The 519,047-nt window shown below is 40.6% G+C and overlaps 3 protein-coding genes across 6 annotated transcripts; 1 reads left to right on the top strand and 2 right to left on the bottom strand.

Moving 5' to 3' along the window:
* Positions 1–33,167: 33,167 nt before the first annotated feature.
* On the top strand, positions 33,168–73,514 carry CCN4 (cellular communication network factor 4). Of its 2 annotated transcripts, XM_048939796.1 has the most exons (5): positions 33,168–33,447; positions 63,517–63,796; positions 67,420–67,677; positions 69,809–70,002; positions 70,615–73,509. In XM_048939796.1, the coding sequence occupies exons 1-5, from the start codon at positions 33,400–33,402 to the stop codon at positions 70,912–70,914; spliced, it is 1,080 nt and encodes a 359-aa protein (XP_048795753.1). In that variant the 5' UTR covers positions 33,168–33,399; the 3' UTR covers positions 70,915–73,509. The 2 variants fall into 2 exon arrangements, with proteins under 2 accessions (XP_048795753.1, XP_048795754.1); XM_048939797.1 differs by lacking the exon at positions 33,168–33,447 and having other exon boundaries at positions 63,543–63,773; positions 70,615–73,514.
* A 6,828-nt stretch (positions 73,515–80,342) lies between these two features.
* NDRG1 (N-myc downstream regulated 1) lies at positions 80,343–422,726 on the bottom strand. Of its 2 annotated transcripts, none has more exons than XM_048939708.1 (16): positions 422,722–422,726; positions 105,871–105,952; positions 103,588–103,623; positions 96,924–97,029; positions 95,084–95,204; positions 93,342–93,404; positions 91,215–91,275; positions 90,666–90,752; positions 89,223–89,279; positions 88,566–88,669; positions 88,145–88,201; positions 87,034–87,085; positions 86,213–86,260; positions 84,339–84,374; positions 83,125–83,176; positions 80,343–82,183 (listed from the first exon to the last, which is right to left on the bottom strand). In XM_048939708.1, the coding sequence occupies exons 2-16, from the start codon at positions 105,931–105,933 to the stop codon at positions 81,918–81,920; spliced, it is 1,209 nt and encodes a 402-aa protein (XP_048795665.1). In that variant the 5' UTR covers positions 105,934–105,952; positions 422,722–422,726; the 3' UTR covers positions 80,343–81,917. The 2 variants fall into 2 exon arrangements, with proteins under 2 accessions (XP_048795665.1, XP_048795664.1); XM_048939707.1 differs by lacking the exon at positions 422,722–422,726 and adding an exon at positions 120,192–120,312 and having other exon boundaries at positions 105,871–105,949.
* On the bottom strand, positions 193,117–266,094 carry ST3GAL1 (ST3 beta-galactoside alpha-2,3-sialyltransferase 1). Of its 2 annotated transcripts, none has more exons than XM_048939713.1 (7): positions 265,937–266,094; positions 218,591–219,319; positions 209,094–209,290; positions 205,942–206,121; positions 200,167–200,212; positions 198,230–198,349; positions 193,117–196,523 (listed from the first exon to the last, which is right to left on the bottom strand). In XM_048939713.1, exons 2-7 carry the CDS (start codon positions 218,900–218,902, stop codon positions 196,350–196,352), a joined length of 1,029 nt encoding a protein of 342 aa, XP_048795670.1. In that variant the 5' UTR covers positions 218,903–219,319; positions 265,937–266,094; the 3' UTR covers positions 193,117–196,349. The 2 variants fall into 2 exon arrangements, with proteins under 2 accessions (XP_048795670.1, XP_048795671.1); XM_048939714.1 differs by lacking the exon at positions 265,937–266,094 and adding an exon at positions 220,490–220,620.
* Positions 422,727–519,047: the final 96,321 nt, after the last annotated feature.

Here is a 519,047-nt window from a genome sequence, read left to right as displayed (position 1 = left end):
AAACAAGACAGTTTCCAAAAAAGTAATTGGTCTTGGTTGGCTCCTAAACCATCAAATTCTAAGACAAAAAACAATTAAACTACAAAAAAGGCAAATAAAACAATCTCCAAAAATTCAATAACTCCTACAGGAAATGCTCAACTGAATGCTATTTTTTTTTCATAATACTGTGATTTCGCTGTCTTCTGCACAACAGTATCTTTAAGCATCATATAAACAAAACTGAATGCCACTGAAAACTGTTTTACTCAGTAGCCTTGTTATTAGCTGCTGCCAAGGAACTGGTATGCTGAGGACGTATTTAAAACGCTTCAGTATTGATTCATGTTCGTGAAAAAGAAATATATACCCTTTTCACACTCAATATTCAGTTTCATTTTCAGTACAACTATACCTCTGGAACTGAAGAAAAAGCTTTTAATTTTGAGCTAGCAGCTCACAGTTTGCCCTTATAGCCTCCTAATCACGGTCTTACCCACCAGGTAGGCTTGGTAGGTAGGTACATATGAGTACTTTTTAGATTATTCCTCCTGAGGCATTCAGCTTGATTATCAGTTAGTAAAAGAACCTCTATAAGTACAGAATTTTTCTAAAGCATCTTTATTTCATTAGTGGCTGACTGCTTCAAACCCACCCTGTTGCACTGAATGCAGTTTTTCAGTCCATTCTGTCTCTCTCCCAGTTTCCTAGATGCACTCACATTCCTTTCTACGGTCCATTGTTTGTTTCCTCCTTATAAATGCTCTATTTAATTTTCCGGTTCTCTGCAACCTCTCCTTCCCTTATGCCAGTCCTGTACATTCTCCATACCTCTTTTAACTCCCCTCTGCCACAGGACGTTTTGATGCAGAAAATTACAGGATTACAGAAATAACAAGGTTGGAAAAGACCTACAAGATCATCCAGTCCAACCATCCAAATATCACCAATAATTCTCACTAAACCATGTCCCTCAACACAACATCCAAATGTTCCTTGAACACCTCCAGGGTCGGTGACTCCACCACCTCCCTGGGCAGCCCATCCCAGTGCCTGACCACTCTTTCAGAGAAGCAGTATTTCCTAACGTCCAGCCTGAATCTCCCCTGGTGCAGCTTGAAGCCATTCCCTCTAGTTCTATCACCAGTTACACAAGAGAAGAGGCCGACCCCCAGCTCACTACAACCTCCCTTCAAGTAGTTATAGAGAGCAATGAGGTCTCCCCTGAGCCTCCTCTTCTCCAGGCTGAACAATCCCAGCTCCTTCAGCCGCTCCTCATATGGCCTGTGTTCCAGACCCCTCACCAGCTTTGTGCCCTTCTTTGAACCCGCTCCAGGGCCTCAGTGTCTTCCTTGCAGTGAGGGGCCAAAACGGGACACAGCACTCGAGGCGCAGCCTCACGAGTGCTGAGTACAGGGGGACAATCACTGCCCTGCTCCTGCTGGCAACACTGTTTCCAACGCAGGCCAGGATGCCATTGGCCTTCTTGGCCACCTGGGCACACTGTCGGCTCATGTTCAGCCAAGCATCAATCAATACCTCCAGATCCATTTCCTCTACACAGTCTTCCAGACACTCCGCCCCAAGCCTGCAACGTCGCCTGGGGTTGTTGTGGCCGAAGTGCAGGACCCGGCATTTGGCCTTGCTGAACCTCATCCCACTGGCTTCTGCCCAGCTCTCCAGCCCATCCAGATCCCTCTGTAGGGCCTCACTATCCCCAGGCAGATCCACACTTCCAGCCAACTTGGCGTCATCCCCAAACTTTCTGAGGGTGCACTCAGAGCCCTCATCCAGGTCATCAATGAAGATATTGAAGAGGACAGGCCCCAGCACCGACCCCTAGGGCACACCACTCATGACTGGTCACCAGCTGGATTTGACTCCATTCACCACCACTCTCTGGGCCCGGCCTTCCAGCCAGTTCCTTATCCAGCCAAGAGTGCGCCAGTCCAAGCCACAGGCTGCCAGCTTCTGCAGGAGAATACTGTGACAGATAGAGTCAAAGGCTTTGCTCAAGTCTAGGTAGACCACATCAACAGCCTTTCCCTCGTCTACCAGATGGTCACTAGATCATAGAAGGAGATATACTTATATATAATTATAATAGCAGTATTATGATTCCATATGTTAATCTAATTCTGTATTTCACCCATCTTCCATCCTGGGTCCTTAAGGCTCAAATATCTTTGAAATCTGAAGTGACCTCTGTAGCAGCAAAAGTTATCCAGTAAATCTGGTTACTTTCCTGCCTTTATTAGTGTTTCTCATGGGGAACCACACAAATGGAAACAGCCCAGTCAAGTCCATTAGGAAGATTTACTAAGTATAAGGAAGGGCTGACTGACAGAGAGGTCAGGAGACTTTAGTCTTAATGATACAGAGAGGCCAAGTCTTCTCCCACATATAATTCCTTGTAAGAAAAATATATTCTCAGACTATTTAGGTCATTGTGCTTAAAACTGAAGTGCCAAAGTCTTCAGTGATCTGGTAGTGGAACAATGCACGGAAGCATACTGCCTAGAGCCATGCTTTGCTCCCTCCTGCTGGAAATAGCTTTTATTTATTAAAAGTAAAACTTCCTTGTGAACACACACAGACAAATGAAGCTGACACCAATTAAATCATTTAGGCTTAACTTTTTTCAAAGACTAGCCACCAGAACCATTCAGTGCATGGATCTGAGTTACACTGCATTTTAAGGCTTGGCCATTAACCTACTGCATTTTGTGTGATTTTTTACAAAAGAGATATCAGGCAACAGGAAAAAAAATGTATTGTATTGGAAATATCTTACCACTTAGAGTTGGAAAGAAAAAAGCAAACTAAATGGCAATGCTGGAATATTATTTTCATAAGATTTGACACATGCAGCTGGGACATCATGGTTGTTTTCCTGATGTTGCAGACACACATATCATATAATTCACTCAGCTAAATTTAAAAATTCAGTCTTTCACCACAACAGCATCACAGCCAACACTCTGTATGATATGAAAGGTTCATCATTTCTCTAACTTGTTTCAGTTATACCAGTGGCTTATGCAGGAGTAATTACAGATTTACAGACCATTGCTCCTCTCCATATGAAGCTAAAAAAAAAAAGCCATGATCACAAAACCAAAGATCTTCCTTCGCATGGCTCTCGTTTGGTCTTTGAAACACAGATACCTGCCAAGCAGGGATTTTATATAAATTTCAGGTTGTGAGAGAATTTGTTTAATAGGAAGTGCAAAAGTCAATGCTTTCAGCTTTTTCTATTTCCATGATGTTAATCTGGGCCAAAGCTGAGAGTTCACAAGTTTTCTTGTGAAGTTCCTTCCTTTGCAGAAGCCATTCCTCCCATATGGCCTTTGGTCATGATGCGAGCTCCCTCTTGCAGTTTTCCAGCTGCCCAAAGGACGCTTTGATTCCAGCAGCAAACAAAGCTCAGCGAACTTCATTTGAGAGCTGATGTGTCATCAATGAGAATTAAGACGGTTTTGTACCAGAATTTCTGCCCAATTTACTCAGACTTTAGGAGGCTGGCTGTACTGATGTTGTGGAAAATGCCACGTATCACAGCATAGACTCTGAGTCATTACAGAAGCTGTTACATTGTTGTTTTAAGAGATCTATTTTTCATTCCAGTTATTATTCCTCATGTGTTGCGCTATCACACTACCAAAGGCAACATCCACGTATCTTATCTCTGCTGCTTCCTTTATGATCACTGTATAGAGAAGCCCTTGAGGAGTAGTCAGTGAAGCTGATGGTATCTTGTAGGCCACTGTATTAGCCTGGACTGGATATTTTTTTAACGTTACAGCTTTGTTTTCCAAGCTGACTAAGGAATGCCGTAAATCAAATCCCACTAATCTGTAGGGAATTTGAATGCCCAGTTCACATTATGGCTTTGGAAACCCCACCCTACATCTGTGCAATGGTCAGTGCTTGCTTAGGACTCTTGGCCTTTCCATAATGAGCAGATGTCCACGTCAAAAAGCACCACTGCATTTGGAAGCTGTTAGAATTCCTGCTGGTTTGCGCAGGAAGAATTTAGCCTTTTCCGTAGCTTCTCTAATGAATACTGAGCAAGACAGACCTAAAGAAGTTTGGCTATTATTTTTGTTTAATGGGATTAACTGGCCTGTTTTCACAATAGTTAATACATGTGTATGTTCTCATACACATAGGTAATGCAAACATATCTTTTTTTTGCAACCACAGTATAAATGAAATCAGTGTAGTTGCATCCAGTTCACAACAGCATTTCATATGTGTTGCTGAAGGCGGTGATCCAGTCTACACATCAGGCAGTTAAAAGAAATGAGAGCCTAAGCTGAAGAGCAAAACAACCTTCTGTTGCTCAGCTCATATCCCATAGATTGACACATCATGTACAAAAATTAGTATTGCCTTTTCACAGCAAAGAAAAAGGCACTACACTGAAAGGTTAAAAATCAAACCCGAACAAAAATTCATTAAAAAAAAAGATAAAAAATACTTTTGAAAACATCTAAAAGATTTTTGTCATCTGGAAGGAACAGGGACAGAATGATTTGGAAGAAAAAACCACAAAATTATAAAAAAAAAGATGAAAAAAAAAAAACAAAGGCAGGAAGGCTATGGTTTTGGTTTTGCTTATACAATAATATTTTTTCAAGTACTTTTATTGTAAAATCAAATATTTCAATTTCAAAATCAGTAAAATTAAATAATTCAATAAGTCATTAATGATGAAAAATAGATCATTCCATTTCAAGATCAAATACTTCAATGCTTCAATGCTCAAACACTTCATTTTTAAAGGATAGATGAATTTTAAAAGAAAAGGTCTACTGTTTTAAGAGCTTCTGCCTGGATACCTCAGGAATGCAATCTCTACGTAAGGCAGTCTCGCAAGACATGTAGTGCGAATACAGGTTTGAATTAATGGCTCACCACTGGAGTGCAAAGTGGCTGGATGGATGCTGACTATGTTACTCTTCAACTACCAAAATGAGCATGGTTTGGCATGATAATCTGATAGGCTATGCCTCTAGTAGGCTTTTAGCTTGCATCTAGCCTAGAACTTTACTATTCTGGCTTCAATGACAAGGTTTCCAACTGGGCAAACACCAACTGAGCTTGAGAAACCTAAAATGAAGCAGAAATTCCAATCAGGTATTTTTTGTCCCAAAGACTCTTAGTCTTTTGCAGGGGTAAGGTGTATGGTAGTTACGCAAACCACAGCATCCTGTAGCATGCAAAACAGCCTGGAATGGTGACCAACAGCTCTTTGTTAGAAGTGGAGAGTTTCTAGCAATTAAAACAGCAGGGAAGGATGAGCCTGATGTCTCTTTTTTTCCAGAAAGGATCTCTGTGAGGGGTGTCACTTCTCAAAATGTGCAGAAGGGAGACGTACAATCTCCCTTTCTCACAGAATCACAGAATCATTAAGTTTGGAAAAGGTCACTAAGATCATCTAGTCCAGCCATCAACCCATCACCACCAGCCCACAAAACTATATAAAAACCACATCTCCACATTTCTTGGATGCTGACTCCACCACTTCCCTGGGCATCCTGTTCCAATGCATTACCACTTTTTCTGAGAAGGAACTTCTAATATCCAACATGACCCTCCCCTGTCACAACTTGAGGCCATTCTCTCTTGTCCTATTAATGTTACCTGGAAGAAGAGGCCAACCTTCACCTCAACACAACCTCCTTTCAGGGATTTGTAGAATGATAAAGTCTCCTTTGAGCCTCCTCCACCACTGAACAATCCCAGTTCCCTCAGCTGCTCCCCATAAGATGTGTGTTCTAGACTCCTCACCAACTTTGTTGCCCAACTTCGACTGCATTAACTTTTGAGGGAAAGGCAACTGCTCTTTACTTCCAGAACTTATGTCCTTGTAGAACATTTCTCTACTTTTCACGAGTTCTCTCTTTTAATGTCTGTTTATTACAGTGTATAACATGGCACGTTTACTTATTTTTCCTACTTGCATTTTACAGCTGGACAAACAAAATCAAGTCCTGACATAACTAGCCCAAGTTATGGAAGATGAGAACCTCTTCCATCTTTCTAGGGGCACCTGAGTATCAACTTGCCAGCTGTGTCATACTTATATCTCTGCAGGGCACCAGTTAAATGCAGGACTGGCTGAGATAGCTGCAAGTCATCATGAGTGTCTGCCTGGGTTTCTTCCATCAGTTGCTAGCCCATTTTTTCTGCTCCCACCATCTAAAGAGAGTTAGAGGAGCAGAGCAGAGAGGAAAGCCAGTCTGATTTTTATGTATAACAATGTAAGAAATTACTATAAAACAGAGATAAATTAGAGGAGGCCTCATTCTCACCCCATTCTTCATGCTGTCTTGATTAAGGTTCATATTAGAAAAGATTTTCCAGCTCACCTGAACTGGGATCGTTGGTTCATCTAGATTTTTCTACACAGATCAGCTTGTGCTAGTAAATGCTCATGAGACTCCAGAAAAGGCTCTTTTCATTTGTAACGACAGTGCTTTTGCCAATACCTAAATGTTTTAACAACTCCACATTCCCCAATTGATAGTGGTTTAGTCACAGCTTCTGAGTCAACAGGAAATACTCTCCTGAAAGAGTCCTGCTTTGTGTCCCCTTGGCCTGCAGAGGCTCAGCTTTCCAACACACTCTCCTGCCCTCGCTTCCTACTGTCCTGTGCAGCTGCTCTTTCTTTTTTTCTTTAAGTCCTAATTGCACATCTTCACTCTGTCTTGTTTCTTCTCACTATCCATATTCATGTCATCCAATTCTCCTACTTAATTCCTATCTTCAATCTGAGCACACAGTGCAAAACCAACAGCTGGAAGGCATTGCAGAGTCCCAGAAAGGAACTTCTCTTCTCTGCACACAGCTAGAACTTTGCAAGGAATCCTGATCATTTTCACTCATATGGGGATGTTAGGGAACCCTAACAGAAATATTTTACCCACTATATTTTATAACTGTACTGCTGCTGGTCATTTTGCTGAGACAGTGGGGAATGTGGAGCTATTCAGCTTTTATTTTTCATGAAATTTACTTCACAGATTCTCATGACTTTGAATAGGAAAAAAAAACCACCACAGAAATGGAAAAGAATGTAGCATTTATATTGTTAAAAGGTGCCTGGAGATCCAGTTTAGTGGTAAATGAAAGAATAGAATTCTGCAGAAAGGGGCTAAGACACAGCCACAGGAAGCAGATAAAACCTAGTGGTAATTGTATGGCAATAAATAAATAAATAAATAAAATTAACTGAACTGCAGTGGTGTCAGTCACAACATGGTTAACTCCCACTCGGCATTTTCACCCATCCACCAGAGTAAATAGGTCTGGGGAAGAAAGTATGCTGAGATAAAACAACAACAACAACAAAAACATATATCACAGCTGACATCAAAAGAACAGTTTTTTTTTTGCCTCTCACATTTGAGATGTTTGAGAACAATTTATTCCAGTGAAATTCTGACCACTTGTATCACAGCCAGATCAGGAAAGCTTCTTGCAATTGACCAGGAAAGTAACTGACCCTGGAAACAGCCTGAATTTTTGTTCCGAGCCCTTTGAAAAAAGATAGAGGGTCAATCAGATCTGAGGGCTGCTCTCACTGAAATCAATATCGAGCTCTCTAACTTCGAGTCAGTGGCTTTCCCTGTGGGAGGAGTGGACAGGGAAGAAAGTAAACGTGGGCACTGCAAGAGCCCCATCTAGAAAGAGGCTGGTGAGGTAGGGCTCAGCCCTACCAACCCAAACCATTCTGTGATTCCGTGATCCCATGATTCTGTTATTCTATGATTCATCAGACATCCGTACTGGGGAGGAGCAGTGCTAGGGTTACATGGAGATACACAATAGAAGAAAGTACGTTTTATATATGCACACATACAATATCTTGTCACACTGGTATGATGTATACAGTGTAAATTAGTCCTCATGACAGGTGCCACAGTACAAGGAGGACAAGATGTATGAGGAGCGGCTGAAGTCCCTGGGTGTGCTCAGCCCAGAGCAGAGGAGCTGAGGGGAGGCCTGATGGCGGCTGCAGCTCCTCACGAGGATGGAGGGGAAGCGCTGAGCTCTGCTCTGTGTGACAGCGACAGGACTCGAGGGAACGGCATGGAGCTGTGCAGGGCAGGGGCAGGTGGGGGTCAGGGAAAGATTCTTAACAGAGGGCAGTGAGCATGGAATGGGCTGCCCAGGGCAGTGGGCACAGCCCCATGCTGCTGGAGTGCAAGAAGTGTCTGGACAACACTCTCAGTCATATGGTCTGAGTTTTGTGTGGTTCTGTGTAGAGCCAGGAGTTGAACTCGATGATCCTTGAGGGCCCCTTCCAACTCAAGTTATTCTACTTCTTTGCTTCTGTGACCCACTGCTAGATGCAGCTAACAGCACTGTTTTGCTGGCTCTCTTGTGCCTCATCATCAGTGCATCTTTCACAACATGAAGGCATTGAATTTACTCATCTATCTGTTTTGCCCCAGTGGCTGCAGTTCTTCAATAGCTACAATTTCTTTAGCTGTAATCTGAACCTATGCAGTTAGTGACATGTCATTTATTTATTACAGCTTTGGGGAAATCTCTACAGACTGACAGCAGGAAGAATGAGCATAGAGAAATAACTTGCAGACACCAGGAGCTTATTTTAAAATCCCAAAACACAGATACAGACTATGCAACCTGTCCAGTTTTCACCATCTTGCAGGGTCTTCTTGTGACTAACTTTATTAAGCACAATGCTCTCACCAGAAAAAGCATTAAGTGACATAATAATCATCTACAGAGTCCTGAGTAAATCCTGTGATAAATGAGGCTGCTGGTAGTCTCAGAAAAGTGTGTATTGCCTCAGTTATTAATAGCCAAAACCTTCAGGAGAGCTTAAAACTTTCCAGATTGTCATCCAGTAGCTGGTGAGTCAGTCAGATGAGAGCTGAAACTTTCATTTTTCTTCGCTATTTAAGAAATCCGAACATTTAAAGATCAGAAAAGCTACCATTCAGAGATCCTTTGGGATTAAAAGTTACCTTTCCTGAAGAAAAATAAAGTGTTGATAGAACCAACTGCTGCATAAAAAGCAGAAAAAGGAAAAAAGGAAAAGAGGAAGGATATGGCAGTGTACTTCTCACATTAATCCTTGGCAGTTTGAGGACAATTGGTTGTGTGTATTCCAGACAATGCCTGCACCATTAAGGCTGAGGCAGAAGTTTTCAATCTGCAAAGCTTTACTTTGAAATATAGGAATATTTGCTCTAATTACTTCCAAAGAACAGCAAACAGTAATTCAAAACGCAAGTTTTAATTTTTTTTTTCCTTAATTGAACGCTTTTCAAGCTGCTCATGGGTCTTCATTTTTCATCCTGCAGGAAATCAGAGATAATCTGGGGCCAGGTTTCACTACACTACTACTCCAAATGTCTGGAAGACTTCACTCCTTTCCAATCTTCATCTACAGAGTGTTTCAAAGTATTTTAGTGTCACAAAAATATGTTTGTTCCTCTTCCTGTGGTCTCTTACATTGTTTGTAGTCCCTCAAAACAGATTGTTCTGAAAAGCAAAGTTGATGCAAGGTGATGGTGATAATCCAAGGCCAAAAAACATAGAAACAATTGTCTGTTTAGCCCTGAACAACCCTCGAAGCAGACTGATGTTCAACAATGGTGTATCGTAATAGATGTGTAAGAAATAAATGTGTGCAATAACAAGTGTATACATTCACTGGTGGTGTACACATGGTATAGACACATTCTTCCTGGTTTATATTAGTTTGAGTTAAAACCTAATGCTAGACCTAATGCTGGATCAATTGTCATAGAATAGCCCAAGGCCTTACTTCAAAACCTGTTCACTTTCTAGTACTGATATTTAGGAACCTGACACTTTTCTCTATCAATGAAAGAAAACAACAGGCTATATTTACCTCAGGATTTTTATTATTTTTAATATGGAGAGAAAAAAAAACACATTAATTTTTCTTTGAGTCATGTTCACTGTGTCTATTCATGAGATGCAAGAGAAGTGGCACCAAAGGAAGAGTTGCTAAAAGATGTATTTCCAGTCTGATCCTTCTCTTGAATTCCTGATTTGTAGGACTACTTTATATCTTGTTAACACCATTCAGTTGCGTATCTGTGAAATGTCAAGGATGTTTATTTTTGCTTAATGAAACAGCAGTTTCTGACCAGTTCTCTCTGGTCCCTCCCTTTGGTAGGGACTGGGGTCAAGTCTGCACCTGCATTGCACAGTAGCCCGTCTCACCCTCTGAGCAGCCCTCTGACCTCTCAGAGCTTGCAATGTCCCTTGCTGTAAGGATCCCAGACGCTCTCTTCTTCTCTAATATGCACATACCAGTATTCCTGGCTTTAAGCGTTTGGCTCAATCACAGCTGCTAAGCTTTCTTGGAAATTGAACCACAGTTTCATAATTCCAAGGCATGTGATCAGTTTTTCTTTCACACTGAAATGAGAAAACATGAGTTTCTGGTCTGCTGTAATGGAAATTCTATCACGCCTGTAGTAGTATGTTCCTTTTGTTCCCTAACTCAGAAGATGCAAGTACTGGAGACTACTGTGATTTGTGTGCTTCTCATTTGAGAATCACAGATTTGTTCTGAATTCCGTACTTGAATCAATGAAAATTTTTTCATTTGTACCTAAGTGCAATTTGCATTTTTCTTTTCAAGTGTTATTCATTCCAGTATGACTAACACAACCTGGAAACCTGGAAGCCAAATGTTCTATTTACTCCAGTTTTCACACAGCCAATTTCAGAAAACCTTTTTTTAAAGAATGAGATCCACTTCTGGACATTTTCCCATGTCATCATGTTGCTAGTGTTGATTAGTCTACCCTGTTACCTGTAGTAACGCATAACAACAGTGATCTCCCCCTGGCTGCAGTATTTTTCAGTGTCTTGTGCCATATTCATTTAATGCAGTGCACTGATAAATAGTACTCAGACTTTGTAGATGCTTTCATTTTTGGAACTGAATGCTATTTACTTTTTCAAGTTTGCTCACAAATGTTCAGATCCTCTACTGAAGACTGAAGACTTTTAGGCAGTCTCTCATTTCAGCTTCTTTATAAAAATCCTTCAGTTCAGGCATCATGATTTGATAACAGACACAGGTTGGCCTTAGATCCTGGATTTTTAAGCCATGGAACTGGAGATGTTTCATAAAAATCTATTGTTTTCTATATGAGCGCTGAAACTCTGAAAGTCTTCAGTTTACTTGTTCTCCCAACCCAGTCCTATCTCACAAATGGTCCATGAAGTTTAAATTACCTGGGATAATCTTCCAAGCAGGGAGAGACATATAGTACTTTAGGTTGTTAGGCTTTACAAGCAAAAGTAAAGGCTGACATAAATGATGATCACTTTTCATATGCATTGCCAGTCAAATATGTAAACTTTATTCATTCATCTGTTCTCTCTAGTATATTATCTTTACATAAAAAAATGTTTTAAGTAACGTATTCCCTATTTATCCTTCAAATATAGAATCTCAGTAAATGCTTATGGCTCTAAAACACAAACAACATGACTGAACTACCACTATAGAATGCCTGTTAATTGCCAAGGATCCCAGCAGGCTCTGCTCACTTTGTTAGTGATGATATATCTCTAGGAAATCCAACTTTCAACACCTTTGAATGATTTCTCTGCAGAAGAATTTTCATTGGAGAGCTGAGCATTAAGTCAGTCTTCATTTACAAGTTATGAATGCAAAATATACATATAGTTTTGTCTACGTATTCTATGGGTAGTTCATAGGCAATTCCATATAGATAGCTGAACTACTCTTAGAGAGATTACAAGATGGAGGAGAAGAGGATGAAGAGGATTCTGCAAAAAAACAAGACATAGCAAGAGGAAATATATATTCTCCATCTTGCAGAGGAAAGGAGATCTGGGGTGTAGGTCATTATTGAAGTATCTAACCTGTGACTTGATGAAAAATCTAAAACAGGTGTCTAGAAGAGACATCATTTGAATGTGGATTCACTTCAATTTATTATATTAATTATAAAACAATCTTTATATTTCAGGCTGTGCTGGACAAATATGCTTTCACAAGGTCCATCTGCCATCTTTCTGTGCATTTCTAATGTTTGCATTGGAGATTTTATTTGTAATCTCTTTGTTCAACAAACCTTTATTTTCCATCTCTTTCAATGCACATAAGGAAGAACTGCTTTTGTGGTGATTCATGAGTGCTGGGACCCACCCATCTGGAGGCTGTTACTGAATGAGGGCCAAGAGCAGTCTTCAAGTCTGCAAACTTGGGTCAAAGTTCATGTTCAGTTTTGAGGACTATAATTAGCACAGCAGATTTAGACAGGAAGCTGCTCCCTTGAGACCTAATTTCAAGGCAATGAGGGGTGTACTCTTTCACTATGGCTATTGTGTGCTAGACCCTGTCTGCCCCACAGTAATGACAACGGAAGTACCCATTACTACGCGTTGTTGTGGCTTGGCTTCTGTTACAAAAGAAAGCATATCTTCTAATTATAATTCAGCATAAGACCAGAGGGAACTTCTGGTAAAGATGAAGATGCTATGCAGAGTTTTGCTACTTTTCTGTGTTTCAAAGATTTCTATATATGTGTGTATTGCAAGTGAGAATTATTTACATGGAGTAGAAAATTGATGTACTAGCTTAGACACATTTCCAGTCCATGTGTAATTCTCAGTACTACTCCATTTTGGCTTTTTCAAGATGACCATATATGTTACAGGAATTAACTTAATAGCTGAAATATGTTTGCTATACTGTCAGATCACAGAGGGCTGCAGCATCTGAAGTTCAGAAACAAGACAAAATACACAGCGCAATTTGTCCCAGTGTAAAGAAATTGTATTGCTTCAAGGTTACTTCAACGTTAATTTTGAAACACTGTTTTATGTATGACTTCTATTCTGTTTTGCAGAGGTTGGGAACTTCCCAGAATACTTTCATACTGAAGGACGATCCATGACTTCCATGATTTTACTGAAAGCACATAGGGTATAAATAAGGTCATCTGAAGTAATTAGATTATAGATCTGTTTGCACGTATTACAAATAGTGAGCTAGTCTCCCTGCTTAGTCAATCTCAGAAGGAAATGTTTCTCATACTGAGGTGGATATTTAAAATAAATTAGCTAAATCCTCTCTCCCTATCTTTTTTTTTCTGTTGACTCTGGAATGTGGCTATCATTAGCTTTGCCCAGACCAGCGTTTTCATGGTCAAACTAATTAACTGTGTCTGTCTTGCTCTCTCTCATGACAGTATTTTGCAAAAGGCATAAGATGAGATGAATTTGTAGTTGTTAAGAATTCATGTGAAGGGATCATGATTTCATTAAAAAGCCAAAGACTTGTTTTTCTTCAAAACCCAAACCTTTAGCAAAGGTTTGCCTTTCTCTTTAAATAAAACTACTCTTCTAACTCTCACGGCTTGGTTGAAGATGCAAAATCTATTTTAAAAAGCATGGAAGAAGAGATGAGAGCAGCTAGAAATTCTGAGTGCTGTGCAGTTTTAATGTCAGTCTTGTCCTGTGTATTTTTTAATGATTAGTGAAACTGAGATCATTGGTGAAGAGCTGTCAGAGAAAGACTGTTTACTGTAGATGCTTCTCATCCATGTTTTCCTGGGATGCTGTGTTACTAAAGAGCAGCACTTGGAGCACAGACAACAGTGCATTCCTTGGAGTCATATCTTTTTTTTTCTCTGAGTATATATGATATTTAGCCGTCTGTAACTTTATCTCTGGTTCCTGAGCAAATTACTGTGATTAATACTCAGAAATAAGAGCAATGAAATTCCAGCCAGGATGTTGCAGGGAAAATTCATATTCAGCACACAGGAAAGAAAAAAAATACAGAAAAGATCTTCTAGAACAGCATGTCCATGGCATTTTAACAAATATAATTATTTACAGATGAATAACTTGCCTAAATAAATTGAAACCCAAGATCTATAAAGCTTCTCCATCTTATTCTCCATAAGCAGTGACACCAAAACCAAAAACAGAACCAAAAATTAAAAGAGATCATAAAGGATTTGCCATTGTCATTAGAAAAAATGCTGAAATGCAAGGATGATTATATCCTTTCATAGTTTCAGTCTTCTGAACTACATGGACTTTCCATGTCATGACTAGGTTTGTATTTTTGCTATATTTCAGCATCCTTTATTTTGGAAGATGTCATCCACTTTAGTCCCTGTAAATGTCAGAAATGAGTGCTAGCAATAGGAGTTCTTGTTTCTAGCTTTGAGTCTACATCTCATCTCAGGCTGAAAGCTTCCACACAACTGGAGTGCTGTTGAGTGTATCCTTGTTGAATTTATCATGCTTGATAGATGAATTTTACTATTGTATCCTGCACTAACAGATGAGATGCCCTAAATCCCAGAATGCAAAATATTTCAGCACCACGATCTATATTGTGCGCTCACTCTGCACGAAGGAGGGCATCCTCTGTGAGAAGCAGCTGTTAAATATTTAAAGATGACAAGTTACATAAAAGTTACACTTCACACACCAACATTTAGCCAACACAGTCCTTTATTGCAGCATAACAGACATTCCATCATCCCACCAACCATCTCAACCTCGAGTCTTTTTTTTTTTCATGAAGAGAAGGAAATATTTGGTAATCGTGGAAGGATGGTTAGCTCTGAAAGATGAACATAAATTCTCTGCATAGCAATCACAGCTTTTGGCCTTGTGAAACATCTGTGGTATATATTTGGAGTGTAATTTACACATCCATTCTTTGCAAAGTAGCTTCTTTTTGTCTTATTTGTAAAAATATGTGCTTCTGCTAATATGAAATTACAATTCCTGATGAAAAGATATGGGTCTTAGTAAAGATTTTCTGGCTCTCTTAGTGTGTGTTGGAAGTTGGAAAAGAAACTGTTATTTCTACAATAATAGACAATTAACCGTCTTTACACTCACTTGTTACAGAATCCCTTTATTCTTATTGTCTTTTTATGTGTGGGTGGAGGAAAGAAGTAAAACTATGTTCCCAAACTTTTTTTTAACACAATTTAGGATGGGAGAGGGACAGTAGCACAGCACTGAAACAGGATGTAATTTACAGATCCAAGCCTTCTTCCTTCTCACTGCCAGTAGGTTGCTCTCTGTCAGGAAGGGGGGTTGAGTAGTTCAAAAAGTTCAAAAACTAAGGTAAAAATCTTTTCAGTTCATCCTAACTCCTTGGTTATAGAGGAACTCTTCAGTCCCTGAGAGATCTCATTGTAAATACAACATGAGACATATGTTGTAATAGTTAAGCAATGTGAAATGAATTAGGGTTAAACTGGAAACCTTAATTGAGCATTCTTGTTACTTATCATGGTTTGCAGCCAAGCCAGCAATGTTATTTAAATATGAGGTTTGTCGATTTGATTCCATGACCTGTTTCTGAGAGGAGTAATGAGGTTTAAACACCAGAGAATGCTTCTTGCAGTTTGTAAAGAGTATGATGTATCTCAAATAGCATTTCCATTACATACTGTGATAATAACAGCCATTTCTTTATTTTTGGAGAGTTGCTGGGGTTTCCAGGGTTCTTTGGCCATTTATGGATATTGGTATGTTCTATAGCTCTAAGGGCGTGCTTAGTGAAGAGTCAGGTGAGTTATTTATGTGTGTTGGAGATGGATAGAGGCATACTGTTTGGATATTTCAACTTGGAAATGTTTACTGTGAGTATTTTAGAGGGAGCAGATGCATGAAATCCTTTTTAGGCCTAAAGGACTGAACACAAAGAAGTCAAGCATGAAAAGTGTAAGCTGCACAGCCAGGGCAAAGACACTTCAGGCAACATTTGTGTTGTTAAACGTATCTATTACAGCCATTCAAGAAGGAAATGTGGGCCGACAGCCAAATGGTACAGAGAGCATGTATTCACATCATTCAGACTCATGCTTTCTGGGTGCCACACTGCAAAGTACTTGGCGCTGGTCTCCTCTAGGCATCAGCTGCCAGGTGCCTTAAAGATATAATTACCCTTTTATGTTTGTTATTTTTGTTTAATTGATCCGAAAATTTGTGGACCACTGTATAACAGTCCCAGGGTTTTTTTGATGTCATGAGTTAGAGTATATAAATGGCATGCTTTGGAGGACAGCCTGTGCTAGAGGAGAAGAGAGTGGGGGAAGACACATACTCTTACCCATCTTGCTTGTTCGGAAGGGTTCCTGAGCTGAACTATCCTTTAACACACATTTTGTGTTGGATGGATAGCTAGTTCAATCCAAATCACATGTAAGAATTAGTATTTAGGGAATGTGAATAATAACGGAGTAGACTTGAAAGTAAATTTTGGATGGTTGTGTATGACATTATGAACATATAACCTAAGATTTGCTAAGAAAGTGTGTAAACAGAGATTGGGGTTAGTCAATAGATCATGCTGATCTATGTTAGTGTTGTTTGTATTTTGTATCTTGCCAAGTGAAATCATCAACATAAGATAATAAATCTGGAATCAGTAAGTGGCCTCAGTAAGAAAAATATGTCACAGAAGGAGAACTTTGTGTTGATGACATGTTGCTTACAACTTTTTAAAATAATTTCCAATAAAAACTTTTTTAAAAACATTTTCAGGCCAAGATGCTTTTATGAAGATGTTGAAAATATTAAGGAAATACAGCCATGAGTTTGAGTTTCCTACACAAATGTTCAGTGTGCAATTATTTGAATGACTGTAGAAATCCCATCTCTATGTTTCCAGTACAGCTGGTGTCACTCAGATCACAAAGGATCAGCCAGGGGAGAAGAATGTGCCCTGCCATGAGCAATCTCATCATCTCTAAAGGAATCCTCCACAGATTTCTGTGGCTTCCCAAGGGGTAAATTATTTTTCTCACCTCTAGTCACTGTGTTTTCTGCATTGCTTTCAGATCTGGTAGCTCACAACATGCTCAGAAACAGCATAATGATGACACAGCTTAAGAACTGAGCAACACCAGTATTTATGTTGAAGTTGTCAAAACACAGGGAGAGAAATAAAGACACATCAGACTTCCTGAATAATTGCCGTCTTTTAGAGAAGTGCAAAAAGAGCACTGCTGTCTGCTGGCCTTTGAAATTTGACTGCAAGGAAACGTAGCATCCTGAGATTTGTTTTCTTTTCTTTCTCTGAACAGAGTCTGCCCATATTCTTTGGAGTTGCATTTATCCTGGTATCATAGAATCATTAAAGTTGGAAAAGTACTGGATGTTGTGTTGAGGGACATGGTTTAGTGGGAGCTATTGGTAATAGGTGAATGGTTGGACTGGATGATCTTTTAGGTCTTTTCCAACCTTGGTGATTCTGTGATTCTGTGAAAAAACCTCTAAGATCATCTAGTTCAACCATCTACCTACCACCAGTATTGCCCACTAAACCATGTCCATTAAGTACCATGTCTACATGTTCCTTGAACACCTCCAGGGACAGTGACTCCACCATCTCCCTGGCCAGCCCGTTCCAATGCTTGACTACTCTTCTGGAGAAGTTTTTCCTAATATTCAACCTGATATTCATTAAAAAAATCATAAAAAAAAAAAAACTTATTCATTAAAAAATCAGTGTTTTTCCTTCGTGATTGTTTCTCAAGAACATTCTGTGAGCCTGCTGCAATGTAGGGGTATAAATCTGTGTCTGTATATGTACAGAGCCGGGGCCCCAAGAGTAAAAACACATTGGTGGTAATTCAGAGGCATGAGAGGGTGTAAAAAGGGAAAGACAAGATCTTTCTGTAAGCTCACCTGTGCTCACCGCATCAGCCTCAGCTCAGAGTGCATCTAAACACCTGGCTGCCTGTGGCTGACAGACACTTCCTGCCAGCGGTTAATATTAGCTTCAGCTAGGCTCTCTGCTGCGGCGCTGAAGATGTGATTGAAGCTGTGGTGTTAGTACATAATGCAGGGACTGATGCAATATGTTCTGAGATTCCTTGCTTCCCACAAGAAAGGAGGAATTTAAGGGAGCAGCTGATGAAAAAAGCAAGCAAGCAAACAACATGTAGAAAATGAAAGCAAATTTATTCCCTCAGTGAAAAAACACACATGTCTTATTTAAAAAAAATAGTACCATAAACCCAAGAGGCAATAAAGAAGTAAATTATGTTGTTACAAATCAAGCCTTTAGGCAGCTAATAGCATCAGATGTGTGATTGCAAATGGAAACTCTATTGAAGTCTTCTTAGGCATGGAAGAGGCTGCCCAGGGAAGTGGTGGAGTCACCATCCCTGGGGCTTTTCAAGAAAAGTGAAGATGTGGCACTGAAGGATGTGGTTAGTGGGCATGGTGGTGATGGGTCCACAGCTGGATCAGATGGTCTAAGTGCTCTTTCCCACCTTAATGGTTCCATACTTCTGTGAATTTTCCTATAGAATTTTCTTATTGTTACCTATTCAAAGGACAAATAGAGAAGAAAAAGGTGAGAGTGGACACAGAAGTGATCAGCCTAATTCTCCCAGTAATCAAACTGCAGCCTTGTGTCCTGCCTTAGCAACATTGTCAGTTAATGAATTGGACTATTCTTTTTTAAATTCCCTATTTACTTCTTTATTTGATGTCCACAGGTAAGTCTTTCTATACACTAGGGCATTCCTGCTAAAGTTTCAAACTCTTCTTATCATTTGTTCATTGCTATCTAGAAATAGCAGCAATGGAGTTTCCTTAAACTTGACTTTTGTAACCAAAAATGCACTAAATAAAGAACACTAGGTGTCATCAGTAATAACAATTGCTTTTTATTTATGATGAATGTATCAGATAATGGGGGAAAAAAAGAAAGAAAAAAAATGGACAGTTTTAGTTAAAAGTCAATTTGGCAACTAAAGGCAACAAGAAGGAACAGTTTAGAAGTAAGAGTAACAAATGGATGGAAATATGTTTTGTGATTCCTCTCTCATTAAGCAATTTATAAATGAAGCTGAAGATATCAGATGCTATCCAGAGCTGGCAAGACCAAAGGCAGGAAAAAAGTGTGTTTTTCTAAGTGCATCAGGAACAAATCAAGTGCTAATAGTTGTTGAGGTGGCATGCTTCTAATCTGTGTTTGGGAGCAAGCAGGATGATACGTGATCATATGTAGGTGATAAACTGCTTTCTGAGCTTTTTGTGGTTCAGAAGGACATGAGAAAACTCTTTTTGAAGTCAGCAGGCTCAGATAACTTTGACACAGATACCTCCAAGCGAAGCTGATGCACTCTGGTTCCCTGATGTTTTCTTTTAATCTTACAATACTGGGGAAATTACAGATGACTGGAAAAAATGTTAATTCTGTGCCAGTATTTGCTGAAGAAAAACAAGACAATGAAAAGATAGGCTGAAAGCCAGCCAGCCATTTGTATGAAACAGAGACATATCCATAAATCAACAAAGAGGTTAAACACTAGGACTACAATTAATGACCATTAATGACATTTTAATGCGGAAACAGCTCTTATCTAATGAAACTGACATATTCGTCTGCCAGTAAAATGAAGAGACTGTAAGTTTGGACATTCTCTAAATATTTTTCAAGGGCTTTTAGTACCACTAAATATTCTGAATAAAATACAAAATGTGCTTTGTACAACATCAAAGAATATTTTTGAATGGGTTAAAAGAATCACTTATCTGTCATTTATTTATTTGTTTATTTATAAGTAGGCTTTATGAAGATAAATGTCTTGCAAAGAAATCTGTGTTGCACTGAAAGACTGGTGGCCAGCAGGGAGAGGGAGTTGACTGTCCCCCTCTACTCTGCCCTTTCGAGGCCCCATCTGGAGTATTGCATGTAGGTCTACAACCTCCAATACAAAAAAGATGCAGAGCTGCTGGAGCAGGTCCAGAAGAGGGCCAAGAAGGTGATCAGAGGGCTGGAGCACCTCTCCTATGAAGACAGGTTGAGGGAGCTGGAGCTTGTTTAACTTGCACCCTTCCAGTACTTGAAGGGAGCTTATAAGCAAGAAGAGGAGTGAATTTTTACACAATCTAATAGTGATTGGGCAAGGGAGAATGGCTTTAAACTAAAAGAGGAGAAATAGATGTTAGGAATTTAAATTACATGTTAGAAATATTTACTTAGAGGGTGGTGAGGCACCAGCAGAGGCTGCCCAGAGAAGCTGTGGTTGCCCCATCCCTGGATGCATTTCTAGCAAGGTTGGATGGGACCCTTGGCTGCCTGATCTGGCTGGTGTCAGTTCTACCCATGGCAGAGGTGTTGAAACTAGATGCTTTATGGTCCCATGGTCCCTGTTTGCAAGCAGTGGGGTGATATTTGTGACTTGCAATTCACAGGAAACAAGAAACATCATCTTCAGTTCTACTGATGGTGATGCACAAGGTGTATCTACGTTACCATACAGATATTTGAGATCTCACTGCATTACTTTGTGTAGGCATACCTTACTTTTTAAATAATGAATTATATGAATAATGGATTATGAAGCAGAATACATAAGACCTCCCTCATACTTCTTTTAACCCCCTCTCTCTCAGTTAGAAGTGGCAATACAGCATGTCAAGCAAGGTCCTCAGACCTCAGGGTATGCATATAACATTGCATATCCATCAGTGCAAAGTTCCTGCTAAAATTAAAAAAATAAGCAAACAAAATTACCATGCACTTCCATGGCAGAGTTTCTGCTGCATATTCCTGCAGAAGTCTGTGGGTGGGTTTGTCATCGTGTAGTGCACATCTCTGTAAGGAATCTACATGTGACTAAACAAACCCAAGCTCCTTTTGTGGTCAGTGGAGAGCCTGTCAGTAGTGTAGGAGTATAGGGGGTGGTTTGTCTCCTGAAATATATATCTATATGTGAGTGGATAAACTGAACCATAAGCTCCACTGACTCAACTGGATATAATGGAAGCCCAGACAGCCAGCTCAAGCCTAACTCCCATAATATCATTCGTGATTAATTCTATTTTTCGTGGTCTTACAGATCTCCTCTTAATGCTACTGCTGTAGGCTCTGCTGTAGGCATCGTACAGAGACAAACTGAATGTAGTAGAGCTGTGAGCTATGTTGCTATGACTTATTTCATATGGTAAAGAAAACTAAATATATCTTCTTCTTTTAGGACAAAGCCAAACAAATAACTTCAAAACATGCAAAGGACTTCACCACTTTATAAACTTTGGCCATGTTGAAAGAACAAGGGTTAGTCTTTCTGTATGGGAACTGCTGAGTCACGGCCTGAACCTCTGATTGATCACCTGAGGCGAGCCATGAGTCAGCCAGAGGAGCACAGCTGAAGGCAATTCACCTGTGCTGCCGGAAGGGGTGGAGCCTGGCTCCACCCCTCCTAGACCTATTTAAGAGCTGGCTACCAGTGGGGAAGGATCTTGTCTGGAGATCCCTCCTTCTGGTGTTTTGTGGTGAGCCCAGCATAAGGGTAAGCCTTCCATTTATTCTCTTTTGTTATCATAGTCCACTTCACCTAACTCTCTTGTTTATTTTGTGATTGTAACATCTTGATATCCATTGATTATACATTTTCCATCATTGCACCATCTGTCTCAGATGAAAAGCTATTAAAAAATTAAACTTACCTTCAATACAGCTCTACCTGTCACTTGTTTCTTTCCCCTTTCTCCTCTTGTCTGACCATGGATTTGAGGAACGGCACTCAGAATTCCTGCCAACTGCACATGAAAATGTGGTGATGTAATATAATTTCCGTTCCGTATGCACTAAGGCAGAGACTATGCAGATAAGCTATATTTATGGTATAATCACAATATTTCCTAAAACAAAGCAATGTTTTACTGCTTATATCCAGTTCCAAGTCATTACTGCATCCTTCAAGCAGTATTTCCATAACCTCATGATTAGTAGGGTGAATGTGAAGGAGTGCTGCAAGAAATTACAATCGGAGTCACTTATATCATCACATTTCATTCATGTTTACCAAGAAAGAATATAGAAGTCACACAACCTGTGGTTGATCTGAGATATTCAGCTCTGCTACATTTGCTCAGGCATTGCTCTCTCCCAGTGGTGCAATTGGAAGTAGGCTTTATGTGGTTCCAAAGTGTGGGGTCACAAGCATATATGGGGGGAAAGCCTAAAGGTGTGTGAGTTTTGCTTCAAGTCCGAAGGACTACTTGGAAGAGGGTACTTTGCTGCTGTATCCAGTGTTGGTTCCTGTCAGCCACTCTGCAGTAGGTATGAAAATTGTGCAGCAAACAAAGAATAGACTGAGGATTTGGTATGCAAGTCTCTTCTGAGACTTTATCTTTCCTGCATGTGTGGACATAGATCAGATACACCAAATAATCACTTCCAGTTTTTAAGAAGGAAGAAGCAAACACGAGCAATTGTAACTCTGAGCCCACCTCAGTGTGAGCAGCTGGACTAAGGGATCTCATAAAATCTCTTTGAGTATTCTGTCTGATTTCAAGGGTTATGCCTTTCATGCGACAGAAACTACGCTGTAAATGCCAGATTCTCCTGGGCACTCCAACTCTTTTATGTTACCCTGGAGAAGCAGAGCAATTATGAATTGCTTTTGCGTGCTTTATGGCTGCTATGTATCTTTGGGGTATTGCAAAGCATTTGATACATTTTCTCTTGCAAAGCCTAGGGCACACTAATGGTAGGTGTAAGAATAAATATTCTCACCTGGGAGAAGGCAATAGGAGCAATCATGACCAGAAAGCTTTTGGAGACCCCCAGTGCGCACTGAGGGGGAGTGGCAGTAGCATGCTATTTGCTATAGGAGTGGGAGTATGCTTTATGGAATTTTCCAAATTATTTGCCAAATATCTCACTTCAGCTAAGAATGGGTACATAAATGCTACTGCTGCTGGATGTTTGAGGACTTACACGTGTGGTTTAAGGTGTAAGATGTGGAAAAAAACTTTCATCAGGGCTAGATTTGGAACTTAAATGCCCACTGTAACTCCTTGTTCCATGCTGTAATAGGATTTCATATTATCTAGTCAGCCTGCAGTCCAAGATCATGAAAAGTTCATTCATATGGAAGAGCTGTTTTATCACTCATGACAGTAAGTCAAACAGCAGATAATTTACTCCAGCATTTTCTTCACCGTGCTTCTCCACATGAAAGTACAGTGGAAACAGCTACCCTCGACATGCACATGCAGCTCCCTGGATTACTTACAGAGGAGAGGGCTGAAGAGAAATAGGCTTTGGGCTTGTTGTGCACATGTGCTGCCATTTTGACTTTTCCTGGAGCAGAATTTTAAAGAAAAGCTGGGAGGGATTCACATACATATCTGTGACCACTGAATATCTTACTTCTCTTCAGAATTCCAATGTCTCAATTTTCAGATACAGTGTGTAATTAAGGGATATTGAAAATGGAATAGAAAGGTGTTGTGTTAGTGTTTCAGGTGTTGCTCTGAAAGTAATGCCTCCTATTTATATCCATGGAAACTACAACAGATACAAAGAGCACAACAACGGTACTTCATACAGTAAATTCTCAGCTACAGATCACTATTTTTAAGAATAGTCACCACCATGAGCTATGCATTTTCACCAGTGATGAACAAGAGCCTGCATGCTCCTTTCAAAAAATCTGTACCACCAGAGATGACAACTTTGGCTGTCCAGAAATTGCTTTTCTTTCATGTTGCAGTCACCACTGCTGAAATGCACCACCCACCACCTCCCTGTGCTGACATTCAGTGTTTGGTCTCCATAAATGTTCAACAAACATCAGTGAATACCAATGAGTGCCATTTTTTCCGTTGGAGGATATCAGTGACACACCTGTGCTTCATACACACTTCCATGCCAGTTGCAGTTTCATCAGACTGCCCCTCTGCTGTCATCTGTCACATAGCAATAAAATTTAATAGAACACTGGCAGGAAGGTTCAATCTTTGCTGTCATACCACCAACATCCACCTCAAATTTCGTAGATCAAAATAATAAAATGAAAGGTATTACTTTTGGACCAGCCCTTGTAATTTAACCCAGCATGGAAGCAAAGCATTGTACAGGCATTCATTCTAACCCCCTTAAGCAGGATGGGATAAGATGAAACTTGCAAGTTATTCTGTCTCACCCACCATCACTCTCCTCACTGGCAGTGAGCTGAAGGTTACTTGATTTAAGCAATGGTGTGCAATGATGATCAACATTTTTTTCTCCTAAATCCAAAACATCATGTCATACCAGCCTCTATGAAGAAAATTAACTCTATCCTACATGAAACCAGGACAAGAGGGTCAAAGGTTTTGCCATTTGATAGCATAACTCTTTCTTAGACATCTGCTTCTTCAACTCTATGCAACTCTGAGACTGTTCTTCATTTTACTCACAGAAATGATGATCCTACAGCATTTTCTTCTTTATAACTTTACCCTGGTAAAATCCTGTTGGTAGATGATCCTGGTTCACCATTCCTCAGACCAGAGGTGAAACACAGCCTGTGCTGGTAACAGCTTGCAAATTGCATATGTCAGACAAATGGTCCATGAGGGTATGCAAGAAATGGAAACTAGGTCAATTTACTAAGGTTGCAGATTAAAGATTTGCTGGAGCATGTAGGGCCAAAATCATAAAGCTTAAAGCACAAGATGAAACACAACTAGCAAGGGACTTCAGTAGTAACAAAGAGTGTTCCATTAATATTTCAGAAGAGAGGAAAACCGAGGCAGAAGCTGGTCCTCCGCTGAGTGGTAAAGGAAAGCTAATGATGCCTAGGGGCTGAAGAGATTAATGCCTTTCACATGTCAGTCTTCACTAAAACTGCCATGAGCCAATGACTGATACATTAACACCCATGAGTGGACAGGATTCAGCCTACAGTAAGCAAAAGGCAAGCTAAGGGAATTCTTTGGGAAGACTGTTTTTGTTCAAATCAGAGAGCTGGTTTGAGCCAGTTACCCATTGTCTTGAAGAAAACATGGGGATTAAGAGAGAGAAAAGGGTGGGCAAAGGTCTGTTAATGCAGAGGGAAATGAAGAGCCAATGAATCGGTCAACCTTCAACACCTAAAAACTTATTGATACAAACAGCAGAACAAACCATTTCTGAACGCTTTGAAGATCAGAAGTTTAGCAACACCAAGCATATGTAGGCTAAACATAAATCATGGTTAAAAGAACACTGGGTCTGAGATAGATCTTGAGGACATGAGAGACAGTATCATAGAAGATTATGAAGTTGCTGTGATGTGATTTGGTAAGACTTACTTACTGGGGTAAGAATTTTGTCACTGTCTCATATGAAATTTTCTCATTTCAGATGGTAATTTAGCCCAGATTAAATCCTGTAGTGTGGATGGCTTTTTTATGGGAGAGTTATCTTCAGTGGGATTTGTGAGAGAAGTCCTTTGATTTGATACAGTAAGTCCTCAAAGTCTTCAGTCTGCAATATCCAAAGTCAAGCAGAATTTTTCTGGACTTTGAGTCGAAAGACTTTCCCCTTGTCAAGTAAGAACTAGGTATTATGACAGCATTAGGGCAGAAAATTACTTTGTGGAACATGGGGAAGTTTTCCTTTTTGGCATCTCACAGTCCTATTAACGGCAAATTGAATTCCAACTTTGTATGATGGGTGCAACCATCACAGTACAACTGGATGTTTTTCAGGGCTGGTGGATGTACAAGCCATATTTTCAGCTTTCCTTTTTTTAAACAAAATAAACACGCTGGCTACAATTTTTGCCAATTGTGAGGGATACAAGGTTTATATTCTCTATAGTACTTAAGAACAGGAATATATGATGCAGCTTCAGGAGCATTGTGGATCCCAAGTGAAGATCTAGTCCCCATTCCTTCCTCACTTCCATGCTGTGACCGTCTCATCCAGATTCCCTTCAGGAAGCTTATCTTGGCTGAATGTGTGCAGCCTAGCAGTTACTTTTGAACTCAACAATTTTAAGCTTGATTGCAGGACTGAAGCCATGTTAAAGGGAAAGAAGTACTGCCAGACCCTGTGAACCCATTTTATTACTTGAAGTAAGAAGAAAAGCATCTGCTGTTTCCTTAGGTCTGATTGAGTGTTCCCAGGCCTGGAAGGAAGCTGTTTGCAGCCATGGGGGAACTGCCTGCTTCCTGCTCTTGGATCAAGGCAGCCTCAGCTCTTGGGCCTCACTCAATCCTTCTAGGTGCGTGGGCTTACAGCCTTCTTCCAGGGCAACTCGTTCTACTTCTTTCCCTCGTGTCAAGTGCAAGTCTTTATCATCACATCTGCTCCAAAATGCTGACAGGAGGAACAAATTAGCCTAGAAGGAAATAATGATTCCTCTGTGTAGTCCCCTTAAGTCCAGAAGAGGATGATGTTTTGCCACAAGGCAAGGACTGAGCAAGATGAACACTGACTACAAGCAGCAGAGCTAAGGGAAGTGTCCTGCTCAGACACATTACTTCCCATGCCCTGTTCCCTTTTTTCACTTCGGGACTATGTATATTGGGTTGGCAAACTATGGTTCTCCAAAGGAAATCAGAAAGCAAAGCCACAGTGCTCCTAGTTTTGTAAAACTGATAATCATAACTGTGGTCAACACTCTTCAGGAGATGAAATGTACTTTATTATTTCATTATGACCTTAGTAAAATGTTTCAGCAATTATTAGCAGTAATAAAGGCACATACCTCCTGAGTGCTCTACATAGGCCTTCTGCTGAAGTCTCTAAAATTACCAATGCTGGACATTTATTTTCATTCACCTTTCTGAAATGGAACCACTACAGATACACTGGAAGGAGTCTCAGTCTTGACCCTTTGAGAGAGTTAAGAATTTGTGAGGGATTTGCTATTTTAGTTCCTAAAGCGATAGTGTGAAAGTAGATACTTTTGTTTTCACCTGTCTTGCTTTTATAACCAAGAATGAATTCAGGAAAAATATTGATGTAGGCTGGGAGGAAAGAAGACTTAAAGTACAGCTTGCAAGAAAAAAAAAAAAAGATGAGAACTTGAGAACATGTGGACTGCCTGTGCCTGAAGTTATTTCTGTGAGCACTACATGAATAAAGCTGTTTTCCCTGCAGATTTGTGTCTGGTAGCTGACTGCTAACTTAATCTGAAGTTGTTTTCCTGCAGTTGTTTCTCTGCGATGTCTCAGCTGTGTGGTTTCTCTGGCTTCTATTAGTGTATGAGTAAAGACTCTACTGTTCCCAAACATTGAATACTGCTGCCTACAGCCTCTCTCTTCTTCCTCCATGCTTCTTTTCACAAAATGCATAGGAATGTGGTCGTGTTTGAGAAATCCATCAAATTTGGCTTGATTTTGGCCAAAAGGCTCAAAAAATTACTGTGAAGGGAAACAGACAGACATGAACATGTATTAAATGATTGCATAAACTCAGTTTCCCCAGGAAACAGGGATTGAAAGCTGCTCTGTATAAAGAGAAATATTTACCAACCAAATACCAAAGGAAACTTTGAATAAAATTTTGCCAGAATTAGAATGTAGAATTTGGAACTTGAAACTTGAGTATTTCATGTTGAAAATGGGCTCAATCTCTTGGGGATCTAATCGTAATTTGTAAATGCCCCATTAGGTTACTTTATTATTTTCATTACAGTGGAAAAAAAAATGCTAATAAAGACAGACAAATTTTAAGAAACAACACATGGGCTAGAATGGTAGAGCTACTTTCCAAAAGAAAAAGTAAGCCTATCTGAAATAGGAGATGGTTATGCTTTATAACCTTCATTCATTTACATTTAATGCAGTTTCATTTGTTTGTTTTTTCCTTTTTGTTTGTTTGTTTGTTTTTCTTTTTCCAACCAAAGATATGTACAATCTACACCAAACTTGGAAATATTGTGATGCATTTGCAGTGTTGGGAAGCCTCAGCATGTGTGATTGAAAAGAACAAATCTAATTCCAACCTTATCCAGACCTGACTAGGAGCAAAGACAGTGGCTACAGTGGATTTCCAGCAGACTTTAAGAGCTCTCACTCCTCATGTGGCCAACTCCATCCATCAGAGGCTGGAGAATATTACTGTAGTAGCAGAAGGAAAAAAGCCCAGATGAATGAATAGTTGTGTAATTTTGTGGTCACCAATCTAGAGAATAGAAATACCAGAATGTGCACATTATTCACAATGAGTGAAGTCATTCTTTGGAGCAAAACTATAGAATCACTTTTCAAGGAGACCATGATATGAAGCAGACCAAACTACAGAGGGAGCAGACTGGGCCACTTCAGGAATGTGTGCTGTATCTGCTTGGATTTTTAATCATTTCATTCTTTCATAGTTTATTAGTCAATATATCTTACTCTCTTTTCTTGTCCATCAAGGCAAACATCTGCAGGTGGCATACCCAAAGGTTAATTCCCACTTTTGTTCAAATAGTTGAACTAATATTTATAAATAATTTATTGCATCAATGAATGCCATAAATCAACTCTAAGGACTTTGTTTTTACACCAGCTGAGGCTCAGACTCAATATGTGCTATTAATGAAGCTTTATTTATTGGTTAGTTAATAGTACATAAACTTCTACTTTCAAAACTTTTCTACAGCAAGGATTTCTCAGAGCTTGTTCATATTTCTGTCAGGTTCTTGGTTCTCTGTGGCTTGTTCATTTTGGTTATTAGTTATTCTTGGATATTGGCCTCTTAATTGTGTGATGTTTGTTTGTGTTTCATTTTTTTACTTTATTTTTTTGAAAGCTTTAATCAAGTAACTGGAATATATTTTTCAGAGTGGATACTGAAGCAGGCAGTCATTCATGAAAGACACCAAATTCCCTTGGGTACTGTTGCCATTGTCATGAATGCCTGGTACTGGTTCAGAAACATCAAATTGCAATTTTTGCCCACATATTAACCACATAAATGTCCAACAAGAAATTGTGAGAATTTAAGAATAGATGAACACAATAGTCAGGCCATTAATCTTGAGGGCAAAATCTGAGAGAAAGTAAAAGAATTTATGGAAGAAAACAGAACACTTGAAGTTGCTGGCATAAATCAATGATCTAATATGATATATATTTGTAAATAAATATAAAGCTCTACGTTTTCTCTAAAAGTTCTGTAGGAACTTACAGAATCTAGCATTTTAATGGCTCATTTTTTTCTCATAGCTGCCATTCAAACCCTAGATGTTTTCATTTATAGTGGAACAGCTCAGCTGCTGTCAGCCAGATTAATACTGCTGAAATCAACAGTCACACAGATTGACACCAGCTGAAGAGCTGTCCTAATAAATATGAGTCTATTTATGGGGGCTGAAACCACAGTCATGTCTCCCTAAGGGCAGTTTTTTCACTTGAATACAAATGGCCTTGGCTGCATGAATGAATTAAATATTGAGGGTTCCGTTTTTCAGACTTTACTGTGGCTTCACCCACATCAGCAGACCTGATCCATACCTTTCCTTTGGAGGAATAATCCTTCTGTCCTGGAATGCTGACCCTCAGACTGTTTTACCAGAACCAGATGATTTTTAAGCTGTTGGATGTGTTATCAGCCTTAGATCCATGTCAGCATGGATGGAGAGGTGCAAGGCACAGAACTGAGAATGCTTAGTTAGAAGTGGAAAGTAGGGTTGAATGACACTTCTCTTCACCTGGCACTTCTTGAGGGACTGATGGATTCTAGAAGTGGATTTACCACATTATTACATCTCCAGACACAAAGTACCAGCTGGTAACTACTGCATGATGGTACCAGGGATACAAGGTTGAATGGGGCAAAAGAGCTCTTGGCTGTCTGTCCGCATAGTGATTGCTGTCCATCTTCTCTGGACAAACTGTTTAAAAAGCAAAAAAGTGAACACTACTGCTGTATTACAGCTTCTTGCACTCTTTGGTGTCAAGTTGCATCTGCAAAGGTTGTGGAAACAAGATACTCACCTGTGTTGAAGTGGGGCTGGCTGCTTGCTCAGATGCTATCAGGAGTCAGCTAAAACAGATGTTTCTCAGGCTCCTTTGATATTTCAAAGGAGCAGGCTTTGTCTCTAACAGGATGTAACTATCCTTCCTACGGCCTAAGTAATAATATCCACAATAATAGAGAGGGTAATTTGACTCCCACATTTTGCTTCCCATTCCATATTGTCATCTTCAAGTAGGTGATGTTCCCAGCCTTGGCCAGCAGAGTCCATCCAGCAGGTAAATCTGGATCTGTGTGGGTGAAGCACCCAAGGGTGCCCTCATAGAAGACTAACACAGCTACCTACTTGACTTGTTCAAAAGCCAGATTCATGACTCAGCCTTCACCTTTTATGAGTTAGGAAATTCCAAGGTGCTCTTTTTTTCTCTTGGACTTGCAGGCAGACTCTGATCTCACTTATTATAGGGCAGATCCACTGCAGGCAAGGAGCTGTTTGTGCCACACATTTAGAATAGACTGTTTTCCTTGATGAACTTTCCTTCTGCTCTTAGCAGATCCTATGTAGTCTAACTACTTGCAGCCCTCAGTAAAAGTGTCACACACAGCAAACAGCATAAAACAAATCAATCATTTTATTTAGTCTAAAAAAACTGAAATGTAGTAAAACTGAGAAATGCATTTATGTGGCCAAGAAGGACATATTAAAGAGGGAGTGATATTTCAGTGCTGGGCTTACAGCATCAGAGCTGTTTTGCATTGGGTCATGCTACCTGTTTCCATTCTCTGTGAATGGCATGACTGCAGAGTGATAGATAGTTGCATTCACAGACAGATATCCATGGAAGGTGAAAGGTAAAGAGATAAAAGGCATTAAAATTATAATAATGCTTCAAGATCCAGAAATCCATTAGACACTGCAACTGAAAAGCAATGAGGCTTCTTTGTTTTATTGAAGAGTAAGTGGTGTTTTATTGAACACTTGGAAATTCATTCTCTGGAAGAAGGTACTGAATTCTCATCAGCCAACAAAACACTGGCAGAAAGATGAAACTAAGAAACTCAGACTGAAAATGTGGGACAGACATTTAATGGTAAATGAAGTGGATTTTCTGTCATTTGAAAATCTTTAACTCAGTTTTAATTTTTGAACTTGACAGAGAAGTGTTTCCTGAGCCATTTATTGGAGTTGGTGCAAAACTCTCAAAGATTAAAGAAGAGTGAGAAACAACTGCAGAAATCTCTTCTAGCATATTCAGAAAGAGCTGAATACTGAGAAATAGAAGTAAAGATGGAGATTGTTGCCAGTCAAACAAAAGCCAAAGTCTTCCTGGCATTTTAGACTATCAATTGTCTGTGCATCCAGTCACACCTGTGAGTGCACTGATTTGCAATCTGCATACTGAAATCAGCAGAGAGGCTGCTGACCTTGCTGGATATCTCAGCACCCTGCTCTGGAGCAACAGGATCACTCCTTAATCCCTGTCTCACCCGATCTAATGCAGTGCTATTTTATGGTCACCACATGACAGACTCTCATGACCAACATGAAATGAGCTGTGAGTTTGCAAGCAGATGGATGTCCCTAACTCAAAGACTCCATCCTTGCTGACATACTTGACCACAGCATTAGCTAAGTAATTCACTGAGAGGAATAGGCAAGGGAAATGCTCAAACACAAAAACATTCACAAAAAGTGAGTGTTGCTCATAGCCTACCCGCTTTGCATCTGAGCTATCACACTGGCTGATCTAACTACTTTCATCTGCTTTTGTAAGAAAACATCTCATCTAGGTCAGAGGTATTGCTTTTCAAATAGTCCTTGTGCTAAAAGAAAGTTGGGGGGGTGAGGGGGTTGATCTCAAAGTCAGGTACCAGGTGGTAGCCATGTGCAGATGAAACTCACATGTTAGGTGGGATGAAGATAGCAGAATTCCTTCTAGATTCCTCAGCAGAAGAGAATGCACATGGCTGAGTATTGCTGGAACACAAAGGAGGATTGTAGGTGGCAAAGAAAGTGTGGGTGAGAGATAAATACAGGGACTGCTCTGAAAGTAATGCCTCCTATTTTATTATGTTGGCCCACGACAGTAGAGAAGAATGTTGATGGTACAGCAGTAGAGGATTAACTTTACACCAATATTCCATTACATTTTGTTGCTGTGTGGCAGATTGTAGCAGGGGGGCAATCTGACAAAATTGCATCTGACATGGAAGCGTGTATGAAACAAAGGTGTGTCATTTAATTTCTTCATGTGGGAAAAGTGGCACACATTGACTTTCATTGACACTTGCTGAATGTTTATGGAGACTAAACAGTGGATGTGAGCACAGTGAGGCATTGAGTGGTGCATTTCAGTAATGCAACAGTGACATGAAGGACAAGATACATTCTAGATGGCCATGCACAGCTGTCACCCCTGCTGGCATGCAGACTTTTGTTCATTTCTAGTTAAAATATATAGCTAATGGTGGTGACTATTTTGAAAAATAGTGCTTTGTAACTGAGAATTTGCTCTATGAAATAGTGTTATTGTGCTTTTTGGGTGACAATGGCCCTGCCTGGAACACTCCAATGGCAAGGGGGAACAGAAGTTAGGGCAGTTTCCTTTTTCATTGGGCATTAGAACATTCACCCATCCATCACTACCCATCCTGCCACACCAAGCAGGAGGGTTTGCCTACTTTTAAATTTATCTTGATACCTCTTTTACTCCAGATCCTGACTTTTTGGGGTTTAAGGTATGTAAATGTCTTTAATGTGACTTTGTTCCTTACATTGTTCAACTTCAGATGAAGCAAATAAGACTTTAAATTCTTTCAAATGCAGATTCAGAAGGCTGAGGGAAAATACCCTGCCTAGGTATGAATAAAAAATTTCAGAGATGAAAATCCTTCTTGCCAGACCAGGCTGTGCATTAAAAGTAATCAGAGTGAAAAAGTTATCAGAGACTTTAGCTCTGCTTGTAATGGAGTTTGCATTCCAGTCTACCTGGGCAGTATTACTTATGCCCACTGTTGGCATAGGTTAGAAATAGGATGCCCAGGAGATGGCACGTGCTCCAGTACACTCCACAAAAATCACAGGGGGGATACAAAGCATGGCAGTTGTCCTTCCTTTCTGATTCGGGTTTCTCTGTGAAGAGGGGTGCCCCACGGGGTGCACTCACAGGTCTGACCCCTTCTGCACGACAAGGGGAGCCACCTTTAATTAGACTGTATTCATCACACATCTGGGGATATTTGCGTGCATAAAAGCCTCATCATTCATAACTAGTGAAGTCAGACTAAATGTTTCTTGCCTAGCTGAATGCCATGAGCAGTGTTATGGACAGGCACTGAGCCTCTCAGAGCAGAGTTAAGTCACAGCGTTGGACCAATGTACTGCAGCTTTCCCTTTAAGAGCCTTTGGCTAACAGCGATGCACTGAAATGCAGGAGGTGGGACAACACCACACACAAAAATGAAGAAGTGAAGGCAGGAAAAGTTTCTCCAGAGGAAAAATGCAGGGCTTGTCCTTCACCCTGACGTCAGATCTGTCTTTAATAAAATCCCCAAAGAGCCAAGAGAAAAAGGCAGAGTTCCTAGGCTAGGTTACCAGTTAAGGATTGCTGTGTGTTCCCGAAAGTGGTGTTTTTGTTCAAAACGGCTCTAAATCTGGGTTCAATCAATGTATTTAATCCCGGCTTCCAGGGATGAGGTGGCTTTTGCCCTGGATTCTAGCAACAAGCAGCATTTTGCAGGTGAGTTTGGAAACTGCAGGAGTATCCTCTGCAAACACTCTTGTGCTTAGTGCATGGTAGGGTGGTGGGAACGAGTGCAGTGTGTGCGGGGAAGTGGGAACTGGTGAGTGGTGGGGAGGTAAGAGTGGAAGTGAGAAGGGAAAGGTGAGCTGTGGGGAAAAGGAAAGGGGAAGGGGAAAGGAAAGGAAAGGAAAGGAAAGGAAAGGAAAGGAAAGGAAAGGAAAGGAAAGGAAAGGAAAGGAAAGGAAAGGAAAGGAAAGGAATAAAGGGAAAAGGAAAAAGGAAAGGAAAAAAGAAGAAGAAGAAGTAAGGAAAGGAAAAATGAAAAAGGAAAAGTGCAGAAGTGCCTGTGAGTTGAGTTCATCTCTGCTCAGCATCCAGGTGAATTTGCACACAAAACTGTGGGTTTCTCTTTTTGTTTGCTTGTTTGTTTTCTTTTATTGCTACTATTCTTATTGTGGAGCAAAACAAGGAGGAAAAGGTGATCCAGTGCTGCCCGGAGCAGCCAGAATCAGGCTGCTAGGGGAGCAGGTTGGAGCGGAGAGGCGGGCGGCGGTGCACGGCGGTGCCGGGAGCGGGGCTGGAGTCGTGCCGAGCCGTGCAGGGACCGGGGCTGGCAGAAGGACCGGGGCCGGGAGCAGACATTGCCGGCCGCTCCCCTCAGGTGCGGTGCCGCTGCCGGCGCTGCCTCCGGGCAGTTTTGTTTCTCGCTGCCGGGGTAAGAGCGGTCGCGTTTAGAAGGTGACGGCCAAGGCAGGGAGGTGATGCGTGCGGGGAGTGTCTGTTCCCAACGGGAGAGCCGGGAACAGTCCCAGTCCCCGGAGGCTTTGAGGAGCGGTGGGTAACCCAAAAGAGGTGCAGAGTGTGGGTGCCAGCGACACGCTTGAGGCTGTGGCATTCCCTGAGACAGCCACGTGTAAGGCAGTGTCTGAGCATCGCTTCTGCTCGCAGAGGGGTGAAATGAACTGCTTTGCACGGGGGGGATTTGTCTTTGTAGGGCTGCTGGCACCAGCGGTCGTGGGGTTTGTAGAGAGATGAAGTGGGGCATTACAGCGAGAAAGCAGCACGCGTGGTGTGGTGAAACGCACCTGTGTGCAGGCAGATGGCAGACGATAAGTCCTGCTTGAATGTGGAGATAGGCTGATATGGTGCCTCTTCAAAACAGAAAAAAAAAAACCCTCCAAACCAACGATCACAAAACTAGTAACAAAATGCACCCCTCTGTCTCTCTGAGGTAATAATCAACTCTGATTTTGTTGAGCAAGCAAAAAGTCACATGAACAGAACAGGAGACCCCAACTCCTCCCTCTCCCCTCCAGCAGGGTGATTACAGGAGATGTGTGTGAGTGCCTTGGAAATCTCATAGTGGCTATCCCAGGCTCCCTGATATCAAAGCTGTTTGTCAGAAAACCAGATGTAGCATGAAAGTATGTGTGAGTGCATGCAGACACATGCGTCTGCTATGGGGATGAATGAGTGGGTGAAATCTGAATAGTTCTGGCAATGTATTTGGTCTAAAGAGTATCTAAAAAAGAGTTGAAAGAATATAAAAAAATAGTCTAAAAGAGTCATGGTTCTGGACTGTTTCCAGTTCAAGCTATCAAACTATCTGTGCTGGTGGAACTCCATCTCTTCAAAGTATCCCAGGGCATTGCCATCTCCTGAACCAAGATGTGGAGTTGGACCCTAGGAGCTTGTGCCATCTTTAGAAAGAAAGCTCCAGTGAGGAGCTGGCTTTCTGTGGACCTTCTCCACACCTGAGCTGCTGTGGGATGGAAGTAGTAAGCTGCTGAAGGAGAGATTTGTGGTTGTTATACAAAAGGTGATGAGAGAATGGGGGTGACTAGTGTGACAATGCAGAGAGATGATACACGTAGGGCAGAGCAACTGGGAAGGAGAATTAGTCTGTGCAGTATTTATAGGACTTTTGAAGGAAGATCAGGCGTGATCTGGTCTGCTTAAGAAATGTTAAACAGTAAAATGGATATTGCAAGTGATATAAGATATTATAAATATTTATCTGTCATGACCACCTTGCTCATGAGAGATATCTCTTGCTCAAGGAGATGTCTAATAGAATCATAGAGTACCCCAAGTTGAAAGGGATCCCTGAGGATCACTGAATCCAACTCCTGGCTCACCACAGGACCACCCAAAAATCAGATACTTTGTCCAAATTCTCCTTGAACTCTGTTAACTTGAGGCTGTGACACTTCCCTAGGCAACCTGTTCCATGCCCACTGACTTCTGGTGAAGAACCTTTTCTAGAATATATATTATATATATGGGCTTCTTGCCAGTAGAAAAGGAGAGGAGGTTAATATGAGAAGAACAGGTATGTCTTCAAAAGGCAGCTCTCAGGTCCTGCAGGAGACACCCTCATCTCAGTGCTGCATTCAGCCACAGGTGGTCACTGAGTTCGTAAAATGTTTTATTGATAAGGTTTTGTACTGGGACCTAACTGTATGGGTTAAGGGTTTGGTGGCTCTGGGCAGCCTGGTCTAGTAGTTGATGACCCTGTCTGTGGCAGGGGGGTTGAAACTAGATGATCTTTGAGGTCCTTTTCAACCCAGGCCATTCTATGATTCTATGATTCTATGATTCTATGATTCTATGATTCTATGATTCTATGATTCTATGATTCTATGATTCTATGAAATAGCAGAGTGTAATTAGAACTTCAGGTGTATCTTTTCAGATGTCTTAAAATGTTTTTCATACATATAAGGGCAGAGACCATGGGAGCCCAAGTCCCATCAGCTTTGCTGAGATTCCTCAGTGCCTGAGTCATTTCTGCAGCAAGAGCTTTAGTTCTGGGTGCAATGGCCCCTTTCAGTTCTGTGTACAGAGGAATCAGAGCTGGGATCTTCTGCTTCTTGTCCTCTTGATTCGGCAGATAGGAGATCCCTTATTCAGATGGGACAAAAATTCCCGGAGCAAGGTGATGGTTAGCAAACCAATTCTGCACTTTTTAGAAAACTGGGGAATTATATAGGAAGAAGGACAAGAAGGGTTTTTCTAAAATCCCCAGTGTGAAGGGGGGGAATGGGTGGTGTGTAGACAAGGAGTGAGTGCAGTCCCACAGAATTCTCCTTTGATCATCCAGCTCCCCGGCACTGAAAAGGGACAACTACAGCTCTATCAGGTTGCTCAGGGCCCCGTGCAGCCTGGTCTTCAGTGTCCCCAGGAGCAGGGAATCCACCACCTCTCTAGGCAACCTGTTCCAGTGCTTCATCACCCTTACTGTAAAAAGTTTTTGCCCTGTATCCAGACTAAATCTCCCCCCTTTTTTTTTTTTAATTTGAAACCATTTCTGCATGTCCTGTCACAACAGACCCTGCTGAAAGTCTGTCCCCTTCTTTCATATAGCCCCCTTTCAATACTGAAATGTCACTATCAGTTCTTTCAGTGGTGCTGGTAACAGCAGGTCAGATGGCAGAGTGGTACTGCTCTTCATTATATCATCTAGTGGGCAGGTTTCACACTTCTATTTGATGTGATGGCAGACATGACACATAAACACCAGACTTTTGGCTTAGTGGGTGGAAAGGAGAAGAGAGATGTTCAAATATGATTTTACAGCCTCTTTTGTGTGCAGCAATTTCATTAGCTGGTCACTGATTACAACCTGAATTCAGAGCTGCCTAAGGCTGTGTGGAAGGTGGTTTGAGAACTGTAATGTGTGGTTTTTCCTTCTTTTTATAAGATTTATTGGCACAGATGTGAGCCAAGAAATTCATTTGCAAAATATTTGGATATGGTGGCAGGAAAAAATTATTACATTTCTCTGTGATCTTCCAGAAGAAACCACATTCTGACCAAGTTTGAACCAAAAAAAAAAAAAAAAAGAAAAAAAAAAAGAAAAATCTAGAGGTTGATTTATTGATTTATCTATTTGTTTTGCTAGCATCTCACATATAGTTTAGAACAAAAGACACCTTTATCCTTGCCTGCAAAATCCCATGGCTCTCTGAGAGAAGTGAGCTGAGGTTTTTCTACTGAGTGCCCTGTAATGGAAGGGTGCAAACTTGCAACATGGATAATGTCGCATGGATAATCTCAAGCAGCATAGATTCAAGGTTCATAGTACTTCTCCCTCTAACCTTCCCACCATTCCCTGTTGCATATACTTAGCAAAGAGAAGCTGACTGTGGTCCTTAGAAGCATAGTTTCATCCTCCACTTCCATACATTACAGATGTCAATTGAAGTTACTCTGATTAGAGCAGCAAAAGAGCCAGCTGTGAGTATCTTATGGCTCAGCACTGGTAGATGTCATTCCTGCGTGTATGGCTGCACCACACGTAGACTCTCCTAAATCTGTTTTATTCAGTAGCACCCCTTGCAAATCCTTACACATAACAAAATTATTGCCATTTTTAAAGCAGCACACTGAAGGCAGAACTGAATGGTGCTTCAAATGGCTTTGAGGTCCAGACCCAAATCTGAGACTGCTTCATGTGTCAGCATTTCTGCCTCCCATGTGAGTACTCCTCTGGCAGGGATTCTCAGGGGAAAGGCATTAGTTAATGATAATAGCTGTGGGCTTTAGCAGAAGTATGAGATTCCCATGGTTGTGTTGGGTGTTCTTTGAAAGAGTTGTGTATGTTTATGTTCTTCTGTTTTCCCAAGGTGCTGGGAAAAGGTCAAAAATTTCAGAAGTCCTCCACGTTTCTATGGGACTTTTGACTTCTTTATTCAGGAGTTGGACTCGATGGTCCTTTCCAACTTGCTTTATTATATGATTCTGTGATTCAGAAGCCCTGGGCTCCCACACTGGGGCACTAGGAGATGCTTTAGTATTGTGTCAACACTCATCTTTCTGAGAACTGCTCTTTTTTGGATGGCCTCAGTGTCCCAGCGGGGTCTTAAGCATTCCTGTCTGTACAGCCTTGGCTCTCATGTGTGAGTGGAAATGAAATGAAACTGTTTTTTTTAAAAAGAAAGAAGTACTGCTGTGCATGAGGACATTGGCAGATGTGACCTGGAAGAAGCTGAATACCCACAGCTTCAACTCAATATACTTTTGGGTATCCAACCTGTCAATGTCTCAAGCTGGGGATCAGAAATCAGGGGAAGTTTTCCTTTCTCTTTTCAAACTTGAGTTTGTCCCTGGGAGAAGCAGGTAAGCACCTTAGATTAAGATGTCCTCCTGACTTTCCATTTGCTTTCTTATAATATATCTCAACCTCTGTCAATCTTAAGATGCTTATGTTAAACACAACATTTTATGTTTCTGTTAAGTAGAAATTTTGACTGATAGCTGCCAGTGTGGCAGTGAACAAGCCTAAGAAGTCAAACAAAGTCTACCCACTTATTTTCCTGTACATAGCAAGAAATCAACTCTATATCTCTGGCTTGGGCGCGTAGCACCCAGATTTTCCCATCAGTGCCTCTTCTAAGCTTTATCCTGCCCAGAAGTTGCTGCATCCTGATACAGGCTACCTTCAGTCTTTCACTGCTCAATGCTGGCTGGCAGGAGATCACAGAATTTTGTTTTTACAGATGTGTTCCCGGGTTGAGGGTCTCTGAGTCTGCTGCTTTAGCAGATATGTGCAGATGTTCCTCTGTGCTGCTCTAGGATTGCTAGCTGTGGGAAGGATCACTAATTCTCCTGCAAACTAGTGGTCTCCCAGCTCTAGGTGGTACCTCCACTGGTCCCTGTTTTTCTGTGCATCCATACTGAAAACCTATGTTTTTCTCTCCTGACTGTTGCTTATTCTGGCATCCTGGGTGAATCTTCTAGAGTTCTCTTAATCCCTTGTGACTTCTAATAGACTGGGCTTTGATTTGTAATCCTTGCTCTAGGCTAGGTATGGGAAAGTAGTAGGAAGAAAATGCATTTTTACCTCTCTGGGGTGCCAACAGCTGGCTCTGCTGTATGCGTAATTCTTCTTGTGGATGGGGAAGGAAAAGAGCCTTTAGGCTGAAACAGCTGTTGAAGAAGATAACATTTAAGCTAAGCTTTGCAGCACAGCTTGAATAATGAAATTCTAATACTTGGGTTGCTAATGCATTCCAGAACTGTGTGGTCATCTCTGTGTTCCACTTCTCTTTCTCAATAGCTCCCATGTTGTTCTGTTTTATTATTCTGGGTCTGTCATTCTACTTAACCTAGAAAGCAAATGAGAGATGACCAAGTTGGAAGGCCAAGTTTCATGAACTCCAGGACGGCTTTTGTTGAGCCCAAAGGGAAACCTGAGAAGTACTTGCAGAAATAATTGTGGGTTCATCCATCCATCCATGGGGGGTTGTGAATCAGCTGAGCATACCTGGATCCTGATGTTGCTGAACATGCATGCAGCTAGAACCTTGCTGTAACAGAGCAATTCCAGACCTTCTCCTGAGACTTTGCCTTCTTGCAGATTTGGAAGAAAAGATATCTCATGCTTGGTGATGGAGCAGAATAGCAAGGTATCTTGGTCCAGCATTTCTTTGATTTCTTTGATTTCTTTGATGAACAAAACTCTCAATACTAGTACTGCTTTTGTTGTTTTAATACCTTTCTATTAGAGCTGAATCAAATTCCTTCTGTTCAGTTTATCGTCACTGATATTTAGGGTGCATCTGTTCTTTCCCTTTTTGGCATACTAAATATCTGTCCAGTGCAATACTTCCAAGTGAATACGAAGCATTAGTTTGATTATTCTGTCTCCAGCATGCAACACTAACTCAACCGAGTCAGTAGCATTAAATACAGAAACATGGAACTACCATACCTAGCACCCATATAAAAGAATCATCGAATTACAAAGGTTGGAAAAGACCTCCAAGGCCATCCAGTCCAACTGTCCATCTATCACCAATATTTCCAACAAACCATGTCACTCAGTAAAACATCTAAATGTTTCTTGAACACCTCCAGGGAAAGCAACTCAACCCTTCATGGGCAGCTCATTCCAGTGCCTGACTGCTCTTTTGGAGAAGTAGTATTTCCTAACATCCAATGTGAAGCCATTCCCTCTAGTCCTTGGTGTCATCTGTGAACTTACTGAGGGTGCACTCTATGCCCTCATCCAGGTCATCAATAAAGATAGGAATAGGACATACCCCAATACCAACTCCTGGGGAGCACCACTCATGACAAGTCACCAGCTGGATTTAACTCCTTTCACCACCACTCTTTGGGCCTGGCCCTCCAGCCAGTTCTTTACACAGCAAAGAGTGTACCTTTCAATGCCACGGGCTGCCAGCTTCTCCAGAATGGTGTGGGAGATATTGTCAAAGGCTTTGCTCAAGTCTAGCTAGACTACGTCAACAGCCTTTCCCTCATCCACCAGGAAGGTCACTAGATCATAGATAGATGTCATCTTGGTCAAGCAAGACTCACCTTTCATGAACCCATCCTGGCTGGGCCTGATCCCCTGGTTTTCCCACACATGTTATGTGATTCCTCCCTCAAGATGATCCGCTCCATAAGCTTTCCTGGAACCAAGGACAGGCTGACAGGCCTGTAGTTCCCCAGATCCTCCTTACAACCCTTCTTGTAGATGGGAAGCCTCCAATCTTCTGGGACCTGTCCGGTTGACCAGGAACAGTGATAGATGGTGGAAAACAGCTTGGCAGTCACCTCCACTAGCACTCTCGAAAATGTAATGGAAAGAACCATATGTAATGGAAAGAACATAGTAAAGTCAACAGTAGTAAAGAACTTCTGTACAGCACTTGACACAAAACTTGCTGCTGCCACCAAGGGCAATGCAACCCACATAGACTTTGACCAAAATAGCTCTGGATGACACAGGGATTTTTTCTTATGTGTTAGAAGGTAGCAATTTTTTGAACTGTATGTATGCTATAGAATTGTCTCTTTGCTACAATTTGCAAATTCAACTGAAACTTTTGTGTGGTTTGAAATTTATGATTCCTTTCTGTGCTCTACAGCTTTCCAGAGTACCATCCTGTTTTGTTTTTGGTATTTTCTAATTGAAGATTTTGAGTAACAGCCAATAGTAGGAGTGGACAATTACTTCTTTCTCTTCTTGAATTTTCCTCATCTCCCTGAAATTATGCTTGGCCTGTGACAGGGTGATCACAGAGAAAAGAAGGAAGCATGATTTTGCTTAAAAGCAGTTTGATGCCTTTTGCTTGCAGCCTAGAAAGCCAACAGTATCCTGGGCTGCATCAGTAGATGGGTGGCCAACAAGGTGAGGAAGCAGATTGTATCCCTCTATTCTGTCTTTGTGAGGTCTGGACTACTATGTCCAAACCTGGGGCACCCAGCACAAGAAAGAAGTTGAGCTGCTGGAGTGGGTCTAGCAGAGGGCCACAAAGATGTCAAAGTGATGGAGCACCTTTCCTATGAGGATAAGTTGAGGGCATTGGTCTTACTTAGCCATGGAGAAGAGGAGGTTCTGGGGAAATTTCATTGTGGCCTTCCAGTACTTGGGGGGAGCTTACAAGGTGGAGAGGACAGACTTTTTACATGGTCTGATAGTGATACAACAAGGGGGAATGACTTTAACCTGAAAAGGATAAATTTAAGTTAGATGTTAGGAAGAAAGTATTTACTCAGGGAGGTGAGGCACTGGCACAGGCTGCCCAGAGAAGCTGTGGATGGCCCATCCCTGGAGGCATTCAAGACCAGGTTAAATTGGGCTGTGGGCAGCCTGATCTGTAGGGTAGCAATCCTGCCCATGGCAGGTGTTTTGAGCTCGATTATCTTTAAAGCCCCTTCCAACCTAAGCCATTCATGATTCTATGTGATTATATATGATTCTATGATTCTTTTGGGGACAACATTAAACACCCAGAACAGTGACTCCACTGAGCTTGTCTCTGTTCAAGATGAGACTGTCTGTTTTGCACCGGGCAGACATTCATAGAATCACAGACTGATTAAATCATCCAGTTTGAAAAAGACCTTCAGGATTATCTTATACCAGGTCTCTGCATTCAGGCTGGTAGCTTTGCCCTGAAATTCTGACAGTATCTCAAAGCATCTCCTGGTTGTGTTATAAACAGTTGTCACTGCCATGTCTGCTAAATGCTGTCCTTTGCATGCTTATATTTGTGGTGCAAGAGGTTCCTCTGTGTTTTTTTTTTTGGACTTGTGGATCTTGCTTCCTGGGTTTTGAAGCCCACCAAAACATTCCTTCATATGTATGATAACTAAGTAGGCTATATTTCACATTTATGATCACCAGTTTATATCTGCTTTGACAAAAGGAAACTTCTGTTTTTGGGCTGATAAGAAGGCAGAGACATCAAAATCCATCTGGAGGAAATTAAGCACTCTCTCGAATGGCTGGCACATGTACTTGGCTGCCTGCAGGCAACCAAGTCTTTGGTTTTAGAGTAACAGCTGGGTCATTTTATCTCTTTAGCAAGGAAGGACCAAACCACAAAAACTGCAGCCAGTGCTGAGAATCTTCAAGTGGATTATGCTATAAAACTCTTCAGTTACATTTTTAAGAAAAAAAAAAAAAGGAAAATAAATTAGGGAAGTATGCACTTTCCATTAACTAGTTTGGCCACTCAGCAGGTGATTTATTCAGAAGCACTGCTGGCAGTATTTCCTGCTCTTGGTCTTGGAGGACTAGGTCATACCCACAGCACCCGTGTGTGGGCTGGTAAACGCTGTTATAAGAATATGGGTGCAAATTCAGCCAGCTTTCCTGTTCCAAGTTTGACTTCATCTATTGCAGTCACCATAGTTAAATATATATTGATGTCCCTGATATCTGTCAATGAAGTTCATCTATGAAGATCATTTGCTGTTAATGATGTATTCACTATTAATGACAGCTGGACTAGATAATCCCCTAGTGGTCTTTTCCAACCATTATGATTCTACAGTTCTATGATTCTAATCCTCACTGGGTTGTTGGTTTGTTGTTTTGTTTTCTTTTGAGTACCAATTGTATGTCTCTAAAAGCAGACCCTTAACCAAATACTTTTGTGATACGCAGCTCTCCATGGGCATCAGAAAGGGGCCAAATGCAAGTAGATGTCATGTCACCAATACATGTTTCTGGGGTCGCTTTACTTGTTTTTAGAGATTTTGCATCAAAAGTGATAATTGGCTTCTTTGGTGCACTGGAGTTCCCCCAAGGGTTGGTGTGACCATGTTTGCACAGACAGGTGCATTCCTCGCTCGTCAGAGTTGCCTGGGTGTGGGTGGGCTCCTAAGCTTGCAGTGGAACAATGCACTGTGTCCTGCTTTCATACTCTGATAAGAAACTTCTGCTTCTTCTATATGGTATGCTGAATTTGGTATGATTTACTTATATGTATATGCAAAAAATAGACATGTATATTCCCCCTACACACCTGTGTTTTTATGATTTGTGTCAATTATTCCATAGGTATCACATAGGCTGTCTGTTGTAGGCTGAGGGGGTGTCTGTGTCATATTTTAACTTATTTTTTTTCCCCTAACCTATATTAAAATGTGTTCCAAGGTATCATCTAGAAGGCTGGAATGTTTGATTAGAGGAATGAATTGATATGACAGCAGCACAGTTAGGGTTTCTTTAAAACCTCTCCATCCTCGATGCTTCCACCATTTGAAAGAGGATTAGTTGGAGACTTCCATCTGTCCCATTCCCTGTGTGATCACATACCTGTCAATGCGCTGATCGTGCTTTTGTTGCTCACCCTGTAACACAGAGGGGAAACTCGCTTAGAAAAACCACCGGGAGCTGCGCATATATAAATATTTGGGCGTAACACCACATCTCCCTCCACATGCGCTCCCCAAACGCGTTATTTGGGACACGAGGCGTGCATGGGGAGAAACCCCAGCCGAGGAGTTCGAGCGGGAGGAGCAGTAGAGCTCCGAGCCCTGACATCTGTGCACCAACACTGCCCTCGTGTGTCGGGGAGCCGGGAGCCCAGCTCTGTGCTCGAAGCTCCCGCTTGGCTTGCAGGGCGCTGCGTGCAGCCGGGACCAGGGCCAGCTTTCCAGAGAGAAGCAAAAATGTCAGTACCCATATCATGAGAAATTAATCTTTTTCCTCCTGGATCCATAGAGTGTGTCCTCTCCTTTGTGGGAAAGCAGGAGCTTTATCCGTTAAGATCTGAAATGTTTTTACCAGTTTATGTTTTTTAGGGTGGGAGAAATAGCGGTAGTTTCCTGGAGTGGTTTGGGGTTTTTTTCTTCTTTTTTTTTTTTTTTTTTTTGTTTCTTTATCTTTCTTTCTTTTTCTTTTTCTTTTTTTCTTCTTTTTTTTTTTTTTTCCTGGAAGATGTGAGGGTGCTAATGGGCATGGCAAAGTCTAAAGCACTTTCTACTTGCGACATGCTTAAGCACTTGATTGGAACCCATCAGTTGGTGGGCTGGGGTGGAGCTACGGCAGTACATGTGACTGGAAAAAAGGTTTTTTTTAATAGAATCATAGAATTGTTAAGGTTGGAAAGGCCTTCAAGATCATCTAGTCTAACCATCAGCCTATGCCTGTGACCATCCCAGACCATAGCGTTCAGTGCCACATCTACACTTTCTTTTACACCTCCAGGAACAGTGACTCCCCCACCTCCTTGGGCAGCCCATTCCAGTGCTTGACCACTGTTTTCCTAATGTCCAACCTGAACTTCCCCTGGCACAACTTGAGGCTGTTATCTCTCATCCTGTTACTGTCATCTGGGAGAAGAAGCCAACCCCCACCTCATCACAACCTCCTTCCAGGTAGTTGTAGAGAGCAATAAGACCTCCCTTGAGCCTCCTCTTCTCCAGACTGAACAATCTCAGTTCCCTCAGCTGCTCCACATAAGACCTGAGCTCCAGATCCTTCGCAGTTTCATTGACCTTCTTTGGACACAGTTCAACATCTTTGTTCTAGAGCCCAAATGAACATAGTACTCAAGGTGCGACCTCAAGCTGTTGTTATTTTTGGTTTTATGTCATTTATAGCTTTAAGAGATCACTGGAATTCTGGGGAATTTTTCCACCTACGTGCTTTTTACTTGAGTCCCTGTAGGTATCTCAGTGTCTGAGTCATGCGTGAGGGACTCTTACATCGCATTGCATCAGCACAGCAAGTTGTAAACTGCTGATCACCAATGATCTGTTGGAGCTGGAGGTGCTGGAGAGGTGAGAGATTCATGCCCTTTGCAAGCATTGGGTGTGTGTGAGGGCTGAAAGATAAAACACAAAATAAGTGACTGCTGAGCAGCCGGCAACATATGAGAACTAGCTCAGTGGAACAACTTCTTTTTTGCATCCAGTAAGAACTAAACAACTTGGTTTGTTATCTGTGTGTAGGAGGAGGGATCATGGTATGGTTACAGTGGGGGAACAAGAAATCTAGTTGCTATTTTTGGATCTGCCACAGACATCCTGTCTGCCTTCAGGACAGTCACTTCATCTCTTGGGCCAGAGATTAAACGTGGTTATTTGATACTTTCCTCCTTGCAAAAGATGCTGCTTTTCACCCTGAACATTCTGCTCCTTGAAGCAGAATGTGTCACGCTCTTCTTGGCCTTGCAAATGCAATGTATGTGTTTCCATCCACAGAGCTGACGCCATTGAGTCTATCAGCATGCACTGCTTTCACCAGCTGTTCCGTGTTCTTTCTCTCACATCTGGATTACCAAAGCCTTATGTTTCAGTTCTCCTTCCACTGACTTCTGGGGCATCAGGATTCATTCTCCAGCACAATACATAATTTTCCTATGTGAATAACTTCACTCTTTTTTTTTTTTTTTTCATGATTTGATGCCAAGACTTGTTCTAATTTCCCCACTTGTAGTTTACACTGTATTTAATTTGAAAGCAATAGTTTTGTCCCTAAAGCTTTGTATGAGCCAAGGGCAAATCCATGGGTCTCTGGTTTCCTTTTTTCCATCCCCATTTGCAATGTGGCAGCTTTCCTTTGTTGGGGGTGGGAGAGAAGGTACAGATGCATTTGGGGGATTTCTGTTGCATATTAAAACAGAATCTGAGCTTCAAATGTGTCTGGAATAGTGTTTGTCATGCAAAGCCCATGCTGACTTGAGAGCTGGCTCCATCCACTTCCGAACCTCCCTCCTCTTCCTTGCCTGAGTTTGCTCCTTTTGCTGCTTCTGGGCCAATTCTTCAGGAACAGTCTGTTCCCCTCACCACCCCCTCCTCCTGGTTCATAGCATGTGGGATAAGATGTTGTTTTCAGCCATCACTGCTGACTGCTGTCCTGTAGTGGTTCTTGGGACTGCAATAGATCTGTGGGTTCTGGAGGATGGAAAGCTGAACATGAGCCAGCAGTGTGCGCTCACAGACTGGAAAGCCAATAGTATGCTGGGCTGCATCAGAAGAGGGGTGGCCAGCAGGGAGAGGGAGGTTACTGTCCCCCTCTACTCTGCCCTTGTGAGGTCCCATCTGGAGTACTGCATCCAGTAATGTACTGATGCCTCCAATACAGAAAGGATGCAGAGATGTTGGAGCAGGTCCAGAGGAGGGCCACAAAAGTGATCAGAGGTCTGGAGCCCCTCTCCTATGAAAACAGTGAGGTAGTTGGTCTTGCTCAGCCTGGAGAAGGCTCTGAGAGATCTTGCTGTGACCTTCCAGTACTTAAAGGAAGCTTGTAAGCAGGAGAGGGACTGACTTTTTTCATAGGCAGAAAGTGGATAATGAGGAATAGCTTTAAAAAAGGAGAAATTTAAGTTAGGTGTTAGGAGGAAATACTTTATTCAGAGGATGGTGGCACTGACACAGGCTGCCCAGAGAAGCTGTGGATGCCCTATCCCTGGAGACATTCCAGGCCAGGATCACTGGGGCCCTGAGCAGCCTGATCTGGTGGGTGGCAGCCCTGTCTATGGCAGGGGATTGGCACTGGATTGACATTAAGGTCCCTTCCAATCTAAGCAATTCTAGCATTCTAGGATTCTAGGTTTCAAAATATGTCTGAAAGGACTCCATGTTGTTAATTCCATGTTGTGGGTATGGAGGATGCACTGCCTTCCACTGTTACTGTATGGGGCTGGCTAATGCACTGAGAAGAAGACGTGGTTCTCCTATCCATATAACCACATCCTCAACCAGCATCTTCTTGATAAAAATAATGGCAGGAAATGGGCAAATGCCTGCTGCAAAACTAGACTGCAGTGCACTGGTCCTGCAGACGTACATAAGGGTGCAAACTGCTTTATGCAATTTTTGTAGGCCAAATCTTGTAGGGCTTGTTTTCAGTATGGGAAAGAATTACACTACTCATGAGCAAGGAGCCAAAGGAAGGAGAATCCTTCTCATACCAGGTCCATAGGATTCTAAATATGGAACTCTGTGGAAATCCAGGCCAGTACAGACAAGATGTAGAGAGCTTGTCCAAAGCAGAGGAAACTTGATAGCTGTGAGAGAACAGTACTGTTTTAAGACTAAATTCCAAGTTTTCTTTAAAGAAGTAGAGAAAATCTCAGATCATCTGTGGAAAGGAACTCTGAACCATGCAGACAAAGCACTGTTTTGGAAGAAAACCATTATTTTATTCTCTTCTCACCAAAATAGAGTAAAATACATATGAGGCATTTCAATAGTTAGCGTTCTGAATGATTTCAGTGTTGTCAATGTGCAATTTCCCTGACAGTCTTTGCCTGCAGAAAGCTCTTAACTTCAGGAAATTCATTCATCTCTGAAACTTTTTCTGGTCATCTAACTTCCTTTTAGCCTTATTAAAATTGAAGTGGTATACACCAGAGATGTGGTGGATGCTTCACCCCTGTAGACATTCAAGATCAGGCTGGAAAGGGCTCTGAGCAACCTGCTCCATCTGGAGGTGTCCCTGTTCACTGCAGAGAAGTTGGGCTAGTTGGCCTTTAAAGGTGCCTAGCTCTCAAATGATTATATGATTCTGTGATTCCTTATAGTTTTAATTAATCTTTAGTCAAACTGCTACTTTTAGCAGTTATCTGATACTATTAAGATCTATGGGATGAAATGATAGATCAAAATTTAACATGAATACGGTAACCATCCAAGGGAAAAGCAAAAAAAAAAAAAAAAAAAAATCAAACATAAAGCAGATATGGATCTAAGTCACTCTTAAGAATGAAACATAGGACAAAAAAGCAGCAAAGCCTAAACTCAGGCATCCCCCTGCTGTAAAGGTACTAAAAAGCAGACAGCACCTATTCCCTTCAGTTTTGGAGAGTTAGTGGTTCTGGGCTCTGCAAATATTGGATGTGAGACCCAGGTCCACAAGGATCAGCCCTAAACTGTTGACCACAGTACAGTTTAGATCCATACATGCATTTTGGTATCTCTGTATTTTTCTGTGCTGTGTATCTGAACCCAAACAGAAAACAATGAGCCTTGGACACTCCTCTGAGGTTGAATGATAGGCTGAAAAATGGAAGTCAAATTTTAACATTCTAGGGCTTTCAGCTTAGCACACTAGGGGAAAGAGGAGAAAAGAGACCTGGAGGCCTGGCAACATATAGAGATTTATAATCATGGGAGGTCTGGTCCATACAGCTCTGGTTGCATCTGGCTCAGCTTGACCTCAGGGTCTGGCAGTTACCCTCCAGACAGCAAATTCCCATTGTGTGAGCTTTCTTCAACCTTGAATAGGCTTCATTTCTTGGCTGTGTCCTGGAAAGTGGATGTTGTTGCTGATAGCACTGTGTGGCTGCCAGCACACTAGAGCCAAATCTCCTCCCTCTCTGCACTTTGTTGCTACAGAACTTACACAGTTGGGGTCTTTCTTTTTGTTATGAAATCTCAACTGTTAATCTTCTCAGTGGATTTAGGGAAGAAAAGGACACGTTAAAATTGCACTTTTGACTCCAGGTTCCACTTTTCTGTTGATGCAGCCACGTTTCATACTCACTGGTTTGATAAACAGAATAGTTTTACCCTTCAAATCTTCATAGAATCAGAGAATACCTAAAGTTGGAAGGGTCCATAAGTCCTGGATTCTCTCCTGAAAGCAAATTCCCCCTTTAGTCCCTGTCCAGAGCAGCCTTTTTTTTTTTTTTTTCTTTTTTTCTTTTTCTTTCTTTCACACATCCCACACATTTTCCATCCTTTTGTGATTTAATGCTTTATTCAGAACAAACAAGATTTCCTCTTGCTTTTGATGAAAACGCTCCTCTTCCTTGCATCTCTCACTTTCTGTTGTTGTGTTCATAAAGGAAAAAGTTGTTACGACTTCTAACTTTAATTCCAAGTAATTAAAATTCAATTGATAAATTTCCTGAGTAGTTTCTACAGAAGGAGAAGGGTTATTTTTTTCCTGTAATGGGATGAACTGACTCTTGAATACTTGTGCACTTCAAAGCTTTGCCCTTCTGATGGAATTGTCATGAAAACACACTTTTATTTTTTATTAAAAACATGGAATTTGGTTTTTTGTTAGGTGCTTGAGAATGTAATTCAGATGAAATTAACTGCAGCATTGCAAAAATTAATAATACGGTATTTATGAATAGAAAACTGAATATGAGCCGGCAATGTATGCTTGCAGCCCAGAAAGCCAGTTTTGTTTTGGGCTGTATCAAGAGGTTTAGTTAGCAGGTTGAGATGATCATCCCCCTCTGCTTTGCCCTCACGAGGCCCCATCTGGAGAACTGTTTCCAGGTCTGGAGCCACCAATGCGAGGAAATCATGGACCTGTTAGAGTGAGTTCAGAGGAGGGCCGTGAGGAGGATCGGAGTGGGCTGGAGCACCTCTCCTGCAAATACAGGCTGAATGACCTAGGGTTGTTCAGCCTACAGAAGGGAAGGCTCCAGACATACTAGCAGCTTTCCAATATCTAAAGAGGGTCCACAGGAAAGCTGAAGAGAGACTCTTTGTCAGTGAGTATTGTGATAGGACAAAGGGAAATGGCTTTAGACTTAAAGAGGGAAGATTTAGATTAGATTTTAAGAGGAAATTCTTTATTCGGAACTTGGTGAGGCACTGGAACATTTTGCCCTGAGAATTTTACGCAGAAATGTTAAGGAAGGAGGATGCCTCATTCCACTGGTCCACTGTAGACTCTAAACTATGTGCTTGTCACAGACGTGTTAAGATAAATGCATTAAGTACACTCAATTTGCAGTTGCCCCTTTTCTGCTTACAGAACCCATGCTCCAAACTATTTCAGTCTTGACTACTATCTAGAAAGGATAATGATTTCCATATTTGTTTACTGATTTCCTCCATCCTCATAGCATTAGCCTTTATAATCATCTGTGTGAAGTGTTTCTGTATACATGTTTTTGCAAGTAATGCTTCTGGTCCACATGTGAAACAGTTAAATTCCTTCAGATAGTCTGTTTTGTTCCATGGCTTTACGATACATAAGCTCAACAGAGGCTGGGAAAAGGAGACCTTTAGCTAATATTGAGCATAGAATGTTTCATCATTTCTCTAGCTTATGAGTTGTCATATTTTTGATATCTGCCTGGTGTGTTTGGGCAACTGTTCTGTGTGGTTCCATACATCTGACCTCATCCTGTGCTGCCAGCTACATTTCTATTGAATTTACTGTCTTTATGTAAAAGTCTTAAGACTTTTTTTTTGCTATTGTTCGTTAGATCTTTGCTTTTTAAGGCAGAAGAATAAATGCTCAGGAGTGTGTGCTTCACATTCTGCTGCTTGCTTCTCCTTTGAACATCAAGAATCACTATAGCAAAGAACTTCAGAGCTCCTTTTACAGTTCCTTTTTGGCACATAATAAAACACAGTGACAAAATGCCTAATTAAATCCACTGAGGGAGATTTCAAGAGGCAGTTGTTTGACATTAACAGCCTGTAATATAGCTAAAGGCTTTACATCAGCTTTAGGAAGAAAACAATTAGGAAGATAATATGTTCCCAGGGAATTCAATATTTCATCTCCTTGAAGAATTGATTTAGAGCAGCATCTGTTCTGTGCTCTGTATTGTTTTATATTTTCTTTCAGATCCCTGAACCTTAAGTGGATTATTTAGATACTCATCTGTTTGTGTGAATCAGTCTGTATACACACATATGTAATAGGAATCTTTCTAGGATTTGCAGTAGAGGGAGGGGAATGCAGCAAACTCAATCATTGGAAGTAGCATAGGCCATGACAACATTTCTGTCCTGCTGCTGGTGTTGTGAGGTGCCAGGAGAGTTTGAATGTTTGTCAGCAGAGGCCACAGAAGATATCCAGTTCCCTTTCCTTCTTTGTGTAAACGTGGACACTCTTATTATTCTGTGTTCATATTTGAATTCCCCCTGTGCCATTAACCACTTTGTATGTCCTGGCAGGGGGTGTTTGTGGTTTGTCTCCTGACTGTGTGTCTCTTTTGCCTCTGCACCGTCAGCGTGATAGCACAAAACTCTTGCTCTTCCTATGCATATTAGGATACCTATAGTTCTATTTTCAGAGGCTTCCAGATGCCTGGCGCTTGTTCAGAACAAGAGACCACCTCTTGCTGTCTGGATGTATAACATCATCTTCAAGTCCTGTTTCTCTTCCTTAATTTAAACGCTGCTGCCACTAGCTAAATAAGTTTATAGCACCATAAATACTTCCTTTATCGCCGTGAGCTTTTTCCTTTCAACCTTTGTGCACTATGCACAGTTGATGCAAAGGAGGGCTATGTTTCTTCAGTCTTTCCTGTATCTGTCCAAATAATTGTAATGAAATCAATTTACCTAATAAATCCCATGTTTAAAAAAAAAATCTGATTTTCATTAAAACTCTTTGCTTTACACAGAGTTTAAAGTCCCTTTAAACCTCCATAGACTCATGAAAGAATACTAAGCCCTACATACTTGCTATGCTACCACACTGGGGACCTGGACAACCTAACCTACTACTTGATATAGCGGTTGGCAAGCCTGCCTGTGGCAGGGGAGTTAGAACTTGATGATTCTTGAGGTCCCTTCTAACCCAGGCCATTCTGTGATTCTATGATCTTTTATACTAATCACCGGAACTTGTTTTTCCTCCATCTGATACTCATTTCTACCTGCAAGTAATGGGAATCGATGATTTAGTTGACTCTTCCGTAGACAGAGAAGCTATAATAAAGACTCTTTAGCATGGTCTCATGATAGGACAAGGGGAAATTAATTCAAACTAAAAGAGGGGAGATTTAGGCCAAGTATAACAGCAGAAAAAGATTTTTTTGATGATAAGAATGGTGAAGCACTGAAACAGGCTGCCAGAGAGGTGGTGGGTGTCCTGTCCCTGGAGAAATTCAAGGTCAGTCTGGACTGGGCTCTGAGCAACCTGATGTAGCTGTAGGTGTCCCTTTTCAGTGCAGGAAGGTTGGACTAGTTGACCCTTAAAAGCCCCTTCCAACTCAAATGTTGCTATGATTCTGTTCTGTTTCTGAGTATAGGAAATTCTGTGCTTCCTACAAGCATCAATCTCTTATATGTGGAAAATTATGTTTGTTTTCAAGGGTTTTTCATCATGAGTGATACCAGCCAAATCTTTCACAGTACAGATGTGGAAATATCATAATGCCTTTGAGTATAGTGATGCTATTATATATGTTAAATAGGGGGAAGAGAGGTTTCCAGAGGATGTGAGGTAGAATTTGTAGAAATATTTTATTTGGAAGGGACCTTTAGAGGTCATCTAGTACAACTCCCATTGGAGAATTCTGCAGCTTATTCTTCTTCCCACTTTCCTGGCAATACATTCTCTCCTTTTGGACCAAAATATCTCCCCTAACTCCTTCTCATCAACAGAGAGCTCTATATACCACAGCTCTGCTTTGCCATCTGGCTGAGAAAAAAGCACTTGTTTGCTATACATTCTCTCTGCTAAAACAGATCACTTGTTCCTGTGCCTTCAGAGAAATCAGGCTGTCTCTGCAGTGAGAAATTAAAGAGAGGATAAAAACAGAAGCATTTGGTTTTCTAGCGACTGCCTCAGACGCTAGTCAGATGCTGGATGAATATTTGTATTCCATGTTTCCATCTTCTCAGAAGAGCTCCAATAACTAGGCTGTGGTAGATCCTGATGTGGGTGTCTTTGCTTCAAACCTACTAATGCTGCCTTATTCTCTGCACACACAGAGCTGACTCACTTCCAGTGCTACAGAAGATTTTGCCATGATTTTGCCTGGCAAAGGGTAGAATAAGGCATATCATTTTAAGTTTGGTCATTCTATTCTGCAGTCAGACTCTGAAATAGTTTCAAGTGTTTCTAGAGCGTATGAAGGTCTGGCATCTTCTGCTTGTCCTAAGAATGTTACTGACCCATATTTCTTTCATCTGCATTATCTGTCTAACAGATTTAATCAGATACCAAAATACGCCATTCTTGGAGCAAAAATATCCTTTCACTATGGGTCTCTTTGCCTGGAAATGATACTGTTTATTCAGAAAACTTGTAAGCTCCATCTGTTTTTCACTCAACCATAAGTATTTACCAATGCAGCCTTACTTCTCATCTTTCACTGAAAGTCTTGAGGTGGCTTTGATATAGTGATATGACACCACATTAAATGGTAGCTACATTTCTTTGGATGAATCTGCGCATGCCATGTGTTCCCATGGGGCCATTAGAGCAGCAGTGGCAAATTCACTTTCCTTCTATTGTTTTGAAATCCTCCAGCTATGAAAGTAGACATATGGTATGTTTCCTGTTATCAGATAAAATAATAATTAGCTGCCAAATGACATATTTGTCTGTGCTTATGAAGAGGAGATGTATCTACAAAATAGGATATTTTTGTCTGCATTAAATGTATTGTTTAACAAAAGAATAATAGTATTTCACTTTTGTGTGCCAGAACCAGACTTGAGCTAGCTGAAGGCAGGACTGGTTTGGCTTATGGACATATTCTGTGAATGGTTTTGATAAAGCAATCACACAGTCCAGAAATTGTGGTTGCCACTGCAACAGCCAAAGATGAGAATTCAGACCCACAGGATCTGTCTCAGTTCTACACTCACCTCCTTGTCAAGAAGTAGCTTTGCTGGTATTCAGACAAAGGCTCCCTGAATGAATTCTGTGGCTACTGTCCATATATATGCCTCCAGCTACACTGAGAAGAATTTTGTTGCGATGTTTTTTGCTCACCTTCATGCAGCTGTGGGTTGATACCAATCAGCCTCTTTGCCAGACTCCAGAAGCCCAGTTCTCTCGCATCTTGCCTCAAATTATGTTAAGACTCTGACCATCTTGTTTGCCATTGTCTGGTGCCTATTTCCTTAATATTCCACTTAAATAAGGGCCCAAAACTGAAGTCCAGGTAGTGAAATAAATCCACTGATATCTCACCAAGGCTAGATTAATTTCTGTATTCCGTCTAACCCATTGAGCCCTGACAAGATGAAAGCAAGTTGTTAAGTTGTTACTCCTTGGTATGGACTTCAGGGAGGACATTTGAAAAATAACAAGTGATCAATATAGAAAGCCAAAGCTAAGCAGTGGAAGCTTGACATGGGAGGAAAATTGTTATTTAAAGGAAGTAGAAACATACAACTTCATCAGTTCATCATCATCTCAGGGGAAAGGCTGACATGGGTTCAAGCAAAATGTTTCAGATTTAAATGGTAAAATTTTGAAATGAAAAGTTGTTTTAAGTCAAACAGTTCTGCATTGAAAATATTGGTAGAAAACTGCTAACATTCAAAATTCAGACTTCTGTTTCAAATAGAAGAATTATTAAAACTAAGATGATTTAGAAAAATGTCATCAAACTTCTGCTATTCTTGACAGGGGGAAAGAAAGGAAGAAAAAAAAAAAAGAAAAAAGTGGAACTTCTGTCTTTACTTTTTTTGTATGGCTTGGAACAAAGCGTTAAGAGTAAGAGGACAGAAAGCATCTTCCCCTTTATTCCAGATCATGACTGAATAATATAAGATAAGCAGAAATGCAGAACATGGCTAATTGCAAAGTAAAACTCTGCCAAAGCAGTCTGGTTCTGTCTGGGAACTGGAACTATGATACTGCTTTTGTCACCCAGCCCATGACTCATATGTCAGCATCTTGTTCTGTACTGTTTTAGGATGATTTGTAACCTTATGACCTTGGATGGTCCAAATGCACTCTCATTTGTTCTGCATTCTACTTTCCTAAAATTGAAGCCTGCCTATTCATCCCTTCTGGAGACTCTTCTCTGTTGCTCCAGATGTTCCCTGTTGATTTTCAAACTCTAGTTCAAGCTAGTTTTACCACATGAGCTCATTAGCTGCACAGATGAAACATGTGCAGCACAAGACTTTGAAATGTTTTCAGAACACAGAAAATATGTTGTTTAATGCCCTAATTAATGGAGTATGTAGTGGCCATGTCAACTTGTTAATGATGTACAAACATTTTTAGGTCACTGTAATTCTAAGGAAGTGCTACTCTTACTGGAAGAATGCTTACAAAACATCAGGTTGCTTTCTATCAGAGAAGTTCCTTCACTCTGAACACTCCATCAAGAAAAGTAAAGAAAACACAAGACTACACTGAGTTTGCCACTATGAGCAATATTTTGGCAATATTTTGGCAAAGCAGTGAATGTATGTAATCTTTACTCTGCAATTGTCTGAACTGAGTTAGAAAAGGATATTTCAAACATCTGCCTGCATTCTTCCTACAGATATATTTTCCAAAATGATGTTATGGGAAGTTGGTTTTTCATTACTTGCAGATCTCAGAAATATTAATGGTTGACTCACTGTGGATTTTTTATTTTCTTAAGCTATTGAATGTTATGCTTCATGAAGAATGTTCCTTTCTGCTCAGCTTACAGTGCACATCAAGAATAAATCCAACTGGCACTTGACATCTATAAAACTGTCTTACATTTTCTGTGTTCAGGAACCACCAGTGTACAATATATTTTGGAGATTTCATGTCTGACAGTTTTAAGAAGGTATCTAGAAACTCATGGATGCTCTGGGAAGCCGTGCCCCGAGTAATCATATTTTCCTCTTCCTGTTATGTGTCCTGCAGAATCTGATTTATATCTCTGCCCTGCTGCTGGCTCACTCATCATTAGTATTATCTTGTGATAGTTGCTGAGCATTCATAGGGATTTGGGGATTTGCTGTGAAAGTATAACAAGGAAAACCTGATAGCACTGTGTTTACTGCTGATCTAGCTGTAAGAACTGGTTCTTTGTCAACCCATCTGTCTTGTATTTAGTAGTAATCCAAATATTCAGCAATATTCAGCTCAGAATTTCAAACTGAGTAAAGCCAAAAAGCAAATTTCTACCTTGATAGCCTGATTTGAGCCAGGTGTTAGTTGACATCTGGCTGAACATGAACCAGCAGTGTCCTCACTGTGGACAAGAAGGGCAATAGCGTCCTGACTTGTATCAGAAATAGTGTAGGGTTAGAGAAGTGAACATCACGCTGTATTCTGCTTTGGTGAGGCTGTGCCTTGAGTACAGTGTTGAGTTCTGTGCACCTTGCTTCAAGGCAGACATTGAGTCCTGGAGGTTGGATATTAGGAAAAATTTCTTCTCCAAAAGAGCGGTGAGGCACTGGGACAGGCCGCACAAGGAGTTGGTGGAGTCACCACCTCTGCAGGTGTTCAAGGAAGCGTAGATGTGGCACTGAGGGACATGACATAATGGGCATGGTGGTGATGGGCCAACAATTGGACCAGGTGATCTTAGTGACTTTTTCCAACCTTAATGATTCTGTGATTCTAAGCCCACTGATGTAAGCCAGGTCCTACTGTGCTCATCAGAAACCAAGAAAAGCACTTGCTCTTTTGACCTGTAGTAACCAATACTCCTGCTTTCACACCCTGGCAATGTATAATGAGATAACTCTTCTGCTGAGCTACAACTAATCTCCTTTTGTCCCACATTATCTCTTTGCTCTAGCTTACAGCCTCCTGAAGCTAGCCTTATTAGGCTTAAAAATAACCCTTCCCTGGCATGCCTTCTTCTCTATCATCTCCTGTATACAGTCACAAATCACAAATGTGTCCTGATCTTACTTCTTCTCATTTGTTTCTCAAAACAGTCAGAAGACTGTAGACAAATGTAATGTCATTTGTGTGCAAAATGAGTAACATTTAGAAAGTAGCTGTTTTTCATGACAACATAACCAGTTGTTTCCATACACTGGTGTCTTTGCTGTAGCTTTACAAGCTAGGTAAAGCCCTCACAATGGAAACACCACAGCCAACTTGCCCTTTCAGATTCATTTTGATATGTTGTCTATTTTATAGTGAAATAAAAGTTGTCCCTTTTCAATGTGCCTTTGAGCCTTTCCTTTTCTTCATCTTAACTGAATTCAAGATTAGTCCGTCTATGAGTGTCTTGCACTGTTGGGAAAAAGTAATTCTTACAGCAGAAATAGCAGAAATGCACAATTTTGCTCTTCATATGTTTGGAAGCAGCAATATTTGTAAGGTTTCCGAACTGGATCCTCAACAGAGCTCTCACATTTCCATCAAGGTAGACATAAAATTGCTTTTTTTCTCATGTGTTTATATGACAGACATCCATACTGTGTGAATGGGGTGAAAATGTTTTGAATTACAGCGTCTCTAAGCATGATTTTCACAATGTTTTTAGAGAGACTGACAAAATTGCTCCACTCTCACTGGGGATTTGCCTCCCATTCAGATATCCACACAATACTACTCCCTTTTTAACTGCGGAATTGAAAGGTAATTCTAGATCCTAAATGTGGTGAAAAATCAGCATTATGCACTGAGCTGTCAAGCTCTTTTTCTGTTGGGTTTACACTAAGCAATCTCTGTGCTTTCCCAGTGATGGTACTCAGAGATGGATATTGCCTCATTACATACATTCTTTTTATATACAAACATACATACATACGTATATATAATTCATTTTAACTTCTTTATTAAGCTCCAGCCCCTGTGTTCTCCTGCAAACAGTGTTGCATCAGGTTGTTAAGGGGATGATGCAGCTCTCTCAATCTGAGTCTCCTGGGGTGATTTTCAAAGAGCTTTGAGTGAGAGCATTTGGATCTGTACGTTGTACGTAGAATTGGCTCTACTGATGTTTCTGCTCAAGGCTGACTAAATAGTTCAGCCAGTAGGTGGAACCAGGAGAAAGCAGATGCACCACTTGGAGGAGACAGGAGGAATTCTCAGTCCATTCCTCAGATATGCATGTGTAGGTGTCCACTTTAAGTGTTGCTATTAACTTCAGAGTCCTGGCTTAGGACAGTCAATCTGAAAGAAATATGATTATTTCTAAAGAGTGATTAGCTGCTGCTGACAGCCCTGGGTACACAGATCCACCAGTGAGGCTGTTAGGGGCAGTCTGCAAATCAGATGATTTGATCACATAATCTTCTTTTGATAATAAGGAGGGTATTATAAAAAAGGTCTCCACTTCAACATCTTTCTCTTGTGAGTGTGCCAGAGCTGGAGGACAGGAGATAATTCAGATTGCATCTCGAAAATGTTCAGAAAGGCAGTATCAGAAATGTAGCTTAAAAATGCTCCTTTGAGCTGCTCTACAGTTGGAAAATAGAGACAGTCCACCTTTTTTCTCATCAATAAAATAGAGGGGAAGAACACTGATGACTTTTCTCTCCTTTCTTCTCCAAGACAAGACCTACCTTGTCTTGAGAAAAAATTACCTGAAAGATTTTAAGACTAAGATCTTACAGCATTGGAGCAGTTAAATGAATACATGCAAATGTACTTTTAGAGCTCTATAAGAAGTGGAAGTAAAGGAATATACTGCAATGTATCTCAGCCTTTATTCTAAAAACAAACCTTGAGGTTTCCTCATGTATTATGTAACAGTGGTGCTGTTCTCTTGCAATTTGGGCTGTATGCATTAATTTCAACACTGCATCTTGGTCTTTCCAACTTCAAAAAATAAAACAAACTTACATCTATGGTATTTTCCAACAGATTGGAAATGCACCTTTCCAGTAGGTAGAATATGCTGCAAAAACTCTGGTATTCATATCTTATCTTAAAAATCTGCATAATAAAACTTGTGGCTATTACAAGTATTGATTTTGTGGCTGTGGTACCCACTCAGACACTTTGTTTTCTTCTTCTCTTTTCTTGACTGTGAACCTGGAAATTATCAGGAAGTTATTGCTAGTGAAATGTTATTATCTGTGGATACAAAAAGAAATGATTTTGGGGTTTGCCTACCATAAATTAGGAGAGATGTTATTACAGAGAAATACTTCAGTCAGTGAGAATGGATTTTTAATCCCCAGTAGCAACATAGTTAGATCTCGTTAATAACTTGCAGTGGAGCATCTTCTCCTCAGCACCCAACACAACAGATTTGCTGACCCCAAGTATGAAGAGTAGTTATAAAAATGAAATTAACTACCAATATCTGGAAAAAAATTTTCCTAGCAGACGCTTTTTCTGTTTTAAAATATGTTTTTCAACTCCCCATCACTATTGTTACATTTCTCTTCACTCTCATGCTGAATTTCATACAAAATAGTTGTCCTCCTATGTATTATATTGACCCTTAAGACACGATTCTTGAAATGGTAACTTACACGAAAGTTTTTGTTGTGCTGTGCCTTTGTTGTTAATTCTACTTTGATTTTGGTAAGGATGCCTGTTGATGAGGACCATTACTGTGTGGTTTTGATAGTAACCATGGAAACGATGGTTTTTATTATGTTTTTTAGAAAACATTACTTGCTGTGACTTAACCATAAATAGGAAAGTATCCCAAAGGGCTCTGAGATGCTGCAGTAGAGGGGTTAAATGACTTTTCCAAAGGGATTTAGGTATCCCAGTGGTGACAGATGGCCATGAGAAAAGGCCAAGTATTTATAAATGTGTAGAATTGCTTCTTTTATAACAAAGGGAATGAGGAGGGTAGAGGAAGAAGGCCTGGAAGCTGCACAGGTAGCACACTTGCTCTGGTGCATGATGGACACATTTCAATATATGGTGGTGACCAAGCCTTTACAAGTCCTTTACAAGTATGCAGTCTTTACCTTCACCTATTAACTGTAATCACTGGATTGACAGGATTTACTGATTACTTTCTGTATGTTGATTCACAGACATTTAATGTAGGTAATGTAGATAATGTAGATACACATAGGGCTGTTTGCTTGCCCTTATTAACAGTAGAAACAATGGTCTGCGAAGGGATTTACTTACGGGGTTGGGCCATGGCAATGGGCCCTTTAAATAGCTGTGTGACTTTTGTCTGTCTATCTGGATTTGATTAAGCACTTTTTTACTCATCAGCAACAAAGTAAATAGGTTTATTGCACTTGAAGAGGCTTCTCAAGTGACAGATTATTGAACTTTCTCAAACTATTCTGAGTGGAATGAAAAATACCATTAAAGGGACAGGGCTTTTCATTGTTCTGGACATTCCTCTTTTAACAACTTTGGCAGCATTAAGGAGCTTTAAAGTGGGAATAAATTATATTGGTATGTTTTAGTTTAAACATGAGTTTAAATGTGATTTTAAGCCAACTTTAAGGCCAGCTCTGTGTAAAGGAGGCCTTAATGGATTTGGGAATGATGCCCAGAGCAAACACAGTGCCTATTTGGCAGAGATTAGCAGTGAGTTAACAGTTTAGTGTTCTACATAAAGGCTAACTAATTACTAAGATACTTAAACTTATCTTCAAATATAGCACTAGCAGTGGCAATTCTTGGCTTTTCCCAACAAAGCCTTTGTTTTGATTGGAGTGAATAGAAAGCCAGCCAACCCCCACCCCGTGTTTTTTTTTTTGAGACATTTGACACTGTAAAGAAAACAATACATTGGAAAATATATAGAACCAGGAGAAAGCAGATGCACCACTTGGAGGAGAAGGGAGGAATTCTCAGTCCATTCCTCAGATATGCATGTGTAGGTGTCCACTTTAAGTGTTGCTATTAACTTCAGTGTCCTGGCTTAGGACAGTCAATCTGAAAGAAATATGGTTATTTCTAAAGAGTGATTAGCTGCTGCTGACAGCCCTGGGTACACAGATCCACCAGCGAGGCTGTTAGGATATTATAAAAAAAGTCTCCACTTCCAACTCTTTCTTTTATATATAGAATATACAGTTGTTGTGGGAGGAGGCTAAAGCACTGCACGCTTCACTTGTAAGAGGAAGGCAGAAATTTACCTATTGGTATAAATAGATACAAGATGGTAATTTGAACAATGACTTCACAAGATTTGAAATGGCTAGTTATCCTTGACTATTTGCTACACAAAAGGTGGGGGGTGAAAAATGAATCTAAGCTCAAATCTTAGCAAAACTAGAGTAGTTTAAAAACAATAAATCACAGAGGATCTGTCAAGCAAGTCCTGAGTGAATCTCTGCATGCATGTTAAGTATCCTCGAGACTTGCACCTACTCAAGGGGAGATTCTGGTGTGCAGCCAGATGCTTGCAAGGAGAGAGTTACTCTGCCAGGGGTTCTTAGACTGCTTGGTATTTTTGGGTGGAATGGTTGACTCACAGTCATACAGTTTAGAATTGGTTCTGTTGAACCAGGTGTCGGTTATCAGGTGTTTGATCACCAGTGGTGAAACCTTGATTGTTATTAGTCCCAAGAACAAGATCTTTTCCACCTCGTTGTGTGCACTAGGCCTTAAATAGGCCACAACGATCAGGCTGGACTGTAGCGAGAGAGGGGGGTGATGGGGAGGGAAAGGAGTGCACTGTCACAACAGTACAAGATAGCCAGGAATGGATGGGATTAATTTAGCAGTTGTTAGATCTTGTCTTTCCTTGTTCTCTGCACTTTACAGAGTTACAAATGCATTCTTTGCAGCCCTCACATCTTGTCATTGGGGAAAGTTTCTACTTTAGGACTGAAAGAGAGCATCTCTGTTGAATGTGTGTGTGTGAACACTACAAAGGATGGATAAGGATGGGGATGGTTAAAAGAAATGCATGTCTTTTTTATTCTTTTTTTTAAATGTTATAGCCAGAGTATAGCTTCCTTGCTTAGCACTGGGAATCTCTCAGGGAACTCAATTTTATGTGTGTTGTGTTACAGGAGGCAAGCAAAACATTATTCAGAGGTGAGTGTACTTGAATATCAAAATGCTCAGAGCCAGTTGGATAGATTTTTATTTCAGAGACTCTCTTTGCTTTTCTCTAACCTTGTTTCTGTTCAAGTTAAAGTGCTAAGGTATTGTAAGAAGGCAGTTGTATTAATGCTATTGCAAGAAGAGAACAGGTGGCCAAGCCATCCTCAGGAGATCCATGATAGAGTGTAAAATATGTAGATTTTAGTTCATCCTCACATCAAAGAAGTTCCTAGCTGCATGTCAGTGTGTTGTGGGCTCACAGACTTTTTTCCTGTCCTCTTGTGAGAGGATGTTTTGAATGCAAGACCCACATAACTAGGGATAAATCCAAGGAAAAGGAAGTCAGATAGAGCCCATTTTCCTGTGTTTTCAAAACACAACACTAACCTCTTTTGCAGAAGAGAAGGCTCTGGGAAGATCTCATTGTGGCCTTCCAGTACTTGAAGGGAGCATATAAACAGGAGGGGGAATGGCTGTTTATGAGGAGATTGTGATAGGACAAGGGGGAATGGTTTTAAACTGAGACAGGGGAGATTTAGGTTAGATATTAGGAGGAAGTTTACCACTCAGAAGGTGGTGACATACTGGAACAGGTTGCCCAAGGAGGTTGTGGATGCCCCATCTCTGGAGGCATTCAAGGCCAGGCTGGATGTGGCTCTGGGCAGCCTGGTTTGGTGGTTGGTAACCTGCACATAGCAGCGGGATTTAAACTAGATGATCACTGTGATTCTGTGATTCTGTGATCATTGTGGTCCTTTTCAACCTAGGCCATTCTATGCTGATTCTATGATGACCCTGGTTGGAGACCTGAATGGCAGCTACTGTTGCCTGAGGGAGTCTTCAAGTTGTCAAAAGGCTCTAATGCTATCTCTCAACCAACAGGCAACAACAGCTATGGTGAAGCATCGTCTATCACATGAGTACCCTCTCTCATAGCCAAGTACCCAGGATAACATGGACCGGACTCATCACGTCTTCATCTCATATATCAGATTTTCCTACATGTTCAGAGAGGAGAGGTCTGGAAAAGGCTGAGTACCAGCAATCTGGATCTATGCAGTTTGAATGATAGTCCAAGGTGCAGAGTCTTTGTCCTTGGTTGACATCTGAAGGGGTCTATGGTAGAGCAGCGCATTTATGACATTTATTCTTTGGTTTCCTTGTAGCGTCTTTGGAACCAGTGGGATTTTTATTGAGGACTAATCACCGCAGGATTCACGGCCACTTTTCTCTGGAACAGTTTCCAAGCTGTGTTTCTTTGTTTGTAGGCCATTGCCCAGACCTCCACCACCATGACCTCCACCATCCCTGCTGCAACAGAGGCCTACACACGGACTCAGTACTGTAAGTGGCCGTGCGAGTGTCCGAAGTCCCCACCTCGGTGCTCAGTAGGAGTCAGCCTTGTCACAGATGGCTGCGATTGCTGCAAGATGTGTGCCAAGCAGCGTGGAGAGAATTGCACTGAGGCTGATACCTGTGATTTTCATAGGGGCCTGTATTGTGACTACAGTGGAGACAGACCTAGGTACGAAATAGGAGTATGTGCACGTAAGTGATGTACATATATTTTTGACTTAGATATACACTGGCAGCTCCTCTCTGTCTGAGCTGAAATTTATCTCATTAAATACCTGACTGTAAATTCAGTGGCTCCTCCATTACTCCTCCATCCTCTTCCATTTCCTTTCTGTCTTTAGTCTTGCGGTAGCTGGCTGGATGAGGAGGAATGGCAAATGAATTCTTGCATTTTGAGTTGCTGCATCCACAAGCAAGAAGTAACCATCATTTGAAGGCCTTCAGGTTTGCAAGTAGATGATTCTACATTCCTTGTAACAGGAAGAGGTTCTATAGTGGGTTGTGAATGTAGGAAGTGCTGTTGTGCAACTGTCTTTAAAGACAAGAAATATTGGGGTCTGGATGAAAAACATGCTGATGGAAAGACTTATTCCCAATAATGGTTTTCAAAGAAGAACAGCACATTTTTGTAGCATACACAGAATAACAACTAGAGAAGCTATGTTATGGGAGCTAGAAACTTAAACTGTGATTTTTAAGATTAGAAAGATCCAAGATAAAGAAAAGAGGATATAGGATCATTCAGATGTTTTGTCTGGTGTGAACATGGTATCTTCTTGGGAGGTCTGCAAGAACAGGTTAGGTAAACAACAATATCAGTTCAGCTGGCCCTGCAGTTGGAGAGAAAAACAAGCTGGAGGTTGTCTCTTCCTCAGCCTTCCTAAGCTTCTTTGGAAGACTTCACATTGCATTGTGTTTACTTATCTAAACACTTGTTTTCTTAGTTGGATTTCACAATTTGTAGTCCTCCCATAAATCCCAAATAATTACTACACTTGTGGCAATAACAGTGTGTTGTAGGAGGAGCTACAGCTTGTCCTGTGAGGTCTAAAAGGATTCCCCATCCAATATGCTTTCACATCCCCTATTATCATGAAAATATATCCCCTAATTTGTGACATTTTTGGTTATATGGTGAGGGGCATGGTGGTGTGCACAGCTGAGGGACATGAGAAGCTAGGTCTTTCCATGATTATGAGGTAAAACAGTTTATCTCTGACTACAACAAAAAGTTGTGGTTACCCTTGCTTTCAGCATGTGGGTGGATGCAGATGACAGGATGTGCTGACACGTTCTTTTCCATGCACTATGTTGTACATAGGCTGCATCCCTCCACTCCAAATACACCAGACTCTCACTGGCTATAGGGTGACTGAAGGCAAGGGTGGAGCCCTGAGTTGGGGGTTCGGGGGCTAACTGTTGTGAGGAATTTGCTATGTAGCTGGATGCCAAAAACTCTAGCTCTAGAGAATCCAAAGCGTAGAATCATAGAATGGTTTGGGTTGGGAAGGACCTTTAAGACCATCTAGTTCCAATCCTTCTGCTGTAACAGGAACACCTCCCACTAGATCAGGTTGATCAGTGCCCCATCCAGCCTGGCCTTGAATGCCTCCAGGATGGGGGAATGCACAGCTTCTCTGGGCATGCTTGACTTACAGGAACAATAGGATTTGTGGAAAATAAAGATCCTGAATGATCTTGGAAGCAGAATCTGGAAAAGAAATATGGTGGAAATTCAGAGTGTATCTGGACTAGCATGCTGATGTATGTCTTGGACATCAGATAGGAGCCTGTTGAGAGTCACTACAGCTCTCCTTGTGTTGCTGGATTTTCTCTGTACTGTAGCAGGGATACAGTGGGGTGCAGAACACACATCCAGATGGAGAAGTAGGTTTTGTGCATATAAGGATGGGAATTGTGAAGTACCCCCCATTCGCTCATCTTAGATGCAGTCTGTGTGCACAGTCTGTGTTTGGGGTTGTTTTCACAGTGAACTTCTTGATGGATGTGGACTTTAGGAAGCAGAGTTAGCACAGTTCTGGAGGAGTGTCCTTAAAGCAAATAAAAAGATACCAGGGAATACAGAATTTTCTTGAAATATAATCTGTGTGCGCAGCCAGAAATGTGTGCAGCAGAATCCTCTGCTTTGGCTCCAACAATGAGTAAACCTTCAATATAAAGGCTGAAGCATCATTGCAGTTGGAGCTAAGCACAATCTGGTTCTGTGCTTCACATTCCAGCAAGTATATTTATTTATTTATTTTCTATGTGTGTAGAAGAAAGGATTTGTGTTTGATCTTTTCATTCCACTCATTCTAAAAATAGGCAGCTTTTGAGGATTTTAATCCAGCATTTCAGTTTGTGCTGGCCCTGAAGCACAACCGCACTGCAGCTCCATTTCCAACCAGACTTAAAACTTGAGCAAACTGATCTCTGGGTGCACACTGCCTCCGTGTGACCAAACAGGAAACTGAAGCTTCAATTTACTATTTGATTTCTCCCACCGATTCCAAATAATTGTCCATGCCTTCAAAATTAAAATTGTTGCTCTGCATCTTATTGCCTGAATCAATGAGATTCCTATTCAAGGATAGCAAAAAAAACTTGATCATCCATGCTTTTATTTACAAATATGCATCAAATGATATTTTTCATAACATTATAGTGTTTTTCTTAATTTTCCAAGGAAATTGTTCTGTGATAAACTCGGTGGGATCGACTTCCCTAATACAGTAATCCACTCTCATTTTAGGTGCTCCTTTGCTATCTCAGCTCTCTTCCTACTGCTGCTTTGGAAGGGTACAAGTGTCAACCACATCTGTATTGCACTGAGACTGCATGCAATCCTCTCTTATTTCTCAGAAATTATCAAATTTCACTCAGTTTCAGTTTTAATTAATTGGGTTGTTCCTACTGTGAATAGCTTCTAATAGTTTCGTTCAGCCTGCCATGAAACGATCATTTAAGTGAGAATTTGTGCATGAAACATTTTATTTTATACCATTTTTTTTTTCATGAAGCATTATAGGATTTATTTTTTCAGTGATTCGGAATTTAAGGTTTCTCAGATGGTGTGACTACATTTGTCTCAGCATCATGCTGAACACTGCAGCCCTGACATGTCCCTATGTTGCCTCCTTTTGCTCAGAGAGCAGCTTGGTAAATCACAGAATTGCAGGGCTTGGAAGGGACCTCTAGAGATCACAAGTCCTACCCCCTGTTAGGGGGGACCCTACAATAGATAATGCAGATAGGCATCCAGATGGATCTCGAATATCTCCATAGAAGGAGACTCCATAATCCCTCTGAGCAACCTGTTCCAGTGCTCTGTCACCCTTCCTATAAAGGTCTTCTGCTGTTAGTATGGAACTTCCCATGTTCAAGTTTTAAGCCTTTGCTCCTTGTCCTATTGCTACACACCACTGAGAAGAACCTAGGCTCATCCATTTGCCTCTTACCTCCCTTTAGATATTTATAAACATTTATCAGATTCCCTCTCAGTCTTCTTTTACCCCAGCTGAACTGACCCAGGTTACTCAGTCTTTCCTCAAATGGGAGATTCTCCAGGCTCTTTATCATCTTTGTGGCCCTCTGCTGGATCCCTTCTAGGAGATCCCTGTCTTTTATGAACTGAACCAGGTATTCTAAATGTGGCCTTACTAGGGCAGAATAGAGGGGAAGGATCACCTCCCTTGCCTGCTGGCCACACTCTTTTTAATGCACCTCAGAGTGCGTTAAAAGGAATACATTAACACAGTTCATTGACAGCATTATTGTAATGGTGCTTTGTGTGTCTTTTTCTTCTCTCCTTTCAGAGATTGTCGGTGTAGGATGTGTCCTCAATGGAGTCAGATATAATAATGGGGACACATTTCAGCCCAACTGCAAATACAACTGCACATGCATTAATGGGGCCGTGGGCTGCATTCCCATGTGCACAAACTCACGCCCGCCCCTTGTCTGGTGCCCGAACCCAAAACTGATTAAGATGGCAGGGAAGTGCTGTGAGCAGTGGGTTTGTGATGACTCCAAGAAAATCAGGAAGACTTCTCCACGTCACATCTCTTCTGCAGGTATGGTGAGAGTTTGGTGGATGTCTCCTTAGTAATCAGGGAACTGAACCATAGCATCATATAATCAGTAAGGTTGGAAGCTGCCACTACAATCATCTAGTCCAACCATCAACCCATCCCCACCATGCCCACTAAACTGTGTCCCTCAGTGCCACGTTTCTCTACATTTCTTGAACACCTGCATGGACAGTGACTCCCCCAGCTCCCTGGGCAGCCTGTTCTACTATGTCACCACTCTTTCTGAGAAGAAATTAATACCCTAATACCCAACTTGTATCTCCCCTGGTATAACTTAAGGCCATTACCTCTTGTCCTGAATTGAAGTCAGTGTCAGCAACAAGATTATTAGTTTGCACTGTCTGGCCTGGCAGGTGTCTTGTATTTGTGTGAACAAGGCACAGACACTCTTAGATGACTTGTAGTGAAGGACAGGACATGTATACAGCAGTGGGGTGCTTTACCTCCTGAGCAGGAACGTGAGATTGATCAGACATGCTTGTGTGACAATAAACACACTGCTGGCACTTGTAAGATGTCACAAGTCCTTTTTACTTCACCATTTTTTCTCTGTCTGGACCTCTGAAAAGCAAAGTGATCTCATTTTAATTTGATACTGAGAGTTTCTTTCTGGCTGGTACTGCATTAGTAATACATTTTTAAAGCCCCTTAATAGTCCCAAACTCAGATATGCTTTGAAATATTGTGGTGAAAGGTTCACTAGAAATTTTAGGCAAAAATGTCTTTGTATCTCTACAGGTTTTTGCAGTTATGTTCACTTGGATCAATGTCATTATTCACCTTATGTTATGTATCATATAAGGTATCTTTTTCCCTCACACTCACATTCACAGTGAGGATCATATAGTTCTCTGAACAGATGTGGTACCATTTGCCACTTGCATGGTCTCTAAATCTTACAGTGTGTTTCCATTGCCGTGTGTCATACATTTATCCTCATGACATTGTGAAGCAATGTACAGGCATGAGTCACGTCATTCCACAGAATATGTCACAAAAGTAGAGCTCAAGGAGACACAGGTTGTTTGCAGTAGGCCAGGGAACTTGGTTATTTTTCCATTGATGATACATACATTTTTTCTCCATCCTTGGACCGTATGCTTGTTGTACAAAAAATAAAAATAAAAAAAATCATAGAATATCCTGAGTTCGAAGAGACCCATAAAGTATCATCAAATCCAACTCCTGAAAAATCTTTAGTCTCTTTTCTGTGGATTAAAACCACCAGATTTTATCACTCACTTCTGTCCCTGGTATCTCTCAGCTGCAAAGTAGATCCAAATTTAAAGCATCTCTTACTGAAATGTGCCTTTTCTCTGCATGGACTATGGCATACAAATGGGCATAGCACAGCTTTCCCTGCCTAACTTTTTATCTTAGAAGTAGAAGTAGGGTTATCTTTTATTATATTTGATTTAATTATTAAAATAGCATTTTAAAATTGATAGCTAGTATTATAATGAGCATGCTCAGCACAGCTGAGTTTCTACCAGAGCCATGCTGTGAGCTGCAGACCAGTGGGGACTTTTACAGAGACTGTGAAGGAACCTGACCTGAGGTCGATGGCTCCTTTCAAAACAGAGCCCACCCTTTTCTAAGCGGTTCCCAAGTTCCTTGTGAGCTATTCAAGCTGCTCTTCCTTCCAATGAAAGGCGGTGGCTGCTTCCCAGACCTCTCAGCCATACAGCAAAGACTGTCAGCAACTTTCTGCTACAGGGAATCAATTGAATGGACTCAGAAATCATAACCCTTCATGGTGCGATCAGACCTCATTACTTCTCTGCACCAACTTCTGTGATGAAGTGTTTGCATTGTGATAGCACCTGGGGGCCCAGACAAGGACCTCCTTGTGTGAGGCTGTAAAGAGAAATAGAGAAATCAGCTCCGGCCCCAAGAGCTCGCAGTGCTGGAGGGGCTGACACAAGTAGGTCAGTGGCAAAGGGGGTGGGATGGGGAGGTAAAAAAGCAAGCGGAGCTTCGTGGGGATGCTGAGCTGCTCCGTTGTGATTTAATTATTTGGGTTAGTGGCCTGAATGGGTAATGAGCTTGAGCAAGGGTGTGTAATACAGAAAGCTGCCTGGCTGAGTAATATATGATAATCTGTTCCCTATAGCATACGAGGGGGAGGATGAAGCCTGGCAGAAGAACTGCATCGTTCACACCTCACCCTGGAGTCCCTGCTCAAAGACCTGCGGGCTGGGCATCTCCACCAGGATTTCCAACGACAACGACCAGTGCCGGCTGCTGAAGGAAAGCCGCCTGTGCAACATGCGGCCCTGCGAGGTGGATATCACCAAGCACATTAAGGTGGGGACCACTTCTTCGTGCTTCCCTTGAGCTTTGTCTGGACATGAGGCCAGCCTTTGTTTGCTAGTGTGCTGGCCTCTGAGAACTGCACTTCTGAACTCAGAGGCCATTAGTGAGCGCACGCGGACTCACTGTGCTGCAGAGAGGTCAAAATGTCCCCTCCTGTGCTTTCACATGCTGGAATGAAAACCTTCCCCTGAGAGCTTTAACTTTATCCAAAAGCTCCTTACAAGGAAAAGCAAGCCAAGCCTGCTCTGCTCACTGCTGGTGTAGGCAGATCTGAGGCTCAGCTAGCAGAAAAGTGATGCTGCACTGCTGGTCCTGCCTATAAATTGTATTTTGCAAGTATCCTACTTGCAGCTTCTGGATTCATGTTTAGATGTGTCCACCTGTCACACCTCTAGATCCAGTCTGTAAAACACTTTTAGCAGCTTCATAGAATCATAGAATCATTAAGGTTGGAAAAAAAATGCTAAGATCATCTACTCCAACTACCAACCCATCACCATCACATCCACTAAACCATAAACCTCGGCGAGGTGGTTTTCATCTCCCTGTGTCAGTTTGAAGCAATGAGTATTAATCAGTCTCTTTTTCTGTTCCCTGATTTAGCCTGGGAAGAAGTGCCTGGCTGTCTACAGGGCCAATGAACCCATGAACTACACTATCTCGGGATGCGTGAGCAAAAGTCCTTATAGACCCAAATATTGTGGTATCTGCACAGACAACAGGTGCTGCACACCCTACAAGTCCAAGACTATTGAAGTGAGGTTTGAGTGCCCAGATGGAACTGAGATTTCCTGGAAAATCATGTGGATCAATGCTTGTTTTTGCAACCTGAACTGCAAGAACCCCAATGACATCTTTGCCGACTTGGCTCATTACCACGATTACTCTGAAATTGCTAATTAAATTGGCTGAATGCTGGAATTGACCCATTGCTCTGATTTTACAGAGGTTTTAAAATAAAAGGAGAATCTTTCATCCAATGCCAATGTACAATTTGTTTTTTCCTGAGTTAGGATGTTAAATTTCCTTGTTTTGCCACACTGCTTTTAGAGAGGCTTTGAACAAGCAGGGTTTTCAACTCTTAACAGACCTCCATCCATTAAGAGTAGCCAGAAATTCTTCTAAGCAGACTCCAGGACTTAAATAACAGTCTTGCTGGCACTGGAACTTATTAGCCCAGCAGTTTCACTGTCCAAAAGAAAGAGCATTACACTTGTATGAGAGCAAAAGTATGGCTGTCAGGAACTTAGACATGAGCTTGAGACATCTTTACTATTGTTTCTTGAATAATATAATCTAATATGAAAAACGAGCATTATTATATGTAATTTATTTTCCCCATAATACTTCAGCCTTTGATGCTAGTGACCCTCTGTACTTGACCTGTTCTCTGTCACACACAGAGAACAGTCCCAGGAAATTCTCCTCTGTCATTCTCCCTTAGATCCCACTACTATGGATCCATGGGAAGACCTTTAGGAGAAGAATGTTCCTCTGTGCTGTCCCTGTTTCACTGCACTAGTATAGGTAAAAGATCCTCTGTGCTCCACACTTCTTGAGCTCCTATTTATTTCCTGGGGAATCTTGTGCCAGAGTTATTTTCACAGTTTTGCTACCAGCTCTCATCTTGAACAGCCCGAATGCTCTGAATCCAAAATGGCTACTCCAGAGCTCATGCCTACAGGACAGAGTCTCTTGCCCACTTACACTTACTCCCATAGGTCAGTGTTGCAGACCTTGAGGAGAAGCTGTAGAGAGTCAGATGAGAGATGAAGAGAAACACCTGTGGTAGAGGAAAGGCATTACATGCATGTGTTAGTCTTCCCATTAGCTCTGTGGATGAGTTCATATGAAAGTAGAGTTTCTGGCATAACCAATGATACATCAGTCACAAATGGATTGCTTTTTAGAATAAAATGATGTTTAAAGTGGTTTCACACTAGAATATTAGGTAAGAGTAAAGCATATTCCTGTTGTTACCATTTCAGACAACACACTTCTTGTCACCAAAGTGTACTGGAGTCAGTTTTTTGAGAGCTAGTTGTAGGTACAGATCCCATACACCATGACCGGTTCACCAACTGCTTCGCTTGAGAGAGCAGAGCAGTAGAAATACATTTCTGCATGGGAAACTTCAGTGTCTGCTTGTGAATTCACTGGTGACACAGGAGAACCACTGAGTGGACTGGGGCCTGGACCCACAAAGGTCTGAACTTCAGTTGATAAGCTGTTTGAAATTAGTCATTTGTTTTGCTTTAGTTACAAATAGCAAGTTGTCTGTCTTCATCCTGATAAGCTAGAGGAAGCTAGACCAGTTCCCAAGAGACATCAATCTTTCTGACTAATGATAAATTAATGTTTCTTGTGAGTAGGATGAAAATAATGCAATCTGTAGGTAAAAACATACAGGAAAAATGCTGTAAATCTTCAAAACTCTAAACTTCAAGAGCAGTGTTATGTACAAGGATTTGATGTGTACATTCTCCCATAGAGATAGCATATTCCTTAATCCAAACCTCAACGCAAACTGAAGCTCAACTTTTGCAAGACTGGGCATGTCACATTTTAAACATCATCTCTTGGAAAAATGGTCAGTGAGGACATAAGAAAAGGAGACTTCAGCCAAGAAGTTGGCAATATTTTCCAAAAGATGGAATGGTTTGCACTGAGGTTCTTGATAGAGAGGTCATCCCAGGAACTCAGTAAGATTCCCTGAATATGATTTGGACCATGTTCTAGATTTGGACTATGTATATGTATATATACATGTGTGTGTGTGTACATATATACATACATACATATATGTTTGTGCATATCTACATAGAGGGTGTATATGGGAATATGTATATATTTGTCTTATATACATGCACACATATGATGCTGCATGCAATATTTTACATATTTTATATATGGAACATTTATGAACATGTCCATGAATATATATGTATATGATTATGTATATATATTCCTATCATGAAATACACGGTGCATAAAACAGAGTGTGTATATAACATATTTCCATGTACAGTATGTCTTTCTCTCATACAAGTACAGGTAGAGAAAGAAAAAATAGGGTGAATATACAGACCCAAAGCTATGGCAGTCAATACCCTTGCTTAGCTTTGCAATTAGCTAACATGTAACCACCACTGCTGCAGTGGCTGAACCACACAGATTTCATTGAGAGATAAAAGAAGCTATTGTAAGCTAATGCATGACCAACAGCTCCAGTGTGTGTTGGCTTTTAGTGAAGTGAATGCCTAGAAACCACAGATCTCCCCCTAAAAACCCAAGATGTTTCTGTTTCTGTCATGGTTTCCTAAGGGAACAAGGCATATGCATTTGTTTATCTATTAGTCACTCCGTTGGTAGCAAATGTCAAACGAAGTAGACAGAAGAGTAAAGATCTGAGAAGCATTCTCTTTCCTGAAATAAAAAAAGAAATGAGACAGCAGGGAAGAGGAGAGGACCAGCACATTGCTCCTACCACACTTGTACACATCTGCCAGGAAGCCAGCGCAACTATAGGGATGGCCCAACCACAACAGCAGCATTAAAACATTTTGAACACATCTGTCATTTGGAAATGAATCGCAGTGGTGAAGGAAGTGCTGAAGGTATCCAGGTGGGAAGTAATGGCTATTACCCTTCTCTAAAGGAATTTCTGAGTCACTGGACACGGATCTATAGGAAACCAAGCACCGTTAGCTTTGCTGCTGGTGGTGCAACTGCTTTTCTGTGCAGTGACGATGGATGGGATGGGTAACTCTTTTAGCCAATGCACCTGACTTGCAGTTTATGGTGCTTTAAAGCTCCTTTGTTTTAAGGGATGATGTTTACAGGAAGATTAGTGCTAGGGTTAAGACCTCTAGGTTTGGTTCACTGGCTCTCTCTGAACTTGAGCAAGTCATGTAACTTTACAAAAGTAGCTTTGGGATTACTATTTACATAAGCTGAGGAGCAAGGCCTTCCAAGACCTTGGAGGATTCAGCCCTCTGCTTTGCTTATCCTCAGTCCTTCATTAGCCAGGCCAGAACAAAGCTATAGTGTTTGTTGCCTTTAGTGAGGGTGAAAACTCTTCCATCAACAGGAACTGATGATCACTTTGCATCTGTACTGTGCCTTGCACAATGGGCCCAGGTCTCTGCTGGGACCTGAAAGTGGTGTCATCATCCAAAAAAGCAACAATAATACCATTGTGGAGATGTCAGGCTCTGAGCTGGTGCCAGACCCATTTGGTGCAGCACTCCAGAAACAGGCTTGAAAAAAGATGAGAGTGAGGATTTTGCAATGCAGACTAAGCTGAGACTGTTTGACCCACACCCTGCCCATAATGATCATAATGTTGGCCTTGCAGACTGGGAGAAGGATGGAGTATGAGACTCCGATGCAAATGGCAATGCTCCAGTACCCATAGCCCTTTGTTTACCATAGTAAACAAAGTGTCTATATGGCAGCTCAAGATGCTATGTTTGGGAACTACTCCTTGAAGGATGGAAAGAAACAAGCACGTAACTTACAAGATGTCTTTGAATGGAGCTTTGACTAGAATTTAAAACACTATTTCAGCATGCATTCAGGGTGTGGTGCAGTTGCTTCATTTTTAATGGATTCACAAGGACTGTGCTGTATATATGTCATGCGTCAGGACTGCAACACTCAAATTCTGAGTCATCCAGTGAATTAAACCCTGTGGGTTTTTTTCCCCATTTTTTTTTTTAATGAATTTTAAGATAAGCAGTTTATTACATTGATGGAAATGGAAATCTCTCATTAACTGCAAGCAAGCAAATATCCAAACAAATACATTTTCAGACTGCTACTTCTTTATTTCAGCAGTCCTGCAGAAATATTTCTGTGAGCTTCAGATGCTGAAATATATGAAGAAATAATAGGAAAAATAGATTGGTTTGGTGTGTTAGTCTGAGTTACATGGAACCATGGTGAGGTTATGTGGGTGGCATGTTGCTGCTGTGATTTTAATATATTAAATAATCTCATAAGTGGCAAATGGTTAATGAATATATGACTGACACCTCATTTAGAGGCTTAGGCAAGCAAAAAAAGGTGAAGTATGCTTACCATGGATGTTTCTTTTTCCTTTTCCAGTCTCCTCATCTGACCAGCATCCAGGTGTGAGCTTGCAATTTGTGACAAAGCCCTGAGCTGTAGGATCTGTAAAAAATGAAAATAAAGTAGTAAGGAAAAGAAAGATGTTCTGAGGGGAGTTCCTTCAGTGTGAATATTTTGGCAGCTTGGGAATGCCAAGTGTTCCCCAGCTTACATGTTCTCATTTGCAGGCCTGTTTCTGGCTCTACTGGCTCTACTGGCTCTAGAGTTTTTTCTTTCTTTGTTGTTTTTTTCTTCTTCTGAAGTATTCTTATTGGACTTGGGATAGCTTGTGTAGGCTCTTCAGCAAAGTCAAGTGTTTTAATCAACCTGCCTAAGCATAACTTTTTTGTTATCTCTCTTAAGAAGCTATAATAATCTGTTTGCAACAGCCATATGGACACAAATGGTTTAAACGAGGTTATTAAAAACAAGGAGAAACACATTTTAATTAAAGAATCATTGTTCCATACCCCAGCTCACATGCTCGCAGCTAAGCCCAGAAAATATTCCATCATTTACTGCTAGGAAAGTTAAATTGTCATCATATTAAGATTTTCAGAATTTTCCTACAAATCTAAAGGGGATTTCCTGGTCCAGTGGGAACTTAAAACACTTTCCAGGACTTGCGGGACTTGCTTATGCCTACTGGAGCATTAGGTGAGAAATCAAGCTCCTCCCAGCCTTCTTCTTCACTATACCTGTTTGGATGTGAAAGGAACTCCTCTTCAACTTAAACACATTTCAGCAAGAGACTTCAGCAAAGGCAACACATTTCCTACAGAAGTCCCATCTGGCTGATGCTTATTCTGCTTGCATGTCTGTCAGCTTCCAAGCATACCGCCTTGCATGGAGGGCACCCTGGTTGCTTTCTCAGCCACTGTATTTGGACTAGCTTGGGAAAACCATTGCCTCCTAAGCACTTTCCAAATCAAGTACTGACAGCCATGGTGGGCTCTACTGCTATGAGATTCCCCACAACCAAAGCCCAACCTGAGCAGTGGAGAGGGAATGACTGTGGGATTAAGGTTTAGTGCTGTCAGCTGGTAGTAAAGAAGTGAGCCTTCTTGAAGTTGTTCCTTAGTTGTCATTAATATTAAATGAAACCACATTGCAATTGGTTGAGCAGAGACTTTTCCCAGGTGGGGAGATGCAAGTGTAGGTGTGAGGTAAGGCAAAGAGACCAAGAGGAGCCTCACTGGTGTGTGATGGGCTGGGTGGCACCATTCCGTGGGGCAGCTTCAGCAGGTCCTACTAAGATGAGTGTCAATGATGTTTTACAGCTGGGTAACACCACTGCTGTCACACACAAAGCCCTGTCACACAACAGGACCACTGTGTGGGTTGGAACCTCGGCTTGGCAGCTGCACTTGCCCTGTACACCTTGCTGCTTGCAGGGGCATGCACACACACACAGCCGAAGACTGCCAGTGTAGTCAGTAGGACCAAGGTGGTGTTTGTCCCTCTGTTCTCAGCTCTGGTGAGCCCCATTTCTGTGTTTAGATTTGAGCTTCTCTCTATGGGAGGAACATTGAGGCCCTGGAGCATATCCAAAGAAGGGCAACAAAGCTGTGAATGGTCTACAGCACAAGTCTTATGAACAGCAACTGAGGGAACTGAGATTGTTCAGTCTGGAGAACAGGAACCTCAGGGGAGACCTTATCTCTGCAGTTCCCTGAAAGGATGCTGTTGTAAGGCCACGATTGGGCTCTTCTCCCAGCTAACAGTGATAGCACGAGAGGTGATGGCCTCAAGTTGCACCAGGGGAGGTCTAGGTTGGTAAGGCACTGGAAATGGCTGTCCAGGGAAGTGGTGGAGTCACGGTCCCTGGAGATATTAAAAAAAAGGGGTAGATTTGGCACTGAGGGACATGGTTTAGTGGGCATGGTGGTGGTGGGTTGATGTTTGGACTAGATAATCTTAGTGGTCTTTTCTAGCCTTAATTCAATGATTCTATGAAATCCAGGCTGCTAGCAGTCTTACATTCTTCCAAGAGCCGTTAGTTATGGCTGTAGGGTGTGTACAGAGCTGCCCTAGTTCTCACTGAGTGCAATCGCCCAGTAAAAAGCTCTTCCCTGCCCCCAGCACTCTTCACGCACTGACCTTGACCCGAATATCATAATCCACTTCAGCCACAAGGAATAGCAGTGCATGGCGGGTCACCCAAGGACTGTTTTCAGCTCTGATGTGGGTCACGGCTCACCAGAGTGGTGGTGACTGCATTAGGTGCTGTGTGGGAAGGAAGAGCTTCCTGTAACAGCTTTCCCAACCTTTGGTCTCTTCTGGGGTTGCTCCATGATGTTTGTGTCCAGTGCCTGATGTACACAGGGTGAGGGCTGTGAGGGCTGCTTCTCTAATTACCGTCGAATAACAGCTCTGCTCTGGCCCCCGGTAGCTGCTGGGTAAGCAAAAGATCCCCATGCTGGATTGCAAGGAACAGACATTGGACTGTTTGGCAGTTGCAATCAAAAGCCTTTTTTTTTTCTTTCTCTTTCCCCAACACTGGTCAGCAGCTGTGTTGTTTATAGGATGAATGGAGCCCTTAATGAAGCAATAGATAGAAACAGTGAGAGGCTGTGTCTGTCTGTTGCAAAGGGCTGAGGGGGAAGGGCTGATCTCCTGAAATACCCTGACATCCTTTCTTTTGGTTATTTAAACATCAGACACAGCAGTTATCAGCTATCAACATAAAGCCTATATTTGGCTCAGTGGAAACACTAAATCCACACATCAAAACAGCTGTTGATATGTACGGATCCAGAGAGACTTACAGGTCCAGTGAACGTGGGATAGCACAACACAGTACAAAACAGTGCAAAACAAAAGCAGACGGCATGTGGGAAGAGGGCAGACCGAGTTACTTGTGAGATTGCTGAATGTGAAAACAACAGTGTGTTACTGGCGCAGCACGGATTGCAACAGACACGAAAACAGACAGGAAGAGGATTCCAGCAATGGAGAGAAAAATAAGCAGCTTTTCTATAAACTGTTTCTTTTCCTCCAGCTCAGTCCATCGCTTGCAACACGTGACATTAATCATAAACCCCCCAAATGCATCTAGGTTAAAGTTTCCAGCTGTTTGGTCTCCAGAGACTTTTAAATAGAAAAGCAGCATCCTTCAGCACAAAAGTCCTGTGTCGCTCATGCAGTATTGGCACATCCACTTCCACTCTTGCTCTGCAATGACAGGGTGGGGGAAGGCTTTGCTGAAGTTTAACTGATCTTTGCATAGTAGATGCTGAGGCCCATGAAAAGGTGGAAAGAACTCTGATTTCAGCAATTACTCTATGATTCTACGAGAGGTTCTGAAGAGCAGTTAGGAAGCCTGTTGGTCCTTCTGCTCTCAGTAACCTCAGGAGCACTATGAAAGTTGAATTGTTTATATTCCGGAAAACTCCTGTTATCTAATCAGAATTTCCTCTCTGCCATAAGGCACTCCTGGCTCCTTAGAGGCCACCCTTGAGTACTAAGTTTTGGGCCCCTCACTACAAGAAAGTCATCGAGGCACTTGCAAGCTGTAGGAGTTGGCTATTTTTATTTTTTAATGAATTTTCATAAACCTGCAAGCCACTTGCATCTCTTCAGGTTAAGCACCAGTAAAGGATGCCCAGTACTGCAGGCAAAAAGGAGCCTTAACTCCTTTTAAAAGGTAAAGCACCACTTCTCTGTAAAGCTCTCCAGGATTTCTGTACAGGTACACACTGTTCCTTGCCAGATGAATACTTTTTGTTGCAGAGCTGACATTTATAGTGGTCCTAGCAACTCCCAGCTGCTGAGAAGTGCTCACAGATCCCTTTGTGCTACAAGAAGGATTGGATGCATTCCTCCCTGTTTAAAAAAACTAAAATGCTTAGGCTTTGACAGACACACCATGGTGTCCTTGTGGAAGGAATGATTAGCCATTCCCAGAAAAGCTCACAGAAGAACATAACTTTGCCCTTCTTTTGTAAGATGTGTTGGCACATGTTATTCCCATTTTCACTGGCAGTGGCATAGGCTGTGGTTGACCAAACCAACCTCCATTCTGGTAACACTCCAGTAACAACTGCTGAATAATCACATTTAGTGAGACATGGGCTCAAACATGACAAATATTTGCTTTTGTCTCTTTGTATCACAGCATTTTCCGAAATACAGGAAGAGCATCAAAATTGTTTCAGCAAAGCCACAAAATCCCCCTATCCCTGAAACTCCCAATATGTTACAATGGTGCCTAGGTAAGAGGGTGGTGAGGTGTTAGAACAGGTTGCCTAGAGAGGTGATACATGCCCTGTGCTCCTGGGGACACTCAAGCTCAGGCTGGATGGGGCTCTGTGCAACCTGCTCTAGCTGTAGGTGTTCTTGTTTATTGCAAGGGATTTGGACTAGATGACCTTTAAGGGTCCCTTCCAACATAAACTATTCTGATTCCAAGAGCACCAGTGTACATAAAACCAGTCTGCCAGCACCCAGATTGGCATGAGAAAGCAAATTTATACTTCTGCTTTAAGGACAGAAATAAAACAGTGCTTTAATTATTTCCTGCATCTTCAGATTCCTCTTTCTTTTATGTTTGGGGTTTTCTTTCAAAATTATTTGGAAGAGGGGATCCCTACTGTTTTAATGTGAGATTCAAAAAAGAACAGTACTTAGAAACACAGAGAGGTAACTGCAAGGCAGTCAACAGACAAAAATACCTCCAAAGGCAGGTTCACACACCCAGAATTCAAAAGCCTCAAAGGCTGAGGAAAGAAAGGGTGCAGTAACGAAGACACCAATTCCTGTGAGAAAGACAGGATTGTATAGAAACACAAAATCATTAAGGTTGGAAAAGACCACTAAGGTCACCTAGCCCAACCATCAACTCATCTCCACCATGCCCATTAACTCTTCTCCCTCAGTGCCACATCTCCACATTTCTTGAACACCTGTACGGACTGTGACTCTGCCACTTCCCTGGGCATCCAGTGCCTCACCACTCCTTCTGAGAAGAAATTATCCTTTAGTATTTTGAACAGCCAGTAACACTTCATACCAGAATGTTTCGTGTTTTCTTAGTATAAATACTACACTGGAGTGGGGAGAAAAAAAAAAAAAAAAAAAGCTCAGAGCATGAAAGTAGGGAAGGGCAGGAATGGGAGAATGAGGAAAAAAGATTTCATTTCTACAAAGGAGTGACAAGGAAAAAGCTCCCATTAAGCAAGCTTGTTGTACTCCTGGTAAAAGATGAAGACACACGACACTGCAAAGTTACAAATTTATTTGTTTTGAAATAAATACAAATACTTCATTAAGAAACTTTTCTTGATAGACTTTACACAATAGCTTTATTCTCTCTTGAAATTGTCTGTTCTTCCCACAAACCATTACAGATATCCTACACGAGAGCTGAGTTAGTCAATATAAAGTAATCTAGATGGCATTCCTCTGAACAAGCAATCCCAAAGTATTAACATCTGCCATTTAACTGCATGGTCTTTGAGTTTCCTTGTTTATGCAAGGGCTGCAATGCAGCAGGTATGCACTCAGTACTCAGGAAATCCCATCCTGTTGAAGGACAAACTTAAGGACATCCAACTATGAAAATCTGACTGGCAGAAAGATATCAAATCACCAACATCAAAAGAAGTAACCCAAGGTATCGGGCAGCTACTTAAAGATGCAGAACCAGCAGATCATTACATTTACAAAGTCATTAAACACTGTATTTTGCAGTTACAGTACTGTTGCTCCATCACTTTCTCAAATATGCTTCCCAGCACCAGTGAGATCTCAGTTTCAAATCTAGTAATTAGCCATAGTTGAATGTACAGTATTTAATTACATGCCATTTCACACTTATTCATCTCTCCTGACAAAGAACAGCTGGATCTGGCTGTGCTTACAGATTCTGAATGTCTTTCAATTGTGCTGGACGCAAAAACTTGAGCTGCAGACATAGGAAGCTGTCTGAAGTAAAAATCAATCTGCTTTTGCTTTCCTGGCATGTATGGCTACCCTACTTTCTCAGACTACACCATTTTTTTGCAGCACTATAAACCCTTTGGCCCAAGATCCCAAAGAGGAGATGCTTCCTTGCTTATAAAATTTAATCCTGTCCTCACTTGGCTAAGCAGATTTTAGGGTCTAGAAAGGGGGAAAGAAAGGAAGACTGGACCTAGATCTCAAAAAAGTGAAATAAAAAAAGCTTAAAGATTTAGTTCATCTTAAAGTCACATTAAATTTGTCTATTTTAGTAGTATATTATTATGTGTAGGAAAACTAATGAATTAGAAGGCCTATAAATGCACGATACATTAACTTCTCTATCATTTGAAGTCAAGCTATATACAATGCATTCAACTCCAGCTTCAACATGAGGCCATAACACATTTGTTTCCTTTTTTTTTTTTAAAAAAAAAAAAAAAAAAACAAGCCATCCATAATAGTGATTTTCTCCCTCTCTTTGAAGCTCATCTCAAATTGTGCCAGTTACTTCAAGAGAATTAGAGATAAAGGGGCAAGTAATTGATTTTGAAGAAGAATATTAAGCAAGTCTGGTTTGACTCTGAAGTGTTTACAACCATATCGGCTTTTGGCAAGTTTCCTTTTGAATTTGGCATCCACTGAAGGAGGGCAAAATAGCAGCAACTGTCTGAGTTACAAGAGTAACAATAGAGCAAATGAGATGCTTCTTTTCTTTGGTCCCCATCAGACCCTGGAGAACAGAGCTCATCCTACAGAATAGCTTGAGATTAATACCAGTTATGTTTTTGTGATACACAAGGGGCATCCTTTATTTTTTCAAACTGTGACCAGTTTAAACCTCCCTCACACGCTTAGCAGGACACTTCCATGGACTTGGGGCCTGATTGCTCAGCATTGCTGGCTGAATTCGGCGTCAGCTCGATGCGTGTGTCTGTGTGGGAGCGGTTCCTGGAACCCTCCCCAGTGTGGGATCGGCTCCGAGTTCCCTCCCCAGTGTGGGACCGGCTCCTCATGCCTTCCCCAGTGTGGGACCGGCTCCTCTGTCCTTCCAAGGAGGTTACGCTGGAGCCAGAAGCAGTGCGGGACCTCATCAGCCTGGTCATGCTAGCAGAGGGCACTGGAAGAATCACAGAATCACAGAATTATTAAGGTTGGAAAAGACCCCTAAGATCGTCTACTCCAACTGTCTGACTTTCATTAATAACTTGCTGTCTAAGCTTGGAAGAAAGCCTTGCCTTACTTCCAGCCCTAACTACCCATCATGTTGAATACAGTATTCAAGGTAGCTTCACACATAGAAGTTAAAGCACTGTTTTTACCATGTGTAAAACCCCAAGTTCCTGTTCCTTATGGAGGCAGTTGAGTTTGCTGGAGAGTGCAAGTTCGGCAGTGAAAGGACTGCTGCTTCAGACTCCGCTTGAATGGAGTCACCACTATGCCATCTTAACTTTCAGGGCTTGGAGAGCAAAATGGAAGATGAAAGGAAAGGACCAAATGTTTCCCCTGTAGCCAATACAGTAGATCACCTGCAAACCTGTGCTGGGATCCACATATCACACATCTGACCAAAAGCCTCAGAGATATTTTGCAACTTTGTGAAACGCTGCCTCCTGCACTCTTTGGTATGAAGCCGTTTAGTTTAAGGATATCTTCATGCATCCTCTGAAACACAAAAGCATCCCTTCCTCAACCTACTGGTCATTAAAGAACTGACAGAATAGTATGAATAATGATTATAGGAAAACATGGATTAGATGAGATGCCTGGGAATTACATACAGTTAGTCAGATAAATAAAGAAAGGGCAAAAGAACTTCACCTTTATTTTGGAGAATTACTTTGCAACAGAAAACTATCTACAAAGCTTCCTACTATCTGATGAGATGATTTGGACTCAAAACCCCTCTCCAAGACATTGATGGTAGTCTTTTTTTTTTCCCTCTTGCAAATGCATGTCAACAGGGAAAAGACCAAATATCTGTGATCAAAAGGCCCTCTGAATACTTAGATGCCCAACATACTTGATAGCTACAGGAACCATTCCAATACCAATACTTACTGTATCCCATTCCCTGAACAAAGTATTTGAAAGCTTCTGCAAGTTTTGCAGGCTGTAAGAAAAACAGAAGATTACTGTACACAGTGATCAGCAATTTAGTTATATTACAGTATGGTAGATGCCACAGATGTCTGACCTTCATAGGACATATTAAGTATTTTCTAGGTTCTTCTGAATTCCCCTGAATTTTTCATTTACATGAGGAAATGCCACTATTGCCCTCCCTCATCTGCTTCTCTGCCCCACTGTATTAACAGAAGGAGACAAGCATTTGAGAATGACATTTTTGGATAAGTGACTGTAAGTGGTCTATGCCCAGTCCAAACTTTACTAGTGCAGTTATTTAGGCAGATGAATCAAAGTAAAACAACTCGCCTCATATGAGGCATTTCATACTGGGTCCAAATCAGCAGAGAACAAATCCAAGCAGTGAGAGTCAACAGTTACCTCTACAGGGCAAAATCTAAGCGGAAATATCCAAGCACAATTGTATGACTGATGATCTTGCAGTATTTTTCTTTGCTGATAATGCACCAGCCAGATCAGCCTCTACCTCAGTTACTCAGTTTGCAAATACTGCTAATATTTTTGGCATAGTTTTTTCCTGAATGAATGCAAAGAACGGAATCTATCACAGCAGCAAAGTACGGACTGAACCTGATTTATAGGTCAGCATTTTTAGTGAAGCAGAACTAGAGCATAAGTACGTTTTTAACTTTTCCAGCCTGGTTTCACGATCAGTCCCCAAAATTGTACCCAAACATATTTCAGAAATTCCACTTCATTCTCAGTCAAGTCAGGCCAGTGTACATGAGAACACGGCATTGTTATTCCCTGCCTCCCCCCTTCCTGATCTGTACTAAAAATAGTCCAAGTAAAAATTCAGCTTGAAAATGCTAGTGCACAAGCCTTAATCTATGTTAGCTTAGTAGACAGGCATAAAATAATATCTTTTCATTCCCACATCAAACCTTTTCTTGGTTAAGACTTAATTAGTGGAAACAATAACCCCTTCTATTCTTAATTCTGAGCTTTATTGGTCTTTAAAGAAAAAAAAGCTGAGATGACCAATTGACTCAATTATTCAAGTAATCATAACCACCCTTTTGGCTGAAATTTGGGAACAGCAAGTACCCCGGAGGAAAACACCCATTTGTTGCAACCTGGCACACTTCAGAACAGGATTAGTAGGATTTCCGTCAGCCAAATCATACCTGGGAAACTTGAGGGAGCCCACCACAGTCAGCCATCTGAAATGAGGATGAGAACAGTTAGAATATTGCCAGAGGAACTCATTTGTGCTCAGGATACACTAAAATGACCTTTTTAGCTATCTGGCAGGAAAGCATTTCCTTTTCTTGTACGAGTAACACACATGTAGAAGAGTGCACTAAAGCAAGTAGCTGAGCATTCATGAAAGCAACGACTGCACCCCAGAAAACCTCTGAAGCTATTTGACCCTCAGGCAAAGCATCAGCTAGAGCTACAAATAAATGTTTTTGATAAGAAGAGATCACTTTCTTAGAAACTAGCCTGATAGTCCTGGTTACATCTCCAGTTCTGAATTACAGTAATGCGATGCAGTATTGACCTTAATGACAGGGGAGAGAAAACAACTGCCTAAATCTCAGAGGTGAGGTAAAAACACTTGCTGAGATTGTGGATGGCAAGCATCAGCCTGACTTGCAAAGGGAAGCAGAGAAAGCCAAATTAGAAAGCTATCTTGAGTGCATGCAATATTTTTGGAGCACTTCATTTTTCCTGCCACTCCACCCCTCGACGTCATCCCAACAAAAACAGTTCTGTTCCAAGGAACACCACAAGCTGAAAACAGCTGAGTTGTGAATTACAGGAAACCCCAAATCCTATTTAGGATTAATTAGCAGCAAAACAGGCCTGCAGCAGGTTCTAGCATCAGTCGTATCCTTGGATGGGCAAAGGCTGGTCACTGACAAGTGTTAGAGACAGTGTCAGATTTTTCCTTAGGATAAATCTGCCATGGCCATGTAGTAGGTCAGAGTTGGAACTCCCCAACATTAGGAGGAAAAATAATTTAAAATATAATTGCCTACTATCATTTCCTCTGGAGAGTTTAATAAAGAGAGGTCGTTAGAATTTCCCAGTAGAAGGATGACCAAGTTTGTGTCAACATTTGTGTGCTATTATAATCATCATACTTTAAGCATCATTAATGAGTTAGAGATTGCATCCATACTACGAATGCCAAATACCAAAGACTACATGATTCTTTGCAGTTTTGTTGGCTCAACTTACCAACTTTTTTGGAAAATACAGAAGTTATTTCCAAATATAAATTGTCCTGCATTGTGTCTGCACAGAAGGCAGGATGTCAATACTACGCGAGATAGATCAGTTCCCTACTCATCTTATAAATTTGCTGAGGTGCAGAGGAAAATAGAGTGGGTTGTTTTCCATTTTCACCCCTCTGAAGCCCTTTTCAAACACCAGCTCTGCCAGCTCTGGTCAGATTCATTATGGGTATGTGAAACACTGAGCATTCTAAGTCTCATGTCTGGTGTTCTAGAATAGAGGGGCTGTGAGGTTCCCTGTTGTTAGCACTGACAAGAAGCTCCCAGCTTGTTTTATCCCAATAGAATATTCACAGAAGCGTAGAATCATTTGATTTGGAAGGGACCTTTAAAGGTCACCCAGTCCAACTCCCCTGCACTGAACTTGGACACCTACAGCTAGAGCAAGCTGCTCAGAGCCCCATCCAACCTGACACTGAATGTCTTCAGGAAAGGAAGGGGCAAGCTACATCTCTCTTGGCAACCTGTTCCAGTGTCTCATCACCCTTCTTGTAAAAAAGTTTTTCCATATATACAGTCTAAATCTTCTATTTTAGTTTGAAACCATTTCCCCTAGTCCTATCACAACAGACTCTGTTAAATTATCTGTCCTCATCTTTCTCATAGACTCCCTTTTATTATCCTGAAGGCACTACCCTTCCACATCAGAAATTTCACTGTGCCACCTCTACTGCGTCGCAGTGGTCTGGCTCTTTCAATTAATCCATTATATTTTAAATAAGGAGAATGTGAAGTTTAAAAGAAACAGCTCTTATTACCTTCAGAAGTGTTGTTCTTGTTGGGTCCAGCTTTGAATTGCATTCAACCTATGTGAAAGAAGTGCAGGGTAAGGCATGGTAACAAGATACAAAAATATGAACTGCTTGCTGAAAACATTGGTTTCTGGCTTAATGCAGACTAACTTTGGTACCTTAGGCTTCTGCATAAAGACAATACATATATACTATATATAATCTTATTGTATACAGCTGAACAAGTGTCAGTTCACATTTACAACTGTATTCTTTGCCATGCATAAAACAAATCCATTAGCTAGGGCTTGTGATTTTTTTTTTTTTTCACGTGTCTGGCACTCTTGTGGCAACAAGGGTTGTTTATCTTGTAATCTGGGGTCATCTGGTAGCGTCCCAAGTGGTGAGCAGCCACGTGGCCACCAGCCAGCAGGCTGGCTATGCCTGTTAGGGCACAGCACTTGAAGTCACTCAGTCATCTGGGGCAAGTAATAATAGACAAATAGAAGCTCTTCGCTTCCATAGTGACCCATGGCAGGACTCCAATGCCACAGAACAAGTTCAGATACCAGCAGCAGATCCCTCTCTAAAGGAAAATATTTGCAGTTCGTTGGAACTGCTGTGGCAATTGTTCTTAATGCGGGAGCTATTAAATAATGATGCACAGACAGAGGGCACAAACAGTTAGGAATAATGGCAGCTCTCCCGTGGTCTGAAAGGGGACTGTCATTTGGGCTGACTCGATGGCTGGCAAGATTGCTGTGCTGCTGGGAGCTTTGCTGGGCTGGCTAAGCATCTTGAGTCACCTGCCTAGCAACACTGTGTTGATGAGGGTTCAGTATACACACCACAGCATCCACTGCTGGGGAGCTGTCACCAACTACCAGGAGCACAGGGCACCTGCAAGGAAGCATACAAAAGCTGTATTATTTCTGTGATGCAGCCCTCAGCTTCATTTTGTGCCCTGGAAAGGATAAGGCAGGTGTATGAAAATTATGTGTTGTGTGTTCCTGGCACACATAAACCACCCCATATTACACACTCTGAATGGTTGAGGTTGGCAGGGACCTCTGGATCCATCTGCTGGCCCAACACTGCTGAAGCAGGGACACACAGAGTAGGGGGCCCAGGACCACATCCAGGCAGCTTTTGAAGATCTCCAAGGAGAAGACCCCACAGCCTCTCTGGACATCCAATGCCAGTACTCAGTCACCCACACAGCAGAAGTGCAGATACACAGACATGCCTTGACGCCTTGCCTGAGATCCTGTCCTTTTTCTCATCTTGTGGCAATCAGCCCTTCCCATCACTCTTTTTTTTTTTTTTTCAAATCAATAAGGATTTGAACGTGAGTATCAGCCTCAAAGTCTCATCCCTCTCCCCAATGCTCCCCCAGTTCTAACTTTTGGACTGTAAGCCAATTCCAACCAGTTTGGCAGATGAGCGAATGTTTCCCATGTTTAAAGATCAGTAGAGGACTGGAAAACTATTTCATTTACAAGATGCTGTGTAAGTAAAAAGCTACCAGCAGAAAATCTGGTAGATAACCGTTCTTACACCTGTTTCACTTTCCTTTGTTGTTCAAATTGGTTTTGATTATGTTTCTCTGGTTGGGTAGGCATGGCTGTAGTGCATCCAGAGCTGTAGTTCCCTTTAACGAGGACAGACTTCCAGGCTAAGTACTTTTTTAGCACCTAGTCTGGTTTTTGCACGGAGTTCGCAGTACACAGTACATGGCAGGCACTACTTGTCTATGTAGTTAATGTGTCTCTGAAGTTTGAAACGGGGAACTCTCCGTACTGAATGTCCCTGACTTCACAACAATTCAGCTCCCAGATGAAGCTACAGGACCTTGCCAGAAACTCAGCTACAGCCCTATAGTGTCCATGCAATGCACCCAGATTCCATCTCTCGGCTCACACCACATACAAGTGAACTGATGGGAAATAAAACACTTACTGAAGGGTGACAACATTTAATCCAGGAACAGGGCGCTCAATCTCTAGGTCTCGACGACTAAAGAAAATGAAGAAGACAAATATTTTTGACACGCTGAAATTTAACAGATGCTTCCAAATTCTGGTTTACAGAAAGCACAGATGCTCACAATATGTTAATCTGATACGTTAATCTCCATAACTGATAGTGAAACACTTTTAAACTGAAGTATCAATGTCCACATGTACCATCTGTCTCCCCATAAACACATGAAGACCTTCTCTCATAAGCAAAACACCTGAGATCCCTAAAGGTGCATATCAAGTAGAATTTCATAAGGGGGGAAAACAAGTAACTCCACCACACAAATAACACAGGCTGAAAAAGAGCTGGACAGCCTCTTAAAACAGTTTCCAGTTAAAAATCAGGTAAATACGTTTACCTGTTGTAAGAGTTGACAAAGAGATGAAGGTTGGTTTGATTCATATCATTAATAATATGCTGACGGTAAGTATGGATCAGGTCATGGTTGCTGTGAATCTCTTCCTACAGTGGAAACAGAATTGTTCAGAACAGGGGCTGTTTTCTGAGAGGATCTGAAGACATGGCACAGCAGTCATGTATCAGGCTCATATCCATACAACAGGAGTGCACTCTTAGGGCAGGAACAATTTGCAGCACTCAGTTTTATCACCCAGAGTTAACATTAACATCTGACTGTTGTTCCATGTTTTTCAATTTAAGAGTAGGCTCGCACTGAAGAACATCATTTGTACTAGTAAGCAGTTTTCTCAGAGATATAAGTATATTACTGTATAAAAGCACACTAGTGCTCTACTCGTGCTTAAATATCAGCAAGCCAAACTGGTAGCTACATCTTCTGGAGTTGCCATGACAGCACTGTACTTGGTTGTTTGGCACTCAGCTAGCTTCACTGCAGCATCCATACTTCAAAGAGCTGGGAATGCAAGTATTAATCCTATCCCACAAGTTTAAAATTAAATTTTGCTACTTAAGTGAAAGATTATCCCCTCTTCCAGCTCCAGGAGGTAAATGCAGATGACTGAAAAGACTAGGTTAATGATTTGAACGTGCTTACCTTTCCAAAGAGATGTGAAATGACCAAGTCTGGTAAAGCATTTGTCCAACCTGAAATCTGAACAGCAAGATTATCTAAGTATGTGATATTAAAACTATCTTTTGAAACCTTTTAATTACCCCTAAGTAGAAGAATGGATGTTTATCCTGGACCGATGTTCTTCCCCTCCATTCCTACTATAACATCATTAGGCATCAATTATGTTTGAGTTGTTCTCATAGAATGTTTTTTACTAATGCAGATATGCAAGGAGCACACTACTAGTGGCATAAGTATATATGGAATTACTCTCTGAAAATCAGCCAGATGCATGCAATTTAACCTCACTGTCCAATACCACCCCTAACACAATGGCACAATGACAGTAATGTGGAGCTGGAACCTAAGGACCATAGAGGTCAAATTCCAGAATACATCCTCTTAGTTTGGAAAAACTGAAGGATACAAGGGACACCTGAGGTCGACAGCACCTAGGAGAGGTGGACAGCAGAGACACAGATGTGAAAGAATTTAATAATGGAGAAATATTGCATGAGATAACCCCAAAGGGTCAACTGCTATATCTCATTGTAGATGAGTTAATAAATGCAAATCCAGATCACTTAATGTCTCCTGGGACATTTACATGGGATCTCTGTATGTATGCTTAAAAGACAAAACAATAATTTTTGTACTTTTGTGTGTTCATAGTAACTGTCATTCATTAAAACATGACCCTAAATGATATGAAGTGCCAGCTTTTTCAGTCTCCTCTGAAAAAATGTTTTAGTAAGTTAAAACTGAGTGATGCATAATGTAACATTTATACCTATTAGCTCCTTGAGGCTGCTTGAAACCAGTTCTCACCACATTTCTCCCACATTGTAATCTTATAGCTACAAAAGAATGATGTTTACAGGGGATTCTTTATTTGTGAACAAGTTCACTTAAAAGTCTAATTGTATGGGCAGCCTTTCCAGCAGTTATCATAGCAAATGCTCTTTTATGACTCTTTTTGGTATCCAAGACTCAGCTAAATGGCTTAAACCAGGAACATGTTGTTTTGAACATTTTCTTTTTCCTGTGTTTTAATTAATATTTTGGACCATGCTTGTAAACAAAGCCACAGGCAAGAAAAGCAACACTAAGCTTGAAGTTTAATTGGAAGAATGCTGTTTCCAAACCTATCTCATGTCCAGGTTAAAATAGCTTTTTCCCTGAGTCATTACCAGCTCTCAAGTATTGTTTGTACCTAACAGCTCCATTATACCATGGGTAAGCAGCACTTATTTTTATCGCTAGCCCTACAGGAGGTATGTTTGAAAATGAAAAAATAAACCCAAAAGAAATTTGTCTAAGATATTTTTCTCTTTGTAGCCCTGTCTCGACACACAATCTTGTCCAGCTCCTCATGCCTGACCGCCTCACAATATGATTTATTTTTCTGACTTAAAAAATGTTTACCTTTGTTGCTGCCCAGTCCATCCAACCTTCAGCACAAGGGTTTACATTAATGAGAACCAATCCCTCCACCATGTCCGGGTGGTTTAACTACAAAAGAAAAGGTTTGAGTTAAGATTCATTCTGTGTCCTTTGCAAGCTGACAGTCAGCATAAAATTTAAATTAGCGAATTATCTCCTGGGGAGAAAGGCAGTAGGTGTAGTTTTATCTTGCACAAAACAAGCACATGTATGGAAAAAGGATTTCATTAAAGCAATTCAACTGAGCAGCTGGAGAACATTAAGATTTAACATCTTCCCCACCCTCAGTCTAAATAGAGAACTCCCATTAAAAAAACCTTTTGTAAATCAACTGGGTAGAGCCCAGGCTTTAGAATGGAAAATCTAGGTCTTTTGGTTGAGCTATCCTGCAGGCTGTGGTATTCCACTTAAAAGCCTGGCTGCTTGCTTAAATGCACACAGCAGAGCAGGAATTCTCTGCTCACCCTATGGGGGCAGCAACACCTCAAGGAAATGGGGTTCAAGCCTTTAAGAAGGCTCCATGACACTTACAGCAAATCTGGTCAGGACGTAGGCACCAGCTCCAGTTCCCATTCCAATAATGCTCTTCAGCCTGCACAGCAGTTATGTGGCATGAGATAGAGGAGACAAATCAGTAAGAGAACACCAGAAATAAACAAAACCCTATCAGCAGCCTTCCTATCAAGCTGCATATTAGGGAAAATTTCTTCTGGGAAAGAGTGGTCATGCATTGAAACAGGCTGCCCAGATTGGTGGTGGAGGTACTGTAGTTAGAGTAGATAGGGTAGGCATGGCACATGGGTTAGTGGCCATGGTGGGATGTGTTGATGGTTGGACTAGATGATCTTAGTTATCTTTTCCAATCTTAATGATTCAATGATTCTTCTTGCAAACACCAGTGAAAGGGCAGATCACATCTAGAGCAAACCACAGATTTCAGCAATACCTCCAGTAAAGAGCAGGGCACAGCAACTAGTTGGTTTTAGGAGATTAGCAGACTCTGGTGCTCACACACTACAGCCCAGCAGCAATCCTCACTTATCCTTAAGTAAATACATGGAGAAACAACAGCATTGTTCTGACTCTGGAAGGAAATGGCTCCTCTGCCAGAAAAACTTCTAAGATAGAGTCCTGTGGTCTGCAGTCAAAACACAACAACTCCACCCCAGACTCCCCTGCCCTCTGCTATCAAATTGTGACGCCAAGTCCTCTCTAGCAGGGAGCTGGCAGGGAAACCTCTCCTGCTATCCAGTTGCTGGAGTGAGTGAGATTAAACTTCAGAACTAAGCAGGGCAGAGACAAATCAAATATTTGCATTTGCTCAAATTGGTTCTAAAGCATCGCCTTCAAGGTCTTAGAAAATACGTGGAAGGGAGACTAGACAAAACCTGTCAGAAAAACAGGTTACGCAATGCTTTTAGGAAAATATCTTGAGAAAGATTTCATTCTCATTACAATATTAAATCAAGTCCAGTTTAGTTGGTTTTCAAGGTATTGACATTATGTCAGCATGTTGTTGCCTTTTTTTTTTTTTTTTTTTAAATGGGCAATAATGCGCTTTGATTTTGAAAAAGAAGGTTTAAAACCACACCCTTGTTTTACAAAGGTAGAGAGATCAGAGGAGTATCTAGTCAAGATACTGTAACAACTAGTTTGTCTAAAGTGAGGTGGTGTTTTGAGACTGAGGGCTCCATCAGCTTCCCAACCTGTTTGCCCTCCAAGGCTACCTAACCCTGAATGTCAGATTTTCTCTCCTTAGTCTGAAAAAAACCTGCAAGGTGCTCACCTGCAGATTCTAAACTGCTCAAACCGTAGGTGTCCTGGTCATTGCAGGGCAGTAGGGATAGATGAGTTTTAAGGATCCCTTCCAACTCAAATGATTCTATGATTCATTGCACACCAGGTGCCCTAGCACTTTAGTAGGGAAGGCATTATGAATAGCTCGAGTTAAAACTAAGTTTTGAAGGAATATACACAGCTAAACTTGCGGCAGGTACACGGCAGAGGAACAGGGAGGCTGGAAGCAGATGATCCAACTCTCCAATCTAAACCATTCCACGATTATATGAACACTGTCACCAAGTTCCTCAGCATCAGCAATCTGGATCTGCACAGGCCGAAGAGTGCTAGTGGTGGCAATGGGGATGAGGAGACGGTTGGACTAGATGATGTTATAGGTTGTTTCCAACCTTGTGATTCTATGATTCTAAGAGGCTTAATGAGTCAGGACTGACCCTTGAACATGCTCAAGCCACAGAAACAAAACACTACGTGTCTTCAGATGGGGCTATGTTTTTTTCTGCTACCCACACAGGAAAACGTGGGTTGCTTCAGTGGGAAGAACAGATTGTCTATTCCCTGTCCCTTACAAACAGAAAAAAACTGGAGGAAACCCCTAAATTAGGCACATGTGATTTCACTCAAAATTGCTTCCTGTTTAAAAATATACAAACTTTCCAAAAAAAAAGGCCAAATAAGCTTTTTCAGAATCAAAGTTAAAAGGCAGCCAACTATAATGGAGGAGTTAAAAAACAACCACAACTGTAACTCTAGGAAAATGTCAGGTAGCCTGTGTGAAGCTTTGGGGCAGCAGAGATGCCTTTTGGTATGCCAAACAGTGACAGTAAATGAAGAAAATAAGTCAAGAATCCTGCTCACCCAAACTGTTTCAGGATTCCAGGAAGCATTTCAGCCAGCTGATCCATGGAAGGATATATGTACCTATAACAAATACATGTCTGTGAGTTCCTATGCCACATTCAGTAGAGTAGGTTGCTGTATTTAGGGAAAAGGTGGTCACTGCAGATTAAATAACAAATGTGTCCATTGCCAGGTCACGGTCAGCATGCACTGAATTTAAATCAGGAGCAAGTACAATTAAGTGATTTCACAGGAGTATGAGCATACTCAGTATGGTACTTTATGTGAGTTACAGGAAAGATGTCTGCTCCAGCTGAGAGCAAAACAGAGCACAGCAAATCTCTTCCAAAAAGCAAGTCAATACTTAAAACCTATAAAGTATTTGAACTTCAGAGGTGAGACTCCAACCACATTCACCACATGTGTACTTCTGGTTTACCACAAAAAGGTTCTCCCATGTCACAGAATCAGACTACTGCAGTGTGAGATCTTCAGCAAATATTCACCTGCGTGTTTTCAAGGATGTACATTTCTACAGCAATAAAATGAAAAAAACCAACAACTTTCTATCGATACTGATGGAGAAATTAAAGCCAAAAGAAAGGCTGTGAAGCTGCTGAAGGCGTTTGACAGCTCTATATTAATGCTTTTGTTCTGCTTCTGAGTGACAGTGGAATTCTGAAAGGAGAAATTTTTTAACAAAATCTCTATTGAGCAGCAAATGGAAAAAAAAAGTCCACCATAAGAAGCTGGAGAACATAGTTCAGCTTCTTCTGCTGCCATCACTAGCAGAGACTATGACAGTTGTGCAGTTGACAACTCAGACGTGTTAATGCCTGTTTAGGACATGAAGGTTAAGACACTTAAAAGCTTTTGATTCAAATAAACACAAACTGAAGTGACTGAAATAGCTTTGTCACCTGCTTGAGTAGACAACTGGGCCACTGCATTTAACTCAGAACATGGCCCATGATGACCTCCTCAGCCAGACCAGCTTAAAATTTAAGAAGGTATGGCTCATGCAATAAGGTATGTACAAGCTCCTTAATACCCAATTCTTACAGAACAACTGTCTCTTGACTTGTCCCCCACCTCACAATGTTGGCTACCCTCTTTCTCAACCAAGCTGACTCCCCACCTAGGGGCATCTTCAAGCAAACCCATCTCATTTCACTAAATGAGTCAAGCATTTTGGCAAAGGCAGTACTCAAAACTCACAAGTTTCCAAGAGTTACAACATCATATATGTTACATGGTCAAGAGCATGCAGTAATTTATGATATCCCATGGCTTACATCACTTTGTTACTGTACAACTAGTTTAAATTTTCAGGAAGCTTACTATATCTATTTACCAACAACTACCGTGCAGACATTTCCTAGAAGCTATAGACTTAGGAAAGAGGTGATACAGTGGTGAATGACTGTGTTGTTTATAGAAACAACTTTGTTTTGTATTTGCATGCCGGATGTCACTACAAAACAAGGTAGCCAGTACTTAAACTGGCAGATGTAAGCATGTGTCGAGGAACTGTTTTACAACAGGGTGGTTATTGGCAATAAAACACAGTTACAGACCTGAAGTTTACTGTGAACCGGCAAAACTCAACAGAGCTCTGGAAACTTAAATAGAAATTATCAGCATTCAAAGGAATGCTACTTTTCTTTCTGCAATTGCTCTTCAGTTGAATTGCAGATAAAGGCTCTTTTTCCTGACAAAAGATAACTCTAAAAGCAGAGGCTGTTTTCCTCACAACTCACCCAGCTTGGAAAGATGGTGCCCCATCCTGCTGACCAGGTGCATCCACGTGGCAAACTGCAAAGTGCTGGGTGATTTCCTGCATATCCTCAAAGTTGAAGAGAGGATTGAAGCAAGTTTTGTCTTGAAAATGAAAACACGAAATAATTTTGCTGAGATTAAATGGTCTATTCATGAGTAAATTTGCATCTCTAATAAAATCACTTGTTTATTAATGTTACCTCTGCTGAAACCTGGACTGCAGATTAATGAAAAGTTCCCTCCATCAGCTCAGAAAAAGTGACAATTCTTTATTTTTAAGGAAGAATAAGGAAGTCCTGCTGCAAAGCAACCTGTGCTTTGTACAAAATTGTATCAACACCCTGAAGCAAAAAAATGAAAAGCTCTCTCCTCATGGCCAGCTAGCATTTATCCACATTATTCTGGTCCTTCCCAGAAATACTGGCTTGGTACACCAAAAATCAAGAAAATGTTCCTTATGCAGAAGTAAAATAGTCATAAACTGTCATCAGGAAAATTCATACTGAGTTTTGGCTTAGGTAAAATTATCCATTTACTTGTCCAGCCATTTTTCTTTGGATTATGTCAAAACAGATGGGGCAAAAGGTATCCAGCTCTGAGATCGTGACTTGTGTTTCTGCCCAAGTATCGCAAGATAAACATTACGTTTGTGTCTCTCACAGCAGGGAATTCAAGACAAAAGTGTCCTTTTGGGATACTGAATGCTGCAGGCCCCCAGCTCTGAGATGATTTGATTTGTGATGTTGAACAAACATTGGTGTGGGGAGAAGGTTAGCATGTTCTCCTCTTGGAGTGGAAAGAAGGAACTCTGTAGCACCGCCTCTGATACGCGCAGAAAATAACTCAACATCTGTGCGTGTTTCTGAATGTCCTCTTACTACACAGCATGCAAAAGAAATCACTAGAGAATATACAATATTTTCAGCTAAAATCCAGCTTTAGGAGAATATGCAAGATAGGCATAAAGCTTTCTCCCTTCTCCTTTAAAAGGAAAGCTTATTCATCATAATTTTTTTATCTCCAGAAAGAAAGAAAGTTTTATTCAAAGATGAGACCCAGATTAAGCTCTGCCCTGATCCACTAACAACCCAAAGTAAAATAAGGCAGTGCTACTAAAAATATGCAAAAAAGAGATTTTTTTTTTTTCTTCTGAGTAGTATCACTGCTGCCACTCCCCCAAAAGCCAAACATTAAAGATTCGCAGCTGTTTTTAGTTTTAAAACTGATAGCTTTCTTACAAACAGCAAATGGTGTGAATCAGGGTACTAGTGGGAAAAACAGACCAACAGATCGGGACATCTAGCTCATTATATTCCTGAATATGACAGATATGACAGAAGGCACTTGTCAAAGTCACTTTCTTAATACAACACCAGCTTTCATTTAATCATTCAGATTTGGCTCACTATTCATACAAACCCACAGAAGTGTAAGACTGGTTTCAGACAGGAACCTACAAGCCAAAGCAACAGCAGCGTTCTTGTCAATCCTGCTTTCAACACAGCCTCAGCCTTCCTCTACAGATGTTTTTACAGCATTTACACACAGTCATTACAAGCTACCAGGACATCCTTTCGCCCATTTAAGTGAAACATTCAATTACTTTCTTTGGGAGCATGTAAATCTGAGAGTTAAACTTGCCATAAGAGAAGAATTAGGCTAGGCACAAAGGCAAGTACCTTCTGTGAGTATGTAGTAGACACAAGCGTGTGAGGACCTGGGAAATGTTTCCTAACCATCAGGGATCCCACACTTTTGACTACAGCTATAACGTTAACCAACCAGGCCATCACTATGCAATAAAATATAAAGCCTACTTACGATTCAACCCAATGTCGTGGTATGTGAGGATAGCAGGTCTATTCCCTCTTGGTGTCCCACACATGGTGACATGGACTAAGCCATGCATGGTCTCCACATCTTGCTCCTGACAAAGAACAAGGTGAAACTGTCAGATTGTAGAAGGGCTCTACTTAACACTCCAGTGTTGGCAGCCATGACCACGAACACAGCTCCTGCCCTATCTCAGGGCTGTCCACAGCCTCTCTGGCCCCAGGACGTCTGCAACTCCCATGCTAACACGCTCCAAGCCTCCCCATGGTGCAGGCTCTTTGCTAATGTTTTTCACACAGCTGTCATCTATTGCTGTTGACAGCCAATGACAGAAGCACTCAAGCTGCTAGCTCTAACTAGATGCTGAGGAAATGGTTTTTGACCACAACAGTCAGTATTAAAAAAAAAACAACAAAAAAGCTTTAAAAAAGAAAACGAATAGGAGAGACAAAACTAAAAAAAAAAAAAAAAAAGGAAGGAGAAAACAAAAAAACAAAAAAAAAAAAAAAGAGGGGATAAGATAAAAAAAAAAAAAAAGAAGTGGGAAATACAGATGAAGGTGAAAAAAAAAATTTAAAAATTTAAAAAGGTAGTTTTGGGCAAAGATGCCTAAAATAACTTAAGATGCCTAATGGCTCACTAGCGTGGCCAGCAGCATTTGCAATGGTGCCAGTTTCCAAAACACTTCTGTTTTCTAGGAAAATGATCGTAACTGAGCAAATAACTAATATTCCCCTAAAAAGCACTCCATTAAATAGCTTGTGTTCACCATAAAGACTAATCACACTGCAGGACCTTGTGATTAGAGCAGCTTTCCGCAGTAAATATGGCAGGCAGCTACATGTTAGCTTTATGGATTGCTATTGCTTAAACCTAAGCGCAAACTCAACTGAAGTTTGCAAGAAAGTAATATGGCTACAACAATGCTGTGGTGCTTATCACAGAAACAACCTTAAACAGCCCATTGCTATTATCTGACACAACTGGATTTTGTATTATTTAATGAGCTTAAAATGCCTTTAATATCAAATCAGAGACCCCTTCATTACCATCCCATTTGCTAGATGTCTGTGTTGGATAAATGAAACTTAGTTTGCACCAATGTCCTCAACGTATGGAACAGTTCTTGTTTCTTTCACACTTGTACTTAAGATAGACATAAGCAATTTGTTAGCCTGAAAATGTATGTAAGGGGGAATTACAGAACAACGGTTATTTTCTATCTACAGTTACTCTCATGGAATCAAAGCAGTATGCAGTTAGTGACCAGCTTTAATATTTCATAAGAATATTTTCTGCATAGGATACAGACATCCATGTCATTCAGTACAGCATACTGCTCCTGCCTGGCTTTATTTACTCTTTGCAACAATGCCCAGGTGCAAAATCCAAATTAAATTAAATTAAACATACTACAAATTATGCTGTAGAAATTAGGAGCGAACAGCTCCAGCAGAAACCTTTTCAGAGCAAAATCCAGAAGCTTCTGAGATCTGATGAATTAATTCAATCTAAATTATGGCTCAGTAATTTCATATGTCAATGCGTTTTGTTGAACTTAAGGATGCTAAGCAGCACTGTTCCATATTTCACCTATTTTCCTTGCAATTTACATCAGCTATGATCACACCAACAAATCAAGACCACCCCATGCACCCAAATACCAGGAGAGTCTCTCTGCTCTACACTACACTGAAACACCACTTTTCAGCTTTTCTGTTCCCCCAGAGGTTAATTCCTCTGCATACTCACTGCATTATTTAGCAGGTATGCTGTGTCTTCTACATCCAGTACCATCTTTAGGCAAAACAGGGTGATAAATCCACCAAGCAGAGAGAGGACAGGAGCTGGTTCCTACTTTCCCCAAGTAGGAAACTGGGTTATATGGAGAGGCTGCTTTTCTGCATAGGCTTATGACACCCACAGTGCCCAACCAGAAAACCCAGAACAGACTAACTCAGGAGGACGTCATTCTTAAATAGGATTTGAGTCAGGTTTGACCAGGAGAAGTGCTTATTCTTTAGAGCTCAGACATCAAAGATGAACTCTGTCACACAATGTACAAATGCCAACTTTCAAACCTGGGAACTAGTGATTAGCATAGTATTTTCTGGTGACATTTCAATTAGACTTTGGTAAATACAGATTAATTTGAGGTGCTGAACCACCCCAAAACTATTTTACATAAAATTAGGAGCAAGTTCTTTTCTATAAGGTGGGAGTAAAGCTTCCACGAGGAACAAAAATAAATTAAAAACTTCATGGAAATGAGAATGATTCTGCACAGCAACGCAACAACGTCTGACTTTAAGTGCTAAAAGTCTTGTATTTTCCAAAGTTCACAAGCAACACTTAGTCTAAAATATTTCAATATCACTCACCTGAAAATTAAGTTTCACTTTTGGCAAAAGTAGAGTGTTGTAGGTACATTCATTATTTTATTATACAGAGATTTGCAATACTAATAAATAGAATTGAACAACAGTAGTAATTAATATTGTCCACATTCTGCCTTCCTTCTGCATTTAGATTATTCTCAGTAGAGAGCATAAGAACTGATAGGTTGGGAATTTTAGCACCAGTAATGAGTGACACACCTTCACGTGAAAGATAATCTCCTTTTCAGTTAGAGAACAACAGCATTCTCTATCATCGGGTTTTATTGCTAGACCTTCTCAACAATAGCACTTAAGGGCCCAGAACACTTCCTTAGGAGAGACCACCTTTCAAGCCTTAGGTTCTTTATCCTTTGTGCAGGACAGAAAAAATCTCTTTGTGACAAAGCCAGACACCTGAACCTGCCCACCCCACTGACCTCCACTGCTAATTATTTTTAACTGGAATCCTGAGTCTAGTTCAAACTCAGTGTCAACTAAAAATAGTTCAGAGGTGATGGGAGACCACACATCTAATTACTGGCAAAAGTCACCATCAGTTTAACGATTAGTTTAATTCCTCGTTATCTTCACAATAAGGCTCTTGCGATGCAATAGTAATAATGTTGCACTGTTCTCCATTAGTGTTAATTCTTAATGAAAAATGCCCCAAATTTTCTCCTAAAAAACAATTTAAACTTGTTTCTTTAGTGATGCCAAGCCAAAAACTCAACATCCCTACTGATCCTATTAAAGATCAAGAGATTTGTCTACGTGATGTCGGCATGGATGTTTTCAAAAAGCAGAGCACTGAAAACAGATGGCAGCACACCCCAATCAACGTCAACATTGTAGTAAGAGGCTCCTCAACCAAGTGATTTGTATTAAAACACTATCTTAGAAAAACATCCAAGGTACACTAATCCGATAGAAGGATAAAGACAAGCATGCCATCTGTTCACATCTCACTTTAACAGAGGTGCAGTCTTTCTTTAGTGCTCTAAAATACACACAAAAATACATATGATACATGCAATTTAAGACAGACTCTCTGTGTTTAAAGGGAGTTGTTCTCTTCTATGGCATATTTTCTTTTTCTTTGGGTCAAATTGACATTTTTTGAGATGCTGTTATGGGTCTATAAGAGGGAGGCAACACAGTAACTCACGAGAGTCTTTTATTCCTTCCTCTCTCCATCCCGGCAGATAAACACATAGAATGAACATGTTTATAAACAGGTTTTTGTTTTGTTTTTGTTTTTCTGAATATGTAATCAAACCATCTTTGCTGTCTAAAAGGGAAAACCAGACATTGCCCACTTTGCGAAAAACAATGCATTTTGTATTTTAAGTAAAATATTATCTTCCATCAAGATTATTTTAATAATTCCCATTATTCCCTTTATTTGAAAGGTCCCAATAGGAAATTCACTCCATCAGTCACAATGCTGATTTGTCTCCCACTGCATCCATGGTGACTCATTCCCTCTTCCAGGCAACAGAAAGGGATTCTTGCATGCTTGTAAATTTTCATGCCATGAGCCCTGAATTGCACAGGACAAGCTCTTCTCTGCTGCCTACAGCTTCTGCGCAGCTCGGAAAGCTTTCCTTCATTATTGAAAAAGCAGTGTTCTGGCAGACTGCTCATTTCTGAAGTATAGAGCCACAGGAATGTATACAGCAGCAGGGAGACAGTTTTCCCCGGACTCCAATGTTAACAGGTAAAAGAATAGGCCAATGCACTCAACTGCAAATATAATAAAAGCACATTGGGCATTCAGCCAACACAAAGCAGCACAGGGCACACTGCACTGCACCAACTTATCTTGAGCTGTGCTAAAACAGGTTTGGCGAGGAATAGTCACGTTCTTGGGAGGCATAACTTAACTTCTATCTTCAGGTATGCACCACGGACAGAAATGTAGACAGTACAGAGTGGTGGGAGTTCAGAGTTGTCAATTCTTCCGTTCAACTCAGGTCTTGGCCAACTCCCAGTAACTCACAGAATCATTTAATCATTGGATATACCAAGTGGGAACAAACCCAAAAGGATCATCAAATCCAGCTCCATTTATGGCTTTTCTCCAGAGAATAACCACACACAAATCTTGCAATTTGGAGGATGATATTCTGCTACATAGTGGGTCACTTCAAAAATGGAAAGTTTGTCAAAAATAGCCTGTGAAGTAAGAGCCTGCTTCTTTCCAAATCTGAGCAGCTAGATGAAATTTCTTCTTGGAACAAATACACTCACAGGCAGCCACTACTTTTCACTGATGACAGAAATGAAGTTATTAACTGAACACTGCATAACTTGTCTGCAAAAAAGGACAGTGATATAGAGAACTGTCACATCCCTATACAGACATACGGGCACTAAACGAGTGTCCTGCTGAGTCCTGGGATCCTTTCTTAGCTAGATGCCTCCTTCTCCCAAACATGCTCAAGGGACAGATCACTCACTAAGGGCATATGTGAGCTTCATTGTCAGTTCTGAGTGTCCTGGATCCTCCAGAACCTCTTGAATAAATTAAGTCATTGAGGTTCTCAAAACAGCTTCAAACCATCTTTCTTCATAGATCAACCACAAGGGAACTTGAAGATGCATAGTAGGGTTCTTGTGGTTTTAAGCACCAAAGCAAAGTCTCCTTTCCAACAGCAGTTCTTAAAACAAGGGATTGAGGTTGTTTTCCCACATTTTGCTTCCTTGAACTAGAACAATCAAAGATTAAAGTTTAAGAAAGGAACATCATTAGAAAAAGAAAGAGATGGCAGAACAGGGCTAAATAGCAAAAACCACTGGTCTGGATTAGTGACAGTTAATCCAAAACATGGGAAAAAAACCAACAAAATGGCTTAGAGAATTTGATCTTGCAAGTTAAAAACCTATATATACACACTGTTTACAAGCCAAGCAAATTTATTCCAAGAATAGAAATAAAATATGGGTCACTTCTGGATTTTTAATCAAAATGGTGCAGTATTCCTATTTACAGACTTAATCTGGGATTCATATTTATTTAGAACAAGTGGTCAATCTGGGCACAAACAACAAGCTTCTCCCATGCTGTGCACAGGCCTGCAGAAAGTCTCATGATGAGAAGTTTAACTTATGGCTATCAAGACTTCAGGCAGTGGATTTCAACGTTGGAAAGAATGAAGGGGAAAATGTCAGACTAATATGAACTACATTCTTGCTAAAAAATTAAGAGCTGCTGAAAGAGGGCAAGTTGTTTGCAATAACTGCCTGCCTTGGTTTCCAGGGAGGTGACAGCAGTGTTTCTGCTCGATTTCTAACCAATTTGTAAAGCACTTAATAAAATATAAAGAAGTGAAAATAAAGTGCAAGATGTTGCAGAATTCAACAGGATTATTTTTTCAAAAACCTCTGCTTGCACATATAAGAGACTAACTCAATAGCTTCTCTTATTCCTGTATGATCTACCTCCCATTAAACATCCTTGATATATACAAGACACCTGGCAAGCCTCAGTCTCTGACTCATACTCCTTGTCCTCAGCAATGGGAATGCACTGCTCACTCTTTTTGTTGAGGCAGGTGCACACTCACTTTTCTCTCTCCCAATCCAACCCAACCTGACTCCAGCATTAATTTCCTTAGTTGTAGCTTAAGAGCCATCAAGAACAAGACTCAGCACATGGAGATAAAATAATTTAAAAGAGGAGAAAACAGAATCATAAAGTCACCTCTCAAACACACATCACATGAGAAAAATGGAAAGGCACCATTGGACCTGGCAGTATACTTCATGCACAATTGTGTGCAGGGTGTAAATAAATGTATGGAAAGTGCCATCACACTTTGTACAGCCAAAATTGATTGCTTACTGCCTTACTCTGATTCCCAGGCTTCAGAAATATTTTGGAAACTTCTAATGGCATAATGGGTTACACCAAGAGGGACATTTCCTCATAGGAAATGCACACACACTGCTAATGAAAGGAAATTAATTGGGGAAACTGCATGCTCATGTGGGAGGAGTGCATTTTCATTTTGCTACTACAGCTGAAGAATCTTTCTTTTAGCAAAAAACAGAGCTTCTTGCAACTCATTTCTTTAGGATGATTTTTTCTCAGCTTTAGGTTGAGAAAGACCTCCTGCAGTCCCTTTCACAAGATAGTGTAAGAGCCCCATTCAGGCTCCTTCTCACAAGTACAGCATTTTTTATGAGCAGCCAGTCATTTCTGATCCAATTTCTGTTTTCCCTTTTATTAAAGAAAAAAAAAAAAACAACAACAGAAGTATAGCTTCACTGACCTGAACATCGAAGTCTGGAAGGAGGCGAGTGATAGCCTGTGAAGAGATGACAGGATACTAAGTCAGGTAACATTTGCAGTTAAAACTTCTGCACTTGTATGTGCACTGAGACATGTGTTCTGACCCACTGGTTCTCCAGTGGAGAGCTCTTTCCCTCCATTTCTTGAATATTGCTGAACGTCTAAATGTCCACTCCTACATCTAGCCATTGCTATTACTGACAAGCTCCTCTGCATCCCCTGCATTAAGATCAGAAAAAGAGTAAGGTGACATCCTCCTCATCTCCATAACCTCAAAGGAAGACACATCTTTAAGACGTTGCTAGCTATTAGAAAACTTGGAAGGAGTCAGTTACATTGAGGGAGATGCACACAGTAGGAAGAGCAGTTACACTTGTTACACTGCAGTGTGACCAGGAAGTCAAAGCTTGAGGGAGAAGTACAGAAATAAAATGCAAAGTTCAGGAGCCTGACAAGGAGATCATGCAGTCTAAAAATCTAAAAATCTAAAAATCTAATATCTTCCATCCTAAAAAGGATGGAAGATATCAGAAGCAATACAACTCTGCCTTGCGTAATACCATCTAGAGGATGGACTTCTAAACTTTGCAGTTCAAACCACAATTACAATGTAACACTAAAGCTGTGATCTTTAGGTAATTAAGGACTGTGATGCACATGCAAACAGGTACGTGAAGAGCTGATGAATTTATGGAAGTCAATTTACAGCCTGAGTCCAAGTTCACTCTTTACAGACTATGTTTTTAACCTTAGACAATCTTTTGATCTGCACTCTTGGACTCATGACCTTTTAACATAGTAATTTCAAACACTCATGTTTCCAAGTGGTCTACAGATTGAAGGTGTATGTAGGTATAGCAACCATCTAGACAGTGTACAAAACAGGGCTCCATCACCACTCAGGAATAAAGAATTGGCTATAGAAAGAAGCCTAGTACACAGTAAGTAAGATTACACTTAAGAGAGCATCACTCACTCAATGCCAATCTCCACCACTAACCCTAGCATATGCTGAGTGTCATCTGAGGCAATCATTTTTCCACTTTCTCTAAACACTATAAAAAACTTCCTCCATTTATGATAAGGATAGCCCAACAGATGATCAAACCAGATTAACTCCGCTACTTTCCCCACATTGGCAAACTGTGAATAAAAGCACACAGGGCTCCTCGTCAAGATAGCAATTTTTCATCTACATGCTGCAGAAACGCAGGAAATTCTTCTGTGTAAGACATTTCTGAACTCTGAAGCAAAAACATTTCAGTAACCAGAGAACTTCGGCTTCATTTTGCTGCTACTGAACAACATTGGCATTAGAAAGGGATCTTAGTTCCTGAAAGCCTTGCTTTCATGCAATGTCCTTGGCACAGGAACTGTGTTTAAAGTTTCTCTAGACATTTCATTACATTCATAAGTGGAAATAATTTCCCGAAGTGTTTACTCAAAAAGAGGTAGAGAATAAAAAATGAAAGTAGCAAATAAAACAATGAGGAATCTCAGTGTAGAAAAATAGACGAAAATGTCACCACGTGTCAAGAATGACGATCACTGGGGAAAGTGAAAGAAAAATCTTAGCCTTGATTCAAGAAAAAAAGCAGCAAGTTTGTTTGAATATTCCAATGAATTATTTGCAATGAACATGCACAGGGTAGGAGCACCATCGATCAGAGTCAAACAGACACTGACCCTAGATGCTGTGGAAAGAGATTTGGAGAAAAATAGTGCAAAAACAAATGCAAAGAAGCACAACAGAGTTAAGCAAACAAAACAAAAGGCTGAAAACAGTTTTATGCTGCAGTCATAGGGCAACCTGAGCAGACATGATGGGGCAGACATGCTTTCACACCCAGAACTACCAAGAGCATCGTAAAGGCTCTCTCTGCATATCTGCTCCTCCATGAAAGGCACAGGACAGAGCAAAGTTTGAAACTCTGCACTGAGAAGTCTATAGGAATAGGTAGATCTACTTGAGTTTGTCCAATTGGAACTGTTCAAAATAAACCCAGAACTGTAACTATATATATATATATATATTTATTTTTTTTTCCTGAATATGTTCACAATAGATCAAAATTAAAGAAGCACACAACCAGAGCAATAATTAAAACTCAATTTTGCTTTATTAACAAAAACCACTATTATTGCACCACCAGTTTCTCATCTGTCTTTCCATACAGCTTGTTAGAACTAAGAATAAATGCACAGTTGCAACAGGAATCCTGAAAGAAGACACAAAAGCTTTAAAAATGTTTAAGATAATTACCTCCTCCTTCTCCACCAGAGGTTTCACCTCTGCAAGGTGAGCATCCTGGAACTCTGTTGACATGGTCAGTAGCTGGTATCTGTGAAGATGAAGAAATATTTGTTTTCAGCTTGCATAAAAGATTAAATACAGAAGCAAATAAAGACCCTCCCCCTCCACCACCTCCAGTGATCTGCTGTCTCAGGTTATAGTTTAACACAGCTTTGCAAGAGGGTTATGAATCTCCTGTAAAACATCCCCTGGTTTGTTTATGTACACAGGCCTGTACAACATGAGATTAAAGAAATGTTAAGGCTGTGAGATCAAAACAAAAGTTTGGCAACTTCAGAGCAGAGGATGCTGAAGGAAGTAAGGCAAGGACAGCACAACTGGAGTTGGACTCGATGATCCTTATGGGTCCCTCACAACTTGGGATATTCAACGATTCTTGCAGTACTCAATCACATGAAAACTCTCATTTCACATGTGAAAGGAGGCATAACCTAAGCTACACAAAGATCTTCTCTCGAAGTTAGATTAAATACTCTCTTTGTTTAGATACAGGCTCCCTCTCCAGTATCTCTGCTTTAAGTAAACTAAATTAGATGCTCATAAGCACCATTCTACTCTCTTACCAAGAGTAAAATTGGAACAGGAACCTTCTTTGATTTGAACAACCCAAGCAGTACCGTGTACCAAGTAAAAACAACATGCCTTTAATTGCACACCAATGCAGCTTATGCAATAAAAGGTTTCAAAACTATCATAGTAGGGAAGAAGATTGCTGCATCCTGCTCTAGTAAAGGCACAGCATCACTCTGCCCAGCTTAATTGGGCACATGGATTGGAAACAACCACTGGAGGCCCAGATCACATGAGTGCTGAGACAAATGGTGCAGCAGATCCTTCTGCAGGTGCAACACACTGTCTGCATACTGACCAAGCTGTACTTCAGTTTGGTGAATATATCAGTCCAAACTGGGAGCTAGAAAACAGAATATTTCATTCCCTCCATGGAGACAAAGTGCCAGGGGCTGCTCCCTCTTAAGTCTGATGAATGACCATAGCAGTGTTTGCCTATGAAATGGCAAACACTTGATTAATTAAGATAAAGTCAAATAAATGCTGGCATCTATGTATGTGTAAATGACTTCAGATTTTAGGAAACCTTCTTAGAAGCTATGCAACTGGATGGAAATTTTGGCAGAGTGGATTTTAAGTTTAGAGAAGTGTTTAATGGGTATATAACTTCACAACTCGAATCATGGGAGCAAAAGCAGAACTGTTATACAGAATCATAGAACCATTTATGTTGGCAGGGACTTATAAGATCACTCAGACTAACTATATATAACTATATATATGTAACTATATAGTATATATATATATAGTTATATATATACACATATATTTCAGTCTAAATCTCCTGTTCTCATTTCCCATTCCCAGTAATTTGTAATTCAAATTTACAAGACACCAAAGCTACTTAAGCAGTCAGAATAGTCAAAACAGAGTTAATTCCCCAGCAGTCACTCTAACTCACCCTCTTTCTCCAGTTTTGTTCTTAATGATTAAGATCTTCACAGACAAGCAAAATCAAATTTGCCAAGCAACTGAAAGTGACGTTTTAGAAACAATTACATTTTTTTTTGAAATTACAGCCACCTGTGCAATGTGTCATTCTACACAGTTAGCAACCCGTTGTGGCAGAAAAGGAAAATAAAAGCTGAAAATATTTACATGCAATCTGGAAGGCTAGAAGTACAAGGGATTTTCCATGTTTTCCCTATATGGGAGGAAAGTAAGAAGCCAGGCTCCCTGCAGTTTTCCAGTAAGTGGCTCAAGGAACAAAGCCACAGCTAGCACTCGTCGAAGAAAGTTGTTTACCCAAGACAGCTTTGGGTTTTCAGGGAGTCAGAGCATTGACTACAAATGACCAAAAATCTCTGCCAAAAAGAACAACATGGATGTCTTTTATAGCCTTAAAAAACAATCCTGTTTTCATAATAGCTCAAAGTTGTTGCTCTATGTTTCCGAAAGAACCAACATTAGGAAGTGCTGACCAGCAGATTACACTACTGCCATCAAGTCTGCTGAACAAAAGCCCAATGTGCACCACGTTCTCACTTTTGGAATGATACCAGGCCTTCAAGCCACATTATGTTTTCAAATAGACATTTACAATCTCTGGGTTCCCTCTATCTGCACCAGGGATACCTGAAACATTCCAACTAAGGAACAGCCATGTGATAAGCTGGCACAACAGCACATTATTTCTTCCTGAGAGCTGGCAAACAAAGCCCTGCTATCTGACACCACTGTAAAAAGCTTCTAATTTTCCAAAGAGAAAGATGCTGGATTGCATAGAGGTTTTAAAAATCTCTAAAAAGGTGCTTTGTGCTCCACTCTTATGTGACAGGATAGCTTGAAGCTACTGTAACTGCATAACTTTCCTAAATAACCAGACAAGCATTCTTTTATATCAATTGCAAAAGCACTTGCCTCACAGAAGTATTCATAATACAAAGTTCATTTATGTCTGCATGCAATAGAGTAAAGTTGCCAACTCAGAGAAAAACAAGTTTTTCACTCCATTTGGCCGACTCAGCCTGCACAAGGTCCCAAGTTCTTCCCTCTTGGACAAGCCACATCTACCCAGCAGACTCCCACTGTATCCAGCTATCAGCTGAATCCACTGCAGATACACCTTACAGTTTTAACTTGTAAAGCAATCATTTATTTGAGTAAGAGGAAATAAAAGTTTTCAGCTGGCAAAGCATCCTGGCTTTTCAGAACAGGGAACCCAAAAAAGGAGTTAAGAAATCACACATCAGCTTATCCATCCTCAGACACCAGCAATGATGTAATCACACATACCAAACACTAGATAATCATATGTGATTTAATTCATCCCAAGTACAGGAACCAAACAAGTTCCAATATACCTTGATGAAACAAAGGGAAGTGGCTTCTAACTAAAAGAGAGAATATTTAGAGTAGATATAAGGAATTTTTCTTTTTTTTTTACAATAAGGCTGGTGAGGCATTGGAGCAGGCTGCTCAGAGAGGTGATGGGTGTCTCACTCCTAGAGACACTGAAGACCAGGCTGGAGGGGGCTCTAAGCAGCCTGATCTAGCTGTAGATGCCCCTGATCACTGAAGGGGAGTAGGATGATTTTTAAAGGTCCTTTCAAACTCAAAGGATTATGATCCAACCTTGCTTCAAAATTTATTCTGCTGAAGACACCCGCAAGGATGTCCAGGTTCATGAGACAGGATGCCCTGCCAAACAGGACAGTCTCATGCCCATGAGGGCCTAGGGAAACCACTGCAAGCACTACAGGATTTACCTCTGCACTCAAACCCAACCTTTCTTTATTTACACGGTATCATGGAGAACAAAGAACAGGAAACAACTCCTTGCTAAATGCATCATAAAGAAGGCAATCTCCTCAAAACAGTTTGTTTAAACACTGGCGGTAGATATTATTCTCCTTTTGATATATAACACCGACATATAAGAAATTAAGCTTGCCAGAACAGCCTGACAGCATTTCCACCACAAGCTGAGCAAGCAGGAGGGACAGCAGTCACTTTAAACGTGGACTAAATACTTGTGAGGATTAAAAGGCAAAGAGAAAAGGGAAAAGTCCTTGGACACTGAAGATCATGATTCCTAAGCTCTGGTGTTGCTCTCTTTGGGCAGAGAGAACCATGCAAGACTTAACGCCCGGGCCACATGTTGGAGCCATTTCAAGGCTGGCCATATCACTCTGAAAGCCCCATGTGTCCTAAGAGCTCAAGCACCAAAGCAGGTAGGAATTTATTCTTGCAGGTGTTCAAGGCCAGGTTGGATGAAGCCCTGGGGAACCTGATGTAGTGTCTGATTTAGTGGTTAATAATCTTGCCCACGGGAGGGGGCTCAAACTAGATGATCTTTGAGGTTCCCTCCAATGCAAGCCATTCTATGAATGCGTGGCAGCTCAGGACTTCATGAACAAGCAAGGTTGGAGCAAGGAAGGAGAGACCTAACATCTCCAGAGCTCCAGACAAATAACTAAGCAGCTCAGGCCACTGACAATAAGGCAAAACAACTTACTGTGATGTTCAAACAGCATTTATAACCTTACATATAGCCAAATAGTGCTTTCCCAGTGATTAACAAGAAGTGCTGTGAGCTAGTCTGATTAACTTAAAATATATATATATGGTCTCTATAAGCTGGAGAAAACTTGGGGAAAAAAAACAACCACAAACATCTCTGTTACACAGAGACACGTGGACTTAATAACAACAGTGTATGGTTATGCTCCACAGCATCATAAATGTGGTTTGCATTTCAGATATTTCATAACAAACGTTACAAATGTAATCTTCCTCTTTATGATTAGCTTGGAAATTAATCATCTTGCAAGCATCCAAAAGTGTTCATGCATAAGCATCTGCCCACACTATGCCCTCTTTAAGCTATTCTTTGTTACAGGCTCTGGTGTCACAAGGTCCATTGTGTACTGTCTGAATTACTGATTTTCTCTGACATAGTTTCACACAATAAATCCAGAAAAGGTTTTAACAGAAGTGACTCTTTCAGAGCTCTTCCCCTTTTAAAAATACATGACTTGACAGTTACATAGCATCTAAGTAAACTGATCAGCAAGTGTCAAAAGTTGAAGACTCTCACCTACTTGGTACATACTTTTCCTTAGCCTTTGGTTACTACATCAGCCTCTTGATTTTCAACTGTTAAAAACCAGGTAACCTTACATTGCTTAGAGTCTCCTATCAAAAATGTGTATTTTTAAATTAAATAATACCAGGAATCTGAAACAATTTTGTTGCCTCAGAGTGGCAGGATGCACTCGGGTTCATAGATATTCTGTGCATCACTGTTACCCTTCTTAAAGCACAGAGCATCAATGATCCTTATGTTTTTTGCTGCTTTATTTGGCTTTATTCCCTTCCAACCTCTTTTGAAGTTTGTCCACAATCATGCTTTGGTAGAAAATAAAGCTTAAGTCTGAAAAAAAATTGGTTCTTAATAGCATAATGGATCATAACAGCAGTTCTCAAAGCCAAAAATAATTAGGGCTTAAAGTTTTAGACATTCTAACATTGAGATTTATGTCATGTACTAATCAATCTGATTAGGAAACTGAGATGTTTCAGCCAAAAGCTGGAGTCCCATGCCAAGTAACAGCTGAGTTAAGCCACAAGGATATGATCACGGTGATGGAGCCAGCAGTGGGTCTGCTGGGCTCCAGGTGAAGCACCACAGTGTTCCCTATGGTTTCATCATACCCCTGCTGGTATGAAAACAAAGATCTCAAGGCTTGTCTCCAGTCCTTTTGTTCCATCTGTTTCCCTTGTGTGGCTGGCACCAGTGCAGAGCTGTTCTGCTACAATCAGTCTGGGATTAGACAGAGCCCTTACACTGCCAATTCCTCAGACCAGGGCCTGGTTCCTCTTCACACGCAGGATACACTCTGGCAACTGAGCACTGTAGTAGCATTAAAGCAAAGGGAACTGGAAGCAAACCCTCTCTCTATCCCACAGATATTGAGTAAATTGGACAGAACTGTTGCAACACTGTTTGCACAATATTCTGTCTGTGGGATGCAATGAAGAATGTTTCTTGAAAGGCCTGGGGTCTAACCATGCTTCTTGGGAGTAAAATCTAGTATCACAAAAGGTGGCAAGGCTAATTAAAGTCCATGTCTCCCGTTTCTTTTTTTCCTATGATGAACACCCCTACCTCCTCCACAATATAATGGGAAATAGTTGGCACAGAAATGGAGAGCCTGCCATGTCTTAATGTTTTTATTGTGGGTTTTTTTTTTTCTCCTATTGCAGCAACTCCAATATAATCTAAAGTATAGCATGAGTCTGGGAAAGGCAGACTACAGACCCAGACATTCATGTTTTTTCAGCACCTGAAACGTGGAAATCTTAGTGGAAAGTGAAATCTCCAAAAATGTGCTTTCTTTTTCCAAAAAGCTTAAAAATACTTGTGCTTTTAACATTAGCATTAAATAGTGTCTTTAGCTCCAAACAATGCTGTTATCCCCACCCACCTCCTCAAGCAGCCACTGTTCAGTGCTGATATGGTAGCAAACACTCCTTGCAGATTGTGGTGGCCCAGCATAGCCGTATCACAGAATCACAGAATCACAGATTGGCCAGGGTTGGAAGGAACCTCAAGGATCATGAATCTCCAACCCCCCTGCCACAGGCAGGGCCACCAACTTCCCCATTTAATATTTAATACTAGACCAGGCTGCCCAGGGCCCCATCCAACCTGGCCTTGAACACCTCCAGGGACGGGGCATCCACAACTTCTCTGGACAGCCTGTTCCAGCACCTCACCACTATCTCTCTAAAGAACTTCCCCCTGACATCTGATCTAAATCTTTCCTCCTTCAACTTAAAACCATCTCCCTGTGCCCTGCTGTTGTCTACCCTTCCAAAAAGTTTACACTCCTCCTATTTATAGGTACCTTTAGGTACTGAAAGGCTGCAATGCGGTCACCCCGCAGCCTTCTTTTCTCCAGGCTGAACAAGCCCAGCTCCCTCGGACTGTCTCGTGGGGAAGGTGGTCCAGTCCCCTGATCATCTCTGTGGCTCTCCTTTGGACCCTCTCCAACAGCTCCCTATCTTTCTTGTACTGGGGGCTCCAGACCTGGACTCAGTACTCCAGATGGGGCTTCACAAGAGCAGAATAGAGGAGACAATCACCTCCCTGTCCCTGCTGGCCACCCCTCTTCTGATGGAGCCCAGGATACCATTTGCTTTCCAAGCTGCAAGAGCACACTGCTGGCTCATGTTAAGTTTTTCATCCATTAGGACCTCCAGGTCCTTCTCTGCAGGACTGCTCTTAAGGACCGCTCCTTCCAGTGTGCCTTGGATTCCTCCGGTCTAAGTGCAAAACCTTGCACTTTGCTGTGTTGAACCTCATCAGGTTCACCCGGGCCCACCTTTCTGTTTGGCATCCCTTCCTTCCACTGTGTCACTGCACCACTCAGCTTGGTGACGTCAGCAAACTTGCTGAGGGTGCACTCAATTCCATCATCAATGTCATTGATAAGATGTTAAAGAGCACCCAAGACAGACCCGTGGGGGATGCCGCTCATTACCAGCCTCCAATTTGGACATAGAAGCCATTAATCACCACCCTCTGCCTGTGGCCTTTCAACCAGTTTCTTATCCACTGGGTGGTCCACCAGTAGGGGAGCCCAGGGCCTTAGTGAGAAGAAACTCAACATCTAAGTGGCAGCTGGAATTTACTTAGAAATTCACTATGCTCATTTGTTCTATTGCCAAAGTTTTGCTTTAAACAACTCCAGGTCATGAGTGGTGGCACCAAAGAGTGAAAAAATCAAAGAGCAAGCAGATGTCTTCCAGGCCTTGTTCTCTCACACCACCACACCAGCGTGTCTCCTGTCACTGTCCCAGCACTCCTAGCATCCTCTTAGTATTCTTCCCCAGCCCTCCCTACTTGCCTCTTTGAGCTGAGGGCAAACAGAAAGGTCTTAAGCAAAGATTTAACTAAAAATTGAAGGTAAAGTACAAACCCTGTCACCTGGGCACTAGGCTGGGCTTTGGGGGCAGATTCAAAAATGAAAACTGCAAAGACATATTTAGCATTTCATTGCATGAGAAAGAGACGGCTTCAGCCACAAAGATTGCAGTCTAAACAGACAAGAAACAATCTATTGTTCCTGTAGCTCACCAGTGTCAGGCTATGCTCCCCACCCCCTCCTATTTTCAATCTGCCATGCTTTAACAGTTCATAGCTTCTGCCCAGCTGCAACTACTTCAAAAAGTGGGTGGTTCTGTGCAAGTTAGTGGCAAAAACACGATGAGATTATTCCAGAAGGGACATGCTCATAGAATACTCAGAGATGAAGAATGTTATTGGGCTCTAAGCTGCAGCACCCTTACAAACACATAATAATTTCTTTTTATTCAATTTGCTTTTCATGCTGATATTGCAAATACAAGTAATCAAATTACAAAACAACACAACAAAGGTTGTTGATGTGTTTCAATTTACATTTATTCATTAGGTTATGCTATATGGGTTACAGCTTCTGAGTTCATAGACTATTTGTTCTACCAGCTATTAAAACTGCTCGCTCATTGCTATTATAAGTTCTCTATAATCCTTGCCAAAATGTCTGGGATGAAGTTTTCCATGACAAGTCTCCAATTGTTTGTTTGTTTTTTAGTAGAAAAGTATAATTTATGGATATCTTTTTGATCCTGCAAGCTTTCAGTCCCCTTTTCTAGAAAGAACTTTGGCGTTCTTGAACTTAGCCAGTACTGGAACTTTGCACAAATAGTCATTGTGTTAAAGACACAACTTTCATTCTTCCGAGGGAATTCCTGTTATAAAGTTACTCAGATTTAAGCATTAGCACACACACAACTATTCTGGGTTAGATTTGGGTAACAGCGATATTGCCTACAAGTCTCAACACCTAGAGATACAAAATAATCTTCCTAAGGCTGTACACACCATTGCCTGTATCACAAGGTAAGAGGTCAGTGAGTTAGTATCAAAGTTAGCACCATCAAGTGCTGGAATACTCTTTGTTTCTTACAATAAGAACTTCCAAATTCCATCAAGATGATGAAAAAGCAATTCTTTATCCTCAGATAATGTTTTCCAATACCTTATCCATCCATACTCCAAGTCGGCATCTATTGCATCAAGTAGTGAATTACAAGTTATCACTTTCCAGACTTTCTTTATAAGAGAGGCTGGGGTTACCCAGGCACACATTGCAATTCATAATTGGGATTTTACATGTGATATAAAAAAAAAAAAAAAAAAAAAAAAAAGCAGTATGTTCCATGAGAGAGAAAAAATGTGTGATGTTCTTAAATACTTTCTGAACATGTCAAAATATAAGGGGCAATCACGAAACACAGGAAAGCCTATATTTCATAGAATAATCAGATAATCCAATACAGTTCAAATTTGTCAAAGGATATAAATACATCCTAAAATTTATCAGGGAAATGTTACATACAATATATAGAAAGTATATTTAGAGCACTCAAGAATCCTAGCAGAAAAAAAATGACATCATTAGCTTGACCAGGTGCACACAAACTTCCCAAAGGAAGCTAAACCAAAAACTCACAAGAGCAATCCTTCCTTCCTCTAATATTGCATTTCCTGTCTGCATGCCTGCTTACTCTGCTAACAAATAAGATTTCCTTTAAATGTTTTATTCTACTTTCCTAACTACTTTTCTGCTACACCTTGTGCCTACTATTAAATACACTCCTGTACATAAAATATATTGCAGATCTTAAGCTTTGAACACCAGCTCTTCCATCTAGCTTGACTTAACTGTAGAAATGCCTGTTCATTGCAGGGGAGTTGGACTAGATGAACTTTAAGGGTCCCTTCCAAATTAAATGGTTCTTTGACTATGGTCAACAGAATCTTCTTCAAGGATATTGCAGTTAAGATCCCTATCACTTTTTCTTCCTAAACATCAGAATGTCTATAGAGAAATGAAGTCATAAGAGTGGTGAAATGGCAAAGAAACAAATAACTAAGTAATTAACTCAGTAAGTAAATAAATGCCAAACCAAACAAACAACAGCAACAGGAAAACACTAGGAAAACCTTGAAAGAGCATGGAAAAAAAATTGTTTTAATTAGATTTTCATGCTCTGCTAACTCCTAAGGTTTGCTCTTTTCATTAAGTTCTACATCACCCATACAGTACTAACAGACTGGTCTTAGGCATAGTAGAAAAGAAGGAACAAGAGCTATACTTTTGATACTATACTTAGATCAGAGAGGAAGTAGGCAGCTAAAGGCTTGGAAAAGTATTGAATATCCAATTTTAAAAACAGGACTTGAAAAGGAAGATCTGCATGGATCCACTTCCATCTATAAAGAGAAAAAAAAACTGACTGACAGATGAAAAAGATATATTAAAATTGTGACAATTAACTGAAAGGAAGTAGCACAAAACCCAAAAGAAACATAGGAAACGTGATCAGCCACACAGAATTAGAGCAGTAAAACTGACATACATCCTGCTTCATACAAACAGATGTAGCTGCGGAAAATTTCATCAGTACAAGCTGTCCAGTTGTGCATCCACACGCACACCATGGAGCTCTGCTGGATGGAGAACATCCCGTTGACAACAAACTGCTGGGTGCCATCCAAAGACAACACTCCCATGCCAGTTTGGAAACAAAGCAGGCCTGATCCTGCATCAGCCCTTAGCTAAAACTAAACTCATATCCCTCATTGTTAACATAGGAGCTTGCACATTTGAGTCTGAAAGTTGGATAATTGCAGGCTTTACTCTCTAAGCACTTTCTGAGTTTAATTACATGGCAAATAATGGTACTGATTCCCACAGATGCTCTGAATTGAGTTTAACTATGTCATAATAACACTTTTATGATACATGATCACCTATCTGAGAGAAGCTGAGAATGGCTTGTTGCTGCTATTCCAACTCCACAGTCGAAGTGAACTAACAATAGGGATTACCTCCCGCTGACTGCCCCACTGAAGTTACCCAGGGCTCTGGAAGTGAGACAGATAGGAAAAAACATCACCATTTGAGAGAAACAAGTTCAATAGCCATTGATTTCCAAGAGGCTTAACCCAGCTTTTTAATAATCGGTAGCAACACACATTACCAAAGTTGAAAACAGGAATTCCATATTCAAAGCCTTTTAAACAGTATTTCCCATGACTTTCCAGCACTAGAAAGTCATACATGCACCACTTTTTAGACACAGTTTTTGATAGATAGCACAGGAGCAACTGCTGCTTCCTTGATCTGCTGGAGATCCCCATGTCTACGTCTAGAACTTCTCCACCAAGAAGATGACAGGGATGCACCTTTGTGCATAGGTAGACTTATCAGTGCCCACCTAAAAGCAGAAGCTGAAGGGACATCTATATATAATACTATTTGCTTGGAGGAACAGCATCACTGATAGGACAGAGTGTGCTCCTCTGCACTTCTGTGAGATTTCTAATTCAGTAGCAAATAAAGTCTGTCAGCTAGAAGTCTCACTTGGTCTCAAGAATCAACTGAGGGACACTGTTTAGTGGGAAGTATTGGTGATAGGTGGACGGTAGGACTGGATGACCTCAGAGGTCTTTTCCAACCTTGGTGATTGTATGATTCCATGATTTCATCATTATTCATATCAAGCAGCTGCTGCACCTGCCATCATCTCCCGTTTCCTGCAGTTTTCCTTTCCAGTGGTCAAATCAGACCAACAAGAGAAAGTCACTGCTGCTAAATACTGCTGGGATTTAACTAATATAGGCCACTACTTTCCCAGGCTGTATTTCCCCTGACAGCAAAAGGGCTTTTGCTGCCTTACACTTCCAGCTACATACGTGATGTAAATGCTGTTGAACTATTATAATTAGTTTGCATTATTTTTGAGAATTTTACTGTTCCCAGTCATCTTCTTTCCAAAGAACTTCAAGCCAGTTTCACCCATCTGTATATCTTCTTTCACTCTGTCCATTTTGAGGCAATAAAAGCAGGAAATATCTCATTATGTTTACCCTCCACATTTAGTGCAACACAGCTCTAATAAGGTTAAGTGAAAGAACAGTGTTTTCTTTGGGAATTTCAAAATTTGTCAAAATCCCTTAAGCTGGCCATGAGAAGATGCATGTTGCGCTTCAATCAAACAAATTTATTACTTTGGTTTAACAATTTGAGTCAAATAATTTTTCTCATGCCAGTTCACTGTTAATCCCACATAAACTGCAAGAATAAATTACTCATTTGGTTTAGGAATATTTTTAATGACCAGGCTCCCATGCCAAACTGCTTCCCAAGGCACATGCACTGTGATATTCCTATGTAGCTGTCACAGTGTCAAAAGGAAAACTCAAAACATAGAATAATATTCCCCCTGGGAGCAAAGAAAACTGGGGAATCCTGCTGTTCTCACTGATCATTCTTCTGATCTACTCAAATAATCTGTCATGGCTTTACCCTCCCTTTCTATTTCAGCAAGAAAAAAAAACATCACTGTGCAGGGGAGAAACAGCACAACTTAAGGAGGCTTTAGCTGGCAAAGGTGCTGGTTCCCAAGCAGCAGCATGCACATGTGGCAGTGCTCCCTCAGCAGGGACATCTACATCATTTCTTGTGCTGTTGCCAAATTCTGTGGGCACCTAGAAGCCTGACATCTCTATCCTGCTGTCACTTCAGGTGAAGTGACCAATGAATGAATGGCACCAGTATATAAATCTGTTTTCTGAAGAGAAATAAATGAAAAATCCCAGCTTAGCAAAACCCAGATCCCCCTCCACTAGCTTGGTTTTAGGCCAGCTATTCCAGAGTATGCCCAATCTCAAGGAATTATTTCATCTCTCAGTTCACTAAAAATCGATGTTTAGGTACAAAGTTTTCAAGTTGAAGCCCAAGCCATCCCTTGTCTGCCTAACAGCAGCTCAAGGAACTCACATTCAGAAGTTGCAGCCTGCAGTTCCTCAAACTGTTATGCCACTGCATCTGTTCCATTTATGCTGAAAAATATCAGGTTCAGAAACCATACACCTCCTAAGAAGTCTCTCACCACTACAATAAAGACTGTTTTCACTGTACAAGTGATTTCCAGATACCTCTGTATGTCCAATGACACACCAGTTCCTCCTGAATCTACTGATGAATTATTCTTCTTGAAGGCCCCAGTGCTTATTAGTACTCAAGAGATCACACTAACACTTTGGAAGATTTTATTTTTTGCTGCATCTACTCCTGTTTCATCCACAGTCATTAAGCTCTTGCTATACATGGGACAAAGTACAGCATTAGCTGCTCTGTTGACTTCAGTACTCGTGGTAAGAACACAGTCACTCTATGTCAAACTGTTAGACTTTGGTTAAGAAAACACAAGATTTTTAAAAACACACTCCCAGAGCCAAGTTCAAACTGCACAAACTTTGCTGCTGGCCAAAGCTTTGCTGTAAATTATGCCTGTAACAGCCAAGACTAAAAACAGCAAGGCAAGCTTACACGTGTGTAAGTATTTCATAGCTCTTGTTTAAAGGCTATTTCCATTGCTTGCACCGAACAGTGTGCTTATCAGCAGCTGTATATTTTTGACATACTTGAGTCCAAAAAAAAACCAAAACCGTGGACAAAAAGTCAGACGAAGTCAAAGCGGTGTGAAACCTAGCACAGTATCTGGATAGAAAGCTTCAGGTTGTCACTGATCTCTTCCATGCCTCCACCATTGCACCTTCAAGGTTCAAAACACAGGTCTCATTTAAATAGCCAAGTTAGGAAAAAAGAATAAAATAACACAGCTGATAAATGTCTCTATCTGGAGCCTAAAACGAATCCCCAGCGAGTCTGGGGATGGGGTGAAAAACTGGGCATGAGAGGTTTCATAAAACACCGGGTAAGACAACGGTAAGGCAAATTTGCAAGTGTTTCATAGGGAAACCATAAACCATAACTGAATAGAAAGCACTAACCAAAACATCCTCTCTGCAGAGTGAACTCTCTTCTTTCACCAGATCCAGTAGACAGACTGCCTCCACTACAAGCATTACACTGAAGTGCCCTGATCCTGAGCACTGCCTGAAAGGGCTTACAATTAACTGCACCAGCAGAACATATTAAAATGGTAACCCCACTGAAACCACTGTCAAGGAAAGTCTGGATGTCAATCAAGTCTATCATCTACTGGAAATACAACGTGGAGCTGCGACGGCACAGAGACAAGAGCAACAAGCACCAGTAGTCAACTTCCGTAATAAAGTATGTGCTTTCGTTTCACAGCTGTTTACCAGCACAGCCCGCTGCTGCCACGGGAGCCTCAACCGTGACAGCAGCATCCAGCAGCTGCCCCCGCCGCTGCTAGGACTGGGGCACGGCTGGTCTGCCAGCCTGCAGCCCCTGCCACACCTCCACCCACTTCGCCAGCAGCTAGAAAAACCCTGCTTGCAAGAAGGGGGTAGAAAAAGAGGAAAAAGAAAGAAAAAGAGGGGAAAAAAAAAAAAGAGAGAGAGAGAGAGAGAAAGAGAGAAAAAAGAAAGAAGAAGAGAAAAAAAAAATAATAACACCAAGAAAAAAAGAAAGAAGAAAGAAAAAGAGAAAAAGAGGGGATGATGCAATGCTAGACCCCCGAATGGGCTTAGCTGCAAGGCTCATGAGGTTAAGTGGATGGCTGGATGGATGGTTAACTAGGATGGATGGATAGATAGACCAACGGGCAGAAAGATAGACAGACATACATAGATAGATAGATAGATAGACAGGCAGGCAGGCAGGCAGGCAGACATAGATAGATAGACAGATAGGCGGACCCGCCCCTACCTGCTCCCAAGAGCCGCTCTCCGCGCGCTGCCACCGCCGCGCTCCAACCGCCACCCGCCTGCGCCCGCGGGGTGGATTTATAGCCCTCGCCCCGCCCGCCGGGAGGCGCTGCCCTCCGCCGCTGCTGTCCGTGCCTTCCCGGCGGCCGCACGGGGCGGGCCGCCACCCGTTTCGGGGCTCCGCCCGCCCGTCTCGGCGTCCTAGTGCCTCTCCGCCGCCTTGGATGTCAACACCCCGGCTGCCAGATCTGTACCGGTTCCTACATCTCGAGTGGAAACACTGCCCCTGCACCGTTAACCGGGGTCCCTCTCATCCATCGGGTAGTGCAGCCTAGCTGGGAGGAGGCTGACTTCTACATCTCTCTCCCGGGGAAGATTTGGGTGCAGTGAATGGCTGAGACCTGCCCTGCTTCACAAAGTGTTCACGGTGCCGGGAAAGAGTTTCACACAATTCAATGAGGAGAGGCGAGTTTGCACAAGAGTAGCATTCCTGAGAAAGGCTGAGCAAAGGACTGCAACGGGGGAGGGGGATTCTGGTACAGGGGGCCAAAATCATGTCTATGTGTGCATTACTATATAAAGATAAACCTGCATACCAAGTTCTGAATTATGAAACTTGCACATTGACATGGCCACTAGGACTAAATGCTGCTTTCAGTAGAAACAAAATAACGCCGTCATACATTTCTAATGAAGTTCAGAGGGTGCAGCGGGTGCAACAAGTGCTGTGCGAGTTTCCCAGAGAACGGCTCTTTGGCAAGAAGCGCAGCTAATCGCTTATTCCAAAAAGAGGCCCTAGCCTGCTGAGTAAAGAGTATCGCTATATACACAGCTCTGCTGTGTAACCACCCGCAAAGGGGCAGGTTAAACTGTGACAGCCTGCTCTGCTTGTCCGACTTTCTGTAAAGCACACTTAACTCCATATGTGTGATTTCACGTAACAGCCACTCTTCTATGACAGACTGCTGTGACCCAGACTATTGAAATCCACAGTGTGTTTTGATACTCTGTCATGCAGCAACTTGAAGGGGAAATCAGAAATTCCTGATACTCTGAAACTCTGGTAAACTTTCAGCCTCTGTTTTCTCAGCTATACAATATGCTTACTAAGTTCTGCCTATAAAAGGTTGCTGCTGTTCAGATGCATATTAGCTTCTCTCCTCCTAACCCTGCTTCTGCACCTGAGTCAAAAGTGCTGACTTTGGAAAAAGAAAACTGGAAATCTGGTTCTTTTTTTTTTTCACTGTGAAATAGCGAGAGACCATGCTGTGCAGCAGTAACTATGAAATATTAAGTGTTTACTAAATCTAAGTTCTCATCAGGTTTTCTTACCTTTGATTAGTTAATGTCTACAAGGGTGAATAGTGTTTCTAAAACAACAAAAGGAAAGCATTTGTCATTCTGAGACACAGACAGAGCTGCTCTGTGCATGCTCTGTTTTTTTCATCACAAAAGGTCAAACAGTTTTCACTCTCCTTTTACACTGTGAGGCCAAGAAGCCAATGAAACCATGAAAAATCATTTACAACTGAGCCGATTTCAAAGTCAGATCTTCAAAATGAAGTCATCTAATAGCTTGGCTCACTGTTGTGGAAGATCTATCAAGATCAGTGGCTCCTAAAGTTATGGAACAAGCGCTAGAACAAAAAGATGGGCTTGACTAATTTTCCAAGAGATTAATCCTTTCTTCATCTGATCATAAAACAAAATCGCTCGGAAGCATTCAGTCCTTCATAGGAGTCTGTGTAGTTTGGCCCACCCTTAAGCAGTTTTTCATTCTGCTGTCCTTGGCTGCTTTCTGGGGAAGGGGCTGAAAGCTCAAAAGTTTCAACCGGTATGAACCATTTCATATTCAGCGAACGCAGACTTCTGCAGTAAAAACAAGAACTGAGATTGGAACGAACTGGAGAGCTGGAATGAAGTGTTTTCTTTTGCTTTGACTTCTGCAGTTTGTTATTTAGATCACATGTAGTGCTGGACTCTCAAAAATGCTGGAGACAGAGAGGTAGCAGCCTCCAGGAGTCAGTAGCTGGGAACATGTGTATCCAGATTGAGACCCCTCACCAGCTCAAGCACAGTTCCTACCTATTCTGCTTGTTTATAATAAGAGAATAGCTGAGAATAGGCTGAGAATAACATAGTGATTCACAGGGCCTTTTGAGGGTGGTTGGTGGATTGCAAAAGAAAATGCTGTTGTTCCAAAACCAAGTTAGGAAGTATTTTACTATGTGAAGATGTAATTGCTGAAGTTTGTACTTGGAGAGCCAAATCCTGCCATGTGCCAGAAAGGAACGCAGCTGAAAGCTTGGGGAACTTCATTCCTGTGTCTTCAGGCAGTCCACTTAGAAAACAGGGAAAACAGGAATTTCAAGGCTTAATTTGCTAGGGTGGCACTGCTGACAAAGCAGCAGGCAGTGCCTCAGTGAGCTTTCAGTCTGTGCCGGGCTGCACGACTGCGCACGCTGCCTTCCCATAGTGGCTGAGCATCTCATACACCATTCGCAGTACGTGCAGGGACTTGTGGACTGGAGGAACCACTGTGCTAGGGAGACAGGCCAGCTGCCAACCGCAGGGGCCCAGTGAAAAGCTAATGAGCGCTTCTACTTTAAATATTATTTTATTTAATAAACCAGCTTTATGCAGTTGGCATGCACTTAGCTTTTTCAAATCAGCATTTCTGCGGGAAAGGCTGCCCAGCCACTGATTTCCGTTCCTTTACCATCTAACAGGCTGTTCAGAATTGCCTGAAAGCATCACTGCTCTCCAGTTCTGTCTTTGACTTCCAGTTGAGATGACAACATCAGTCTCCCATGATTTTTAAAAGTAAATAGGCATTGATTTAGTGTTTCACTTTGTTCTAGTAAGCTGAGGTTTTGCACACCCAATGAGATACGCACAAAGAAGGGAAACGGCATACTTCCATACTTCAAGATTCATGTTTACTACATAATCATATGTGCTGAGCAGAAACCTACTTAAATTTTCCAATACCTGGAAGTAACAATCTGTCAGAATTTAAAAAACTCTTTAAAACCATTAACTAATCAATGCTTACAAGGCTCCAGGGAAAAGAAGATGGTGCAAATGAAGAACCACTAGATTAGGGACCTGATCCAGTACCCACCGAAGGGCAGCAGTTTCATCTGTCTCAATACTATAGAAAGATATTTTAATTATTTTACTGTTCTCCTTTCCTTGCTATGAAAGCATTAACAGAGGAAATTATTGTGGTTGTGCTGCAGCAGTAAAGAAGGAAAAAGAGTTGAATGAACTTGGAGCACAGCATTATTTTTTAAAAAAAGAAGTCCCTTTCTTTAGCAAGCTTTCTGCACTCTATTTACATTTAAGCAGTGGTAATATTATTAGTCACTGCTAGAGTAACTGGGTGTTCCCTTGTTCTCACTAACAATACAGCTACATGTTTTATGAAAAATATACTTGATGTTTGCTGGTTCATGTAAAAAGAATTCCCTGTGTGACCCATCAAATATCACACCCTCTCCACTGGGAATTTTATTCTACTGGAGCTTTTGTTGTCTTTGGATCCCTTGATGATGCTGACATGGAGCCATACGGATCAGTTCTCCTCCAAAAATTATCCAATGCAGCTTTGAACTAGGGCACTGACCTCAATAAAAATTATAAATAAAATAACACAATGGACTACAAATTCACATGCCCTTGTCACAGATTTCCCTGATATCATTTATATCCCTACATAAGTACTTATTTCCAGTTTGGAAACTGTTTTTGGCAGGTTTATCTTTTTCAGTAAGAGCATAGATCTGAGATGACTCATTGGGCTTGCAATATGAACTTCCTTCCATTTGCAAAGGAAGTAACACATTTTTTTTCGTATATTTGCTTAGAAAATGAGGGCATTATTTTCCTAGGTATTTGATGAATGGAGTGGCTGATTTTTATTTTGTTTTGTTTTGTTTGCAAAGGTACGTCCCTTCAGGAGGTTTCTGCTGAAGCATTCAGGACATTTTGGTTGGAACGAGATGATCTTTCAGATACCTTCCAATCCAAGCCATTCTATGATTCTATGATTTTTTCCAAAAGGAACACTTTTTTGCAGGAAGTTCAGTGAACTGGCATGACATCTATGAGCAAAACTCACAGCAGGACTCAACTGCTGAGTGATGGTCCCAGCCCAGAATCAGCACTCATGCTTTCAGTTCAATGCATGGGAACTACTAAAGTGCCTAAGAACTGGGTTTCAGAAAAGTCAACATGCTGAATGGCAAATATTAAACCTACCCAAGAGAAAGTGCCAAGAGAGGCATTTAAAATAAGTTTTATGTTTCTTTCCACATAAGGTTTTTGGCTCTGAGTCATCTCCAAGGAAAAATACCTATGATCCATCAGTCTTTGCTTTGTCTATTACTGCCTCATAGCCAATAACCCATGGATAATGCAGGCCAGATACCATATACATGCAGTTCAGTTGCAGCACAGCCCTCCTGCTTACCAGGAAAAAATCTCAACCACAGCCTACTCAGTGGTTATATACCCACTGCACAACATTTTGCTTGCAATTTCTCTTGTTGATGCTAATGCATCTTGGAAAAAAAAAATTGTCAAATCAGACAAAACCAGAAGAATTTAGTTCTGTGGCTCACACATGTCATTTGAAAGGCTGGGAGATTGCTCCATTCCCTGCTACAGTAGGAAAATAGGGCTCAGGTTGTAATATCTAGATTAAAGAAAGGATCCATGAAGACAGCTTTTTCAGTGTGTCTCTTGGGCAAAGATGGAGTCAACAGAGACTCTGAAACTTGCACACAGTTAGACAAAAAGGAAGAAATTCCAAATGGGATTTTGGTTAGGGTCTAGAACAGCTTCTCTTCCTAGTATGGCAGTGGTTTTGCGCGTATCAAGTGGTAAAGGTCTGGATTTGGTGGCAGCTCAGAAGAGTTATCTTGTCCTGCTTTCAGCTGTGACAGAATTACTTTCTTTGTAGTGCCTGGTATGATGCTATGTCTTGGCCTTTGGAGAACAACACTATTGATAATACAGTGATGTTTTGGTTGTTGCTGAGCAATGCTGCACAGAGGCATGGATGTTTCTTTTCCTCAGCTTGTACTGCCCAGCCAGTGAGGGGGATGGGGTTCTGTCCCCAGCCAGGGAGCTGGGAGGGGACAGAACTAGGACAGCTGACCCAAAATGGCCAGAGGGATATTCCATACTATATTTCCATATAAAAAAAAAAAAAAAAAAGACATAAAACTGAGGGGAGTTGACTGGTGTTGTAGCTGCTGGTCTCAGACCATTTGAACATTGATTGGTGGGTGGTGAGCAGTTGCTTTGTGCATCACTTGGCTTGTAAATATATGCATTTATCATTACTATTATTTCTGTCTTTCTGTTCTGTATTACAGAATAGCTTTTACCTCAACTCATGAGTTCTACTTCTTTTCTTTCTTTTCCAATTCTCTCCCGCATCCCACTGGGTAGTAGGGAAGTGAGTGAATGGCTGCATGGTGCTGACCTGCCTTCCAGGTACCACAACATGTCTTTGTTTGCTTGCATGTTGACCACAGCTGGAGTGTAATACACTGCTGCTAACTATCTTGCCTGATTTAATCTCGTGTTTTCTACTCAGGCAGGTTCTTTGTTTTTATCTTCTTTATCACCTGCTTGTCACAGAAGCAGAAAAGTGCCATTCACCATGGCCTGTCTGCATGCTGATGGCCTCTGTGGAAAGTGCATAGTGGCCAGCTGCTCAGTGGCCCTCTTGTTTTCCCAAAGCTAAACACAAAGCTGTACGGAGCTTCTGAGAGATCAGAGAATAGGTTTTATGGCACCTGATAGTGCCTTTTATGAGGCTGTTTAGGCCTGTTGAGGCAATATTGCAATCTTCAGGCCTGTCCACCTGCTAAACACACACGTACACACCTGTATATACAATGACAGAGCTGATTTGTTTCGAGATCTAGGCTAAACATACAGATGAATGCAGTACATTCCCTTTTAGGCGTAGCTGTACTGAATGGGTATGAGATATTATTCTTGTCTTATTCGCGCTGATTCTTTTCATGCCAACGATAAGCAGGCAAGGAGTACAGAGACCTATTTGAACTAAAAGCAGTGCTGTAACCCTACACAGTGGTCAGAGGAGGAATGCAACACTGCACCTTTATAAATGAGTGGGAATGTTTTGCAGATCTCAAAGGTGGATGATCTTCTCTATCCCATATCCAGTGGTACTTTGCATTATTCAGAAGGGTTTACTTTGACTGAAGAAATCATATTACAAAGTACTCCTTTTGGCATGGGCAAATACTATTTTCTATTCCTGTCTGAGAGTAGTGTATTTACTTCTCTTCAAAAAATGACCTGCAAGAAGACAGGCTGCGTAAGTCACTAACTTACTTTCTGAAACATTGTGTACATAGAGTATTTAACAGTGCCCAACTGATACCCACAGTTACACATCTAAGACTTATTACAGCTGTAATCTGCTAAGCTGATGTCTTGGGGTGCCAAGACCCTCCATCTAAAGATATGCTTTTAAGTTGTAAATGTCTTTTCAAGAAAGTTGCTTTCACAGAGTAGGAAATAGGTATTATATTTACTTGAGCATTAGGAGGAAAACACTATGCACATCTATCCCATTGGTACAGCACTAAGAACATTAAAACTGAACTCGTTTGAGGGCTGGATGATCAACATGGGTCAAGTCTGGAGTTTTCCCCTTATTTATGTAATACAGACTTTGCAGTGGCTTGTTATTGAATAGAGACATGACCAGGAAGATACAGGGTTTGAGTGTGTGCTCTGGTAAGACAGACCATTCAGACCCGTTATCACAGGACCTGGAAGTCAGCAGAAAACTTCCTAATTCTAAACACTTCGGTGCTGGTCAAATCGATTTACATGTCAGTCAGAAAGCTTAGTCATTTTCTGTATTGACCCAGACAAAAGATGCCAATCGCAAGGTGATGTCATTGTTTGTGACCTTTATTTGGCTAAAAAAAAATTGCTCCATAACTGAAATACTAGTGCTCCTCACTCTCCTTTTACCCCTCATCTTTCATGATTATGATTTGAAGGAAGTTTCTATCTATCAATTTGGAAGATCATTTCTTCCCCCTCACCTCACCTCCCACTCGGTCTTGCTGAAGTGTTGCTTTATGCAAAAATACAGAAACACAAAAACGTGTGTACCAGAATACTTCCTTTTTTTTCCACAGCATATCTGAATATCCAACTCAAATGTAGACGAACTTTTGAGCCCAATGGCTGAAGATGGCTTGAAATCAAGCAAAACAGGCTGGCCACTGCCCATCAGTGTAAGGTGCAACTAAGTAAGTATAAGTCAGAATTCTTTCCCAGCTAGGTCTGATAAGAAAGATCTGTCTAATTTTTATAAGGCAGTAATGACATGCCTGCTGCTTGAGTATACACTTAAAAATATACACCTTTTGGTCTGAGAGCAGAATTACATAGCAAAAATGAAGACGAGCAATTAACTAAAAGAAAGTCTCGCTCTGCAAGACAGTCTGCTAAATGGCATAATTTGCTATCAGTTAGATGACTACTTATGAAAATTTTGGTTATAAAACTGTTGTTATAACTTGAACCCATAGCCAAGGAACACATAAAACACAAGTGCCTATGTAACAAATAACTCAGGTTTCCTTCCTGTCCCATATTCAGAGAAATGGAGGTTGATTCACTTTTCACAGCAGAGGGACTTTGTTGTAAAAAAGAAGGTGCTGCAGAGGGTATAGGACAATTATTGCAAGTATAGATTGTAATCTAGTCTCAGGGTCTCTTTAGGAAGAATTTGTCAAAGAGCAGGTGTGCAATACTAAGAGGAAATAATGGAGTAGGGACAAGAGAAGGGAGCAATAGAAAAGCTGATTGCAGTTCTTGCAATAAAACTGAACACGCTTTGTTTTTGTCAGCCATTTCAAGACAGTTGCTCAGAATCAAAAGCCAGCTCTAAATCATCAGTTCATTTATTTAATAACTTTAAAGGCTGTTCCCTATTAAACAGGACATGGTAAATCTGTTTGAGATTAACAAATTGAATGAGTCAGAAAAAATTCCCAGTTCGGTGTTAAGTTTGTCTTTTATGAGCTAAATTTCAAACAGATGCTAGGTCCATACCACAGAATGAAAACCAACCAAAATCCAATCTCTGTCCCTGGCACTAAGTGGCCCAAACTAGCTGGTTTCGTGTCGTAAGACCAGACCTATGCAGCAGATTGACCATATAAATGTTGCGTGGTACTCGGCCCTGCCTTTCTTCTGTGCTACAAGTGATATCGCCATACTTCTAACACATTATCATTATTTTTTATCTGTTCTTCAGTTCAAAGGGTCTGAAATAATCTGAGGGAAGTGTTGCAATCCACAGAAGTGATGCTTTTATGGCACAGAGCTGAAGGGATATGCTGCACGCCCCAGGGTATGAATGAGACAATACAAGCATGCTGGAAGTTGCAAAGCCCAATGGGATAGCCTTGGGATCTGTGGAGGCTGGAGTCAGTCTTCTCAATGCTGCTGGTGGACAGCCATGCAGCAAACAGCAATTAAATGGTGTAGGCAGATGAAGGACAGGGATTTGAGCTCATACTCTGTCCCATGTTAGCTTAGACATATCTAGATGAACTGCACAGGTTTTATTGTCTCATTAATCCAAATTCCAATTGGGTACATGGAACAGTGGCTGACACTGGACAAAAAAAGTCAGCTTAACCAAGCATTTTTTTAAAAATGTGCAAAAATATAACGAAACCACAAGTATTGTATTTTTATCAGCAAGGAAAAATTAATGAAATATTAAGCAGTTCTCAAGATGCTTGAGTAGTGGGAAAGCAACTGAAATCCAAATCACATTTCTAAAAAAAACTTTATTTGACCTAAGGAGTAAAAGAAGTAGAGACTCTTGCTCTAGGATTCATCTAGATAGTGAAATCAGCAGAAATAAGTAATTGCTAGTTTGAGGTTCGTGATAAATGAAAAAGTCATATCAGTGAAAGGAGAGTGGTGGATATAATAAAGCTCAGCTTTGGTAAGGATAAGGCAACCAACATTAAAAATATTCTTCTTTTCAATTTAAGAAAGTATGGATGCGTGAATGTGGCTAAAAGAAATGGACATACTGCAAAGATCAAAGTGTGCAATAATACCAGCTGAAGGCCAGTAACAGAGGGATTGCTGCAATGCTCTACTATTGTTCAAGATTTTCATTGATTATTTAGATAATGAGATTATCATCATTTGCTGTATCCCACAGCAAATTCAAGATGGTGTTCATTAAGGGAAAGTGATTGCTATACCAAGCAGCAAAAATTTAACACAGAAGGACCTTGTGAAATATGACTATTGTACTAAGAAGAGCTTCATGATATCCAGCAGCAGAAGGTCTATGTCTGGAGTGGAATAATCCCATACATTGGCACAGGCTAGGAATTGAATGGCTGAGCCTCGGTGAAAGGGGATCTGGAGATTGTGGTTGATGCCAGAATGAGTATGAGTAAAGAGACTGGTCTCATTGCAAATGATACAAAATGCACACTGAATTACATCAGAAATGTGTCTAGAATATTTGGAGAAATTGTTACCTCCTTTATTTATCTCTGATGAGACCAGTTTTGGATTTCCCAAGATATCAAGAACCTTAAAGAGTCTAGCAAAGTTCTGCAGAGATGGTCAGGAGATTAGGGCATATTACCTTCAGGAAGAAGGCAAAGGAGCTGGGATTGTTTAGACTTGCAAAGAGGATTCTCAGGGGTGGGCTAATAGCAGCCTATCTCTCTCCAAATGCAAACTGTGGGGGTGATGAAGCCAAATGTTAGTAGTGGCAGAGCATAGAATCAAGCTATGGCTACAGACAGAGAGGTCAAGATTAACTTTAAGTTTAAGAAACTGGCATAACTAAGGAAACAAAAACAAGTTCTGCTAAATGAAAGTTGAGGTAAAGGGAAAGTTGTCAAAGGAAGGTGTATGGTAGATCACAGCAAGGTTGGGACTGCCACCATGAAACTGAAGTGGGTAGTGGGACACGCCAAGACTGCTATACAGGTGTACTCTGAAGGTTTCATCTTTCTGGCCAAAACAACCAGTCACTGGGCTGAAATACTACAGTACAGCATGTCATCTGGATATGGAATGCAGGCTAATAATGCTAAAAGTTCAAGAAAGAAATTAAAAATGCAGAAATTTTGGTATACAGTAACATGACTATTAGCCATGTATGGCTTTATTCCTTGCCCAAAGTGCAGTTTGAATTAATGCTCTTCTAAAAAAGGATCAAACAAGTATTTTGTAAGCTCCAATAGGTCTTTGGTAGTAATAGGAATAATTTGGCCTGTGGAAAATTCAAGGATTTTGTCTATACAAAACTAGAATATACAATGCTTAAAGTCGTTACTAGATTGAACAAACTAGTTCCTATGATAAAGAAATATATTAGAGAATAATTTTCAGTGTTAAAAATCAAATAAAATGTTGGAAGAATGTTAGCTATGGCAGACCCATGTCTTAAAGTTCCAAATAAGTACCAGAGTCAGTACCTCATTTTCAATATGAGCAGATAAATTTCATTTGAAAGCTGCACACATCGTACTTTGATTTGAACATTTGAACACTGAACACCATTTGAAAATGGTGGATCAACAATGGCAGAGCTATAGAGCTGAGCTCAAATACTGATTAAAATGCTGTTTAAAATTACAGGTAGGGTTTGGCTGCACAGGCTATTTCCAGATTCAGTTGCCATTGGAAAGGGAAGAGCTCACTGGGGAATAGAATTTGATTCAAAGACACCATATAAGGGAACAGTAACTGGGACAGAGAATTCAGGTAAATATGCTAAGAACAGGAAAGTAACAATCACTGAAGACTCTTGGGGCTATCTTGAGGGGAATGCAGTGGAAAGAGAGAGTAATAATGCCTAGAGCTTGTCCTTTTGCCAAAAGTACAGGCAAAGTAGAACAAGAAACAACCCAAAGCACTGTTTACAGTAGCACTAGAAAAATTGCATCTAAAATGCCAAGCTGTGTTTATTAGCTGGAATATTTAAGTTCTTCTGGTTTCTATCCTAAGATGCACACAGGCACGTCACATTTATTTTTACTATACACTGTACTACATAGTCAGTAATTGTCAGCAGCACTCACAGTTCTGTGGGCATGAGTTGCCACTATCTGTAGTCAAGATGCTCTTGCTTTCTTTGTCCTTCTTCCAATGAGTTGATCACCAGTTATTGAATTAAAAAAGCAGCTATTCAAAAAGTCTGGACAGCAAGGTTGTGTTTACCTCTGTTTCCCTTATTGAACTCTGCAGGTGTCTGTCAGATAACCGAGGATTTAATTTAGCTTTTCATCACCCAGTGATGAGATACAACATCTATGGATGCAAGGCCACAGGTGTTTAATAGCGTGTAGCAAAACTTTACAAATTTGGCTAATTATTATTCATTAGCACTGATATGACACTGCTGGGTAGAGATAAGGTTAGGAACCCTGCTTTGCTACAGTTTCTTAAAACTGAATATCAAGTGATAGTTCATGGCAAAAATGTTCACTGCTGAAACAGTGAGGGCATTTCCTATTATCTTCTGAATAGGAGACTGGGGCCAGAGTCTGAGTCTTGAACGTTTCAATTAGTAATTATAAGTATTAAAGCTCACATAAATGTTAGCATTGCAGAATTAGTAGATTTTGAATGCATGTGAACACATTTTATAGAAATACCTGAATGTATTAATCCACCTACTGTGGTACCAAGGAACTTTCAAAAAGGGAGAATCTAACCACCAGAAAACCACCCTGTGTCATGGAGATCTCATTGGATTTCCTCACCTTTGGTGGTACATCTGAGTCACAGATTATTTAACAGCAGGATTGATACTGACTTCATCCTGGGAAAAATTGTAGGTATGTACTGAAATTTTGATGTCTGAGGCCCTATGTCTGAAAAGACAACATTTTGTGTCCCTTCAGCTCAGAAAGATACTGAGCAAACTGATGAGGAATGTCATGGAGAATATTAGTTACTGAATGCAAGATTTCCTGTTTAGCATGCTTTCCCTGCTGGAATGCATTTATTGCTTTGTTTGTCCCTCACATCATAGGTTATTTTCTTCTCAGAAGGAGCTCTTTAAAAATTATCAGAATTTAAAAGAGAACAAAAATATGTTGCATTTTTTATGGCTAATTTTCAAACATGGTATTTTCAGTAGTATTTGCATAGAACTTCAAAGCCATTTTGTTAGAATCTTAAATAATGTGAAAAAAAAAAAGAAAAGAAAAAAAACCCTCTTAATGCAGAAAGAAAGTTCTGACTATAACCAGATATCACTTTGTGAAAAGCATAGACATCTGTTTGTAGTGTTATTTAGAACTGCATAAATTACAATTCATTCTTGAGCATGTCATAAAAATAGCATTATGTAGCATGGACAAAATTGGAAACTATTAGTTTTGTCTACAGAATCATTGGTATATCTAATTCTTTCTACTGGGTTATCACTGCCATTAGCTCCAAGACATAAAAGCCCCCGGGAGCCTAATTTAATCTCATGTACTATCTATGCCACTTGAGGAAGATTTGCAGTGACTGGGAGAAGCGATAGATCTTTGCCCCTCCAACAACTGTTTACAGTGACTTATTTTCATCTGTGAAAGGAGTCCCTGTAGGTTGTCTCTGCTTCTATTACAACCTCAAGTCTGGTAAAAGCAGATTTGAGCTGCTGAAGGCCCATTTTTTACTCATCTTTCATCACATTAGTGCTCTTTGCTTAATTCTAGTCTTGGTCAAGCAGAAGGCTCCAGGTGCAGACTTGAAAGTCAGCTCTCAGCCCTTCTATCTGCGGATGTGATCATTTTCTAATATTGGCCCATGGTCTGCTGAACTATCTGAAGGAAACCCAGCTGGTTCTTTGACGTGATCCGGTGTAAAGACAAGGTTGCACATGGAGGGGATTTGTAACCTCTGCTGCTGGAGGTCAGCCTCACCATAAGGTTAAATCCTTCAAGACTCTCCTTCTGGATGAAAGAGTCCCAGCCTTGGCTTGGACTCTCCTTCACACAAAACGGCAAGAGCAGGTTATCAAAGCTGTCTGTCTGGGGCAGCTGCTGCAGAAAACGTACATGAGAAAATATATCTGTGCAATTCAAAGGCTTCAAAGGAGTGGCTGGCTGTTGGAAATAGCCACTTACAGTGTTGCAGACTGAATGTACTTCCTGCACAGATGATTACACTGAGCCAGACAAAGAGTGAAAGCACAAGAGGAAAGAAAAAGTGGCTCATGATAACTGCTGGTATCGAATATGTCCGGGATTCAGCAGAAGTTTGTCAGAACAGAACTGTCATCACCAAAAAGGGAAATATTCTTTTCCCAGCAGCTGCAGGGTACTACTGAATTAGAGATTTTTAGAGACACTTCGTCATGCCCATTGCCAACATCCAGCAGTGATGTACTCTAGAGTTTACTTAGCTCAGTATCAACTGCTCTGAAATAATCTTTAGAGGTCTCAGCCAGTACATTCACTGGTACTGCAGAGCCAGGTCACAGGGGTGTGATGCTGAATATGAAGATTTGGTACATATTTAAAATCAGGATTATTCAGTATTTTAAAACACTTTCATCTGATAATCATTCATATACGTTGTGACACCCAAACTCCTTCCCATAGTTAACTAACAGTAATGGCTCATTATTAATGATATATCATTTTGTGTTAGGAGATCTGATATTACTAAACTTAAATCAGTCCCTTCATGTTTGAGGTTTGCTTACAAAAGTAGAAAAAGAATGACATATCCATTCTAGCCTGCATGATTGATTGAATTTTTGAAGGGGAACAGATCCCCCTTTTTCTGATCATAAAAGGGAGAGATTTAGTAGCAGGAAGCAAAGAAAAAGATGGTACTGGTATCTGGCATGAACCCTCTTTCTTGTTATTCAAGCTGTTTCTCATTTGAAGGATAAACACAACTGGTAGCTGTTGCTTTTGAGAAAGTCTAGCAGCTGTTAAGATACCTTTAAGTCTAGGAAAATCTGCTCAGGAAGTAAGTAACCAAGATGACAGGAGCTCAAGGCATTATATCATTGTACAAAGCAATGACAGAAACTGAGCAACTCTGAAGTTGAACAATGTCTTTTCCTGTTTGTTGCTTTGTTCTCAATCGACTGATGCTGCAAATATTTGGAGAAGAAAAACAACATAAGCACCAGAGGATCATGTGGAGAAGGGAGGGTAAGGCATCCTGGAAAACAGGAGATGTGAGTCTGCAAGTGGCTAGAAAAAGCCCTGAACCAAGTTTCTACAGAAAGTGGATTAGGGAAACTCAGGCAACTTCTTGTATTTGCAACCACAGCAGCACAAGACTTCAAAACAGTGGGCCTAAAGCACTTTGCTGCTGTGTAGTGGCGAATCAATACCAGATAAAAGTACTACTGGAAGTATTAACTTACTGTATCTGTTTAAAAAAACAAGCTACTAGCCTTAAGGAATTGAGCAGGAATCGAGGATTTACTCTACTGACAGGAAGCCAGAGTTGAAAGGAAATTCTCTGCATTTTACAATTTTTTTTTTTCCTTAAAGTGGGAAGGATGCCAAGCAGCTTCTAGAGGAAAGAATAGAACTTCTATTTTCATATCAAATTACAGAAATCAGAGTTGAAGGGGACTCAAAAGAGGAATCTATCTCCTTGTTTAGAAAAAGAACCAGGTAAAGCTTGCCATTCCTTATCAAGTTTGTTTAACCCCTTTTAAAATCCTCCAGTAAATCCCCCAGTTTGAAGATTCTCTAGATAATGTCTTCTGAGACATATTACTTGAAGATTTTTTTCTATCTTTTCTTCCTATTAGTTCTTTCTATATCCTGAGGGCATCTAGAAGTCAAGTTTTCCTTCTGGCACGTACTACTCTTGAAAACACTTCCATGCCCAGAAGGGCAGGCAGTTTGGCTGCTTTCCTTCTTCTCTGCATTTTCAGTGATGTTTCTGTGGTTGTCTGTCCTTCTTAGCCTTCTGGAAAGCAAAACAAGCTTAATTTTGAGAACAGTTCCTCATAAATCATATTTCCTGAAGTGCTTGCCAGGTTCATACGTAGTTCTTTTCTCAAGTCTCTAAGTGCTCTTTGCATTCTTTTTTTTTAAAGGGCAGCATTCAAAGTTGGCACTGAGCTCTGGAAGTCAGTGGTGCTGATGAGTGTCTCTCTAGGTTTGTTGTTCAAAGAGGAAAAATGAACTACAGAATTTACTTCCCAGTGCTCTGACTTAGAGCACTCTGTTAATGTGTTCCAGGATGACATCTGCTTAGTTGCACAACTGTTACTTTCTTCTCAATGTTCAGTTTGTAGATCTCTTTCTGTGCTATTGCTGTCTTTATGTCTTTTCCTATTTGGGCTATGATTTCCCTCTTCTAAGATAGTAACAAATAAATTTAGACAATTCCTCCTCTTCCATGTGATCATTCCGAATGTTGAACTTGTCCCTGCAGGTTGAAGCCAAGTGATTACTGTAAGTTATAGTTCTGTTTTACAGTGGTATAAATCACTAGCTGAAGGGAACTATTTACTGTGTCATCCTTGCTGGGTAGCAATTATTGCAGTCTTCTCTGGGACACATCACTAAATTTTAATAGTTGCTTTAGAGTAGCTTTATCCACTCTATTCATCTCTGTTTTCCTTATGAAAATATACAGAAGTTGTACCCAGAGTTTTATTGCAAATGCTATAAATCATGTCTGTTGCTTTTTTCTCATCAGCTGGCTGTGTTACGGAGTCAGAAAAGAAGCTTAATTCCCTTGACATGTTTCATTCTTGACAAAATAGAGCTGTTCATTTCTGAGCACAACTTATCTTCCAGGTGTTTATAGGCTGTTTGTTCCAGTAGCTTTCTGAGTTGAGCTGAATTCCCTGCATTTGTTCCTCTTCTTCACTTCTAGCTCTTGAGATGCAGATATGATATTCACCCTCCATGAGCCTTCAGAGCTCACCTTATTGCTGTTTATTTGTGAATCATAGAATCACAGAATGGCTTGGGTTGGAAGGGGTCTCAGAGATCATTCAGTTCCTGTTCCAACCTCCTTCCATGCGCTGGTTGCCACCCACCAGATCAGGCTGCCCAGGTCACCATCCAACCTGACCTTGAACGCTTCCAGATTCATTAACTATCCTACCTTTTAAAGATTTTTCCTACAAAAGCAGGTAAAGTGTGCACTTCATGGCACACTTGCTGGTTCCAATTATATTTTTCCATTTTCTCTTCCCAAGGTTTACAGCTGATTTATAGAAATTGTTTCTCCCTCCGGTCTGATTTTAACCACCATTTGCCATTTTTGAGAAAACACCTATGACACCTTTGAATTCTGCACAAGGAGCCAGAGTTTTTGACAGGACCTCGACTGACTTTTGATAACATACTTCAACAATCTACCATTCGTCATCACCATGCAGTGAGCAACCAAAGAACTCTCTTAAGTGTGTAATGCCAGACACAATCCCAGCAATCAGTGCTGGTAGGAAGAGAAGACTATGCAGCATAAGAGGTAGGAAGAAGTTGGATGAAAATCAGAAAAAAAAGCATAGAATTATTATCCACGTTCTTCATAAATACAGATGTCTTTTTAATTCTAAAGATAGAAGATTTTGCCAACAGAAACAAAGAAAAATCTAATGAGTGTGAATATTCCATCTAATAAAGTAAAATTTGCAAAGTAAAAATAACTTTTGCTTTTCTCTCCACAAATATGTTTGCTTTAAAAAGTCAGCAATACCCTAAAACAGTTCTATGCAACAAGCATCTATTATAAACATTTTTCTACTGATCATAACTAACTTTTTTAAAAATTTGAATAAAAATTTGTAGCAATAATGGCACTTCCTATAGCATTGTTTCTTTACAAAGCAGAATAACACTACACTACAGCCCAAAGTTGGCTGCTGTCTTTCTACATCAGTATTGGCCTTACAAAAGTTTGTTTTTTTGTATTCTTGCTTTCTTGTTTTGATAAATATTGCTGTCTACATTCAAAAATAATCACCCCAAGTTCTCCAAAGGATGTAAATAAAAAACTGGAAGAATGTTCAGGGTATTTTTATTTGCCCTGTAGAAACCTTGCAGTATGCCTATTAAATGCGGTATTAATAATTTGCAAATAAGAAAAAAAAAAATACTTGAATCAAGGCAGACTGAAGCAGAAGGTCTTCCCATTGAAATTCTTAAGAACAGAGATCCAATGAAGGATGAGGATACTTAGCATAAAATCTTTTTAAGAGGAATTAGCAATGCTAGACAGTGCCCAGTACATAGAAACGTTATGTTTGTATCACTAAATTGTGCAACCTAGGAAAGATTCAGTAAGTGATGACCACCTATACTCTGCAAGAATAAGCAAAATTCCCATCAAAATAGTATTATTCCTTAATCGAGTCTTGTTTGGATTTCTTTTCCCAAAGTGAAAGGATTTGGGTGACCTTTTCAGGGCATCGTGTTGAAGTGTGTTTTGTTTATTGAGAACTTCAGAAATAGCTTGGACCAAGATGCATTTTTGTGCTTAATAAAATGTATCTGGACTGTTTCCATTATCCTCCCACTCACTGAAGCCCACAGGACTAGATGGGTGTAACAAAAAGAAAATTTGGCCATTGACCTGTAAGTTCAGTGACTTATGTGAGATCACCCAAAACTGGTTCCCTGGTATGTGACTATAACAGAGAGCTGCTCCTAATGTTGAGTTTCCAGCTACCACATAGCACATGGGAGGTATCTTGAGAAAGGACCTTTCCAGTTGAGTCACAGAATGATAGAATGGCTGAGTTGGCAGGGACTTCTGGGTCTACCTGGCCCTCCTCCTGCTCAAGCAGGGACACCCAGAGCAGGGGGCTCAGGACCACATCCAGGTAGCTGTTGGAGATCTCCAGGGAGGAGGCTCCGCAATTTCTCTGGGCATCCGGAGCCAGTGCTCCATCACCCACACAGCACAGAAGTGCTTCCTGATAGACAGAGCCTCCTATGTTTCCATGTGTGCCCACTGTCTCTTGTACTGCCAGATTTGCTGCTGAGCTTAGTAGGTGATGAGAAGTGTTTTGGCTTGGAGATAGGATATTTTTTTGTAGCTTTCTCATTTCTGTGTTTCTGTTCAGATCTTCTTAAATGAGATCTGTGAGTCCTTTTCCATTCTTGACAGTGTGCAATACTGTATGGCCTATGCATTTTATTTCAGGACACCAAGAGAAGTTAAAGATGAATATTTTCTAATCATTATCCAGATAACTTGGCTGCTCTCTTAACAGAGAGTTTTCTTATTTTCTCAATGAGGAATCTAAGTATTATTTCTGCCTGGAAAAAATTAATAAGAAATAATGTTTCAGAGAAAATATTTCATCTCAACTGGGAATTAGATTTGTTTCAACTAGGGTAATCCGGAATCACAAAAATGCATACATCTAGAGTGCCTGGTGACATGTGTGTGTAGGTGAGACTGACTCATAAAAGTGCACTTGAGGCTGTTTTACAACAGTATTTCATAATGCATCTGATCTAAAATAAAGCAGGATTTGCTTGCCTCCTGGGATCACTGTGTACATACAGAGGAAACAAAGGGCTTACATCTTTCAACACAAAATATTTCAGTATAAATAGTTCACAGAAATGCAGCTAATCTCTAAGGCCTTCTGTCAACCAGCTGCAGAAGAGGGAGGAAGGAAAAAGCATTTGGAGAAGAACATCTTTCAGGGTGGGCTTTTTTTTTGTAGCATAAAGCCCACATCTGAGAAGCATGAGGGGAAATTGAGCAGGAGAACCTCTTTCAAATACCAAAGACTATGTCTTCTTTTTTCCTGGGAAAGATGCCTATAGAATAGGCTGTGCTTGGGATTATCTTCACCCTGTTAAATAAAGAACACCCAGGGAAGAAATTGAGGCAATGAGCCCCTAACTGCCAACAATACAAAACCATTTTTTCCTCTGCCTGGATCTATTCTGGAGTTATCCAACTAGTTCTGCATAAGACAAAGCCCTGTCATGGTGTTGGTGACACTCCCCCCAAGCAGCTTTTCTCGCCAGCAATGAGGGTTATATTTAACTATTATTTATCTCCTTCTGCCTTGTGCTGCTATTATCATGTCTCTGATGGTTTTGAACCATAGCTCCCAGTTATGTGCCCTCAGCCTCATGCTATAAAATCATCATCTTGGTGGACTTTGTGGTAGGAGCTAGTGATCACTTCCTATAATGGATAAGTATTTAGTGTTGTAAATGTGGCTCCACAGGAATGCTCTACTGGTTTCCTGATGCATGACGAACTTTTCAGTGAAACTGCAGTATTTAAAGTGCAGAAAGACAAATCCTATCAACCTACTTGACCATCTAATATCAGCCACATAAGATCATCTTTGATGTATGCAAGGAAGAAGGTAATCTGAGAGGTAATCAAAAAAGGGAAGGCATCTGGGGTTGGCATTGTGTATGTACTTTTGAGGTGCACTGATTGGTTAAAACAGCTTTATGTTTATGTTAAAAAAACAAAAACAAAAAACAAGATTACATAAAGCATCTAAATACAAATTTGATGGTAAACCTTATAAAAAAACCCTCCTCATGTGTTAGGTTGACAGAGTTCATAGGACTTGTATTAGTTCCTCAGGTTACCCAGACTAGGTGACCACAAACCCCAGAGGACCGATCTTTTGAATTTCAATTCTTTGAGAGAAAATTAATGGAAATCAGGGACAGATTTCCAAAGGACCGGGGAAAAGGAAGAACAGATGAATACTTTTGCTTATGCAGAACATATATTTTTTTCAGCTTTGCTTCAAGATGGTGTATTTGGCAACACATTAGCCTGGGAAGAAGGAGTAGCCTATGGAGTGCTTAAAATACCCTTTCCTTTGGATACTTTAACTGGTGATACAGCTACTAAGTGTGTAAGGACTACAATACAATGATCCGGAGGCCTAAGAGCTCAAAGCTGTAAAGATAAGGTGACGGCAATCACCGGCAGTCAGGTGGATTTGTGGACTCAGCACTTTTGTTCCATGAGGGCTGTCACTGCTTGCAAAGAGAGTTAAGCTCATTTTCAATGTGGGCAGCAAATGCAAGGAGAGGTTGCCTTCATTCAGTTCCTTTTGCAATTGCAGCAGCATGACTGATGTGGTGACAGTTAGAAAGAAGATGAACTTTCCAGGAGAGTTACAAAATTGTGAAAAACAGTTTCTGGTAGGTTAGTTTATCTCTCTCTTTTAATATATGCACCCCCTGCTGCTACAAAGAGGATAACAAGGTTAGTTCATTCAGCTGTGTTGGAAGAGATTGGTTTCCCTGCTGGTGGGCTCTCTGCAAAGCATTTGGTCCCTCAAACAATGGCAGGCTGGTGGAAGAGGTTGTGAACAGCGGTGCTTACGTATAAGGAAAGGCCAGGAGTCACTTGTAAGCCTGTTTAATATTTCAGTTGAACCGGGACAAAGGCTGCTTTATGCATGGCAAAAAATAATGTGAAAAATAACAGACTACAATCACCCACTGAGACCTGCTCTACTTTCAGTTGAATACCCATGTTTTCCCTATCAAAATCATGGTAGCCCACTGTGTAAAACTTCCAGTGTTGAACAGACCACAGCAAAAGCGCATTTGATCATTCAGTGAGTGGTGATCCTGCAACACAACAAACCAATCTTTCTATGGCCAGACTTTGGACAGACCTCAGGAACTCCAAGCCGTAGGTTTAGCATGCACAATTCTCACAATGAAATCCAGAGATAAGATTCCCAAAATAGTGCACAAACATGATCTAAACAGCAGAACAAGGGTTGCGTAGAGCTCCGCAACAGGGAATATTAGATGCACGTGTTTGGTGAACTGCTGTTCTGCTCTGGATTTATATGCTGGAAACAAAAGAGAATTGGAGTTATCTCTACCACTTCTAATGGGGATGAAGACTCTTCTCCTGAAAGCCAGATGACTGCTTTGTAGTGGCTATCCTTCCAACCCAGACACCTTCTGCTCTTGTCTGTGGCATTACCTAGCAGTGCTATGCAGAGATGCTCTGCCAGTATTCATTATGTACCAGTACTGCTGGTGCAAGCAGCATTGTATGAAAGAGTTATGAATCTGTACGAGACAGTTTCTGCTTTTATATTCCATCTTTCTGTCAACTTTTGCCCAACGTGAACTTGAGTGATCCTATACGTACCTAGTTTCTAGATTCCAGCACTCACTAGGGATTTGTCTCACTTTGCTGTGACAGTTACACAATTCACAGGTTGCTCCAGGGATCTATGGCGATTGAATATAGGATTACTAGGCTTTGACTGGTGGTTTGACATCTTCTAAATCTCCGAAGGATGTCTAGCAAGGTGGACAGTTAGCCCTGCTAAGTCCTTTCCTTGTATTTGGGCTATGGTCAGAATCTACTTGGTTTAGTTTTTATTGCACCGTTTTTACTACATATCACCAAGGTTGGAAAAAACTTTCAAGATCATCCAGTCCAACCATCCACCTGTCACCAATAGTTCTTATTAACCATGTCCCTCAACACAACATCCAAACATTCCTTGAACACCTCTAGGATCAGTGACTCCACCACCTCCCTGGGCAGCCCATTCCAGTGCCTGACCACTCTTTCAGAGAAGTAGTATTTCCTAACGTCCAGCCTGAATCTCCCCTGGTGCAGCTTGAAGCCATTCCCTCTGGTCCTATCACCAGTTACACAAGAGAAGAGGCCGACCCCCAGCTCACTACAACCTCCCTTCAAGTAGTTACAGAGAGCAATAACGTCTGCCCTGAGCCTCCTCTTCTTCAGGCTGAACAATCCCAGCTCCTTCAGCCTCTCCTCATATGGCCTGTGCTCCAGACCCCTCACCAGCTTTGTGCCCTTCTTTGAACCCGCTCCAGGGCCTCAATGTCTTCCTTGCAGTGATGGGCCCAAAACTGGACACAGTACTTGAGGTTGTGCCTCACCAGAGCTGAGTACAGGGGGATGATCATTGCCCTGTTCCTTCTGTCAACACTATTTCTAATGCAGGCCAGGATGCCATTGGCCTTCTTGGCCACCTGGGCACACTGCTGGCTCATGTTCAGCCAAGCATCAATCAATACCCCAAGGTCCATTTCCTCTCTGCAGTCTTCCAGACACTCTGTCCCAAGCCTATAGCATTACCTGAGGTTGTTGTGGCCAAAGTGCAGGACCTGGCATTTGTCTTGTTGAAAGTCATCCCATTATGAGTGAGTATACACGGCTCACCTTTGTGCTTTCTCTATCAACCTTTCCTCTGCCTAGATGAATTTTTAGGAGAAGCAAAGCCTAGAAGAGATAATTTCCTGCTTATGCTTTAGTTATCTGAGCATACTTCAGAAAGATCTGTTCGGTTGAGATCTACTCTACAGATCTGTACTACAGATGATATATCCAAGACAAACCTCTCGTCCAGAAGGCTTTGATCTATGTACTAATCTTAACCTTCTCCTAGTTGCTCTCATGCTATTATACTCTCTTGGGGAACTAATCCATAAACATCCTAGCTCCTGGGCAGTTGACAGAGCATTTCTTTTCAGTTCTCATTAATACACATATATGCTCTTCTCTTTGGAGTCTGCACAAAGCTCTACATTGTGTACTGCACTGGATACTAAAACTAGCACAGTTGGCTTAAGTTTGCCTTTTTCAAAGATTTTCCTCCCCCTTCTCTCTTTTGAGAAAAACAAAGACTTTTGTATCCTTGTGGCCAAAACTTTTCAAGAAGGGGAATAACAAGGCATTAAAAGCCCCCATCACCTCTCCCACAGCAATTTGGAATCAGCTTCTCAGACAGGTATGAACACATGACAATTCTATGGTATTTTCCTGTATATTTTACTTTTCAGAGCATTCCTGAGGGAATATCTGGGAACAGAGATAAACATTCATATTATTTCACCTGCACATCTCCAGAAATTGTAGCACTGTAGAATTCCTTCCACCACCTGTGAAAAAGAGTTCCTGTATTGTCAAACAGTGTGTTTTGGTTTTCCCTCTGAACCTCCAAAATTTCCACGATTTGCACAATGACTTCTGGCAATAACAAAGCAAACATATCAGCATTAGAAAGGAAACATTCAAGTCAGAATGTGAGAGACGATTGATTATCTGGAAATGGATGAAGAGATTCTTGGGAGGAAGAGAGAAGCACAGGAGGATAAAAATGCATTAAATATAAGGTGTAGGGAAAAAAAAACACAACAGAGAGGCCCAGCTGACTCCAAACTGAAACAAATACAGACACAGAGATATGTGTAGTAGCAAAATTTTGCTTCCTGAGTCAGCCTGATCACAGGACTTGCTCAGTGACTGTACTTGTGAAATAGCAACAGAGCCCAGCAACTCTAAATAACAACTCCCCTATCAGCACTACAGCAATAGCAGCAGCAACACTCCCACTGTCTTGGGAAAACCTTAGAGTAGAAATAAAGGTCAAATATGAACATATATGGAGAGCTGTTATCAAAATACTGACTAAGAAAGCTCATGAAGTTTCAGCTCTGCCCATTTAGTCACCTGGCACTTTATCTGGAAGCCAATTCTTCCAGCTTGCCCAGGATCCCAACCAAAATCAAAGACTGTTTCCTTTGCATTGGTGACTTTCAATATAGGTAACATCTGGACAGGCCCCCTGCACCTGTCTGGCATGGCAGAACATGCTACATGGACCAAGGTGGTCCATGGTCCATACAGTATATCCATAATAGGTGGTAGCACTATGTCATGAGTAGATATCACTATAGGAGCAATCAAAGATGCAATGTGTAACAAGAACATTGCAAGGAATAGGAAAAGTAGTCCTTATTTGGGTCCCAGCAAGAGACATTTTTTCCAACATTTGATGTAAATTCTGCTCCTATTCTCCATCACTGAATGCTTATAACTTAGCAATGTTATATCCATGAGATAGAAATAGCTAACCAGTTCCCTAAGAGCAAGGCTAGAGAGGCTAAAGTATACATATATATATATACATATATATACATATCATTGCTGTGGAAAGCCTGCAGCAAATGCCCCAGATGCAGGGGAAGCTGCAGGGACAGCTGCAGGAGCTCCTGACACTGTTTTGCTGCCCATCTGTTGAAGGAGCCATCTCAGTTCCACCACACTTGCAGCCACCCACAGCTCTTCCTCCTGTCCTTATTCCCTTGGTCATTTGGCACATGGGAACCAGAGCAGACCCAAAGGTCACTGTGTCTTCAGTGATGGCTGAAAACCTCCAACAGCTCTGCCCTCCATGGTAGCAAACAGCCAGGCTTGGTGCTGAGCTCCTGGAAATGTTACCAGGGCAGGAGTTCTCCAGTGATCAATGCCTTACAGTGACTGGCTGAGAAATTTCAGACAATAATAAATAATAAATAAAATAAATAATAAATAAATAAAATAAAAAAATAAATATGAGACCTTTGTCTGCAGGAGGTGATATTAGGTAGTCTGGGCTGTTACTGGATTGGGAAAAGCAAAATTTACTGATAAAGTTGAACCACCAATTGTTTTCACTGTAGTCTTGTACCAAATCATGTAGTTAAACATAAATTATAGATTTTTGCTTGGTTGTGGTTTGTTTTTTTTTTTAATCCATTCTATATTTGACTTACAAACAGACATATTATAACTGAAAGCCTAATTTTCCCATTATCTATTAAATCCAAATTCCATAACTCGAAGATAATAAACTTACTGCAATTAAACGATTAGAATATTGCTTTCAAAACACTTTACCATGAACGTGCACTTCTCATCTAGCAAGCAATATTACTCACCCACTCTACAATTGCTTAACCTTGGGCACAAGAGCTAGTCCATTCTCAACGTGTAAGCAGAATGATAACTGTAAGCCCTTACTGACTTATAAAACAGTTTGATTTGTCATAATTATCCTGTGACAGGCCCTCTGATGCTTTAGTTAGTTGGCTTCTTGTGCCTGAGCTGTCATTCACTTAATGCTAAGTGCAGTATGGACATTCATTTTCAATGAATCAGCAGCAGAACCATAAGTCATTCAAGACGGCTGACTCACAGTCCCATGACTGTTAGCAATAGGCATAGTGGACGGTTTTAATAAGTAGTAACATGTTTGACTGGATTTGGTGTTCTTAAACACAGATCTATCCATCAGAAAGAGTCCACATATCAGCCAGTTTAATGCACAGCTGAGTCTCACATACCAGGCAGAGCACCAACCAGTTATCTGAATCGGTTTGACTGGCAGGTCAGCTACAAATATCTGTAAATCAATTAAACAATTTCAATCTTACCTTGAAATTGTTTTAAAGCATAAGGTGCAATTCTTGCAAGACAATCCTGTGAGAAAGTAAACACGCTATGAATGATTAGCTAACTTGACCTCAGCTTTCAAGTGTAACAATGTCTTTTATATGGAAAGTTGGTAAACACCAATGAAAACTGATGTGTGACTGCAATTAACATTGCTGATTACTGTTGCTGTTTTGCCACCCACATTCTCTAAGAGGCCACTAGAAAACATTCTCTTTTCAAACCTCATTTACTAATGCTGCCACATGACATGCAGAGGTCGTGTTTTTCACAGTGATACACCATAATATATTTTCATGCTCTGCAGTATTTTGTGCACACAGGCCTGTTTCTTACCATTCAGATACGAACACACCAAACTTAGAGTTTGTCCTAATTTACTGGAGTGAGAGGAGTTTCACCCCCTTTATCACAAACCTGTAGTGTTTGTAGTTTGTAGTGTAGTGTTACATACTGTAGTATGAAACACTGACATTACAAAGCATGAAACCCCCATGAAGAACCTCAGCCAGGTGAAGTCATAGAGCCACAATATCACCAAGCTTGGAAAAGACCTCTAAGATATCCAGTGCAACCATCCACATGTCATCAGTATTTCCCACTACACCATGTTCCTCAATACAGCACCTAGAGGTTTCTTGAATACCTTCAGAGACAGTGACTCCATCACCACCGTGGGCAGCCCATTCCAACACCTGACCCCTCTCTCGGAGAAGTATTTCCTAATGTCCAACCTGAATCTCCTTTGGCACAACTTGAAGCCATTCTCTCTAGTCCTATTGCTAGTTACATGGAAGAAGAAGCCAACCCCCACTTCACCAGAACCTCTTTTCAGGCAGTTGTAGAGGTCAATATGGTCACCTCTGAGCCTCCTCTTCTCCAGACTAACAGTCCTGGTTCCCTCCTTTGCTCCCCATAAGACCTGTGCTCCAGGCCCCTCACAGCTTCATTGCCCTTCTCTGAACACACTCCAGGGCTTCGATGCCTTTCTTGTAGTGAGGGGCCCAAGAAGCCCATGTAAGAAAGGAAAAGCATGTTTGATACAACCTGCAAATGGAGTCTACATGACATAGTATCAGTCAGTGCCCCACAATATGGAGCTCCCCAAAAGGGTCCCAAAGGACTCTTGTATGAAGACAAAGGGTGAAATAGGAAGGAAAGGAAGCTAAGCATGAGCTGAGCAAGGGTTGAAATGCAGGAAAGACTTTGACAAGGTCAATGAACTTAATCAGAGCAAAAGTTTTGAGCATAGGGGCAGGAGAATGGTTAAAAAGAAAGAAACCTTTGGACTTTGTTCATTGGTATTATTTGAGGATGTGTGTCATTTCGCTGTGTACCTGGGAGCACACTGCTAGAGACACTCTGCATGTGCAGGAATCCGGGCAGCAGACACTGGTGGACTACACAGGCATGTGTTTTTTGTGCAGGCAGAAGGCTTGTTATTGTGTGGACTCCCAGATAGTGATTTCAGAATGGATGGAGATGTGGCACACAAATAATGCTTAGATCAAAGAAATACTCAAAATAGTTAGACTTGCTGAAGCAGGGAATAGGGTCTCATGTGCAGATGCAGTTCATTCAGTGTCTGTTCACAAAAATATACATAAAGAAGCCAAGCATGAATGTGGGAGATTGTAGATACGGACTACTTGTGCCACTTTCTAAAAACTTCTTCAGGGGTGTCAGTGAGCATAAGGGACCCTATCCACTTGGAGGCCTCATGAGCATCTGGCCATTCTTCTCTGAACTGTCCTCAGAGCCAGTGTTCCAGCAAAACAAACAGCAGTCAGGCTCCTGAAGCCATGTTAAACCTTCCTCTCTCCCCTTTTTTGAGTTTAAAGAGCCCAGTGATTTGGAGATGGCCTCTTACTGCTGTTGGGGAAGTGCTTCTATGATTACACACTGGTTGGCTGTGGTCATTTTTCCCATTGAAGTCATCTGGCATACACAGAGAAATAGCCAGTCTCAGCTAGAAACACACAACTGAAACCAGGGCTTGCAGGAGCTGGACTGGGGAGGTCTGAAATACTAGACTCAATTACCAAGAGACTGAAGGTAGAGTCTTTACCAGCAAAAAGGAAATGCTCAGTGACATAACCCAGGAGGTTTTTTTTTCAGTATGAAGATCCATCTATATGGAAAATAGTCAAAGACCTTTTTCCCCTTTCACTTTCATGAATGAAAAGAGTTTAAAACCTTCCTCTCTGGAGGACAAATTGGAAGGAAGATGTGATGGTTTAGCATAACACACAGAGGAGAGGAGGTCTTCAGTTAAATAAGCATGTGAATAAATAATTTATGATGCTGAAAACATATATTTACTGCAACAAAAACAAGAAGTCAGTTCACACCTTGCATGGTTGCTAATGAGACCTGTAGCAAAAATAATCAGATGTTCACCTTCCATGATTCAGCAGACCAGGCACATCTGTTCTTTACCATACACAGGTGTTCACAGCCCCAAAACAGAGGAATACCAACTCAAATGCATGGCCAAGAAGATGCTAACAAGATATTTTTTAAAGTAATATGCTCGTTGCTTTCAAACACTTGACAATGAAAAATTATTTAAAGAGAGGTACTGGTTTTTGCTAGAGATGATGATTTGGACTTAGCAGATCTAAAATCTTTCCCCAGACTTGCCATCAATTTCTTCTGTCCTTTCTTGGCAAGCAATTCAGTCTTTTGGGTTTCAGCTTGTCTGTGTGTAAATAGAGATAACATCTATGGGCCAAGAGTATATTAAACAGCTTTTCCTTTTCTTCACAAACTGTCTGTTAGCAGCCTGATTCTGCATGTGAATTATCACTGGTCAGTACATTACTTCCCATATGCTACTTTCCAATATTTGTTATTTAAAACAGAAACTGTGATAAGCAGAATTGCTTTGGCTGACTTGTTCATTTTGTTTTCCACATTCAAAGAATGTAAAGCAAATCTCTCTTGAGCACAGTGGGGGAGATTTAAAAAAAAAAAAAGACATTTGTGATTGAAAAAGAGGATGTACTTGACACAGAATAAACGGAGCATTTCATTGTGAAGCTTTAACATATTATTGAAAAACTGGCCACAAACATGTTTGCAATGAGTTAGCACTGCTAAATGAGAAACACATTGTTATCCTATTCCAAAGCTTTAAACAGAGCAATTCACCACTACCTCACTCCATTCACAGGTCAGTCCTAATGTCAATTACCATGTGCCAGGCAGAAAGAAAATCATAACTGTTCTGCACTGGTTTGAAGAGTAATCATTAAAATCCAAACAGAGAGCCAACCCTGCCTTTTTCACAGCAAACAGGCTGTGTTCATTCCTCCACAGCAACTGGGGACTTTCCAGATCTGGTGCTTAACAGAGTGGTAAGCAGAACATCAATTAAACAGGACATGGGCACAGAGTGTACACCACGACCTGGGGAGGTTGAGCTCCCAGCCTTACAATAAAGCTGGATCACTGCATTGCATCGTACAGCTCTTGACTTTGGCAGTTTCCCATTGCTACCTCTGTAAGCAAAATAAAAGGAGGCAAACTCTGCCTATACTTTTCTGCCTACTTCTGTATTTTAATTTCATTATACTAGTCACGCCATGACCTTCCTGTGGAAATCGCAGGTGGCAGGCAAAAGAGTCTGTTTATTTTGTATCTGTTAGATAATAAATCATCTGTATTCCTTACATTTGTAAGGAATATGGCTTACATTGAAAATATAATTGAAAATGTAATATGGCCTTCAAGGAAAATGTCTTACATTTTCACAGGTTTGATCTTTAAAGATGTTTTTAAAGAAACTGGCACTTAGACAAGTGTTTTAGCTGCCTCAGCACTGTACCTGTTCTGCTTTACTGCACTTCATACAACATGCATCTGTGGTTCTTGGATCAGAACTGTCATTTAGTAAATAGGGAAAATAGCTAGGGTTATAATTATTTATCACAAGGATGTAGAAGATTTATTTCATCTTGTTCTGAGCTGAGTCCTTCAAATTATGCATCATCATGAAGTTGAAAAATATTCCAAAGCAGCACCCCAAAAGAGAATTTGGACAGAAACTGGACAGTGTTAAGTATCCACAGAAGAGCCACTTTGAGCCCAGAATAGACAAGGATGTCTCCTATCCGTGAGGAGGAAACCAATGTTCCATATCCTTTTTGGTGTTTCCAATGCATTTTTAAAGAGTCTTTGGACTAAAGAAACCCTAGCAGGCATGTGGAACACATAGAAAGTTGGTTTCAAGGGAAAATTTAATCTTAACAAGAAGTAGAAGATACTGAGAGGACAAAAAAAGAGAAACCTTGGTAGATTTTTGTCATTAAAAGCATCAAACCATCAAGTGGTTCAACCACAAAATATAGTGTGGCAAGAAGATTATGTTCCAAGAAAAGCCATGCCTCTGAAGCCCTTTTATGCCCCCTCAGTAGGACTTTACCCCACCCTGTATCTGAAGGATTCATGACTACCTTAGGTGGCTGGTGGCAGTGTCCCAAGCAAACTGGAGGCCTTCAAGTTTAAAACAAAAGAAAACAATCCCTTCCTAGGGAGTTTCTTCCCGTCAAGCATTTTTGTGAGGAATCCAGCCTCTCCTGAGAGATCTGGCTGGCAAAGTCTAGAAAACAAATGTTTAAGAGCTTCCTTTGGCCTTCTCAGTCACCTCGGCTGCTATGGAGAGGAGGCTGCTTTTACTGTGTCCAGGGTGACTTGTTGTGGAGGGCAACAAATCCCCCGGCTCTGGTGCTGCAACTGCCAGAGCTCTTTGGGGCAGCAAAAGGAAGCTTTGACACATTTCACTGCTCTCTCATTGACCAAGGAAGGCCAGAGCAGGACTGATTCTCCTTTTGTCTTGCTTCTTGTTCACTGCCGAGCCCATTTTTCTTGCAAAGCAGACTTACAGATCTCTGTGAAACAGAGGTTTCCCACAACAACAATCCACACCGAACTATTACCCTGGGGAGGGAAATGTGATGGAAAAGAGAGTGGGGTTTCAATTCCCATTGCCTCAACAGATTGACAGACGCAGGAAATGGGAGTTGGCCAACATCTCCTGGAGATCTCTTGGCAGACTCAGTGCCCGGGGAAGGGCCCGGAGTGCCTGGTTCTCTTCTGACCTCTTTTTTCTCTTCCCCAAAGTGTTTTTTGTGTTTTAGGAAGTGACAACATAGCCTTTGGAGCAGCAGAAAGGTGGTTCCCACTCCTATGAGATGGGTCTCCCTTCCTCCCACATTAAAAGCTGAGCTCTGCTCTGACTACTGTTTAATTTCATAGAATGATGAAACCATAGAATGGCTTAGGTTGGAAGGGACCTTAAAGATCATCCAGTTTCAACCCCCTGCCATGGACAGTGTTGCCAATCACTGGTCAGGATATGCAGAGCCCCATCCAACCTGGTCTTTATACACCTCCAAGGATGGGGCATCCACAACTTCTTTGGGCAACCTTTTCCAGTTCCTCACCACTCTCCCACCAAAAAGTTCTTCCTAACATCTAAGTTAAATTTCCCTTATTTTGTTTAAGCCATTACCTACTGTAACTATTAGACCATACAAAAGGTCTGTCCCCCTCCTGTTTATAAACTCCTCTCAAGTACTGGAAGGTTGTAATGAGGTCTCCCTGAAGCCATCCTTCTCCAAGCTGAACAAGACCAACTGCCTCAGCCTTTCTTCATGAAAGAGGTGCTCCAGCCTTCTGATCTTTGTGGCCCTCCTCTGTACCTGCCCCAGCAGCTCCATGTCCTTCTTGTGCTGGGGGCCCCAGGTCTGGACACAGTACTCCAGGTGGGGCCTCACAAGAGCAGCGCAGAAAGGGAAAATCACCTGCCTCTCTCTTCTGACCATCTTTGGATGGAGCACAGAATACTGTTGACCTTCCATGCTGCAAGCACACACTTCTGGTTCATGTCCAACTTTTCATTCATCAAGATCCCCCAAGTATTTCTCCATAGGGCTCCTCTCAATGAGTTCTTCACTCAATCTGTACATGTATTTGGAATTGACCCAACCCAAGTGCAACAACTTGTACTTTACACACTTCTCTTTCCCCAAACTTCTACTAAACAGTCCCCATATCTAGCCTTTTCTCTTGCTCCTCACCCTCCAGGTTTCTATCAGCAGGGTATCTGCATAGCCTCCAGACTGTTACCACCACAAAATTGATGGTTTTGGGTGCCAAGATGGGTCTGGCTTCAACTTCTCAGGATGCTGTAAAGGAGGAAATCAGCTCTGCCAAAGCAGCCAGACTGCCCCGTAGCTTTGGGACAGGGAAAGAGCCAATTGCAGCCCATCTAGACACAGACAAAATCCTGGTCTGAGCTTCCTTGAATCTCAGTTGAAAAAACTGCCTTGAGTAATTCATCTGTATAACTTAGAGCATTTAACAAGAACTTCAGGACATTTATCCCTCAGGTCTTTCAGCAGAATAAACAGAGCTCAGAGAATCAACCCTTCCCAGATGCACAAAGCAGACATCAGCACTGACAGACCCCTGCTTACCTGCCAGCCCACCTGTGTCTGCCAGGTGCACCCTGTCTTCACAGCTCACCCACCATCCCAATTGCTTTCCAAGTTTCATATTTCAGATTAAGATTTACTCTTTTTACCAACATCTTTTATCAACTTTTGTAAATTGAGCAACAGAAGTCAGCTGGTTTGACTTCATTCATCTGTTTCAAATCAGATCTGATCAAATGAGTCAAAATGATTTATTTTGAAGCTGAAGACAAGAGAAATTGAAAACTTACCAAAATGATGCATATCTGTTCCTTGTTATTATATTTACATGTTCTATGTATGCATGTGTATACCTTACATACATATGTTAATAAACATGTAAATATATCAGTGTATGATATGCACTGTATAGTGTGCAACAGACAAATCTATTTCTTGAATGTGAAGCATTACTTGCATCCTGCATTGGTGTGGATCTGGTTATTGCAGTGAAATTTGTATGGACATAATTTCTGACATTGGACAGCTGAGTCTGGTCACACATTTTAGTTTCCTAGCACATTGTTCTAGAGTCTGTTCTGACCCATTTAGATATTAACACTGAATTTTATGTACAGGCTTTTGCATCTACAGAATTTTTGCAACAGCAAAATGCAGAGCTAAAGCTCCTATAAAAGAAGTGGATGGTAGCCAAATCACCAGCATATCTGCAGTGCATATCTTTTATCTGCCATACTCTGACATTGGTATTAGACTATCATCCCCCTGTCATGATTCGAACATGGAAGAAAAGAGGAACTATGAAGAAACTTTAAAACTGTTGGAACACAAGTACTCCTTATTAGCTTTTAAAAGACTTTTGTTTGGATCAGAGATTTATTTTATTTCAATTAAAAGTTCTGTTCTCTCTGCCCCAGAGATGTTTTTCAACAAGTTCTATCCTTTTTCTGGAGCTATATTAGTATTAAATATTGAAGACTTAATTCAAAACACATTTTTTATCCAGGCAGTGCTATATCCAAAGATGATTTCTTGGCTTCAGGTATATCTGTCCTTAATCTATGGGTCAGATTTTCAGCAGCTATCTTATGTTGATTTACACATGTTGGCAGGCAGGGTCATTGCCTCTAATAAGCTGAGGCCTAAACTAATTGCCCAAATCTCATTAGGCAGCTGTAGAGAGAATCCATCCCTGGTGTATTTACATGTATGTACAAGCTGTGAAAGCGAGAGCAGGGAAAATAATACAGTGATTTTTTACAGTTTTAATATATTGATCCAGATGCTACAACTTTTTCTCCTATTACTTCCAGCTGACTTCAGAGACACAATACTATTACCAGAAGCAGAACCTGGCTCATCAGGCACAAGTAAGGTGACCAGTGCTGCATACAACACAGACCGTCCCTCCCAAAATGCTTATGATCTCAACAAGACAGTCACAAAGCAGACAGTGAGAAACATAATCAAGGAGCTGGCTTAAGGGATAAATATTAATAAAATTATTATAATAACTATTATAATAATTTTCTATGACTACATGAGAGACCATTACCTGTTTGATGATACAGCAAGCATTGTTTTGTTCTCTGGTCAAACAATAAGTTAGTGACAAAAGAATATCCTAGCTGTCTTTCCTGGCTTGTAATGTCAATGGCGTCTAGTCAGTGGCTGATTCTAATAAAGTCATCTGGCTTTTTTGGGAAAAGCAGGAGGGGAGGGCAGCAGCTTGATGGGTGACCTCAATTCACTGAGCTGCATGGCCAGTTTTTTAGATTCCCCTTTTATAAACGCTGTAATTATCTGTTGTACATAATTCCAGTTACAATTCTGATTGGAAAATGGAGCTGCTTAGTGGAGCTTACAAGACAACATCTGTTCGATAACAGACATCTGTGCCAGAACAGCAAACCAGAGCCAGCTGAGGTGGGGTGTTCAAGTGACAGCCATGCACAGATCCACATCTGTATCTGCTGCCATGGATGATTATTGGTTCTGCTTTCAGCAAAGTATTTGTAATCCAAACTAAGTTCACTCATACTGTTTACCACATCTCACAGTTATCCCAATGTTGATCTTTAAAGAAAAAAACCTCCTTGCCAATGATGTCCAGCAAGGGCCTTTAAACAAAATGACTTTCACAGATAAAATTCCCAAACTGCTGCTCCACCAGCCTGAGCCCTTGTATGTTAGTGAATTACAGACATGTCTCACTGATTGTTTTACCAAACTTTTGCTTTTCCTCAGGTTTACCCCACAAATACTTACAGTTCCAGCCTCTTCTTCCCTCTGCCAGGATGAAGTTCTGTTTAACAGCTGTGAGTGCAGCCCACTTCCAGTGACTCATAAGTGCTAGCAAACTGGACACTTCTGTGTGCGAATAGGTATTGCAAACCATTCTGATATGTGACACAACCAAATGAAAAATATTCTGTTCTTCCAATCTTTCTGCTTCAATTTCTTCACTTCAGCTGAGCCAAAACATGCTATGAGTATTTCTTCTTATTCACAAGTCAAAAAATACATGCTTATGTGAGGAAGAACTTTCAAATGAAGAAAACAAGTAAATAGATAAACAAGTAAGAAATATTTAATACAAATCACTTTAGAATACTATAAGATGGTCAAAAGTTTACTAATATGAATAGATGCTGCTCTAAAGGCTCCCATCACATGAAACCAATAAGCTTTTTTAGAGATTAATTGAAAAGTCTAGAGCACACAGTGCAACCAAGTAGTACTAGGTGTGATGGACAGCAAAAGGAAGCTTTATTGTACAGAAAAATTGCTGCCCCACATCCTATCCTTAGAAACACTTGGTGTTAGGTGAGTCTAAAAGTCCCAAATCATATCACAGTATACCCTCACTGGCGATGAATGGGTATTTTGAAATGCTGTGAGAGGTGAAATGTGAAAATGGTTCCGTGGGCTCAATCCTGCATTACCTGCTCATATAAACTTCTGAAGACAATGTGCCAAAATTTGGATGAGTGTCTGTATATGCCTTCAGCTGGACTCAGCAAAAGCAAAACGTGGAAAATGAGGAAGGAAGGAAAGATTCTCTTTCACTTCACTATTATCCTCCTCACTGTCTGTCTGGTGTCCCTCCAGCCAGCTAAAGGATCAGTCTCTGTAGCTGCATCCACATTCTCTACAAGCTGCTGTTTCTCTGCTGATACTTATAAAGTACACTACAACTGTCCTAAAGGACAAGATGTATGAGGAGCAGCTGAGGTGCCTGGGTTTGTTCAGCCCAGAGCAGAGCAGGCTGAGGGGAAACCTTATGAACTCTGCTGAGGGAACGGCATGGAGCATCAGGGGAGGGGCAGGTGGGGGTTAGGGAAATATTCTGCACCAGATGATGGTGGGCATGGAACAGGCCACCCAGGGCAGTGGTCACAGCCTCAAGCTACTGGAGTTCAAGGAGCATTTGGATACCAGCCTCAGACACACAGTCTGATTTTTGAGTAGTTCTGTGCTGAGGCAGGAGTTGGACTCAATGAAGATTATGGGTCCCTTCCAACTTGGGATATCCTATGATTCTTTGACTCTATGGCCTTTACCAGAATCAGATCCCATTACTGGTCTGTGTGCAACCATCAACAACATTCAGTACAAGAAAAATCTGGAATCTCAGTCAGCTGAATACAAAGATATCTGATAAAAAGCTATCAACAAATAAACAAATCAACAAATAAAAAGCTATCAACAAATTTTGAACTTCAAATTGCAGTAGTCTGATTGGCAGTCATAGGTCATCACAAGCCCTCCATCCCCAGAAGTGGGCAGATCCCCTATCTTCGAACCTAACCAGCTCTGCTGAGCCTGGATCCCTCACAGGCTAAGTGCAGGAGTGCCCAGAAGGTAGGTTGTCTCTGAATCTTGCCTTGCCATGAGGCTGTTAGAGATTACTTGTGGACCTTAACTTCAGGAAAACTCAACTTCAGATGACAGATTCACTGTGCTTTTTGGTTGGATCATTTCCCAGCTGTCTGAGAACACAGGCTGCAAGAAACTAGTTATTATATTGTCCCCAACATAGCCTCAAGATTTCGGAGTGGAAATGATTAGACATGTGAGCCAAGGGACGTGCAGGCAATCACGTAAAGCTCAGCACCTCTAAGAAGAGATGAAACTTAATGCAGCAGCCGTGACTCAGAGTGGTATTTGCATATCGTTGATCAAGGAAAAAAAAAGTGACAGGGAGCTCAAGAAGAGTGGGATCCAGGAAGAGGCAAAAAGAAAAGTATAGTCAGAAGTGGGTGAGGCTTTCCTGCCCTGGAACGTGCTGCTTTGCACCTGGAAATGTCTGCCTAGGCACAGCCCTACCGCCGCCCACTCTCCACCCTACGCGATATATTCCCATGCAGGCTGTTACAAGCAAGCAGAGACTGTGGGATCTGGCTTTGCCCTGTTTGGGTAAGGTGAGCTTTTTGGGTTCTGTATGTCAGCAGGGGGGAATTCCACACAGAATGGCAGAGTTATCTATACACATGTTTTTACACAATTAAACTCAAAGATAGATGTGCAATTTCCTCTTACTCTGGTTCCCGGGAGTTGGACATTATGAGGCTGGTGACTTCTGTGATTTTCTGTTTAAGAAATAATTGCTGAAACCCCACGAGGTCTGAAATAAGATACTGTATTATTTTCACACACCCACATATACACACAAAGCAATTTTACTAACTGAAATTAAGATTATTCCCCTTAATCATCAGCACCCATAAAAAGGTTTCTACTTGGTTTCTACTTGAAGCGTAAACTGGGAGAAGGGTGGAAAGAACCACTTTCAGTGGCACAGCTAATTGTCCTGGCACTTTAAAGGCAACTCATTAGTTTAACAGATCAGGATAAAAGGAAGCATCACACTTTACATCAGTGGAAATTCTTTTCTCCTTGCCCTGATGGCAGACACACCTCCAGCAACATAAACATGTAACCAAAGATGTACTTGTTGAAAGAATTCATTAAGTGCAATGAAGTATGTTCCTTTTCTCTTTCTGACAAAGGAATCAAATCCTGCTTTCAACTGGAAATTCCATCACAAAAGATGCCTTTTAAAGGAAGGGTCAACTCCTGTGCTGATGGGGTAAAAAGAATAGGAAAGTATCCCAGAAAGGCTGTAAATACAGCAATGTTCTGAGGACTGGGAGACAAAGCCAGGCTCTCTGAGAACTTGCTTTTCACCAGTGGTGTCTTAACATCATGTCAGGATGGAGGCACCACCTGGAGGATGTCTGATGGTGTCCCCACATGAAACTCTGCATGTGATAAGATGGGGAATCCATGACCTAGCAAAGCCAGATTGGTCTCTGTGGTGTGCTGGGCAACAGGGAAGGCTAAGACATGCCATTAGGAAATGCAAATTTGTCAGCCTGCCTCTGAGCTGGAGTGGGGCTAACTGGTGGGTTTGCTTGCTAGATCCCTTCATAGCCAGGAGAAAGAAGCTTGTGAAGTGCCTGAGGCTTACTACTACTACATAGGTCCAGCAAAAGGATCTCCAGAGCTATTCAGTTCTTCAGCCTGGACCTCCTTGTACCTCCTCGCTGTGGCAGGTTTCATTCCTGCAGAATAAGCAGATGCTTACACATACTAGCAAGCTCTTCTGAGTCAGGAATGGATGCCCTGTATTGAGAGTACCAGATGAGAGCTTCAGTGAGTTCAGCCCAGCTTTTTAGGTCTTCTCCAGAGCTACCAGGAAACTGCAGCATGTCCTACAGCAGATGCAGTGCAAGGGTGATAGGGTCAGGAGGCTTTCAAAGCATCCTCATCAAAACAAGTATGTACAGAATAAATGTGAGAAATGAAGGTACAGAACAATCATGAGAAATGTTCCTTTAAATTTTCTTAGGAAGTTTAACATGGTAGTAACTTAAAACTGGTAACCAGCCTCACAGAATTCCTGTGAGATACTGAATCATTCTGGTTTGTTTGTTTGGTTGGTTTGTTGGCTGGTTAGGTTTTGCTTTTGTTTCTTTTTTTTGCAGATGACTTTCTCAAGATCGTTTTACACATCCATGGTAAAGCAGACAGCAGAGATTTTGATACTCCTACATTCTTCTTCTCTCTGCAGATCCTGAACACACATTCTTTCGCTACCTGCATGAATAGATTAGCTTTATTTTCTTATGTTATCACAACCTTTTGCTGCAAGAGAATGTCATAACTGGATATTGATCTGTTTAAAAGAAATTGGACAGATCATTTATTTTCCCTATGAGCCTCATCTTCCCCATGGCTCTGGCAGAGCCAAAGCATGGCAGAGCTCCCCTCTGCCTCAGTATACCATGTTTTACTTCCCAGCTGCTTCGTACAGTGAGTCTTCCTCTTCACTGTGGTGACCTTTTCTAGTTTTATTTTTTGATGATTCTTCCCTTTCTGTGTGTGGAAGACCTAGCCCTCCCTCTTGTCATTCTGTTCCTTTCCTTCCTTCCTTCCCTTTTTGAGGCCTTTGACGATAATTTTGGCTGAAGATTTCTACAAGAAATGCAGAGGAACCTAAAGCCACAAGATACCCAAACAGCAAATCTTAAGATTTGAACCTCAATGCCCAAACTCGTTTTAAGGAATGGAAACAGCATGGAAAACCACAACCCAGTGCCCTCAAACTTATCAGCCTTGCCATTAATTGGAAAGAAAGTTTTTGAGCCAAGATGCCAGGTCAGTGTGAACAATCAGAAGTGGTCCCAGCAAAACCCATCACTGTTTCCAGCAATTTGATTGAAATTTTGTGTTGAGGGATATGGTTTAGTGAGAACTATTGGCGATAAGTGGATGATTGGATTGGATGATCTTTTAGGTCTTTTCCAACCTCGGTGATTCTGTGATTCTGTAAAATGTCAGCTCTCCTGGATCTAATCATCCAGCATACAAGATGCAGAAAGTGTGACTGTTCATTTCAGCACCTTATCGCTCTCATCCTGTAGTTAGTCCTTTCCAATAGACTTCAGTGTTTGTCATGCAGGTACTTATTAACCAAATTTAATCATCTGGACATCCCTGGCTTGGTTTCTTATCTGGAAATGATGCTGTGATCACATTTTACATGCATACACAAATTAATGCATGAAACAGAAAAGCAGACCCTGCTAAGCCAGGAAGTATAACAAATACTTTCTTTTCCAGTTAGCACATTCCCAAGGCTTCCCTATTATTGTGTACTTTCACCATCTTTTCTTGAGATGAAAAGAAGTTCTGGGGATGCCTCATTTGTAAACACACCGACCCTGTGAAAGATTCTCTCTAGAGCCACAGACCAGTAATTTCAGTCTGAAAAGGCATCTGTACTATGTTAGTAAGCATCTGTGCCCACGCAAAACACACATAGAAATCAGGATATGCACATATAATTTGGTCAGTGGGTGGATCATATTGTAAAAGTGTTTGAACACTGGTGGTCCTCAAACCTTTCCCATCTTCTCTCAAATATATCAAATCACATATCCTGATCTCCAAGATTATCCAAAGTCACAGTCTTTTCCGTTGCGCTGTCCTGTATGCACAGTGCATTGCAGCACCACACCCTGTTTCCAACCCATTAAAAACAAGAGCTAAGCTAATTAATCCTTTAATAAGGTCATCAGCCACCCCAGGGCACAGTACATGACTAATTGGGTAGATAGTCACATGCAGGGCGTCATCTCTTTGAGCTGGGGGGGATCTCGGGCAGTGTGCTGCAGGTGAGACTAACCCTTGCCAACCAAGTCATACAATTATGGATGGGGTTGCAGACTCTCACCTTTATATCACGAGTTCTCCCATTGCACAAGCCAACCCTTCACACATCTCTTGTCATGTGGCTGTATATCCCACATGCTGCAGTAGGTCCTTCCATCAAGCCATTCTGCATGGAAACTGAGGCAGAGAAAAGTGGCTAACTAGGGGAAAAAAAAACAAAAAACAAAATCAAGATAAAGGCAAAAATTATGCAGGCTGGTGGTTCAGGATTGTGATAGATAGGGCATCAGAGAAGGGTGTCAAGCAGAGCACAGCAGGTAATACCAGCAGCACAGGGATGTATCCAGAGATGCTCTGCTGAGATGTGTGAGTGGAAGCAGACCCATGGCCACTGCAAATACAGGTTCTCCTCCTGATGGAGTGATTGCTGAATAGATTGTGAGTAAACAGAACAATTCAACCTCTGTGATTCTCTATAAGGCTCCTCTTGTTGAGTTACCATTAGGATGTCACTGTTGCCTCTTCAACTGCTTGTGTGCTCAAGAGAAGGCAGCTGGTACTCCCAGTGATAGTAACACCTTTCCTGGCATTTGCAAACCTATCTTCACATGGAAACCTTTTCTCTAAGCCAGGGAGGTTTGACTTTGCTCCTATTCTCTTATTCCATTCTCCCCTCCATGCTGTTTCCTGAAAATGGATCATGTGTGTTTGTATTAGTAGTAAAGCTGACTGCAATTTTTTCCAGTGGAGAAATCCCATAAAACTTCCTTTTTCCCACTCCACATGTTGTTGATTAAAAATTTTCTGTGTTTTTCTCTTCTTAAACACCAAAAGCTACATTTTCTATTCTGGAATCCTGAATAGTAATTTTCATGACATTACTTGAAACAAATATAGTAGAAAGAATATATATATTTGGAGATCATTTCTGCTTGTCAGGATTATGCTGCGTCTGTCCTGCTATAGTACATTAATGTGAATCTCAGGATATTGCTGGAGATTGGAATTGGCAGTCCACTGTGGCTCTTTCACAGATGATTACAGCAGTGCTTCTGAAAGCAGGATAGTACAGATTAAGCTTACAGTGCTCATCTGAGCAAAGAAAAACATTAAGAACAATGTGACACAAAGATTGCTGTTTATTGTCAGAACTGGTAGTCAAACATAAATGTTGGATTTACAAGATGGACAGGGTAAAGACAGTGAATCCCTTCAGTCTATAAACCAGACCTGCACAGCCGGAGCTGACTGTTACTGACAGATTGAATCCATGCAGTCCTTGGATGAATACCCATCTTCCTTCAGAGAGCCAGAGAGGGGCATAGAAACCTAGATAATGTATTCTCTGTGCATAAAAATAATAATAATGCCTAGAATATAAATGCTGACCTCAGATTTCTGTCATCATGGAAAAAACACTAATCAATGGGAGATTCATTGTCTGATAAACACCATTTCAATAATTGTGCAAAGGGAGTAGAAGCAAATTTATAGTATTTACAGTTCAGCTCACCAGGAACTAAAAACCAACCACTTTAAACCTAGAAAGGCACAGCATATGTTCGTGCAAAGGTGCACAGCTGTGTATCTGCAACTGTGTGGGTGCTGCCCAGAGAAGTCATGGATGCTCCATCCCTGGAGGTGTTCAAGACCAGTCTGGATGGGCTCTGGGCAGTGTGATCTGGTGGTTCTGTCTATAGCAGGCAGTTGGAACTAAATGGTCATTAAGATTCCCTCCTATCCAAGCTATTCTGTGATGCTATTCTTAAGGCTTCTATGTGTATCTTCAGTGTGTTCTTCAAGAAAAGCAGGAGGGCAAACCTACAGACATGTAGACAAGCTGGTGAGGACACAGTTCGTGTTGAGTATAAAAGTTGATTAAATCTCCCCCTAGATGACATCAGCAATAAAATACACATATAAAAATGTGTTCCTATTGCTTGTATACCTTGTCTCTCCATGGAAAATGTTGTGGGCCTTATTGCTATTTTAGTTCATATTGTGATTTGTTCCCACTCTATATCAATATGGCATGTCAGCAAAGCTTTGTATTTTAGATCTGACATAACCTAGAAGTGTTGGGGAGTGTGGATACTTTCTGATGTGCTTGGATGCAAGCCACTCTGGCCCGGCCTTAGCTTAGATGTGCTGGCCTTTCATTTCAACTCATCACTGCCAAAATCCAGGGTGGAGACTGAGTACATCTCTCAACCAGTGTATTGAAATATTGTGTAGATTTGTGCTGGCAGTTTTGGATGGCATCTCACTGTGCTGTATGGATCCAAGATGCTGCTGGCTGAGGTCTGTTCAGTGAATCTCCAGTGTAGACTTGTGCACACAGTTGCTGGACTTGGAGAAAGAGCATCACTGAGCAATGGATTTTCATGTTTGTTTGTGTTTGGGAATTCACATGTTTATATCTCCATGAAGAATAAGCAAGAACATGCCCAATAAATGATCTGACTGTAGGCAATTTCTCTCCATATCAGAAAGAAAAGAAAAAATTACAGGTCTCAAACAAACACTGAATGTCATGCACAACAGGACAAGAAGCATTATGAGCATTATGTTCTTACAGACTGTAAAGATCTACTTCAGTCATCAAAGGGTAGCTGGAAGAGGGAACAGAGAGGGACAGAGAAAAAGAGCAACTCCTGGGCAGCAATCCCATGACTTGGAAGCACTCACTCAAATATATTTGTTATGTGAAGAATCAGTATGTCATCCCGTTTCTTTTGGATCTTGTTCCTCATACTGCTTGTAATGAAGAGTAAGGAAAGAATATTTTTTTAGCCAGGCCACAAGGAATATGAGATGTTTATTTTTATCATAGTCCTCCCTACAGGTTTGCAATTATTTTTGCTGGCAACATTAGATTTAAATTTTCTTTTTAATAAAAGCAGGAAAAAGCCTTTTTTTTTTTTTCCCTGAGTACTGGTAGCATGCCAAATTTCAAGGAGAAGGCAAACCTCAGGTACCTTAGACCATTTTCTTCCTGTTTGGAACTATAAAACTGCCCTCTGATACATTGTTTCTCATTAAAAAAGATTAAAAAATTTGGACACACCTTTATGAAACTTCAGTTTTTCGCCTTTCACCCTCATGCTTTTCTACCCATCCCTTCATATGTCAGTGAAGAGTAATTCACTTGTTACATAAGGCTGGTCCTGTGTAGAGCCAGGAATTGGACTCAGTAATCCTTATGGGTCCCTTCCAACTCAGGATATTCTATCATTCTATGATCAGGTCTGTGGGATGTCTAGCTGCTTCTCAAGCAGACATAAAAAAAAAACAAGGTCCACTGCCTTGCCTCCTGTCCAATTACATTTAAAACAGTGGAGCATCAGTTGTGGGTGGCAGCTAAGACAGTGGCCCTGAGCTGAGCTGAAATGTGGTGATATCCTGTGGAACTGGCTCACGTTTGGGTGTGTTTGTTGTGGTTTTCTATACACTGGAAATGCAATACGTTCTTAAGTGCAGGGAAAAGGAGGATTATAAGCAAGAGGAGGACTGACTCTTCAGCAGGGTTTGTTGGGATGGGACAAAAGGAAATGATTTCAAATAAAAAGAAGAGATTTAGACTGGATATAAGGAAAAAGTGTTTTACAAGAAGGGTGGTGAGGCACTGGAACAGGTTGCCTGGAGAAGTGGTGGATGCCCTGTCCCTCAAGACATTCAGAGTCAGGCTGGACGGGGCTCTGAGCAATTTAGGTTCCTGTTCATTGCACTAGGTGACCTTTGAGGTGTCCCCTCCAACTCAAACGTTTAATTCTGTGATTCTAAGATTCTAGGATTCTTTAATTCGGTAACAAACGCAAGCGCCCTGATACCCTGAACCAGCTTCTCAAGAAGATTTGCTGCATAGAATGTGGAAGACAAAACAGTGGAATATCAGACCGAAAACTGACATATCAATGGGTCATAATGTCAGGCTCCTCTGTTTTAATATTAAATAATTATTCCATGTAGAAAGTTACTGATTAAATATAATTGGAGTGGTTGTACAACAGTGTATCTTGTAGACTTCTAACTAAAATACTCACTGGGTGAGGTTGAACTTTTCCAAAGAAAACAGAGACTAAGTTTCCGAGGCGGGATTACACTGATCACCATGCTACTGGTTTGACAGCACTCAATGTCAGTTTGGACGCAGTTTGTTTGAACAGTATATCACTAACATTTTGGAATGGCACTGAGTCAAAGCAAATCAAAGGAGATGGGATCATGCTTTAATTTCCTGATTTTGTTTGTTTGTTTGCCTGTTTTATTTTTAAGGAAAACAAGGAAATGATAGAGATAGAAGAGTAAAACAGGGTAGCAAGATGTGGAATAGAAATCAGGACAGTGAAAAACTACAGGAATCTGTAATGTTTCAAAAAACGTTGCAGGGCAAAGTAGCAGGATCAACAGTGGAGAGGCCAGGGACCCCAGCTGAGCAAGTGCCATTGCAACCTCCTGAAGTGTGCCTGACTCCTATTTGGCCAAACACCACAGCTGAGAAAAGTAAAAGAGTTGATTACATTTGGGGCTTGATGGGTCTGGAATTACACTGAGCTTCCTCTCAGTTTCATGGGGAATCTGATAAATCATGGGGAAAGCATAAAATGCCCATAGTCCTACATGTCTTCAGATACAGATTTTGTTTTGTTTGTCACTTGGACTGTGGTTTCCCCTTTTCTGTATTACCAGTAAACTGAAAGTGTATTTAAGCTTCAAAAAATTGCGATAGCCACTCTAAACAGAAGTTGAACAATCATTCAGGCAGGCTTTTAGTGTAGATGAAATAAACAGCTTTGCTAGCTCTAAACCACTCAATTCCAAAACAATACCAAGAATGAACTGTTTCTGGCAGTCCTCTAGTCAGGTGAATCCATTTAATGAATAACAACAGTATGCACACTCAGCACAATTTCACATAGAGGCAAAGGGATTAACCCTTACCAGGTCAGAATCAATGGGAGCTTTAATGTTGACAACTGACACAGGATCAGATACTTTTCCCCTGTGCTGCTGAGACAGCTGAGCTACAGTGCAATGTTGGGAGAAGTGATAAATCCTGGATATGGTCTCCTCAACCTCATTTTGTACAACTTAAAAATGGAATTAATCTCTGCAAAGAGGCAAGTCAGTCATTTGCAGACAAAGAAAAGGCACACAAGACAATCCATTCCATCCGTAAAAGACTGTCTAAGAGGGGTTCAACTGTTCTCTTGTATATTTACTTTCTCCACTGATTATAGAGGGAGAGTAGAATATGAGTTTGCATTAGATATCACATGTTTAAGTAGGTAAAAATTAGGTAACATCATTCTTGAGAATCCTTCTGTGAATTATAAGTGGAAGTAACCCACATGAGAGCAGATGCAGTGAGACTTAGCAGCTCATCTATGAGGGGAATGTGGAAGTCCCTTGGCCATTCTGGCTTAAAAAAACTGAATATCTCAGGTTGAATATCTCTCATGAAGTGAGAACAGAATGGAGCCTTGTTCTTGTTCTGCGTGTCTGTAGGGAAGAGTCACATTGTGCCAGCCCAAGGGTGCCAGCCTTCAGCATTTCTACAGCTTAGAGAGCCAGATTTGGGCAGTCTCCAGAGCATGAGTACAGATTAACAAATCAGGATCCAATTAGCCATAGGCTCCAAATATCTCGTAAAGAAACCAACCATCTCTTTTATAAGGTTAGAAAAATTAAGAAAAATTCCAGTGATGACATTAACACTTGTTTGTGCCTGTATTGCTACTGGCAAGAAAAAACAGAGTTTACCTGGCTGAGGCTGACGTTGGACTGTTTTGCCTATTGAGCAAGGAGTTGAATGGATCTGTTTGTTTTTCTGTATGGAAACTTACTCTCAAAAAATCCAAACCTGTTTTAATTTCTCTTTCAAGTGCAGTGCTGACTATTACCTAGGGCAAAGCAGACGAGCTTCTGCAAATTCAAGATAAAAGTCAGTGCAGACAGACCTTATTGCACAGTTGCAGATCTAAGTGACAAAAATTAAGTTGCTCAGAGTCCTGCAGATGATGCCATTCTGGAGAGAAGTGTTTTTAGGTCCCCTCTTTTTTTTTGCAGGAAGTTCGGCAATCTTCCTCCCACACTTACTCTCTATGGTCACTGCAGAGATCCTTGAGATATGGGTTTTGTCAGGTGCAGCCCCTGTAAGTAATGTGCCCAACAGTATTTATAAAATCAATAAAATTTAAAAAAGAAAAAAAATATATCTTTACCCAGGCAAAATCAAAAAAAGATATTTCTCTAACTTTTCTGAGTTTGTAAAGTAATGGGAACTTTCTTAACACTTTGAACAGGTTGGACAAAGTTGAATAAGAAAGAATGATAGCTTTAACTCATGATGTATAGTGTTTTAGGAACAACAATTTTTTTTTTTTTTTTTAAATAATAGTTTTAGCCTCTTTTGGACTTCTTGTTCTAATAGCTACCTCGTTTCATTTAAATTATACTAAACATGGTGAGTTTCGTAGTCCGCTCTAAAGAAAGAGTAATGTTAAAGCATGGTAAGAATTCTAAGAACAAAGCCAAAATTAAAGATATGCATGAGCTGAAATCTTGGCTCTATATGCAAATGAAACACAGGTAATTATTTTGGCTCCTTATATCAACAGGAAAATCTCTACATCACTTTCTTGGTGGAAGTTATCTCTATGTTTTTACTAGAGCACGAAATAATCTCTCCCATAAGACCACACTGAAATTAGATTTTCTCCAGTGGTCTGAATTTTGACATTAAGGCTGTGGTTCGGTGTCTTCTCCTGTCATCTTGGCATTTGCTGGTTTGTACCATCCAAGGTCAAACCTCAGATGGGACTTTTAAGCCTCCACTGCTTGCACTAATGATGTAACCATGAGTGTTATGTGGAAGACGGAGCATCAATAGTCACTTTGTAAAGGAAGGGGCCATGCTTTGACTTTGAGAGTGGCCTAATTTTTCCAGGATGATGAAAACCTTGTCATAAGCTGGATCAGGATCCTCAGTGCGCTGAACTGGTTCCCAGGAGAGCTTCAAGACTGTTGTCAGACAAAGGGGAGGAGGTAATTGCTTAGTCAGGGCAAATGATTGCATGTGAAGAAGCTGAGAAGTAGACTGCTTAACTGAATGGTGCTCAGAAATTACTGAACATCTCCAATTACTGATGCCTTGATCTTTTTCTTGCAAAACTGTCTTGTGAAAATATTAGGTGCAGTGTTTTGAGTGTATCATTGAAACAGCCCAGTCATAGAAGGCAAGTATGGAAGAGCTTAAGACTAGAACTGACTAATCAGACAATGTAAAATATTTCGTTTGAGTGGCTGAGAGCTGCATGAGAGTAAACAAATTGCACTGGAAGATTAAGATGACCCAAGACTCCAATATATGCCTTAAAAGAAAGTTTTTTTCCTGAGGTCAAGCTTTTCTTAGTTCTGGTTAATTTGTTTAACTTTATTAACCTCCTCACAGATTTATTTTACACACAATTTCATTGCACTGGAGCTAAAGCCTGGTCAGCCTGGTATTGCATCATGAATGGATACATAGTTGTTTGACCAGTGAATGACCTCCCACTCCACCCCAAATAAGTATGAAGTTTTCCTCTCTGTGTCAGAAGTATTTACTGTTATTCATGCTTCAGAAATATTGGTTTTGGTGTATATTCGTGTGGGGCTACAAGTAGAGAGAGGGGTGTGAGCAGGCATGTGTGTGTACACGTGTGTGCATGCAAGACAACTCTTCAAATTAATTGCCATGGCTCACAAAACTCTTTGGATCTGTTTACATTCCTGAGGCAAATTCCTTAATATATCTGTAGTTAAACTCCCACAGCTTCTAAATATATGGCTTTGGTATGCTATCTTCCTCTGTACAGGGAACTGCAATGGACATTTAATGCCTGTGGAGAATAAATGTGCCACTGATATAAACACAATGGCAATGTGTTAATATGCTCTTCTAATGCTACTTAGTCCTGGGGATCAGGTATTGGATTTTCTGCATAGAATCTTCATACAACAAGGAAAAGAGGAAATTGTTTGGTTTGAAAGTGGAGAGGGAGGTTGAGGGGGAGGAGGAGGGTAGTGGAAGAAGGGAGTGGAATGTTTTAATATTTTCAGTAATGATCTCGCTGTTGATGGGAACTCCTACTGACTCACCGAAGGAGTTATGCCGAGTGTTTGAATGGAGCAAAATTTGGCCCAGTGTATCAGATAATTTGTAGTCTTGTGGTCTGGGTAGCACTCATTCAAGACACTAGTAAGAGGCAGTTGTGTCTTCCTACAGGAGAACAGTTAGGGGAGTTCCTTCTCCAGTCCTCGAGACCATATCAATCAAGACCAGAGTGTGGTGGTAAATTGCTCAATGTCTGGATGAAGATCAGTGATGAGTGGTTTCCCCCAGGGATCAGTGTTGGGACCAGTAATCTTTAATATCTACATCAGTGACATAGAAAATGGGGTTGAGTGCACCCTCAGCAAGTTGGGGATGACACCAAGCTGTGAGGTGTGGTTGATGCACAAGAGAGACAAGATGTCATCCAGAGAGACCTGACAGGCTGAGCAGTGGGCTGAGGAGAACATCATGAAGTTCAACAAATTCGAGTATAAGGATCTGTACCTGGGACAAGGCAATATCCACCATCAGTACTAGCTGTGAAAGGTTTGAGCACAGTCGCAAAAGGCCTGGGGGTACTGGTGTATGGGAAGCTGGACATGAGCCAGCTCACAGCCCAGAAAGCCAACCATATCCTGGGCTGCATCAAAAGAAATGTGTCCAGCAGGGCAAGGGAGGTGAACCTGCCCCTCAACTCTGCACTAGTGAGACCTCACCTGAAGTACCACATCCAGATGTGGAATCAGTGCAGGAGAGACACAGACCTGTTGGAGCATGTCTGGAGAAGGGCCACAAAAATGATCCCAGAGATGGAGCACCTCCACTGTAAGGACAAGCTGCGAGAGCCAGGGCTGTTCAGCCTGGAGAAAAGACAGAATATGGATAAATGATTTCAAGCTTAAGGTGTGAAAATTTAGGTTAGAAATAAGGAAGTCTTTTACAGTGAGAGTGATGAGCCACTTGCCCAGAGATGTGGTGGATGCCCTGTCCCTGGAGACTTTCAAGGTGATCAGGTCCTAGGCAACATGATCTATCTGTCCATTTTTGTGTTCTTTGAAGGGGAACAGGAATAGATTACCTATAAAGGTCCCTTCCAACTCTAAGGATTCTACGATTCTAGGATTCTATGATATCAGTGCCATTCACAATGTGCTTTCAAGGCCAGAAGTACCAGTTGAAATGTCAGGATCTGGAAAGTAAAAATTGGCCTTGGTTGTGTATCTCCCTTTTGCTCCCAGCAACGTAAGCACCCCACATTTGGCCAAAAATCTTAAGCAAATCAGCATCAACAAGTTACAACCTCTCAACTGAATACATGCATATATCTGTTTTATTTTCCAAAGTAAAGATCCCACCAAAAGAGTCAGTTATGCAAGAGATGTATTAAATGCTGTAGCAAGATATTCTTGCAAAATATTTAATTCCATTTACCAGGATTCCTGGTGTTAGAGGCTAGTACTAGGGAATGTAGCATTCAATAAGACTGTGAGTGACTGGAGCTTGTGCAACAAGTACTTTGCATAAGACCATAAAACCTGTCCCGTTGTCTAAATGCAAGATAAAGAAAAGAAGAATGGAGTTCAGCATTATAGAAGTACATATATATTTAGAGGGGAGAAAAAGTCACTCATATCCAAGGTTCCTTTTATTTTGAGATTTGTAAGACTGAACACTTTTTCAATTGGTTTTGGTTATTTTTGTAATGGCAGGGCCTGCAAAATCCTATGATGCAGTGGGCTCAAAGGTGCAGATGGCAGGGAGGGCTCTCCATTATTTCTGCATTCCTTTCTGGTTGCTCCACTCATTGTGGGTCCATAAGCCAATTCCAGAACCAGTGGGGCTTTCACATATGGTTATATGTTCAAGCTGCTTACAACAGTTCCCCATGTTGCCTTCCTCTCGGCTTGGTGTTCCTTCTATTGCATCATGCTGAAAAGGGAGACAGAATGAACATTACGTGTTTATTGTGAGCACTACTTGGAATAACATCATTGGAATTACACAAGGGAAAGAAGGAATGAGGTCTGCATCAATGGCAAAAACCAACAGAACTGATGGAATCTAGATCTATTCCTAAGGAAGGAAAGTTTCTCTTCCTCAAGGTGTTGGCCTGTAGCCCAATCTCAAAACGTATGTACTAAAGGAATAGGAGTTGAATAAAACCATGGCTGGACTTGTGAAGGAGACAAAAGCTAGCTAGAAACATGAGCAATCTTTTATCTTTTATCTTTTTGGGATAAATGCTCTCTAATTTCATATTGTACAGATCCAAAAATAGATTTTCCATCTTCATACCAACCAGGAGACAAACTCCTATTCCTGCTGCTGTTCAGGAGACTTTGCCTGCTATCACACTTGGACATCACATGTTGATTCAGAAAATCACATGCTTGAGCAAAGATCAGTGGTGGTTTGTGATGTCCGCTGAAACATTTCTGGAAATCAGTTATTGATTAAATCTTCATTATCACTCATAACAGATTACTGTGCTAAGGGCACTTTTGGGCACACTTGATGCAATTTGCCCAGAGATATGCCTAAGTTTGGTCAGTGCCTGAAGGTAAGTACTGTTTTATTGCATTTAACTCTTAGCTCAGCAGGTGTTCATGAGTGTTCAAAATGTAAACATGAAAATTTGACTTCAGATAAGAAGTTCTATCCAGAAACATGTGAAAGCTACTCAACCACTTGTGTCCATCTGCCATCCTGTTGCTATTTTGCTGTGAAGCATATGCACTTATCTCTCCTTTGTGTTCTAATAGCATCCATAATAGTAACCATCCCAGCATACTGCACTGAGTTGTGTGTAGGGAACACATTGCTCCGTGCTGAATTGCACAGTTTTGAAACCACAACCTTGAGCAGGATAAGCAAGACAGCAAAAATTAAAAACAAACAAAAATAAGAAGAACAAAAAAGCCAAATTGAATTGCCCTTGTTTGGATATTGGTCAAAATACCAGAACTCAGCTATTGTTGCTGGAACTTGATCCTATCACCCCAGGAACTGAGCTGGGAAGGAGGAAAGGAGGAAACAAAGTCAGGTGTTCTTTAAGGAGAAATCAGGTCAACATCAGTTTTCCTGCCACAATGCAAATAAATCTGTTTGTAGCAAAGATTTGCCAATTCTTACTCAATTAACCTGCTTGACTGTACTGTTTCCTGGGACAGCACTGCCTACAGAGGCTCTATCCTGTCCAAATCATCAGGATCTAACCAAAGTTAACCTTTTCTGAAGGATATCAGCATTTTGAAACCCTAGAAAGATGCTTGGTTTGTCCAGCGACCTGCTGGGAGTGAACACAGATCTGTGGAGACATTGCATTAGTATTTCTCAGAAGCTGAAATGTCCTGTAACACGACACACCATTCTTTAAAAAAAGCTGCCTCAGGCTGATTCATCTAAGGGGAAGTATTACTTCCCCCATGTCATTTTTAGCCCAAACAATGAACACTATTATATCTTTTGTACTCTCTTAAGTGCGAGTGGGAGAAAGCAAGTCACAAGTTTTACTTACTGGACCGATTGTTTGATTGCCTCTTAAAAACACTCATAAAACTCGGATAGCAGTGCTGCAGCTGCAGCTGTGGTTTAGATTTTGTATTCCTTTAGAAGAGATTTTGTATTCCTCCTGATAGACAGATGGGTGTCCCCTGTGTTCCGGAGGATTACAAAGCAAAAGCTTTGTTTCTTGCAAAGCCACAGGAAAAAATAGATACTTTATGATCTTAAGTTTTCCTCTGCCCTTTAATTGTTCATGCATATTTCAGAGTGTGGAGTTAACAAACAATCAAATAATAAAAAGGGGATATGGGAAGCAAGAACACCAGCTGAAGAGTCATAGAATGATAGAATGGCTTAGGTTGGATGGGACTTCAATGATCACCTAGTTCCAATCTCCCTGCCATGGGCTAGACCAGGTTGCCCAGGCCTCCATCCAACCTGGGAAAATAAAATGTACTCATTTCTGTGGTTGCACAGATGAAGGTGCTGCACATTGCACTCGGTCTTGTTGAATCTCTAGCTTGATCAGGGTAAGGCTTCACATGTAGCACTGCTGCAGTGTTCACTGTTAGGTAGGCAGAGCATTATTATAAGTTTTGGTTGCTGCACATGTCAGAGTGTCATTTCAGAAGTGATGGGACATGCATGCAGCTCTTTGAATATGAGTGCAATAAAGTCTGAGGGAAGAGGAATTATTTCCACGTGGTGCACATGGGTAAACCACCAACATGTAGGCATGCAAATAGCCTGCAGTCCTCTGCCTTTTCCAGCTGTGCCAACTGACAAAGTTCATCACCTATTATATTTCTTATCTCAGTTTTGATTTTTGTTCCAAAATCACTGAAACACAGCTGCAGGGTTGATCTATTTGTCATCCCTGTTCTGCCTGCCCTTTCCCACCATCCCTCACCCCATTTTCATGCTTCTCCCCAGAGATGTCACGCTCCACAGGGCAGAACTCTTATTGTGACACCAGTGCCAGTTTTGTCTCTTCTCCTCTAGCTCCACATCAATTGCCCATCCACTCATATTCTGTCCACACTAAAAGGATGTGAAATGCCTTTCCCTTCTGATACAGTTTCTACCAGAGGTCCCCCAGATTGGAAAGTCTCTATTGACAAAGTTTCAGTGCCAAGATATTGTCCAAAATTCAGAAGAGGAAAAGGACCCTGGAACTCCTGGAGACCTGGTCCTCCAGATCTTTGAGGGTTGCTTTCAGCTGAGGAGTTACAGAAAGCAATCCAAGCTCCACCAAACAACTCCGAATTATGGAAGCAAAGGTCACTTGGAAGTGGGAATCATGAATTTTCTATAGGAAAACAAAAAATAAAAATACCCTTTTGTCATTGTTGTTGTTAACTTGTTTTTATTTTTTCCCCCTCAACGTTTTTGTCTGAATTAAGAAATTCTTTGATCACCTTCTGCTAGGATACATTTTGAATTTATTTGTGTCTGCCTTTTGCCATGAAAGGTAAAGATTTCCCAGATTACTTCTACAGTGTGCATACCCACAAATGTCCTCCTCCTCCATCATCTCCAAGAAGGGACCATTAGTCCTATACACTGCAAAGAAAGATTATTATTTTTACTTGATTGTTAATTCATCTAATATTTAATACCATATCTCTGTGGGGAAGAGGCTAACAAAACTTTGTCAGACTGCATGCAGTGGGCTGTATTAGGAGTCTGTGTGAGTGGCCACGTCTCACACTGCGGAGCAGCCGTTGGAGGGAGGCACTGCCCTCAGAAGTACAGCAGCACCAGCATTTTCTGGCTGCTCACTGAGTAGGAAGTTAAGATTTGAGAGGAGAGTATAGGTTCAAAGCTGTATCAAATATCACAGAATCACAGATAACACTGGAATCCTTTGCATATTCAAGCAGGACAGGCCCCTGAATAAGCTCAATCCACCCAACAAATATTTCAGGAATGCACCTGGGATGTAGCGTGCTGGAATAACTCAGCCCACAGCAGGTGAGGCTCAACTGCTCTTAAGAGAAAAACATCTGGGACAGAGGACAAAGAACGTGGGTGGGAGGGCCAAGATGTTGGAGCCTGAAGAAGACATCACACTGAACTGTGAAGGATTGCACTCGTCAAAAAAGTCCTCTAAGGTCTGATGGGAAATGGTATAACTGGAATGAGGTTTTGAAATGTCTTTTGGAAGTTTGTCTTTTTGCTTGCTATATGTTTCATAGGAAGCTAGATAAGGTGCTGCATTCTTGCCTTACTGCAGCTTCACTGCCTCTGTCAGAGGTTTGACAGGAAGGGCAAATAGCCAAATTCCATATTGCTGCATTGTTTTCAATGCACTGCTCAGTGTCCATTGAGGTGACTTGCTCAGCCACAGCTGAGCTCAGTAGGATGCTCCACAGAATGGTAGGACCAATAGCTCAGAATGGAGAAATGATAGGTTTGGGAGAGCCTGAATGTAAAGCATACCTGTAGAGGAGGATGAGAAAGGATTTCTTCTTCTGACACAGATTTCTTTTTAGTGAAGCTCTTAGGAGTGATAAAAACAGCGTGACTCCAGAAAACTCATAAGAAAGACTACTATAGGCTAGATTAATTTGCTGGATGACATCTAGCTCAGGTAACCTGCAGCCTTCATTGCACTGAATGTCAAACATTTCTCTGTCTGTCACTGAAATCCAATTTGCAAGAATAACAGTTAATCCTAGCTGGAACTCTCAAAGCAAACTGAGAGACCTGGGGACATATTTTGTATCTCTTATCCTCCCAGAAAGTATTTACATTGCAAAAGGTCAGGCTTCTAGAAACTAACACTGGTGAAGTTTTGCATTTCTGAAGGATTTGAATAGCGCTATTCTAGCTCACTTGCTGCAGGTTTTGTTTCCACAAAAATGACATAATCATCATAAATAGCATTTTTGTCTGATACTATGCATGCCATGAATTGATATGTTAATTCCCTAAAGCATCTGTTCCTCCATATTCATAGGTCCTTTAAAGGATCACAGTCTACATCTTAGCATCCTACTATTCCCTACATTCTGCTATGGATGAAGACTATATTTCTCAGTGAAATATGAAATATATTAAAGACACTTCAGCTAGACATTCTCTGAAAGATATTTCTAATGAAGTGCTCTTGGAAGGATGTTTTGGAGAAGAAAGGTAGGAGTATGCAAAGGCATTTGTTAGGAGGTAGGAGGTATTGTTAGCAGCAGTCTTGTGAAAAATTGGCATCCAGAAATTTGGCAATGTTGACTCAGAGCAATGCTCTCCAATAGCCAGCCAAGTTTTCCATCTAACCATTTACAGGCATAATTTAGAAAGATGCTACTTGTGTATTTAATAGAAATTAGACTCCTGTGTGATGCTGACTTTTCTGACACCAGCTTCCACTGCAGCTGCTGACAGTGAGATGACCTGAGCTGGGCCCTGCGGAGCTTTGGTCAAAGAACAAACCGGATGGAAAGAAAATGAAGAGAAACCAAAAGGGAGAAACAATTTGAATTTTATGCTGATATCTTAATTAATGCAATGCTTTGTCCTAGGTTTTATTGAGGTTAGGTTTTCTTTAATGGGTTTGTGTCATACTTATGAATTTGGAGACTTGTGTAGCAAAGAAAAAGTCTGGACTTCAGTGTGAAGTCCACTGGCAATTGTTTTATTTTGTTTCTGACTTACAATAGCATTCAGTACTCAAGCAGTCTCATCACAAGACCAGCACTACCCATTCATATGAGGCCTCTGCCTTTCAATAAGATTTTTAGGGCAGGTCAGCACCAAAGTGGTAATAACATCAGTTTCATGCAGAGAGCATCTGTTTTCTTTTCAGCATAGAAAGGAGTAGAGCTGGAGATGGGAGAACTGACACATCTTCCTCTTCAGTGTCCAGGGTGTCAATTATTTTGTTATGCTTTCTTTGAGGATCGAACATTTCTGAGACTTGGATAAACAAATGATGTATTGTCTTAGTTTGAGGAATCAGAATACTGATTCATCCCAAACTCAGAGAGCCCCAGTCCTTCTAGAATCAGGTCTATTATGTTTTACTAATCCCTCAGCCTCTTCAGAAATTGATTATTCATATTGCCATACCCAATCTTACCGCTGCTGAAGCAATATTTTCCTCACAGTTATCATCTTCCCTCCCTGTAATAATCTATTTGCTGACCTGATCTGTGAAGATAGTGCCACTCAGAACATTTCACTTTATCCAGTTTTGCTTGACTTTTTTCTACCAGCTGATCAAGTATGATTCATTACTGTGGATCCACAGTAGGAATTTCCCATTCAAATCCTAGATGAGTTCATACTGAACTCTTAATAGCAAGAGTTCAGGTTTAGCTTTAATACAAGGTTTTTTTTTCATTTTTGGATATAATGAAGAACAGTAAAAGAGAAGACGGTATTACTGTCCATATGTGAAGGCTGGTACTCTCTGTTTGTTACCAGCACTAGTGGTTAACAGGTCTATATATCCTGGCCCACACTCATAGAATTATGCAATCATAAAATCATTTCAGCTGGAAGTCTGACCCTCAGAAGTCATTTAGTCCAACTCCCATGCAACAAACAGGGGCACTTACAGATGGACCAGGTTGTTCAGTATCCTGTCCAGCCTTAATGTCTCCAGGAGTGGGGCATCCACCGTCTCTCTGGGCAGTCTGTTCCAGTGCGTCATTACCCTTAGCATAAGAATCATTTTCCTTATATCCAATCTAGTTCTCCTTTGCTTTTGTTTGAAACTATTTCCCCTTGTCCTATCACAGCAGACCCTGCAAAAAAGTCTGTCCTCTTCCTTCTCATAGCCCTCATTTAGATTCTGACAGGCCACTCTCAGGTCTCCCCACAGCCTTCTCTTCTCCAGGCTGAACAGCCCTGGCTCTCTCAGATTGTCCTCACAGTGGAGGTGCTGCATTTCTGGGATTATTTTTATGGGTCTCTTTTGGACACGCTCCAACAGGTCCATGTCTCTCTTGTACTGAAGAAACTCATTTCCTTAAGAAGATCATTACCTCTGCTCTCTTTCGTCATGTGCTCAGGTTGATTTTTTTTCTCATTTGACCCTAGACTTGCACACTTCAGTGAAGGGATTTTAAAAGTGACTTGAGAATTTATGGCTTGAATAATCTGAAGACTCTTAATCTCTCAGCTCTGAATTGTGTGCCGTTCAGGGCATGTGCACCACATGGATTATAGATGTAGTTCCGGTATGAGGCAGCTGAGATATAAATTAACATTGAACCATCTAGACAGCCTTGATGACCAATAACTGTATCATCTCAGCTAGAAGAGTAAGGTGAGTCATTAGACACAATGACATTGTTCTACCCACACATGAGGTAGGGCAAACTGATGACCTTCAGGAAGAGGAGAAATGGCTTTAGGCTGGAAGATGGTACATTTAGACTAGGTATCAGGAGGAAATTCTTTACTGTGAGGGTGGTGAGACACTGGAGCAGGTTGTGTTCACTGTGAGACTGTGGACGCCCCCTATCTGAAAAAGCATTCAAGGCCAGGCTGGATGGGACTTTGAGCAACCTGGTATAGAGAGAGGTGTCCTTGCCTATAGCAGTGGGTTGGAACTAGATGATCTTAAAGGTCCTTTCCAAACCATCCATTCTATGATTTTATAATTCTGATTCTATGACCTGTTTCTTACTTCTGCATTGGAAGGCAGTTTAGAGGGCAAAAGATCACCATAGATTTTCAAGGAAATATAGGGAATTTTCAAGCAGAAAAAAGAAGGATCTTAGACTCATGGGAACCACTTAGCAGGAGGGGAAAAAGATTGACATTATTTATTGGGAAAACAAACTAATAGCAGAGAAGGTAAAAGGCACCTGGGAATTCAGATGATTACAATGGAGGATATGACTTGAACTTAGGAAATTTTTTAGGTCTATGCTTGTGGTTTTTCCTCATATGAATAAAAGAGGAGAAAGGATGACTTGAGAAACCTGGTGTGAAGGTCTTATGTGTTGGTATGTGTGCATGTGTGTTGAATGCTCCCTATGTGCATCTCCCTCAATGGGAATGGTGATAAAGCCAACAGTGAAACTGCAGGACAGAGCGCTCTGCATGAGACCCAGGAGGCAACATAAGTGCAAATACTAAGATTACATGAAACTTTTGTAAGTGTGCCCAGAGTCCAAGGCGGTAGCAAGAACTGGAAACTTGCTGCCTGATTGACCTGTTCTCCCCATGTGTAGAAATAAAGCTATCATTAGTAACACAGGATATGAAACAAAGAGAAAAATGCAGGCCAAGTTGAACATTAACAGATTATAAAACTCGCTATGCTTGGTGAACTCCAAGCTGAGTTGTGTAGTGTTAGGATAATAAGGTAAAACGTTAACTCAATAAAAATCCCAGTGGTAAATCAGCAACCAATTCTCTAAAATCAGTGAATTTTCCTCCAAGCACGTCCATCATGTCTCACTGGAGTGAATGATCTGCAGTCCTGGGACACACACACCTTTCATGTGATCACTGCTGAAAGAACAGTGCTGCCTGACTTGTTTCTACTTGCATTAGCCCTGAAGACGTCATTGCTTCTGATTAAACATTCTCTTTCATCCTCCCTCTATTCTTCTTGACTGTTTTTGGGAATTAAACTCTATGGCCATATATGGTTCTTCAGCCCACATACATTGACTACAGGTCTGGGTGTGATTTGTTTCCATAAAAACTCTTCTTTCTTTTTTTTAACTTCACAGTTCCTGTAAGAGAATGTCTTCCTGAAATGCAGACAGAAAACAAAGCAAAGAGTAAGGTATGAAGCAAAACTTCCCAAATACTGCATATTATCTCTCTCGATTTGCAGATAATATTTGCCCATAACAACCAGTTTTGCCATAAGCCCCACTTACCAGAGGATTTCAGAATGAGTTATGATGAAAAGACGTCTTTTCTGGCCAGCAGAAAACCACAACACATGGAGCACACTTTCTTGACCCTTGTCTCTTGCAGCCATCATGCCACTCTTTTATCTCCACTGACAGCATCTTCCGGGCCACTGTAATACACTGAAAGGAATACTACAGCCTCCAAAGGAAATGTTTTCCAACCTGTGTCAGTAAATATGTGCTTACCTCACCTGCAGTCACCTGACTAAGTGTACTCACAGAAACAACAACATATGAGCAATTGAGATGAATGTACACAGATCTGTGCAAAGGCGTTACTAACCTGTGAATGATCAGTGACTAGGGCAAAATTTTGGTGTCTGTACCACTGCCTTTTCCCAGCTGCCAGGAAGGCTGATGTTGCATGCTTGGAGTCTGGGTGCCTGGAGAGTTCTCACAGTTGCAGCCTGGAGTTTCCCTATGCCACTGAAACGTGGTCTGCACGCATCCATGCTGGGGCTGTAGGCAGACATCAATGACCACCCAAGAGTTTCTGCTGTCAAATGACAGATGCTTCTGTTGTCACAGGGGTGAGGTGATTGATCCAAACAGTTCCATACTATCTCACATCTCACTGTCAGGTGCCTGTTGGCCTTCGGTCTTCTCTTGCTTTATTTATTTCTTTTTTTAATTAGAAATTGTACAGCTACTGAAGAAGCTTTGTGGTGCTATCAAAAGCATCCAAGACACTGTACTCAGATAAAGGTGCAGATGCTCACTGTTGTCTCTTCCCATGAGAAATTCAAATCTCTTGTAAATATGTGATGAAAGACAGACATTTTAATGCTTAACACTTTGGAGAGCCCATAGAGTGTTTATATCTGGACAATGTCTCAGCAGAGAATAAAATATTTAATAATCAAGCACTTTGCTGCTGCAGGAGGCTGGTTCACAAGCTCCCTTGATATCTTCCAAGAGTTGGACTTGATGATCGTTGTGGGTCTCTTCCAACTCAAGATGTTCTATGATTCTATCATACTTACAGAAAACCCTGAAGGACACTTTGCATCCAGGGATTACTTTGGCTTTTACATGAAATTTGTTTTTTTCTAATAACAAAGTTCTTTCACCTGACAAATGGTTTTGTACATGACATTTGGTGGGAAAATTCCTGAGTCCCTTTTTTTTGTGAGATCTCTTGCCCTCTTTTTCACTCTTTGGATTGCTCTCCCAGGCATCTGGCAATGCTGACTGCACAAAACTGACAGTGTTAATTAAAAATTGATATAGCATAAAACTATTTTTCCCTCTCGTCTCATTAAGGAGTTTAATAAATAGCACTATGAACCTGAGGCTGTTTTTGCAATAAGTGGGTTTAATTAGTGTTTAACACAGTCTAAAAAAGAGAGGAGAATTTCAGAATCAATGCTGGGAAGTTAATGACATCATTGCCAGGTTGAAAGAATTTCTTTTGTCAAAAGCAACCATAAAATTTGTCCTGGAGAGCTCTGGATTTGTTTCTTCTGGCTGTCTGTGGTCAGGCACTTTCAATTTTCAGTTTACAGGAAGAACACATCCACTAATTCACCCCTCCTTTCATGGTGCCGCTTCTTCAAACTCTGCCCGGGCTGTTGACATGCAGCTGTGTGCTTTCAGACTCAGCCAGTGTCACCAGGAATAAAGACTGCAGAAATGTTTCTGCCTTCATTCACTTTGCTCATCTTCACAGCCTGTTTCTCTGCTGGAGGTGATGTGAGTAAGGAGACACTTTGGGGGCAAAGAGCCCTGTCTGGGAATATGGAAAAAAATGACAGTAAGCATCTGTACTGGTTCTCCTGGGAAAAAAGGGGTTAAATCTCAGAAGGCATGTTGTTATCAGTAGTGGCTGTATTACGAATATGTACAAAGCTTTAGTACCATGAACTTTCTCAACAGTCATTTTAAGAGCTGTGTTTTGAGCACACACAGAGAAAAGATTAGATGTCAGGGGGAAGTTCTTTACTGGGAGGGTGGTGAATTGCTGGCACAGGCTGTCCAGAGAAGTTGTGGATGCCCCATCCCTAGAGGTGTTCAAGGCCAGGTTGGATGGGGCCCTGGGCAATCTGATCTAGTAGTTGATCTAGTGGCTGGCTGCTCTGCCTGTGGCAGGGGGGTTGGAACTTGATGATCCTTGACCTCCCTTCCAACCCAAGGCATTCTGTGATTCTGTCAAAGGAAACCAAATGTGGTGAGAAATGTAAGAGGAAAAGTTGGAGTGATCAGGTGGGAATTTGGCACAGAGAAATCAGCACATCCCATGTACAGGAAGAATTGCATAGAATGATAGTAGTAGTTTATATTGTCTTAATAACACTCTTACGGATGTCAAAACAGCTCATACTCAGATGATGAAACATCCCAGAGCTCAAAGGCAGACACTAGGAGTTGGACGCGATGATCCTTATGACCCTCTTCTAAATTGGGATATTCTGATTGATGCAATTCTACTTTAGGTTATCCACGAACAGGCAGAGCTGTTGGCTTGTCCACATTCCCACAGGTAATGTGGTCAAGTTCTTTACTAGGAGAGTGGTTAGGCCCTGGAACGGGCTGCCCAGGGAGGTTGTGGATGCCCCGTCCTTGGACGTGTTTAAGGCCAGGTTGGACGGGGTCCTGGGCAACCTGATCTGAATGTGTATGTTTGGTGGCCCTGCTAGGCAGGGGGGTTGGAACTACATGATCCTTGCGGTCCCTTCCAACCCGGGTGATTCTGTGATTCTGTGATTCTGTGATCTCTTCTGCTTCACGGTTTTGTTTGTTTGTTTGTTTGTTCTTTTTTTCTTTCCTGTAGTTCTGTGAATATAGGTGGGAAGGAAAAGATAGGAAGAGATGTTGGGAGTACATAGAAGGGATGTACGTAGATAAATGAGCCTGCAAAACAGCATGAAGCTGGGAACCATGCCAGGTGACATTGCAGGAGGGACTAAGGTGTCCTTAAGGGAATACTTTTTTTTTTTTTTCTCCCTCTGTAAACAGTCCGATTTTCATTTCTGTATGGCAGTGAATTTGGGATACAGTTACTTACAGTTAAAATGGCCACCAGTGAAAAAGTTCCTGTATGTTGGGAGAACAGGCGCATGTCATCTCCTTCACATTATAGTTACTCATTAAATTGGAAATTTTAACCAAAAAAAAACAAACAACCAAACAAAAAAAAGGCAGGTATTACAAGGGAGTACTAAATAGCTAAATGTGCACGTGATAAACGTCTGAGTTACTGATTAACTCCTGGCTTTTGTAACCCGCGAAGTTCTTAAGTTGGTTTACCAGGAGACCAAAGCACAAAGCTGTGCCAAAAAGGGCTCAACCTTTAATTAAACACTCAACCGCTCTTGCAACACATCCCTGCACTGGGACAGTTGAGACTGTACTGCCCTCTACTGATGGGAAGAATTCAGACCTGTTTGAATGCCTGCAGTGCTGGACAGACGAGTCAAAAAAAGCAAAAGAAACATATGTGGGACAGGACAGGTTGAATATAACTTCCTCCTCAGTGTGCCAGCTGCCAGAGGCTGAAAGGGAAGGAATGCTCCTCAAGCATTTGCTCCAGGGCATTCACCGCAGCTGGGATGTTGGGCAACTGAGCCAGAAACACTATGACTTGTGGTCTAGGTTGATATCTGGACTGAAAAGGGGAGGCTCAGATATTTTGAGAGCAATCACACCTCATAAAGCAATACAGCAGGATGTTGAACAGGCTGGTACTCATTTGTAAGAAAGAAGGACAAAGGGTGATTTCAGATGTCTTCTTATGCCTCTTCCATCTGGAGTTCTTACATCTGCTTGCTCTCCTGCTCAACCAACTCCATCCGGTCTGGAGTGTTGCCTCAAGCAATACTCCTGATGTCCTTCCTAATGTCACCTGTTATTGCAGCCTGTCGCTTGGTTTAACTGAGAGCGTGCTGATTGCTATCTGCATATTGAGAAGCAGGATTGTGAATTTCACTATGATTAACATAATAGAATCATAGAGCCGTTTGACTTGGAAGGGATCTTTAAAGGTCATCTAGTCCAGCTCCCCTGCAATGAACAGGGACATCTACAGCTCAGTCAGGTTGCTCAGAGCCTGGTCCAGCCAGAGAGATTCAGCTGAGCAGCCTCAGAAACTGGTTATCCTTTACAGCGGCTGGTATATTCTGAGCTCTTCTAGGCATCTGATGAACCCCCTGAAAATGTGGTGTGAATGCAGTGGGACAGCTCTGTCTTGTGGTGCAGAGAAAGTCTTTCTAAAGATTCATAATGCATTTTAACTTATATAGAATGTGCTTAAAAAAAATTACTCTGGCAAGGAACTGCAGTGCCCTAATCTTTGTTTTTCTCATAGCAGGAACTCTCAGTATCATCAATACATATGGACACAGGCTTGCTAAACGAACAGGACACCATCCTATGCTGGTGGGACCCAGAACCCCACAGAATGAGTGTGGATGATGGACAGTGGTGAACAGAGCCCCGGAGGTCCCCATTATCACCAGGGACAGAGGTCACCTGTGTCTCCAGGATTAGAGTCTACCCTGTGAATGAAATCTGAAAGGATGCAAGTCCGCTTTGGAATTTATCTTACTTCTCTTACTTCTCTATTAATACTTAGAATCATAGAATCATTAAGGTTGGAAAAGACCATTAAGATCATCTAGTCCAACCGTCTACCCATCACCACTGTGCCCACCAAACCATATCCCTTAGTGCCACATCTACATAGCTCTCCAAAGACAGTGATTCCACCACCTGTTCCAATACCTCATCACTCTTTCTGAGAAGAAATTCTTCCTAATATCCAACCTGAACCTCTCCTGGTGCAACTTCAGTCCATTCCCGCTTGTCCTGTTGCTGTTGTCTGCAAAAAAAGGCCAACACCTACCCTACTGCAGCCTTAATTAAGGGTGTCGTAGAGAGCAGTCACCCCTGAGCCTCCTTTTCTCCAGACAGAACAATCCCAGTTCCCTCAGCCACTCACCATAAGACTTGTGCTCCTGACCCTTCACTTTTAGAGACACAGAACCACACAATGTGCCAAGCTGGAAGGGACCCTAAAGGATCATCAAGTCCAACTTCTCGCTCCACACAAGCTCACTGAAAATTCAAACTTTATGTCTGAGAGTGTTGTCCAATTGCTTCTCAATACTAAACAAAAAGCAACAGCTATTAAAAAACACCTATGCTTTGTCATCACTATTAGCTGTCAGATAAGGCAAAAATGTGCATTTGCTGGGACCAGTTCATTCTGCTGCTTCACCTGCCTTCTCTGTGCTCAACTTTAATTTTTTTCTTTAACAGTCTCACAGTAAGGCTCTATTATTCAGGGCTCAGGCAAACAGCAGGGTGCACGCTGAACAATAGTGAAGAGTTTGGCAGCACACAGGTTGCTCACTGGTGCCAGAAAATCTTCTCTGATGGCTCTCAGTTCCTCTTCCCCCACCCACCTCTTCCAAAGGCTGACATCAGGGAAAGAGAAAATACAATTGAAAACCATCAGGAGTAATGTCCTGTTTATTTTCCTGCTAACTGAATTATTTTCAGGACATCTCAGAAAAGGGAGCAGGGGTTTGGAGGAAAACCAGAACAAGCACATGCTGGAATTTCATTAGCTTTCAGCAGAGAAGAGATGAGGATCAAGATCAAAATGCAGGTCAGGGACATGAAAAATGGGGCTGTACATATGTCTTATGTCTTTGTTTACCATTCTGGGACAAGATCATGAAGAGCTGGAGAGGTTTGTGTGCTGGAAGCGTGATTGTATAATCTGTTAATTATGCTTGTGACCATACTCCAGTTCAATTACTGCTGGCCCCCATAGGTCCTTGGAACAACCAAACCAGAGCAGTGCTAGCTCAAGCATGCATTTACTAGGAAAAGAAGAGATCTGGGCTCTTTACAAACAGTGGTCACTGCGATTTGCCCTTGTTTCAAGTCCTTATTTGTGGAAATACACAAAATGAGGAATACAATCTGACAGCACTTGGCTGTTGAGAGGGACAGATTTTCTCCCTCTCTTTTTCACTTCTTTTCCTTCAGTCCTGCTGTCCTGTACCAAATCAGGCTCTACCTGGATAGAGATGGAGATAAAATAGTTTTCCAAGTGATACAGCAGCTGGGGCTATACCAAGTGCTGTAACACATGGTTTTCTTTTTGTATATACTGTTTTATCATTTTTTTACCATTGCTGTTGTTTTTTTGTTGTTATTAAAACACCCCTATGGCAGGGGCGTTTCATCTCATTGATCATCAGGGTCCCTTCCAACTCAAGCCATTCTGTAATTCTGTGATTCTATGACACTCTGACTGCCCAGGTCATCTCATGGTCAGTGAAGTCTTCATAGATAAGCAGGTTCTTGTCTAAATGTCATGTGAATGTCAGAGATTTTTAGTCCTCCAGGCTTTCACTCAGACCTCAGCAGCTCAAAGGATTTCTTAGTTTTGTGCAAGAGAAATGGGATGGCACAACCACATACCAAGGTATGGGATGAGGAAAATGGCAAATCAGTCATGATTTGCTATGTGGGAAATGGGTTGTTGAACATACTGTTTCTGACCACATGGCCTCTAGACCATCTTGCCTGCTTCCATGTGGGAGATGTGCTTCCTCTGGTAACCACAACCTCGGAGTAACATATTATGTTGTTCTCACTGCTCTAATTGCAGCTTCCATCTCTGCAATTACAGCTGCTGTAGATCAATAACAAATTGATGAGCGAGAGCCTTTCCTGAGGCTACTGCACAGAGCAAGTGGCAGGGAATGGAGCAGGGTATTTTCCAGCTTTCAGTTCACTACGTCCTCTCAAGTCAGGGTCAGCAATAAGACAGCTTACAGGTCTGACCATAGTGGAGATCATGAGAAAGAGAAGATGAAGGGAGAAGATGGAGCACAGATTGCTTCTTCCTGAGGTCAGGCTGATATTGGCCATGGATTTACATATGGATGGAATCATGGATAGGATGGGGTACTTGAGGTCTCTGCCCTTCCTTTCTCCAAACCATGTTAGAGCTGTCTCACTACAGCTAAACATGCTGTGAAAAGAACCAAGAACTTGCATTTGGCTTTGTAGAACCTCATGAAGTTCTCCTGGGCCCACTGCTCAAAACTGTCTAGGTCCCTCTGTATGACATCTTGTCTCTTGGGCATGTTGGCCACATCCCACAGCTTGGTGTCATCTGCAAACTTGCTGGGGGTGCACTCAGTCCCACTGTTGATGTCACTGATGGATATTAAACAGAATCAGTCCCAGTACTGTATGATTCAAGTACTGTACTTAATCCATGCACTGTATCTTCCCTAACTCATTCCTATTTTGTTAGGGTCTGATTTCATGGAGTCTTTTTTTCTCCACAATATATAGCATAAATTGCTTGCTATTGTTCCAGTCCAGCTCTCCAGTGGAAAAACAAACACATGTGCACTTTGATTGTCATCACTTATACTAGTATAGAAGAGGAGAAATGCAAAACCTGATCTCTGAGCCAAATCTAACAGAAACTGGTTGGAACCTGCTGTGCTGAGGGGAGGAATGGTGCAGGTGAGAGCAAGAAACACAGGGAGGCTTCACCTGCTTGCTGCACAGTAGCCTTTTCCATTGCTCTGGAAAGCTCAGTATTTGACTGTGTTGGGCCCATACTTATAAACAAAACAAAGCACAGACTAAGGCTCTGTCCCACATCTGCTCCTGTTGTTCAGTCAGTTCTGGCAGGGGACAACCAGCACTGTGTCCAGGCATAGAATCATAAGATCTTAGAATCGTTTGAGTTGGAAGGTATCACAAAAGATCATCTAGTCCAACTCTCCTGCAATTAACAGGGATACCTACAGCTATAGCAGGTTGCTCACAGCTCCAACCAGCCTGATCTTGAATATCCCCAGGGATGGGGCATCCACCACATCTCCGGGCAAGCTGTTCCAGTGCCTCACCACCTTTATTGTAAAAACCTTTTCCTCATTTCTAATTAAAATCTCCCCTCTTTCAGTTTGAAACCATTTCTCCTTGTCCCATCACAGCACTTCCCAGGGACTGTTCCCACCAGGCAGTATTTGGTATGTGGCACTGACTGTACCAGTGCCGGGGGAATTCTGTGAACTGTTCTGTTTGCTGGCACAAACCCTTCAGTGCTAATCCAAACACACTACAGAAAATGCAAAGATTTCCAAGAGACTTCAGCAGTCTCCGTGCCGTGTTCTAAAATTAATTCAGGCCAACACAGGATCAGGCCAAGTTCACATAAGCAGCTTTAGCCTGATGTCACTGGAGATGTTGATACGAATTTTCAATAGAAAGGCTTGAATTGCAGGGTGATTGCTTCCTGAAGGCAAAGTATTCACATGTTATATCAGCTCTAAGAATCTGTAACTGTGAGAAGGACACAGTCCAGCCAAGGTAAGATTTAGAAATGTCTTTTGGATAATTTTTAATGCCTGCTCTACAGAGCAGGAGTGACTTATTGTAGCCTGAAATCTGTGAAGCTTGTGCTTAAAGCAGCCTTCTGCACTTCTCCTTCACAAATGAGGACTCAATTCCCTTATTCAAAAGGGAATAAGACCTTAGAAATGATTAATTTTCCCAAGGAAAATTTTCTCTTTGCCTGAGTGCATTTTATCCTGTTGTAAAAGCAGATATTTGATATTTTCTTCTAGCTTTAAAAAATCTTCCAAAATCCTAAAATTATGGGTGAAAACCAAGATTGGGACAACATATTAAAAACAAACAAAAAAACCTAATGAAGGATAAGTATACATCAGACATTGCATAAATGTATATATATGGCTTTGCACGTGTCTGTATTACAGAAAATCTAGGACAGACCTGCTTTAACAATGAGAAGGAAAATAATTTTTTCATCTATTATATTATGGACAACCTGTTGCCCTGCTGCACAACATGTAAACGATACAAATTTTAGGAACATGTTAACAGTCAGCAAAATGTTTAACTGGCAGACAGGCTTTGCTGGATGCTTGAACAGATCAAAACTGATCATCCCCATCTCCTCCCGTGCTAAGCAATATACAGAGGCATGATAAAAGACAACCTCAAAGGGATGAATGGAGAGGATGCCAGGGCATGGTACTTCCAGAAATGGCATTTCCATTAATCCACAAATTAACATTCAGAAAGTTAAATTTATAGAGTTCAGACAATGACAAAAAAAATAAAAATAATAATAAAAAAAAAATTAAAAAAAAGGCAATGTGTTGCTTTTGGCTGGTGTAAATGGATGTGATTGCTTTGACCTCTGAGAAAAGGAGCTGTTGTCCACCTGCTGAGAAGATCACCAGCTAATAATGTATTGCCTCCATCCTTACACTAATAGGTATTCATCCCTACACAGGTATGCAAAGCTGATGAGCTTGGTTTGTTTAGGGAAAAGTTTTTATCTTCTGTTCAAAACTCTTGGTATCTTTCGTTCAACAATGCTCTCCCATCCTTGGACAGGCAACCTATCCAAATACAGACTCAGTCTTGCAAATTAAGAGAAAAATTCTGCATGCTCACGAGAATTTCCTAGAAGCATAGACTGGAAGGATTCCCTGAAGATCTCTAATCTCAGTGGCAAGCCCCAGTGCTGCATCAGACCAGTCATGGTTTTGTCTATCAAGCTTTCCAGCAACAGATATCCCATCAATTTTCTGTTTGATCCTTCTCATCCTCCTAGTGAGGAAGTTTACTCTCATGTCCTAATGTCCAACAACAGGCAACAGTGACCGGATCATCTGCAAGTCAGGCTGGTGAACTCTGTATCACATTGTAATCAGAGAGTGGTTTGCATTAGAAAGAACCCTTAAACATCATCTAGCCCAACTCCGCCACAGGCATCTCTCAGTCCATCAGGTTGCTCACAGCCCCACGCAACCTGGCCTTGAACACTTCTGGAAATGAGGCACCTGCGTCTCTGAATGCTGCAGTAAGTTACTGTTCTGTGGGTCTCTTGGGATTGGCACAACTATCCCCTCCTAGAAGGTGGATGGGACACAGCTCCATACCCCAGCAGGGGCAGAATGAGTGATGCCAGCATGCCCCAACAAGTGCCATCCCAGCATAGATGCTCTTACATCTGCACCGACAGACACCGATGGGAATTAGTGTGGTCACCAGCAGAGCCATCGGTGAACCCGAGGCAGGAGCCAGGAGTGCTGGGTCCTTGTGGGTGCTCTGCCAAGTGGGCCATGCTGCTCCCCCCAGTGCTCCCTGATCCCTTGGCTTTAGGGCACAGCTAGGGCCAGATAGGATTTCTGCTTTCACTGAACCCAGCTAATTAATTTGTGACATTGATTGCTTTTTGCAATATATTTGCCTCTCATTTAACATGTGGCTACTGTGCCTGGGAACAAAAAGATCCCAAACCGCACAAGTTGATTATATTGGTAGCATAGCATACAAGCCTTGTTAGAAACAAGCAAGCTGCCCTTATGTCTGCAGTTATCTGCTATAAATAAAGTCTTTTAGATCTCCAATTAAAAAGATTTGAGCATTGCTACAACACCAGGAATGCCAAATATTTGCCTGTGGTCAGGAAATTAAATTTAAAAGGCAAAATAATTTCCTTTTTTTGCAGTGATGATCATTTCTAAAGACAACAAATGCATAATTGGGTGCGTTGTCTCCTCTCAGAGCATAAAAGAAAAACTGCACAGACAACTACACTGATGTGAACCCTCACAGTGTGGAGCCTTGCAGGACTTCTGCCTGTAGCATTCCCCAGTCCCTTTCATTGCCAGAGTGCTCCTGCATTCAGTTCTCAGAGACACCACAGACTGAAAAGAAAGATCTAGTAAATGAATCACAGCCTCGATGCTACGAACGAGCTTAGCTCTGTAGAAGCCACTCTACTACTCCTGGGAATGGAAAAATAGCACTCTCTAGTGGGGAAATAAAATAACTTACTGGAAAACAAATCACTGTGTGGTGTGGAACTCTCCATAGGAAAGCAGCTGTAGCTTCATATCTTTACCCAATTTTTCTTCTGCCTTCTTTGTACACCTCTGGTCACTTACTGCCTCCATTTAGCCAAGGAGGAAGATAGTACCTCCTGAGCTGTCCTGACTGTTCTGACTTCAGCTGATTTCTTCTTCAGGTGCCAGAACTGGGTCTTCTCCCTTGGGCTTGCTCTTGGCACATCATACACATATGTCTCTGTCAGTGTATGGACAGTGACAAGGGCAAAGGGAGAACAGATGGACTAATGAAGACGATGTCAGGGTGTCTCCTTAGCACAGCAAGGAGAGGGCTCCTTTCCTATCTTTTCCTTTCACCGTCACCCAGTGGAAAACTCCTTCCTCATTAAGATGGAGAACTCATTACAGGCTAAACTGAGATGCTAATCAGATATTAGCTGTAACCGTTAATGAAAGAGCTAATGAGGTGCTGAGACCTCTGTCTCTGACTGAAATGAGTTAATCACATTTCACTGCTCAGAAACTCATTAACCTGCATGAGTGCTTGCTCATGTTTCCCATTCCTTTGTTTATGATAGGAAATAAAGACAACATTCTATCTTTATTAACTTACGCCGTTGGGTCTCCCTGCTTCTATGAAGTCATGCAGCTATGGGCCAGGCTTGCAACCAGCTGTGAATTCCTTTGGTTCTTGAGGAATAGCATCTGTGGGGAATGCTATCACTGCTGCAGTGGCACACGCTTTCAGGGAGGAGGTTGCACCAGTGCAGGGAGGGAAGGAAACACCACACACACAGTCACATTGAACAGTGATTTCTTCTTGCCCATGGCTTTTGGAAATGGTGGTTTAAAAATTATTCCAGCTCTCACAAGCTCGAGCTCAAACTCTCAACAAGAATTAAATTGCCACCAGTGATTTCACTGCAACTTCAGAAGCACTTCAGCAAGAGCATACAAAGTGCTCCTGGTTGCACTCCTCCTGATGAAACTCCCAGTTCTTTCCAGTTTGGATCATGTCATTCCTGTTAGTGATGAGCAGTTATTTCACCTGATTCCAGTGGGTGATCTGTGGGATAAGTAATTAGGAATAAATTGTAATTGAGTTAGCTTGATGCAGTTTTGACTTGGTTTCTCTCACGTGTTATCAATAATACCTTCTCTCAGACTTCTGGAAAGGTCTTTACAACCCTTGAGTCCATTTTAACCTTAAGGCTTGATTGGGTTGGAGTCAACTTTGTTCATAGCAGCTTATATAGTGCTGTGCTATGCATTCATGGCTATGAGTGTTGATAGAGCACCAGTGTTTTGGCTGCTGCTGAACAGTGCTTGCATGGCATCAAAGCCTTTTCTGTTTCTTGCTGTGCCTCTCACCGAGGAGGCTGAGTTGCAGCCAGGGCAGGCCAGTAGTTATTCCATCCCATATAATATCAACCTCAGCAATAAGCTGAGATGGAGGGTTGTCTTCTGAGGTGGCTGTTGCTTGGACACTGGCTGGGTATTGGTCTGCTGGCATGAGATGCTGAGTGACCACCTTTGCATGGCTTGGATTTCTGCTTCTTTTAACAGATTAAACTTTAATCATAGCCCATGAGTTTTCTCTCTTTTGCTCTTTCTGTTCTCGCATGCATCTCACTGGTAGGAGGGAGCAGATGTGTGGATGCTTGGCTGCTACCCATGGTCAACCTCCAACAACACGCACTGCCCAAAAGCCATGAGCAGTCTAATTCTCTCCTGGCCTACCAACTTTGACTGACCAAAACAAATGGTTAAAACATTTTTGTTTCTGAAGGTTTTATGAGTTTCTGCTGATTTTATTTATCGACCTTCCATTTACTTCTATTTCCCTGTCTACCTATTCAAATTAAACCCTCAATGACATGGTCTGTCAGCCAGACAACTCTCCAAAATCCCCAGTGATGAACCGCTGGTCATCAGCCACTCCCATGACTGTGACTCCACAGCCAGAAACTCAGTGCTTCATCAGCCTCCTGGGGCCCTTGCTCACTCATACACACCCTCTGATGTCTGAGCACGAGGATGTGTTCTAACAAGTCTTCCAGCACCCAAAGGAGAAACAGGATCAGAACACAACAAAAGTAGATGGGGAGAAGCTGCTTTAAGTGTTCCTTGATGTTGGCACTTGGCTTGGACTTCACAGGATGAACACAGCCTGTGGGACATAGCATTGGTGGCATAGGGCAGGATGATTTTCTTGCTGATTTAGTGTCTGGGTGAACAGGGAGGCAGCTGACAGCACAGCTATGGGCCTGCTATGTGACACTGGAATATTTGATCATGTGGAAAAAGTAACAGGTCTAGGAAATGTTACGTCTTAGTAGGAGTGTCAGTGTCACAGGTCCAGCCAAATTCCTATATGAATATATTTATAATCTGCCAGCCAAATGTTGCCTTAGAAACTAAGGAGTAAAACAACGTGCAACATTTCCGATAGGAGAAAATTAAACCATTGACATTTACCTCCTCATAAAATAACCTAACCTTGGAGAACTTTCCACTGAGGGAAACGTGTTTTATTTCACATTGCCTGAAGATAAGAAAACAATGAGATCTGCTCACTGAAAGTGTAGGAGAGACAAGTGAGAACACATTTTAAAGGTGGCAAGAGAGTCCTCCTTCTTTTCATTGGTTTGCTTTAATTGCTGTCCTCAGTGTGAGCCATCAGAGAAATCCATGCCATGAACTGAAGCCATATTTTGCCTTTGCGGGTAGCTGTTTCTTCAGTTGATTGTATAAACAAAAGCCTTTGTCCAACTCCTGTAGTTGGTCCATCTGTCTAGATGTTGCTCTTGTTGCTGCTACATACCTTACTGTTCCCTGGAGTCTTTAGACTGTATACTTAAGACAAATTATTCTCCAGACAAAATCACTTTAGGCATGGAATCTGCATTTCAGTGTACTTCTTGTGAGTGGACATGAAGCATGGTTTTGAATGGCAAGCTGTCCTCATTTTATTTTGCCTTGCTAAGTATGACAGAGGAGGAAGGCTGAGACCTGGGACTGTTCAGACCGGAGAAGACTAAGAAGGGATCTCATCAATCCTTACAATTCTGTCATTCTCTGATGGCATCCCCTTCTACCCTTCAGAGTAATTTTGGTGCCAGCAAAACCCAAGCACAAACGAAATCCGTTAAGAACAATGTGGTATTAAGAAGCAGGCATTAATATGGTGCCAAATGCACAAGCAGATCCTTCCACCTAATTGTGGACTCCAACAGACCAAAGGCACATCCCTACACGTTCGGGTATGCTATGCCTATGTGTTTGGAGAGAGGTCTGCAGTGGTTGTGAGACCCCACCTCACACATTTGGTTAGTTAATGGTGGGACTGTTCTCCTTTTCAGCAGGCTAGATAGATACATTAATTTTCAAGATGCTCCTGAAAGACAAGACTAGCCACACTGACAACTGCTTTACCATTGCAGTTTTTTGCTTAAAAGCTCCCAACAGCTTTAAAGTTTGAGTAACGGTGACATAAAGAAGCGTTTAGAGTTAACGTTCCAGAAACTTTATGCTGGTGTTGGTAGGTTTCATGTGGGTTTGGAGGCTGGCCAATAGAGAACCTCTAATCTCAGTAACTTCCCTCAGCAGCATCAACCTTTAGCATGGTGTGAGGCCAAGCTAAGTAAGAGCCACAGGCAAAGGATTTTGCTACCACAGGTTGGGAGCCTAGTTATCACTTGATGGCTGTAAGACCTTCTGCTAAGGAACAGCCTATTCTGTGAGTGACTGTGGGGACAGTTGGAGAGGAGGAATCAGGAAATTACTGAGTTACTGAAGGACTGGGATCAGGTGGATGTAAGACCTAGAGATACCTAAAGGAGATTGAGAAGTGAGCTTTACCTACAGGTCAGTGTGGGAGACCCAAATGCAGCTTCTTGCACATTAGGAAGCCATTTAGGGGAATTTAGGATTCAGAATGCTAAACTTGCTGAAGAATGTGGGAACCTTCAATTCAAAACCTTGAAGTTTTGCTGTTTTCAACTTTACTCTGGGAGTGAGGAACGATTTGCAAACATCATGACTGTAGTAGTTTTCTTCATGGGAGAAGAAAACTGTGTCAAGAGAAGATGGAATGCTTCCATCGTGCACTGTTACAGGTCAGAGGAGGTCCTAGGAACTAACGGAAATACTGTGGGGAACAGATAAAGTACAGACAGAGAAAAACACCTTTGACTTGATAACAGTAAAAAATTTATTTTGATTCATATCATACTGAAAAATTAAATAAATAAAACATCAAAGAATGATTGAGACTGCCCACCAACACAGCAAATGAAACAAAACAACAAGAAAATGATTATCATATTCAATTATGTAGCCAGAAAAAGTTGGAAGAAAATGTGTTCATGAGAGAAAAAAAGTGCTCAAGACATCTGGCTTTGGTTAAGAACACAACACACTCAAGGAGTGATTCAGAGAATTTTCAGGGGTGGTAAACACAGTTCAAGAGTTTGATGTCTCGACATGTTGATTTAGCAACTTCTTCTTTTAAACAAAATAAAACTAGAAAATTCATAGCAGGAAGACAGACAGTCTTCCATTGACAGTGGGAATGAATTCTTCTTCCAGCATCATGTGTTGGTACCTCTTTATTCCGAAGGCATTTGAATGATGAGCAGTCAGTCACATACAGGACTCAACAGAAAGTTCCTCTGGAATAGAAATGCAATGGTGTGGACTATCCTTCATCCTACAGCTTGTAAGGTCTACCCTCTACTCTCCTCCTGCTCTGAAAAATGGACCTCAGTGGTACGTATTACTACCTGCAGTTGGCAAGAAAAACGCAAATTGCAGGTTGTCACATGAAGACTTTAAATCTATCCAGAACAGTACGAGCCAAGAGCTCTGTATGTGCTGTCAGAAGCAGAATATCCAGGGAAAAGTTGGAAATTTAATTGAGCAGCAACAGGAAACTTTTTAAAATAATACGGGCTAGAAGATAGCTGATTTTTTTTTTTTTTTAATATCACTTTTCTTGACTGCAAGCTGCCACTTGTAGTAAAATAATCAATGGGAAATAGTACCAAGCCACAACTCTCTTCCATACCTTTCTGAAAATGACTGGAATAGTAATGAAATGTTCCCATTACTGACGTCTGAGAGAAGAAAACAATGGGAAAATAAATTGTAATATTTCAAACTGATGATTTAAAAATAATCTCCAGAATCCAGTCAGAGGGTGAAGATAATGCTGGAGTCTTCCATAGGAATTTTTTCCTCTTAAAGTTTCTTTGCTTGACTAATATTAGTGTGACATCTTTCCAGAAGCATATTAACAATTTAAATAGTGGAAATTATTAAAATAAACAAGATTCAGGTAGAAACATTAAGCATGTTGAATTTGCTCCACCTGTGACACGCAGCTGAGTAGTTGTGATGGCCAACATGCTGGGAGAGGACTTCTTGACATAAGGATCATGAACAGGTCTCATAATGAAGATTTGAAAATCCAGCCCTTTCCCTATTGCTAAACTGAAGAGTTATACGTGTACAACAAAGACAGTTCAGTTCCTTGTTTGGCATCCACAGCTCCTTTCACGCTTTAAGCCCAGTAATAGTCATGTGGGTAAAGGAGTTCATCTCGGTGAAACACGTATATTCCGTCTGACTGTGTCATTATGCCATGAACTGCTGCCTTGGAGGGGAGCACACTATTAAAAGCCGGCCGGGGGGGACAAATCTTGGACTGAAGCACATCACCAGTTGCAGGGCTAGGCTTTCACTGAGCTCACACCAAAACACCCATCCACTAAGACGTGTTGTGGCAACTGGTGCACGAAAGACAGGTCATTTAGATACAATTTCTGAATTACCTCAAATCCCAAACACTGTAATCCATTAGAAATGAAAGACACTTTTTTTTCCAGGCCCGATCTGAAGTCCATTGAAGCCTGTGGCAAAAACTCCATTGGTTTCAGCAGAGCTGAAAATTGGTCAACAATCCGTAAGTTCTATTTTCATTATTTTGGGAAGCAAAACCCACAGTTCTCCACTCTTGAGAACCTGAACTTCATTCTTTGAATCCAGACAAATCTGCAGATGTAAAATCGCCACTGTCACTTCCCTCCTCTCCTTGTCTGCCAATAATGCATTCACTCCTGAGCAACACACATAAAGTCTGGCTTACACTGGGATCAGTTTGCGTAGATCATGTCTTCACAGATGTTGCTACTGTGCAAGGGATTCATCACTACTGTGTCACTATCTTGCATTCCAACCCATGCTATCTCTTGCATTTCAAATGTAGATGTTGTAGAGATACTTTCTAAATTTGTAAAAAAATAAGAGGAAAAGATTCCTTGGAACATTTGGATATTTTCCCATAAAAAAGGTAAAAGCTACCTTTAAAAATTAGCCTTGTTTGTGTATTCTTAAGTACAATATAGAAGATATTATTCTTAGTTTCAACTACAAAAGTATACCACTTGGAGGCTACACTTTGGTTAATTTCCCTCCCCTTTATTAAAAAAAAAAAATACCATTTGTCACCATTAAAAAAAAAAAAATCAAATCTTTGCACAATATAAAAGGCACATGTAAACGACTGAAAGAGAAAACAGTCCACTTTCCACCTTAAACTGATTAAATAAAAATAAGCATTTTGGAGTAATTTTCACAAAAAAAATTTAAGAAGTTATGTATAACTAAACAAGACAGTTAAACAGGCTAAAAAAGGCCTTCGTTTTTCTTTTATTTTTATTCTTTTTTTCTGGAGTTTTCAATATTTTTTTTTCTTACTATGGCTGTATAGGAAGCAATAATAAATAAGATATGATCATAGGTGATTTGATCTGCGTTTCCTAGATGCCATCAATGCAAAATGTGGCTATGGTAGAAACAGTTACTACTCCAGGCAACTTCATCACGTTTTTGCTTTATAATGCATGAAACCAGAAGTAAAAGAGGAAACAGAAGAGAATTTGAAAAGATTAACAGCAGAATTGAATTCATTACTTTGAGGTAATTCTTACTATGATGTTCAGAGCTACTGTAGGTGTCAAATCCTAGAAGACATTTCCCATGTTCTTCAAGGATTTCTTGCCTTACTCAAGGAAAGAACGGACATACAAACAGCAGTTCCTGCACCCAAGTTCCCCCAAATTGCAACAGGTAGATCTTTCACCAGTAATTCAGGAATCAATCTGTAGAGCCTAAGGAGGGAGTCAGGATGTCATTTATTCCCACAACTGATCGGTAGTTCCCAGCTATCTATAGATAGCAAATCAAGTGCAGCATTGAAGCTGGTCCTCAGCTGAGCTCCCTGTGGTGAGCATTGCAGCAGTGTGATACTCCGAATCCATTCCAGATTCACACCTTCAAACCTGGCTGACATCCAGATCATCTTCACTGAGCTTTGTGCTGCTGCATGTTGGAAATTGCAGCCCCTACTTGTCCCTGTGGCTAGGGTCATCTGCCCTTGAAAAATTTAATTTTTTCAATGGAGGCAAGAGTCAAAGTTACATTGAACTCAAAATCCCCATCATGGACACCTGTCTGTCGGAAAGCCCCAGCTGAAGCGTTGTTTTCCCAGTAGTGATGCCAGTGTCCTCTGCTGTCTGCTCCAAAACCATACACATTCACCTAGGAAATAAAAGAACTAGTGATATGGCATGGAAAGCAACTGGTCATCTGAAATATTGAAAGCTTTTTTTTTTGGTTATCAGTACATCTATAGACATCACCACCCGATGACCTCTTTGCTATACCAAGTTGTTCTACTGACTGAGATGGTGCCACCACAGGATAATGGCCCATGGTCTAATCAATGCTCATTACACCCTAAGCTGTGCTGAGAGAAGAGTAGAAAAGTCTTCAGTTTGTCCTTGTCTTCCAAATAAAATCCTCTGCAAAGTGTCTGCCCCGCAGTCACTTCTGATCCAGAGTCAGATGGGCGTTATGCTTTTTGTTTGTGTATACTCCTGTGGCCTCTCCTCTCCCAGCTGCTCACTCATCAGTGGCTATGCATGTCTCCTCTGGTCATAAGCTCAAATCTTATCTGAAATGAGTTTGCTCATTGCCTACTTGACAGAAACCAATATCCACCCAACCTGCCCATCCTATCTGCCTTGCCATGGTACAGTTTCTGCCAGTATCATTAGGAGTATTACTGTCAGCATACTGTCAACACCCCTCCAAGCAATAAAGACTGAGACACAAGCTCTCTTTAATCAGCAGAGCTGTGTCTAGGCCAATGATTTTGCCAGCACTTTTTTTTTTTTCTCTTCCCCTTTTGCTACCAAGCTCATACTTGCATCACCTCACATTATCCAGTCAAGGAAATTTCCTCATACTCATGGAACTGAGGCATTTACTGTTTAAATTCACAAGCCTGGGAACAGAAAAGGATTTGAAAATAAGTAATTTGTATTTTCCAAACTGATTATGTAGGAGTTGGTAAATAAAATTATTCCAGTGGGATTATGTTTAAGATTCAGATATCTAAATGGGTGTGCTTGAGCACTTGGAGAACTAGGCAGCAATCCTTGAGCTCAGGGACCAATCCTGCTCCCCAGATGTATTACCAAATGGTTGGTCTGCCTCTTGACTCCACGGACTAAATAGTTAACACCTCAATGCAATTGCCCAAGCATAAGTGCTACTTGAGATGTTCTTGAGTACTTGACATCTACTCAAGAAGGGCAGATGTCACACAGGACCAAGAGACTCCCACTCTTCTGAACTGTCATCTGGAAGTACAGGGCATATTCAGGGCACTGCCAACATCTGCAGGTGCCTGAAGTCAGACAACATACTCTGGACTTTCACTGATGAGATGGATACACAACTAATTGTAGATGTAGACACAATCCATATTTATACATCTTTTAATTCCAATAACCTTTTAGCTCAGTTAAATTTCTCTGAAATGCATTCGAAACCCTATCAGTCTTAGGCATAAGGAAGAACTGTTTCTCTCAGAGTGGTCAGGCAATAGAATGGCTGTCCAGGGAGGTGGTGGAGTTGCCATCCCTGGCAGTATTCAAGAGGTGTCTGGATGAGGAGCTACGAGATATGGTTTAGTGGCTCAGGCTAGTAATAGTAATGGGTAGATGGTTGGACTAGATGATCTTGTAGGTCCTTTTTAATCTTATGATTCTATGATTCTACCATTAAAAGAAACAGCGACTGGTCACCCAAGCATATCTGAATATTACTGAGGACTTTGAATCTATCTGAAGAAGCAAAAGGCACAGAAGGTGGCAAATAAAGGTCAGGGCATGATTTTGGCACCTCAGTGTGGTACATCTTATTTAAAACCTATATATCCACACATAGCCAGACTTTACCTCATCGCATACATGGAGTGCAAATATCACAGAAAGAAGGCCTGTGGAAGGGTATCTCCCATGATTCTGAAGCCAGTTTTCATAGACGTATTTGATAAAAGATGGATTGTAGATCAGGATCTAGGCAAAATTGGAGAGAGAGATTCATTACTAAAACACCTGGGGGGGGGAAAAAAAAAAACCAACAAAACAAACTGTAGCATTTCATCCCTATAATGACACCCCTTCTGGCAGCACAAGTGAATTGCCTTCACCTGTGCTCCCATGGCTGACTCATTGCTCGCCTCAGGTGATCAATCACAAGTTCTGGCCATGATTCAGCAGTTCCCATACAACAAGTGAAAGGGAAACATAAAATCCCATAGTTAAGCATGATCCATATTTTCTATGTGCAATTGCGCATATCTACTCCTTTGTCAGAATCAGTATCCCACTTGATCACACTAACATAAAGCCCAAGTAATTCCTCCTGAAACCAATGGGTATGATTCTGTGCAAGAAAAAGAAAATTAGGCATTCAGTTCTCCCTGCAGCATCCTGCCATAGTGCAGGAGAGCTCTGGGGAGTCTGAGGCCTTTTCAAAGAAAATGTAAGATTACATGCTGTATTTGGGGGCAGTATCAGCATCCATATCTTCTGCAATGTATGGCAACCGTGTCTTGGTGTCTATATTTATAGGTCAAAGAAAACCCGAGGGTAGGTATAAACTATCAGGAATCCTATCAGGGAGCATCAGCTGCATTTCTCCTGTTTCCCAAACAAATTATTTTTCTATGTTCTTCTATTTCTTTTTCTTTTTTTTTTTTCTCCAGCAAATCATACATCAGTTCTAAATGATTGTTTCCAATAGATGACCCCATAATTTCTCCAGGAGATAACAGTCTGATGTATGATTTGCTGGAGAAACAGTGACTCCAAAGACAGGTGGGAGCCCTTGTTTTCAACCTTCTTGTACTGAATCAGGAAAAGAGAGGCTTTTCCCTCCATGCTGCGTTTGGAATTAGAGTGAGTGTTTCACTGCTATCTGGTTAGCTGCAGGGCTTTTTCTTTTACAAAGTCAGGGGTTAATTGCTGATATTTTATCTGTGTGTAATTGCTTCTCAAATGGTGCTTAGGTTCACACATTGTGATAGGAAACACTTCTTGTCTCTCGTTTGGGAAGCTCCTGAATATCCCCAGCCCAGGGCTAGGCTGGTGCTACACAGTTGTGACACTGCTTTGACAACCTGCCACAGTCTAACTCACAAGGGTTTTGCAGAAGTTAATGTGTCCATCACCACAGGTAGAAGTGAGCTGAGTGATTATTTAATACCCCACATAGGTCCACAGTTGAAGTAGAGTGATACAAACTGATAGTGGTTAAAGGCCTCATCTGAAATCCTTGGCAAAACCCAATCCGGTGAATGAAGGATGCACTCTAATTTGTGATCGTAATCCTCTGGGACTGACAACATACTGTGCCACTCCTTGAGAGACTGAGAGCTCTAAGCTTCTCTGAAAACCAGCTTCTTCAAAAGTTGCTGGAACAAGACTTCCATGTTGTTGGAAAGTCTGTGGAAGATGAAATGTCTTTAACTTCCCTTTACACAGCCTGCCTTGCTTATGTCCTCAGATCATACAGCTACAACAACAGACTGTGCATGATGGCTAAAGGTCCAGCATGGGAACAGTCATCTTGCTCCATTGGAAATCCTGCCCTGTTAAATCACAGCGTACTTGGGGAAAAAAGTCAGTTTGCTGATTACTATTTAGTGCATAATCCCTAAACAGCACAAAGGAACTAAAACTTTTGCTTATCTAAGTCTTGTAAAAAGAGTGTATTTTGGTCACTACTTTCATGGATGTTAAAGACTTTCTTGGATTCTTGCAGTCTCCTGAAGAGGGAAATGATCTACAGATGGACCAGCAGAACAAATTAACAAATGAGCACTGCTCACCTTTTCCTTTTTGACTTTGATCTTCCGTGGAACAGGAACATATGTGCTGGTAAAAGAAAAAAAAACAAAAGCAACAACAACCAACGTTAGTGAAAACCCAGCACAACATAAAAAAATGTATTTCCAAAGGGAGAATGAATGTATTTCACATAAAGTAATACATTCAAATAATTTGAAAGTAACAAGTTCAGAAAGTGGTTGGAAAATGAGGCCGCAATTAAGTAATAGAGCATGAAAAAAAATAATCTGAGCTTTTATTGAAGCAAGGCTTATAGAAAGGCATTACTTTTTTTAATTTTCAAGGTAATTATTGACACTGGAACATCAAGGATGTAGTGGAGCATATTACTACACAGTTACTATGACACAGAGATCATGACTTCTAATTCTTGGACCATTACTTTTGCAGCTTTTGCACGCTGGTAACAAGGTTTCATGCAATTTCATGGCAGAAATTGCCCACCAGGGGGAGACCTTTCCCCTCCTATTACTAGTAGCTGCTGCATTATTTTCAGAGAAGGTGGTAGCAGAGCAGTTATTTGCAACTCGGGCATCCCAATACACAGCCCCTCACCACCAGGCTATTCCCTGCCTCCCAGGGGGATGCAGATGGCTGCCAGCAGTTCCCCAGTGTAAGCCTTTCAGATCACAGCTTATGACTGGCTTGAAATCACGAGTCATGTCTTGAAACAAAAAACTCTTTTCTGCTCTGTGTCCCATGAACAGCACATGCTGAGACTGCACAGCTCATCACGAGTGCTGAAAAAAAATCTAACCAAGGTTGAATGAAACAAGGTTGTGTCAAGTGAGAAAATCTGTTGAACTGGCCTTCTAATTGGAGCGTATCTCAAAACATGTCCTGTATACTTATTGCACAGAGGTTGAGAGCCTTCCATTAGCATCATCTAAACATTTTACGTGTGATTTTTGGTAATCCAGTGGTGAAAATGGCAATGTTCTCATTTCCTGAACTACTTTTGGGCACTCTGACCTGAGATGTCTACTCTGGGCTCGATGTAATAGGAGAGGGGACAGGTGGGTTGCAGTCCCTGCAGGTGTGACACAATAGACATGCACAGAGTTTGTCAGTGCTAATGGAGAAAGGGATACCTATGCAGACTTCTCAGTCTGCCGTCAGCAAATCTGCCCCTGCACCTGTTTCCCATGTCTGACCTTGATCGTGAGGAGCAAGCTTGACAAACCTTTCTGTGCTTAAGAGGACAGAAAGGGCTTCCTTGTTGACAAAATCTCACTATTACATGAATAAACAGTCAGTCTTTTCCAGAAAGGTGACAGTGATGTAGAGGAAACAAGGAGACTATTTCATAGGCATGTGGCCAGGTCCAGTACAAGTGTTCAAGATAATACTGGCAGACAGCTCTAATCCACCCTCAAGACTCCTGTAGCTCTTGTCATGTGATAAGTTAGTCTTGCTTATATGAGATATATTTTTTTAGAAGCAATACCCAAGTCCTGAAGAATCTCATACAACTGCATAGAGTACTGGCATAGTGCTTGAAGTCAAATGGAGACCCCAACTGTTAAACTTACATAAAATCTGGGCTGCTGAGCAGCCAGAATGCTTGTGATTTTTTAGCAAATAGATCAGTCCTAGAGATCTACACTGTAATAGGACGTCCATCAATCAAGTGGTAGAAGTCTGAAAGAATCAATAAGCCATCAATTACAGGAATATCTGCTGTTTGGCTTTTATTTTGGACAGTCAAAAAAAAAGAAGTATTAAATATAAAATAAACAATTTAAATATTATATTATAAAATAATATAATAATAGTAAATTAATAATATAATCTGAATGGTGGTGGCCCTGCCTGCGTGCCTGTAGTGATCCTTGGGGGTCCATTCCAACCCAAGCCATTCTATGATTCTATGGTAATGCTGCTGGGAGGTGAACAAGCTAACTCACAGATTTGAGCCTTAAGAGTTTATTATTTTGTTTGAATGGAACACAGAAAATAAATCACTGCATAAAAGCCCAACCAACAGTGATGCCTACCTTTTCTTTTAAGTATGAGTGCTGTTAACCTGAGTTTGGTTGACACTATGCAGCCTGCGTGAGACACATAATGGCCACACACATGCAGTAAGGAGTTGAACACTTCTTCTCTTTCAAAATACCAAATTTCAGATGGGTTTTATTCCTATTTGATCCTCCCTCTCTTCCACAATGTACTCTCAGCAGTTTCCTTACACACTATATCTGATATTATGATTACTGCCTCCTCAGAGGTTTATACCATTGGTCTAAAATTCCGTTTAATGTGTTGTTATGATTTGTGTGCTTATGATTGTCTGGTTTTATTATGCAGCATGTGCCAACTAATTAATAATGCAATTGCCCTGCTATGGCAAAAATCTTAAAATACTGTTATTTCTTCCATGTGATAAATACATACTGATTTACACCAGCTGCTTACAAGCCTATTAATACAATCTAATTATAAATATATATATCCTGCAACTTACTAAGCAGGGATATTTTTCCCTTAATGTGCTGATTTCTAATTCCTGTTATTGACTAGTAGTTAAGCAATTGTATGTTCCAGCCAGGCTAGGACTCACTCAACTTTTATCTCTCACTGCAACCCACTCGTTGTGACCTCTGAAAGGTAAATACTCCACAGAACATAGGAATGGCTTTGCAGTTTGGGCACAGAGCAGTGACAGTGATGGAAACATGGATGGTTGACACTAGCAGCAAGGGATGATGGTCGATGGTTGGACTAGATGATCTTAGTGTTCTTTTACAATCTTAATGATTCAATGACTCTATGGACTGGCCCCCAGCAAGCTCCTCTTCCTAGCATAGACATGTATTTGACAAAGATGTATCAAGGGGCTTCATTCAAAGGCCACTGAAAGCAGCTGGAATCCTTCCGTTGCTTCCTGATGGGATTTGGATCCAGGCTTCAGGCCAGAGTTTTTCAATCTTTTTTTAATCAATATAACTTACGAAATAAAAGAATTAAGCCTTGCAAAAAAGGTCAGTGATATTTCTTAGCTGATTCTATCAGTGGGTTGATTTACCTGAAGTATGACTGTCTGTTGAAAATGGATTTTTTTGAGACAACTTATGACTGGACACACTAACTGCTAGTGACAAAAAAAAAAAAGCTAAAAAGAAACGAAATCACATTTGTTACTAATTAAGAGAATCCTAATGAAAAGGGAAGAAAATCAAAAATGCATTTGCTAAGAGGAAAGTATTTTAAAAAAGAATTAAAACTATTTTTTATCCCATCGAAAAGTTTACATCCAGCAGATAACCTCAATCATGTGATATTGATACAAATATCACATATTTCATTCTCTGGATTAAGAAAAGCCATTTTATCGGAATAGAGAATCTGCTAGCAAGCATCCAGAAAAAAACATACAATTTGTTCACACTTCTAATTCTAGTGCTGCCAAAAATGCACTTCAATCTGAAAGCACTCATAAAGAAGAAAGAGAGAACAAACATCATTGTGGCACATTATTGCCAGGTAAAATGCGTTAATTTAAGGCCGTCACACAAGTGCTGCACAAAACAACGTTGCCTCCTCTGTATGGCTGTCAGTCACCACATGCCATGCTATCCTGAGACACCTTCATACTGACAGAGCAAAGATGTTGTGGCAAAACTGAGCAGAAGTTCAGCAGGGTTATCTGAGACAAATTCGGGGAGCAGGGCATGAATGGGAAAAGGAGAAGGAAAAAGCTAGTCAAGGATGCACAGAGTAACTCCCTGTCTTCATCTACACCAAACCCAAATACTACCTCTTGCATCACCACTACTCCCCACTGAAAGACCCAGGATAGGTGAAGAGAGATTTGCTTCTTCACTTGGCACAATTACTTGTTTGTTCTCTCTGAAAATCCATTTTGGGTGGATGCAAGACCCCACCTCTGCTCTCATGAGACTCCATCTGAAACGCTGCAGGAGCCACCAGCACAAGAAGGATGTGGGCCTCTTGGAGTGGGTCCAGAGGTGGCCATGAGGATGACTGGGGCTTACAGGACATCTGAAGAGGGACATTTTACAGGGGCATGTAGTGACAGGACAAGGGTTTCAAACTGAATGAGGGTAGATGTTAGAAGGAAATTCTTCATTATCAATGTAGTGAGGTACTGGTACAGGCTGCCCAGAGAAGCTGCAAATGCCTCACCCCCAGAGATGTTGAAGGTCAGGTTGGATGGGGTCCTGGGCAGCCTGATGTGGTGAGTGGCAACCCTGACCATGGCAGAGGGTAGGAACTGGGTGGGCTTTAAGATCCCTTTCAACCCAAACCATTCCATGGTTCTGTGATTCTGTGTCTCTGGCCAGACCCAGGCACTGAATCCCAGGACAAAGGAGGACACGAACAAGCCAGTGGGGGAGCTGAATTGAGCAGTCAGGGCAGGATGAGCCATTTCCAGCTCTTCCTCTGTCCTTAGCCATGTAGCTGTGAGTCACATGAAGGAGGAAGAGTTGATTTTCTTGAGAATGGAGGCAGGATTGTTCATCCTCTGCTGAAAAATCTAGAAAGGACCAAAACTGCTCAGGTAACAGCTGATAAGTATAGCCAAGTTTTCATTTTCCATCTCTCTTCTCTGCTGCAACCCATCCTGAAGACCCCCTCAGATCTCAGCCCTGCAATTAGCTACAGATCTGATCCCATGACATGTCTGACCTCCACTGTACATTTGAAATCTGATATGGATTTGTCCCAGAGCACCTGGACTGGAGACAATTTCCCAGCAGGAAATTAAAATAACACCAGACAGAAAGTTCAAATGGTGGCTTTGCTCTCTGAAGCAGGTAGAAGGGAAGGAGCGAGAGTATGAGAAAGAGCGGAGGAAACAAGAGAATGTGAAGGGGCTCTCCAGCCTGAGAGCAAGTCTCAGAGCAAAATAATGCTCTCACATGGATCCAGCTTTCCTACAGATGGGTATGGCTCTATTCAGAGAAATGTTGCAAGTGTTTAACCCTCAGGACCTTCCTGGGAAGACTGGGGAGAAGTGGGTGTCTTCTGACCAGGGAAAATGCATAGAGCTTCTGATCAACATGCCCAAGGGAAGAAGTTCTGGATGGATGTCTAAACACCATGGTCTGTGTCTGCTCTTCCTTCCTTACACAAGCATTCTGCACATTCTGCAATCTATGAGGACAGGCTGAGAGAGCCTAGAGGAGAGAAGGCTCCAGAGAGATTTGAAAGCAGCCTTTCAAGACCTAAAGGAGGGCTATAGAAAGGAAGGGAACTGCTCTTTAGCAGAGTTTGTTGTGACAGGACAGGGGGAAATGGTTTCAAACTAAAAGAGGAGTGATTTAGACTGGATGTGGAAAAAAGTCTTTTACAATAAGGATAATGAAGCACAAGAACAGGTCGCCCAGAGATGTGGTGGATGTCAAGCTGGATGGGGCTCTGAGTAACTTGACCTAACTGCAAGTGTCCCTGTTAAGTGCAGGGGAGTTGGACTAGATGATCTTCTGTGATCCCTGCCAACTCAAACGATTCTATGATTCCCCCCTGTCTCCTTATCCTCTTCTGCAAGTGGGATAATGTATGCTGGAGATCATTTGGCCAGCAAAATGTCACAGCAGGATAGTGTGGGTGGCTAAGACCCCTGGTCTCATGACTAACCTATAAAATGCCTGATTCTGTACTTACGCTGCTATAAGAGTGAAAAGACCACACTGGCAAATCCCCACTTCTGATTAACTTACAGGGGAGCTTCACAGACCCTCATAGACACCCATCCTTCAGCCTGTCCACTTGGTACTGCCCTTACTTACAAGTTGATAGTGCCTGTGGTGAGAGCGGTGACAATCCAGCGCAGGTCCAGGGTTTTGAAGGGGATCACGATCATGCTCACATTTTCTGCCAGCTCTCTGTAGCTCTCAGGATAAACAAAGTGGTGGGTGGTCTTGCTCCCAACATCTGATTCGTAACCAATGGTGGGTGCCCGGTTCATTCTACAGCCCAAAAATAAGAAGTAAGAGAGTGAGAAAGTTGGAAATGAATTAGGTGCAAATGTGATTTTTCTAGCTTGAAGTGGCAGGAAAAAGTTCCCATGGCTAAAGAGAGTGCTGCATGTAGGCTCTTCAGGTGTAGAGATCCACAGGCAGCTTAAGTGACCTTCATGGTGCATAAATTAAAAGCAAACAAAGGATAGGCTTTAGTGTACAGTTGGGTTTGTCTGCAAAGGTGTCTCTCTGAGCATGTCCCTGGGTCCCCTTTATGGTCAGCAGAGAGCTAGTCAACAGAGCCGTGGGCCAATAAGGACACATATCCTCTCACCCTAATCAATATATTAATTACACCTCTTGCAAGTGAGAAAATTACTGCCCAACTAAACTTCACACAGTTTGCCTCCTTCGTACAGGTGTATTTGGATGTCTGGGGTGTAAGTAACAAACCACTACTTGTGATGAGAAGCAGCAAATACTCCTTGGGGTCCTTTCATGAGAAAGCACCAAATTCTCAGTGGCAAATGCAGGATCTGCTGCCAAACCCTTCATTTTCACAACTTTGATCATCTATCTAGGGAACAAGGAGCACTACAAAACCAGCTTCAAAGCCTGATAATACCTGCTTTATATCCAGTCTGCAGATCAGAGAACCCTACGGTGTGGCTGGCCTTGCATATCTCCATGGTACAGTACAATACCAACAGAAACTCTCAAGTCAGCTCTCAGCAAAATAAGTTTGTCTGTTGCCCAGAGAAGTCTCCTGTAGAGACAGAAGCTCATCTCCTGGCAGGAGGACAAGGAACGATGTAGCTGAGGAAATGATGGTCAGCATCATACATTGCTGGATAACATACTGCTGTTGCCACTGCTAACAGGGAAGCAAACTCTAGCAAATTTAAGCCAAGTTGCATTTTGCAGTGCTCCCTCAGGTGAATCAGTTAAATTTCTTCTAATTTCCTCAAAGGGAGTTATTAACATAGGTAGAACATCCTGTGTGGACTTGTTGCTGAATTCTCTTCCTTTCCAGCTTTAAGGATCCTCACTGTAATGCATAAAAGTACTACACAAAGAGTAAGAATTCCTACACTTCTATCTTGAGATTAGTCAATCTGAAGTACGTTATACATGGCATGTTTTCTGTGAACACAAAGCCAAGCATTGTGTCTTAATTATGGATACAAAGGCAGCAATCATACACAGTCTCAACAGAAAGGACTGGGATTTCACTTAGTCAAGAAAACTGACAGCAAAGCAAAAGTGACCCGGCATACAGTGTATGGAAAGGAGGGTGTCACCTCAGGCTCTTTTCTACACTTGGATCTATTGCCAGAGCATGTGAAAGTGAATTACCAGATCACCAGAGATTTCATTTGTTGGATTAGCACATGGATGGGTCACCTCCTCTGCACAAGGTTCTTCAACAAATCCTAAAACCTTGTGCCATTCATTCAGATCCAGCTTGAGACAGCTAAATTAGAAGTCACATGTAAGAAAAAATTCTTTCTCAGTGAGGGGGTGAGGCACTGGAACAGGCTGCTCAAAAAAGTTGCAGATGCCCTGTCCCTGAAGACTTTCAAGGCGAGGCTGGATCAGGCTCTGGGCAACCTGATCTAGCTGTGGATGTCCCTGTTCACGGCAAGGGGACTGGACCGTGATCTTTGAAGGTCCCTTCCAACTCTAAGGGTTATATGATTCTATTCTCGAAGTCAGAGACAGCCATGATAAATTCCAAATCACAGAGAGTTTCCCCTTTGCCAGGGATGCATAGCTACAGAGGGGGGGACACATACCCTTAATTACTATAAAAAAAAAATTCAATTTTCCTTCCAGCAAAGCCTGCCAGGCTTTTCTATAAGAATTTTGGAAACATAGGCCAGGCAAGGTAAGAAAGTCCACACAGGAATTGGGTGGTCTCCAAAGCAAGGAACAAAGAGTTAAGCATAAATGCACTTCCACTGCCAAGCATTTACAACCCATGGGATTAAGGTGGGGGGCTCTTCCCTTCACGTACGAGAAGATCTGGTTGGCTGACTGCCTCTGGGAAGATATTTGTTTGCTGCACGCAAATGAAGGAAGCAATCCTTGAAATAATTTATCAAACACATCTAGGTATCCGAGCGGTGTCAAAAATAGAGAGGCTTAAGGTGGCCTAGCAGTTCAATAGCGCTGATCTTCTGTTGACTCACTTTCAACTGCTTCCAGCTAAACATTACATTCTGAGAGAGTAATTTCACACACTGTATTTCCAGTAGTAGTCTCTCCATTCAAGGCCTTCTGATCTGCCCCCAAGGCTCCCTGAATTGTGCTGCACAGCCAGCTGTGGTGTAGAGTTGGAGAATGTGTTGGACTACTGTGGTCAAGAGAGCTCCCCCTGAAACCTTGGCAAAGTGAACTTAGCCCAGATATCTTGATTGCCTTCTGGGAGGTTCTCTCTGCCTACCTCATGTCTCCTTGTCTTTCAGCAGGAAAAAATAGACAATGCTCACTGTCACAAAAGACAGAGTTGATACGTCCCCTAATGAAGTGGCTCTAGCCATTAAGCTGTCTCCTCTCTGCACAGGAGCCTTCTCAACCTACCACTGCTTAGAAGTGAACAAGTGCAAGAAAGAAAGATCTGATACAGTCAGTTATGTGTGCAAAATATCATTTGTCAGCCCTAGCTAGAGAGAGAATGTTTACCCAAGATTATCATTTTTTCAGGCATTTTTTTAAAACACAAGCAGTTTTGAACAGTGCAGAATAAGTTACAGTATCAACACATACCTAAATCCAGGACAGGTCATGTTTTCCTTCTGGACTAGAACAAGAAGCCGTATCTTTAACACACATAATTTATATTCCTGTAGCTTAGACAGAACCTGAGCACCTGATTTCACTAGGTAGTCCTTGAAATCTTTTTTGCTCTCTTGTCCCAGAAAATAGCAGTGAATCTTCAAACAACAGAGACCTCTGGAGCTGAAGTGGTGTCTGCTTACCTGAGCACAAAGTCATGGGAGTCAATATCTTGGCCATACTGAGACTGACGAAGGTTGCCGGAGTTGCCCACAACGGCACACCGTCTGCATGAGAAAGTGCTCCGCTCCTGCAGTGGGTCCCCGTCCCCAGGAATGATCCCAAACAATTCCTTGAGAGTATCATTAATATTCTTCGGAGATTTCTCTCCTTGCAGTTTCTGTGAGGGAGAAAAATCACTCCAGGTTACCACTATACCAGTATAGCCAGCTTCTCTGTGAGTGAGACATGGCTTCAAATGTCTTCTCAAAGACCAACTTAGCTCATGCTGCTGCAGACACTGTCTCCCACAGTGTACGCTACAAGGCTTCAGGTGGGAGCTTCAAAAGTGAAGGAAAAACATGGAAAACCCTTTCCCAATTATTTTTTAACTTGCTTTCCCTTTTCTCCTCCTTTTCCATTAACAGCCTCACATCCCCGGTCTCTATTTAGCCATAGTGGAACAGATCATACATTCTCCTCAAGGCTGACCCCAGCACAATTAAAGTCCTTCTGAAGTCTAAAAGCCTCATACTGCTTTGGACCAGATATCTTCTGTTAAGACACGTATAAGATTACTTTTAACTCTCCTAGGAAGGACAAAACAGTCTAAGGGAACCAGATGGAGTACAGAATTAGGGCCAAGCCAGCAAGAGTAGCCACGGACACCCTTCCCTCAACTTTTGGCACATGCCAGAAGTGGGACAGTGAGTTTTCACTTCTGTTATTCTGGACTAGCCAGACGCTAGGGCAATACAGTACAGAAAAGTAGAGTTAACCCTGAGAGCTGGAGATGTAAAGCTATACAAAAAATTCTCAAGGATGAAGAAAACCACCCCGGACCTTGGTCACTGTGCCTGTTGCCATGGAGGGAAGTTCTTTGTATCAGTCCTGTGGTGCGTGGTGCAAACAATGGCCAGACGGTGAAGGCAGCGGCAAGGAGCAGGGCAGGTGATGTTACACTCACTCCCTTTCTGGGAATCTGCTCTCTGAGGGCTGCTAAAAAGGTTGGGAGTGCTGGCATGCTGACACAAATCACTGCCCACACCCGTGGTGTCACCTGCTCACACGTAGGATAGAAAGCTCTCTAAGGGAGAATGGATCTAAGACAACATCCGCCAAAAGGCTCTGCCCTGCTCTGCAAGCTCAGGGCAAGGAAATACAGGGAGGGAGGGAGGGAAGAAAAATACCTTTCCCACGACTCCCAGCAATGGCCTGGGGTAATCTGGCTTTAGTTTTGACGCTCTTCTCTCACCTGCACCAGGACCTGTAAATCTGTCCTACTCTCTCTACGTACACATAAAGAACTATGACTGCAAATTTTGTTTGATCATCAAAATTATGTGTTGTCTCTTCACAGATCTATGTAAAGAAACCTTATTTGCACAGAATTGAACGACAAATCCATGGAGGTCAGAGATAAAGGAAAACAAGGCCAAGGACTCAGAACAAAGGAGCCAAAGAAATCTTACCTAACAAATTCATAGAATCATAAAAAGGTTTGGCTCGCAAGAGATCTCAACGATCATCTAGTTCCAATCTCCTGCCAGGGGCAGGGCTGCCACCCAATAGAACAGGCTGCCCAAGGCCGCATTCAACCTGGCCTTGAATCACTGCCAGGGATGAGGCATCCACAGCTTCTCCAGGCAACCTCTGCCAGGACCTCACCACCCTCACAGTGAAAAATTTCCCCCTGACATCTGATCTAAATCTCCTTTTAGTTTAAAACGTTCCCTCTTGTTCTACCACTACCCACTGACAACAACTTCACCCTCCTGCTAACCATTGCTAACCTACACACTCACGTATGAATTGCACAGGGCGGTCCTCATTAAAAGAAGTCAGCACAAAACTCTTGCTGGGCTGAAGTTACCATCCATTATTGTTTTGGCTTGCAGCTGATGCTGAGTTTTGGCAGAGACAAGAGGAAGGGCTTGGACTACCACAGCTCTGAGTCCATTGGGTAGTGCTGAGAAATGACATCAATCACAGCACTACTGAAATAGGCACTGCCTTCTTCTGGCTGCATTAATAACTCACCCCTTCGTGTTATTCCTTCAACCCACTCTGAGGGCAGGACATTAGAAAAGCCAGGCCAAGTAATCAAATGGCTGCACCTACAGCTAAAAGGTAATTAGGACGCACAGACAAGAACAGTTATTATTGCTGCATATACATACATATGTATTCTGCAGGCAGTTTAAGCACAAATAGTCATTTTCTCCTAAATTTTTTTGTGTGTGATGTTACCAACATATCTTCACATACCTAAACTTGTATGTTCTTTATGAACCTAGTCTAACCTAATTCTCAAAACTAATTGGCCTATAAGCAAACCACTTAATGTTAGCCTAATCCTGCACAGCCTTCAAAATAAATGAGGGCTTTTCATAGATGTCACAGAATGCAGCATCAGGGGTATAATGCAGAAAAATCCCATTTTTTAAGAAGGAACTTGTTTTGAGTTATTTGAACACATGCGCACACACCATTTGCAGACTCCTCTCTCTGTAAAGACTGAACTGACTTTAAATGCCTTTAAGAAATGAAAGAGAATACCAGCAAACATTGCTTCAAAACATTTTAAAGAACGTAATCATTCTAGGAAAAATAAAAATTTCTTCTTGAACTGATTTTGCCCAACAAAATTCAGATAGAGAAGGTAATTTTCATAAAATCCTAAGCAGGTGAGCCTTCTTTTTATGTTAAATGACCTTTTCAGACAGAATGATAGCATCAGTAAAGGAAATGAGCAGTAGCACTTCTGTTTTTGGTGCATTATGGGCAGGCACAGAATTGAGATCTGAAGTGTCTTTCTGTTACACTGCTATCAGTCTATACTACCTGCATTGCAATCATGTTAAAATGTGCTCACCAAGCCCAGGCAGAAGGCCGGATACCACTGTCCTAAAATCTCTGTTATACAGAATTTCTCCAGCTGAGATTAGGACTGGCTTTACAGACTGCAAAGACCGTAAGTAGAAGGAGGACTTTTTGCTTAACGCCATCCAGGAAAACACCAGTCCCTCATTAAAGGTGCTGTTTTTATATCCTCAGTGATAATCTGATCGGACTCTGTTTTTCAAGACCAGGACTAATCTTCAATGGTCTAGTCTTTGACTTTTCAGCAGTACAAAGCAGAACAGGAAATACAGTTGTTTAACTCCAAGGCAGATCTCTTTTAAAACTTCAGATGTAATATGCAGCCAAGTTCCTTATTTCACAATGATTATTTGACTTCTTGAAAATGTCTATTTTGATAGCTTTATAATTACAAGCCAATTATATTTCACTTTCCCACACCAAATATTTGTTTCTGGGGTTTGTTTTTTTTTGAGTAGTGTTGTCATTTTAACAATCTACCACCAGTTTGGCATTTCCCATAAATGAAAACTGTGAGGAATCTAAGTCCACCCCCGTCATGCAAAGCAGAGCCATGTAAACCCTGGCAGTGCAGATGGCAGCATAATGCCCGCTTGGAGCTCTGCTGAGATGTGATCTTCTCTCCAAGTGCTGTACGTGTGTGCCAGGGATATATCTATGAATATAGCTGCTGGCTTAAATACACTGAAATACCTGAACCGTGTGTCCTTGGTGAAGTCACTGGTCTTCTCCAAAGTCTTTGCAATCAACAGCCTTATCTAACGGTGTTAGATAAGTTTAATCTCTTGCCCAATTCCAAAAGGAATCTTTACCTGACTTGTGTCCACATATCAAATATCTCAAAACACTTCAGTCTCTAGCCCTCTGAGAATAAGAGACCAGAAACCTTGGGATTTCCTGTTTTTGTATCTTGGAAGGCTTCCCTAGGCTCTCTGGTACCATCACGCCACCAGTAATGGTACCAAGTATTGCTAAGAAGCAGTACTCAAAACTAACTAAGAGAATGCAAGGGGAGGATGTGAATTCAATCAAGCCTGCTCAGAGCTAATAGCTTGGAGCAGTGGCAATGAAATCAAAGAGTCTAGAAGGGAAAACCTGCTGGTGCTTGTGCACCCTGCATCCATGGGCAATTTGGATAATTCAGGTTGGATACTAGGAAAAATTTCTCCTCCAAAAGAGTGGTAATGAATTGGAACAAACCACCCAGGGACGTGGTTGAATTACATCCCTGGAAGCCTTCAAGAAGCATGTAGATGTACCACTGAGTGACATGGTTTAGTGGGCATGGTAGGGATGGGTCGATGGTTGGGCTAGATGCGTGGTCTTTTCCAACCTTAATGATTTCCTGATTCTAAGTTTGGCACTGCATTATATTAGACACACCTTCAAAATCCCAATATATTAGCATGTAGAAAATATCCTGCTTAACCTGAATGTAGGTGGAAATGTGTCACTCCTGGGTCAGGACACAAACTAAGTGGTGGAAAGCCATAAGTGTGGGCCTGGCAGCACATCAGGGACAGCCCTTTTGCAAGAACACTGACAGGCAGCCTAGGAAAGTAAGTGCAGAAATACTCTTTTTCAGTGTTTTCCCTTTTTTCAAACTGTCTTTAAAAGATAGAGACTTAAGCCCCATGAGAACCTCTTTTGCACAGCTACTAATTGCCTTGCTGCAACAGTTTGGAGGCATTAACACTCAGGCAGCACATTCCAGTCATAAGACATTGTACAAAGATTAATCCTAGCAACAGCCTGATGGGGCAAATGCAGGTAATCTCCATTTTGCAGACCGAAGGAAAGGTTAAAAGAAGACCATCAATTTTAAAAATGTCTCCTTGGTCTGGAAAATATGACATTATTATTGTTATACTTAATGTCCTGCAATTACTATGCATCAAAAAGATTTAGGGGAAGAATATAGGGCCTTTCAAGGGTTTGGGTTGGCTTTATGTAATGATTTGTGTCTGTCATAAAATATGTATTTTCAAATATAAATGTAATGTGCATTTTTTATGCAAATAGCACTCAGTAATGTGTGCATGCCAAATTGTATGATTTCCAGCTTCCACGGCTGGTACAAGCCACCTCCACAAGAGCAAAAACACCCTACCTCTGCCAGCTCTGTGTGCTTGTGTTTCTGGCTGCGGGATGCCTGCAGCTCAGCAAAACTGAGCCTGCTGTTCAGAGGGACTGCAGGTTCAAAGCACTTTCAAATGCATCTATCCTTGCCGCAGGAGAACCTGGTGCTGTCCAGCTGGACATACAAGACACTGCTGGCAAGGACAAGGGGAAACACAAGGTCAGGCTCTTTCTCTCAATATGTCCAAGGCTGGTCTGAACACTGGGCTTGCACCCAAGCAGGATGACACGAGGTCACACCGAGTATGTACAGCCACTGGGACTGCATTTAGCTCTACCTTCTGAAGGGAACATGCTGCCTTCGAGGCGCTGAGCCCTTGGTACTGCATTTCAAGCATCACGGTGTCCCAGTTTTAAAGATTTCTTGTGATCAAAGTATTTGGATAAATTTTCTACAAAGAGCATTCAAAATGCATGACTCAGGTGCCAGGTATCTCTGATACTGCCTTAAAAATAAGAGCAGCTTCCACATGCACGTGGTGGGGATGCCCTTTTATTCATAGTCTGCTGAGAAAATCTTTAAGCCATACATTACACTTTTTCTTACAGCCACAAGACCTAAAAGCTGGCATTTTCTTTCAGATATGCTAATCAAATGTCCCCAAGAGCTGAGCATCATAAAACTCAAAATAAAACATGTTATAATGTGAAAGTTTATGAACTCTGTGCAGCAGATAAGATTGCCAGAGAACTCTGAGCCTGATTTTAGTTATTATAAACTTTAATAAGTTTAAACTTTAATACTTTATTATAAACTTTAATCCATCAGCTTGAGTGGAGTTATTTGGAATTTAGAATAGCAAGTTTCATTCTTGCATTTTTTATACTCTCTGATCACTAAAAACAATGAAGAGAAACTTTCAGGACAAAACAAGAGAACTATAAATAAATGCTATGCCATGTTACAGCATGTTTTTTTTTTTTTGTTTTTTTTTTGTCCCAGCTCCTTATATATGGGCTACTGTCATAGATCAATAGAAAACTTGAAAGTGAGCCTGTTGTTCAGGACAATGGGACAGATAATAGGGATAAATGCAGCACGTTGTATAAGGTGACAACTTCCAGAGAGACTCTGACAATCCCTGAAATACAAGATGAGTAAATGCAAATGGACAGAAAGACAGAGGGACACGTGGAGAAGAGGGGAGGGGAGGGGAGGGGAGGGGAGGAGAGGAGAGGAGAGGAGAGGAGAGGAGAGGAGAGGAGAGGAGAGGAGAGGAGAGGAGAGGAGAGGAGAGGAGAGGAGAGGAGAGGAGAGGAGAGGAGAGGAGAGGAGAAAGTGAGGGAAGGAGGGATGGAAGGAAGGATGACTAAATCAAGGGAAGGTTTATCTCCTGGGTGAATTTAAGCAAACAAAAAGTAACAGCTGTACAAAGAAGCTTCTTGTTTCTGTGAACAAAGACACAACCAGGCAGATTTTTAGACCTTCACACATAGCAAGAGTATTTCCCCTCCAAAAGGCCACATACCACCAAGCAGGCTGTGTATTCCACAAATACACCATGAAGGAGACTGATAACCATGCAAAGAGTTGCAAGCAAGCAAAACCGCCATGTCCTTTGGCCCCACATGTCACTTCACCTCAAATCTTTGTAATTAGGCTCTGAAATCAGAGGTGTGGCTCTGCTAGAAGTGGAGAGATACTTGTGCCATGTCATCGTTTGGCTGAATAACCCCTATTCATAACTTTAGAAGCAGGGTTTATAAGAAGGGAGGGTGGGCTAAGCTTGACAGAGCAACATGTCCAGCAAGGGCTTTCCATGTATTTAGCTCATATCACCTTTGTCTTCCCATTATACCAGAGGCACAGCCTTATACAAGAGTTCCAGCAGAATCACCCTCACCTCAGTTACAGGGTAATGAAAGCATTGCACTGTCTGGAGTCTGTCCTGCAAGATTTCTGTCTTGAAATGAAGTAACAACAAGCAATTTCTCCTTGTGCTTCATCTTTTAAGTACAGATATAGTGAAAAGTCACCAATCACTGACTTAGCAAACCAAGCAACCATAAAATGTGGCCACAAGCAATGTTTTCTTTAAGACTGGCAGAAATCACTGAATAAACTTGAAAAATGAGACTAAAACTGAACAGCAGAAATGGGGCTCACCCAGGATGCACCTGGGATACACCAACTGCAGAAGCAACTGTCTCAGAAAGGGCTACTCAGACTGGTTGCAAACAGGAGCTGCAGGGCTCCTCCACCATTTAACATTAGATTAGGGCAAGTGTTTTCGGTGTGTGGCTGATTTCCTCTGAACAATGCAATTTTACGTGTCACCAAAACATTTCACATGTTCTGGCTGAAGGTAAGTTCTGACTGAAAAACAATGGTGGAAAAAGCATAGAAATCTTCCATCTAAGAAAAAGTTGCTTTGATTTTGTGTTCTGAAATAGTGTATTCCCTTTGAACTTGACCTGAATTTAAAAAATGAAGGAAAACAGTAAAAATAGAGTTAGAGCTGAAAATTTAGGGGAAAAAAAAAAAAGAAAAAAGCTTTGGGATGAGACTCTCTTCATTTAGCTGAAAAAGAACCCTCCCCTCCAAATATCTGTTTCGAGTTGAACTGATGTTAGATATTTGTGCTTTTTCTCTTTCAGTTTCACTACAAGAAGGAGAATCAGAAACTTAGTACTGAAAGTCCCAAGTTTTCTTCCTTTTTTTCAACTTTTATTTTAAAGAGAGAATGCATCCAAGCCTTGTATTTAAATCAAAGATGGGTCTGAGTGCAGAACTTGAGCCTGTCATCTTCCCAGATGAGAACAACCCACATGAGAAATAGGGGGACCAGAAGGAAGAGCATATGAGGGTAGCAAGAAAACACACAGGTGACTGGAAACAGCTGTCATGGCAAAAGGGCAGGTGAAAGGATGAAAGAGTTGGAATATGAGACTAATAGCCTCAAAGTGGGCTTTTTCATAAAATGAGGATATATTTTATATAACAGTTGAATATTGCAGTTTACTGGCAGCTATTTTCCACCAGAAAATGCAACAGGCAATGGAGTGAAAAGTGATAAATCAGATTCAGCCTTGTTTCTACAGTACCTGACACCTCCTCCGAGACCTGAACCCCTCCAACGTGCATATGAATGTCCACTTTAATTCCACATTAAGAGCTGTGCATGGGAGACCAGGTTGTAGGCAGCTGTGTGTTCCAAGAAAAGCTCTGTGAAACTATTTTTTTTGTGACAAACAGGGAGGCAACTCATTATGAAACCAGCCAGAACCTGTGCTTTAGCAGCTGGGCAGCAGGGGCCATCAGCAACTCATTTAATGCAAGATCTCATTTCAAGAAAACACAAAAGGGGATTCAATTAGACAAACCATCAGGAAACACCATCTTCTTTCCTATGCTTCTAGAACAAGATATCTACTGGCTTTCATGATGTTGAGATCCAGCTCTTTGCACCACCCAGTCCTAAGGATACGTATGAACTGCTCCCTCCCGTGACCCAGTGTACCTGTGTGCCTTGCAGACCTGTTTTACGCCACCAGCAACAATGCAGCCTGTGCTCATACACATGGAATGAATCATTTTTTGTTTAATCCTGCTAAGTATTTGCAAGTCTTACACTTGGGAGAGCCCCAAACGATTCACACACTTCCCAATAAGTTTGCTTTGCTGCCTCAACAAAAAGGCAGAAGGCCTTTTTTACCACCTGAAGTGCAACAAGCTGCATTACAAATTCTTCTCATTGCAACAAGAAGGGAGTTTCCTCCCAACAAGAAGGGAGTTAATACTGAGATTCGCAAATCCCTAGCTCTGACAGGGAATTTCATAGAATCATTTGAGTTGGAAGGGACCTTTAAAGGTCATTTAATCCAATTCTCCTGCACTGAACAGGGACACCTACAGCTAGATCAGGTTGCTCAGAGCCCTATCCAGCCTGACCTCGGATGTTTACATGGATGGGGCATCCACCAGCTCTCAGGGCAACATGCTGCACTGCTCACCACATTTATTATAAAAAATTTTTCCTTATATCCTGCCAAAATCTCCCCTCTTTTAGTTTGACACTGTTTCTCCTTGTCCTGTCACAACACATCCTGTTAAAGAATCTGTCCCCTTCTCTCTTATTGCCCTGCTTCAGATATCAAAAAGCCGCTCTCAGGTCTCCCTGGAACCTTGTCTTCTACAGGCTGAACAGCCCCAGCTCTCTCAGCCTTCCACATAGGGAAGGTGTTCCAGCCCTTGGACCATTTTTGTGGCCCTCCTCTGAACATGTTCCGAAAGGCTGATTTTCTTAACTCGCAGCCAATGAACATAGTCAACAAGTACCTGTGTGGTAAACATCAGCAAAAACACTCATTTTCTCCCTATTCTGACTGCCTTGTCAACTGGGACCACAAATATTTACAGCAGGAATTCCCTCCCACCACCTGTTCAGCATCACCCGAGGTTCTAAATCTCAGCACACCAAGGGCAGCCCGCCTCCCCACCAGCACACCTTCCACTTACCAGCCACCACCTGTAGTTGTCCTCTGGGATCAAGGCATTTTGTGAGGTCAGGAAAGGTTGCATAGTTGAGTTAAACCTCTGGTCGAACCAGAGGGAATGTCCCAGCTCGGAAATACAGGTGCTACAGCTACACGGCCTCCTAGGAAATTTGATAAGTTTTCGGACTTGCTCAGAAAACTGAGTGATGATGTATCTAGGATCCCAAGTGGTCATGGTCACCTGCTGCTTGTAGTTCAGCAGGAACGATGTCACTGTGATGAGCACGAAGGCAAATGTGAAGACCTTCACGTTCCTTTTCCTGACGGTGACCATCTTGGTGCTGGTGGAGCACGACGTGGGGGGAAAGCTAAGGCAACACGGACAGCTGCTGCTAGTCCTCTCGGGGCTGCTCACCACCTGGGGCCTAGGCTATACCTACAACTGCAGTACCTCCGTCCACAGGGGAAGAAGATTCGTTTTTCCCAGACAGGCTTAAAAAAAGGCAGAGCTGGGTATTTCTTTTCCCTATTCACGGTGCTTGGAAATCTCTTCCACTATGGCTTCAACAAAGACAGATCCTTATCCTTTCACGTTCCAGGTCTTCTGTGCAGGACCCAAACTGTAAAAAGCAGACCGTGTTCTTTCTTTCCTTGTAGATAGTTCACCAAGGATCAGATTGTTAGGGGATGTATATTCCAGCTGAAAAACATACTTTGATGTCCATTTAAGCCATATAGAGCAGTTCGCAGCCTGGAGACACACACATAGAAAAAGAGAAAAACAAATGTCAGTTTCCATGCTTTTCACTGCCCATCCCAAAACTTGAGCCCTCAACACAGCACCAGCTATGACTTCAGCTGCCCTAAATGCATACCAAGGAGCTTCAGGCTGAAATTTCCAAAAGGGCAGAACATCGACCTGTGGACCTTTAGCCCCTTTATATTGAGTCAGCCACAGCTCTCTGGCCCTGTTTGAATTACAGGTCAGTCATTTGAATAGCAATGAAACACCTTATTCCCTTAGGCTGACCTTGATAGCCACCAGATAAGCCAAGTATGCATAACATGATCCAGCTGAACAAAAAGAGCCAGACAGAGGAGGGAAGGACAGGAAGGAAGAAAAGTTCATTCCATTCTCTTTCTCCCCCAACAGGCTTCATTTCCTAAGCATTCTGGCTGGATTTGTAATTCGGAGAAAGCTAAGCAAGAATAGCTCATATATTCTGGGACAGACGGAGGAAGTTAAAGGATAAATGTCCTTTGTTTTGCATGGATTATTGTTATTTTCCATCTTACTGCCAAGGTAGGCTAGGTACAGCCAGCTTTTGATCTCTGAGGCTCCCCTGAGATCCCAGCCAGGCAGAGAGGCAGGGAGTGGGGGCTGCTGAGCAGCCCGGATGGGGGATTTAAGCAAGCACCAAGTCTTTAAAAGCTGAATAATGGATCCTTCCTCCCACAACACCACTGTTTCATGGGAAGAAGATGTCTTGTGGCTTTTTAAAATTTAGATCTTTGCAAAAAAAAAAAAGGCCTCTAAAGTGTCATCGCTTAATCAGCATTCTCTTAACTAAAAGAAAAAAAAAAAGGAAAAACATTGGAGAAGAGTCTGCATTAGAATATGGGCAGTTTGTGAAAAAGCAAAAGCCCAGCAAACAAAGTCTTGTGGACTTAGCTTCAGGCATCCAGCCAGCAAAGAGCAAAACAGCAACTGTTATCTGTCAGAAATTCCCATATTAAACTAATCCTTGTAGGCTCCCTCCCATTTCACCCCCCCCCCCCCCAAGCTCCTTCACACAAAGGAAAGAGGTTGCTGCCTCTTCACTTGGGGATCTGCAGGGACACCCTAAAGGCCAAACTGCTTTTCCAAAGGGCTGGACATAGATACAGCACAGTTTTTCAGAGGTGTTGTTTAAATATTTACCGAGTTCTGTAAAGCCAAACCTGAAAGCAGGAGCTTCGACCATGGTTGTGAACCCCTGCTCTGCTCCAAGTTTCTCCTCCGTGATGGGCAGTGCGTGCCACCTAGTTAGTCGCTGCTTGCCAAATGCCCTGAGATTTATTTGCTGCCTGGACCAAACAAATGCAACCAAGGCTGACAAGCAGGTCAACCTGGATAACGAAAGGCTTTATTAACCCAGGCTGCTCAGGCAGTGAATTACACTGCAGAGAGCAATCCTGTGTGCCTGTTTCTAAAATGAATCTTTTGAAGGGACCTGTGGTGAGTTTCGGTGCTAACCAGAGACCTCCCTGGGTACAGTTTGGGATTCACATTCCAAAAGGCACTGGGGATGAGGTCACCATGCCTTGGAGAGTAGGAATGGGATTTTAACAGCCCTGTCCACACCAGTTGGTCTCCGTGCCAGAGAGCGGTCCCAAATCTGTTTGCTTTACTGGTATGGATGCAGTTGCTAGTCTAAACAAAAACACAGCCCCCAACCTCCCCAGGAAGTGCCAACTCCCAGAAACAAACTGATTCTCCATTTATGGGCCAGATAATTCAAAAGCTGCAATGTTGGCTGGCTGAACTCCTCCTGCTGTTAATGTTGAGCCAAATCACTGTTTGTCAACACAGTTGCTGCTCTTCAGTTATTTTTAAGTGGAAGAGGGAGGGGACCGTCTTGGAAAAGCCCATAAAATGGGGTATTGTTCAGAAAAGAACACAATTGCAGCCTCAAAAACAAACACCCATTTCACAACGTTTTTTTTTAAACTCATCTATGGTTAAACTTATATTTAGAATTAAAAAAAAAAAATGCTGTATTTATGCAGTGAACTGCAGTGACAAACTGTAACCATACCAGCCGTTATAGCACGGGGTGAAGGTGAGAAAAGAGCAGAACTCCCACGGCCCTTCTCCAGCGTGGAAACGCACACCACACACTCTATTTTAATTCTGACTATTTCCGTTTACTTAGGAATGCTCGTGTTTCCTATGGGCGCTCAGAATAGGAAAATATATATATAAATATATCCTGACAGAAAGGCTCTCGGGACTATAAATATGATTTAGGGCCTGAGGAAAAGGCATGCTGAAATGAATAGAAAAAGTTTTCATTGGCTTTGCTGTGACTTGGATGAGGCCCATTTTTTTCTGTTCTTAACACAAATTAGATCCAACCCGGAGATCAGGATTTTCTTTCTTCCTTGCACTAAGGCTTCTACTGCATCTGAGACCATGCACCGTGCAAGAAGAGTGGGGCAGTGCCAAAGTAGCAGCCAGCTGCTGATGTGAGACCTGGCCCTGGGCTAAGTGCCTGCAACCCCCACTCTAGAGGAGTTGTTTCATCTCCCTATACTATTTGTACTAGTCAATTTAACTTATTGCAGAGAAGCAGCGTGCAACCAGACACGGTTTTATCAACACAACTCACTGTGACCTTGCCATTCACATATCTGCAAACAGGTTGTTTTGGCATTGGACCAAGGAACAATTCCTGAGAACTTAAGATGTGGAGGTTAAGTGCCCAGCCCTGATCAGCTATGATGCACCAACAGTTTAATGGGGTTGAACTTCAATGTGCCTGTGCCTACCTTTATCTGTTGTCAACAGGTTAAGCTATCTTAAGCTACTGGGTCTTATCTGCAGTCTGGATTTCTCCTGCTTCCTTCCTACTTCCTCCTGCTTCCTACGTAAACTCTTGTTCTCATGTAAAATACCCTTGGACGTGCTAAGATAACTTAATTCTGCAGCGAACTTGCAATACACAGTGGCATACAATGCAGAGAAAATGCAAAATTGCATTTCTCAGGCAAGATCAAAAGTGAGGCAGGTTCCTTTGTGGGGGGTTCCAAGTGCAGGAGTGGTTCCAGTGCGATTCCATGGTCATTAAGGAGGGCAGAGCTTAGTCCTCTAAGTTTCATGAACTGAAATAAAATATCCTGGGACTAATCCACTGCAATTAACTGTGTTCATTGTTTTCTTGCATTCTGGAAAGAAGGAAAATCAATACATTTGTTTTCCTCCTAGGGTAGATCTTATTTGTATTGCAAAATCGGAAGAAAGACTTTGGTCCTAGCCAACTTGGAATGTGGATAAAATCAAATCTATGTGATAGACTAATAAAAGAAACTCCTAAGAACTTCAGGAAATACTTTTTTTTTTTAATAAATCCACCTTGTAATGCAGTGTATTCTCATTGCATTTGTCAGGTAATGTGAAGAAAGCTCACCCGTATGCCACAAAGGAGCACAGAGAGACATGGACAGGTGTGAAAGTCCAAACAGTACCCTGTCTGGCTGCTTCCTGGCTCATCTTAGGGAGCCATCAGCCCATTAGAGCCCATTTCCTCCAGCACAGGGGCACGAGGGCAGATGAAAATGTGAAATAATGACTCAGAGAAAGAGCTACCCTGTCTGAGTCCGTGGCTATCCCATGACAGCCTCAGCCCCACTGTCCAGGTGTGAAACTCACGCAGATAAGCCAACACCAAAGCACTTTCTGCCTGCCTGGTGGCATAGAGCACAGTATGGGATGCAAGGGAAAAGCATCTGGGAACCTGATCTGGTGTTTAATCTAGTGATTGGCAACCCTGCCCACATCAGGGGGGTGGGAACTAGATAATCTTTGAGGTCCCTTCCAACCCAAGCCATTCAATGATTCTATAATCCAGGCATGGCGCTGCCCCAGCCTCACCTTCTCCTAGTTGCTGGATCTGGACCAACTGTCCCCTAACAACACAGAGTCAGAACAGCAGTGTGAATTACTCTGTCATTTCAAATCACGTTGGCCACACACCACAGGTAATTTCGTTGGAAATACAAATCTTCAGAAAATATCATTCAAGAATGAATGACAGAAAATAATCTGAGCTATGCAAGTGGCATTTTGTTGAGGTCAAACCTTTGTGCTTAATGTTGCTTACAATAATATCACTTCTTCCTGACTTTTGTTTCTAAAATTGCAAATTCTTTTTCAAAATTATTCTGAATTATCTTAGAAATGAAAGAAATGCTTAGAAATATTCAAGTGTGTGTTAAAGACAGTATTTCATAGTGGTAACGGGTTGACAGTTGGATTTAATGATCTTGGAGGCCTTTTCCAACCTTAATGATTCTGTGAAAATTCGCAGAATGCTTCTTTTCTTGATTTTTTTCTTAGTCTTAGACAAACAAACAAAAAAGCATAATGAAAATAATCATCTCCCCAAGTAAATGGCCTTTTATGGTTGAGTTTGACCACTTCCTAATGCCTGTTTGCTAGCAGGAAAGTACTAACTGCCAGCACATCAGTGACATCTTTGCCAGCCTTCATTTGATGCTGACAGTTCAGGATCCAGCCTCCTGGTCCACAGCCCACATTAAAACCTAGGTGTAAAACAAACTTCTCTGGTTTGATGTCATCAGCATTTTCCATATGCAGCACATTTGTCAGAACAGCACAAAAGCGACAAGAACCAAAATCCCTGTATAAAGACATTTCCAGCTTTCCATGCAAGCTCTGAACAGCTCAAAGGTTCGCAGGTGCTTTGCATTCACAATACATTGTTATCAAGCCTTTTGGCAACACAAGCTGTATTTCCTCAAGCATGCTTCCTGTTGTTTTGGGACTTCTTCCCATTCATACTCCTCCTGAGTAACTATGTTTCCAACCTTGGGTCTCAGAGCTCCATCCTTGGATGCACCATGAGGATGCAAAATGAAATCTGTAGAAATGAAGGTCCCAAATGTTTTGGAAGATATCACCGCAGGGCAGCAGAAAGCTTGTCCCTGGAAAAACGTGTAATTTTTCAATTCAGTTTTGTGCTAAATCCTGGAAAGGAACAGTGGATGGGACTGTTATTCCAAAGCACAGGCTCGTCTGCCCTGCCCCAGCTCATCGCTGGCTCCTTCCCACTGCTAGCAGCTGGCTGACATTTAGAAACACTTTACTGGTCTGACACCTTGCCAGAGACCTCTGAGCATGAGGCTTTTGCTATGTGAGATGGATTGAGCAATTACAGCCTGACAACTCCTCAGAGCTAAACACGAATCTCCCTCACACAGACAATGCTGGGAGCCCATGCAAGACCTCTAGGCCATCTCCTCCACTTCCAGATGATCAGTCTCAGAAAGAACCAAGGACCACACAAAGGATACAAACACCATGCCCCAGCAACACAGGTATCACTGCCTCTGCCACCAAAAGTCACCAGGGATGCTATTTTGGAAAAGCACCAGGTGGTAAGACTACCAAGAGAAGTTGTGGATGCCCCATCCCTGGAAGTATTCAAGGTCAGGTTGGAGAGGGCCTTGGGCAACCTGGTGTAGGGAGAGATGATCCTGTCCATGACAGGGGGTTGGATTAGATGTTCATGAAGAGTCTCTTCCAACCTGAACTATCCTTATGATTCCATGAATTCATTCTTTTCTATCCACAAGTTAATTAACACCAAACTGTGTTCTGTTTCTCAGAGCTAACTGGAGGCTCTTGCCCATCCTTACAGGGGTGACACAGGTGCTCCTGTCCTGTGTGCACTGAACAGCAACTCCAAGTCGCACCTGTGTTTTAATCAGTAAGTTTTAATCTGTAACTCCCCTGCCACATCTCTGACTGGTACTGTGAAGAACAAGCCTGTTTGACCACTGCTGCCAAAAAGGGTCACAATATCCAAGTCGGTCTAACATGTTGATAATACTGCTCACATTTGTTAAAATGCTCACCTCAGTAACTCCAACTAATCATATCAACACTGCCTACATAAAAACAAAACAAAATATATATATAAAAAAAATCAAATGAAAACAAAGTAAAATTACACATTAGGTAACATTTAAGCTACGAGAAAAATTTGCTTTACTCAGATTTCAAGACAGCAACTCCCCCACGTTTCTTGAATTTGAAGCCAGACCTTGGGCACTGTTTCATCCATCACAGTGAATAGGAAAAAAACTGGAGGTGGTTTATGGAGTGTGAGTGCATGGCATTTAGGTGCTAGTGATCTGAAAAAAATTATTACCTGTGTCTTATCTGTCACACTTGGGCTGTCCAGGCAGATAAGAGATCTCCTTGGTACTAACAGAGCCCTCCCTGCCTACGTGCACAACAGGTCTGTGTGGTCAGAATAAGCAAACAGCTTTTTGTGCAAGATGTGTACAATATTAACAGAAATTTGGGTGCGGTAGTTGCACTCTATTACCTCAAAATAAATCTTTATCTTAGCAATTTTTAACAGGAATGTTACTAAGGTGCCTGGGAGTGGAATCTTTACTGCAGTTCTCAAGGGAAGGGCTGAACAACATCTCTGCTGTCGTGTCTATGGCAGAGGTCAACATGGGGAACTGGGTGTAGAGAAAGCCAGATGCTCAAATAAAACCTTTTTAAGGATAAAGGACAGCAGGGAGCTGGTGAATCAGAAGTGGGTCTGAAACAAAGTCTGCTCTGAGCAGCAGAGCTTGGATTGGACTCTAGGTGTTTGCTCTCTTCTCTGATCTCAATAAAAGAAAAAGATGCTGATGCTGCAAAATCATTCCAGGATCCCATCAACTCGTCACCTTTTGGATAAACAACACACCACCTACTACCATCTCTTTGCACCCTCCGGTCTTCATCCTTGAGAGGAGTGAAACTGGGTTTGGGGTGAAAGGGACAGCTGCAAGGAGCATGCCAGCTGTCTAAGGCTGACATCCCCTCAGGTCCCAGTTACTACTGGAAAACACAGAGGTGACTGCAACTGTGAAGATGAAACCATGATCAAATTAGCCCGAGTATCTTTTCCATCAGATAAACTGGGAGAGACCACAGAGATGGGCAATTAATTCTACCCTACAGGCAACTCCACTGCTGAGACATTTCTTTGACTCAACCCTCAGTTTAAGCATCTTTAAAACAAAAGGAGAGCACCAGAGCAAAAGCCATCCAGCCACACTGCGAGCAGCAGTGATTACAGCCAAAGGTGAGGTGGGAGGCTCCCAGGTCTCCCCTGGGTTGTGATGGAAACCAGAGGGGGAAGAACATACTATAGGAAGCAACATTCTCCCACTAAAAAGTGATGTTTGGATGAGTAGTCTTACTTCTTTCCACATACAGTATGACTCAAAAACAGGACCTCTGCTTCCCTTGTGGTACCTCATTTTCTTTCATATATTCCAAATTTTCTTTCACACGTACACATCTTATGTTTTAAATAGAAAATGCATCACTAGAAACTCTTAAAAATATTCTTTTCCTTTCTCATCTTGCAGTCTACAATGTTAGACAGGCTCAGGATTAAAATGCTGGACTAGGAAGGCTATTCTGCAGTGGGGCAACACACACCACTGGGCTGGGCTGGGACTTTGGTGCTGTCTTTATACAGGCTGGCACACCAAGAGCCCAAAGCTGAAGCAACAAATACAACAACGCCACAGTGAAAATCAAAACCTAAAATTCCTTCGTAACATCTGTCTCTGAATTGTTCAACTAGTAACAGTTCTTAACAACATCCAACTAGAAGACTGGGCCAACTAAAAATTGTTGTTTGACACCCTTTGATGACAGAAAGACCACGGTGGACAGAGAGCTTCTGTACTCTGAAATCTTTCCCATGCCATTAGGTGGTATTTAATCGGAGATCAAGCTTTGCTGGCTTTTGCTTGGGAGATCAGGAGCTGTCAAAGGGATTTTCAGGACATTCACGTGTGTTTCCACCAAGTGCAATTCTTCAATAGCTCATGATAGGAAGAGTCCTACTCATGGAGCTTTTCAAGAATAGTTTGCTTGTCTTTCTCTCTTCCCTTCTTTATTTCTTTTTTTCATTTCTTTCCTACATTTTTTCTTTCTTCCTTTCTTCTCTTCCTTTCCTTCCTAACTTTCTTTTTTTTTTTTTCTTTCTTTCTTTCTTGCTTTCTGGGGTGAAGTTGATCAGTTTGCCAAAACTGAAACTTTTCGGAGATAAAAAAATTTCCTGTTTCAGGAAACTTTCAAAAAAAAAAAAAGAGAAGAACCTTTGACATTTGAAATGAAAAACTCTAGGCTCTATTTTCACTCCTGGTAGGAGAAGAGTGAAGAAATTTTCACATTTTCATTTTGGTTTCACTACATATTGATTTGACTCTCTCTCTCTCTCTCTCTCTCTCTCTCTCTCTCTCTCTCTCTCTCTGTATATATACATATTTAAGAATCTTGCATCAGTTCCCCAGAGCCAGTAAGAATGCTACTGTCAGGTAATCCAAGTACAAAAAGACAAATTAATGGTGGCAACAGCAGTAACAGAAATAGAGGCAAGTTAAAAATATTGTAGAAGAGAATTCCTGTACATGCATTAGTTTCAGTTTTATAGGATTACAGGAGAGGATATAGGATTACTTCAGATTACGGAACACTCTAAACTAAAGGTAGAATTCAATCACATTGACAGCACGTGCTTTGCTAATTTGTCTACGTGCATCCAGCCCCAAATAGTCACCAGCTCCAAACAGCAGGCTGTTTCTTCGTTAATACCAAGGGAAATGGATGTGAGTCCAAATACAGCTGTTCATATAGAATCATAGAATCATAGAATCACTAAGGTTGGAAAAGACCTAAAAGATCACCCAGTCCAACCGTTCACCTATTCCCAATAGCTCCCACTAAACCATGTCCCTCAACACAACATCCAGCCTTTCCTTGAACACCCCCAAGCTCGGTGACTCCACCACCTCCCTGGGCAGTCCATTCCAGTGCCTGACCACCCTTTCTGAAAAGTAATACTTCCTAATGTCCAGCCTGAATCTCCCCTGCCGTAGCTTGAAAAACTACGGCTTTTCATATGAATATGGAAGACGCTGCAAGGAATATATTGTGAAGAATCTTCATTTCATGATACTAATAGTGTGATTAACATGCTGCAGAATGCCTCTGAGCACTGTAATTCTAAATCCAGAGAAAGGTTAGATAATAATGATAACAGTATTGTCAATAATCCCCCAAATCTAGGAAACATGTTTTCAGGCCCGTGTGAGCATCTCTCACTGTCTCCCCTGGAATTTCTGTCTAGAAGTACTACTGAACAGTTTTTGGCACTGCAGGCTCATTAACTCATTGTATGCACACTGAGGGCTCCTTGTCAAACCAACAGCCTATCTCTTAGAATCAATGACACCGACCAGTGCAGCTCTGTGTTAAACATTTATTCATCAGACACGCTGCACTCATGCTGGAGAAGGTCTAATAGCACCACAGGGATTTGCTCCTTCATTAATGTGGGATTTGAATTCAGCCTAGTGAAGGCATAGGTGTTGGACAGCCCACAGTAAAATCTAGAGGGGTTTTAGCATCTGTGCAGTCTGAACTTGTCAGCCTATGCAAGATACAGAACGTACAAATTAAAATGTCCAGTTTTCCATTTACTGTGCATGCCTCTGAGAAAATATATAACAGAGATACATAATGCACGTGGTAATTAATACACCATGCTACGAGCCAGAATTGCAAAGCCATTATGCAGGTCTTTTAAATTGATCGATCATTTGTACACCCTTAAGAGGAGCACTCGACCTATTTGGATCCAAGCGCACTGTGCTCACACATCACCCAGCCTCTGTGCACAATAATCTTCCCAGGCCAGTTTCTGCCCTACATCTACAATGACAGGAAAGAAATGAATGACTCAGGCTGCCTTTTGTCCAGAGGACTGCCAGATCTCAGGCTGTTTCTAATACCTGTTGGATAGAAGCTTATGCCCAGAGCAGGCAATCTGAATAAGCACCTATGATGTTCTATGAGTGGAAGCTTTGCTCTGGATTGTGTGCCAGCCTGGCTAGAGAAAACAGCAGTATTTCAGCAAAGAAATTCTGTCTTTTTGTCTGGACTTTTTAAGTGTTTGTAGGGAAACAAAGATTAGCATACATCAGAGTGGCACAGAACAGGCTTCCGATAATCCTGCATATGAAAATATGTCAAGAGCTGCATGCAAAATGGATTTGCATACATCAGAACTGCATATACAGCAGCTTGATTGGGCATCCTGAAATGCATTAAAAATGTTAATACTGAAGTATGTGGATGCTGATAATTGCATCCTGGAGAAATACACACAGATGAGCACAAACCTATGGCATCATTTCCACTTATCTTACTTGGATGGTTAAAACATAAAAAGAAAGAGTACTAAGATAGCTAGGTAGCCAGCGCCCTTAGAACATTTAATGGATTCCTGGTTCAAAGAGAAATTCAAAGTATGCCCCATGAAGAAATAATTAGCTGAGAAAAATTTTGTTTATTTAGTACTGAAATTCTGAACTTTGAATATCATACTAGAGTCCACTGAGTTAGAAAAAAAGCAGAAATTTTAGCACAAGACAATGGTCACTAATTCCATTTTGCACATATGGCATCAGCACCTTGGTCTCACCCTATGCAGGGCTGCCAGACACATCATGCTCCAAGCCACATCCCAGGTTGGATGGGGCTTTGAGCAACCTGGTCTAGTGGGAGGTGTCCTTGCCTAAAACAGGGTGGTTGGAACTAAATGATCTTAAATGATCTTCCACCCCAAACCATTCTGTGATTCTATGATCCTACTCAGAAATGAAACTGTAGCAGGTCAGATGCTGGAAATTTCCCTTTTTGTCAATGATGTGGAGAGGAAGGGAGACACTGCTCAGGGAGGTGGTGAAGTCACTGTCCCTGGAGGTATCAAGAAGCATGTAGATGTGGTACTAAGGAACATGGTTTACTGGGCAACATTGGTGGCAGGTGGACAGCTGGGCTAGATGATCTTAGAGTTCTTTCTCAACCTTAATGATTCTTCGATTCTATGATTCTAAGTGTCAAAACTTCTCAGCAGCTTCCAAGAGCTGTGAATGTAGGAGCATCACCTAAAGAAAAGCTTAAAAGCAGGCTCCATCTGGGATGCAACATGGAAGCTACTTAGCAATGCACACAAATATTGCTACTGTGCACAAAAGTTTCCAACAGAAATAAAAAAAACAATCTTGTCCTCCCAAAGAAGGATGGCTGTTTCAGACCAGGAAAGGCTACAGTCAAAGTGGGGTCTCAGGCCTCCTGTTCTCAGTCCCATGAAAAGTGTCATTGAAAATGGAACTTACAAAAATGTCACCACTTGATCTAGCATTAAAGCTTGAGCATGCTTTAATGGGCACAGCACTAAAAAGTAAAGGAAAATAAGGGTCTCTGCAACCACAGCCGTGGCCTGGGGCTTTGGGTTTGCTTTTAAATGAGCAATCAATTCAAGTCAATAAGTTTGCTTTGCAAGTGGGAGCTACAGGATTTTTATTTGTGTGGCCTCGATTAAGCAAAGGAAAAAGAAAAGTCATTTCACCTTTAATTAAAATGTCTCAAGGATTTGCCAGGAATTGTATATATTGTGAACTCCTGAAAACACACTGTTCTGTTTGGCTTGGCTTTAAATAGGTATGATAAGTTTTTAATCCCTCTTTTTTAAGATGTCTTTCTCACTGAAATGAGATGGAAATCACTACAAACAGAATTTCATAGTATCACAGTATCACTCAGGTTGGAAAAAACCACTTAGATCATACAGTCCAACCACCTATCCATCCCCACCATGCCCACTAAACCATGTCCGTTAGTGATGCATCTACACGTCTCTTGAGCACATCCAGGGTGACACCACCACCTCCCTGGGCAGCCTGTGCCAATGCCTCACCACTCTTTCTGAGGAGAAATTCTTCCTAATGTCAACCTGAACCTCCCTGCAACTTGAGGCCACCACCTGTTGCCCTATCGCTGTCACCCAGGAGAAGAGGCCAAGTCCCAACTCTCCACAACCTCCTTTCAGGGAGTTGTAGAGAGTGTTAAGTTACCCTCAGAGTCTCCTCGTCTCCAGAATAAATGATCCCAGAAACAATCCTAATAAATTCCCAGAGGAGAACTGATGAATGATGATTTATGCAGGAAACACAGCATTGGCTCAGGGACATTGCTGTTTCCAAGCTGGTCTAACAGGGGTCAAGAGCTCTCAGCCCAGCAGTTTCACAACATACAGCTTCATCCAGCAACAGGCAGTTATTGCTACCAGGCTGTTCTCATCCAAACAGTAAATACCCATAGGTCCCAGCTGTTCGTTTAAAAAACCTCCTTCCTAGAGATCAGCATCATCACTGCACAGACATTTCCAAACTTGCAACTGACAGAAATTCTTCTCATTTTCTTGCCTCCTGTGCTTCCTACTTAATTTCATCAACCCTGCTCCGATTTACATGCACAGCAGATTTGGTGCATTGCTGATCTGTATGAGAAACAGCGAAGAAAGTGTGGGAGACAGGCAGCACCAGGACTCATAGTGACAGCACACGGAATATGAAGGCAAAATTACCTCACCTGAGTTTTACAAATACATTCAGTCACTTCCACCACCCAGAAAAGCAGCAGAGGAGGATGCTTCAGCCCTCACAGTTGCACAGCGAGGTGCAGTTCCTGGCTGGCCCTTTGATTTGGGCGGAACGCAGACAGTCTGGCTTTGGTTCTGGACATTCGTTCATAGAAATGAAGGAGGCTCAGCTGGGCAAGGCATGAAGGTGGAACCAGCCAGTGACATATAGCCATTTTGTGAGATGTTTGTCTAGCTTGTTCTACCATTCCAAGCTTTTTTTTTTTTCTCAGCAAAAGAAGCGTGGCCAGCAGATCAAAGGGAGGTGACCCTGCCCCTTTACTCTGCGCTGGTGAGACCTCACCTGGGATACTGTGACCAGATGCAGAGTCCTCAATACAGGAGACATGAGGACCTGTTGGGGTGCACCTATAGGAGGGCCACAAAAGTGATGGTAACAATCCAAGGGATGAGGACAGGCTGAGAGAGCTGGGGCTTTTCAGTCTGGAGAAGGCTCCAGGGACATCTTAGAGCAGCCTTTCAATATCAAAGGGGAGCAACATGAAAAAAGGGGACAGATTATTTAGGAGGGTCAGTTGTGACAGGACAAGGAGAAATTATTTCAATATAAAACAGGGAAGAACTAGATTGTATACAGGTAAACAATTTTTTATGATAAGGGTAATGAAGCACTGGCACAGGTTGCCCAGAGAGGTGATGAATGCTTTGTCTCTGGAGACATTCAAGGTCAGGCTGGACAGGTGCTCTATAGGTGTCCCTGTTCATCGCAGGGGAGTTGGACCAGGTGACTTTTAAAAGTCCCTTCGAACTTGAAGGATTCTATCATTCTACAGTCCTGGTGAGCAGCTATCTGCTGCTGAAGCTACACTGCAGCCACCACAGTGATGCACAGGGGCAAGGAGTAAGAACACCCCTCTGGGAAACAGCTTCAGCCTCGGATCCCTTGCCTCATTCACAGGATATGACATTATTTTGATAACTGTAGGAAAAGTTCTGGGATGCCTGAGCCAGGCAGCCAACTGGGAAGGACACAGCCAAACGTACGTAGCCCATAGGGATATCAGAGGCTGCTGTACATGGAGGGAGATTTTGTTTTCATGCATGAAACAAAATAGTTAAAGCGTGTTTCCTTAAGTTTTCTTCAGCTCCACCTTCTTTCTACCCCACGGTTGTGGAGGAAAGAGGAGAATGCATAAGGAAAGAGGATTTGTTAGGATTAGCTGGGAGCAGGAAGGGTCTGAGAGCGAGCTTACAGCCATGCTGACAGCTTACAGCTGGAGTTAACCCTTAGGTGGTATGTGCTGCTGCCTGCAAGGATGCAGGGAGTTACACACGCATCTACCCACAGTCCAAATTCCTTCCGGGCTGAACCAAAGCAAACTCTAACCAGGATAAAACCCTCCTCAAAGCTAAATGCTGAACAAAGGAGAGAGGAATTAGAATCAGCTCTCTTGTCTCCTTGGCTGCTATTGCAGGTACTCTCTTCAACCCTGCACTCCGCAAAGCTTTTACAAACAGCTGTAAAAGAAAACATGGAGTTAACTTGCCCATTTGTCACTGTCACAGCAAAAGGGATGAAGAAGTTTTTGCAGCCCCAACTGAGCCCACAGGGAGGAATTTGCTGCCCAGGCACCCATCAGTAATATAAGAGGGTAAGGTTCCTACGGGTGAAGCCTGCCTCGAGCCCATAATACATGGCTGATTGAATGCACACAGAGTCCCATCTCCAAACTGCCCTGCCCTGATGTGCCAAGCCTGTGACTTGACAGGTGTGCCCATTACTTCAAGTTGGCCAGGCACCTTTAAATGAGTGCAGAAATACCAAACCAATTCAGAAATTACAGTAGACCTGTCTTCATGACGAGCTAGCGAGAAGAGAAGAGCCCTAATATCCCTGGTCAAAACAAAAACATAATGAAAACATGTACCTAGAAGATCACAAAACCCAAGTGGCATTAATCAGCTGCATGATGATCAATAAGTAACTCTGGCCTTTGCACTCACTGCAGCCATTTAATGCACTTGAGGTTTGTGGCAGATAGGTAACTAATGATAGGACAAGAGGTAATGGTTTTAAGTTGCGTCACGGGAGGTTCAAGTTGGATATCAGGAAAAATTTTCTCTCTGAAGGGGCGGTCAAACATTGTAACAGGCTGCTCAGGGAGGTGGTGGAGTCACTGTCCTTGGAGGTGTTGAAGAAATGTGTTGATGTGACACTGAGACATGACTTAGTGGGAATGGTGGGGGCGGGCTGACAAGCTGGACTAGATGATTCACACAGAGGGTGGTGACACACTGGAAAGGTTGCCCAGAGAGACTGTGGATGCCCTATCCTTGGAGGCATTCAAGGCCAGGCTGGATGTGGCTCTGGGCAGCCTGGTCTGGTGGTTGGTGATCCTGCACGTAGCAGGGGAATTGAAACAAGATGATCGTTGTGGTCCTTTTCAACCCAGGCCATTCTGTGATTCTATAATTTTAATGTTTCTTTGGTCCCAATATGCAGCTTTGTGCATGCGTGCATGGCTCCTCTCCACTTCAACTGTATTTCATTTCACTGCAGTGCATGCGAGAGCTGCATCCAACCCTCAAAAGAAAGTCCCCTGTGCAGTCAAGGGGACTGCAAAGCCTAGCAAATGGTAAATTATCAGGAGCCTGGGACACATCCTGCCATGGGACATCTAAACCCACTGCCACTTGCACAGGCTTGTGGTTTGAGTGACTGCAGCAGAACCTTCCCATTGCCACCTGTCTGCACTGAAATTTACCATCAGAGATGCTCATTTTGGTTACTACCTCCCCAGTACAATATTGCCAACCTACACTGACCCCAGTGCTAAGGTTCACAGGTTGCTTTTGTAACTTTATCACCAGCTTCCAAGAGCCTTTTCTCCCATGGCCCTGGACAAGATTATCCACTGCAACTTGACTGGGTTGCTATGGTAGTAATAAGGAAAAAAGTAATTTCTTTTCCTTAAAGAAAAAAAAAATCAATAATTGGCATTACTATGTAAGATCCCTGACTTTAATTATAAATAAATGTTAGACCTTCTCAAATAACAGGGAATTTATGGCAGCAGGCTGCATGATGCTGCTTAAGCCTATGTGGCCGTCACAATACATACAGAAGACAGAAAAAGTACCAGGGACTGCAGCTTGCATTTTATTGCCCAGGAAAATGAACGTGTAAACAGCAATAAAACGCTCAATTATTTAGCACAAAGCCAAAACACTCAGCAGCATTTATAGCCTAATAGATGGCACGCTTGCCTGCTCTAATTTACCATTAAACAAACAAGACAAGGATGAGAGAAAAAAACACAATGGCCCCTGCCAATATGATCAGCTCCAAGACGCCAGGTGAGAACAGCTCGATGAAGGGAACACTGTGTTGCTTCAGCTGGCTTTACCATCAGTCATTTAGCCTGGGCTGCATGTGCCACAGAACTGCAAAGTGTGCGTCTGCTCCATCCCTGTGTCTCCTGCAGGACAAGCAGGGTAAGGGGGGCTGCCTGAGGCAGGAGAAGGGGTTATTTATCAGAAGCCTTGTAACAGATTGGTTTCTGGAGAAGCAAGCTTGCTAGCGTAGGACTGAATGGTCAGGGGCATTATCAAGATGCAAGCTGGAAAGGCAGGGAGAGCCTAAAAAATAGGTAAAAAAGGTAAAAGTCCTTCAGTGCCATCTGTTCAAAAGCAAGGAGAGAGAATGAGAAAAAAATGTTTGTACTGGAAACTAAGCCATCCAGAGCCAAGCCTAGATGGCCTAGAAGAGTATTAGAAGCAGTATTGTGTATGGTTGGTGCTGCCCGGCTGTGGGCTTTGACTTTCACAGCTTCCTTGTCTGTGCTGCCTACAAAAGTTTAGTCATGGCTTATCAGAGAAGCCCAGTTTGTGTGGATTTTTTACATATATATATATAATGAAACGCATACACTGCTGATATAAATCAGATATCCATTGCAGTCAAGGTGTGTCAGATTAGAAAGGACAGATGTCCAGCAGGGTCTGTCTGTGATAAGACAAAGGGAAAGGGTTTCAGACTAGAAGAAGGGAGATTTAGACTGGCTTCAAGGAAATACTGAAATAAATAAATGATTTTATTACAGTAATTGTAGTGAAGAACAGGTTGGCCAGAGAAGAGTTGATAGCTCTGTCCCTGGAGATGTTCAAGGTCCGGCTGGATGGGGCTCTGAGCAGCCTGATCTAACTGTAGGTGTCTGTTGAAGGAGAGTTTGACTAGATGACCTTTACGTGACCAACTCAAATGATTCTATGATTCAATGATTCATCTCAAATGTTCAACTTACACTTGCAATTTCAAAGTCAAACTCTTCTGCTGGGCAACTCTCATATTGAGGCTCTCCCTCTGCTGGCTCCCGTTGCCCTCTCATTTACCAGCCTCCCAATTTAGACATCAAACTAACTGCCTAATGCAGGCAGAGTGTGTGCATAACCCAGACTGCAGGGGAAGGATTTATCGACTAAAAACATAGACATTTTTTCACCATTGAATTTGTGATTGTATCTTGAGCCTGCTCTGAGACCAAGTACAACTGGATGAGCTTTGTAAATTATTTCCACCAGCTGTTTAATCCAGTGTTCCCTTTTTAAAGCTCAGCTGTATTTTAAGATGTCTCATGCTTATAATACTGGCCATTAGGTGGAGGACACTTCTTATATTTGACATAATCAGGACAGAAGAAATAGAAAGTAACAGACCAAACAGACCACCTTCTATCCTGATCTACTCCATTCACTTCACTGACAATTCCAGAAGCGGGTCCTGCAAGAATCTCACCCCGTATAGAGCAGAGGACCTGAGAATGACTCCTGATGTGGCTTCCTAGACCTGGTTCAAAGCCCAAAGTCAGCAGAAAAGTTGAGAGCAGCATGTACCATGATCTGGCATCAATTATCAAGCTGCTATATAGAACCAAAGTAGAATGCTAAATTCTGAGTTCTTTCATTCCCTGCACGTTTCCCTATGTAAGAGCAGGGAAAAAAAAATCCATAATCATCAGTATGACTGCCTGCTTGGATTTTAAAGCTGATAGTAAGTAGTACATCTGTCTTTTAGTTATTAACGTAACTAAGCTTATTGCATAACAGCCGTTTATTTTTGGAAAGCAGTCCTTTCTACCTGTCCCAACAGCACATTACTGAGACAGTAGGAACTGGGAGCTTTTGAGCAACAAGAGAATTTCTACAGATCACAATCAGTTATCAAATTGTGTCAGATAGTGTTCTGAAAGTCTGGGTCACCAATTACCCACCTTTCTGAGAGAAAAGTCCATTTATACTCCCCCAACCACCTTTGCATTAGCTTCCATTTCATTCACCTGTAGGTAATGCTTCATTTTTACTCATCTCATGAATGTTTACAAGCAATGTCAGCAGAGAGCATTCCTCTGCCAGATCACACACTCCACGTGCTGATGTTACACATCACCCTCTCCTTTCTTTGCTCAGGACAAAGCCAGCTCAAGCTATGCCTAGACCTAGGGTCAAACTTGTGCCCCTGTATCAGGCACACCGTGGGAACTTGAACCCTGGGACTTTTATCTTTGCGTCACCAGCAGACCTGCAGCAGCTAAGGGTTTCTTGCAGAGTACTGATGCCTTCTCTCTGCTATTCTTTGCAACAGCAAAAGGAAAGTGTGGTTGTACAGTATGAATGTCTGTCATATAGTGTTCACATTCTTGAGTTAAAGGCTCTCAAAACGCCCAATTACAGGTCTCTGAATGCCAAATCAATATTTCAGAATTTACCCCTACTTTCCTGCAGTGTTATCAATCACAAACAAAACACATTTTATAGTGCCTCCGTTTGACTTCACCTTATCATTGTACAAAGTATAGTTGTATTTTTTTTATACACACACACACACATATATATATATAGTATAAGGTGGGGCAGGGCTGTGGGTGAGAAACAACATCAATGTGTACTAGATTACGAACAATGAGAAGACTTCAGAACTTAGGGGCTTCTGCTGCATCTATAGATCTGAGCAAGGGTCTCAAGATTTTATGGTAACAATATCACAGCCTTTTCTCCATGCTTTGGGATGATTTAACCCTTCTTTGCTCACAGCTCTCAAAGACAGGAGCTAAACACATTAACCTTTCTGCCCGTTTAGCCTTATATGCTCCTAGCAGGAAGACGTAGCAGTGCAAGAATGTGTCAGCACAACCAATAAGGCACTTGCTAGCATTTGAAGAGGCTCCTAATGTCCATCCACAAAAGTGCAATGTGCTGTCATCGTGACAAGGGAGGCACCAGATGCCTTTATTTTTAATTGTTCTGAAGAGGCACCTGCCCCACTGCAAGCTATACCCAAAGACAAGATTATTATCAACCCCTCCCCAAGGCAAACACTAGTCTGAGACATCTTCTTTTCTGTGCACTGAAAAATGTTTCTAGTTCATAAATTCATGGCACAGGTTCAAAATGACTCCCAGAAGCTCTTTCAGCCACAGCCACAAATATGGTTTCACTCTTCAAATTCTGCATTGGCAGTAAAATCAAAGCTTGGCCACTGCTTGGCCATTCCAGCTTGGAAACAATTTTTTTTGGCTGAGATTTCCTCAGTCAACTTAATCCTCAAAAGCCATCAATCACTGGTGCTGAGATGAAGGCACCAGTCTGAATGCATTGCTGGCCTACAGAGAAGTAACCCCTCGTTTTTGGTGCTCCTGTGAGCTTTTCCTCAAAGGTGAATTTCTCTGTGCAAACCATTTAGACAGAGCAGTACTCTCTTCTGGTGTGCTACTGAACTACCTAGGATAGAGCATTTAAATGCAAGAAGGCAAAACAATCGTATTGACTGTCCTTTGTCTGCCTTTATTTAATTCTGTAAAGCAAACAGCTTGTGTGAAATGCACTCCTCCTAATAAAACCGTATTGCACATTTGCTTACAGAGGGTCACCAGGGAGAGCAAATGTGCCTGTACTCAGCAATAGATGTTGAATTTGAGGTTGAACAGCAATTATTCAAAATGAGAGAGACTACTAGATCCAAGACTACTGCCCTTTAGGACTCAGCCTGTCAAGTTGCATTGCTCTGTACTTTTTATCCAAGTGAACTGCATCTCCACACTGTTATTGTTGGGTGATATTCTAGCCTTTAAGTCCAAGCTGATGGAGCTTGAAAAGTGTAAGCATATCCAAACTGCATATTCTTTGTTAAAAAGACCACTGTTACTATTTTTATTAATAACCAATATGCCATAGCATATTAAAGGAACAAAACTTTAAATAATTCATCCTGAAAGGATACAAAACCAGTGCTTTCAATTTAAACACACCTACAATTGCTTCTTCCCTAGTTTTCAACATTCTGTAGCTATACCATCAAGAGGAAGTTGCTACCATCTATTTATTTCTCCAGGGTTTTTGCTGTGCGCATTTTCCATCAGTAAACTGCTATTTCTTCCTCTTCTGAAATTAAACAAGGAGTCATTAAAACACCACACATGCGATTCTCTACACATTCTTCCTCTTATTACCTATCTAGCTTTGCACTCGATATACTTGTACATATTACTCACCAAAGACAAATGTAACAAAATTCCACAGAGCTCAAGTGTGCCATGTCCTTTTCAAGTAAGATTTAATCAATGCACGGCCACCTCAGCCCTGACCAGATGATCAGTCAGCACAGCTCTGAGTAATCTCTTGGAAAGTCTGAGCCTACAGACAATTACAGACCACTTAATCACAAAATTTAATCAAGATAATAATTAGGCACTGCATCCTGTTTAATGCACAAGGATGTGAGCCTTCCAGTTCCTGCTGCCAGATTGGAACTGAACACATGAACGGGGGAAAGAATCAGCAAAGTCAACAGACTATATCCTTGATGAAAGAGAAAATGCTAAACTCAGATGCCTTGGCAAATCCTTTGTGCCAGCTGAAAATCCAATCCTACAAAATTCTCTCAAAGCCTTATTTCTTCAGAAGTCCAACTTACTTTTATTTGACCAGGCTTGAGAGATAAAGCTCAGGGTCTTGGCCCTGTAGATGCTGTATTGATGCTTAGCAAACGGTTCTTGCTCAGAGAAACCTTGCCCTGCAGAATGGTCAAGCATGGAAAGGAAAAGGTCTATTAAGTGACTTTTTGAAGGTCAAAGTGAACATACAAGCCTGTCAGCTGCCTGTCAGTCATTGTAACCACTGCAGCACACTGCTTCTGTCGGGTCAGCTTCGGAGGTCTAAGCAAAGAGTTACATGAGTCTGCAGTTAATGTATTTTTAAAACAGTGTTGTGATTACTGTAAGCTAAGCAAAGTCACTTTCTGGGACAGATGCTGCTTTTTCCATATTTACTTCCAGTTTCAAAGTGCTGCGTAGGTCTTCTTGTTAGAGCCAAATTAGACCCACACATGATACAGCTGGAGAAACAGGAGGAATAGCAATGCATTTGTAAACAGTAAAAAGTCCAGATACACAAACTTTTGGAAGTAGGAGTGGAGGAGTGGAGAAAATGGGTGAGATGACCCCACAAGTCACTTCCACTTCTGAATTCCACAAAACTTTCTGTGTTAAAAACAGGTTGAAAAGTAGATTTTTTCCTATAAAACAAATGCTCTATTGTAGGCTGAGAGAGTAGTTCTATACGTTCTCTTTAGAGGAAACATACTGGGGACAGGATGCTAAATGCTGCTTTGTCCTCAGAATAGAGACAGGCATGTTTTAGAGGTCTGTTGGACAGTTTTATTTATACTAAGGATCATGGTAGTCACAGCTGCTTGAGATCAGGTGCCAAATCATTTGAAACCACATCCCAGTGCTTCCTGCAAGCCACCTATTCTGTCTATGCATGGTTTGCTGTGAAAAGCCTGGGCAAAGTGTACGTCTTCACCAAATACCATCATGCGTTGAGATCCCATGTCTCCCTCTGAGTCCAATTCATGCTAACTGTGGACATGGGCCAATACCCCATTTGGAACTTGCATGGCATCCCATAGGAACCAGCAGAAAATGAACTCTACAGACGGACAAGGAAGTGAAATCCTTTCTTTATACATACAATATACTATAAAATAACAAAGAAGTTGAGCTGAGTGATGGTAACATTTCCATCTTTACAGCTGCTATTAGCTACAACGAATCCTTTTTGTAAAGTCAGTGTCTTGAGCTGCAACTGCTTATCAAGAGTGTTATAATCAGCCATTGTGAGCCTGCAAACAGGAACGTAATTTGTTTTACACTGTATTTTGATGGCTGCTGGCCACATCCACCAAAAAAGGGGGTTCTAACAGACATACAGTTATTATTGTTCAAATTTTAATGAATATATGGCATTCCCATTCATTATTTAAGTGCCATACAGATGCAGTTTCAGTCAAAGCCACCTCTTCATAAATATTATTAACTACAAATGTGCCCTTAATAAACTATTACACTATGCGAAACTGAAGCGTTGTACCAATAATCAAAGGAAAATTAACAGAAAGAATTCAAATACAGAGTGATAAAGCCTAAACTCCCTATTCATAGAAAATCTCTTTAATTTTAATGGGAGCTCTCTTAGACCCTGCACAGCAATGAAGGCTTGGATCTGCTGAGCACACACAAGGACAAGAAACATCTTCTCCAAGCTATTCTGGATCACACACAGACTGATGCAGGGTTACTTGGGTCAGAATAGGTCTATCTGCGGTCATTTTGACCACAATTCAATAACACTGCCTCCAGATCCAATATACGTAGCTCGGTGGCCAGCTTTGTATTCATTATCCAACTGTCTGGACTTCAAAAAACGCTCTGCAAATTGGTGTTCAAGCTGCCATTTGGGATTCAGTGCAGCTAAGGCTCTGATTTTCTCACCAATGCTTGTATTTTTGATAAACTTGTGCACTGAGGAATCTCAAGTTGGGTACTTGGAACCGAAACATCCTAAATCTAGTCAGCTTGCAAATGCTGGCCCCAGACTGCTTGCTATTTATTTTCCCTAAATTAATCCGAGCTCAGCAAGACACTTAAGCACACATCCAACTTTATAAAGACAGAGTGGGTTTCCCACTTACTTAAATAATGCAGATGCAAATGCACTGCTGAATCAGGTCTATAAAAATCCAATAGCTGCCAGTAATAAATGCTGTGCCATACAAGAGTCATCTCTGCTCCGCAGCCAGAAGGATGGAATGAATCTGTGCCCTAACATGCCAGTGCTGTGGGTCTGCCTCTGCTCCCTGAATACCATTTAATTCCCTGGATGTGCAGAGACAGGCTGAGAGCCTCACACACTCCTCCTCCTCTCCCTGTCTGCGAATAAGATGTGTCTCGATATAGAAGGCATCTATTATGCAAGATTTATCTTGGGTTTTCCTGCTACCATGCATTCAAGATGTAGATAGTGTCAGCGCATCAGCTGGGTGCCTGAAGCTGGAGAGGGACAGAAGCAGAAGTAGCATATTTGCCAAAGCATAAGGCTTTTCTTCTACAGCAACTTTGTATTAAACTGGCTTTATTTCAACCAGGATAAATGAGCAAACCTCAAAATAAATGTAAGTGATACTATGCTGGAACTGGCATCCTGCCTCTACCAGTGCTATACATACTGCATGCTGGGGAAGCTGTGGTGGTCCCTGTAAGTCTGGCCAGCTCTGATAAGACTGCTCCAGTAAAAAGGTCAGAGTTAAAACCAACAAAAAGAGACTAAGACAGACGCCTTAGTGCAAACTTGCATGTCTATTAGCAGCACTTAGCAGCACTCTTCTGACACTGGTATCCCAAACTGTGCAGGGATTTTGCCATAAAGGAATACAGTAAATCCTAAAATAATAACAACAGGTTCCCAGAGGTGTCCAGAGTGATGTCTCTGCACACTGCATCTGAAAACAAGTGAGAGTTTAGCATCTGTGTCATGACTGCACATGGCATAGACACAAAAATCAGGGATTCCTTGGGGCCTTAGCAATTGCAGGTGTGACTAACACAGACATCTTTGGCAGAAAAGTCAACCACAGGCATCAGACTTCCTGAGAAGGAGATGGAGAGAACTTTTTCCTTTCCACCACTCAGCTGAGGCAGGACATGCAGTTAGAATCATAGGATCGTTAAGGTTAGAAACGACCACTAAGATCATTTAGTCCAACCAACACGACTCATCCCCACCATGCCCACTAAACCATGTCCCTAAGTACCACATCTACATTTTCTTGAACACCTCTAAGAAGGCTGACTCTACCACCTCCCTGTTCCAATTCCCCACAACTCCTTCTGAGATGAAATTTTTCCTAACTTAAATGTCCTCTTCCACCCAGCAGGATTCCCACCTCCATACCTCACTTCCTGGATTAATAATTGTGTTCCTAAACGGAACAGATCTGCTTGTAAGCTAAATGCTTTACATCTCAGGGTTGTAACTCTCAGAACTACCTTTGAGTGAAGGTTCAAGGCAAAGGATTTGGATCACAGGGAAGGTGGCTTCTGTGTAGCCCTCAGTAAGGCCTTCAAAAAGGCATCAATTCATGCACACAGAAGACCTTTAGAGGATCTGGCTCTGGCTGATGTATGACATACATGTAGGATAGCTACCAGCGGAAGGAAAAAAGCAAAAGAATCCCCTAACATTAACCTATTTAAAAAAATAACAGAACAGCTTAGGTTGGAGGGGACCTTAAAGATCATCTACTTCCCTCCCCCTGCCATGTACAGGCTTGATAACCACTAGTACCCTTAATAGCTTTAAGAGATGCTTCATCAGCTTCCAAAAGAAAGACTGTGAGACGGAGTGGGGCTCCAGGGCAGAACAGAGTTCTATCAAGTAAATCTAGAGAATTCAGCCATTTTTCACGCATATTCATCCTAGAGAAATGCATCAGTTTCTCTAAACATTAACAATGACTTTTTTCCTACACTACAGGGTGGGCCCTTCACAGATCTGAATCCTGAAGGTTTGCTTGATGAAGAAGTTGCCGTGGGAGGTTGCTGTCCTCCAGCATGGGTGGAATCTGTCATTTCTGTCATTTTCAAAGACTATCATGAGAAGCCATCTCACTCAAGCTGCAAGATGAAGTATCTTAATCTGGAAACTACTGTGCTTTGCAGGATTATTTCCACGCAGCTGGCAGTAGGAAGCCCTCTCTCCATTCTTGTTTCTTGGGTTAAAATGAGTTAAATAGGTTACAATTAATCAAAATGTCCTTTAAATCATTAATTTGTAAATAAGGTTATTTCTAAGTGCATCTGCTTTCAATTTCTCATGATTTGAAATCTAAAATTAAAGCATTATTAGGGGATAAGGGTCAGCCAACTGGCTGGCAATGAACCCACCTGGAACAAAGTGATCTCAAAATAAACTTTTTTTAACGAGAAGGATGGCTAAAAGCCAAGCAGAAGCTGCAGAGGATACCTCATTAAAGAAATTGATAAGCCTAAGTCGGGTCAATCTGTTTAAGTAACTCGATGGCTTCAGTCAGATAGGAATAGATCTGTTTAATTTGCCGCCAGCAAAACAGCAGCGTGGAGGAGGAGGAGCCCTCGTGGGGAGCCGTGAGCTCGCTGTAAAAGCTGGATTTGCTCACTTGGAAGAGACATCTCACACAAAGCAAACAGAGGCAGCTGCAGGCACGGAGCAAACCTATAGTGTGCACTGACACCGTGGGACCTCTCCTGTTCTGCCAGCCCGCACTGTGGGCATGGGGCCGGCTGAAAACACCCACCAGGCACACACGGAAAGTAAACTTCAACATGTGAGCAAGAGCGATTTTCTTTCGCACTTCTACAGCCCTAGGAGAGGTTCCACAGGAGCAAGTGAGTTGATACTCTGCTGGAACAAAAGCTCAAAATCTGGTTCTCGTTTTCAAAAGCCAGCCCAGGGGCCTCAAACGGGAAAATAAATTCTTGCACTGAAGAAAGACCATGCTGTGAACTGAACAGCATTGCCTGGCTTCCGTCAGGATGTGGTCTCTGTTTTCAACCTGTGCCGATGGCAGGGGTGTCAATGCTTCAGGACTTCCGTAATGCTGAGCATAGCACAGCCAGCAGCATCCAGCCAGGGGACTGCCAGTAGCCAACAGCATCTTGCTAATGACTTGCATACCGGGCAATGGATCAGCAAAGCACTGCTAAGCTGCTAGGCCTCCTTTGCAGGTAGAGGGGTAACCCCACTGACATATCTGGGGGGCTGATTTCCTCACTGAGCAGAAAAATAATGTCTTTAAGTAATTGCATGGTTTGGTAATGGGAAAATAAGAATTTTGCTTTTTTTAAAGAAAAGCCCAACACCGGTTTTATTAGATAGATCTCAGCAGCAACCCAATAGGAGGTTTTGTCAAGCTTGGACTTAATCTACCCTCAAAAATGATGTATAATGAATTATCATAATGATTAACAGCCAAACACAGCATAAATGGAGTCCCTGTCACCCAGGCTTCAACCAAACATTAAGCTTTATAATGTATGAGCATACATAGTAATGAATTAGTGTGTCTCTCCCAGGCTTTTATTCTTTGCAGGCATACTCAGAGGGGTTTGGTACATGTCAGCAGCCCCAGACATTAAATACACTTCAGGCAGGCCTTGGAAATCATGAGGTTTTATTCTTTGAATAGAGCTTCTGATCTTAGCATTAGGAACTTCACCTCAAAGCTTCTCCTGCTGTAACAAAGTCATTTTCACTTTAAAAAGTGAAGTGAGAACACCCCACCTTCCTGCTTCACCTAGAAAGGCGACGTTTTGCTGAAATGCCGTAACAACAACATGAATCTCCTCAGTACAGCAGCGATCCACAAGTCAAAAACCTGCAGCTCCAAAGTCAAAGTGAAATCTGCTCATCTGGAACACAGTAGAATATATATTACCCAGAGAAAAGGCATAAGCAGGAATATGGGGGTGCTGGGGGTCTTTGTCCGAAACCAGCATTGCCTGCCCAACCCAGGGCAAAAGGACCCCAAAATCCCACTGCCTACACAAGTGCCATCCCCTATGGGATGAAAGCAGGAGCGATACAGTGGGGAGAGGAATTTTTTGGCTAGAGGATTATTACAGATCATTAAGCTGTTCTCCTCTGGCTGGATTTGTTGTTAACTCAACGAAGAAAGCACAGACGGCTGAGGAGCTGCCAAGCCTGTGCAGGACGGTTATGTCAAGCAAAAAAAAGTCATCGTAAAATCGGAAGGAGGCCATAGACGCTTGTTTTCTCTTACACCTGCAAAACTGAAACCAACTTCCCTTTTCTCTTAATGGAAAACTTGCAAATGCAGAGCTGAGGGGAATACCACTCCTTGCCTTACCCATACTGAAAGCAGATGTTCAAAAAATTTCACCTTGTCCCAAACTTCACTTCCTGTGGTTTCATCTATTTTGATTCAGCTATTCCCTAGGGCCCTGCAGTTTCTCTTCTAAATGATAAAACAACCAGAGGGGGGGAAACCTGAGGGATTCCTGAGAAGCCAGCTCCAAGCAGCAGCTGTTCATCCGGGCAGTGCGCAGAAGAATTGCATCGCATGAGCAAAGAGAGATGGGTGATGTGCAGAGCCTGGCTTCATCAAATGACTTTTTCAGGGCTTTGTGCCAGAAGGAAACAGAAATAATCCGCTAAAAGAATTCCCAATCAGCATAGAACTACCAGATGCTTCCTGTGCTCGAGATTTCAGGATGGGAAGGCTACATGTGAGGGCATAGGTTCAACACAGTCACTGGCAGCAGGCTGGGAAAAAAGACAATGTATAGGACAATTGTAAAAGCACAGCTAAAGGCCAAGTGCTCTGTGCTGGGAAGTCATCACTCCCTGGGGTCTGGCATTGAGATATGGCAGCAGCCAGCATACAGCAAGTAAGTCAAGTGCAAAGCCACACAGAGAGCAGTTCAGGGATGAGTGAAACCAGATCCTCATCAATGGCTCGGTACAAGCCTCAAGAATAAGGAAAGCATCCTTCTGAAGCAGACTTAGCATTCAGAGCAATTCAAAATGACAGTGAATTTGATGTAAAAGCTATAGCAATAATAATTTATTAAAAAAAAAAAAAAAGTAGTAGATTTTGTTTGTTTTTCTGGATGCATCTGTATTTCCACAATCTAAGAATACATCCATCCCAGTCATTCTAGACCTCAGAAGAACTGCCTGCAACTTATTATTATTTTTACACACAGCTTTAAACAACCCAAATTAAGTAATTAAGCAAACAGTGCCTTCAGCAGACATTTGAGCTTTTTGTGGTCAGACTTTCCAGTTACTTCATGTAATTACTTCATGTACTCTTCAGCCATGTCTTCTATTTCCTCCAAGTATTTCAGAATTTCAGATGATTTTAGATTACATCATATCTAAGGCTGTAGCTGTCCACCTCATCACAAACACTCCAAACAAGCTGAACACATAGAGGGACACTGAGCGAAGCTCTGAAAAGCGGAAGTGTGATGCAGAATCCAAAACTTCAATGAGAATCATGTTTTCACATCCCATGGCTGCATTTGCAAGCAAGTAGTCCTTTTACTTCTCTATAGCTCAATCAATATTTTTAGCCTTATTTTTTATGTATTTAGATATTAGCAGAGAGGAGAATTGACGTTTCACTACTAGAGAAATCTTCCTCCTGCATCCCCCTATCTCTTCCTGAGAAAAGCCAATAAAAGCTTTCTTGCAGTGACAGTGAACATGTGTAAGATCAACAGGGCTACCAAATTAAAGGCTAACCTGTTAAAATATCACTGGTGACTTGCATACACCGCAGAAGCATCCCACTGAGAAAAGAGCTCATGCATGCTCTGCTACAAAGCATGTCAAAAAAGCTTCTAGATGGTGTGAACAAAGGGAGATTGCCACAGAAATTACAAATGATCAGATGTTTTTGCAGAATATATTCCTTCCTCAGGTTATCAGCAGCAATTGGTGCTTCAGATAATCCGCAGAAAGTTGTGAAAAGCCCTTTAAGATAGTAGAAAGGATCTCCTCCTTTAGGAGACAGCAGTACAGAGCAGAGCATGAGATTCAGTGCCTGACACACCTCGTACTTTTCTGGCTTACTCAAACCTGGAGTGCAGTGTCAAGTTTCAGGTCAGCCATTGCCAAAGCAGCAATACCTCACTAGAGTTCAAATGCTGTTATTCTTTCACTCCAGTAAAAACAAAAAAAAGCTAACACATGTGCCCTGGCAGAGTGCTGAAAGCATCTTTTTAAGTACAGCACAAGAACAACACTAACATAATACAATACTAAGGGAAGCTGATTTCTGATGTGGAAATCCTTGAAGGCTTCCCTCAGCCTGGACCTCTCTGGTCTAAGAGTCCATCTACAGGGCCGTGTCAGGCATTGGAAAGACAATGGCTGGGTACATTTTCACCTATGTTGTTCATCATAGCAGATGCACTTGGTGAGCTGCATCCCGCAGTCTACACAAAGTCCCAGAACAGGACAGGAAAACACTCTGTTCCAAAAGGAACACAGTTACCTCGCTGCTACACCTGTGCTCCGAACACTTTCATTCTGTAAGACAACCAGTTTTCTCCAAATGTTCGATATAAACTTGTGTCTGTTTTTCTTTCCAATTTGTTAGAAGTTAGATGCTTCTACATTTCTTGTTTTAGTTCGCAACCTTTATCCCACAGATTTTGCTGCTTCTTATTATTCCCACCTATGACATGGTTCACTTTTCCTTTGTTACCTGATACATTGTCACTGCTCGGGAAAAAGGAAGGAGAAAGTAATGACACAAAGCAGAAGATTTAAACTTAAAGTTTACTCTTCTTTGCCTGTATAAGGCTGCTTCAAGCATGAATTCACTGCTGCTGTTTAAAAAAGAAAATCCACAATTACCCAAGTGACTCAGCTTCTGTGGAAAGACTGCTGGCTGTCTGTCATGTGCCAGCACACCACACATCCATGCTTACAGCAAGAACTTCATTCCTGATCTGTAATCTTACATGGATTGCATGGCTTTGAAGAAGTCGTAATTAAAGAAAAAAAAAAAGAAAAAAAGGAAAGAGATTTTAAACCCGTGCTTCCATTTCAAATGGGTTCTTCCTGTAAGACTTACATTCAAATACAAAAGCTGAGATTTTAAACGTGTACATACATTTTCAATCCAGCTCACACGATCACCAGCAGCATTAAATCAGGAAAGAACCCACTATAAAACACAGTCATCTGGTACCACAAAAGCATGCTGGCATTTCTAAAGTTCTGAGAGGGGCTGGCACTCCAAGCCAGGAGATAGCAGAACTTTTCAAGTTCTGCTCAGTATTTGCTTTGCAGTGACACAGGAAACAGGGAGGACTTTAATCTGTAGATAATCTTTCCCCTGTGGACCTGGAAAAGATCTATACGAAAAAAATTGCATTTTTTTCCTCCATGAAATGCTTCATTAAAGTACTGCTCACTCAATAACAAGTTTGAGGATATTAAAAAAAAAAAAATGCTTTTCTACAAAGCCAAAAGTCCTGCACCTCCTTCCTATGCTACAAACAGCTTGTTTGAGTTGCAGGAGATTGGGCTTTGCATTAGAATGCTTCACAGAACTAGAGGGAAAAACAATTCCTAAACACTAGGGAGGAATTAAGAGGAAAAATGTGCAAGATGGCCAGATGAGCAGCTAAGTTCTCCGACGCCTTGATCTCACACATCAAATAGAATTCATCTGCTTCCCTTCTCCTACAAGTGCCCTCCCCAGCTGGGCACAGACATCTGACTTCAGACCGAAGCCTTCTTAAGGATTTTTTTTCTTTGCTATCTCTCCCTTCACTCGCTCCTTCTTGCACCACCTAACAGATCAGGTACAGGGCAGCCCTTCGTGTTTGAGTCTTAATGCTGTACATCAGGATGATTAATTGGACCTCAGTAGAACGACTGTGTAATGATAATTTCAGAGAGAGGGAGGATTAATTTGGGTATGATGCTGCAAATCAATCTCCATTTCAGAGTAATTAACTCCAGCTGCTTCAAGAGCTGCAACAAAGCCAGCACTGCTGCAGGTACTCACTAAGAGCTATAGAACCCAAGAGACACCATATCTCTCATATGTATTCCATATCTCTCATATGGACATCACTGGTGTCCAGAAAAAGATAGAGAAAGAGCAAAGAGAGGATGGCAGATGCACTCTGTCTCTGGGTCACAAGACATGTCCCTCTAAGTTAGTGACAATGTCACTCTGGTGAGGCATTGGAACAGGCTGCCCAAGGAAGAAGTGAAATCACCATCCCTGGAGGTGTTCAGCATATGTGTAGATGTGGAATTGAAGGACACTGTTCAGTGGGCATGGTGGGATGGGTCAACAGTTGGACTAGATGAACTTCGAGGTCTTTCCAACCTGAACGATTCTAAGACCAATCCAAAGCTCTAACAATTTCTTTTCAGCTCTGGAACTACTTCTGTGATAAGAAGTGTCAACGTTCTTTAAATGTAGAATCCTTGTATTTCCACACATGTAACCCACAACAGTAACAACTCAGGTATCTCACAGTAATGCAAGTTATGAACTCTGTAACTAAAAAAAAACAGAGTGAAATCCTGATCATAGCAAATTTGGTAAAGCTACAGACTGAAGCAGCAACTCAATAGTCTGATTTGTTGTGGCTGGTTTTATTAAGGGTACTGGAAGATACATCGATGATTCTGACTTAATGGTTAAGAGCAGCAAATCAATAGTTTGGGCCAAATTATGTTCCTATTTCAGTTCATTTATATCTATGAAAATGAACTGAATTACTCAAGATCTTCATATATACGTAATAAAGCTGGTTCATTTTTGGCATCGTGGTCTGCGGGTACTCATTACAGAAGCCAAACCACAGGCTTGCTCCAGATGGCTTGTCTCTACAACACAGCATGCATCCAAGGCACTTTACAAACTAATCACCTACTGATCATATCCTTTCAATTAAAAATTACTCAATATTTCCAAGTGCTGTCATCCATTTTAGAAATACCAGAAAATTACGAGGTGCTTGGCCAATAAAATGCAGCTTTTTCTACGTTATAAAATTGTCAGCTGAGCAACATTACCCAGTTGGGTTAAACAGTAGAGTTCATATGTGGCACATGCTGCATTTGCAAGTTTCTCCACCCCTACATCTGCTGTAATGCCTTAGCAGGACCATCTGAGAGCAGAGAAACTGGGAAAAAATGTCTCTTACTCTACAGAGGAGATACAGGCAAAGAGAATCACAGGATGGATTGGGATGGAAAGGACCTTAATGTCCATCCTGTTCACCCTGCCATGGGCTGTCTGCCACCCACCAGCTCAGGCTGCCCAAGGCCCCATAAAACCTGGCCTAGAATGTCTCCAGGGATGGGGCACACACAGCTTCTCAGGGCAGCCTGTGCCAGTGCCTCAGCACCCTGTAAATAAAGAATTTCTTCCTAATATCTAACTTAAATCTCCCTTCTTTTAGTTTAAAACCATTCCCCCTTGTCCACAGAAACTTAATTCAATCAAATGGCTAGACCTCCAAGAGAAAATCCAGTTTCTCCTGGCTGTCAGTTCAGAACAACAGGTAACAAAGGTAAATTATGATCAACAAAACAGCAGACTTCTGTACTCACTGCAAAGAAAATTAAGAGTATTCTCCAGCCAAATGGCTGTGCATATCAAATTTAGTTTATTACATAGGGGCACATACTTAATGCCATAGCCTCACACAGACATGCCTTCAGCCAGTAGCGTATGTTTGTACATAAGCAAAATCCTCCTGCACTGTGCATTTTGGACAGGTAACCCAGAACTCTGTGTTTTTCACTACGCTGGGCGAATTACAGGCTATAGATATCATCTGGTCCATAAACACATGACTCCCTATGGTCATCTAAGCAATTCCATATCTTGTGAGAGTCATTTACCACCTTGTTGCAAAGACAGTAATCAGGACATGTGATTCAGTCACTTAGGTCACCCATGCTTTTAGTGTTTATAAATATTAATGACCCTGATTGCTATGTAGTACTACTGTAGTTTAAAGCTTGGAGCATCTCAAATACTCATGGCAATGAGACAGTTCCCAGGAAAACAAAGTTGGCAACAGAATGCAAGAAAATTTTCAAAAGAAACAGAGACATTGCACGAGGCCACTCACCTTGTTTCCTGACATTATATGGCTGTATTTATAGAGTTCAGACAGTGTATAAGTGTATCACTACAATAAAATTGTTCCTTACAGCAAAAACAAATGTGACTTATTCATTTGGAAATATGCAAGGTTGCATGAGGTATCAATGTCCCTAGGAAAAGTTGTATTCCACTTTCCTTTCATGACAATAAAAACAGGTATGACATAAACACAGCCACTCTCCAATTCTCTCCAAAGCAAACAGGCATGGCATGATCTTTATTCCACAATCCCCATATTTTTAGCTATCAGCTTCCTTCCCCTCTTGGTTGAAGACCTTTTTTTCCAGATGTCACTTGTGAGCACAGACCTAGTGCAATAGCTTATTTTTGCTTCACTGCTAGCAACTGCAGTCACTTCAGGTCATTAACAAGACTTATCTGGCTGAGAAGCTTCTAAAACTGCAATGAAGTATTAATTTAACATCCTCAGACGAAGGGAAGTATGCAAATAAAGAGCACTGTGATGTACCAAAGAGTGTCCTCTGATTACCATCTCTTGCTGGTCCAATAGAAGTAAATGGATTCTAGCCTGAGTTTTTACAATAGTTTCCTGGATAAAGATCCTGTAGCTTAAAATAAACCCTGCTAAACAAGCTATAGTCCACTCAGCTTGACAAGTTTAAAACAATTAACTTGTGGGGAGCCAAGCTGCTTCTTCCCTACTCACTGGTCAGCTGTTAGAGACAATGCCTGAAGTACAAGGAGGCTTTCAGGCCAGATTCTGATGTTGTTGAGAATGGTGTAAATCAGGAATAATCCCTTCAGAGATTAGTAAAAGGAAGATCAGATTCAGGCTCGCAGAGTTAAGTAGAAACCATGTGCTGGGCCTATTCTAATTCTTCTATGCACAAAGAAATTCTCCTTCAGCATGTCCCCATCCATCCTGCCTAAAGCACTGTGAACTGAGGTTCAGAAGTGCTCCTGATAACACCCAACAGAAGACATTCATTACTGCAAAATACTTCTGCCTGCAAATTTATTAAGCAAGCCTTGCAATTTGAAAAAAAAAACAAAAAACAAAATTAAGAAGGTAAATTACACAGGAAGAGCATCATTTTATTTAAAATCCCTCCTGACCCCTGAACCATGAAATGAATGACAGTAACTATCAGTAACTATCAACAAGAAACCAACACATTTAATTACCTTGACTTACAGTATCTGTCCCTGGTTCCAGGCATATATCAAAGGAAAACAAAAGAGGACTTTTAGCCAGATGCATGTAACTTCCTTACAAAGCATCTCAACAGGTATTCCAGTGCTGAATGCACTAGTTACAGAGGAATGCAGGGTTATCTGATACTTATTCCCCTTTCGTCTTCTCCTCTGAAGCTTCAGGCAACGACAACAAAAAAAAAACAGTCTTGATAAAACTATGCATCCCTGTACCACTATGTCAGAAGTATACAAGTTTTGCCATCCATGATTGTGCTAATGCACCACAGTGTGCACACTGGAAAACCTGGTGTAATAGACTAAGACATAAGTCTCTTTCCTATTTAGATCAAGATATGGTTCCTCATTTCCTGTGAGGGTTGTGAAGTTACCTGCTGAGGACAGCATGAGCCTACATTAACACTATTCTCATTTGATGTGGAGTAGTTCAGTCTCTCTGCTGTGATGCTTTACTGTGCTTATGCCTCCTAAAACAGCCTGCTGAGCAGCCTGACTGATGGACACCTTCAATTTTGGATGCCAAGTGTGTCAAGAACAACCAATTCTTTACTCTCTAACTCTTTCAACACATAAGCTGCTTCCTGCAGGTCCCTGTGGCATGCCTTAATGTTCACTTATTAGGTTTGAAATCTACCATGCACTGTTTGCAAGGATTTAGCATCCTTCAAGGCAAACTTAACAATCTCACACCCCAACTACTTTGGACAGGAAGTTGAACTTCAGTAGAAGCTATAAGCAGAGTACCAAGGACTGTCACCTCAACAAAATAATTTCCTTTGGAAAGGGGAGGAAATCTGATGAGGTTACTTTGCAAGAAAGGAAATTTTGTTTTTTCTTACCTCTAACCACACTCTTGGACAGTGATGGCAGATATGTGTAGGAAAATAACTCTGCTAGACACATTGAAAACAGTCCAATTGGAACTGGATAAAGAAATCAGCATCAATGAGCTTGTTTAAAAAAGTGCCATGTGTTCCAGAGATTATGAGAACTGAGATGCTTTGCAAGTCTCATTAAGCAGATGAGACTTTCAGCAATCGATTCTAACACATGTGCTGAGCAATAGCCCTGTGCTGACTCAGAGAGAAGCATCCTACCCACTCTGTCTCCTTAACACATTTCAGGCTCAAAAGAGTCCCCAGGTAATGAGCAGATCAAGTCTTAATGAGCTCATTAGATATGACAAGTTTATATTCAAGGTTACTTTGCACAACCCTATTCTTTCTTGGAGAAAGAGGTGAAATTGTCATGCAGCATTTGTTATTGATGGAAAAGAGGATTAAAAACCAAAAGCAGTAGTTGGTACTAGAAGCAAAAACACCTTAATTTCCTTGTAAGTCAATATTGTCAGTACCAGCCAAAGCGATGCTGCCAAGCACCTGCCCAGGAGCAGCAGTCAGCCTGGAAGAAAGCACAGCAACTCAAAGGGAGATCAGAAAGATTGATTTTTGATAGCTGTAAAAAGCCAAGAGGGTTTTTAATATTCAGGAAAGCATCAGTGTCCTAATAACAGAATTTCCATCTCTAAGAGCTACACCTGTCAAATAACACCAGATTAGACACAAGAATATAAAAAAGAGATCCTGGCTTTGACAAATTTGAAGCAGCTCCTTTGGTAGAGGTGAGGAGGTCAGAGAGCGATGCTTTTCAAAAATGTGCAAGTCTCACCTGCTTGTACCCTTGATATGACCCTCAGGCACTGATGCCTGAATGTAAAATCTCATAATTTAAATGAGACAGCTGTCAGCAGCAAAGGAATAGGCAGTACAAGTTTAAGTAGCAGACCTCACCCTGTCCTGAAAAGCCTGTTACCTTCTTCTGATAGTGAAAAGATTTCCACCCCACCCTGGTAATTTAACCCTTAATACATGCATTTATGCCAATCAAATCTCAAGCATGTATAGAAAGTACAAGGAGGAAAGGGGAGCAGAGTCTCGCATTCTGCCTCTGGTCTGTTCCCTGAGCATACATCCCCAGTGCCTCCTGCATGTATGTATCACAGCCTGTACTTTTCTAAGCAAGACAGCAACAGCACAAAACTTTGCTGGCAGATTACAGTCGGACTCCCAGTGTTAATTTCCACATTCAGAGACATGCCGAAAGCATGGTTAGTGGCTCCACAGGAACAATCTTGGGGCAGACTGACAGCTCGATGAAATGCAGGTTTCTAAAGAGAAGCTCTGACGCTTTTTTTTTTTCATAAAATGCAGAAAAATCCTTAGTTTCAGTGTGGCAAGATAAATTAGGGAGTTGACATTTTGAGCAAAGCTTCATTAAGAAATTCACACATACACAAGTGAAGAAAGCTGGGACGTTCACGTCCCTGATGGCTCGCCTAATGAGGATCCAAGGTTTGCTCCCTGCTGCTCTAACTTCTAACTCTTGGTCAGGCTCACTCCCACAAGAGGACTGTCCTTTTCCCAAAAATAGCAACTTTAAATGGAGCAAGCATGAGGCATGATAGGACTGTTGGTCAGTTAATGCAATGACAGCCCCCACGTATAGGACAAAGGTCTACTGTCTAGACTGGGGGAGAGGGAAACTCTTCGCCAAGAAACAACAGAGGCAGTGACCGCACTGACCATTTTTGGCTTCATCTGGGAATATTTTTGCCTAACAAAGCATTCTTCACCCACTGTTTTGAGGGCTATATGTAAAGGATAAACATGCCCTGCTTATGAGCAAGCTGAAGCAGACACAACTAATGAGCCCCTCTTCTATTCTAATAGGACAGAGGAAGAAAAAAAGCATTCTATTCTCCTCTGTCTGTGCAAAACAGAGGCAAACATCCCCTTCCAAACAAGCTGAGATGGTAATTGCAGCCTATCGATTCTTTTCCATCCAAACCTCTGCTTTTTCCCTATTAAAAAATCCCAAAATGAATCACACTTACATAGTAGCTTACTCAGCCAATATTTACACTCAGCCCAGTACTGACATGAGACTCCTGAGTTGCACAGAGGTAACTTATTCAAAAACTCCTCTGTTTCCACTCTACCAGCAATGCTTTAAAAAATCCTGCAGTTAACTGTATACTGTCTTGTATTTTTCAACAGACAGCATCCATATGAATAGTTGGGTGGAGAAGAACCTGACGAGGTTCAACAAAAGCAAGCATAGAGTCCTGCATCAGTACAGGTTAGAGGATGACCTGCTGGAGAGGTCTGCAGAGGACCTGGGCATTCCGGTGGATGACAGGTCCATTCAGCCTGGAGAAGAGAAGACTAAGAGGGGATCTGGTCAGTGTTTATCAATATCTAAAGTGTGGGAAGCAAATGGATGAGGCCAGATTCTTTCCAGTAGTGTGCAGCAACAGGAAAAGGAGCAATGGCCAAAAATTGGAACACCATTCCACACAAATACACAGATACGAACTTCTTCAAAGGAAGGGTGACAGAGCACTGAAATAGGCTGTTCAGAGAGGTTGTGGAGATTTTCAGGACTCATCTGGACACCTACCTGTGCAACTTGCTATAGGAAACCTCCTTTAGCAGAGGGACTCAAGTCAGTGAACACTAGAGGTCCCTTCTAACCCCTGCAATTCTGGGATTCTGTGATCTCCTGCTCCTTTACTCCTTTACAGGCAGGCTCAATTGGACATCTACATTCAAGCCATGATGGTGTGGTTTAACTATGAATAGAGTAGAAATATTTCAGTTGGAGGGGGCCTACAAAGATCAAGCTCAAAAGAATGACCATTTCAAGGCTAACCAAGACTTAAAGCATATTACTGAGGGCATTACCCAACTATCTACTGAACAGCAGTAGTCATGGGAAATGGATCACTTTGCTAGGAAGCTTGTTCCAGTGTTTGACCCTCACCACAAGGAAATATGTTTCCTAACACCTAGTCTGAATTGTGAACATTATGTCAAATCACAGCAACATTTGGAAAGCTTGTATATATTGATCATAATTTCCATGGTTTTCAAGGATCATGAGAAATACAGAAGAAAGTATCTGGTTGAATCACATTTCTTTCCTGTAACTGGAGGGAAATTCCCAATTGTGAGAGATCTGAATCAGCCCAAGTTTCCCTCTGTCTGGACTACACACCACAGTTCTCCAGTTTCCTTAAATATCTTATAGTGCACAAATCTTACAGGTGAATGAAACACTTCCAGTCCCCCAGAGTGGCCAAAGAGCACCTGAATATTGCACACAATTATGTAAACAAATCTTACCAAACTTAATGTGTTGGCTTGCAGAAAGTCTGTAATCAGCACACTCTTCAATGACTTTGATTATGTTATCTCCCAATATACACACAGAACCACAGAATGGCAGACGTTGGAAGGGACCTTAAGAGATCACTAAGACCAACCCCTCTGCTAAAGCAGGAACCCTACAGGTTCCTACCAGGATCGCACAGGTAGGTGTCCTGCTGGGTCCTGGATATCTCCATAGAAGGAGACTCCACAGCCTCTCTGGGCAGCTTGTTTCAGTGCTCCGACATCCTTACTGTGAAGTTTTTCTTCATGTTAGTATGGAACTTCCTATGTTCAAGACACATGCATGTTACTGCCCTAGCAACCTAATGAAGAGGAGATGGCTATAGCAACCGTGAACCTTTATCGTGGTCACACGTCCTGCTACCAGGTTACATCTGTTTCCTCTAACTTTTCTGGTCTGAAGCTTTTCCTTTTTAACTTTTACATAAGTATTTTTGCAATATTCACATAAAATCCTTTGTGGCAGTCACAAAGAGTGATGCTCTCTGTCGCCCTGCAGGATCTCAAGAATCAAGCCAGCAATAGAAAAAAAAAGCATTGGCTGTGTGCTTCATTACTTAAACACTTTAGGAAGGCAGACTGCCAAACTAAAAATTCTAATATATGTCCTTTGTGTGATGCTCAATTTCTGATGCATTAAAATCATCATTGCAATTGAAGGTGATGGCATTTTTTAAAAAATATAAACTTAAATATATTGGCTTGAATGGCCTGGATTGTTGTACACATGGGTATCTTCCTAAATTGGACAAACAGAAACGTATCAATTTAATTTTTTTTTTTTGCTAGAGGTATCACTCCTTTAAATAGGATTATTCCAAGATAGGATTACTTTTGCAGCATGTTGATTTATTAATTTTTCTGCCATGTAAACCAATCACTTAAACAAATGTTTTATATTTATAACTGGAACTGGATGCAGTGTGACCGTGCTAATGTTTATCATGATTATTTTAGCTCCAGCATATTACTTTAGTTGTAAGCAACTGACATGTCAGCACTGGAAGTAGAAATAGTTTAATATGTTTACTCCAAAGTAAAAAAAAAAAACAAAAAAAAAAACCAGTGACTGTTGTGTTTTAATAATTACTGTTACAATTGAGTACTGACTCCATCATGAAAGGATGGTCTCGTTAAATCTTGTTGGAAAGAAAGCTGAAGTTATGTTGTTCTTGTATCACGATTTCACAGCACATGACAGCCAGGTTCCTTGCCTTTTCACTGATTTTTTTTGCCTTCCAGATGCTGGTGGTAGCGAAGGGGAAAGACTGAGTGCTGAACTAAAAGCTTTGCCTGGAACAAGTGAACCCTATGAAAGCAGCAGCAGTAAAGAAATAGGCAAGTGGGCATCTTATGCCATGCAATTTTCCAGACCCTCAAAGAGAAGGGAACGAGAAAGATGATGTTACTGGAAGAGCAAGTATAATAATTACACAATTAGGAAAGCATTTTCCCCATGAAATAATCATGATGAATGACGTTAGTTTCATTGTTCAGAGCTCACTTTAAATGATCTGTAGGTATTAAAGAACATGGCCCAATGATACTATTTTTCTGCTGCAAGGTTTGATCAGGAAAAAATATCTTAAAAATCCAAATGTGGTATCTTCTCCTCCTTCAGTGATCTTCCTAGTCTGCATTTCAAAGAAGATACCTTGACAGACTTGTCATGTTAGAAAGCAGTCTCCTGTTTGATTAGAAGTGTTTAAAACCAAGCTAAAGTACTTGCAGGTAACCGTTTCAAATGTACTTGTTTGAATCCCAGATGCTTCCTACACAGACCCACTTGGCCCACAAGCAGAAAGATCTAAAACTGCAGCAAAGGAAAAGAACTGAGGAAGATGACTTTGCTGATGAACAATTAGGAGAGGATTTGCTTCCAGAATAATGTGGGGTCCACTCAAAATCTTTTTTCCTTCTAAACTTTTTAGCAAAACGATGCTTCTTCAAGGTGGTTTTGTACCAGGTTTTCAAGAAATAACTGTTGAAACGCTTTGTGTGTATGGGACCGTCTATTAAACATTTTGGAGTTGAAGCTACAGTGTGTTTTACGATCAGTGAAAAATAAGTTATGCTTGGGTTATTTGACTCCTGCATTAAAACTGCAAAAAGCAAAGGCCTTATTCCAATGCAGGGAGGTGAGGGCGGGCCTTCCATCAGTGCCTGCTATTCACTCACCATGGCGATGCGGCAGCGTCACAAAGGCTAGAACAGTGGAACCCGCCCCAGCGGGTATATAAAGGGCCCTGCCGGCGAGCCAGCAGCCCAGAGCAGAGCGGGCAGCAGTGGAGCAGGAGCTGAAGTGAGAAGGGATCGGGGAGGGGCGGGGGCTGATATTAGAAGGGACAGGCAGGAGCTAGGGCTGATATTAGAAGAGACAGGGGGGCGGGGTCTTGCATCCCAGTCACGCACCTGTGTCCGGAGACACCACGTGTGAGCAACCTTTGGGCACAGGTGGTGGTGGAGGGCTGTTTTGTCTTCTAGGCCAGGACGGGGACGCGGCTGGAGCGTGGCAATTCTTGGTGTCAGCCCTGCAGCCCTCAATCGGTAAGGAGAGCTCCGCTCCACCGGCCCTTGCTGTTCCTGTGGGACAGTCTCCACGTTCTGTCTCCCAATAAAGCTTGAATTCATTAATCCATCGGTTGGTTCCTCTCCTTTGTGCCATCCCTCTTTCCTATGATATTTAAGCATCTTTACGTGTGTGCCTGCGTGTGGGGTGTGTGCCTGCAGATACGGACAAAGCACACCTATGATATGTGTAAATCAAACCTGTGCTTATTGAACACCCTTCCCGTGTATCCAGGAATCTGATCACACCATGAGCTGTGAGGTCACAGAGCCCCATGAAGGTGCGTGACCAACCGCCATGTGCTCAGGGCAGCGTGGAGCTGGGGCTGATATTAGAAGAGACGGGGGGGAGAGAGAGGAGGGAGGCCAGGGACGATACCCAGGCCAGGAGGCCGGGGCAGCCCGTGCCGCTCCGTGCAGGGGGCACCTTGGGCTCAGCTGCTGCCAGGAGCACAGCGGGACGGCTTCCATCCAAGGCAGTCAAGGGGTAAAGCACGTCAGCGCCTTAGCTGTCTTCTCGGAGAAAACATCAGTTATCCTTAGCGATTGATCCACACCGATTGCACACAATAGCAGTGCCCCAGGAGCCATCTGGACTAAATACCAAACTGCACAAACTTTGCAGCACAAGTATACAAGTATTTCACTACAGCAGACATAACAGAAGCTCAAATGATTTTTACTGCCAAGCTTTTGCACAACACCAATGACTGCATTATTCAGTGGAGTGGCTGACAGTGAATCACTGCAGACCTAAAGATCTCCTGTCCATTGGGCTGCATATTTACTCGGACTTTTCCGATTCAAACTCAGGACATCACCTGAGGTGCAAAGTTTAAGTGTCCTCAGCCTTCCTGATGTCTCAGTTTGCTCTGACCATGGCTCTTAAAGGACAAAACTCTGCAGAGGAAAGGGAGTAGCAGAGAGAGAGAAATGGCCTGCAATAGTCTGTTCTCCCCTAACAAGGAGCAATGGTGGCACAGGGTCTGACGAGAGGAAGAACACATGTAAAAGAAAGGATGACAAGCGGAAGGGTACTGGAAAGGCAAGACTGAAAAACATTTCAGTATGTGATCATAAAGAAGATAAATGGAGAGAAAACAAGGAAGACTCACTCCAAAGCTTTAGGTAAGCTCTCAGCCTCTCACACACCCAGTGCTTTGATGGCAGATGGCACACACACAAAAAAAAACAAAAAACAAAAAACCAAAAAAACCTACACCGACTCCACCCAGTATATTTAACTTTGATCCAAACACACAGTGTGTCACTGTGGCAGGGCACAATGGCACATGTCCATAGTTCATGCTTCCTGAAAAATCTGAATATAATTGACATAGGGATTTCACTACTGCCTGATTCTTTATCACAAAAGTGTTGCTATTTTTTGCTAATATTGACATTTTGTGTTAGAAACCCAAATGGCAAACCTTGGACCACTTAGCTGCCAAGCAGGAGAGCTACACAGTGAGAAATGTGGACAAAGCCATGGGAATCATCCTGATATTTCTAAAGGCAAACTTTCCATTTGGTTCTTCTCGTCAAAATTCTTTGCTTTATGTCAAAGCGTTTTAAATTGACACAGAATTAAGTTCAAGTGAACCAAAAAGCATGAATGCCTTGTTTTTTTCATAACCAAAATTATGATTTGATGATTATCTTGACCTGCTTATGTTTCCCCCCCAAACCAAAAGCTAAGCCAGATCACCTTCACAAACCTATTCAGCAAGAATTAGTAAGAGAAAACATGACATGCATGGAGCAATAAAGCTAAAGGCTCACACTAATGCAGCCCAAGGGCAGATCATGTGAAAAGCATCACTATATCCCATTAGATTAAAGGAACTTAAGATACAGGCATGAATGTCCTTACTGCACCCTGATAGCTGCAGGGCACCATACAAGAGACTCACACAGAGAGGTCAGCTCTACTTCAAGTTGCAGGTAGCTCAACACCATGCTCTTTCCATACAATTCTGTAGAAGTCTCAGACCAAAGTACTCTATTTCCAGACTGAGCCCAAGCAGGGACTTTCTGTAGGACTCCAACTGGTGTACTTAGACCCTAATACTCAGACGACATCTTCTAACCTGATCTTTAGTTTTGCATGCCACGCTGTAAGTAGGTACAAATCCAGTTCTGGCCACCCATAGCACTCACTGACTCTGGAGACAGAGAACCTGATTCTTACCTAAAAATCAAGAGGTGACACCTTACACTTCCCTAGCAGGGTCATATTAACTGAGCTGGCAGATTTGATAGAATTAGATTTCTCTGTTGAGCTGGTGCAGCACTGTGATGTGTCAGCACATCCAGCACTTCAGATATATAAGTTTAAGTCCTTGATTGAAGATCCAGCTTCCAGAAATAATGTCATGTCCTTTAAAAGGAACAACCTTTGTTTTAGTGCATCAACAGCTAGAAAGTAATAACTTAAAGAAATACACCAATCTTGGGAAAATTTCAGTAACAATTTATTCAGTCTAGAGGCATTTTAATCTTGCTTCCAGCATTCAGTTGAATACTTAAACTTCCCTGTGCTGGTTTTTGCTCTGCAGAAAAATCCTCCGAGAGGATGGATAACAATGGCTTCAGCTCAGAGCAGTTTTAGGGACACCCAGAGTACATGCAGGTACCTCCATGGCAGCAGCAGCTCTATGGTAGGCAGCAAAATATGGGGAAGGTCATGTTTGGTCCCTGTGGGCTGACCACATCCATTCCTCTTCATGTTCTGCACTTCCCAGCAATGTATGTTGGACAAACCCAATCAACACAAGCTTGTTGTATTTTCCATTAAGTATTTGAGTTTGGTACTTAAAAACCACATTGTGTTCAAGATGCTGAAAGACAGATTCCTACACGTAGACAACTGCACTCCCCCTATGCTCTGTGGAGATCAAACGTGCAGATCCTGAAGCTTGGGACATGGCTCGCACAGTACACTGGAGCAGATACTTATAAGGCTAAATGAATATGGATGAACTGCAAAGGCATTTATCCACCTTGGGATAAATGGGACCAGATATAGGACCAGATGCATCACAGAAAAACTTGAGAGGTACACAGGAGCTGCCACTTCCTGGTCAGTCTTCAGACACAGACATGAAGGCAATAAAAGCAACATAAACGCACACAACAGTGATTTGTCTGCATGTTTCATTCCCTTGTCCTACACAGATGTTTTCTGGGGACTGCTAACAGAAAGTTTCACACTGCGATACATAATTCCACTCTAATGTATGAGCTGTCAATTTGCATACCTCTGACTTATCAGCATCTTCACTGTGCAGATAACAAACATTACATATTCTGATTCAATCAAGCAGGACTACATAAGTCAGACAGGGGCAAAGGAATCCCTTCTCCTACATGCACCCCCATGCTTTAACCTTTACCAGTAATCTCAGATAAGCAAAAAGATATTGCTGCTTCTCTCTTCCTGATCAGATACTTTCCCCAAGTAGTTTTTGCCCCTTAAGTGAAAACAAACAGCTTCTGGATGCCCAGTTTACAGTTGCGATCTATGCCAACATCATCTTTCTGAAATAAAAAGGAGAAAGGAAAAAAAGTGCACTGTAAGGGAAGAAGGGCAGGCAGGAAGGAAATCTGTCACTGATTTAACTGTCTGCACAGAAATGTTGCTTCAGCATGAGACACCCACAGCCTCGTGCTCCCTTCTGCAAAGTATAGAATAAGTAGAATGCACAGAAAAGTAAGCCTGGTGCGAGGAAGGAAAAAGTTAAAGCAACTCACGGCATCTGGCCAGCAAACCCAAACAAAAACGTGTGCTTATCCGGCGTTCCTCAGCTGGCGCCATAAAAAGCTCCACCAGGTGGTGGGATTAACAGCATGTTAAATTTGCTGTGGAGCCGGATCTGCTCTTAGAAGCACATTTCTGCTTCACTACATTTCTGAAAACACTTCTGCAAGGCATCCTTAATAAAAAAAAGGAATTACTGCTATCATTTAACAGCAGCATTTGCAATGTATTTGAGATAAAGGACGCTGTGATAGCCAAGGGGATGAAACTTCCATCTGCATGACCACGATTTCCTCTCAAATTACTCCCAGTTTTCTAGCAACAGAAAAGCAAACTGATTAGGTGAAGTAAAGTCTTAAACAAAATGATGTTTAGTGTTAAAAGTTACCTTTGCAGTTGCGATTCTTGTACTGTTAGTAATATCAAGTTTGGAAGAAAAACTGCAATCCAGGCTGAGAGTTCTCTTCTGGTTGGGATGTGTGAAAAATTGATACAAACAGAGCAACTCAGTGTTCCCATGCACAAGCAAACCATACACAAACAGCAAGCCCAAAGAATGTGGAACTGAACTGCTCTCTCTTTTTGCTCTTTCAGACAGTGCTCTCACGTGCTCCTAGCAGAAAAGTGCAACAGAAGTATATCTGACAGAAGCGTACTTGAAAAACCTGGTGGTGAAGAGACCACAAGCTGCTTGGGTCGGGCTACAGAGTGCAGCTTTGTCGCTGCTTAGGATTTAAACCTGCTGAAATGTTACCTCCTAGCAGCAACCAAATGAAGCAGAGTGAGGAAGTGGGAAGGGGATACAGCAACAAGTTCCCCACGGACCTACACGGAGGATCTGCTGCCTACAGGATAACCAAGAAAGTAAGTGCAAAACAAGAAAACAACTCACAAACTCTTTTAATTCACACCCAACCATTCATAAGCTTGAAAATTCAAAAGCATTCAAAATCATTATGCTCCCAGAAGGGACCTGAAGCACAGCTAAAAGTGGGACAGGTAGCCTGGGGCAAACCCCAGCTTCTAACACAAGAGCAGCTCTGCCAAAGCATTACAGCGGGCAGCGTCCCAAAGGCTGTAGGTCAGACCCTAAAAATTGAGAATGGGTGAAGATACAGGCAAAAGATCACATGGGACACTAAGCAGGGATCCAAGTGGAGACCAACTAGGGACCCAACTATTCCAAAGCGAATGCTCTGCACAGAGCCAGCCCTCCAGCTAAAGCCATGTGCCTAACAAACAGGAGGAGAGTGCACTCTCAGCTGTCAAGTGGCACGAAGGCTCCAGTAAGGGGCAATGCTTCTTTGTGCCTTATGTCAGCCAAGAGCACCAACGCTCAGGAGGAATGCACAAGGATGGGATCGAAATAAAAGGTGGAGTTTCTTTTTCATATCCTCACATTTCCTGTTTCTTTTCCATGCTGAAATTTAATTTCCTTTTCCAAGAGAGCTTCAGGAGCTTATGAAAACGGACCCAGAAGATTACAACGGCTTTGTCACCCTTCCAATCTCCTCGAAATGATCCATAGCCACGGAGGTTCTCCCTTCACATGCATGCCTAGCAGGCAAAAATATAATTCTGTCTTAAGGTTATATATCAATGAGTTATTTTGGAGTACTGAACACAAGAGGAACTCAAGCTTTATAAAGAGTTGTACAAAAACCACATATCTCAAATGAGTCAACGCACACCAAAGCAATTTTGACCATGTTGTTTTCATTTTCAACAAAGCTAAGATCCACCAGGCCAAGCACCAACTGTTGGCTAGGAGAGACACCAAGAGCCATACGAACAGCTGACAAACTACTGACCTCAAAGATTAGTTATTTACACTGCGCTGGAAATTAATACTGCCGGCGGAGATGTGCGGGTACCTAAGGTCCGCTTCCTTCCTCTAACGGAGCAACACCGGCAGAGCGAGTTAAAAAAAAAAAAAAAAAAAAAAAAAAGAGAGAAAAAATAATAATGATCATAATAGACAGGCGGGTGCGGGACTGAGGCAGGCGGGGGGCTCGGAGGCGGCGGGCGGGACCCGGAGCGGCCCCGGGGATGTCCTGAAGTTGCGCCGCTCCCGCCGCCCCCGCGGCCGCCCCCCGCGGGGCGCTCCCGGCTGCGCGGCTGCTGCCTACCCGCAACGGAGCGGCGCGGCGCCGGAGCCGCTCTTTCTGCTTCTGGGCGAGAAGAGAAATAACCCCCAAATAAAGAACTTAATGAGGAGTGGGGAGGGGTGTTGGCTCTCGCCGCACCGTTTGCAGCGGGGTGAGCGGGATTTGCAGGTAAGCGGGAGGGAAGGAGGAAGAGGAGGAAGGCAGAGGGGTCCCGCGGTACTCACGGCGGGGCGCGAGAGGCCGGCGGGCGGCCAAACCCCATGGCCGGCGATGGGCGATCGGCGCTGCGGCGGTGCTGCTGCTGCTGCTGCTGCTGCTGCTGCTCCTGTTACTGCTGTCTCCGCTGCCCGCGGAGCCGCTCCGGGCGCCCCGTCCCTCCCCTTCCCTCCCGCCCGGCCTCCCGCACGCTCATACAGCGCGCCCCCAGCCAGCCACGTGGACGGCGCAGAGCCCCCGCGGCTCCTCCTCGGAGCTGGGCAGGGCAATACCCGGGCAGCCGGCCTCCCGCGTGCTGTGCGCGGGGCTGCCCTGTCCGATGGGTGCCGAGACCGCCCTCTCCCCTACTCGACGTTTTCTACCTGCTCCCCAGATCACCACCCTGAAGTGCCTTCCATCCACCCCCATCGCTGGGACACCAACATTGTCCTCGTAGGGATCCCAGAGGTGATGGCAGCGGGAAGAAAATTCAGTGGAAGGAAATTCAGTGCTCCTCAGGGGTGAAAGTGTGTTTTGTGTCATTAATGATAATAATAAAAAAGTGTGCATCGTAAATAATATCATCCTTGTGTCCCGCATCTGACATTTTTAAGACTGCTATAAAATGCTGTTGAATTAAAAAGCGTCATTAAAGAAAACCCCAGACAGATACATTCAACTGATAAAGTGTATGCTCTAACTATTTAACAACATAATGCTGGCTTTTTTAGTGTTGGTGTGCGAGGGTTGGAGCCGAGCCGAGAAGCGCAGAGTTTATAGCACCTCCAGAAAAGCAAATACCGCTCTGCTCCTCTCCCCGATCCCACTGTGGGCTATATAAGGTACACATCCACAGTGTATGTGAGCTCTGAAGGATGCTGGGCAGCTGGGAAATAAGTAGCTCTGTGAAGCATATGAGTTTACAGTTATTAATTTATTTACCCAAACTGCCCACGTTGTTGGTTTATTGCATCCGGCACAACTGACTTCCACTGGAAGCTGTAAGGTGCTATGTAGGAGCTGTAAGTCATCAATCATTGCCGAGCTCATTTCCATGGTTGCATTAGTTAAAGGCATAAAGTGTGGTTGCAGACCGGTGCCACGTTGCTTACCACTCTGCAGATATTTGCATTTGGTTTGAGCACCTGTGACAGGCTGAGCATGGACCCATTTACCCACAGATCCATAAACTAGCTCATAAACCCACAGGGGGACTCCCACATCCCAACTCTGCCTCTGGGTGCCATAGAGCAACATCGTGCTGTGTCCTTCCTAAGTGGGGTATTGAAGAAGTTAAAAGTAAAGAGGGTGAAAAAAAAAATACTTTGTTCAAAATTTCACACAGTGTATTAAGACAAAGAATTGCTGTTGGGGGGAAAACAGTATTAATTAGCTCTTTCTCCAAGATCTGCTGGAGGTGGGATAGCTCCTGAGGGAACTCTGTGTGATCAACCATGACAGCTTCTGTAACCCTCCTATACCTTCAAGCAAAGTGGTTGAGTTTTCTGCTTCATTTGCTTCCTGATGACTGTGGGTAAGTGGGTCTGTCTGTGAGGAAGTCTCTGGGAACGGCTTGCCAGCTCTCAGACTATACAGCAGCCTTTGGGATCCCACCTAAAAAAACATTGAGGTTATGGAGAGAGTAATGAGATCTCCTAAGGATGGAGAGATGGAACTAGGTGGTCTTTGAAGTCCTTTCCAGCCCAAGCCATTCTGATTCTATGATATCCTGTATCTGTGCCATGGCAGAGCATGGAGAAGAGCCTTGGTGGGGCATGGAGAAGCACTGTGGTCAGGCATGGAGAAAGGCCTTGGTGGGGCATGGAGAAGGGCCTTGATGGAGCACGGAGAAGGGCCTTTATAGGTGACGGAGAAGTGCCGTGGTGGGACATGGAGGAGGGCCTTGCTGGGGCATGGAGAAGTGCCATGGTGTAGCATGGAGAAAGGCCTCGCTGGGGCGTGGAGAAGTGCCATGATGAGGCATGGAGGAGGACATTTGTGGGGCATGGAGGTCAGGTCTCAGCCACTGCCACCACAAACACCAAGAATCTGAGCAAGGAAGAGAGAACAAGACCACATCCCCCTGCAACAGCGAGCATGGAACCTACTTCTCTTTGTTCTATCAGTTAACTTCTCTGGATGCTTGTAACTTCTCTGATGCTCCCCAGTGTGTGTGCAGGTAGCAAAATGCTCTCTGTTAATGCAGGAGTAATTACAGCAGGATTCAGCCTGGAGGGTTGGATCTGCTCCCCTTTATATCAGCGTTTCCCTACCAAGTGTCATTTAGATGTTTTTGGGAAAGACTCCAGGATTTGTTTCACAGACAACATTTCCTCAACAGCTCAGTGGATATGAAATAGTTTGAACTAACCATGCAAATCTTGCTTGTCTTCTTATGTGGATAAACGCAATCTATTCTAAACTCAGGGCCAGGGTTTTCAGCTGCTGATGGGGGATTGCTATGCAGACATTAAAGCAGCTCTATCAGCTTTCACCAAGTGGGGATCCAGCCCTTTGTTCATATCTTAAAATTCAGAAACCGTGTCTAGGTAAAGCATTTTTCTCTATAATTTTAAGTAGCCAGTATTTTATTTTATAGCTGTTCCCTCAGTGGCAGGATTGTTTAAAGGCTCTTCAAGGCTGAAGGAATTAAAAATGAATAATTTAAAGCTGGTCTATGATGCAGAATTTTTAACATATGTTTTACAAGCCATGTAGAACAGTTGTTTTTTTTTTTTTTTGTCTTGTCAGTACATGTTTCACAAACATGCTGTGCTGGAACCAAAACCCTTTTTATTTAAGACTCAGATTTGAGCCCTCCTATGCATTGACACAGTGGTGTGCTGATGTCTACAAGCTGTAACAGGGAAATCATTATCACTGGCACTGATCAGAAAAGAGGAGAAATGAAGCAATTTCACTGCTTTTCTCCCCTTACACACTGGTGAACCACGTTGGCAGAGCTGGGGCTCACTCACCTCAAAACACCCCATTCCTGAGGAGCTGCAGTTTGCTCAGTGACACACTACAAGAGGGCTGGACCCAGGTAGTGGCAGAGGAGGAGCTGAGAGACCCTGACATTCACAGTATGATGACTTTGTTGGTTTTTTTTTTTAAGGTTGGACTTTTTTTTTTGCCAACCTCCTGTTAACTTCCTAAACAATGTAGTGCTTAGAACGTCAGCTTAGTCACTCTTGGCAGTTTTAAAAATGATGCTAATTGCTGGTAAGTACCCAATGATTCACATTTGATTGGCTTTGTTTCTTGTCCTTTCCTGGCTGCTTGCAACCAATGATGCAGATGCTTGAAGTCAGAACGGGTTTCAGTCTGACACACCTATGTCCACACACTTCCTTATTTCCTTGGACTGGCCAGCACGTCATGTCTATTTTATAGTAAATCCAAATTTGCAATTAAGATAAATTATTTTGATTATTTTAAAAGCTTTTCAGGACCAGAACCAATGTTATGAATTTCAATGAGATGTAAGTTGAGAGTGCAGTTTGGACTTGTGTTCACTTTCTCCACATTTGGGCTCTTTGCAGTAGGTAACTTGCCATCTTTCAAACAAGCCAATTGCCATTGTGTCTTGGCCAAGAAGAAGGAGTTAAAATAGAAAACCAGCATTTGGTCTGTACACAGTTGCCAAGAAGCTATTTCTCCTTGCCTGTGTAAATAAATTGTCATTCAGAATGGCTGGCTTGCTCCAAAATATTCGCAGTGAAACTTAACTGCTATGGGCTGGATCAATGGGCTAAGGCCAATTACGAGCTTCAGTAAAACCAAGTGCCAGGTCCTACACTTTGGTCACAACAACACCAATTGCTGTGGGCTTGGGGCAGAGTGGCTGGAAAGCTGTGCAGAAGAGAAGGATCTGGAGGTACTAAACAACAACCGCATGAACATGAGACAGTAGTGAGTCCAGGTGGCCAAGGAAGCCAATGGCATCCTGGCTTGTATCAGAAATATTGCAGTCAGCAGGAGCAGGGAGATGATCATCCTCCTATGCTTGCACTGGTGAGGCCACGACTTGAATACTGTGTCCAGTTTTGGGTCCCTCACTACAAGAAAGACATTGAGGCCCTGGAGAGTGTCCAGAGAAGGGCAATGAAGCTGTGAAGGGTTTGGAGCACAAATCTTATGGGGAGTGACTGAGGAAACTGGGATTGTTCAGTCTGGAGGAGGCTCAGGGGAGACCTTATTGCTCTCTACAGCTCCCTGAAAGGAAGTTGTAGTGAGGTGCTAGTTGGCCTCTTTTTGCAGGCAACTGTAATAGGACAAGAGATAGTGGCCTTAAGTTGTGCCAAGGTAAATTCAGGTTGGATATTAGGAAGAATTTCTTCTGTGAAAGAGTAATGAGTTATTGGAACAGACTGCCCAGGGAGGTGATGAAGTTACCATCCCTGGAGGTGTTCAATAAGTGTGTAGATGTGACACTGAGGGACATGGTTTAGTGGTCATGATGGTGATGGGTTGATTGGACTAAACAATCTTAGAAATCTTTTCCAACTTTAATGATTCTATGATTCTGTGATCCACTAAACCATGCTACCAATGGGGGTAAGTGGGAGCGTGGCCAACAAATGCCCCATCCTCAGCTTCCCCACTATTACTGCTGATGCAAACCATTTTACACACTGAAATGCCGCCTGGTTGCTGTCACAACTGCCACAGAGAAATACAGTGTCTCCAGTCCAACGCCAACTCCACACAGATGGTTTTACTGTTAAATCTGTATATTTTTATTGCAGCTAATCATACATGTTTATAATGTATTGTACAGAAAGACACCTATTGTCTATTATGTTTAGCTGTGAAGGAGATTAAATACTTCAAAACTTTGTAAACATTAGGATTATTGACCACGACAGAACTTTGCACCACTTGTTTGTTCTGACTGATATGAGAGACAGTTGGTCTATGTATGTTATTTCCACTGAGGAAATGAATGGTATTCTTTATTTGAATGTAGAAGAGGTACTGCCATTATGTTGCATACATTGCTTCTTAAGTGCAGTAAGTATGGGGGTCACACCCAAAGTAATGCTACTTATTTCCATGGAAACTACAACAGATACAAAGAGCATAATAACACCACTTGATAGAACGAATTCTCAGTTACAAAACACTGTTTTTCAACATAGTCACCACCATTAGCTCTGCAATTCAGCCAGTAATGAACAAGAGCATGCATGCTGCACTCATAAGAATCTGCTCCATTGGAGGTGACCCATTGTCACTGTCACTGTTGCCACTGCTGAAATACACTACCACTGCCTCACCATGCTCACATCCACTGTTTGGTCTCTGTAGACGTTCAGCAAGTATCCATGAATGTCAATGGGTGCCATATTTTCCTCGTGGAGGAATTAAATGACACGGTTTTCCTTCATGAAGAAAAGTGGTGAAGTCACTGCCCCTGGAAGTGCAAAACAAACATTTGGATGTTGTACTGAGGGACGTGGTTTAGTAGGAAGTATTGGTGATAGGTGTATGGTTGGACTGGATGATCTTGGAGGTCTTTTCCAATCTCAGTGATTTTATGATTCTGGGATTCATACCCTCTGCCCCTCTGCTGCTGTCTGTCTGTCACACTGCAACAAAATTTAAAGAGATACTGGTAGGAAGGTTCAACCTCTATTGCCATATCACCAACATCTGCCTCCAACATTGTTGGACAGCATAGTAAAATAGGAGGCATTACTTTTGGAGAAGCCCTTGTACATAATAAAAACAAGATTATAAACTTTTTAGAAGTATCTGATGACAATTGGTTCAGGTGTTGGCTTATTTTTTGCAGGCAATGCATGGGACTTATGTCCTATCTCGCTTTGGATTTTGCATAATTGTGATCCTGTCCTCTGATCCAAAACATATAAATGGCAGCTGGTTATCTGTTCCTGAGAATTGCTCAGAGGTTTGAAACAAGGTTTTAGATGAAGTCCTCAGCCTTCAAAATGCCCAAAATTAGACTCTGGAATTGGAGGGCTTTAAAAACAAAGAGGAAAGAACAGAAAAAACCATGCAATACCTTTCTCTGATTGATGTTGGAGTTCAAATAGCAAGAAGTCTGCAAGGGTTGAGTGGGACTGATGCATGACTGGTGATTTCAGCATGTGTGTACAGTACTGCATCTGAGATGGCTTTCATATCAGAGCATGTTTTCCTCTGAGATCAAATTATAGTACAGAGAACGTTTTTAGCTTTTAGGACTCCTTAGCTCTGGATATGAAAGCATTTTGTGATATGGCACAACTTGCTCTCAGTGAATATCTAGGAAAGTTAGAAAAACGTTTCAGTGCTGTAGCACATAAATATGCACAGTAAATACCAGAAGCTTGATTAGCAGAAATATGCAGCAAATCTGGATCTCAAGCCAAGCCCTCAGCAAACTTACGTAAAAAACAATCCTAGCTATGAAATACTGCCTTGCTTTTATACTCTCAGATAAGTATTGTGGGTTTTTGTTGTTTTTCTGCAAGAGCAATATAAAGCTCAAAAGAAATAATGAATAGAAGATGGGAATAAAACACTTCAAGGGTATTATAAATTAGATAAAACTGTAATACATCTGTCAGAATAAAGGAGGTTAAATTCATGTGGAAAATTTGGAGTGTTTTATACATGTGTAACATGCACAATCTCCCCAACATAAAGTACCATTTTTGGTAGTTCAGACGTCACCTACAGAAAGGGTCAGGAGTAAAATTCACCTGATATACCTTTCTGCATCAGGAGCCTACTGTGCTTCAGCCACTTCAGCTCAAAATCTTCATCTGTTCCCAGCTGAAGACTTGAAAACTGATGCATTAACTGATTGCGTATTTATTAGCATCATTTCATTTCATTTCATTGCAGCTACCCCCAGGATAATCAGGAATAAACTGGAAGGTGAGATTAGGTTTAGACTCAGAAAACAAATGTTGGTGAGGTTGAAGTGTCTAGTAGGTCTGTGTTTGAGTCTCCAGCCGGCAAGAAGAATGGCAAGCAAAGCCTGTTAAAGAAACATTTTGACAAGAGTGCTTTTTTTTTTTTCTTTTTTTTTCTTTTTTTTTCTTTTTTTTCTTTTTTGTGACTCAAACAAAATAAATACAGTAACACAGAAGAACCTTTTCAAAGTCAGGCCAGTGTGCTTGTCTCATCAGTACCAGCTAACTGTTTTATCTCTCTTGAATGTCACAGAAGCACGCAAACTGTGCTACTGTGCAGTTTCTGAGATAAATATTCTCCCTCAAAGGACACTGCACGCATTACAAGGGCTCTACATGCTATATTAAGTTAAACACACTAAGAAAACAGAGCACTAATTGTGTGTGGAAGTAATCCCCTGGGAAAACAATGAGAAGAACAGTGAGCCACACCTGACAGATGTTAGTCACAGCTTAATTTACTGTGGAATGACATTTATGCTCATTGGTAGAAAAGCAACGTAATAAGCTACATAGAATAGGGAGATTTTTGTCTTGCCAGATGTAAGTGTTGAGATAACATTGCCCAATCCCTTCAGCTGGTGGGACAAGCTGAGCAGGGATAAATGGTGTAGACAGGATTGCTCCAGGGAATACAGCTGAGCGGTGGGGCTGGGGGTAGTGCTGATGTTAACCCACAGGCTTGGAGCTCCATGTAGAACAGAGTATCTGAGATGCTACTAGAGGGGAAAAAAAAAGAGTCTAGAAATTGAAATGGTCTGGAAAAATTAAATCACCCAGATGTAGACTGGAAAATATTTAGGTTGTATTATTTCTCTGCAGACCTACTAAGGCAGCATTAAGTTATCCACAGTGCTGTTTTCTACCTGATGTTAACAAATCAGCTGCTATGGAAGGACTTGTCATAATGGATGACTGTGAAGTAACTGATCGTGACCTTTTTCTACTTAAATTGTATGTCTAGATAAAACCAAGATTATAAGTACAAGTACCTGATTCCAGAAGGCCAAAGTTGGGTGAACGAAGGAGTTGCTTTAATGATCAGAAATGAGAGCTGGACAAAAGAATTCAAAGACTTGAAAATACTCTTTCTGTAAAGCAGATGGATGCAGCATTTAGATTATAACCTGCATTGAGGAAGTTGGAAGGAAATTTCTTTTAAAACACGGAGGGCAGTTAATCTAAGATTTTTCTGGTGTCATATAGTAGAACAAATTCAGAAGGAAACATTAAGATCTGGAGATAAACATGAGATACATTGCTAGTTGGATAAAAGGCAACCTGTATTTTCCAGAAGAAGATTAAACAAGAAAAAGTGTATTTGAGATATAGAGTGGTTCTCAAGGAAAGATTAATGTAGTAGACTGTATTCACCTGGTCTTTGATGAAGCTTATGAAGACAGGCTGAGGAAGCTGGGTTTGTTCTGCATGGAGAAAAGAGGGCTGTGGTGTGACCTAATTGCACCCTTCCAGTACTTAAAGGGAGCCTACAAACAGGAGGGGAATCAACTCTTTGAAAGATAACAGCAGGACATGGGGAAATGATTTTTAAGTTGAGGGAAGGAAGATTTAGGTTGGATGTCAAGGGGAAGTTCTTTATAGAGATAGTGGTGAGGTGCTGGAACAGGCTGCCCAGAGAGGTTGTGGATGCCCCATCCCTGGAGGTGTTCAAGGCCAGATTGGATGGGACCCTGGGCAGCCTGGTCTAGTATTAAATGGGAAGGTTGGTGGCCCTGCTTGTGACGGGGGGGTTGGAGATTCGTGATCCTTGAGGCCTTTCAACCCAAGCCATTCTGTGATTCTGTGAAGCAGGTGGACTGGTACTACTGGGATTACTGGTGGTTCTGTTAGAAGCGAGGGGTGAATGAGACTGGTGGGTCAAAGTGTGTGTGTGCTGAGGATGAGCTATCAGAAGTTACAGACAGAGCTGAGCTACTTGTTCTTTATGTAAGCGTGGATTCAAAATAGCTTCTTCTGAAGATATGGGGAAGAAGGCCCATCCTGCGTTATATGCTGACAGTCCACATTCACCACTGTTAATTAAATACACTTGTGGCTCAAAATAAGCCTCATCCAAGGCTATCATGACTTTGTGCTGTTCCCAAACTTCTACTATCTCCTTGGATCTGTAGAAAGGCTTGGGCTAGGGGTTGCTTTGTGGCTGGAAAGCAGTCAATAGATTTGAGGGAGCTGACAATGTGCACTTTAGACCAAGTGAAATGAGGTGAAACCTACCCTTAGGAATGAATAGAACCATCTGCCTTGAGATAGCAGCTCTTCATTTGCTTCCAATTAAAGAGGGGAAAAATTCTGGTATATGAGATGACTCTAAGCCGCCAGCAGGATGGAGCCGTGAAATGGGCAAATGAGATTTGCTCAGCCTAGTGAAATGAAAGCTGTGGGGGAATGCAATTGCTGTCGACTAATCGGGAAGTAAATGGCAGGGAAGGGGGAAATGTATAGCAGCTAAAGGAACAATGAGTGTTAGCTGCAGGTGAATACATTGAGATTGTGAATTAAAATAATGCTACAAACCAAGATAAAATGATGCAAGAAAAAAGCCTCCACTGGAGAAGGGAAAGCAAACTCATGGTGTTTACATACGGGGCTTGATGCATTTATGGGAAAAAATTTTATGATACAGTTTCCTGTATGAGTAAACGACTGATCTTAATGGATCTGACTTTAATATCCTTATACAAGCAAATGTGGCTTGATTCTGTGTATGCTCAAGGAGATACAGCATAACAGGTAGCATCCATTATATTGCCCTGAAAAGAGTAAGAAACAAAAGGTGTTATGCAACCTGGCAGGAATTCTGCTGCTCCCAGCAGGGCCACCAGCCAGCACCCTTTCCAACCTCTCAAAGGGGCTAAAGGTGGCCTGCTTTGCCCCTGTGAGACTGCTGAGGTTACAACAAGATGGAGGGAAGCCGCACAAGGACGCTGCTTGTTGTGGGAAATGCCACTGAGATCAGATATTATTAGTATTTTCACATTATCAGTCACACGCTGTGCAACATTAGAGTTTCCCACAGATAAGTTGTTCCAAAATATAGTTTCTAAATATTGTAGTGTTGGCAGAAGAATGATTTTCAATTAAAAAATAAAAATAAAAATAAAAAACAAAGCTAGTTTGAATGGTAATGTTATACAGCAAAATAGGTGCTACTGTTCATTTTCCTAGTTTTACTGCTAGTTTGTGTCACTGAACACACTTTTTGTCTTTACTGTCTTTTTTCTTCCTTCAGTTGTAGTTTGAGCAGTCTGAGAAGTCAAAAAAAGTTTTGATCAAGATATGAGGGGAAAAAGACCCTGCTGTGGTACTGGCTGACATTCCAGTCTCACCACTGTTAATTAAAAAAGGATGTGTTTCAAAGTGAGCTTCATGAACTCATACAGGGCTGCAATGCCTTTGCCATTTTCTTTCCCCATTACTGCTGGAGGACTTTCTTCTCTGAACACTGAAACTTGATCAGTCAATAACTGCAGACATTAGGGCTGTGCCCTCAGCATAGAACAGCTTTTTAGCAACTCTCATGGATTTATGATGATTTACATCAAGCAGCAATCTGCCTTCATCTTTTATTTGGTAGGACACTCATTATATCTCTCCTTTCTTCTGCCATTCACATCATTAACATTTCTATGTAAACCTTAACTGGTGTAAATTACACATCATAGGAATGCGGATCTTACACAAGGAAACAGTTGTCTAAGAAATAATGCTGGGCTATCACAGTGTCTTTTTTTCCCACTGTATCTCCATAGGTTTTCTCACTGACAAACACTTCCCCTCTTGACTTCAGAAATCCACCCATTCTGCCACGTGTAAGATGCTGTTTCTCTGTTCTCTTCTTTGTTCTGTATTAAATCCCACGTGCTGCCATTACTGAGCAGTATCTGTATTCCCTACACTGTGATCATTCCTATCAGATCCCACCATGGATCAAGAACCTATCCAGTATGAAGCTGGATTATACCCCAGCTACTCCTCCCTGACGCATTAATAGCTGAGATAGTGACCTGTTGGGAAGCTCTCATGTCTTTGAGAAGAGATGCAAACCTCTACTAAGATCTGAACTGAGCCTGACATGCAAATATGTGCAGATATTTCTTTCTGGCTGAACACACTCAGTCTCTCAAATCTCCATCTGTCTCTTAAAAGAGGTAAAAGAGCAATGCACCATTCTTCCCTGGGATGGCACCTCAGACAACTTGTTCCTTTTGGTTTGTGAAGTTCTTCTCCACTGAGGCAGATCAAATCCTTGAGATCATTCTCACAACTACGTAAGGTATAGTTATGTTCAAAAAAGATTAGGCCTCTTTTTTAGCAAATGAAAGAATTTGCTGCATTTTCATGTGTTTCTGTTTGCTTGGTTGGCTGGTTGGTTGATTGCTTGGGGTTTTGGGGGTTTTTTGATTGTTTTTTTTTTGTTTGTTTTCTCTGTGTTTATTAGTTTTCCAGCAAAATGGAAATGAGTGTGGACTTTTCAGTATGCAAGCTTCAAAATAAATTTGAAACAGATTAGCCAAATGATCTGGACAAGTCATCTTTATCTTCTGGAGCAACCCAGCCCATAGTAATTTATCCAGGGAGCCCTTATTAGGTCAAAAAAGGAGTGTTGGCCTGAAAAGGTATTTTGGAAAGATATCTTCACCTGACAGTGGGCTTTCTCAATCATTTTACAAATAAAGCCTTCTGGATTTTTGCATGTGTCTTGATTGTTTCAGCCTCCAGCTGTTAATTCTTGTTTATTTCTTTTGGATAACAATATCCATTGAAAACAAATGTCTTCATCTGAAGGTCTTCTGTGTTATAACCAAGTTAGCACCACGATCTGCTTCTAATGAATTAAGTAGACTGAGTTTTTCCTGTCTCTCAGGTGGATACCTCTGACCAGATGTGATCTTCTACCCAACAGATGGCTGTACAGCACTACTCGCCATCATCTCCCTTTGAAGGCAGCGCAGAGAAATGAGTCCTTTCAGAGTGAAATTCATCTCATCCTAAACTGGATGTTTGAAACAGACTAGATGAATGTCCCTCACAGCATTTCTATTTCTTTCTAACAACAATCAAGTAAGCCTGTGGTGACTACCTCTTGTGTCAAAGCCTGCATTGTAGACCAGTGTATTTAGGCAAGATGGATCTTTCTTTCCAGCTGTCATTTTTCCAGCTTTGAATCATTTCATCTGCACCTCACACAAATGAGACTTAGAAACATCTTGAGCAGAAGCATGACTTTAATATCCATGTATGAGGATGCCTCACTCTTAGGTGCTGGGACTGCAAACTGAAAATTTGATGAGGGAGATGTAGCTGGATTTCAATATGCGTGTTGTCTACAGTCTGTATTTTGCTATTTTGCATTAATTGTATTTTCTTAATGAGGAGTATATGTTAAGAATGAGAAAGCACCTTAATATTTATGATCCTCCTGGAAAAAAGACTGTATTATGTAACTATTAATCTTGGTATTTTTGTTCTATGTGTTTTCCATTTTTTTTCTGATATAAACATCCCCTGCAGCACCACAGCTCCTTTCATCCAACTTGGTTTTCTAGCATCAGCTGCTCAGCTGTATCTAATCACACCAAGCTCAGCCACTAGCCCAGCCAGCCAGCTGCCAGATTTTTCTTTTTTTTTTTTTTTAATAAATACAAACATCTGTCAAGTTGTAAAGCAGAGAGCAATGAATCCAACTTTTTTTTTCTTTTTCTTCTCCCATTTGAAGAAGACAACCAGAGAATTGCACAATCTCTGCAACAAAAGACGAAGGATTTTTGTGGCTGGAAAAGTTCCCTTTATTTTAAATCAGATTTGTTTAAGTGTCAGTGTGTTCCCCTGTATGTATAACTCTCATAGAGTTTTATTAGGTCTACAGGAAAGAAGTAATGTAAATCACTTCTCTTGACCAGCATCCCTGTTTAAGCTCTTATGTGATAAATATTATCACTATTACATGATTATGTATTGCTCACTCACCTGGGCAGCAGCCACTGCTCTGGAGGAACTTATGTAAGTGTAACTGGCAAGGAGAAATAAGCACTGTTTTTTTCCCATCCTGCTTATTCCTGTTGGAGGTCTTCTACCACAGATCATAGGAACAGTTCAGGTGTGCCCTACTTCTGCCTGTCCTCTTGCCTGATACCTCCCCATTCCTGCTTTCTCCTTTCTCACACATTTACTGCCCCTGATGGCAGACACTTTTAGGAAAATGGACACCACTTCTGAAGTGGTATTGCCATTTTTTTCTTACCTATGGCTGTGTCCTTTGAAAATGCCCAGGTCATGCTGTAGAACCAAGCTGTAGCCTATGTTGTTTCACATCAACTTCATCTTTACCTGTAAAATAGTCTGATACATATCGTGAAGGCGGAGTGCACTACCTATTTTCAGTGTGCTTGTACCATGGCTTTCTTTTTGGGAAATCAAAATGGATCGTAGCAGAGATTCCTTGTGAAGAATTGTTTTTCCTTAACTTCTGCTGCACACCGTTGTGGTCAGTGAGCCGAGGTGATGCAGGTGAGACCACAAAACCTGCCTGCACGTCCCTCTGCATTGTTGTAAAGGTGATTTATATCCATTTAGTTGCAGTCAGTAGGGATCAGCATAGGCTAAGTCGATACAACGTGGGCTCCGATTGATTTGGGAAGGTTCACGCAATGGATTGTGCTGGCTTAAATAATCATTTTTAAGATGTTTGTTGCCTTCAGTTACAAACTGGAACCTGAGCCAATTTTGGTGCTACAGATCAAACAGGTTTTTAGTGGTGTTTCACTGCAAAGCCACCAAGGGATAGGCAGAAGCGAAAATAGTGTGGGAAAAATAAGAGAGCGATAAAGGTGTGAAATATTCAGCAAGAATTCAAGCCTTGTCTGGAATTTTAAAGCTAATCTTTACTTAGTTAATATGATCCTGCATTAAAAAATATAAAATCAAATGTACGGTGTTCATTTCTCTCCTTATTTTTCAGTATGCCATTTACACCGAAAGAATTTTATAATCATTTGTTTGCAACATCTCACAAACAATCCTGTGACAATTGGAACAGTGCTTCCTAGAGGATTAAGGAAATTTGTAGAAAGAATCACAGCTTTGTGTGGGAGCAATCAAATACTCATTGCAGGCATCTCTGTTCCTTAATCTTAATTTCTTTGTGCTGGTACCTTGATTTGTTTCTCAAATTTAACAGAGAAGGGTATGAAGACACTAAAAATCTAAAATTACAATGTAACCATATGGAAATATTAAGTTTAGGATGCCTAAGCACTTAAACCAACTGTTCAGGGTATTTTCCCCTTAATGTGCTTACATAAATCACATTAGTTTTTATGAGAGTTATTTTTCAAATTTATAGGCTTTTTCAGATGGATCCTCAGCTCCCAAGGTAGCATATGCAGAATCTGAGTGCGTTCTGCAAACTGAAGAGTATGGAGTTCAAATTTAAAGTCTGATGTTGTTTTTGTGGATGTGATTGGATGCATTTTATGACTGGACTTTGGAAATAGCTTTTTTTTAATGCACGGCTCTAGAAGGCTAAATTATCATTTTTGAATGTCAAGCACTCAAATTACTTATATAATGTGCAGTATTCATGTGATTGCTTTAGTACAGGTATGTGCAATGTCTCCATCTGTAGCAAGACCTGAAGGGGAAAAAATCACTGCCACTACCTGAGCAACTATTGTGCATCAGCACTGCTGTCTGACACTGTGCTTCTCACTGGTGCTTTGCTGAAATTCCCCATTTCTGGAAATAGGTGGTTTGGGGAAGATCAAGTAAGTTAGAAGAAAAAGCATATTTCTAGCTTTGATGAGTGTACTGAATGTGCCCAGAAGGTTCAGAAAGCAGAAGGCATATAAAAACTTTGCAACATTTATTACAGCATTGAATAAAGAAATATTTTAATGTTGGTTTGGGGATTTGGGGATGGCCTAATTCATGGATTTTGCATTTGGCATTCTTGTGAAAATAAGCGAGAATCTCCAGAGTGCAATGAATGCATGGCAAGATTTCCAGCTCACCCACATCATGTGTCCCCAGTGGGGCTTACTGCAGCCCTCTGAGCTGTCTGGTAGCTCTACAAAGTGCTGCAGAGACTCAAAGGGAGAGGCAGTGCCCATGGCTCACAGCACATAAAGGGACCAGGAGAGGCTTCAGCTGCTCAGCTTGCAGCCAAGAAGCAGAAGCCATGTGAGATGGAGATCAGGCTCTGTGCAGCTCATGCATCCTGCCAATCGAACCAGATTTTGATGTCAGAGATCTTTAAGCTCACCTTACACTACCCTCTTTGCACCACTCCAAATACAGATATGAGCATAGGTCTTGAAGCCACAGCTCAGATTATATATTCCTCAATCTACTGTATCCTGTAAGGAGTGGTAGCTGCGAGGTGAATCTAAGTATATTTGCAATATAAATAAAGTGAAAGTTTCTCACAGTGAAGCCAATTAGTGAGAATGACAGATCAGTGAGCTATGCTGCTAGATCTGCCCTTGGGACAGCGTATGGTTCCTGACTCATGTGTTACTCAGTGCTTGAACATCTTGGGATGTTGTTTATAGCATTCCACAATGCCATGGTTGGACCTGAGAGTTTTTCAGAAAAAGGAGGGGACCACAGGAGGTGTTTGAGTCCAGTTTGGAGGGGGCCATGTGTGGCTGGTGGGGGGCAACCAGCGCATAGAAGGGGGTTGGAACTGAGCAGGATTTGAGTTCAAAAGCTATGGTTCAAAAGCTTACCAGAATGTTAGAGCACTCACCAGGAAGCTTTTGCTCCACCTTGCATGTGCATAGTGGCTCACACACTTGGCATCTAGCAGGCATGACTGGGTGCTACTAGCTTATGGTCAAGCCATGAGCCATGGGATTGATGTGGGTGAAACACCAGTGTGTTTCATGCAGAATGTCAGCAGAGGTGACCACCACAACCCCTTCCAGCATTACTACCACTATTACTCTTATTCTTGTCCTATTTAATGCTTTTCAACGACTAAGATTTCACTCAATACTCCTCAGACCTTTTGCTTTCTAGTTGTGGTTTAGCTCCTGCACTGCAAAAATGAGGATTTCCACTTCAGCACAAGCTTTCACAGCTGTGAAGTGTTTTGAATGACAAGATCTCTACTTTTGTTCTTCTCCCATGTGGGTAGGTTGGACTGCACATCAATGAATGTGAAGAGGCAGAGTTACCTAATTTATAATACTGGTGAGGTGAACAGGTAATTGTGCAATTCAAACTGAGACTATGTCAACCTACAGTGAAAAAGCAAGATGAACTGTGCAGTTCCACACAATGTCTTTGTTTAGTTAGTTTGCTTGTTCTGCCCCGTCTTCTGCTTGTATTTTAGTGGGAAATACTTTTTCCTTTTTCTTTGCCTAAGCAGTTAAATACAGCAGTGACTCCTGATCTGCTGTACTGGGAGCACACAGGTATGTCTTGAACAGGGCAGTTACCTGTATTATATTTCAGTGAGACAAAAATCACTGCTGTGTGTTAGATAAAAGAACAAATTCCTTTCCCGATTTAATGGCAGGTAGCCTGTACTAGAAGATAGAATGGACAATAAGCTTCTTAAAATAATAATCTCTTAGAGTAGTTCAGATCTTATTTCCATCTACTTCTCAGTTTCTTTCTCTGTTTCTTTTGTTATTTTGGTGGGGAGGGCTGTTCAGTGCAGATTTACAGCAGATGGGAGAAGCCGGAGGATTTCTCCAGCTTAAATGGCATTAAAATAAACTCTTTCACTGAATGAAAAAAATAACAAAAAAACAACAAAGAAACATAAGAGGAAGGTCTGTATGAGAGAATGCAGTGTGTTAACCAGCTGGGCTGCTCCATTCTGTGAAAAAGAAGGTTTCACAGGAGACAGTTCATTTGGAAATGCAGAGATATGACAGAGCTGACGGCTCAGATACATCAGTGCATCCTCCAGCAGGCTTGTTGTTGCATGGTCACTGTGATGCTTAGACTGGTTAAAACAATCTACAAATGTATCCTGAAGTCATTGGCTTGATGCTCGTGGAGGGAACTCACTGTTTTGAAGTCGACCCTCTTTTCAGACTTTGTGCTTTCTCACACCAGTCCCATCAGCCGGAAACACTTTTGAAGCTCTTTAAACAACTCAGTGCTCTTCTTGCCCAGAACTCTTAAGCAGAATTTTTTTACTGTCACACATCTCCACAGAGAACTGCAACTTGCATCCTCCTCCAGTCCTGGAGAGCAACTGAGGTGCTTCAGACCCACTGGGAATTGGAAGAATATTGAAAGATATCCGAAGCACCTCTGTAGATAAAGCCCTCAAGGACATTCATAAACTCTGCAGTGGTTTTCAAACCTAGTCATTATCTGAAAATGCAGAAGGTGGGATTTGAAAATCCCTGACTGCTTAGGCATCCAATTTCTTTTGAGTCCAACAGATTTATTTATTACTTATTTATTTTTCTCATTTTGGTGAGAGTTTTGCATCTACAGACACTTTTCAAAATCTGCTCCTACATAATTTTCCAGACTGGCAATTTCTATTGGTCAGACATTGGATGATGCCCTAAGCTGCAGGTAAGCTAAGAAGCAGATCTGATGGGAAGACTCAGCACCTCCCTATCACCATTTTTTGCTTTTCTTTTTTAACAGAAAACAGGTTTTCCTCGTTCTGGCAGCATGCAGCTGCAGACAAAGCCATTTGAGCAATGAAAGGGTGCTTCTGCAAACAGCCTGCTACAGCAGCACATTCCTGTCAGTAGAAGCTCTACAGATGTCCCCTAATCTTGGAAAAAATAAACATCTCTGTGCCACCATATCAGGAAGGCTGATGTCGTTATAGTAAATCAGAGCAACTCTGTTCTTTTTCAGAATATGCAACAGCACCATCTGCCAGAGTGAGCTGCACCAAGGAAGCAAATCTGCTGACTAAGCCATCAGTGGACACAACGATTTATTTCTAAAGAAAAAGTTCAGTGAAATAAAATCACCATGGCAATGTTCAGGTATGGAGACTCTAGGGATTGTGAAGCAGCAGAGTAAAGCCATACACTATCAGTAGCTGAGGAGGTGACGAACAGCAAATCATAGTTTTCATTAAGTTCACCCTCCTCATAGTCACAAACAGATCCTTTGGAAGTCCTCTACTTGCTTGTGGTACTTACAGTTTGAGCCTTTTAATGCAGAGGCCAATGTAAGTATCTGTTCAATGTTATGAAGTCCTGGAGATATGATGTGCCTCAGTATCCCAGATATTTCAGATACTTTGGGGTTCTTATCTTGGGGTGAATTCCATCTACTCTGACTCTGCCTGGCCTTTTATAGTTGAGAACAGAACACAGAAGCACTTTTACCTCCTCTGCTAAGGCAGGAGCCTGGCAAAATGAAAGCAGCATACACAGGTCCACAAGCATTAAGTTCAGAAGACCTTGATTGCGTTGCTGTTTTCTTCGTTAAGACCAGAGCTCGTTTTCATTGTCCCCTGTATGCGTATGGAGCATAGGTACATGGGGACACCCAAACAAGTCCAAAACTACTGAAGAGCGCAATTCCCTATTTCAGTTGTATTCACATTCCCTGATTATTCATCCATGCCTGTATTTTGGCTTGCAATCTGGTTATGGTCAGGTGCCAACAAACTTCAGGGACAGCAAGAACAGGCTCACACGTGAGTATGGGAGTAGCCTAAAATAGGTAGTGTAAATCACCATAGTAACTGCATGTTGGTGCGTTAATTTTAGTGAAAGAAGTGAAGCTTGTAAGTCAAAAGGTACCTACACAGAGCAGTGCAATCACACATAAAGATACTGCAGCAGTCATGAATAAGATAGTCAGGCTTTCCAGCCTAGGTTATCCTGCTTTTCAAGGAGGATTAATTACCTAGGTGGAAGACTTTGTCAGCATGGCTAGCCTGCTTTCAGTTGCTGCGTTCAGCAAATTCACATGGTGAATGTTCTGTCAATGTTCTGTATCTCTAGGATGCCCCAAGCGTCTCAGATACTCTTTCTCTTTCCTGTCCTTAATTTTTCTCTTCACTGTTTAATATGAACTTAAGCAACTAGTTTGGTAAAGGATTTGAGGATTTGAAAGTGGTTGACCTGTAATGGTTAGCAAGGACAGAATTTCATCATGAAGTCTAAAATGCAACAAACATGTGAAAGAAACCTCTTCATGTTTCTGTTCTCTATTTTCTCACGCCACCAATGAAAAAGGTGATGTATTAACATCGTGTTTGGAGGTTTACTGAAGGTAGTAATGAAAGGGCTCAGGCTGTCCAAATATTGGCTTAGTCTCTGAGATACTCTTGGATAAGGAGGGAATTACCTGCAACAGCACTGCGGCTGTTAAATGTTTTACAGGCTATCTCACTGTTCATCTCTCCAGATGAGTGGAACAACATATTAACACTTTTTGCCCATTAAGGCATCAGTTGACACGGCAAGCTTAACTGACATCAACCCAACAGTGGACAAAAATCACTTTATTTCCTGGATGTTTTTATCTCACGGAAACTATTAGCATGAATCTAGCCTATTTCTGAGTCTCTGTTTGCCTTGCATTTTCAGATTGGTGAAAGCACCAACAAGTATTACAAGGAACTGTCAGATAAACTAGGGCAAGCATCTGTACCTGTTCAGCCCCTCAATATGTCCTTGTGAGAGGGAATCCCAGGCCCTTATATTTCCTTCCACCTGCATAGCTGGTATCCAATCATGGGTAGAAAAGCTGCCCGTGACATCCATCACGAAGTGATCAAGACACCGTGGAATAGCTTGAATTTCCAGATAGCCCTGCACTCTGGTGTAAGTGTACCAATCTACAAAAGGTGATATAAAAACGTTGCTAATATAATAATATCACTTATAATAATGTAATCTACAGAGAGTTATACAAAAAAACAGGGTTAGCTTTCACCTACTCCTTAAATTACATCTCCCAGGGTACTGTGGATGCATCTGCAATTTGTTTTCTTCTTATTGTTTTTCTTAATAATATTTTCTTTTGCACAGATTAAATAATTATTCCCTAAGCTAGAAAACAGGGGAAGGATAGGAGGAGAGGGTTCAACAGTACAACAGTGTCAGATTCTCAGAGATTCACCTAGGCAGTAAGCCATCTGGGTTTCTATTGCTGTGCTAGTTAAAATTCAAATGTTTTATGCAAAATAGAACAACTTCAGAGAAAGAGCAAATGTAGATTTTTGTAGTTTTACAATTGGGGTGATATTCTGGAGGATATAAATTGAACCTAGTTATCCTAGAGAATGTGAGGCTGCCATAAACTACGATGACAAGAAAAGAAAATTGATAATAAATTATTCTATACATATATACGATACACACACACACATACGTATATACATGTCATTCAGTGGGAACACTTTGCCCAGTTTGACATGAAAACATAACATTTTGGAAAATAAGCACATGGCTGTCAGAGAAAAATCCTTATACTTTAACTTCCATTGAAATATATTGGCACTTTGTTCTCTGCATTTGTGGATGGATCTTGACAAAAACGTTTTCATGGATGTAATAAATAGATTTTAATGAGAAAAAACAGAGGAGAGGATGAGCCATGATGGAATGGAGTAATTGATAGAGAGGATAAGCTGTGACATTTTTTGAAAGAAGGTTGTGAAAGAAGAAGATATGCACAGGGTGGCAATGGAAATTCATGTGAATCTCTTTTCTGATTCCTAGGTCAAGTTATCTAATCAGCTATTTAATTTACAAACTTAAAGCCTGCTGACTTTCACTTATGTTTGGTATGTCAGTGCCTTTCATTTTTAGAGATAACACATGAATTTCAAAGCAACTGAGTAATGGACTTTTAGAAGTTCCTATGTGTATAGCCACAGCAGTAACAATTTCTACATGTAGACCAGTTAAGTCAGCATCTACAAGGATTTAAAGCCTTTAAAGTGTTCCCTAAATGCCACTCAAGATGTCACCAGTAGTTTATACCCCATGTTAGTGCAAGTTTCGGTAGGGCAAAGGACTTTTGTTGATGCCATTACCAACCTACATATTGAAAACTACCACATGCCCTGAGTAAGCATAACCTGGTGATGCAGGATGCAGCTTACAGCAGGATTTTGAGCAGGGGTCTGCAATATGTGTGGGGGAAGTGTACACAGTATTTACTAGGAAAGCAGTAGTGTTTGAAGGATCAAACATATTGATTCCAATCATGCCAGCATTCACTCCAGAAAAGGGATTTATCTGAAAGGACAGGGAAAGATGGCTTTTTGAGATCAAAGCTAATCCCCCTTTATAGACAAAGCTTCAGTCTGAACACTACCATCACAACTGAAACTCCAGAGGGAAAAAGTGTCAGTGCCCATCAGCACGTTTTCAGGGCAGTGTGTCAAAATATGCCAAAATCACCTAAAGAAAAATGAGTTTTGTTTATCCCTCAAAAATTACTCCTCCCCAAAGTCAGACAAAATATTTAAAGAGTCAACAAGGGTGTCTATGAGCAAGAGCAAAAAAGACACTGATATCTCTACAAAGGGCAACATCATGAGGGAAGACTTGCAGCTTGCTGAAGTCATGAGTCTATTGGCATCCAATTTTCAGAAGCACAATAGCAGAAGTGTTACTATAGATATACACTGAAGCCTTTGATATTTAATGACTCCATTCACTAGAATAGAAAGTGGTCTGAAAAGATCTTTTAATTTTTATATAGTTTAAAATATTTTTGAGATAGGGAACGTTGATTTCTAAATAAAGATGCATAAACACCAGTGTTAATGACTTTCCTGAACTTATTTGCTGAGGTTTTTGTTGTCCATGGTTTGTATCCTAAACTTTACCCTTTGGAGTTCATTAAGTGCTGCTATATGCAAGGAAACTAAAAGTTAAAGCTGAAAATTGAAAAGTCAGTAAACCAAAAAAAGCTGCAGTGTTTGACATCCTCAGGACACCTGTCTAAGACAAGTTTGTTAGCAGTGTTTAGTATGATGTGATTTTCCCTTTTGGTCAATCAGGGTTGTTCAGGGTGCAGACCTCGATCTGCTCAAGGAGTCCCTTGAACTCCAGGGAGAATAGCTCAAGGCAGCATGAACAAGATATTGTTATTCAGGTTGGATTTTAGGGACTTTTTTTTCCCAGAAGGAGTGGTGAGGCATTGGAATGGGCTGCCCAGGGGGGTGATGGAGTTACCGTCCCTGGAGGTGTTCAAGAAAAGGGTGGATGTGGCACTGAGGGACGTGGTTCAGTGGGCATGGTGGGGATGGGCTGATGGTTGGACTGGATGATCTTAATGGTCTTTTCCAACCTTAATGATTTTATGAGTCTATGGCAACCACTGCAGATTTTTGTTTTGTTTTTGTCTCAAAACAAGGGAAAAGTAATGGGAAGAGACCTTATCCTGCAGCAAAGTATATAAGACTACACAATGACAAATATGGGATGAGCAAGGCATCCGAGTCAGACCTGTGGACTACCCAAAGGATGGTGTGGCTGGACCTTTCAGCTGTTCTCCTGGCAATGCATCCCCAGCAGTGGTGCAGGCTGTCATGCTCACAACTGCTCTGGAAATTCCTCCCCCCCAAGTATTTTGACAATATCTCAAAACGTCATCTGAAAGAGAACTCCAAGCTTCCAGCAGCCTTAAAGGCCTGCAGAATTCCTTTTGGAAAATGTTCATATAGATTGGGAGATGATCTGAGAACAACCCTATGCCGTGTCTCTTCTTTGGCTGTGATTTTTTCAGTTTACTGGAAACTAGAACAGCATCCAAAGAACTGTAGGTTGGGGAACAACGTTTTGGGTGCCTTAGTTGAAGAGGGCATAAAGGCGATTTGCACTGTCCCTGACTTGTGGTTCACATGGACCAGCTCCACTCTTCAGCCTGGTCTAGCAACAGGGATGTTCAGACCATGTCCTCTTTGCTTATTGGAGATAATATTTTTCCTTTTATCTCAAAAAAAGCTCTGCCTAGAAATCTGATTTCTTTTCCCAGCGAAGCTATCCTCTTTCCAATAATCCCTCTGGCAGTACAGGCAGTAATTCAGGTCATAGGTTTTGACAGCAAAACCACATCATCAGCAAGTCACTGCAAATGAATATGTTTTCCCTGCTCCTTGTGGATTTCTTCTCATGGCCAGCACTCTGCTGCTTTTAAGTGCGAGCAAAAGATTGTTGCAGCAGTGGCTTAGGAGCCCTCTAAATGCTCATGTGGAACTGCCCCTTTGCTGAACTATTAATTCTATGAAGCAAAGTGAATCTGGGACACGAACAAAATGAACAGCAATGTCACACCCCATGCTGTGAAGTGTGGAGGAGGCATTGTGCAAGAGAAGAAGCACCTGAAGACACCTCCTGTGGCTCTGCAGAGATGAAATGAGGGTGCTGGGCAGTGAGCCATACCCCTGACCAAAGGTCTTAGCTTTCATGAAGAAATACTGGCTGACTCTCGGTTAGGAAAAAAAAGTAAAGGAGGTCACTTTCTTTCCAATGTTGGCCACTTGCATAGGGCTAGGAAACATAGGGCAACAATTTTACAACAAACATGGCATTTTCATCCCATTGTTATGGTGTCATCAGAAAGTTCAACTAAATAGAACTCAAATGAGAGTCAGGTGATACCACACAATGGATCCAGGAACTCTATGCTAAATGGGGGCCATGGATAGACTCTTGCAATGAGTCAGCTGCTGTTGTCAGAGTTATTTACATATATCAGCAATACTGCTTTCAGTGGCCCTCTGCTGGGTTTATACCTGAGAGCAGCAAGTGACCTTAAGCACATACTCTGAGAAGAGCCTAGTTCTACTCAGCCAAAGCCATTTGGAGATTTTTCAACAGCATTCAATTGGCATTAAGATGAAAACCGCAATTAAATAATAGCTTCAGAGTTGAAACAAATATATTTAATCTAGGTCAGCTCCTTAGACAGGTAGGTTGATGGATCTCACATCAGCTCAGTGCAGTTGTAACCAAAAATAAAGACACGGCTCTTTAAATGTCACTGTGAAAGGCCTGTGTTCATTGTATAATAATATTTTAATTTGAGCTAGTTCCTCATTTGGATTGCTCATTAAAATTAATAAACAACTTTCTCTGGAAAAGACAGTACCCACGCCCATTTTTCAGGAAGAAGATGACAAGAAAACAAGGACAACATGGCAGCTCATGAAAGCTCTTCCTTGCTTTAATGTGGTACAGGCAATATTTTTGCACAGTCCCTTAGTTGGAGCAGCTGTCTCCCCTGGGCTTTCTAATCTCTAATTTCTGTAACCCTGTGAATCTGGCATAAGTGCAAAGTGGGACTGATGCTTCTACATAGAACAAGCTGCATTAATTTTTCATTCTCTCCAACCACAGAACTAGGAAATGTCTTCTAAGACTGTGTGAAAGTTCATCCCTGGGAAGGCATCTGATTTTGGTGGGTGGATTTGATCACAGATTAGGTTTGAGAAAGAGGAAAGGTGGGAGGGAAGAAGTGTTGGCTAGGTTTCCTGTAAGAAGATAGGAACTTTCTGTGTTGGTGGTGAAGGAAGGAAAAGAAAGGGGGCTGAGGCTTTGAAACACACAGGTCACGTGGGCTCACAACACTGGGTGCTGTTGCCATCGTGGCCTGGATTTTGTAGCTGTGCTTACACTTTCTTTCCTTGGACTTTTTTTTCTGTGACAGTGACACTGGTCTGCCAGAGACAGACCACACATCTTCCATCTGTACCTGGTGGAGATGTCCTGCCAGGGGTGATAATTACTCTTAGGAGAATGCAAAACAGACATGCTGGAAAGACTCCTGTGCAGGGCCAGTTAAATGATCAAGGAACAGGAGAATTTCCTCAGAAAAGGCTGAGAGAGCTGGAAATGTTCAGCCTGGAGTAAAGACAGCATTTGGGGGGGGGAAGGAGAGTTCCTATCAACATCTATAAATACCTGAAGGGAGGATGCAAATAGAAGAAACAGGCTATTTTCAGTGGTACCCAGTGTCAGAACAAGAGGCAGCGGGCACAAACTGAATCACAAGAAATTCTGTCTTAAAATCAGGAGGTACTTTGATACTGCGCAGAAGATGGAGCCCTGGAACAGGTTGCCCAGAGAGGTTGTAGGGTTTCCTTGTTGGAGATCTTCAAAAGCCACCTGGACATGGTCCTGAGCACTCTGCTCTGGGTGTCTCTGCTTGAGTAGGGGTTGGACCTCCAGAAGTCTCTGATTACCTCAGGCATTCTGGAATTCCATGAGTCCAGCAACCTGACAGAAGTGACATTGGAGTTGGTCCATGCCCAGATCTCAGCAGCATCCAGGCTGAGCCCACGTTCCTGGCAGACACACACACTCAGCACACCTATTCAGCACATACATACAGACAGACATGTCTGGCCACACAAAACACATGCAAACCCACAGTGTACACATATGAACAACATACTCAGCGCCTCAGTGGTGAGGCGCTGGAACAGGCTGCCCAGAGAGGTTGTGGATGCCAGGTTCAGGAGGTGTTCAAGGCCAGGTTTGATGGGGCCCTGGGCAGCTTGGTCTGTTATTAAATGAGGAGGTTGGTGGCCCTGCATGTGGCAGGGGGGTTGGAGATTCATGATCCATGAGGTCCCTTCCAACCCTGGCCATCCTGTGATTCTGTGATTCTGTGTGATTCATCTGGGCTCAGGTACTCAGTCTGCCTAGTAGCTGACCCTGGATACCAGTTTCCCCAGTTATACTCTCTGGTTGCACTAGCCACCAAGGCCACAGCCCCATTCCAGTTGCTCATAGAGAATGTCATTTTTCTGACATGAACCGACATTGATGCTTGGATTCATTGAATCTGATTTGTCACAATAATTTGAATAGTACTTAGGGCAGATTTTTTTGGATATTTAGATACTAAATTCATGCTAAAATGCATTATTGGATAGGAAGAGATCTGGCCATCAGCAGACTTGTACTTCATCCCATCAGTGTGAGTTTTCTTTGCTGAGCTGTGAGATATGAGGAAGAGAACAGGGGGCAGAAAAAGGATCAGTGGCCAGAGAGACTAAATCTGTTGTTTTCCTCTGCACAACCAGACCTTGTCCTGCCAGCTTCTTCTTCCATGATGTGATTCTAGAAAAATTGTACAGATATGGTTACTGAACTTGTGGGAAAATAGATTGTTTCGGATTCCTCCAGTATGTATACAGGATGGATTTGGCAATTCAGTTTAAGGGTTCAGCAAATCCATGATACATAATAAATGTGATTTTCAGAGTAATGCACAGGTTAATCAACTCCAGTCTAATTGAATTTCCTTGCTGATCACTCTCCAGTCCCCACGTCAGGAATGACTCTCTCAATATCTGTAAAATGGATGCAAGAAAGATCAAAAATATTGCTGGCTGAAATTGAATTTGCGACTGGTTTGGTGTTTTCAGTTTTTATTTTCAAAAGCTCTACCAGGTGATGTTTTGAAAAAAGGCTCTTCTGTGATCACCCACTCTGATCTGACCATCATATTAGTTCATCGTGTTCATCTGTGACCCTTGGATAGTTAATGTCACCAGGCTGTGGGGGACATTAGGCTTCTGTGTTCCCAAAAGGGCTCAGTCTGAAGCTAGAAAACACCGTAAGAACTAATACCTCTTATACAAAGATATCTGTTGATATCTTAGGGTTATTTACATGGTCCCTAATATTGGAAGCCTGTCTCTTAATCTCCAGATTCTTCCATCCTTCTATCCATAGAAGATAAGAACATTCTATGTTAACCCAGAGGTCTCAAATCTCCAAAACTTTTATAACGAACTTGAGATACAAGCCACAATTATAGCATACTATTTAAGGAATTGGGAATACTTGGAAACTGATGTCTGATTTAAATCTTTAGCACCCACTTGTATAAAAAAGAGACCTGAGGCCACCTATGGTTTCCAAAGTCTCATCCCACCAAGATGACTCAGGGTTCCATTGCAGCCCTCAAAGCTACCGACCAAGTTTGCAGTTTACTGAAATATTACTACATTTGACCCATTTCCACGAATACTTCAAACTGACATTATCTGGCAAAAACTTCCTTGTTTCCCAACTGCTCTCAAGTTACAGCAGTAAGACCTCTGAAGTCCGCACTATGGTATGCGGAGAACAAGGTGACCAAGAGCAAAGATAACAGAGAAGTCTTCTAGGAATTTATGAGTCTCCCAAAAATAAAAGCACTTTCAGTGTCTGATCTGAGATCTACTAGTCTTATCTTCAATCTGGAGCTATCAGATTATCTTAGATTGCTGTTCTGGGACAATTCTTATTTCCAGCCCCATACAAACTTTCCAATGAATTGCTCAAAGACTTCACAGTAGTGTATTCCATCATTTTATGATTGACAGACCAAGATCCTCCCTCCTTCCCTTATCAGTAGCGGTGCTTAGGATTTGTATTTCATTTCCATTCTTTTGATTTGATTAGTTTATATATATGCCTATGGATAATGGCAAGTATGCAATATACTGTAGGACCAGACTAACTGTAAATCAAGCAACTTAAAACTGAACTACAGTTAAGAAAAAAAATAAATAACTCATTAGAATCCAGGGTGTTGGTTTTTTTTCATCTTAAGAAGAAAGAAACAAGCAACCAAGCAACTCGACCCCCAAGAAAAAACAAGGAAAATTCTGTGGTGAGTGGTTTCATGTAATGCAAAGAATCTGCTCTGAAATATGAAAAGGAGTGAACTACTTTGCCCTCTAGCAAGGACCTGATGGGCTTCCTCTTTTTTTGCTAGCTGTAAGTTGTATGGATTTGCTGTCATATAAATATTGTTTGCACACTGTGATGAATTCAGAAGGTACAATAGTACTTTCACCTGGACTCAAGGGAGAAGATGAAAGAAGGATCAATACCTGGGTTTACTGCCCAAACTGAGGAAGACAGACTATGTTCCCCTCAGGCTGGTATGGAAAATTGTGAATTGTGGGATAAAGTGTGTGTGATAATACATGGTGGAGCAAGTTCAGGATTCTGGACTTATGCTCTTTCATAGTCCTGAAAGCTTATTCAATGATGAAGGGACCATGGATCCTTTCCAAGTGATCTGAATCTAAATGTCCCAAGAAATGTCTCAGAAAGTATCCTGTCAGGAACTCTTACCTCTAGCATTTCATTTGTTCATTAATATTAACTCAAAATTCCCTTCTTTTCTCAATCAAGTCTTTAGCAATAACATCAACGTTAACAAAATGCACTTTATTAATTCAGCTAAGTTGAGCAGTCATCCTTCTCCATCCATGCTCTCACATGGCACACACTTTCTCAGAACTGCAGTGAGACTATAACTCATAACTTGCAGGACACAGAAGGGAGTGGGACACATCCAGTGCTTTGTTCCTGAGATTTCCCTTTAACTGATGCAAAATGTTTTGGAAGGTTGTGTGATGTTTAGGGGATGGGTGTATCTGGTTTGGGGAAGAACTAGTTGGGGATAAAGTGGCCAGCTGGGTGTAAACAGATTGCTAGTCAGTATGTCTGTATGCAGAACACACTCCTGAGCAATGACCCTAGAAGAAGAGAGATGTGGGGATCCTCAGCAAGGACATGGCACAGTGTTTCAAGAACTCCTTTCTTCTCACAGTGAATTGCTTCATCTCACACTTTAGTACAACCAAAGCGGCACTAATGAGTTGTGCAGACAGGAATGTCTCTTTGTTCTAGGCTTCTTCTGTATATCAGTAAAGGCACTGTCACCTTCCCAACAGATTGAAGAATTAACTTTCTGATGCTGATTTCCTTACAGACTACTGTGTTTGTGGGGCAAAAAGCATCACTGAGGGCTGTAAAACAAAGGGAATTGTATTAAACTAGACAGATGCAGATCCTAATACAATTACACTATATAAGAAACCTTCAGCCTTGAATAAACTCAAATTTAGCTCTGAATTTTATAGTCCTGGTTTACCTTGTTTGGGAGGTACTTGCTCATTTCTTGTTTACTCCCCTCTAGCAGGGTGAGGGGGAGAAAAATGGAAAGGAGAAAGTCATAAAGCTCATGGGCTGAGGTAAAAACAATTTAAAAAGTAAACAGATGAACAAATAAACAAAGCACACAAAGAAAAAGGATAGATGTAAAAAGCAATTGCATACCACCAGCTGATGGATCCACAGCCACTCCTGGAGCAATGGCAAACCTGGTAAATTTCTCATCCAGCTGTTGCACACTGTCACATCATATGGGACATCCCTTCGGTCAGTCTGGGTTAGCTGTCCTGCTTCTGTCCCTCATGCACCCTCAACCCCTCACAGGCAGGACAGCATGAGAAGCGTTTCCACTTGGTACTCTAAACACTGCTCAGCAGCAATTGAATATCATTGTGCTATCAACACTGTTTTCATCATTAAAAATACAGCACCACACAAGCCATTATGTGGAAAATTAACTCTATCCCAGTCAAAATCATTGTACAAGTTTAGAACTCTGAGGTCTCCCAGAAGGACCAAATCCTTATCAATAAACATAACACCCATAAAGCAGAACATATATATATATAAAATACCTTTGTCCTGTTTTGCAAATTTTTTGGTAGATGATTAATAGCGTTATATTCTGAGGAAAAATTTAGGTTACAAACTGGAGGAGCTGATAAATAAAGCAGAAATCTTGCTGGCTGTCTTTGTTTTTCTTTTAGTGTGTTTGGTTGCACCTTGGATTCAAACCATTATTTCTGAATCTGGAAGCTCTGCAAACTTTTGTTGTCTATCATGCTGATGTTGTTGACAGGTGCACAGCAGAGATCAGCTGCAGAGCAAGGGAGCTTTGTGGTGGGGAGTGGCAGGGATGCAGAGCAAATGTTCTTTGACTACTGCAAGTTTCTCGTCAAACACAAGACATTTTCAACAAAGCTCTCTGGAATCTGAGATCTTTGTTCCTATGCAGAACTGGATTGAAGTTCTGCACTGGAAGACTTCCAATAAGTTCTGCTGCTATATATAGCAAAGATAAAGGATGGAAAAGCCTGAAGTGTTCTCACCATCCATTTTCTCAGCCACTTCATGCCACATCTTGTGGGAAAAGTCTGGCCCTGTATGGTTTCTTCTCTGGAATCTTTGTTAGCGCTTACAAGTACTTTGGGATGGCCTCCTTTCTATTGCTCAAATCGAAATCACCATTTCACATAAGCCTTTAAGTTCTTATTTTGGAATCAGGCTACCCTTTCCTCAAACAGCTCAGAACAGTATGCCTCTCTTAGGGTAGAAGTTTGTTCTGATGATATAATATATCTAGTATGCCTTTCTGTAGCAGGTGGTCTTGTCAAAATATCGTATTAAATTGATAACCTTCAAGGAAGCATCATGCATCACATGGTGATTGCTTGGTATTTTATGACAGTGATAGCTGTTTCAATATCTCCTACACTTTCATGCCCTATAGATCTTGCAAATAGGCAGGTGGCACTTATATGACACCTGTACCTGTAGTTGAGGTAGATCTTCCTGCAAATTCTGTGCCATTTGCACCTATGGTAACTGAGGGGCCTGAGGCTCAGAGGGAGGCATACGTGATGAGTGGGCGCATTTAACAGAGACATCCATCAGATCAGTCCTTGCATGAATTACTAAAACAAGTTGCTGCGTCTTTGTAAATGCTTCTCTGTAAAAAAAAAAAAAAAAAGAAAGCTGCTTCAATTTTGTGAGTTCTGACTTCTTTCATGGCAGTTATCCATTACAGAGTCAGTTTTTCAAAAGGGCCCACCTTTCCTTTAAAGACTAATTGAAACTGATGTGGATATGAGGTTGTAAATTTTCCTTTGGGAGCAGAAGTGCTTTCTTTCTTTATTCAAAATCTTATCTACCAGAGAGCTTAAACAGAAAAACAAACAAACAAACAAAAAAAGGTACAGTATCACTTATAGGCTAACTAGTGTTTTTCCAGAGTCCCTGAAGTCAGTGGATAACGTGTTATAATCTTTACCAATTTCAGTAATTTTGTCACATACACCCACTGTGCATAAACATTGCTGTTATTGTGGTGCTTGGAGGTGCCAGTCCTAAATTTGGGGAAAATGAATCATTGTCCTAGACAATTTTGGGACAGCAGTGCAGTTTGCCTTGCAGAGTTCACAGTCTTCTTGTTCGTGTTTTAATTACTATGTAAATTCCCTGTTTCTACGGTCCTGTACATGCCTCATGCATGAGTATTTCAAAATAATTAAAATGCTTCCATTTCTAAGCCCAGTTTTATTACATTCTTAACAGGTTATTTTTTATTTTTTTTTTTTTTAAGTTAGCAGAATGGACAAAAATTTCAATTCTGCCTAAGCAATGCGTGACCTTCAGGTTTCCTTAAAAACAGGCCTCTCTCCATCTGTGCAATCTTTACAAGGCAGAATGTTGTTGAACTTAATCTAATCTTCCACTTACAACTCTTGCCAGGGCTGCCTCCATGGCTGCTCTGGGCCCATCTGATTCTGCATGGACCACTTGGATTGAGGAAGAACATTCTTTCTTGTTATTTAGTTTGTTGGGTTTCATTGCTCTTACCAGCACTGAACCAGGAGAGGGTGGGATTAAGATACACCAAACGAAGTAATTTCACTAATATAAACTGCAATGTGTATTACTTCTGTGAGAAAGGTGATCATCCCATTATGAAGGGGCAAGAAGCAGAGGGTTGCCAGTGTCCTCCAACAACTCACTTAAATCTGTCCTCTTCTTCCTCACTTCCTTCCCCTTTTTTCTCAGCCTGCACAATAGCACAATTGATGACTGTTAAGTTTATGTTTTGATACTAAAGTAATGAGAATTATTGACAATAAATTTGGATATATATAAAAACATGTAGATATATACATGTGTAGATCTTATATCTTCATAATTCAATATACCTCCATCTATACTGTCTGTAACATTTGTGTTTATTTCAATATTACTACTTTTCATACTAAATACTCAGAGGTCCAAAAATGTGTTTATTTATGTGTCTCCTCTTTCAAAAGATAGATCTTAATTAATGGAAACTAAAACAACAGACTTCTCTTTCCAGGGAGATAGATGAGGCTTGGAGTAAGAACCTGAACCTGAACTACAATGTATGGTGCACTCTTACACTGAGACACCCAAGAGCAAATTTAATCCGGATTATTCTACCTTTGATTTATAAGCCTTGCCTTAATTTCTTTTATATACAGAGGGGAAAGAATATGATAGGTCTCAAAGCCGTTTTGTATGTCCAGATCACTAGGAACAAAGCTGAATGTAGTCTAGGTGTAGTTATCCTTGGACAACTTAAAATAGATTCCAGAATTGTGTTCATGTTTGTTGCTAAAATGGGAATTGTCTGCAGTACAGTCCCTTGTCTTAATTGCTATAGCAATTATGGCAAAACCTCTCTGGGATAATTCCTGGCAGTTGTAAACTGTTGTGAAACTGTGAAGAATATCCTGGATCACTCTCCACATCCTAGTGATTCATCTTGCGATGCACAGGGAGGGTATATAAATAACAGTGTGTGTTATATTATAAATAATTGACTGGTGGCCACTACAGATTGAATATAACAGCCATAGATACACTCCATGATACACAGCAATCCAATGTTGTCACTGGCTGCACCAAAGAACAGCAGATACACAACACATCCCAAGAAAACAAAATAATCTCAGATTGTAAGCACTGATTCACTTCATCTTTAACCTCACAAATCTGGGGTGTTTCAGAGACTCTTAGCTAATATATAAAGTTCTGCTATTCGTCTTGGGCAAAACTTGATGAAGTGACTTCCTGACTTCCCCTGATTAAGAAGACAAATTCCGTTTTGTGGTCAAGTCTCTTTCCCAACAAGATGATGAAAAGGGTAGCTAGGAAATAGGTAGCAATATCATTGTGGTAGAGGACGAATATACATATATATTAAAGGAGAGTGGCAGTGTTAAAAAGTCATTCCCTGCATACAGCCATGAGTTAAAGCAGTACATGTAAAAGGGCCTTTATAAGGAGCAATGTGTTGCTTCATTCATTAAGACAATAATCTGCTTCTCTCTCTTCAGCTTGATGCATAAAGTACCCATCTGAAGCCAAAGTGGATTATTCTCAATGTGGAAATTGGATTATGGCTCATTAGACAGAGGCTTATACGTCACCTTCCCACAGCTCTGCTTGCTTCAGGTGCTGCAGACACATGAGGTGAGCGATGCCTGTCGATGCGATTCCAGGTGCATCTGACACCACTTGGCAGTGCCTTGGATGCTGTAGATGAAAATAAATGGCCAGGACTTGACAATTATCCATAGAAAACCCCTCTTTTTTAACACTCAACTCCTTTACCAAAAGCTGATCCATTTTAACTTCTTTCCTCTCCTTTTGCAGGATCACAGCATCTCTGAAGTCAAAGTTTCCTTTAATATCCCTTTCCCTTTCCCTTCCCCTTCCCCTTCCCCTTCCCCTTCCCCTTCCCCTTCCCCTTCCCCTTCCCCTTCCCCTTCCCCTTCCCCTTCCTCTTCCCCTTCCCCTTCCCCTTCTCCTTCCCCTTCTCCTTCCCTTCCCTTCCCCTTCTCTTTTCTGTCTTTCAGAGACATGTTTAGTACCATAGGAATCTACCAATTTCTTTCTTTTCCAGCATAAGTTAAACAAAAGAGTCACTAGTGAAAGAGCAGCACGGGCAGCCATAAATTAGATTTATAAAAGTCAAATCCTTTTGTCTTATAATCGAGGATGGTTCTTATTGCACATAGAAGCAGCATTTGAAAAAAAAGCAGCTGCAGAGAATGACGTAAGGGCAGCAAGACCCTTTTCCAAAGCTGGGTCATGGTGATCGATGTGCAATGGTAGGCATGTGTCATCCATTTATCTTATGGTGTTTTTTAAACCATCCTAGGCTGTAATTCACTGCAAGTTCCAAAATTCAATTGTTGCCTGCCCTGTCATAACTTCTTATAAAATATATACCATACCAAAATATATACCTTCCCCCCCCTCCCCCCCCTTAGTCTAAATTCAGGAATTGTGTCCAATAGGTGCAACAGAAAGTTGCAAATAAAAAGTGATTTATTAACACAGGTTACTCAAACCCTTTGAGGAATCAGCTCTTGAGGAAACACTCTTGAACCTGACTTTTACATTTCATTGAATTTTTTAAATCCAAACCTGTTTGGGTAAGGCATTCCCTTCCCTTCCCTTCCCTTCCCTTCCCTTCCCTTCCCTTCCCTTCCCTTCCCTTCCCTTCCCTTCCCTTCCCTTCCCTTCCCTTCCCTTCCCTTCCCTTCCCTTCCCTTCCCTTCCCTTCCCTTCCCTTCCCTTCCCTTCCCTTCCCTTCCCTGAATTCAATGCATCAAAACATGGATTTCTACTGCAAAAACACTGGCAGGAGGCACTGAGAAGTGCTATAAACAGAAGTGTTGTTTAACTAATAACCAAGCAGAAGGATTTATTGCACATAATTTCTGAAACCAATTATATCTCCTTTGAGGCCTGGGTAATGAAAAGTCTACTGCATGTGTTCCCAAAGCACTGTAAATCTGACATGTTCCTCATATAGAAAATGGCTCAGCAAGCAGGACTCAAAAGGTCTGACCTGGCATCCAGACAAAGAATTTTATTTAGAATCTGCATCTGTTTTAATAAAAATGACTATTTATTTGTCTGTTTACTTATTTTTTCCAAATATATAATGCCTAGTTCCTGACTTACATGTATTGAGATACAATTTAATTTGATTTCCATTGCCATTTTATAGCTGGGATGCTACAGATTCCACTCCATACATAAACACTTCTCATAACTCTCCTTCCAGAGAGATGGCAGGACAGAATCAGCAATGAAAGTCAGACATATTTTTCCAGTTCTGAAAGATTTTTCATCTTGAAGCCTCTGAATCTAAACTAGTTGCAAGTTTAAATCTCAAAAATGTTCTATATGTCAGTTCCTTCATAGAAGAATAAAAAGATAGGAGTAAGAAAGAAGAAAGTATGTTTAGTTATTTTAGTAAGTGCAAGACAAGGTATATGTAGTCTAAATGTAATAACATGAATAATCATAGTAGATGGTGAGAAATAAAATACAGGCTGAAAAACTGACAATGTCTGCCACTAAACTTAGGAAAAAAGAAAAAGAAAAAAAAAAAAAGAGTAAAGAACTGAAACTTGATGTCCAGAGTGTTTACGGAAGCAGGTATCTCTGCTTTGTTATTTTAAGCAACCAGATACAGTGACTCAGAAAACAGCAGTTCCCTGTTGGCCATTCTTCTTCCTTAAATTACCTCTTTTTTTTTTGTACCTGCACTATGTGGTCATTTTTCTAGATAGCAATATTTATTACCAAATTATATCTTGCAATATATTTATAGATCCTGCATTTCCTGTGTTAGGCCTTAGAGAAACCCTAGGCCTCCCAGGGCATAGGTCCTGCTCAGCCTTGTTTGCTGGGGATGTTTTGGGAAGTGATCCTTGCTATTTATAACCATCATCCAACATCTAATTTCTTCCTCAATTAGGCTGACAGTCTGCCATTTTTCTCCTATAAATTATACTCGGTTGGATGATGTAAGTGGATGAACTGTCAAGCAGTTAGTACTTTTGCTTGAAGAAGGAAAATGATGTTATGTGTGATCAGCTCAAGTGCTACTGCTGCAGTCTTGTGGTGAAGGAAAAGCCTCAGAATGGAGAAAAGCTTTCAAAGATCACTTTTTTCACTGCTTCCTTCAATTTTTTCCCATCCCATTTCCCTGCCCCTCTCTCCTGCCCCATAATCTCTCTCCTTACCCTCCTCTCATTGTCTCTTAGTCTGCCTGTTGTCTCACTCTTGTTTGTCCTCCTCTCTCCCCACCCTGATTTCGTCTTTGATTTTCCACCATTCTTTATCAGCTTTGCCTTGTGAACAATCTCCATCTCTTCTTTTCTCGTGCTTCACTGTTCCCAGCCTCCCCTGGTGCAGAGCACTTTCTGCAGCTGCAGCTTCTCCGGTGGTTTGAAACACAGCTGACCTCTCTGTTCAGGAACCAGGGATCAAAGTTTGATGTAAAAGACATCTTAATACTCAGATATTTTCACTCGTGACAGCAGAAACTTCAATTGCCTCTAGAGACTTCCTGGGTCATTTCATCTGCCACCAGAGGTGTCAATTTAACTACAGCACTTCTCTTTTTCTGATTTATGGCTTTGGTGTTTCTTAGCCTGATGCCTCTCGGATCAGTCTCCTGTGAACTACGGGTGGAAGCAGCTCATTTCCTTTCACCTAGCATCACCAGGAGCCAAGGGAGCTATCTGAAGGGAGCTTCCATCAGCCTGGTTCTCAGGGGAGATGTTACCTGGGAGGAGCATATTGTCGAGGGTTTGAACATTGAGCATGGCAGAGAGCTTCTCCAGGTGGTGAACATCCTAGGAAACATATTTCCTGAGCAAGGCTTTTCCTGGAGGAGAAGCTGCCCAGAAGGCAAGGAGCTTTTTGGTAGTTCTGAAGGAGACCGAGAGGTGCAACATGCACAGAAGGTCAAAGAAGAGATACACTGAGAGGTGACTGATGAAACTGCCATTATTTCAGCTTTCTCAGAACATTCCTGGGCTTTTCCAATTGAGCCACATCTGCCTACTCAGCAAAACACATCTTTTTAGCCCTTCAGACCTAAGGATAAAGACACGTGATGTTCTCTCAAAGCTTCATCTGTCTTCAGCTTTCACCTTGTTCATAGCACAGGTTAAAACTGTAAAGCTTACTCTCATTTTTTAGTGCTTCCCTAAGGCTGGGAAAAGTGGATGTGTGGTAGCAGGATCTCTGGGGATGTGCTGCTGTTGGATAGTGAGAGCAACCCCTACTTTTCTCAACTGTTATGTCAAGACAGCAGCCAATTAAACATAGTTGTAAATGAATTTCTTTTAGTCTTAATAAAAGCAAAGAAATTCTCTGTGGAAATATACAAGCCTGGTATAAAACAAACTAGGCTCAGAGGATATCATTCATTGTATAAAAGTTCAGTTAAAGAAAACGGAATGTTCTACATTCATACCTGGCTCTGTGTTCTTTCCTCTCCCTCTCACCTGACCCCGTTTAACATTCCCACAGGATATATGGAGGTATATTGGAAATGTTCTGGACTGGGCTGAGACGACAGCTCTAGTCCCAAAAGTCATAAGATGTTAAGTAAGATAGAGGAAAGGATTGGTAGCCCAGATTAATATTGCTGTAATGTGTACAAAGCACAAGAAAATACAATGTGAACTCACCTAATCTGTCAACATAAAATGAATAAAAACTAGAATGATTAAATATTTCATTTTTTTCTCCTTCTAAAAGTAGCTTCAAAATTGCTATTTTTCTTTCTTTTTTCTTTTTAACTACTGACTGTGAAATATTTTAATTGGAAAAATCAATGAATTTTCATGTCAGGAGAGCTGTATTGTCATAATTTCCTTAAGATCAGCTCCAAAGGGAGCCTTTTGTCACAGAACAAACCTCTTCTAATGAGTGTGCAAGCTGGCTGAAGCCATCCCAGCACATCCCAGCAGAGTGGAAAAAGAGCCAGGAAGACAGGGAAACAACATCTTTTCCTCTACACTCCACACTCTTGCATTTAGCAGTTCCTTAGTAGGGAGATGGATACTGCTTGGATACTGCCCCATTTATTCCTACACTTTGGCAGTTCACTTTGTCTCTTTTTTCCTCCTATGGGAAGACAGGACTGTCTGCAGAACAGGAGGCTCGAGAGGCATCTTATCATTGCCCATAAATACCCTCTCAACACAACCCTGTTGCTACAAGGTCAAATCAAGCCTCCACCCTGACTGCCTGACCCTTTCAGTATACTGGAAATACCATGGGTGAACCCTTCATGGGAGTCACCTTGGCCACTTGCCTCTGCTCTGACCTAAGCTGTGTCCATATTCCTCATTGCACAGCCTCACTCTATCTCCATTTGAGATCTATTTGTTTTTTAATAGAAAGATTGCTTTCTAGAAACAACATTTGTTTATTGACACAGCAACAAGCCTTCCTTCACTGTCTGTGTTAGATTACAATAAACAATATTAACATATTACAGATTGTGACCTTTTGGGCAAATTATTTTCTATCTAACTGTCAGTTTGCCTTGAGTTTTACACTGATGTTATTCATTTGTAGGCAGAGAGAGATTTTAAGAAATATACTAAAAAGAATATCTTTCTTCAAATTCATTTCTTATTTTCAAGGGTTTCATGAAAAAAATGTGAAAAAAATCCCAGCAGCTCTCCTCAGGTGCTGGCACTTAGAGCAAATTCCATTCCGTTAGCCACTATCTAAAATGCTTGTGGAAAGTATTAGCAAACCTGAGTGACCACAGTTTTTGCTATTATGAAAATTGACTTTTGTTTCAGTAAAAAATACTGACCATTAAAAGAAATATTTTAAACACGTGACATGTTTTGAAAACCCACAGGCATACAAATAAAGGAGACATTAAAAAAAATCTCTATATTTCAGCTAGGGAGGGGATCGCAAGCAGTTATACACTCCAGTATTTCTGGATCGCTAACATGAACAGTTGTTGCTGTGGGGGAAGGTTGGACTCTGCCTGGATTTATTCTGAGGCTGGTTGGATGGTTGCAGCTGCTTCTGATCCCTGGGGAGGCTAAAAACTTTCATCACTTCTTGAAGATCATTTTCCAGCCTCCCTGCACATCAAGCTAAGTGTTGTCCTGCCCCATTTTGGAAAGATTAGGGTGATTTTGTTCTTAATTCTAAAGAAAGGTTAGACTTTATCACTTGAAGAAGGAAGGGAATATTATTTTTATGTTCTTGACTCTCATCTCCTCTGTCACCCTCCTGTATGACTTGATTTTCACTGCACCATCTTAATGGAAAAATTAGCTCTTAATTCACACTGTGCATCATCACACTCTCTTCAACATCTTCTGTATTTTCTACAGGGGAAGGTGGAATTTCACCTAAAAGCTTCCTGTCCCTCTCCTCTTAGTAAATGTATAGGGTTTTTGTGTCAAGATTCTGATTGCACTGAGGCTACAGGAGTGCTCTATAGGTATTCGGTGGGGAACAAAAGAGTGAAGCTGAGCTTTGGAAGACATGGGGATGAGGGGAAGGTGTTTATAGTTTCACTTTTGTCTTTCACTATCCTACTGTTTTTAATTGGCAATAAATTAAATTAATTTTCCCCTATGGTAACTGGGAAATTATCCTCCTGTCCTTATCTCAACCCAAGAGCTCTTTCACCTTACTTTCTGCGCTTGTTCTGATGAGGAGGGACAGTGAGAGAGCAGCTGGCAAGCAGAACCAGACAAAGTCAATTACACTGACACCAGCAAGGTCAGGATGTCATGGAATCATAGAATCATAGAATCATTAAGGTTGGCAAAGACCACCATCTGGTCTAACCGCCGACCTGTCACCACCGTGCCCACTAAACAATGTTCCTCAGTGCCACATCTACACTTTCTTGAACACCTCCAGGGAAAGTGATTCTACCACCTCCTTAGGCAGCCTGTTCCATTGCCTCACCACTATCTCTGAGAAGAAATTTTTCCTAATACTCAACCTAAACCTCCCCTGGTGCAACTTGAGACCATTCCCTCTTGTCCTCTCACTGGTTAGCTGGGAAAAGAGGCCGAACCCCACCTCACTGCAACCTCCTTTCAGGTAGTTGTAGAGGGTGATAAGGTCTCCCCTGAGCCTCCTTTTCTGCAGACTAACATCAAACATAGTCATTTGCTACAAGACAGTGTGTATGTGCATCTGTCTCCCTTTCTCTCAGCCTCAAAATTCATAACAATTTTGATTTATATAATAAATCTAGTGGTTCATCTTCTACACATAAGTATTTAAAATTGTTACAGGACCTGAAAAAAATTTTCTTTTTAATAGCACCACAAAAAACACCAAGGTATCCATAAGATATGGTGTCAATTAGATATTAGCATGTTAATGAGAAGAAGACACATGAAATAGAAACATCATGTAACTATTCCCAAGAATTCTGCATTCTCCACTTGAATTGTCAGGTTTTTTTTTAGACAGAGTGTAAGACTCATGGATACAACTGTGTGGGCAGCAAAAATGAGACAGCTGGTTATAGTAAGCCAGCCAGAGGAAATAAAATGTTCAAGTCCCTTTTTGTTCTCCTTTGCTCAGGAATGTGTAGGTGCAAACCTAGTAGATGCTGCAAAACCCTGTTTGACAAGAATAGACCATTTCTATATTGAGTGTGATGCCAGTAAGTCACTCATAGCCAACACATAACTCTTTAGACTTGGCGTCTTGTCCAGGTTTTAAAAATATTAGTCTTCTCCTGTGGTAAGGTCTTGGTTTTGTATCTCTTCCTTGTGCTGGAGAGCAGAGTTTCATAGGAGAAATCCCCATGGAGCTCAGTGGAGATATTCATTCCTGTAGATGCTCATTTCTTCCATGGCTGTACAGACTTATCCAAGATCCAATTTTCTAAAGAATTAACATCTTAGAATGCAGCTATATCATCTCAGTGACACTGGGTTTTAAATGTACTTTTGCAAAGATCACGAGTGATCTGTTTTCTAGCTGCTGTGATTTAGGATAAGAAATGAATGTTACTCTAGAAGGAGCCAACAAAGACTGACTTCAAAAAGGAGAGCTTTTTAGCATTAATATGCACATTTCTATCCTAGATCTTCAAAGCATCATTAGTAATTCTAGGTACACAACTTTTTGTATGAGAAGCACTTGAGAGAGGACTGAGCACACTGAATTCTTAAAAAGCAGGTCCCTCAAAGGTCTCTCAAGACACTCATCAAAAATGTACTCAATTTGGATCCTAAGTCATTCTGCAGATCTTTTACTGCTTCTATATAGCAGCTGTCATCTTGCACCAAATAGGTATAGAAGTTTCATAGCTGTTATAACCCCAAATTGCCTTTTGAGTAGAACTGTTTAGTAAGAAGCAACACTGTAAGCCTTACAGAACCTATAAAGTTTAATAATGAAAGCACTGTTCACATTTGTGAACTGTCGTTTTTCGTTTATATCAAATGACATACTTCCTTTCACATTTCCTAATTTCTTGGTTTTTCTTTTCTTTTTCTTTATTTTTTCTTTGTTTTAATAGTTTGTGTGTGTGTGAAACAGAATATCTGGGAGTATTTACTGCATGTTAAATGTCTTATTTATGTAATTCCACATAATTATCAATTTGGGGAATTTGATCACTCCTAGTTCTGGAGATGCTGCTTTGAATTATTTGGAAGATATAAATCCGTAAAATTTAATGAATTTCAGGAGTGTTTTTTCATTAAAAATGTATCAGAGAGATTCAGTGGGTGATTTCAAGAATTGCACCAAGCATTTTTAATTAAATTTTGAGCTTGGCAAAATGTTTCTTTTTCAGGATGATTTAGTTGTCTACCAAAGGCAGTTTTGTGATGTTCTGAAATATGTTGTAGGCTTGCACTTTGACTTATAAAAAATAAAATACATATGTATGTGAGGGGTACAACTGTAGTGTATGAGACTCCATTCCAGAGTATTGCCTACCATGCAAATAATCTTCCATTGCCTGTTTCAGGATCTTTAACATTGTAATTCATATCCTAAGTCAATTTTGAACACGATCCTCAGTTTTTGCATAGTGGGACCTCATGCATTTTTTAAGTTAAGAGGAATGAAAACTTGCTTTAAAAATATTAGTAGTGTTTTAATTGAAATCACTGCCCCTGGCTTCTTGTTTGGTAGAACTGTTTAACAAAGTTCTGATGGAAATGATCAAATTAAAACATTTCCTTTGAAAAACAACACTTTTTCCAAGTCATAGATATTCCACTGAGAATAGCAGTTTTACAGTCTCACAGCTGGCACAGGAGAACAGCCAACCTGATATGAGCATTTCAGGTAAGGAGACCGTGCGCTTTCCCTGCCCAAAGCATTTTCTACCTGTCAGAAATGCCACTTTCAGCCTTCCCCTACTGCTTGATGCTGTATGAGACATGGAAGAAAAAACACAAGGAGAAGAAGGCCAGAGAGAAGAATGAGAGTCCTTGACTATTCCACGTGGGCTTGAAACAGATATTAAGCATCATCATGACCAATGCTGAGATAGTTCTGCCATAAAGCTAGATGGGAATGTATCTAGCTCCCACCTCCAAAAGCTTTGTTCTGTGCATAGGGAAGAGGATTCAGACTATTAATCTCTTCACAAGCTGCTAGTAAATATTTCAATCCATCAGAGAACAGTTCACTCAGGTTTTCCACTAAATAAAGTAGTATATCTCTTTGTGCTGTTACTTGCAGCCCCTGAAAGATGTCAAAAGCTCGTGGAGGAAGTATTTGCTGAGCTCTATCAGCAGTGTAATGAGATGGGTGACTCAGTGTTGCTCTAATTAATGCATGGAAAGACCTTTTCTAAAATACACTTGGTATGTTTTCCCTGGGAGACAGGAGATAACTGTACTGTAGCAGGCACATCCTCCCACACTTCTCCTGGGCACTAGAACTTATTAGCACATCCCCTACTGAAGCTCTTTTACTGGGGCGGGTAGTGCTGCAGAAACCAAGATGGGAAATACAGGGTAAGTGGAACTCAGGGTTTCTGTCAATATTTTGTAACGTAATCCACTGTCTTCCAACCATGAATCCTGATGGCATATGCTAAAGGGCTGTGATCCCACCTAGTCTGTGAATACAGTGATCCTACATGAAGCAAGGTGGGTATGCTGAGTAAAAATGATAACATAAGCCTCTGACTCTTTCATCTTCAACAGCCTTTAGAAGGTCACTTCTATAGGTTGTGAGCTATCTGTGGGATATCCTCAGTCCTGGAAAGCACAGCCAAGGAGACTAACTTAAATGTGTGCAGAGGGTTATTTGGTCAAGCAGGGAATTAGCTGACTGAAAGAAAAATCATATCAAAATAAATAAATAAATAAAAAATAAAATCAAAGCAAAACAAAAACATGAGCCACCCTACAGACACAGACAGGGCTTCCAGGGAATAAGAACCCTGCAGTCCCATAGTGAAGCATTTACTCACTAGAATTTATCCTCGTGACAGTTTTTTGTTTTGTTTTGTCTTTCTTTTTTTTTTCTAAGTGGAAAAACTGGCAGCATTTATTTGTTTTCATAAAGTGGTAGAACTTCACAGTTCTGACATCTGTCAATACCATTGGCCAGAAGGTTCAGAGGTTGTTAGTATGGATCACATAGGTGCACACAAAGCTTAGTCGGATAAACCCAATTTCATTGGTGAAACTAGACTTTAAATAAAGAGGGAGGTGGGTAAAAAAAGAGTTTATCTGGAAACTAGGACTGAAAGAGAGAACAAATCTTACTCAGTGAACCTGAGATAATTTCTGTTGTCTTTTCATCATCTTCACAGTCTGTACAGATGTTGCTATGGTCCTTTGACAAAGACTACAAGAGTGAGATGAAGGGAGAAATCTGATGTGGGACTAACTCCTGTAAGGCAAGCATAAAGAGGCCAGCGAGACCACCTACCTCCCATCCCAGTGAAGATAAGACAATAATGTGACATCTCCACAAGCATGTCTGCAGCAACACAACCAGGAATGATCCAGAAGATCATAGAATCATAAAGTTTGGAAAAGATCTCTTAGACCATCCAGTCCAACCATCAAGATCCCAAAGTCTCCATTTATAGCTCTTACTAATGATGAGATAGAGAAGGTGACACTTTCTCTAGGTCTTCCCTTCTTCTTTCTGTGTTGGTTCCTTGCTGGAATATGGTTCATTTACCACTGGACATCTCATCTTGGGTTTAACAGCTCTTGTTCACATGCAGTGTTGGCACCAGTGATTGGGACAATTTCCTGTGTTGGCCATGCCAACACAGAGGTTGAGTGGAGGCTGCAGATTACATCACATCTAACTACTACAAGAAAATTATTTTCTCAGACTGAAATCAGATATCATTTCTATCAAGGCAGTGAGAATCACCAGGTCCCTACTATCAAATTAAAGACAACTCCATCAGAACAGTTCCTTGGATTTTGCAAGAATTTGTGCTCAAGATTGCTTCAGATAAACTTTCCTGGCTGAATGGAAAACAGTATCCTAGAGGGAGCTCTCAGAAGTGCTCTTTGGGTTAAGTGTTTAGATAGTGATTTGGCATATCACAAAACAGTTACATATCCGTGATCACAGAGATAACAGCTACTGCGCCTGGAATGGAAACCTGTTTGTCTTGTTTTTCTTAGAAGCTGACTCCTGTGTGACTTTCCTGTATGTTTCCCTATACCTCTGTGAAAATACAAGTTGTAAATTCACCCAGCTTGGTCTCTCTCTAGGGAAAGCGACTGCCATCTCAGATTTTTGCTGAACCACTGAAACCATGGGAATTTGTTTCTAGTTCCTTTATGACTAATATGAATGGAAAGGGCACTTGAGGTTTACTTTTTTTGCAGTGTTTTGAGGCAGGATTAGATGAGTTGCATCCTGCAGCTCTTTGTCTTACAAAGGGTGCTGGGGATGACTTGCTCTGATATAACTTTCTATATGGCAGAGATTTCTTAAGACAGGCCTGGAAACCTGTGTTGGTAACTTGACAGTTTGGACCAGTCAGAGACAGTGAACTCTAGCTGGATCTGCCTGTGCCATTCAGGTGTTTCTCTATAAAACTGTAGGTGTTTCATCTGCTTCTGCTCCGTGTTTTCTCACTGTTAAAGTTTTGTCACTCAGCTCTTCTGTTTGAATGTTGAATCATCACATAATAAAACCAAGTTTTCTGCTGACTTGTCAATACCTTCTGTTGCATCAGCAGAGAGACACCTTAGCCATTTCTGGTAGACGTTTTGGTCATCAACAAACATTCTGATCCAGCAAGTTTATAGTGGTCTTGTAAAAGCCCTCAGCTGTTGTGTGTCATCCTGATTTACGCTAGCTGATTATCTACCCTGCTCTGTCTCCCAGATCAGTAGAGAAATCTTTTTTGTTGTTATTTTCTTGTTTTAGGAGGAAAGCAAACAATCAAATCAAGCCAATCAAACAAAGCAGATTAACAGAACAAGAAAAACCTCCACCCATCCTATCAAGTAGAAGTGACCACAGGATGCACGAAATGAGTTTGCCAAAGGGAGATATTGTCTCTTGGAAAAAAATTGAAACTCTTCTGAGTAAGAACATTACAGCCTACAGCACTGTCATGTAGCTGCTCTTTTATAATGGACACAATATAATGAGTGCTGTTCATGAAAGCTGGTTATTATATCCTAGCTGGAGATCATACTTCAGCATACAGAGCTGATAATTTGCACACAGTGGGAGTTCTGTTGATCTGCTAGTTTTCTTGCGTTATGTCTGTGTTGTGAGGTAATGCATATTCAAGCTCACATTGTTCCTCATGCTATTCTAGCAACTCCACACGAGTTATTTGAAGTACTGTTTCAGCCCAAGCCCTTGAGTTCTACTGATGTCAAAGCTCCTTTCTTGATCAGTTTATGGAGCAGTTTCAGTGTGATTCTGAAGTTGTTTTTACTGAGTTTAAACAAGAGCAGACCTTCCTCTGGCCTTCCACCATTCTCAACCCTCCAGGTTTCTTCTCCTCCTGCTCCGTGTTGTTGGCCTTTAGATTTCCTTCGTGCATATATTCCCATGGACTGCAGTTTGAGAAAGATCTAATCAAGTTATTCAGTTCTTACAGTAAGTGGCAGGGTTTGGTCTATCCTCACCAGGGTATGGGCACAGAAGAAGGAAAAGTTTTTGGCTGATAGTGTCCTTCATGATCTTGCTGAGGTAATCATCAATCATTCAGGGACAAAGTAAACTATTCACTTCTTGTTCCAGGTCTCCTTGCAGGAGATGGAGTCAGTCTATGGGGTATGAGTCAAAGCCACATCAGTGGCTTAGCAATGTTTCTTTGGAGCACCTTGCTGCTGAAGATCCTACATGTGATTTTTCTGTACAGCAGAGATTCAAGAAGGTGGAGAAATGGAATGGCTGCTGACAGGTCTGACTGTGCTTGTCTTTGGGAACTCAATGTAACATCCAGGGATTTACTTTAAAACTGTGCATTCTTCTCTGTTCATCTCTAAGAAGGGGAAATAACAACTGTGCCAGAAGTTTTATTGAAGTATAAAAATCCAACAAGCAATATAAAATGGCTAATAAAATAGGGCCCTGTGCCCCAAACTACAAGCAAGAAACACTACTTTGGAATTGATACTTAATCTAGTAGATAAAGCAGCTCTTGTCCATCCATAAAATTAATTACGCACAAAATAATCTGCATAGACATACAGTTCCCATTATCACTGTTGGCTTTTTAAAATTCTTTTAGGCAAACAGAAACAAAACCAACATATTAAAAGTGTCTTGGGGACGGGGTGTGGGGGGGGGAGTAGGCTAAGTTTTGTTTTGTTTTCAGTAAAGCATATTTCCAGTATTTTTCTCCATCACCTTAGGTTATCTATTAAAATGACAGCTGTGTTGCACTGTATGGGTGCAAGAGGCCATCTTGCACCCGTACGGTCCCTGGTGTTTCCTGAATAGAAGCTTAAGAGGGAAATAGAGATGTTTTCTGACTGTGCCCTTTCTGCTGTGCTGGATTTGCAGAAGAGATTACTGGCTGCAACCCTCATCATTTTTTCCCAAAGAACATGAAGCCAAACATACATCTCCACAAACCAGTACAAACAAATCTGTAGCATCCTCCTTCATACTATACCATATTGCTAGTTTAAGAGTAGAATCCTAAGTATAAATCAGTAAATAGGGCCATTATGCCTCTAATTTCCTAATTTCTAGTTTCCTCTCCTTCTGTGTACCTTCTTCTTCATCAAGTACAGTTCCTATCTCTCCTCTGTGTAAACAGTCCACCCATGTTGCCCCCATGTCTTCTCTCCTCTCTTCTCCCCATCAGTGTCATTTCCTTCCCCATTACCTCTTCTGAGAGGAAAATTGATCAAATCTTTGTGAGGTTAAACACTTTTTCAGTGCATCTACCTATCTTGTTTCAATAACAAGTGGAAAGGTAATCATAGAATCATAGGATCGTAGAATGGCTTGGGTTGGAAAGGACCTAAAGGATCATCAAGATCCAATCCCCCCGCTACAGGCAGGGCCACAAGCCTCCACATTTAATACTAGACTAGGCTGCCCAGGGCCCCATCCAACCTGGTCTTGAACACCTCCAGGGACGGGGCATCCACTGCCTCTTTAAGCAGGATATGCATGGATCCCCTGAATCAGAGAGTATAGCCTTAAAAAAATTGCAGTTAGTTTTTTGCATGGTAATAACATCTCAGATTGCATTAAAATGTAATGGCATCTGAATGACAGGACATTCTACACAGTTATTTACAGATATTTGAACTAGAACTACAACATATTCAGCTTTGTTTTCAGTTTTGTTCTCAGTGATTTTCTTTGATAATAGAAAGGTTTACCAGACCCATGGGAGCAGGATGGGTTTTCCACACAATGTTTTGTCATCTTCTGGGAGAAAAGTTATGGGATGACAAGTGCTACCCAAAGCCTGCACAGAGTATCAATATTGTCTTGTTGATGTCCAAAATCATAGAATCACAGAATCATTAAAGATGGAAAGGACTTCTAAGATCAGCTAGTCAGCTATCCACCTACTATCAATATTGCCTGCTAAACCATGTCCCTAAATAGAATCATTTGTGTTGGAAGGGACCCTTAAAGGTCATCTAGTCCAAATCCCCTGTGATGAACAGGGACACCTGCAGCTCCATCAGGTCACTCAGAGCCCAGTCCAGACTGAACTTGAATGTCTCTAAGGATGGGGCATCCACCACCTCTCTGGGCAACCTGTTCCAGTGCCTCACTCCTTTTATTGTAAAAAAAAAAGTGCGCTTTAAAGCTAGCTGTTTCTGAAATATTCTCAATGCCAGAATATGTTGGGAAAACTTCTAAAGCACATGTAAGGTAACGAGGAAAGTATGAGATGAAGAGGGAAGAAATTACAGAGCAAAGATTATTTCAATTTGCCTTCAATCCCAGAGTCTCATGCTAATACAATTTTTTTTTTTTTTTTTTAAATGTTTCTTTTGGTTCCTATGGCATCGGAAAAGAAAGGTGAAACTATCCAAAAGACTAAAGAAATCTCCACTGTAAAGGGTGACTATGGAGAATGTATGGCTAGCAAGCCACTTTCATCAAGTGTAGCTCTTGAGAGACGTTCTGGTGCCCTGGCTGATCCCAGGGTGCACTAAAGAAAGAAAGTCAATAACTACAGCTTTGAAGTAAGAGAGAAGCAGTTCCTGTGTGCATCCAGCAGACCTCAAGCAGACAGAAAAAAAATATTTCCAGGCTTTTTTTTTCTCTCTGAAGAGGTTTTTATTTAGAGATAGTGTAAATGAACAATAGGTTTCTCCTTGGGATTTTTATGTGCCAAAAAAAAAGCATGCAATGCAGACAGTTATCAAAGAAACCACTGCATTGTCCTGTGCAAGCAAAATCCACATCCCACTGCTCTTCTGGGCCAGCTACAGTGACAGATTATGCACAGAAGAGCTTTGTAGTTCTGTGATATGGGTGACTCCTCCTAAAATAGCTCGATGGCCTTGCTTTGTGGGCTGCTGTTCTCAGCCAGGAGTAGCAGCTCTCAGCTGTGCTGTGTGCAGATGCTCAGCAGCCATCAGGCAGAGAGGAACAGAAGACTTCACATGTTTTTGTTTTGTTTGCTTTTCTTCTTTCCTGTTTGTGTAGGTCGATACTGAGAGACTATGATGTCCAAAGGGCAATGTAAATACTGTAGAGTAGCTGAAGCAGGGCACAGTGCCCCAGGGCAGAATGAAGGAGATAGCAATGTGGCCAACCTGATCAGGTGTCAGAGTCCTTTGATCTCTTCTGGGACCTACTTGGAGCTATCCTGTGGGCTCGGGTGTTAGAAGATAAGGGGGCCTGTGAGAGCTGCTCAGCATTTAAACAGCTCTTCTTCCAAGCTCAGGATCAGTGCAACCCTGTGAGCAAAAAATCAGGAACGGGTGGCAGAAGACCTGTGTGGATGAGCAAGGAGCTTGCACACAAACTCAAAGGGAAGAAGAAGGTCCATGAAATGTGGAAAAAGGGTCTGACCACTTGGGAAGAATATAGAAATGTTGTCAGGGTCTGCAGGGATTCGATGAGGAAGGCTAAAGCCTGCCTGGAATTGAATCTGGCAAAGGTGATAAAGGATAATAAAAAGGGCCCTTTTAAAGTATGTTAGCAGTAAAGGGAAGACTAGGGAGAATGTGGTTCCCATACTAAGTGAGGGGGGTGTTCTGGTGACAGGGGGGTGCTGAGAAGGCAGAGATACAGAATGCCTTCTTTGCTTCTGTCTTCAGTGCAAAAGCCCTCCCTCAGGAATCCCAGACCCTGGAGGTTAGTGAGAGGGTTTGGGGAATGGAAGACTTCCCTTTAGTCAGGGAAGAGGTGGTCTGAGAACGTCTAGGCAACACCAATGTTCATAAATCCATGGGACCCAATGGGATGCATCCACAGGAGCTGACAGAGGTGATTGCTGAACTCTATAATCTTTGAGAGGACTTGGAGAATGGGAGAGGTGCCTGAAGACTGGAGGATAGCCAGTCTGGTCTTCAAAAAGGGCAAGAAGGAAGATCCAGGTAATTACAGGCCAGTCAGCCTCACCTCTGTCCCTGGAAAGGTGATGGAACAGCTTGTGCTGGATGCCATCTCCAGACAACTGGAAGAAAAGGAGGTTATCAGCAGTAGTCAGCATGGGTTCACCAGGGGGAGGTCGTGCTTGACCAACCTGGTAGCCTTCTATGATGTTGTCACTGGCTGGGTGGATGGGGGGAGAGCAGTGGATGTAGTCTACCTTGATTTCAGCAAGGCGTTTGATACTGTCTCCAGAACAAAGCTGGGGAACTGTGGGATAGATGAGTGGACAGTGAGGTGGGTTGAGAACTGGCTGACTGGCAGCGCACAGAGGGTCATCGTTGGGGGTGCAGAGTCTGGTTGGAGACCTGTAACTAGCGGTGTTCCTCAGGGGTCAGTGCTGGGTCCGGTCTTGTTCAACATCTTCATCAATGATCTTGATGAGGGAATAGTGACCACCCTCAGCAAGTTTGCTGATGATAGGAAGTTGGGAGGATTGGCTGACACGCCTGAAGGCTGTGCTGCCATTCAGTGAGACCTGGACAGGCTGGAGAGCTGGGCAATGAGAAACCAGATGAGGTTTAACAAAAGCAAGTATAGAGTCTTGCATTTGGGGAGGAATAATTGCATGCACTGGTACCGCCATGAGCCAGCAGGGTGCCCTCATGGCCTAAAAGGCCAATGGCATTCTGGGGTGCATTAAAAGGAGTGTGGCCAACAGGTTGAGGGAGGTGATCCTCCCCCTCTACTCTGCCCTGGTGAGGCCTCATCTGGAGTACTGCGTCCAGTTCTGGGCTTCCCAGCACAAAAAGGACAGGGATCTCTTGGAAAGAGTCCAGTGGAGGGCCACAAAGTTGGTGAAGGGCCTGGAGCATCTCCCCTACGAAGAAAGGCTGAGTGAATTGTGTCTGTTTAGCCTTAAGAAGACTGAGAGGGGACCTGATCCAGGTCTATAAATATCTAAGGTGTGGGGGGCAGAATGGCGAGGCCGGACTCTTTTCAGTGGTGAGTGGAGACAGGACAAGGGGAAACGGCCAGAAACTGCAGCAGAGGAAGTTCCACATGTGCGCAAGAACTTCTTTACAGTGAGGTGACGGAGCACTGGAACAGGCTGCCCAGGGAGGTTGTGGAGTCTCCTTCTCTGGAGATGTTCAAGACCCAGCTGGACACCTACCTGTGTGACCTGGGGCAGGGAACCTGCTTTGGTATGGGGGTTGGACTTAATGATCCCTGGAGGTCCCTTCCATCCCCTACGATTCTGTGATTCTGTGATTCTGTGATTATTTTGTTAGACTGTGACAAGAACAGAGTACTGTTGTGTGCATCTACCTCTGGATTTGCACAGCACCTTCATTAATGGTGTTCTTGGACTGTACTTCTGTATTTAAGTCAGATAATTTGACTATTACCAACATCTAAATAATTGAGTTACAGAACCACAGAATCATTCATTTTGGAAAAACCCCTATGTTCATCAAGTCCAGTCATCACCTAACACTACCAAATCCACCACTAAACCATGTCCTAAGGATCATATCCACATGTCTCTTAAATACAAGACAGGGAGGTGATTGTCCCTCTCTACTCTGCTCTTGTGAGGCCCCATCTGGAGTGCTGCATCCAGGTCTGGAGCCCCCAGTACAAGAAAAATAGAGAGCTGTTGGAGAAGGTTGAGAGGAGAGCCACAAAGATGATCAGGGGGCTGGAGCACCTCCTTTATAAAGACAGGCTGAGGGATGGGCTTGTTCAGCCTGGAGAAAAGGAGGCTGCGGGGTGACCTCATTGCAGCCTTTCAGTACCTAAAGGGAGCCTACAAACAGGAGGGGAATCAACTCTTTGAAAGGATAGATAACAGCAGGATGAGGGGAAATGGTTTTAAGTTGAGGGAGGAGAGATTTAGGTTGGATGTCAGGGGGAAGTTCTTTACAGAGAGTGGTGAGGTGCTGGAACAGGCTGCCCAGAGAGGTTGTGGATGCCCCGTCCCTGGAGGTGTTCAAGGCCAGATTGGATGGGGCCCTGGGCAGCCTGGTCTGGTATTAAAGGGGGAGGTTGGTGGCCCTGCATGTGGCAGGGGTTGGAGATTCATGATCTTTGAGGTCCCTTCCAACTCTGGCCATTCTGTGATTCTATGATTACCTTCAGGGATAGAGAATCCACCAGTTCCCTGCGCAGCCCATTCCAATGCCAGATCACAGTTTCTGTGAAGAAATTCTTTCTTATATCCAATATGAACCTAGCAAAGTGCTACCTGAGACATTGTCTTCATATTTTATCTGTTCTCAACTGAGAAAAGATGCTGGCAGCCTCCTCATAGAATCATAAATGTTGAAAGTGGCCAATATGATCATCTAGTACAAATAACAGCCCACCCCACCATGCCTACTAAGCCATGTCCCTCAGTTCCTTTTTCTTGAATACTTCCTGGGATGGTGATTCTACCACCTCCCTGAGCAGTCTGTCCAATGCATTTCCAGTATTTCTGAGAATAAATCCAGCCTAATATCCAACTTCACTACAGCTTGTTCAGGTGTTTGCAGTAGGAGGATAATGAAGTTTCCTTCTTCTCAGCCTTCTTTTCTCCAGAGTGAACAACCTCAGTTCCCTTCATCCAAATGCCTGGACTGAAAGCACAAGGAAGTTCCTCTGCTGACAGATAAATAATTGTTTGGGTTCCATTTAGTTCTGAATTTGACGTCTGTTGGAAAAAGAGTATTTTTTTTTCCAATTCTTAGTATGCTGTGATAGCCACATTGAAAACAGTTTTTCCACGTAAAGCTTATTTCTACTTCAAAACTACAACAAAACAATATTTAGGATCAGAAAGTGGAACTCAGGCAATTTAAAATGTTTTAAAAAATAGAGCAAGTTCAGATTTGAACATAACATTTCTTTCAGTTTACATTAATGTTTTTAAGAGAAGAATGAGTGCATGCCTATGAAATTCTTTCTTTTTTTTTCCACAGGCACCATCCCATTTAATAAAATATACTACTTCTCCCTACAAATCTCTCTTCACTATTAAATGAAATACATTTCAACATAAACAAATGAAAAGCTATTTCAACCTTAGTATGCTTTGTTCTACTAAGACCGAAATATTGAATTACTTATTTTCTATTTGAAATATTTTAGTTTACTATCACATCATTTCTTCCACTTCCTGGATTGGCAATGAGTCATTTTATAGCACCAAAAAAAAAAAAAAAAAAAAAAACAAAAAAAAAACTACTTATATATTTTAGTAGAGTTCCAGAGTGTTTTATTAAATATTCTGAAGGATCTGTTCCCAGAAAATTCCTAAAAAACCCCAACAAAACAATGCAAACTAAAACTCTAAAGTAAAGGATTAAGCAAGCCTGTAATTACTCATGAGAAATATAATTGATACTTGTAGAATAGCTCAACTACCTTGTACAAACAGTAGGTCCAGGAGATTCATTTTAGCATGTTCCCAAGAACATGGAGAAGTTGAAGGAATTGGAAAGCTTCTCTCTGTCTAATTAGTGGTTTGGGTCTGGGATTTCGATTGCTGCTTCTGCAGTTTACCTAGATCAGCACTTTCCAGTGACTGAGGCAGTAGGTGGCAAACCAGCGCGTCGATGCCCTGAATTTGTTGACTTTAGAAGTGCCTTGCAGTGCATTTTGTGATGTTCCTGTGTTGTGTTCTTTTTCTGCTGTTGTCAGTAGCACTAAAGCAAAATGAGCTCCATTTGTTACTGGTGAAAACTGACTCAGGACCAAACCATCAGGGGGAAAAATAAGTTTCAAGTCTATCAAGAGCTCATTATTGCAAAATGTGTTATTAATAATTTGACTGACGTTTCCCCTGGAAAAAGCAGAAAATAAATGTCAATAATATTTACCCATGTGAATACTCTTAGAACAGCTGCTCATTTAATTACTACTTTGGATGTAGAAGTCTCCTCTCTCCCTTAGCAAATACAGCTTATTCAACCAGGAACAGATTCCTCTGTCATCTGAAACGACATAAAATGTTTCAGATCCAGGAAAAAAATCTCAAACATTTTTCAGGTGAGGAATTATTCTTTTTAATCTTTTAAATTGTTCTAGGCCTACTGGAGTCTACTTCCAGACTCATTACTTCATCATTCTCTTCTTTAATAGCAAGTCCTGCTTGACCTTTTGCCACCACTTCTTCCACTCTCTGCAGCTTGGTGATAGCAGCCATTCCCAAGGATTGAACATAGCAGAGGTGAGGGAGCTTGGGCATGGCAGTGCTGCTATCTTGTGCCAAAGGATTTCTGAGTACTAGGTTAAAGTACAATGACAGTGAGAGACAGCTAAGCAGTTTGTAATTGGTATGAGAGAAATGTCAGCCCGTAGCTTGGCATGTGTGCACATCCTGGATTTAGTATCAGCTTTGTCACAGCCTTCTCCATTGAGACTTTCTGAATGGCAGCTGTCATGTTACCCAAGCCTTGTTCCTGGGGACTTCTTTCTCACTCTCTGTCTTCCTATTCTCAGAAATGGGATACTGGGTGCAATAACTGCTGGGTTTGTGTGCGCTGATGGGACCAACAGGAGGGGAAACTTCAGTCATTCTTTGTGTAGCTTACGCTTCAGAAAGCCCTCAGAAAGTACATCATTCTAATTGAATATGCCTGTCTGTGTTGGGCTTAAGCACCGTTGGTGAAATGGTGAGAATACTCAGGGGCATTCTGAGAATGCATACTTTCGTAACTTAACTGGGTCAATACAAGGTGAGGCAGTAATTTCCTAATTAAATGATGTCAACACCAACTCTGAAATCACACCAGAAGCAGTCTCTAGCATGGCTGTGGCCATAGGCTCAGAATGATCCTGTTATTGATGAGGATAATCAGAAAATCACAACATTACTTTGCTAGAGATTTTCTCTTCTTCTGTACTACAGGAGCTACTGTTCCCAGCTGTCTCCAGGAGATTTCCATGTAGTTATGCATGACTTCTCCAGGATTTCAAGTCATTGAAACATTCATTCTTTCTCTTAGTTTCGTTTAACAGTTGTGCAATATGACAGAAACCATACACAGGAAACGCTTCATTTGCTAACCACTAATTCTTTCAGGCATTATGGTAGCACTTGGTTGACTTCTCTTGCAACATACAGTTAGTTTGTCTTGTCATTATTGACTTTGTTTTAGAAATTTTCTAAAAAAACCCCAAGTGTATAGGTCTTTCTCTCACCAATCCTAAGGCATAAACGTAAGGAACATCTATATAAAACATGAAAGACCTGCAGTAAGAGAATAGGAATCAGTTTGTTCATTGTTGCTTCTTTTCGAAAAAGTAACAATAAGGAAAAATGAAACTATGGAAATGCAGGGTAAAGCCATGCCTAAATAAATATTACTTAACACAAAGTGTATCTACATTGAAGAGCTCCATTCTGTAGCCGAATATTGTAACTGATGGTTTCCCTTACAGCCAAGGCCACTGCATGTTTGTATGCAAAACAATCTGTCTTGTTAATGGCATTATGTTTGCATTGAATGTGAGCTTCATATGCTTTTTTCTTCTGCCCAAATATGACAAAGCAAAATTCCTTCCCTCCGTGAGAATTTGCACATTGTCCTATTTTGATCCAAACTGTCTGTTTTTCCTTCTGTTATAAGCCTTGGTTGCACATCCTGGGAGACAAGTCTTCCAAAACTCCCAATAAGTGAGTAACACATCTGTTAAACTTTTATCCAATAAGCAAAAAAGTAAAAATGGAGGGTTTTTTTTACCTTCTCTCTCAGAAGAACCTTGTATTTCATCTGTTATCTTCCCCTTAAAATATTCATCTCCCTTTGCAACATTTTCAGGGCTCTCGTGTTTCTATTTAGGTAAGAAAATTACTTCATATAACAGAGGAGCACTGCAGTTTCATCTGTTTCTTGTCTGCATTACACGAAAACCTGAAGTTCATTGGAAACTAGGATAAATTTCAAATGATGTTTAGAGGAGCACTTAAGTGTGTTCTGTGATAAGTAGCTCAAGACAGTTCTCAGGTACCTGGTACATTATAGTTTCCCTAACATGATTAGGACTTCTGGCTCCTTCCTTATACCAAACTACCAAGCATGATTAGTACTGCCTAGCTCCTTCTTCAAACTGAATTACCAAGCACAGTGTTGTCTGCATAGTGTTGTATACTTTACATGTCTTGGATTAGAATATATCTGGATCCTGATGTGAAAGACATTGCTTTGTTTGGTCATGTTATATTACAGTTAATGAATAATTCTTTGGGATACTTTGGGAAAATTTATAGTTCTACTCCCACCCCATCTGTTTGTAGTGGTGTGCTAGATACACAGTGGGGACTCTCCAAGAAGTGGTACTAAAAATCATTGGAAGTACTTATTTTGTGGTTCCTCTATGCTTTGAGCTTATAGGATTTCTTTTGGACTTGGTAGACATGTGTGACTGCTACTGCTCCTAATACCTTGGCAGGAAAGCCTGCCTCCTTTGCCCACAATGGAATGCCTGTGGTGGTGGGGGGCTGTAAGCTCCATGGATCCCAGGACACCTCTCTGTAGCCTTAGATGATGAAAAATATCTGTTGATACACTAAATGGAGAAAACAGTGATGGGACATTTTATGCAGTAGAAAAACCTAAGAGCAAATGGGTAACGTCTGATAGAAAGAGTCATACGAAAAAATCGACTGCAACTGCCAGGTTAAAAATATCCATGTGCCAATGCCTGCTACATTTTATTTTTTCTTAGAATAGCAGTAATGACCTCGGCACAAAGCACTGCCTAGAGACAAATGACCAGCTGGGATTAACGGTCCTTGACTTAATTTCGGCCCATCAGCACCTCCCAGACCGTCATTAATCCTGCTAAAATGCTCTGTGCATTGATTACTATTGATTCATTCATTGATTGTGTCCAAAGTCAGAAGTTAGAAGTCATAGTACAGAAGACACCCTGGAGGCTCTTCTAATAAGATGAGTTTGCTTAATTCATAGACTATTTGATGTACTTTAGAAGGAAACATCATAAAGAAAAGTAGAAAAGGTAAAGAGCACTTATAGGACACAATGAGCCCTGGCTTCCTCTGCCTATTGGAGTCAATGACATGTATCACATACATTTAATAGGATTGCTCTCTAAAGCAGGAATCCAAGGTGTATTATAAGTCACCTGCCAAGGGACAGTAAGATGCCAAGTGAGAAAGCCCATCAGATAGCCTTTGCCTATGGCAGAGATGTGATTTGGGGATAATATCCTGCTTCTATTATCACAGACATCACCATTTGCATTCTTTGCCTTTGGAAACACTGTAAAATTTTCTTTCCAAAGATTACCTGAGCAGGTTTGGCTTCTTTTCCTCTTCTACCTGCTGTTGTCAGACCTTGTCTATTCTGCAAGGAGCTAAATCTGAATAATTAATATAGCACCCTGTGGGAAATCAGATTGATTATTTTAATACCTGCTTTATGACAGGATTCTCAAATTGTAAAAGAGGAGAAATGCTTTAAAAGATGATATAGTTTAATAACCCGCCACCCTCATATTTCCTCTTCAAGTTTCCCTACTGGGATTCAATATAAAAGATGAAGTGAACAGCAGCATTTTTGGAGGAGCTCTTTCATGTCTTTTGATGCTGTACAATATACCAAATGGCAGGAGTGTACACAAAGGGGAATACCTGTGGTCAAAGGTGTCACAGAATCACAGAATCACAGAATCACCCGGGTTGGAAGGGACCCCAAGGATCATGTAGCTCCAACCCCCTGCCTGGCAGGGCCACCAAACATACACATTCAGATCAGGTTGCCCAGGACCCCGTCCAACCTGGCCTTAAACACGTGTCCCCAAACACACACTGCTGAAGAGCTTCCAAAGTGCTGACAGCTGCCCAGCACACTGTGGTAATGTAACACTGCTGGACAACTTGCTCTACCTCATGATAAGGACTTGGGAAGACTTTTCTTAATGCTCACATGTCAGAAAAAGGAAATAGAGCAACTAAGGAACCTCTTGTGGGTTCCCAATTTGCAAAACATTTAAAAGGCCTAACTATTGTAAACAGGCCCTAATTTTATTCTCTAATTGACCCGTAGGAGGAAGAAAAAGGGGAAATGGCTTTAAACTGGAAGAGGGTAGAATTAGACTAGATGTTAGGAAGAAATTCTTTACTCTGAGGGTGGTGAGACACTTGAAAATGTTGTCCAGCAAGGTTGTAAATGCCCCCTTTCTGGAAGCTGATTCAAGGCCAGGCTTTGAGCAACCTGGTCTAGAGCGAGGCGTCTCTGCCTATAGCAGGGGGTTGGAGCTACATTATCTTGAAGGTCTTTTCCAACCTGAGCCATTCTATTATTTTACTTTTGAAACAATAGTAAAGCTTAGATGTCTTCGAGATATTGTGGGTACACATATAAATACAACCGTCACAGCTCTTTAGGATCATTCTTAGTTGATGTGGAGAAGGAGGTCTTGCCAGGGTATAATTTAGCAAATCTGCACTATGCATCCAACTGAAACTGAGGTAAATAATACCTATGATTTACTTATCTTCTATAAACCATAACGGGAGTTTGGGACAGCTAGATCTGCAGTTCTGTCTTGCACATCCACACAAAGTCAATAGAATGCTGTATTTAATGTATGCCAATATCACCAAGACATCAATAGTCTAAATAGATGCATCATAATAACAGGGGTGTGAAGGAGATACTGGGTCCAGATTGTCTTTTGGCGCAGAACACTATCAGTTCACTTTCTCATCCCTCTAATTTCCTGTAGACAAATGAGAGTTCAACTAGACTGCTAGTCTTAAACTCAGAATTTCAGTCTCATAGCTGAGTTTCACATTTTGTAGGCTATTGGGTAAAGAAAGAACAACTTTACTTTCTCCTATGTTTTAAGAAAAATGTGCCCAGCGGCTGCAGAGATTTTTTGGCAGTGTTGGTCTCTGAAACTTTCTCCCCAGTGCCTTGTGTTAAGCACCTTGGTTTGGAGAGCTGTGACACAGATGGTGCTCTACTGGCTGACGTAAGCACTCTTGAAGCTAGTTTTCTAGATCCCCATCTTCAACATTCAACTTTTCCTGAACTACAACAACAACCTAGGAGTCATTTGTCTTCCACAGGGTAACTAAACTTCATCGTGGCATACTATGAAGAAATGTACAGCTTCTGTATTTTTACCCTTGTATACTTAGCTCTGGATTTAGTAACAAAGCCTCACTAACTCCTTGCATTGAACATTTTATCTCCTTGTGTTTGGTTAGCCTCAGTTCCTCGGTGGCTTGGGATTGAATCCTTCTGGGCAAAAACCCAAAAGGTTGGAACTGGCAGTCTTTCCTTGAAACATAGAAGTATCCATGTGCAAACAGTACTGTGTGTAATCCATGCTCTGAGGCCACCTACTTTACTTCCTTCAATGTGAACTTTGTGTGGTTGTTTTCATTGGTTCTGGGATATTGCCTCAATTTAATAGTAAGGTAGCGTGACTGTGCCTGCAATCTCCACAGGAGTCTCCTCTCTCCTCTCAGAAATTCAGTTAGTTTGCTTTTTTTGGTACTGCTTTCTTCCCATTTTCTCTTTTTAGAGTGTCTGGAAGGCTCTGTAGTCTTCATAGTCCTGTACAAAGATATGAGTGACAAAGACAAGAAGGTGCTGCAGCTAGTGAAATTCTGAGCAGTGAACTGTGACATTTTACTCTCATTTCCAGTGTCTGTAAACCCATAAAGCTGTGAGATTCCCCACGTAAACAAGTGTAATCTTTTTTGAACAACAGAATGCATTGGCGGGTAAATCTTAATGGTAGTTAAGATTTCTAATTAGAATACCCACCAGATGACAAATCTTTTAGTCACAGCAAAGTGTCACTTGAAAATATGCAGATTCTTTTTTTAACTTTGAAAACATCAAGGAAAAGTAATATATAATGTTTTTTTACTGTACTCCTTAACTGTACAGTGAAAACAAGGAGAAGAAATGGAGGCTGAAAGACAGAAATGTTTATGACAAAGTGAAAAACAACTTTGTCAAAATGAGGTCTGCTTTGAATGGAGGATTGTATTCCATTCTGCAGCCAGTATCCTGCTTCTAACAAGTAGTATCTCACCCATTTCTATTCACATCCAAACCTTCTTCATTAGTACACTGGAAAAGTTTAATTGTGAATAGTTACTGAGAGACTTTGGATTCACTGAACCGGACTTTCCCTGCCTGAAGACTTGCAACATTTTGAATATAGGATATAATGCAGGGAGTATTTCAAAACAGGATACCATCACAAAAATACAGAAAAAACATGTTTTCCTCATGTATTTAGTCTTTAAATGGTAACTAGAACAACACTGAAACTAGTAATTTCTATGACAGTTAAAAGCCATCTAAGGTAGTTCTTCATGGAGGTCACTGGGGCTGAGCAGACCTGCTGTTCTAGACACCCATATCACAGCTTGTTGTCTCATCTTACATTTCTGAGACTTTTGAAGAAAAACACAGTAGCTAGAAACTTTTCTTAAAGCAGTTGGTAAGAAGCAGAAGATTCCAGTAGCACAGAGAAAGGTCTTTACTGTGCATTTCAATGTCCTGCTTCCCTATTGCTACTGCTTCCACATGGACATGAAGAGGTTTGTAACACATCTCTCCCTGTGATGAGGTGCAGCCTCTCTTCCTTAAGGGAGAAATCTAGGGGCCATACACTCTTTGTAAATACATAGGTACACAGGTACATGATGATCTGAAGAAATCATCTTTAATGTAGAATAAGAACTTATGGGATCCTTGGAGATTTCTTAATACCTAAAGGAGAGGTTTCTTTTCAGGCTAAGGACTGTTGTGCTCCAGAAGTATGGAAAATCCAGAGTGTGAGTGCTTGTCTTTGGAACTTTGCTCTTGTCTTTGCAGTGTTGTGTTCCATTCTTTCACATTCCCTATCAACTTTCTGAGATCTTTTGAATCCTTATTCTAATCTCCAAAATGCTGGAAAACATTTCCCAGTTTTATGTAATCAATTAATTCAATAAGATCATTCTATTCTCCTTTTTCCAAGTAATGAAATAAAGTATTTTAACAGGACTGGATGGATTCTTGCAGAAACCCATTCAATTCTTTATTTTAATTTGCCACCACTGATAATTAGTCTTTGAATACAGTTCCCATCCTTCACTTAGTCTCTGCTGTAACTCATTTCTTGAACTGTGAAGCAGGGATGATAATGTTTCTGTATCTCACAAGACTGCACTGAATGTAAATCTAACTAGTTAGAGCTAACAGTAGTCTGAAAAACAGATTTTGTTAATCTTCCTATGATCCTAGCTGTTGGAACGATCTTTTTCATCATGTGCAATGAAGAGCACATGTTTATTCTAATCCTTTCTCTACATCTGAAAATGTTAATTGGAAATCCAACAATAATTAGAATTTCCTGGAATTTGTCCAGCTGGAGTTGGTTTTGAGGTTTTGTGGAATTTTTTTTTTTTTGGTCAAGGAAACAAATTCCTTTTTAAGTGACTAAGAAAAATACTTGTTTCACCATATTCTCTTAGAACAAAACATGAGGAATTACAAACAAAACAGGAAGAAACAGAGATAGGAATGACAAAAGGGAATAGAGAATAGGTCAGCTTTCACTCCTACCTCTTACCCCAGCTTTTCAAAACATTAAGCATGCACATCCTGTCAGTTTATATGGGAGCTGAGTGACTCAGATCTCAGAAAGTATCCAGGTCTGTCCTTTTTATCATGACCACAAAGCATCCTTTGTTTTGGGGCTGTACGAAGAAATAATTGACTGTAGTGGATTATGCATTCCAGTTATGCCATGGCCAAATAATGACATAGCAAAACCCCCAAAAGTAAGGGTTATTGTTTAATTACAGAACATAGAAGTGTGGGATCTTCGAGAAGAAAAACAAAGTAATTATTTCAAGACAAAAGAGGACTAGGTTCATCCCAATTAGAAGTTGCCCAAGGGTCAATCTATACCTTTCCAGGGCTCTTCCGCCCACAAATATATCCTTATTTATCTTGAGAATTCCTGCTGTTACATGATAACAGCATATATATGATAAAAAGTTATCCACACAAACCTTGATTGCCAACTCATTCGATATGTCAGACTTCTCACTTGACATGACCCAACATTGAGGGAACACACAGAATTTGAAGAAACAGTAGAAAAGGAGCTTGTCTCTTCCTGCTCAAAGTTCAGATTTATTCAGTATTTTTTGGTCCTTCTGTTCCAAGCTGTCTCCCCAGTGAGAAAGGAATAGGTACGTCCAGAGGGCAACTGCGAACTTCAGTTTGCTGAACTGTCTTTAAGAAACACATTATTCTTTCCTTTGTCTAAAGAAAGAATGCAGGGTAGCTCCATATCTTGTTTAGTTTCCTTAGTAAAACTATTTTTTTCAGTCTAGGTGAATATGAGAGTATTCACAAGAGCCATTCTATGATAATCATCAAACTCCAAGCAGTCAGAATTCTTTCATCTCGTAGATGCATTCTATGTATCTCTCTATCCAGGCCCTCCTATCCTTCATTGCAACGTTTCATATCAATTTCTATTCTTTCTGTCTTTAAGAATAGCTGGTGCGAGATGGAAAGCCCATTAGAGCTAGTAATTGAAACAGTTTTATGTGTTATCACCTTGGTACCTATTGTATATATCACTTACTGGATTGATACATTCTTATCATTTTGAGGATGTTGATAAAATGATTACATGGTTTAAAAATACTGATTTTCAATCAAATTTAAAGTGTATTCGTATGAAATTGTCTTTACTGCCAGTGTCCCATGACTACATATTAAGAGCTTATCAGAAGTTTTCAAAATGAAAATATTCCATTATTAAAATATATTCACCAAAATTACCCAATCTGAGATCTGGCAATACTTAAAAAAAAAAAAAAATTGTAGCTGCTCTTCCAATCTAATGATCAGAACACCACTAAATGCAGCCATTGAACCTCTAGGGCTGCACAGGTGGAGCCCAGCTGAGTGCGCTACAGCATGCATCTGCACCCAGGGAATCTGGTTTCCTTTGGGACCACACAAAGTGAAAACCACATTACTGTGTTGTCCATATGCCATCATTGATAATATGTGGATGGTAAAGCTAACCATGTAGTTCTGCTTCCTTTTCCATCTCAGCTTCATTTCTCTGGTTCTATTGATCTTTTTGTGCCAGCCCAAATCTCTATACTTCATTCACTCCATATGTGAACACTTGCTTTTTGTGAAATAGATCTCTTCAGTGTGAATATTTGAAATAGGAATGTTTTCCTCCATATCTGTTTATCAGGTTTTTAATTTAAAAATCAAATTGCATTCATAATTGCACAGTGTCTTCTCCTACAACCAGCAAAAACTGCAGCTTCAAGTACCTTTTCATTTGTGAAATGATGGGTCATGGTCTTTGCATCTTGCCTAAGTGTATTCCATTAACTGCTTTTCCGCTTCTTTTAATCTTGGAAATATTCTCTCTCTCCTCTTTTAATTTCCATTTTTTATGTACCTTTGCTCTTTACTTCTTTTCAGTTTCTTCACTTTCTTTTTTCATTGTCTCTCTTTTGCTTTCATTGCTGGAATTAAATTAAAGGGTATTCTGACAGTTTTGAGACCTTCCATTTGCTGCTAGAAAATGTACGACTTAAAGTTGGTGGAACATACTAAGAAAGAAAACAATGTACCATTTTATGGCTATGTGAACCAGAGAGATTTCAGCAGTTGCATTCAATTCCAGGCAGTCCTGCTCGCGTCAGATAGCTTATTCCAAGGCTTAATTTGATTTTTTCAATTCTTCCTGGCCTACTTAATGTTGTCTGAAAGTAGTCAGGGTTTTTTGCTTCTTGGGAAAATGCAACCACCTGAAGTTGCCAATATTTCAAAATGCCATAATGAGCGCCAGGATTAGGAGAGCATTAACCCTCTTGGTTTGAAGTATGCCTTTTTTCCTGCTTACGTGTTATACGCAATTCTGCTTTTCCCAGTGCTTTGCTCAGAACTGATAACTTCAGACTCCTGATAAATATTGCTGCCTTCCGAAACCTCCAGGTATTTTCTCACTCTCACTCGCATGTCAGATGGCTCTGCCTTTCTTACCTCTGAAATCTTGACACCACTGTGTTGTCTGATCCAGCTGCATCTCAGCTGAGCTTTCCTGTGGGCTGACAGAGGATCAGGTTGCTGTTGATGAACAGATGTGTCAAGCTGTTCACAGACAGCGTCTCTGGCGATATAAAATCCTGTTTAGGCACTGTCTGTGGTGCTTGTTACCATAGTGTCTGTGCCTCCAAAACATTAATAAAGTAGACATTGCTCCGAGACAGAGCAATATCACTACTTCAGCTTTCATGATGCACGAAGCAGAGCTACATTAAGCTGGAAGCAGTGGGAGCCTGAAAAAAGTAGCCGGAGGTTTTATCCAGATTAAAGAGTGAGGAAAGTCACCAGCACAGTCCTGTTAAATTCCTCCTCTGAAATTTGCCCTGGAGGAAACTTCCACTATTTATTGGTTATACAGAAAGCCTAAACAGACGAGGTAAATACACCAGTGTGCTGCGAGCACAGCCAGAGCCCACAGAGAGAGAGTGTCCTCATCTTGAAAACTAAGTCTACGTATACACTGAGCATTGTGCCCCAGAGCAGCACAGGTCTCCCCAGCACCAGCGGAGCATCTCCAGTCTGACTTACACCATCAACTCGCCTGGCAAGATGCAAATCCAAGAAGAGGGGCCAAGGTTGGCCCCTTGGGGTATTTCTGGCACTCACACCTCCACCCTCAGATTATGGGGAATCTCAAAGATGCTGTGGACTGCCACTCCAATACTTGTGCCCATCCTATGCAAACACTGTATGTATTTACACTTTGGATGAAGTCCAGATAAAAAGTGTTACTTGTACCACCCGACTTTAGCCAGGCTTGCACTAAGCACATGTGATGGCCATCTTTACAAGCTTCCTGCATAATTGTCTGAACAAGATTTTACTTGTGTGAGTGGTAATAAGATTTATTTCAGAAAGGTCCAGATCCTCACAGCATGTGAGTATGTAGTTCCGTGAGACCAATAGCAGGTACGTGGGTAGCAGGACAGAGGTAATTTCATGGTGTTATTGCAAGATGCTTGGACTAAGGAAGACAAGATAACTTACTGTAAGGTCTAAGAGGGAGCTTATGATACTACTGACTCACTCATTCTCCAGTTTTCCCAACCATTACTTTTCAGGCTCTGGAGTGTATCCAGAAAGGACATGGAAGCTGTGAAGGGTCTGGAGCACAGGTCTTAGGAGGAACGACTGAGGAAACTTGGATTGTTCAGTCGGGAGAAGAGGAGGCTTAGGGGAGACCTTATCAGTCTCTACCACTCCCTCCAAGAAGGTTGTGTTGACATGGATATCAGCCTTTTCTCCCAGGTAGCAAGTGCTAGGATGAGAGATTACAACCTTAAGTTGCACCAGGGGAGGTTTGGATTGGATATTAGGAAAAATTTCTATTCAGAAAGAGTGGAACAGGCTGCCCAGGGAGATGATGAATGCAACATCCCTGGAGGTGTTCAAGAAATATGTAGATGTTGCTCTGAGGGATGAGGTTTAGTGGGCAGTATTGGTGGAGAGGGTTGACTGGATGGTCTTATCCAACCTTATAAATTCTGTGATTCCTCATGATGGAGAGTATGAGCAATCCCAAATAGTTTACAGTCCTCACACAACCAAAAACACTGAGTTCTATAGCATATTTAACTTGGGGTCCTTACTCTCATTCCTTCTGCCTGAGGGTTCCTGACCTTCACTGGGAGACTGATGTGCATATATAAAATCTGAGTTTGTAAAATAAGGGTTTTTTGAATTGGAGGAAAGAATTTCTTAAAAATAAAGTGCTGCAATCAATCAATCAATCAATCAAGTGATGAAAAGTTCCCTAACAGGATGATATAGGATGAATTGACTCTTGCCAGGACAGTGACAGCAAATAAAAAGACCTTCTAACTGTGGTCCACTAGGTATTTCTGAGTGTTTCTCAGGAAATATCTTTCTTTCTCTCTCCTTTTTTTTTTTTTTCCTCTCCAATTTTTTGACTGTACTGCTTGTCAAGGGTTAACTCATTAATATACAATTCAGTGGGTTAAATGCTACTTCGTTTAAAGAAAGTGAGGATCATAACATGGTTTCAATTCCAAATCTATTTGGAGAGGTGTATTTTTTAATGTTTTTAATATAAATTGAGGAGAAAAAAAAATCTTGAAAATATAAAATATTGCCAGGCTCTTTTGAATATAGGATACAGCTCCACAAGAAAGGACAGACCAGTTGCCTATCTCATTAGTAGTTCTGTCTTCAGTGAAATAACTCTCACTGACAAACAATTTTTCTAGTATTTTCTTTTTAGGATCTTTACAACTTAGGATGCCTAATTGTTCCTTTTCTAGCAGAAGATGTTAATATCTGCTGATGCTGACCTTCATTCTCTTTACAATGTAATATCCTTGAAGAATTGCATTTTGCAAGCACTTTATACACCAAATACAAACACTTCTCTTGGAGTCTCATATTTTATGACCAGTCATGTTCTTTGTCTTCACTGCCTAGGAGAATAAAAATAAATTACGTTCATGTCATCCAAGTATGGTCCTGTAGTCTCGCAGGTTATTCTGTGACTCCCTCATGTGTAGTATTTCGGAGTTGGTTGTGATAAAATATAAAAATATATATATAAAGGAGCTTTCCTATCTGAATTACACAGTAGTTGTGACTGTATTATTTGCTTTTTTCCTTGGCAGATTTTCAGGATGCAGCATCGGATTCATAGAATCAAAGAATCATAGCATGGTTTGGGTTGGAAGGGACCTCCAAGATCATCAAGTTCCAGCCCCTCTGTTACAGTCGGGGCCACCTTCCTCTAGACCAGGTTGCTCAAAGCTTCATCCAGCCTGGCCTTGAATGGATCCAGGGAGTGGGCATCCACAGCCTCACTGGGCAACCTATTCCAGTGTCATCAGTCTCACAGTAAAGATTTCTTCCTATTATCTAGTCTAAATCTACCCTCTTCCAGTTTAAAGCTATTTCCCCATGTCCTGTCACTATATGCCCTTATAAAAAGTCCCTCGCCAGCTTTCCTGAAGGCCCTCTTCAGGTACTGGAAGGCCACTATAAAGTACCCCCAAACCTTCTCAGAGACTGAAGAGCTCCATATCTCAGCCAACGGTTCTACTGCTCCATGTCTTTGTCTCCCTTTTCTTTCTCTCTCTGTGAAGTCAGATCTAGGCTTTGAATAACACAGATGTTACTCTTCTAATTTCATTTTAGTAGGAGTTTAAGTAGGAGTTTAAATTCCACATCAATGTTTATTTGTAAATACCATATTGATGCAGACCAGAACTTTTAGATGATTCTGCTCCTGAAACAATCTGTGACTACAAAATTCAATTAACATCAAGTTCATCATCATCTAGCACTGAAGTGTATTAATATATCCCTCATATAAGTCATACCAGTCACTTCCAGGCATTGTACCTTTACTTCTGGATAAAAATAAGAGAAAACATCTCTCCCCTCCCCTCCCCCTTCTTTTTCCCCTTTTCTTCCCCCTCCCCTTCCCCTTTCCTACTCCCTTTCCCCTTCCCCATCCCCTCTTTCCCCTTCCCCATCCCCCCTTCCCCCTTCCCTCTCCCCCTCCCCTCCTGCTTCCCCTCCCTCTCTCTCCTCCTCCCTCCCCCTTCTTTCTCCTCCCCCTTCCCCTTCCCCCAGTGGTTAAATGATGCTGATATTGAGCTGTGCGTGAATTGCTTCTATCAACAGTTGCTTCAGGATAGATGTCTCCATACAAAAATCAGACTATAGACTGAGACAGTCCCTTCCAAATGTACTAGATTATTATTACTTTTTAAATTTTTGTTGATGCTATAGAAAGATACCTCATGGAAAGCTGTTGTGTTCCTGGGTGAATGTCAAGGGGCAGCTTGCAACTTTTAGGGGAAAATAAGATCGTGGCCGGTCATTAGAAAGTGCAAGGCAACAGCGCTAGGTTCAGAGTTTCCAAAAGAGAGGCAAACATCTTTTGCAGCAGTCACCACTGTCTGGGTAGCCTCATGGAAGCAGCTGCTTCTGGATATCCTTTTAAGATCACTGAGCCTTGATCCAGCTGTTAAAAATAACAGTGGTTTGTCATCCTCCATAATAATCGGATAAAGCAGGGCAGCACTGGAGGAACAGTTGCATAAAAAAGCTGCGGTTATATAACAAAACCACACCAACATTCCTAAGTCTGAGAGATCCCAGGCAGTTGTGTGCAGAAACCTCTGACCACTGCTTTGCAGCTCACGGTGTGACAACCGTGTCTGCCGGAGGACTTTGACACCCCTGCAAACAGCTGCAGAGATTTGTGCTTTGCACACATTTGGTGCTCTCTGCCCCTTTGTGAAGAAGAGTCAGAGAAGAAGACCACGTGTCTGTACCTCACCAGCTGTACCTTGCGATGTGGTCTGTCATCTCAATCTTCTTCTTTGTAAAGATATCCTGGACTTCGAAGCAGGGCAGCAGAGTCACTGCTCTCCCCTCCCTTCTGCAGTCTCCTGTGGGGAACAATCACCTCTGGTGTCACTCACAGCAGTCACCTCTCAGAGCTTCATGCCAACAAGTACCTGAGACGATGCTCTGCTCTGCATTCTGCCTCTTCAGGAGCAAAATTATCACCCATCCAAGATACATCCCTGAGGTCACATTTCCGGAGAGATCAGGAGCTCTCCTGCTGCAAAGCACTTAAGCACAAGTTGAAGTGTTTGAGCAGTCCCTCTGGAAGTCAGTAGGACATTTCACACAGCTGAGTGCTTCTCTGGAGTGGCCTCCAACTGAGTCTGAACTTTGCTGTTTTGCTTACCATAAGATTGCCTAAGGATGAAAGGATGTGGAAACAACTAAAAATTTCTTTTTAAAGAAGCAGAAAACAAAGACAAATATTTCCCATAAAATTTACCAGCAGTCATCTTGGAGAAACAGTGCTAGAAAAATACAAGACTTATTTCCACAGAGATTTTTTTCAGCAGCAAACTTTAACTTTCTTTATATACTTGGAACTGCACTATGCATTGCAGTTGGGGTTTGCAGGATGTAAAAATCCAGAGGCAGCTGGCAGAGTAAGAACTATCTTAATTAAAAGAAGTTAATTCAGTTGATTTTAACTGAACATGCATAGACAAGATGTGGTTTGTTCTACTATTATCTGGTGCCAAGAAAACTACTGAAGAGTTGAGAGAGAAGGGACTTATCCAATGAATCCCCTGATAAATGCATTATACCTCAGGACAGTCTTCAGACTTTGAAGTCACACCAGCTTTGGCTTACACAACGTGCAGAAGAGCTTGGCAGTGGTGGGCACTAAGAGGACCTGTTTCCCTTCTCACTTTAAGTCCTCTTTTGAGTGCTGACTGTGATTTGAACTGATCTGCTGCGATGAAGGGGGAAAGCTTCTCTGAGGGCCCTTTTGGTCTTTTGGCTGCTTAGCTATCCCCCACATGAACATGGACGAGATCCCCGTTTGCAAAGAGAACACCAGGTCCACAGCCTCTGGATGTCTTAGAGAAGGATTTTAAAGAAAACTAGTTGATTTTCAAAAGAACCCCAAGGTTAATTCTTGGCTATTTATCTTTCTTCAAAAGATGGTCTGATGTTCCGTGATAACCACCCATGGGATAGCCTGGAGGATGAATGCCAAAATCTACATTGCTGAGTTTGCAATAGATTTAAAGATCCTTCTTGAAAGAATGACCAATCTAGAATGACCTGTCAAACTAAAAGAGGAGAGTAAAATATTGGATATAAGAACAAAACTTTTTACATTAAGGGTAGTAAAGCGCTGGAACAGGTTGCTCAGAGACATGGTGGATGCCCAGAATATTCAATACTAGGCTGGGTGGGGCTCTGAGATAGCTGTAGGTGTCCTTTTCATTGCAGGAGAGTTGGACTAGATGGCCTTTAAAGCTCTCTTTCAACTCAAAAAATTCTGATTCTATGGTCTTCAGATTAATCCTTTGGGTGAAACAGTCTTTGGAAGACATTCATCTCTAAGAAGTATCCAAGTGCAAGTTGAGGATCTTCTTAAAACTTGCTTAAAATACTTGATAAGTCTCATATATACATCTATATAAGTTGACATATACAGCTGGCAATTCCACCAGTGTGCGCATGGAGTGCTGGGCTTTGTCTGTTTCTTCAAAGGGACTTCTGAGAACACAAACCCACCTCAAATAAAACCTTACAGATTTTGTTCTGTCAAAATAATGAGAATATAAATTGGAATATTTCACGAGTCTGATATCTCCCTTCTTCTTGCCTGCAGTTTTCTATCATCTAGGGTACTGTTTGCTCAACCTATTACAATGCACTCTTGATTTCAGTCCCAACTTTGAGACCTTGGTGCATTTTCTTCCCACGAAGAATCACAATATAAATCACTAGGTCAGAGAATAATGAGTCCAGTATTCAGCAGGTGATGGGGCTGTAATAAAGGGACTTTTCTTCCTTTAATTTTTGCTGAAAAGTGAAAAAAAAGAGTAAGAGAATTACTTAAATTTCTGAGAGAAGAGTCTTAGCTCCACTGGGCTTTAGTTCTCTGGAACCGCCTGGCAGACTTAAGCATAGAGAGCTGGAAAAAAGCTAATAGGATAAATAAACTGGTGAACGACTCCAGCATGGCTTTATCTTTCCATTCTAAAATTAGATTATATATGGTTCTACCATCACGTAAATAATAGATATTGAGAAAGGGCTGAATTGCTGGTCTGTGACCTGAACAGAATGTAGGAACCTCCTGTTTCTAAACCCATTTCTGTTTGCCTGTGAGTATAGGGACAAATATTCAAAGAAGTACAAACACAAAGGCCAGAGGGGACAATTAGAGTCACCTTGCTGAACTCTTGCAAAACCCCTATGAGGCCATTTTGTCCTGTAATTTCTGCAATGAGCTAGCATGTTTATTGATGGAATGAAGGTCACCACAGACAAAATTGGGCCAAACATGTCTGATAAGGGAAAATAATTGGATTGTACTCTTTTCTTTCTCAAATTAGAAGATAAAGAGCCTACTGTACCTGCAGTGGAAGGCAGTGAGGTGTTCTCCTGAGCAAGATGCAGGCCTCGTCTTATCAGCAGCGTCTTGTATGTGGGAGGGGAACCTCCAGTTCCTGCTCAGACCTTCATCTGAACAGAGTCATTGTAGCAAACTCATTCTTAAAACTGGCAACTTCCAGACCTGGACTTAGCCTGGACCGACCACATCACCGGGGATTTGTGTGCCATCTCCACCTGTTGGTCCAGTAGAAATCCAACAAGGTGTTGAGATTGGAAGTGCAAAGAATAAGCAGTTCTTGCATAAAGAAGGGAAATCAAAGAGCTAATCTTTCTTATTTCTTATCATTATTTTTTTTCCAGCATGTTTGTAAAAGTTAACAGATACCATTGTGGAGTGTCCTTCTCTGGAGATATTCAAGACCTGTCTGGGTGCTTACCTGTGTGACCTGATGTTGGAAACCTGCTTTAGCAGAGGGGGGGGTGGATTCAATGATCTACAGAGGTCTCTTCCAAGTCCTATGATTGGTTGTGTAATTCTGTGATCATTTCCCATTTCCTGCCAAAAGAGCAGGAAAATTTACTTGGTAGCAGATGGGTGGAGCTTAGAATGGAGAGTGGCAGAGATGAAAATATTCTGACTAAGAAAAGTAGTATGCTTTGGATTTTAAAGGACTCCATGCACAGATGTTGAGGTATATGAAGGAGCTGGGTTGCTGTAATCTGCAGTAGCTTTGTTTAATCTGATACACATTGTTTGAAAACCTATGGAATTCCCCTTTCTCCAAGTAAGAGCTAGGTACTTCAAAAAGCTGTTCACCTCCCAATTTGCAGAAGTTTTCTTCCCTGATACAAACAAAACAGAAAAAAGAAACAACAGAAAGCCAACCAAACTACCCTGGGACCACACACACACACGAAACAATGAAAATTGAAGCAACACAAAAACAAACAAAGCTCCTCAGATCTAAAACATGTACAACCTCCTCAAAAAAAAAAGAAAAAAAAAAATTAAATGAACCAATCAGAAATAAACGCCACAGAAGACAGAATGCATTTTTACTGTTTGTTTTTACCCTGGTCCTGTGTTTTCCCCTCATATTTTAAATTCCCTTCTACCTGCTGCTCTCTTATCTGCAGCTCATTCTCTCTTTTCTGTTTGACCGGAGGTCAAATGTATCATTTATTTCCACAATATCCTTCAGCATTTTGCATTTCTCTGTGAAGTTGTCAGCCAGCTTTCTCTTTACCTGAGATAAAAGGAGGTTGTTTTTCATGCTGTTTTGAGCAAGAACAGTGTGAAAATCTGCAAATCCCTCCTGTACATTCTCATGCCAGTCTTGCTGCAGCGCCTGCTCCTCCTCACTTCCAGCCTCCAGAGTTTCTGCAGTGTTGGCCCTTCATATGCCAAGGGAGAAATGCACTTTTGCAGTATTTATAGGCTGTGATTGCATTCCAGTGACCCTGAGAAAGATACTGATATACTCTGAGACAAGAGAGTGAGATGACAGATAGCATACTCGAAATACCTGAATCCCCATTCAGCACCTCATGCCCTGCAGAGGAGCTCCATTCAGAATAAACTCAGATTGCAGTTTCCCTCCAAGGTGAGCAGAAGGGGAACGTGGTATCAAACCTCTGTTAGCTCCCATGATTCAGGCCAGTATCTTCTGCGTTTACAATGTGCATGGAATGGCGCAAACAACTCATTGTTTACAGGTGTTGTAAAAACTGTACGCTGGTTGAAAGGGAAATTTTTCAGTGATACTACCTCATACACTAATGCCAATTAATAGAAAAGTAAAAGCAAACACTGAGCCCAGATAATTATGGTAATGAGACTGAGCACTCAAAATGGGTGCTGCAGGAGGAAAACACTGTAGAGAAGATTTCCGAGGTAAGCAGGCAGATGGAGCTGAAAGAGAAAATAATATTGTCTGGACTGTGGGGAAGAATTAAAAAGTAAAGTTAGAAGGGAGGTGACAGCAGCGATGAGTCCTATGATTGACCGCAGTGTCTGAACCATTTTGCTTTGATTTGATTTGGCCTGGAGCTTCCAACTTGTTTATTGGAAACCCCCCAGCTGCTGACAGACAGGGACAGGGAGCAATTCTTCTCTCGTCTGCAGCTCATTGTGACTCACGATTTTATAGACCTCTCCCATACTTCCTCCTTAAACTGTTTCCTCTACACTTGTGGCTTGATGGTTGCTGATCTCAGTTATTCCTCATAGAGAACCTGCCTATTTCTACAAATCACCTTTTTCCTTCCCCTTGAACATATTCCACATACACTGTAAGTACCTAATAGAGCAGAATCATACATAGTGCCTACTTACTTGTGTACAAAAGATCTGTTCTTTGCTTTTTTCTGTTTCTTCTCTAATATACTTTTTTCTCCCTTTGTTTTTCTTCTCATATGTTATGTTTTTTGTTGTTGTTGTTGTTGTTTTCCTCTTCCTCTTTATTTTTGGAGCAGGAAGGGAGGAGAAGGGTAAACAACTCTTTATAATTGAACTGCTGTTACCAGTAAATTATTTAAGATTTGGCACGAGTAGAGCCACTAGGGAAAAAGGTGCAGAAATGAGATTGCCCAGGGCAAGACATGCTGATCAGACATACTAATCTTCTGGTGAAAGGTCTGGCAGAGAGGAAGGCTCTCTATCATACAATCATAGAATCATTAAGGTTGGAAAAGACCACTAAGATCACTTAGTCCAACAGAATCACAGAATCACAGAATCACCCGGGTTGGAAGGGACCTCAAGGATCATGTAGTTCCAACCCCCCTGCCTGGCAGGGCCACCAAACATACACATTAGTGTATTCAACCATTAGTTCATCCCAACCATGCCCACTAAACCACATTTCTCAGTGCCACATCCACCCTCTTCTTGAATGCTTCCAGGGACGGTGATGCTACCACCTCCATGGGCATCCTGTGCCAATGCCTCACCACTCTTTCTGAGAAGAAATTTTCCTAATATTCAACCTGAACACTTCCCCCTCCCCCACCATCCCTGGTGCAACTGAAGGCCATTACCTCTCATCCTATCACCAGTTACCTGGAGAAGAGGCTGACACTTCAGAGAGCCATAGAGAATAATAATGTCTCCTCTGAGCCTCCTATTCTCCAGACACTAGACACCAGCCTGGGTGTCTGGAACAGGCTCTGCTCTCCTGCCTTCACACTTTTCAATGTCTTTATCCTCTTCCCTCCTCTGTCCCAAGCAAGTAGCAGATGCTGACAGCCCATTGGTGATGGCGAGTTTATGGAAAGAGCTAATTGCTTTCTTTGCTTTGTTCAGATGTACAAACAGGCCATCACTTACAGTCATTACCCACTCACTATATATCTCACAGACCATTTCTATTCTCTGTGCACTAAATATGTCACAGGCACTGTATTTGTCAATTTGTGCAATTGTACAATGGTGTACACAAGCCTGCTAGTAATTTGCTAATATAAAACATGGGACTTTATCTCAACTTTCCAACTGTTACTGAGGCAGTTAAATTTCCTATCTATTTAAGCTATACCTAACCATAAGCTACACTTTCTGTCTTTTTTATGAAACTATGTATGAATAATGTCAATGTCCACGTTATGACATTGCAGTTTGTTTTAATAATGATAGGATTACTGAGTGCAGTTCTGAAAAAAGAATTGGCCATTTCTCCCAGGCATATTCAAGGTTTTTTTTGGCTCTACTTTCCCTTGTCTTTTTGGCTTGTGACCAAGTTAAACTGCATTTTGGAATCGCTCATTTAATCTTGCACCAGTGTATGATGGTTTGTGGCAGCAGAAACTTAAACAAAGAAGTTAAAAACTGAAAAAATAAATTAAAAAAAAATATATTCAGAGGTTCTTCTCCAAACCTCATTTACACCAAGGCAACAACAACAAAAGCAGAAGAGCTGGATACTGACAGCAAGAACCAACCTTCTGATGTATACAAGAAAATATTGCAGCCATTTGTTCCGGGGAGCTTATTGACCGGTGGCTTTGCCACATCTTTGCAGCCAGAATATCAGCTTTTTAATTTCTTTACTCTCCTCCTGGACCGCGTACATAAAGCCAAAATGTGATTCAGCTCCTGCTGTTCCTTGGGTACTGTACAGGCTGGGGAGCTGTTCCAGCTAGCAAAATGCCTCAAAAGACACCATTCAAACCAGTCATCATTGCATTTCCATATGGAAGGTACTAGCCATGCAGCTGTCACCCCTAGCCAATGCGAAAACATCTTCTCATAAAGGCTATTTTGCACATAAGTTTCAGAAAGCACAGGTATGTAACAACACTGCTTCCATCTGATGATTTCCTGTGATTAGTCAAAATGACAACTCAAATGCATCTATGCCAGCTGCCAACCTAAATTAATGTATAAAAGAAAACAGATTGTAAATTCTCATTAGAGAAGGGTGACGACACTTCATCTTGAGTTCCTTCAGCCTGGTCTGGGCTTTTTAATTCCCTATATGTCATTAGGTTATATTCTATGGTTTTATCCTATGGTTTCATGACACTGCACAAAGAATCGAGAATCCCACTAGGAAGAGCCCTGAGTCAGTGTCAAAAGGGCTGGAGCACCCGCACAGTGCCAGTCAGCACTGTGCAATCTAGAGGTACAGAAAGTGATGCAGATGCCAAGCTGTTCTTGAGTCAACAGTTAGCTGCTTCTCAGAAGGGCTAATTTATTTAGGTAGGCTCTGCTGAAGTGATTATAAAATATCTTGTTCCAGAAAAAAACAGACTGTTCAGGTCCAGGGTGTGGTGAGACTGACTATCTCTGAAGTAGCTCTCCAATGTAAACTTGGCATGTAAGCATGGATAATATATCCAGACACATGAGGAGAGGCTGTAAAGATAAGGAGAGGCTGTAAAGATAAGGAGCTCAGGAATGGTCAGTCCTTCTCTCTTACTGCAAAGTTGGGGAGCTGTCAGTGAGCAAAATTTAATTGTACTAACTTGCAATCAAGCCAGAGAGCTACTGTACCTCCAGCCATCACTTCAGTGTCTGATACACCCAGAAGTCTTACTGAGTCTAAACTAGAGACTATTGAGCCTATTGATGCCCCGTCCCGAGAGGTGTTTAAGTCCAAGTTGGATGAGGCCTGGGCAACCTGATTTAGTGTTTGGCAACCCTGCCCATGTCAGGGAGTTTGTAAATAAATGATTTTTAAGGTCCTTTCCAACCCAAGCCATTCTATGATTTTAAATACTGTAATACAACTGCTGTTTCCTTTTGGACATCTGGAGAAGGCTTATCCGTCAGTTAAATGTATTCCTGTGTAGGTCATGTATCGATTTCCAAGCCTGAGGCTGTAAACCCATCTTATCAGCCTGGAATCTTGAGCTGTCCTGTTCTACAGCTGACCAGGTTGGTGTGACAACGGTCTGGGTTTGCCAGCAGAGAACTCAAAGCCTGACCTAATTTGCCAGGTTTTACAGATGAGATTTTATGTCTTGTCAAAACTCCTCTGCAGCCAAGCTGCTTCTAGCTCCTAAGCTAATATACTTAAAACTGTATTTCACTGTGGTCAGTAGCATGGAAGTACTCAGTCATGTCATGCCAAAGAGGGTTAGAAAATGAAAAAGGTAAAGGTACCAAGAAAAATGATTTCTTTTTTATCTTGTAATTATTTGGAAGACCTTAAACTTTTTTAAGGGTGCTGAATGTTAGTTTGAAAGCGTTGCCTAGATAGGAATGCAAAGGAGGAAACCACTCAGCTTGGAGTCAGGACAGAGGATTCAGATGGCACGGCTCTAACACACAGCTCTCTAAATGCACACATGCACATGTAGGAAGAGCTATAGTATCCCTAGTCCCTGGTTAAATCCACTTCAAAACTACCCAGACATGGTATAAAAGACAAGCTTCTAGTGCTGAGCATAGAACCTGTTTTCACAGAATCGCAGAGTTGTAGAATTGTTTGAGTTGGAAGGGATCCTCAAAGGTCATCTAGTCCAACTCCCCTGCAGTAAGAGGGACACCCACAGCTGGATCAGGTGCTCAGAGCCCCATCCATTCTGACCTCAAGTGTCACCAGGGATGGGGCACCCACAACCTCTCTGGGAAACCTGTTCTTGTGCTTTACTACCCTCATTGTAAATCACTTTTTGTTTATATACAGACTAAATCTCTCCCATTTTAGCTTGAAACTACTTCCCCTTGTCCTCTCACAACAGATCATTGCTAAATGTTATTGCTGCACAAATGGCAGTTCTCCCAATATTCTATATGCCCAAAGCTTTCAAGATTATGATTTTTTTTCTATTATTTTTTTTCTTTCCCCCATCTTATCTGCTTGTGCCTGTGTATCTGTAAGTCATGTTTGCACAGCTCCCAGTTACCTTCCAGATCTGTATGCAATGTGGCAGAGAATCACTGTTTGAATGAGTGCTGTCAGAGAGAGCTAAATGAAACATCTCTCTCTTGGCCTTCAGCAGTGTCACCATAATGGATGGGAGACATCTTTCTCCATGGCTTTGCAGGTTGATATTTTGCATTTAACAAAGTGTTATGCTCATGCTGTACTCCATAGAGACAGTTTTCTACCATGCTCTTCAATGTAGGGGCAAAAAGTAATAACCTCCAAATGAACACCACAGAATTAGTCTAAATCTTTCAAATATTCAGTAGTAAAAATAATATAACAGAATTTGAAGAAAGAACTGAAGAGGATTTTCATCAGTACATTTAACCCTTTGGAAACCTGAGACCTCCCACCTTCACTATCACCCTTTTGACAAAAACTCTTGAGATTTAGCAAGCTCAGAGTTTCCAGAATAGTCCTTTCTTCTTCATCTTAAGAACACAATCACCAGGTAGTTGCCAGCCAGAATACAGAACCTATTTTTGAACTCAAAGCTCCATTCTTGCCTTATACCTCTATCCCAAGAAACTTTCAGCGAGTGTCTAATGGGAAAGATCCATACTGAGCCAGACAAGGTATGATGTTGCAGGGCCAGCAAAAAGAGACAGAAACTTTTCCTTGCTCTTTTTTTGGACATCCAGACCCTGGCACCTAATGTATGAGGGCTGTCCCAAAAATCATGCCCCCTATTTTAATATCTTGGCCCATCACGTCAAAGCTGAATGTTGGTGGTATGGCAGTAAAGGATGAACCTTGGTTGAGCCAATTTTCTATTACATTTTGTTGCTGTGTGACAGATGGCAGCAGATGGGCAGTCTGACAAAATGGTGTCAGACATGGAAGTGCTTATGAAGAGAAGTTGTGTCATTGCATTCCTCCATGTAGAAAAATTTACACCCACTGACATTCATCAATGCTTTCTGCGCATTTATGGAGACCAAGCAGTGGATGTGAGCACAGTGATCATCTTTGCTGGTGCGGATTTTTACGAGCACGTCATGCAGGCTCTTGTTCATCACTGGTGAAAACACACAGCTAATGGTGGTAACTATGTTGAGAAATCATGTTTTGTAGCTGAGAATTTGCTCTATCAAATAGTGTTATTGTGCTCTTTCTTTTAGTTTTCATGGAAGGAAATAAGAGGCATTACCTTCGGAGCAACCTATGTAATTCTCCCTTTTGTTCTTATCTGCCTTCCAGCTGCCACTCTAGGAGATGATAGCATTGCCATGGACTCTATGTCCTATGTGCTGATCTTGTGAGATGTATTGGATTAGCTGAAAATTAGGAGGAATATCCTGAGATGTCTAAAAGGGCAGTAGCTACCTGTGTGAAAGCCACAGTATCTCACTGCAGGTGCCTTGCAAACGGTAGCACAGACCACTCTTTTGCCTCCCACAGTACTGGGATACCCTGAAAGTGCATGTGACTTCTGGTCATTGAGAACAGCACCACGATGGCAGTCACTTTGTGTGACATTTCATGACATTTCCTTATTCATTTCTGGTCCACCCTTTCAGTAATCCTGTGTGGGAAGCAGAACAGTTCTGCTCTTTACTTTCCCAGCACACAGTCATGTCTTTCTTAGCCTTTTATTTTTTTCCCTTGCATTGAACAGGAATTGCACGTGCAATGATTTGTGCTTTAGGAGAAAGTCTGATGGTGAAAGTCATATTTTCTAATTGACATTTGCATCGTCCTGCTAACCATCATTTGTAATATGCTATTGTCTTTAAATGATCTTAATTATAAAAAATATATTTGGTTATGAACTTTCTGGAGTTTGCCAGCTCGTTACCACTAATTAAGAATGTTGTTTGGTATAGGCCTGACAGCTGGCATACACCTAAAGGAGCATTTATTTCCCACTATTCCTGGTGTTGCCATTGTAAGTTGCTTCAGAAGAAACATTTTAAAATTCCCTTATTAAACAAAGTTTGCTTCCAAGCAGAAAACTCTTTTGTTGTTCCTGGTTCAACAAAACAGGCAAAAGGAAAAGCAGGCGAACAGGAGACAAAACAGAAGGATGATGTGGCAGTTAATGTAGCAGTTGTGTAACCTTTGCTTCTTTTCCTCTTCCAGCCACAATCTTTTCACCGCCTTTAACAGCTGCTATTTAAGAAACTCAGGTTCTCTTGCCCTAAACTGCTCTGTCTAAGCTCTATTAAATGAATGCCTCATTGCCTCAGTAACTCATCTGTCTGAGCAGGGAGGAATTTTGTCAGAATGATACAGAAAATGATGATTTTTCCAAAGCAAAGTGTTTATTTCCTGGGGAAAGACAGCGTGCTTTCCACTCCCAGCTTCAGCAGCCATTTGAAACTATTTCTGCAGATTACCACATTCTACATATCATGTGCATGAGGAAGGTTTAATTAACTGAAGAGTATAAAGCACAAGGAGCTCATCGGATAAAGGATGCTATTTAATTGCAAAACCAGAATATATGATGACTTCTTGTTGTTATTGTTTTCAATAGCACCATTATTCAGACATTTTTTTGTGGCTCACTATTCCTCTTCTGGCTTTTGATGAGTTAAAGAGAGTTCCATTCACTGTCCGTTTGCAGTTCTGCATTGGTTTCTTCCTACTGCTTATTTTCTCCTTGAGCAGTAACTGCACTTAGAAGAGCAAACAGATTTAAAAAGGGGAAATTGGCCTAAATATTTCAAACTCCAAAAAAGACAAAAGAAGAAAGAGACATAAAGTGGAGAAATTAAATGTCCTGGTGTGTTGAAAGCAAAAAGTTTTAACAATTTTCTTTGCCTGTACCACTGCAGTTTAAGGGCTTGGATCAATCATTCACTGGCTCCAGTAGGCTTTTGGTTGGGCCTTATGTGAAATTCAATTGCCTAATGAGCTCTTAGGAAGGGCTATGAGCTGTGCAGGCAGGATACAGAGACAGGCTCTTGTAGATCTCAGATTAATACAATGAACAAAACCTTTGCAGGCTTGAATAGCCACAGAGTTCAAACAAGGACACATTTCACCATAAAAAGTATGAGAACCAGTCTTACAGGACCTCTACTTTCAATTTGGGTCCAAATTTCTGAGGAAAACAAATCTCACAGTTCACATCTTACAGATCTCGAGACAAGGGAGGATCAAATACTTAGTGTCTTGTGTATGTACTTATAACATCTGTGCTGTGAGACCTGGAGCAGGCTTGAGACCTGCATACATCCCTGTATTCAGGTGTCAAGTAACTTTAGAGGAGCATCTACCTGAAAGTATGACTGTGGGGTAAACGAATGAGTGGATCTATTTCATCTATGACTCTGCAAACACCTTTAAGCCTACACAGCTATGACTTAGTGAATGCCTGTAAGCATGCATATGCTCTCATGCACGAACAGTGATCACCTGCAATATGGCTGGGTAGCCAGAATGAGAGAGATGCTCATTAAGGAGTAGTTTTTGGTGTTTTTCCTTCTCCCACCTTGACATCATTTGTCCTCATACCTACAGTTTGTGATCAAGATGAAAACTGCTCCCAGGTCCTTCTGCTGCTCTGTGCCCCAATGGTGACAGATGATGTATTTTCCTTTCTGAGTGTTTACAGGTGAAGTTAAATATCTTGTAGATGGGACAAGAGGTAACAGCCTTAAGTTGCACCAGGGGACGTTCAGGTTAGATATTAGGAAAAGTTTGTTCTCAGAAAGAATGGTGAGGCATTGGAACAGGCTGCCCAGGAAGGTGGTGGAGTCCGTGGAGGTGTTCAAGGAATGGCTAGATGTGGCAATGAGTTACATGGTCTAGACTGGTCATAGGCCTGGTGGGGATGGTAGGACTAGACTCATTGTTTTTTCCAGTAGTTTTTCCAGAGTTTTTCTATGATTCTGTGATTCTATGATTCAAATAATGTAAAACAGAGAGAGTGTGCTGGCTTATTACAAGAACATGGCTTAATGCATGCACCACAATCAATAATAATGGAAAAAAAAACCTCCTCTGGTTTACCTTTATTCTTCATGCTTTATCCAGTCTCTTCCTGAAGTAGAGGTGAGGCAGCCCCATGTCTTTGTAGCCCAGGCAGCACGGCCCCAGCACACTCCAGATGCATTCCATCAAGTTCCTTATCCAAATGAAAAGCTGAAGTGGCTTTTCTGTGTACGAAGGATTGAAACCAGATCCTGTTATTAAATTTGCTAAATGGGGACATAATGATTTATGAAGAAGATAGCAAACCCTGAGAAAGAATTTGGTAATAACAAAACACTAGTTGAAAAGCAGCATGGTGCAGGCTTCAGAATTTAATGATCTGTTAAAAACAAAACACAACAAAATAAAAACAGCTAAACAAAACTGCTAAATGTGAATCAGATGAAAAGTTTAACTTTTTTTCTAATCAGTTCAGCAGACAAGAGAAGGGCTGAAACAGGATTCAGCTGATACAGTCAATAATAAGAAGAGACAATATCATTCTAAAATTGTGCTTGAGCAGTTCAAAGCCACGCAGCATATTTAAGCACTCACCGCTACTGCTGGCAGATGTGTAACTAAATCCTGGGCATCGCTTTGGAAAGCAAAAGAAAAAAAAATAATTCATCTCCACAGCTGCTCATTTTTTGGGAACATTTATGACAACATTCAAAGGATACTGAAAGTTTTTAGTGGTTATATTGAGCACTGGATGGCCTTAGCACCTTTAGAAAGATTGGCATTTTGATTCAAGTTGTAGACAGTTTGTCTGGTAAGAAAAAGGCTTCCAAGAAAGGTGTAGATGTGGCACTGGGGGACATGGTGTAGTGCCATGATGGTGGTTGATGGTTGACTAGATGATCTTGTGGTCTTTCCAACCTTAATGATTCCATGATTCTAAGCTTTTTAATTTCAGGATAATAGAGGGAAGAATTGTTACTCTCCACAGTACTCTGCAGTGAATCGATGCCACTGTGAGGTTGCAACAGTGAATGCTACAATCCAAATCGGGGCTGAATGAATAAAAAGGAAGACCCAGAGCTCCACACAAGCTGACAGTGCAAACCCTCTCAAACCTCCCTCTGATCCCCTGAGACAACAGACAGCTCACAGAGCCATTCTGCACAGGAAAAGAAACCCAGACCATGATATCCTGTCATGGGAGGACTCAGAGGGGGACTCAGAGGAAGGTGTAGCTCTGAGACAGTAACCATGTATTGCTCTCAGCTATAATAATGCCCAGCAACACACGTAGAGATGTAGCTCTGGTCTCCCTCTGACTCAGGCAGAATGGCTGTGATTAATCAGACTTGCTCCTGAAAAACAGTGGTGGCCCACCACAAGTCAACAGATACATTTCTATGGGTTTTTATTGCTTTTCTGAGGATGGTAGGATCCCCCCCGCTGCATTCCTTTGCCTCTGTGGCTTTTCCATCACTAGGCTATCAGTATTGTGGCATAATTTTTTTCCTCTACTTTTTTCTTATTCCTCTTGATTTATTTTATTTCTCCAGCCACTCTGCACTGTATAATAATGTGAGTAAAAGACAATATTTACTTTTGCAGTGCTACCTGCCCCGAGAGCAGCAAGGCATCCTGTGTAGCAGCTGTGGGCACTAATTCACCGCAACTGCAGTCTGCTTTCACAGCATCAGCTACATTTCTTTTCCATATGCTAACTCCTTTTTAGCTTAATTTTCCCATTACCCAGCAGTAACACTGAGCAACTGTGTTGGGCTGTATTCAAATGCAAATTAATAACCCCTTCTGTCTATTAGCTCCGCTGTTTCTTGTCTAGCCAAAGCAACTGGAAACCGTGAGGAGTGCAGTTCAGCGGTCGGACAGAGGGGCCCTGTCTGGGCTGGGACTGCTGTTCATCCCAAGAGCAGACACAAAGCAGCAGGCTGTCATGAGGAGAGGTCCTTCACCAAGACGTTTCCTGTCAAATAACCCCCGAACCCCACGCTGTCGGCAGATGCTGCAGCTCTCTGAACGCCCATGTTTGACATATGCAATTCATACAATGCCTGTGCTGTGCTCTAGATTGGAAACATCCACGGGATTGGCACAGAGAATCCCTGAAGCAGGGAAGGGAAGCTGAGGGGAAGGGAAGTGTCACTGTGAAGCTATATGACTCCAGTTTTAGGCATCATTAACGAGCCAGACTGGTAAGATAGAGAAATCCATAAACAAAGTAGCCTGGCAAGATACCCAATATAAGGGACATAGGCATGAATGCTGACAGTTTGAGGGAAGGGGAAAGGAAATATGGGGAGAGGACAAAAATAAATAGAGGAAAAACATATGGTTTCTCTCCCTGATCTCTCTCTTGCAAGACCACTTGGGACTTGAAATGCCAGCCACACACTGGGAGGAAAAAGTGCTGTAATTCCTCTACAGTGTTACCCAGAAAATGAAGCTCCACCCATGTGAGTCACCAAACCCAAAAGGGCTGATGCATTTCTTCATGCCTATGTAACTCTGAGCTCCATCTGAATTTGTTTCCACTTTATGCTTAATTTTCAGTCACCTACTGGTCTCACCTTTCCCTTTCAGCACAGTGTGTGTGTGTAAATAGCATTACCCCATGCTAGACAGATCTCTTGTTTTACAAATAATATTATGGACTTCATAATCGTCTGTGTTTTGTTTGTTTCACCTGCTATTTGCAAAATCTTTCTGTTTAAGCTGACAGTTTCTCTCTGAAAACCTTAAGAAATAAAGTGATACATGAATAGGAAGGGCATCCTTCACTTACAGGCCTTCAAAGAATGAGAAGGAACAAAAATGGGAGGCAAACTTATAACACTTGAACCCATGCTGGGATGAGTTAAAGTTCAGTTGCTGGAGAAGGCGTGCCTGTGTGGACAGAGTGCTTTGGTTAAAGACAGTTAAGTACCACTTCTCCCATTCCACAGCTCCAGCTGGCCGGGTTAGGTAAACAGCCATTCAATCAAGAGGCATCAAAGCATCAAAGAGAGCATCCCTCTCTCAAAGCAATCTCTGCAACAGTGATCAGAAATCTCAGATTGTACACACTGTGGAAAGTTATGTGCAGAATGACTTGTACACCAAATATGAATGGGTAAAAGTATGTAACTCATGTTTGGATAATGAATGAACAAAAGATACTTGTAATTATTTCACAAATAGAAAGGGAAGAAAATACTTGCCATGAAAAATTCATTGCTGGTAGAAACCCTAAACCTTAGACTTCATGATAGACAAAAAGATAGTAGTTGAAGTTTTCCACTTCTGAGTTGCTCAGAATATTGCTTACGTTTGCACATAAGATCATTTCACATTCTGTTTTTCCAGTGCAGAATAATAAATGTGTCAGCCCAGGTATCTATTGAAAGTCAGCTATCTGCAAGATGTTGCCATGGAAAGAGCCTATTGCACATGAGCTTTTAACTATGGAGATTGTCCTGGAAAGTGTACTTTTTGTACAGGACTTTGCCTTTTTGATCCCTTTGGAGAGAGTGAATTCCGTGGCAGATCAGTGTGCTGCTTAACCTTAGACACACAAAAAGCAAAGGCAATGCTCCTTCAGCACGGACATGTGATAACAGGCAAGGAGAGGCTTTGTTACAAGTGATGAAAATACATTTTCTGGACAAAGATGTGAGCAACGAATCCAACGGTGACTGAAAGAAATCTGACAAATGTTACATGAAGCAGATCAACTTTCAACTCTGACCTACCCACAAAGGGCAGTTACAAACTAAAGGCAGGCAAAAAACCCTTGTCCAGTTAGCCTTTCTTATCTATTAAAAGACTCAGCAACTGAGCTACAGCTTTGAAGTCAATCAAATGATGAGCCTGCTAAAACTGATTAGAGCAGGCTTGTATCTATGAAAACAGAGCTGGCAATGCAGTGCTCTGAAGTGGAAATGGCTGGAAAACTGAGGCTGTGGAATCACAGAGAAGCATGTGGATCCTCTCGGTGAGCTGCAGCAATGAGGGCAAGTGAAGTGCAGGAGTATTTAATTCAGCTGAGTGTGCATGCAGTGTTGCTCTTGCCATTTGCACTTGCAGTGTTTTCCATTCTGTAGCTCAAAGCTCTCTGTGCATCCTGAATCCCCAAGGTGCCTAGGGTTCTGAGCCTCATCTCTGGCAGAAGTTGGTGCCTAACATGTCAAATGAATTGCAAAAAACTTCATAACAAACAATAATGGAATAACAAGCCAGAGGGAGAGTTTCTGCCTGGTAGCCAGTGATTAGTTCAATAAAAGCAGAGCATAAAACAACAATCACAGGAAGAAAATTGGCAGCAGGATTAGCCCTGCTATTACTGCAGAGATCCAGCTACCAAGAGCGAAACAGAGAAGCAGTGGTACCCACTGAAATCAATGACATTTATTCACATCCTGTGGCAGCAGAATGGAGTCCCCTATCTACTTTCCTCAGCAGTGCTGTTGCAATGAGATCAGTGAGGGTGAAGCATGTGTACATCTGTAATTCTCGCTCTCGGTTTGAGTACACTTAACTGTCATGACAAACTGTGAAAACATTGCCAGTCTATAAAAGTCTGCAGGTCTCTGTCAGAGGTAGATACAGAGCCAAAGGCTGTGTGCAGATGTTGGGACTGTTTGCTCGCCTCCACTCCCATTTCATCTCCTGCTGGCAGATCCATTCATTCAGTGAATCACCCTCAAATGCAGTTACTTGTTCTCTATTGTATTTTGGGATAGAAATTGCCTATTCATTCCAGTTTCCTGTCCTGCCCTGCACACCAAGCTACCATGTCAGGGTGTGAAGAAAGTCAGATATGTAGCCAGGGTTAGGGCTAATTAAACTTTCATAGAATCACAGAATTGTAGCATCATAGAAAAATTAAGGTTGGAAAACACCACTAAGATCAACAAGTCCTACTGCCAGCCCATCATCACCATGCCCACTACATCATGTCCCTCAGTGCCACATCTACGCCATTCCTGAAATCCTCCAAAACGATGACTCCACCACCTTCCTTGGCAGCCTGTGCCAATGCCTCACCACTCTTTCTGAGAAGACATTTCTCCTGAGATTCAACCTGAACCTCCCATGGAGCAACTTAAAGCTATTCAATCCCTCTTGTCCTGTTGCTAGTTAACCGGGAAAAGAGGCCAACCCTCACCTTGCTAAAATATGTGCACTTGAATTACGGATGTAATTTGTTTAATGCAATTTGGTACCAGGAAAGAGACAGGCAGATTAGAGACTGGGAAAAAGGTATGGGGAGAAGACCCTTGACTTCTGTCAAGGCTCTTCAGCAATCCATTCCCTTCCCACCATGTTACCTAATCCCCTTGGAATGTAGCGGTTCTCACACAGCTCTTATCTGATGAGCTAATGGGAATTTCAGAGAGGAGGAAAAAAAGAAAAGAACTTTACAGATTTGGTATGAGAAGGGAAATTCCACTTTATCTTACAACAGATTAGTTACAGAGCTAGCCTGGCTGTGCTGGCAGCTCTTTCCTTTAAATATTTATTTTAACAAGAATAACTAAACTCATGTATACATATAGCTCCTCTGGAATGAAAGTTTTGGTCTTGTTCAGCCTAATCCTTCCTAGTACTGACAGATTAACTAATAACTGGTATAAACTATATCTCAAGTGGTAAATTTGCTTCTCTAAACAGAGCAAAAGGAAAAACAAAACAAGTACTACCTTTTTTTTCCAGGTATAGGCAGATGAATTTAATTCTTTTCTGCTACAGTAAAAGAAAAAAATTATCCTTATTTTTTTTCTCATTACACATTTTATTCTCCATATTTTGAACTTTCAAGTCAAATCTAGATCTAGGTTTAGCTGAGCCTTGTTATGTGTTCTCCCTAGAACAACCTGAGCAACTGTTTGCCCTGTCTTTCGTCTACAGTGAATATCTCTGACACGTGTGCTCCTCTGAATCTATGCCCCTTTTTAATCCCACTTCTTTTCCCATTGCCAAGAAAGCTTTGACTTCAGACCCTGTGCTCCAGCACATCACTTTAGCTCTGACATCCTCCGATCCAAAGCCCAAGAAAGTTCACTTCCTAGGCAAATCCATCAAGACTAGTCCTCTTGCCCCAAAGGGAAGCTCCCAGCATTTTCAGTGCTAACACAGTGATAGAATATCCTGAGTTGGAAGAGACCCAGAGAGATCATCAAGTCCAATAAAAAAGGAGGACTGGGGAAGTGATCATCCCTCTCTACTCAGCCCTGGTGTGGCCACATCTCGAGTACTGCATTCAGTTTTGGACCACATGCTACATCAAAGCCATTGAGGTCCTGGAGTGTGTCCAGAGAAGGGCAACAAAGCTGTGCAAGGTCTGGAGCACAAGTCTTATGAGGAGTGGCTGAGGGAACTGGGATTGTTCAATTTGGAGAAGAGGAGGCTCAGAAGAGACCTTAATGCTCTCCAAAAGGAGGTAGTGGTGAGATGGGGGTTGGCCTCTTTTCCTAGATAACTAGCAATAGGACCTGATTATCTCACATTTAATGTGAATCTGAACTGAACTAATTTTTTTTTTCATAATCTGGAAAATATTATACTGCATTAAAATTATCTCTGCTCAGTCAAGAGAGTTTCAGCTGAGAGGGTTTCTTGTGTACAATTTACTTTATAATTTTGCCTTTTATCTTGGGGCAATTCTGTCAATTAACAAGTATTTTATTAAAGTTAAACTTAAAAGGAAAGAACAGATTCCCAATGGCAATCTTCTTAGTTTTAGCTGCTCTCTCTTTGTATCCCCTTTGTACCACAGGGGGCTTTATCTGCATTGAAAGGGAAGATCTGACTGTAATGGTGCAAGCATACCAGACAGAAGTGCCTGCGCAACTAGATGATGAAACATCCTCATCATCCACTGAATCTACACCCAGCCAAAGTGGAATATGGAATATTTGAGGACGCTGGGCACCTATAAGCACGTGGAATGTCAGAGTGAATATTGCAACGTGGTCTAGCTAGATGTCTGCTGGTCTAGCTATACGTTGCTGCTACACTAATATTTCCTGGTAGAGATGCTCCTTGCACTGGCTTAGCAACTTGCTTTAATGATTTGCCATAGGCAAGACCCAGTTAAACACACTTTGACTGGTGGAGTTTTGAAACAAAATTTGGAAATATAAATGAGAATAAGGACCAGACTTCTACCACAGAGAAATTCTAGATAGTCTACTCTAAATTTCAGTAAATGAATAACGATTGTCAAGGAAAATTTACTTTATAATCTTGAAGGGTGACTGGGTATGAAACCTGATGCAGAATCCTTCCTTCCCTTTCACAAGCTATAATAATAGATATTTTTTCCCCAAACATCTAGTCACCGTACAAACAGGAATAACTCTTCTTTTGACTCTTGCACAACACTGCAAAATTACCAGATATTTTTTAATAGTATAGTTTGGGGGGAGGGGTTGCTATTTTTTCTTCCAAACACATATATAATTATTTCCAGCATGAAGAAGAGAGATTTTGATGACCCCAGAGTGAGCCAGGATATAAGATATACTGGTATGATATATCCGTATCTCCATACATTCATGTTCAAGCAATTCATCACCAGGCTGAAAGGAAAGACAAGTGGTCAACGGGTGGCTGTAAATCTGTCCACCTGTGTAAATCACCCTAGTCAGATGTACTGGCAGAAAGCCCAAGAGCAAACTCTGTCCTGCTTAAAAAATGAACAGTGTTGTTCATGTGTGCCTTCACAGAGTCTTAATGCACAGGGATCCATGCTATAGGTGCCAATGAAGAGAAACCTGTACACTGCTGGGACTGTTGTTTGTGCAGACAAGAAGGTGAAGTATTGGGCATTTTTATTCTGAAGAGCTCCGAGATCCATTCTAGAGTCAAACTAATTTTATTTCTACTGTTAAAGATGAGCGTCTGGTTCTAGAACAAATGCTCCCATCCAATTCTGTTCTCTGAAAGTAAATTTTTGGGATCTTGGAGAGACTTTGGACTTTATCTCACCAGTAAAGTAGGAAATTGATGTGAAAAAATCAACTCATTTTCTTCATTAATTAGCAAAAGAAGAAATTTGGCAACTTGCCTTCCAGTGTTTCCTTGTCCTGATGGTGGAAGAAACCCATATTATGAATGCAAATATCCAACACAACTTTTAAATGCTTGGTGTAGTCCGGTACCCACTTTGCTGCATTTCTACTACACCAAACCTACTTTTCTGACCCCTGGGGAGACTTTGCATAACTAGCACCTGCCTCACTGCAGCTGTGGCAGCTGGAAAAAGGGGCTGTAATTAGGGCACTGTCACTCTAACTGAAAGCGTACAGAGCAGGCAAGGGAAGTCACTCAACGTACTGGTGTCCTACTTAACTCTCATCTGGGACATTGGATCTTTCCTGTCTTCCTTTCCACTGAAAACTAAGTAGCTTGCAAAAGGCCCTTTTTCTTGTCCACAGTGCAGTGAGATGCCATGCCCAGATGTGACCCCAAAACCTTTCTGGGTAACATGATACCACATGTGCCACTTGCACCCTTTTGAACTGCAAGATATTTCCATCTCTTATGCTCCTACCAGGTTCTGGGATGCTTAATGGACTGAAGAAATTTGTAAAGTTACCTCTGGCAACTTGCCTCTACCTCCAGTTACAAGCTCGGGTAATTCTCAAAATATGCATGGTTTTATTCAAGCATTTATTATTTATGTTTTGCCTCCAAGATCTATCAAAATATATCCCTTCTATCAGAACTTTCAAGTAGAAGGTGTAATGAAAACATCTTTCCTAAATTCTCCAGAATCTACTCTGGCAAAATATAGAAGGAAAAAGGAAGTTTCTAACTCCATTCTCTTTACACAGCAGACCTTTTGGAGAGGTGGATTGGACAGAAATGCCATCTCAGAAAGCAGAACTTCTGCCCCTTTTTTTTGTGTGTGTGTGTGGTGCAAATCTTTCTTCTGCCTTTAGATCTTTGCAAAATTTACTTTGCAACACAATCAGATACAAGATCCATCCTCTATGCCATCATCACCCGCTTCACTCAGCACAAAAAGGCAGGTTTTGTCACATTTACTTGTTTTTCACATTCCCACCTCTGAACATTCCCTCCTGATACTAGTTCCACAAGCGAATGCTTCCTAATGGTGGCATTAATTCTTCATAATCTTTATTCATGCACTCCTACCCTTTTACTACTTTCATTTGAGCCACAGCCATGAGTCTGACCAGCAAAACCACCCTTGCCCTGCACTTTTCAAAGAAACATGATGTCGAACTTAAAAGTGCCTTCTCCATCTCCTCTTTTGTATTATGCATGTTGAAACACACAATTAGGTTTTCAAATTGCTGACAGCCGACGACTGCATTTTCACCATTTTGCATCTCAGTATCTAAGAAATATAAAGAATGAAAACTCTGCATGTCCAATTTGTTTAAGTGGGGAATTCATATGCAGTTGCCCTATGTCTTTATGAACTCTATGAAGTGCCAGATGACCAGTCATTCTAATTGCTACATGGGTTTGGGAGCATTTGATTTCTGAGGAGCGATTATGCCTGAAACAGATTGTGCCCAAAGAAAAATGATCTGCATGAAAATGCACTTAATTATAAACTGCCATGGAAGAAATGGAACCTGACAGCCCATCTGCCCCATAGGACCGCTCCATACATCACTGAGCAGATGAAATGGTGTTAAGAGCCAAGCACATAAAATCCACTGACAGGCACCAAAATAAAATCTGATTTTCAGAAACACTTGGTGCCCAAGGAGCTTTCATTGATGCAAGGAGGAGCCAAGCAGAGCATTTGAAAGGAGAATTTGGTAGAGTTAATATTGGCAATCATTTACAGACATCTGGAATCGGTGGTCCAGTGTGTGAGGAATTATACAGGTGTGTCAAAAGTTGCTCTGGTAGGGAATGATACTCTACTAAAGAAAGTCATATGTCTTCTAGAATGCTTACATCTTTATGCTGGAATGGCAGGCACTAGGCACTGAGTCCCTTGTCCTTTACCTCAAGAGATAATATGCCAGGCACCAGGAAGGCCTGGCACCACCACATCAGCGCAGCCACAGGCAGATTACAGGAGACATTTAATTCCGCTACAGAATTTGTGTTGTGAAATGTAGCTTCACATTATAAGGCAATTACATTTAACATAGCACAGCAGCACCTAAAGGTATAGAAAATGGCTACCACAAAAGGATCTGGATCACTAAGATTAATCAATTTCCAGACTAGAACTCCTCTCAAGCAAGATAACAACAGTGAAGTACATACAAGAATACTTTCCTTTATCACAGAGAATAAAAGAAAGAGAAGACATCTAAAGCTTCAAAGAAAAATGTCAAGAAATATGTAAGGCAGGAATAATGTCCTGCGTACTGGCATAGTAGATAAGAGTATCTGATAAGTGCTGTGGATACAGAGAAAAGCCACTGGAAGATACTGTTTTATATGGAATGAATCCAAGTAGCAAAAGAAATGTAGATGCCTGTTCTGAGGAGCAAAGATATTAAAGTAGATATGTGTTTGTTAGAGGAAGATTCTAAGATTCTAGCAGACTAGAGAAGATTTAACCTTAAAAAAATGCCAGCTAATAATAATAGGCATCTGTGAGGAAGGCATCAAAACAAAGAGGCATTGTGCAGAACAAGAATACAAGCACCAAAGTAAAGCAATGGGACACACATGACAAGCAAATTGACTGAGGATGGTCCAGTGTGCACAATAATGATGGCACTGTGAAAGGCAGGAAGGAGATTCCAGGCACTCATGTAGGGCCATAGAAACTGTGGGAATATTGAGTGCAGTATTCTCAGCAGGAGTCATTATCCTGGGTAGAGTACGGCACTAATACATCTAATTGTTTATGACTCACAGTCTGATGTATTCAGAGATGAATGAAGAATCTCCATGTGGAACAAAAGAGTATAATGTGAATAACTTTTATATTCCAGAAACCAAATACTCCAAGAGAGAAAACCAAAGAATCCCACAGAGTAGTTTCAAAGATAGGGAAAATTCTAGAGAACAGTGAAAGATCTGTGGCATGGTTATAACATACTGTAATGGTTTCTGTGTACAAACACTGGTGTATGTATCCAAACCAGTCTGATCCCAGTTAGACTGACAATCAGTCATCATAAAAAAGAAAATTTTCTTGGAGACATGTGGCTGAGGCCTGATGTTCACAGTTAAAAGCCAAAGGGGAAGTGCAGCCTGTCAAACATAAAAAGCCCAAGGAACAAGACATGCTGTATCTTGTCATTTATAGTAGTTGGCATGCAGAATTATTATCTACTGTGGGACACCAGGGAGAGTGACACTAGAATATTCTCAATGTCAAAATGAGGCAGGAAGGGTCTCTGCCTATAAATACATTCCTTTTTTTCAAAGCAAAGGGCATTTACAGAGCAAGTTTGAGTGAGAAATTTGGCAACATGAATTTATTGAAAAATCTGGATCCGTTTGACTTGCCAGTTGACTTGCCAGAGAAGGAGCTGTCATGTCAACAAAAATATGGTAGTATGACAGCAAGGAGAAATCAAATCTGAATTGGCTTAAAGCTGCTGTAGACATTAACATTATTACAGTTAGTAAACTTTATCAGAAACTGTGAACTCACCCAATCTTGTCAGTGTGCTCTGTTAGACGTCAGTGTATGCCAAGCAGGGTGTGTACTACTGGATATGTACCACAAAAAGGGTAAGGCCTGTGGTGCTATAAAACCAACAGCTGGCTCTGTTGAGATCATCATCAAAGCTGGCTGACGACATTTGTATTATTAGAGGAAGCAAAGTTTGGAAGAGAACTTTTGCTGATAAAACTGCCATGCAAGAGACCTTGAAGAAACTTCAGCAACACTTTAAGGCTGGTTAAACGTAAGCGGTATTTTGAGTTGTGAGTTCCTACTGTACTTTTCAGGCTTGTTACTAAATTCAACAACATCAGGAAGTGTTCCTGAACACTGTGACATATTTGCATTTTTAAACTGACAGTCTGGGGTGTGGTATGGTTTAGGGCCAAGCAAATTAGTTCTGTCCCAGACAACTTCCAGACAACTTACTGAAAGGGATAAAGCAATCTTTCTATCAGACTTCAGAGTTATCCTGAGACATACTTTGTCCTAGGAGTAAAAGCACTAGCCAGGCACTTTTTATGTTGGCAAGGCTCAGTTTTAAGGCAGTTCAGAGAAAACCTGCAGAGCTGGGCTTAGTACTAAAGGCCTCACAACCAAATAGCAAAACACAACAGTTAGGAGAGCTAAACAGGTGAGGTACAGACTCCAGGCAGATAATGAAGCTCAAATGAAATGAGTGGTTGTGAACAGAAAGCATGTCCTCAAATGCAAGGCAAAGTGTGGGTGGCAGAAGACCTAGAAAAGGCATAAATGATCCTGAGTAAGCTTGACCCAAAGGAAGAGGTGTCAGGATGACAGAGGAGAGAGGAAAGGGGATTTGAAGTACAGTCAACAGGTTGCCATGCAACAGAAGGAGGATAGCAATGAGGTTAAAACAAGTTCACTGTAAACAAGAAGTGGGGAAACTAGTTTGAAATCAAACTCATTTGAAAGCATACGACTTTGAAACATAAAACAAGAGAAGTGCTTAAAGCCACATAGCAGGTTCAGGAAAAGGTTAATGTCCACTTGCCTTAGTGACAAATGAACCTGTAAAGTACACCCCCACCTAAAATTATCCAAAATCATGGTTTAACAATTTTTGTGTGACTTGAAAGGAGGAACACATCTCTCAGGAAGGAAATCTTTGCAGGTGTACTGAATACTCTGTCTCAGTGCATGGTTATGTGCAGGATCTCTGCAGAAATAATAATTAAAAGAATGCCCATTCTGTCTTGTACAACCATTGAGCACTGAGGACATTAAATATCTCCTATGTGCTTTGATGTGTACAATTCCTTCTGTTTTGTGCAGCCTAACACTTCTCTAAGCAGTCTTGAGCCAGGTAAACAGGGAAAGACAGCAACAGAAACTGTTCAGGAGATCAGTTGTAAGAGAGCAATCATACTGGTGCTCAACCTGTTTCAGATGATTGGAAAAATTTTCATTTCAGAATAAATCAAGAGCTGTAAATAAGGCTGTTGCAAGGAAAAGAGAAAGAGTAAAAATGATGGATCATGTCACAGATCTTTAATGACTTTATTGTCAATTTATAATGGAGATTTGGGGAGATTTTATTGTGTAGAACAAAGCTGGGAATCCTATGATAAAACATTCAAATAAAAATGCAAAATTGGTGTGAAAGGAACACAAATCAAAGGACGAATAGGTATTTGCTTTCTGTCCTAATATATTTGAATTGTGTCAGGCTTCAGCTATGATCATTAATAGATACTGCAAAAAGGCAAAAGCATGTATTTAGTTCTTAATCGTGCAACATCTTGCCAGACCATACCTGAACTGTTTCCTGCTCTGTGGCACCACCTCCTGGCACGGATTGATGACACAAATCCAAAAAGATGATAAAATGCAAACTTTCTGTGCAGTATGTTCGTTTCATCTCAGTTATTGTTAAAACTGTTTGTACGAGGAAAGCAGGGGATGATACCATATTTTGATGGGCAGGTATAAAATATAATTGCAAAAATTGCGTCATTAAAATTAAATCACGAGTTGAAGAACTGTGTACTAATACAGCCTTACATTCTGTATTCAACAATCAAGAGATTTTGGTAACATGCACATTCCATGAGGATCCATCCAAAGTTTCCTTCACCTTTCAAACTTACTGAATAAACATAGAAAAAGCAAGGAACTGCTCAAGGGAAGAAATCACAGAATTTTCTTATGTGCTATGTAGCAACAGGAGGCCTTGAAATAAGATCGTGGCAGCACAGGCTGCACTGCCACTTCTGAAGCCAGCAGAAAGCCTGCTGTTGCACTGCAGGAAAGATTTCCATTTTACCATGCCTGAATCACCTCTGGATGTTCAAGGTGAATGGCACTAGCATAGCTAACTATGAGCCATTAGGCAGAGGAAGACTATTTAGAATGAAAGCCCGGAGGCATTTCTCAGAGGTGGCTTTGGTCTCTGCCCATCTTTGTCCCTGCTTCCCATAGTGGAGCTTTACCTTTTTTCCATATTTATCTAAGAGATGGTGTGTGAAGTGATGATAAGGAAGATGGGCTTACGACTACAAATAAAAAAAGCTGTTACTATTTTTGCCTCCTGTTGCTTTTTAATATCTCTTCTTCTTTAGTTAGTGAATTAATGAAGAAATTGGCATTCATGATTCCAGCAGACTACAAGGTCTATTTGCTAGGTATAGAATGCTCAGCTCCAGTCTTATTTAGTTTTATATTCAGAAATGTGTTGCAGCACATAATTGTTTTGGGTAGAAAAGCCACCTGAATTTCTTGGGTGTGCATTCATTAAAAAATTTGAAGTGAATTGGCAAAAAAACCTTCTTCTTAGAAGGCTAGAAAAAATGCATCAGGGAATAACTGAGAAAAGAAAGGTCGGTAAAAGGGTGGAAGGCAGAAATATTTTCCATTTAAATAAGACATTCCTGTATTTAGGTCAACTAATCAAACAAGAAGGTGTACACAAACTTTTCCACTGATCCTTCAAGTTAGTATTTAAAAAATAATCACTTAAATGAGTACTAAAGCCAATGATACTATGACTTTCTAAGAATGGAGTTATGGATCTCGAACAACAGAATAGAAACTTATAAAAAGGTTACTTGAAATCTTTATTTTCTGTACTTGAGAAAAGGAAATATACAAACGCAGTGGAAGGGGAAGTGCTATGGGGAGGAGATTCTAAATTAACAAAACCCAAATTTTCAGCTTGTTTGAAGAAAAGCTGAGGAGGTTACCTTTCCTCATACTGTGTTAACCTTAACTTAATAAAAGTAAGTTTAAGTTTACTCAGTCTCTCCCAAAACTGTACAGTTAAGAAAATTTTTAGACATCTTTCATTAAAGACTGGATCTGTTACCGAAATATAATGATTATTCCTGTGAGTGCGACTACAAAACACATTTAGAATTACTGTCAGTACCTTCTGTATGTAACTCTCAGGGTTGTTAGATCTGAATATGAACATCACTACTGGAAAAACTTCGCTAATAGCAATTTCATTGATCTGGTAAACACAGTATAGCTTTAGAGTTAAGTATTTCTTGCTTAATAAGGAATAATAAAATCACAGTCAAGAACGTTGTAGGGGCAGCACATGAAACATTCTTCTGACAGTCATGAGAATCTAATTATCTTGGGGAAGGGATGTGAAGTTGAACTAAACTTCTGATTTCAGCACATCTCTGACATTTACTTTTCAAAACGCTAAGGAGTCTGAAATTCAGGCACTAACTTAGATCAATGTATCTGTATGGCTAATAGGATCAATTTTATGATGAACTGCTTCTTGAAGGACCTCAGATAATCTTGCAAATGAGCAAGGCAGATTTTAGAGCACTAAGATATTAAGCAGCTTATTCAGCAGGTATTTATATCTTCTGTCCTAGTAATGGGAAAGGTGCCATTGTCTTTGAGAGGATTAAATTAGGTACTGACTCCATACATCCACTGAAAAGTCCTGCAGTGGCATACACCAATACTCTTTGATGTAATGTAGCAACAGCAAGATAATAGAAATAAGGATAAGACCAAGATGTGGGGTTTTTTTTTTGTTGTTTGTTTGTTTTGTTTTGTTTTTAAAAAAAGTGCTTAGAAAGACACACATTGCCATGCCCAGAATGTGGAGTTGTAGAAGTGCCAGCTGTGACAGGAAAGAGTGGAACCACAGTGGGTCTGTTGGCAAATGAGTGTGATATAGCACCATTAGGGTCTCAAGAACACTGAAGAATTCATTAAACTTTTTGCTTTCCCTTGCACTTTTCTAGATACAAACCCCCTATTTTTCTCAATGTGTAAGCACATTTACATTTCTTTCAGGCTATAAGAAAATGTATCGTATACCATTTAATATTTCCCTCCTGTTACCTTCTCCCCAACACGCTTCTTTTAATTCCTGTTCTCCCAATAGAAAAATAGTGTTACACAGGTGTAAGAGGATTTATAGTCTTAATGCAAGCAAAACTTTCATATTCACTGATGTAATGCTTTCATATTTATGCACTCTGTCTAGGACATTTGCATAGCCACTGATAAAGTTTAATTATTCCTCACTTTGGCTTAAAAGCAAGGCTCTCAGTAACATAAAAGGAAATATTAGAATCATTGAGTGCAGATCCCACTTAGTAGTTTGGTGTATAGATGGAGAGAGCTTGGGTGATGATGAGAAAAGACAACCACTATGGGATTGGTGAATAGTAAAAATTATACCCAGGGCTAGCCAGGAATATGAATTTTTCTATTCTGTTTTAGAATGGGTTAATAGGGCTAGAGGTTAACAAGCTTTCTTTGAGGCACTTGAGCAAAATTTTGGTAATTGCGGCAGAAATGCTTATGAATCACTGCTGTTTGCTGTTGGGGACAGTGTTAACACAAGGTGACACTTGGTACACATCAGTTTCAAACACCACCTATCTGAGCTTTGTAAATGGATTATAAGACACCTTTAGCAAATGCTGAATAGTTAGCAACTATTCAGCCTTTTGAACCCAAACCAACCAGTTTCAATAGTTCATCTGAGAAGTTCATCACCCTGCAATATTCTTCTAGCAGAGAATCTTCTTGAAATCTCTTTTCTTGTTGGATGTCTCTCCTCAGTTTTTTAACTTCTTGGGGATCAGTGGATGCCATGACTCTCCATTCCACTATTTATAAGTGAAGTCAGCACCTCTGTGTCAACACCTTGACACAGGCACCGCCTCCCCCTTTAAAGTACATCTTCTCACAGTCAGACTGCAAAGCTATGCCCCAAAGGCATTTTCATGTAGTTTTCATATCTTTCTTTTCTTTGAGATGTGACTTTATTTCCATCATTCTCTTAGCTAAGGAGAATTAAATACGATTCAAACATTTACAGTGTTGGACTCAGCTATCAGGTTTTTCAGTAGTTCTTTTTCATCCCTTTAATAGAGGTGTTCAGCCCATTAAGATGGGCTATTAACAGCTATGGCTCTTCATAAATTAGAGGCAGAAAAAGGTTCTGTGAGAAACAACCCTGCCTCAGACAGACATTAACTGCCTTTCGGAGTGTTAAATACACAAGTTCGCAGATTGCTCTTCCATTTTCCAGATCTAATCACAAAATCTTTTCATAGCAATGACATTACTTTATTTCTTAAAATGGTACAGAGACAAAAGATGATTGAATGGGATGGGTGTAACTCATCCTACTATTTCACCACAAAAAATCAGCAGTGACTACTCCTTTTGAACTCTGTTAGACTTCCACACATTTGTAAATTTCATCATGATTGAAAGCACACCAAATATGTACTGAGACACACAACTGACTTGACTTCCTTTGAAGTAACCCTAGAAGGTATAGGAATATAATGAAACACTAACAGGACTTTCTATAGGAAAGCCAATTGCAAATGTAACCAAATGCTTGTAGTGTGTTTGCATTCACCATTTTTCCTTTTTCTTGTCTTTACTCTAGAAGAAATTGGGTAGCACTGGGAAATGCTCTGTTTCAACATCATCAGACCACTGTAAGTATTTTATTAGGAAGATTGCCCAACATAAAATACATTAAGCTGTCCACATGACGGGCAATTGATATCACTGTTTTGAGATGGGTCAGCTGAGATCACTTGAATTGCACTGAGACAGTTGATCAGTTAGACAAGGCATGAGGCAGACCTTGGGAGCAGCACATCTTTTCAAATCCAAGTGACTTAAGAGAAAACGCATGGTATAAGCAGGACAATATATATAGTGGAAGGAATAGGACAATCAAATGCCTCATGTAACAAGAAACTCTCCAAAAACAAAGAATATAAATGGAAGAAATGTGAGTAGGTCTCCATTCTGTCAGTGTGAACAGTATAGCCTTGTCAAATGGACACAGATTGAGTGGGACTCAGGTGTCAGGTGCTGGTGACAAAAATGTTGCATTCCTTCAGAAAGAGGAAGAGAGCATCTCTCCAGATTCTGATGGGAGAAATAGGCACTTGAACAAAAAACCCAGTAACTCTGCATTAATACCTAAAACAGAATAAGGTTATGTGAACCTTATTCCTTCACATAAGTAGCTTCACAGTGGTCCTTCAGTAAAGCTACTGCTTTGTGCACCTCCAGCCCATGTAGTTTCAGTTCTTTGACACCTCAAATCTCCCTGTTCAGTTTCTCACTTCTGTTTGACAATTCAAAACAATCAACATGTTGTTTCAGCTTTGCTTGACACTTAGATTCTGACTTAGCATCTCACTGCTAGTTGCCTTAAAGTTGTTTCTCCAAAATATGTCATTTTTTCTCATAACTTAGATGTTACTTCTGCTTCCTCTTAGTGCTCCTCACCACCTGCCTGTCCCCTCAAAGCTGCCACTTTATATTATGTTTTGGAGGAGTACTCATGGCACATAAGGTATCAACATACACTTACAGAAAGATGTAAAAGTCTCTTTTGTTTCCTTTATCATCTCCAGTTTACTTGTATCGTTAGTACCACTGTTGCTAAGGTCAGGTTCACTCCTCCCTAGGCACATCTGATATGGCCCCATCATCCATTCAGTATGATATCAAAAGCTCACACACAAAGGGCATTAGCTTGATCTATTTATTTCGTTTTTCCTGATCTGATAGAGATACAGAGAAATAGGCCAGAAATATGCTGGAGTTTTCCTTCTCCACCCTCATCATCAGGAACCTTTTGTGAATTCACTTATCTACAGAGTTTACCAGCTTGGTCTTGTTTTGCCACAAGGTGACTGGGCTCAATCAAACATGAGGCTATAGAGAAGGAGTGTGACGAGGAATTCACATCAAAAAGCAAGTGATGGTCTAAGTTGAAGATTCTAAATTGAACACAAAACATAATGTCAGGTCAAGCAACAGTAATGCTAGCGTGCACATGAAAAAAACAAAAGCTCTAGCAAGTTAATGGGCTAAACTTAGGATGTACAGTTAATTTCCCACAGAGATGGTTTGTATATTAATCACATAGGGAAGAAACATGCACAGTCCTGTGTGGCATCCTCTGGAAGGACAAGGGACCAACAGCGCTGAAGAAGCATCTCTGAGATAAAAACAGCTGTTCCATCTATTTAACTAATTATCACAGTTCTAGTCCTAAGGCAGATCTAGCAGAGGAACTTAATCAGATTATTGCCACAGGACTCATTAAAGCTGAAAAAAAAAACAACCTTCAAAAAGCTGGCAACTCACTGGTCATTTGAAAGCCTCTCCAAACAAATCATATTAGTAGGAATCACAAATAATTAAATGTATATACAATAATGAATGATTTTATCTTCCATACCTTAGGAGAAATTCCCAGAAGGAAGCCTGGAATCAAATACTTTTCTATGCTTGATGTGTAAGCAGAGATCTGGCAGGTTCCCTAAGTAAAACACAGCACACTTTTATGAATACTATGTGTTCCCTTTGAAACACATTGTGAGGTGGGATATGTTACACATCTGAGATGTTTCACAGAAAAACAGAATGCATTCCTGACACTACAACAGGCAGTGAGATGTTACTGGATGAAACTTTGAGCTGTTGAAAAATAGTAGACAGTATTAATTGAGGAGGTAGGGAGCTCAGGAACTTCTCAGGACAACAATGGCTACTACCAGTTCTGCATGTCAGATGTGACTGGGGATTGTAATTAACAAAAGTTTACAGTTAAATTCCAGCAGAACTGAAATTGTGGCCAATATACCTGCCCCTCCTTTCCAGGGGAGGATAGGCACAGAGATTAACAGGAAGTGTTAGAGAGTTAAAATCTGGGAGGAAAATTAATTAGTAAATTATCAGTATGAATGATCGTATCAATATGAATCAGTATGCAAAGATGTCCGAAAGGAACTGGCTGGGAATATGACTGAGAACCTGATAGAATTAAAGAGATCTCCTGAAAGTAGGCACAAAGTTAGATTCATCCAGGGACATCTCTCAGGAGGTATTGGCAGGGTGTCATACAGCAACTCAGTAGTATGGGCTGGGATTGCCAATAAAAACAATGCCAATGCAGCTCAAATGGAGAAGAAGGCTTCGGCTGAAGTCCATGGATTAAAACAACAAATAGATGACTCCTCAAAAATGTTTCAGTTTTTCAGTGGCTCCTTCTAGGTCAGTGATGTACTTAGGGTCATAGATGTTCACACTACCTAAATATGAAAAATCATACTACATCCAAAGAAAGGTCCATCTGCACAAGGAGTCCCTCATGGTGATAACCAGTAGTGAATGCTAAGTGCGGAGTAAAGAATAAAGCAAATATATAGGAATATTTTCTACTCTTCTGTTAACCAGCAAGGCACAGGCTTCCTGAACTGGAGCCATGTTTCTGTGCCTAATAGACTTTGCCTATTACATTTTGAACCTAAATGAGCTTTAGCAACCACAGGATCCTTTGGCAGTGACCTCCAGTCTATTGATAATTGCACAGTTGGTAAACTACCAAATTTGGGTGCGTTTAACATTTCTCGTTAAGATACTGTTGAGTGTTAAATTAGTATTTTCTTCTTTCAGAAAACCTATCTGTCCTAAGCACAGCGGTTAGCAGTCAGGTACTGACTGTTGCAGACCTTGAGCAGGCCCCTGAGATTGGAGTGAACACTGAACAAGAAGCCATTAACAAGGTTAGAACCATTTCTGTGAAATTATTAATTGCAATCAAACATTCAAGATGCTCCTGGGTAGATGAATACTATCACTGAAGCACTTGGAGCTGGGCCAACCACTCACAACCACTATATTTTAAGTCCTGAGAGGAACAGTAAGTTAATTATGTCCTGATGCAACATGTACGTACCTTAAAAAAAAAAAAAAAAAAAAAAAAAAAGACAAGGAAGAATAATGCTACCAGTTTTGTAAGTTTCGTATAACCACTGCTCTTCTTTCAAGGATTTTAAAATTTCATAAGGCCTTTTTTACAGAGCTAGTTAGCAACAATGACAGCAGTTTTACTTTAGGCACAGACATAAAGCAACGGACCACGCAAAGGCACTTGTAAGGCATGAGTGAACAATGATGATCAATTCTCTGTTTTACTTTAAAGTTCTTGAGATTTTGAAAAGCTAAAAGGTGACACAAGTGGAGTGAATGGCCAAAAAGAAAATATCAGATCTTGGAGGAATAAACAGTGAGACTGTGACTCAGAGACAACTTTGGAGGTCAGAAAGTGTGCTAGAAATGATTTGGGGAGAAAATGATCACAATCACACTCACTGTGCCATGTTGCAGTAAACAAAATGGGTTCCATTACAGAGCTATTAGTCTCCATCACCAGATTTTTGTAACTGAACAAATATAGAAGACCACGGTGCTTTTAGCTGTTTGGGTCAAAAGAGTGGCAGGAAATATTATAATGTTTCATCATTCCTGTGCTGAAAATCTTTGACCAGAAAATGTGGATGGGAAAAAAACCAGAAACTAATTAGAAGGAAAGACCTGGAGAAAATTAGCTTCTCCATACTTACTTTTCAGCATTATACTCCCAAATACTTTTCTCTCAGCCTTTCATTTTCCACTTCTTTAGAAATCACTGATCCTACCCATCACCCAATTATTTTCAGACTAAAAACATTTCTCAGTAAATCTTTTCTGAGCTGTTCCTGTCACAGTTTCAGTCTGTTAACAATCTGGTCCTGTTATTTTCATTTTGCACGTACGTGCTTCCTGTCGAAAACAAAACCTAGGGGAATGATTCTGAGTGCTTGGTGGGATCAACTGAAGGTAACTCTGCTGGCCCTTATTGATATTATGCTGGCTTTTCCAACTTGTGCAAGGAGCCACTCCTGCATTACTCCTCTGTGGACCTGGGGCCCCTCTGCTGCTTCTCCCTCACTCAAAGCCTCCTCCTCAGCCTGTGCCCACTGTGCCCTTTGTGCCACCTATGGCTGAAAGCCATGAAGCTACTTTGTGATGGAAACTGCAGAGAGGCCTACTGCCAGGGGGATGAAGTACCACCATGCACTTTGGAGAGCCCGCAAATGCTCCCGGCACTGTTTTATCTCCTTCAACATGTTGTGCCTTCTGAAGCTGGCAGTTTTGGAGATGCACCTCTCCAACCTGTCACATCACTCACAAGCATTGACAGCCACCTAATAGCCGTGCCAGCTTCAGACTCCTGGCCGAAACCCTAATCAGGAAAAGAGGGGCCTGCAGAAAGACATCTCTTCAGCTTCCCATCCCCATGACTAGGGGCATTTCAGCATGCCAAGGTTTCTTCACAAGTTCCCTCCTAGTGGTCCCTGCTTTGTGGTTTACTGGCTCTTGGTCAGGGCACTGAAGAAGGTCAGGTAGCCATCCCTTGTGTAGTGTGGCAGGAGAGAATGAAGCCCAGCAGACAGCCTTGACAAAATAAATGGGCAGCTTGCTTTTTGTCTGTTCTAAAGCAAAAAAAGCAGTGTTACATTCTACAATGCAAAAGCAAATCAAAACCAATGAACACATGTAGATTTTTTTGCTTGTTTTTTTTTTTTTTTTTTTTTTTTCAGTCAGAGTGGCACTGGAAGGTTACTAGACTGGTAATCTACCAAGAAGTGACAGGGGATTAGGTTTTTATGCATCTTGAGGACATTAAGAGACAGAGTAGTTCATGCTAATAATATTTTTTCAAGAGGATGTTAGAGTGCATGTGGTAGAGATGAGGTCACCCTCTAACAGGCTGAGACTAGAAAGAAAGCTACAGAAAATATAGACGAGAACAGAAAATAGTCCCACATTTGACTATTATTTCACATCAGGAATGCAGAACTCTCCATACAGTGGATTATGTGTACCTTCAGTATGGTGCAGCTTTACTTGTCTGCTGAGGTACTACATTTTTAGGGAAAAATAGCTTGTTTTCTTTGATTTTCCACATGTTAATGTGTGGGAGGCAGTTTAACCACAACCCAGACTGCTCAAGAGTCACTTTCATGGTAAGAAACTGCCTCTTTCAGATTTCTCCTACCAACTAAAGTAGACTGATTGTAAACAGAACAGGAAAAGGAGAGAGAAATTCTCACTATCCTCTATGAAGATTATTCAGTGAAGCACATGATGCCACTCACAAGAGGACATAATTCCCTCCTCCCTCTCCTGCTCTGGAGTAAAATGTGAGAAATATAATCGTGAAGGAGACAGCTCAGAACACAGTCTGAGACAGCAGTTCATCAGGATACAGTCGTATTATGTCCCTAGTAAATAGTTTCTGCTTATATTGGCAATTGAGAACCTGATGGAAATGTCTAGATGATAAGGCAAGTTTATCTAGCTTTCTATTAGAAGAGAAAAAGGACTACTGATGAGGTTCAGGAGTTGTACAAAGCAAGCAGGCATGTTTTCTTTACAATGGGTGGTAGATTTGGACAAAAGATTGTGAAAGATGCAAAAATGTAAATGAGTTTAAGGGGAGACATTGCAAGAACACTGAGGAAATGACCTCTGGGAACAAACCAAGTCAGACTGAGACTGCTGAAATGTCCAAAGGCTGTTGTTTTCTATTCAGGCATGTTTTTGGACTGCAGGACACAGCTGTCAGATATATATGTAGATACCAGGTTAGGGGGACTTTTAGGAGTAAGGATTGTAAGTATGCAGTAATGATAATAGCTGCTCCATTACACTATAAACATCACCGAAAACATAAAGATAAGACCAACTGGGGAATCGGCCTCTACTCCCATGTAATGGCCTCAAGTTGCACCAGGGAGATTCGAGTTGGATGTTAGGAAAAAGTTGTTCTCCAAAAGAGTGGTTAGGTGCTGGAATGGGCTGCTCAGGGAGGTGACTGTCCCTGGAGGTGTTTAAGAAACATTTAGATGTTGTACTGAGGGTCATGGTTCAGTGGGGAAACCATGGTGGTAGGTGAATGGTTGGAATGGATGATCTTGATGATTCTATGATTTCATGAACTGCTGACAATTTTTAGTTTAGGAGACAGAAGGGAAAATTAAGGTCCTCCAGCTTGTTCCCCTATACAGTCCTTCACAGAGAAACTCTTGCTAGAAGGGGAGATAGGGCTCAAATGCTCATTACACAAAGAGCGTGAGAGCCAGAAAGAGGTGATTGTCTGCCATAAAAGATCTCTATATTCGTTATTCTAAAAGAGTAGCTGCCTATACATCTTCTCAAATCCCATATTTAAATTCATTTTTAAAATTTAGTGCAGAAAATAGCTTTAAAATAGTTCTGGCAATAGCTGCTGGCTTTGACTTGGGAGTATGTTGAAAGGCCTGGGCAAGGCACAGGAATGAGTTAGCTGTTTAACTCATTTAACTCATAGGCAAGCTAATGCCTGTTAGCACAAGTCCTTCAGGAAAGGGTGCATGGCTGAAAGATGACATCCCCAAATAGTGAATGTACTGTGTTTCTTCCACAGTAGCTTGGCCATTTCCTGGTCAGCTTTTTGTCTCATATCATCCTCACACTTACATTCTTGAGGTTTTACTTGACATAAAATTATGCAAGTGACAAACATGTTCCAAAGTGCTAAGTTGAGTAATTCTGATTCAGAGCAGCACAGAGTAACTTCACAGAGCAGGTTTGGAATAATCTTAGAAGAAAAAAAGCCAAACTTCACAACATTTTCATTGAAAAGCCAGTAGACACAAGGATGATGGTTATTCATGTCAGATTTGACAAGTATTTGACTCTGTCATCAAATCGTATTTGTTAGACGTGAAAAAGTATTTTTTCTTCATGGAGCTGGCAGCCCAGACCTGATTCTGATAGAGTCCGAGCACCTTCAGCAATGGAATACGAAGTTCATGGGTATCTTATAGTAAAGTGCCTACTCCCCATCCTTTACCTTTGAAAGTCAGTGCATTTGCAAAGCAATCCTGTTGGAAACAAATTATTCATCATTTTTATTATGCTGGTATCTCATTAGCAAGACTGAGGCTCCAATGTTCAAACTACTATGCAAATATTATATTAATTTTGCTTGTTTTAGCACCATTTTAGATAGCGTCCTGTTTCTTCAGTATCTAAAATGTTTTAATTAATTTTGTAACAGTTTTTGTTTTCTGGAGGTCTCCAGAGCAATTCCAGAGCACTGTTCATGACACACACAGGTCAGTTCAGACTAACAGTAAGTTACCAATATTTGAGAAAGTGAAATATCAATTAGCAATATTTGTTCTATACAGATCTTCCTACGTATTTTCCTGTGACTCACAATTTGTATTGTGTTTTGAGACTTGTGGTCTAAGTAAAAAGCTTTACTTAATACCGCTGGTTTAACACTCAAGATCTGTACACAAAAAATACACAGAATACGAACACTAAGATTGAAAATGCAGGCATTCAGAATTTAGGCACTGCTCAGGTTAAGTTTTCCTGTTTATGTTTCATTCACCCACGTATGTACAGACACAGACTCAGTCCTCAATGAAAAGTTAGTATGCTAATTTTATTTTGGAGGAAATTTCCTTGGTGATTTCATAAAGCATTGACTAAATTAGCAAAAGCTAAGCAACGTATGCAGAAAACGAGAAAAACATAATAGCGGGTATTGCACTGAAATTAAATTTTGCAACCTGTTTGTCTTCAGCAAGCTGGAAAACTTTAATTTTTTTTTTTCTCTCATTTATACAGTTTGCACTGCTTTTGTGAGACATACCGGTAATGCAAAAACGGATGAAAAGAAAAGCATATGAATTGAACCAAACTTGAAAAAGCTAATGCGTCTCCAGGTTCCTCTGGTGATTAGAAGAAAACATTTCTCTTTTTTTGATTAATGGAATTCTTTCATTGACTTTAATGACAGGTCGATATAATCTCACAGGACATAATGACTTATTTCTCTGTAAAGTTCATGCTTATTTAATTTAATAGAGACTGATATTAGAAAGCAAAATATCTTAAAAAGTTTTCTTAGAAACCTCCCTGCTACCCAACCTTGTCATTTTTTTTAATGAAGGCTTTCACATCTCCCTTTTACAAATTTCTCAGATTGAAATGTCACTCTGCTTCCCAGTAATGAACCACATTTTGCTACAATGGCTGAAGGGAAAGACATTCGAAGTGCAAGGGCAATAAATTCACACTCATAACATGCCACCCACTGTGCTCTTACTTCCTCCAGACCTGCAACTTATTAGACACCTTGGCCAAAAACTTAATGTCTTGTGTCATTTCTGATGCATGGTAAGTTATTTTCTCAATCTGCATCTTTTAGGTGAGCTACTCTCTTTTTGGAATGTTTTCAGTTTATTTTTGAAGCTAGGATGTGTTCAGTGCTTAGGACTCTGGGGCTGTACAGACTGCAGTTTTAACTTGTGTAGAATCTTGCAGGGGGCTGCAATCTGATATGGTTATCAAGCTTTTACTGAGGGTTTTTGTAACCACTGCCATCCACGTTTCTGCAGCCACAGTGTTAGCACCAACGGTGTTCTGATAATTCATTTTCTTCTCTCTTTTCTGTTTTGGACAAATACAATACATGTATCACTGAAACTAAACAAAGTTTTAAGTGAGCATTTTGGGGGCAACAAAGAAGGAAAGAGCACTTGTTTAAACAACTTTTAACAGCTTTACCATTCCTACCTTGACTCTAGCCTTTGCAACTGCAGCTGCACTTTGAATTCAGCAGCAAGCACGTGTGCATGCACATGCATATGTAGGGTTTGGGGGACTTGCAAGTGAGTATGCGTTGAACCAGGGTTTGCCACTGGTCATGCACAGAGAATGAAGGAGGAGAACTGCAGAGGTCTGGCTGGGACAGTGATGTGAGTCTCACCTCATCTTCAGTTCTTCACAAAGAAACTTATTCACTTAGTGACCTTGGATGAATCACTGAGGTCCGACTTTACTCCAGCTTTACTCCACCATTTCTCCAGTTGGCAGCAGAGAGAAGGATCAGTAAAGGGAGACACGCTCAAGCAGGTCAAAGCCAGTAGGGGGTAACTTGAGAGGAAAGAATGAGCAGTTGAGCAGTTTCCCTACACAAGGTCACCATTTGTTATGGCATCACTAGCTTTGTACCTGGAAAAATAACCCACATCTTCTCCACTCTCTTTCTCTGGTGTTTTTTGTTGTTGTTGTTGTTGTTGTTGTTTTTTCCTGTGTAGGGAAGTGATTCATGCCTTTACCCCAGACATATTTAAAGCAAGTTTAAGCTCTAATAATAATTATTTACTTTGGTCTAGGAGACTGTGACATATACAGCATACACAAAGCCTTTTCCCCTCCAAAGTTCTATTAAATTTAAAATGTTGACATATTCAAACCAGAACAGACTATAAAATCTGTCACAAAGACCAAAGAACTGAAGCCCAAAATGGTAAAATGTATGCATAAGAAGCTTGATTGGGATCAGGGCACCACTCTGAGGCAGAAGGTAAAAAAAGATCAAAGAGAGATTCCCAAGCAGGGATCATTCCAACTGTGCTTCAGAGAGGAAGGAAGAGAACACACAGAAATGAGGCAGATGGAATATCTGAAGGATTTGAAGCTGAGTAGAAAAGAGTTTAAATGCATAGGAACAGAGAGCTCTTTTGGGGTAGGTGTTAATCTGTCAATGCCAACCACTGACATCACCCTAGGAAAATCCGGGATATAAAACAGAAATCAGCCATAATAAAACAAGAGCAAACATACGATGCAATGTTACAATGAGTAGAAAATGCTCGGTTTATTCTGTTTTTAATAGGTGCTTGTGTGCAAGCTGCTGTGCCGTCTGGCGGGGAAGGCCAGAGAGATCAGGAAGGAAAGGAATGAGGCTGTGCTATGAATCTGGTTCTGTGGCCGTGGGCTATCCTAACCCTTATGCTCTGTGAGCTGGCACAGATGGGGCAGTGTGTAACTCACCAGTGAATTATACATGCCATTAAATGAGCCGTTGAAAATTCCCATCTCTATGGAAGGGCACTGAAGCAAACAGGGAACATGCATCAAATATCGTTTCGTAGAAATACATGGTTGAATAATTTTAATCTGAATACCAACAGCCTCACACTCTTTCTTCAAGCTTACCTGGCTGACTTTATGACTAACAGAAGCCAGGGTCATGATTGCTATGAGAAAAGACTCACTGCAGTGAAAGGAACAGCAGTTAGAAGGGAAAAAGCAGTCTATGAGCAGAAACCCAGCTCTGCACAATAAACGTATATCACTCCCAACAAAGACTTTTTTCTCAACACTTTGCCCCAGGATGGGCACACCATTTATGTCAGTGACACTGGTTCAGAAATATGCTCTGATAGTGCCTTTTGGCATTTCTTTTCTTTGATCTCTTAGAATTGTCTCTGGGGAGGCTTTATCCCATGTTTAGTGGCACAAACACAAATCCTGGTGCATTTGGGCAGTGGGTGGGGCTGGGAGATGCCCCTAAGAGACACTGAGCATGTAAGTGCCTTACTTTGAAGGCGAAAGGATTCTAGACATCCCCTTTGGATCCTATTCTTCCATTTGACATCAATAGCAGAGATTGGTCCTGGAAATATTCAATTTACTGAAATGCTATAGCTTAGACAACACAATTACTCAGCATTTAATTCATTCCATCATTATAGTTCTAGGCCAAGCAAAAGAAGTAATCAGAGCCACGAATTAATTATTACAAAAAAATCTATGTAACTGCCTGTAGAAAATATCCCTGTGCCTATCCAGTCCTCCTTACACTTGAGAGAGACATAGATTCACACATTCAGTTTAAGCTTGCCTTTGTATTTACTTCTCTGGATCCACATTATCCCTTACATTACAGAGGAAACATTTAACAAAAAATGTGCTAAGATTGGAGCTGAACAAAAGGTCCTTTGTTTCTGTAGGTATGGATTAGTTCTTGCAGAAAGCAGGGAGATGAAAGCTGTTGTAAGTGTTAAGAGGATTTTTTTGGTAATACTTCAGAGAAGCATGTACGTATGCCTTGAAATAGAATTCAGTGTTAAGAAAAAGAAGTCTCAGAAACTGAATTCTTCCATTTATCTGTAGATATGCAATTGAATATATTTCCCATACTGCTTTACCATTATGACAGTCCTGAAGGAGGCTAAAAGTCCCCCTTTTCAACACTTCTCATTTCATTCTTTTTAACAGAGATACATAAAATACACTGCAGACCTTTCTTTTTTTTCCCTTTTTTTTTTTTCTGAAGAATGTTTCCATATATTTTTTTTCTTTCTACGTTTCTGGTTGTTTAATGGAAAGACAATTTCAGCAAACAGGAACTGACCCAAACCTATTTTTCAAATATTTAATGAAAGCTGGATGTGAATTATATATATATATACTTTTTGGGGAAAATAATTTCAGTTTCTCCAAGGAGACACTAAGACTTGCTAGTGTGCTCCCAGATAGGTGAACTGTGGAGCTGAGGACATTATATGACATGTGGTTTCTCCTATTCTGCCCTGTAGTGAAGATGTATTTGATACTCACCAGAGTTTTCAAGAGGATGAAGGCCCCAGCACCTCTCTCAAAGCAGCTTCAAACTCACACGTTCAGGCATCAGTATCAGGTCATCACAGAGTAAAAACACCAGTGCTGTGTACTTTCTGCAAGTCCTTTACATCATGTGTAGGCTTTTACCCTTAATGCAGCTTTTTTTGTCATTTGAGCACACAGGAGCCATGGAGCTCCAGCCAGCATGGCATGAATGCAGGACACGTGTCAGGGTGCCTGCCCCAATATGCTCTGTGCTTCAGGGTGACTCAGGGAGCTAAAGACAGTACTGCAGACATGCAGGCTGGTTTGTTTGCTACCTGGGCCTCCATGCCTGGGATATATATGGATAAAATAGCAGCTTAGGAATTTTCCTTCCTTGAAAAGTAGTGAATCAAGTTCCTGCAAGAGAAACCTAAGTTAATAGGAGTCCAATAAATACTGTGATTAGATCACTCGCTTGTTAAGGCTTACACTGTAATGTATTTGACTTTGAGAGAGAAGGAAGAGAGGTTGCTACATCACAGACACTATCAGCTCTATCAATGGCACTTGCTAATAGACCTGATTTTATTCATCTGGAAGCAAGCTATCTCATCTGAGCAAAAATGCTGGGATCCTCTTTTGCAGAAAAGAAAAATATATAAAGTAACTGCATCAGCTGAGATAGCTAAGACACAAGAAGAGATACTTCAAAAGGAGATCCCGCAATGACCTTTCTTATCTGCCCTTTGCAGGCTACCAAGATCAGGACCAAGTAGTAGTGATGCTGCAAATGGCTTTCACTCCTTCTCCAAATGCCTCCTGCCACCCACCCACAGCCAGCAGTTCCTATGCTTTGTCTTCAAAAGTGGAAAACCAATTTTCTCCAGTTGTTTATAGCAACATTTAAAATAATTGAGAAAGGTGAAAAGACATTTTTATCATTTTATTTCTGGCAAGTTGGGATGCTGATTTGAACTTGCAAACCTCCAGCTATTTTGATTTAAGTGTAAAATCTCCAAACTTACTGCACCATACATCATAATAACACATGACTTTGATAATGGCTTGCAGACTGCAGGTGACTGCAACAACACAGGAATTATGTGGTGTATTTGCAATAGGGATGAATAACAAGGAATTTAAGTCACCACAGAATTTATAAACTCAGCTTTACTCTTTCTTATAAACGGAATTCATCTTGGATGTAAACTCGTCACAACAGTTGAATTAACCTGAGTCTTACTGCCTTGTGATTGCAGCCAGGTGAAATTAGCTGGATGATCTCACACAGTTTTAGACATTTCATTATGAAAATGAGCATGCATGGAGTATTGGTGGTCCCTGATAGATATGGTGGGGGTTTCTTCTGCAAACAAAGGACATAGTACTGCAAATAGTTGTTTGAAGGGACAATTACAGAGCATTCCATGGCTGTCCCCTAAGCATTCACATCCAATTAACACACAACCCTTTTACACTGTTTTAAAGTTTTCTGTTAAAATTCCTTTCTTCAGTGTATTTTCAAAGGAATGAAATCTTTCACGAGGATTTGAGCCAGAAAAGCTTTTGCTCCAGAAGAAAAGTTTTCATTGTCCTAACAGTAGTCAAAAAGAGGGGGAAATCACCTGACAGTCCAGCCATGTGCTCACATTTTATCCATATTTGGGAAAGAAAAATGTGTGTTTACACTCCCTCAGTTAACAAATGTATTTCTTATTTTTAGCACACTGCAATGCATCTTGAAATTTGTTCAAGTGTTATCTAAATTTTTTGTTGCTTCTGCAACAAAACAGTATTGCATAAGAAAAAATATTACAGCATTTTCTGTATAATAATAAACCTTTTCAACAAAGGAAAAGCAAAATAAACTTTCTTCTGAATAGACCCTTCATTCCTTTCCAGTAATTAATTCATTCCTCCTATCTTTGTAATATAATACTACTGTCAGTTCTTATAACTTTCCAGCTCGCAAGAATAAAGACAGCAGCATCAATTCTGTGGGTGAACTTTTGAAATCATATTAGTCTAATTTATTCCTGAATAACTTAAGCTAGATTTCTTTTCCTCATACAAGCTTAAATTTTCAATTTCAGATATGCCACTGAGTTTGTACATACAGATCTGAGCACTCCATCTATAACTGGAAGTTTGAATAAATTATACTGAACTTGCAAATGAAACAAAGTTTATTCCTGAAGTTAAAATGCAATTATTTCTTAATTCAGGAAGGTGTTTAAGCACCTTTCAGTTCCTTTGAAGTCAGTTAGACTATTCCCAGGTTTGCCATTACACCTGCATTTAAAGATTTCTCATTGAACAAAGCCTTACAGATTTAGTTTTTTAAGTTAGTTCTGGAAATTAAATGTAAGAAACCGGTGTTTCCTGAAATCAAATGAGGGTTTGAATCACTCTCTACAACTACCTGAAAAGAGGTTGTGATGAGGTGGGGATTGGCCTCTTCTCCCAAGTAACTAGAAGTAGAGTGAGAGGAAATGACCTCAAGTTGTTCCAGGGGAGGTTCAAGTTGGATGTTAAGAAAAACTTCTCAGAAAGAGTGGTCAGGCAGTGGAATGGACTGCCGAAGGAGGTGGTGGAGTCACCGTCTCTGAAGGTGTTCAAGAAATGTGTCGATGTGGTTCTAAGGAATATGGTTTACTGGGCAACATTGGTGGTAGGTGGACAGTTGTACTAGATGATCTTGAAGGTCTTTTCCAATGATTCTATGTTTCTATTATTGAGGTAAACTGCAAAAACTAAGCTATAACTTAAATAAAAAGGAGAGTGTGCATTATTTTTTTCCCTATCATTGCTGGTTATTAATTGTAGAATCACAGAAACATTAAGGTTGGAAAAGACCTCTAGGGTCATCAAGCTCAACCGTTCACCTACCACCACTACTGACCACTGCAGTCCAGCCACAGTACTGCCAATGGTTTGCTGGGCTATTGAAAGGCTAGCTGTTGCTATTTTATCCCTTTCTCTACTTCCTCTGGGAAATGTTTTGCAAGTCATTCCACAAAACATTTACAGGAAATAAAATTATAGACTAAGCAGCCTGAAATATAGAGATGAACAAACTCATATTGCTGTAAATGCCATAAAAGTTAAGGTGTAATACTGTAATAGGCAGGCTTTAGAGATTTTTTGCAATGTTTCACTCAGATGAAAAAGGCAGCAGACATGCTCTTTCCCCTTATAGGGATATGCTGTAATGATGGGGAAGCATCAAACTGGTAAATCAAAGCTTTCAAACAGCCCATGCTAAACAAAACACACGAGTGAGGTCTCAGTGTTTGTATGCGAACTTACATTCCAAACAGTAAAGTCCTCAATATCCTTTCAGTAAAGAAACATATCCAGCTGGATGCAGCAAACTCTCCAAAACTAAGTGCTACTGAATCAGTGAATTTCATAACTACTTACTTTATGTGTTATTAGCAACTTCAGAGCTGCTAACCAAGCTGAGGAAGACCATTTACTGACTTTTAAAATTGGAGCTCCCATTGTCCATCCAGGCTAGGAGTGAAGGTCAGCAGCTGGGCAGAAGAGACTTCCGACCTGCACGTCTGGACCATCAGCTTTTTTGACAGGCGTGAATTTCACTCTTACTTATTTTAGCTCATCACTTGCTTTTCTATGCTGCCCACCTAGTCTTCAACTATAAAGCTAAGGTAGGCTTTTTTTTTCAAAAAGTGACGACTGACAAACTGGACAACTTCTGAGGCTCCTCACTGTATACTTGGGATCTAGTGTTCCACAGTAAGGGCAGCCGATGTATTTCACAAGTGGCTCCCACTACTTCAATTCTGACATTTTTAGGTGATTTGGAGACAGTTTCATTCTTTTACTTCCAAAAAATTCACAACTATTTTTACTTAAGAGTAAAGATATGCCTTAATGCTGGCTCTTCACTGATGTGTACATTGTCTTCTCTTTCTTTCTTTAAAGATTATAACATTGAAATCTAGAAGATCAATACAGTATAAGTTAAGTTGTCATGGCCTATGCAGTCATTATATATAAGTGTTGCTATTATGTAAAACTGCAGTCATTATGTATAATTACCAAGGAAGCTTTATAACAAAGAAAGAGGTCTATCTTATAGAAGTAAAAATGCTATCCTGGAGATCTTTATTGATGCACAGCCTGCTGAGACCTGTGACTAGACCATGTTTTTTTTCCTTTCATTTCTGTAACTAGTTTTCTCATAAAGCCAAAATTTAATTTAAAAGCACGCTTCTTTAATTAAGGGCATTCAGCATCCCTAGTGGTAAAAAAGTGGCATTTAAATGCAAAATCAAAATTAACGTATGGATTCCCTCCTTCCCACTTCTTCAGCTCTCCAGGTGCAATGAAGATGTCATTTTCTACCCTCTATATTCCCATTCTCAGTACAATAAAAGTGAAATGATAGTTATTTACTACCGTTTTGTTAAAATGTCAAACTGTGTTGCAAGTAAATTCATTTTAGGCCAGCTCATCTCAATTCAGCTCAGCAGCAGATGATGTCATCTTCTTACCTATGGCTCCTTCTTCGAAAAGTCACAGAAAGACTGATGAGGAGTGATGGCCTCACTCTAATTAAATGTAATACAGATTTGAGCAGCAAATTCAAATAGGAGCCATGAACAAAATACTGCAGTCAGGTGTGAAGGCACCAGTACCCAACTACAGCCGTGACTTCAGCAACTGTAAGATTGCTGATAGGTGTACAGATAACTGTAGCTGATAGGAATTTGTTCAGCATATCCAGAAATTCATATGATGTCCATAGAGATTAATGTCCATCCTACGTTCTACCAAGCTTTAAGTGACCAGGCCCACGCTGAGGAAAGTCTGACATATCGGAGGGCACAGCAAAGCAAGACTCCTACTGCTCTTCTCCCAGTGGAGCTGCCTAGCAAGACAGAGGATGTCAATAAAGCCAGGATGCAAGTCTCCTCCAAAGCAGGCACTGATAACTCTGTTTCTTCATGTCCCTAAATAGCATCCAGAACTGGCTCAGATGGCATTTATCCATATCTGGCATGAACAGTGTATAATGATCTGTAAGAATGCTGAAACAGACACCAGTACTAGACCTGGTGTGTAAATCACCCAAGGCTGGGCAAGTGAAGAACACTTACATTCTTTTAATTAGGTTTTGAAGTAATGCAAGTCAACACTTCAGCCTTAACTCATTTGTGAAAATGCATGTTATGTGTAAAAGCTCAATACAAAAAGGATGACCCCAAAACCAACACACTTCACTGGTGATGTATGTTTCCTTCTCAAATTGTCTGAAGCTCAGCTGATATGCTTGGTATCTGCTTATATGACACAGGCTACCATTATTCATTCACTCTGGACTTGGTCTCAGTGCTGTGACTGCAAGAAGCAAGTGCTAATTGGTGTGAACAAAAATGAAGCTTTTGACTTCTTGTAAAGAGCAGACAAAAGGCCTTGCAATGGCTCATCAGATGGACAGACTGGAACAGAGCTCTCTGTTATGAAACTTGTTTCATCTGAAATGCTTTCAGCTTGGGAATTTGGGGGAATGAATTGCAAACTCAAAGGCGTAGAATGAGACCTTTATATTTGACTGTTGTTGCAGAGAGCTATTTCTATATTAAGTAGGGTCTTCCAAAGCATGCTGGGAGATGCTGGGTCTCAGCTTTGCACAGAGCATATGCCTTCTAGTTCTTACACAGAAGCAGCTTGTGGCTTTTCACATCATAAATGCATGAACCTTCTGATTACTTTTCTCTCTCAGTCTAATTTTCCAGAACACCTCCACCTTGACCTGACAATCAATTGATAAATTTAATGACTGTTCTGCTCCAGAAGTAACTGAGGAGGGTCAGAAAGATGAGGTAATAACATTAGACATTTTTACAAATCAGTATCTTGAAATAGTCTGTGTCTGAGTAGCTAAAGGATTTAGTAAGACTCTGACTAAGTAGTCCGGTAAAGCAACAGAAGGTTCACCCACCTCTGCAGCAGGAGAACCTCCAAAGTGGATGAGTTGAGCAAGACGTTCTTTTGTGTTCTCTTGGCCAGAGTAGAATTGATCTCATGAATATAGATTTGAATTTTAAAAGCAAACAGGTCTGAATAGCTCCATTCCAAACCAGACCTTGCCTGCTTGAGCCCAAGGTCATTGATTACCACAGCTATGTGAAACCACGAGTGAGGACTGCCTGAAAGGAAATTTAGTATATGCCAGTTAACTTGCTTAACATTTTGTACCAGCACCCACAAATCTGCAGAGGCAGGAAATGCTTTTGAAGGGCTGTGCATTCTCTGAATGTGGAGCTGTGATAGGTTTCCTATGGACATTTTCCCCTGTAGCTGATTGCACACTCAGGTCTGCTGAGGTGACTCTTCCAAGTCTCTGCACAAGTCACAGCGGAGAAAGGCCCTGAAGCTCTCAGCTCTCAGCAGTTCTTAAATAAATGGCATGTTGTATGAGCTAGTTACAGAAAAAGGCTGGATTCAGATCTCGCTGGTTTGAAGGCAAGTCAGAAGTATGTTCCACACTGGGTCATAACTTGATCTGAGTATTAACCTCGGCAGCAAAATGCTACTCTCCACCAGTAAGCACACTATGGCTGGTCATGACAAAGACTGAAAGGGGAAACTGCATTTGCCAGATAATGGAGAAATAGAAGGCAAGATAAAACAGTAATTCCTTTTCTGACTGCTGCTCATCAAATCAAAAAGACATGTGGTATGTTTCGAAAACAAAAATCATGTGAGGGCCTTGCATGATTTACAAGAGATTTGGTCAGAAACAAATCAGATCAGCTGCATTTTACCAACCAGGTAAATGTAAAGCTGGGATTGGTGGGAACAGGGGAAAGAGAAAGGCTGTGGGGCTATATGAGATCTAACAATAAACAGTTTGCTTGCTCTCAAGCTGAGCTCAACAAGTACTTAACGAAGAATAGGGGCAGAAATGGACATTGAGCAAATCACAGAATCACAGAATCACAGAATCACAGAATCACAGAATCACAGAATCAACCGGGTTGGAAGGGACCTCAAGGATCATGTAGTTCCAACCCCCCTGCCTAGCAGGGCCACCAAACATACACATTCAGATCAGGTTGCCCAGGACCCCGTCCAACCTGGCCTTGAACACGTCCAAGGACGGGGCATCCACAACCTCCCTGGGCAGCCCGTTCCAGGGCCTAACCACTCTCCTTGTAAAGAACTTCCCCCTAACATCCAACCTAAATCTTCCCTCCTTCAACTTGGATCCATTTCCCCTAGTCCTGCTATTGTCAGCCCTTTTGAAGAGTTTACTCCCCTCCTGAGTGTAGGTTCCCTTCAGGTATTGATAGGCTGCAATGAGGTCACCCCGCAGCCTTCTCTTCTCCAGGCTGAACAAGCCCAACTCCCTCAGCCTGTCCTCATAGGGGAGGTGCTCCAGCCCCCTGATCATCTTAGTCACCCTCCTCTGGACCCTTTCCAAAATCTCTATGTCAAATGGTCAGAATGGAAAAAAGTCACAGTTGGTCTCCATTTTTTAAGGAGCCAGAAAAGGGCTGTTAGAAGAAAACATTTTGCTGCTGTTGTGAGAGCACCGAAGCATCACAAATGTCATTTTCTATGGGCTCAGTACATGGCTCATCTAAACTGGTCCACAGACCTGGTGAACAGTTATATTTTTTAAGTCAAGAAATTGGTCAAAATGTTGAAAATGCTAAGTTATATCCCATTGAAGGAAAAGATGACAATGGAAATTAGTGCTAATGAACATAAAGTATGTTTACAAGGGACCCAAATCCACCCCGTCTCTCTAACTTCAGGAAAATCCTACCATAGATTTTCTGGAATTTCCAAATTGCCTTTTACTTAAAATCTTTTCATCTTTGTAATGTAGACATGCCAAAGTGCCCTAAGGTGCAGCTATCTTTTTTAAACTTAATGCCATACTGGGCCCTTGTTTGGTGGTACATCAAATGACATTTCTCCCTCCATGGAATCCCTTGATCCTATTTATGAGCTCCAAGCATTAGTAGGTGGCAGCATTAAACTAAAATTTTTCAATTCTTTTAATTTTTTGCTTGCACTTGGTTATTCTAGCTGCACTAATTTCTCACTGTTCTAGGTGATTAAGTTAATGGGATATCTCAATTCAATCACTGCATGAATGGAATGATTACTGAAACTGTATATGGTTAGAGGCTTCATGATGCAAAACACTGTAATGTTTACAGCTTTTGATTTCATCCTTATCATATCCAGGTTTTCTTATGTACACCTGTCTTGTCTTTTGGGAAAGTTTTTCAGAGGTTGTGTCAATCCAAAGGGCAACACTTTGTCAGGTATGAACCCAATGATTTCTGAAGTGAATAAATGGGGGAAAAAAAGTACAGACAGTGCTCTGATTTTAAGATTACACATGATTTTTTAAAACAATTGTGTAAGAATGTAAGATTTTCAGAAAAGCTTGGTGTTCACAATTCATCTGTTCCCACTGAATTTCATACTGACTTTGATGGGATTAAATCAAAGCTAATGCAAAAATTACACTACTTGTAACTTTAGAATTCACCAGGCTAACCCTTTCTGATGCAAAACTTCCACAGTAAACTATAAATGCATAACTAAATTTGTGAACCTGACTATCAATCATGATCGATGTAGAGTTCTTGCATAGGATCAGTGAGAACCAGTGAATGGATAAACTCAACTCTTACAGTCTGTTCACTCTTTTAATTCCTGCTCTCCCAGAGCTCCTGTGCTAACAACATCTTGTAAGGCATACACTGGTTAGTATACAGTATTTGTTAAATGAGATGGAGTTGGTTTTTCTTTTTCACCTCTTTCCTGTATGATATTATTTAGATCAAAGCATATGGGTTTGCTTGTTTAATTGATCAATTCTTTGTTTGCTTTTGTTTGAGAAGCTGCCAGAATTTTTTCCAGAGAAAGTAAAAACTACTCTACCTTACCTGTGAAAGATCCTGTTAGAGAGTGAGCACTAGGATGAAACATGAACTTGACATTTAAATCAAGGGTCTGTCATGCCTTTAGCAGCAAAGCTGAGATGCTGCTTTACTCTTTCCTAGAGAAAATACATGCTTTTTCAAGGTTAAGCATGTACCCAGACAAACTATGAAGGGAATATGACTCTCACTTAACCTAATCTCATTCAAGCAGAAGGCAGCCAGTCTCAAAGAAGGTCACAAGCTCCTTGTGGCTAAGAGTAATCAAGAATCCCCTTACTCAGGACTTCAGTGGATTAACAAATACAGCTATATAGGCAAATACCACTGGCACCAAGTGTTTGATGAATCAGTAACGAACATTATATTCAGTAATGCTTATCAGAAACTCAGAATATAGAGAATATGATTCCAGAGATAAGTTGCTTTGTTAGAATAAAGTCACTTTCTTTTATTTGTCTACAGTGCATTGCCTTCCCCATTAGCACTCAGAGCGTGGCTAAGTAGCTGTGAGGTTTAACTTGAGATTTATTATCCACTTGCTTTTAAGATCTGAACCTGTAATGAAAACCGGATCATGCTACATCTCATTTTAATATAAATGCATATTAAAAATAAAGCTATAAAGTAGAAGCTGTCTGCTGGCAATGAGCTACAGTCATGAAACCATTTGTAAGTACCTTAACTGAATAGCTTACACTCCAGGAATAGCAGGTTGATTCCCTTCACAGCATGCGCTGCACCAGCTGTGCAGGAAGGGCTGGTGGGGTCATCTGCAAGTTAATTTACAAACAAAACCATTTATACATCAGCATTTCCACAGCAAACAGCTTTTTCACAACAGTTACATCCTCTTTAAATATACTTGTACAATACTATACTGAAAAGCAATCTTGGTCTTTCTCCACTGCTGTAGTATTCCAAGCAGCCAGATCTTATAGCAGTTCACCCCAATGCCATACCCAAGCAGTTTATCCCATGAGCAGCCTGACTGTATTTGTCACACATTTTGCTCACCTGGGTATTCTTGTTTATTACAATTATTTTACACAGACACTGTGTCTTGTATGTATAAATCTTCCATTCAGAAGATTTAGTGTAAACCTGGACCATAGTGCTCCCCACTGGGTTACTGCTGTAGAGCCTCTGGCATGGTGACTCTGGCAGGGAACAATCTGTGTGCAGCAGAAGTGAGCTCCCAGGGAAGATTCAATTCCCTGCTCTGCTGTAGAATTGTTCTGTGACATTTGACAAGTCACATTCCTGGTCTTCCTGTGATGAAATCCTTCCATTTAACACTGAGTTACGAAACTTTAAGCTTTGCCAAGGCTTAATTTAGGTGTTCTTTAGATGTTTGGGTGCAAAGTCTGTAAGAATTGCAATGTTTTGTGATGTACCATCCTTCACACTGTCTCCATGGCTGGCCATTTATACTTTTTTGACTGAGGAGCACACATGCGTGTGTAAAAACTGAACGTATTCTGAACTACCATCTTTCAGATGCCAAGTTGTCACTGCCTGTGTCGGTTTAAGAAGGTATGACAAATGTTTAACAAGATCTTTAATGGTTGTTAAATCCAGAGTGCTGGATATATTCCAGTGCAGGTAATTATATTCAGACTGCTTACAGACACTTTAACGGGATAGACCATTCTCCACAGGGCCTCCAGTATGGGAAGAATGAAAGAAACACACAGTACTGCTGGCATGTAAGGAATGGAGGAATGAGAGGGTATTTCTGAAATGGGAGAAAGGAGACTCAAAGGTTTGTATGTTTTTGTGTATGGTGGCTGAGAACAAGGAGCCTTTGGTAAGTGAAATAAACTTATCCTAGGAAAGCAGGAAAACTATTTACTGTGTTGATTTTGCAAAAAGTGAATTGAATGCCAGACCAAAATTCAGGGAACTGTGTGAAACTCAGGAAATAGTTGATGCCAAATTGCTTGTTTGTTGCTAAATTATGAGGCGCAATCTACGTATAAACATGTAGTATTTTGGAAGTTCGAGTATCAAAATCTAACTCAGGATGCATCAGGATGTTTTCTGAAGAAGTAAGAAATCAGGCTTGGCAAATCTATCTTCTGCTTTTGAAGATATTTCTGTAGATATTTCTAGATTGTGCCTTCAGAAAAGTAGATTTCTTGTGTTTTTGTGATGGCAGGCTTTCAAATCTGGTAAATATGATGGCCCTGAAGTTCTCTTTGTACAGCTATCAGCAACTCCTTTTCCTGCAGCCAGTTCATCACCCTGAGATGAATTCATTTTCTTTGCTTACTGAGGAAATTGAGGCAAGTTCCCAGATCCATAGCCCCGAATTAATTTGCATATGCAAGAAGAATTTGACTGATTTCAGTAATTAGGTAACATACTTGTATGAAATAGGAAGAAATTGTTGGCACTTCAGGCAGTGCTTTAGAGAACATCTATTTTGATGCAATTTTGAGAGGATTGAGGATGCAGAAATTTGGTGTATTTAATGTTGCTGAATGTCTACCATTTATATAAATGGTTAATTTTTAATAATTCTTTTATTGCTAGTGCTAGGCAGAGCAATCAGAGGCAGAGACATAACACTAATTGATCTTCCCTCTCTATTTCAGTGATTTCAGCATTATTTTGCCACTATCAGCCATGATTAGTGCTGCTGGTTGGCTCTGAGCAGTGCCTACACATGGCATATCTACATTCATCTGCCTATAAGTTCACATTCTCTTATTTTCCATTGCCCATTGTTATTTTATAAAACTAGGTATTTATTAGAGGTTACCTCCTACAACCTTGGCATGATTGGTAGTGGTACATATAATCATAATAAATGTGATAAATAATCTGAAGTAGCTAGGTAAAAAGAAGTCTCAGCTCTCATTTTCCCAAGGCAGTTTTACCTTTTACACACCGGATACATTTTCTTGTTCAGGGAATGAGCAGCAGTCACGTTCCTAGAACCTGAGAGAAATTAAGAATGCCCTAGTGATACTACTTCCTGTCTCTCAACTAAAAGCATATTGGAGTTGTTGAAATCTTGTAATGACTTTATTCCCAAGACATCATTCTGTGTAGTGGAAATCTTGGAGGGCTTACACCTCACAACAGACTATAATTTAGATAAAGAGGTTGGCTAGATATATTAATCTACCCTCCTTGGAGGGTACTGTCTTACTTAATTAGACAGAGGGCAGTTTAGGCAGTTCTATCAGCCCTGTGACTTGCAGAATACAAACTATTTCCAGATAAATGAAGAGCTTCCTCACAGGTTTTGTTCTACAGGTCTCATAAATGCTTTTAATCCTACTACATATTATCTGGAAAGCTTTGAAGTTTTTGGGGACAGAGAGGAAAATATTAAAAGTGAACACAGAATTATATAGTGGCTATGTCACTACATATTATATTAAATTATTGTATATGAATTACATCACTGTACTGTGAGTATACCATTATATATAGCAAATACATAATTAAGATCTTCATAAATGATTTGGATGATGGGTATCCTCAACATATTTGCTGATTACACAAGACGGGAAGGAATGAAAGATACACCAGAAGGTCATGCTGCCTTCCAGAGAGACCTCAACAGGAATGCAAAAGATACAAACAGATAAAGTTTGCACGTCTCACTGTGTATCTGGAAAAATGGGAGCCAGGGAAAGGGAAGGAAAAGACTTGTAAGATGTTTTTTTTATACCTTTATTAAATGCTTTGGACATTTAATATTTTCCAATCACCTCTGTTAGAGATAGAGAAATATGAACATGTATTACTGTTTTGAGGAGTGTAGCACTCCCTAAAAAAATATCAAATCTATGAGTACAGTGTTGTTGCCAAAATAGAACAGAAAGGGAACAGAGAGGGCTCTGTGAATGATCTGAAGCTGAAGAGCTGGTTGTGATATTTCTGTTGACAGGAAAGCAGATCTCCCTCTGCCTCCAGAGCAAAATATTGAGACAATGTCTTTGTGACACAGGGATCTGTTGGTCATGCTGGCAATAAGATTTATTTCCTGGCTGCAGAAGTGATTATATTGGTTCAATGGATGGTCCAAAAACTGCAGTATTTTTGGCTGGAGACAAGGTGGTGGGAAGCTCTTTAACTGGTTTTGTGGCTATGACTACACCCCTAGAAATATGAGGTATTGCAACCCCTCAGAGAGCTGATGAAAAGCACTGATAATTTGCCACATGAAGGAGCTCATTCATTCTCATCTTCCATTTCTGAAGTGGTAATAGAGATGGGAATTGGAGCTTTTACTTCCCAAGCCTCATGCCATGACCTGCTTAGAAAAGGAAAAGGTATCTTAGAGTAGTTGAGAGAGTGGAGAAGCCTGCTTCAACTGCTTTCACTTGAGGAGAAAAGGCACCCAATGATCCAGCTTTGTACAATTTGATGAATATTGTCCAATTATTTTTTCCCCAGATAATCTAAGAGCCCATTTCTGAGGACAAAAAAAAAAAAGAGAAAAAAAGAAAAAAAGAAAAAAGAAGAAGCAGCAGCTTATTTTGAGGTACGCCTTTTAAACCAACTCCCTCGAGCAGAAAGAGACCTCTGAGGGAAGTACACATTTCATGGTGGGGCAAGAAGGATCAGCAGAATGGGCAATACTTTATCCTCAGCTTCTGCTTATCCATTTATTGTTGTTGTTCTTGTTGTTCATATGAATACTGATGTATGTGTAACTGACTACCTCTTCTGTCCTTTGGTCTGTACTAGAAAAAGTTCAGCCCACTGGGTTCAGTCTGATCCTTTCACCAGAGTTACATGCTGATCCATCTTTCTCTCCCAAGGACAGTTTAATATTATAAAGACTCCTTCTCATGCCAGATCACTGCAATATTTCCAATTTCTTTGCTATTTTTGAGTAATTGAACCTTTCTCTAAGCTCATCTTTACCACACAGTTATGTCCAATTTCTATAAGCTCTTTTAATTTCAGAAAAGGGCTTCTAAGAGAACATTAATATTTACACTTTTTCTAGGCTGTTAAAAGCTATCTTAGCAGTGTTACTTTTTGATCAGGCTGCCCAGGGCCCCATCCCACCTGACTTTGAACACCTCCAGGGATAGGGCATCCACATTCTCTTGGGTAAAATGTTCCATCATGTCACCTCCCTTTCAGTGAAAAACTTCACCCTGACATCTACTCTAGATTTCCCCTCCTTTAGGGTAAAACCATTCCTTCTTGTCCCATCACTATCTGCCCAGGTGAAAAATTGATTACCCTCCTGTCTGTGATATTCCTTTAAATACTGGAAGGTCGCAATGAGGTCTTCCCTCAGCCTTCTGTTTTCCAAGCTGAACAAGCCCAATTCCTTCAGCCTATCTTCATAGGGTAGGTGCTATAGACCTCTGATCATCTCTGTCCCTCCTCTGGACCCTCTCCAAAAGCTCCACATCTTTCCTGTGTTGAGAACTGGACACAATACTCCAGATGGAGCCTCGTGAGAGTAAAAGGGAACAATCATCTATCTTGCCCTGCTGTCCACCCATCTGATGAAGCCTGTTGGCCTTCTGGGCTGCAAGCACACACTGCTGGTTCATGTTAAGTTTTTCATCTATCAGGAACCCTAAGTTCTTCTCAGAAGGGCTACTCCCAAGGAATTCTTCTCCCAGACTTTATACAAATCTGGGATTACCCTGACCCAAGTATAGAACCTTGTACTTTTTTGAACTTCATTAGGTTCACATGGGACCATATCTTGAGTTTATCAAGATCCCTCTGGATGGCATCCCTTCCTTCTGCCATATCACCTGCACCACTCAGGTTGGTGTCATAGCAAACATCCTGAGGGTGCACTCAATCTCATCATCTATGTCATTGATAAAGATGTTAAAGAGTACCAGACCTAAGATGGATCCTGAAGGGATGTTGCTTGTTACTGGCCTCCACATGGACATAGAGTCATTAATCACAACTACCTGGCTGCAACCTTCCAACAAATTCCTTATCCACTGTATAGTCCAGCCTTTAAATCCATGTCTCTCCAATTTAGATTATGGAAATTTAGAAATAACTGGTCAGCATGTCAATGAGAAACAGACTTTTGCTAATCAAAATAGTGTATTTATTGGCAAAGGGAGCATCTTGGCAAAGAGAACGTTTCTCTTGTACTGAGGACTCTACAATGCAGTACTCCAGATGAGGTCTCAGCAGAGCAGAGTAGAAGGGCAGCATCATCTCCCTTGACCCCCTCACTATGCTTTTTTTGATGCAGTCCAGGATATGGTTGGCTTTCAGGGCTGTGAGAGCACATTGCTGACTCATGTCCAACTTGCCATCTACCAGTACCTCCAAGTCATTTTCCTTGTACTTGGCTTTGTTGAATGTCATGAGGTCGCTGAACCTGAAGCTACAGCAAATATGCCTCTATAAGATAGATCTTTTTTTCATAAGTTTGATTGTCCTTCAAAAATTTTTTTGATAATTGGTAGGAAATATTATTTCCAATCTGCCATGGGCTGTACTGTGACCAATATGAGGTGAGTCACCCAAAACATATCTAGGTACTTACTATCATAGCATCAGAACTCCTTCGGCTACTGCTCACACATTATCCTTCCCAGAAGGTTTTCAAGTGTTACACATTACTTTAAAAAAAGAGAGGGATAGGAGTTAGGATGAATGGGACAGAATCATACAATCATAGAATCATATAATCACAAGGTTGGAAACAACCTACAAGATCATCCAGTCCAACCATCTCCTCATCACCATTTTCACCACTAGCACTAAACCATGTCACGCAGCACGTCATCCAGATGCCTCTTGAACACTGCCAGGGATGGCGACTCCACCACCTCTCTGGGCAGCCATTTCAGTGCCTGACCACTCTCTGAGAAAAAAAGTTCTTCCCTATGTCTAATCTAAACCTCCTCTGATACAATTTGCAGCCATTACCCCATGTCCTGCTTGTTGCCTGGGAGAAGAGGCCAAATCCCTCTTCACCACAGCCTCCCTTCAGGAAGTTGTACAGTGCAATGAGGTCTCCCCTGAGCCTCCACTTCTCCAGACTGAACAATCCCAGCTCCTTCAGCCGCTCCTCATAAGACTTGTGCTCCAGACAGGATGCAGGATACAAAGGTAAAGGATTTAGATACATATTAGACAGAATTAGAAAATACACTTTTGTGTGTGTGTGTGTGTGCGTGTTCTGGAGAAGGTCTTTACCCTCCAAACCATTATCTTCTCAGCCTGAAACTATTCAGACTTAGGAAGACAATCATGTTGAGCTCTCCCAAAATCTTTTTCAACTTTTTTTTATTACATCTTTCTTTTTAATTACATCACTATATACCAAAGGCCACAGAGATAAGGATGTATAATTTGCATTTGATTTTATTGACAGTATTCAATGAAAAGAGGGCTGAAGAGTGTAAGAAATCATTCTCTTTGTTCAAGACTATAGCAGGACTTTCAGTGCTGGCTGTCTTTCACAGTCATCCTGGGAGAAGCACAGCCCCACCTTTGAAACCATACACTAGACCATGCCTACTTACTTGTATCTCTGATTCTTTCAGAGTGTTCTTTCCATAAGACAATTATCCAAGGCTGCTGGGATTTAACACTGAGCAGTATTCACTAAGCCTTGTGCAGTTCTGTCAAGCTGTTGGCATTTTTTTTGTAGCTCTTGACTTCAAAAGGCCCATCGTGATGCTGCTGCATGCTAGAAATAGACTCCCTTGAAACAAAAAGTATTTATCACAGAAGAACTAGCTGTTATGGTCCAGATTCATTACACTGTGTGGGTAGTTAGGGCTTGGTGTCTCCCCTTGTCACCTTTTTTATTCTGCAATGCAGGCATTCCTCATCTGACCAGTGCTGTAGAATATGGTCTGTGAATGACCAAGAAACAGGCTACACATGGCTCTTCCCAGTCTTTTCTAAAGCACAGTCCTCTGCATCCCTGTTGCTAACAAGCCGCAAAGGCTTCATGGGCATTTAACTACTGACGTTGGTGCTGCTCATCACTGTACCTTTCTGTGGGTAGTCTCTTGTAGTGATATACCTGTAGCTTTAGTTGTTTCCACATCAGACGACTATGATAATAGCTTTTTATATAGTCATACATTTTCTTTTCTCACTCAGGAAGACTGGTCTACCTGTGATCAAATGCACCCTGTCTGATCCACCGTTAGCAAAATTGCTGTTATAAATGCATGGTGCATGAAAAAAATTATGAAGGATAGCTGCAGCTCACACTCCTGCTCATCCAATAATATATTTTGACTGTTCGGTGTCAGAAGCCAAAATACTTCCTTTTTAATGAGGTCAGATAATTTTAGTATAGATTCTGCAGTATTCAAATTGTTCAGAAATTATGGAAACACTCATACTCCTTGAAAATTAGTAGGGCATAAGAAGAGAGGGCAACTGCTCCATTGTTCTGCCTTCAGAAGTGGAGTTTGTGAACACAAGGCGTCCAATTTTGAGTCAGCTGCATCACAGCACAATTCAAGGTCTGCAAATTGTGATTCTAAAAGTACTATGGGTGAAGGTTTTGTGATGAAGGGAGGATGAAAAGGAAAAAGGCATTGCAATGAGCTAATTAAAATCGATGCCAGAAGAGATCTCTCTGACGCCTGAGTGGTGAGCAACCAGCAGGTGTCTTCATTATTTAGACTACTGGTGACAAGCTACATGTAAAATTACAGGGTAGCTAGTTTAATTTCAGCTGCAAAGAAAGTCTTAGCAAGTTTCTGGAGAGATGGAGTAGGAGGAAAGCCCAGAGAGGCTCAGTCTGACAGCTTGATATTTGGACAAGAAAGAGTGTTCTAGAAAATAAGACTTGGGCACTTCGAGCTTAAAGCCTTTTTCCTTAAAAAGCAACAGGAACTAATAAAAACAGGTTGAGCTTTGGTTTAAGAGAAAAACAGTCCACTTCTCTGACTACTGCTGTTCTGAAGAGTTTGACTTATATCCCTTCTATGGAACGCTGTTGATTTTACAAAGTCAGCCTTATTTTCCACTTAGAATCATGGGATCCCTCACATAGCAGCCCCAGCGTTAGCCATGCCATGGGATGAGAGGAAGGGAATGTTATTGGTGATAATGCCTGATCTGCAATTTTCTTTTCCTTTAAAGGAATTGCTTGCATGCTGGAAACATATTTCAGCATTAGCTGTAGACTGTTATCAGACTTGTGCAGGTTGCAGCTCTTATAGTTAAGGATGCAAAGAAAAGTTCATTCAAGCATTGGCTTCAAATCAGAGCTGGGCAAAATTTGTGAACAAATTTCCACCAAAAAAAAAAAAAAAAAAAAAAAAAATCCAAAAAACCAGCAACAAAACAAACCAGTTTAATTGCTTTTTCATGTTGGTTCTTACAGGTGACTTCTGCCAGTGAGATTTTGATAGATCCTATTCTTCAAAGGAGAAGAAAAGTTAAAAAAAACAAAGGGCAAGTATTACATTAGATTATGATTCCCTATTTCAGAGAGAAGATAAATAGGAGGGCTGTGTATAAGCAGAACTTCTTTCCATCACATAATTGGAGAGAAGATCTGTAGCTCTTTTCTACCTCCATGGCATTCTGTTAAATGCATGCTCAGCTGTGACAGTATAGGAATTGTAAGGAGAAAGAGGAATGACAAAAAGTGCAAGAGTCAAAGATTGTTTCAGCTTGGCTATGATGAACTTTTGCAAAGGTCAAAGTAATAATTGTATTCCAGATGCTTTCATGTGATATGAAAACAATTTTCCATACAGAAAGAAACCTTCTCTTTTATTACAAATAAATCATTCTGTAAAGAGTGGTTGAAAACCATAACAAAATATAATTTTATAATACTGTTATATCCTTTTTTAAAGATTTGCTAAGACTGTAAATCTGGCTTTGGTCTTCTTTAATGTTCTTGTCCCAGTTAGTAGGAATGCTTGAAAGACAGCTCTAATGTACTGCGAAGTGCCTTGCCACAAGCAGATGGGAAACCTTTAATTTATTTTGAAATTCTTTTTGCTGACTCAGAGCAACAGTAGGGTGAGATGGGAGACATAAAGCACTGTTTTGATTTCGCAATTACTCTTCTGCTGGCATTTTAATGGATAAAAAGATATGTGTAGCCCAGGATAGATACTTAGTAATGTCTTCAATTAATTCTGAAGGAAAAATAAATATATGGAATTGAGCTTAGCTAAACTTTGCCCAATTGGGCAAAGTTTCTGATGAGATCTTTAAAATACTCATGTTTTCTGCATCCCAAATCAATGTTAAATAATTTGCATTCTATCTTTGTCTTTTTAGGATTGTATTAAAACTCTGTTGATTTTCTCAAAAAAATAGTAACTGAAAAGCAAGGTGTATTAGACAGCAAAAGTTAACCAATTAAGTTCTCTTGCTTTTACTAGAAATAATAAAGTATCTGATCTAAAATCAAGGCATGGTTGGATTATTTTTTGCTTAAATGATTAGAAAAAGGTGTGGAAACTGGAATGACAGAGGCAATTTTGCATCCTTATTTCACTTCTGTGTATTACAGTAGAAGATGATAGTTTTTCAAACCCGAGACTGCTGCTGAGGCTGTATGCATGGCAATCAAGGGAGCAATTATAGTCAAACAAAACCTGGTGCCTGGCACATTGTGAGGGAGTCTGATTATTTGTATTTTCCCCTGGCTCATGCAGATAGTAAGGAATGGCCAACTGTTCCTTTTTGCATTTTCCTTTCTATTTAACGAAAGATGTTTGTATAGATCCTAATGGAAAAAAAAAAAAAAAAAAAAAAAAGAAAGAAAAAAATCATAGCAACTCTTGCAGATATCTTAAATATTACAACAGAATGCAAATATATTGGGGAATGAGGAGTCATGGAACACTAGTTATTTGCAATTCTGTTATCACTCACAGGAGATAAGAGTTTTTATTCAAAGGTCTCTTCCAGCTGAAATTCGTTGTCCCCATCAGGAGGATAAAACTGGGCAAATTATGCCCTGTCCTGGCAGAGGAAAGCTCCTTCAATCTGCAATAACATTGCTCTGATTATTAAGTAGCTCCTTTTAAACAAGCAACAGATCATATCATTGCATGTAAACCTGAATAAACACTGAGACATCTTCAGATGAGTGAGGATGAGTGCCAAATTTTACTGAGTTATAATACCATTCAGTTATTAACACCTCAGAAATGCAGATGTGTATGTGAAAATTAATGTTAAGCAGGTGTCTCTGGAAATAAATCCCTTCAATTACTCTGGTAAAGAACAGACATGGATTTAGGACTCTCTTCACACATTTGTCACATTGACAAACTCAGAGTAGAATCCATCTTTTTTGACTACACAACCAAAAAAGAAAGTTTGTTGTCAACAGAGGGAGGAGATAATATGTAGGCTCAAGTGAAGTGGGCAACTAAAGCTGATGAGTTGCACTTTCCCATAGAGATGTTAGCATACAGAGGGAGAACTGATACACTTAAGCTATCTCTGTGGGCAGGATGTCATCTGGCTGCTTATGGAGGGATAGCAGCATCTAAGCGTGCCCTGCTGGTGCTTTCTATAGCAATGGAGAAAATGATAAATGGAGTTGATGGTATACATTTTAAGCTTGAATACTTTTAGCCTAGTGGTTAGCATCCTGAATTCCTCCAGATGTATTGACCAATTCCTCATGAACATCATTTGGGATCTAAATTGGTATTTCAGGTGTCCACAATGTCTACTGCTGCAATTACATATGGAGATATCTATATCTCAGATTTTAACTAGGTAAAGGTACGTGGCATGTACCTTAGTACCATGGAGAAGAGTTGCTGTGTTTGCCTTTTACAGGTGCACACATCCCAGCAGATAGTGCATGAGAACTCCCCAAGATATTTTGCACAAATCCTGACTGTATCCATTTCAAGGAAAGTAGAGATGCTTTCCCACAAGGGAACAGAGAGCACAAACCTGTTGGTCTACACTGTAAAGCCCAAGGCCCATAAAGGCGTAAGTCATTAAAATTTGTTTAGCTGTGTAAATGCAATACAGCAGTGAAGTTGTGTCCTTCAGTATTAGTAATTAGCTTATGCTGGACATTTCTGCTTATGGTGGCAAAACATTCTTCATGTTTTGCTCTGGAATGATTGGAAATGAAACCAAGTTTTCCAGAGGTCTGGCCATATGGCAAACTATCTTGTGAACTCATCCTGATTTTCTTTGTATCAGATGTTGACAACTATAATTAACTTATTTTGTATCTGGAAAACAGCTTTGACTTCAGGAGTGGAGGAAGTTCAGATTCATTTTTTTTAGGCTTTGTAAACTTTTTTACAGTGGTGGATAAAGTGAGTGTCAATTTCACCTATATTAACAGTGCTTCATCATCAGGAGAGAAAATAGATCTTTCTCAGCTAAACTGGCAAATCTGGTTCAGAACACATGAAAGGAGTAGATTTGTAGTGCTGGTGTATGTTGTTTGGAGTCTTTTTAAAGCTGGAATTTTCAGCACAGAATAAAATAATTTTGTAAATTGTCTGGTCCTAAGTTATATACTTCTGTTATCTCAAAGAAGACTAATAATTTTACTCTAATACACAAAGAGTCTATCTATTCTCCAGTTCAGAACTTTAGCACTTGCACATTTTCAGACAGTGGGTCAGATGATGTATAAGGAAAAGGAGATGAATGAATCTAGTTTGGAAAAATGAAGACCAAGGGTGTGCAGAGGAACTTGCTTCTGTCATCCACCATCTGATAGGTTTATAGAAAGGACAAGAACAGATTCTTTTTGAAGGTTTGTGGTAATAAATCAAGAGGATAAGCTACAAGTTGGTATGTGGGAAGATGTGATTAGATGCAAGTGAAATATTTTCTACCGCAAGAGTCAAATATTGAAGCAAGGATTCTAATGTTGCGGAATCTCTATCTATAGAGAGAAACAAGGCTTTAACAAGAGGGTCCTGAGCATTCCAGCATAACTTGGCATGTTTGTAGTAGGAGATCAAGAGAGGTGTTTTTTAAAGGTTAATGACATCCTGAATTTTCCTTTTGTTGCACGCATTAGAAATCAGACCTGGATGCTTTGTGTTGTCTAAAAACACCATATACCATATACCACTCTTTCAAACGTGAGTGGCAATAAGGCCCTGAAGGAGATTAGCAGGGCTCCCATTTCCAATATTAGATCATTTACAGAATGAGGAAATAGTGGTCACAGCAAATCCAAGCTTGATCTTAACTCCAGCCAAGGTTTACCAGTCTCTTTATTTGTGCTTCCAGTATAATCCAGATAACAGTAACCATATCAAAATTTATTAAGCATTCCAGGTTGAATTATGCAAAATTCAGTCCAACAGTGATGTTTCCTAAAAACACAATAGTAAAATTTTTGTTCAGGATTCACTTTGTAGTACAAATGGAGGAAAAAAAAAATCCTGTGGTTTGAGCGTGTATTCTGAAGGCATAGTCTCTGACTTGCATTTAACTATAGAGCATCAGTTCATGACTTTGCATAGAAATTATTTATGTAATTTTAAGCATCTGAGAAGTTTTATTAAATTTAATGCTTTATAGTAAGGATACTTTTAAGTACTCTACTAAGCTAGAGCTGTAACAGCTCGTGCTTAAGCAGCAGTAATCATGGGACTCAGAAGTGTCTTGTACAATATTCAGCTATTGGAATACCATTACTGCAGCTACCTATTGAGGCCTGAGTTTCCAAGTCGTTAGTTATCACTGTGTGTTTTTGCTCAGAAGCTATTAAAATTGTTAAAGGGCAGCTTTATCCTGCTACCGGCTCGAATATTAAATCTCTGTTGTATAGCCTTCATAAAAAAGAGAAGGATGAAGATGCACAGAGAATTGAAATTTAATAGTGGACATAACAGGCACCTGAATATATATCCCTTCAAGTAATTTGGTGTTTTCTTAATCTAATTTGATTCAGTCTGAAACTGAGAGTAATATCTATTAATTAGCACCATGCTGTAGTTCATTATCAAGGTCAAGTGTGAGTATCTTTTTGGAAATGAGTTTTGTGGCTGTATCATAAAAGAAAATCTATTTTAGCTTGAAACTTCAGCAGACAAATAGTAATAGTTGGTGCTTATAAAACATTACTGCCCTTGCAGATTGTTGAACTCAGTTTTCTGTTATCTGATGACACTTCTGTGTTGCTGCAATTGTCAGTTTGCAAGATTCTTTGATAAGGCTATATATTTTTGTTGGCATAAGAAAGTAATTTATTTTTAGAGGAAGAAGAAAACTTTCCTGAAAAAAAAAATGATGACAGGTGCTGTTCATGAATCTGATTTCCGTGCCATATCACACTCTGTATTCTCATTTATTTTTGTTTCCACTCTTCACAAATGTGGAAACTGGCATGGTGAGTCTGTAATTGGGAAAGTTTATGAATATAAATGAGAAAAGTTTGGTAGGGCAGGGAGGAGATTTCATTAGACCAAATATGCATGTTCCCAAACAGGTCTATTTTTAGTTTGCTTGCCTTTGTTTTTGTTTTTGTTTTGTTGTTTTTGATGGTGATGATGCCTTTCTATCTGTATTAGATGGTTTAGTTGAATACATGACCTTTCTTAAGAATGGGAAGGAATGACTATAGAATCCTTTGCAAGACAACCCTTCAGTAATAACCAAGTTGCTAGGGGAAATGGAAGATATTACTCCTCCCATTTCCATTCCTAAATTCTTGGTCTTAGCCTACAGAATGCTCTGGGGAGTCAGGCTGCTCACTACAGAAATTGATGGAATGAAAGTGGGCAACCTGCCCACGCAGAGTCAGCAGAGTCCCAGAGGTTACAGAGGTTACAGGGGCTTTGAAGTCACACAGTTCCTGTTAAAATATTGACTCATCAGAAATTTCCACAACTATCTTTGAACATATATTTTTTTTTCTTCGATGACTGTTTACATGGGTGGATAGTGGTAGAACAAGGGGGAATGGTTTTAAACTGAGATAGGGAATATTTAGGTTGGATATTAAGAGGAAGTTTTTCACACAGAGGGTGGTGAGGCACTGGAACAGGTTGCCCAGAAGTTGTGATTATTCCATCCCTGGAAGCATTCAAGGCCAGACTGGATATGGCTCTGTGCAGCCCGGTCTGGTGGTTGGTGACCCTGTCTGTGCAGGGGGATTGAAACTACATGGTCATCATGGCCCTTTTCACCCCAGGCCATTCTATGATTCTATGAACAGAAGAGTCCAAGAGCTCGTTGCTTAATGAGCAGGTCCAGAGTGCTGCCCCTTTGCCCCATCACTGTAAAAATATTGGTATCACATCTGAGCCCAGGATCAAAAATAAAGAATTCCAGCAATAAGAATGGACTTTCTTGTTTCTTCTGTCTTTTACAACCCAAAGTGAATTACTTTACTTTTACCATTCCTGTATTCTGAAATATATCCAAAAGAAGTAACCAAAACAAACATTGCAATAAGGCAGTCTTTTGTTGATTTTTGTTATTTTGTAAGAAAAAATTGAAGGATATCTGCTTCATAATGCATTTTTATTTCAGAATTTATTTCAGAATTGAACTGTTCACTATTAGCTAGAATATTTCATTCATGAAGAAATTACTTTGCAGGATTTTTTCCTTTCTGCATGAGAAATATGGTTTTCTTTTGTTTTATTTTTCTTTATTTTATCCCAGTGTAAATTAAATCCATTTCAAAACACTACATTGTGCTCTTTACTGAAATTCCAGGTTTCCTTTTTCCAAGGAGTGATCCTTAAAATATGTTTTGCCAGCTGCATAGGAATATTATGACCAAAACTAAGTATGGACAGTGCATAGAATTGACACATCAATATGAATTTAAGTAGCAGAGTGACTTGTATTGAATTTTTTCCCTGTACAGGGATCAATAATTTGTTGACAAATTTAAAATGACTGTAAATGGCAAACAATCCAATTTTCAGTTCCCTGAAAGACAACACTTTTAGTAGACCTCAGACTTCTAGTACTTACAGACCTCTTCACTCTGCTGTGCAGAAGACTACTATATTTGGGATATTTTTACATTACAGCTCCATCTGTAAAGCACATGCTGTATGCTAGAATGCTGGAAGCTTGTCATTCAATTCTGCATCAAGAATTGTCATCAGGAAAATATACTATGGCTGCACATGAATTTACCCATTCCTTCAAATCCTGAGTTAGGATCTAATGAGACCTCACATGATGGTAGTAAATGCACTGCAGTAAGCATGATTTTTCACACCATCAGTATTGCTGTCTCAATGCAGATCAGACCAAAAAGACATTTCTCTGGAACATATTAAGGTATTTTTCACTGCTCCTGGTTTGTATTGATGTCAAGCTTAGAGCTAGCAAATGCAAAACCTGCGGACTGTCATTTTAATCCTAAGATTTTCCTCAGTTTGCTCAGTACAAGTGATTACTGCTTTTCATCCAAGAAGCCTGGGTAAGATTCAGAGCATGGTACTGATGTGTTATATATTGTTTGAATGGAATCTAAACTATTCAACCGTATAAATTGAAAACTCATTCTGAAGAATTGCTTTGCTTTCCTAAACCAAGAAAACAGTAAAATCAACCAAACCATTCAGGCGACTTATCTCTGGAAAGGAATACAATAATGTAATTCATGCTGTGTAAGGCAGACTTTAGTCTTGATGGATGGTGTTTGGTTGGTATTAAACTCTGATTTGCAGAATGGGAAATTCCTTGAGGAAGCAAAATTTCTTGCCAAAGTTGGCAGTATGAGAGCACAATGATTAACAGTGTACCAAATCACTCACTAATTACTCAGACAGCCATCAAACACATGCAACAGGTGGTTGGAAAACACCATGAAAGCAATTTATGGACCTCTTTTAAATTTAAAGTAGGATTCTATATAATTGCCAATATAATAGCTATATCTCTAACCCAAGCTGTCTTTTTAATAAATCTAGAAAACCCTTACCTGAACTAAGAAAAGCCAGTCTCTTTCTTTTGCCCAGTAGGCTAAAAAAGTCATCTGTATTTTCTCTCTGTGCAGATCAGAACTTCTTATAGTCTCCCCTTAAGCAACTCTCTGGTTAAAATTCACTGGCAGCTTTGCTTCAGTAAGGATGATGAGAGTTTGTTGACAAGGAAGAAGACTTCTTGAACTTTCTAAGAGACACTGTATCTCTACCAACTCACCTGTCTTCCAGTATGAGTTAGGGACAGACATGTTTCAGATACATCTATCATTCCTCCTACAGCAATGCCCTCTGTAGAAGGTGGAGGTATAGCAATGGCTTTTTTTTTGCCCAAGGTGCTACTTAACACTTTATTATATCCTAGGGATTGCTCAGATACTATCAGAATCATGGCTGAACAAAGATCAATTGTCACCATCTCAGGACTGCAGGGCTGCAGATAGCTGCAATTTGAATTAGGGTTTATAAAGTCCTATTCTGTGACTCATCGTATACAACAAAGAGTGTTGATAGAGTAGAAAAAGAGACCTGTAGATCCTCTATGTCCATAGTTAAATATCTACATTCATCATCCACTTAGATTTCAATTAGAGCTCTTCTGGCCAATAGGCTGTGCTTTTCAAGATGCATCAGTGATCTCTTTCAACATATGATCCTTCCTCATTCAATTTCTGCCTTCCCTAGGTGCAGAAAACCAAGAAAATCCATGCACTTTGATCAGAGATGGGAAATACAAACAAAACACAGGTAGTTATATCCAACTTCTGCCTCTACCACAGCAATAGTCATTGCATGAGTTGGAAGAGCAACAATGCCACAGTCAGATTTGCTAAGCAAGGGAAAATGCCTGCATTTGTCAAAAACATTCTGACATTATTTGATAGTAACATAGAAAAATTGAATTGGAGCAAGCAAAAATATTGCATAGATGAGCCTCAGATTTAGTGCATTTCATTCTCCAGGTACCTGGAGAATATGTCATTACAGTTATTCTGTATTTATTTCTGATATTTAAACAAAATTATTTAGCAAAATGTAATGTTTAATTTCAGAAACACTGAAATGTCAAAATTAAATGTTGCAATCAAGTTGTTAAAACATTTCCTAAGTGTTTCAGGCTTTAGTTTAGTTTACAACATCTAATTAGGACTAGCACACTCCAAAATGTCTATGGGAAAGCACTATTTGACTTAAAAGTGAAGCTACTTGGTTGTGCCAACATTAATCATACGAAATTATGAGTTTTCAGTCTGAGCCAATGTTGGGTAGAGAATTAGTGAGATAATGATGAATTATCTTCATTTAATACAAATGGAAAGCACAGTAAAACATTTGGTCACAAATGCAACAGAGCTGTGTCAGAAACTTCTGGACCAGGAGAAGCACTACAGGTAACCTTCAAACTGTGTGTAGGCAAGGGTTCCTTGTAAAGTGGTAGAAAGATGAAAGAGATGAACTTTCCCAGGAAACATCTGTCAGAGCTGAGCCAGAAAACCGTGATAAAATGGGTTTTATTTCAGAACTCAGTAATTAATAGGTTAATAGGTCTGACTGCCAGGAATACTCCCCCCAAAACAGCATGTATCTTTTCAAATTATTTCTATTGATTCTATATATGCCTTTCTTGCACCACTTTATACTTCCACTTTCTTCGGCCTTCAAATATTTATTGCTAGTCATGTTTCTTATTATTCACTGCCTCCAGGAACACACACAAAATTGGGCTCCTAATTCCATCTAAATTTGCCTTACCAAGCATTTTTAGTTTCCACAGGTTCCCTTCCCTTCCCTTCCCTTCCCTTCCCTTCCCTTCCCTTCCCTTCCCTTCCCTTCCCTTCCCTTCCCTTCCCTTCCCTTCCCTTCCCTTCCCTTCCCTTCCCTTCCCTTCCCTTCCCTGAACTTCCCTGAACTTCCCTTCCCTTCCCTGAACTTCCCTTCCCTTCCCTGAACTTCAATATCTTTCCTAAAGACCATGGAAAAAAAAAATCATTCTGGTACTCCAGTTTACACACTCTTTTCATACTTTGGGAAGTCTGTATGCCACCATATTATAGCCCTACACAGCTTTCTCTAAGCAAAAATGTCATGCCAATTGAGGTAATTTACATTTTCACTCCATACAAAGGAACATAAAGTTTTTCAAACAATTTCATTTCATATGCTTTTCTGAATATCACTCCTCATTCAGAGAAAAATATGGCATTTCATTCTTTTGATAATTTTTTTACATAAATTAAAAAAGAATAAATAACTAACAAAAATTATTAATGACTAAGATGTGTGCAAAATGTCTCTTCCCTTCCCCCACCCCCCATTCCCAACTTTTTTTTTTTCCAGAATATAAACTTTTGGGCAAGCATCCAAAATCTGAAGGTTTTTTGGGGAAAAAAAAAAAGTATTTTTGAAGTGAAGAGTTTGATTATTTGGGGAAGAAAACAACAGACAAAACAACATCTTCCAATTAGTGCTAATTTTCATTTCCCCTGTTATTTCTAATCTCTATGAGTTCTCTCTCCATTTACTTTGATATTCATATCCATAAAAGTTTTAGAGTTCTTTGATTTTATCTCTAAGTATGGGATTCCCAGATCATACAGTATAACTCTAATGATTCAGCAAATTGCGTTAATACAAACTCAACCTTCTGGGTGCTAATCCCAGAATCACAGAATAGTTTGGATTGGAAGAAACATTAGAGATCATCTAGTTTGAACCCCCTGCTATAGGCAGGGACACCTCCCACTACTCAAAGCTCAAAGCCCCATCCAGCCTGGCCTTGAATGCTTTCAGGGAGGGGGCATCCACAACCTGACTGGGCAACCTGTTCCAGTGTGTCATCACCCTTACAGTGAAGAATTTCTTCCTGATATCTAATCTAAATCTACCCTCTTCCAGTTTATAGCCATTAGCCCTTGTCCTGTCACTGTATGCCCTTGTAGGAGCCTTCTTCAGCTTTCCTGCCAGCTCTCTTTGTGTGTATTCAAGACGTGGATGGTCTTGAAGACCTTCAGACTCTACCACCTTGGTGCAACTCTGCTTAAAACCTAAGTGGATTTTCTCTGTAGCAAAATGAGTGTTTCATAACCTGCAGGATCTGTGGATTTGACATACTTAGAGACTCTCGTATTTCTCTTAACTATTCATCTTGTCACCACAATAACTCCTGCTCCTCTCTGTTCCCTGTCTGTAGGCAGATCTCCAGTTAATTAATGCTACTACCTGCAACAAATCCCACAGTGCAGGAGGTGATTTGTGTTACTGACAGCTTGCAGGCAGTAAAATAACCTTCAGTGGTCTTATGCATCAATCTATAAAGCAAATTCTTAATGTTTCTTCTGTCTAGAGAGAATGAAAATCTTCCAGATCTCCATGAAAGCCTTCCAACTTCCAATCTAAACTTGTCTCGCTGTGATGTGACACATGATTATAAATTGTTTGACATCTTCTCTGCCAAAAGATTATCTAGTCTCCCCAAACTGACCTCACCAACTCAGTGAGCCTGATTTTCTGATAGTTTGTGAGCATGAGCCATTATTCATGGAGGAAAACAGGACAACTCTTCTGAGGCAGAGCATAGGAATGAAAACAATCCTGCTCTCAAAGAAGGTACTGAATGATGGGCAGAAAAAGGTGCTTCCAGTAGTGAACAGATGGAGTAGAAGTTTAATGGGCAGCAATATTGATTTGGTATCACCTCGATTCATGTATTTTTAATTTCTCTTCTATGTATCTCAAGATAGAAGTTATAATGAGAAATGTAGTCCTAGATACAATCTGCCAAAGAATTTGCACTAATCTAAGTCCTAAATCCAACTTATGTTATACAGGTAGATAAAGAACTGAACACTCCCCTGTATTACAGAGAAAGAAAAGCCTAAGTACGTGTTTGCCAGACATAGAATTTGATTTAAACTGGTGTGGAAACTTGGATAGTGAGGCCTGGATTTGCTCTGTAGGAAGCTGTATCAGCTAATGTATACTGAAACTGTGAGATTTTTAGTACTGCTGCTGTTAGCTCAGTGTAAATAAAATCTCATTATTTTGTAATACAAGTAAATCCTGCTCATGGCAGTGCAGTTGATCAAAATCCTGCATGCCTGGAGAGCAATAAGGAAAAGCAGAACAAGCAATCAGTTTTTAATATCTTTCACTGGGGAGCTAGAGAATGAAGTGGTTGCTAACTTCCTTAGAATCATTAAGGTTGGAAAAGACCACTAAGAACATCTGTTCCAGCCATCGACCCATCCCTATCATGCCCACTAACAGATGTCCCTCAATGCCACATCTACACATTTCTTGAGCATCTCCAGGGACAGTGACTTTACCACTTCTCTGGGTAGCCCGTTCCAATGCCTGATCAGTCTTTACTTACAGCATGAGTTACTGTAACTTACTCTGAGTCTGACAGACCAGTTGAATGGCTGTTTGCTCAGTGTTGTTGAGACTAGAAGAATTTGAAAGAAATTTTTTTAAAGCCAGCAGTGTGGCAGTGAGCTGTTCCATGTATTCCTAGCCTATCCAGGCAATAACACAGATGTTACAACGGTCAGGACAAACCAGATAGATGCTGAGTATTAAAGGTCTAAAAATGCCTTTCCTTGTACATTAACCTTGATTTTTTGTGTTTTTCCTTATTATAATATAACATTAAACAATTTCAATACTATACAGAAATTTCTACACAATACAAATACAAAATACAATACAATACAAAAATGGTTAGTCTGCTCAGGTTGCTGCAGCAAGCACAATATCTGCTATTGTTCCTGCCTGCTAGTTCTAGCCTGCTGTGTAAACAAAGAGTAAACAAAGACCTCTTCAAAATCAAAGCCAAATTCTGTGTGGTATTTCAGATCTTTAGTTAATGCTGCTAAGCAACAGATGACCATTAATAAGTCTTGTGTCTTTTAGCCTAATACTGTTCAACCACGCATTCTGTGGTACAGCATTACAGACTAAATGCTGGAGAACTTCAATTGCTCTCTCACATGACTTGTATGGGGCTTAAGAGAGACACACAGTCACTTGTAAGGGTTGTTGGAGAGGGTCCAGTGAAGGGCTACAAACATAAAACCTCAAGGATTTTGTTCAATTTTGGGCCTCTCACTGCAAGAAAGACATTAAGGCTTAGTGGCATGTCCAGAGAAAGGCAATGAAGCTGTGAAGGTTCTGAAGTACAGTTCTTCTGGGAAGTGGCTGACAGAACTGGGATTGTTCAGTGTGAAGAAGAGGAGGCTCAGGAGAACACCTTACGGCTCTCTACAATTGCCTGAGAGGATGTTGTAACAAAGTGGCCCAGTTTATCTCGTCTATAGAATCATAGAATCATAGAATCACCAAGGTTGGAAAAGACCTAAATGATCATCCAGTCTAACCATTCACCTATTCCCAATAGCTCCCACTAAACCATGTCCCTCAACACAACATCCAGCCTTTCCTTGAACACCCCCAGGCTCGGTGACTCCACCACCTCCCTGGGCAGTCCATTCCAGTGCCTGACCACCCTTTCTGAAAAGTAATACTTCCTCATGTCCAGCCTGAATCTCCCCTGCCGTAGCTTGAAGCCATTCCCTCTGCTCCCATCACTAATGACACGAGAGAAGAGGCCGACTCCCAGCTCACTACAACCTCCCTTCAGGAAGTTACAGAGAGCAATGAGGTCTCCCCTGAGCCTCCTCTTCTCCAGGCTGAACATTCCCAGCTCCTTCAGCCTCTCCTCATATGGCCTGTGTTCCAGACCCCTCACCAGCTTTGCTGCCCTCCTTTGAACACATTACAGGGCCTCAATGTCTTTCTTGCATTGAGGGGCCCAATCATTACAGTGAGGGGCACTATCATTAGTCTAATGAGGTTTAACACAGCAAAGTGCAAGGTTTTGCACTTTATCCCATGCATATATACAGACTGGAAGGAGCAGTCCTTGAGAGTAGCCCTGCAGAGATGGACTTGCATGAAAAGCTTAACATGAGCCAGCAGTGTGCTCTTGCAGCTTGGAAAACAAATGCTATCATGGGCTCCATCAGAAGAGGGGTAGCCAGCAGAGACAAGGAGGTGATTGTCCCTCTCTACTCTGCCCTTGTGAGGCCCCATGTGTATTCGGGATTCTACAGGAAGAATTAGTAATGGTCTATAATCATCTATACTTTTTCAGCACGCTTTGGAAATTACTGAACACTTAATATTTTTGTTCTTTCTGATATTTTTGAAAATTAGTGAACCATGAAATGAAGAGAACTGTGAAAAAGGGTCATTTTCTGTGCCCTCTTCTGTGATCTGCAGAGCTGGGTTCTGATGAATCTAATAACAAAAGAATTGAACTTATGTAATTTCCATTATGAATCCTTAACTGTTGCAAATGAACGAAGTAATCCAAATTACTCATTCAACCTGTCCCGAAAACATCTTCATTATGAAATGAGAGACAGATAAAATAATACAGCAAAAAAAGCACGCTTCCCTTACTATATGTAGACATGTCATGATCCCAAAAAATATTTGCAAGGAAATCCTAATCTTTACCCAGCCTCATTGTTGATGAGAAAGTTGTACTAAACAAAACAATCTAGAACCTCCTATGACTAACCTTCCCTGCAGAAAGGTTTTGGCTGCTAGCAGTCTGTCCTCTGGGAATGGTCCTTTGTGCATCCTGTTTTTCAAATCATTCCAAGCATTATCTGAGACAATGTCAATTGACCTAGGACAAATATATGCCAGAGAACATACTAGCAATTAAACAGGTCAGATGACATGGCCTAGTTCTTGAACTTGAGACCCAGTCCTGTTTGTTTGCTATTGCATATGTGCCTTTAAGTATTCAGTGAACTGCCTGTATCTTCTGATGTGTTAGGAGACATTCTTTTCATTTACAAGGCTTTCACAACATTTCACTCAGATTGACAGTCATAGTACAACGTATCATTGGCTTTCTGTGGCTTTGCCATCACATAGAATCATAGAATCATAGAATCTTCTCCAGAGTGAACAATCCCATTTCCCTCAGCCACTTCTCATAAGACTTGTGCTCCAGACCTCTCATCAGCTTTGTTGCCCTTCTCTGGACATGTTCAATGTCCAGGTTTCAATGTCTTTTTTATACTGGGAGGTCCAAAACCGAACACAGTACTTGAAATGCAGGGATGATCATTTCCTTGCTCCTGCTGGCAACATCATTTCTGATACCAGCCAGGATGCCATTGGCCTTCTTGGCTACCTGCACACACTGGTGGCTCATATTCAGTTGAGCATTGGCCAACACCTGCAGGTTCATTTCCTCAGCACAGTCTTCCAGTCACTCTTTACAAGAATGTGGTTTAATACGTATTCCCTCATCATGCTGATGCAGCAGACAGCACGATTTATTGTCACACTTTCTTCACAGTAATACCTATTAGATGGATCCTTCTGCCAAGTCTGAGTAAACTTACACCTTAAAATTTTCTTACAGAAAGCAATGAACATTCACCTCATTTGGATAAAATTGTCAAATATTTTTACTGTTCTCCTTCTATGCATTTTGTGAAGCCTTTTAATAAGCTCGTTTCAGTGTTGACAAAATGACAGTAGGTACAAGAGTTACAATAAAATGTACATTCAGACTTTGAACCTTGCGCTGTATGCTGCTACCATCTGTGCGTGCTTAGACAATCAGAGAGAAAATATGCATTCACTGAAGATGTGTGCTATGGGTGAGAACAGGAGGTACAGTCTGTTGTTGGGATTTATTATGTAGATCTTCTCTATCTTGGATAACTTCAAGTTGGCAACTTCCATTTATTTTCTATTTTATCATTAGAAAGAATTGTTTTCCTCTGAGCTTGTATGTCCCATATAAATCTATTAAGAATGAATTTATTTTGTTCGGTGTTCACGCACATGGGAAAACCAAAATGAGTAATTATTCTGAGAATTTGTTTTTTGGGATTGAATTTATTTGTAGATTGAACATTAGCCTCTGGAGATCTTTAGTAGTAATGCTGACCTGCTTGTGACTATATTTTATTTAAAATATCATTCTAAATGCAACATTTTCTGTGCAATTGTAGCATCACCTTAAATTCCAATTGCTTGCCAATAGCCTGGTTATTTCTTCCAATATTTTTACTTTTAGCAATTTAAGTTTGTCTGACTGGTCTTTAATTCTCTGGTTCATTGTTTTGGCCTTTTTAAAGAGACTTCTTACCTAGGAAACTAGATTCAATTTTACTTACATTGAGCCATAATCACATCTGCGCTGTCTGCTCCTTTGGTGGGTAAGAAGTACAGCTGCAGATGGCAAGGAGCATCTACAAGCAGTGCAACCAAGTGTGAAAGAACATGAATTATGGGCATAGCTGAGTGAGTGATCTCTGCAAATGATTCTGGCTATAGATGGAGTTAACTGGAATCATAATCTACACTGGGAAATGGTGCCAATGTCCTCCTGCAAAGGATTACCTTCTTTTGAAAAGAAATGATAAATAAAACAAAATAAAATAAAATAAAATGAGAATAAACATAAATGAAGTCTATATGTGACAGAATGTTTAACTCATTGTACAGATTTCAGTTCAAGAAACAGAAATAAAGATGTTTCGAAGGTAAGATCAGTCTCCTGCAGATGAATGAGCCAACCATCAAAACAAGATTTGCAGTGTTCATGCCGAAATGGGCCATGGGTAAAAGAGTGAGAAGGCAGGCAGGAAAGTCAAAATGCTTCACTAAGGACAGGAATAGACTTTTAAACCAAAACAGGTCCAAAGTCTTTACTGTCTTTAAGTTTGCTAGCACCAGAGACAGTTTTCTAGATCTCTGATGGGGATTTTGTGAGATCTCATTTGTTCGGCAAGTCCTCTACTGCTTAAAGCAAACTCAAAGCTGCATTATCCTTCATATAACCAAGGTGCTTTCTCTCTGTTGATGACATTAATGGAGTAATTACCTTGTCACAATCTTGAGGATGGTTTTATGAGTCACTGCCGTAAAAAACTTGTCCAGGGCAGAAGTCCTTCATTATACAATGGGGGCCTTCAAGTAGGAATAGACAACATGCAAAAATAAATAAATAAATGTTTTTTTGTTTGCCAGATGATTAACCTTTTGTAAACATATTAGTATTTTATTCAGTTTCTGTACCTAAAAAATAGGGATTAGTTGGTCCACATACAAAGGCAGGGTTCAACACACCTCAGTGACCTAAAATGTAATCATGTCTTCAGAACACGTCAGGACTTTAACATCTCATATGCAAATGTATTTTTTGTGGAATGAATGGAAAACTGGGACCAAAAACAGTTCCAAAAATCAACAATCATTCTAAGGATTTTACTCAGCAAAGTTTTAAATCAGTCCTGTTGTCAGAGAAACCCCCAATTAAGTGTACAAGACCAAGGGCGCTAGAAGATAAATTACTCATTTATTCTACACAGATGATCAAGGCAAAGGGCTAATCACACAAGTGTAGGGGGCCATCCTCACCCAGAACTTCAGCTGACCGTTTAAATGCATGTTTCTATGGCTCAGACCTTTGGTCCTCCCTGGCACATGCAGCACCGCTGCTGATCTGGAGCAGGGATGCCAGGTAGACAGAAGTAGCAGAGCTGAGGCAGTAATTCCCATGAAAAAATGCTACACACCCAACTGGGGTGGAGGTGAAGAGAAGGGTGAGAAAGGGTTAAGGCCTCTTAGTATTCTTATCCCTGTACAAGTAGCTCTGTACAAATTTAGCATGTACTTCACAACACACTAAAGCCTGCATTCCACAGAGCCTGTGCTCCAGGCCTCCATGACCACTTGCAGAGGTGTAGGCTTGTTTTGATCCAATTTATAGGAGGGAGAGGAGATTCTTTGATATATGTATAGCCAGCATGAGATTAAGGAAGAATGGTTCAAATGTTGGTCCAACCAGTTTATTACAAATCTTAATCAGGGAGATGGGGAAGGGGAAAAGGGTGGTAGAAAAGATAGGAAATAAATGCAAGGAGTCTTTGCAGGAAGCAAGAGTGAGATAGTCACCACCGTGGATCCAGCGTGATTCATAGTTCAGTCACTGATCTTCAGTAGTGGTGGGTCATTGGGCATTGTTGTTCCGTTGACAACGACAACTTCTCAATGGTAGTGCCAACTTATTTATAAGTCCAAAGTGGTCGAGTCAGCTCTATTTGGAGTGACAGATCAAATCCAAGCTCTCCTTGGAGTTGCAGCTTCTGGTTCTGGGATCTCAGCAGAAAATCCTTTGTTCCCATCTTCTGGATCTTGCCAGCAGATAAGAGGGAGCAGGGATGCCCACCTGCATCCTATTTTTCACAGGACACGATGGTGTCATTCCCCAGTTTTTCCATACCAAGCTGGAGCTGTTTGGTCACAGGCCAGATCTTCCACCAGTAAACACTCCTGAGCTCTCTCTTCTGGAGGCAAACAGCTCTGAAGGAAGGTGCTTTCAAATGTCCACAAAGTGATGTTGATTGTCACATGGTAGCACCCATCACTTGCCTCCTCAATAAATCAGAGTCTTATCACAAGAAATACCTCAGGAAGCAAGCTTTGAGCCAGAAAGCAAAGAAGGGTTCTCATAAGGCTGTAGATTGTAACCATTTGATACAAATCTGAGGCACAGGAGCCAACTTCATTGTGGTTAGGTAACCAGAGTAAGGCTCAGAATCATAAAAACCCTTGTATTTGCTTTTCTCTGCACAATTCCTCATCTTTAAAACTGGGATAACACTGACCTTCCTCACATGGGGGTTAGGGAGAGAAATCCATTAATGTTTGTGCAGTGAAATGAAAGCTGGAAGGTTAAGTGGTTGTTGTTCATGCCAATAATTCATCATACCGGGTACAAAATTAGAGTTGACAGTGACCTTTCCTTTTTCAAATTCCTCTTTTGGGCCAGACTCTGATGGCTGTTCTGCTGGCATAAATCCAGAATATATACATTAATAACAGCAGAATGGTTGTATATTTACAATGTTGGAAGCTAAGCAGAAAATTTTGCTCTCTTTTTAGATTAACTTTTATTTTTATTCAGATATCAACATTTATACAAATTGTCTCGAGCAAATAAATATTTTTTGCTGTTATAATAAAGCTTATGATAAATTAATTGTCTCTCATTTCCATACATTTCCTCGTTTATGCAATTGCTTAATAATTATTTCTTTGCCTAAGAGAGAAAAAGAAATAAGAGAATATTATATAGAATATTATATATGCATAAGGAAGTAGTGTAGAATCTCCTGAGCAGGAAGGGACCTATGATAATTATCAAGCCTAAAACTGGAATCTGCACAGAGCAACCTGAGAGTTAAATCACCTATATGGAGAACCTATATACGTGTGATAACTTTATTTGTACAGATATAGACCTTTACATGAAGCTTCACTCTTCATTTATGCACCACCTAAAATTTTCCAGAATCATAACAATAATTATGGCTCTTGGCTACAGCTCCTGTAATAAACGATAGTTTATTTTCTATTTACAGTTTTGCAGAGAAAACTGTTCTTAATCTTAAAGTCAGCAAATTCCTGAGTTAATGAAAACTTGCTATGTACATATATAACATATATATGCTTACATAGCTTTGCCATATTGTCTTACTGCTTTGTGTCTTTTTTTTAATTTATTTTTTGTTTTATTTAGATTGAAACACAGCAACATAAGACAATAAGGCTAGAAGCAGAAAAAATTCTTTTTAATTAAACAATTGAAGATGAGGATGCAACATGGCAAGCAGGCAAGATCCTGGATTATTTTGTCCAGGATGAAACAGTCTCACATTAAACCAGTCATTGTCAGCATTCACCTCCCTTTTTAAAGAGGAGTGTAGCTCTGCTGGTTCTGAAGAGCATGGAAGGATACTTATCCCTGACAGTTTTATCAGAGTTGCACGCTGTCTCCATGGCAGCACTGGAAATGAACCTGCACTGGAGGAAGAGTACTCCTCCAGGCTGCATATTAGGAGACTTTTATCTCAGAAAGAGTGGTGAGGCATTGGAACAGGCTGCCCAGGGAGGTGGTGGAGTCACTTTCTCTGGAGATGTTCAAGAAATGTGGAGATGTCGCACTTGGGGACATGGTTTAGTGAGTTTGGTGGTGATGGGTTGATGTTTGGACTAGATCATCTTTGAGGTCTTTTCTAACCTTAATGATTCTATAATATGCACCAAAATGTGTACCACTGCAGGATAATTTCTATTTCTGCCTGTAGATATTTAACTGACATCACAAAAAATTGTGTTGAGACCTATGAGTCCCAGAAATTTTTCACCAATGCTCATCAAAATCCTTCCTAAACCACATGATCCAACTAAAATCTCTGTATACTTGACTTGGATGAAAAGTGTTTAATGCAGTGCTAATAGAATTGCAGGGACTACAACTCTAAGGACTTTGACTGTGGGTGGTTCACCCTATCACTATACTGACATGCTGCCAATACAGTTTCTACCTATGGAGAGCATGGATAACCCCCTGGAAGTTTAGTCTGTTTTCTTCTTGCAATGGTCTGAAACTTCGGATTGTGTCTTTACCATTACATTCAGTAACGTCAGGGGGGAGCATTTGTAGATACTGGAAGCCATTGTCTCATGGGCCTCAATGTGGCTGTGATTGAGGTCATGTAGACCTCCATCAGGAATTTCCCAGACACAGGCCAGGAGATGGACTGTGTCCTTTCCCAATAGATTCTTTGGATGTCACTACCCTGATCTGTATGTTAAGAGGGTTTAATAAAACCCTCTTATGGGTATGTATGTTTATCCATGCTCTCATGCCAGACACATTTAATTCCTTAGCACAGACATAACTTAAACTTCCTGGGGATAAAATGATAACAACAAGAGAGACCAAGAGTCTATTTTACATACTGCAACAACAGAGAATGTTATTTGTGATCTTAAAAAACTATATGTACTTCAGTGATGGGTGTTATATTTCTCAATGTAGAAATCTCGCTTTTGCAATTAATATTTCTCTATATTCTTGAGGGATACTGGGGGGAATATAAGCTGTGGATGGAATAGAAAAACCTTAATGAATCAATGTCACAGCATTCAAATGCCTGAAAAACCTTTTCCTTTTACATCTCAGTTAGAAATTAGAGTGGTAAGAATGATATAAGCCCGTTAATCCCACCACAACCTAAAAAGTCCCTGTTTGTCAGCAGATCTGAGTAGCTGATACTCAGCCTACCCCATTTGAAATAAACCACATTTATTTAAAATCCTTTCACAGATATTGATTCACTGAAGATTACTCTACCTGTGCAGACAGTATTTTCTTGATGAGAAACCAACACAAGCTGTAAAAATAAAATCCTTAGAAGCAAGTCTAGCTAAAATCTTTTACACAGTATGCTAAAAGATGCCAAGTATGTTTTGTATTCTTCTGAGAAGAGGGAAATCATTGTTAGTCCTGCTCTTTATATTTATCTGCCCATCATGTACAAGTGATCATTCTTTGCTTCACTCAATGTTTAACCATTTAAAATGTGAGTCATGACAAAAGTGCATCAACAGCAGAGGAGCTGACTCAAAGCGGCTTGAGACCTGGCCAAGTGGAAGCTGCCCCTCTGTGAGTAAAGTAATGCTGTTTCTCCTTGAATGTGAAATGGATGTTCAGATGTTTCTGTGAGCTAGGACACAGAAGATGTGAATTCCTGGAGGAAGGAACCAAAAGAGGACAAACTTACGACTGAGTGATTGTTTCAAAACTGGTGTCAGATGAGTTGACTTCCAATGGGTTACACACATCTACTGTGACAGGGAAGCAGTGTTGAAGAAAGTAAAAGAAATTAGGAAGCCTGATGGAAGAAGTGGTCTGGCAGGCAGCCTGCTGGCTGTACGACACACTCGGATCACTGAAGTTGTTGGCATCTGAATGTTTGGCTTAAGGTAAAGGGAAATTTGTGGGATTGGCTCAGTAACCACTCCTGGACAAAATGCTGCTCTCCCACAGCCACAGAAAAGGATGCAGATAACATGGGACGAACACTCCTGCTGTGGTTATAATTAGTGAACTGCAATCCTCAGAAGAAAGTGACCATACTACGTCTGTCCATTTTCATTACAGCTCAGCACTAAAAATATCTTGAACCGAAGCTGTGAACAGTTTGATACTTTTAATTAAGATTCGAATGTTGAAGTTATTTAAGAAGAAACTGATAAAACCATGTTTTCAGATATTCTAGAATTAAATACATAGGTCACTCTAAAAGTAATGCCTCTTATTTATTTCCATGAAAACTACAGTAGACACAAAGAAAACAATAACAGTGTTGGATAGAGTAAATCCTAACTTATTTTTTCCTAGAAAAGATAATGAACTGTCATGTTATTAACTTGAGGCCAAACCAGGAGTGTAGGGTGAGCATACAATTTACTAAATGTTCAGTTATTATCAGCTTGTGTGTCATCTACTAAATGAACTTCCAGGAAATTTGTGGCTTAAGAAAAGCTTCATCATTTTGTAAGTCTGTTAAAGAAATGCCTTTTCATTCCTCATTGATTTACTTCCTCCCATTTCCTTAACACCACCCTTTATTTGCCATGTTGTGGGCTGGCTGTTGCAATGCTCTCGGACTCGAAGACCTCAGTCTTCTGTCAAGTCACACAAACCCTTCAACATTTTCAGTGGAGATGAACCTCATCTGTAACCTGGAGATGAAAGTCCCCCTAAAGTGCCAGACCAACATGAAAGGAGAATGAAGGAAATCACTGACTTTCTCTGTTTCTCGTTTGGAAACCACATCTGGATGTAAACCTAGCAATTAGATTTCATACAGTACTGAAAAAGAGAAAGTCATTAACACTGCTGCAGATCCAGACCCTGAAGGATTAGAAGTTATTAAAATGCTATTCTATGTGGAAAATTTGGAAGGGATTAGAAATCTCCTAAATTTATCAACTTTTCTCTTAATAATGTCTTATTTTATAAAGCACAAACAAAACAAAGAAAATAGTTTAAACTTTCTCATCCCAAACCAGAAAATCTGAAAGAATAATTGATTTTCCAAAGTAAATGTTGGACTTTTACTTTCATCAGATATTCCTTTAAAATGACCGCTCTATTTTGCTGTACAGCTATACATGCTTTATAGTCAGTAACTTACTTTGTGTTTGCAGAAGGGTTGTTTGTAATTGGAAGCAGCACTTTTTTTTTTTTTTTTTTTTACCTCATCCTCATCCAGCTCATCACAAAAGCCCATTGCCATGAGCTGTTATGCACCATAATACAGTCGGTGTATTTCTGCTTTGTGCCAGCTCAGTACGTTTCCTTGCTGTGGAGTAGAATAGCTCACTGAGCACCCATCCTGCCCAGATGAAAAAACAGGTATGTAAGCCATGAGCACAAGGATCTTTATGTGTCACATGGGCATGACTCCTTTGCTTCTAAACTAAGTCTCTCTCTGATTCACCTTGCCAGGTGAAATCAATGCAGATAATGTCTGGGTGGGAAACATTTTGTCACTCACTCTTGAAACAAATGCCTCGAACCCTGAAGAAATGCTTAAATGGCATTCAGTGCTCCAGCATTTGTAGTACAAGTCATCTAAAGGGTAACTCAAATTAGAAAGAAAAACCTGATCTCAGAGCTGTATACACTCCAATTACACCCCCGTTTTGCATTCTGTGTTCCTACATTAGTCAGATACTTTTCTAGGTCAGTTGCATGTTACCCAGCCCTGCTGATCTTCCTGGCCCAGTAATAAATATGCAGAGTTGTTTCTCACTTCACTAATTTCAAACTCATTCATGGTTTTCCTCCCCTCCCCTCCTCCCCCCTTCACCTTAAATGAGAAATATCAGCCTAAAGGACTCCCACAACATTTGCTGGATTGCAAAGCACTGTGACACACATATTCTTGTTGAAGATCTCTCCTTGTGCTTTCCTTTTATTTTCAGTAAGCCGTACCTCCTTCCAGAGCCAGAATATCTCAGAATCACTTACCACCTGATCTGGCAGGAGGATATACTTCATATAACAATATAGCCAAATGATGTATAGAAAATAAACTTAGTATCCTGTCTGTTTGTTTTGCCAGCACATCTTCTCTAGCTCTGTGCTTTGCTGTGCCTATAAAGATTGCTTGCCTAGTCCTAAATTTATTTTGATATCTCTTTATTTTTTTTCATGCCCTTGGGAGGCTGATATTCTCAGTCTTCCCTTCAGGGTGGGATCCAGTACCCTTAAGTCACTGGAAAGTTTAGTGGAGATTGAATTGTAACCTTAACATATTCATGAGAGCTCGTCTACCTAAAGAGACTCCTAAAGAAAATGTAAAGAAATCAATATTTTATCTTGTATTTTTTTCTAAATCTTTCATAAAATCTATAGGCAGATACAATTAAATGTATTGATATCATTTGTAAATATTTATCAAGTATGACAGTGTGCATTTACAAAGTTCCTTCTGTCCATCTTGTGGCTCCAGAGAGAAGTTTCTTTCTCTAAAATTAGATGCTGGGATTAATATTCTCTTTGAACTAGATTTTTTTTTTTTTTTTTTTTTTTTTTCCCCATATCCTGTCAATTAGACTGGAGTTGAGGTCTGAGGTAGAAATTCTGAACATATACATTGTTTAAATGTAAGTATCTACTTGAGATATAGTTTCTAAACTCTTGCAATGGCTAAGGGAGGTCTGAACTTAGGTTCAGCTGCTGGGACAGAGGCATTTTTTTCCATGACTGATACCTTACCTGGCTTCCACTGACCTATTCAGCTAGATCCCATGTACTGTCAGCACCATGAAGATGTCTCAGAGGTCTTTAAGCACTTGAAGTAGCTGAAGGCAAGGTGAAATACTCTAAAGATCCCAAAAGGACAACAGGTCTTTAAAAAAATGACTGCACTGTGTAATACAGGAGCTGTGTCTGGATCACATGCAATAGGATTCTACTCATTAGTTACTGTTTCTCATCACATCTTAGGCAACTGAGGTGCCTTTTCTGTTCAGTTGTCACACTGGAAAGGCACAGACGTGCCATAGGTTCTTTGTCCAGTCCTCATGAGACTGGAAGTACTCTATTTACACATGTAAAATAACCAGCAAAGAACCAGTAGGCTCCACATGTACATAGCATGCTATTGAATGGGTACATTTAGGCAAATGAATCTGCCCTTCTGACTAAAATATCTTCATTCAGAGCTGCATCTCCTTGGTTGGTGCTGTCTGAGTTTCAGGAGGCTAAAGTAGAAAGAAATTAATTCCTGTGATAGATTCCTGCTCAGGAAATATTACCGAGTAGGGATCAAAATAGAATAAGTGCTCTTGTGCTGGTTTCAAGGTGACTACAGCTGGAATCCTTACTTGCATGCTAATTTATCTCAGATCACTCCTAACAGAGTACCTAGATCACTACTAAGACTGCTCAGGTACCAAAATTAGGTGTGATGAACCCAACCTCAGGTCTATTAAAAAGTCACGCCTACTTGAAGAGTATCCTCTTTGTCACTCGGAAGCATTGTGTGTGCACTGTCTAATAAGTATGTATCAGCACAAGATACACTTTGCAGTGTAGTACTGCTGAATAATTTTAATTGCATTTGCAAACAACTGTAATCCCAGTTCTTGAGCCCCAAATTTTGTAACTACAATAAAAACGCTACCTGTCAGGAAAGACTTTGAATTACCTGCCAGAGAGAACTAAGAATGGAGGTCCAGATACTTAAAGAGAGTTCAAAAACTGGTCCAAAAAGGATCCTCTTAGCCAAGACGAAATGCAATTCTTTGCTATGCTTGCTATTCCATTTTGGTGCACTTGATATGTACTGAGATCCTATATCTAACGAGAAAATGGCAGATTCATTTGAATATCATGCATCATCACATTTGCCATTGTTGCAGAACTCATTTAGGCTGATATTTAAAAAAAAATAAAAATAAAAAAATTGGGTGGAGAAAATGGAAAAAATAGCTACAAAAGGACTGGTTCTAGAAAATTGACTAATTCAACTCCAATTATTAAAAAATTATATATATATGTCTCCCTCTTTGGACATCTTGTAGAAATAATACATTTTTGTACTCCTATTTTTTTTTTTCAAGTGTGTTTTTGATGTTTATTACCAGGTTGCCACAGGACTTCAAAAGCAAAGGATAAGAATTATACCTAGCGTATTTGAAATGATGTGTTCATTGAAATAAAGACACAAATACAGAAAATAAAAACATATATTGTTTTGGTTCTAAGAAGCAGTAAGAATGTATGACTTTGTCAAGAAAACAAATAAGAATGTAGATGTACCTTTCTAATTCAAGGGTGCAAATGTATGCCAGCTGATTTTCAAAATAATAAAATATCTTCCTTTAAACTCAAATGGTGCATTTCAGTTTTGTTATTGTGACATAAACCAAAACATCACTTAAATATCAATAAAACAAACATCTTGTAAAAAAATAAACAACAACAACAAAAAAAAACCCTGCAAAATAAACCACAAAGAAAACCCAAGAGTATCAGCAAGACATGACTTCTTTTCCAGTTTTTATTTTCCCCCAGAGGATTACCCAGAAATATATGTTAGTGTTTTTATTGCAAGCACACCCTGAGTATAAAAAATAAATTTACTTTGGTTGCAGGGAAAACTTCAGAAATCTTGAAATGTTTTATGCAGGGATAGAGGACAATTTCAAGGGTACTTTGCTAGTGAATAAAGCCATCAAATGTAACTCTTGAAGCTTTTATATCCTACACTAGGAAAGTCCACACCACAGGAATGTGACTGTGAGTCTGCAACCTGCTAATAAGAGCTGCTGATAATTTAAACTTCATAGAGTCATAGAATTGCTCAGGTTGGAAAAGACCTTAAAGATCATCGAGTCCAACCACAAGCTAACCATCCTACCCTAACTCTAACAACCCTCCACTAAATCATGTCCCTGAGCACCACATCCAGACGGTTTTTAAACACATCCAGGGATGGTGACTCAACCACCTCCCTGGGGAGCCTATTCCAGTGCTTAACAACCCTTTCTGTAAAGAAGTGTTTCCTGATTACAGACCTAAACTTACCCTGGTGCAACTTGAGGCCATTTCCCCTGGTCCTGTCACCAGCACCTTTCAGATATTGGAAGAGAGCAATAAGGTTTCCCCTCAGCCTCCTTTTCCCCAGACAAAACAGCCCCAGTTCCCTCAGTCTCTCCTTGTAGGCCACATTCTCCAAGCCCTTCACAAGCCTTGTTGCCCTCCTTTGGACCTGCTCAGCACTTCCATGTCCTTTCTGTACTGAGGTGCCCAAAACTGAACACAGTACTGGAGGTCAGGCCTCACCAGTACCGAGTACAGGGCAGGATGACTTCCCTAGTGCTGCTCACCACACCATTCCTGATACAAGCCAGGATGCCATTGGCTTTCTTGACCACCACACTTCTGGCTCATATTCAACTGACAAACTTGTGAAGTTCTTAGGGAATGTTTAGTACTTATCAGAGTGTACAATGCATTTTCTAAAGTGTATTTCCTTTTAAAATGTTTTTGTTAAGAGGGATGCAAAAGTCATTGGAATACGTTGAAATACCCTGCAAATCAAGACATAGTCTTGTGCTTCTGAGTTCAGGCTCAGTAAATTTCAAGAGACTAAAAGTTTAGTTTCTCTCATAAGTGGTTGACTCATAACATGAAGATGTCTACTGATACTCATTGACTAGCATGGTAATTTAGAGAAGTAATTTTGGCCTGACGTCTAATCTTAGTGATTGATGCTGCCTACCTGTAAAAAACATTTAATCTATGGTTTTAACAGTGCATGAAAGTTTCACAACTCTCCCACCTACCAGCAAATACAGATTATCAAAGGATTAGAAAACATGTAGAATTGCTCAATGGAGCAATTCCTTGGTGAATTTTTCCAGTTGGGAAATTTACAGTCTTCAGAGGAACCATAGGAATTGATATGCATTTTATGAAAGAAAAATCTATTTCAAAATGTCAGTAGAGTGGTGCATAGCTGGGCACAAATTTTTAAATTATTATTAATTTTTTTTGCCTTGTTCTAGTGAATTATAGATTTGTTTTTTTTAAGCAAGATACCTTGCAATAAAAACAAGTGTTGTTTTTCAGTTACAACTCTATGTAAAAAGGGTAAAATGTTTATTGACTGAGAAAATACATCTTCAGTACTCTGGATGTGAAACAGCTGCACACATTTTGTTACAGTGATATTGTGAAGTAGACTTCCTTAATCCCCTTGAACTCTTATTTCTTTCAAACAAACTGTAAATTTGAATACTAAGACTTTTTATGCTACAGAATCTTAAATGGTTAGGAGACCTCTTCTCAAGCCAGTTCACAACTTATCTCAGGGTTGAGTTTAATAGGATAAGCAAGATTCTTCCCTCGCTCCAGCATCTTGGACTGCAATAAGCTTGGAATACTGTTTAATTAAGAATGACCGTGAAGCTGCAGATGTCTTTAATAAGTCAGTGTTGATAATTAGAGGGCATATGTTGCAGCTCTGGAACATGTGAGAACAGGGTAGTGGTTAGCTAACATTGCATCAAGACAAATAGAAATCTTTCCTCCTTTTATGAACATTTTTCTCTAATCATTAATTTAACAATCTAATATCAATACTCACAAGCTCAAACCTGATTGCCCTTTGATTATCTATTTCATCATCACTGCATCCATTGCTGTATCATTTCTGGGTTTTCAGGCTGGAAAATCAATACATACATTATCTGTATATATATGTATATATAAATAATATATACTGATAGGTAGAGATAGAAAAATGTATGTGTATGTAAACATATGTACTAGCAAAGTTTTAATTTCTGAAATCTTAAATTTTAAGAAAAACTGTCTTTTAAAATGTCTGAATAAATAGTCTTATCTCTGAACAGCAATATCACTTTTTAATAGTTCTCAGCTAATGTTAACAATAGCTCAAGGCACATGACCACACAAATGCTTAACATCTGTTGCTGCAGCAGCTTTTGGGTATCATTAATTTCCCACTTACAGATTACAAAACACTGCATTACCTTTTCTGCCTCATCAAAATTATGAGCAATTGTTGTAATTGTTGTGTATCTGTGCTCCCAAGAGTCAAAGCACATCACAGCTTTCATAGTCATCAGGGTGACAAAACAGAACAAAAGTTTTGGAGGAGAATGAGGCTGATCTCCAAATATCTGAAGATCTCTTTATATGTAGAAAATAAAAGCAACAAGAAATATGTTTTAAGTTTTTCTTCTTTGACCACCTTGTTTATTTCATTACTTCCTCAGACTCTGGTGTAACTTAGCTGTATTTAATACAAAATATCATCCATTAATGTGATTTTCCCAAGTTCAGCTTGGTCCCATGTTGTTAATGGTATCTAGGAAATATTCCTATGGAATTTGCACAATGCCTCCCAAAGTGAATTCCACCATACACACATGTAACAGAATCAGTCTGATGAATCTAAGGCCCAATACATAAATTTTAAAAAACCTCAGTTCGTAAGAAACCTTGAGCAAAACATCCCATTACCTACTGACAAAAATAATTTACAACAATGACCATGATTGGCCCTGCTCTTAGCTTCATGGTGAGCTATTTCACATTGACATCTGCCACATCTATTTGCCAACTTAGACATATGTTACCAGAATCTAAGCCTGCTACCAGCAAACTTTTTGCAAGTTTGGCTCCAACATATGGCCTCCGTGCTGGACTGTGAAATCGAATAAAGCACAAATTCAGGTTTTTTAGTTAATTTCAAAGCAGATAAAAAGCACAACGTGACAGCTGTGCCTCAAGACCAGTGTGATCACACAGGGGCTAAGCGAAGATTACAGCTGAGGTTTGTGTGGTATGGACATGAGCTAGTCTACACCATTTTCTTTCAGTAGGTGTTACCTACTAAACCAGAATAGACATAGCCTCTAGAAATAGGCAGAACCTTCTTCTCTACACTTGAATCATTTCTAGAGCTTTTCCTTACATCCTCCATACTTTTGCCAGTTTTCTCTCCTCTAATCCCCGGTGCAGAGAGAATGACAGCATTTCTCCAGACCACTCCATGATCCTGTATTGGCACATCTAGCTTTCTACTCTGTTTATCCACAGCACTTCTGAGTCAGGAGATTGTATACAGTCTGCTTCTATTGTGTTCAGAGGGGCACGCCTTTGAGAATGCTTTTATAAACAATCACACTGCAGTGATAAAAAGATGGGATTGCTTACGTATAGTAACTTATCAAAAGTAGGACTACCACTGACAAAAACCACAATAACATCAAAAAACCCCAAAAATTCCTAAACCCAAAGAAGTTCCTAAAAATGGCAAGAAGGTCAGCTGAAACTGGGAGACCTAAGCCCAGCTTTACAACTGTCTCTAGGAAACTCTCAGAGAACTTGGGGAAATCCGTGGCAGTAAGCCCACCTGACTACTAAGTACATTAAAAAAAAAAAAAAAAAAAAAAGGCAAAAAGTTTTGTTTCTTGATTTTTGGGGGATTTTTTATTTTTTATTTTTTTTAAATTTTTTGACATCTTTCTCTAGACTTCTTCCTAAAGTCTGAAGGAGAGCCACTTTAATCACGGCTTTTCTGGACCTACAAACTACTAGGGCAGAGAGCTCTGTGAGTAAATTCTTCCTCATGTCTACCAAACGCTGTGGTGCCTGTTAGAAGCTTAGCATGTGTTGAAGTAGGTTGAGGGTCACTGCTGCTAAGCCTCAATACTTCAAAGAAGACCTTGGTACTTTTCACAACAGGAGCTGGATTAAATGAGAGTGTGCTCCTCTGATTTTATGGCAGTTGACTTTCTAGCAATGCAAGAATTTCAAGAATACATTCCTTCATGGGAGCACGGCAAAATTTGGTAGATGCTGGGCTTTATAAGCTGTTAGGGCTCAGTGGAAAATGCTAATGAAATATGGGTGCTGCATTAGAAATTCTTAGAAGAATTTCTTACCACTTACTTGTATTCCAGCCAGACAGCGTGGAAGTTTACATCAGTTTAATCCTCCTTATTCCCCTTATTCCTTTTTCTCCAAGAATTGTTTGCCTGCTTCCCAGAGGTGCAGTTAACAGCAAAGACTGGCAAACAGAAGCAGGTTATTTCCAATGCATGCTTGAAAGGAACATCAAAATTTCAAAATTACATATTTATGTGGGTTATTTTTTTTCCTTTTCTTTTTTTTTTTTTTTTTTCCACTCTTCTGTATGGATGGAGTGGAAGAGATTTTTTATAATTCATTGGATTATATCACCTTTCAGTTTATCTTGTATTTGCTTGCTTTTTTTTTTTTTTTTTTTTTTTTTTTTTTTGGCTGCCTGGAGAGTAGGGCTGCATGGGTTTGCCAGGAGGAAGAAAAAACGTCAAAAGTGAATTTCAGCAAAATTTATCTTTAAAGATAAGTTACCATTGTGTGTTTGGGTATTTTGTTTACTGAGCCAGACACAAAACTCTACAAGAAACAATTCCCTTTTTCCAATGTATCCACTGCAGCCACAAAAACATACCTACACTATTTTCCTCAGCAGTATTTTATCCATCTGTCATCACTTCCTGTTTGTTAATGCAGCAAACAGAGTAATTGTCCACCTAAGCACTTAGGCAGATTCTGAGTATCTCGCAATTCAGGCTGGATTTACCCACGTGCTCCCCTGCGAAATGATGGAATACTATTATCTCTCCTCTTTTCTCTGTAAAGGGGAAAAGAAAGTCCATCCCACCAGAACATACTGCAGCAACTGGTTTCTTTCTTGACCCATGAGGGAATCTAATGAGCTAGATTAAATTAGCTAACTAACTTCTGGAAGGCTAAAATTACGTGAGATGAATCCTGCCCACTGTCACTGACATAAGCTTATACAGGAAGTCTCTAATAAACTCTGATTTCCTGTGTTGTAGGTTAATGAGTTAGTCACTAAATTACCTTCATTCTTTGCTTAGCCTTGACCTTAGCTAACTTCTCTGGTGATTAGCACACTGTAAATATTAAGCATTAGCAGTACCTTTCACCTTCTTTTGTACTGAAAAATCCTGAAGGACTTTTAAAAGACAGCAGATATTAAAAACTGTGAAAACCAAACCTAGCCATACTCAGAGCCCTACTCTGTTTTCAGCAACATGACAAGGCACATTTCTGCTTTCATAGGGTCACAGGATGTATCAGGTTGAAATGGACCTCAAGATGTCTCTAGTCCCAACTACTGCTCAAACCACGGTCAGCTGTGGGATTAGACAGGTTTGCTCAGAGATTTATACAGCTTATCCTTGAAAAAACCTTCATGTCTGGAAAATTCATTATTTATTTCAGAATCATAGAACTCTTAGAGTTGGAAGGCCATCCAGACCAATTTCCCTGAGATGAACAGGGACATGCACAGCTAGAACAGGTTGCTCAGGGCCTGATCCAGCCTCACTTTGAAAATCTCCAGGGATGGGGCATCCACCACATCTTTGGGAAGGCTGTTCCTCACCACCCTCACTGTAAAAGACTTTTTCCTTACATCCAACCTAAATCTACCCTCTTTAAGCCTGACACCATTTGCCCTTGTTCTATCACCACAGACCCAGCTAAAGAGTTTGCCTTTTGTATATTTCAACCAATAAAATACACTGTTTAGAGACAAAATAGACATCTCAAAAATAACAAAGAAAAAGCTGCTTCAGAAACAACAAAATAAACAAACACCACTTTCGTAAAGACCTGCGTCCTCTGTTCCCTAAATTCACCTTAGTCCAGTGGTCTCATCTCCAGTCTCATCTCCATGGCTGACTAGAGGTGGTCTGGTCCATTCGACCTAAGGCAAATAGATCCTTAGGGGTGTGTGTTGACTCTGCTTGCTCATAGCTCAGTGAACTACTTCCAGCCACTACAGGTAATACCTAAGTCAATTGCCCCTGTCTTCGTGAGCACTAATTCAAACTTTTCTATTCTACTCAGCTTTCAATTTCTGCACAACTTTAGGAACATAATATCTTTCTGAACTTCAGCTTTATTGAAAATTTGGTTGAAATTGGCTAGTAGATCCAAGAATTAGAAAGAAAGTGAGGGACTGATAGAACCTGCAGAAATACATTAAGTTCCATCTCTTTAGGAAACAAGCCTGAGAAGCCAATTATTGTGTGATTTCTGTACAAGACTTCAGAACCTTGAAGGTGAGATAATGTAGAAAGCAGAATGTTTCCTCCAACCAAATAGACATTCAAAATTTTGCCATTAAATTGGCATTATTTCCATTGCAAATTTGCTTCTAAGTGGCATGGAAGTGACATCAGTTTCCACTCTTGTGTGAAGACATTAATCCTGTTTTAAATGCATGTAGACTTCTTAATCCTGCATCCCCAGAGTGCTCATAATAATTAAGTATGCTACATAGTGCTCCAATGAGCAAAGTATGATTTGTGGTGAGAGGTAATACCTTTTGTGAGACTGATAGATTTAGGGGATATATCAAATAAGCTTTCAGGCACATAAGCCTTTTCTCTCAGGTTATTCACATAGTCTGACAATGGCTGCATGTCACATCTTTTCAAAATGCCTGCCATATACTGAGCAATGTGCTAGTACTCTAATGAAACTGGGAGTCATGCATATAGAATGAGAATCAATCATCAGGGCAGTTTTCATCAAATAACACATGGAATGCAGAATACGTGTTGTTTTTTTTCCCAACACACTAACACAAAATTAAGGATCCTGATTAATACACACAGCCTTTCTGATTGCTCAAGATTGTTATATGTAAAAGTAGGAAGGAAGGGAAGACTGAAAACAACACATCATTAAATGGCAGAAACCCTGAGAAGGATAGCTATGGTTTTCTCCAAGCGTCCCACTGCTCTGATGATTTAAAGGTAACTATTATGGACAGTTAAAAATTGTAGACAATATGTAAGAAGCTTGAGTTGGAAGTAATAGGCCCACTGAAGGTAGTTAATCTCCTTAGAAAGAAGCCACAGGCATTCCAGCTGCACAGGTCAGAAGAACTGTACTGCAAAGAAAAAAAGGAGCAGAAGAATAATGCAAACATTCATCTATTACAATTTAAAGATAAAACAAAAAAGTTTGAAAATTAAGATGATTAAAAGTAACTAAACATTTTTAAATGTTCTTACTGTTTTTTAAATACATCGTCTTAATTTTGTTTGCTGTCTTTTTGTCTATAGGAAATAAAAAATACCTTAAGTGGCCTAAATTTCAAATACCAGTATTGAACACGAAAGTAAGATTACAAAAGAAAGTCAATTGAAAACTTGTCAATATCTATGTAATTAAAATTCAGAGGTAAGAAATTGCACAGTAACAAGTTATTTTTCACTTTTATAAGTAAAATATTTTGTGAAAATTATTCACAGTCAGCCCTAGGGATTCATTAGTTAGACATGACTTCTTTCTGGGTGATATGATGACTGAAGGCCGCCAGCTCCAATGTCAGAGGCTCTATTTTAGGCACTTGAATCAAGCTGCTTCCCAGAGAGAAACAACAACACCTTTGTAAGAGTAGGATATCATCTGGCTTCTGTTCCTCATGACCTATGGGGATGAGCAAAACCAGTAGAAAATAGTAACTTGCAGAAAATATGTTGTTTCCCCTTAAATTATTGGATGTATCTTGGCAGATATTTAGGCTATGGGTGACAAACTATCTCCTCATGATGTGACCATGTGTTTTAGCCTGAGTTGATTTTATGGCACATAAACAATGGTCTACATTCCCAGCAACTGGAGAAAGTAACTGCTCTGCTAATTAAAGAGTTCTGTCTATGCTAACAAAAGTGTCTTGTCTTTCTCTCATGCCTGTACACAAATCCTGTCATCATATTTCCTTTTTATCTCCTGACCTGATCTCCAACTCACCTCACTGCTCTTAGAGACTCGTGACCCTTAATGAGTGTCTGGATGGTATGCAGGAAGAAGAGCAATGACAAGAACAGAGAAGGTAAGTCAGGGGGAGGAAGGAACAAACAGGATCTCCACCTCTGTAGATGCCCCATCCCTGGTAGTGTTCAAGGACAGGTTGGATAAGGCCCTGAGCTGCCTGATCTGGGGAGTGGTAAACCTGCCCACATCAGGGGATTGGGACTGGATGACCTTTAAGGTCCCTTCCAATGCTATGATCCTGCGATCCCTTCTTTTTTTGTGGCCATGCCAGCTGAAGAACGTCATGGAAATGCAATGCCATTTCTAAGCAAGTGCTGTGACTCTGAACTCACCAAGCTAATTCCCAAGCTGCTCTGGTGTTTATGTTAAAGTTAGTAAGCACAAACCAGCATCCAGCTTCCTGGTGCTCAGTGCACTCGCCCACTGCACAGCCACCTAGTTCCTGAAAGAGGCTGTTTGCCCTCCTACTGATGAGCCAGGGTTTGTAGGTCCAAGTCCTGTCTTTACACAGTGAATGCTATGTAGAGGTCGGTGCATTCATAACAGTGCTTACGCTCAAATAAAACACTGTGCTGAAAGAAGCCAATTCATGATCTGGACTACACTCCACATGGAGTGGTGGCAGTAAGTTTCTGTGTTAGGACTGGCTATTTGAGTCTTTTCTCTCTTTTCTCATAATGCAGGTCAGTCTCTCCTGCTTTCCCAAACTGTGCTATTTTGTTCTACAAACAATAAGCACAAATTATAGAGAATCAGACTCAACATTAAGGCACTGGTGCACTGCCATATACCACAGCCTGCAAATCCAAACTATCTCCAAATTCAGAAGTGCCAGATCTGTGCCAACAACTAGCTCTGACTTTACTAATGAACATTTGAGAAGATCCTAAATGCAATATCTAAATGCAACTCAGATGATGCAATTTGTCTTGTTTTAGCAACTAACTCATAGCTTCTATCAGGATTTTGAACTTGGCAAAAGTACCTAAATCACTTTCTCAGTTATGAAATATTTATCTTGCTAAATGAGAATGATCTATTCTGGCCTTGCTTTCTGAAAGATGTTATTAAGAAGTGCCAGCTCCAGGAAGAGAGTAAGCAGGGTGTTAGCAGTTGGCAGGAGAGATGCCTGCCTGTCTCATTTGTTATGAACAGTTTGTGACACGGCATTGTATGAATAATCTCATTTTACAGCATGTCAAAGAATGGTTTGGATTTTACCATGAGAAAGAAGTTATTCCATGTCCCTTGGGAATGGATTGGTCGGGTTTCTTGTTACAAAAATAAGAGGTCTCTACTGACAAATTTCCTCATCTAGATGGCTATACAGTTTACAGCTGAATGAAAAGAAAGAAAGAGCTGTGCATGCTACAGTGATACAGAAACTTAATAGGTGGGTGGAGAACAAAATACGACTAGTGAAAAGAGGATAACTTCTTAGCAGTTCCTTACCACTGTGGAGTGATTTTCTGTATTATCCAAATATGCACAAGGTGCGCATATACATTCTTCTTCACACAGGCAGCTTCAGAGAAATATAACCTTCCTTTATAAGCTTACATACCTTGTCACAGCAATTTGAAATTTTAATAGAAAAAAATTCCACAGTTACAATGGAAGATTGTTTCCTGTTGCAGTGAATTCCAGGCCATAAAGTTCCTGTATGTTACAAGTTTCACAGCGTAGCCTTTCAGATCTCAAAAGCTTGGGCTTTTTTTTATTGTTTAATTAATGAGCAGCCACATTTCTCAAACACTGCTGTAGTCTGAAAGGACGTATTGTAAAATAACATAAGTAATTCCATGTGACTGAATAATGGTAAATTGGGTTAACTACATTAAAAAATGAAATGGGTGATTTTATACATTAAAAGTTGAAAAGTCAGAGTGGTATTTGAAAGGTACACTTTTTTTACTATACTTCTTCCTCTTCAAAAAAAGAGGATTGGAGCAACCTTCTCCCCATGTTTGTGGTTCCTACTTCTGGAAGTAATAGAGACCACGGTGAGTCCCTGGGAAACAATTTCAAAGAAGAGGACTTCAGTACCCACACAAACTGACTTAAGAGGGAGTCTCCATCACTATAAGTTTTTATGAATTTTTTCTTGTATGGTGTCCCATCTGGCAGCTTTATCTGAAATGCAGTAATTAACAGCAGAAACCCTCCAGCCATAATAAAGATTTTTTCCATAACAAAATCCCATACAAATCCAAAACCACATGCAAAGTTACAGCCGTGTCTTCAGACTTTATCATCAGTTTCAGTTTTCTCTTTGTTTGCCTAACTGCCAAGTAGTCACTTATTGTCTTGAATCAGCAATGTGTTTTTTGGTATCTCTCCATCTTGTTCTACACTTTTCCTCATTAAAAAAATGTTATTCCCCAACTGTGCTTTGATTTCTGTTATACACTTACAGAAAAAGCAGCCTCTATTTTGTACTTCACCACTGTTATCAAATGAATTGCTTACAAAGAACAAACCTTTCCAATAGAATAATGTTGTACATAGAAGGATATAAGTGAAACAACAGTTTTATAAGAACTTGCATAGTAAAATAACACCTGTACAGGAGTACACACCAAATGCCTTGAGTAAAACACGCACTGAATTTCATGCTAGGTGATTGACAGATAACTTGTAGGGCATAGGAGTGATGCTGAGGAGGGCACAGATGTCATCTTCGATCACTGACAACCAGAATGCTTTGAGCTTGAAGAGACACTGCCTTACAACTGCATCTTTGCATTATACTCAGCTTAAGAGTTTACTCATTCTTACTTGGACTATATTGGATGAAAATTCTGGTCTGAAGTCCCTGCTGTGGTTCCCACAGTCCCTAAATTTTGCATTTTCTCCCTTCCATAATTTTGTCCCACAGAGCAAAGTATTTCTCATATGCTTTTCAATTTCATATGCCTTAGTCATCATGAAAACAAAACAAAGGAGAAATTAAGGGTCACCTCAAAGGCTTTGTTAGCCAGCTCCCATGGGAAGTCGTTAGAAATGGTAATGTTACTCTACTTTGTTACTATACTTTTGACATAAGAGACATTTTCTGTCTTTCCTGGGCCCTCATTTTGCCACCCACTGAAGTCAGGGGAAAATTTTTGTAATTGTCAATGATGAATCAACAATGGTGCACCCAGACATGAGTAGTACGAAGTAATATACATAAAGACTTTGTGCACACAGTAAATTGCTCACATTTTTTATGGCCTATGCAGAAATTTATCCAATATTCCCAACCAAAGTGCAATGAGTCACTATTTTTCCAATGCACTGGCCTAAAATTTCCTAATAGAGGGAAAATAATTAAACTCTTAAAGAGTTTATTGCTCCTGTTGTGGTGAAATTTTACTCTAATCTTAAAAATGATCCTAGCTATAAGCAAGTGTTATTTTCTTACTCAAAAAAGAAAAGAGAAAACTGGAGTTAATGTGATATTATTATACCACACTTCAGCTTGAGAACTTTTTGTGGCATCTATAAAGTTGTATAGATGGTTTCAGTCGTTCAGCCATCACCTTTCTATTACAAGGGATGGACATGCTCAGACAATTCCTTGGCACTAAATGTGCAAAATATTTGGCCAGTAAAGATTAATCCAGTGCAAGAAATGATGTCAAGAAATAAATAATGTCTAATCATAAGCAGGGCATTTTCGAGCAGTTTTTTTATAACCTCATTGCCAGGAATGGGCACTTTTGGTTCCTCCCCTCTGCCCTCCATGAAAGGATTTATATTATTTATTTTCTTAAACTGAAAGTTCAAGACCATTAAGGCACCACAGCTCATCTCTAAGATGAATTGCAAACCAGCTGTGCAGTATTTCCCATTAATGATGTGGTGCATACTGAACAGCATGCACAGAAGAAGGATGCCATTTCTCTCTTTGCTAAACACAGAAAAATAGTGCAATCTAGAATGCAGTTAACATTGATAGGAAAGTACAATGATTACAGATGTCTTAACTATTAGTTACAAATAACTTTAATCAAGAAATGTAAACACTTTCAGGTTGCAAATGAGTTCTATACAAATCACAGCTTGAAGGAAATTCAGCTCTTCGACCTCAAACATAAGAAGAATATGGAGTTGCTGGAGCTGATCTAGAGAAGTACCACAAAGATCAGAGGGCTGGAGCACCTCTGATATGAGGATAAACTGAGAGTTGGGATTGTTCAGCTTGGAAAAGAGAATTCTCCAGAGAGACCTTACAATGGCCTTCCAGAACCTAAAGGGGCTTACTACACAGGAACTCTTTACCAAGGAGTGTGGTAATGGGGCACAAGAGGTAATAGCTTTAAACTAAAATATGGTAGATGTAGAATATACATTAGGAACAAAATCTTTATTCAGATGGCAGAGAGGCACATGCACAAGCTGCCTAGAGAACCTGTGGTTGGATGGGGCCCGGAGCAGCCTTATTTGATGGATGGCTACCCTCCCCATGGCAGGGGTTGGTACTGGATGGGCTTTTAAGGGCCATTCCAACCCAATCTATCCGATGATTCTATGACATCATTTTTTACTCATCAATCATATTTCTATGCTAAAAGCCACCTATATACACTTATCCACTGAACATTTAAAACTCACGTTGCTTTAATTTTACAGCAGACTAGATATATCACTAGGTAGTTTGCTTTTCCTGGAAAAGATAATTGTTATGTTAGGAATTAATTCAGCCTTTAATTAGTTTTCTATTTGGGATAATAATGTTCATACAGTGTGAGTTATTGCATCATGCGTAATAATTGAAATCTGGCTTTCAAATGATCAGCATTTAATAGCTTTTAGGCTAATTAATGAGAGCTTGTTAAAGGATTGTTTCTCACCCTGCATCTAGCAGGAAGTGGAACAAAACAGGCTGCTATCTTCACATCAGGGACAGATGGCTGCTAAGTAAAATGATACTGGCCAGAGATTCAAGAAATGCTTTTACAATGTAATCATAGTGATGTCAAGATAAGACTTCTGTTTATTCTGTCTTCCAATAAAAAGAAGCCAGCGATCAAACAAGGCACTAAAATAAAATTAGAAAAAAAAATGCACAGTTTTTTTTTTATTTTTCTTTCTGAATTGAACTATTACTTCAATCAGAAAATACATCTGTAAAGCCTTGAGCCTTTCTTCATTATGTGCACATGGATAGAAGGTCATATAATAACACTAAGTCAGTGGATTCCTCTAAAGAATATGAGAAAGTAAGTTCTATGGATTTATCAGCCCACAAGTCGATAGAAAGATGAGGAAGTAAATTTCCTGTGAGGTGTCCCATGTGCATGGGATTATGCTTTTTGAAGTTCAGTGAGAGCTGAGATGTAGTGGCCTGCCAAGAACAGCAGTATGATTCCCAAATAATTATTTCCTTTAAGGGTGGTGAAAGGCAAAGGAGTTATTTCTGGCTTTGCAATAAAATTACTTGTTAGTGTTTTTATGTATAGCAGGGCAGGTGACAGACCAGGCAGTTAAGAATTAACATCAACTTCTTCCTGTTTTCTAATAGTTTTGACCCTCCAGTGGCAATATTCTCCCAGAATATAGTGAGAAAATCCCTGTCCATTTCCAATGTATAAGGAAAATTTTAAAGAATAAGTTTTAACCAGGACTTGGTCAGAAAACAGCCAGCCCTGACAAGGTGGACTGATTTATGAAGCTGCCAATATGCAGTTGAGTTTCCGGCACTGTCTAGCCAGATCGTGCTGCTGATAACACAGAACTGAACTCCTACATCTGTTTCATTCTTCAATAAGCATAACTCTAGGAGGTGTGATACTTCATCCCCGTAGCTTTCTCCCTCCATTATTCTTTCAGAGATGTCCACCTCATGAAAAAAAAGACAGAAGCATGGTGCACCTTCAAGCCCTACTCTAAGTGGGGTGCTCTGAAGGCAAAGCTTCTCCCCTGCAAAAATCTTCAACCCTTGGCAGCTGAAGATGCTATTTCTTTTATAGAGTGCTTAAGAACATAGCAATTTAAAATATCTTTAAAGAAAAATAAGAAAATATTTTCTTCAGAGAAGACTGCAGAGGAATATAAAATAGTTCATGATTGCTAGATTGCATGAAAAACATAGCTAAAACTAAATTATTGTTTCTCTGCAAGTTATGTAAATCCTCTGGTGCCTGCACTGATTGCTGCTTTCATCACACTGCTTTAGCCTTAATAAGTTTGCTTTTGTGTGATCAAATCTCATTGCCTTTTCATTTGACTTCATTTGCTAAGGTTATGGGAAGCCCACGGGCTGTTACCTAGCAGCTCTCATGTAGTTGTTAGCAGTGGTCCACAACCCTCCTTGTCATGTCTCTGACTGCATTCCCCTATACACCAATCCTCTTAACTTCTTACCTGAAACGTATGTAAAACACATGCAAAACACCTATGCTAAATCAGAAAAAGGATTTAGAACCCTTTTCTCAATGTGATTGTGCTAAAATAGGAAGCATCTCAACTTCATCAGGTTGACTGAAGTGAGCACCTTATTGAAAACCAGTGAGATTTAACTCCTTTAAAGTCCACCAGCAGTATTTAGAGCACTTACTTCTAGTATGCCCCAGGAAAACACTCACAAGTGTACTGCTGATTTGAATGTATGCATTTATTACTCAGAAATCTTTAAACTCTCTTTGAAATGCACTTGCACAGCCTTCACTTCTCAATGGGATACATGATGAGAAGGGACATGATGAGAAGGGCACCTGAGCCTGTGCCAAAGCAGCAGCAAAACAAGCACTGTTCAGAGCTGGGTCTAACCATGATCGCCTGCTTATCATCTGGGGAGCTGTCATTCTCTACAAAAATAGTCGGCTGTAAACTTCTTCTGACAGTTTTAATATCTCCAAGGGATGTCTTAATTGGATGGTCTCTCCATATCTCCTGTTGACTTTTATGAAGGGCATCATGTTTCTGTCTGTTTTTCATGGGTTGGGAATCTTGAAAACTATAATGGATGGAGAAAATCACTGAGATAAAGAGAGCATGAAGATTCTTTACTAGATAATTAGTTTCTTCAATTAAAAAAAAAAAAAAAAAAAAAAAGAAAGAAAGAAAGAAAGAGGATAAATGGAAAGGACAAGCCCCACTAAAGCTTGAGACAACTGAGAAGTAAACTGATATAAATCCCATTTTAGTTCACTATCTTCTCTGGACTTTTTGGTCGTGCATTAGGGATATAGCAGATATTTAAAAAGTAGGTGGTGAAGCAGAGAGGATAGCAAAGAGTTCCTCTGAAGGACAAAGCAAGAGGAAGGTGTCATATATGTGAAGGTTTGGGTGATTTGGAGGAGATGTGACAGAGTAGAGCAAGTTTCAGTAACCAGAATAGAGATGTATAGAACTTATATAAAATAATTCTGAAGAACAACTTCCTCATCCCTCAGGGAACTAAAGATTCACCAAGGGAGCATGCTGCACTAAAAACTGGCAAAGATAAGTATTTGAAATCTTCACAGGCTGCAATTAGCTGTTTAAGAAATGGCAATGAGTGTATTCCATCTCACTCATCCTTTTTCTGCTGCATCTTTGATGTCACATACTATACTCTTTATTGTATTACACTTAGTCAGTTCTTGTTTCTTTTGGGGAGCCCAAGAAGGGCTGTTCTCATAGAATGTCTTAGGTTGGAAGGGACCTTAAAGACCATTTAGTTCCAACATCATTGCCTTAGACAGGGTTGTCAAACACTAAATCAGGCACTGGATTAGGCTGCCCAGGGCTCATCCAATTTGGCCTTGAACTCCGTCAGGGATAATGCAATCATTTTGGTTTAAAGCCATTCCACACTGCCCTATCACTATGCACCCATGTGAAAAGTTAGTCTACCTTCTGCCTGAAAGCTCTTCTCAGACACTGGAAGGCTGAGTGAGGTCTCCCAAAAGCCTTCTCCAAGCTAAACAAGCCCAGCTCCCTCAGCCTTTCTTTATAAGAGAGGTACTCCAACGCTCTAACCATCCTTGTGGCCCTGGCCCACTCCAACAGCCCCACATATTTCTTATGCTGGGGACCCCAGACCTGGACACAGTACTCCAGATGGGGCCTCACAAGGAGAAGTAGGGTGGGACAATCCCCACACTCTCCCTGCTGGCCACCCCACTGTTGATGCAGCCCAGGATACTGTTGGCCTTCCAGGAGTATGCTGCTAGCTCATGTCCAGCTTTTTGTCCGTCAGGACCCACAAGTCCTTCTCTGCAGGGCTGCTCTGAAGGAATTCTTTTCCCAGCCTGTACTCATATCGGGGATTGCCTCGACTTAAGTCCCGCTTTCACCATTTTCTTTCTGGCTGTTGTCATACAGTTGAATGAATGAACCTTTAAATCTCTTACCTAAGTTATGCTGCAATCCCTTGGAGGCAGTCCATGAATTTTAGAGGATGTTGGAAGTTAATCCCTTAAGAGACAATCCAAAGTAGTAAAAGATGCTGTCCTGATTTGTGTGGGAAAAGACTGCTGAACAGGATGAGGCTTATTTTGTTATATCATCAGAGGTCTGCATACTACACAGTAATGAGATAGTTGTAGGAGGCAAGACGAGGGAACTACAATCCTGCTTGCCTTGCCAACAGTAATCACAGATGAGGCTTTCCAATCTGATTTTCCTGATACCTTGGGCCAAATCCTTGCTTCATCAGCTTTCAACCAGACCTCTTGCTGAACTCGAAAGGAAGCTCTAAATAGGAAAATGCAAAGTCACAGGGGAGATCAAATTGCCTTTTTTAACCACATTTTCGTATTGAAATTGACTCCACACATTCCTTATGTGACAGATGGCTTTTGGCACTAGTGTCAGCACACAGCAGGCAAGACAGCTGGAAGATTGCATGGAACATTCCTGTCTTCCTCAGTCTTTCATGCATAACAGTTGTACTGCAATGCATCTACTACAGACTCCTGTACCAAAAAGGGGAGAGAGGGCCTTGGGTACTGGCTGCAGGATTCAACCTATGAGTTCATTCTTTTGTTCAAAGTTTTGTGAAGACATCACAAAACTGGACAGACAGCAAATTTTGTTATTCCCGTTTGTCTTATATTTCATTATTTTTAATTTGAGTGCTCTAATGAAATAATCAAATTTTATGTAGCTTGTTATTCTGCTGGGTAGGCAAACACTACAGATATCAAAATGTAATATAAAGGCAAATACTCAGGATCATCAAGACACCCTGTATCCATAGTGATTCATTTATAATGCATTAAAGTTCTAGTGCTTTAGGCTAGTCAAACTGTTCAAACACATTAGGATGAGTGCGTCAGCTAACTCCATCTTGGGAACAGAGAGAGATTTTAGAAAGTAATGTGTTCAGGGAGTTTAAGAAGCAAAATATGTTGTCATGAATGGTTTTAACAGGTGAACCGAGATTTAGGCATCCTAGAGGCAAAGCTAATTTAGTCTTCCAGCCATTCTGTCATATTTACTGTTTGATTTTCTAAGGGGAGGAGGTGAAAGAAGAATTTTGGGGGGAATGCTTTTTGCTAAATCTACTGTTTTTTATTTTCTTACATGCAAATAAATATTCCACTTACGTTTTCTGAGAAAAAAAAAAAAATTCTTTCGTAGTTGTTTTGTTTTCTGTTCCCTTCTTTTAGGGTGATGTTTATTAACATGCTGAGAATCCTGATGTACCCAAACAAAATTTAACAATGTCTGACAAGCCCATCACACTAAAACTGGTTAATGCTCTCTCTGCTCAGCTCATGTTTTAACTTTGCCTGCCCTTTAGCCCATCATGTCAAAGAGATTACAATAAATGCTTGGAAAAAAGAACTAGATTCATTTCAATCCTTAAATGTAATAAACGTAATAAATGCAGTTCAAGAAATTCACTTCACTTTCTTTACACAGTAGAAAGCAGAATATATGTTTTTCCAAAAAGAAAAAAACAACTTCATATTGGATAGACTACCCTAATCTAACAGCATTTAGTGAGGAAAGCTGCCCACAGGGTTGCAGATCCCCAGTGCATATGAAAAGTCACATACATTTATATCTTCTAAATGATGTTGAAAAGCCTTTGCTGGGTGCAGTGAATCCCACAGTTTCTCTCCTGTAGGATTTGCTGCCAGATATGTAAGGAAATGACTATTAAAGACAGGCAAAAAAGTCCCTTGATTGTGCTGTCTTCAAAGATAGACGAGAGTCAAGGTAGGGAAGAGAACAACAGTGAATGGACAATAGACACTATGATCTCCAGTTTCCATTTTTTTTTATGCATATTGTCATGGGAGAGCTTTCAGGGTACGTTCACCCACAAAAAACATATTTCGATATTTTATGCCCTGCTCTATTGTAAAACAATTGAAACAGATTATAATATACCCAAAAACATTTTACTAAATAGCATATTAGGCTTCCTATTTTTAGCATGAATAATTTAATTATTACTATATAGCAAAATTAAGTAACTACTATGATAATCAGTTGTGTTCTAATCTTGGAAATCAAAACAATACACAAAATAAATCATCCCAAGATTATCATAGATTTAAAAGTTGTATTATACTTTTTCTACTAACTGTTGTGACCAATATCATAGTACTTCCTCTTACAGGAAAAAAAAAAAATATAGAAGGTGTGGTCTTTAACCAGAGATTCCATTATCTTGAGTTGAAATAGTATTTCTACTAATTGCAGGACAAATATAATGACAATTTCTGCCCAACCTTGTGTTGCTATTTCAGCAATGTAGAATAAATAACGTATTCTATCTGCAGAGCTGATTTCTTTCCCGATTTCTATCTTATTTTTTTTACTCTTACACCTGAAGTTGGGCTGAGCAGAGATCTGATAACAAGGTAAAATTCAGGAGGAAGCAAAGGGCGCTCTTAAAGCTTTTTATAACCTCTTTTACATATCATCATGGGAAGAGAGAAATTTCTCTCCTGTGGGCACTGCCACATTTGAGATATGTTATTGTGCCCTCCTCATTGATAAAACACTTTCCTAACTCATCTTATTAACAGTTCTAGTGGATTAATAGCACTTGTGCATTAGAGGTGGAATTAATCTTTTGCCTCTGTGGCAGGGATTTCTTAGAATATCTTTTCTGATCTAACCTATTTTTCTGAGGATTCCTTTCAGTTTTCTCAGGGGTGAATATCTGTTTCAAACAGGTCAAGTATCTTTATCCTTTCCATAACTATTTTTAAGCTTGCTTCTTCACAGTTTTACGCAAATAGTCCTTGCAGATGTTTTTTTTTTCTTTCCTTTTATATCAGACACTTTCTTCTGTCAGTTCCTGTGACCAACAAAAGTTACCAAGTTACCACATTTACTCTTGAAGCAGTTGCATGAGTAACCCTACATAGTATTGTGTGATCATGCAGTAAGTACATAAATTTTATTACATTCATTTAAACAATAAAATATGAAGATATATAACACTTTCAATGGCACAGCTTAGAAAAGCCTTGTTCTTAAAGATCACAAAATTCCCCATCTCTGTGAAGATACAACATGATGAAAGAAACCAATGTTTTACTCAACGAAAGCTTCCTCATGATGTAAATTGTAAAAGCTTAAAAATTTTAAAGCCAAATTATTTTTGAGAAGGCTTTTATGTCCTTACACTGCTCCAAAAATGAGCCTGCACTGGGATTTCAGCTTCTGCTTTTTTTCTCCCAGACTCAGTTCTCTTGAACCAGCTGCATATTGCAGCATAGGCTGCACTGCTGGTGCAGTGGAGATGCAAGGAGATGAGGAAAAGGAAAAAGGTTTGTTTCTTTTTCACAGCTAGTGTTAACATCCATTATGCAGAAGACCCTCTGAAGCACCCTGAGTAAAGAGTCCCTACATATCTTAACATTCCTAGCTGGAAGTTTTCAAAAACAATTTTTTTCCCCAAGTAGAGAGATCACATGTGTGATATCTTCTGTCTTTCTATGAAATTTGCCTTGCTATTGATACAGAGAACACAAAGTTTCAGGTTTGTTTGCCATATGCCATGATTTATGACCTGACATTTGCAGTCCATCTTTCAACCTTGAAACCAACAATTCTTATTAATGATTTCATAAAAGATAAAAATCATATCAAGTGATAATATTATTTCTTCAAAAAAGTAATGAAAAAAAGTCAAAGCACTAACTAATATAAAAACTGTGTCTTTTCACCTCATGCTTTTCTGTAATAAATATCATTTTGTGACCAAAGATACCTTATTGCTCTTGTAGTTTGGTTTGTTCCTGTGGAATAGTTACTGACCACAGGTAGGCTGATTTCACAGAATCATGAAATTGTTAATGTTGGAAAAGACCTCTAATATAATCTACTATGGCTGTCAAACCATGGCCTCTATGCCCACTAAACCATGAGCTTCAGTGCCATATCTACCCTTTTCTTGTAAAACTTCAAGGACATTGAATCCACCACCTCCCTAATTTGTTCTAGCAGCCTACTGTATCTACTTTTTTCATCTCATATGATGTGATTAAAGGCCATAAAGAAGAAAGCAAGACCAGAAATCTGTGACTTCTTAATTGCCCAGGAGTCCAGTAAACAGATGCTATAGCATAGCCATACGTAGCCTAGTTTTAGGGAAGAAGAAACACAGCAAGCCCAGATACAAGGCAACAACACTGATTTGAAGGAGCAGAACTCAATCTGACAGCAGGGGAAACTAAACATTTTGGAGGTGTCTGGAGATATGAATCCAAACAACTTGCTAAGGTCTGCTGCACTGAAATGATAAAATTTGAGGACAATTTTGTTTGTTCTGGTTTCTCTGAGGTGAAGGTTAAATCATAGCTGAAAGAGAAATTATAGAAGGATGTATTATTGCATATAATAAATGATTTGATTGTGGTGAAAACTACATATGCAGCCGATGAAGACTCTTAAGCATTGCTGTAGAACTGTTAATTTGTTCTCAGGTTTATTTTGAATAATGTTGTATCAGCGATGAGAGACTTGAAGATGATGTATAATATCATATATAGCATGAATTCAGAAAGCATAGCAGGATTTATAACCACAGGGATGCATTTTTTTAAAGATTCAGCAATCTTCCTACATACTAGTCAGACTCATCCTTGTTTGTTTTATTGACTTAACCCCCTACACACATTGACTCACTGGTTTTAATAAAGCTGGTTTTTCCTTGGGATATTTACTGCTATAATCACCATTTGAGGCCCAGGAATGTGCCAAGCACAGGGAACAGATGAGGACATTTTGCTTTCAGCGACGATGACTCTGTTTGTGTTGGCCACTCAGTGAGCAGTCTCATGGATGCTTGTTATTGCATTCAGAAGCTTAGTTCCTTGGGAGCTGTGGCTTAAGTGGGAGTTTTAAGAGACATTGCCAATCTCTACAGAGTGTGAATGATTGCAGCTATCACTGACAAAGTGAGAGGGGAACGAGTCTAGCATCAAGGAAGTGTGATCTCATGTTCTGGTCTTTAACTGGTAGCTTCTTGGGGCTGGGATAGATAAAAATAAAGGGCATGGGTTTGCTTGAGTCAGAACAGTCAAATTAATTAGAAATCATCTTAAATACACAGCTGAATTCTTCAGAACTCTTTTTGTCCTTTTTGCGTGTGTGTGTGTGTGTCTGTCTGTCTGTTTGGAAATACATACAGTCCTGACCAAATGGGATTCAAAGTATTTTCATGTTTCTCTGTAGATGTAAGTGCAGATTGCTTGCTGTGATAATTCGGGAATAATCACAGAATGATTTGATTTGGAAGGGACCTTAAAGATCATCTAGTTCCAACCCTCTGCCACAGCCAGGGTTGTCAGCCACTAAATCAGGCACTAGATCAGTCTGGCCTTGAACACCTTCAAGAGTGAGGCAAAATACGCCAGCTACAACATGAAGTAACCTCTGGTGCTGGTGGTGATGCTCACTTCTTCAACGCTTTCCATGCTCATTTTTTAGTAACTGAAGGGCTGAAATGCTCTAAAATGCTTTTTAGAACTATGATCTGGTGAACTGAATAAACTGAGTGAGCTGCAGTGTAATTACTAAATTGAACAATCTAATGATTGATCCCAGTCATAACCTCCTGGAAACAATATGATAACTCACCACCTAAAGGGAAAGCAAAACAATCTAATTGACCACCTTATAAATGTTTAAGAAAATTGCTCCAACTGATTGATTTGTGAGCACTAAAAGCCCATTTCTTCTATGAAACAAAGAGAAATGGACAGAAGAAATGCTGCTTACATCCTGGTCTTGCCCTGGTCCAAATGACATCAGCACCATCACAGATTAATCTTACAGGTATAGATCAATGTGAAATCAAGTAAGTGGACACTTCTCAAGTGTATCAAAGTTTACCTTTAAAAATTTAGAACAGTGAGCCTATATTAACAAATATTCTTCATGCTAGAGAGAACTGCAAATATTATATCTAATATAAAATCCTTATTTCAACATTTTATTACACCCGAAGAATTAATAAAATATTGAAAAGTAGTTTTCTTTCCTCATAATTTTAAATTTTTGTTTTTCTGTTCATCCCACAGAAAAAAAAATTAAGAAAATATAAAAGTCTTCAGAAGTATGTACAGTGAGCATTTCAAACAGGAAACATTACTCCATTTGTTTGTGTGCTCAAAAGAAATCTTCAACTTGGGACTCAAAACATTTTTGGAAAGTCAAGGCTTACTTTGTTACATACGTTTGTAAAATAGCTAAGTAAGGGTCACGGAAAATTTGTATTTGGCAAAATATTATTTTCTGATATCAAGTGTTTTCATGAGAAGGTGAATCATCTTTGGTGTTTTGTTGAGTTTGTTGATGATGCTACACATACAGTGCAAATAAAGTGCAGATAAACTGAACCTCAATTATTCAGACCTAGTTATAATATCTCCCAATTGGCACTCAACCTATTTAAAAAGAGGTAACTCTATTAACTTGTTAATTTAGCTAAAAACTAGCAATAAAGCTGTCTGCTTAAGAAGTCTAAATGTGGCTAATGATCTCTGTGTTCTAAATTCCTGAAATCTGAACTCCCATAAGCACTCACTGCATCAGACACATTCATTTCACATTCTAGGGTTGGCTTTTAAATCCAGGTAGTCCATATAGCCCGCAGATTTTACAGCTGAACATATAATTTTCTTTTAATTGGAATGTTTTCATCTATTCCTTATTTTTCATTAACAAGTGGTTGTACAAATGAATGAAAAAAATTTAGGAATAAGTAAAACTTGAACCAAGCACTGTCTGTTTCTGAGATCAAACTCACTTCTCTGTATGTAAATTTTTCTATCTGCCAAGAAAGTATCCATTTATATGGCTTATGTTTTCTTTATATATAGTACAGTGATCAAAATAGACTGTAATATTTCATTATGAACAGCTGCCTTTACAACTGTATGACATGATAGAAATGGAATTCTTCTGTTATTTTTGTTTTTCTATCTTACCAGTATTTGTAAAGTCTCTTTTCTAACCTTGATAATGTTTTTACTTTCTCTGTCACTTAAGACTGTTACTTATCTTACTATTGGAATAGCAGTATAGCCTGTGGACTCACAACACTTCACAGGGAGAATTGTGCCCCCATCCTACTGAAAAGTCAGTGGAAAACAACTCTGCTGTTAATTTTGTTATTAAATTGTTTCATAGCAAGGCTTTCTAAATCTAATTTAATTTGGAAGTAATTTAAAACTGTGTCATGTGTGTCAGAATTTGTTGGAAAGTTGTTTGGTTTATGGCTAAACTACATGGTGTTGATAGATTTAGAAAGTCCAAATTCTGTTCCACAGTGCTATTCAACATAATGAACAAAGAATTCGATCAAGTGAATTACCTCCTCAAGTCAACTGTTCTCTCTGATTTTATTATGAATTCCACCATCATTGCACATATGTGCTTTAACCCTTCTGCAGTTATCTTTTGATTCTAGGAAAAGATGTTTCAAATATTTGCTTTTAAAAGTCACATACTTGATAAAGTATTGCATTTCAAGTGCTTGCTGTTGCCTCAAATCAGATTTTCACTGTGGATAATTAACCTCCAAAGGAGATTTAATTCAAATGTTAACTCTATCAACCTAAAGTTCCTTTGCTGGAGGTCTGTGACTGATCAAGTTATATCTCACTGGATACTGAAGTTTTACAAGTTATTCCTAAATTAAAGAAATGAAACAAACAAAACTATTTTAGCAGCTTGCTGTTATCTTTCACACTGTTTTTCACGGAAGGGAAATCTTGGTTATTTCAATTTACCTTGGGCCTTTTGCATTTTAGGGATATAGTAACTCTTCTTGGATCCTTCTCTTAAGTAGTTTTGTGTGTTGAAGTTATTTATGAGATGAAGACAATGCTATGAAGGGATAGAAAAGTTCCCAGTCTGACCCTGATCCTACATAAATCAAAAGTGACTCCTGCTAAAGTTCATTATGAAGTTGGTGTAACAGAGACCAGATTCCAGCCCAGTATAACTCTCTTTAAACAGTGCATTGTGCTGAAGTATGGAAGTACTTTTAATGGCTTTGGATAACCATTCATCTGAGCAGTGTGATTCATGGCTCTGTCAAATGTGGTGTCATGCCATCCTTCCCCAAATTTATTTCTATTTTGTTATTTTTTTATAAAGACCAATGTGGAATTTTAATGGAAATTGGCTCATGAGTAAGAAAGGAAAAATGTTTTCTCGAAGGATATTTAAAGGAAAGTTAGGGACCAAGTCTTGTTTGAATCAGCGAGTTCAATACACGCTGGATATAAATGAGAGCTGTCCTTGTGTGAAGATGAATTTGTTTCAGAGCTCATATGTTCTGGAGTCTACACTCAGTTGCACCTGCCTGTCTGTGGGATGATTTGTTAGCACTGGTCAAGAAAATGTTTTATAGACCTGACTTGCAAACTTTTAAAGTTCTCTGAAGGAAGAACTGGTCTTCAGGAATGTTCAGAAAACAAAGTATAACACAGTGGGGACTGTGTTGGAGTCTGGTCTGCCTGCTTCCAATAAGGCAAAGAATTTTCTCCTAATAGGATTATTATTTGAGGAAAGAAACAAAACTGAAATTCTTTCAGATACACCCAAAAAGTGCATAGCATTTATTATTCGGACATGTGCAAAATCTACTGTCCCTAAATGTGGGCTTTTTTGTCCATGTATCTCTTGACAGTCAATCCACAAGTACCTGGCAAGATATCAGTTTCATGTACTCCATGAACTTGGTTGGCATTACATCTATTCACTGCCATTTTACAGTTTACAATTTTAGTTCCCTATTTTCCTGGAAGGTAAGAATTTCCTCCTGTGTCTCCTGCAGGGACAAACCTGGATTCCTCTAGCAATCCAAGCACAATCGAGACCAATGATCTGATTTGACTGGTAGTCAGTCTCCATCTATGGGCAATGCTAGATATTTTCACCTGATCTACTAATTCTTCCAGATTCCTTTACTTCTACATGGTCCAAGACAAGAGATGAATATATGTTATTCAGTCAGAAGTAGTTACAATTCACAGAATGGCATTTCACTCAACAGAAGATATAATCAACTAAATTCACAGACTCTGAATTTAGACAAGCTCTCCATTCATGCAATACTTTGTTATTTCAACAGTTTCAAATTTATGTTGCAAAATTATCTCAAATGAATGAAAGTATTAAATTCTAACCCTCAGAAATACTTCAATAAACACGTTGTGGGTTGCATCCATGAATGCTTCAGTCTGGAGCTAAATAAAAACTGTCTGCAGAAAGTCTCTGCTTTTCTCAAGAAACTTCTATTTTCAGCAACGAGCTAGAGATTTACTACAAGCTTTTTTTTTTTTTTAGTTTATTTATTTGCTAATTTGAGATGTTTTGGTATTTGTGTTTTTGTTGTTGTTGTTTTTGTTTTTTAACAAACAAACATCTTTAAGAACTGATGAAAACCACCAAAAGGAAAATACAGCCAGTTCAGTCATTTTGTGCACAGTTCATTTGCAAAATTTACGTTGCTAACTAGCAACAACCTATTAATGTGAATTAGAGAGAGTATATGACTTGTACAGTTCATCTCAACCAGAGATGGGACAATCAACCTAGCAGACATGTCCAACCCACAGCCTGGTATGGTTTGCAATGTGACTCTCCCCCTGCCATGCACCATTATAGCATCGTTTGGCTTTCACCCATTACTCGGCATAGACCAAACATCAGTGCACTATTAACACTATCTGGGCTGAAACCAGGAGAAGGAGAGGGAACATTGCAGGGCTCACTCAAGATATGGGAAATTATTTCGCGTACTTTGATACCTTGGCTAAATACAATTCTGTGAGCAGCAAAAAATGTGCCGCTATACTTTCTACTATGATAATGGAATTTGAGAACATGTTTCAAAAATCGTATCAGTTTTTTAGTACATTTGCACTCCATTTTCAAACACAATAAATACATGACCTGCAAATTTTCAAATGGAATATATAGAGTTGCAGCCCGACATTCAGCTCAAAAATTTGAGCATGTCTGTCTACTGGACTTCCATAAACCCCACCCTGATAGAAAGAAATATCCCTCACATCACAGCCAAACCTTATTCATGTCATTGCTTTTTGGAAGCATATATAATTGTGAACAACTGTTTTCAAGGATGAAGCACAGGAAAAATGAAATTTCATCAAAAAATCTCTGACAGACACCTTGATACTTCAATACAGCAACCACTGCCTTTGAACCAGCCTGATAGGTTAGTTTCACAAAAATAAGGTCAATCATCCCACTAGTTCCATACTTTTGTTGCTGTCTAAAAATTAAAATGCTTTGTTACATTTATGCATTAACTATATTACGTATGTCATGAGGATAGCTCCAAAAGTAATGCCTCCTATTTTATTTATGTTGGCCCACAATGTCAGAGGTGGATGCTGCTGGGATGGTGGTAGAGTTCAAACCCTCCTGCCAATATTTCTTTACATTTTGTTGCTTTGTGATAGATGGCAGCAGCAGGGCAGTCTGACAGAACAGTCAGTGTCTAACACGGAAGGAAAGGTATGTCATTGAATTCTTCCATGCAGAAAAAACTGCATCCACTGACATTCAGTGATGCTTGCTGGACATTTATGGAGACCAAAGAGTGGATGTGAGCACACTGAGACTGAGGTGGTGGGTGGTGTGTTTCAGCAGAGGTAGTAGCTACAGTTGCTCACCTCTGCTGGTGCAGATTCTTATGAGTGCTGCTTGCCTGCTCCTGTTCATTGCTGACAACAATGAAGAGCTAACGTTGGTGACTATGTTGAAAAATGGTGTTTTGCAGCCGAAAATTTGCTCTATCAAACAGCATTCCTTTGCTGATTTTATCTGTTGTAGTTTCCATGGTAATAAGCAGGAGGCATTATTTTTGGAATGACCTACATATAAGCTGCCCAAGAAAATTCCTGTTTGGCTTTGGCTTGCCCAAGCCAAATGGTTGGACATTGATGGCTTAGGGATAATGGTGTGACTCATTTTGCGGAATCTCCTCTGATGATAGAGGGAAACTGGGTAGCTTATATAATAGACCCCAAATTTTTAAACTGTGTAACTGAGTAAGCAAAGCAAATCTCATGCATACCTCTATTACATAGAAAGTCTGAAGGACATTAATAATGCTTCATGTGTTAATTATAATTATTTTCATAGGAAAAGTAAATCAACACAAACTGTTATAGTGGAATTTTGCCCTTGATCTTTTACCTGCCTCCAAAGGCAAGAAGTGTAAATTTCCATTGCAGTAATAGCACAAATTGAGCATCTATAAAGGCACCATGGCTGCATAAACAAAAAGACTTGCAGCATTATAATGAGTAATCATCACTGTACTCTCTCTTTTTTTTTTTTTTTTTTAATCTCCTTGAGTTATGTAAGTTATTTATCAGTTTGCAAAATCTTCTGGTACCTTTGTACATGTAATGTCCTCTATGCTTCTTGTCACTGCTAATGGTGGAGATGGAAAATGCTCTACCCACCACTGAGCAGAGTTCGTTCAAGCACATTTCTGCCTTTACAATAATGTAATCCTGTTTGACCCTTAGACAGTATTAACATCTCCTAAGTATTGCAACCATCTTCTCTCTGACAGCTTGCTGTATAGTCCAACCTTGTCTTCTAGGCTTGGGAAAAGAGTCCTAGGATAATATTCACTTGAAGTAGCCATAGAACACAAGCTGTGCCCATGAGAACAGTTCAGTACCTGGTGCGGCTGGAAATGGAAAAGGGCAGTCAGGTGGTGTAAGAGCTACAGGAACACCCACTAAAAATAGCATTTTACATCTCTGTGTGATATAAGACAGAAAAATGGAAATGGCTAAATCTCAAATATACTTCAAAATATAGCCCAGTTGCTCAGAGACATGATTTAGTGGAGGGTTGTTAGAGTTAGTGTAGTATGGTTAGGTTGTGGTTGGACTCAACAATCTTTAACGTCTCCTCCAACCTGAGCAATTCTATGATTCTATGAACCCATACCTCAAGACGTTCAAATGAAGGGAATCCCTACACAAGGGGGTAGAGGTTTATCCAGAATTTGCCCAGAGGAACCAGCCTTGCAATGCATGTAATACAACCACTGTTATACGGATTGGAGATTCATACCCTGTGACCTGGTTATCCTGAAGCTTTCGTGGTCTTCTGTGGCAATTAGGAGTAGAAGAGATGAAACTGTTATATAAATAATGTCACTCCAAGCTGCTGCTGTAAACATACTTGTTCAACACAGACTGCCTGCAGAGCAGTGCACAGTGATCTGTGCAGCTGTGATGCCTGTGAGCTGCTGCTGACTGAGGGTTTGCAGTGGAGAACCCACTCTATCACTTCCTTATAAATACTCTTTTCTTCCATATCATTCACTACAATGTTTATGGTCTGCGTGTGGTTCTGCACAGAATCATTAAGGTTGGAAGAAATCATTAAGATCAAGCCCACCATGCCCACAAAGCCATGTCCCTCAGTACTGCATCTACTAATTTCTTGTTATCATTTACATATAAACTGCACTGTTTCACAGGCTCTGAAGCACTGGCATTAGTGGAATAGCTCATACTGATCCCAAACTTAAAATCTCCCATTTTTACCAACTACAGCTGTGAGGTAAATTCTAATAGGAGGTAGCTTAAAAGTAAGCTACAAACAATCTCTTTCCATACTCTTGGAACTCATTTAATGTGATGAATGGACATTCATGGCATTTTAATTCTCATCTATGGCTTTTGAGGCATTTTTAAGGTATCATCCAGCAATAACTTTCATTATTTAAATTAAGAATTTTTAAGCTTTCCCTTTTAATCTGTCTTTGAGTCTTCAGAGATTGTTTTTATCTTCAGTTTTTCAGTTCCAGAAGACACTCTGCCAAGATCATCTTTTCACAAAAAATTGAAAATAGTGAATGGTAGAAGAATATTTTCGCTCTCTTAAAACAGATTAATTTAACATCTATTGCTACAGAAATTATAGAATGTTACAGCTCAATTTTCCTTCGCATTCAGTAGAAACATATTAAAAAAATAATAACCCAACAACTCATGCATTTAAAACATTTACTGCACCTAAAATGAATATCTGTAATCCAAATTATATCTAGAAATATAACGTCACAGTCAGCTTAGAAATAGAATCCTTACTTTTTGTAACCTGCTCCTATTCTATAGAATATTCTTCTTGAGACATCTCTTACTGATTTTCAAATATTTTATACTTTTTTCCATGCAAGACATTGTCTAGCTTTCAAATTTTACCATATAATATAATGGTTTTCTTCATAATTTTAATCTTGAAATTTCTGTTCATGCCTTGGAGGAAAAAATAAAATTGACTAAGGAATCTCTGTCTATTAAAAAGGAAATCTTCCCTTCCCTTCCCTTCCCTTCCCTTCCCTTCCCTTCCCTTCCCTTCCCTTCCCATGAGTACTACTGGTGATATGTGGATGGTTGGACTGGATCATCTTGTAGGTCTTTTCCAACCTTGTTGATTTTATGGATCTATGACTCTATGAAAATAAGCAATTGAGGGCCAATTTATTGGAATAAATGACTTGAGCAGCTTTGCCATCAGAGATAAGACTGTGTAAAAGCACCCCAAGAAGCATGTGTTTTCATAAGCCTCATCAGCACTTTATTCTCAACTCACTGCAATTTTTCAGTACCCTTTCCAATAATGTAAAAAGAGGACTGCATATTCTTTCAGAGTAGTATTGAACAAAAACAATGATTTCTTCTTTCATAAGAGAAAATGCTTAGATAGCTATCTAGATTATAATATCCTTAAGTGAAAAGTTACCTTCATAGAAGAAAACATACAAGATATTTTATTTTTATATTTAAAAACTGTGTTATTTTACACGCAAATGTTGAACTCGACTGCTCTCTGCATCACAGTTAAATCCTTTTGCAAAAGGTTTCATTGTCAGGTTTTGTTCCCCAATTCAAATTTCTGTCGAGAATTTATGTGTTCTTCCTCTGAAAGGACTTTGCAGAACTGTTTCTCCCCATGTTTTTTCTTATATTTATTTTTGTGGTTTTTGTTTTTTAAGAATTCATTCTGGCCTTTCTTAAGGTGTCTGTCTTAATCTGCTGCCTCCCTGTATATTCTCAACAATTCTCCATTCAGCATTGCCCGCAAATTTTCAGCACTTCATGTCTGTTAGCTTATGCTTCCAATTCACTGCAGTTGTTAAAAGCAGTCATATAGCACAGTCCCCTTCCTTCCATCTCCCCAGCCCAGCATCCTACTAGTTAATGGGATTTGCCAATGATCTCAAGGCAATGCTGAGGAATTCAGCTTTCTGTTTAAACAAAGAAATGTCATGATAGTTTTCCCAAATGTACTTAAACTTTGAAGATCTTGATTGATCCAATCTCTGGCTTCACATTTTTATTGCAAACTAGAAATACAACTGGAATTATTTTTTTTTTTCTTTTTTCTTGGTTTTTTTTTGTCTGGAATAACATATGCAGCTAAGAGGCCAAGATAAAAGTCTAGACAAAATGGAAGTAGCAATCAAGAAAGGAAAAAACAATAATAAAATAAGATCTTCAAGTTTGCAAACAAACATTGTAAAGAAAGATTATATATACACATATATATAATTTTTAAAAAAATACAGGAAGAAAAAGCTTGTCAGGAAAATCTAAAAGTTTAAAGAGGGGAATTTCACATATAAGCCTCCTGTTGGTATTCTTGTTAAAGCTTCTTAAATCATATCTGGAAATAACTGGGTAACGTGAGGATCCAATAAGCAAGATATATGTCAAATCTTATTCTGCAAATGAAGATGAGGGAATATTTTCCTTGTTTAGAAAAAAAATCAGCCCAATGTTGAAGAAACTTATACTTTGTCTGTCCACAGAACTGAGAATTGTAAGGTCCTCCACTCTAAATACACATATTTTTTCTTTATAAAGTTTAAGGAGAATTTGTATCCCTAATATACTTCCAAAACAAACAAACAAATGAAAAATAAAATACCTCTCAGCTGAGATTGTTTAGTCTGGAGAAGATGAGGATCAGGGGAGACCTTATCGCTCTCTACAGCTGCAAGAAACAAAGTTGTGGCAAGATGGGGCTGGCCCCTTCTCTTGAATAACTAGTGATTGGATGAGAGAGAATGGCCTCAAGTTGCACCAGGGGAGGTTCAGGTTGGATATCAGGAAAATCTTCTGCAGAAGAGTGGTCAGGCACTATAACAGGCTGCCCAAGGAGGTGAGTCACTGTCCCTGCAGGTGTTCAGGATTCATTAAGATGTTGTATTAAGGGATGTGGTTGAGTGGGGCAATATTGGTGGTAGGTAGACATTTAAACGGGATAATCTTGGAACTCTTTTCCAACTTCGGTGATTTTGTGATCTATGATTCTACATTTTGGAACAGGGAATAGTAATAAATTTGTTTTAATGATTATCATCGAACTATCAATCCTTCTGTTTCTAGTGTAAGAGAAGATCTGGTTCAAGAGCATATAGCAAATCTGAATGTGCTCAAGTCCATCAGACTTAATAAGATGCATCCAGGAGTCCTGAGGGTATCCTAGAATCATAGAATCATAGAATGACTTAGATTGGAAGGGACCTCTAGGATCATTAAGCACCAACCCTTCCACCATAGGCAGGGCTGCCTGGGCCCACATTTATTGCTAGACCAGGCTGCCCAGGGCCCCATCCAACCTGGCCTTGAACACCTCCAGGGATGGGGCATCCACAACCTCTCTGGGCAGCCTGTTCCAGCACCTTACCATTCTCATAATAAAGAACTTCCCCCTAATATCCAACCTAAATCTTCCCTCCTTCAACTTAAAACCATTTCCTCTTGCACTGCTGTTACCTACTCTTTTCAACAGTAGACTCCCCTCCTTTTTGTAGGCTCCTTTTAGGTAGGCTGGAAGGCTGCAATGAGGTCACCCCACAGCCTTCTCTTCTCCATGCTGAACAAGCTCAGCTTCCTCAGCCTGTCTTCTTAAGGGACACTGGTGCTGGTAGAAGAAGCTTCTTAGTCACTATCCATCATATGTGAGAAGTCATGCAGTCCAGAGAAGTTCCCACTGACTGGAAAAATCTCCTTTTTTAAAAAGGGAATAAGTCCCCAGGGACTACAGTCCAAACAGTCTCAACTCTATGTCTAGCAGGATTATGAATTGGATCCTCCAGGAAATTGCACTAAGCCATGTGGAAAACAAAACCCTGACTGGTGACACTCAGCGTGTCTACGTTAAGGGCAAACTCTGAGTGACAAATTTTGAGTCTTTCTACAATAGAGTTACAGCATTTGTGGATAAGAGGAGAACACCTGACATCATCCATCCGAACTTGTGCAAGGCATTTTGCATTGCCTTGTATAATATCTTTGTCTTTAAATTGAAGAATTGATAGATGGAATCTATCCATCAACCTCATGGATTGTCTGGATAATCTCAAGCTAGCCCTGATCTTCCTACACCCCAATGATCAAAGGTTCAGCCAACAGCTCTGTATCACCAGATGTGAAGGTCTGTGTAGCCACATGCACATCCTGAGGACCAGGCTATCTGTGCCACAAGGCACACACCTTTTAGAAGCAGAGAGAATTTCCAAACCAGCATAATGTATAACAACAGGATGAAAAAGTTGCTACTGAGTCCATTGGGATATCCACATAGTCTTATGAAAATGACTTTGTCTTTATGCATGAAAGGCAGGAGGAACTGGTGGTTGGATAGTAGAGAGTTTGGTTTGTTTTCTAAGAACCAGTGTAAGAGAATACAGATCACAGATATTCCTGTCTTGTATGAGTGAAGAATTGTGTTGATCCTGCTGGGATTTCACTGTGTGACTGCACAAGGCATTTAGGGCTATCTTGTTCCTCTGGCAAATGTCTTCCCCTCCTCCATTTTTCCCCTGACTGACCAAAGCAGTATTTAATGTTTCTCTGGCAGCTGGCAGTTCAAAGAAATAGCTCAGATATCTGCTATGCACATTTTTTTAATGTATCTCCTTTCCCAGCCATTTGGCTGGGAATATAACATATATTCTTGTGCAATCATCCACAGTTAGATTTATGTTTGTATATTGAACAGTCTTGGGGGAAAATTCCTCGTAATAGCACATCATTCACCTTTAAAAATTGAAAATTAGTTAGCACAGTATATGTATTTGGACAAAAGGCAACAAACTAAGCCCTGTACTACAAACAAAACATCCTGTCTGTGGATCTGATCTCACATCGGTTGTCTCAGCTAATGTGCAGAACTTTGCTTATGCTTTGGGGTCCTGAGCACCTACGTTGGAACACTTCAGAATATGTATGGAGGAAGGTTTGTTCTTGTGCATTGCTCCTCTGGATTCATGGTTTGCTGGTCATCCTCACAGTCAAGAAAACATCACTTGAGTAAAGAAGATCAGTGCTTTGTTTGTTTGAAAAGTTTCAGTTTATTTCATGCAGGAATGGTTTTAGCCTTATGATCAAAACAAGTAATGTACTGTAGTGTAACATAAATTGTCATGACTTAAATAGATTTAGACTTGACAGACTGTGTAGTATCCAAGACATTCAAGTATAAAAGCAATGAATGGCATTATGCCCAACACAACAAGCGTGGCTGTCACTGCAATCACTTCTGTAGCATTCTGGAAACAAGGACAATTCAAATCTTCAAATCACAAAGGATCTGCTTTGGGATTGCTTTTTATTCTCCAGTGTTTGCTGCAGAGCTTCTTTTATAATTTTTTTTGTATATATATATATATAGATAGATAGATATATCCAGTAATATCAGACATTTGCCTGGGACAATAATGTACAGTTATACAACCAAACAAATGATCTCTATACAATTAGAATTGCATTTGCATACTGCACAGTCTTAAGGGAAAATTCCTTATAATATCACAGCAGAATACACTGGCAGAAGGACTGGCACCAGGGCTGTCAGTAGGAGTAACAGGGAGAAGAATTAGAAAGCCCTTCAGTGTTCAGCATATCTGTATATAAGCACATGCAGAAATTCCATTAACAGGAACAGCCTGTGTGACAGTAAGCTTACAGAGCATATGTTGCTGAATATTGTCAAAATCACAGTAAGCATCCACAATTTTCAGCACAACATGGCTTAGTGGAAATAGCACTAGCAGAGACAGGGGATACAGTGGAGTGTACATTAGTCTGTTCTAGAGGCAAGGAACATGTAAAAATGAGAAGCTTCTACTGTTGTCCATCAAGGGTGGAGAACTGGGCACTGTTCAAATCCTGTTGAATGCATAAACCTTACCTAGTCTGATGTCCTTTCCCTGAGAAGCAGTTGGGATTTTTGCTCAGATTGAGTAGCACTCAGAGAAGGGATTGGCTTCACCCATGTTTTCTGGAACAGCAGCTTCTTCTCCAGTACTGAAATCACTGACTAGCTTGCCCTGAGGCTCATCCCCGGCCAGGAGAGCAGAAGTGGAGCCTGGCTCCAGAAGCATTGTGTGCCATGGGAAGAGCTCTAATCCTGCTGACCCAAGTCTTCCACTCCAAGTATCAATTTGTCATGTTCAGTTCTAGAACAGATCTTATTTTCTGTGCAGCAACAACTACTGTTCTTTCAACTAGGAGATTCCCAGGAAATAAACCAGCAAACAAGAGGGAGTTTCCTCTTTATGCATACAATAGTTAATACAAGTGCTTCAGCAGCTAACAAGAGACCTAGGGACTATTCAAGCCACAGGCAAAACTTAGACTTGGATGCCAACGTTCAGTTATTTAGTAAACATTTGCTAATGCATAATCCAGTGAGAACGGTGTCCTCTGGTTCAGTGTTCAACAGCCCTTCCCTCTCTGCTGCACTGTTCATGAAGCTCAGTTCATAGGATCATAGAATCATTAGGGTTGGAAAAGCCTTCTAATATCATCAAGTCCAAACATCAACTCATCCCCACCATGTCCTCTAAACCATGTCCCTCAGTGACACACCTACACACCTACACACTTATTGAACTCCTCCAGAGATGATGATTCCACCACCTCCCTTAGCAGCCTGTTCTAGTACATCACCACTGTTTCTGAGAAGAAATTTTCCTAATATCCAACCTGAACCTCCCCTGTGAAACTTACTGCCATTATTTCTTGTCCTATTGCTAGTTACCTTGGAAAACAGGCCAACCCCTAATGTTGGCTCCAGCAGAAGGCCATGGAAATCTGCTTTGGGAAGCAATTCCATACATTACTCCTCAGCATGAGTATGTGTGGTGTGTTGGATAAAATTCTGTTTTCTTCTTCAACAGGCCATTTACAAGGCAGTAGCCTTCCCCGCTCCCCACCCAGTCCCTATCCTCTCAGTGTGATTACAGTCCATTTCATTCCATAATAGGTTTCTTTTATTATTCCCTCAGGCATGCAAATGAAATTTTACTCAGCACCGAAATCTTTGTTCTACAAAGAATGCTAGCATGAAGCGCAGCAAAAAAATAGCTTTGCTGTTGAATATGGTTTGTGTTAATAGAACTCCACTATCTTTTCACTTTGAAAGTAAACATCTGTCAAAGTTTATTTGCGCCACTGGAAAGGCAGGAGTGTCTTAAGGGAAAGCACATGAAAAAGCAGATAGATTATTTTGCAATTATACCTTTCTCTATCTAAATGTTTAATTAGATAAGCTGCCACAGAGACAGAGAATACTTTGGCATCCATCTGTCCCATTATCGATGTTATAAATGTAATGGAAATCTTGGCAAATTTGATCACAGCAGACACAATGAAAGCAGGAGGCTGGCGGTTTCAAACCAGACCAATTTCATACAACTTTTCAGCTCAGCTGGGTGGCTCTTTTGTGTAGGACAGCTGCCAGTGGTCAATCTTGTGCTGTCACAGCTTGGGATACACTACCTTGCATTCAAATGCCGATCTTATATATGAAGCCATGGCATCTCTTGTCCCAGTGTGATTATTGTTCTTACATATATTATTATTTGATTCAAAAAACGGTTAAATAGTTTTATGTGCCTGTCACAATACTAGTTTGGTTGCCGACATTTTAAATGCAGTGGCAACACAGGTTCCAATGCAGTCCTTACTTCATTCTGGTCTCTGAAAAAGCATAGGATTCCCATTGCACAGAGACAGCAAATTCAGGCGGTTCATAAAGACACGGAAGAAGGAAAAAAAAAAAAAAAAAAAGAAGTAAATACATTTCTAGAAATACATGAGAGTTTTCCTGATTGATATGTAAGTGTAGGCATGTTCTGTGATTACTGATGGCTGCTCTGTTCAGAAAGAGAAGAGGTTTCGTATAAATACTGTGTTTTGTAAAACTGCAGTCAATAAATATTTAAGGACTCTGTTATCATTAAGGCCCACAGGATTACAAGTGTTTATTTTCACAGCACCTCACACAGCATAACAGTTTGGCACCATGTGTGTTTTATAGGCGGTGTTATGTTCATGTGCAGCCCATGTAGCAACCTGAGCTGCAGTGTGAAAGTCAAAAATTCCAGGTGGAGTTCATTTGATCAAATGTAAGAATAAGATTCAACTCCACATTAAGAAATCTAAATGTTTACTGAGCATCTAAACTTCAAGAAGAAGCACAGTCAACTGACATTTTAGTACATCCTGACCAGCATGCTTTCAGAATGGTTCAGATTCTTGTGAACTGCCAGCAGGGTCTTGTCCTGTGCATTTCCACTAGGAATACACCATAAGATTCTTCTTGAGCTCCATCTTTAGAAAAGAACAGTTTTAGGTGTGGATATTACCAGCTAGTATGGACATCTTGGATACTTAGGGCATTTCAAATGGGAAAATAGGAGTTTTTGGTGTATTATTAATTTTCTTCCTTCTTCAAAGATCAGTAGGATCCAAGTACTTAATATTTATAACTACATCTAAATCTCAAAGTCAATGAAAGCAATAGCGTAGGAAGAATCCTAGCTATTACATGATTATTTGCATAACAGATTTTTCTCCTATGCTGTTCTCGGAGTTATTATTTATTGTTATGTCATCTTCAGCATATTCTGTTTTTTGAAAATATATTAAATTGAGCATATCAATTGCTTTACAAGAGGTAAGAAATTATGAAAAGTAACAGAGAGCATTTCACCTTCAACAATGAGAGAAGAAACTGAATAATCAGTCACAAGCAGATGAGGTCTCATAATCCATTCTCTGTTGTTATTTAATGACTCTTTTACTAGTGTTTTGGAAGTCTAATCTTTTATGTTGAGATTCTAATTTGAAGCCTTTGGTGATTTTTCTTTCTGGACATTATTTTGAAGTCATTTGGTGAGATGATTTGTGTAGGAAAAATAGAGGAAAACGTAGGGAACTTTCACAATGAAAGAGAAAAGAAAGTGAAATACAGCTGGTTTCATATCTGGCTGCAGACCTGAATACAGCACATGAGCACTCCTAAATTCACAAACAAATCTAGGTTCTGCTCTATACCAAGGCAACTCATTTATATCTTCATGAGTTTTACTTCAATTATACTTCAAGGTCCATTTTTAACCAAAAACTGGGATGTGCAGCTCATGGTTTACTATTTCTTGTGCTTAACTTGTCAAAATAGGATATGTAGTTCTTTTAGCATCCCATAATCTTTCTCTGTATGCCTACAGCCACTACATATAAGATTTAGAAATATAAACCTTTTTAAAATTACTCATCACTATTACACCCCTTTGTACCATTACAAAGAAACACTATATATATATTTTTAAATCAGAGAGATGGAGACATTAATGCTTCTGCATCATCTGTTTTTGCAGAAGTTACTGAAGCACCTTAGGAGAGGCAAATGTCACTGTAAACCAATATTTGTAATTACCAGACAGAATGTTCTCCTTCCAGTGGCTGAGGAGCAGCTGAATTCAGACATCATTATGAAGCCATAATATAGCAGACAAGCAAACCAGCTCTCTGAAATGAGTATGTTGTCTATCACAGATTCATTTTCTGTATTGTAAAAATAACACAATCTTAGCATTAACCTGTTAATTTCTCACTCTCTCTATTACAGTCAACTTTCTGATCCATATCGTCCTGATTTAAACCCCAATACTGAATACAATATCCCCAAACTGTTTATTTTTCTGTGTATCTCTGTTCTTTACCTCAATTTCCTCTTTCCATTTTATTAGTGCAGTATTTGTGCACTTCTCCCTCTCACCTCCAACCTTTTGAGTGCTATGATCACACTTACTGAAATTCTACTGTAGGATAGAAAACCAACAAGCCTGTAATCACTAAACCTTTAATAACACAGAAGACAAACTGTAAAATATGCATCACTCATAGGCCCAAGACATTCTGGTTCCAATTACCTGTAGAGATTGCTATAACAATACTTCTATACAGCCACTTTGTTGGGAGGTACAGGGTTTTTATTTTATCCAAAAGAAGTAAATATTCATAACAAATAGCATATGCCAGAATAGCAAAACATTTCAGAGTCAGCCATCAGGTTCAATGACGTGTTAAATGCCAGGCAGAGGAACTAAAGCAAAAAATAAAAAGGAATTTTAATGGTGTTTTCTCTTATATGATGTTTGAAAAGGAGTTCATCAAGACAAAATACTTGCATAGATCTGGTCCTGCTTGCAAAATGGTTTTGAAAATGTTGTTTTAGGGGAAAAACAAAAACTTTTTCAGCTGCAGAAACTCATTTACAAAAATATTATAAAACTATCAGAAAGTTCTGTTTTTCTCATGAAATCATTCAAAATGATTCTGTACTTCAACTGAAATTATTCAGGATGAATTCATGAGTTTTTATTTCACGGCAAATTAGTGTGGTGCTGTCGTGACTGGAGATATTTTTTTTTTCCATTTGCATGAGAAGAGAAAGAAGGAAAATCACTGATTTCACCTCTACTCAGGTGAAAACAAACTGAGAGCATTTCATTTCAACTTTCATTCTGGAACAAAAAGTCTCAAAAATTATTTTAATTTGAAGCGCCTGTTGAAAGTAACTACTTCATTTTACAATTAAGAGAAATGCTTCTCTTCATCTCTGTGACAAATCCCAACAGTTAAACTTCTTTTTTCTTTCATGACAACAAATTGTTGCAAAAAAATTAAAAGAATAATTTTTAATTTCAGTATTTCTTTTGAATTTAGGCTTCATTTTTATATTAGGTAGCCCTGTGTTATTTTTAAGAAATAAGCTATTGTAACTGTATTGCATGTTAATATGTATATTAGGCAACAAAATGCAAGTTATCTTTATAGTAATGGCAATGCTGAAATACAATTGAATCAATGAGTCACAGAATGGTTGGGATTGTCAGGGACCTCAGCGTCCATCTGGCCCATCCTCTGCTCAAGCAGGGACTCCCAGAGCAGGGAGCCCAGGAGCACAGCCATGTAGCTTACCCCACAGCACAGAAGTCCTTCCTGATGGTCAGGTGGAACCTTGTTTCACTTTGAACTCGTTGCCTCTTGCCTTGTGTCTGGACACCACTGAAAAAAGCTGTTCTCATTCAGTCAGCACCCTCCCTTCAGGTATTACTGACACTGGTTAGATATGAGCCTCCTCTTTTCCAGACTAAACAGTCCCAGCTCTCAGCCTCTGAAGAGGTGCTCAGCTCCAATCTTTTGGTCATCATGGTCGACCAATGCTGGACTCTCTCCAGGAGCTAGGTGACCTTAAGGTTTCTTCCAACCAAAGTCATTCCATGATTCTATGAAATAAATTGTTATTAGATCATGAAAACGAGGACACTCAGCTTAGGAATTATAAGATATTTTTGCTACAACTGTATCCAACATACAATCTCTCATCTACTCAAGCTGTTACCAAACTGTTGAACTCCTTTAATTTCCAAAGAAACGATTAGAGTTTGGGAGAGTATTCTGGGAGTCGCTATTTTTGCAGTGCTCCTTACAACCTCTAATTTTATTGTCTACAGATAACTCGTTAGCTGCTGCTTGAAGCAGAATTGTAGGGAAAATTGACTTTTTTATCTGATTCTGTTTCTCTCATGGTCTTAAGTTAGCTAGGAGCAGTGGGCATCACTGAGATTTATCTCATTAAACCATGAAAAGAGATTAAGAAGTAAAAGACTTGTTTCTCATTAGTTCATCAGTGATATTTGTAGTGGAAATTGGGCAGAGTATCACATCGCATCCATGTCTGTGAAGAAAACCTCATTTTCTTTTAAGGTTTCATTTGCTGTGATGATCAGTGTACCCTCTTACATGGTCAGCTGCCTTTGGGCTGCATAAGTCAGGTTTACCAGCTGCAAGTGTCCACTGTTCAATTTGACAATAGAGAAATCACTGTCTGCTCTTAGTGCAAAAGATTCACAGAGACACACAGACAAAGTGTTTGGAAATGGTGTGTCTCTGCTAAGAAAAACAGCATGGGTGAGGGGCACAACATAGTCCTTGCCCAGAGAGACCAACATTAATTTTTTTTTTACCAGCCTGAGAAATCTTATTAATACCCTGTGGCATTTTTGGCTTCTTCTCAACCACTTTTTGAGAGAGAAACTGGAACAAATTAAAAGCACACTTAGACCACATTAAGTTGGAAGACTGCAGGGAATGGACATTGTTGAGATCCAACTTTCCCTAAACTTTTCCTTTGTCTTCGGTCAGTAGAAAACTCAGGTGGGCAAAGGGAAGGAAGGAACAGAAATGGACTGCGTATTTTGCTTGTAGAGATATCAAAACCTTGTCTGACTGTCTATGGTAGTAGAAAGTGTGAGTTGTTTAGGTAGATTTCCATCAGAGTTAATGGTAAGCATCAACACTGGAGAGAAGACCAATTATGCTCTCACTTGAGGCCAACCTCAATTTATAGTGAGGTTGCTTTCAGCTGTTCTTGTTTCCAGTTGACAACAAAGTGAATCTGGTTGAGATTAGATCAATCTACATTAGAAAATTTGCTATTAGAAAGCTAAAATTAAGAGCAGATAAGAAGAAGCACAACTGTTAGGGCTTCACTGAAAAACTCATCCTAAATGTTAAGTAAACTGTGGTGAAGATGTTGAGATGTCATCACCTGGGCTCTCAGTCTGCAACAGTGCTATCAAACCTGGCTTCTACAGTCTGTAAAGCATGCAGAGAGAAAGCCAAGTTTGTCTTTCTTATGTTGTGACACTGTGACAAGAGAAAAAAGGTGACTGTTAAAGTCCCAAACTTCTTTGAAATTACAGTAAATCTTTGTGTGGATAACCAAGGCAGGGCTAACAACCCCTGTGGAGGGAAAATAGATGATGTGTAACTGGGTTGCACAAGTGTCAGAATCAAAGTATCAAGATGCAGCAGTACAAAAAACATTTTTGTTTGTGTGAATGTTTATGCCTCTAGAGATGTATGGACTAGAGCTAACTCAGGAGAAGTTCTTGACTCTCCCTGTTGGACTCAGTAATCCAGTGAAATGGAATGTAACTTGAAATCTGAACAAAGCAATATGTGAAAGAGGGAGGGAATGCTTAGTGTATGTTGGACTGCCTGATAAAGCTTTGAAAGACAGGATTTTCCTTTGTCTATCTTCTCACAGTCCTATTTCATGAATAATGCTCTGGAAGCCTGGACATTGCCTTCCAGCTGCTCAGAAGAATTCAAACTCATACACACGGTACCAGATAAAGTAGAAATCTTTGCAAACACACAGAAATCCCACATTCCTTCAGTAAGCTGTAATAGTAATCTTAAATGTGTCAGTGATTCAGGGTTTGTACAACACTTCATATAAAGATCTGCAAGAGTTTTAAAGCAGTGTATTTACATTGCTCTTTTTCCTAAAGCAGAACCAATCCCCACCCAAACTCCTTCCAAAATAACAAAACTAAATGGGATCAGAGAACTAAAGTAATTTTTACAGGGAAACACAAGGACAGTATAAAATGAAAGAAGAGAGGAGATCCCCAGGCAGTTGGTGAACAACTGAAGTAGAGTCACCTATGGACTGTTTTCTATAATTCAAATTTTAAAGGGAAATTCTTTACATATACTGTACATTATTATACATTATTATGTATGTAAGAATTACATATCTATTCTTTTATAAAAAGTAATCTTCCTAAAGAAACAGTGATTGGAATAAGAGAAAATTTAATTTTAACCTCAAAATTTAATTTTTAGAGAGAGGAAACTAAGATTCCTGAGGAAATTCATTCCCTTTTTGAATCTGCATGATAATAAAATTAAGAATGATTCTGATAACAGTTTATTCAAATGTGAAATGCTTTCTCTACAGTGGCATTTTTGACAAAAAACATCCTTATTAAGGGCAGAAATGGTCTGTCTGCCTGTGAGAGCAGAAGAGTTTGACATTTTGAATGATTACTGCTCTGTATGATCGTCTTCTGCAAGTAAATTATTGGCCACATCTGGGGAATAAATGTTCACATGCAACCAAAAAAAGGTCAAAACTTGACCATTAATGTTATTAGAAAAACAAAACATTTTTCTCACCAACTTCCTTTCATAGAAAGTTGATTCACGAGAAAATGCCAAGAAAAAACAATTTCCAGAGATTCTGAAAAGCTGAAGGTTAAATGGTGGGAGGGAGGAAGAGGCTGATGAGAAATATAGAAAAGTCCGTGTGAAATGGGGGATGAAAGAGTGATGAGTTTTTGTGAGTCTGTTTTTTTGACAAGCTCCTCATGAGCAATAGTTAGAGAAAAATCATAGGAACTGGTTTTAAGGGTGAAACAGATCCCCTCAGCTTTTCTGGAACATGGTAACTAAGCTAGAGCGTAACTGCAAATGCAGTCTTCAAAGTTAAGCTTAAACTCACAAAGATGTAAAGGCAGTAGTAGTACTCCATACCTTGGAATATCTGGGTAATTTATGCTGCAATATTTTTTTTTCATTGTAGCACATGAAGGCAAATTGGTTTTTCGTTTTCTTTTTCTGAAGTGTCCTTTTGTATTTCTCATACATAAAGTTCTAACTACTAAAAATAACACAATTCTCTATATTAAAAATTATATTAAATTAGAATTAAGTTCGAAAGTGCACTTTAATAACTCAAGATAATCCAGGGGAATTACATCCAGGGGAATACACCCAGAACAACTGCTCACAAAAAGAATATTTTTTATATTTCTTTGTGGACTGTCCTTACCATTACAATAACCATTAGTAAAATAACTTTTATTATGAGTTCATTGACAAGTGATTAATAACTTTCCCATTGGTCCGTGGTTTCAGAGAGCCATAGAATCGTTAAGGTTGGAAAAGACCACTAAGATCATTCAGTCCAACCATCAATTCATCACATTCACTAAACCATATTGTTCAGTGCTGTCTCTCCAGGTTTCTGAACACCTGTGGTGTTCAGAATGTGGTGGCTCCATCACCATTCTGGGCAGTCTGTTCCAATTCTTCATCACTCTTTCTGAGAAAAAAGAAAGATATCTTTGATAAAGACTCAAGGAACTGCAAGGTTGTTGTTGGTGAAACACACTTGTTTCCTTATGGGACCAAAGCACAAGGCTGTAGTACTTTAATCTCACAGGGAAAATGAGCAGCAGAAACAACAGGTAAAACAACAGGCAAAAGATTTAGAGTTAATGGACAGCTAAGACAAGACTAATAAGGAAGAAAAACAGCTTTATTTTATCTGCCATGGATGGTTGAAAACTTTGCTCTTGTAGTTAACCTGGAACACAGCCAGGTAGCTTCATTACCAAAGATTAAGTGAAGAGCAATGACGGGACTTTTGTGGATTTCAAAAAGCAGCTGCTTCCTTCCTTTGTTGTCACTGCAATGATTTGAGACTGCAAACAGATGGAAAGGTCACCTGCATAATGGCAAGGGAGGCATCCATGAAAACAAACAGTTCTTAGGAAGAAATAAAAACAAGCAAACAACAACAAACACAACCCAGACAAAGTGTAAGAGTTGTTGGCCGTGGCTATTTAATTTCTATCAGAACTGCATAGGCAGAAAGAAAAGATTGATTCACGCCGACAGGAAAAAGTAAGGTTAAAATATAAACAGTCTCCTTGGTCTCCTGGAGCCAGGCTCATCTTCATGGCTCTGCATGACATTAGATTCATTTCCAGCTCTGGAAGTCCACAAGACCCTCTGGCTGGAGGCCCTGGATGCAATCTCTGTTTCAGGGTGTATTATGCACAAATGCCTTTGATGAGATCAGATATTTGGCAAGTCACTTGAAAAATATCTGAAGGACTACAGTATGCTTTGCACTACCCTTCCCTCTAAAATTCCTGCTAACACAGGGGTCAGAAGTTAATGTGGCTGCAGAAGTGATGTGAATTCTATTAAGCCAGGGTTAAGATCTGAGCTTTCACCCTAGATCTCCACACCAGTTCAGCAGAACCAAGCAGAGCTGCATGGCTCCTATAGGCTGCATCAAAACCTGTTATGTTCAGTTAGCCAAAAAAAGAAAACAAACAATACCAGAAGTTGGGAGATGTGTCTTGAGCTTCCACAATTTAGGCTGCTGGAGACTGATTTTCTAAGCCCAAGAGTCCTTGGACACTCCCTCTAAGTTTGGCTGTGGCATACATCCTGAACCCACATATGTAATGCCATGGCATTAGCTCTGTTCATAGAATCACAGAATCATTAGAAAAAACAACTAAGATCATCTAGTCCAACCATCAGCCCATCACCACCATCCCCCTAAACAGAGCCATGCTCCTAAAACATGGCTTGTTCCACATGGCAGGTAATTGAACACATCAACTGCATAAAGCAAGAATGTTCCCCACGCCTGTCTTTCATCAAAGGAAGTATTTTTCTACATCCATTATATATGGAGAATAAAGCAGACAGTAGCTCAGTCCACATCCCAGGAAATGTGTGTTTTCCTGGTATGACTAAGCCAGAATCACAGAATAACAGAATCACCAAGGTTGGAAAAGACCTTCAAGATCATCCAGTCCAACCATCCACCTGTCACCAATAGTTCTCACTAAAATATGTCCCTCAACACAACATCCAAACATTCATTGAACACCTCCAGGATCAGTGACTCCACCACCTCCCTGGGCAGCCCATCCCAGTGCCTGACTGCTCTTCCAGAAAAGTAGTATTTCCTAACATCCAGCCTAAATCTCCCGTTTCATCTTGAAGTCATTCCCTCTAGTTCTATTACTAGTTACGTAAGAGAAGAGGCCGACCCCCAGCTCACTACAACCTCCCTTCAAGTAGTTATAGAGAGCAATGACGTCTCCTGTGAGCTCCTCTTCTCCAGTCTGAACAATCCCAGCTCCTTCAGCTGCTCCTCATAAGGCCTGTGCTCCAGACCCCTCACCAGCTTTGTCACCAAGTGCCCATGTATGAGGTTGCTTAGAGAAGACATGAAGTACACTTTGGAGCTTCCTGACCAATGGTCAGGATAGATGTCCCTCTGGTCCTGGTACATTCAGTCTTGGAACAGGTACACTGTATACTTGGCTGCAATATCATCCAGCCCTGAGAGTGACTTCTTGGAGCATTTTCTCATCCAGCAGTCCCAGAGTCACCAGATGAAAATCTTGGCATCTGCACTTGTGTACTGCAGTGTCATCCATGTGTGAAAATGGCATACTTACAGTAGAGCTTTGAACTCAAGAACATAAATTTGATACCGCAATGATTTTGGGGCTAGGCACTCAATGTTTTTATTACTTTCATGAAAGATTCTGAGATCAAAAGGTGAAAAATAAAGGATAAAAAAATTGCAATTGAAGGAATAAAAGAGGTGGTTATTATATTTTTCCTATTTTTTCTGAAGAGCAGTTACTGAAGGGTGCCATTATAAGATTATGTTTAATTTACAGGTGAAAACACAGACAAGAATAGCTGCCTCAAAGACTTTTTTGACAGAAGAATTCATGTTGACTTTATATAATGAAAAACAACATCTCTTCCTGAGTCAAATCAAAACTGGGGCCCGGAATATTTCAGAGAGCGGTGCTTCATAAGCTCAGTGTTGTAAAGGTACAATGTAGAGAGAGAAAAAAAGTAGAATTTACTGTGTGTTTTCAGAATCAAAATCCAATTTTCTTCAAGTATTGTGAAGACAACTGCCAAGTAAACTGTCTGCTCACTTTGGTGACCTTTTAAAAATATTGACCAAGAGTCTGTACTTAAAGCTTTTTAGAGCCCATGATGTGGAAGAAGAGAACACACTTAATTCCCTTTCTTACAGGAATAAAGACTTGCTCGTGCTTCTGTGAATGCACGCCTTTCTGCATTGGTCCAGTTCTGCATCACCTGAGCAAAGCACTGATTTTCATCCCTCATGCAACACACTGCTACACTTTAACCTTAATCAAGACACATTTTCATGCAAGAGTAAGAGAGAGGAATTAGATTATTCTTCCCTGAAATTACTGATTCCCACAGCAGCAGTATCCTGGAATAAATAGCATAAAGGCACTTCAGTAATATCAAAGACAACAGCTAAAAAAATCTCTGTTTCATTCAGTTCCTGAGCCTGGAAATTCGTTGGGCGCAGGGTAAAATGTGGTCACTGCTATCAAAGTGCATTGTCTACTCTGGGAACAGAATTTTGGATGTGAACCAAAACTTTCTTGAGGGAGATATGTTTGTTATTCAGACAGTAAAACGTTACGATTAACACCTGATGGAGCATTAAAGAGCCATAAAAATCCTGTTCCCTGGAAAAGATTACTTAGAAAGGGACTGTCTGCACTTTGGCAAGAAAATGTAGCAGATGAACTTTGTCTTCAGTGTCGAGCAGGATTTATGCAGTCACTTTGTGGAACTCAGAAGGGCAGAACTACTCAGTCAACTGCAGACATGAGCAGACAGGTTCTGCTTCTGTTCACTCCAACATGCCCCATCTAGAGAGATCTCTTGTCCCACTTCTAGATTGCAAATATAAAGAAAATCTGCAAATTAAGTATGCCAGTCTCTGCCCCCCCCACAAACTGAAATGCAGTGATTCCAGAGGCACCACTGTGGGCTTCAGATCTGCTGTTTCCCACTGATGTGCCTGAGGAAGTATTTCTCTCTTTCACCAGAATAAAAAGACACGTTGTATGGGATCTCACCACCAACATGTGCACAGGGCATGCTTTGGGCTGCACGTGATGCTACTTATGTCTGCCACATTGATCTCTTGTAACTTCTGCAGGACAATCCCTCAAAATATGTCTGATATGAGTATGGCATGGTCCCGCATCTGACACAGGTGTTCCTGGAGGAGTAAATAAATAAATAAATTCATACATTTCTTTATCTACTGCTGGATGTTACAGTAGCAACATATGTCATAATGCAGGTGCCTTTCTGAAGGCCCCAATCCCAGACAGCCTTCCTGTACCTGTGTCAATCAAGATCTAACACAGACTGACTTTGGACTCCGATGAACTAAAGCCCAAGGGGGATACATATGCTTAAATTTTCACCCCCGTATAGACTAATGCTCTTTGAAATTCTCACTTTAGTCTAAAACGGCATATGATTTATTAGGGGCATACTATGTGAAATAAAAAAGATTGCTGGGGGTAACAGATTCTATTGAGTGTCAGCTGCTGAATCATGAGCTTACATTTTTTCAAAGTGAATAGTAATTCTGAGTAATTCTGAGTTGCCATTTTTGATTGTTCAGCTTTAAAAATATTAAAACCATTTTAAAGAACCAGATAATATCTTTTTTTATTCTTTGTTTTTTTTTTTTCATTCTGAAAGAAGACTTCAGATGAGAACAAAAATTAACAGCCAGCCATGGAAAATCTAGGTCATTGGTGTCTGATATGAGATTAACATGGAGTTACAGCTACAGATTTCAAGTGTATACACCCTTGGGTCAAACTAAATCCAAATGTAGAATCAGATTCACCAAGGTTGGAAAAGACCTCCAAGATTATCCATCCACCTACCACCTACCCACCAAGCAATGCGCCTTAGTACAACAACCAAACATCTCTTGAACACCTCTGGGGACTGTGACTCCACCTCCGTAGCAGCTCATTCCAGCACCTGACCACCCTCTCAGAATTTTTTTTTCCTAACATCTAACCTGAATCTGCCTTGGCAGAACTCCATAATCTGCCTTGAGGCTATTCCCTCAACTCCTATTACTAGTTACCTGAAAGAAGAGGCCAACTCTCATCACATCACAACTTCCTTTCAGGGAGTTGTAGAGAGCAGTAAGGTCTCCCCTAAGCCTCTTCTCTAGATCGAACAATCCCAGTTCCCTCAGCCAATCCTTATAAGATTTGTGCTCCAGAACCCTCTCCAGATTCTTTGTCTTTGAACACAGTGGCCTCACCAGGGCTGCATACAGAGAGATGACCACTCCCCTGCTCCTGCTGGCTGCACTATTTCTGATACAAGCCATTGGCCTTCTTCGCTATCTGGGCACATTGCTGACTCATGTTCAGCCAAGCATCAGCCGACATCCCCAGGTCTGTTTCTTCCACACAGACTTCCAGCCACCTGGATGGATTTATACCTGTAGAAAGCGAGATCAAGTACTCATCACTTTGCTTGGAGAAGACAGGTGATTAAGGTAGTGGATTAAGAGAAGTGATAAACTAGTACCTAGATATCATCATTATGTTGACTGAAAAAAATGGAGAGGAAAACAGCTGAGACAGCATATCTGTCAGTAAATGGAAACCAGATATTATACTGAAGTTCTGGACTATACTTCATGGCATATCAACAGATCAGCAGTCTCATGACTTGGCTCCAGTGAAGCTCTTCATAGAGTTGAATTTTATCTATTATTTGCAGTATTGAAAAGGGGTTCCTTGTCCATCGGTGGGGAACATGACAGTGTTATACCTTTCTGCCTCACACTGATTGATTTTCCCTCTTCCGTAGTGGAAGTCCTCACCCACCAAAGGCAGGAAAGAGTCAGCACAGGATGATGAACTAGCTTGTGTTAGAGAAGTGATAGCTGCCAGAAAGAAAGAAGAAAAATGAATTCTAATCCTACTTCTTTCTTTTGAATCTCTTCTGCTGTTGAATCTGTAGTCAAAACTCCGTGGTCTAGTCTGTAGAAGTGATACTCTTTCTTTAATGTATAAAAAGGTGTGGGGTGTCGTGATTTAACCTAGCAGGCAGCTCAGCACCACATAGCCATTTGCTCACTCTCTCAGCCACCAGATTGGGGGAGAGATGAAAAAAAGTAAAAACATTAGAAGAGAATTGCAAACAAGTTAGATAACAACTGAGGGACTTTGGTAAGTATAAGGAGAGGTAAAAGGAATATTACTGAGAAAATGAGGAAGTGGAAATAGAGCAGAATGGCTAAAGTTTGAAAGAACCAAAATTATTTCAGTTTCAGCCTTCTCAAAGACAGTAACAGAGACAACTGAACTGAATAGCACTCATCAGATAACAGAAAATCCCTTAACTCATCTGCTCTGAAACCCCTTAAGAACATCAGGCATAGTTTTGTCCTGTGCCAAGAACTGCCCCCCCAGACAATCATACGTACAATTTTGTAGCTAGCAAAAACAAAAGGAAGAGTATATTGCTTTATAGACATGAACTATAGTAGTCCATTTGGTTTTAAGTACATGGCATTATTCCCCTCCAATTTTACTTGTTACTGATAGGAATAGTCATAGTTTGTCATTCTCCTCTAAATATGTAAGCAGATCCAGCTTTACATAAACTGGAAGCAATCTGGAACAACTGGGAGCTGCAGAAAAATGGAGGAGGTAGGAAAAACACTTAAAGATTCAAATGTTGCTAACGGCAAGAAATAATGAAGAATGATGCGCCAGGGGAAAGATCCCCAAAGGAGAGCAACTATGATTAATTAAGGAAAGTAACCTTTGCAATGGTGCATCTGTGCACTGAGTCACAAGAAATGACTGTCCAGTATAATTTAATATATACTTCTTACTTTAGGTGCTTTCAGGTTTTGCAGATTATTTGGATGTTATATTTGCAGACTGTTTTGGCAGTTCACTCATGCTATTGACCTGCTTCTCTGCCTGGTGATATCTGTTGTAACCAGTACCTACATTAGTCATTCTGAGCACTATCCATTCCACAGTGTTACCCTGTTTCTTTAATTCAGGGATGCAAGTCATGGCAGTGACAAATGTAAGCAAAGAAAACTCAAAGATGAGCCTTTTCAGCTGTGCTACATGACAAACTGCATACATTGATTGCCTATTATAGCCCTTACAGCTCATCCAAAGTAAACCCGCATGGGGTCCAAGAGTGGGCCTGGGAGCCAGAAATTCTTGCATGCAATCTTACTTCTTCAGAGATTATGATTTTGGGTGAGTCACAAAATTCGCTGACATTCCCATCTGTACATGAAGAAATTTGTCCCTGCCTTGTTGCTTTGCAGCTGGTCTTTGGCTGCAGAATTAGTAACTGTGCCTCAGGTATTTCATTTGAAATAATGTATCAGAACTGAATAGCTATGTATAATGAAATCCTGATCAGCAATAGTTCTTTGGCCACACAGGTTACTTTTTCATTATTATTACTTTATAGCATTTAAATTTATATAACCAATGAGCATTATTGAAGGATTAATTGGGACCTGTTTTTCCAAGAAAGTGACTCTGGAGCTTGAACTCTCATATTAGAGATATATGTGAAGCTGAAATATATTGAAATTCCTTTCAAATCAAAAGGCCGCTTGTTATATTGTTTCCTCCTCATTTTCCAGAACACAGTATAATGTATAAAAAGGAGACACACACTGAGGCAGAATATGGGGAACGTACATTCTGTTCATCTCAAACTCTCCTCTGAACTCTGTTGGATGGTCCAGGGATATGGATGTGTTTCTAAAGTAAAGTTAGCCTTGCAGGTGCTCACCAATCAGAAACCCACTGGATGCCTTATAAATCAGGCACAGAAATAGCTTCAGATAAGCATATAGCAGCCAAAATGAAAATATGATTGTACAAACATATGGAGTTCTTTCTCACTGTACATAAATCATTCCTATTGTAATTTGCGTATCTGTCCTCTTCTGTGCTTATTTGTCATCAAGACATTGAAGTGTCTGATGGCTGTCAGAGAGATAAATCAAAAGTCACACTGGAACCACTGTGATGCAGTATTTTCCACCAATGCTCTGAAATCAGATATGATCAGTACTAAATTCCCAAGTATATTTACAACATCTGAGGTTAGAAAAGCAACGGTTTATTTTTTGTGTTGCCTGATATTTTCCAGCTGCTTTTAATATGTGCATCTCTTGAAGGGATCTGTATGAGTCATCGGCTTAGTATACGAAGCTTACTTCTCATTGTTAACCTCTCATAATTCACCTTAGCAGTGACTGCTACACTTTTCTAACTGAGGCAATACTAATAAATCCATTATGTTAAGAGACAATGTAATACACTGCTGCTGGAAGATATGGTTCAACACTTCCTTCCATTTGAAGAGATGCTCATTAGGGCAATCACTTGACAGCCACTGTCATAGTGAAGGTCATAGCAGGAGATAGGAAATATTATTCAGAATATTTAGAGAGCAAAGACAGGAAAAATCCCTTAAGTCATGCTTGTCCTTTGTACCAGGTCAGAGTCTAAAGGCTGTCAATGATCCTGCCCTATTGTTCCTCTTCTCTCTAACTCTTCCCAGAAGCATCTTCAAACCAGATGGTTCTTTCTCCATGTCAATGATCATGAAGATATTCATTCTCTATCCTAGTGTAGGACAGAGAGAAATACTGAATCACAGAAATGTCTCCATTGGGAGGGACCTCTCTTTTAAAATTTATCCTGGAGATAAATTTTGGCCTTTCAGTGGCCTTTCAGTATCTATAAGGGGATTATATGAAAGATCTGTTGTGGTAGCACAAGGGCAAATGGATTCAAACTACAGAAGGGGAGATTTAGACTGGATTCAAGGACAAAAGTTTCTTTCAACAAGGATGGTGAGGCATTAGAACAGGCTGTTCAGAGAACTGGCGGAAGCTCCATCCCTTGAGACATTCAAGGGAAGACTGGACTGGGCTCTGAACAACCTGATCTGGCCGTAGATGTCTCTCTTAATTGCAGGAGAATTGTGTCAGATGACACCTCCACTTCTTTACAACCCCTTTACCACTATTAGAAGTCTGTGATTATATCCCCTTTAACTTTTCCTAATCTAAGATTAGCAGAACAATTTACTTCAGCATTTCCTCATGTGTCGCATTCTCAATCTATGGGATTTTCTCAGTGGCACTCCACTGGGCCATCTCTATATCTCCATTTCTTCAAGGTTTCTCTTTAACTGAAAAGATCAAATCTGGAGCCATGGTTCCAGGTGTGGCCTAATACATGCTAACTGGAGTAGAATGATCAACCACTTCCCTTGATCTGCTGGCTACAGGCTTGCAGATGTGGCCCAAGACTTGTTTTATCTTCACTGTTGCAAGGGCACATTATGTTCAAGGGCTCCCTTATGTTCAACTTGCTTCCTGTCCAGGCCTCAAGTCCTTTCCTGCAGAAAATAGAAACAAATGGGCAGATATGGACAAACTCAGTACAAGATATACCATTTGATTCACACTGTTGTCACAGCACTGGTGCCAGTGATCTCATGCTCCCCCAATATATTACACTTGGGACTTTGACTTTGGAATTTTTAATACAAAGGTTACTGCACTGCACAAATTTTAAACAAGAAGACCAATGTGATGGCAAAGACAACCTCTCTGGCATTAAACAGGAGGTAGGTTTTGAACAACGCATTCAAGCACAGTTCCACACATGTATCCACTTTCTCTCAGCTTATGACAGGGGTCCCAGGCAAAAATCAAGCCATGAACATATAATTAGAGACTATGAATATTATGTATGTCATGGCTGGCATTTGATTAGCATTTGTACTTCCTAACTAACACTGGAGCTTCTTTTTACCTTCTTTTTACTCTTTTTTCTCTTATTTCTTCCTGCTGGTGAAATGTTGTGACAATATGTTTCAGTTTAATTATGCATTATTCAGATTTTCTTTTCTAAGCTTTGAATAAGCCTTCAGTAAAGCTTTTTGGCTGTATTGAAAGTCCATTGTTGCATGATTGACCTTTTTATCATTTTTGGTTTTATAAAAGCCCTCTCAAAACTGCCCGCCTCCCTCCTCCATAAACAGTCTGAGCCTTTCAGATCCCAGTTTCCAGAATATCTACGATGAAGTATTTTCACCATGTCTGATTGCATCTCACTCCTTGAATTTCTCTTTTATTGTATCTCCTGCATTTCTTCCTACGCTGCTTCCTGTACAACTGAATGCCATCTTTGTTTTCTTCTCTGCAGTCAAGCATTATCAGCAGTTCACAGTGACTTTCCTCATCTCCTACTAAGTATTTAAAATGAATTTAAATATTTTTAAAAATAACACTTAAAAGCTATTAATGTGAATGCGTATTTCAGTATGCATTCACTGTTTTTCTCCTTGAGGGAAAATAATTTTCATTTTCACTTTCAAGTCTGGTTCTGGATGAGGAAGTTGTGTTTTTCCACTGCAATGGAAAGGAAATTTGAATGGCTGTAAAGTGGTGATGGGGGGAAAAAAAAAAAAAAAAAGGGAAAAAAAAAAAGATAAAGAAAAAGAAAGAAAAGGAAAAAGAAAAGGGAAAGGAAAAGATTAACAATGCCATAAAAGATTAACAATGCCATATTGGAAATATATCCTGCTGTGTCTCCTTGATACAAAAATCAGCTTCCAAATCTGAATACAGAACTGGGACACAGTTGTGACAAGGAGCAATACTACTGTTTACCCCAAGGTTTTCACCAATTTTTTCCCAATATTTTTGCTAATACTAAAGGCATCCACAATTCTATATATCTCCATAAAGTATTACTAAGACATAGACAACAGACACATGCTGTGATCTGCAGCAAGTAAAGATCAAAATGCTAATTTGGTGTGGTTTTTAGTAGATTGCTGATACAAAATACATTTCTGTCATGAAGAATTACAATCTATATTCTAATTCCAAATAAAGGTTTAGGATTAGTGATCTTAGAGTACCATGAAACTGGAATAATGAAACACCAGTCTGTGCTGTAAGATGCTCTTGAGAATTACAGAATCACAGAATCACAGAATTGAAGGGGTTGGAAGGGACCTCCAGAGATCACTGAGTCTAACCCCCCTGCCAAAGCAGGTTCCCTACACCAGGTAGCACAGGTAGGCATCCAGGCAGGTCTTGAACATCTCCAGAGAAGGAGACTCCACCACCTCCCTGGGCAGCCTGTTCCAGTGCTCCGTCACCCTCACTGTAAAGAAGTTCTTGCGCATGTTTGTGCGGAACTTCCTATGCTGCAGAATTCAAGCACAGTGCTTGTAATTTCAGGGAATAATTATTTCTCTGATAAGATCTTCCATGTAAGAAATTTTGCATGCTTTGTGTATTGGTTTCTTGTACAAACAAATGGTTTTCATTTTATTCATTAATTATAGAGAAATGCAGACTGAAATATAGTTGCATTTTGCCACATATTTCATAAACGTCCTACCTCATATGCTTCATAGTTAAATGATAGAGCTATGGAGTATATAATAACAAAGGCAAGACAGTGGAAAGAAGAGTTTATTTGCAGACAGATGCATTCCCTGGACTGAGCCAGACGTGTAAGTTCTGGAGACCTTTGGAAGATAAGGACTACATGGAAAAAGGAAATTTTACAGTGATTCTGTGAACTCACAGATCGTTTCATGTATTAATCTAGAAGTTGCAATAGGTTCATTTACACATAAGTCGAGCAGCTGAAGCTAAGGAGTGCAGCAGATAGTAAAATATTATCCATCAGTTGTTCTTACTGTCATATTTGTGTAGCCCCTGGGGACTGAAACTCAGATGAGCAAGAACTCTTTTCCACCATCTACCGATGAACTGGAGTAAGGGACATACTTAATTTTCAGATATTTGTGACAAAATGGATGTTTTTGAAGCTTTGTTTACAGCTCATGCAAGAATATGAATAAAAGGAAAACCAACCTTTATTATCTCAAAAATACTTTTAAGGAGAAAAGACCTTGCTCTTGTATCACTGGTTTGTATAAAACAGGAATTCTGGCATGAGATACAGAAAGAATAAAAGAGTTTACTTTTCAGCCTATTCCTTCTGAACTTCAATTAATTGATCTTCATCATAGTAATATTTTCAGCTGCTTAGTTTTGGCTGCCAGTAAATTCTAATGAATACCTAATCAGAAAAGAAAACAGGAGTATGAAGCTGTTCTGGATTTGAAGAGGCAGGAAAGAGCTGAAAAGGGATTTTTATTCCCAACCAGAGAAACTTAAGATACTGTGGAAGAGTAATAGCTTGGTGTTAATGACCTTGCACTACACTGCAAATGAGACTGCAGCCCGGGCAACAGCTATCCCAAAGAATGACAGAGAAGGAATGGAGTAAAGAGAGGGCACTGTCCAAAACAGGACAACATCACAAGGGCAGTATGACAAGAGATGGCAAGATGGCTGCTCAGAGTCCCTTTCCTCTCCAGATGGCATCCATCCTACTCAAGTCCTCATCTATTCTGATACCCCAAAGGAAAGACATGACAGAGGGTGGAACTAAATGATTTTTAAGGATCTTTAAGGCCTCTCCAACCTAAGCCATTCTATGATTCTATGATAATCAGAGCAAATATTTTCTGGTGATGCAAGCAGGGGAAATTGCCTCATTTCCTTAGGTCTGTGGGGAATGTCTCAAGCAAGTGTTCATTAATTTTAAGTGGAATCCTGTAATTCAACTTGAAATCTGGCTTTCTTGATCCTGGCAACCTCTCTCTGAAAAAGTCACTTTATAAAGATGTCATCACCCTTCATTACTGAGATGCCCAGTTTGTAATACTGGATTGTGGATTTTGGTGGCAGGGGAAAGAAACTTATCTGCATCATGTAACATCTAGGCAAGCATTGCTATGACAGATATCACTTCTTATTCAAAGGCACAGTGTTCTCCTTGGTGACCAGGAAGCAGAAGGTGGGTGTTAGGAGCAAGGACAAGGTCTGCAAATAGCTTATTGCAGGCAGAAGTGAATGTACTAAGTGCCTCAAGTATTCCAAAAGCATGTGAACATGAGTAGTTCACCACTGGGTGATAAAATGATCCCATCTCTCAGTTAAGTTTCTTGCCAACTTGAAAAATAATCTCATGCCTGATTGCCAAGGCAGAGAAGAAAGTGACAGGGCAACAGTAGAAAATACAGTTGAGGGGCAAATAGAGCTTTTCTTTTTTCTATTTCTTCAAGACTCCTCTAGAATACTTGTGTGTTCTCCTTGAGAAAAATCACAAAATCAAGGAAAGAGGATGCAAAGATAATTTCCCTGCACAGGAGGATCTCAACTTCCTGTAGCATGTCCCTCTGAAGCTCAGGAGACACTAGGCATGTGTTTTCATCTCACTCATAAAACTTCCTCTCTCTTACATTGAGCAGATGTAAAATTTAAACTCTCCCTGACTCACTTTTGCTTTCCCAAGATGAACTTCTCTCTCTTCTGGCTGCTTTACAAAAAAAGCATTTGTAAACACAGCTCAGCCTCATTTCCATTGTATTGAATTGGGCTCTCCTCTCTGCATCCTCACCTTCTAGTTGGGAGCTTAGGATTAAGATAGTCAGCTCCTATTGTCTTTCTATACGATTTCAACACTTCTGTTGTTCCAAATGATAGTAACTTCCTTACAGTAATGAAAGCAGCCTGAGGTCTGAAGGATGCCCAAAAGGGCAAACAGTAAAAGAAAACTCATTAGCTGAAATTTTTGAACCTCAGCATTTTAGTTCAGAGAGGCAAAATTTCTGGAAGACAAATGGAACAAGCTTGTGCTTTTATTCACATTAGCTTGATTTGTTCCTTATTGACTGAAATTTGATGGCCTCTAAAAGTACTATGCCCCTTTAAACTCTGAGCTTTTATGGAAAATACATAAAGAAGTCCAAACTGTGTGAACCAATATTCAATAGCTGAACTGAATTTCCATCTACACTCCCTGCACCTGCTCAGTGTTTTTAGACAGTCTCAACTTTCCACTTCACTCTTTCCTCTGCCAGAAAGTGAGCTCACGTCTTTTGGCATTCCAGGGCAGAAAGTGAAAAGTGAGTTAATTCTGCATGTCCAAATAGTTTGATGAACACATTTAATTTTTAGGTACCCTCATCTATGCTATTTTTTTCCATAAATAAAATACAGGATGACAAAAATGCTTTTCAGCCCAGCCAAAGACCAGTGAATCAAATTCCTAGCAGCTCTGAACTGTGAGGATTAGAACTCAAAAGAAAAATGAATCCTCGTGTCTGAACTTTTCTGTCTAAAACCTCCAGCAGAAGCATTCATAGGTTACTTCAGGACTGGTTTGGCCTTCTGCTGCAGGGAGAAGAGTTGAACAAAATCCTTGACCCATGGAAAACTGTGTGTCAGACATCTTTCTCTTGTGGGTAACTTTTGTGCCGTACCTTTCTCAGTGTTTCAGAATTCTCAGATGCTGGTCCTTCTTTGCTGATTAGATGTTCATTAGAATTTACTGGCAGCCAAAACTAAGCATCTGAAAATACTATTATGATGAATTAATCAATTTAATTTAGCATGCTCTATTTGTATGTCATAATGACTTCCAGAAAGCCTTGCCTGGTGGCACGGAAATCTCAGAGGGAATATTACTGTGCAGACACAAGGAGGGCATCTCTAATTAACAAAAGAAGTTTCTAAATGCTGTTTTCCTAACTCAGCACTCTCATGACTGATACAGAGATACAGTACTTATAATTCCCAGTAACTTTGTTTTTTTTTTTTTTTTTTTTTAATCCTTTTTATTTCTCATGGCTATCTACCTCAACTATTTGGAACTTCTTTTCACCAAAATGATAAACATTATGTTCCTGTCTGTCCTTGACACCTTAAAGGTAGCAAATTATACCAATTGCAGGAATATTTATAGCTTCCCACTTTTATTACCATTAAATGCATCATTAAGTGTAAATTGATTGCAGCAGAGCATTAATTGTGAATACTGTACAAAGCTCTGATTTTCTGCTGACATGACACTGCTTTCAGGGTGACTGCAACATTATTTCCCCAAAAGAACCTGACAAACACATGTGGACTGACTCATTCTGTTCACTCGAGGCTCCAAGAACCCTTGGAGTCTTAAAGCACAGAGGGATTTGTTGGGCAAGCTAATCAGGTTAAGCATTTCTCCTCTAGCAGTTTATCTTCTCACTCCAACATGTCTCTTTCATTCTGTTGTTACTCCATTTTTTGTGTGTTAAAAGGTCCTATGTCATCTCATAGATTCTCCTGTATGGTGTTATTTTGGTCTCTCCATCTGACTGACAGCAATCAAGTCTGACCTCAAAAAATGAAACCACCTCATTGTGTCCCAACGTAGCTCATGGCAATATAAACATACCCAGAAAGCAGCAACGCTGTGCCCATTTGAATAAATCACAGAGTTTTTCTCTCCCATCCCCACACTCTTTTGCAGTCCTGGCAATCCCATGGCCATCCAGGGGTGTGATGTGAGACGACATTTTTTTTGTAAATGACAAAGAAAGGTTGATGGAAAATGTCCTCATAAGTCTCACATTTAGAAGAAAAAGATAAACAGGATTATCAGTGTGGCCCCCTTAGAGAAGCAGATTGCCAGTGTGCACATGAAAAGAATAGACTAGCTGTAGCCATGTTGCTTTTAGAGAAAACTCTTTATCAGAAATCAGTTGTGTTGCCATTGCTATAAAAGAGATGACTAAAGCACCAGGAAAATATATATTTATCTTATTTTTTAAGGTAAATAAGTGCAATTGGAACTCAGTCCATTTTCTGTCCAGCTTTAGTTTGGACATCATACTCAGCCTAAGCACTTGTCCAATATTTTATCTGACAATAAATAATAAAGAGATGGCAAATCCTCCTCAAAGTCATCTGTAACATTTTCCACGATCATGAGCTGAACCTGCACTCATTTCTTCCCTTTGACAGTGTATTTTCATGTCTTAAAATTATATTTGGAATCATTCAGTTCACAGGGTTGGGAGCAGTAATGCCGTGATTTTGCTGTTGTCCAGACAACAGCACATCATGATGAAACATTTTCATCCCCACAGGAATCAGCACACAGCTTCAGACCTTTTTTTCTTTCTTTTTTTTTTTTCTTGTGAGAGTTGATTTCTCTGATCTGATGGCTTTTGGAAGAAGGTTCATCAGTGGATTTCTTTTGGATCACAGAATCAGAGAATCGCGTGATTGCAGTGTTTGTGCATCCGTTTCATTTGGAGTTTCTTTAAATAGGGTAGATTTGAAAAAGTTAAGAATGTATCTTCCTAAACAGTAAACATCTTTTTTTCTTTCAGGATAGATTGCTATAAAGAGCATGTCATGGTGATATATTCAAGGAGCAGTGGCCTAATACTTGAACATAGGAAGTTCCGTATTAATATGCAGAAGAATGTCTTTACAGTAAGGGTGACGGAGCACAGGAACAGGTTGCCCAGGGGAGTTGTGGAGTATCCATCTATGGAGGTATTCAAGATCCATCTGGATGCCTACTTATGCAATCTATTGTAGGGAATCAGCTTTAGCTTGTTGATTGAGCTCAACAAGATCTAGGGGTCCCTTCCAACCCCTGCAATTCTGTGTGTGTGTTATTGTATCTAAGCATGTAAAAATAAAGGTTCTCCTGAAAAAGAGATTTCTGCAGAAGTGAACTAAATTATCAATATTGACTTGTCATATAATTAATAGACAGATACATAGACAGACAGATAGATACATAACTACATAGATGCATAAATACATAGATATATAAATAGACAGATGAATGAATAAATAAAACAAGCTAGTGGTACAAACAAACACTACTACACAGATCTAATCCCTCTGTGACATCAGAATTTCCTCTTTGTTTAAAAGACTAAGCATTTGAGCTGAGGACCTTTAACTTTTCAGATAACTGTTTGGAAGTCTCTTAATTCCATGTTCTGAATGCTGAAATTGAAGATGCTTTCTTATGTGGATGCCTGGGGATTTGTCGTTTTTGTTTTTCTCGTGGACAATTTTGCTTGGAAAAACAATGACTCCTTGAAAGACCTTTTTCCATTAAAAAACTATTCCAAGAGATAATTCTTGACCTTCTTTAAAAATGATGCCATCTTCAGAATGTTCCTTAAAATCCAGAGAGGAAAAATTGTGATAAAGGGTCACCTATTCGCTTTTATCATTTCTATCTCAAAATCAAGAAATACTTTGAATTTAAGAATTACAGTGAACCGTAAAACCTTTTTGCACCAAGTTGTAAATCTTTCTGCTTTATTACATGCAAATCCTTCTACTTTATTACAGTAAGCATAAGGTTCTGACTTGGCACAGGTAGTTTTATTACATCTATTACTAAAAACAGATGTTCACTAGTGAAATCTAATTCACTGGAGGGGAAAAGCTATATAATTTTCCATGATTTCCACTAAAAGATGAATTTTTGAGAAGCTTGTATTCAGCGGGAAATTATCCTTTTTTTTTTTTTTTTCTTAAATATAAGGGGAAAAAAAATGGCATTTACTTGTCTCTCTTTCATCCTTCTATGAAACTTTCTTAGAACTTTTCTCTCTTCCAGTGCTACATATGATGTCAAAAGCTTAATTTGTACCTGAAGAAATTAATCCAATTAACAAAAACATACAGAGATGTTTGCAGTTCTTCTCATTGCAGACTTTGTCCCTTTCTTTCTAATCTGAGATACGCTTTTGTCTTGAGGAAGGGAATTGATTCCTTCAGGTTTAATTTCTTTCTTAGCCAGGACTCTCGTAGACGAACGCACCCTATTCCTTCCATCTCACACACTACTGTTGCTGCTAGTGAGAGTGTCACTCACGCTTCAAAGTTAAAATGAGTTTTTCTTCTACTGTCAACTTTGTACAGTTGAGAGCACTCTTAAAACCAGGCTCACTTTGCAGACATGCTGTAAATACTCAAACCCTGTCTACTCGTCACTTCAGCTAATCTCATCACTTACTATTTGGATGGGGTTTTGTTTGTTTTTGCTTTTATTTTATCTACGTATTTATTTAATTACTTATGCAGAGATGCAACCTACATGAAACACATAACCTATAAACTGAGGTTTGACACCTCTTCCAGGATGGACTGGGGTCATGTCTGGATCATTAACAACTCTCCAGAATTTGGTCATTAAAAGAATTGTGGATGCTGAGCTAGCAACAAGCAATATATATGAAAATCCATGGAGGGTTTAAGTCCATTTCCTAAGCCCTTTCCCCTCTTTGTGGGATAGATATTGTGTAGGAAGTACAGTGATGAGCAGCCTTTTTATTCCAGTTTTTCTGGCTCTCACATATACCAAAGTGATTCATTTTAGGATACATATCCCTGGGGTTTTTTACTACCCCTTACCAGACATTAATGTCTACTCCTTGTCTTGCTTACAAATTAGGAGAATAACCTTGCTTCCATTCCTCAGCTATTACAAACTTCAAGAGTGCCCAATTGCTCCTAGCATTTCAGTTAATACAGTCTATGGGAGCATCACCTCTGAAGCACAAATTCTAACTTGCCTGGGCTCAGCTATCCTAGAAAAGTGAATGCTTTCCTCTTGCCTTTGACATTGTATTGGAAGAGTGGAGTCACATTTTTTATGATCTCCTGTCCATTCACTCTCCACACATTACATTGGAAATCCAAAAGAAAATTCAAATGAGTGAATGTGGATTTCTGCAATGCAGATGTGTCTGTTCCCTCTATATCAATGGAGAGTTGGTCAATGAAGTCAGTGGAATACATGAAACTGTTGAGTCTTGGCTTGGTTTCCTTAACACCTAGGTGTCATTTGAGACTCCTTGAACTGAATCCTTCATATCAATCTCAGTAAGCTCCTATATTTGTTGAAATTGCCCTAAAATTCCTTGACTCTGTTTCACTTCTTTCCATTAACTACAGTGGGAACCAATGTTTGGATAGAGACACCTGTACTGAGGACACTCAGGTAGGTCCCATTTTAAACTAAGACACCAAACATAGATATCTATCTGTAGGTATGTAAAAAAGCACTGGCTTGCTCAGACATTTGCCTAGTGTCATTTGTGATACTCCACAGCATCAAAGATTTCTATGTAGAGTTGGTAATGAGATTCTCTTCACTTCTCATGGGAGAACTCCGTGCTTTCGAAGTTACACACAGATGCCAAGGAGGTTATTCTGTAATGCCTAAAATTCACTTTGGTGAATTTGGACCCTTGGTGTTGTTGCTCTGCAATAGTTCATTATACTAAATAACTTTAAAGTGTTAGTGCAGACTCCTCACTCACTTTCAATCTCTTTGTGGTACAAGAAATTAAGGGCAAAATTGTTCCTAACCCTCTAATTAGTCATCTCTCCCTTTCTAAACTCTATGAAAGAGACATGCTGTGAATTACATTTCACAATGGCCAAAGAGAACATGCAGTCATGTAATCAGCTGCAATATGACTTTAAGAAAGCATCAGGCTGCATCTAACTTTTATTGAAACACCAAAGTTGTTGAAAGCCTATTGCCGGGAGTATTTTTCAGACAAAATACATGCTACAGACTGTAAAAATTAAGCTGGCCATTATAAACTTAATCTGAAGTCTGAATAGCAAAATTGAAAAGCACTCAAGCATTAAACTACTTTTTAAAGGTAAAATAATAAAACAATATAGGTAATATATAAATAGCTATAAAGATTGCTGTGAGTAGGATACATCTGGGCTGAGCATTTCAGCTGGAATTGAAACATATTATGGCTCTCAGTAAAGCTGAATGTCTTCAGCAGGCTGCTTCTAAGCACTAAATAGTTTGCAACCAATCTCGACTTTGTAGAGGATCCTATCAAACCTTTCTGATTATGCTTTCTTTTAATAACTCAAATAAGTTGAGACAGTAAAGAAATGTGAATTGCTCCGCTGAAACATTTAACTCATCCTTAAAATTTATAATCTGTTCAGTATCAAAGTTAATTAATGCTCGGTAATCAACTTTTTTGTTGTTGTTCATTGGCCAAAGATCTTTATTAGGTTAAGTCCATTTTAATTACTTCTTTTTATAAAGGTGACCTCTGCTACAGGGTTCATAGTCAAAATATGCACTGAGGGCCACAGAATAAGCACGTCTTCATTGATGCCCCAATCTCTTAAATTGGTCATAGTGCAATTATTAAGATATGTTATATTATACCTTTTTTCCACTATATGATTACTGCAAAATTCTAGAGTCTGAAAAAAAAAAAAAACAACATAAATTCTTTCAGCATGTTTGAGAACATGTACAATAGCAGTTAAAAGAACCACACTTTCCATCCAACCATCCAGCCATCCAACCAAGGATTCATCATATGACCAATTGCTAATTTTAATGAGACTGCTGCTGTATGAATTTGATCCCGTAAATTCCTTCCAACTCTGGATATTCTGATTCTATGAATGCCTTTGTGCTGAACTATGCTTACATGCTTAAACTGGGACAGTCTAAGAGTTGCTGTGGAGCTGGCTATAATCTGGGCTTCAGTGTAGTTAATCAAGCAAAATCCTATCTCACTCCATGTAAGACTCCACTGATTCCAATCAGTGAAACCAATACTTTACTGAAGGAAAACTGCAGAGTAAAGTAGCTGTGTGTATCATTTTCTAAGATTTCTGTTTCAGGGCCTAATCATTCACACACCCTATTTAATGCTAATCATTCATGACCCCACTTTAACACTTGATTAAGGCATTATTATTCTATTAACTGTTTTGTGGCATGCGTGAAATCAACATTAAAGTACTTTGCTGAATAGCAATGAGATGAGAAAAGAATAATAATTAAAAATACATACCTAGAATCAAATTCTGGCTGTTGTCATTTATCTCAATGAAGAGGAACAGTAATCATTTGCCTTTACAAACTTTGTGCTTATTCTCCAGAACTGCAGTGAAGAAAATGCCTCATATGAGGAGACGTGGTTATCATGGACTTAGTAACTGAGTTTATAAGCAATACTGCCAGGATTCTAACCCATGTCTTCTCAGATCCAGTAATATGTGTACTGTATGAAATTCTTGTGCTCAGAGACAAAAACAAGCAGAAATTAAATCACGGGAGTGTGTATTTAGAAATACAATTTGTCAGTGACATTTAAATGGAACTTTCTGATTCAGCACAATTATGGGTAGGGTTGTTACTTAGCTATGATGTAAAATCCAGGCAAGGTTTCCCCAGACAACCATGTGATCCAAGACAGCCAGCACAGCCTCACCAGGGGAAAGTCATGGATCACAATATAGAATTATAGAATCATAAAATCATTTGAGTTAGAAGGGACCCTTGAAGGCCATCTAGTCCAGCTCCCCTGCAATGAACAGGGACATTACAGCTAGATCACGTTGTCCCATCTGACCTTAAATGTCTTCAGGGATGGGACTTCCACCACCTCTCTGAACAACCCATTCCAGTGCCACACCACCCTTATTGTAAGTTATCCCTATCCTGATTTATCATCTCAAAAGTAATTTGAACATTAGGATTTAACAAAATTCCCAGGTCAGGCAATGTTGTATGTCATTTGGGTCTCTACAAACCTTATTCTTCTCTACTTTACTTTTTGAACTTTTTTTGCTCAGATATTTCCTACTTTATTTGGAATTTATGTTAATTCTGTCCTCATTAATTGGTGGTCATTTGTCATTCACTGACAATGGTTCCAATTGATCCTGTAAAAGGTAGAATGACAACGAGTCACCCCCAATTTAGCAGGGCTGGCTGAGATGCATTCTAAGTGAAAAGAACCACAAGAAGACAAATAGTTTCAAGTGTGAGAACATAACATTAGTTTCCTAAAATGTAGCTGAAAAGCACATTTTTTGTTTATATTGTTATTTTTAAAACCAAGAGAAAGCAAGATAAAAATGATACAGCTTACTTCTTCCAAGTTCCAGCGTGCTTCTGGCATTATTTGTAACACAACAGCCATTAAGGATGATGTTCTACTGGGAAGTACTGTCACCTGAGTCTTTGAGAACAGGTTTCATGTGTTCTCCCCTGAAGGAAAGGTTGAGATGGAGGCTTAACAGAATCAAAGGAAGTCTGGCAAGACAGTAGGTGCTGAATGAGATAACATAACTGCAGGTTGGTATATCCAGAGAAAAAATGAAGTCACAAGGTGTTTCAACAGAAAGGTTTTGTTAATCTATTTAAGGCCAAAACACACGAAGATTTGAACATCAACATTCTCGTTAATTTCCGTTTGAAATATCTTTGTCTCTCCAAGTCCAACCAGAAAAATTTGAGAGACTGAAACAACAAACAACTTCAAAAAGTTTTTAATATGAATTGGCAGTACATGAAATACATAAATGTGAATAACATGGTGACTTACAGATTTGTCAGATTTTGTCAGATGATAGGTGTGTGAAAGAGCACCTTCTTCAAAAATAGAAAACTGCTAATAGTGTCAGTAAAAGTTGGAAGCGTAGCTGTGGAACGACAGTAAAATTTTGATCACACTCTCATGATGAATGTATAATTATAGAATAAAAAGTCAGAAGGCATTTCTGTAGGTCATACACCTTTGCCTGCTCAAAGCAACTTCCAGCTTACAGGAGGTTTCTCAGGACCTTGTCCACATGAGTTTTTAGTAACTTCATGGACAGAGATCCTCCAGTTTCTCTGGATCTCTGTTCCATTATTTGTATTTCCTGTCCTACAACTTGTAAGAATTATCCAGTTGTCCTTTTTCTGTGCTGTTTTGTATTCATCTTCTTTATAGTCATCCATTAGAAGGATGCTGTACCCCTCCTTAGCCTTTTCTCCAAGCTATATCTCTGGTGTATGTCATGTGTTACAGCTCTCCATAATCTTCCTGGATGCTCTCTCCTAGATGCTGCCTTGTTTGTCAGACTTGCTCCTGAAAATGAACTAATTTTGCCAGCTGGATTCTCTCATTAACTTGAATCACTAAAACATTTCTCTGTTATTTCTTCTTTAAGATGATCTCTGTGGAGAGTGAATCAGTAATTAATTGTTATTAGCAATCTTTCAGTGAAAAGATTTATCTTAAATATATGATAGTGCTAAACTACAAGATAAATCACATTGAAATGATTGAGAGGTGAATCAAAGCCTTGTTTCATTACCCTGATGTAATGGCTGAGAAAGAACAGTCAGGAAACAGAACAACGTTCTCCAGTGCTTCCCATTGCTACTAAAGTCTTCTCAAACTCAGTGCAAGATTTTGATCTTGGGGACGTGACAATAAAATATCCTGCAAGTTGCATCAGGAATGTAAAACTCTTGAGGGCTGATGACAATGTCAGGGTCAGCAAAGGGGACAGCAGTCCCACCTGAGTTTGTCAAAAATGCTCCAAAACCCCAAATACAAGATTTTCTGCTTCATGACTAACTGCCTAGACAGCAGCTTTCTCCTGGATTGTTGTGAGAGTGCAGTTACAACCACCTTCCTCTGTCCGTAAAAGCTTCAGCAAATTTGAACACATGTGAGACTCAGGAAGTGACTCAGATAGTAAGAGTAGTAGATAACAAGAGAATATATATCTAGCATAAGGCAAGAACCATTCCTCAAAGTAATAAGAACAGGGGCATTTGGACACTGCTGGCTGCAGAGCCTATCTGGTTTACAGAGAACAACAGAACAGAGAGACCAGGGCTGAATGTGACTCAGCATCAGTGAGCCAAGAGAAATAAAACTGATCTGCAAAATATCCAGAGCATGTACTCAATCCAGAAGTGTCAGATATATACAGAGTGCTCGTTGCCTCATCCATCCTGGTTTGCAGTTATCCAATTGAGTGTGAGACACTGGAACAGGCTGCCCAGACAAGTGGTGGAGTCACTGATCCTGGAGGTGTTCAAGAAAAGGGTAAGAGTGGCACTGGAGGTCATGGTTTAGTAGGCACAGTGGCGATAGGTTGACTGTTGGACTAAATGATCTTAGTGGTCTTTCCAACATTAATGATTCTATGATTCTAATATGGACCTACATTCAGCTGTCTGTAAGATAGCCAGACTCTTCAAATAGAAGTTTCCCATCAGGACATGTATACTACAGAAACAAAATTAAAAGATCTTTCTGACACTTTCAGATGCTGACGGAGAAAACTTTGTTTCCTCATTTTCCTGAAGATGTTTCCTTTACCTAAAGCTCACAAAGATTTGTGCCTGTTTCCAAATTGTGCAAGATACTGGTTTGGGGAAGTTTTACAAATGAAAAAACAGATTCTGTGTGGAAGTAAATGTTAAAGTACACAACTCTAACAAAAGACAATATCAACTGTCAAATTTTTCAAGACTTACAGTGAGACCTTGCCTTCACTGTGCCTCAGACCTATAAAGTGTGGATGATTTCCCTGCATGTATTTTTTTTTCAGTCTCCTCTCTATTTAGCTCATCAGTGCAGAGGTTATTTCTTGTTCTGTGTTTTCTACCCTGGAAAGCAAGACCCTGAGCTCAACTCATCCTATTAAATAAATCATAATGACCATTTTTCTCCCAGCTATTAATGAACAGCATTGGTTTCCCATTGTTCATCCATATTACTGGATGTCTTTCACTCTGAGTTAAGAACTCTTCTTCCTCTTTCTGTTGCAAAGAATGTATTGGATTTTTTCCCCCAAATTGAATAAGCAAAGTATGTTAAACTTTTACCATTCCTCATCAAGACTCCATTTAAGACCTCAGTGATACAAACAAACAAACAAGAAAGATGAATGTAAATGATGTCCCAATTAAACGGAACCCAGAATGTCTCCCTGGATACATTATAGGATGCAGTAGAGGTGGCAATGTCATAGCTAGAAATAGCCTCCAGCATTAAAAATTTAAGCCTACAACTCATTCACAGCTGTGACTGTGCATGCACTGGGAGAGAAATGGCACAATTGAAAACAGAATTGGCATATGTATGCCAAATGCATCTTATGGAAGAGGAAACTTAACTCCATCTCTTCCTAATAAAAGTGAGAGTTTGCTGCAAAGTTCTTAAAAGCTGTCTGATAGCAAGAAACAGCAAGAGGTCAGTAGGAAAATGAAAAAAAAAAAAAAAAGTAACCACAATTCAGTGTGATATAGCATATAGCAGGGCTGAATGTTAGCATGTGCTCTCATTGGAGGCCAGGCCAGCCTGCTAAACTGTGGAGGAGAGGGGGCAGGCAGTCATACTTATGCATAGCTGTAGATGGCAATCCATGGTAGACCTTCTGAGAGGAAGAAAAATGAGTATTTTGTGTCTACTAATCACAAATCACAAATTCTAATTTCTCTGAAAAGTATTCACAAAGTTCATACCATGAACAGGGACTGAAATGAAACTGAGTGTTGGGTAATTGTGTAATAAAGTTTGATTTTCCTAGGGAATAGTGACATGGGATCATCATCTCTGCTTTAGTGACAGATGTGGGATCTAATCCCTGGCAAAATCTGACACAAATTCCACGTCCATGTTCTGTGATTTTCTAGGTGATCTTCTTGGGAGAGTAGTTATTCCTGAATTTATCCATGTATGTCAGTTACGCTTAATGATCTTTTTTATTTGGTTTAGTTTCTATGGTAAAGAGTTGTTTTCTCTGTGTTGCTGTTCTGTTCTCCAACTTAGAGGTAGAACTTCTTCCACAAGAATATCAGGACTATGCTGTCTATGTTTTTAGTCCAGATTTGGATTATTTCTTAACAGGAAAAAGCCACTAACATGGTTAAATTAAATTAACTATTCCACTGAACCATGTTCCTCAGTGCCATGTCTACCCATTCCTTGAACACCTCTATATGGATAGTGGCTCCATCACCTCCCTAGGCACCTTATGCCAATACATTACCACTCTTGCTGAGAAGAAATTTTTCCTGATATCCAGCCTGAACCTCCCTTGGCAAAACTTAAAGCCATTAGCCCTCGTCCTGTCTATCAATGAACAAGGTCATTGCTGTCTGGAGGATACTACGTGCTCTATGAATACAAAATCTTCAGTGCATCCACGTCAGTGGAGACTGACATGAAACCCCCTGTGGAATGTTCTGAAATATCTGTTGTGCCCACAGTATTGGATGACAGCACTGTCTCCTCTGAAAGGCATAGGAGATAAAAAGCACCTGCAGACCCAGTACCAGAAGAGACAATGTTTTGCTCATTAGGGCAAGAAGACTCCAGCACTTAGAAGGCAAAATAAATTCTGGTGAAAGAAATTGCTCTCTCTGTATAGAAACATGCACACAGATGCAGCAGCCTGGGCAGCTGTGGAGAGAGGAGACAGCAAGACTGTGGGTCAGTTGTGGAGTGTGTGACATGGACTGGGCCTGGCTCCAAAGGCTGCTTGTTTAACTGACGCTTTATGGAGTATCCTGAGACCCATCTTTCTCTGAAGCCTCCTTAAAGGAGTTGTATTCTTTTATGATCTTGTCTTCCCTAGGGTTAGGTTTACACATATATTAAGGACAGGGAAAACAGCATTGTCGATGAACCTTGTGTCTGCTATGATGTGTTGTGTTTTTTTTTTCATTTAGGATATTGTAAGCGTCTGGCTCTGAATGGAGCTCTCAGATGAGCTACCCTCATTACATTGTTATTGTTACTCTTCTGTCTTTGTATCTCTTCTGTGTTTTGCAGCTTGTGTGAACATTTCAATAAAATACCAGCTCATATGGGCAAGAGCACTGAGCTATCAATTTTGTCAAGAGCTGGGTGCACTTACTTTGATGAAACAGTCGCTCATCAGAGGAAATAAAACACAACCAGGGGACATGAAAGGAAGTGTTTAAGCATCTGAATCCATACAGGGATGAACCCTGCCTTAGTGTACCCTGTCACTAGAACCTACATGAAAGACTGTAGCAGCAGAAATTTCACAGTGCTGTCAGCTATGTTTGCAAAATCAGTGGGATTTCAAAATTGTAAAGATGGATTTTTAAACATCCCTATGGACTCATTCTCTCAGATCTGGTTCTGAAGAAAATGTAAGCAGCAGGTGGGAAAAGTTCAGAGGAGCAGTTCAGTGAATATCTGGATTAGCTTAGCACTGCTACCTATACAGAACAACCTTTATTGTAGTCTAGCTCAGAAATACTTCTGAATGAAACAGATTGAAATAAAGGGGGATTCATACCTCATGCTTTTTCAAATTGAATTTGTTGCACAGGGTAGATGCATGCAAAAGGTAAAGCAAAGGCATCTGAAGCACAGATAAAATTGGAATTATGTTTGCTTGGGGAAGAATAACCATATGCATAAATACAGGTTAGGGGAAGATCTGCTGGAGAGGAGCTCTGCAGAGAAGGACCTGGGTGTTCTGATGGATGACAGGTTGGCCTTGAGCCAGCAGTATAACCCTATGGCCAACAAGGCCGATGGTAGCCTGGCCTGCATGAAAATGAGTGTGGCCAGCAGGTCAAGGGTTGATTCCAGCTCTCATTGGGCTGCTTGGATGAAGGCGTGGGTCTCCAAATAGGTATTTTTTGGAAAAGGGAAATGGAGCCTCATCACCCCTTCTAACAGATGATACCTTATAAAATCAACTGAGAGTGTGACAGAGGAAGACTTATAGAAAAAGGCAGATCAAGTGTAAAAATTATGAGAAAGAAATGCTGCTTATTTCTAGGTGTAATCTCTGAAATCTTCATGTGGGATAAAAGCCCAAAGGAGGCTTAAAGGATTTTACTTTCAAAAGCCCACATAAAGTATTGAAAAGTTTGAAATTTAGTCTCACAGAAATCTTGCAACTTTTGCAAGTGAAGTTAAAATCCGTCTCTTTTAAGCTTCTAACAAAGCTGTACTCTCCATAATTAAGAGGAGATGAAGTCTCCTGATCTTTATAGCCACACATTCTGAACAGAGAACAGACACATTCTCCTGGAAGACTTGAGGGACAAGCAGGTGACAGCCAGCCAGCATAGCTTCACCAGGGAAGGTCATGCCTGACCAATCCAGTGGTCTTCTATAGTAGAGTGACTGCACCAGTTAATAAAGAGAAGGCAAATGATGTCACCTACCTGAACTTCTGCAAGGCCTTTGTCATGGTCCCTAACCACACCCTTATCTCTAAATTGGGGAGACGTGGATTTGAAGGGTGCAGTATTCAGTGAATATGAAATTAGAAAGAAAGGGTTGTGGTCATTGTTTCTATGTCCAGGTGGAGGCCTATGAAAAGCAGTGTCCCCCTGGAGTCCATCTTGGATCCAGTACTCCTTGATATCTTTATCAATGATATAAATGATGGGATTGAGGGCAACATCAGCAAGTTTGGTGATGACACCAAACTGAACACAGGTGAGGTTGATGCAGCAGAAGGAAGGGATGCCATGCAGAGGGACCTCAGTAAACTCAAAATGTGGGCTATTGCGAACCTAACGAGGTTCAAAAAAGGAAAGTGCAAGGTTTTACACTTGGATCAAGATAATCCCAGAGATGTGTACAAACTGGAAGAAGAACTCCTTGAGAGTAGCCCTGCTAGCAGGACACAGGGGTCCTGGTGGATGAAAAACATCAAATCCAATGGTACCCTGGGTTCCATTGGAAGAGAGGTAGCCAGAAGTGGGAGGGAAGTGATTGCCCCTCTCTACTCTGCCCTTGTGAGGCCCCATCTGGAGTACTGCATCCAGGTCTGAGGCCCCCAGTACAAGAAAGACAGGGAGTTGTTAGGGAGGATACAGAGGAGAGCCACAAAGATGATCAGAGGGCTGAAGCACCTCCCCTATGAAGACAGGCTGAAGGAACTGGCTTGTTCAGTCTGGAAAAGAGAAGTCAGTGTGAAGACCTCATTGCAACCTTCCAATATGTAAAGGGAGTTTATAAATCAGCTTTTTACCTGGGTAGATAGTGATAGGACAAACTGAATGGTTTTAAACTGAGGAGCAATTTAGATTAGATGTAAAGGGGAAGGTTTTTACTGAGAGTGGTGAAGTGGAATGGGCTGCCCAGAGAGATTGTGAATGTCTTGTTCCTGGAGATTTTTAAGGCCAAGTTATGTGGAGCCCTGGGCAATCTGATCTAGTATATAATCTAGCGGTTGACAACCTTGCTCATGGCATGAGAGTTGGAACTTGGTGATCCTTGGGGCCCTTTCCAAGATAAGCCTATGACTTATGGAAAAAAATCAAATCAGTGAAGATGTAAAAAGTAGGTAATGCTCTTCAGCCACCTACAACTGTAAAGTGCCAGGGAATTACTTTGACTTCAGCGTGGTTATTTTTGGATGTATAGCATTGGAGCTTGAGATGAAAATAGTATTTTTTAACAAGGTAAAGTGGCCTGAATCCATTTCACCATGTGGGAGTACTTCTAATCTTATATATCAAAGCTTACATTATCATAGTTTTGACTTCAGTACAGATAATACTGACTTTGAAGAAAATTAGTCCAGAATTAGGTTCATGATGTTCTCCAGAATAGAAACACTCCATGTAGTATGAACTCTTGTTTTACAAAGATGATTCCTTTCTTTCTACTTTGACATTGCTTTGTTGGACTAGCTATATGATTCACCTCATTTTCTTCCTGAAAACTGGTTGCATTTCCACAGTTGCTTCCTAGGCTTGAATTTCTTGAAAAGAACTTCACCCTTTATTAGAGGTAAGCTGCTTCTGGAGTCACACAAATAAGATTTGCAGGTGTTCTTGATTATTATAATGGTTCCATAATACTAATTTCTGGGTAGAGTGAAATGATTTTCTCTACACACTGTGCCTAGTTTTCTGAGAATCCTAGCACTGAAAATCTACGTTTATCAGCATTTGAAGCTGCCTTTAAATTTATAACAAGACAACCAGATACAGACATTACAAATACAGATACAGGCCTAAATAGCCTGCCATTTATTCTGTCTTCCCCCTGAGGATATCATTCTAGCTCATGTCAGTAACAAACAACCACAGTAAATGACCAGGTCACAGAGCCAGCACCACAACCCCTTTGTCCATACCAGCAAGATGGAAAGTAGATGAACTGGTTCCGAGGGCAGTAACTTAAGCACAAAATAGTTCATTGACACTGAGAGAAGATAATGGAAACTTCTGTGACTTGGTTGAACTCTTCGATTGAACTCAAAGTACTATGATATATACTAGGACTGTTGTTCTGCAGGTATCCCTCATAAACTGTCCACTGCCTTCCCCTCCGGAATGAAAACATCTAGGCGACCTTGCAACCAGTAAGCTAATAAAACTCTGTGGCTTCATTTATGTCCAGATTCAGGTTGCCCAGAGAGGCAGCAAATGCCCCATCCCTGGAGGTGTTCAAGGCCAGGTTGGATGGAGCACTGAGGAGCTTGATCTGGTAGATGGGAACCTGGTCCATGGTAGGGGATTGGAGCTTGATGGACCCTTCCCATTCCAAGCTATTCCATGATTTCATGTGATCAGGACACATCTCTGGAGCTGAGACACGCTTGTGAAAAGGTTGACATCCGATACTCTTGTTCCCCAGGAGCTGACTGACTTGCTGGAAAAGCACATGAACCACCTACTGAAAATGATTCTTGACTCATGCTTGAGCCAGGGCTCATCTTATTGTGCTGGGATCTGTTCCAAGAATGTTTGCACTCAGGTACCTGTGGATGTTCGCAGGCACTCTGAGTTACTATGCACAGGATGTGGCAGAAGTGGAGGTGCTTGTCTAGGTGAGCCCTTGGTGTGTCCACTTGAATGGCTGGGATGTCATCTAAGATCCTCTGTCCTGGAAGGTATCTGAAGCAGATATTATCTTAAAGGGCTTCTGCATGAGGACCCTGACAGATAAGCTACCCTGGAGGTCAGCATGGAAAGCATGTTTATTCCATGACAGAGATTACTCACTGCTATGGCTCTCAAATGCACCATGACATCCCATTCTGTGTCTGTGTGGAGCAGAGAAATTGGATTCTCTGAGGTGGATTCACTCCACTTTGACAAGGAGAACACACTGTGCAATCAATGTCCCTATGTTTTCATCGTGGCTTTGCTGCTCTCTGCCCTGAAGAGTGCTGCAGGTGACTCTTTGCAGATGTCTATGGAAGTGACAGATTAGGATTCTGTTCATTGTTTTGATATCAAATGAGCCTTATATATGGCTCCTGTTAAATATGAACCTAAACAGCAGGATCTGTAGCAGTAGCTAATTGAGAAACTTATCTGTATATGATTCATTTCAGCCACAATCCTGTTACCATTGAGACAAATGAAATGTGTCTGTTAACTTCAGCTGAAAATCAGGGCTTTTTTTTTTAATTATTTTTTTCCCAACAGAAGTAAAGATTTTGCTTTTGAGACTATCTGAAAGGGAACTTTGAGCCTGCACATTGTAAAGTAGATACAACTTATGCGCATAAATCTGAACTTCTCCCATTCAAAACTGCTTCAATCTTTGCTTTCATCATTTAGATACCTCAGTGGTACTTATGTGTTTCAGTCAGTGCAGGACTACCCAGACCCACAGACAGTCTACCTGTCTGAAAGATCTCAGAAGACATCTTCCTTGAATGCCTGTCACTGGGCTTTACGGAAGCTCAACAACAGCATATCATGTCTCAAGTAAACGTATGGATCTGCTACCTAGCAATTTGTGCTCTCATTTGGGAAGAAAAGGAGGTAAAGTGTGGACATTTATTACAGGCATTGGATAAAATATGGAAGCAGTGCTTGGGATGAGGACAGGAAAGTCTCTTGCAGTGAGAATCTTATGCGTGAGGCTGAAAGGAAGCACACATAATCTTCATTGTAGAGTGGTTGCCATGTTACTTCAGAAACATTAAATCACGTAATAATTTAGTCTGGAATAGACATCAAGATGTCATCTATTTCAATCCACTGCTCAAAGCAAGGCCAAATTCAGTTAGCTCAGGTTGCTCAGGACATGATCTAGTCTGATTTTCAGTATCTTCTAGGGCAGAGCACAAACTTCTTTTTCTTTTCCTACTTCAACAGGAGGTGAGGGGGAAGACATAACTGTGAGCAAGTTAGCAAAGAGTTTATCAGACTCCTTGATAGACCCTATCAGTGTGAAACCTTGGGAGGCTGGAGTGTAAGACAGAGAGCAAATGGTATCTGTTTGTGTCTAAGGGTAAACAGGAGGTTCTGTTTGTATGCATTGTTAATCTTATCACACTTAAGAAACCTTTCATCCTTTATCACTGTGTTTTGGGAGAAGCTAGACCAATCAACTGATTAGAGGGACAGGAATTCCTGGCTTGTAAGTGAATGGTATATAAGATGTATGTTGAACACAATAAAGGAGAACTATTCTGAGAACTATACTGATGCTACAAGAAACTGTGAGAGCTCTCTAACTTGACTGAACGACGATAAGGAGGAATGATGGAAACCTCTCCTCCACACCCAAATCGGCAGCTTGTCTTTGGAGGAGGCTTTGAAACACAGAGTTATAGAATCATTTGAGTTGGAAGGGACCTTTAAAGATCCAGCTCCCCTGCAGCGAACCAGGACACCTACAGCTAGATCAAGTTTTGCCCGTCCATCATGTCTTTGGACAACCCTTTCCAGTGCCCCACTATTTTTTTCTTTATATACAGTCTAAATCTCCCCTCTTTTAGTTTGAAACTAGCACTGTATAATCACTCTGGGCAACAATAATCTAATCCCAGATGTCCCACATAGTGCTCAGCACTGAAATGTGTATAAAGGTGTACCACCTAATCTGGTCTCTATTAAAAATAGCAGAAGAGCTCTCACAGTGCTCTGTAGAAGTACCTGGTGCCCTCCTTCAAGCTCTAGCTTGTAGTCCAGTAGCCAAATTCTGGAAAGAGAAATCTCTCTGATTCAATTTTATAGTTTTCAGCCCTTTTGACCTAATCCTAAGAGGTTTGCTCAAGCTTGTGCTATGAATTGTTTGCAGAATCAGGAATTAGAGACAGAAGCCCTGGTTTTTCAGTGCCAAGCACCAAATCATTACTCCTCTGGGTCAGGCAATGAACAAGCCAGAAAACCTTTGAGACTGAGCATGATTAATAGACTTAAAGGTCCAGCTTGGAGACAGAGAAAATACATGCTCCTGTTCTTCTTCATTCACATACATACAGATGCTTCTCTTAAGGAGCTTTTCAGCATTCAGAGCACTGACAGATCTTCCACAAAAATATTTTACTATGTTTGCAAGCATAAAATGGAGATTAACTAGGATAGCCTTTTAATGGCACCATTGACTAAGTGATCATACTGACTGACAGCGCAGAGTGGGCAGGATTAAAAGTGTATGTAAAGAGCAAGAATTTTCAGTGAACCAATGGTAGATACTTATATTCACATAAATATGTGCAGGTGTACCTTGTGATACTCATCACACATTTCTGTCACCAATGTGATGAGCTACACAACACCATGCAAGAAATCCTGGCAGTTTGCGCCAGGCTTTTCAGAATTTACTGTGTGATCCTCTGATTTACCACATTCCTAAGCCTATATCTCATCAGCTTTGTCAGGCCTGTCCTTATGAAACCTGTTCCAGTCAGATGTATTGAGATATTTTTCACATGGTCTCTGGTAGGCAGAGACTCTTGAGTGCTTCCCATTAAATTACCAGACTGAACATTTTAACTCTCTATGGTCTTGACACCACTCACCAGACTCATTCTGGGCAAATACAGAGCATTCTGTCAGGCTAAAGAGGCCCGGGCAAGTTTTGAGCAATTCAAATCTTTCCATGAAAGCCAAAAACAGAGTGAGCTGACAGGTGAGACAAATATTTTCTACAGCAAATGTTTCGGAGCAATTAACAGATTAACATATTAGAGAAAACAGTTTTGATCAAGTGAAACAATTTGGAAAAAAATTTCTGGATTTCTTTCTTGAAATTATGTACAAAATATAAAGTTGCTGAAACAGAAGAAAATATTTGAACAAATGTGATAGGATTACTCCTCTCCCCTAGTTGTTCTGTACTGTAGGACTAATATTCCAGTAAATCTTACTCTCTGCTATTAAATACTTAGTTCTTTGCAATCCCAGATTAGATAAAGGTATGCATAGGTTTGTCTGAAGGGATGATCCACTGGGCAAAATGCTGCCCTCTTGGAGTGATCACTTGAATGCCAGTCTCAGCTCTACCAATGATCTACCATGGGACTTCGGGAAGAACTTCAGCTTTCTTGTCTGCTAATTGCAGGGGAGTTGGATTAAATGACCTTAGAAGATCACTTCCAATTCAAACAATCCTATAATTCTATGATTCTATAATTATCAATCTTTTCTATTCTGCTAAGAAATTAGTGGTGCTTCCTTTGATATTTCTTGCTGTGTACCTGTATGAGACCCAGAAGAGTTCTCATGGTCTCATCTGAATGCTGCTGTTAAAAGAAAAAAAGCAGAAAGCCATTCAATGAAATGTGCCAGAGTTCATTGACATCACTCAGAATAAAAGCATGTATTGAAAATTTCTTTGTCTACTCTCAGAGCCTCTCCTTATTTTAGGTCAGATAATTTCAAAGATAGTTACATCCATGATGACAAATAATTTCTTCTACAGAATTAATCTGCTGTCTTTTCTTCTTCTTACTCTTAGAAGTAAAACTTGATGTCCATTCTCATATAAGCTTCCATTGAAGTACACACGCAAGCTGAAGTAGGATGTCCATGAAGGGCTGGATTTCCATCATGACCATTAGGGCCTTGCTATTGAAGTGGCTACAGGTTGGGAGTTGTATCATAATATGAGGCAAGGATAGTGTTTCTTGATCCAGAACTCTCTCTTCTCTGTCTTTTGTGTACCAGAAGTCATCTGAGTTGAAAGAGTTGAATGCATATGTAATATGAACAGAAGTAATAGAGTTACAGATATGCATGTAGAGACATTTATATGTATGCATACATATACATACACTTAGGTATATATGCATATATGTATAAGAGCTATGAAAAGGAAAACAGATGAGAATTATATGCCAGGGAACTGAAAAGGAAAAAAAAAACTACAAAATATTTGCAAAGCTTTCTTTTTTCTTGTTTTCATTGCACTTCACTCAGAAAGGAAACTGAAATTGCTAGAATATTATGACTTCAAGAAATGTCTGAAAAGAAGGCTTTTTGTTTTGGTTGTGAGATCTTTTATCTGGATACTTCCTTTCATTTGCTGTATGATGTTTTCTCCTTACACTCATTTTGCATGCTCTGCCAAGCTTTCCCATCTCACACAAGAAATAACACTGTGAAAAAGTTTGGTGTTTGTGTGGGGTCCTGTTCAAAGTCAGATTCAGCTCCCGAGGGATATAAAGTTTGGCTTAGTATTCCACCTCTGGTGATTCATTTCTAGTCATGGAAAGAGTCTGCAGCCTCCCTGTATAGCCACTGTGACACATAGCACTGGACCACCCTCGTCTCCAGTGAGTCAACCCACTCAGTGACGGCTGAACCCCTACATGAACAGAGATGGAAGCTGTGGGAAGGAGGTAAAAAAACAACCTCCTTTTCTGTCCCCTTTCTCTCACCATAACTCCACAACTATTACCTTCTAAGGATGTAAAGAAAATTAATTTGCGTTCAAGCATCTGGAGAGCAATGGATGAAAGGTGCTCTAGAAAAACATATTACAGATGTTCCTCTCCTTATGGCTACAGCAAGTCGGGATGAAAACATGCTGCAGAAACTGTGATGTGCTTGAAATCTAATGCAAACTGTTCCCTCTCAAGCAAACAGTGGAATTTTAACTATGTTCTGCAGGCAACAAAGGAGGAGAAACATCATGTTTCCCTCTTTCTTTTTAAGTATTATTATTAAAGATAAAATTCTGCCTGAGGGTGTTCAAATAATATGCTACCAAGGAATGTGCATGAAGTAGACAACTCCAGTAAGAGGGAAATATATATATTAACAGAAACTTTATTCATTAACTTAGGATAAATGAATACTATGTTGATGAGGTTGAAGAATGTGAAATACCTTCTGCTGTCGGATAAAAGATAGTCCTGTCAGTGCTGTGACAAGGCTTTGAAAGTTCATGCTAGAAGAAATAGTTCATGGAGGCAGGAGCTAGAGGCAGAAAGCAATTCCCAGATAGTAACACTTTAATTTTTTCATTTGGAAAAGTTAATATTATGCCAAGTTTTATACACAGAATCACATAGAATGGCCCAGGTTGGAAGGGACCTCAAGGATCATGAATCTCCAACCTCCCCATTTAATAGTGGATCAGGTTGCCCATGCAGTCTGGCCTTGAACACCTCCAGGGACAGGGCATCCCAACTTCTGGAGGGCCACAAAGATGGTTAGGAGACTGGGACATTTCTTTTATGAGGAAAGGTTGAGACACCTTGGGCTGTTCAGTCTGGAGAAGATTGGAGGGGATCTTATCAATGCTTACAAAAATCTAAAGGATAGGTGTCAAAAGGATGGAGACAGGTTCTTTCCAGCAGTGCTCAGTGACATAACAAGGGGCAGTGGGCACAAAATGGAACACAGGAAGTTCCATCTGAATGTGGGAAAGTACTTCTTTACTTTGAGGGTGACAGAGCACTGGAACAGGCTGCCCAGAGACCTTGTGGAGTTTCCTTCTCTGGAAATATTCAAAAACCATCTGGACACTTTGCTGTGCATTCTGCCCTAGGGAACCTGCAATAGCAGGGAGGTTGTACTCAATGACCACCAGTTTCCTTCCAACACTTATGGTTCTGTGACTCTGTGACTCTGTGACCCTCTATTTCTTACTCAGAGTCCATGTTCTGCTGCCATTCAGCAGACTGGAATGAGTAGTGCTTTACTTGGGATATCTTCAGGCTTAGAAAAAGAAGTTGGAAAGGAGGAGGAAAGATCATAATTTGTCAGCTTTCCATTACCTCTAAGTAAGCAGAAGATATTTCACGTTCTCTGAATGGATTCAGAGAAAAACAGGCTAGTTGTGATGAGTATCAAATGAGCACAGAGCACAGAGACATTGACTTTGCAGAACCATGTCATGGTTGTTAAGTGAATGATTTTGCACTGGAGCAGTGGAAAATGGTCAATTATTCTTGTTGCTGCCAGATATACTCCAATGCAGATAGATAATAGGAGGCCTGAGATCTAAGCAAAGACAGCTGCTTCAGAGGTGGCCAAAATCCTTTATATTTTCTTCATATCTTTTTAATCCTGGCTATGCCAGCTCCCCACTATTGTTTCTGGATAAAGTCTCCAAGAGGAAAGACAACATACAAATATCAAGTTGAAAAGAGACAGGGAACAGGCAGATTCTAGACCCCAAAAGTACTGGGAGCTGTCACATCTCTATCATCCTTTTCCCATGAATAACTCATTCAAGAACTCAATTCATCATCCATTCCCCCACCATAAACCACAGCTCATTCTTCTCTCCCCTTTTTCCATTTTCCAGACAGCATTTCCCATTTTCCAGGCAATTCTCATTTTCCAGTGACTTCTCTGTTGCTTGGCAGATCTTAGCTTCGATTGTCATAGTAACCAAATACAATTCAGGACACAGATTGAAATTCTTAAGACATTATTATCCATTAGATGAGAGTGAATAAAATCTGTCTGCTTTTCAGGCTCCTGTAAATAGCATTCTAATGATAAAACCAACTTTTCATCTTTATAGGGTACCAGCATTTTAATATCTTGGGAAAACTGAGTGAGTGAAAATAGGAGAAGGGAATATGAATTTGGATAGACTTACTGGATACCAATGCTGAGGTGTTTGATTTGTAAGATGGAACTTCCCAAGCTTCAGTCAGTACTGATAAAGCAACGATTAAGTGCAGCCTGGCAGTAACAACAGCAACTGATCTTCATTTAAGATCTCTGGGTTCTTTAGTTTGTTTCATGGAAGTCACTGTCAGAATTGCATAGAACTTTTTTGGGACATACAGATTCTTGAAAAAGTCATTTAGGACCATGTACGAAAGATCTTACTGAAGCTAATAGGACTTACATGGCTATCAGTTTGTATCCTCAGTTTCTGTGCTATCTCCATTTCCTCAGCTACTATAGGGGATTAGTAAATTTTACACAGCACTGGGGAAACATGGAGGCAATAAATGAAGGTTAGTGGAGACTTAAACAGCTCTGTTGCTTCTAAATCATATGTATCCGCATCCTTAAAATGGGCTGTGCATTTGTTACCCTTTGGACGTCAAACTATGTGACAACTGACTCTGTAGTTGTGTCTTAAATGGGGCATCCACTCTTGGAAAAGAGTATTTCTTTCAGTGGAGAAACAGAAGTTCATACTGAGGGCTGAAAAAGTGCTGCAGTCCTCAGTCCTGCCTGAGCCAAAACAAAAAAGCACTATAGATTGTTTTATTCTTGCAGAGCTCTACCAAATGATACTTCTGTGCCATGGGTTATTGCTGCTTTGTTATGTGACTCTGGGATTAGTGACATGGTACAATGCCTATCTGTGCTTAAGTGCTACACGTTGGGTCTCAACAGCAGGAATAAGTGTGTATTAGGCCGTCTGGCCTGGAAGGACATTTAAGGACCCTAAATCCAACCCAAAACTGCTGTGGACAACTGCAAGCCTCCTGTAAAACCAATCAAGATCTCTCTTAGTTTTCTCCCTAAACACAAGATTACATTATTCCGTTGAATCATTAGAAAGTTTCCAATGCAAGGTTAATAGTAAATCAGTCACTCTTACACCAATGGTTTTCTGGACGAGTTCCCTCTCTTTCTAACAGGTTTGTGTCAGATACTAGCAATATTGTTTTTACAGTCTGTTGCTAGTTTCTACAGTCTGTTGCTAGACTACGAAACATCCTACTTCTATGACATCAAGGTTGAGAACTTAATCACTGTTGCATATAATACAGCTCAAATCTGTGCTGTGTTCAAAGAAGAAGTAGTTAGAGCTGGAAACAGGACAGCACATCAAGGGAAATCTTTTATTTATGTCACAGAAATGCCATCCATGCCATGGGTGGAGCTGTCCCTCCAAACAAACCAAAAAGGAAAAAACTACTGAACGTAGAATACAAAACAATGAGGTTGAAAAATATTCCTCATTACTGTAGAATAATTTGTTTCCAGATTTTATTTTTTCTTTTTTGTACCAAAAATATTCTCCATGACTCACAATCATATCATTATAATGAGTGCAAAGAAGCTTCAGTTTATGTAAGAACAAGTAGAGTAACAGGAAACACCACATTAAGTATAATCTGATTATACTTTGTTCCACAACAGAAAGGACAAATGCATTTTTTAGATAAGAAAGTAAAGCAGTATAAACATATGAAAATCAGGGAGAAAGACACAGGCATCACCATTAGGCTCTGCAGGGTCAAGAGACCAGTTCAAACTCCCTAGGCCAAGAGTTTATCTGTTTGATATATTCCTGCTGGGAGTGTAGTCCTTAACCAAACACCTACATTAAATACCTAAAAGTCTGCAGCTAATGAACTTCCTTTCCAAGCAAAAGAAAGGAACATTTTCTATTCAGAACAGGCCTTGCCAAAAAAACAGCTCAGAAGTAAAAAAATGCCTATTCAAAAATGTCAATATGTTTCTTCTCTTGTATATCAACAGGGAGATAATAAATCACAAAATTTGGGCCAACAAAGACAATAATGATCATCTTGTTCAGCTTTGTAATTGACAGAAGTATGGAATTTAACTCAGTATTTTCCACACTGGGCCACAATTTATGCAGAAACTACAGGCTTACTTTTGCAAAGATATTGGATCTTCATCTATATGAATTCTTGTTTCTCTTGAATCTTGTATGTGAGGCTTAAGAAATGTTTGCGAATTGCTTTGAGAACCTTCTTGGAGACTCAATGTAGAGAATTTGCAGGCATACAAATAAAAGGTTGATTTCTATCTTGCTATTTTATTTTCATGTTGTTCTTACTTAGAGGCTTTGCTATTAATACAGCCAGAATTCAAATAGGTGATTGCCAAGTCATTGCACAGATAATATATCAGTATATATATCAGTATAATGTGACATTCTGTTTAAATAAATACTAATTGCACATGATCAAATTCTCACATAAACTACACCAGCGTTAAAGTAGATGAAATATCCTTTAAAGTTAACAAACTTCACCCATATTAATGCGAAAGCATTTCCAGTCTTCTCTCAGCTCAATCAAAGCATTTTTAAACTCCAACATTATGTGTATCATAAAATTGCGCAGGTAATTAACAGCAGAGCCTCTTGGATGAGATGCAATTAAGTTGGGAAGAAAAGATGCTTATTCCCATGATAGGAAAACAGCACAAAAAGCTCTACGTCTAGACAAAATCAGTGACAGTTCTATTTGTGGACACAAGCGTGACTGTTATGGTCATAAGTAAGGCAACTAGTTTGGAAATCTTTGTTATTCTGTTTTTGGACTCTTGAATGCAGGGTTTCCCTAAATTTAGCTGTGATCTCAGTCCATGAAACTAAGTACATCTCATCCCAAAGAACAAAGCTTAGATTAACCCCACCCTCATACAGAAACAGTCAACTGAATACCCCTTTTGGTACCCATTGTTGAAGCAAGAGGAAAAAGCACAGCTCCTCCATTGTTGGAGAATGACTCATGCATCACTGAAAGGCTAATTCCTCTTGGGAGGATGGAACTCCCAACAATTTCACCAACTGCTCTGAAAGACAGGATGCAGTGTTCCTCAAGAGTGATAAGAAACACCTGTAAGTGAATGGGAAAATAATAATTAAAAAATAACATAAAAATCAAATGAATTGAAACTGTTTTCTCTAGAAAAATTACATTTAATGAGGTTTATATAAATATCTACAGATGCATTTTCCATGACCATTAAGCTGAACAAAGATTAGATTTAACTGAGCTAAATGAATCCATTAAACATTAGAAAAACATCTCTAATGATTATGAAAGTTAAGTACTGGCATAGGCTGCTTGAGGGATGGAAAGTCTAGTGTATTCTACCACCTGCAGTCAGTAGTTTTGGTATAGCTTCCCCTAGAAGGAGCATGGACAGGGGCTTCTCATAGTCCTTCCCAGCCCTGTTTTCTCTGGTTCTGAATGGTTTCCACATTGTTGCAGAGTAAAATCTTGTCAGAGGCAAGACCACTCTGCTCTGATTCCAAACAAATTCTTCCCATTAAAAATGACAACACTTTCAAACACTTGCAGCCATCAGCACAGTAAGTCATTGATCTCGTACAATGCACTCAAATTCTCTTTGCTGTCTTATTTTTGGACTTTTTTTTTTTTTTTTGACATTTTCTTATCTTGCATAATTTTTCTTTAACTTTGTGATGATATGAGATCAATCTAATTGAGTTTGTTTCATTTTCTTTCATATTTTGAGATCCCAGATCACTAAGATTTATACCTCTATACCCTCTATACCATATAGATGTAATTTAACAGGCCATCAAGAGAGCTTCCCAAGCAAGGTCCTGATTTATACTTCTAACAGACAGTAGGAGTGAAGAAATTTGTTTGAAATTATTTGGAAAACATTTCAAAACATAGTTTAGGTCAGACGGGACCTCTTACAGAGATCATATAGTCCTAACTTCCTCCTCTTCCAGCTCAAGGAGAATCACCTAAACCAGATTGCCCAGGGCATTGTTCTGATGGCATTTGAGTATCTCAGAGGAGGGAGACTCCAAAACCTCTCTGGGCATACTGTGCCAGTGCTTGACCACCTTCTTAATAAAAAGAATATTTTTATGTGCTGGGAAGAAATTTGACAAGTTGGCAGAAAAGATCCACAGTTTATCCCATGATATGTAAGGCATGAAGACTAGCCAATCTATTTTTAATTCTAGCTCTGACTCCAAGCTAAGCAGTTGATATGGTTCTCATGCTTCAATTACATAGCAATGATGGTGTAGTATTTGAATCTCAACTAAAAAAGAGTCAATGTACCTTCTGTTTTCATGCTTGATGTAATGTTCTCTCTCCTTTTTCCTATTCTGTTTTACGTACGTTTCTGTGATGTATAATTCACAGTATTGTGCAGTGCTCCCATATTCTTGTCTTCCATTCAGATCAGTTTTCAAATTCTGTGGCTCCAGGCTCCAATGCTTTACATATTCTTGAAGCAATTGAGAAAAGGCTGTAAGCTGAAAATACTGTGCAGCAGCATAATTGAGTGGCCAATCAATACAAGAGCTGTCACTTCAAAACGAGAAATTAATGAACTTATTTTGCAGTAAAGGAAATGAGTTTTAGGGAAGGAAAATAAAAGCTGCTAACAAGGCAATGTCTGAAGCTGCTTTTTTAATAGAACAGAAAGGGAAAGAATATCTTTTAGGAAAGAATTCAAATACTAACATTTAAACCTTTTAGTACTTTCAGTTCTGCTTCATCTAACTGGTGTGGGGGGTTAAGATGGCGAATTTACAACTGGAGTGTTCTCACCTCAGCTTAGTGATGGGGAAAAGCCAAGGATAACCCCCAGTGTTAGAACCCCACATAGATCTCTGCAGTCACAACTGTTCTCTAAACCCAGAATAAACTGAGGTCATTTGAAAACCTCTATTCCACATGTCCATTGTGGAAGGGAAGGATATAGAGGAGTATTCATAAGCCTTCTTCCTTTTTCATTTAAATCGAAGTGCAACCGTTTTTAATGACAAAAAGCACTAATAATGTCTTTCTCATTTCAAATTCCCCAAATCAAAGTAAGATTGGAGAATCTAAATTGTATCAAACACCGGTTCTGGCACCAGCCAGTTGCCAAACACTCTGTTTCACAATCAAACCCCCAACCTAAGTAATCTTGCCCATAAAGAGAGCAAGTAGTTAGTCGTGGCCACCTGGCACAAATTATATCTATTATATATTAACTTAATCATAGAGGAACTGCTCTGCATGACTGCATGACTGAGTGGGAAGAGAAATGCATTAGCATTTTTTATTTGAGGTGTTATTTGAGTCCTATGACTGCTCTGCTGTGTCCCTGCAGAATTCACTACCCTGCTTTTTGTTGTCACTGGTAAAAGATAACCTCTTTTTTGTTCTGTCACAAGGTGCACAGGGAAAGGACACTGCTGCTATGGAAAGCCTTCATATTTTTGGTGGGGAACCGCTGGTGATACATATGGTGAACTGAGCAAAGACTCTGAAGCCTCCCAGTCAATGAAAAACCTTTCCAGAGAGGCGATCTTCTGGCCCTAGTTGCTGGCAAGCAAGTAGAATTGAGATGTTCCAGACCTCTTCTGCATATCTATAACATGTTGATATGAGACATTTCTGTTAAGTACCATGAAATTTTGGAGTTTAAGAGGATAAAATATAATCACTGACATCTGGCAATGGATGGAAAGGAAAACTATCTCTAGCTCTGTCAGGCATGAGAGATCATCCTAGACATTAGTGCAACCTGTGATGATGAGAATACCAGGGTGCGAGGGGAAGAGTCTATCAAACAGTGACTATTTGTGGAAAATACTTGCACAATGTTCTGTAGGCAGCTAGTCTGCTCTATAGTGATTTGAACTTCTGCAAACATTACAGGAGGTTAATGAAACAGAGCAATAGTATCCAAGAACATTTGGACTTAAGAGTTCTAGGAAAGGCAGTTACCCGAGCACCAGTTTAAGACTTACAGTACTGCTTGAATAATTTGGTAAGAATCCTAGATACTTTTATCTTCCTATCTTAGACATCACAAGAGGTACCATAAATGTTATTTCTCTTTATCTGAACAGACCACTAACAGAAGCAGTTCTACAGACCATTTGTTGTCAATATAGAGAGTAAAAAAATTATTCCAAGCAAGGCAACGTTTATATAATCTCTATTAAGCACACAAGGCTTTGACACTAAGCACACTTTCATCAGAAGTACCCCAGAATGTTTTGGAGTGCTTGCAGCTTGTTTTCAATCTTGTCCAGATAACAGAGAGTAAAGCATGACTTTGTCGGGCAGAGAAACCTCGGACAATTCTCTGCAGCTCAGCTGGCAGCATAGCTTGGGGGGTGCTGTTTGCACATGCAAAAGACAGAAGGCCTATCATGGGAGCATAGTGTGTGATATTAAACTTTCTGTAAAAGGCCATCCTCAAGTTAAATCCATTATCTCTGACATACAATCTCCACACAAGTGAAATATTCAGTGCTAAAAGTTTATGGCATTTCCCTAGGCGAAGTTGTTTACAGTTGACTGAGCTTTTGCTTGCAGAGTATAGTTTGGTAGCTTTTCTCAGCCAGCTTGACCAAGGCTGTGAAGAAAAACCTTGTGCATACAGGACGACAGTGATAGGACACATGGCTACAGAGCTGCTGAAAAACATGCTTTAACAGCTTTAAGACTTTAAGTTTTTTCATACCTGTGGCAAGTGAATTACTGTGTTGTTCCGTGGGCACAGTGGGAACATTTCTCTGGAAAGCATTATGGGGCAGGAGTGTCACAATAACTTCAGACGGAGACTATAATAATTGCAACAATAAGCTGTACTCTGGAAGCATCAATGATCACAGACGTACAGCAAGGGGGTGTCTCCTGGTACAGAATAGAGAGAGGAACTGGGAGAGCTTCTCTTCCCAAAATTCCTTTCTAGAGGCACTCCATTTTCTGATCAGTGAAGAACTTACAGAACTGTAACAAGCTACCCAGAGAAGCTGTAGATAGCCTATCTGTGGAGGCATTCAAGGCCAGGTTGGATGGAGCACTGGGCATCCTGATCTGGTGGGTGGCAACCAGTACATGGCAGGAGTTTGGAACTAGATGGGCTTTAAGGTCTTTTTCAACCCCAGCCATTCTATGATTCTGTGGTACGGTTCTACAAACTAAAGATCTGTGGCTTTAGGTAATATAAAATACACATTGAAAGAGAAGCTCCCCCAAAACCCTTCAGCAGATTAAAAACTAAAGTGAAAGATGAATACTGATTTGTCTATGGAGATGAATTCAGTGTTCCATGTCTACATCTGCAGTTTACTTCTTCCCAATTCTTGGACTGCTGACTGGTCTTTAAAGCAATACGGCCCTTCTATCTGGAAGTTATGGCTGTGAAAGTGTGTTACCATTAAGCAAGTCTTGGCAATTTACTGTGTTGCTCTTATTTCATTGGAGAAAACAAAATAATCCTTTATTTCACTCTTCTTAAATAAGAAAAGGCAGGGACTTCGTACGTACTTCTAATTACAATGAGCTTCATTGTGCAGCCCCAGTGAGGGGAGAAGGGTTTCAAAGTCTACACAGTGTTGAGTGAGAATTGATCTGAAATTAAATTTGTCTCTGGGAATTTAGCTGTAACTAAGACATACTGAGGAAAAACAATCAGATCACTGTTGTTCTTGTTGTGCATGTTAAATAAAACCAGCACAGTCAGGCATTTTGAAATAGCAGGGAAGGTGAAGACTGGACATGGTGGAAGTCCTGTTTCATGAAGATATTAACTGTAATGGACCAGTGCAGCAATTATGTATGGTGACAGTCATCTTTCAAGAAGGGATTACTACTCCATCTGCTTTGCATAGGAAAGGCAAATTATAGGATCTCCATGCTTCATCTCCATGCTTTAACTATTTCAGTTAAAAAAAGATTCTTCTAGCACTTTGTATTTTCCAGTATGGCTTTGGGACTGAGCTTCCAGTTTATGAGAGGCTCCAGTATTGAAACTGAGTCAGAAACATGAAGTACACTATGCATCCACCTCCACAGGACATAACTCCAAGGCGTAATAAAATGTGTCCCCAGTGTAAATCAAGATCCAATTGACTACAACTGTAGATAGTGATTTTAGAATCATAGAATCATTAAGGTTGGGGAAGACCTCTACAATTGTCTAGTCCAACCATCAACTCATCTCCACCATGCCACTAAACCATGTCGCTCAGTGCTGCATCTCCACTGTCTTGAACACCCCCAGGGGACAGTGACTTCACTGCTTCCCTGGGCATTCTGTGCCAAACCTCTTTTTCACTATCATTTGATAAGTTTCAAAAGCAGTCATGTTTTGTGTTGTTTGGGTTTGTTTGGTCGGTTGGTTTGTTTTATAATTTGGTTTATTAAGGAGATTTTTTTCCTTCAGTCAGTTAAAGGCTTTTACTTACCTCCACCTATTGCTGTAGTGACAGATGGTACAGGCAGGTATGAGTTAAGGTGGATGTACAGATGGTTCACGCTGTCTTGCAGTGTTTCTGACAAGATAACAACGTGAGGAACTGCAGGATGCTTCAGAACACAAAGAGAAGTAATGTATATGCAGATAGCCCACATTGACCTGTGGCACCACTAGCAAGACAGCCAAATGAGAAATGGTAGAACACTACAGATAGCAAAAAGGGCAGTTGTTTGACAAAATTGCTGTCAAAATTAGAAAGTGCTAGGGAAATAATACCATATATATCAAACAAGGGTATAAAATCAGCAAAACTAGGGTTGATTAGGAAATGACAAAGAGAAATGAATTGTTTATTTAAGGGAGTGAATGACAGTTGGAGAGAGGATGACTTTCCAGGTGGAAGAGCAAATCTGAAGTGAGCCAAGCCACGTGTTCACAGCTCCCTGTTAAGAGGCTCTGAGCCTGAACAAAACAGGTTGAAGCAGTACTGTGCATTGATATGTGCTCCAAACATGCTTTCATCTGACTCTTGTGCACACAAGAGGGATTTGGATGCTTTTTCTATTACTGGGAGGGAGCACCTGGAGGAGGTAGCTGAGCATCCTGACTGAAGGTGTGAAATCAGAGTGTTGGAAGTCTTGTTAAAAAAACAAACTGTTTTTGTATCTTTTGAGACAGATTTAATGCAGTGTATGCTAAATTCATTTTGTAATCCATACATTAATTTTCCTTCATTCAAATAATCCAAAGCCCTACCCTGTCTATATTCAGCTCCTTATGTTGTTTTTTTAGCACTGCAAGTGCTCACAGGCAGTGAAATGTTATAAAGAGGAAAAGATCAAGCCTTGTACAGTAAATCCAGGAAAAGAAACATAAATTAAGAGTGAGAATGCAATTAGAAGTAATGTCTCTACTTTGGATTGGAAAATCTGCAGAGGATGCAAATGAGTTTGTCCTCAGAGGCCACCATGAGATTACTGTCAGACATGTAGGCAAATACTGGACCTGCAAAGAAGGGTGCAAGGCCTTTTTCAGTGGTCTGATTGAACTATAATTTACTACATCCAAAACTTTGCTAGTAGTAATGCAGATTTATCAAAGTTTATGATACTCTTCTCATAGCTCCTGACAAGTTTCAGGCTGTGAAGATGCCATGGGAAGTCAGCAGGAGTCACCAACATCCATCCCTACCAAGTTCCCTACCAAGAGGGGAAGCACTGGGAGACTGCATCTCAATTGACTGGAAACCTGTAGATGATACCCAGGATGCATTTGAAGGGAGATTCTGCATCTAGTAATTACTGATTTTGCAAATCAGTAATACATTTTTTTTATGCAAATTTTTTGCAAATTTGCATTTGCAAAATTTTGCAAATTTGTATTTGCAAAAATGCAGTTTTAGTTCAACAAGCAAATTGAGATTGACTTGTCTTCAGTAGATTTCCTTATTCTGTCCCACTCCCTGTTAAAAATGTCAGTTTACTGGTTCCTGTGACCATGCTGCTCCCTTGATACAACAGGCTGATAAACCACTTTAGTGAGAATGGCTACATACCTACATTATTCTGAGTGATCTAAATAAGACAGTAGATGTCTTTCTGTTCCCCCACGGCATACTAGGACCCTCTGGGCAATGATCCAATGCTTCTCAGAAGACAAGACTCTAAGAAAATCATTGAAATAAAGAGTGCCTTTGGGGCAGATAGAACAATCTCAACTTGAAGAATTCATATGATTACTTGCACCAATTTCTGATCATTGGTTCATGTACTGAGGAAAAAAAAAAAAAAAAAAAAAGAGAAATATTAGAAAAAAAAAATCTGTAAATAGCCTAAATTTCCCCCAAATCATCTTAAGCTAAAATCTTGTTCTGCCCATTCTCAATTTCAGCTTTCCTTATTTGCACCACAGATTACACACACACAGCCCCTCACAATCCAGCTAGTAAAGCAAAGGGGTAAGGGAAGTTGGGGTCACATCTATAACAGAATCTGCTTCTCTGAGCATATCAGTTTCTGCATCTGATTGCACTCCAAACTGAAAGGGAAATAAGTAAAAGAAGAAAAAAAAAAAAAGAATTTTAATAGTTTATAAAGGAAAAAGGAAATGTTTCAGCAGCCCCACCATCCAGAAAACATCTTCTGGTAATGCTTGGCTATTTCATCATTTGCCACCTTCTGGACTACTGATTTTCCTAATCACAAGTGGCAATTCCCCAGCACAGAACTGGTTTTAATTGTAGGGAAAGCAACACAGCCACTGATCCCAGCACTCTGTTTCTGGGTAATATATATATTTTTTAAAAAATATTTTGTATGCTTTAGAAAATAAAGAGTCTATTGGCATGGAGGTTAAAGAAAATAACAAGAGGTTAAAGTATACAACAAGTATTAAACTGAAAGGCATTAGGTGGCTGCAGAGTTCCCCATTTGGGGCTTTAGCTTTGGTGTTTCTGAAGGGATTTCCAGAAGCACTGAATAATTGCAGCAGCCACAGCATCAGAGCTCATCTTCATAGATGTAATTACTGCATGCTTCTGACACCATAGATATTACTATTAACCCTGCATGTGAATCATATCTAATTTATTGTCTGAGTTGAAAGCAATTCTGTCTTTCCAGTTGAAAATTTGCAGCAGTGCTTTGTCATGTTAATCTTCAGGTTACGATCTCTCTTCCATATGCATGCACTGCCTTTCCAGATGGAAGCTCATCAAAGTACCTCCTGCTGTCAGCCTTGATGTTCAATTTTGGACCTTCTCTTAAAAACAAAAGCAATCCTTATTTCCATATATGACAAAGACATTCATTTAGCAGGCACTGGTATTTACAGCACAGACAGAACATTCTGAGAAACTTCAGATGCTAAAAAGTTTAATTATTATAACCTCTAAAAAATAGGAAGTCTGTTCATTGTCCTTAACCAGTACTACACTATTGACAGTTGTACATAATGCTTGCCTCTAATGGTGAATTTGCAAAAGAAGCCCCTCATATTACATCTGGTTTGGAAAATCCTTAACGTGTGCATCACACAGTGAACAACCCTTGAAAAAGTTCAGTAAATGCTGAGGTGTAAGCCTTCATAGAACCACAGGGATGGGCACCCACAACATCTCTGGGAAAACCACTGTTATTTGATAAAATATTTTTTAATGGGAAATTGGTACAAAATAGCTTTCTTTTTTTTTTTTTAAATTTTAAAAATCACCTCTACATACTTTTAAGGACCATCAACTCAAGTTAGTTCCAACTTCTGTTCAATATTTGTTTCCAGTTTCCTCTGATATAAACTCATTTGTTCCACTGAATTAAAATATATTATTGCTACAAAGGCAAAATGCAGTGTCTCAGGGCTTTCCCTCTTTCCTGTGTGGGGCTCTCTGGGTGAGTAATGCCTTCTATACTTCGCAGACTCCATTTGCACTGATAAATTAAACAACACCAGGAAACACTTCTAGGCCCTGAACCTCAGATATCTTATAAATGGTGTAAACTGCACTGTTGAATTATTAAACAAAGAAACTCTGGTTGTGATTCAGGCTCACTCACTGTCTCCCAGGCAATTCCCAGGCATAGGATGGAGTTATAGTCAGCCAGGGCAATTCGTTTCCTGGCAGATAGGTTAGATGTAAACACCCGGATATTGAGGTTAAGAGAGTTTAATAATTATACAGGTGCAAACTATTTCTTCATAGCTCCGTTCTGAACTTCCCAGTGAAATGCTCCATCTATAGATGTCCCTGTTCATTGCAGAGAAGTTAGACTAGAAGATGCTTAAAGATCCCTTCCAGTTCAAATGATTCTATGATTCTATCAGTTTCATCTTCGCATTCACCTGGTGGCATTAACTGCTTAAGTGCCACCTAAGACCATTCAGGAGTCCCGTGCCTCAGTTCAAGACTGAACCAGATGCCAGGAACACCTCCAGAATCAGGAGCATTCCACTTCTCCTGGTCTGCACTGATCTTCCCTTAACTGCAGCAGGAGCAGAAAGATGCGGCCAATGGGGCCTTCTGAGAATGTCACCTGATTATATCTGAGATTTTTCTTTGTAGCATAGTAGAAATTTCTGATTCACCAAAGCTGTCTAGCTGATTAATAATCTTTGTTTACTTGAAAGTAAATGACTACATTAAACTACACCAGCATGCTTTTAATTGCTCAGGCTTATTTGCTAATTTAACTCAAAAGAAAACTAATTCAAGTAAAATGTACGGTGGCTTTTAGTCAAATTCTATCTCATAGCTCCATACCTGCTGCAAACCAAACCACACTTTCCTGTGTCATTCTGGAAATCATGTTTTTCCTGTCACTTTCAAGACAATGTTCTGACTTGGAAAACTGACTCTGAAATCTCATTTAAAAAATTACAGAATAGTCTAGCATTGAATAAAGCCAGTCCTTCCAATTGAGTTCAGGATGATAGATGATAATAAGGCGTAGAGTGGTTAGACTTCCTTTGATGTCACAACAGCAGGCATCAGGAACCTGTTCTTCATAGCCACTCTCCATCACACACACCCTTCTACCTGGACTTTCCAAGGAATATTCAGTAGGAAGAATCAATTGATTAATTTTAGCTGCAAAGTTTGCAAGTGAGAACAAGATTGGTGAAGTTGCAAACCACAGGAGATGATGCTGTTCCTGTCTAATCTGGTGTGCTTGAAAGAATGGTTTAACCATTGCAAAGACACTCTAACACTGACTGAAGTCCTGCACATTGCACATGCTATATTAAGAGAATGACAGTTTTGCTTAAAAAAGTCATGGTAGCCTGAGATATTTAAAATTGAGCATGCTATTAAAATTGTCATTTGGATCACTGTTGACTGATAGGTTGTTGCTGAGAGTGGCTTATTCTCCCAGACATAGGTGCCTAATTAAAGATAAATGATATGTTCTGTCAAATCTCTAGAGAGTAGATTCTCTCTAGAGTAGACACCATTGGCTCATACTAGGATAAATTAATCCTATCTTTTGCCTTAATAACTGGAAGAAGTGTTTACAGGTCAGTGTAAGTTCTTCTGGCTAAATTTGGGACACAGTTACCTAAGCATAGATATGAGCATTATTTAAGCTTCTCATACTTTAGCTGAATGAATCCCCAAACACTCAATGATGTATCAGAAGTCAAATAAATGATTGAAATGACTGAATATCCTTTTCTAGATCTGACCTGAAGGAAATTCTGTAAATTCAGCACCATCAAACCTTGCAACCAAAGCTACATGGCAGAAAAAAAAAAGCAGAGTCCCTGTACATGTTCTCAAAATATATTTTTGGAAGGTCTCCATGTCCTCTGTCTTGGTATTAGACACCTCCATTTATCTGTATTGTGTGGTTTTAGTCCTATCCCCTTTTACACAGATAGTTGGCCTGACACTTCTGCAAGCTGTTGTAAACCACGGTAGCTATTCCTGTCTCTCTTGAGCATCAGTATTTTTGGTGCTAACATTTGTTTGGGCTAAGAAAAAGACTTTTCAAAAAGCACCTTAATTCTTATTGGACACATGACAGATAGATGAATAAATATTGAATAATGCCTTTTACCCACTTCCGAGCAAAAAGGCCTTGTGTGAATACAGTTGATTAGATCATTGTAGAAAATTTTAATTACAAAGGAATCACAAACTGAGACACATACATACATTTTTATCAGGAGCAAATAATTTTATCGGCTTCTAAATAAAGTCTATTAGACAATTGTGCAAAGTCTGAAAATAATAAGGAAAAATATATGTGCACAATTATCTGCATAATACATAATACTCTCTAGAAATATGCTAGAAAATTAAACAGAAAGAAAGAAAGAAAAATATCTTATTTTACACTGAAAAATTACAGTTGAGAGGCTCTGAAGCATGTACTTTTTCCTCATTTCAACCAATTAGATTGTTTGTGGGTTTGATTTTGGTTTTTCCTTTTTTTTTTTACCTGAATCTTTGGCAGCATCATGAATCATTAATATATGAAATCTAATATTTCTGAGTTAATTATGAAAGTTTAACTAACAGCATAGCCTTTTGTGGAATTACTCATCATGTAAAACTGAAACCAAAATCTGATGCAAGCATTCATAGATCTCTTTAAAATGTATTTAAATTCTTACACATCCTGTAAATTCAGCAATTAACTGCTTCGGTAATAATCTACATTATTTTTAGTACTACACCAATTCAATGTAGTTTGGAGGAAAATCTGACATTTTGTAAAGAGATTCTCCTGAAATATGAAAAAGCTATTGTATCTCTGAAAAAGCAACCAACCAACCAATGAAAGCACAAAAATAATCCTATATCCTTTAACAATGCCTACTCAGCAGCACAGAACAACTAATAGATACATAAAAAAAAATTCCTCTTGTAGCAAGACTCTCACTGAAGCCAAATAAATGTACAATATTCAGGAGAAAAAAACAACAAAATTTGTTGAGTTGATAAAGAAAACAAAGTAAGGTATTTTACACATATTAGGATAAAGGTTCTTTTTTAAACACGTGCTTTAAAACCAGTCTAGAAAGTTAAGTCCTTTATTAAAACAAACACAATTCTATTTCTCATATATGTCTAAATTATGTTGACTTTCTCATCCCAAAAATATTATTATAATCACATTAAGGCTTTAATGATCAAATAATCTTTTATTCTCCAGGGCAGATTATGCTTTCAGTGGTGCTGGTCTAATATGGCGTAACCTGATTGCAATCAGCTGTATTGTGCTGAATCAATGATAATCCAGCCAAGAAATCTCAAATCTAAGCTTTGTTATCTACAAAGACAAGAATAGAAATAATTTCACAATTTACAGTTAATAACACTAATTTATCACCTTTCAGTAGCAGACCAAAGATGCTTCTGTTAAGTAGAGGTACACAAACCTGATGCTTACATATTGAGATTATTTGAAGGCTGTTGATTCATCTCATAGTCTCTGGACAAAGAAAAGTATCAAGTTTCTTCTGTTAGGATAAATAGTTTCCTGGATTTGAAAAAGAAATGTCAAACAACTGTGTTTTTCTATCTAGTGTTTTTTTTTGTTGTTGTTCTACAACAGCAGAATTAAATACTCAAAGATGATTGTGGTCAGATTGGTACATATAAGACAGTCTTTGAAGGCTTGCTTCTATTCAATCAGGCACCACGGCAATCCATGAGGAATAAGAACTGCAGTACTCTCTTAGGGTAAATAACAACAAGCCAACTTTGTATTTGCCCAGGAAGATCTACTGCAGTCCTAAGGGAGTACTTTTCTACCAAATAGTGTGTTTGTCGTTTTCTAACTGTACTACTTGGTCTAATAAGACAGATTTCACCTGCATATAAATCTCGTCTTACACATGTACTTAGATCTTCATGGTTACAGTCATGATACAGGCAGAGAGGCTGTGAAGTGTTCTCCTCAAAGACATTCAAACCCAGCTGGGAATGGGCCTGGGCACGCTACAATGGAGAAAAAACTTAAATGTTATAGGGGGTTCTGAGCACCTCTTTTTAAAGCAAAGCTGAGGAATGTTCAGCTTGGGGCTGCATTTTGTACATATGTTTTTAAACACAGTGGAAGGAGTCTGAATTTTTGACTGCATTCATCCCACTCAATAAAACTGTGCCACACACAAAGTTTTGACATTGTCAGTACTGCTCCTATGTCAACAAAATCCCCCCATGGCAATTCCCGGCAGGGGAATCTATTTAGTTTATAATAATAGGAACACATAAGAACTGCATGTGCTTTTTTCATATGAACAATAAAGAACCTGAGATTGAAAGCTTGACACAACTGATGCCAATATCAAAATTTTCATTGGTTTAAGCAAGAAATTTCACCTTGGATATTTATTCAAACTTTTTGTGTGAAGATAAGTTGACTACATACCTCAAAGGTATGCATTTTCTTACAGGGAAGAGTTTTTGTCTAATGGGGATAGAAATCTGTCTGCAGCACAGAGACACAGTAAGGATTGATTAGTTAATAACCTGAAAGCACTACAGAACTAAATAGAATGCTAAGTATTGGCATTTTCTTTTGCAAAAATACTTCAGAAGAATCTGACAGTTTCATAACTGGGCTCTCAAACATGAATACTAGATATGCCCATCTGATTTTGCAGTACTACACACGGCACTTAGGGGAAATATTATGATAGCATTATCTGAGGTTGATTTATACTTTTGATGAGATAAAAAATATTAGAAGCAAATGAGATTTGGTGAGTTGTTTTCACAGCAGATTATTTTTAAAGTGCAACTACTTCTTGCTTGTCCCTTTCCCTTTCCCTTTCCCTTTCCCTTCCCCTTCCCCTTCCCCTTTCCCTTTCCCTTTCCCTTTCCCTTTCCCTTTCCCTTTCCCTTTCCCTTTCCCTTTCCCTTTCCCTTTCCCTTTCCCTTTCCCTTTCCCTTTCCCTTTCCCCTTTCCCCTTTCCCTTTCCCCTTTCCCCTTTCCCTTTCCCTCTCATGACGAACACTATCAGAACAGCTCTGTAAGGATCCAGAAATCAGAAAAACTCTATGATATGCAGATATCCATAGACAAGGCCTACTCCATCTTTAAGGGAATCTTACTCCATAGATTCACGTAAGAAGCCCAGAAAAGTGTGAGACTCCCATAATCTATGTAGGAAAGATAAATCTGCTCTCTGTCCATAATTCCCATGATAGATGCTAATGCTCCTTTGAGGAGGGAGCTGAAAAGCTCCTGAATTGACTGAAGAATTGCTGCAGTCTGTAGCTCAGCATATTAAACAGAACAGAGTTGGTTTATTTTCCAACACTAAGCTGTAAACCATACAATTCAGGATCTTCGTAACTGGTCATAAAGCTGTTGCCAGCTGTAAGCCTGTACGCCTTACTCAGAAGAACACAAGAGACAGCAGTGACATAAATCCTCTTCAATTCCCCCACCACCCTCCAACCCTAAAGACAAGAAACTGTGCTAAATGAAGGTACCATTGGAAAAAAAGGTTTCCAGAAGGAGTGGGAGACAATGTGCATTCTGCACTCTGGTCTCACTTTCTCAATTGACTATACACTGAAACTACAAAGGCAAAAGTAATGCCTCCCTTTTTATTATGGTGACCCATGATGTCAGAGGCATATGTTGGTAGTATGACAGTAAAGATGGAAACTTCCCTCAAATATTCTGTTATATATTATTGTCAAGAGACAGGTGGGCCTGTTTGACATGCCTGTCTGGCATGGAGGTGCATATGAAGCAAAGGTGTATCACTGAATTCCTCCATGCAGAAAAAATGGCACTCATTGTCTTTCACTGATGCTTGCTGAATATTTATGGAGACCAAACACGGGGTGTCAGCACACTGAGGTTGTGGGTGGTACGTTTCAGCAGTGGTGATAGTGGGTCATCTCTGCTAGTGCAGATTTTTAAGAGCATGGAAAGC

Source organism: Lagopus muta, chromosome 3 (assembly GCF_023343835.1).
Source record: "Lagopus muta isolate bLagMut1 chromosome 3, bLagMut1 primary, whole genome shotgun sequence".
NCBI classification, from domain to species: Eukaryota; Metazoa; Chordata; class Aves; order Galliformes; family Phasianidae; genus Lagopus; species Lagopus muta.
This window is presented reverse-complemented; position numbering and strand designations above follow the sequence as displayed.

Coding starts and splice junctions, on each gene's coding strand:
- NDRG1 (XM_048939708.1), bottom strand. CDS start 105,933: ATGTCAACAGAGTTCCAGGATGCTCACCTTGCAGAGGTGAAACCTCTG. Junction 90,753..91,214: donor ACGTCCTGACCAGATTTGCT/GTAAGTGTCATG, acceptor TTTCTTTTGTAG/TTAAACCACCCGGACATGGT. Junction 86,261..87,033: donor CCCCAGCAGTGGATGCTGTG/GTGTGTATACTG, acceptor TCTTTCACATAG/GTTGAATGCAATTCAAAGCT.
- ST3GAL1 (XM_048939713.1), bottom strand. CDS start 218,902: ATGGTCACCGTCAGGAAAAGGAACGTGAAGGTCTTCACATTTGCCTTC. Junction 206,122..209,093: donor TCCCATGACTTTGTGCTCAG/GTAAGCAGACAC, acceptor TTTGGGCTGTAG/AATGAACCGGGCACCCACCA. Junction 200,213..205,941: donor ACCACAGGCACTATCAACTT/GTAAGTAAGGGC, acceptor TTCTTTTACCAG/CACATATGTTCCTGTTCCAC.
- CCN4 (XM_048939796.1), top strand. CDS start 33,400: ATGAGGTGGCTTTTGCCCTGGATTCTAGCAACAAGCAGCATTTTGCAG. Junction 33,448..63,516: donor CAACAAGCAGCATTTTGCAG/GTGAGTTTGGAA, acceptor CTTTGTTTGTAG/GCCATTGCCCAGACCTCCAC. Junction 70,003..70,614: donor ATATCACCAAGCACATTAAG/GTGGGGACCACT, acceptor TCCCTGATTTAG/CCTGGGAAGAAGTGCCTGGC.